Source organism: Mesocricetus auratus, unplaced genomic scaffold, assembly GCF_017639785.1.
Source record: "Mesocricetus auratus isolate SY011 unplaced genomic scaffold, BCM_Maur_2.0 Super-Scaffold_100027, whole genome shotgun sequence".
Classification (NCBI taxonomy): Eukaryota; Metazoa; Chordata; class Mammalia; order Rodentia; family Cricetidae; genus Mesocricetus; species Mesocricetus auratus.
In genome coordinates, this window is record NW_024429208.1 from 2,278,150 (window position 1) to 2,716,056 (window position 437,907).

The window sequence follows — 437,907 nt, forward strand, 5'->3', positions numbered from 1 at the left end:
CTCAGTGCTGTCACAAGTTACTGCCAGGACAAGTCCTAACTGTCTCCCTTGCTGGTTTGGGAAACACACGCCTGTGTGTCCCTTCTCTGGGAGTCCCAGCAAATATGGCCACACTGTCTTGGTTGGCATTTCCCTTTAGGCTCAGTGTGGTCATAGGACAAACATGGTGCTGTGGGGGGATTATAGCAGGCACACAGGGATGGAAACGCACTCCCGCTAAAGACTGGCTTATGGGTTTCCTATTGTCCCACAGCCTCTCACGGATTCTCTTCTGGTGTGCCTAAATAACTGTGTTTGATCTGATCACATGTTGTCATTTAAAATTCAATCCAATTTTATAATAATCAAATTAACAAGTAATACATAATGCTGAATTTATTTCTTATGTTATCTGCCTGGTTTATTATGCACAGAGAGTTACGGTGACCTGTTTCTTTCTCTGGTTATTTCTTATCCTTAAAAATCAGTGAAGCAGGAGATTTTAATTCTTTGTTTATTTGACAAAAATGTAAGAAAGCATTATAACACAGCCTAGCTCAGAAGCTCACACAAAATGCAGGGGACAAAAATAAGATGGACAGGGGAGGGGAGGGGACGTCTGTCCTGTGCTGTCAGGCTCCAGCAGGGGCTGAGTCAGCCATCAGGGAGCACGGGTCTGCAGGATCCAGAGCCAGGAGGAGCCAGGTCCTGGGGCAGCATCGTCAATGGAGGAACTGGAGCCATGGAGACAGGAAGCTCCTTCCTTCAGCCTTGTCACCTCAGTCAGCTCAGGAGTCCTGCAGAGCACAGGGACAGAGGTGTTTCCAGACCTCACTCTGCAATGGCTTCTGTCATCCCCTCAGGCCTCTCCTGACTCATGGCAGTGAGCAGAGAGAACGTCTCATGCCCCAAGTCAATGCTGCTTCAGAGCACAGGCCTTCTGTAAGCGCAGGGAACAAGGCTCAGTGCAAACCGCCTGGCCAGGCCCTGGGGAATCAGCCTTCCCTGGTCTTCCTGGGTGGTGCCCATCAATCTCAATCCCACATTATAAGGAAAGCAGATCTGTCTCTGCGGGAAGACTGAAGAGTTTTACCTGTTGGCTGAAGCCCAGACTTTCCTAGAAAAGAGAATAAAAGAGATACTTAAGTGCATGGAGGGAAATCTGTCCCCAGACACATGTCCCCAGACTCTGAGCTGACACCTGGGATCCCTCTGCCATCACGGCCCACAGCAGTCAGAACAGAGCACACTGAGGACAGAAAGATGGCTCAGGAAGCCTCAGGCACACGGCCCAGTGCCTGTCCTTCTCTCTTCCTCTGTTCCCAGGTCTCAAGTCAGAATCGCCTTAGCTTTCCCTGTCCCTATATGTTATCGCTCCTTGGGGTTCAATCCAGTAACCCAGACTGTTGGGTACAGAGTTGATTAAAACCTGAGGTCACACCCGGTGACATCCCAAGAACAAAGCATGGCTCTTCCCAGAAATGCTATGGGGTCTCAGCCAACACCAGGCCCCTTACCTTTCTGACTCCTGAAGTTGATGAACAGCCCCAGCATGAAGAAGAGCGGACCCAGCACAAAACCCCCGATTCCACTCAGCATCTTGTTCTGTGCAGATGTGGACTGAGCCCCTGAGAAAGGAAGCCAGGACTAGAGGTTTTCACCCAAATTTTCTTTTCCCCTTGGGACCTTGAGATACAGAGCATAGAACCTGGGGGAAAAGCCTCTTCTAGAAGAGCAGGAATTGAACACCCTGCTGATGTTGGAAAGAAATCAAACAGCAGGAGGGTCACAGCATGAAGAGACTTTATGTGTTCACACTGAGCTGAGCTGACAGGAAGCCTCTGAGCTCTGAGGCTGCACCGTCCTGAGGGTGACAGAGCTAAGCACAGGCAGAGCTGAGACTGGACACCCCTGAGGTCAGTCATGACCCCATGCTGCTCCTTGTCCATCATCTCCATGAGCAGCAGCAGAAACACAGCCCAGCCAGAGGCAGAGGCTGCAGCCAGGGACAAGCAGGTCCCTGGGATGTGGTGTCACTGGAAGGCTCAGAAGAGTGTGTGTTGGCAAAACTGCTTCCCAGGGGGCCAAGGTGCTGTAGATCACACACCTACCCTGTGAGCCATGCTGAAGGAGGGGTCAGCACAGACCAGTGCAAACAGTTTGTGGGCAGAGAGAGCTGATAGGTGGGGTCAGCCACGCCCCTCCCTGGTGGGCGGGGACTCCCAGGGACAGGGGCTTCCCACTCACTCCACTCCACTGTGTCAGGGCTGCTCAGGCTGGGATGCTCCACCTGGCAGGTATAAACCTCTCCACTCTGAGGAACCGTCTCCAGCATCACCAGGATCTGGAAGGTCCAGTCTCCATTCCGGATCAGGCCCGTGGACACGACCCCAGCCTTCTCCTCCTGGCCATTCCGGAACCATCTGACTTCAATGTGGCCGGGGTAGAAGCCGCTCACAGAGCAGACCAGGAGGTTGTGGTGCTCCTGAGGCTGCGTCTTTGTCGGGTACACGGTCACCCGGGGCTCAACTAAGAGGACAAAGGGGGTGAGAGTGAGTCATGAGGGCGGGGCTGTCCTCCCAGGTGCCTGTCTGTCTGTCTCCGTCCACCCAGGCTGAAGTCCAGGGGGGAACTGAGATTCTAGCACAGCTGTCCCAGGACTCTGGTTCTGTTTTCACACCGCAGCTGTCAGCTGCACACCCTGGAGGAATCACCGGCTGGAGGTGAACGCCCTAGCGGTGAGAGAAAGGCTCATCCCCAGCTGTGGAATTTTCCCCAACAGCTGAATTACACGCGGGTGTCCCTGATTCTGTCTCTTCTTGTCTGTAGATGGTGACAGTTCTGTGTGTGAGGGTCAGGGAGACTTAGGGAGAACTCCTTTCTCAGCTGTTTTTGCCAAACTCTACATAAATCAACTTTGCCATATCTTGCGTCAACATTCACTTAGTGTCTGTTACACAGGGATTCACAGGCACCTCAGCAGGGGCCTGTCAGTATGAGCTGCAGGAGTTGTGGGCTATGCTGGTGTCTGCACCCTGACCCGTGCAGAGCGGGGGACGAGCTGCCTACAGTGGTACAGGAGGAGAATCCTATTAGCAGTAAAGAAGCAGGGCCGTTTCTCTGATTATTTTTGACCTGACAACACTGTGTAGCAGACATTCATAGGGCTTATCGTTGTCCATCTCCCTCCCTCCCTTACAATTAGTGTAAAGAAGTTTTGTTTTCCTTTTCTTATTTTCAGGCCATCTCTCTACAGTCTTCTCAAGCTTCGTGAAGAAACCCCACCCCCACCCACCCCCACCTTGTGTTCTGGAAACCGGGTTTGGAATTTTCACCATCACAACCTACCCTGGACAGTTTTATGTCAAGCTGACACTGCTAAAGTCTCATTAGAATATGAAACATCAGGTTAGCAATTGCCATCATAACATCTGGCTGTAGACAAGCATGTAGAGCATTTTTTAAATTAGTGATTGATGGTTGAGAGTCCAGCGGTTAACAGCGCTGCAGCTCCGGGTGAGGACACGAGTTCTGTGCCCAGAACACTTACAACCACCTGAGGCTGCAGCTCCAGGACCCCTGGCAGCCTCTGCGGGCTCCGGCAGGCATGCTCATGTCCACACAGGCACATGCGTGCTCCCTCCTCCTGCTCGCCCACCTCCGCCCACCCTGATCCCACTCCCCACCCCTCACTCCTCACCTCTCCGCTGCACAGTGAAGCTGTGCATAATCCTGTAGTTGTGTCTGCAGTACACGTCTATGTTGGCCCGCTTCTGCTCCAGGTACTCCTTCTGGCTGTTGAAGTACTTGGCTTCAGGCCGCCCCAGCTCGGTCACGGCTCGGTACTCGCCCACCTCGCTGTCAAAGCGCATGTACTCCTCCTGGTTGTAGATGGCTCTATCCAGATACCGCACGCGCTGCGTCCCGTTGTAGAAACGACACTCGGATTTAGCTTGTAACAGGAACCGAGCTGTGGAGACGGGAATTATCCTCTTCAGCTGCCCCGAATGACCGGACCCAAGCTCGCTCAGCCACCTCTGACGTCAGAGCCCAGGACAAGTCCTAACCCGGGCCTCAGGATGTACAGGGATGTAAACAGGGAGAGACAGAGGGACTCAGTTCTCTCTTCCTTCCCTCCCCCTCCCCCACTCTCTGCCTATCCCTGTCTCTGTTTTTGTTTGTTGGTTTGTTTTGTTTGGAGGATTTAATATGAGAGGAGGGGCCCGCACTTTTCTTTAACCCTCGTCTACAAACTCCACATCCTGGGAGGAGGATACAGAGGTCGATTGGACATTTTGTCTCCCACTATATCATCATCATCATCATCATCATCATCATTATTATTTTAAATACTATCAGTATATTCTGATCACAGTTTCCCTCCCTCAACTCCCCACAGATCTACTCCAACTCTCCACCCACTGAAATCCTCTTCTTTCTTTCCTTCTCCCCCTAGAAACAGACAACTAAGAAAAAAGGGGGAAATTATGATAGAAACACACACACACACACAAGCCAAAGAAAATCCATAAGAAACACATGGATAACATAACAAACACAAAATCTGAAACCATAGCATATGAGCAAAAGATCTGTAAGGCATAAAGCAAACAGACAAAACAACTCTAAGATACCATTGAGCTCACTTTGTGGGATCATCTACTGCTGGGCATGCAGCCTGCCCTTAAGTGTGGCTTATAATCAGTGGGACTCCTCATGTTTTTTAGATTAATATAATTAAATTGTTTTCTCCTTTCTCCTGCATATCCCCCTTTTCTGTCTTTTGTCACTAACAGTTATGTGCATATGTGTTTATGTGTTCACATTCCTAAACACACAAACACACCCTTCTCAGTCCATGTGATGTTACTGTGTGTGTGATTTTAGGACTGACCAAGTGGTGTGCTCCTCCCAGGGAAGACTGTTTCTCCTACCCTCGGGATTCCTCAGTTGCCTGTGGTTCCTTGTGTGGGGTTAGAGCCCAGTGGGCTTCTCCTGTCACACACTCTGTCAAGGCAAATGTCCCTGCTCCCTTAGGGCTGGTGTTGGTGCTGGCACCACAGCTCCAGGGGAAGATGACCCATTTGGATATAAACTTGAGAACAAAACAATCCTGTCACAGGCCACCCAGGAGGGACAGGTGTTAGCACCAGATTCAGACACCTGCCCCCAAATCAGCTCTGAACAGATGCATCTCTTGTATTCCAGAGGCACAGGGGAAATCGGAGTGTGTTCTTTATGACCACACCTGCCCCCCTGTGACCACACACCTGCCCCCCTGTGATCACACCTGCCCCTCCCTGACCACACCTGCCCCCCTGTGATCACACCTGCCCCTCCCTGACCACACCTGCCCCCCTGTGATCACACCTGACCCCCTGTGACCACACACCTGCCCCCTGTGACCCCACATCTGCCCCCTGTGATCACACCTGCCCCTATGACCACACCTGCCCCCCTGTGATCACACCTGCCCCCTATGACCACACCTGCCCCCCTGTGATCACACCTGCCCCTCTCTGACCATATCTGCCCCCCTGTGATCACACCTGCCCCTCTCTGACCATATCTGCCCCCCTGTGATCACACCTGCCCCTCTCTGACCACACCTGCCCCCTGTGATCACACCTGCACCCCTGTGATCACACCTGCCCCTCTCTGACCACACCTGCCCCTCTCTGATCACACCTGCCCCACCTGGAGCTGGAAGCCAGCACTCACCTCACCAGCTCACAAGACTCCACCCCTCCACCCCTCATGCTCAAGCTCCTCCTAGACTCACCAGGTAGAACAAGGAAATCTCCCTCAGCGCTGACCTGTGCAAGCCTGTGCTGCCCAGGGAATCCAAAGAGGGAAAAGAGACAAACCCCACCCTGAATCTGGAGCTTAAAATTTCCAGTGAGGAACAAGCAGGAGAGAGGTGGAGTTCCAATGACAGGAAGACTTGAGTGACAGGAGGGGACAGAAGCCCTGTGGGGAGTGACCATGCAGATGTGTCACAGACATGAGCCAGAAGCAGAGGGTGACTGCCAGTGTCAGGGGAGGGCACATCTCTGCTGAGGTGACACCTCGTGCAAGCACTGAGATCATGAGCAACAGTGCACGGGCTTGAGGGCCGCAGCTGAGAGATAGCTCAGCAGTTAAGAGGTCCTGAGTTCAAGTCCCAGCAACCGCAACCATCTGTAGTGGGATCTGATGCCCTCTTCTGGCACAAAGGTGGACATGCAGATAGAGTGCTCATACATTAAATAAACCATTTTAATTAATTAATTAATAAAACAGAGTAGTTTGTGTGAAGGACAATGATGCAAGGGCAGGCGCCTGGTCTGTGGAGTATGACGATGAGGTGAGAAGCATTCTGGAACCTTCTGTGTCCTTTCTTGGGTGAGATGATAACACCTACAGAGAGGAAACACACAGTGTGGCAGGAGGCCCCTCATGCTCTGCACAGCCATCCCTGCCAATCCCTAAACAGTTCTATGAAAAACATCCTCTCTTCCCCATTTTACATCAGTTGAAGCACAGAGGGGTCGGACAGCTCCTCTACAGTCCCACCACTTGGGGTGACTGTTTTAGCAGTGTTAACAACCCTGTTATATCCCGTATGCAGACCCCAGACTCTGATTTCCCTGTGTTTTTGGTGTAGATATGGTCCGTGAAACTAGAAATGGATCACAGGATGCAGAGAGAAGTCAGGTCCTTTCCATGTAGGAAAGCAGGAAATACAAAAGGATCAAAATACAAACATCAGAGGCTCTAACCCACCCTGGGTTCTCAGAAGAGGCCTCACACACTTAGAAACAGCTCACAGGGCCCAGCTTCTCTAAGACTGCCTAGCTGCAGGGAGAAAGGGAACTGACCACCACCCAGCAGAGCCCCCATGAGGGCACAGGCTGCATAGACACTGGAGTCAGGGAGAGAGAGAAAGAGAGAGACAGAGACAGAGACAGAGAGACAGAGAGACAGAGAAGCCCTGGGCTCAGCCTCCCTGGTACCCAGGCAGCAACCTCAAAGCCTACAGAGGATGCACAGGGATCGTCCTTGGGATGCCCTCCTGTTCCTGAGAGTCTGTGATACTCTGGGGAATGTGACACAAGGCTGGAGATGTCACTTGAAGAAACTGAAAGGCAGTGACTGATATTGGGGGGGAGGCTCTCACACAGATCTGAAAGAACAAACATCCAGGCTCCTACTGGGGGAAATAGTTTGGATTTCATGAGAGGATGTGGGTGGTCACAGAAAATCTCAGAGGATTCAAAGGGGCTTGACCAGGACAGTGAGGAAGTCAGCCCCTTCCTTCCCCCACCTCCACCCCCAGCAGCCCGGCCCCTGAGATGTGCACTTACGTCGGGGGTCCCTGACCAAAGCCACCGGAGGGATCAGCACCATCAGGGCCAGGACCACAGCTGCCACACAGGAGCCTCTGGGGAGCCACAGTGGCATCATGGTGGAGGAGAGGAGAGACCTGAATAGGAGGAGCAGACAAACTCACACAGGAGAAACTGTCTCCCCTCTTTACTCATTGGCAGGATAGTAAGAACCAGGGCATTCACTGCTCTGCTGCTGATGGGGTAAAGTCAGTGTGAGGAGCCAATCAGCAGCAGAGTAGAGCAGCATCATCAGTTGCTGGTTAGGGATTCAGTATGAAGGACCCTTCTGAAACCTACAATTGCAATCCCCTTCATTAAAAGGACACTCAGTCTAGCCTGGTGGCCCAAGTCTCTAACCCCAGCACTGGGGAGGCAGAGGCAGCTGGGTTTCTGAGAGTTAGAGGCCAGCCTGGTCTACACTGTAAGAGCATATCTCAAACCAGAAAACAAAAGAATGGTTATCTTGTGGGGGCAGGGTGGCTGTTGGTGGGTAGTTCTTGTCCCCAGTTAACTGGCCCCACATCTGTGTGCTGGTGGACAGCACTTTCTACACTCAGTGAACTGTTAATTTTTTTGTAAGAAGAAATGAAGTTGGGAAGGAGACATGTGGGAAGGTCCCAGGGGAAGCTGGAAGAAAACAGTGGTGGTGAACAGTATCAAAATACATTGCATACATGCACTGTAGGAGGAAGCCTGTATGCCGCCATTAACCATGTGACTTACTAGAAGCACATACAGATGAGGTAAGTGCGGTTTACCACACCGCTAACCACACCCACTTTAGGCATGACTAAAGACGTATACGGACGGAGGTAAAGACGTATACGTACGTAGGCGGTGAACTATGTCACTAGCCAGGCCCACTTTTGGGCATGGCTAGGGGGCATTACGGGGGAAGGCATAAAAGACAGCACGCAGGAAGTCTTGCTCTCTTTTCGTGGATTTCGGCTTCCTGTTTGGCAGCGGGAAAACTACTGGGCTCATCTGGCATCAGTTTGGTGTCAGGAGTTTTGGAATCCGGATCCAGGCGCCCAGAAAGTTGGCTGCTCCTCGGCCCGACCAGGCACACGTGGACTCTCCTTTCGCTAAGTTCCTCACCATTTCACTCGGCAAAGCACGATTCCTGCCGCCAGGAACCAGCGCCTTCTACCTGCCAGTAAGGTTAGGTGGTATTCCGGGATTTCCCTCGCGGCCACATGCTGTTTTACTGGCGGCCTGCTGAATTCAGCCACATGCTCTTTCGCTGGCAGCCTGTTGATTTCGGCCTGAATTACTCCACTGGTAACAAACTTAACTGATTTATACAATGTCAACAGCTAACATTACGATGCTGGATGTTAAGAATTTTCTTGTTTTTTCTATGGATGGGATTTTAGATAGGGTTGAGGACCTACCTGAAAGGTACTTCATACCCACGATGGTGATTATTAGTTTCATAATCAATATAATTTTGCTAAAGAAACGGCTCAAAAATAGGACGAAACTTATACAGGTCATACGGTCATTGCAGGATAGTTTTGAAATCCTAATACAAACAATTCAGGAAATGCAAAATTCCTTGCAGGACAGTAAGAAAAGGTTGGTAGAAAATATTCAGGATATTAAAAATGATAATGTAGGTCTGACAAACAGGTTTAAAGAGACGGAACACAAAATTGAATTACTTTCAGGAAAAATGTGTTCAACAGATAGAATTGAAAAAGTGGAACATAATGTTGAAACATTTAACCAACAAAACTGTTCCATGTTCAATGATTTCACTAGCAAACTACAAAGACTGGAACATATGATTGAAATGCTAACAGAAAAGAATTGTTCCATGTCTGAGAGCAATGACAAACTAACTGATAGAATGTCATTTGTGGAAGGCAGTTTACATGCCACTGAGGTACTTTCTAAGGATGAGAATATTAAATATTTGGAATCACGTGTAAATGATGAATGCAAAAAAATGAATGATTCCATGAAGTCCTTAGAAAATTATTTGTCCCAAGAACTTCAATAGCTCAGAGAAACAATGATGAATAGACTGCAGGATTTAGGAGACATTCAATCTGATACTTCAGAATCAGACATACAGTCAACAGGTCCAGACAGGAGTTTCCCAACACCTCTCAAATGCTGGAACGATCTCCCTATGGTTGCTACCATTCACCTATGGTTTTCCCAGTATCTGTAACAGAAAAACCAGCAACAAAAAAACAATCAAATGGTCCCATTGCTTATCACTGGGAACCTATACAGATGAAGGATCTAAAGGAAATCAAAGAGGCCATTGTTTCGTATGGTCTTCATTCTCCCTTTGTCAGAGAGCTCCTAACCTCATGGGCCACTGTAACCCAAAAAGACTGGGCCCAATTAGCCTCCGCAGTGCTCGAAAATTCTTGTCAAATTCAATGGAGAGCTTTATGGAAGCAAGAAGCAAAAGCCATAGAGACTCAGGAATTAAAGAACGGTCATGAAGTACCCCAAGACAAGATTCTTGGGGAGGGTCCTTACGCTGACACGCAGGTTCAATCTGCATATGACGAGCACATGTTGTCTTTATGCCATACAGCTGCTTTAAATGCCTTGGATAAGGTTTGTGAAACAGGAGAGATCATGCAACCCTATACCAAGGTATTGCAGGGCCCAAAGGAAAGGTTCACTGAATTTTTAGAGAGATTATCCAGAGCAATAGAAGTACAGGTAGCAAATCCAGATTCTAGGTGACTTCTTATAGAATCTTTGCCATATGAGAACGCAAATCCTCAGTGCAGGCAGGTAATTTGGTCATTAAAAATAAGATCAGTGCCATTGGAGGAATGGGTCCTACATACAGCGAACCTGGAATGTAAAAATCAGAATACGGGAGCTTGGGTAGGTGAAGCTTTTTCTACAGGCTCGAGAAGGCACCAGGATGCCAAATACCCTACCTGTGATGATATAGAGGCCTGGGTAGGGAAGGCAATCTCCAAGAATTTTAACAGACATAAAGATGCCACATGCTTTAACTGTGGTAAAATAGTACATCTTAGTAGGAACTGTAGACAACGCATTCCTAGAAATAATGCTTTTACCAGGAATGCATCAAACAGAAGGCCTCAGCCTCCTGGTCTCTGCAGGAGGTGTGGAAAGGGCTAACATTGGACTGACGAAAGCTGGTCCACAAGAGATAGACGAGGCAGATCTTTAAAGCTGGGAAACGGGGATCAGGGGCTCAAACGGGCCCCAGAAAGAAAGATTATCCGGTCATTCCCAGTGACAGTGGAGGACAGCCTTTCCCAGGACAATTAGAAGATCCATGGCCCATTGTAAATAATACGGCACTGGATAATACATTAGCTCCAGAGGATGAATCAATTACATCAGGAGGAGATACAAAACATATATTTTGGCAAACTTCTATACAATATCATAGACCCAAGTTACCAGTAAAGTAAATAATATGGTGATTAATGGCATTTTAGACACCGGAGGTGACATCACTAGCATTAATCAGAAGTCCTGGCCCCCCAATTGGGCTTTAAAAGAGGTTAACGTTCAATTCTTAGGGATTGGAACCCTATCTGAAGTTAAACAGAGTATTAGATGGATTGACTTTATTGGGCCAGAAGGACAGAGAGGAAGGTTAAAGCCATATGTTGCAGATATTGCTATAAACCTCTGGGGTCGTGATCTACTCCAGCAATGGAATACGCAGATTAACATTCCCCCTGTATCAGCTAGGAATTATAGACAAGCTCTTAGTGGTAGGAAGAATATAGTAAGGCAGTACAGAAAACAGATGCCAAATGTACAGGCTGTACAGAAGCAAGATGCTAGTGCCAAACCTACAGAGCAACCAAAAGCTCTACCATTAAAATGGCTGACAGATGAACCCGTCTGGGTGGGTCAATGGCCTATGACATCTGAGAAGTTAGAGGCTTTGGAGAAGTTAGTTCAGGAACAGCTAGATGCTGGACATATTGAGGAATCAACTAGTGCATGGAATTCACCTGTTTTTGTTGTCAAGAAGAAGTCTGGAAAGTGGAGAATGGTTACAGATCTTAGAGCCATCAACAAGGTAATACAACCTATGGGGTCTCTACAACGTGGGATGCCATTACCTTCTCTAATTCCTAAGGATTGGCCAATTATAGTTATAGACTTAAAAGATTGTTTCTTCACCATACCGTTACAAGAAAACGACAGAGAAAAGTTCGCCTTCACGGTACCTACCTATAATAATTCCCGTCCGGTACAGAGATTCCAGTGGAAGGTACTACCTCAAGGTATGTTAAACAGTCCAACTTTGTGTCAATATTTTGTGAATAAACCAGCATATGTCTCCAGTAAATTGGAACATTTTTCAAATATTATAATATAAAACATGTAACTGGTATACCTTACAATCCCACAGGACAAGCAGTAATTGAAAGATCTAACAGAACCTTAAAAGAGATGCTTCATAAACAGCCAGGGAAAACAAAGACACCTAAACACAGGTTACATAATGCTTTACTAACGTTGAATTTTCTTAATTCTGATGAAAAAGGACAAACTGCAGCAGAAAGACGCTGGACTACAGAGAAGACTTCTGAACTGAACCAACCGGTGTATTTTAAGGATGTTATGACCTCAGTCTGGAAACCAGGATATGTGTTACATTGGGGAAGGGGTTATGCTTTTGTTTCCACAGGAGAAGAAAAGGTTTGGGTTTCATCAAATTAATTAAAATTCGATCAGAACAGAAGACATCTCAGGAGGAGGAAGATAACAGATCATCTACAAATTCATATTCTACCATGGGTAAAGTGACCTCCTAAAAGGAAAGAGAAGTGTTTTGTTTTTTGTCTTCACAGGTAAACTCAGCAAAGAATACTGGACATATGGATTCCTGAAGAAGAATGAATAGCTACCCTGAGGACCATCAAACAAACAATAACTCACTGTGTGGTATCAAAGTCTAAATCTCTCTATATTGTTTTTTCATAGTACCCTTTTATCTTTATTTCTTCACATACCTCAGTCCCCATTCATTTAACTGGAGCTGGCTTTGGAGTTGGATTGGCTCTCCTACTCTAAATTCAAGCATATTATGTAAATAAAATTCAGAATTTCTGTATTATATCAAAGAGCCATTGATATAAGACAGAAGAAAATAAAATTAGGGACTGTTATCTGTGGATTTCTTTTTCTGAAAAGTCTAATTTCCTTCAGGTTTACCATCTTCCCTATTGTCACCTCTTCCAGTATGCATACATATAAAAGTTATAGTATTTCTTTGTTATCATTAATGTTTGAGTTTTCCAAAGAACAAGGGGTTAACTGACAGCAGTCTTCAACTGCTTCAGAAAGAGAATGAGGATCCACTTCCTTGACTTCACCTGATTCAACTGGAGGCATCTGAACTGCTCCACATCATTGACTCCACCTGACAAGCACTATCCTGAAACTGGGTTGAAACTACATCACTCTACACAACTCCAGACCAAGAAACTGAAACAGCACATCTTCTGCAATCTGGCCAGAGCTTCAGATGAGAGCTTCAATCAACACTAGAACCCCAGTCAGGAACTTCAATCAAGCATCTCCTGCCATACAGAGACTGTCTGATCTACTGAGGTTTTGTTACACTAACATTTTTCTTCTCACAGGTCCCCATGAGATTATCATCCCATCTCAGCAGGAAGTAGTTTTGAGAATTCCACGCCCCCTCCCCCAACTATTGATATTATAGGATAGTTTACACCTGTTAGTATTAGTTTTCAATTATTTTAGAGTTGGGATTGGAAGCAGGTGTTCAGATTTGGGTGTTTCAGATAAGTTTAGGTTTAGATAGAATAGATGTTTGATACATTTTGTTTATTGACACAAGTTAGTTGTCCTTTTTAGACTAAAAGGGGAATTGTAGGAGGAAGCCTGTATGCCACCATTATCCATGTGACTTACTAGAGATGCATACAGATGAGGTAACAAAAGAGCAGTTTACCACACCGCTAGCCACACCCACTTTAGGCATGACTAAAGACGTATATGGACGGACGTAAAGACGTATACGTACGTAGGCAGTGAACTATGTCATTAGCCAGGCCCACTTTTGGGCATGGCTAGGGGGCGTTACAGGGGAAGGCATAAAAAACAGCACACAGGAAGTCTTGCTCTCTTTTCCCAGATTTCGGCTTCCAGTTCAGCAGCGGAATGGGCTCACCTGGCATCAATGCACAACTCTTTCAAAGAATAAACACTGTATGACAAAGTATACAGGTATACTTCCTCAAAGGATTTTTTTATTTGGTGTTTTTACTGATTGATCCAGTTGCAGCTGAAACATTAATCAGGCCGCAGTGCTGAGCCAGCTCCGCCGTGGCCCCTCATTCATCCCTCACTCTGCACTGGGGGAGCACTCACCTCCTACACAGGGCTGCTGCAGGCTCAACTGTGTGTCTGAAGCCTGTGGGAGCAAAGGAGGTGACTGAAGGTGACTGCCAGCCAGGAACCTTTAGCGATGGCTCCCTTCTTGGATTTACTTTTGAAACTAATTCTTCAGATCTCAGTGGAACCAACACTCAGCATCTTGCTCTGAGCAGGTCCACAGAGGGACAGATGTCCATTGTGTGAACCAAACCTCAGGCTCGATCTGAACTCATCCACACGGTGTTGTCATTATGATGCCTGATGAGCCTTGTGCTGTGTTGTAGGTTACTATGACAGCCCGGATCCTGCTGTTCACAATGTCATACTTGTTTCAACCTCTACTGTTTTCTTGAGTGCTTAGGAACTGACTTTGATTTTTTTATGAAAAGTTCAAGCCAACTGGGTGTGGTAGCACATGCATTTAATTCTAACCTATCAGAGACAGGGCAGATGAATTTCTGAGAGATCGAGGCCAGCCTAGTCTATAGTGCAATCAGGGATGCATATGTAATTACAGGGTAGAAAGCATGGTGTTTGATATAAACACAGACATACACACACAGGCACATACATGGACACACACTGACACACACACACTGACACACGCACATATGGACACACATGCATGGACACACACACAGACACATGTACATGGAAACACAAACATGGATATACATGAACACACACCTAGACACACACACATATACACACACAGAAACATACACAGAGGCACACAAACAATGTTTAATTAAGAATTCAGCATGTGCATTACCTCACATACATATAACAAAAGCCATGTTGTAGCAATGTAATCTTTCCTTTCTGATTTCTATATCTTGTCTTTAAACCTGCACGCTCATTTGAGGAAGAATGTGATAAGGGATCCTGTCACAGGATGGGTTCAGATGCAAAAGAAAAAGGACAGGGGAATACAAGGTTGAAGGACAGAGAAGGGGACTTCTGTCCTGTGCTGCCAGTCTCCAGCAGGGGCTGAGTCAGCCATCATGGAGCACAGGTCTGCAGGGTCCAGAGCCAGGAGGAGCCAGGTCCTGGGGCAGCACTGTCAATGGAGGAACTGGAGCCATGGAGACAGGGGAAGCTCCTTCCTTCAGCCTTGTCACCTCAGTCAGCTCAGGAGTCCTGCAGAGCACAGGGACAGAGGTGTTTCCAGACCTCACTCTGCAGTGCCTTCTCTCACCCCCTCAGGCCTCTCCTGACTCATGGCAGTGAGCAGAGAGAACGTCTTATGTCCTAAGTCAAGGCTGCTGCAGAGCACAGGCCTTCAGTAAGCGCAGGGAACACGGCTCTGTGCAAACTGCCTGGCCAGGCCCTGGGGTCTATGCCTTCCCTGGTGTTTCTGTCTGGTGCCCGTCTGTAGGCTCATGAACCCGAGATACTGTCCACACCCTGTGGACAGAGGGACGTGGGATAGGCGAGAGATATAACGGAGTTAAAAAAGTAAAAGCAATCTGTCTTGGAAGCTGGCCGTGTTTTGGGGAACAGAGAGCTTAGCAGCTTCCCCTGTAAGTGACGTCTCTCTTTAATAAAGTATCACAGACCCCCCCCCACTTTTCCCATAGCATTGATTTCCTTTTGCTGGCATCAGAAATTGTGGGGACTTAAGTTCACCCAGCCCCGGTAAGGTTAGCGCTCACTGGATGGCAATTGAGGTCCCCAGACCCTGATCCCAGCTCACATCGCTTCTGTGCCCTTTCACACCCCAGAATCCCCTCCTGGGTTGCCGGGAGTTTATCATTCCATACTCATCTGCCACTCCCCTGTCCCGTAGCTGCCCACCGAGCCACCGGGAGACCATTGAAAGGAGCCGCTTCCTCATACATATAATCACATGGAAGAGACTCCTTAATAATGAGAAAGATGACGAGGAAAATGTACAGATGATTAAAAATCAGAGTGAAAAATTCAAAATCTCCATGTCAAGGAGGAACTGTCTAACAGAGTAGATAGCTTAGAACACAAACATAACAACTTACAAGACACAAATGAGTCCATGTTCACTGTCTTTATGGACAAAATACAATCCAGTCAGGAAGAAACCATCAAATTATTAGGAACAATTCATTCCATGTCTGAAGGTGATGGACATCTAGCAGATAGAACACTATTCCTAGAAGGCAAATTACATGCATAAATGAGGAATCCAACAAACAGGCAGATTCTATGCAGTCTTAGAAAAATTTCCGACCCAGGAAATTCAATCAATCAGAGATACGATGGTCATGAGGCTGCAAGTCTTAGAGAACTTACAAGCTGATACATCAGAGTCACTATTTGTAGCGGCAGGCCATGACAGAGGTATACCTACTGGACCCCTAGGAGATCTTCCTAAGGTTGTTAGGTCACCTCACATGGCCTTCCCAGTAGCTAGGACTGAAAGACCAACGAGGAGGCACCATCATGGTTCCATCACTTATCAGTGGGAGCCAATCCAGATGAAGCATCTGAAGGGGACTGAGCAGGCCATTGTTTCTTACGGGGTCCATAGCCCCTATGTCAGGGATTTGCTGAGCTCTTGAGCAAGCATCAATAAAATAACACTAAGAGATTGGAGTCATTTGATTTCAGCGGGGCTAGACAATCTGTCTCACATACAATGGAGGGCTTTGTGGAGGGAGGAAGCAACAGCCCTTGAACTTAAAGGCCTAAAGAAAGGTTATGAGGCTCCCCAAGATAAATTCTTGGTGAGGGTGGTTATGCTGATCCACAGGCCCAGGTTAACATGACAAACATACCCTATCTTTATGCCATACAGCAGCTTTGAATGCTTTGAGTAAGGTTCATGAACCAGGAGAAAGAATTGAACCATATACTCAGGTGATACAAGGTCCAAGAGAAAGGTTCACTCAGTTCTTGCAAAGACTGGCCAGAACAGTAGAATTACAAGTATCTGACACAGAGTCTGGAAAATCCTTATAGAGTCTTCAGCTTATGAGAATACAAACCCACAAGGTAAGCAAATACTTTGGACATTAAAAATTACATCAGTGTCATTGGACGAATGGGCTTTACACAGAGCAAACATTGAGTATAACAATCAAGATACAGGAACCTGGGTAGGAGAGGCAATTTCTAAGGGCCTAAAGAGACATCGAGATGTTAAATGCCTTAACTGTGAGGACATAAAAACTTGGGTAGGAGAAGCAATCTCCAGAAATTTAAGCAGGCATCCAAATACCAGATGTTTTAACTGTGGGAGAATAGGGCATCTGAGAAGAAATCGTAGGCAACACATTCCTAGAAATAATGCTCCTCCTAGGAATGATTCAAACAGGAAGTGTCAGCCTTCTGGATTATGCAGGCGATGTGGCAAAGGCTGACACTGGACCAATTATGTAGGTCGACCACAAACAAGGTAATCCTTTACTATCGGGAAACTCCTCAAGGGGCCTCTCGAAGTCCCCCATGTCGAAAGTGGTCCAGTCATACCCAATCACTGTGGACAACAGTTTCTCCAAGGACAATTAGAAAATCCACTGCTTATCATAAAGCCTATAGTGATGTGGATGACAGATTAGTTACTGAGGATGAACCAACCCATACTGAGGGAAACAAAAAAAATGTGTATTTTTGGCAGACTTCTATAAATGATAAGAGATCAAAATTAAAGTGAAAATAAGCAACATGATACTGAAAGGCTTAGTGGACAGTAGAGTGGTCATTACTATTATAACTCAAGAATCTTGGCCTAAAAATGGCCTCTACAAGACATAAATGTACAAGGTTTAGGGATTGGAACCCTATCTCAAGTAAAATAAAGATCAAGATGGTTTGGCTGTATAGGGCCAGAAGAACAGAGAGGAAGACTGAGACCATATGTCATAGATATTGCTATAAATCTCTGGGGTCATAATCTATTACAGCAATGGAATACAGAGATTAACATGCCTCCTGTATCAGATAGGAATCATACACAAGCTCTTTGTGGTAGAAAAATTACTGTAAGGCACTACAGTAAAAGATGCCAAACATACAGGCTGTACATTAACAGGATGCCAGTGCCACACCTACTGAGGAACCAAAAGCCCTACCCTTAAAATGGCTAACAGATGAACCTGCATGGGTAGGGCAATAGCCTATGATCTCTGAGTAGCTAGAGGCTTTAGAAAAGCTGGTTCAGAAACAGCAAATGCTGGACATATTGAGGAATCCACCAGTCCGTGGAATTCTTTTATTTTTGTTATCAAAAAGAAGTCTGGTAAATGGAGGATGCTAACTGATCTGACATCCAACAGTAAACTAAATCAGAGCCGGGTGGTGGTGGCACACGCCTTTAATCCCAGCACTTGGGAGGCAGAGGCAGGCGGATCTCTGTGAGTTCAAGGCTGGGCTGGACCCACAGCCTCGAAAACAATACAGAGAAACCCTGTCTCATAAAAACAAAAAAAAAACTAAATCAGCCTATGGACTCTCTTTACCTTCTTTGATAACTAAAGGATGGCCTATTATAGTCATTGATCTAAAAGATTGCTTCTTCAATATACCTTTACAAGAAAAAGATAGGGAAAAATTTGCCTTCACAGTGCCTACCTATAACAATTCTCAACCAGTTAGAAGATTTCAATGGAAGGTTTTGCAACAAAGGCTGTTAAATAGTCCTACTTTGTGCCAGTTTTTTGTGGTAAAACCTTTGGAAATAATTCACAAACTATTTCTGCAATCTATAATTTACCATTATATGGATGACATACTGCTGGCTGATTCGAAGGAAGGAACGTTGGAAAAGATGCTTGAGGCAGCAAAGGAAGTTTTGCCTCACTGGGAATTACAGATTGACCCAGAAAAATAATACAAAGAAGAGATTCTATAAATTATTTAGGTTATAAAATAGATCTTCAGAAAATTAGACCACAAAAATTACAGATCAGGAGAGATCATTACCAGATTCTTAATGATCTTCAAAAACTACTAGGAGAAATTTCTCAACCACAGACAATTATCGGAGTAGAAGGGCATGATTTAAAACACCGGAAAATGACCCTAAAAGAGTCCATGAATATTATCGGCTGAGGCTGAAAAATAATTAGAATGGGTAGAAAAGATAATATTAGAAGCACATGTGGATCGTGTGGATCCAAAACTGGACAGCATTCTGGTTATTTTACCATCTAGAGAATACCCCTCAGGAATTTTAATGCAGAGGGAAGACATTATACCAGAATGGGTATTTCTGCCACATAAACAGGATAAAAAACTGAAGACATATATAGAAAAGATCTCTGATTTGATAGTGAAAGATAAGTTAAGGCTTCATCAACTGACTGGAAGAGACCCAGCAGAGATTATTGTATCTTTAAAAAATGAGGAAATTTCCTCCTTATGGAAGGATAATGAATATTGGCAAAGGGCTTGCAGTGACTTTTTGGGAATGATCAGTAACAATTACGCCAAAACAGAGAGAATCAAATTCACAAAGAAAATGGTTTGGATCCTTCCACATATTGCAAGAAAAACGCCCATCTCTGGAGTCCCTACATTCTACACTGATGCAAACAAGTCAGGAAAAGCAGATCATAAATCAGGAAATATAAGTAAGGTAGTTCAAAGCCCTTACAACTCTGTACAAAAGGCAGAGTTGTACGCCATTCTCATGGTACTTAAAGACTTTACAGAGGCTCTCAATATAGCAACAGATTCTCAGTATGCAGAGAGAGTCGTTTTACATATCTAGACTACAGAATTTGTTCCTGATGGTACAGAATTAATCTCATTGTTTTTACAATTACAGGAAATGATCAGAAATAGAACTCATCCTACATATATATATATATATATATATATATATATATATATAAACACACATCAGACCCATACGGGTCTACCAGGTCTTCTAGAGATTGATCATTTATTAATAGGAAGTGTGTTGGGAGCTTCACAATTTCATAAGAAATTCCATGTTAACAGGAAAGACTTAAAGATGGAATTTTCTATCACTTGGCAACAAGCCAAGGAAATAGTAAAAAACTGCCCCACCTGTTCATTCTATAATCAAACTCCATTACCAGCAGGCAGTAATCCCAAGGGTATTGGTAGGAATGTAATTTGGCAAATGGACATATTTCACTTTCCAAAATTTGGAAGTTTGAAATATGTACACCATACCATAGGCATGTTTTCAGGCTTCCAAAGGGCTAATGCTCTCAGGTCTGAAAAATCTGATTCTGTTATCACACACCTTTTAGAGGTCATCGCTGTTATGAGCATACCTGTACAAATAAAAACTGACAATGCTCCAGCATATGTCTCCTGCAAATTGGAACAGTTTTTCAAATATTATAACATAAAAAGGCATAACTGGTATACTTTACAATCCTACAGGACAAGCAGTGATTGAAAGATCTAACCAAGCCGGGCGTGGTGGCACACGCCTTTAATCCCAGCCCTCGGGAGGCAGAGGCAGGTGGATCACTGTGAGTTCGAGACCAGCCTGGTCTACCAAGCGAGTTCTAGGACAGCCTCCAAAGCCACAGGGAAACCCTGTCTCGAAAAACCAAAAAAAAAAAAATCTAACCAAACCTGAAAAGAAATGCTTCGTAAACAACAAGTGGGAATAAAGACCCCCAAACACAGATTACATGATGCTTTACTAATATTGAACTTTACTAATGCTAATGAGAAGGGACAAACAGCTGCAGAAAGACACTGGACTACAGGAAAAACTTCTGAACTAAACCAACCAGTGTATTTCAAAGATGGTATGACCTCAGTTTGGAAACCAGGATATGTGTTATATTGGAGAAGGAGTTTTGCCTCTGTTTCTGCAGGAGAAGAAAAGCTTTGGATACTATCAATATTGATCAAGATTCAATCTGAACAGGAGAAACCTTGGGAAGAGGAACAATGACAGCTCATCCACAAGTCATAATCCCCGAGGTGTAAGGAAACCTCACAAAAGGAAAGGGAAGTGTCTTGTTTTTGTCTTCACAAGAAAACCCATCAGCAAACAGCGAAAAGATACTGAACATATGGATACCTAGAGAAGAGAGGATGGCTAAGGGACCATCAAACAAACAAGAATCTGTTTGGTATCAATGTCTGACTCTCACAACTTTGTTCTTATAATATCTATTTCTCCTTACTACTCTTTTAGTCCCAATTCACTTAAACTGAAGCAGGCTTTGGAGTTGGATTTGGCTGTCCTCCTCTAAATCCAAGCATGTTGTTAAAATAAAATTCAGAATTTCTGTATTATATCAAGGAGCCATTGATGTAAGACAGAAAAAAACAAAATCTAGAAACTGTCATCTGTTTATACTCGGTTCTTTCTCTGAAAGTCTTCCTTATTGCTGTGTTTACCTGTACGCATGCATATAAAAGTTGAAAATTGCTCTGTTAACATTAATGTTTGAGTTTTCCACAGAGAACAAGGAATTTCCTGACAGCAATCTTCAAAAACCTCGGAAAGAAAATGGAGCCCCACTTCAACGATTCCATCTGAACTGACAAATACCATCCTGAAACGGATTTGGAACTATATAGCTCTACACAACTCCGGACATATGAACTGATAGGGTGCACCTTCTACAATCTGGTCAGAGCCTCAGACAAGAACTTCAATCAACATTAGAACTTCAATCAAGAGCTTCAATCAAGCATCTCCCGCCAACAGAGACTGAATGCATATGAGACTCTGGTTGCACTAACATTTTTTTCCCTAGAGGATCCCATGAGGTTGTCGTTGTTCCAATTCAGCAGGAAGTAATTTTGGGAATACTACGCCCCTTTCCCTACTGTTGATATTACAGGATAGTTTACATCCGATGGGGTTAGTTTTCAATTAATTAGGGTTGGAATTGGAAGGAGGTATTCAGATTTGGGCATCTCTTTCATATAGGTTTAGGGTTTAGATGGGATAGATATGCTTAAGGTAGGATATAAATAGATTATAATTTGCTTATCACTTTCTCTGTATATATGTTGTGTATGTTTGAGCTTTGTATCAAGCCTAAATCTTTTATTTAGACTAAAAAGGGAATTGTAGGGGAGAGCTCACATACCCGAGATACTGTCCATGCCCCTACGTGGACAGAGGGACGTGGATAGGCAAGAGATATAAGGGAGAAAGAAAGTAAACGCACTCTCTCTTAGATGCTGGCTGTGTTGTGGACAGCAGAGCGCTTAGCAGCTTCCCCTGTAAGTGGCTTCTCTCTTGAACAAAGTATCACAGACCCCCTTTCCCACAGCATTGTTTTCCTCTTCACCCATCAGCCCCAGCCCCACATTGTAGGGAAAGCAGATCTGTCTCTGAGGGAAGACTGAAAGGTGTTGCCTGTCAGATGAAGCCCAGACTGTCCTAGAAGAGAGAATAAAATAGACACTTAAGTGCATGGAGGGAAATCTGTCCCCAGACACATGTCCCCAGACACATGTCCCCAGACACATGTCCCCAGACTCTGAGCTGACACCTGGGATTTCTCTGGCACCACAGACCACAGCAGTCGGGACAGAGCAGGCTGAGGACAGAGAGACGGCTCAGGAAGCCTCAGGCACACAGCCCAGTGCCTCTTCCTTCTCTCTTCCTCTGTTCCCCGGTCTCAAGTCAGAATCGTCTTAGCTTTCCCTGTCCCTATATGTTATCGCTCCTTGGGGTTCAATCCAGTAACTCCAGACTGTTGGGTACAGAGTTGATTGAAACCTGAGGTCACACCCGGTGACATCCCAAGAACAAAGCATGGCTCTTCCCAGAAATGCTATGGGGTCTCAGCCAACACCAGGCTCCTTACCTTTCTGGTTCCTGAAGTAGATGAACAGCCCCAGCACGAAGAAGAGCGGACCCAGCACGAAGCCCCCGATTCCACTGAGCATCTTGTTCTGTGCAGATGTGGACTGTGCCCCTGAGAAATGAAGCCAGGGCTAGAGGTTTTCACACAAATTTTCTTTTCCCCTTGGGACCGTGAGACTCAGATCTTAGAGACTGGGGAAGAAGCCTCTTCTAGAAGAGCAGGAATTGAACACCCTGCTGATGTTGAAAAGAAATCAAACAGCAGGAGGGTCACAGCATGAAGAGACTTTATGTGTTCACACTGAGCTGAGCTGACAGGAAGCCTCTGAGCTCTGAGGCTGCACTGTCCTGAGGGTGACAGAGCTAAGCACAGGCAGAGCTGAGACTGGACGCCCCTGAGGTCAGCCATGACCCCATGCTGCTCCTTGTCCATCATCTCCATGAGCAGCAGCAGAAACACAGCCCAGCCAGAGGCAGAGGCTGCAGCCAGGGACAAGCAGGTCCCTGGGCTGTGGTGTCACTGGAAGGCTCAGAAGAGTGTGTGTTGGCAAAACTTCTTCCCAGGGGGCCAAGGTGCTGTAGATCACACACCTACCCCTGTGAGCCATGCTGAAGGAGGGGTCAGCACAGACCAGTGCAAACAGTTTGTGGGCAGAGAGCTGATAGGCGGGGTAAGCCACACCCCTCCCTGGTGGGCGGGGACTCCCAGGGACAGGGGATTCCCACTCACTCCACTCCACTGTGACAGGGCTGCTCAGGCTGGGATGCTCCACCTGGCAGGTGTAAACCTCTCCACTCTGAGGAACCGTCTCCAGCATCACCAGGATCTGGAAGGTCCAGTCTCCATTCCGGATCAGGCCCGTGGACACGACCCCAGCCTTCTCCTCCTGGCCATTCCGGAACCATCTGATTTCAATGTGGCTGGGGTAGAAGCCGCTCACAGAGCAGACCAGGAGGTTGTGGTGCTCCAGGGGCTGCGTCTTTGTCGGGTACACGGTCACCCGGGGCTCAGCTAGAGTAGAAAGGGGGTGAGAGTAAGTCATGAGGGTGGAGCTGTCCTCCCCGGGTGGCTGTTTGTCTGTCTGCCTCCATCCACCCAGGCTGAATTCCAGGGTGACTAAGATTCTAACACAGCTGTCCCAGGACTCTGGTTCTGTTTTCACACCGTAGCTGTCAGCTGCACACCCTGGAGGAATCGCCGGCTGGAGGTGAACGTCCTTTCGGTAAGAGAAAGGCTCATCCCCAGCTGTGGAATTTTCCCTAACAGCTGAATTACACACGGGTGTCCCTAGGGTCTGTCTCTTCTTGTTGGAAAAGTAAGGTTTCCAGTCTCTATGTGAGCTGTATTTATGGTCCTGTAAAGCTCCCAGTTTCTCTATGATTTAAGGTTTTATTTGATGCTAAAGGATCTTCCGTTAAGTTTTTGGTTCTTGTTTTTTGTTTGTTTTTCAAGACAGAGTTTCTCTGTGTAGCCTTGGCTATCCTGGAATGCACTCTGTAGACCAGGCTGGCCTCAAACATGGAGACTCACCTGCCTCTGCCTCCCGTTGCTGAGAATAAGGTATATACCACCACTGTCCAGCTTCAAGACAAATTTTCAAAGCCCAGACCTAACAGGGATAAAATTATAAAGACCTAATCTCATAAAGGCTGTTAAGTGGTTGTAAGCTGTTGAAGACAATAAATGATCAGGGACAAGCTCTATTCAGCCTCCTATATATGTCCATAGGGTTAATCCTAAAGCAAGTAACTAAAAACAATTAGTTTGCTTAAAATCAGGTAGACTTGATACATGGTCCTCAAAGTCCTCAGAGGCACGTTAAATGTTTAATTAAAAAATTAATATGCCTCCTGATAGACAGAAGTGAGAGCTCCTAGAGGCAACCCTAAGTTCTCCATGAAATCCACAGGGCATAGGCAGGCAACTCCTCCGGGGTTGTGGTAACACTAACCACTGGGCAAAGAAGCAATGTTGCCAGCTAACTATAGCTCTAACGGTTTGGCCTGCCCCTCCCCCGCAAGGCCACAGCTGCCTGCTCAGTTCATATCATAGGTAAAAACCAAGGCCTCACTTCATAGGGCCGTTCTGTTTGCCTCTGAGAAAGGCGGGCAGAACAATTTACTCTGCTGGCCTCACACTGGAAGATAAACTCACAAAACAGATTTCAATGAAACATTTTACTAACCCTTCACTTAGAAGACCTTGCTTCTGCAGTGGCTGCTCTCATTAACCGACTGTCTGTGTCTCGTGGGATGAAAATAAAAGATCTGACATTTAAGTGAGACGTGAGGATCTAAGAAGGTAGTTTGTAAGCGTAAGATGTAAAGGAAGCTTCGGGAAAGTAAGAGACGTTTCAGACTTCTAGCTTCGGGAAAGTAAGAGACGTTTCAGACTTCTTTCCCTCTCTATGCTACTGTTGTGTGAAGACTTCAAAAGTTCAAGAGTTTTGGGTGGGGGTAGTGATGGTGGTGCACACCTTTATTCCCAGCACTCTGGAAGCAGGGGCACGTGAATCTCCGAGTTTGAGGCTAGCCTGGTCTACAGAGAGAATTCCAGAACAGTCAGGGCTATGAAGAGAAACCCTGTCTCAAAAGCAAAACAAAACAAAATGAGCCTTCCAGGCCCCAAACTCTGTCGATCCCAGCCAGCCAGGTGAGCTTCGGTCTCCGGGGGACACTCCCCATCCTCCGCCCAACACCCATCCCGTCGATCTTCCGGGGCCGCTCCTGGCATCCAGAAGACCCACCCACACAGGAAAGACATCAGCCCTTCCAGGCCCCAAACTCCAGTGACCCCAGTCAGCCCTTCCAGGCCCCAAACTCTAGCGATCCCAGCTTCAGCTTCAGGAAGGAAGGAGACCAGTGGAGACAGAAAGACCCCACCAGCCCCCACTGGAAGAAGATATGGGAAGAAGACAGAATAAGAGCTCACTCAGCAATAGAAAGACCAACATGACTCCACCAGAATCTAGGGATCCAACACCAGCAAGACCTGAAAAGCACTACATAGATGAAGCAGAGGAGACAGACCTTAAAAATTATTTTATGAAGATGATAGAGACCCTCAAAGAAGAAACGAGGAAATCCCTTAAAGAAATAGAAGAAAAAACAAACAAAAAATCCATGAAATGGGGAAAATTCAAGAAATAAACAAATCTCTCAAAGAATCTAAAGAGTACCAAGAAAAAACAACCAAACAAATGAAGGCTTCAACTCAAAGAGTTGAAGGATTGAAAGCTGAAATAGAAACAATAAAGAAAACGCAGAAGGAGGGGATGCTGGAAATGGAAAAGCTGGGTAAATGATCAGGAACTACAGATGCAAGTATCACCAATAGAATACAAGAGATAGAAGAGAGAATCTCAGGTGTTGAAGACTCATTAGAGGATATACAGTAGTCAACAAAAGAAAATCTCAAAACCAATAAATCCCTAACACAAAATATCCAGGAAATATGGGACACCATGAAGAAGCCAAACCTGAGATAATAGGTATAGAAGAAGGTGAAGAAATACAGCTCAAAGGTACAGAAAACATACTCAACAAAATCATAGAAGAAAACTTCCCTAACCTAAAGAAGGATATGCCTATGAAAATACAAGAATCTTACAGAACACCAAATAGGCTGGACCAGAAAAAGAAGTCACCTCACCATATAATAATCAAAACATCAAACCTACAGAATAAAGAGAAAATATTAAGAGCAGCTAAAGAAAAAGGCCAAGTAACATATAAAGGCAGACCTATCCGAATTACACCTGACTTCTCAATGGAAACGATGAAAGCCAGAAGATCCTGGACAGATGTCCTACAAACGCTAAGGGAACAAGGATGCCAGCCCAGCCTACTATATCCAGCAAAGCTTTCAATTACCATAGATGGAGAAAACAAAATATTCCATGACAAAGCCAGATTTAAACAGTACGTGTCCATGAATCCAGCTCTACAGAAAGTGCTAGAAGGAAAACTTAGATCCAAGGAAGATAACTACACTCACAAAGACACAGGCAATATATAATCCCACTTTACTTAACACCAAAAGAAAAAGGCAGGAGAAACTACACAAAATAACTTCACTACCAATAAACCAAGCACAAACAAGAATCATCAATCAATGGTCATTGATATCCCTCAATGTCAATGGCCTCAACTTGCCTATAAAAAGACACAGACTAGCAGAATGGATACGAAGACAGAACCCATCCTTCTGCTGCAAACAAGAAACACATCTCAACATCAAAGACAGACAGTATCTCAGAGTAAAGGTTGGGAAAAGATTTTCCAATCAAACGGACCCAAGAAACAAGCGGGTGTAGCAATCCTAATATTTAACAAACTAGAATTCAAATTAAAATCAATCAAAAGAGATGAAGAAGGACATTTCATATTCATCAAAGGAAAAGTCCATCAAGATGAAGTCTCAATTTTAAATATCTACGCCCCAAATACAAAGGCACCTACATTTGTGAAAGAAACATTACTAAAGCTCAAATTGCACATAAACTCTCACACACTAATAGTAGGAGACTTCAACACTCCGCTCTCACCGCTAGACAGGACCTCCAGACAGAAACTTAACAAAGAAACAAAAGAACTAATAGAAGTTATGACCCAACTGGGTTTAACAGACATCTATAGAACATTCCACCCAAACACAAAGGGATATACCTTCTTCTCGGCGCCACATGGAACCTTCTCTAAAATTGACCACATAATAGGAAACACAGCAAATCTCCACAGACACAAAAAATTGGAATAACCCCCTGTATCTTATCAGACCACCATGCATTAAAATTAGAATTCAACAATAACACAAATCGCAGAAACCCTACAAACTCATGGAAATTGAACAATGCACAATTGCACCATCCCTGGGTAAAGGAAGAAATAAAAAAAGAAATTAAAGACTTCCTGAAATTCAATGAGAATGAAGACACAACATACACAAACTTATGGGACACTTTGAAAGCAGTGCTGAGAGGAAAGTTCATAGCACTAAGTGTCCACATGAAGAAACTGGAGAACAGTCATACTAGAGAATTAATAGCACAGCTGAACGTTCTAGAACAAAAAGAAGCAAACTCATCCAGGAGGAGCAGAAGCCAGGAAATAATCAAATTGAGGGCTGAACTCAATCAAGTAGAAACCAGGAGAACATTGAGAAGAATCAATGAAACAAAGAGTTGGTTCTTTGAGAAAATCAACAAAATAGACAAACCTCTGTCCAAAATAACCAAAAGACAGAGAGAGAGCATGCTAATTAACAAAATCAGAAATGAAAAAGGGGACATAACAACAGACTCTGAGGAAATCCAGAAAATCATCAGGGCATACTTTGAAAATCTGTACTCCACAAAATTTGAAAATTTAAAGGAAATGGGCAATTTCCTGGATAGATATCACTTGCCAAAACTAAATCAAGAGAAGATAAACAATCTAAACAGACCTATAACCCTTAATGAAATAAAAGCAGTCATCAAAAGTCTCCCAAACAAAAAAAGCCCAAGCCCAAATGGCTTCAGTGCAGAATTCTACCAGAAATTCAAAGAAGAGTTAATTCCAATACTCCTCAAAGTATTCCACACAATAGAAGCAGGAGGCTCACTGCCAAACTCTTTTTATGAGGCTACAATTACCTTGATACCCAAACCACACAAAGACACAACTAAGAAAGAGAACTATAGACCAATTTCCCTCATGAACATCGATGCAAAAATACTCAATAAAATATTAGCAAACAGGATTCAAGAAAACATCAGAAAAATCATCCACCATGATCAAGTAGGCTTCATCCCAGGAATGCAGGGATGGTTCAACATTAGAAAATCTATCAATGTAATCCACCATATAAACAAACTTCGAAAGAAAAACCACATGATCATTTCACTAGATGCTGAAAAAGCCTTTGACAAAATCCAGCACCCCTTCATGATAAAGGTCCTAGAGAGATCAGGGATAACAGGAACATACATGAATATAATAAAAGCAATATATAGTAAACCAACAGCTAACATCAAACTAAATGGAGAGAAACTCAATGCAATTCCTCTAAAATCAGGAACAAGACGAGGCTGCCCACTCTCTCCATATCTCTTCAATATTGTACTTGAAGTTCTGGCTACAGCAATAAGACAACAAAAGGAGATCAAGGGGATACAAATAGGAAAAGAAGAAGTCAAACTTTCACTATTTGCAGATGATATGATAGTTTATATAAATGACCCAAAAAACTCCGCAAGGGAACTCCTAGAGCTGATAAACACCTTCAGCAAAGTGGCAGGATACAAGGTAAACTCAAAAAAAATCAGTGACCCTATTATATACAGACGATGAAGTGACTGAGAAAGAAAACAAAGAACCCTCACCCTTTACAGTAGCCATAAACAGCATCAAATATCTGGGGATAATGTTAACCAAAGAAGTGAAAGACCTGTATATCAAGAACTTTGAGTCTTTAAAGAAAGAAATCAAGGAGGATACCAGAAAATGGAAAGATCTCCCATGCTCTTGGATTGGTAGGATCAACATAATAAAAATGGCAATCTTGCCAAAAGCAGTCTACAGATTCAATGCAATCCCTATCAAAATTCCGGCACAATTATTCACAGACCTGGAAAGAACATTAATCAACTTTATATGGAAAAACAAAAGGCCCAGGATAGCCAAAACAACCCTATACAATAAAGGAACTCCAGGAGGCATCACCATACCTGACTTCAAGCTCTATTATAGAGCTATAGTCCTGAAAACAGCTTGGTATTGGCACAAAAATAGGCAGGTAGACCAATGGAACCGAATTGAAACCCCTTATTTTAACCCACACTCCTATGAACACCTGATTTTTGACAAAGACGCTAAAACTATACAATGGAAAAAAGAAAGCATCTTCAACAAATGGTGCTGGCATAACTGGGTACTGGTATGCAGAAGACTGCAGATAGATCCATGTTTATCACCTTGTACAAAACTTAAGTCCAAATGGATCAAAGATCTCAACATAAATCCAGCCACACTGAAACTTTTAGAAGAAAAAGTAGGAGATACTCTTCAACGAGTTGGTACAGGAGACCACTTCCTGAACATAACAGCAGTGGCACAGACACTGAGATCGACAATTAACAAATGGGACCTAATGAAAGTAAAAAGCTTCTGTAAGGCAAAGGACACAGTCAACAAGACAAAAAGGCAGTCCACAGGTTGGGAAAAAATATTCACTAACCCCACATCTGACAGAGGGCTAATCTCCAAAAGTTACAAAGAACTCAAGAAGCAAGTCTCCAAAACACCAAAGGATCCAATTAAAAGGTGGGGTACAAAACTAAACAGAGAATTCTCAACAGAGGAGGCCAAAATGGCCAAGAGACACTTAAGAAAGTGCTCAACATCCTTAGCCAATAGGGACATGCAAATCAAAACAACTTTGAGATGCCATCTTACTCCTGTCAGAATGGCTAAAATCAAAAACACAGAAGACAATCTATGCTGGAGAGGATGTGGAGAGAGGGGAACACTCCTCCACTGCTGGTGGGAGTGTCAACTTGTACAGCCACTTTGGAAAGCAGTATGGAGATTCCTCAGAAAAATGGGAATCAATCTACCACAAGACCCAGCAATTCCACTCTTAGGCATATATCCAAAAGAGGCAAATTCATACAACAAGGGCATCTGCTCCTCTATGTTCATAGCAGCATTATTTGTAATAGCCGGAACCTGGAAGCAACCTAGATGCCCCTCAACTGAAGAGTGGATAGAGAAAATGTGGTACATTTACACAATGGAGTACTACTCAGCAGAAAAAAATAATGGAATCTTGAAATTCGCATGTAAATGGATAGCACTGGAAGAAACCATCCTGAGTGAGGTAACCCAGTCACAAAAAGACAAACATGGTATGTACTCACTCATATATGGATTTTAGACATGGATCAGGAGAGTGCCAGTCTGCACTTCTACTGACAGAGAGTCTGGGAAACAGGAAAGAACCTAAAAGATATGCATGGTACCCAAGAGAAGAGAAATGAGGCAAGATCCTCTGAACAGATGGGGAACACTTCGAGGGGTGGGGGGGAGGGGGACCTGGGAAATAAAGAGGGGGATAAGAGGAAGAGAGAGTAGATCGTGGGGGAACAGGAAGGTCGACTGGGAGGGTAGGATGGGGGAACAGGGAATCATAGGTTAGAAGACAGATCAGGCACCATTGTGACCTCTAGTGATCTAAAGAAATGATACCAACTGGCAAGCTAAGCAATAGTGGAGAGACTACCTCGAATGCCCATTCCTAATAATGAACTTGATGTCTATAACCATCCTGGAGCCTTCATCCAATGACTGATGGAAGCAGAGGCAAACACCCACAGTTAAATACTGAACTGAACCCAAGGAACCCAGTGACAGAGAGAGAGGAGCGATGAGCAATTTGGCAAAGAATGGGCTGGAAAAACCAGCAGAGACAGTTGATCTGAACAGGGGAGAGCTCTTGGACTCCAGACCAACAGCTGGGAGGCCAGCATGGGACCGATCCAGACCCCCTGAATGTGAGAGTCAATGTGGAGGCCTGGGCTACCTATGGGGTCCTGAGCAGTGGATCAGTGTTTATCCCTCGAATACTAACAGACATCTTGTGCCCATAACACAAAGAGGGTTGCTCTCTCTGCCTGGTCTCTTAGGGGAGTGCCTGGACCCTACCCTGAGTGAAATGACAGACTCTAGATATCCCCTATGCGGAAGGAATTGGCAATAGGGTGGGAGGATGGGGGGTGGGGGGATGGGGGATGCGGGAGGAGGGGAGGGAGAGGGAACTGGGATTGGCATGTGAAACAAGCTATTTAAAATTAAAATAATAAAAAAATTTTTAAAAGGGAAGGAAACAACAACAAAAAGTTCAGAGTTTTAACATTAATCAGTGGAGTTCTAATAAGGTATTAATCTAGCTCTAATAAAGTATTGCTGATGTCACCATAGTCACAAGCTCAATATTTTAAATGTCCCTGGATATTTTCTAAGTATGGACTTAAAAGTGCATCTCATCTTGCTGGAAACATCTCTGTCCTATCTATATCTACATCTATCTAAATATGTGTGTGAGAGATCTCTCTCTCCTCCTCCTCCTCCCTCCCTCTTCTCTCTCTGTCTTCTCCTCCTCTCCCCTCCCTCCCCTCTCCTGTTTTCCCCCTCCCCCTCTCCCTCTCAGTCCCTCTCTCTCTCTCTGTCCTCTCCCTCCCCCTCTCCCTCTCTCTCTCCCCTCCCTCCCCTCTTCTGTTTTCCCCCTCCCCTTCTATCTCCTCTCCCTCCCCCTCTCTCTAGCCCCTCCCCTGCCCATCCCCCTCTCTCTGTCCTCTCCCTCCCCCTCTCTCTAGCCCCTCCCCTGCCCATCCCCCTCTCTCTGTCCTCTCCCTCCCTCCCCCCTTCCTCACCTCTCTGTTGCACAGTCAATAGCCCCACAATGGCGTAGTTGAATCTGCAGAACGTGTCCACCTTGGCCGGCTTCTGCTCCAGGAAGTCCTTCTGGCTGTTCCAGTACTCAGCTTGGATCTTTCCCAACTTAGTCAGTGCGCGGTACTCGCCCACACTGCTGTCAAATCGCAAGTGCTCCTCCTGGTTGTAGATGTGTCGCTGTAAGTACTGCACCCGCTCCGTCCCATTGGAGAAACGGCATTCACTCTTGACTTGTTGCAAGAAACGTGCTGTGGAGGAGACACGTGTGTCGCCTGCCTAAGCGGCTCTCTCTCAGGGACCAGACATCTGAAACCCGTAAGTCCCTCTTCGGGTACCCAAACCAGCAGAGCGTGAATGCCCTGAACCTCCTCTGCCTACACTTCCCTCTCTCTGCCTCTCTCTGTCTCTGTCTCTGTCTCTCTGTCTCTCTCTGTCTCTGTCTCTCTCTCTCTCTCTTTCTCTCTCTCTCTCTTAAGCCATAAAAGAAAAGCAAAGGACTCAAACTCTGGGAAAACCTACCTTCCAGAAAAAGCACAAATACTCCACCTTTTATTAGCCCACTCCCCATTTCTTGTCTATGACCTCCAGCTCCCAAAAGGGTGGATGGAGAAGTGGGTGTGTCATTCTGTCTCCCCACTTCTCGCACTCCTGGCCAAGAAGACATCTCTGCTGAGGCTGTCGGGATGGGTCAAGGGTAGAGCGCTGGCCTTGTGAGCCTGTGAATCTGAGTTTGATCCCCAGAGCCCACACCTGTAGCCCTGTGATGGGGACACAGAGGAGGACCCAGGAGTCCCGCAGGCGGCTAGCCTAGCCTACTCTGCTTGGCGAGCTCCAGACCTGTCAAAGGGCATGTCCCAAAAGTTAAAACCTTCTGAATAATGGCAGGGACGTCCCCTCTGCCTCCCGCTGCTCAAGGAGACCGGAAGTGTTGCTGCTGACCCACAGAAGAGAAGAACGGTCCAGGGGATGGGGTTTAAAACAAGACAGAACAACGCTGCCATGGCCAGCCGGAAGAGACTGGTGGTGGTGCTTGCAGTCAGGTCCCTTCCTCAAAGGCCGGCACCCAGATGGGTGCAGCGCTGTTATTTCAGAGCCAGAGGGGCCTTGGAGCAGGGACACCTTCTGAACCCATGCTGACAATGTCCTGAGCTCAACCACAGGGCTGCAATGGAGACCACACACAACCCTGCCCGAGGCTGTGCCTCACCCTGGCCACCACCTTCACACTCAAACCTCTTGACCCTCTCTAGAATATTCTGTCAAATGCTCCTTAGAGCCAGCCACGAGCCAGCCTCCTCTAGAGAGGAGAAAAATGACCTCCTCTCTCTTAAAATTCTGAAGGCGGAAAAACCAAAAGGACACGGTGGAGAAAGTATTCCAGAATGAGAAATGTCAGGAGTGAAGGGCGGGGCTCTGTTGGCAGGGAGACTGGAGTGACGGAGGGACCAGAGGAGCTCTCTGGGGGGTGGCAGCTAAGTGCCAAGGACGGCTAAGTTGATCTCAGACAGGAAAGGTGGTGATGACAAGGAGTTAGGGAGGTAACATGTTGGGGAAGTCCTATGTCAATAAAGCACTGCTGGCCAATAGGAATCTAGATAGGTGGGACTAGGAGTCCAGGAGAACTCTGGGAAGGAGAAACACAGAAGTCGAGATGTAACACCATGGGGTAGGAAGCCCGGAAACTTCTCCGGTAAGAGAAATACTTAGATTAACAATTATGGGGTAATTACTTAAGTCAGAGCTAGCCAGTAAGAAACAAGCAAAGCCAACAGCTTCATAATTAATATAGCCTCCTGTGTGTTTATTTGGGACTGATGTGGCTCTAGAGCCAGGCTGGTGGGAAGGCTTCTCACAAGGAAAAGGCTTCTCTTTACAGTGACACCCATGCATAAAATCTTGAGAGAGTTCATGAACTTACTCAAGGGAACAGAACAATGGATCTCACTCTGTGAGGGGGGAAGGGGAGGGATGAGCTGTAGGGATCACAAGGAGCCAAGGACTCAAGAGCCTTGTTTGTGGTTGACGTGGGCCTTTGGACTTTTCCTAAATAGTAGGAAACTGGAGAAGCTCCCGGAAATGAAAACCACCATCCCAACACTGACCCACAGTCTCTTATCTAAACTGCAGACCCAGAGGATTCACACACCAGGTCTTTTTAAAGTCAGATGCCAAGTTCATTTGTCAAATCTGACCTGCAGGGAGGGGTGATGAGATTCAATCCTCTTCCACGGTCCCAGGGCCAGGGAATGTAGGAGAAAAATTAAAAATTAAAATACGGGTGAGTGAAAACAAAAACAAACTGGGCTCTAACCCTCCCCCAGGCTCCCCGAAGAACAGCTCACAGCTCACGGAGCCCTGTCATCTCTACGGCTTAGCTGCCCTGCGCTCCCAGGGAGGAAGCAAACCCGACCCACCTCCCAGCAGAATTTCCACACAGGAAGCTCAGCAAGCCCTGTGCACGAGGCTAATTTAACATCAGGACTCATCAACCTCCAGGCCCTGAGGGAATGTGACACGAGGCCAGAGACGTTACTGGAAGAAACTGAAAGGCAGTGACTGATATTGAGTGGGGGGCGGGGGGCTCTCACACAGATCTGAAAGAGCAAACATCCAGACTCCTACTGGGGGAAATAGTTTGGATGTCATGTAAGGACTGTGGATGGTCAGAGAAAATATCAGAGGATTCAAGGGGCTTGACCTGGACAGTGTGAAAGTTGGACCTTCCTTCCCTCACCCCCAGCAGCCCGGCCCCTGAGGCGTGCACTTACGTCGGGGGTCCCTGACCAAAGCCACCGGAGGGATCAGCGCCATCAGCATCAGGCCCGCAGCTGCCACACAGGGGCCTCTGGGGAGCCGCAGACCCATCATGGTGGAGGAGGAGGAGGAGGTGGTCTCACACCCCGAAAACTATCTCCCCTCTCCATCTACACCCAAGTCAGTAGAAACAGGGGATCCACCGCTTTGGTGCTGAGTTGAGTAAGGTCAGTGCTGAGGAGCCAATCAGCATCAGATGTGAGCAGCATCACCAGTTGCTAGTTAGAATTTCAGTATGAGGGTCCTCTTTGGAACCAGCAATCTCTTTTCTATTTGGTGTTTTTACTGATTGATCCAGTTGCAGCTGAGACATTAATCAGGCCGCATTGCTGAGCCAGCTCCGCTGTGGTCCCTCATTCATCCATCACTCTGCACTGGGGAGCGCTCACCTCCTACACAGGGCTGCTGCAGGCTCAACTGTGTGTCTGAAGCCTGTGGGAGCAAAGGAGGTGACTGAAGGTGACTGCCAGCCAGGAACCTTTAACCTGGCACTTGCTGCCCCTCAGCCTCATGGTGGAGATGTCCAAGGTGACGCAAGTGTGCCCGCTTCAGGGGAAGTCGCCCCGTCTCTCACATTCCCTAGAGCTGGAAAAGACTGGGTGCTGTCTCCAGGAGCAGCTTCCCCTGGTAACTGATGATGCAGCCGAATGCCAGCTCTTGATTGGACAGTGGAATCTGTGCTTCTTCAGTTAGGGAAATGTCTGACAAGCTAAAGGAAACTGAAGGATAGTCATGGGGGTGGGTGGGTGTTTCCAGCCCGGACCCTGGGCTGTGGTTGACTCTGGAAGCTCAGTCGAGGGTCCCCATGGTTATTTACAGCCCAGTCCCTAAGGGAAGACACTCAAAGCAGAGGCTGGGTGTATGCTGAGTTCTTGTCGGGACCACCAGCTCCCCGATAACTGACACAGAGACTCATTATTATAAAGCTCAGCCGATAGCTTAGGCTTGTTACTAACCAGCTCTCTTACAGCTTTAAGTCGCATTTCTTATCTGTGTAACTACCCGTGGCTCAGTACCCTTTTTTTTTTCCAGCACAAGAAATTCATCTTTCTTCTTCAGTGTCTCCTGGACACCCTGCCCTTCCCCGTGCCCATCCACAAGTCCCATCTTACCTCTCCCTGCCGAGCTATTGGTCACCAGCTCTTTATATTAAGGCAGTGAGAGAAATCCATCTTCACAGCGTTCAACAAGACGACTCCATAACATCCGGGCATCCTGGGGTGGGGGGAGAGGGTGGCGTCCCGCCAGGCTTCGGTTGAAGTCCTGAGAGCAGGAGTCTGAGCCAGACTGGAGCGGTTCTCTCTGACTTTCTGTGCCACACTGAGGGATGTGTTCACCTCTGGGGCATCAGCCGGAGGCCGGGCTCCTCTTTCCGGTGTCTCTGACTCAGTTTACCTGGTTTTATATCCTTTGGCACAGCACACTGAGATCAGACACAGAACTGCCGTGGACGCTCAGGGAGGGAGCTGGAATTCTCACAGCTGTGAAGATGTATGTCTCATGGGGGAAGCACACCTGGGTTTCCTTTGTGCCACCAACCAGCTCCCAAATCACGACATGAAGACTTACTATTAGTTATGAATGCTCGGCCTTAGCTCAGCTCTTATTTTAATCTGTTTATCTACATTTTGCCTTGAGGTTTTTTTGGGGTTTTTTTGTTTGTTTGTTTGTTTGTTTTACCTTTCTTTCTGTGTGTCCTACTTTTCCTCCTTCCTGTGTCTTCCCCGGCTTCTGGCCCCAAGCGTGTCTCTCTCTTTTCTCCCTTGTTCTCTTCTCTCCAAGGAGGGGAGAGGAAATTGGTCCTGAGGGCCACAGGCTACAGGCAGTTAGATCTGCAAGGCTTCTCTGCAGCGGGTTCCTCAGAGAGAGCCCTGGCACCCAGCAGCTGATGGAGTCTGTGTGGCACTCACCGTAAGGTCCTTAGGGGTTAGGAACTGGTATGAAGACCGAGGACCCTGCAGAACAGCTCCTGAGGGACTGACTCCTGGGAGGTCACTGGCCCCTGCGGGAGGGGATCTCTCCACCTCGCTGATACTGGGTTACCTGCACCCTCGTTCTCTGCCCCCCAAAAACAGCAGGTGCCCTCCCTGTGCAGGTCTGCCAGTCACCATAGTACAGGCTCCCTTTTTAAAGCTCTAGATCACACCGGTAAAAGATTTAAAAAACAGACTAGAGAAACTCAAACTCTGAAGCTTGGACACCAAACCGAGGTAGCCAACAAATCCTAACTCTATTATGTTGTGCTGTTACCACAGACAAGGTTATGTGGTTGAGGGGCTAGAGAGATGGTGTGGCTAATAGAAGCACCTGCTGTACAAGCATGGTTTCCATCCCAGCACCAACAGAACAAGTCCGCTGTGGGCCTGTGCACCTCCAACCTCAGCAGGGACCGGGGGATTGCTGGGGCTTTCCAACTGCCGACCTAGCCTAAAAACCTGAAGACTCAGAGGAAAAGGGTGGAGAACAATGAGGACGCCTTCGTTTGGCCTCCACACACCAGCACTCGGGTGCTCACACACACACACACACACACACACACACACACACACACACTGTGCTCACACCTCACACACGTACACCACCCACATCATGTCCTAATAACTTTATATGGGCCCATGCCAAAGTTTTAACAAAGCTTTGAAATTACTGTTTAAATTCTAGTGATTTAAATTTGTAGACATGAGACTTTTAAATAACTTTCCCGTCGATTTACGCCATAAAAAATTAGTAAGGGATTGTAAGCCTCAAAGGTTGACAAAGCAAACCAGTACTGCCCAGTCCTGGGGGGGGCATCTGACGCTTCTAGGACTGGCTGCTTACCCTAGCTAGGAAACACCTCTTCAGACAGTGAGTCTTCAACACTGAAGGAAAGCATGGCTTTGTGCGAATCACCTGAGCTTTGTGGTCAGAAGCCCAGTCATTTGCTGGTAAGGCAACTTCTGGTGTCTGCCATCTTGAAAGGTTACTGGGGTATGAAGGTTACTGGGGGGTATGAAGGTTTCTGGGGTATGAAGATTACTGGGGGGTATGAAGATTACTGGGGTATGAAGATTACTGGGGGGTATGAAGGTTACTGGGGTATGAAGATTACTGGGATATGAAGGTTACTGGGGTATGAAGGTTACTGGGGTATGAAGATTACTGGGGTATGAAGGTTACTGGGGTATGAAGGTTACTGGGGTATGAAGGTTACTGGGGTATGAAGGTTACTGGGGTATGAAGATTACTGGGGTATGAAGATTACTGGGGTATGAAGGTTACTGGGGTATGAAGGTTACTGGGGTATGAAGGTTACTGGGGTATGAAGGTTACTGGGGTATGAAGGTTACTGGGGTATGAAGATTACTGGAGTATGAAGGTTACTGGGGTATGAAGGTTACTGGGGTATGAAAGTTTCTGGGGTATGAAGGTTACTGGGGTATGAAGATTACTGGAGTATGAAGGTTACTGGGGTATGAAGGTTACTGGAGTATGAAGGTTACTGGGGTATGAAGGTTACTGGGGTATGAAAGTTTCTGGGGTATGAAGGTTACTGGGGTATGAAGATTACTGGAGTATGAAGGTTACTGGGGTATGAAGGTTACTGGGGTATGAAGGTTACTGGAGTATGAAGGTTACTGGGGTATGAAGGTTTCTGGGGTATGAAAGTTTCTGGGGTATGAAGGTTACTGGGGTATGAAGGTTACTGGGGTATGAAGGTTACTGGGGTATGAAGGTTACTGGGGTATGAAGATTACTGGGGTATGAAGGTTACTGGGGTATGAAGATTACTGGGGTATGAAGGTTACTGGGGGTGTTTGTATGCTTTAAGCTGCCACTGCACAGCCTTGAGCTAACAGACTCAGCAAGAGGTACTTGGTACTTAGTACTTTGTTACCAACCCAGGCGTGTGGAACCCCATCTGGTGGCTTAGTCTTCTGTACCGCACACACCCCATCTGTCATCTGCCTCAAAGCGCGTGCTTCCCTTGTTCATCTTCATCTGAAGGCTCTTGTTTTTGAATAGAGGAAGTGTTGCCTTTTTAACAATGAGACATCTTAAAGCCAAGGGTTCCCAACATGAATAGACACGATTTCTAGAGCCAAATTGTTCAGACCATTAGAAATTATTGTAAAGGCCAATAGTATGAGTTTCATATGGGAGTTCAACATGCACCAGCGTGTTCTTAAGTCCGGCCTCTCGGGAGCCCTTACCTCTAGGAACTTCCCTTGCCCACCCCCACCCCCACCCCACCCTATCCCCCCACCCCCACCCCCCGCATGAGTTCTATGACTCTGTTATGACACTGATTCCGGAACCTTCACAGACCATATCCTGCTTAGGTCCAATGATCCTCAGTCACACAATTCCTGGGAGACCCTCTGCACCCTTGTCTACAAAGGTCTCCCTGACACTCAGGTTCTCACAGCTCAGAGGCCCTGAGCTTGTGGCATTTGTTTTATCTTGATCTCCCTCTCTCTGACAAAACGATTCCAGATGATGTGGAATTCGTTGAAGATACTAACCAGAAGATGGCAGTCCTGGGTAAGGACCAGCTTCCGCTCTGGCATTTCCTTGACACCTACTCTCTCAGGTCTTGTCTTGGGGACACTGATAGGGCTGGCTTTCTTCCTTACCCGGTGTCTTCCAACCCTGATATCCATCCTTTCATTCTGGCTGGCTCCTCTGGGAAGCTGAGGGAAAGTTGCCCATGGTCACCTCCTCTCTAGAGCAATCTTCTCTGGCTTTCTGAAGTCTGAACTCTGGGACAGAGGGACCACGGTTGGAGCATGCCACAGCCTCCCCTGTCATTCCTGCCACAGCCTCCCCTGCCGTTCCTGCCACAGCCTGCCCTGTCATTCCTGCCACAGCCTCCCCTGCCGTTCCTGCCACAGCCTGCCCTGTCATTCCTGCCACAGCCTCCCCTGTGGTTCCTGCCACAGCCTCCCCCGTCATTCCTGCCACAGCCTCCCCCGTCATTCCTGCCACAGCCTCCCGTCATTCCTGCCACAGCCTGCCCTGCCGTTCCTGCCACAGCCTGCCCTGTGGTTCCTGCCACAGCCTCCCCTGTCATTCCTGCCACAGCCTCCCCTGTGGTTCCTGCCATAGCCTCCCCTGCCGTTCCTGCCACAGCCTGCCCTGTCATTCCTGCCACCGCCTCCCCTGTGGTTCCTGCACAATCTGCCTCAGCACTAAGAAACAGGGGCTTCGTCCCTTTTCCCCGACACACGGGATGACCATCCTCCAAACGCCCACCCCAAGAGCATTTCAGACAGCCAGCAAAGGGTCAGCTTGCTCTCTGGGACTCCCTCTGAACCCGTCATCTAAGTTTCTCTCACTTTCACCAGAGTTTAACACTCCCGTGGTGGAGACCGGCTGCTGACTTTAGAGGCTCATTCAGAGCAAATCTTTAAAGGTAAAGGGTTTGGCAGCAGAATTTCCCCACGTAGCCAAACATCTAAAATGACTCGGCAGACATCTGCCCGATCTGCCAGCTGCGGGGGTGAGGTTGTTACATCGCGGGGTGGGTTTCCACGCGTGCTTTTTGGGAGTAGCCTTGATTGTGGAATAATCTATCTTCTTAGTCATTCGGAGTTTGATAGGCTTTAGCGTTTCCACTGTAGCGACAGACTTGTAGTTGCTATGGGTGTGTGTGTCCCCCCACACACACTCATTGTCTTTTCTGCTCTGTCTTAAATATCAAATGCCAATCAACCATACAGATATACAGACAGTCTTCCAGTCCCTGTGACAAAGTTCACAAGCATATCATTCGGCTCAGTGGGCGGCAACTCCTAGGCCTTCCTCGTTGATAAGAAATGTCTATACTCTCATGCGCTCACATTAATATCATTACCTTCAGACAGCACCTTTCCAGGGCCTTCAAAACCTTTGGCTGCTGGACTGTGCAACTATACGTTGCTACATGTGTACAGCTGTAAATCTTATGAGTGCACAAATACATTTATGTCTTAAACAAAATGGGAAATGTATGCATAAAAGGTTTTATGCACACAAAAATAGTTCTCAGCACTCGGGAGGCAGAGGCAGGCGGATCTCTGTGAGTTCGAGGCCGGGCTGGACCGACAGCCTCCAAAACAATACAGAGAAACCCTGTCTCGTAAAAACCAAAAAAAAAAAATAGAAGTTCTATTTTTTTTCCCCCTCAGAGGACTGCTTTGCTGGACCACTTACTCTCCCCCCCTCCCCACCCCCTCCGCTTTCTCCCGCCCCACTGAGGGGCTCCATGGAGAAGGGGATCCCTCAGATTGCCCAATTTAAACACGAGATTATAGCAGCCAGGGCTCTTACAGAGCCAAGAGAACAAGCATAAGAGCTCAAACTGGGCTGGGACAGGAATGGCAGATGCTGAGCTTGGCCGCGCAGTTTGTAATCCCTGTGCGTGGAAGGCCAAGCTTGCAGGAGAAATCAGGAATCAGTACCAGCCTCGCTTACATAATGAGTGCAAGACCAGTCTGGGCTGTGTGAGACTTCATCTAGAAACAACACTAAATGAGTTAAAGAGTTGAGGAAGAAAGGGGAGGGACAGAGCCGTACGATGGCAGCAGCTGTCTCTGGGTGGCCAACGCCTATAGCTGTCTTTTTGTTTCAGAAGTAATTTTAGCTGTCATCCTGAGTCTGCTGGGCCTTGCTATCCTGGCTATCCTGATAGCAAGATGGACACGTCGTAGGCAAAATGGTGAGTAGCCACAGCGACTCCCCATGAAAGTCTCCGGGGGAGGGAAGAGGAGCTGCAGCTACAGGCTTTGCCGGTGTGCCCAGAGCGTGTCCCACACAGACATTGAGAGCTTTTCCTGCTTAGTGTCTCTGCTCACAGAGTGAGATTCCAAAGCTTACGCCATCAGCACTGCCAACAGAGACGCAAGAATTAGCGAGAGGAATGAGAATACTTTAAAGCAAAACCTGTCTCAGTTCCAGAGGGGCGGGGACAGAGCAGTAGGATGGCAGCAGCGGTCTGTGGGTGGCCCAAAGCCTATAGCTGTCTGAAAATAGGAGAAAACAGGACGCTGGCAGAAAGCCACATCTTACAGCGCAGGGGGCACGCGGGGCTGTGAGCGGCAGCTTTGGAGACAGCCACACGAATCGGGGGCGCCCGTAGGAGGAGTGGGACGCAACATTCAGGTCCCTCTCCACAGTGTCCCCCTCAATACCTGCCCTGCTTCCTTCCCATCACTGCCTTCCCCAGATCTCCTCCCCTCAGTACCTGCGAGCCCTCAGAGAAAACAGCCTAGCACGACAGGGCTGGATGAGGATGGGGTGTTGGAAAGGGAGGACTCAGTATCCCGTCAGGGGGACCACCGTGGGGGCAAAGTTTAGAGTAAGGAAGGTTGGGGGTCGGGAAGAGCGCCTCTGTCAACAGCTAACGAAACATCTGCCTAACCCTTCCACAGCGGTACAGGTCTCCAGATACGCTTCAGAACAAAGTGAGTATCCGAAGCCTCCCGTGACGAAGCGCCGGGCGCCTGTGGATTCTGTGTGCGTGCGTGCGTGCGTGCGTGCGTGCGTGCGTGTGTGTATGTGTGGCTCACCCGTGTGCTTCCAGAATTTGATAGAGTATACCATCCCACGAAACTACACCTTTGAGTTTCTAAGGGAATCCTGCCGGAGATCTGCTAGAATGGATCAGTAGTGTGTGAGCGTCCATGGTCCCGAGGCTCCCCTCAGTGGCCAGCAGAAACACTGAGCCCTGGCATACAACAGATCCTTCGGGCTTTAGACGGATGGCTCATTGGGAGGTCTAGGTCTCACTGTGAAGAGGCCTCCATAAGGTAGCTGGGCAGAAGGCTCTAACCATCAGGACGGTGAGAGCGGATCCAGCTAAGGTTCCTGTGATGGGGCGGGAAAAGATAGCAATGTCTCTGAGAAGCTCACCCAGGGCACTGCACGGAAAGAGGGAGCTGGGCGCTGCAGTGACAGCCCCGCCCCTTCCCGGTCACCTGACCGTGCCAACATAGCCCAGGGCACCGCACGGAAGGAGGGAGCTGGGCGCTGCAGTGACAGCCCCGCCCCTTCCCGGTCACCTGACCGTGCCAACATTCTAAACGGTCCCTTCACAGTTAACCCACATGCTTCTCCCATCCTGGAAATTTGTGCTTATGTCAACTCTTAGGTGAAGAAACACAATCACAGAGCTGTTTCTCCTTTCTTCCTAGGTGCCGGGCTCCTGGATTACGAGGATGGTAGGGACAAAGAGATTAGTAGCTATAGACAATTCCGGAAGAATGTTTTCCTTAGGGAATACCATCTTCTTCTCCCTTTCAGTGTCTTGTGTACACGCAGCATTCTGCTAGGCTTCCAACCGCCTTCCTCTAATGCTCACGCACACACAGATGCATGGCAGCTGTGCGGTTTTCCCAAAAAGGGAAAACATTTCTCCCTCTAAAGACCATTAAAATAACTAATTTCCACCTCTTGCTTACTCCAGCTCCCAAGATCTGTAAGATTCTTTATGAAACAGGTCCACAGATGTTTAAGACAGGATGAAAAGGGGCTGGAGAGATGGCTCAGCGGTTAAGAGCACAGACATAGATGTAGGCAAGACATCCTATACACATAAAATAAACTGGATAAATGGATAAAATACATAGTTTATAGATTGTCATGGAGGTAAAATAGCACATTGAAGAGATACTTTGGAAGCTATACAGTAAACCAAGACACACACATTTATGAACACTGTTTTAGAAAATGAAGCTAATTGCCTCAACAGCTGATACTCATCCATGCTCCTCCACTAGAGGAGAAGCCGGGTTCTGAGTTGAGGCTAGCAACTCGAGTGCTCAGATCTAACCTAAGTGCACCCACTAGACTTAGAGAAAAGAGGATTGTTGAATGCTGGATTTCAGCGGCTAGCATTACTTCTAGTTAGGTCGTCCACAAAACTGAGCTATGTAGGCTGGTGTGAACCCAGAGTCCTTACAAAGGCAATTTAAAATAAGACACCTCCAGAAACTTGATGACTCTGAGGGGACCCTGAGGCACCGAGGTTTCCTACAGGGACTCACACGGGCCTCTGGTTTCAGTGTGGCACCGGTGTCCTTCTCTCTGACACCTCGGCGCTGCAGCCGTTCTCCCTTGAAACTTTCTCTCAATGTCTGCCCGTGGCTGTGCCCTCGGTTCATTCTCCCGGTAGTTACAGCCTCTCATTCCCGTTTGAAGCCACTAAACTGGCCCCGCCAACCAATCTATAACTAAAGGATCATGGAACTTTGGGTTGTCGAAGCAACCACACACACTGCACACACACACACACACACACACACACACACACACACACAGCAAACATCAATCCCCCGTCATTGAGGAAAGTCTGGTCACTCAGGTTGCTGCATGCACCCTCCATTTATGCTCACTGCCGTCTTTATGACAGGCTAGAGTGGAGAGCCAAGAGCTTCTAAATCCTCTTTGTCTTCCGAAGTTAAAGATGAACGAATGGGAAGGTCTGGGAAAGTGCTTAGCGGCGATGTGGGATAGTGGTAAATTTATCTTGTGGCGAGATGCTGGTAACTTAGTCTGTTTTCTCTTTCTTTCACACAAGGTGTTTGCTGCACGAAACAGAAGAAAGTAAAAGGAGGTAAACTCAATTTCATTTCATAGGCAGCTTAGACACACTAGCATGCTCCATCCAGAGCCTCATTATGTGTCCTTTCCTTCAGGGTCCCCATGTTCGGTGTCAGCAGAATGTGGTAAATAAACTAGACACTGGCTTGTTAAGAGATAACAAGTCAGTTTAGAAGAGAGTAAGAATCTTACACTTTTCTTCAGACCTCTAGGCATTTCATGGGGTGGCTGAGATGAGTATATTTATGGTGAAATTAGAGAGAACATCAATCTTTCTCCTAATGGAAGGATCCATAAGGACCAGGTGTTACTCATCGTGTTCCCTCCGTGGAGCCTTGATCCAGTCACTTTGAAGTTACGGCAAGGAGCATGTGGGGATGGATGGAAACTGCTCAGGGAAAGAAGAGAACGCTCGCTTCCATGGAAGGCCCTCGTCCAAAGCCCGTTGTTAATCCATGGTTCGTAAATAAATCAATCCAGTCATGAGGTGACAGTGTTCGTGATCCAGTCACCTCCCAAAGGGCTTCACCTCCGGACCCTGCCCTGGGGACCAAGCCTTCGACCTGTGACCTTCTGGGGCACAGCTGAGATCCAAACCACAGGCTTGTGTGCATTCCAGACTACAAAATACATCTACGTCCTCCCGGCAAGGAGCCCCAAAGTCTCAGTGCTTCCAGGACAGGTCAAACCACACCCAAGCCCCATGCCCGAGACTTGAGGCAAACTCAGGACTCTGGACGTCTTCAAAAACCAGAACAAACAAGTCACAGAGCTCCCAGACGCAGCAGCAGCAGCAACAGCAGCGGTGGTGGCGGCGGCAGCGGCACACGGCAAATGCCCTCACTCCGAAAGGGAGAGGCGAAGCAACAGAAGGAAACCCAGACTGAAGCAGTCCGCAGTCCAGCAGAACTCTGGGTCCCTGAGCGCAGCATCAGCAACGCAGGTGGTGCCACGTGAGCTCCCGGGATTGCCAGTTCCCACGCTACCTCCCCCATCCGCAGCCCACCTAGGCTCTCTCCAGGGCCAACTCCATTCACCACCCGTGGCTTCTCTGAGCAGGCACTCCACAGACCCGACACCCCCAACTTCTTAGGGTCCTCCCAGGGCTCTCTTTAGCTTCATTTCCATCTACCCGCACGTCCCCGTCTCGCGGGTGGTCCAGCTATGACCGACGAGCACCAGAGACTCTCAGAACGTCGGAGGTCTTGGAGGAAGTCTCCATTGCTATACAGCCCTTACATTCTGCACGCTTGCGAAAACAGCATCACACACAGGCTTCAGGAACAGCAGGGGGGCCACCATGCTCCCTTAGATGGCCTCTGAGTACCAGGATGGTTGACTGAGAGGAAAAGGAAAAAAAAATCCTGAGGAGACAATCCCCCAAGCAGCCCTGGGAGTCTTAGACGTTCTCACGTTGACACTTTCCACCCTGCCATGGGCAAAGTTGGCAAAGATGAGCTTCCAGACAATGTTCCACAGACTCCATCAAGAACATTTCCCATAAACCACTTCCTGGGACTAACTTCCCTGGGACTCCTGACACTCTCCCTCTCAGTGGCCCACTTCCTAAGTGTCTCCCCAGGATGGCATCTGGAAGCAGCTCCCATCAGATCCTGTCAGGTGGATTAAAAAAAAATCAGCTATTTGCAAAAGTCTAGGCCCACACACAAGTGAATTGATCTAACACTCCACAATCAATCCCATCTCTCTTCACTTTTTTTAAATTTGCTTTTTATTTTATATGCATGGGTGTTTTTTTAAGATTTATTTATTTATTATGTATACAGTGTCCTGCCTGCATGTGTGCCTCCACGCCAGAAGAGGGCACAAAAAAATCTCATTACAGATGGTTGTGAGCCACCATGTGGTTGCTGGGAATTGAACTCAGGACCTCTGGAAGAGCTGTCGGTGCCCTTAACCTCTGAGTCATCTTTCCAGCCCCCAGTCCCATCTCTCAAGCTCAAGATTGCTTCAAGGCACACTCTCCCAGGACTGCTCTGCATTGATACCAAAGTCAGGCAAAAACACCAAGAGAAGATACCAGCTGCCATCACCAGAGAACCATGTGCAAAAACAATGGACAAAACACAGGCAGACCAAATTATGTATTTTTAAAAAAGAGTAAATCACCATGATCAGTAAGGGTACTTATTCCTGCATACAAATCAATAAAGCAAGATTAAAAAAATAAAGGAGTAAAGCCATATGGCCATATCTAGATTTGTAGAAAAGGCATTTGCAAAATCCACCATTCTTCTGTGATTAGTAAGTTGGTGCACAGGGAAGGTACCTCAACAAATGAAGTACCCAAGTGACAGCACTAAAGCAAATATCACCTTCCGAATCTTTTCCCTCCATTGTCAGGATGTCCACTCTCACCATTTGTATTTAAAGTAGTATTGAAAGTCCTACCCAGAGCAATTTGGCGAAAAGACGTAGAAATCAGGAAAACGACACCTGTTTGCAGATATGGCCTTGCATGTAGAAAACCCCATGTTCCATCAGAAAGTCATCAAGACCAAAAGTTTTGTTGCAGTGCGGGGCATTAAAACAAACAAGCAAACAAACAAACACGATACAGAAACCAGCAGCATTTCTCTACACTGGCAATGGGCTGACTGAAAAACCAAGGAGGGGAAGGTCTGCTTATAGAAAGCAACAGTAAGTCCAAGGAGGGGAAGGTCTGCTTACAGAAAGCAACAGTGCGTTGATTAAGGAAATCGAGGAACACACAAGAAAATGGAAAGAAATACTGTGTTCCGGTTTGGAAGACTCGCCATATTAAAACGTCTGTGCTAGTCACTTTATGTCAACTGCTAAGATCCCAGCTAAGAAAATGCCTCTAGCAGGTAGACCTATAGGAAGCCTGTGGTGCATTTTATTGCTTGGTGGTTGGTGCAGTGGCGCCATCCCTGGCTAGATAGCCCTGTGTAAGAATTCAGGCTGAGCGAGTCATGAGGAACCAGTAAGGAAGCAGGCGCTGCTCCTGCTCCAGGAAGGAAGCAATGCTCCTCATCAGCTCCTGCTCCAGGAAGGAAGCAATGCTCCTCGGCGGCTCCTGCTCCAGTTCCCGCCTCCAGGCCCTTGTTCTGTTTGAGTTACTGCCCTGACTTTTCTCAGGAGTGAACTGGGCAGTGGGCAGGGGTAAGAACAAAATAATTAAAATAGAAGGATTTGAGAAGCAGTAGGAAGGGCAATTTGTATACATGTAATAAAAAACAAAAATAGGAGACCATGAATTTGAGGAGTTGGAGGGCAGAGAAGTGAGGAAGAAATGATGTAAACACAATATTCATGTATGGAATTCTCAACAAATGAGTAAAAAAATAAATGAATTCCTACAAACAGAGATTAGAAAGGCAGTTACTAACGACCAAGGGAGAAAGAACGGACAATGCTTGTCCAAGGCACAAACTCACCGTTCTAAAGGGGAGGTAAGTCCTAAAGAAATAATGACAGAATGGCTGACGTATGCCTTGTAGTTCCCTCCATGAATGGGTGTGAAGCATTCTTGTCATGGCAAGAAAAAAATGACATCTGTGGATTGATTAGCATGCTTATTTGCTTTTGAATTTGGTGATGATTTTGCAATGTTAATATCAAACCATCATGAAGCTACACAACCCTGTGCCAATTGCACCCCAACCCAGGCAGAAAAAGAAAACACCCCGAGTGCTACAGGGAAATCCAGTGTCCAGATCTCGGTGCTCCCTTCCTTCGTGTTAATACAGGGTCGGGGGAGGGGGATTGTTTGCACTATGGTCTCATTTGGACAATGAAGCTCCCGGGGTTCAAAGAAGTATGGCCCCTGTCTGGCGGTGTCACTGCGGCTCCTAATTCTTGGGGACTCACCTCCTCGGTGACAGTTAGTCACTCCTTAGAGCACATCCAGCCGAAACTACCTTGGTGCGAGAGATTTAAGGCTGCCAAGCAAAGCCTTCCACAACAGGACATGGAGAGGATCAACACACACTCAGCACCTACCGTGTGCTGGCTCCTCCAGTGGACCCTTGTCGTCTTGTCTCTACAAGCAACTCAGGCAGCCGCATGACATCACAGGCCACCTCTCGCTTACAGTGGAGGACACTGTTCCAGGCCCACAAAGCCCCGCAGCAGGAACACAGTGCAGGATTCCCTGTGCAATAAACAACCGGAACTACTCCCTGCAATACAGAAGCTCTGAAGATGTGAACCATGGGGGGGGGGGTGTAGGGCTGGGGGCGCGGCGCGTGGCGATCAGCTCTTATGTAAATCGCTTATTTACTCAGACGGCCACTCTCCTACAGGAGAGAAACTTATTCACGAGAAATGTCAAGGGTTTGTCCAGTGCTGTGGTGTGGGGTTGCTGATGGCTCAGTGCAGGTGCACACATAGAATTACTTGGCCCTAACTTAATTATCACAGGATTCAGCACTAATTGCTCATTCCTGCCTGTGGATGTTTTGCATCCTTAGGGAGATATTTTACTATGTGCGGATAAACCAAACTTGAAAACGCATAAAGACTAAAGTGGCCTATACATCCCAACTATCCTAAGTTTCTGGGTGCCCAAGCTCTTGCCGGTTCCCTTTCCGTCACTTCTGAACATAAGAGAATATTCATTAGCCAGTAAACTGAGACTTATGGAAGTCAGGATGTTAGTTTAGATGCATGAAATTTTGTGTTTAAAGTTTAGTTTAGTTTAAATGAAACGCAGAAACTGAAAAGGTTGCTATGATAATGTAAACATTTTGACATCTAATTGAACACAAGCTTAATGTTATAGGAAAATGTATATACAGTGCCTAAGTGTTGCAATTTATAACAAATCTCAAATATATCATGCACACGGGTCTAAGTTTAGATCCCTGGCACCCACATAAAGCCAAATACAGAGACAGCATTGTTGGGGACAGATGTGGCCTGATCCCTAGTGCTCATAGGTCGGCCATCCTAAGCCAGACTGGTGAGTTTCAAGACTAATCTCAAAAACCTGAAGTGAAGGAACAGAGCGGGCAGTGCAGGTTAGCCATAGGGTACTGCTGGGCGTGCACAGGCCCTGAGTTTGATCCCCAGCACTGCCAAATAAATTAACGAAGTAAGGTGAGAACGAGTGGGAGAGATATCCAATGCTGACCTCTGGTCCCCACATGCACGCTCCCTTTTGCACGGGCACTCATGTGTACATGTGCACACATGTGCAAACAACTATATATGCAACTCACACACTCATGCACACAGTAAAAGCCATGAGAAGAAGTATGGTAGAAGAGAAATTTTCATGTGCTTTAAATTAACCCCCCATAAGGTCATCTGTCCTGCTAGCTGTGTGTGTGTGTGTATAAGTGTGTAAGTGTTTGTGTATGTGCACGCATGTGTGTGTATAAGTGTGTAAGTGTGTGTGTATGTGCACGCATGTGTGTGTGTGTGTTGTCTTGACAACCTGACACAGCTAGTCACCTGGGAAGAGGAACCACACCTGAGAAAGCGCCTCCATCAGACGGTGAGCAAGCCTGTGGAGCATTCTCTCTGTTGGTGGTTGATGGTGGGTCCAGCCCACTGCGGACAGTGCCACCCCCTCTCCCTGACTGCCCCTCCCCCAGCAGGTGGTCCTGGGTTGCTGAGCAAGCCATGGGGAAGCAGTAACAGTTAGCTGCTGCGCTTCCCCTTGGCCTCGGCTTGGGTTCTTGCCTCCAGGCACCTCCTTGAGCTCCTTCCCTGAATTCCCTTCGTGAAGAATGGGAAACCATAGGATGAAATAAACACTTGCCTTCCCCGGGGTGGCTTTTGTATCACCTCAACAGAAACCTAACTAAGGCAACACACCCGGGGAGGAGGGAAAGCAGCCACCCATTTTCAGGGAAGGAAACCAAAACTGGTGTTCCAATACCTCCAGACAAGTCAACTAGGCTTCAGTAGAATACCAGATACCCCTGCTGCCAGGCATCAACACAGATCAACAGCAGTGCCAAGTTCCTGAGTTCATAAGAGAGAGGAGGGTAGTGTTTGTGTATGCTTTGCCCGCCTCCAGATCCTTTGGAAATTCTATTGCTATGGCATCACTAAAATCCAAGTGTTAGCTCTCCAGAAGTTCATCCACTGATTACAAATGCATGCATGTACAGTTAAAGTATGGTACCCTTTAAAGTTAAATTCTCGGGCATCTGAGTAACTATCCTACCAACCCTCTCCTAGTCTCCTCCAGCTCCTGTGATAGTTGATATATCCCCCACTTAATGTCTCCATCCCTTATGTTTCTTCCGTAAATTATTTGCCTTGGCTAGCCTCCATCCACTTGTTCATTTAACAGAGATGTTGCCTCTGGCTCGCTGCCTGCCTGCTCTCTGGTGATGTTGCTTGGGTAGCCTCTACACTGTTACTAACACTACCACTATGTTACAAACTGACGTTTCTTTCTTTTGTGTGTGTGTGTGTTTTCAGAAGTGGCCAAAGGAGTCCTCAGTAAGTATTGTCTCACTTCTTGAAACTATAGCACCTTCCTAAGGTTGTGTTTAGGAAAGGACAAAGTCCCCCCAAACACACACACACACGAGTCACCTGCACCCCCACACCCAGTTCTGACTTAGCCACAGATCACCTAGAAGAAAAGGAGAAAACAAACAAAACCTAGAAAGGAGGGGAAGATGGAGGAGGAGAGCAGGAAAAGAGAGAGGAAGGGGGAAAGACAGCTGGAGACCTGAGCCTCAGAGTTTTACACTGATGTGTCCCGGGGACACAGCTCAGCGGCTGAGTGTTTGCTTAGCATGTGCAATGCCCAGTCTTAAGTCAGGGTGACTGTTGCTGCAATGAGACACCGTGTCCAAAGCAACTTGGGGAGGACAGGGTTTGTCTGACTCACACCTCCCCACCCCCCCCCATCACTGTTGGTCATCCAAGGAAGTTAAGTCAGGAACTCACCCAGGGCAGGAACCTGGAGGCCGGAGCTGATGCAGAGGCCACGGAGGGGAGCTACTTACTGGCTCGCTCAGCCTGCTTTCCTATAGAACCCAGGGCACTTGCCCAGGGATGACGCCATCCACAATGGCTCCCTCCTAGCCCAGTGACTCTAGTTTGTGTCAAGGTGACATCGAACTGACCAGCACAGGCTCTAAGTTCAGTTCCCACTGCTAGAGCAGTCCCGCAGCAACAGCGTTTGCACGGGGCTGACAGGCAAAGGTTAGGAGCCCAGATTCTGCCTGCCGACCGCCTGAGCTTCTGTTTATGTGTTTTAGCACCATCTGCTATTTGTCTGGGAATACCATCAGCCACCTCCCTGAGGGTACAGTCAGCCAACTCCCTGGGTGAGTGTTCCATGGCTTGCTTTCAATTCTAACACGCCCTGCTGTTTAAGTCCTATGGTTTGTCTACTTGTTGTTGTTGTTGTTTTTCTCCCTTTTAAGTGCTTTTAAAATAAGATACAAAAATAATTAACACTGTGTATGTAGCACCCTCACACTCCCATTGTGTAAGCACCCTCAATGTGTGTGCCCACTCTGGTACAATGGGCAAATGCAGTTTGTGCGCACACCCTTGATGTGCAAGCACCACGTGGCGTGTGTTCCACACCTTCACTGTATGAACGAGCCCTCGCTGAGCGTAAACACCTTCGTTGTGGCTATCGCTAGTAGTTTGTCCTATTTCTCAAGTAGTAAATAGAGCTGAAAGTCCTTTGTCCCCATTAGAGACCCTCCCTCTACCCCACCCTAAGTAAGACGCACGGGTGAATCATGGTCTTTAATGTCTACTTGTGTTGTTTACTCTATCCCTGAATGCCATGCGGCGTTATTTGTTGCTGTGTAATTTTTACTGAAACGCTATCTTTTTTTTTTTTTGAGGCATCATCATCACAATTTGCATTTTCCTCAAAACCTTAATGCTGACAAATACAGAAATGTAGTTTGTGTATCTCAGTTGTGGAATAAAATCACAACTTGTGGATATACAGTATTTTTCTACCGTTTTCCCTCCTGGGGAAGTCTCAGCAGCTCTTCTAATTCCCTCATGCTGTCTCTTGGTTGCCTCCAACCCCTTCCCCCAGTGCGCAACCCCTGTAACACAGCAGGTCAATCTTTCAAGTCTGTACTTACCTTGTTTTTTTTTTTTCTCTCGTGGGTACCATAAGCTACTGTCTTAAGCTGTTATCTTATCATTACAAAGGTTGTGTTTCTATGTATGAAACCTTACTCCAAAAGATTTTTTAAATTTTCTCCTGGAGGGTTACTTTGGAAATAAAGTGGGGGGGTCTAGTTCTTGTTTAGAAGTCAACTAATTGAGTCCGTTAACTGACACCATCTCTGCCCTGTGCCTTCTTTTTCTGTCGTGTTTGGCTTTGCTGTTTGGCTGGGTTTGCTTTGTTCACCTTAAGTCTGTAGTAGGCATTCTCACTAATTGCTTTTCAGTGGAGACAACCATCATTTTCTACTAGACAGTAACGTGTAGTGGCTCATCTCCCAACAGGCTTTCTTCCCACGCCAGTGGGCGTTTGTAAGCAAAGGGTAATCACCCCATCAGTATGGGCCCCGCAGAACTTCTGTTTTGCGGCTTTGATCTGCATCTCACGGGCAACTGGCCTCTCCTCCCTGAGTGTCAGGAGCTGTTCTCCCAACTTCCCTGTGGACTGAAAGTACCCTGACTCCAGACTCATATCTCAATTCTCTAAACACAGAATGGAATTCCGTTTCCTTCCTTTGGCGCTTACCTATTTATTTTCTCGGTCACTCTTGGTTTTGTCATTGTTGATAAAGATCTACTTTGATGATCGATCCTAAGCGAAGATACTTTTAGGCTTCTCTTTGTCCTTGCATCCTGTGTAGTAGCCGCCGCGCTGCCCCTGCACGTGGGACTGGGCCCCGTTCACCCGACGAAGGATTCAGGGTTTTCCAATCTGTTGACTCGGGAATCTTTCTTTAGTTAATACAAAGCATCACCTACCTTAATTGCTGTGGATACGCCCCTGCCTTCCACTCCCATCCACATCTTCATCTACCTAGCAAGCCATAGTTTCTCTCCCTCGAGCTAACACGTATGGAGATACATGTTAGGGAAGCCTCTTCATGCCTCAGGTCTCGGTCCTTCCCACCCATGTCTCGTCTCCATGCAATTAAACCCGTCTTGTAATAAAGACTAACATCTGAAGATAAGTGGCTTATGACGGGGGGGGTTCTTAACTATGTAGCCCAGGCTAGCCTTTGATTCAGGTTTTCCTAGCACTGGCAGCAGGAGTGTACCACCCACCCAGCCTGCAAGCAAGTCCTGCCTGGACGCCAGTGCCCTTCTCGCAGCCGTGGCCCGAGCAGCTCATCTCATCCACCCCTCCAGTTAATGACCCTAACGTTGCCTCCTGCTGCCCGCCGTCAAGTGATCGGAAGCAGATCTCTGGGTGTCCTTAGAAGGGGCTCCTCTCCATCCTGGGTGTTGTCTTACTTGTCAGCTGTGGCAGTGGGCAGGCTAGACCTCAGTCAGAGCACCGCACACCTAACTGCAAGGGCAGGATTGGCTGGCTGTGTGGTTGTAACAAATTACCTCAGCTTTCTGCCTTGAGACGCCAACGTTGCCCGATAGTTCAGCAGGCAGAAGGGCGCCACACGCATCTAATTGGGGCGTCAGTAGATCTGCACCCCTCCTGCGGGTGTCCCCTTGTTTTTTCAGTTAGCAGCTTGCCTGATTCCCTTGGCTCACAGCCTCCTGCCTTCCTCAGGGGTCACAGAATTCTGTCAAGCTCCATGTTACCTGGTCACCTGCATTCGCACATTCCTCTTCCTGTCTCGTCCATCCACAATGGTCTGGGTCCACCCCATCAATCTCTACTCAAATGTCTTTACAGCCTGATCTTACAAAGTCATCTTCTCTACTGAGAGTCCCTCCCTTCGGATGACTCTAGCTTGTATCCAGCTGACATAAGGACCAGTCAGCACAGTGACCAACAGGCAGTCCCTGGATAATTCCCCTAGACCTCATTTGCTCTTTCTTCGGCTGAGTTCGTTCTATTTATCTATGTGACGGATCTTTGGATAAAATGGTCATCTTTTCCACACTTGTTAGTTTTATTCTGCTCTTTCTCAAGGTGTCTGATCTTTGCTCCTGCGAATTCTAGTCTTCCTCTCTACTGCCAGTGACGCTCAGGAAGCACACCAGAGTCTGGGGCCCGGGAGGGTGGTGCAGAGACGCCTGCTCGCCGCGCTGCCTCCGACCAATGGCAGAGAAGGGGGGCGTGGCTCTTTCCTTCAGCCTGGTGTCAAGGCAACATCCACAGAGCTCTCTCAGAGCCGAGAAGCACTCACGCTAGTGTTTTGTTTTTTGCTTTCAGGACCGTGCCGATCCAATCCTGGTAAGTCCTTCACTTTTGGGTTTTTGTTTTGTTTTGTTTTGTTTTGGGGGTTTTTTTGTTTTTGTTTTTGTTTTTTGAGGCAGGGTTTCGCTTCACTTTTCTTCAGCTCTGCCAACAGTTGGCCCCATGCCTGGGAAGCTTTCCAGAACCACCCCCTCCTCCCCCACATTTCTTGGTTCACTATAACCAGACACCCCAATACTCGGCCCAAGTACAGAAAGTAAGCAGAAGTTCCTTGTGACTTATCAAGATGGCGATTCCCAAATCTGTAGAACAAGGACTGGATAAAAAGGAGGCCAACAGGGATGAGGGGATTCGACGAGAATAGGGGATGCAGAAGAGAGACATGGTGTCACCTGTCTGTGAGGGACTACAGAGCTTTGTATGACATCCCTCATTGTGGGATGGGCACTCAAAGTCTATTTGTACACCAGGGATGAATACTATCCAAAGCCCCATAGATTACCTAGGCCTCCTCACTGACACCCACATTCAGGGGGTCTGAGTCAGTCCCACGCTTGCCACACAGCCATCAATCTGGGGTCCAAGAGCTCCCACTTGTTCAGGTCAACTGTTTCTGTGGGTTAAACCAGCCCACTCTTAACTCCTTTGCCCATCAGTTCTCCCTTTCTGACACTGGATTCCAGGATTTCAGTTCAGTGGGTATCTGCCTCTGCTTTCATCAGTCTTTAGATGAAGGTTCTGTTTCCCAGACTCTCTGGCAGTGGGACTGTATGCTGGCACTTCCCTGGTTCATGTCTAAAATCCATATATGAGTGAGTACATACCACGTTTCTCTTTCTGTGCCTGGGTTACCTCACTCAGTGTGGTTTCTTCTAGTGCCATCCATTCGCCTGCAAATTTCAAGATTCCATCGTTTTTTTCCACTGAGTAGTACTCCATTGTGTAAATGTACCACATTTTCTCTATCCACTCTTCAGTTGAGGGGCATCTAGGTTGCTTCCAGGTTCTAGCTATTACAAATAGTGCTGCTATGAACACAGTGGAGCAGACATCCTTGTTATACGAATGTGCATCATTAGGGTATACGCCTAAGAGTGGAATCGCTGGGTCTTGTGGCAGACTGATTAAAGGATAATTTCTTATAGGAACAAACTAGGTCTTTTCTGATTTAAATATTTGAGAAGTAATCAACTCAGATCTTCCATGTGTCCTGCCACCTCTCGGGGAACGAGCACGGAAAAGTGTTATCGACACAGTGAGTTGTAGTTGCTGTGGCTGGAGAGGCACAGGCCGAACTACGGTCCTGATGCTGGGCCCACCCACCCCTTACCCTGTAGGATCTCACTACCTAGTGGATGCACTTCCTGCTGCTGGACTGTGCACTTCCAAGTGAGTCGTCCAGTGCTAAACTCTAGATTGTGCAGACTATATCGTAATGATGGATTTAGCTGACAACCAGAGAGTTGGAAACTGTGGACTGAGGAAGCAAACAGGATCAGGGATCAGACAACAGGTGCCAGCCTGTGTCTACACTCACCGGCCTCCTGGGGTTTGCATGTGTAAATGATCAATGAGCTCACTTCCCAGCTCTGGCCACAGTAACCATAAATATCTTGGATCCTTGATGAAGGAGGTGAATATTCCGAGCTGGTAGGAAAAGAAAAGGTAGAGAAAACTAGAGAAGAACTGGGCGTTGGAACACGTTAGAAAGTCACACGATTTGCTTGTGTGCGTGCCTGGCGCGTGCAGAGTGTTTACCGTGCAACCACAGGCTGTTCCCGAATGAGCAAGCCAGCTGTGGCCCCCGTCTTGCAGAGCACAGGTCCTAGCCAAGTAAGACGAAAAATACACAAATACACTTAAACTTGCTCAGACCGGAGACCAGAACTTTGGGACAGTAGATTAGGTGGGGCAGAGAAGGAGCCGAAGGTGGAGGGTCAGAGCCAGGGTAAGATAGCTGGGTTTGAAAGGAGACCTGAACTGACATCTGCAAGGCAAAAGGAGGCCCCAGCAGAAAGAGTCAAATTCCTGAGGCTGAAAGAGAATGGCAAGGTGGCAGACTGCAAGACCAGCAGCTGCCAATGGAGGGCGACAGCAGGAGAGGCTGGACCAGAGAAGGCCTCTGAGAGCAAAGCAGAGAACAGCAACGCTGGCCACCGTCCGCGCCTGGGAAGGTCCAGCCAGGGAAGGAGAATAGTGGAGTCCGCACTTGGAAAGGCTTCTTCCTGTAGCGCATAGAACAGTTGAGACGGCTTCGAGCTGCAGGCAGGGAGTGCAGGAGCTCCAAAGACCACAGGGGCATCTGAAGAAGGGGCTTATCTAGAAAGAAGACATTTTCCTGCGGCTGTGGGTGTGGAGTCTTTAAGCGGCCAGCACTCAGTGGCTCCAAAAGGCATGGTGGGTTTGGGGGGGTGGGGGGAGTCAGAATTCTTAATTGCTACTTATAGTATACAGCATGGCATGTTTGTACTTATGTATTTATTATACAGTGTCTACATCACACTGATTAATATATAGTCACATGCTGTAGTGTTAACACAGGCTCACAGCAACTTTAGAATATGCATGTTTCTAACTGCAGTTACATATGTTACTACTTGCTATGTTAACACAGGCTCACAGCAACTTTAGAATATGCATGTTTCTAACTGCAGTTACATGTTACTACTTGCTGTAGCGTTAACACAGGCTCACAGCAACCTTAGAATATGCATGCTTCTAACTGCAGTTACTTATGTTACTACCTGCAATTACATATGTTACTAACTGCAATCATTAGGCACTGCTGGGGCCGGAGGAGCGAAGGCTCAGCCATTAAAGGCTCACAACCAAAAATACAACGCTCTGCTGTGAAGTCCCAGCACTCATCCCTCCTGTTCTCTGATCACCAAACGACACAGGACTGACTGTCTAGCTGTCAAAAGAGGGTGGCGATGCAACCCTGTAGCAAGGCGGGGAAGGTCCCCAGCATGAGTTCAGACACCTCCTGTTTGATGGAGTTTCAGAGAGCAGGGGCTCGGGGGAGGGGAAGTGTGCAGGGACATCAGATTAGTGTTAGACCCACGATGGCAGACAGCATTAAGACATAGATTATCCTCAGGTCGCTGGTGAATTCATGAGGATATGGCCCCTGACTCTGGTTAGCCAAAAAAAAAAAAAAAAAAAAAAAAAAAAGGAAAGCGTGTAATTATAGCTAAAGTCTTCAGCAAAAACGTGTGCATCCCTGAGGCTCAAGAGCTGTAGGATCCATGGAGGTGGGAAATCTTCCCTAGAGGCACCTGCACAGACCGTCACCAGGCTGTGGTACCCTAGGGAAGGCATCTCAAACCCTGTGTGTTTAAGAACTTAGTCCAGATTTTAAAATCTCAAATCACCACAGTGACCAAGCAAAGAGAGATGGTGTTGTGTCTACTGGGCAGTGAGTGGATGGCCTAATGCATCCTGGGTGTAGCTCTCGAAAATGGTCTCAGGACATAACGTAGGTGCAGTGTGTGAGCCGTTGTTTTATTCAAGGTGTTCACTTGGGTCCGGGAAAGAAGTACAGAGGCTCCTCAGGAATGAGTTTAGTCCTTTTCCAGCTGCAGGGTGGATTTCTCTCCCTGAGCAAAGGGCCCATTTACTGTTAACAATTCACACCTTTAACAAGTCAATCCATATACCAAAGTCTTTGATCTAAGCCCTCCAGAGGGACAATGCCAAATGCAAATTCTCAGATAAGGATGCCACAGATGCCTGGGTTTTCCTTAAACTAAGTTTTGTGTAGGCTTTGCACCTTGGGGAAACTCTTCATACATGATTCATGTATGTCCAACAGGAGGTGCTGCAGACAAAAGGCAGATCAGGGCTATGTGCCAACACCCAGGGGCCAGCTGCTGCTGGATAGGAGTCCCCCTTACAGATATATACAAATATTATGATCTCTATACTAACTTGATTTTTTTTAACCATTCTTCAGTTGTAAACCAAGACTCAGCATGTAAGTTTTCCTTCCATTTTTAATATCTGGTATCATTGGACCCCCACACTAGACAGAGGGCCTCTCACTCCCTTTCTTGTGTGTCTTCTGGTAAGGCAGGGTGACCAGACTTGGAGCCCATGATTCAGTAGCTGTTCCTTCACACCATTCCCACCTTCCCGCCATTTCCCTCCAAGGCTGGGACACGCCCTTCCCGGCCTAAGTGAATCCATGTCTTTGGCCGCACATTCCTCAACCCCAGCATTCACTTCTCTTCTGCGTGTTCATGCTCTCCTCCTTAGCTGCTCCTTAAGCTGTGACACAGCTGAATCTTCCTCCGACCACCACCCTGCAGAACCACAGTGCCCCCCCTCCCCCAGGAGAGCCCGCATTCTTTGTGCCGGCTGTGGGCCGTGGATTTAGCGAAAAGCTACCTGCTGTCCGTATCCCGACATAAACCGGGCAATTTCTCAGTGAGCTGGGAGTCGTGAGAACAAGGCCTGCTCACAAACATGCTTAAACCATGTCTGCATGTTGACTAAAGTCTTCTTGACATACAGGCTGCCACCAGGCCACCTGGTGCTGCATTCCCTGTCACTCAGAGTTGTGTGAGCATGGGCAAGTGACTCAGTCTCTCCTGACAGTTTAAATAGTTAGATGAGCAGTTACAAGAATCAGCTTTTGCCAGGCCGTGGTGGCGCACGCCTTTAATCCCAGCACTCGGGAGGCAGAGGCAGGCGGATCTCTGTGAGTTCGAGGCCAGGCTGGACTACCAAGCGAGTTCCAGGACAGCCTCCAAAACAATACAGAGAAACCCTGTCTCGTAAAACCAAAAAAAAAAAAAAAAAAGAATCAGCTTTTAAGGTTCTCAAAAGTGAGGAAGAAGGAGGCAATGAAGTCTAAAAGAGTTTCCCAGATGAGATTTCAGCTGGTGGTCACAGCAAAATAAATGTGTTTTCTAAATAAAGGAAAGAGGAAGAAAACAAAGGGGAGATTTTTTTAAAGTGAGGAAATCAGGAATACACTTAAAAAATAAATAATCCCAAGTAGACAGTTTGGGTTTTTTTCCCCCCAGACCTGTATACTTGAGGTAATTTTCCACTCTGAATCTTACTCATCTGGATTCATATTAAAGCCATTTTCCTAGTGGTAGAATCATTCCTTCTTGTCCAAATGTATATCACGTTATTTGAACACGTGGTCCATAAGCCCTACGCCCCACCCCACCCCGGCCCCGTGCACCACAGCCTCTGTAACCAGATGACCTCATTTATCACAGGCGTCAAATCCTATCTGACCAATGGACACCTATCCTTAAAACAGCGGAAAGGTCTCACTGGCCCTCCCACCTCAAGCCACAGCCCCCGGGAGCTAGCCCCAACCCCTCACACCGCTGCCTTCCATCCAGCCTCAAAGGAACTCCCGAATGAGCCACCGCTAACTAGGCCAGTTCATCTGCAGGCAGGGGTAGTTTGTGTGGTCAACACCTGTCAATTTTAACTCATAAACTCAAATACTTCTTAGATGGGGGTGGACTTTTCATGTAGACAACACGCCTATGATGGTTCATCCTGGCAGATTCCCAGTCCTGAGACTTTGTGTGTGAGCGTGGAAACCTCGAGTGTGCAAGCATGTGTGTGTGTGCGAGCACATGCGCGTGTGTATGCGTGGGGGGGCATGAGTGTGTGGGCATATGTGTATGCATGTGCGTGTGCATGCCTGTGTGTGTGTATGTGTGGGGGGTCATGAGTGTGTGGGCATGTGTGTATGCATGTGCGTGTGCATGCCTGTGTGTATGCATGTGCGTGTGCATGCCTGTGTATGCATGTCCATGTGTGTGCCTGTGTGCATGTTCCCTGAAGACACCTAAGGGCGCTGACCGTCAAGCAGCAGAGTGGTAAGAAGCCCACATTCTTCCCATCTGGAAGAATCTCCCCAGAAACCGCCCTGGGTCCCGAGTACACTTTCCTGTGGTTTGGTAGGGCACCCAAACCTTGTGCCTCTCTGCTTCCACTCTGAGGGCCAGCAGACTCAGTCCTTTCTGTCCCTTTGCCTCTCCGCAAGTCACTAGGTATTTCTCCCATGCTGTCCCCAGCAGAATTTCCTCTTTTCCCGTTTGTTTTTACTCTGGGTTTTTTGTTAATTGGGATCTCAGTGTAGTACTGAACAGGGAAGGGGGCACAATTTCCACTCTAAACACGAGGAAGTCAACTCAGCAGACGGATGCCCCCAGAGCCAGAGCACTGGAGAGCAGCAAAGCTGACCCTCGGGCCTGCAGCCTCAGGACTCCACACCACACATCTGGAGGGAACAGATCACCTGCCCTCTGCGGTCGGAATCGCAGGACCACAGCTCTGTCCGGACTTTTAGAGAATTTCACACAGCATACCTTGATCACATGTACCACCCCACCTGCTTCTTCCCAGGCCCACCCCTCCGCAACCACGCCCCCTCTTTTGATGAAACTGTGTCTCAGCAGCTGTCTTGGTCATCCTGCCCCAAAAGCCTTTCTGTCCCCTTGTCGGAGGGGTTCCCTAAGCATGGGGGCTGCGCTGTCAATGTACTAACGAGGGTGGAGGTAGGGGGGAGGCACCAAAAACGTCGCTGGTCTCCACATTCTGAGCACTTGCAGCTTCCAGTAATGACCTCATTTCTATTACAGGCAGAACAAAAAACGGCAAATCCACCCGAGAACCTATGTGTATGTTTCCCTGCTCTGTAATCCCACTCCCGGGCCCTCTGCGCGTGCTTGCGACGCTGCTGCTCTGGGGGAGCATGCAAAGGGTGGTAAAGAGAGGCCGAGCTCAGCTCAGATGCAGGGAGCACCGGGGACGCCGCCCCGTCTGGCTCTTCCCGTCTGTCTGTCCCTCGTCTGTCTGTCCTTCCCTTCGAGAGCCCCGGAAGGGACAGTTCCACTGCTTCATGCAGCACAGTGAAAACCCTGCTGACAATGCCCAAGCTCGCTCATTTGAAAATGTGTGGGAAACTCCGGGGCCAGAGGAAGCACTTCATCAGAGACAGATTTGTAGGAGGATTTGGTGAAAGGCCCCAGGAGAAACCCAGACAAGGGCAAGCGACCTTAGATGGTGGCCTCTGTTGCCTAAGCAACAGAAGGAAACACAGACCGACTTCCTGGTGTCCTCCCATGTGAATCTGACTTTGATGAATGCTGGACCCAAACTCCCCAACCCCCCCCAAGAAAAAAGTCCCTAAGTTATGCTCCTTCCAAACTTACGGTGTTGTGTTTTTTTTATTTTAGCTGCCAACTCAGGACACATTAGTAAGTTTCTCTCTGCACTTTGACCCTCATTCCCTTCGCCTCGCTCCGTAGTGTAGCTGACATCACAGTCCTGGAACCACCACTTCTTCCAACCAGCATTGTCCCTTTATCTCCCCCCATCCCCCCACCCCCCCACACACTGGGTATACTGGGCACCCCTGAGAGAGACAGAACTACAAAACCTCCTAACCCTGCAGTCCCCGACGCAGGGGGGAGACGTGTTGGGAGCAGACACAGCCCAGAGGAAGGCAGGAATGTCCCTCTACTTGGGAGTGCCAGCGGCACCCATGGGAGACTAATGTGGCCTCCTCCTGGGTAACACAGCAAGAAGGCACCCGTGGCACACAGTGAGGCCCGGGGCCTGCAGACAAAGAGGGTCCCCACACCATCCCGTGATGGTTTGTAGAATGAGTGGAGTGTGCCTCCTGTGAGCACAAGTCTAGAAGACGAGCCTAGAGTGGGTGACATCCTAACAACACACCTCTAAGGAGCCTGCTGGGTGTGGAGCGGGAGATGAGAGATTCAGGAAGGAAATACAAACTGAACATGGTTGGCCGCATTGTACCTGTGGGGGTCTCTGCACAACAGTAGCCGTAAAAACGAGCGCAGACGAGGGAAGGGAAGCTTCCCTGGGGGGGGGGGGGGATTCGTGTGTTAACCCATCCGCCCGTGACTTCTGAGGCTGCTCAGACCTAGGACAGGTGAATCCCGGAGGAAAGAGAAAAAGGTCAGAGTCAGGGCTCACGAGTCAGATCCTGCACAAGGAGGCTGTTTTTGCAGAGCCTAGGGTCCTAATCCCTTTACCCACAATCCCTCCCGAGAATGTCTTCCGTCTGTCTCATACCTCTGTGACAAGCCACCCTGGTGAACAAGGACCTAACTGGTTGCAAAGATAGGAATTCCCGCAGTCTCCTTCAGAAAATGAGGCCTTAAGCTCCTGCTAACCAGTTCAAGTTGGCCAGTGAGGCGGAACTTCCCTGTTTCCGACTCTTTCCCAGAAAGAATTTTGTTGTAAGCCGTTTTCCTCTGCTAAAGAACTAAACGGACTCTGTTTTGTTTTTCCAATGTTTTAGGTGGAACCATTGGACCTATCAGTGAGTTTCTATTTATCTCTTTGTTCTCCCATGGGGTCTGGGATCGTTATCCTCTCTGTATCCCAACCTGTCTCAACCTCCTTTCTGGAAGAATTTCCCACGCATGTGTCATGATCGCATCCAAAGTCTGTGACACCTCTTGATGTCCAAGACCTAGACTTAAGACAAATGACCTGAAATGTCAGAGCTTAAGAAAAGGGAAGGCTAAGTAGTTCTTACGGTTTTTGTTTTGTGTTTTTGTTTTTTATTTTGCTGGATTTCTTTAACTACTTATTTCTCAGTTGAGATGGGTCCTGAATAACTTGCTCTGATGGGACTTTTGAGACTCTCCGCTAAATCGACTGCCGTCTTTGCATTTGCCCTTCCCCCTCATGGTTTCTTTGGGAAATGCGGGTAGCATACAAACCCTGTGACTATCAAGCGTGCTGACTTTGTCTTGTTGATATTTTAGTGCAATTCTCCGCACCCATCCGTGAGTATCTATCCATCTTCCACTCTAACCCTTTCCACAGCCAACCCTACAGGGGTGGGGGGGGTGGACCCGCCCCGTTTCTTGGTGCTGAGTTTCCCAGGTCCTCTCACTACAGTTTCCAAAGAGGCCATGCGTGATGTGCAGTGACCTCAAAGATCCATGTGCTGACTTTTACTAGAAAACAAAACAAGGGCCTCTAGGGGGCAGTGCAAACGCCCTTCAGGAAAGGAAGGTGTGCTTTTCCGAACCTTAAGTCTCTAAGGAAATGGGAAAAGAAAAGCACAAGCTTTGCAAACTAACGAGGAATGAGTCTTTCTTGATTGCCTGAGCCGGCCCACCACAAAGCAGAAAGAAGCCTCCACTCTTACCGGGTCCTGCGCATGGACAACAGGAAGGCTGCCTGTGGCTTACCGTGCAAGCAACCCTGGGTCTTCCCAGAGTTTCCACCCCACCCGTGATAGTTCTGCTAGAGTGAAAGCTGGGAGACAGGTATTCAAGTATTTCCTTCGCACCGAGTAACGTAACTCTCTCTCTCCCTCTCTCTCTCTGTCTCTCTCCTCCCCCTCTAGCTGGAGCTACAGGACCTATCAGTAAGTTTCTTGTCCCATTCTCTACTGTGGCTCTTGATCTTTTTCTGCAGTAGCTAAAGGATTTTTCCCCCTGCTTTCCGTGATGGAGTTTCAGAGGTCTGAAAGTGTCGTTTTCTTGGTCTTTTTTTTTTTTTTTTTGTGGCTCTCCTCCGCCTGGCATTTCAATGAGTCATCGATGAATTGTGAATACGCACGTCCCAGAAAGCAGGGTTTTCTAGTCCTCTGCGAGGGTTCAATGAAACCCGGATGCTCCGCTAACCGCCCCCTTCTCATTCCATTCTTTTCTGTTTCCTTCCAGAGCTGTCTCAAAGAACCATTGGTAAGTCACCTCGGTGTCCGCTGCACACTAGGACCCTTGGGGCACCTGGGCTAATAGTCTGCCTCCTGTCAATTATCTATGCCCACAGGTCCAAACGCAGAGTACTACAACTGCTTGATTATCCCTCCCAGCATGCCTACAAGGTGGCGCTAAACCAGGGTCAGCCGTAAAACGATATTAACCGCGGAAGTGGAACCCGAAAGCCTGGGGTGTCCCTTCCTCACCGGCTTGTCACAGCCCCGCCCTTTAGAGCCAGCGCACAATAAAGATTCTCAGTAGCATTTGTTCATCTTGCAAATGACGTAAACGGTCAGGCTTCTTGTGACTTGTAACTTCTCTGACGACTTTGCTCCGGACAGTCATGTTTCTGTCGTTATCCACTTCCATGGCAGCTGCCGCTTCCCAATCTACATTTTCCCTCAGAAACCGTACAAGTAACAGCTAGGTGCCAAGATAAAATTGTTCGTTATAGCTTTATAAATGGGGTCCTAGCTACACACGAGCTGTTTTTTTCTTCCATACTGCATTTTATATAGTCTTACCAACAAACATTAATATTTTTTTAATTATGCGACTAAATAAACATGGCTTGAGGCTCCTCTTAGATTTACGTGATTAACCGAGCATGCCACCGTTGGCTAACAATGAAATGTCTCCATTGCCATTTATACTGTTTTCTTGGGCCTAGCAGTGGTGGTGAGAGCGATGAGTACGGCGGGCATCACATTGTCCTTAAATAAAGTGGGGACTCGAGGTTTTTTTGTGTGTGCAATTTGTTTATTTTTACTTTATATGCATTGGTATTTTGCCTGCATGTACGTCTGAGTAAGGATGCCAGGTCCCCTAGAAATGAAGTTACGGACAGCTGTGAGCCGACATGTGGTTGCTGGGAATTGAACCCAGGTCCTCTGGAAGAGTGGCCAGTGCTCTTAACCGCTGAGCCGTCTCTCCTTCCCAAGGACTCAAGTTGTATTGATGCTTCTTAATCCTTCTGTGTCACAAGCAGTTTACGGGACATGCGGAAGTGAAGGGAGAAAGGGGCCTAAAGGAAGAGAAGGGGGGAAAACAGCAGCAAAGTAAAGAGAGAGAAAGGTGGCAGTCAAAGGGGAAAAAGAAGAGAAAAATGGAGGCATGGGAGAGAAAACGGGAAGAAGTGCGAGCAACGCTGGAGCTAAGAGACTCTCAACGCGGCGGAGAAGGAAGGCTGCACAGGACGGCCGCGCATGCCGGAACCGAAGAAAGAACAAAACACGAAATGATCGCGTATCCAAGGAGTTGGTGGCTGACATTAACTTAGCAGGTATTCTAGGAGCTCTACTCCAAGAACAAGTGTGTGTGCGCGCACACATACACACACACACACACACACATGCACATGCACACAGGCACAAAGTGGGGGTGGAGAGAAACTGCTAAATTACATTGCGCATACCCCAAATTCCAGCTTGCCTACTGCTCACAGTCCAGGGCACCCAGGCGCGGAAAGCCACCTGCGGATAGGTCAGCCTCAGACATTTTCCAACATGAGCACCAAGGGGCTGCAGTCCCAGCAGGGGGGTCTTTTGGATTGACCCAACGGCACTACACAGGATAACTGTGGCCATCTGAGGCCAGCTGACTCGGTGTGTCCTCGGCGGGAGAAGCGGTCAGTCATGAGGGCGGCAGCAGCCAAACCCCTTCCTGAGAGTTATTCTCGATGTGGTCTCCTCAAGACTCAAAAGCCATCTCGGCTCTGTTCTCTTGGATGTTCCAACAAAGTAGGAGCTGTCCTGTCCTGGAAAATGCCCCCCGCAGACCCCTCAGAAGCCCTGTGTAGACAATCTACAGGAGTCCTGAAAGAAACACGGCCGCAACTCTGAACCAGCGTCTGCAGTTCTCCATTCTGGACACCCTCCAAGGCTCGTTCCAACATGAGCATCGCTCCAAGCGAGGGAACAGGTTTGCAGGCCTTGGGCTGCCTCAGCGTCATCAACTGAAGGCCAGGTCTCTGTTAAAAGCCGAAAGGCCCCTCAGCTCAGACTCTGACACTTCTCAAACCAGACGGAAGTCACCAACATGCATCTCCAAACAGAATCCAGGAGGAGAACGAACCGAGCCCTCACCCCCTCTGCCTGTGTACCCGGGACGTTAGCTAGTGAGAAAATAAGATGCGTATTACAGCATAGTCCCTCATGTAGGCAAGTGGTCTCTTCTTTCTCGAAAGTCCCCTACGCCCACAAGAAACCCACAGTGAGTGCCACCCGTGCCTTTTGTTCATAGAGGACTGGGCTAGTTTTCTATGATCTCGGCATCGCTGACACTTCTTGTCCAGTAAATATTTATACTCCTGCAAAAAAAAAAAAAAACCATTCATACTAACATTTCAATTCTCATTTCTTTGCAGTGCAAACTCCTGGCCCTATTGGTAAGTCACCTGTAGACACACTGGTTTGTCGTTAGTGACTTCCTGGGACAAAGAAGGACTTTGGCTCCCACTGTTGTCAGTCCTGTTCCCCGGCCTTGCCTTTCCTTACACCGTAGCCTCCTCCTTAAAGACTGGTGATAGGTTAGAAAACGGGGGGGGGGGGGGCACCGCCCTAGAGTCAGTATTAGGCAGCACACTTTTGTTTACGGCTGTAACGGTGTGCCAGTAAACACCGGGGTGCCTTCCAAAGCGGTCCCAATGGTCGAGAGAGAGGGGAGAGAGGGAGGGTTAGGGCTAGATAAGCACCCAGTTGAAAGGGGGGGGTGGCTCGGAAAATGAAGCCTGTGGGGTGCCTGGCGGGGAGAAGGGCGTGACCGAGGAGCTCATCTGCAGCACCCGCCCGCCCGTCACAAAAAACAAGAATGAGGAGGCAATCCTTCCTCCTAGCTAAATCTAGAGGGAGGCCAGCCAGGTGCTGGTGCCAGGCTGTCACGGGAAACATCCATCCTGAATGCTGGGGTCCTCGCCGCCTGGAAAGGCTGCTCTCACTAAGTTTGCCAAGCTCTAACCACAATCTTTCTGTTTTTTTTTTTTTATTTGTAGTGCAATTTACGGGATCTAGCAGTAAGTCTCTTATGTATATGTATTCTCTCTCTCTCTCTCTCTCTCTCTCTCTCTCTCTCTCTCTCTCTCTCTCTCTCTGGTGTTTGTTGCCCTTGTATGATGTTCAGAAGGCCCGTCCCTCACCTGTTGATGGTTTTCATTGGCGTAGGATGATGTTTTTAAACATGCTGCCACGCTTCCTACTCTGCACCTGTCAAGAATTTTCTAGAGCCACGTATTAAGAGAGGCTGCAGAGACAGCTCAGCAGCTAAGAGCAATTGCAGAGGACCCAGGTTCGGTCCCCAGCACCCACACGGAGGCCCACAACCGTTAACTCCAGCTCCAGAGGATCCAGTGCCCTCTTTGGACCTCTGCAGATAGCAGGCATATGTACCGTATACAGACAGACACGCAGGCAAATTACCCACACATTAAAAAAAAAAGATTAAACTCTTTTCAAATGAAAAGAAAACCAAGCAAGGAAGCCACTGAACATCCTGATGATCTCTGAAACGCAGTGTGTTCCATAACACATAACATGCTCTCTACCCGGGATCGTTTTTCCCAGGTACCGGGAAAGGCGGCTCAGGAGAGCTTCACAGTTCCCGGGGGCCCTGCTGGGAGACGATGGCTGTGACACAGGGGAAATGTCAAGGCAGGGAGACGATAGGTTTGGACAGACTGACACTGGTTGGTCCTGGGTGCTGTAGTGTGTACATCCCCATAGGCACGTGCAGGGAACGAGGTCAGCTTGTGGAGGGGCAGGACAGCACCCACAAAGCCACAGCCCCCGGGACCTCTACCAGTGAACAGCTGCTGTTTCCCACCCCGAACCCTGGTCCTAAGGATCTCTTGGTAAACGAATAAAAGCCATCATAGTCGACTTTGGCACACACCTGTAACCCTGAGTCAAGGCTACCTCCACCTGTACTCTTAACCATTCCACACCTGCTGCCTTGGAAATGCTCACAGAGAGAAAACATCTTTTTTCTCTTGGTGGCCCAAAGTCTCCTAAGAGCCGCCATATGTCTCCTGTGTATAAATCCTTTAGAAACAGTATAATGTGGGAGAGGAAATGGTCCTGCTAGTTTCATTCCTTCTAGCTTTCCTGTGAGTTGTGGATGAAAAACAAAAGGAAGTTTTAGATCAAGCTAGTTAAAACAAAAAGTTTACAAAAATGAGTGCCTTTAGCAGCCTAACAAAAACGGGTGGGGAAGGAAAGCTTTCCAGGTGGCCAGGGAGGGAGCGAAGGGACCGCAGATGACCAGAGCACACAGATGACAACATTATGAATCACAATGTTATCTCAAGACCTGTTTCGAGAGCTCTCCATCCTGGATGGAAAGAGGATGGGTGAAACCTCATGATTGTCCCGTGTTTGCTCTTCCCCCAGGTGAACCTTCAGAGGCCTGCTGTCGTAAGTCACATGCCGTTCCTAAGTAAAGACCCCCAGAGAGGCTGGGATCTGTCCCTCAGCTTCCTTCTGCCTTGTGAACCCAACAACCTGTGCTCCTCCCATGCTCCTCCCGTGCTCCTCCCGTGCTCCTCTTCCTGTGCTCCTCCTGTCCTCCTCCCGTCCTCCTCCGGTGATCCTTCTGTGCTCCTCCCGTGCTCCTCCCATCCTCCTCTGGTGCTCCTTCTGTGCTCCTCCCGTGATCCTCCCGTCCTCCTCCCGTGCTCCTCCCGTGCTCCTCCGGTGCTCCTCCTGTGCCCCTCCCATGCTCCTCTGTTCCTCCTGTCTTCCTCCCATCCTCCTCCGGTGCTCCTTCTGCCCTCCTCCCGTCCTCCTCCCGTGTTCCTCCTCTATTCCTCTGGCTCCTGTGCTTTCCCCAGCATCTCCCTGGTGCGGGTCCCCAGGAAGGAATGAGCACAGTGCCACACCGTAACCCTTGCACCGGAGCGCAGGAGGGGGATGGGAATCGGGGCTCAAGGTCGTCACCCTTAGCAAGCCCGATGCCAGTCTGAGCTTACGTGAGATCTTGTTGAAAGAAAGGAAGAGTCAGAGGAAACCTCCCAAAGTGTGCAGCACCGCGTCAGCAACAGCGGGAGGGAGACTGCGGGTGAGCCAAGGCTCGCGCAGAGTAGGAGAAGAAGGGCCAAGGCAGCCTGGGCTAGAGGAGGTGCGGACCCGAGGGTGTGAGCAGCTGACACCCCCAGGAGGCAAGGGGGCGCTAGCGTGTCCCCAGCAGGCACTGGGCCCCTCCCTCGGATGCTGCGGACCCCGCCCCCTGACGTCCCACACTAACCTCTGCCTTTGTCTTTCCAGCGGCCGTGGAGTCCAACTGTAAGTCTGGCTGCCTCCTCTCATGGAGAGCCCACGTTCTTTCTTTCTTTCTTTCTTTCTTTTTTTTTTTTTTTTTTTTTTTTTGGTTTTTTTCGCGACAGGGTTTCTCTGTATTGTCTTGGAAGCTGTCCTGGAACTCACTCTGTAGACCAAGCTGGCCTCGAACTCACAGAGATCCACCTGCCTCTGCCTCCCGAGTGCCGGGATTAAAGGTGTGCGCCACCAACGCCCGATGAACCCCATGTTCTTGAGACAAAATTCCTCTGCCCACATTAGGACCCAGTAGCTTAACGCTCTGACTCCTCCACCCCCTACTCCACCAGGACGCCAGTACGCTTCTAGAACGTTCCTTCCTTGGCTTAGTTGAAAACTAAGGGTCGAAGGGGAAAAGCGTCCCTGTGGTACTAAAGACAGAATTGGGAAGGAAGGAAGGAAAGGATGGAAAATAATACATATATCCCTGCCTTCCAGCTGGGCCACCTGCACAAGAGATCACTGTGTGGTTTGTCCCTGCTGTGCCTTCGCAGGGGCCGTCAGTACCCATCAGGCCTGATATTCTAACACAGGAACTGAAAACTTGTCTTTCGTTATGGCGAAGCCTCCTGCTTTCCCACTGTCTGGAGTTCCACAAAGTGGTTGCCAGTTCTCTGAAAGTTTTACACGCCTTTATTGTGGTCCCCAGCCAGGAGGAAGAAAACAAAAACACAAAATAAGGCCGGGGGGCTCAGATCTGTGAGCCCAGATACTTAGCGGGCAGGGCTAGGGCAGTGCCCACTTTGTAGCCTCTCTGGGCTACAAGCTAAGAGAAAGGCTGGGCCCGGGCAAACCAACATGACCTTGTCTCCAAAAAAGCAAAACCAGAAAAAGACAGGGGCTAAGAATAGGGAGAGAAGGGGGCCAGGAACGTTGCTTAGCAGTAAAGTGTTCCCCTTCCAAAAGTGAGGGCTCTTCAGTCCCTGCTGTGGGGAGGGTAGGAGGGAAAGAAAGAACCAGAAAAAAAAGCAAACAGTAGGGAGGTGGCCGGCGGCCGGCGGGTGGCGTCTGTAACCCCAGTGCGCAGACAGTGGGAAACGGGAGCTGCGGTTCTAACCTGGGCTCATAACGTGACCCTGTCTCGAAGCCACTCTTACTGAAGGAAGGAAGCAAAGTAACCCACTTCTCCCGTTTGCCTTTCAGGTGGAATGCCATCTCAGGCGATAAGTAAGTTTGCATCTATTCCCTGCCACCTCAGCACCCCCAAGCTGGGATCCAGCAGCCTCTGTCCGGCCCCTGTAGAAAACACTGTCAGAATCCACCTCCTATCAAATGCGCCCGGGGTTGTTAGCAATATCCGAGAAAGCCTGGACTTGACTGACGTACAAACGGATGGGGCGGGGGCGGGGGGACATGCAGGGTCCTACACGTTCACAGAGTCACCCACGGAAGACTGCTCACAGAAACAAAGACTGGCAGAGGGAAAGAGGAACACAGAACCGCGTGGTGAGGGCGTCCCAGCCTCCAGGGTCTGTGTGTCCACATTTGATACCGCCACATCCGACGATTTCCCTGACCGTGTAGGAAATCTGAGCTTAGAAGCTGCTGTCCCCTCAGCACCTGCTTTTACATTACCCATAATTTTTTTTCTTTAACTACTTTTATGAGAAAAATCAAAGGGTCGACTTACATAAGTAAAACAAATAACAAGGGGAAAGTTTCTCAAATGTGATGGTTCGGGGTAAAAGCCTTTGTCTCACAAGCCTGACATCTTACAGCCACATGTGTGTATACACACCCCCCACACCCCCAGGTATGCAACACTGATACACGCACACACACCCTTACACGCTCACACCCTTACACACGCACACGTACACACACCCTTACACACGCATGCACGCGTGCCAAGTTGAAAAAATCTAAAATACAGAAATAAAGTGAAAAATGAATAAGGGAAAGTAGAAAGCAGGTTAATTTTCTGTTTTGTTTTCTTTTTTTCTTACCAGGTGGACCAAATCCAGTTTCCTTCAGTAAGTCCAGCTCTGGGGCCCCACAATCTCCTCTCCTTGACAGCCCTAAGGTCTCTGAGCTTAGGGGACCTCTAACTACCCACCTTCCTGCGTCAGAAGCCGCAAAGTCACGGGGGGGGGGGGAGAGGCCTTTCCAAAAGTGCGCGTCTGCTAAGTCACAATGGGGCCAGGCAGGACCGGAAGGGTGGCCATCCCCCCCCCCCCATCAAGGCAGAGCCCTAAACAGAAGACAAAACAGTGTGGCAGGGAAATGCTAAGCCCCCTTCTTCTCTGTCTTACAGGTGGTTCGCAGGCAGCCATGGTGCACAACTGTGAGTTCTGCCTGGCTGTCTACTGCTTTACATTGTTACTGTTGCTGTGTGTGCCCCGCCCCCATTCCTTCCCTGTGTGCAGACACCTGGGTGTGTGACCCTCCCCCTTCCATTCGCCTTTGTCATCCAGCCCCACCCCAGGCATCAGATTGCACGTCCACTCCCCCCTCCTGTAAGACCTAACACACCTTTTTTTTTTTTGGTTTTACGAGACAGGGTTTCTCTGTATTGTTTTGGAGGCTGTCGGTCCAGCCCGGCCTCAAACTCACAGAGATCCGCCTGCCTCTGCCTCCCGAGTGCTGGGATTAAAGGCGTGTGCCACCACCGCCCGGCTGACCTAACACACCTTAAGTTGGGCAGTCGCATCATCCCCTATAGTAGCACCATCGATCAATCCCTGTGACGTGGGAAGGAAACTGGAGCCAAATATTCACCCAAGAATATAGCCATAGGACCTAGTTGAAGCCTAGAGCTGTAACCCCCCCAACCCCCGAAGCTGCCCGAGTCACAAGCGCCCCTCTCAGGGAAACTTCTCACGGCTCTTCTTACCTTCCAGGCCCGTCTTCAACGCCCATCCGTGAGTAGCACTGTGTTTGGCTTTGATTCTCTTCTCTCCCGGTCTTGGTTCCCTTCCACCCAGCTTCCCTGCACCAAATGTGTGTGTGTGTGTGTGTGTGTGTGTGTGTGTGTGTGTGTGTGTGTGTGTGTGTGTGTGTGTGTAACCCGCAGAATAGGATACAAAGAAGTAATGAGTAGCATCTGTCAACGAAAATCTAAAAACACTACAAAGTAGCAGAAGACAGTAGGCAGTGTTCTAGCAAGGAGAATGAACGGTGCATGCAGGAATACAGAGTCCAGCGGTCTCGGGTAAGTCTGTAATCCAAAGCTGCCAATAATATCCAATAATGAAGGGGCCTTTAGGCGTCCTGCCTCTGACCTCTTCATCACTACTTAATCGTGCATCTAAATTTGAGCTGCAGCTCATCCGTGGAGTTCCTTTGAATGCATCCTTGCTGCCTCTCTGAGTAATCCCCCTAGCAGATACCAGCAAAACCGTTAGAGAACTCTATGTTGGTTCCAGTTAAGAAAAATTAAATGTATTTCTCTCTCTCTTTCTCTTTCTCTCTCTCTCTCTCTTAGTACTTTCACAGAAAACTATAAGTAAGTTCTTTACGTTTCTGCCGGGGCATTTGGGGTTTTCATGGCTTAGCTGGTTCTGCTTCTAAATGCTGGCAAATGAGGAGGCTATTTCTCATGCCCATTTCCTTCCATGCTTCATTTTACAGCCCCAGACACAGCCTTCCCACTCTTGCCGTTAGGAGCTCACATTCTTAGGGACCAGTCGCTACCTGAGACCACACTGAGCACAGATCAAATGCTGATGACGAACCCAGAACTCAATCTGGGTTGCAATGCCCCCCCCGAGTCCCCCACACTAAACATAAAATGCTGAGTTCTTACCAAGGCTAAAAACTCAAATGCCCAGCAGGCATCATAAATGAGCGTGCTGAGGAGAAGCCCGGAGCTGTGGAGAATGGGTTCAAGAGGCCACCAGGTCTGAAGAGGCTGCCCCACTCAGCCCTATTGATTCATGAGGAAGAAAAAATTCAGATGGAGAGTTGACAAAGTAGCTCACTTAATCCACATTTGGGGTAAAATGTCCCAACCTCTAACCGTGCTACGTATCTGGATCCATGGCAAATGCTTGGCTTCCACCCAAGCACACTCTGAGTAGTAGTTTCCACCAGTAGAATTTTTTTAGTGATTGCGGTGTTAGGACAAAGGGGCTGGTTTGATGGATTCAGGTTGACGCCGTTGGTATAGGATGTACCAGTGCCTCTCTGAAGCCCTCATCCGCATATACCTCCCCTACCCTCAGCAGACAGGCAGTTCAGCCAGTTCTCACTCCACGACGAACACACCGTCATAACCCAGGTCCAAGGACGGGACCGGAAACTCCAGATGTCCCAGATTAAGCACGGGACCTTGAATCGGCCACTTTTTCCTGTTGTTGTGGCAGAAAATGTCTCCGGAGAGAAGGCTCTGTTTTGACTCAGGATTTAACGGCAGTCCAGGATGCCAGGGAAGGAAGGCAGGACGACAGGTGTGTGTGGCAACTGGTCACGCTGAATCTGTAGTCAGGAAGCAGAGGAGCACTGGGAGACAGAGCACTCTCTCTTCTTTTTATTCAGTCCAAGACTGCAGCCCATGGGATGGGTCTTCCTCCTCTAAACGTCCTGTGGGGCTGGGGAGCTACCCCTCTCAACTTAAAATACAGTGTGTCCTACTCCTGCAGTGGACCAGAGGCTGGCTCCCAGCACCCACATCTGCAACTCCAGCTCCAGGGGCTCCAACGCCACTGGCCCCCAAAAGCTGACATATAATTAAAAAATTAACATACAGTAATAATTTTTTAAAAAGCTACTGGAAACACTCTGGTAGATACACCCAGAAGCGTGTCTCCTGCCTGATTCTAAATCAAGTTGATAATGAAGCGAACCATCACAGGCCCTGTAGCTGGGAACGGGAGCACAGGGACACAGGCCTGCAGGTAGGAACGGGAACACAGGGATACAGGCCCATATCTGGGAAGAGGAACACAAGACCACTTGAAGTAAACAGAAGGTCTTGCCCCCCCTGGAAATGAGAAGCCGGAATCCAAACTGAATAAAGAACGCTCTTTTTGGTGGAGGCACCGGAGAAGCTAGGTAGAAAAGGCAGATAAAAGCCATGACATGGGGTTTGTGAAGGCATAGAGGCGCAGCAGCCTGGGCTCTCTGCCGTCTTCCTTTTAACTAGCCTAGTCTTGTCTGGCTTTAAGCACAAATGTAGGGCATAGACTGGTTTACAGGAGGAGGAGGAAGAAAGGACAATAAATCGATGAAGAAATCGGAGCCTGAGAAGCATGGCAAGATCAATCTGCAGAGGACTGAGGCAAGAAACCCTTGGCTCTCAAAGTGCGTCAGAGTTGTTAGCACGCTTAGCAGACGTAGGCGGTACACGCTGCAGATACGTATGTAATATGTGTTGGCCCACTCTGTCCAGGCGTGGTCCTGAGCACAGGTGCTGCTCCAAGTGAGTGACATCTCCTCACTCAAGATTGTATTTTGAGATTTTTAAAATGTAATGGAGGCTGCAGAATTGTCTCAGCAGTTAAGAGCACCGGCTGCTCTTGCAGAGGGCCTGAGTTCACTCCCCAGCACCCACACGGTGGCTCACAGCCTTTCCTAGCTCTAACCCAGGGGATCCAACACCCTCTCCCCAGCCTAAGAACCTTCTTCCTCTGGAAACATCACAGTGGGCGTGAAAAGAAATCTCCATGTCTGAATCTGATGGCTTCAAGAGAAACCCAGCGAGGGACACATCTGACGTCAATTAGCAAACAGATGACACTAGAACGGCCAGGCCAGTCGAGCACAGCGGCCCATGCCTGTGATTCACCCTCCCCGCCCCCACTCAGAAGACCGAAGCAGGAAGACGGCAAGTTTGGTGAAAAAAACGGGCTACACAGAGAGACACCGGCGACGGTGAGGTGATGCTGGTATAAAGAGCAGAGGACAGGGAGGCTCAGGAGACGCGGGAAGAATAAGAAGGAGGCTGAAATAAACCGGAGCACCAAAGGTTCACTCAAAGACGGAGAACTGAGGGCTGTGCTGCAGACTGCGGGGTTTGGACACAGAAGAAAGATCTAGGGACAGACGTGAAGGGCTGAGTGGAGGAGGGACAGCTGCAGAAGGGGCCAAGGGTCCTGCAGAACCATCTCTCCAAGCTGGAGAGAATACACGACTTTGGGGCAAAGAGCTAGCAATGCAGATCGAGAAAAGGAAGTCATGGCTAACCTTGACAGGGGAAGGGGTCTAGCTGGGGAAGGTTAAGGACACGGGACACATGGCAGAGCATGGAAGGGACACCAAAAAGCAGTGCTCTGGGCCACGTGTTTCCTCGTGGGTGACAGAAGACTGCGCAGTGGAAATGTTTAAACGGAATGCTTAAATAGAATATTTGAAGATAGTTTGAAGAGCAAAAGACGCAGACATGTAGGAAGGAAAGACAGACAGACAAACACAGAGACCGGAGGAAGGCCCAGGAGATAGCTCAGTCAGCTGAGTGAGAATTCTCACTCTCAACAACTTGCTATTAAACCGAAGATGTACGTGAAGAGCGGCGGCACATGTCTGCGACCCCAGTACTCAAGAGACTGGGGTGGAGCCGGGCAGTGGTGGCATACACCTTTAACCCCAGCATTCTAGAGACAGAGGCAGGGATATCTGAGATCCAGGCCAGTCTGGTCTACAGAGAGAGTTTCAGGACAGCCAGGGCTACACAGAGAGATCCTGTCTGGAAACCCAGAGGGGTGGGGAGGAAGACTGAAGCAAGAAGATGTCAATTTAAGCCTAACCTGAGCTACACAGCAAGACCTTAACCACCTAAACCCCACAAAAATAAACTTAAGTCCATGCAGAATCTCTGAATCCCATTTTAAAATGCAAATGCCAGAAAGACACCTGCATATGACAAAAAACACACATTCAAGGGAGTGTAAGTCGTTAGTAATGAAAATAAGTACAAATTTAAAATGTGTTGAGCATCTGTGTCTACATTTGTATGACTGAGGGAAATCCCAGGTTAGAGTATTAAATGATACTTATAGATACAAGGTTTTTAAACGATGACTCATATAAATTAAAACAAAAAGTAAAGCTTAACATAACAGTGATACAGTTTTTTAGTTACTGAAAACACACCTAATGACAGTGGCCACCAAGAAAAGCAGGGGGAGAATTGACCTGGGATCTGTGACAAAGGCCATTAGTTCTCTATAACATTTTTTCCCAAAACAAATGAACTGCCTAGTAAGTGTGACAAATGTCTTATAATAGATGGTGACCATTGGTACTTGGGCCATTAGTTTGAATGTATTTTTTTATTTATCAAAGCAATAATGGAGCAAATAAAACAATCACACCCCCAAGGAGGCAGACCTAGAAAACCTGAGCTCCTGCAGAAGATCCAGCCTTCCGTGTTTCTAAGACAGAGGAGGGGCAATTCCTCCCCAGCCACTGGGGATAAGAGCAATCCTGGTGTGGTTTCCTCTGTCCCTGGTGAGATTTGAAGGCATCCAACTTCCAGAATGGAAGCCCTTTCCAGTCACAGGTGCAGTTCTCAGATGCTGACAAACCCCAGTGCCTCAAAGAGCCTAGAATTCACAAGAAACAGGTTTCTAACCCACAGCAATACAGTTGCAGAGCCCAAGAGCCTAAGTTCAGACTCACACTTATGAACAAAAAGGCCTGCGCATACTCAGGGGAAAACGCCTTCCCATTTAACCAGGTGGCTTGGCAGGCGGAGGCTCTTGCTGCCAACCCTGGATATCTGAATTCCATCCCAAGACACACCCATGGTGAAAAGAGAGAGCCAGCTCCCACAAACGGGCCTCTGATTCCCACAAGTGAGCATTATACGGCAAAGGACAGTGAAGGATCAAGAGAACAGCTCAACTCAACGCAGCTTAGGACCTGGGACACTTCCTAACTTATCTGGAGAGCAGACGGGAGGGGAGGCAAGAGCCCATCTCTACCATTGGACCCTCCTTTCCATAGCATTCAGACACAAAGCCACCCCACTGAACCCCTCCCTCTTAGTTTGCAAGTGAACAGATATTTCTGTTTCATAAAAAACTATACTAGCATTTTTGTCTTTTTCATTAAAGTAAGACCTGGACCATCTATGATACGTAAGTCCCGTGTTTTCTTCAATTGTGCTGTCATTAACGTCCTGTGAGTGAGTCCCCATGATAACACTGTGAATGCACTGAGATCCGATGTTTCTACTTCTGACTCTCTGGTTCGTTAGCTCTTGAGAATCCCGCTCTCCAGTTTCCCATTTCCCTCCTCCTGTCCCCAGCATCTCCCTCCATTCCCAGCTATCTGTAGCCATTTTGGAGGTGGCAATTGGAATTGCTTAGTGCCTGGTGTGGTGCTGTAATGATCAGTATTTATTAGGTGCTACTTTGTGCCAAGCAGGGACTTGTTGCTATATATATATATGTATGTATGTATGTATGTATATATATATATATATTATCACGTAAGTCATTACTCTTAACATACACAGGAGAAACTGTGAGTTAGCATAGCCTACCACAGTTACTCACACTTAGCTGACTCTCTGAGAAATAATGGCCGCCCCCCCCCACGAAATATATGTGCCTATGGAGGAAAAACTGTGCTCTCTAAAATGAGCATGTGAACAGCTGAGCCGTAATAGAAGTATCACAGCTGAACACAATTTTTCCAAAGAGATAATAGAAAGAGGGATAAGAAAAGGATATGGGGCGTAAAAAAAATTAACAGTAAATTTTCCAAACTTCTGGGGAGTCTGGGGAGAAGTCAGGAAAGAAAATGGCCTCTCCCAGAGACACTCCTCCCTCCAAAAAGGTGGGGCAGTTCAGAGCTGCCACCGAAACTGGTGGATTCCGAGAGAGAGAGCGTGCGTGTGCGTGTGCGTGCGTGTGAGTCCCTCGCAGCCCTTCTGCTAGAACTTGTTTCTGTGTTCTTTGTCCAGTAACCGTGTGATCATTTATTTATCTGTTTCTTTTTTCTCACAGAGAGACAAGACCAAGGTAAGTGCCGTGTCTGCTCACCAGCCCTGGGGTTACTTCCTACGCCCTCCGTCTTCCCGACACCAGACGTTCCGTCCCCCTTGCTTTATACAGAACAGCTTCCTCTAAAGTTACCGGTAAATATTTTAGAAACTGAGAACCCTGCAGACACCGAGTCAGGCAGTGAGCTGCCCGGAGGTGCCTCGAAGGCTTACTCCTTTTGAGAATGTTTAGCTGGGCTATTCTGTTCTTATTTCCAGCTACATAAGAATGCTCACAATGGCGGGCTGCCATGTATGTACGTGACCTTGTTGTCACCACACCCACGTGGCTGGCACCCTCGTCTCTGCACAGCATTCCTTCCCTTCAGTGCCCGTCTGTCACCCTCCGCTGGCCCTTCTAAAGCGCTCTGCTGGAAGCTGCTGTCCCCCTGCTACAGGGTGCCAGGACGGACTTCTGCTGCTCTGAACAGTTTCCACACAATTGTCACCAGTGGGGGGGAATGTCACCTGCTGGTTCTCTTGTTAGAGTTTATAGGTAACTGGGGTTTTAAAACAAAAAGAAAGAAAAAAATAAGAGATGGCAGAAATCTAATGGAATTAGCAAAGCCAAGTCAGTTGAGATGTTACTTATTTGCAAAATAAATGAGTAATTGAGGACCAGGGGAGGTACAGCAGCGGCCAAGACAGAAGGCTCAGGCCTCCCTCCAAGAGCTCACTCATGCATTTGAACATCTCTGACACGTTTAGTGTTCGAGGAGGTTGAGAGGAAGGTGGGAAGTAGTTCAGGGCTCCTACTTCTGACCACTTAACAAAAGCCTCTTAGAACCCGGAAGTGTGTTTCTGCCCTCACTGGAGAGCCTCCCCCCCCCAGCATCGTGCTCTCTGTGCTGGCTTTACCGACTGCTGCAATTGTAAGAAAGTTCCCATTGGATAAGTGCGGCACCTGCTCAGTGCAGGCTCGTCCGCCTCCGTGTGGGGGTGAGTACAAGGTCTCCCGAGTAGCAAAATCTCTTGGTTTTTAAAGCATAGGACAGAGGACTAGCGCAAACGTCAGTGTTGACGGCGTTTTCCTAGTAAATAAAACGTCTCGCTAGAGTCAAGCAAGTGTTTACACACTCCCACAAGACGTCCTCTACCCCCACATGCCACACCAGAGCTCTGAGAGGGGATAAAAAGTAAAAGAGGATTCCCGTAAGATGTCACAGGTCACCTGGGGCTGCCCGGCAGGCTCCTGGACCCAGCTGCACTAGAGCACCCCAGCTCGCTGAGCCTCCCCGGCGGGCGGGGCAGCTCACAAAGCCCCGCCCTCCCGACAAGGTGGAAGGAAACTGGCAGACAGACGTTAGAGCTGAGCAGGCATCTCCCGAGTTGGCTCTCTTGACTCCTCAACAAAAAGAGCACATTTTCAAGTAACGGAGGCGAGAGACGATGGGCTCAGCAAGCTGGGGTAGAAAAAGTCCCGAGAGAGAGTAAGTAACAAAATTGGGGGCAAAAGCCCGAGAAACGGAGTTTGTTCCGTTTCTGCAGTATCCAGACAAAGTGGATAACAAATGAAAAACAGCTTGTCTCTTTTTCATCCTTTCAACATGACTGTGTTAGCGTCAAAAAAAAAAAAAAAAAAAAACATACTGCAGCCACTCGTTATGAAGGGCCGGGAGGGTCTCTTCCCTACCCAGCATCCCTGTCGGGACAGACTTTATCGTTAGACGTCTACTGTCGCCACTCCTGTTGCCGGTGTCGGCCCAAACTAACTGTCTGTGCTTGGATTTTAGACCATGTAGCAATGCCTATCTGTAAGTGCCTGGTAGAAAGCAGGGATCCCAAAAAAGCGGGGACAGGACCGTTGTAGAAGACCCCTATCCAGTGGGGTGCTTCTGCTTATGAATATCCAGAGCATGTCCACTTAACGAGCAATCTGTTATTAGAAAGGTAAACCGCTTGACTGAAAGACCGGGGAGAAAAAAAAAAAAAAAGAGAGAGAGAGATTCCCAAAGCAACATGTTAACAGCTTAGCTTTTCCTAATTTTTTTTTGTAAACTATTTTTTTTCTTATGTGCATTGGTGTTTTCGTCTGCATGTGTGTCCACGTGAGGGCTGGGATCCCCTGGAATTGGAGTTCTAGACAGTTGTGAGCTGCCGTGTGAGCCATCTCAGCTACGGAGGCCGGCAGCCAGATTGCAGAGACAGCCAGGAAGGAATGCAGGCCACACAGACCGCAGCAGGGGACGGAGGGGGCTGAGTGCATCATGGGCTCACTGCTCCCAGTTGACCTTCCTACTGTGTAGGGGAAAGGGAGCTACCGTACACAGGGCCAGCCAGTCACATCTGACCAGCCCCTCCCGTTAGAAAGCGCCCCTGCCTCTTGTCATAGACAGCTTCCTGGGGGAGGTCTGGCATCGTGGGCAGAAGCACTAGCAATGGTTAGCTCTTGGGGGAATAAAATAATACAAGGAAAGAGACTGGAGCCTTGTTCCAAATATTCTGCTAACGTGCTTTTGTTTCTCCTGCCAGTTACTCCCATGACTTTTTGGTAAGTTGTTTATTCATCTATTTCTATATTTCAGTACCGTTTCAAGCCTTTCCCAGAAGTAAAGGATTTTGGATGTGTTTCCCAACCCCCTTGCCCTCTCTGTTGTCTAGAACCCCTTAAGCACTGGAGAACTCACTTACTAACATGCACAATGGCTAACTTCTCTGTTGCCTAGAACCCCTTAAGCACTGGAGAACTCACTCACTAACATGCACAATGGCTAACTTCTCTGTTGCCTAGAACCCCTTAAGCACTAGAGAACTCACTCACTAACATGCACAATGGCTAACCACCAGTGAGTCCATGCAACAAAGAGGGAGGAGGGGTTAAGCCCTGTGTGGTGCTGTTCAAAGAGCACCGCAAAGAGAATGTTAGGAATAATTAGGGCTGACACTATTTTGAACGGAGGTCCTGCTTTTGTACATGACGGCTAGCCCTTTAGAAAACAAACGTGCCCCATGCCCCGAGGTACATCAGAGTGTGGGGTCTCCATAATCCCACTTGTACAAACACACTCCAAGGAGTAATCCTAAATATGGGGCATGTCTCTCCGGGGTCTCCTTCAGCATGATTCCTAGTGGAGAATTTACAGGAGAAATCCTTCACCGCTGAACTGGGAATCTGTTTCTCCCCCCTCCCCCTCCCCCTGTTTCCTAAGAAATGACCTTTTACCCCTTTCTCTCATCATCTACCTCTCCCAGCATAGTCTTAGCTTTCCATGTGACAGTTAGGTCAAAGTGACAGTCCCGCCACTCCCCTTAGCAGGGGAGTCAGTTCTGTCTGTTCCCAGCAACACTTCGGACACTGTGGCATGGGGTTCCTGATACCAGAAGCGGTTATTCCTTCAGTGTGCAGTCACACACTAATCGAATGATGATTTAAAAAAAAAAAAACCCTTGCCTATTAGCATTAAGACAAATTTTGTTCAGGACACTAGAGGGAGCGATGCCCCCAGCCTGGGTGGTATTCTCTCTCGGATTCACCCACCTTCTGGAAGCTCTCTACATCCTCCCTAACCCCTTAAAGAGCACTTTTATCAAATTATTGTATTTTCAACTCTTCCCCGAATGCCCTGTGAGAGAAGAGGAGACTGACATTGCTCACAGCTACTGCACCCTCCCAGCTGAAGACCAATCCCCACCGCCCTGGTTCTAGCTGCCCACGGTTCTTAAGAAGTGGCGGAGCTATTGACTTCCCCCCAATCATGACATGAGCTGTCACAAGAACCAGAGAAATCTTAATGACAGTTCACACAAGTTTTGGAAATAAAAATGAACTACACTACGCAATGGGGACCTCGAAGGACTGATGAAAAAATAAAGAATGGAATAGACAGCCAGCAGGGTGACTCCATGGATGAAGGAGCCTTGCTGCTGAGCCTGGCAACCCAAGTTCAATCCCTAAAACCTCGAGGGTGGAAAGCTTTTAGAAGGCCCGGTGACGCCAAGAAGCTTTCATCTGACCTCTACACACACACACACACACACACACACACACACACACACACACACACACCTAATTAGAAATCTTTAAAAAGAAATAGTTATGTTCTTTCTAATTCTGCTATCCTTATCCTTCTCCTAAAATATCTAGAGTACTTCTTGTTCCACAGCTCTCCCCAAGCCAGCTTTAGAATTCTCATTAAACCCCAGAGACTGTTAATAATACAAACTGTAACCAAAGTTTAGACACAGATTGCAAATGAGCTCCCTCTACTGTACAGGAGAGCACAGTGTTCGTGGTCCCAGGATTGAAGAAAGGCAATGAAGAGGGGGGTGTGTTAGGAACCTGTCAGTCTCCTAAAAATCATGACCCTTTGCCTTGGCTAAGAATCTTTTTTTTTTCCATTTTCTGAAGAAAAAATGGCTATTGCCTCCTATAACTGATCCCGCATGCCATAAAAAAAAATGGCTATTGCCTCCTATAACTGATCCCGCATGCCATAAAGATGCTGAGGGCTTCTAAGACATTCATGGCCGGGGGGGAGGGGGATGTTCAAATAATCTATGAGAAGGTAGCATATTCTTGGAGGATAGAATGTCTCACTAAACCCTTCCTCCAGTGTTACAAGTGGGGTCTTAATGGGACCTTAGTACATAATTTATTTTATGACTAATCTGTTTTCTTTTCCTTTTAAGTGTTCCCACCGATAGACTGAGGTAAGTTCAGGTCTTCTCCCTCAAGTTTCCTCAAGTGGGTAGCATCCTTGGCCTCCACTCGCTCACAGGCACTTTTGACATCTGACCACTGAACTCAGAGACACAAATAATCTCCCATCCCTTCCCCGCCCCCCCCCCAATGTTTGCTAGTGTAAGTGTAAACTGTTCTATCCGTCCACCCGCCCTGACCACGTGTCTCTCCCATCCCTCGACCTTCAGTACTCTCTGAGACACAGTCTTGAAATTTAGCCTGTGGGGAAACCCCTACACCAGCCTAAGGATCTCCCACTTCAAATCAAAACTGGGAAATGGCTAAGGCTAATGAAGGCAGGGAGAGCAGCCTTTTACACCAAACGAGTTGAGGTACAGACGCACAGGGTTCCAAAGTGTCTCACCTTTAACCCAGCGGGGCTCGACAGCAATGGCAGGGACCTGGGGCTTGGGGATAAGGAAAACCCAGCGTTCACTGACGATGTGTTCGCCTTTATCTCTTTCAGTTGACAGTTCCAGGAAATTCAGTAAGTTTGTATCACTCCTCACCCTTCCTGTTTCTGTGATTAGCCACCCTTGCGTTTCTGTTGCCAAATCTCCCTGAGTTGTGAATCCTCCTATCTGAGAAAGTCATTCTGTCTTAAGTGGTCCCCTCTTGTTTCAGTTTTGGCCTCTTCTTGTCTTTTTCCTTTTGTAGGAATATACAGTATCTTGTCTCTGATTCGGTTACTGTGGAAGCCCACCAATGGAGCCTATGCCATGACATAGCCCAGCAGTTTCCAACCTGTGGGGTCCCAACCCCTTTGGCAAACCTCTATCTCCCAAGCATGTTTACATTGCTATTCATAACAGTAGCAAAATTACAGTTATGAAGTAGAAACAAAAATAACTTTACAGTTGAGGGTCACCACAACATGAGGAACTGTATTAAAGTGTCACAGCCTTAGGACGGTTGAGAACCACTGACATAGTCTGTCGTAATGGGACCAGCTTTCTCAGTGCTGCCCTCTGACAAACCGATGGTCCTCACTTAACATGAGAAGTAGTCTTGGGCTGACAAGGCATGCCTGTCAAAACACGATGGCGATTGTGACCACCGTCATTAGGAGAATGGGATTTTGAAGGGACTTGCGGAAGAGTAAGGGAAGGCTGCAAATGCCTTCCATTAGACCCAGGAGGACTGACATCATCACCAGACTGAGGATGTGGATCCTATTAGTTCAGTGGGAAAGAGTGGTCTTCTCTGTGGGCAGGAAATGGAAAGGAAGCCCAGTTTCAGCAGTTTCAGAAGGCTTGAGTTCTGGCCTGGCCTCATAGGGGAGCACCCCCACACCTGTTTCCACAGATGCAAACACATAAACAAAATAAAAATAATCTTCTAGAGAAAGGCTATTGAGAGGTGAGTTCTCTTGAGGTTGTTTTTTTAGCACTACCTCTTATGGGTAGTGAGTTCCTTAACTATTCTGAACTCAGATATGTGATGTAGTTCCCCATACTCCCTGTATGCCCAAAATTGAGGCATGTAATTCTAAGCGAACCTGGGACGCTCCTCTTATTCAAAATCTCCTAAGGCTTCCAGTGTCTGCTTTGGGGGCTGCCCCCCGGCAGGGGAGTTGAAGCCCTACAAAAGGCGGAACACCTGCACCCCAACCTCCTCCTGAGCGCCCAGTGAACATGTCCTCACTCACTCCCCCAGCGGAACATGAGGAGAACACATTCTGAACCCCAGTAGTTCTTAAAGCTCCTCTCTTTTTTGTAAGCGGGGGCACTCACCTCCTTTTTCTCTGCCTTCTGAATGACTTTATTTGACAGGCATGAGTTTTGCTGAGCCCTCTGTCCATACCAAGCGCTCCCTCCAGCAAGAATCCTCACAGTTTGCTTTGATAACCTAGATAGTCCTTTTTCCTGATTTAGGGAACCAAATTACTAAAGAGAAAAAAAAAAAAGCAAGCAAGCAAAAAAAAAAAAAAAAAGAAAGAAAGAAAATCACAGAATTCTTACCCAAAGCTACAAATTGAGTTCTACGAGATCACACAGAAACTGACGCACTGGAGGGCTGGCCCAGCCACACATGGTTAAAGGGACTTGAGACGTTGACAAATGAGCTAGTGCACGTTTCAAAAGTGACATTTAGGGCTGAACCCTGGAGTCTGGCTAGCAGGCTCACTTCCCAGCTCAGCCTTCAGCGTCACCCAGATGATGCTGTCATTTCCTCTTCAGCTGTACAAATCAAACGACAGCAGTGTCCGGCTCACCTGGCTACTTCAGAGACTGGACTGGAGAGACTCAAAGCGGGGGAGGGGAGGAGGGGCGGGCGGGGAAGCTCAATGGTTAAGAGCACATACTGGTCTTGCTGAGGACCTGGTTCCCTGAACCCACACACAGCGGCTCGCTCACACCGGTTCCAGGGAATCTGGTAACTCCCCCTCTCGCCTCCAAGAGCACGCTGTGTAGTGCACTTTCACCAGAGACACACACGTAACACAAACAGATCTAAAAGCGTAAGGGAGAGGTGCTGGGAACGAAGTGAGCTCGATGGTTAACAAGCTAGCACCCTTACTGCTTTTACGGGCTGAAACATGCTTTTTTTGTTTGTTTGTTTTTTGGTCAGCAGGGACAGCACATTTGAGTTTTCTTCCGTTCTGAGAGATAACTGTTTCTTCCCACATAACTCTTTCACTCTGACTTCTTCCCAAGCTACAAAGTCATTACCCCCGTAACCACTCCTCATTAGTCCTACTATTGAACCAAGTCCCTCCCCCATTATATCCCACCTTTTCTCTCACTGGTCTTCCATTTTACTGAAAAGAACCCAGAATTGTATCAATAATATCTGTACTTCATTATTAGCTATCAATGCCTGCATTATCTAATCTCTAAGTCGCATAAATATCTGCACTACGTGATTTCCACCATTTTGTATTCTGGGGGAAAGTCGGTCTTGGGGGGAGGAGGGGAAAGGAAACGCTGGATGCCTGAATCACGCGCTTTTGCTGTGTACTCAGTTCTATTCCCAGGTTGCATCGACGGAGGAGGCCCCCAAACAACAGATTCCAGAGCCCAGATGGTAAAACATGGAGGCACAATGTGCCCAGATGGAAGCAGGGAGTCGATAAGAAGGAAAATGGTGTTCGGTTCTAAGGAGTCCTATACAGCGCTGCAAAAAAAGGACGCCAGGCGAAACAGGGGCCGGCGCGATAAATGTGAGCTAGTGGTTCCCAGGAGGCTCGAGTCCCTCTGCCGGCACAGCTCCGAAATGCTCGAGTTCGAAGTCTGCCATCCTAAGAGGCGCGATCCCCATTTGATCAATCAGATAGGAGCCGCGAGGAGACAAGAGTGTCAGCCAACGAGGCACGACCAGGGGCTTCCAAAAAGACAGGAATCTCAAGTGAGGTTTGACACAGGATGTGAACCTGTAGCTGAAGCCATATGGTGTGATCCGCCACCAGTGGTTTGCAAAAGACGGGACTCCCCCAGGAGGAATGACGAAGGTATACTGAAGAGACCGGAATCGAGCACACGAAGGCCTGAGGACTGCCCCCCGGCCCCACAGGAATACCAAGAACGGGGCAGCACCCGTGAGAAGAAGTATTCGGAGGCACCACCACCGGCCTCAGCAGAGCCGCCTCCCCCTGACATGTGATCTTCAGGGGCAAGCTGTGCCTTGGCCCTCACCAGGGTGGGTCATGGTTACAAAATCCATTTCCTCTGGACATCTTCATTTTCTGCTATCCAGAAGTTTGCCGTTATTAGACTTGCCTGTCACAAACTACATCTTCCAAATTTTGCTCTGTAATTCAATACGTATATATACTCCAATGAAGAAAGACGGCATTCTCTGAAATAAAATGTCTTTATTGGATATCTAATAAGTTCCTTTGACAGTGTTCTCTCTCCAGCTTCACCCAGTTGACCTTATGACCTTGATGGCTGCAAATGCTTTATTAGACACACACACACACACTACATAGGAAATAAAAGTCAGACCTCCTACAACCAGGTAGTTTATGACAGAAACAGTGACCACGTAAGCACAATCAATATTTTTAAAAGTCAGTTTTAAAAATGTGTCCAAAAGTAGTTTACATAGACAGTCTGGTAAGAGTTTAGAAATAAAAGAGGGTCAGAAATCTCGAAGAAAGAAAAAAAAACCAATATCTCCTTTGATGGGGAGAGAGCAATGACAGGTTATAAGTGGCAAACAATGAATTAGATGTAGACCCATGAAGGAGAGAGAGCAGAAGGAAGGCACGGGGGTCTGAGGCATGAGGTTGGGCTCCCAGGCACACACTTGTGTACAGCTGAGACTCGCCCGGGGCACTTGAGGTGTGGGGTTCTGGAAACGCTGGTGGGTAAGGCGCTTCTGAAAACACACCCGAGTCTACACTTTACTCCTTGCACAACTGAGAAGCTTCTGGGGTCCTTGAGACAAGCAGTGCTAATCTCAGAACTGTGCGGAGGAGATGGGAAGTGATGGGCAGCCTGTCAAAGAGGCCATCTACAAACGGGTAAGGTGGGACACACACTGGAATAATACCACCTTCTCAGGAGAAGCTGTCTTCACAGGTGAACTTATTCCAAAGGGACTGAAGAGGGGCAGTGCCCAGGCTCACAGTTCGACAAAGAAGGTTGGTTAAAATAAAAAGAACCCAGATTGTGGGGTTTTTTAAAAGGGGGGTGATGGGGAAGTCCTGTATGTATGTCAATAAAGCACTGCTGGCCAATAGGGAAGCAAGATAGGTGGGACTAGGAGTTGAGGAGGATTCTGGGAAAGAGAGACACAGGCAGAGACAATGTAGCCAGCCAGAGGAGTAAGAGGTCTGGATGGCGGGGAAGGCTGCACTCTACATATGGTTGTCAGTGGGATCATGAATTTCCACGTAGATTGGCAAAAGCTTAAATCAGATTTCAGAAACAAAACAGAAGCTTTTGATAGCATTTTTCTCAGGTGGGCTCTGTTTTGCTAGAGACAAGCAGAGACTCATGTGGCTCACTTAAGTGAGTCTTCCGACTCAGCATAAGCAAAAAAAAATTTTTTTAAGGGGCTCTGCTAACAGTTGAACGATGTGCATGAGCATCTGGCAGTGGCAGTGACCACATCTCCAAGCCGGCACCATGCTGCTGGATGTCAGCATAGACTGAGGCAGTGAGCTCGAGTTAACTTATGCCCGCCAGGTTGGAAAGCCAGCTGCCGTTTCTGCTTTAATTTTAGCAATGTTCTTTAGCCTATATAAGACGCATGGCCAGAAAAAACGTAAAGTTTTACAGTAAAGTCAGATTCAGATGAAGAAAAATATAAGTAGACTTTGGAGAGTAAAAGAAACAAGATGTTGAAAAAATAAAAGTAGCTGGGTGTGGTGGCACATGCCTTTAATCCCAGCACTCCTGATGCAGAGGAAGGTAGATTTCCAAAGAGATACCCTGTCTCAGAGAAAAAATAAAAGTAAAAGAAATTGAGTAATATAAGCCACATAAAGATGAAAAATACACAGAAAGTATGGATACTGTATGCTATTGTGTTCAGTTCAGTGGCTAAGGAAGGAACAACTGCTGAAATATACTTGATTATAAATGCTGCTGTCGGGCAATGGTGGCGCATGCCCTTAATCCCAGCACTCCAGAGGCAGAGACAGGCGGATCTCTGTGAGTTCGAGGCCAGGCTGGACTGACAGCCTCCAAAACAATACAGAGAAACCCTGTCTCGTGGGAAAAAAAACAAAAAAATAAAAAATAAAATAAATAAGTAAATAAATGCTGCTGAATTAATCCAACTTATATATTTCAAAAATGCTTTGACCTCTAACTTTAAATATAAGGACCAGTTACTTGGGAAAAGTGTTTTTATGTTTCCACAGAAAATGGAAAGCTGTGGATTCCTTCCAGGCTTCTGTGGTTTGATGGTTGAACCAAGACCCCCAGAAGCAGTGGGCCAGGTGTTCCACCAATTAAGACAGCTAAGATGATGCCGCCATACAGACCCCGAAAATAAGAATTTATACAGGTTTCTATGTTTTGTCATGATCCCCATGATATGGACAGCACCCCCTTCCAGCAGGAAGCAGTTTGGAATGAGCAATGTCCAAATTCCCATATTGTTTATAAATCTTTGTTTTCATTTGAATGGGGTTGCTTATAATTGGTTAATGATCATAACCAATCTCTTTTTAATGGTAAAAGGTAGATTATGGTATAGAAATGAATACTTGGTATGAGTATGGTTTTTCATTTATTGATACAAATTCAAGGTCAATTTTGTGATGTGTATATTTCTCCTCTTGATTAAGTAATGTGTTTATACTAATCTTTTAAAACATAATGCATAATTAAATACATACTATACATAGTTACTTATAATAGACAGAACTTATAATTAGGTAAGTTAGAGATGTATTTGATATAGTCTTCAAACCTTTCAAAAACCTTCAGAAAATGGCATTTAAAATGATTTAGCGTTTTTCTTGACAATGAGAAGTGTCTGCTCCTGGCACATCAATATATCTAAGAGGAAGATGGGCATTGAAGAAACTCGTTATGGAGTTTGCTTTCAACATGGCAAGGTTAGCCATTTGGGCAAGAAACTGCTCTTGCCTGGACTGCTTGACTGTTGCTGTATAAACTGGACATGCAGGACCCACAGGAAAGTGACTGCTGAACTCAGTCTTACAGGGTTCCTGCTTCATGGAAGAGTCTGCCAGACTTTCTGCAGGACAAGAAAATGACTGATGGACTGCCATTCCAGATGGACAGCTTGAAATTTCCTGCTTTTCTAAGAAGTCTTCCAGATACACTGTGGCCTATGGGCTGAAGATGGATGCCCCAACATTACAGAGGAACTTCGGGTGACTGTCTAGGCAGCGAGAGGTCTCTGTCTATTCTAATGTTCATATATTAGAATATATATGTGGTCTTTGATGGAGTTGAAGATAGTTTTAGTTATAGTTTTCCTTAGTTATGATAAAAGATAAGTTATATATAAGATTCAGACTCACAAAGATACGATAGATGATATTTTCTTTAAATTTACTAATGTTAATAGACAAAATATTGTAACTATGTTCTTACTTGATAACTGTTCTGTTATATATAATTTGACTATGTTAAAGTTAAAACCTTTCTTTTTATTTAGACAGAAAAGAGGAGATGATGGGGAAATCCTGTGTATATGTCAATAAAGCACTGTTGGCCAATAGGGAAGCAAGATAGGTGGGACTAGGAGTTGAGAAGGACTCTGGGAAAGAGAAACACAGGCAGAGACAATGTAGCCAGCCAGAGGAGTAAGAGGTCTGGACCCTTTTCTCCAGTAAGAGAAATACTTAGATTAACAATCATGGGTTAAATACTTAAGTCAGAGCTAGCCAGTAAGAAACAAGCAAACAGCCAAGAGCTTTATAATTAATATAGAGTCCTGTGTGTTGTTTGGGGATTGCAACTATGGCAGGGCCCAGGTGGATGGCCGGGAAGGTTGCACTCTACAGTGTGTGTGGGGGGGTTGAAGATTCTTAATCTATGTAGATCACACAAACAGCCTAAGATCCCGGTTGTGATCTCAGGCACAATTATTTAGCCATTCAATAACCTTGCTCATGAGACCTCTGGAGAAGGAAGGCAGCTCTTTTCTGGCAGTCATGAAAACAGCTTGGTTGCGCATGTGAAAACTCTCTGCTTTGGGAGCTGTTGAGTTGAGGCGACTGAGCAGTTATGAGCACTGGCTTCTCGCAGAGGGCCAGGAGTCGACTTCCTGCACCCACGGAGTTCACAGCTTCAGTAACTCCAGATCCAGGGGACACAGCGCCCTCTTCCAGCCTCCTCAGACACTGCACTCATAGTGCCCAGACGTGCAGCCAAAGACCCACACATAAAATAAAGGTTCTCTTTTAAAAAATAAAAACAGAGCCTCATGATGGTGTGTTTTTAATCCCAGCACTCGGGAGGCAGAGACAGGAGGCTTCAGTCAACCCTGAGACCAGGAGCCACATGGTGGAAGGAATGAACTGACTCTCCCAAGTTGTTCTATGACCCCCCACATACTGTACACACACACTGTACACACGCTACACACACTGTACATGCACACACTGTACATGCACACACACTGTACATGCACACACACTGTACATGCACACACACTGTACATGCATACACTGTACACGTACACACTACATGAACACACTGTACATGCACACACACTGTACATGCACACACTGTACACGTACACACTACATGAACACACTACATGCACACACTGTACATGCATACACTGTAAACATACACACTACATGAACACACTACATGCACACACACTGTACATGCACACACTGTACATTCATACACACACTGTATATTTATACAGTGTACATGCATACACACACTACATGCACACACACTGTACATGCACACACACTGTACACACACTACACACACTGTACATGCACTCACACTGTACATGCTCACACACTGTACATGCATACACACTGTACATGCATACACACACACTGCACATGCACACACACTGCACATGCACACACACTGCACATGCACACACATACACACTTCCTGCCATTGCCCTCTGCTCATTTTCCTTTCACACCCACCAGTGCCCCCTCAATACCTTCCCCCAGGTTCCCATCACCACCTTCCTCCAGGCTCCCTTCTACCTTCTCAGGAACCGCACACACACACACACACTCTCCACTTTCCACCCGGTCCCCTCCCACTGCATGTCCCCTGTCCCTTCTCATCGCCCTGGCCCCAGTCCCCCTCACCACCTTCCCCACCCAGTTTCCCATCCCCTCCGGGGCCCCTCAGTTCCCCCTCTTTGTCTTCTCTGAGCGTCTTTCCACACCTACTTCTCCCTCAGCTGGAGTCATTTTTCTCCCCTCGATTCCCTCCAGTCACCCGACCCCGTTACATCCACCTTCTCTCCTCAGAGGCAGCCTCGTTCTTCTGCGAATCTCTTTGCCCCTCCTGCCAGATGCCACTCACGATTCCCCACCGTCCAGCTTGTGCTTGTCCTTTCTGTGAACACTCTGCCTCAAACTTCCCTTAGTTTCTTTCCACGCAGGTGTCTGCTCTTACCCCCTCCACCAGAGCTGACCCCACATCACCAGCCGCCTAAGTCAGACACCCGGCACGAATGACCGACTGCTAATGTCCTCTCTCTGCTCCCCGACACAAACCTGCAATTTCCAAAGACTCTCACCAGAAACCCCCTTTACAGAGAAAGGGCACACAAAAAGCCCCTGTTCTATGCTACGGTCTTTCGGTTTTGTCTTCCAAGGGATCTCAGAGAGCCACACTTAAGACCTCGCTTACGGACAGGAAGGTGTGCACTGGAGAGATGGCGGCTCGCCGAGACCACGGCCTCTTCCGGGCCTCTGTGAGTACCGCGAGCGCATGGGGAGTGGATATCCACACACAGAGACAAAACACGCCATACACATAAACACAAATGCATCTTGCCCAGTGATCACACCTGTTAATCCCAGCACTCAAGAGGCAGGAGGATCTCTGAGAGTTCCAGGCCAACCCTGGTCTACAGAACGAGTTCCAAGGCAGCCAGGGCTGCACAGAGAAACCGTGTCCGAAAAAAACAAACCAATCTCTAAAGAGAGACAGTGGGGCAGGAAGGAAGGAGGAATTTAGCAACCTTTTGAGGTATAACTTGAGAACCAAAATGCTGAGTGATGTGACAAACTGTCGGCATCTCTCCCAAGGGAAGCCAAGGCATGTGTTTGGGTGTGTCTTACTTCCTCTCGTAGAGAAGCCCAGGCCAGCACACTCAGAGAGTGCCTTAATCTCTTTCCCTGCATACCTCTCTTTCTCCTCACCGTCCTGCAGAATAGCTCAGCCAGGATCCTGACCTGAGTCAAGATTCCCAGGCTAGTCACCGTTCTCTAGAGAATGAGCAGATATAAAGAGAATGGGGATTTATTGGAATGACTTGTGGGCTGCAGCCTGGCTAGTCCAACAATGGTTGTCTACCGGCGGAAAGCCCAAGAATCCTGTAGTTGTTCAGTCCACGAGGGTGAGTGTCTCAGCCGGAATTCAGTACGCACCAGAATCCCCAGCAAGCAGGCTCTCAGGCCAGCGAAGGAACGGACTTGCCAGGGAGAGGAGAGCAAGCTGGCTATTTACAGAGGCTGTCGGCAGAAGGTATGGCCCAGATTAAAGGTGGATGTGACCACGGCACGCTTGATGAGGGTGTAGGTTATCATTTACCGTGGAAAGTACTTACAGGAGAAACTGGCAACCCAGATGAATCAGCAGCTGTCCGCTACCGGACCGGAAGCTCGAAAGAGAGCGTGCGTCTCTCCTGCACCACCTTTTATTACCATACCTGCCTCTAGCCACGCCCAAAGTGGGCGTGTTCAGCGGCACGGTCACCTAAGATCTCTTCCTACAATTCCCCTTTTAGTCTAAAGAAGATATTTAAACTTATTAAAACTAAATTGTGTCAATAAATAAAATATCTCAAACATATATAAAGCATAAATACATAGAAGATGATAAACAATTTATAATCTACCCATATCTTATCCTAAGCATATCTATCCCACCTAAACCTAAGCTTGTCTGAAAGAGAGGCCCAAGTCGAAACACCTCCTTCCAGTCCCAACCCTAAAATAATTGAAAACTAACACTAACAGGTGCAAACTATACTGCAATATCAACAGTAGGGAAAGGTGGGGGCATGGAATTCTCAAAACTACTTCCTGCTGAAATGGGACAATGACAATCTCATGGGGACCTGTGGGAAGAAAAATGTTAGTGTAACAAGAGTCTTAAGGAGGTTATACAGTCTCTATTTGGCAGGAGATGCTTGATTGAAGTTCTTGAGCGCAGTTCTAGTGTTGATTGAAACTCTCGTCTGAAGCTCTGGCCAGACTGTAGAAGGGGCACTGTATCAGTTCCTTGGCCTGGAGTTGTGTCGAGTGATGTAGTTCCAAGCTGGTTTCAGGACGGTTCTTGTCAGGTGGAGTCGATGATGTGGGGCAGTTCAGATGTATCAAGTCGAATCAAGTGGAGTCGATGAAGTGGGGCCCCATTTTCTTTCCAAAGCGGTTGAAGATTGCTGTCAGGAAATTCCTTGTTCTCTGGAAAACTCAAACATTAACGTTAAAAAAGAATTTTTCAATTTTTATATGTATGCATATTGGAAAAGGCAACCCTAAAGAAGATAATAAACATGAAGGAGATTAGACTTTCAGAAACAGAACCGAGTATACACAGATGACAGTCCCTAATTTTGTTTTCTTCTGTCTTTTACCAATGGCTCCTTGATATAATACAGAAATTCTGAATTTTATTTTAACAATGCACTTGGATTTAGAGTAGGAGAGCCAATCCAACTCCAAAGCCAGCTTCAGTTAAATGAATGGGGACTAAACCATATTAAGAAACAAAGAGAATGGATGTTATAAAAAACAATATAGAGAGATTTACACATTGATACCACACAGTGGATTATTATTCGTTTGGTGTCCTCTGGGTAGCTATCCATTCTTAAGGTATCCATACGTCCAGTATTTTCTTGCTGTTTGGAGCTGAGTTTTCCTGTGAAGACAAAAACAGGACACTTCTCTTTCCTTTTATGAGGTCTCCTTACACATAGTAGAATATGACCTTGAAGATGAGCTGTCAATTTTCCTCCTCCTGGGGTTTCTTCTGTTCGGATCAATTCATGATTAATTTTGATAGGATTCAAAGTTTTTCTTCTCCTGTGGAAACAAAGGCAAAACCCCTTCCCCAGCGTAACACATATTCTGGTTTCCAGACTGAGGTCATAACATCCTTGAAATACTCCAGGTGGTTCAGTTCAGAAGTCTTCTCTGTAGTCCAGCGTCTTTCTGCAGCTGTTTATCCTTTTTCATTAGCATTAAGAAAATTCAATGTTAGTAAAGCATCATGTAACCTGTGTTTAGGGGTCTTTGTTCCCCCTGGATGTTTATGAAGCATTTCTTTTAAGGTTCAGTTAGATCTTTCAACCACTGCTTGTCCTGTGGGATTATGAGGTATACCAGTTACATGTTTTATATTATAATATTTGAAAAACTTTTCCAATTTGCTGGAGACATATGCTGGAGCATTGTCAGTTTTTATTTGTGCAGGTATGCCCATAACAGCCATCACCTCTAAGAGGTATGCAATAACAGAATCAGCCTTTTCAGAGCTGAGGGCAGTAGCCCATTGGAAGCCTGAGAACATGTCTATGGTATGGTGTACGTATTTCAAACTTCCAAATTCAGGAAAGTGCAAAGCATCCATCTGCCAAATTTCATTTCTAAGAATATCTTTGGGATTACTGCCTACTGGTAATGGAGTTTGATTGTAGAAAAAAGGAGGGGAAGTTTCTTACTATTTCCTTGGCTTGTTGCCAAGTGATAAAAAAAATCCTTCATTAAGCCTTTGCTGTTAACATGGTGTTTCTTATAAAATTCTGAAGCTTCCAACACACTTCCTATTAATAAACGATCAATCTCTTTATTGCCTTGTGCTAGAGGACCTGGCAGGCCATTATGGGATCTGATGTGTGTTATGTATACAGGATGAGTTCTATTTCTGATAGTTTCCTGTAACTGTAAAAACAATGAGGTTAATTCTGTAGCATTATGAACAAATTCCACAGTCTCAATATGTAAGACAACTCTGTGCATACTGAGAATCTGTTGCTATATTGAAAAGCTCTGTAAAGTCTTTAAGTACCATGAGAATGGCGTACAACTCTGCCTTTTATACAGAGTTATAAGAGCTTTGAACTATTTTACTTATATTTCCTGATTTATAACCTGCCTTACCTGATTTGTTTGCATTAGTGTAGAATGTAAGAACTTCACAGATGGGCATTTTTCTTACAATATGTGGAAGGATCCAAACCATTTTCTTTGTGAATTTGATTCTCTCTGTTTTGGCATAATTGTTACTAATCATTCCCAAAAAGTCACTGCAAGCCCTTTGCCAATATTCATTATCCTTCCATAAGGAGGAAATTTCCTCATTTGTTAAAGGTACAATAATTTCTGCTGGGTCTCTTCCAGTCAGTTTACGAAGCCTTAACTTATCTTTTAATATCAAATCAGAGATCTTTCTATATATGTTTTCAGCTTTTAATTCTGTATATATGGCAGAAATACCCATTCTAGTATGATGTCTTCCCTCTGCATTAAAATTCCTGAGGGGTATTCTCTAGATGGTAAAATAACCAGAATGCAGTCCAGTTTTGGATCCACACGGTCCACTTGTGCTTCTAATATTATCTTTTCTACCCATTCTAATTATTTTTCAGCTGATAGTACTCGTGGGCTGTTTAGGTGGTTATTTCCTTTTAAAGCCATTTTCAGGTGTTTTAAATCATGCCCTTCTACTCCGATAATTGTCTGTAGTTGAGAAATTTCTCCTAGTAGTTTTTGAAGATCATTAAGAGTCTGGTAATGATCTCTTCTGATCTGTACTTTCTGTTGTCTAATTTTCTGTGAGTCTATTTTGTAACCTAAATAATTAATAGAATCTCCTCTTTGTATTTTTTCTGGGACAATTTGTAATCCCCAGTGAGGCAAAGTTTCCTTTACTGCTTCAAACATCTTTTCCAAAGTACCTTTATTTGAATCAGACAGTAATATGTCATCCATATAGTGATATATTAATGATTGTTTACCAATTATTTCCAGAGGTTTATGCACAAAATACTGACACAAAGTCGGGCTATTTAACATACCTTGTTGCAATACCTTCCACTGAAATCTTTGTACTAGTTGAGAATTGTTATAGGTAGGTACTGTGAAAGCGAACTTTTCTCTGTCTTTTTCTTGTAATGGTATAGTGAAGAAGCAATCTTTTAAATCTATGACTACAATTGGCCAGTCCTTAGGTATTAGAGAAGGTAGCAACATCCCAGATTGTAGAGATTACCTTGTTGATGGCTCTAAGACCAGAAACCATCCTCCATTTCCCAGACTTCTTTTTGATAACAAATACAGGCAAACCCCAAGGACTATTTGATTCTTCAATATGTCCAGTATTTAGCTGTTCCTGAACTAACTTTTCCAAAGCCTCTAGGTTCTCAGAGGTCATAGGCCATTGACCCACCCAGACGGGTTCATCTGTTAGCCATTTTAAGGGTAGAGCTTTTGGTTGCTCTGTAGTTTTGACACTAGCATCCTGTTTCTGTACAGCCTGTATGTATGGCATGCCTGTATGTATGGCATCTGTTTTCTGTAGTGCCTTACAATACTTTTCTACCACCAAGGGATTGTTTATGATTCATATCTGATACAGGTAGGAATGTTAATCTGTGTATTCTATTGCTGTAATAAATCACGACCCCCAAGATTTATAACAATATCTGCGACATATGGCCTCAATCTTCCTCTCTGTCCTTCTGACCCAATAAAGTCAACCCATCTAGTGCTTTATTTTATCTGAGATAGGGTTCCAGTCCCTAAGAATTGAACGTTTACATCTTTTACAGGCCATCTGGAGGGCCAAGACTTTTGATTCATGATAGTGACATCATCTCCACTATCTAAAATTCCAGTAATCACCTTATTCACTTTAACTGTGATCCTATATAGAAGTTTGCCAAAATATATGTTTTTTATTTCCTCTTGTTACAATTAGTTCATCCTCTGTAGCTAATGTATCATCCAGCGCCATATTATTTACAACAGGCAGTGGATCTTCTAATTGTCCTGGGAGAGACTGTCCTCCACTATTACTGGGAATGACCAGACCACTTTTGACATGGGGGCCTTCGAGAGGCCCCTCGACAAGTTTCCCAGCTGTAAAGGGTTACCTTGTTTGTCTGTGGTCGACCAGCATTCCTTGGTCCAGTGTCTTCCTTTGCCACACCTCCTTCAGAAACCAGAAGGCTGAGACCTTCTGCTTGAAGCATTTCTGGTAGAAGCATTATTTCTAGGAATGCTTTGTCTAGTTCCTACTCAGATGTTCTATTATACCTCAATTAAAGCATTTAGTATTTCTATGTCTCTTGAAACCTCTGGAGGTTGTCTCCCCTACCCAGACTTCTATACCATCACGGTTAAGACATTTGGCATCTTGGAGCCTCTTCAACCTATAGAAATTGCTTCACCTACCCAAGATTCTGTATCCTGACTTTTATATTCAAGTTTAGCTGTATATCGGACCCATTCTTCCAATGGTGCCTATGTCATTTTTAAAGGCCAAAGTGCCTGCTCGCTTTGTGGATTTGCATTCTCATACACCAAAGATTCTATGATGAGTCACCTAGATTCTGGATCTGTTATCTGTACTTCTACTGGACAATCTTTCTAAAAATTCAGTGAATCTTTCCCTTGGACCCTGTACCAATTTGGTATAGGGCTGCATTGTCTCTCCTGTTTCATAAACCTTATCCAAAGCATTCCTCATCATACACAGCCTGAGCCTGTGGGTCAGCATAAACACCCTCCCCAAGAATTTTGTCTTGGGATGCTTCATAGCCTTTCTTTAATCCCTGAAGCTCCAGGGCTTTTGCCTCTTGCCTCCATAAAGCTCTCCATTGTATTTGACATGAGTTTTCAAGCACCACTGAGGCCAACTGGCTTCAGTCTCTAGGGGTTACCCTATTTGCAGTGGCCCATGAGTTCAGGAGCTCTCTGACATAGGGAGAATGAAGACCATATGAATCGATGGCCTCCTTGATTCCCTTTAGGTCCTTTATCTGTATAGGCTCCCATTGACAAGCAACGAAGTCATTTGGGTGTTTCTTTGTTGCTGTTTTTTCAGGTACAGATACTGGGAAGACCATAGGAGAGGGCATAACAACCTTAGGGAGGTCTTCCCGGCATCTGAGAGGTGTAGGTAAACCTCTGTCATGACCTGTTGCCTGTATGTCCGATTCTGAAATATCAGATTGGACATCTTCTGAAATGTTCAATCTATTTATTATTGTTTCTCTGAGCTCTTGAAGTTCTTGTGTCAAATAAATTTCCAAGGATGTCATGGAATCGTTCTCTTTTTTTTGCATTCATTATTTATATGTAATTCCAAACATTTAATATCCTCATCCTTAGAAATCATCTGAATAGCATGTAAGCTGCCTTCCAAAAATAACGTTCTATCAGCTAGTTTGTCATTACTCTCAGACATGGAACAAATCTTTTCTGTTAGCATTTCAATCTTATGTTCCAGTCTTTGTATTTTGCTAGTGAAATCATCAAACACGGAACAGTTTTTTTGGTTAAGTGTTTCAACATAATGTTCCTCTTTTTGTATTCTGTCTGTTGAATCAATAGATATGGAACACATTTTTCCTGAAAGTAATTCAATTTTATGTTCTGTCACTTTAACCCTGTTTGTCAGATCTTCATTATCATTTTGAATATTCTGAATATTTTTTACCAAACCTTCCTTACTATTCTGGAAGGAATTATCCATTGTCTGAATTCTTTGTACTAGGTTTTCATAACCATCTTGTATGACCGTATGATTCGTATAAGTTTGTCATTTTTTGCCCTATTCTCAAACCATTTCTTTAATGAAATTATATGGATTACCAAACTGATAACCACTATAGCAGATAGAAAGTACATTCCAGGTAGGTCCTCAACCCTTTCCAACATCTCATCCATACAAAAAAACAAGAAAGCCGGGCGGTGGTGGCACACGCCTTTAATCCCAGCACTCGGGAGGCAGAGGCAGGCGGATCTCTGTGAGTTGGAGGCCGGGCTGGACCGACAGCCTCGAAAACAATACAGAGAAACCCTGTCTCGTAAAAACCAAAAAAAAAAACCAAGAAAATTCCTAATGTCCTGCATTGTAATGTTATTCGCCATATGTATAGACCAGTTAATCTTATTACCAGTGGATTTTTATGCAGGCCGAATTCAGCAGGCCACCAGTAAAGGAGCACAGTGGCTGTCCAGGGAACCTTACCGGCAGGCAAATGCAGCAGCTTCTAAGGTGCTCGTTCTGGTTGTGAGCGGTGGCAGGGGTGGCAGGAATCGTGCCTTACTGAGCAAGGTGGTGGGAACCGTCTGGTTGCTGGATGCAGCTCAGTGACACGAGAGTCCACGTGTGCCTGGAGCCAGCGGTGTTTGTGCTGAGGAGGGGCAGCCGCTTCCACGGCTTCTGGAGCCGGATTCCGAAACTCTTGATGACAAACGGCACGCTTGATGAGGGTGTAGGTAATCATTTACCGTGGAAAGTACTTACAGGAGAAACTGGCAACCCAGGTGAATCAGCAGCTTTCCGCGACCGGATCGGGAGCCGAAAGAGAGCGTGCCTCTCTCCTGCACCACCTTAGCCACGCCCAAAGTGGGCGTGTTCAGCAGCACGGTCACCTAAGATCTCCTCCTACAACCACCTCAAAAGATCCAGGTTCAAAGTTGGTCTTACCACTTTGATACTTACTTAAGAGAAAAAAAGACTGCCCACGGGTGTACCCCGATGCTTGGGTTTTAGTTAATTCTAGATGTAGTCAAGAGTAGATGCCACAGTCCCCAGAAGATTAGAACTCCTCAGGCTGGTAAGGGTGAGAGCAAGGAGCCGCGGGGCCTGCCGGGTCCAGCTCATTCCACTGCCAGGAACCCACCCCTTCCCCCTCCTCACTCCACACCCTCTTCTGCACAGACAGCCTCATTCTGACCCAACCCACACCCTCCCCTTCATCCCGCCAACATTCCTAAAGCTCTTCCTTCTGTCCCGCCATCACCTCCCCACCCCTCCTCACCCCTCCCCACCCCTCCCCACCCCTCCCCACCCCTCCTCACCCCTCCCCACCCCTCCCCACCCCTCCATCTTGCCCTCTATCGTTCCTCCACTCTGCAGTCCCCTCCCTCTCACAGCCACCCAAAAGGACCACTGGGGAGGAAGGCTGGACCCTGTGCTCAGCCTGCACATCTGTACGAGGAGGCACTGGGGTCCAGATGTTGTTCATGCCCGACTCCCCATAACCAAGAAGCCAACTTTACCACACCACCAGTCATTACGTTAAAAGGGCCAGTAGAACTACTAAATAAAATGACTGTGTAATTATTGTTTCATTACTAAACAAAATAACTACTTTGCAAATGCGAATTAAATTTTTCTATAACACGAAAAGATGCACATTCTTGTCCTCCTATACCCCGCCACAGCAGCTCAGTACTGTCTTCTTGGTGCACCAAGGCAGCCATACAAATGAGTGAACACCACTGTGTCCCAGTAAAACTTTAATTGTGGATGCTGAAATTTTAAACTTCATCTCTTCTCATAGCACAAAGCACTATGGACATTTTATTTGTGGACGCTGAAATTTTAAACTTCATCTCTTCTCATAGCACAAAGCACTATGGACATTATTTGTGGATACTGATAGTTTAAACTTCATCTCTTCTCATAGCACAAAGCACTATGGACATTATTTGTGGATGCTGAAATTTTAAACTTCATCTCTTCTCATAGCACAAAGCACTATGGACATTTTGCATTAAATAAATGCTTACATCATCCCCCCGTGGGCATACTCACACAACCAAATTCAGCTCGGCTCATAGGAGATAATTTTTGCAAACTCTGCTTGAGGAAACAATTATGAATAAAATAGGAATATGGTTAAAGAGGAAATTCTTTAACCTGACAAATGCTGTCTACATCCGGTAGCTCTTTGCTTTGCTTTACAACACTGAGGGTTGAACCCAGGACCTCACGGACAAGGGTCAAGTACTCGACACGGAGATGTAGCCTCAGTCCTTAATGTCTTGACTCTATGGCACATTTCCCAAAAAAGGGTCCATATGCACTCTGCCTCAGTTAAGGCTTCTGCGCTGTAGCAAAACGCCACGACAAGCACAGGCGACACGGGGAGGGAGAGGGGTGTATTCCAATCACACTTCCACTTCGCTGTTCATCATCCAAGGAAGTCAGGATGGGGGCTCAAGCAGGGCAGGGACCTGGAGGCAGGAGCTGACGCAGAGGCCATGGAGGGGGCTGCCCCACAGCTTTCTCTGTGGCTTTGCTCTGCCTGTTTCCAACAGCACCCAGGACCAGCAGGGCAGCGTTGTGGAGTGTCGTTATCACTGTGTAGAGATGTGTGGCTGTCTCCATCTTGCCTGCCTAAGGCATCTGATTGGCCAAACCAAAAAAGCTGAATGGCCAATAGCCAGGCAGTAGAGGGTTAGGTGGGGAAGGTGGGCAGAGAGAGTAAGTAGGAGGAATCTAGGCTCAGAGGAGAAGTGAGAAGAGAATAAGGGACAGAGAGAGGAAGACAATCCCAGGGCAGCCAGGCAGCAACCAGACAGACACACACACACAGAGCAGGACATACAGAATGAAAGAAATGAAAAGCCACGAGGCAAAACGCAGATGAAGAGCTAGTGTGACAAGCGTAAGATACGGCCAAGCATTCGCGATTAATAGCAAGTCTCTATTTCATGACTTTGGAGCTGGATGGAGTCCCAAAGGAAAGCCTGCTGCAGTCCAGGGAAACAAAACAGGCTAGGTAGGTCCTACAACATCAACCATTAACTAAGAAAATGCCACACAGGCTTGCCTATGGGCCAACCTAATGAGGGTCTTTTCTGAATCGAGGGTCTGTCCCTCTTTCAAAATGACCCTAGCTTGAGTCAAGCTGGCATTAAAAACTAGCCAACACACACACACACACACACACACACACACACACATTAAATTGGTAAGAAAACACACCCCACATTTCAAGCACAAGTTTCCATATTTGTTAATTCTTTGTTGTTGTGCTAAAATGCCATGACCAGGCAACATATAGAAGGAAGAGTTTGCTTGGGCTTACTGTGTGATGGGAGCACCCCAGAAGAGACCACTCAGACAGGTCACACACAGCTGAAAGTCTTCATCCCAGCTGGTACTTCATCCCAACCCAGGTACTCAGGGACCCAGATGGGACTACATTCAAGAACTCCGAGACTCACATGGACTACACTCAGGCACTCAGGGACCTAAATGAAGCCCTAAGTATCCAGAGTGTGGTCCGTTTGGATGCAAAACCCACATGCAGGCATCCCACTCAGAAGATGCAGAGACCCTCACTTAAGCAAACATTTTAACAGACACTAAGATAAGCTACCTGGGGCATCTTGACCTTGGTTCCCAGAATAGAGCTGGATAATTTTCCATGGGATTCCCCATAAAGGAGATCAAATTCCTCAGTGAGAATAAAGAGGATAAAGGTGGAGGAACCTCTGCGCCATCTTGTCCTGTCACAAGTGCTCCAGATGGACAGGACTCCACGGTGACAGAGCAGGAACCTGAGAGCTTATGTCTTGAACCGCAATCAGGAGGCAAAGAGGTCAAGAGGGGAATGGTACACAGTGTGGGATCTTCACGGCCTACACCGGTGACGGTGACACACATCATCAAGGCTTCACAGCCCAAAACAACCCACACCACAGCCAAGTGGGGACCAAGTGTCCGAACATAAGGGACTACAGGGAGCATTCTCATTCAAAACACCATACTTGGCTACAAGAGGAGTTCCAAGTCAGCCCGGGATACAAGAAATCCTTTTTTAGAAGATAGATAGATAGAACACAAACAGAAGATAGATAGATAGATAGATAGATAGATAGATAGATAGATAGATAGATAGATAGATGACAGATAGAACACAAACAGCAAATAGATAGATAGATAGATAGATAGATAGATAGATAGATACATGCATACATGATAGATAGAACAGTAAACACTTAAACCATATGAAGCCAACATCCAGAAAATATAGATTGTCATATGTTTGTCTGTGTGTTTATGTGTGTGAGAGAGAGAGAGAGTCAGAGAGACAGAGACAGACTCTAATACAGATATCAAGGAATTTATGAAAGAAGTCTTGACAATGGATAAAATGATAAGGATGCTTCACAGACACTCAAAGACAGTTTATTGTCCACAGAGACGGCCACTGGAAGTTATGATCTACCAATGAGACTTCTGGGAACAAATCCAGGGGACAGCAGTTCATGTGTCAAAGTCATCTTCTCTCCCATAGTCACGGCACACTGGTCACAAGGGCCAACATACAGGGCAGACCCTAGGTGCCCAACCAGGTGAATGAATGAAAACAAAGTCCATTCAGTCCTTGCTCCATTTCCTACCAAATGGTGTGAAAACCCAAGAAAATGCCATTTACACCAAAGGGGGCATAATGGAACACGCCTTCCCGTTGTTCAAACCAGCTGAAGCAATAATCGGGCGGGGCTCATCCTCTGCTGCCTGAACGCGAAGCTTGGACCCCCAGCTCCACAGCCACACCTCAGAGTCAGACCTGAGAGCATTGGGTCAATGCTCCAGGCCCTTGCAGGACTCATCCTGGGGGCTTTGCCTGTGGCTTCTACAGTCCAACAAGAGTCACACTGACAGCCTAGAGGCAGTGATCTGCACTATGAAGGCAAAATGTGACCTGGATGAGGGAGGAATGGGGATTCTTCCCCTGGGGGACAGTCAGTACCAATGGAGCCTGGGGTGAGCATCTCCCCTGGGGGACTCAGAGACTGCTTCAAAGGAGACAAAATCGACTTCTTCCCATTCTTCCCCCTCTCCCAACTCCTCTCTTTCCTCCTGCTCCTCCCCTCTCCCTCTTCTCCATCACAAGCCTGTGCAATGGAGCAGAGAGACATCCAAACACTTCCAGACTTAATCCTGAAGTATGGGAGAAGAGTCCCAGAGAAGGAGGCTTTGTGGAAGGAGAAAATGTGGGACAAGTCACTCATGTTATAGAAGGAAATGTCACCTTCACTGTAGTCCACAAACACCCCCACACACTGGGGAGTTTTCCTAAAGGATAATAAAGTTCTCCCAGTGTCAATATAGGCCCAATAGCCACTACTAGAGCGTCCCACAGTCCAGAACCCCTTCTCTGGACTCTCAAAGTACAAGCCTTTCCTCTCCACATCTCCCCGACAAACCCCAAGAATCCACTTGCTGCAGTCTCCATTCTTTATCTTCACCTTCCAGTAACATCTTCCTGAGGAGATGCCTTCCATGCCTAACACACTGAAGTGGTCATCCAGGCACATAGTGTTGTCCGTCAGGGTCACCTGCATTCTGTCCTGAGAGATGGCAAGGATTGGGTGGGCAGAGTCTGGATCCAGAGTGACAGGCCCTGCAGGGAGAGTCCCCAGTCACGGGATGTCCTCTTCAGCCCCAAACAAGGCCACAGCTGCCCACCTCCACATCAGGGCCTCCCAGCTTCTTCTAGGGGGACAAGGCCCTCACAGAACAGCCTGTGCCTCAAGCCCATGGCTTGCATGCAGGGGAAGGGGAAAACGACTTACTAGGGGGTTACAAGGTCACAGGGTTCTTGAGAACCAGACCCAGCTTAGTGGCTGTCCCCTCTGCCTCCCTCCCACACTGCCACCACTGAACCTGCCACCTCCTGGATCACCACAGAGGACAGAAGGAGACACCAGAGCTATGGGGAGAGCAGGAGGAGTGTTCCTAAGGAACACAGAGTCACTCACAGGCCTGGAAGTGCTCCTTGCGCCAATCTGCAAGAGAAACACAGGTCATGTGAGCAGTCTCAGACACCACACCCATCTGACCAGTGCTGTCTTGTGAAACACAGGCCTGGGAGTTGAGGGGACAATATACCAATCATAGACACACACACACACACACACACACACACACACAATCTCACTTACAGAGACTCACATACACACACATAAACACACACAATCACAAACACATCTGCTGTAGCTTTCCATAAAGCCTTGACCAATGGCATTGAACATCCATTCCTAATGAAGGCAGAAGAGCGATGTAGTCTCATCCTCTCGCTAAGGCTTGTCAGGTCCCAGACACACAACAATCCTGGAAGGGAGACATCCTTTAATATGAAATTTTCCAAGACAGAGAGAGAGGGATGGGATGAAGCAGGGGCCTGAGTTTGAGACCAGCCTAAGCTACATGGTGAGTTAGAGACCAGCCTCAGCTACATAGTAAGAGCCTGCCTCAGAAAAACAACAGCATGGATGGAGGGCACGCTACACCTCAGTGCCTGCAAGGACCAGGCTTGTTCTTACAGAAACACAAGCAAACCAAGAAAATGTCTCAGGGGTTTAGAGCACTTGATCTTGCAGAGGACTCGGGTCAGTTCTAAGAACTCACATATGGATGCTCATGGTCATCTGTAACTCCTGTCCCAGGAGATCTGACACACTCCTTAGGACGCCAACAAAACCAGGCATGCACATGGCACACAGACATATATTCAGGTAAAACATTCATACACTAATGAATAAATAAGGAAATCTGCTTGTGAGCAATGCTAAGTTGCACATCGGTGGCTTTGATACAAACATTACAGAAAGTCATGCTTAATTTCAAGTGGATCACACAAGCCTTGGCAAGACCATAAACACCCAGGAGACAGTGGACACATGGTCTCAACACCTGATCCCTGAGCAGCCAGGTGCTCTGCAGACAGAATCCAGCAGAGACCACAGACCAGAGCACAGAGAGACAGAGAGAGAGAGAGAGAGAGAGAGAGAGAGAGAGAGAGAGAGAGAGAGAGAGAGAGAGAGAGAGAGAGAGAACACCAATAGAACAGAGGACTAGGAAGAAAGGGAACTCAAAATTGAGACAAAAGCATAGGAATGCCAACTTTAAGGAGGACACAGAAACAAAGACTGTCTTAGGGAGAGCAGAGTCCTAGGCTGCCTGAGTTGACTTCTGGAATTTTTCTGAGAACAGCAATTCTGATCCACAGGGTCATCATGTCCATCCATCAGACGCCACTAGAAGCTGAACTCCTCCCATTAACCCTACACCTACAAGAAGTCCACAGAACCAGGGCATGGCAGACTGTGTCGTGCTGATGCTGAAAATGACTTACTCTAGAGGACAAACCAGAGTGCATTCTGGGAGTCTGAGAAGACATCCCTGTGATGTCCTGATGGAGGCTCATCAGTAACAAGGACAGAAGGAAACTGGTGTCATCCTGCTGGAGAGAGGGTGAAGACACACACACACAGAGAGAGACAGAGACAGAGACAGAGACACAAAGAGAGATTGACAGAGGGAGAGAGACAGAGACAGACAGAGACAGAGAGAGATTGAGAGAGAGGGAGAGAGACTGGGAGAGAGGGAGACAGAGACAAACAGACAGTCAGACAGACAGAGACAGAGAGAGCGACAGAGAAAGAGCATCTTGGGGAGGGAAGCCCCCTGTGGCTCTTCTCTCTACGTGGGCCCAGTCTTCTGCAGGTCTCCTTTGGGGAGGCACAGATTGTGACAGCTCAAGAAAACAACAGATACATTGTGCCAACCATCTGTTAGTGAGCTTGACACAGGTGGGGTCATCTGGGAGGAAGGAATCTGAACAGAGGAAATTCTTCCACAGGATTGGCCCTTGGGCAAGTCCTGGGGGAATTTCTGGGTCCATGGGTGAGTGATGATGGATACAGGAAAACCCAGCCCATGGTGGGAGGTGTCATTCCAAGGACAGCGGTCATAGGGTGAATGACAAGAGACACTCAGCAGGCCAGGGGGAGCAGTCTGGTACCCAGCACTCCCCCGAGGATGCCGCATCAGCTCCGGACTCCACAGTCCTGCCCTGTGTGACCCCACCCTTCCTTGCTGTGGGGAGGGACTGGAAGTGAGAGTCTCACAAACTATCCTCCTCCAGGTGCTTTAGGTCCTGGTGTTTCACCACAGCAGGGGAAAATGGGAGACACACGCTCTGCCCAGACGATAGCAATCCAACAGTCACGTACCTGCATACAGCTGGGCCTTCCTCCAGGCTGTAAAGGAACATATTCCCCTGAGACGTCATCAGAACAGCCCCGGTAGAGCAGTCCCTAACCCGCCCCTCCCTCCATTCTAAAGGTGAGGCTTGAGCTGAGAGGAGAGAGGACGCCGAGGAGCCGACTCCTGCAAGATGCAGAGGCAGCAGAGGACTGTGGGAGATTCCCTGGACCACTGAGGGGAAAGATGGTGTTGGAGGCGAGGTTCACCCACTGTCCCAGTGCTGTGTGGCTCTTTAGTTATCAAACACCTGCCTCCACTTCAAAAACCAAAATATCAAAAAAGAAGAGCAGAAGAAGAAGGTTCTATAATCTTCAGCTTCCCTCTCAAACTCTTAATAAAAACCTTGCCATGTGGGGGGAAAATCTTAGAGAATAAAACAAAATAGTCTACAATTGTCAGAAACGATGACAACATCAGCTCTTTTTTTTTTTTTTTTTTTTTTTTTTTGGTTTTCACGAGACAGGGTTGCTCTGTATTGTTTTGGAGGCTATCGGTCCAGCCCGGCCTCAAACTCACAGACATCCGCCTGCCTCTGCCTCCCAAGTGCTGGGATTAAAGGCGTGCGCCACCACCGCCCGGCAACATCAGCTCTTTTGGAAAGGTATGTTTGAATATGTGCTGGAAATGACAGTGGACAGGAAGTGAGTTCTTGGGTGAAGCACACAGTGTCCTCATGTAAAACATCTCTAGGATCAGGCACCTCCAGTCCAGGGGCACACAGCCTACCATTCCTCTCCAGCCCTTAGAAGGTCAGCATCCCGGCCTGGGCCCACCACTCTGATCCACACCTTCAGAGCTGAGGGAACAGACTCCCTGAGGGATGACTGCGGAATGGGTGGAGGCCATACTCCAGGACCTCGCTTACTTATGAGCATTCTTGTTGGTGAGCTTTTTGTCAGTGTGACACAAGCTGGAGTCACCTGAGATGCCGGAGACTCGGTTGAGAAAATGCCCTCAGCAGAACAGCGGTAAGCAAGGCTGCAGGACATTATCCTGGCTGGTGATTATCCCAGAAGCAGCCAGCAAAAAGTGCCACCCTAGGGCAGGTAGGCTTGGCATGTATCAGCAAGCAGGTTGGAAAAGCCATTGAGAGCAGGCAGGGAAGCAGACATTGTCTGTGGTCTCCACATCAGTTCCTGCTCCGGGCTCCCACTCTGGCTTTCCTCAGTGATGGGCTGTGAGGTGAACACGTACAAGACAAATAATCCCGTGCTGCCCAGGTTGCATTGGGTCCTGGTTTCTTATCACAGCACTGGAAACCTAACTGAGACTTTTTTTTGTTTTGTTTTGTTTTTTTGTTTGTTTGTTTTGTTTTTGTTTTTCGAGACAGGGTTTCTCTGTGGCTTTGGAGGCTGTCCTGGAACTCACTTTGTAGACCAGCCTGGCCTCGAACTCACAGAGATCCGCCTGCCTCTGCCTCCCGAGTGCTGGGAATAAAGCCATGTGCCACCAATGCCCGGCTTGAGACTTTTTAAATAAAATTTGAATACTGCTTTGTGGCTCCCAGTTGCAGGCAATAGTCGAGAGCGAATGGAACCAAAGGTCAGCCCTGCAGGAGACAGGAACTGGTAGGAATAGACCCAGGGCACAGGACACGTCAGCAGTCACATGTCTCTGGGCAGAGATCTGAAAGAACCCATAGGCCAGGCTTCCCCTCACAGAACCTTCAACCTCTGTCCCTAAAGGGGTTCCCATTCTGCCTAGGAACCATGGGACATTGGGGCAGTCACTCACCAGCCATGTAAGCTGCCTTCCTCCGATCTGCAAAATAACACACAGGAGTCAACTGAGCTGTTGGGACACTAAGGGGACACAGGGTTGGGAGGAAAAGCATGACTCACCGAGCTCCCGATCGAGTATGCCTGAAGACAGAGAGAAGAGAGGGGATGTACTCAATTTTCTTTCCTAGTAGTCTACACCACAGACCAGCTGACCCCCAGGCTCCAGCCATCCTCTCTGGGATTTCTTGGTCACCTACTCTGATCCCAGAACCCTGGCTCTTCCTGGAGACCCTGGCCCATCCTTTCTGCTATCATGACTTACAAATGGTCTTCAGGACATCTTCCTTTGTCTCCTTCTCAGACTGCAGACGCTCCCTCTCCTGCCGCAACTGCCGCCTTGAACACTGTTCTCTTATGAGAAGACAGCCTGACCCTAAGACTAGAAGTCCCGTCACGGTCATGGTGATAGCAAAAGCTGGCACCCAGGGAGAAGTCTGAGGGAAGAAGGGCTCTGTGGCCCAGGCAGACACACAGTGAGTGACAGCTGAGGACAGCCGGCCCAGCACTCTCCGGGAAGGACATCCACGTCCCAAGCTCTGTAGAAGGGAGGAACAGCCCTCACCTGGGATGACTATGGCCATGGCCTTCTCCTGACCCAAGGTGGGATTGGAGGCAGAGCAGGTCACATTCCCCAAAGAGCTGTTTCTCACCACCATCGAGGTCTCCACGGTGAACAGTCCCTCAGCACCTTCACTGTGGGTCTCAGGGGATGCTGGGAGCGTCTCCCCTCTGGAGTCTCTCCACTGCACCTGGGGCTTTGGGTACCACCCTGAAGCCCTGCACACCACACACACGCCACCATCTTCCGAACCTTTGATGTACACTTCAGGGACAGAGCCCATGACTGCAGGAGGACACACGTGAAGACCCTAACAGCCACTCTGGGCTCAGAGACCCCAGAAGCACCTATGTCTCTCATAAGAACCTTTCTTACTGAAGAGGTAAAGCTCTCCTGGCTTAGTCCTAGTTGAGTCCTTGTTGCCTGGCATTGGCTTTTAGAAAACTAAAGAAAGTTGAATCTCAGATTCCTGAAGTAGAAACCATGACTCCATCTCTCCATTATCCACCTGTGACCCCCAAGGAGAGCAGGATCACACCAAGCTCCTCCCTATGGATGGCAATGCCCTGAACATCCTTCCTTAGTCAATCATTTGTCTTGAGCACTGATCACCATTTAACAATGACTTCTCACTTGGGGTTTCAGATTTTTCTGCCTGCACTTCTAAAATATGAATTCAAGAGCTAGTATTTTATATGACACTGACAGTATCCATGGTCCCCAGAGCAAGGACTGGCACATTTTAGGTGTCCCATGTATAGAATTTGGATTGAAATAATGGACATAGGAATGTGCCTCCTCTCTCTCATTTAAAAAAGGAAAACTAAGGGAGGCAGAGGCAAGCAGATCTCTGTGAGTCGAGGCTGGGCTGGACCGACAGCCTCCACAACAATACAGAGAAACCCTGTCTCGTAAAACCAAAAAAGAATTAAAAAAGGAAAACCAAAAATGAATAGAAATAAAAACGAGGGACCAGAAACATGTAGTGTAGAGTATGCCTGTGAGCCCAGCATTTAGGAAAAAGCACGAAGATTAGACATTCAGGCTCATCCTCTCCCACACAGCAGGCTCAAGGACAGTCTTGACTACGTGACATCCTCTCTCAAAAAATGAAGTAAATTAAGGAGCTGAGTGACATCATCCCTTACTTTCCTCCCAACACAGGTCACCCAACATCTTTAGAACAGGGATCAGTTAACCAACCTGCCACCTTCAGCTCCAAGATGGCCTCTGCATAGAAGACCCCCTGTTTGAAGAGGCAGATGTATGCTCCACTGTCCGGTGTCCAGACCTTGTGGATGCGCACGGCAGCCCTGCCTTCGACGAACTGGTCCTTCACCAGGGAGGTCCGCCCTGAAAACTCAGCCAGCTGCTCTCCCTCCTGCTCTTGTTGGTTCCGATAGACAAAGACCGCTTCTGAGAATCTGGTGCGGTACCACCTGAGTTCCTCCATGCTCTCCAGGCTCACGGCTGGAGACACGGAGCACGGAAGTACGGCTTCCCCACCGAGTTCTGCCACAACCGGGTGCGAGGGGCCAAACACCGCGAACTCCTCTGTGGACACAGATGCAGCAGTGAGAGGACTGAGGAGGAACGGGGAAAGCAGAGGACGCACGCGCACTGTTGACGGGGAGCATCCGGGGAGCGGGAGGCAAAGGCTGGATGAGGCTGCTCCCGGCATTGTGGGTTCGGCACCCATGACCAAAGTACAAAGATCTGCGGACTATGGCAGTGTAGCCCATAAATCATAGCAGAAACTCTCTCTTCTGAACGTGCCCATGGCCCCAGAGCCTTCCCTTAAAAAAAAAAAATCAGTGTGCATTCTTTCTCGAGCGTGCCTGGTCACCAGGGTGCCATTCGGGTTCTGGATCTCAGCCCAGAGCGCCAGCTTTAGTAGGTCTGGTGTGGCCCAATGCCATGCCTTTGTAAGGTCCCTGCAGATGCTCACACACCAATGGTTTTGAGAACACACCCTGAGTAGCATAGGTCTAACTGGCTTAGGTTAGACCACACCCAAGAAACTCCTAACATCCAACCCTGAACGCAGTGTATCAGCCCACTTCTTCCTCCACTGGATTACACGTGAGCTTCAAGATATAGAGCAAGGGGCTGGAGAGACGGCTGAGCAGTTACGAACACTGACTCCACTTCCAGAGGAGCGGGGTTCCCTTCCCAATACCAGGTGACCCACAAGTGACTGCAACACTCTTCTGGACTCTGGGCATCAGGCACGCAGGGGGTACACACGCACACACCCTGGAGAACACAGCCACAGACATAAAAAAAAACACGGAGCCAAGGGCTGCTTCTGTGGGAAAAAAACCACCCAGCATTACCAGGCACGGCAATCACTTTCTGATAAAGAAGAGAGAGAGCCTGCCTCCCTCTGGCTGCCCTTGGACCTCTAGTCCAGGAGGTTTGTGACATTGGCACTGAGGGTGCCCAAAGGGCAACTAACCACTGTGTGCTGCTCCATTTGCTTCTGACCACTCCTGTCAATCACAAGACCAGGACCCCTGCCTGCTGGCTCACAGCCCCACCTCTGTGACCACTATACACAGAGCACAGTCACACCCTGCTCTACTCAGAGCTCAGCCCTCACTCTGCAGTTCCCACCAGGGATCACCAGGTCCCACAGGACTGCTCCACCTCGGGACCTCCCACCTCACCCCTGCAGGACCTCCCACCCTCACCCCTGCAGGACCTCCCACCCTCACCCCTGCAGGACCTCCCAGCTCACCACTGCAGGACCTCCCAGCTCACCACTGCAGGACCTCCTTGCAGGACCTCCCACCCTCACCCTTGCAGGACCTCCCACCCTCCCCCCTGCAGGACCTCCCACCCTCACCCTTGCAGGACCTCCCACCCTCCCCCCTGCAGGACCTCCCACAATCGGCCCCTGCTTCTCTCTCCCTGGCTCCCTCTGCTTCAGCCAACCCTGGCCCCTGCAGCTCCCCACACCCGGGCACACTGCCAGCTCTAAGGCTTTGATGATGACTTTGCTCCCCAGGTCAGGTGTGGCCATGGAGCTCAGGCTGGCCAAGGACTCACAGTCTCGGGAATGCTCACGCAGACACGCTCAGCCTAGACTTGTATTGCTAAGGGAATACAGTGAAAACCCTGGATCCCAGGGATAATTGAGTCCCGTGCACATGAGAGCAGACTAACACACGGCCGATCCCAGTCCCTGGAGGGAGACAGGGGAAGAGAGACCAGGACACACTCACTTGTGGACACCGGGGCGAACAGCTCTTCAAGGACAAGCAGGCAGGTAAACTGGAAGAGCAGAGCATGTTGGCAGCAAATTCCCATGTCCTCAGAGCTGGGAAGATAAGGGGTGAGTCAACCCAAGACCCTAGGGCAGCAGGAAGCAGACAAATTCCACCCAGAAACTGGACATCTGAGCAGGAAGAGGATTGTCAGGGCTGGTGTCAGCCCCACTGACAAACACGTCCATAGTAACAGGGTGAGCATCCCCTGTGACCCAGCACTCACAAACATCCATGCCTGGGTTCCTCCCAGCCCTGCAGAACAACACAGGGAGCTGGGGACCTCCAAGTCACCTGAGAGGAAGCCATTCACGCTTTCCCACCCCATCCCAGCCACAGTGAGGCCAAGCTCTGCCCAGACAACAAGGCCCTGCCTTTCTCAGCTCCTAGAGGAGAGCCCAGAGTAGTCACCATCACTCCAACCCCCCACCGTCCACATACAGCCTGTGACCTCCAAGACATAGAGCCCCAGCCCCTCCCTCAGGAAATTCATGGCACAGGCCTGTGTTTCTACCATTCCATAATTGTGGCCAGACCGCATCTGGGCAGCCTCAGACACAGACATGTCTCCCAGGAGGCTGTGGTGTCCGTCACAAATGCCTTGAACTGGTTTTTGTTTTAGGAGTTTGTCCACACCACACTCCCAGGTCAATCCTTGCTGTGGTTCCAGGATGTCACCCTACACTCGGCAGGTGCCACACACACATGTCCAACAGACACATTTATCTCCATAGTCTCAGTCAGGATAAAGACCCTGCATGGTGTAGACAGGCTTGAAAACAACATAAATAAACTCCAGTCTGCCCCAACCAACTTCTGTTTGGAAGGCTAGGTAAGGGGGCAACCTAACAACCTGACAAGGAAAACTCAGTGAACTCAGAGCTGTCTCAGGGCTCAACCACCAGAGACGTGACCCGCTGGGACTCACTGCACTTAATCTCAGCTCTGGTTCCTTCGAACAACTCACAGGTGTCTTCAAATCCAACTCACCTGCTTCTCTTTGCTCCAAAATTTGAAAGGCTGTGTGACTTCATGGGGGACAGCTCGAGGCCTTAAGGGACACGGCAGACCCCAAATCTTCCTCTCAGAGTCCAGCCATGATCCAAGGTGTTCATGCTCACAGCTCTAAGCTCTGCTCCCCCCAATACCAGGCTCCGGTTCCCACATCTCCAACAGGTCCGTGGTTTCTAGGCAGCAACAAGAAGCAGAGCCCGGCACAAGCTGTCATGGCCTCTGCAGAGACTTCGACACGGCCTTATCCAGCAGAGCCCTCCCAGCCTCCAGAGCAAGCGGAGCTTCAGCCATCAAAACTGAAAGCTAAAGTAATGGAAACGGGTGTGTGTCACTCTGCAGGTTTTTTATCTGTCACAAAGAGGTGAAAGTCCACCTCACGACACCACAGGCTCACCCCTGCCACAGAGAACCAATCCTGCCTGTTGGGGAGACTACTGAGACCTACACATGTTAAAGAGATGTCAGAGGGTGACAGAAAGAAGAAAACAAACCCTCACTGAGTCTCTATTAAGCATCAGTGGCTGGGAGGGACTTTTCAGAGTGATGTCAACTCCTGTCACTCGGGACTCAGCCCGTGTGTGCTCGCCCTTGTCACCATGCCTGTGGACATCAGCCAGCGGTCGGGGCCGCCGAGCCTGCAGGAGGTGGACGAGTTGGGCAAAGTGCTGACGCCCACCCAGGTTAAGAACAGGCCCAGCAGCATTTCATGGGATGGCCTTGACCCAGGGAAACTCTACACCCTGGTCATCACAGACCCCGACGCTCCCAGCAGGAAGGACCCCAAATCCGGGGAGTGGTCAACAAGAAGGGCAATGACATCGGCAGTGGCAAAGTTCTCTCAGATTACGTGGGCTCTGGGCCTCCCAGTGGCACAGGCCTCCACCGCTATGTCTGGCTGCTGTATGAGCAGGACAAGCCACTAAACTGTGACAAACCCATCCTCAGCAACAAGTTCAAGGTGGCGGCCTTCCACAAGGAGTATCACCTGGGAGCCACCGTGGCGGGCACCTGTTACCAGGCAGAGTGGGACGACTACATGCCCAAGCTGTATGAGCAGCTCTCCGGATAGTAGGGGAGCCGTGGAGCCTGGTGGTCCTGGGGACTCGCCCACAGTATTGTCAAGTTGTGCAAAACATGCTGTTTCTTCTCCTTTCCTTCCTACCCCCTCACAGGGAGTTCTGAGCTAGGATACAAGTTTAGGGTGATTTCCCGCTGCCCATCCTTATGATTCTAATAGTTGCATCCCAGTTTCTGCTTGCTCAAATTTAGGCTCATCTGGGGGAGTTTGGTGTTCTGATAGAGTCCTCATATTGTTAACTTAAGAAGCGCAGCTCTGAAAAGTAAGGTACCCTGCCAAAAGCAGGCCCAATGGGGCGAGGGCTAGTGTTGTCTGTGCGTGGTTTGACAAGGACTGTGTCCAGAACCAGGCACGGTTGTTTTTAGAGTCCCCCACCCCTCCACTGAGACAACCCAAGGCTTCTATTTCAGTCAAGTGCTGACAGTCCAGCATGGTCGGGCGGCTGCACAGGTGTCGATGTCCTGTAGCCTCAAAGAACAGGGCTTCTGTGCTGAGGCGTGGCCATGGAGAGGGGAGCTAAGACTTGCTTCTCAGTAGCATGAGCAAAAGTCACTGGAGTTGCTGGCTGTGCTAATCTTGTCTGTTTATCATCAAATAAAACTAAAAGGCATTGGATTCAGAAAAAAAAAAAAAGAAGAAGATACCGTGAGTATAAGCCAGGGTGAGTCTGGCAGAGCATGAAATAAAGACATATCAATGTTTATCGGGAACATTCGTGAAGAAGATAAGGTGGTGAGCTGCTGAAGGATTCTGTATGGGGTGCTGGAAGCTGTCCTCAGACCTCTGACCCCCACAGGAGACTAGACAGACCCCTCCTCTTCCCTATAAGTGATCACAGCTGCACACAGAAGCCACACCCTGAGAGCAGTCTCCCAATACTATTGGCAGAATGAATTACCACAACACATGAGCCCTGTTCTAGCTCCAGTAACTGCTAAGATGAGGGGAGGGTAGATCTTCCAGAAACCTACCATTCCTGTTCACTCCCACCTCATACCCAGCTCTGCACAGCCCCCTCTCCAAGCATCACAGGCTCAGCAGGAGCCTGCAGGAGACCTTGGACCCCAGGTGCCTTGATATTAGAAACCTGATTTCCTGATGGACCTCCAGCCTATGCCTTCCATGGCATGGGGGAGGGAAAGAACAGGAGCAGATCAGACAGCCTGAGAGGACACTGGGGGAACTGACTGGGATGTCCAGTGTGTCCTCCCCCAGGGCTTCTAGGTCACAGCCGGCTACACTGACCAAAGCACTAGTACAGAAGCCACGGGTGACTCTGCTTGTGACACGTGATCCTGAGGCAGGGAGAGAGGCAGGCCTGCCCTCCCAGCACCCACAAGGGAGAGGAAGGATGATCAGGAACTCAAGGCCATCTTCAGCTAAATGGAGAGTTCAAAGTCAGCCTGAGCTTTGACAACACCGTCTCAAAGTGCGGGGGCTGAGTGAGGTGACACACACCTTTGATACCAGCACAGCAAAACACATGGATTTCTGTTTGGGTCCAGGCGAGTCTGAATATTGCCTTCCAGGCCTGCTCTGTAGAAAAGAAACAAAGTGACAATGAAAGAAACAAGTAACAAAGAAAGAAAGAGAAAGAAAGACACAAAGAAAACGACAACAAAGGAAGGGGATGACAAGAGGATTAAGTAGATTTTAAGAGCATTGTCCACCAAGCCCCACACCCTGTGTATGATCACCCACTCCTCATAAAGCTGGAAGGAGACATCTGACTCCACATCCTATGACTTCCATGTGTGAACCATGACAGGAGCACGCCAGTTCCCATTGGCCTGTACTCACACCCATGCACACAAACACCTATGTTAGATAAAGAGTGGTTTTGAATGTTTATTTTCATCTCTGTGTGTGCATGTTTTCCTGTGTTCATGTATGTGTGCCTCCCGTGTGCCTGGTTGCCACAGAGTGAGAACCTTGAAATGTGAGCAGCTCTGTGGTTGATAGGACTGAACCTTGGTCCTCTGTAAGAGCAGCAAGCACTGATAACCATTGAGCCACATCTCCAGCCCCACAAATAGTGTTTTGAGTTGGGACAAACAAGACTTCTCTCAAGTGGACTTTCCTTAACTTCTTTTGATCGTGATCGCGTGAACAGAGAGGAGACGATGGAAACAGCAGTTGAGGAAGCCATCAAGAACAGCATTGGTAAGTTGGCAGGGACACCAGCAGCAGCAGAGGTGAAAAGCGGGCAACCAAGGAGAGTGGCCTCAGCAGAGATCACAGGGAGAAGGGACAGCTAGGGAAGAGCGAGTGTGAGAGGAGCCAGGAAGCTGGGCTGAAGAAAGACACAGGGGCTTGGAGAGTCAATAATCAAAAACCCAGTCACCAGATGAGATGTAGGAGTCACCAATATTCAACAGTCAAGGCTCCAAGAGCTAGAGAGACCGCCCAGGGGTTGAGAAGCCCACTGCTCTTGCAGAGGACCCGCAGCTCTGTAACTGAACATAACTCCAGTGAGGGCATCAGGAGCCCTCTTTTTACCTCCACATGTACCTGCACTCCTACACACACACACACACACACACACACACACACACACACAGGCACAAACATATATACATAATTAAAAATAAAAGAAAATATATCTTTATGTCTTTCTTAAGGATTCAAGGGTCCTGATACTCTATGCCTGATAACTGCAACAGCTGACATGTGTGACAGTGTGACAATAACAAAAGTTGGAGCTGAGGATCCAAAAACCCACAGCCCACCTCAGGGCTTCAAGGCCAGCATATTACCTGTGGCTGCTGTCAATCAATCACTCTGCTGGAAGCTGAGTGCCTCACACCATCAAGTGCTCCAACTGCTGCCAGCTGAGGCCCAGAGCAAAGGCCAGGTGGGCCACAGCTATAATACAGGCCAGGTGTGGTATAGCCACAGTTCCAGGACTCAGGTGTAGACACAGAAGTATGAAGAGGTGAACCCAGGTCATCCTCAGCTGCAATGAGTTTAAGGCCCTGTGCAGCCCAGGAAGGGATTTTCCAAGTCCTGGCATGCTGAACAGCCTGGGCCTCTCCTACCAGAGAGCCTCCCAGAAGGAGTGACCACAGACAGATGCCAGGCACATGCCCTCCTCCGTTATCATGTGACGTGTGTGTGTGTGTGTGTGTGTGTGTGTGTGTGATATTTGGAGGCTTAGCAATGGATAGAAACCTACCTAGGACCACTGGATTACAGAGGCAAATCCTGGCAGGAGTTAGGTCTGTCCCCTAAAGCCAGGTGAACACAATAGGGGACCATGAGTCTGGGACACTGCTGGGGGAGAGCTCTACTGATCTGGGGAGAAGGGGGAGCGTTGCATTAGAACTTCCACTAAAGAGTCTCTGTTCCTTCTGTGTTTCTGTAATTTTTTTGTATAATCTCTGTACTGCCGTACATATTTGTGAGCTGTGAGTTCTGAACATCTTATTGGTAAAGAACATTTTAAAAGGGCGTGGAAGAACAGTACATCTCAGAGTGGGACCAGAGCCTCTCAGGAACCTTCTGTGGACTACCCCAAGGGTTATGAAACACTAGGAAGATGCAGGAAAGATGGCTTAGCTCTCAACTCCTTCAAAGGATCCAGGTTCAGTCTCAGCACACTGATAGAGAGTTTTCAACCACCTGTAACCCCAGCTCCAGGGGCTCCATGCTGTCTCCAGGCTTCGGCTGGAAACTTCACACACTAGGCACATGCTTGCAAAAATATAAACACATACACATAAGGGGAATGAAAATAAAGCTGTATCTAGGGTTGCTTTTATTATGTAGATATGCATAGGAATTACCACTCAGGATGTCTTAAGTCAATTTCGTGGGCCTCTGCCACCCCCTGGTGGCCAGAATGTGACAGAGTGGCCTGGAATGACAGTGGGTGTGACCAGGTCACCTCTGTCCCTCTCCTGTCGTCCATGTCCTCTTCTGCACAGACAGCCTCATTCTGACCGAACACACCCCCTCTGCTCACCCTTCCCCTAACCACAACTTCCCCAAAACTCTTCCCTCTCCCCAGCCCTCACCTCCTCCCTCACCCTCTTCTCCCCATCCACTCCTCCCCACCCCTCCCCACCCCTCCCCACCCCTCCCCACCCCTCCCCACCCCTCCATCTTGCCCTCTATGGTTCCCCCACTCTGCAGTCCCCTCCCTCTCACAGCCACCCAAAAGGACCACTGGGGAGGAAGGCTGGACCCTGTGCTCAGCCTACACATCTATACGAGGAGGCACTGGGGTCCAGACGTTCATGCCTGACTCCCCATAACCAAGAAACCAACTTTACCACCATACCCGTTATTACGTTAAAAGGGCCAGTAGAACTACTAAATAAAATGACTGTGTAATTATTAATTATGTCACTACTAAATAAAATAACTACTTTGTGGAGACAAGTAAAATTTATCTATACCACAACAAATACACATTCTTGTCCACTTATATCCCAGACAACAACTCAGTCCTGTTGGTACCAAGGCAGCCATGCAAATGAGTGAACACCACTGTGTCCCCATAAAACTTTATTTGTGGATACCGAAATTTGAATTTCATCTTTCCACATACCACTAAGTACTAATGGACATTTTTTCATTAAATACAATCATGAGTTCACAGGCCACTCAAAAACAGTTCAATTCAATTTTTCTCATACTTAATTTTTCAAAGCCTTCATTTGAAAAAAGAATTAATAAGAAGATGGTAATGTGATGAAAGAGACGCCCTTTATTGTATTTCATCTATTTATGTTTTATGTATGAGTGCACTGCAAGTAGACCTGTAAAAGGGAAGTTCTTTACTGGATGAATTCTGTCTACTTTCGCCTGTTGTTTTTGTTTCATCTTATTTTAAACTACAGAACACTGGACCCAGGGACTCATATGTATGGGTCAAGTACTCTATCCCAGAGCTAAATTTTCAGGACTTAATTTCTTGACTCTATAACACATTCCACAAAGAAGATCATACGCACTATGTGTCAGTTAGGGCTTCTATGCCACAATAAAACACCATGACTATGAGCAACTTGGGGAGGAAAGGGTTTATTTCAATCACACTCCACATCACTGTCCATCTCAGAGGACATCAGGACAGGAAATCACAGTGCAGGAACCTGGAGGCAGGAGCTGATGCAGAGCCCATGGAGACAGCTGCTTCCTGGATTCTCCTGTGGCTTGCTCAGTTTCCCTTCTTTAAGCATCCAGGAACAGCACCCAAGGATGGCAACATCCACAATGGTCTGGGTCCTCCAACATCAACCAATAATTGAGAAAACTCCACTCAGGCTTGACTGGAGGCCAACCTAACAAGAAACTTTTTGTTTGTTTGTTTTTTGTTGTTGTTGTTTTGTTTTGTTTTTTCGAGACAGGGTGTCTCTGTATGGTTTTGGAGGCTGTCCTGGAACTCGCTCTGTAGACTAGGCTGGCCTCAAACTCACAGAGATCCGCCTGCCTCTGCCTCCCGAGTGCTGGATTAAAGGCGTGGGCCACCAACGCCTGGCCAGGAAACTTTTCTTACTTGAGGGTCTGTCCTTCTTTCAAAATCACTCTACCTTGGGGCTGGAGAGATGGCTCAGAGGTTAAGAGCACTGACTGCTCTTCCAAAGGTCCTGAGTTCAATTCCCAGCAACCACATGGTGGCTCACAACCATCTATAATGAGATCTGGTGCCCTCTTCTGGCCTGGAGGCATATATGCCGACATAATAAATAAGTAAATCTTAAAAAAAATCACTCTACCTTGGGTCAAGTTGATATTAAAAACTAACCAACACACACTCATTAAATTTGTGAAGAAAACATACCCCACCATTCTAGCACAAACTTCCATATCTGTTGATTCTTTATTGCTGTGCTCTAATGCCATGACCAGGCAACATATACAAGGAAGACTGCTTGGGCTTACTGTGTGATGGAGCACCCCAGAGGTGACCAATGAGACAGGTCACACCCAGCTGAAAGTCTTCATCCCAGCTGGCTGGGGCCACACCCAGGGACTCGGGGATGAAGATGGGACTACACTCGGGTACTCAGGTCCCCGGATGGCAGTACACTGGGGCATTAAGGGGACCAATGAGACTACACTCAGGTACTCAGGACCCAGAAGGAACTATGCTCTAGTACCCAGGGACCTGGGTGGGACTACACTCAGGTACTTAGGGGCCTAGATGAAGCCCTAAGTGTCCATGGTTTGGTGGTTTTGATGCAAAAACCACGACCTGGCATCCCACTCACCAGCTGCGGAGACTTTCACACAAGTAAACACTTTAACAGACGCTGAGATAAGCTACCTGAGACGCCTTGACCTTGGTTCCTAGAATAGAGCTGGGTAGTTTTCTGTGGGATTCTCACGTCAAGGAGGCCAAATTCCACTTAGACTTGAAACGTCCTCAGCGAGAATAAAGAGGATAAAAGTGAAGGAACCTCTGTGCCATCTTGTCCTGTCACAAGTGCTCCAGAGGGACAGGACTCCACGGTGACAGAGCAGGAACCTGAGAGCTTATGTCTTGAACCACAAGCAGGAGGCAGAGAGGGCAAGCTGTGAATGGTGCATGGTGTGGGATCTTCACAGCCCACCCCGGTGACGGTGACACACATCATCAAGGCTTCACAGCCCAAAACAACCAGCACCACAGCCAAGTGGGGACCAAGTGTCCAAACATACGGGACTACAGGGAGCATTCTCACTCAAAACACCACACTTGGCTACAAAAACAGTTTGAAGCCTGATGGGGGATGTCCTCTGTATATGTTTCTCTTATTGGCTGATAAATAAGACACTGTTTGGCCAAGAGCCAGTATAGACAGGAAGATGGGCGGGGCTAACAGATGAGGAGGCTTGGAGAGAGGCACAGCTAAAGAGACAACGTGTAGAGACCAGGAGGACAGGAAGCGCCAGGCATTCTCTGGTAAGATAAGGCCAGGTAGAAATACATGGATTTATACAAATGGGTTAATAATTAAGACTGAGCTAGCCAATAAAAACCCCTAGAAGTCCCCCAACACTTTAATAATTAATAAAGGCTCCATGTGTTTATTTGGGGCTGAGAAGAGCAGCAGGACCTGGAGGGACAGAAGCCAGCCTGGGTTACCTGAGATCCTAATTTAATACATAGAAAGATATATAGAAGATAGAATGATAGATAGATAGATACATACATACATACATACATACATACATACATAGATGCATAGATACATTGATAATAGTAATAGACAGTTATAATAGATGATAGATATGATAGATAGATATAATAGATAGTAGATAGATTTCATGATACATAATTAGAATATATGAAGCTAACCTTCAGAAAATTGACTTAATTTGCATACATTTATGTGTATTTGTCTGTGTGTGTGTGTGTGTGTGAAAAAGAGAGACTCAAATATAGAAATCAAAGAATTTATGTAGGAAATCTTGATGGGCCAGAGAGATGGCTTCGTGATCCAGAGCTCTGGCTTCTCTTCCAGGGGACCCAGGTTCAATTCCCAGCAACTACATGACAGCTCGCACTGTGGGCAACTGCAGTTTCAGGGGCTCTGATCCCTCACTCAGGAGGGAACACCAGGTGGTACATGCAGGTGGAACACAATGCACAGAAAAAAAATTAATTAAAAAAGAGGAAATAATGGACAATGGATAAAATGATGAGGCTGCTTCACAACACTCAAAGAACAGTTTACTGAGCAGAGACGGCCACTGGAAGTTAACTACGATCTAGCAACCTCGCCACTGTGAACAAATCCAGGGGACAGCAGTTCATGTGTCAAAGTCATCTTCTCTCCCATAGTCACGGCACACTGGTCACAAGGGCCAACATACAGGGCAGACCCTAGGTGCCCAACCAGATGAATGAATGAAAACAAAGTCCATTCAGTCCTTGCTCCATTTCCTACCAAATGGTGTGAAAACCCAAGAAAATGCCATTTACACCAAAAGGGGCATAATGGAACACGCCTTCCCGTTGTTCAAACCAGCTGAAGCAACAGTCGGGCGGGGCTCATCCTCTGCTGCCTGAACTCGAAGCTTGGACCCCCAGCTCCACAGCCACACCTCAGAGTCAGACCTGAGAGCATTGGGTCAATGCTCCAGGCCCTTGCAGGACTCATCCTGGGGGCTTTGCCTGTGGCTTCTGCAGTCCCACAAGAGGTCACACTGACAGCCTAGAGACAGTGATCTGCACTATGAAGGCAAAATGTGACCAGGATGAGGGAGGAATGGGGATTCTTCCCCTGGGGGACAGTCAGTACCACGGGAGTCTGTGGTGAGCATCTCCCCTGGGGGATTCAGAGACTGCTTCAAATGAGACAAAAACAACTCCTTCCCATTCTTCCCCCTCTCCTCCCTCTTCTTCTTCTCCCTCTTCTTCCTCTTCCTCTTCTTCCCCTTATTCTTTCTCCCCTCCTCCTCCTCTTTCCCACCACGAGCCTGTGCAATGGAGCAGAGAGTCATGCAAACAGTTCCAGACTTAATCCTGAAGTATGGGAAAACAGTCCCAGAGAAGGAGGCTTCGTGGAAGGAGAAAATGTGGGACAAGTCACTCATGTTATAGAAGGAAATGTCACCTTCACTGTAGTCCACAAACACCCCCACACACTGGGGAGTTTTCCTAAAAGATAATGAAGTTCTCCCAGTGTCAATATAGGCCCAATAGCCACTACTAGAACGTCCCACAGTCCAGAACCCCTTCTCTGGACTCTCAAAGTACAAGCCTTTCCTCTCCACATCTCCCCGACAAACCCCCAGAATCCACTTGCTGCAGTCTCCATTCTTTATCTTCACCTTCCAATAACATCTTCCTGAGGAGATGCCTTCCATGCCTAACACACTGAAGAGGTCATCCAGGCACATAGTGGTGTCCGTCAGGGTCACCTGCATTCTGTCCTGAGAGATGGCAAGGATGCGGTGGGCAGAGTCTGGATCCAGAGTGACAGGCCCTGCAGGGAGAGTCCCCAGTCACGGGATGTCCTTTCAAGCCCCAGACAAGGTCACAGCTGCCCACCTCCACATCAGGGCCTCCCAGCTTCTTCTAGGGGGACAAGGCCCTCACAGAACAGCCTGTGCCTCAAGCCCATGGCTTGCATGCAGGGGAAGGGGAAAACGGCTTACTAGGGGGTTACAAGGTCACAGGGTTCTTGAGAACCAGACCCAGCTTAGTGGCTGTCCCCTCTGCCTCCCACACTGCCACCACTGAACCTGCCACCTCCTGGATCACCACAGAGGACAGAAGGAGACACCAGAGCTATGGAGAGAGCAGGAGGAGTGTCCCTAAGGAACACAGAGTCACTCACAGGCCTGGAAGTGCTCCTTGCGCCAATCTGCAAGAGAAACACAGGTCATGTGAGCAGTCTAAGACACCACAACCATCTGACCACTGCTGTCTTGTGAAACACATGCCTGGTAGTTGTGGAGACAATATGCCCATCACACACACATACACATACACACACACACACACACACACACACACACACACAAATATACACACAATAGCACACATAACAAACCTATAAACACACAATCTCAAAGACTCACATACACACACATACAGATACACACACACAGAAACACCCACAATCACAAACACATCTGCTGTAGCTTTCCATAAAGCCTTGACCAATGGCATTGAACATCCATTCCTAATGAAGGCAGAAGAGCAACCTCCAGTTGCTTTTGGTCCTGGTGTTTCACCACAGCAGGGGAAAATGGGAGACACACGCTCTGCCCAGACGATAGCAATCCAACAGTCACGTACCTGCATACAGCTGGGCCTTCCTCCAGGCTGTAAAGGAACATATTCCCCTGAGACGTCATCAGAACAGCCCCGGTAGAGCAGTCCCTAACCCGCCCCTCCATCCATTCTAAAGGTGAGGCTTGAGCTGAGAGGAGAGAGGACACCGAGGAGCCGACTCCTGCAAGATGCAGAGGCAGCAGAGGACTGTGGGAGATTCCCTGGACCACTGAGGGGAAAGATGGTGTTGGAGGCGAGGTTCACCCACTGTCCCAGTGCTGTGTGGCTCTTTAGTTATCAAACACCTGCCTCCACTTCAAAAACCAAAATATCAAAAAAGAAGAGCAGAAGAAGAAGGTTCTATACTCTTCAGCTTCCCTCATAAACTCTTAATCAAAGCCTTGTCATGTGGGGGAAAGATCTTAGAGAATAAAACAAAATACTCTACAATTGTCAGAAACGATGACAACATCAGCTCTTTTTTTTTTTTTTTTTTTGGTTTTCACGAGGCAGGGTTGCTCTGTATTGTTTTGGAGGCTATCGGTCCAGCCCGGCCTCAAACTCACAGACATCCGCCTGCCTCTGCCTCCCAAGTGCTGGGATTAAAGGCATGCGCCACCACTGCCCGGCAACATCAGCTCTTTTGGAAAGGTATGTTTGAATATGTGCTGGAAATGACAGTGGACAGGAAGTGAGTTCTTGGGTGAAGCACACAGTGTCCTCATGTAAAATATCTCTAGGATCAGGCACCTCCAGTCCAGGGGCACACAGCCCACCATCCCTCTCCATCCCTTAGAAGGTCAGCATCCCGGCCTGGGCCCACCACTCTGATCCACACCTTCAGAGCTGAGGGAACAGACTCCCTGAGGGATGACTGCGGAATGGGTGGAGGCCATACTCCAGGACCTCGCTTACTTATGAGCATCCTTGCTGGGGAGCTTTTTGTCAGTGTGACACAAGCTGGAGTCACCTGAGATGCCGGAGACTCGGTTGAGAAAATGCCCTCAGCAGAACAGCGGTAAGCAAGGCTGCAGGACATTATCCTGGCTGGTGATTATCCCAGAAGCAGCCAGCAAAAAGTGCCACCCTAGGGCAGGTAGGCTTGGCATGTATCAGCAAGCAGGTTGGAAAAGCCATTGGGAGCAGGCAGGGAAGCAGACATTGTCTGTGGTCTCCACATCAGTTCCTGCTCCGGGCTCCCACTCTGGCTTTCCTCAGTGATGGGCTGTGAGGTGAACACGGACAAGACAAATAAACCCGTGCTGCTCAGGTTGCAGTGGGTCCTGGTTTCTTATCACAGCACTGGAAACCTAACTGAGACTTTTTTTGTTTTGTTTTTGTTTTTGTTTTTTGAGACAGGGTTTCTCTGTGGCTTTGGAGGCTGTCCTGGAACTCGCTCTTATAGACCAGGCTGGCCTCGAACTCACAGAGATCTGCCTGCCTCTGCCTCCCGAGTGCTGGGAATAAAGCCATGTGCCACCAATGCCCGGCTTGAGACTTTTTTAATAAAATTTGAATACTGCTTTGTGGCTCCCAGTTGCAGGCAATAGTCGAGAGCGAATGGGACCAAAGGTCAGCCCTGCAGGAGACAGGAACTGGTAGGAATAGACCCAGGGCACAGGACACGTCAGCAGTCACATGTCTCTGGGCAGAGATCTGAAAGACCCCATAGGCCAGACTTCGCCCTCACAGAACCTTCAATCTCTGTCCCTATAGGGGTTCCCATTCTGCCTAGGAACCATGGGACATTGGGGCAGTCACTCACCAGCCATGTAAGCTGCCTTCCTCCGATCTGCAAAATAACACACAGGAGTCAACTGAGCTGTTGGGACACTAAGGGGACACAGGGTTGGGAGGAAAAGCATGACTCACCGAGCTCTCGATGGAGTGTGCCTGAAGACAGAGAGAAGACAGGGGATGCACTCAATTTTCTTTCCTAGTAGTCAACACCACAGATCAGCTGACCCCCAGGCTCCAGCCATCCTCTCTGGGATTTCTTGGCCACCTACTCTGATCCCAGAACCCTGGCTCTTCCTGGAGACCCTGGCCCATCCTTTCTGCTATCATGACTTACGCGTGGTCATCTGTGTTTCCTCTGTGGTCGCCTGGGACGCCTGCTTCTCAGACTGCAGACGCTCCCTCTCCTGCCGCAACTGCCGCCTTGAACACCGTTCTCTTCTGAGAAGACAGCATGACCCTAAGACTAGAAGTCCCATCACAGTCATGGTGATAGCAAAAGCTGGCACCCAGGGAGAAGTCTGAGGGAAGAAGGGCTCTGTGGCCCAGGCAGACACACAGTGAGTGACAGCTGAGGACAGCCGGCCCAGCACTCTCCGGGAAGGACATCCACGTCCCAAGCTCTGTAGAAGGGAGGAACAGCCCTCACCTGGGATGACTATGGCCATGGCCTTCTCCTGACCCAAGGTGGGATTGGAGGCAGAGCAGGTCACATTCCCCAAAGAGCTGTTTCTCACCACCATCGAGGTCTCCACGGTGAACAGTCCCTCAGCACCTTCACTGTGGGTCTCAGGGGATGCTGGGAGCGTCTCCCCTCTGGAGTCTCTCCACTGCACCTGGGGCTTTGGGTACCACCCTGAAGCCCTGCACACCACACACAGGCCACCATCTTCCGGACCTTTGATGTACACTTCAGGGACAGAGCCCATGACTGCAGGAGGACACACGTGACGACCCTAACAGCCACTCTGGGCTCAGAGACCCCAGAAGCCCCTGTGTGACTCATAGGAAACTCTCACTGGAATCACAGGTATTGAAGAGGAAAAGCACTTCTGACTGGGGACAAGGTTTGGCTCCTGCTGCCCAACAGAAGAAAGATACTAACAGGGTCCACTCTGATGGGGAACAGAGCACAGGCCGCCCTTTTATCAACCAAAAGACCCAGAGGAAACAGACGAGAGTTGAGCCATGGACACCTGTGAGCCCCAGGTTAGCAAGTCCACGCCCAGCTCCTCCCCAGGGAAGACTACACCCTGACTGTCCTTCCTCACCCCATCATTTGTCTTGAGCAGTGATCATCGCTTGACAATGACTTCTCATTTACACACTCTGGTTTTTCTGCCCACCCCTCTAAAATATGAATTCCAACAGCTGGTATTTTAGATGTCACTGACAGCATCCCTGGTCCGCAGAGCAAGGACCAGCATGTTTTAGGAACTACATATACAGAATTTAGAATAAAATAGCCTATATAGGAAATCTGGGAGCTGGAGACATGGCTCAGAGGTTAAAAGCACCGGCTGCTCTTCCAAAGGTCCTGAGTTCAATTCCCATCAACCACATGGTGGCTCACAACCATCTGTAATGAGATCTGGTGCCCTCTTCCGGTGTACAAGCATACATGCAGGCAGAGGATTGTATACATAATAAATAAATCTTTTTAAAAAAGGGGGGGGATCAAGCCGGGCGTTGGTGGCGCACGCCTTTAATCCCAGCACTCGGGAGGCAGAGGCAGGTGGATCTCTGTGAGTTCGAGACCAGTCTGGTCTACAAGAGCTAGTTCCAGGACGGCCTCCAAAGCCACAGAGACACCCTGTCTCGAAAAACCAAAAAGAAAAAAGAAAAAAAGAAAAAAAAAGGGGGGGATCAGCCGGGCGTTGGTGGCACACGCCTTTAATCCCAGCACTCGGGAGGCAGAGGCAGGCGGATCTCTGTGAGTTTGAGACCAGCCTGGACTACCAAGCGAGTTCCAGCACAGCCTCCAAAGCCACAGAGAAACCCTGTCTCGAAAAACCAAAAAAAAAAAAGGGGGGGATCTAAAGCTAAATAGAAACGAAACTGGTGACCAGAGCAATGTGTGGTGGGGTGTGCCTGTGAGCCCAGCCCTGAGAGGAAACCCAGAGGATCTGATGTTCTCAGCCATCATGGATCACACGGCTGGTGTAACAAGTCTGATCTACATGAGAACTTGCTCAAAAATAATTAAATTTATCAGTGACATCATCCCTTAGTTTCCTAAGGTCACCCAACATCTTTAGGACGTGAATCAAGTTAACCAACCTGCCACCTTCAGCTCCAGGATGGCCTCTTCATAGAAGACCCCCTGTTTGAAGAAGCAGATGTATATCCCACTGTCTGACTGCCGGATATTTCCGATGCGCACGGCAGCCCTGCCTTGGTGGAACTGGTCCTTCACCAGAGAGGTCCGCCCTGAGTATTCAAGCCTCTGCTCTCTTTTCTGCTCTTGTCGGTTCCGATAGACAAAGACCGCTTCTGAGAATCTGGCGCGGAACCACCTGAGCTCCTCCATGCTCTCCAGGCTCACGGCTGGAGACACGGAGCACGGAAGTACGGCTTCCCCACCGAGTTCCGCCACAACCGGGTGCGAGGGGCCAAACACCTCGAACTCCTCTGTGGACACAGATGCAGCAGTGAGCGGACTGAGGAGGAACGGGGAAAGCAGAGGACGCACGCGCACTGTTGACGGGAGCATCCGGGGAGCGGGAGGCAAAGGCTGGATGAGGCTGCTCCCGGCATTGTGGGTTCGGCACCCATGACCAAAGTACAAAGGTCTGCCGACTATGGCAGTGTAGCCCATAAATCATAGCAGAAACTCTCTCTTCTGAAAGTGCCCATGGCCCCAGAGCCTTCCCTTTAAAAAAAAAAATCACTGTGCATTCTTTCTCGAGCGTGCCTGGTCACCAGGGTGCCATTCGGGTTCTGGATCTCAGCCCAGAGCGCCAGCTTTCAGAGGTCTGGGGTGGTCCATTGCCATGCGTTTGTAAGGTCCCTTCAGATGTGGATTCTGTAAGACATACAGCTCCGCCTCCCTCAGAGGCTACTTTAGAAACCCTTGATGATTGAACCACACCCAGGAAACTCCCAATCCCAACCCTAATTTCGTATATCAGTCTACATCTTCCTCTACTGAACTATATGTGAACTTTAAAACATACAGCAGCTGGGCATTGATGGTGCACGCCTTTAATCCCAGCACTCGGGAGGCAGAGGCAGGCAGATCTCTGTGAGTTTGAGGCCAGCCTGGTCTACAAGAGCGAGTTCCAGGACAGCCTCCAAACCCACAGAGAAACCCCGTCTCAAAAAAAAAAAAAAGAACAAGTAAAGCAAGGAGCTAGAGACCTGTCTGAGCAGGTGAGAGCACTGGTTGCTCTTCCAGAGGACCTAGGTTCGATTCCCAGCACCACATGGTAACTCACAACTGTCTGTAACACTCTTCTGGATTCTGTGGGCATCAGACATGCAGGTGGTACACACTCACACATTCTGAAAAACACCCACACCCATGAAATAAAATACATGGTGCCAAGGCCACTTCTGTGAAAAGGCCGCGGGCACTCCCGGGAGCCCCAGTCACGTCTTCATGAGAACGAAGACGGCCTAACTCTCCCTGCGTGCCTTTGGTCCGCTAGGCCTGGCCGCCTTCTCTACAGACTCTGTGGACCCCTAAACAGCTACTTATCACTGTGTGCTGCTCCATTTGCTTCTGACCACTCTTGTCAATCACAAGACCAGGACCCCTGCCTGCTGGCTCACAGACCCACCTCTGTAACCACTATACACAGAGCACAGTCACACCCTGCTCTACTCAGAGCTCAGCCCTCACTCTGCAGTTCCCACCAGGGATCACCAGGTCCCACAGGACTGCTCCACCTCGGGACCTCCCACCTCACCCCTGCAGGACCTCCCACCCTCACCCCTGCAGGACCTCCCACCCTCACCCCTGCAGGACCTCCCAGCTCACCACTGCAGGACCTCCCAGCTCACCACTGCAGGACCTCCCTGCAGGACCTCCCACCCTCACCCTTGCAGGACCTCCCACCTCACCCCTGCAGGACCTCCCACAATCGGCCCCTGCTTCTCTCTCCCTGGCTCCCTCTGCTTCAGCCAACCCTGGCCCCTGCAGCTCCCCACACCCGGGCACACTGCCAACTCTAAGGCTTTGATGATGACTTTGCTCCCCAGGTCAGGTGTGGCCATGGAGCCCAGGCTGGCCAAGGACTCACAGTCTCGGGAATGCTCACGCAGACACGCTCAGCCTAGACTTGTATTGCTAAGGGAATACAGTGAAAACCCTGGATCCCAGGGATAATTGAGTCCCGTGCACATGAGAGCAGACTAACACACGGCCGATCCCAGTCCCTGGAGGGAGACAGGGGAAGAGAGACCAGGACACACTCACTTGTGGACACCAGGGCGAACAGCTCTTCAAGGACAAGCAGGCAGGTAAACTGGAAGAGCAGAGCATGTTGGCAGCAAATCCCCATGTCCTCAGAGCTGGGAGGAAAAAAACAGATGATGAACACCAAGACACTTGGGCAGCAGGAAGCAGACAAATTCCACCCGAGACTGGACATCTGAGCAGAGAGAGTCACTCAGGGCTGGTGTCAGCCCACTGACAAACACGTCCGTGTTAACAAGGTGAAGACTCCCACAACCCAGCACTCACAAACATCCATGCCTGGGTTCCTCCCAGCCCTGCAGAACAACACAGGGAGCTGGGGACCTCCAAGTCACCTGAGAGGAAGCCATTCACGCTTTCCCACCCCATCCCAGCCACAGTGAGGCCAAGCTCTGCCCAGACAACAAGGCCCTGCCTTTCTCAGCTCCTAGAGGAGAGCCCAGAGTAGACACCGTCACTCCAACTCCCCACCGTCCACATACAGCCTGTGACCTCCAAGACATAGAGCCTCAGCCCCTCCCTCAGGAAATGCACAGCAGAGGCCTGTGTTTCTACCATTCCATAATTGTGACCAGACAGCATCTGGGCAGCCTCAGACACAGACATGTCTCCCATGATGCTGTGGTGTCCGTCACAAGCGCCTTGAACTGCTTTTTGGTTTAGGAGTTTGTCCACACTTCAGTCTTAGCCCCTACACTCGGCAGGTGCCACACACACATGTCCAACAGACACATTTGTCCCCATAGTCTCAGTCACGATAAAGACCCTGCATGGTGTAGACAGGCTTGAAAACAACATAAATAACCCCAGTCTGCCCCAACCACTTGCTGTTTGGAAGGTTAGGAAAGGGGGCAACCTAACGACCTGACAAGGAAATCTCAGGGACCCCTGACCTATCTCCAGGCTGAACCACCAGGCATGTGACCGGACGGGACTCGCTGCACTTAATCTCATCTCTGGTTCCTTTCTCGGGCTCTCAGGTATCTTCAAACCCAACTCACCTGCTTCTCTTTGCTCCAAGATTTGAAAGGCTGTGACTTCATGGGGGACAGCTCGAGGCCTTAAGGGACACAGCAGACCCCAAATCTTCCTCTCAGAGTCCAGCCATGCTCCAAGGTGTTGGTCCTCACAGCTCTAAGCACTGCTCCCCCCAATGCCAGGCTCCGGTTCCCACATCTCCAACAGGTCCGTGGTTTCTAGGCAGCGACAAGAAGCAGAGCCCAGCACAATCTGTCATGGCCTCTGCAGAGACTTCGACACGGCCTTATCCAACAGAGCCCTCCCAGCCTCCAGAGCAAGCGGAGCTTCAGCCATCAAAACTGAAAGCTAAGGTAATTTGAACAGGTGTGTGTCACTCTGCAAGTTTCTTTCTCTATCAGGAAGAGGTGAAAGTCCAGCCCTCCCCAGCCACACCCTCACCCCTGCCACAGCCAACCCTGCCTGCTGGGGAGACTTCCTGAGGAATCAGCTTGTCAAGACGACATCAGAGTGTGACAGAAAGGAGAAAACGAATCCTCATTGAGTCTCTGTTAAGCATCAGCTATGTCAACTCCTGCCAGGACCCCAAATAGAGGTGATGTCACGAGCCCCGACCTAACTCTAGTTACTACCAAGATGAGCTGTTACTAGAAACCTGTAGCCCCTGTCCACACCCCATGTCATCCCCAGCCCTGCCCACCCCCCACTCCAGGCATCACAAGACTCGGCAGGAGCCCGCAAGGGACCTTGGACCCCAGGTGCCTTGAGCATTATTGCAACCGTATCTCCTCCTGGGTCCCCAGCATATGACTTCCATGGCTAGCCTTCCTTCCATAGGCTGCCCCAAGGGCGTGTGCAGGACCGACGGCGGCTCAGCTCTCAACTCTCTCAGGATCCAGGTTCAGATCCCAGCACCCTGACCCGGTGTTTTCAACCACCCGTAACCCCAGCTCCAGGGGCTCCATGCTGCCTCCAGGCTTCGGCTGGAAACTCCACACGCTAGGCACATGCTGGCAAAAAACACATACACATAAGGGGAATGAAAATTAAGCTGTATACAGGTTTGTTAAGGAGGACGGCTGGACCTCATTTTTCTAAGCCTCTTCTGCCCCCTTGTGGCCAGAATGTGACACAGTGGCCGGTTCCCAGCTGAGCCCATTGGTTTCGCTGTTTACACACTTTGCTGAGGACAGGTCACCGGGTCCGAGGAGAAGGCCGTTTGTATCTGTTATAACCGTCATCTCCCACCGTGGTTGGGAAAGTCGGAGGACATGACGTTGGTGGCCGGTTCTCTTCCAGCCCGATGCTGGACTCTGAGGGCGGGCTGACCCAAGTCCATGAGATACCGGGGAGGCACTCCCAGCCTCACGGTCCGCAATAGCCACGGACTCGAGATTGGTGTCAGCCAAACACGCCAAGGAGGAAAGACTGCGATGAGATGGGTCAGCCCGGTCGTCAGCCCTGTCAGCTAGTCAGACAGTCACCTTGGGCTGTCACCTTCCTGAGACGCTACAGCCTAAACCCGCCCACACCACACACCCTCTCAGCCCTCACTGAGCCTGCTACCCCACCCACAGCAGGTCCCGGACGGGCCACACACACACACACACACACACACACACACACACACACACACACACACACACACCAGTCACCTGCTGTCCCGCCCATGGCACGCCTATTACCTCCGCTCCTGCCCTTCCTGTCTTAAAAGCCCCCAACCTCCTGACCAAACCCACCCAGACCCGCGCTGCGGCTCTGATGGCCGAGGGCTTGCTTCTTCTAGAGGCAGGGGGAGCGCCCTGGTTCCAGGATCCTCTCTACACTCAGCAAGTGTTTGCAAGGGCTTGGCAGAGTGGTGGAGAGACGGGCGCAAAATGCGGATGTGCAGTCCCCTTTGGGCCCCTGGGGGACGAAGCTTGAAGACGTTTACTGAGGGCCAAGCAGTGATTGTTTGTTTGCTTTTGTTTGTTTGATTCATCCCGTTACCCGTGCGTAAGAATTCATATATGCTTATGAACTTTTTACACTTACCAATGTGTCATATATTGTAATTCCTTCCTCACATTAGATGGCAGCACTATTTTCCCTCCATATAAAAAAAAAATAAATAACTCATCTGATTATCTTCAACTTTTGCCTATTCATGTGATTGTTTCTAAATTTGAAACAGAGGATTTTAAAATTAATCTTTATCGGACTTTGTGTGCTCAGTAAAGGCTGTACGAGTCTATTCTTAGGGTGTGACTCGTCTTCCTGGGAAAGTGGTGATCCCCAAAAGCTCCCCAGCCTGGGGTCTCATAAAATAGTAACTGAGCCAGGCGTTGGTGGCGCACGACTTTAACCCCGGCACTCGGGAGGCAGAGTCAGGCGGATCTCTGTGAGTTCAAGGCCAGCCTGGTCTACAGATCCAGTTCCAGGACAGCCTCCAAAACAATACAGAGAAACCCTGTCTCGAAAAAAAAAAAAAAAAAAAAGATGGTAGGGACTGGCTCATCCATCTCCCCCAACCATTCAGCCAGCACACACAGTCCCTAACCCAGGCTGTCCCCACCTCCCAAAGCCAAATAGCACGACAATCAAAGAAGCCTGCTCGGTCACTGACTTGGGGCCCGAGAGCCATCCTTCCCACCCGGATACCAGCCCTGGGGAGCAGGGCATTTCCCTTACCCACCACCCACCCCCTAGGGCAGTCTTTCCAGGTGAGAACCATGCTGTCAAAGAGAATGTCACACTCCGTGTTAGCTAACGCGACAGAAGCCGATTCTCTTCCAGTAGCTACTGGAATCAAGCTCAGCTCGGTTCCTTTTTGTGCAGAGGAGACTGAGATAGAGCAAGCTGGGTGTGGTCCGGCGGTCTCCATGTGGACAACTTGATTGGGTGGGGAATGGCCCAGGAGACACACCCCTGGGAGTCTGTTCCCAAGGGTACGTAAGCCATCCCGAATGTGGTCACCCCGGGCCACTGCCAGGGTCATTGCTGAATAAAATAGGAGGGAGAGAGCTGAGCCCCAGCATCCATCTTGCTTCCCGATGTGAGCGGCAGCGGCTTACGCTCCTGCTGCCCTGACAGACTTCATTCCCCCTCAGACCTTGAGCTGAAATAAAGCCCTCCCTTTCTTCCTTAAGTCGATTTTCTCGGGTGTTTGGTAAGAACAAGAAAAACAACTTAAGCCGGGCGTTGGTGGCGCATGCCTTTAATCCCAGCACTCGGGAGGCAGAGGCAGGCGGATCTCTGTGAGTTCGAGGCCAGCCTGGTCTACAAGAGTTAATTCCAGGACAGCCTCCAAAGCCACAGAGAAACCCTGTCTCGAAAAACCAAAAAATAAAATAAAATAAAATAAAACAACTTAAACTCGTAGAGGCTCAGGGGGCCCCTGAGAAGCAGGAAAGACAAGACAGTCAGAGTAGACTTGTTCCCTGGACCAGCAGTGCTGGCTGCCGTTAGGATCCTGTCCTCCCGAGAGCGCAGGGCACAGAGGCTGTCCTCTGGATGACTATGCACCAAAGGAATGGCCTTGGTCGCCTGAGTTGCACTTACAAGGAGAAGCCCACACAAGGCAGGCCAGGGCCCCGGCAGGCAGGTGATGGTGTGAACAAGGGGTGAACTTTCCTGACCGCTTTGGACTTCCCAAGTGTGCACTCTAGGGGGACCTGGGTCGCCTGAGGGACACTGGCTTTCGCTGCTCTGGTCAGCTGAGTCTCTCGGGGTCAGCAAGGTGAGAAGGCCAGGTCCTCACGCATCCACCGTTCTGCAGCCCTCGCTGCCCGTGAAGGTCAGCTCCAGAGTCACTGTCCTCTGGGGGCCCCTTCTCAGCCTCCATGAGGCCAGGGCAAAGAGCAGGCCCGTCAGGAGAGATGATGTGGGCGGGTCCCCTGTAAGGGCACAGACTGTGAGCAGGCAGGCCACGTAAAGGCTCTCTGAGGAGAAAGGAGTCACCGGAGAATGCGGGAAGGGAACACGGCTCACTTGCGTTAACAAAAGGGGCAAATCCCTAGCCGGGCGTGGGTGGCGCACGCCTTTAATACCAGCACTCGGGAGGCAGAGGCAGGCGGATCTCTGTGAGTTCGAGGCCAGCCTGGTCTACAGAGAGAGTTCCAGGACAGCCTCCAAAACAATACAGAGAAACCCTGTCTCGAAAAACCAAAAAAAAAAGGGGGGGGGTAAATCCCAGTCATTCCAAAGACTGCCATTTCTTGATCGCTCGCTGTGTGCCAGACTCCTGCAAGACTCTCCCGAGTCCCTTTACACCAGCGCACCCTCTTTTCCCTGAAGACGAAGCTGCTCACTTGGTACAGAACCCAGGGACTCTTAAACTTTTCCCACTCACGGCCCGTTTCACCCCCAAGGTGTCCACATGCCTGAGAGAACAGAAGTACATAAAATAGGTTGTATTTCCTCCAGATCAACTACCTGCTGATACTATGTCATTTATTTCAAAATAATTCTTTATTTACATAGGTTTTTCGAGACAGGGTCTCTCTCAGTGTATTGCTAGCTATCCTGGAACTCTCTCGGTAGACCAGGCTGGCCTTGAACGCACAGAGATCCACCTGCCTCTGCCTCCCGAGTGCTGGGATTAAAGGCTTGGACCACCAAAGCCCAGCAATAAGATTTGATTTATTATGTATACAGTCTTCTGCCTGCATGTGCTCTGCAGGCCAGCAGAGGGCACCAGACCTCATTCAAGGTGGTTGTGAGCCACCATGTGGTTGTCAGGAAATTGAACTCAGGACCTCTGGAAGAACAGCCTGTGCTCTTAACCTCTGAGCCATCTCTCCAAGTGATTCTTTGGTGGGCATCTAATTTTACCATTATTAAAGGCAAAGTCCAGCAGTGCAGCTTGTACTGTTTAATCTGCTCTTTCTTTCCAAAGAGAAAGACGTGTTTTTATTTATTTATTATGTGTATGTGCGAGTACCTATAATCCGTGTACTGCCGTGTGCATGCAGTGTCCATAGCTGCCAGGAGAGGGCGTGACATCCCCCTGGAACTGGAGTTACAAGATGGTTGCAAGCTACCAGGTGGGTGCTGGGTACCAATCCAGAGTCCTCTGCAAGAGAAGCCAGTACGCTCAGCCACTGAGTCATCTCCCCAGCCCCTTAAGTCTCTTTAGATGCACAAGGAGCCGTCCAGAAAGACAGGCATAACAGACTCCACGCGTAACAGGACAGGCTGCCACAAGCCACGTTTGTCCCCAGGGAAGAGACGGCACTGAGCTGTTCATACAGAATTCTCTGGCCGGAGAATTCCTTATATCCATTTAAGTTAAAGGGAATGGAGAGGGGATGCACCTCAGGGGTCGGGCTCTGACTTCGTTATGGGTTCTACCCTCATCACTAAGACAAGCAAATGAAGGCTGAGGTAGAGGGTTTGCCTCTCAAGCCCAAGGCCCTAGGTTCGCACCTTAGCACTGCATAAACCAGGGACGGCATTGCACACCTGTGACACCGGGACTCTTGAAGCAGGAAACAGGGGGTCTGAAATACAGCATCACCCTAGACCACACGGGGAGTTCGACGCCAGCTTGAGCCATGTGAGATCCTGTCTCAAAGGTAAATTACAGGGGGCTCAGAGTGCTGGCTGCTCTTCCAGAGGACCTAGGTTCAACTCCCAGCACCCTCATGGTGTCTCGTAGCCATCTGTAACTGGTTTCAGGGGATACGATGCCCTCTCCTGGCCTCTTTGGGTGCTAGGCATTTAAGCGGCACACAGACACATATGCAGGCAAACAGCCATACACATAAAATTAAATTATTTTTAAAAAGTCATGTGTCTGGGAGGTGATGGCACACACCTTTAATCTCAGCACTCAGGAGGCAGAGGCAGGTGGATCTATATGTTTGAAGCCAGCCTGGTCTACAGAGTGAGTTCCATGACAGCCAGGGCAGTTACACAAAAAGAAACCCTGTCTCAAAAAAAAAAATTGAGTTAAGTAAGTATGGGCTGGAGATGCAGCTGAGTTGGAAGACTTGACTTATGGATATGAAGCCGTAGGTTTGGTCCCCGGCACCTCACAACCCAGGGACGTTGTGCAGACCTGGAGTCCCAGAGACTGGGAGGCAGAGGCAGGAGGATTAGTTCAAGGTCACCCTCAGGTATTCAGCAAGTTTGAGATGAGGTACAATAGCCCCCCCCACCGCTCAGATAAATTAAAATTCAAAACTTAGGTTCTTCAGCCTGCAATCACCCTTCAAGGTCATCGCAGACAGGAATGAGTCATTTCCACTACCCGGACAAAAAGGTTCTCTGGGCACAGGGGGAGCTGAGCCGGCTCCTGGGTCCTGGCGAAAAGGGAAGGGCAATGCCAGCTTTTGTTTGGTGCTACTTCCCTTTCTGCTTCCGAGAGACCGAATGGAATTTTCTGAAGGGCCCCAGCAGCGTTAGAGGCACTGACAATACTTCAGTAGAATTCCTGGAACCCAGGAGGGAGCGCTGGGCATGGCTGGGGGTGGCTGGGGAGTCTCATCATACCTGCTTTCCTGGGAAGGAGCCTCAGCCTCAAGAAGCCCAAAGTGGGGAGGTTGGGGTTAGGTTTGCAAACTTAAAAGGCCCAATCAGTCAGGAGGGTCATGAGTTTGTTATGCCCAGTTCGAGAGACCCCCCAAAAAGACCACCAAGGAGCCAGCTGAGTCACCAAATGCAAATGCAGGAGGTTTTTGTTTTTTTTTTATTACAAGCCTCAGCAGGGACCTCATGCAGCAAGCAGGCACAACAGCTACAGAAGAAAGCCCCAACCCTCTATTGCAGGGAGTTTATAAAGGCAAAGACATACGTTGGGCAAGGTTAAGCACAGTTAAGCAAGGGGCATGGGTTGCAGGATGTGTGTGTGTGTGTGTGTGTGTGTGTGCACGCACGTGCGCACTCTGCCCACTCACAGAGGTCAACAGAGAGAGTTTGATCCCTGAAGCTGGAGTTGCAGGCTGTTGTGAGGGATGCAGATGCTGGGAACCAAACTCAGGTCCTCTGACAGAGCAGCCAGTGCTTGCTTTATTTTGTTTGTGTTTGTTTGCTTGCTTGTTTGGGTTGTTTGTTTGTTTGTTTGTTTGTTTGTTTGTTTGAGACAAGGTCCCTCTGTGTAGCCTTGGCTGTCCTGGAACTCTGTAGACCAGGCTGGTCTCAAACTCACAGAGATCCGCCTGCCCCGGCCTCCTGAGTGCTGGGATTAAAGGAGTGCGCCACCACCTCCCAGCTGCAGCCAGCGCCCTGGGGCTCTCTCTCCAGCCCCAGAGCTGGGTTTTACAGTTCTGGTTTTCTTTTTCTTTTTTTCTTTTTCTTTTCTTTTTCCCTCGAGACAGGGTTTCTCTGTATTGTTTTGGAGGCTGTCCTGGAACTCACAGAGACCCGCCTGCCTCTGCCTCCCGAGTGCTGGGATTAAAGCCCGGCTACAGTTCTATTTTTCAGTCATTCAGACCCCAATCCTTGGAGATGTTGCTACTGTGAAACTATCAGGCAATTGCAAGGAAGATAAAATGTACAACCTGGGAGTTGGGTGGTTAAAAATAATCATAATAAGGAAACAAACACACTATCGGATGGGAAGCAGGGCAGAGGGCTGCTGGTTTCAGAACCGGGTGACCACAAGGGGCCTTCTAGAGAAGGAGCCTAACTCCTGGGAAAGGTCCTCGGGTGGCAAGAAAGGCCCACACGAATGTTGCCCTTAGCGTGGAAAGTTCTTACAACTGAAGCATGAGTGATTAACGTTTATCCTTCTCCGGGGAAAGGCAGTGAAAGAAAAGTCAGTGGGTTGGTGGGGTAAGGGAGAAGCAGCTTTACACCACCGTACCCTCGGATGTCACCCTCCCTACAATGATGGATAGCCCCCCCCCCGAGCATCTGCGGCAGCGCCTGCGGAGCCACTGGGAAACAGAAGTTTGAGCAGTCAGATCCTAGGGTTAGGAGGAACCTTGCTGGATTCCCCGAGGCGGGGGACAAACACGCCAGGCAGACAGAGCTTAGTGAGAAGTTTTATTAGAAAGGGAAAGAGGAGGTGGGGGTGGAGAAAAGGGGTACAGAGACACAGAGAGAGGGAGACAGGAAAAGTCACGTCTGTCCCAGGGGAAGAGCCGGAAAGAGGGCGTTAAGTGGGCAGGGGTCTTTCTTTTAAAGGGGTCCTTTGCACCTGAGCTGACAGGAACGCCTGCGTGCATTCTGCCAGGTGACAGGGGCAGGCCGGCACAATGCCCGGGGTCCTTACACCTAGAAGTGAAAGGTTATCGGGGACCCGGGAGCAAGCAACACAGGTACCCTGAGCGGCGCCTTGCCCTGAGCTGGATAAAGCAACGAGCACCCTGAGTAGCGCCCCCACACTGCCCTTCGCATGCACACTCTTGGTTCCCTTCCTGCCTCACCGCTTCCACGTCTCCATTTCCGTTTCTCCTCTCCCTGCAAGCTCCAGCCGGGTGCCCGAGCTTCCTCTCTAAACCATCTGAAGCTGGCGGCAGGGGCCGGTTCCTTTCCCACCCCCGCCTCTGCGGTCCCGCCAGAGACCAGGTATCTCTTCCTAGTTTCCCTTCGCAGCTCCCCAGCACCAGACGAGGAGGAGCAGGGACTTTGAACACTGCGTCTTCCCAGGTCTCAGCTGCCTCCTCGAGCAGGGAAGGGTATGGGGAAGATGACACATCAGTAGGAAGCACGGACAGGAAACGCACAAGGGAAATAAGGACGTCATCACACAAGTGGAAATAATGGTAACTCCCCCGTAACAAAATGCGGTGGGGGTTGTCTGTTGCTGGAAGAAAAAAAAAAACTGTTGTGAGAGTGAGTCTTCCCAGGCTGACCTTGAACTCCAATTCTCTCGACTTAACTTCCCAAATGCTGGGCCTCTGGGTGTCTGCCACCCCACTTGCTTAGCACGAGTGCGCTGTTAAAAGCACAATGAGATATTCTGGCGAGAAGTGGAACTCCTTCCCCAGGGCGTTGGTGGCGCACGCCTTTAATCCCAGCACTCAGGAGGCAGAGGCAGGTGGATCTCTGTGAGTTCGAGGCCAGCCTGGTCTACAGAGCGAGTTCCAGGACAGCCTCCAAAGCAATACAGAGAAACCCTGTCTCAAAAAACAAAACAAAAAGAACAAAAAACAAAAAAAAAGGATGGGGAGGGAGAGGGAGCTGGTATTGGCATGTGAAGCAAGCTTGTTTCTAATTTAAATTTTTAAAAATGGTGATGGGGACTAGGGGTCCAATGGAGCTCAGTAGTACAGCACACACCATACATGAGACCCTAGGTTCTATAGTGAGCACCACCCCAAACACCTTAAACATCAGAATACTCAAAGTTTAGAACAATCTATAAACCAAATAGCCGGCTAAAACTTCATTATAGGACTATGGATGTGACTCCGGGGACAGTGTGCTGGCCCAAAGTGTGCACACCTGTATAAACGGAGATCAATGCACACCTGTGAGTCTAGCAATTAGGAGACAGAATAGATCAGGAGTTCAAGGTCATCCTCACCTACATAGCAAGTTCAAGGCCAGTTCAGGCTACCCTGGCAGAGGTGAGGGCACACTGGTACAGTCTTCCCAGCAGGGTAGTTGATCAGTACTGCAGGCAGCATCCAGGGGTCCTCAGAACTGAGTGACCTGCTCCTGCAGACGCTCCCCCACCCTGGGTTCGGTCCCCTGTGTTACCAGAGGAATCCACGCCTGACCAGCTCCAAAGCTGTACCTTGTCCTCAGGAAAGGAGAATGAAGCAGGCGTTACAGGGCATACTACAATCCCAGCATTTAGGAGACTGAGTCAGGAAGGCTTGTGAGTTTGAGGCTAGCCTCCACTACATGGTGAGTTCCAGGCCAGCCTGGGATACATACAGATTGAGACCTTGTTTAGAGGGTTTTTTTTCTGTTTTGTTTATAAAAATAAAAGAAAGCCAGATGGTGATGGCACAGGCCTTTAATCCCAGCACTCAGGAGGCAGAGAAAGGCAGATCTACGTGAGTTCGAGCCCAGCCTGGTCTACAGAGTGAGTTCCAGGACAGCCAGGGCTACACAGAGAAACCCTATTGCCGGTAAATGGGCTGTACTTGTACTGAGGATACCATGAAAGGGGGGTCAAAGATACTTTATTAGAGAGAGAGGTCACTTAAATGAGAAGCCGAGAACTGAGCTCAGCGTTCTGATCTCTGAATGACATCCAGAATCCAAGAGAGAAAGGGGTCCCCTCCGGTACCTTCTTTTATCCCTAGTTTTCTCCCATGTACCTGTGACCACGCCCATGGGCGTGGTCGGTGCTGCAGGTATGTGAGGCCTCTCCCTACAATTCCCCTTTAAAGAAAAACCAAAAATAAGTAAATAAACACACACAAACAAATAGATGGAGGCATAATGAGCTTTCCAGGGCAATGAATTCTCTTTTGTGGCTTTGTTGTTGTTTATTTTTTTCTGACCTAAATTTTATGTGTTAACTGACATCCTGACTGCATCCCAGCATCCTTTGTCAGGGAGGAAGGCAGAGGTGGGTGAAATGATACAGTGATACAATGTATCCATTTGTTATTAGTAATAGTGATGGTTTACACTCTTCCCTGAAAGAAGCTGATTCCCCCCCACACACACACTCTGTACTAGAAGCAGCCGGGCAGGCTATGGGTAGGACTCTGTAGAACACAGAGGGCCTGGGCTCCATCTCCACTGGTGGGCAGGCCCAGTCCCCTGAAAGGCACCAGGCTGAGTCATGTGCCTATAAACCCAGCACCGGGGAAGCAGAATCCCACGAGTTCCAGGACAGCCGGGACTACATATACATGGAGATTCTGTCTCGAAGGATCTTTTAAAAAAGAATGCCCCAGAAAGGGCCAAGGGAAGGCCTAGAAGTTCTTGGGTTCCCTCTGCCAAAACGACTGGTTTCAATTCAGGACAAGTTGCTGGTCCTTGGAGAAGTGGGTGTGCTATACCAGAAGCTGAGCATTCTCTCCTGGTCCTACCTCCTGCCCCTCCTGGGACACAGTGCCACTCCCGAGTCCTGTAAAAGAGAAACCATACTGACAACTAAAGACAGACTCCTGCCATGTGCCCCCCACCCCTGCCCTGAGCCCTAGGAGCAAACCAGTTCCCCCTCCTCGACTCACCGTCCACCAGCCACACTGTCCTCAGGGGCTGGCCACGGCCAGAGGCCCCTCCCTCACCCTCCCTTAGTGTCCCTACACACACACACACACACACACACACACACACACACACACACACACACACACAGGCCCCCGTCTGTAGGGTGTCCAGGACATTGTGTGACTCAGGAAATAGCTCAGACTGCAGCGGGCCCAGAAGGAAGGAGGGGAGGTGGGGAGGTGGGGCCCGAGGAGTCGGCCTCGCCTGACCACAAGGGCTCTGAGGGTCTCTGCCTGAAGAGGGAGAGGAGATCAGGGCCAGGCACTCTGGAATGCAGTCCCAGTCCCTGCTGCTGCTGCTGCTGCTGCTGCCCCCCCTGCCCAGTTTCCCAGGCATCGTGACTAGAGGTGAGGCATGGCCAGAGGCCAAGGGGGTGGGGACATACCTCACTTGAGGAGATGCTTGGTGAGGTCAGGGAAGAGAGGGCCAAGGTCCAGGCTCTGAAGGGATGCTGGAGGGAGGAGATTCTGTGGGAACAGCCTGCAGGGAGTGCTGACTGCCCCAGGGGCTGCTTAGACCCAGGCTTTGGGCTTGGTGCCAGGGGTAGTGCCTGCTGTGGAATGGGCAAGGGGCACCCATCCCCAAGGAGAAGCCGGCTGGCCCTGGAGGACGAGGCAGAGGGCTCCAGGTGTGGGACAGACAGGAGAAAGAGCTGACTGCCCGCTACAGGGAAGAGAGGAATGAGGAGGAGCAGAAGACACAGAGAGACCCCACCCGGTCCCTTTCTGTCCAGCTGTCCCCACCCCCAGTGGCTCATTGCTGGCCTTTCCTGAAGGAAATCCCTTAGGTGTCACCGCCATTCACCTCCCAGAGGCGCCCTTGGCTCCCTCCTAATCCCAGTTGTTCTGCTTCCGGGGGATGGAGCCGGGCTGGACTTGGGAGACTAGAGAATAAACAGGAAGGAGGTTGGAGTAATAACAGAAACCCTGAATGGAAGACCTGGGACAAGGGGACCGTGTGGAGAGTGGGACTGGGGTGTGAAGGAGGGGGTGGCATACAGCAGTGGCCACGTGGGGGCTGCCGGTCACTGCCGGTCACTGCACCTGGAAGAGGAAGGGCATTCACCCTCTCTTCCTCCTGTCTCTTTCCCAGAGCTTCCGTGTGGAGGTTTCCCAGACCCCTGTGCCAACGGAGGCACCTGCCTGCGGCTGTCCCAGGGACGAGGAACCTGCCAGTGAGTGTGCTTCTTGGGAGTGGGATCTGGAGAAAGAGGGAGATCAGGAAAGAGGGTGAGGAGTGACGGGGGGGGGGGGGGGGATTCAAATGGAGACAGAAGAGGAGGGAGAGAAGGAAGAGGGGCCACTGTCCTCAAACGTCCCTGTACCCCAGGTGTGTCCCTGGATTTCTGGGTGACACTTGCCAGTTTCCTGACCCCTGCTTGGACACCCAGCTCTGCAAGAATGGCGGGAGCTGCCAAGCGCTGCTGCCCACACCCCCGAGCTCCCCCTGGCCCGGCTTCTCCACGGGCCCCCAGCTTCTCCTGCACCTGCCCCTCCGGCTTCACGGGAGAGCGATGCCACATCCATCTGGAAGACCTCTGTCCGCCTTCTTTCTGCTCCAACGGGGGCCGCTGCTATGTCCAGGCCTCAGGCCGCCCACAGTGTTCCTGCGAGCCCGGGTGGACAGGTAGGCGCCCAGGGGTGTTTAGGTAAACACCTGAGGATGGCTGTGTTAGTCAGTCTTCCGGATGCCGTGGCAAACGCCAGGCGGAAGCTCCCAAAGGGATTGTTCTGGTTCAGTCTGATGGGTCTGCATCACGGGGAGCAGCACGGGGGAAACAGACAGGACGCGGGGTGCTCCCGTTTCTTCTCATTCTGTTGCCGCGATGAACACCCCGAGGGAAAGCAGCACAGGGGAGGAAAGGGTTGTGTGGCTGTTGTTTCCAGGTGACAGCCCATTGTTGAGCAGGAGTCCAGGAAGGACCCCAGAGCTGCCAATCGCACAACATCCACCGTCGAGAGCAGAGAGAACAAAAACATCCTTGCTTGTCCTCATCTGTCCTCCTCTTATGTAGCTCAGGGCCCTCTCCTAGGGGTGGCACTGTCCTCGGCGGGCTGAGCCTGCTGCATCAATTATCAGTCAAGATGACCCCCAACAGACATGCACACAGGCCAACCTGATCCAGGCAATTCCGAGATTGGGGCTCTCAGTTTCCTCCTCCTCTTCTTCTCTTTCTTCTCTTCTTCTTCATCCTCCTCCTCCTCTTCTCCTCCTCCTCCTCCTCCTCTTCTTCTTCTTCTCTTCCTCCTCCTTCTCACGATTGGGGCTCTCAGTTTCCTCCTCCTCCTCCTTCTCTTCTTCTTCTTCCTCTTCTTCTTCCTCTTCCTCTCCTTCTCCTCCTCCTCCTTCTCCTTCTTCTTCTTTTCGAGACAGGGTTTCTCTGTTTGGCTTTGTGGACCAGGCTGGCCTCGAACTCACAGAGATCCACCTGCCTCTGCCTCCCAAGTACTGGGATTAACAGTGTGCACCACCCCTGCCCAGCCACTTTCTTCTTTTTATGCAGTCCAGAGCGCCAATCCAGGGATTGGTACCGCCTGCTTTAAGAGTGGGTCTTCTCAACTCACTAAACCCAACCTCAAAACTATCTTCTTCTGGCCTCTCCGGGGTACCAGGCACACATGTGACGCCCAGACATACAGACACACACACATGCGTACAAGCAAAGCCCCCATACACAAGTGTGTAAAATGTAAAAAAGAAGAAAAGGGGGCTGGAGAGACGGCTCAGAGGTTAAGAGCACTGACTGCTCTTCCAGAGGTCCTGAGTTCAATTCCCAGCAACCACATGGTGGCTCACAACCATCTACAATTCAATCTGGTGCCCTCTGCTGGTATGTAGGCAGAACACTGTATATGTAATAGATAAATAAATTTAAAAAAGAAAAAAGAAAGAAAAGGGAACAGGGGACAGTTGGGCCAGGGCTCAGTGGGTAACACCTGCTGCCAACACTGACAGCCTGAGTTCAGTCCCTGGGATCCACACCACACACGGAAGGAGAGAAACAAAAGAACAGGAAATGGGTTCCAGGCAGTAAATGGGTTGCCTGGCGTGCACGGAGCGCTGGACTCGATGCAGCCGTGCACACTTCGGCTGTCCTGGTGCCTGTGTGCTCAGGAAGCAGAGGCAGAATCAGAAGCTCAAAGTCGGAGCAGACGTGATGATGCGCGCCTTCAATTCCAGCACTCAGAAGGCAGAGGATCTCTGTGAGTCGGGGGCCAGTCTGGTCTATGTAGCAAGTTCCAGGACAGCCAGGGCTATCTAGAGAGACCCTATGTCAAAACAAAAATGAAACCCACTCAGAGATGGCAAAATGAGCCAGCAGGGTGCCACTGAGGCTCTCCAGCTCCCCCAAGAAGGTCACTGCAGGAAACCCAAGTTTTCCCAGGTTGTAAAACTCCACTGTTAGCTACGTGTGCTTTCCAAAGTAGAAAATACGAACAATCTAACTACAACCCTCCTGACGCACAGCAGAACCAAGGCAGGGCGTGGAGCGCCCGGATAAAGAGGGCAAGAGAAAAATGGGGGGAAAGAAGGCAGAGAGCTGTGAGCACCGGACGAAACTAGACGGAGCAGCCACCGAGACGGCCCCCTCCCCACTCCTCCACCCCGCCCTGTTCCCTGCCACAGGTGAGCAATGCCAGCTCCGAGACTTCTGCTCAGCCAACCCCTGTGCCAACGGAGGCGTGTGCCTGGCCACATACCCCCAGATCCAGTGTCGCTGTCCACCGGGCTTCGAGGGTCACACCTGTGAACATGATGTCAACGAGTGCTTCCTGGAGCCAGGACCCTGCCCTAAGGGCACTTCCTGCCATAACACCTTGGGCTCCTTCCAGTGTCTCTGCCCTGTGGGGCAGGAGGGTCTCCAGTGCAAGCTCAGGAAGGGACCCTGTCCTCCCGGAAGCTGTCTCAATGGAGGCACCTGCCAGCCGGTGCCAGAAGGAGATGCCACCTTTCATCTCTGCCTCTGTCCCCCAGGTAGAGCCTCCCGCGGGCTCTCCTGCCCCCCCTCTGTCTGAGCAGGGAGGGTTCTCTCCCCTGGGGGGGCTCCATGGCTGACACCATGATCCCGACAGGGTTCACAGGCCCGGGCTGTGAGATGAATCCGGACGACTGTGTGGAGCATCAGTGTCAGAACGGGGCCGCCTGCCTGGATGGGCTGGGTACCTACACCTGCCTCTGCCCAAAGACCTGGAAGGGTGAGTTGTTCGGAGCAAGTTCGCGGCATCGGCAGTGCCCACTCCCGGCCTCCATCCTCACTAGAGTCCCAATGCCAGCCCTCGTCCCCTCCCTGCGCCCCTGCAGGCTGGGACTGCTCTGAAGACATAGATGAGTGTGAAGCCCAGGGTCCCCCTCGATGCAGAAATGGTGGCACCTGCCAGAACTCAGCGGGCGGCTTCCACTGCGTGTGTGTGAGCGGCTGGGGAGGCCCAGGCTGTGACGAGAACTTGGATGACTGTGCGGCCGCCACCTGTGCCCCGGGATCCACCTGCATTGACCGTGTGGGCTCCTTTTCCTGCCTCTGCCCACCAGGACGCACAGGTGCAGGCAGAGGATGTGGGGGAGGGGCTGGGGGAGAAAGTTCCTGAAGGACAATCAGGAGTCCCAAGCAGCGAGCGAGAGCCTCGCCCCCTCCGTCTCCCACAGGCCTCCTGTGCCACCTGGAGGACATGTGTCTGAGCCAGCCATGCCACGCCAGTGCCCAGTGCAGCACCAACCCTCTGACGGGCTCCGTCCTCTGCCTGTGCCAGCCTGGCTACTCAGGACCCACGTGCCACCAAGATCTGGATGAGTGTCAGATGGGTGAGCGTTCCCCAGCAGAGGCCGGATCTGACATGGAGACCCTGCATCAGTGAGAAAGGGGTGGGGGAGCAGCCCAGGGGAATTCCTGACACCAACCTTGCACCTTCACACTCACGCACACTTGGACACGTGTGCCCACACACACGCAAACCTGTAGAAATACAAATGCGTCTCACACACACACACACACACACAAATGGAATATATATATACATATATCCAATGAAAACACAAAAAGCTCACTTTTTTAACGAACCTGGACTTGGTCCAGCCCGTGTCCAAGTGCTCAGCTCCCACAGGTTGCCCCTTCATCCTCCATTATAAATGCACAGCCCCTTCTCTGACCAGACCCACCTCCACAGACAGGCCGCCACACCTTCCCTGACACTTTAGCCTCCTTGTCCTTACACACGCACGCACACACACACACACACACACACGCACCCGGCCTCTGTGGACTCTCGGTTCTCCTCTCCTCCCAGCCCATCAAGGACCCAGTCCCTGTGAACATGGCGGCTCCTGCATCAACACCCCTGGCTCCTTCAACTGCCTCTGCCCACCTGGCTACACAGGCCCCCGCTGCGAGGCGGATCACAACGAGTGCCTGTCCCAGCCCTGCCACCCAGGCGGCACCTGCCTGGACCTCCTTGCCACCTTTCACTGCCTCTGCCCACCAGGTACACAGGGCGGGGCCGAGGATGGGAGAGAACCAACTTCAGACCCAGGGGGAGTTGCCTAGCCAGAGTGACTGGCCTCAGTTTCTCCAGCATGCTTCTTTCTCTCCCAAGCACCCCCCTAAAACTGGGGTACCCACGGCCCTGGGAGAAGGGTGGGCTGCCCTATAATGAGATTGTGCCTAGTTCACGGGCAGGGTGCTCCGCCCATTCCATGGTCACGTGCATCCTGGCCCGCCGTACGTAGCTGCCCAGCCGAAGGAGACGGAATGACAGAAACATTTGCCACTTTGTCATACCAGCCCAGAACCTCCCCCCTCGGTTACACACTTTCCCTCAGAGAGGTGAAATTCCCTGGGCAAACCCTTGAAATTCCAGATGGGCCGTGTTAGAGTTGGCGTGATAGGAAAGGAATGTTGCGCGGATGCCCACACTCCTGCCTCCGAGATGCCAGAAGGAAGGAGAGAACAAGGCACACTATATCCCCACCTCATGAGTTAAAACACTGGACACCAGAGGCCACACTGGCCATGGGGAGCACAGGCAAACATTCACACCCTGGGCTTTAACCACCCCACCCCACCCCCTACGGGAAGCCAAGCAGCACCCAAGCATCCCCGCTCGGGCCACACACAGAGAAGTAGAGAAACTGCATCCAAGGGACAAGTTGCAGGCAGCAAGAGGTGTCAAGGCAGGCTCCCCAGGAAAGAGGAGGGGACAGGGAGGTCACAACGCTGGCCGTGAGGCCATTGAGACTAGGGAGGACTTAAAGGTGAAAATGGGGGTGACTTTTTCTTTATTCAAATCCTCCTACTCCACCACCATCATCACCATCGTTACCATCATCACCAACAGCACCACAACCACCACCATCCCCACCACCATCACCACACCCCTGCCAGGATCCCGGTTCCCCTGGCACAGGGGCCTAGATAGTATACAGGGGCTGATCGCCCTCCAGACAGACACCCCATCTTGCACTGTACTCCAAGAATCTCCAGGCTGGGCAGCCCACCAGGTTAGAGCCCCACACAGTAGGTACACAGAAAGGGCTTCAAACAGCACTTCCTCTCAGCCCTCAAAGCTACCCTGCTCCCTGAGCCTTGAGACCCGAGGGAAGCCGACACACACACACACACACACACACACACACACACACGCACGCGCACACGCGCACACACGCACACGCACACACACACGCACGCACACACACACACACACACACGCATTCACACATGCACGCGCGCACGCATGCGCGAGCATCTAAGCCTCAGGCTCATCAGGGCAGCACAGGCCGGCAGCACTGAGGGAAAGGAAAACTCTGCCAATCGAAGGCCGAGCGCTGCTGAGAACCCAGGTGTCCGCGTCTGTGTCCTCAGGCCTGGAAGGGAAGCTCTGTGAAGTGGAGACCAACGAGTGTGCCTCTAACCCTTGCCTGAACCAAGCTGGCTGTCATGACCTGCTCAACGGCTTCCTGTGCATCTGCCTCCCTGGTGGGTGACCATTCCGGCCCCCCTCCCTCTTGGCCAAAGCACCCCCAAGTCCTCCCTTGCTAGCTTGCCACCCTCCCCTCTGTCCTGCCATTCTCCTCTCCTCGGTGTACTCCCCCGCTTGTCCGCTCACTGGCTGGCTTTGGCGGGGCCACCACACACAGAGACTGCCTCTATTCCCGGGGTGACATGAGACAGGTTCTTTATCCGTGCTGGGGATGGGAGGCAGGGCACGAGTGTCTAAGGTAAGCACCTTACGCCCAGTCCAGCCGCCATCACTAGGAAGAAATGAGGGCCAGAGGGAAGCTGGGTAGCTTGCCCACAGCCTAGCAGCATCATAGCCAGCAGGAGCTGGGCTCCGCTCCTTCTGAATCATTTCTGTTGCCCTGCACCCAAGCGCCTTGAGCCTCTCAGAAGAGTCACTTTTGTCCACACTGCACCTCCCCGAGTGACCGTGAGCACCCTCCCTTCCCACCCCTCCCCCGCCAGGGTTCACGGGCGCCAGCTGTGAGGAAGACGTGGATGAGTGCAGCAGTGCCCCCTGTGCTAATGGGGGGCGCTGCCAAGACCAGCCTGGAGCCTTCCACTGCGAGTGTCTCCCAGGTAAACTGAGGTTCAGACCGCGGGGGAGGGGGGCCCATCGGTGCAACCCCTGACCCTCTCCTACGCTACAGGCTTTGAAGGGCCACGCTGTGAGACGGAGGCGGACGAGTGTCTGAGTGACCCCTGCCCCACGGGAGCCAGCTGCCTCGACCTCCCAGGAGCCTTCTCCTGCCTCTGCCGTCCTGGGTTCACAGGTCAGGAGACAAGAGAAAGAACTAGGAGGGTGTGTGAGCACTGGGGTGGAGAGGAGCCCACTGGGGTGGGGAGGAGCCCACTGGTGAGTGTTTGTTGGTCAGGATGTAAAAACAGAATGAGAATGACACCTCTTAAGCTAGTCAGTGCAAAAGTGCTTACCTTATAATGGGGTGGGCGTTGGTGGTGCACGCCTTTAATCCCAGCACTCAGGAGGCAGAGGCAGGTGGATCTCTGTGAGTTCAAGACCAGCCTGGTCTACAAGAGCTAGTTCCAGGGCAGCCTCCAAATCCACAGAGAAACTCTGTCTCAATAAATAAATAAATAAATAAATAAATAAATAAATAAATAAATAGGAAAAGGAAAACTCCATGTATACAGTATAAACACAGTTTATAACATGTGATAATCTCAAATCTGAGCCAGGTGTCGGGACACCCTTGTTGCTGTCATTGTGAGCCAGGTGTCTGGGGCAACTTTGCTGCTGTCATTATTGAGTAGTGACACATTCTGTGGGCTCAGAACCAGGGCTGCATGGGGCTGCATGATCAAACATCTCAGATCCATGCTGTATTTGATTTTTGAATTATTTTTTGGTCATTGTATGTTAGAAAAGTTTTACTGTTGCCAAATTTTTTGCAACTCCTACATTCAGTTATGAAGCCCATGTCTTCCCATGGGAGTACAGGACGCAACCCAACCCAGACTGGAAATGAAAAGGCTTCCTGGAGGAAGTGACCTTGAGAGCAGAGCGGGTCACAGAAAGTCAGGCAGAGCTGGACAGTAGTGGCGCATGGCTTTAGTCCCAGCACTTGGGAGGCAGAGGCAGGCGGATCTCTGTGAGTTCGAGGCCAGCTTGGTCTACAGGACAGGCTCCAAAGCTACTGAGAGAAACTCTGTCTCAAAAAAACAAAAGAAAGGAAGGAAGGAAGGAAGGAGGGAGGGAAGGAAGGAGGGAAGGAAGCCAGGCAGCCCAGTAAAGGGGAGTTAGCCGCTCGGAGGGTAAAAGCTCCAGTCAGGGAGCTACAGGAGACCCAGAGCTCAGGAAGGAACAGGGCAGGGATGTAGGAAAGACAGTCCTGTCCTGAAGTCAACAGAGACCAAGAAAGGACAGATGCATGGAGAGCGAGATGTCACACACACCAGTCTTTGACCCTTCAGGACCTAAAGGAGCTGACTTCCCTCAGACTCCTCCCTCCCACCCACACTCACAGGCCAGCTGTGTGAAGTTCCCTTGTGCACCCCCAACCTGTGCCAACCTGCTCAGCAATGCCAAGATCAGGAAGACACAGCCCATTGCCTCTGCCCCGATGGAAGTCCTGGCTGTGTCCCTGCTAAGGACAACTGCACCTGCCACCATGGCCATTGCCAAAGGTAACGCCGACCTCTACTGTGCCCTCCTCCCCATCAGCCTCAGTAGAACAGAAGGCAGCAGTGAGCAGGGTGCCAGCCAGTGGGATCTGACCAATGGGGGAACAGGAAGGAGACGGCAAATCTCGTTGGGAAAGTGGAAGGGAAGGCACCCTTGATGAGTGGTACCCACGGAGGGGAGTGTCTGAGCATCATGAGGGTGGCGGAAGACTACAGGGTCAGGGCAGAGAGAAGAGCATAGATACCAGGGCTGAGCCAGGCGGTGGGGGCGCACGCCTTTAATCCCAGCACTCGGGAGGCAGAGGCAGGAGGATCTCTGTGAGTTCGAGGCCAGCCTGGTCTACAAGAGCTAGTTCCAGGACAGACTCCAAAGCTACACAGAGAAACCCTGTCTCGAAAAACCAAACCAAACAACAACAACAAAATACCAGGGCTGCCTCATCTCTCCTTACATAAACATCTATTGGGCATCTTTGCGTGGGCACTTCCTGACACGGAGCAAGCCAGGTGAGTTACCAAACGCCTGTAATCCAATCACATGACTGTAGTCCTTGTTAAAGCAAGAGAATCGGGCAGCCAAGGCCACAGGCGGCTCTGTAGTGAGTGTTGAGGCAGGCCCAAGCTACAGGAGACCCCAGGGAGAAGAGGATGGGGGTGAGGAAGAAGAGAGCAAGAGGGAGAGAGCGTGTGTTCAGTCGGCACAGTGCCTCATCCACAACTACACAGTAATTTGAAGGCCAGCCTGGGCTACATAAGACCCGTCCTTTTTAAGTAAAATAATAATAATAATAACAATAACAATAAGGAGCATGGGCTTGGAGAGATGGCTCAGTGGTTAAGAGCACCGGCTGCTCTTGATTCCCAGAATCTGTACGGTGGCTCACAGTCATCACACTCCCAGTCCCGGGGATCCAACGCCCTCTTCTGGCCTCCACAGGCGCCACGCACACACGCACGCGCGCGCACACACACACACACACACACACACACACACACACGGTGCCCAGACACACATGCAAAGCACCCATACCCATAAAACGATAGGTAAAACATTCCTTACAACGGGGAGAGGGGGCAAACAAGAGTCTCGGGGACCAAAAAGGAGATGATCTCAAGGGTCCAATCAACAAAATAAAGAGGGAGCGACACGCCCCCCCTTTTTATTCTGCCAGATCCTCCTGTGTGTGTGACGCGGGTTGGACTGGGCCAGAATGTGAGACAGAGCTTGGGGGATGCATCTCCACGCCCTGTGCCCATGGGGGGACCTGCCACCCCCAGCCCTCTGGCTACAACTGCACCTGCCCCACGGGATACGCAGGTGAGTCTCTCCCTGGATCACTCGAGTCTAAAGCCGCGCGAGTCTAAAGCCGCGCGAGTCGGAGCTGTGGCTATGAGCTCCGCCAGGAGGAGAACTGAGTGTGGGTTGTGGGGGCCACAGTGCACGGGAGGTGAAGGAAGAGGGTGGCTGGGGGCGGGGGGAGGGGCTGTAGGGACGGGGCGTGGCTATAGGATAGGGGTGCGCGGAAAGCCGATGAAGCGCATAAGGCAAGAGAGTAGGGAGGATCCCCCCCTTTCTCAGAGCTCGCCTGCTCCCTCAGGGCTGTCCTGTGATGAGGAGGTCACAGCCTGTCACTCGTGGCCCTGTCTCAATGGAGGCTCCTGCAGCCCCAGGCCTGGGGGCTACTCCTGCGCCTGCCCTCCAAGTCACACGGGTCCCCACTGCCAAACTGTCACGGACCGCTGTGTGTCCGGTGAGTGCTCTCCTGGGTTCTGAACCACACAGCGGGTCACAGGGGCTGGGCTGGGTGCCCGCGGCACGGCTTTGAAGGTGTTAGCTGGAGGCTTGTCGTGAACTTCAGATGGTAGAAGACCCGCCTAGCACCCATGACGCCTCAGGTTCAACCCCCGGCACCACAAGGGATGGTGGCGCTCACCTGTAATCCCAGCCCTTTCAGGGGTGGAAGCAGAGGGTCGGGAGTTCAAAGCCATCCTTGGCTACATGTCCCGTTTAAACGGGCCTGTCCAAAAAATATATAGAGAGAGATGAAAGGTTGAGAAATAGCTCAGAGGATCAAGTCCCTTGCCACCGCCAAGCCTGAAGAAGACAGGAGGAGTTCAATCCCCAGGACCCACACGGCAGGAGAGAGAGAGCCGACCCCTCAAAGTGTGGGTCCTTTTACCTCCACACGCCCACTGTGGCACGCACATAACCCCCCCCCACCATATGAATGCAAAAGCAATTTTAAATGTGTACATGTAAGAACACGTTTTAAATAACTAACTGGACAACAGTAAGCCGTCTTGGTGAGAGGCGTACAACCTTTGCACTGCGTGTGCCCGGGGTCACAGGCCAGGTTCCGGGCATGGAACCCAACCCCTCACAGACTCCTCCCTCCAGCCTCGTGCCTCAATGGGGGCACCTGCGTGAACAAGCCTGGCACTTTCTTCTGCCTCTGTGCCACGGGCTTCCAGGGGCTTCACTGTGAGAGGAAGATTAGCCCCACCTGTGCAGACAGGTGAGCATGGTGCCAGCCCCCCAGGGGGAGGGGGCAACCCTCAGCCCCCATTTCCTCTTCGCTGCTCCCTTTGGGCTCTGGGCTACCACGGCCCCCCACCTGCTGGCCACCCCTCCTCCAAGAAGCTGGGCTGCCATTTACCCTCAACCCAACTCCTTATCCACATCAGACACTCCCCAGCTCCCAGACCCTCCCACTGCAGTGTCTCTGTCTTCCCCAGCCCCTGCAGGAACAAGGCGACCTGCCAAGACACACCTCAGGGTGCCCGCTGCCTCTGCAACCCTGGCTATACAGGAAGCAGCTGCCAGGTGAGGTGCGGTTACCCAAAGGTGCCAAGTGGGAGAGGCTGGAGCGCTCCAGCTGATTGGGCCTTGGGGACTGACGGCTGGGCAGCAGGGAAACTGGGACAGATGTCCACGTGAAGGGATGTGAAGGGTTAACCTCTCACTTGCATGTGAGGTGCAGGAAGAAGGGAAGCCCATGGTATTAGTCCAACACTTGGGAGGCAGAGGCCAAAGAATCAGGAGTTTAAGGCCAGCCTCAGCTACTCACCGCAAGTTTGAGGACATCGTGGGGTAGAAAAGACCTTATCTCCCACCCACCCCCATGTGACCCCCAAAAAAAGTCTGGGTGTTGGGGGTGAGCTGTATGAATTTCTAATCCTGGAGACTGAACTGAAATGTGAAGTTGGAGAGGGTCGTTGGCTCGGTGGGTTCGCGAGCAGGTCACCTTGGAAACGAGAGATTTCGAGGGTGCTACCGTTGGCAGAGGCTCACCTCCGGATCCCAGACGTACAGGCCCTCATATCTCGTGTTCTCTCCCGACCCCCAGACCCTGGCAGACTTGTGTGCCCAGAAGCCCTGCCCGCGCACTGCCCGGTGCGTCCAGAGCGGGCCCTCCTTCCAGTGCCTGTGCCTCCAGGGGTGGACAGGGCCTCACTGTGACCTCCCCGTGTCCTGCCAGAAGGCTGCGATGAGCCAAGGTACCCGCAGCCCCAGTCACCAGCCCCAGGGCAGCCTCAAAGCTTGTGTCACAGCTGAAACAACCAAGAGAAACTAGGGTAACTCACTCTACGGTTCCACACACACGGGGCAGGCAGCCGTACACAGCTCCGCTCTGCTGCTGTAGCCAATATCAACAGCCCGGACGAGACTCCGGTTTAGCACAGCCTGTCTCACCTGGAGTCACTCAGTCCCACAAAGGCTAGGGAGGCCACCGGGGTGAACCAGTATAACCCGACAACAGCACCAGCATCTCAGCTGCCCAGCCTCTTACAGAATACTCTACGTCTGGGTCCCCCACTCCCCGCCACCGGAGAATATTTCCACCCAACTTAGATCCACCCCTCCCCTGTCTGTCTGTCTGTCTTCCCAGGCGTAGAGGTCTCCGACCTGTGCCAGAACGGAGGCCGCTGTATCGACAGGGGCTCCTCCTATTTCTGCCTCTGTGCTCCTGGGTTCCAAGGCAGGTTATGCCAGGATAACGTGGACCCCTGCGAGCCCAAGCCCTGCCGGCACGGCGCCACCTGTGTGGCCCAGCAGCCCAACGGCTACGTCTGCCAGGTAAGAGGTCTAGAGAGGGTTGGTGAGAACCTAGCTTATCCAGTGCTCCCTGTAGCCCGCGTGCCCATCCACCCACCACGTCAGGCTGTTTCAAAAACCTTCCACATCTTTCCCTTCATCCTTTTTTTTATTTTTTTTATTTTTTTATTTTTTATTTGGTTTTACGAGACAAGGTTTCTCTGTATTGTTTTGGAGGCTGTCAGTCCAGCCTGGCCTGGAATTCACAGAGATCCGCCTGCCTCTGCCTCCCGAGTGCTGGGATTAAAGGTGTGCGCCACCACCGCCTGGCCTTTTTTTTTTTTAATTCTACCTTGATAACCTACATCAAACTCCTCGCCTCCTCTTTTGTCCTTCTGCTGGTTCAGTCTTCACCCCACTGCTGAAGGGATCTACTAAAAATCAGAAGCTGACCATCCCTCCCCCATTAACACCTTCAGGGACAACTCCCTCCAAAGCCCTGTCCTCGGCCACGCCCGCTCCTGTCCCCACTGTCCTGCTTCCTGCCCCAGGGTCACGAACTGTCTCTTTCACACACACCCATGGCGTGATCCCCCTTCGGACCTCAGACCCTACTGTGTGCGGCTCTGCCTAGAACAGCCTCTTCCTGCCTCTTATGCCTGCCCCACAGGGTGACCTGGAGGCACCTGCCTCTGGTTGGTGCCTGGTTTGTTTGTTTTTTTTCTCTGGGCTGGAGAGAGGGCCTCTCCTCGAGGGTACGGGCCACTATCCGGGAGAGGAGACGCTGGGAGTAAAAGCACAACCTGCTTAAATCCTGTGCTCAGGAACTCAGCTTTTTAAAAATGTTGTGTGTATGAGAGCTTTGTGTGTATGTGAAAGACCCCCAGAGTGGGGAGACCCTCACTCAAGTCTTGGGATAAGCGGACGCCCCAGTAATTCGAGAGAGACCGTTCTTGATGCAAGCACACGAGGTTTATTCGGGGAACCAGTGCACCGGGGCCGAGCTCATGACCCTCGCAGGGGCAGAGGAGTTCGACCCCTAGTAGCTGCAGTCGGGGGCTTTTAAAGGGGAAAAACTGAATCGGGGAGTTAGGCAAACATCATAAACATAACGGATGAGAAGCTAAATGGTAGCTTATGTCTTAACAGGAAGGTTATCTCAAGCAAGCATTCTTTGGGCATTGTACAGTTAAACACTGAGCAGGAATATGGTGAGCTAGTTCCTGGATCAGGGAGGGTTATCTTTTAAGTTTATCTTGAGGTCTCCAGTTTCTCAGGAGAGGGCAGAAGGGCAAGTCACTCTGTGATGGGCTAGTCACTAGGGGTCTAAAAATGTTGAGTTGGGATCTCTCATATGCATGGCAAGGACCTATGGAGGTCAGAAGATAGAGTCAGATACCCTGGAACTGGAGTCACAGATGGTTGTGAGAAACTGCGTCGATGCTGGGACTTGAACCCAGGCCTCTATAAGAGCAGCCAGTGCTCTCAATGAGTCACCTCTCCTGCCCCTGGACCTTTTATTATTATTATTATTATTATTATTATTATTATTATTATTATTATCATCATCATCATCATCATCATCACTACAGGGTTTCTCTGTGTAACCCTGGCTGTCCCGGAACATGCTTTGTAGACCAGGCTGGCCTTGAACTCAGAGATCCCCATCCAGTCCCTACACTTCTACTTCTTTTCTTGTTTTTTCTTTGAGGCTTGGTCTCATGTAGCCCAGGTTGGCCTTGAACTCACTATGTTGCTTCAGATGACCATAAACTCTCCTGCCTCCCACCTAGTCAGTGCTGGGACTGTAGGTATGCACCCCCACACCTACTTTATAGTTACGGGGAATCAAACCTAGGACCATGTGTATGCTAGTGTCTTAGTTAGGGCTTCTATTACTAATTGCATGAAAATGGGCACAATAAAGAAATCGAAACTAGCCACCTCAAGGGTGAAAAGAGACCAGTTCATCCCAAACCACTAAGGGTGTCTCTCAGGAAAGCAAGATGTGACAGGGGAATTTTTTTTTCAGGGTTAAATGGGAACTAGAGAAAGGGGACCTATGAGCAGGGAGCCTAGAGACTAGCATTAACCTTGACAATAATCCTCTTGCCCAAGATTATTAGGAGAATGACTACCTTTGTGGCCAAGCAGGAACTTTCTTCAAGCCACTGACGGAATGGGGCCTTTTGTCTAAATGCCCAACCTTGTTAAAAGGACTTTCTTGGGGGACTAGACACTGGGAACAGACACCACAACCAGGCGGCTCTTACAAAGGAAAGCGTGTACATGTGGCTACGATTCAGAGGTTTGGTTTATTGTCATGGCGGGGAGCATTGCAGCGAGCGCGCAGGCAGACCCGGTGCTGGAGAAGGTGGCGAGAGCCCTGCATCTTATTCTGCAGGCAGCGGGAGGAGACAGTGAGCCACTAGGCCTGGTTTGAGCTCCTGAGACCTCAAAGCCCACCCTCTAGTGAAGCACTTCTGCTGTCCGAGGTTTCTTGTCCTGCCAGGCCCCCCCTGCCCTTCTCAGCCCCGAAGAAATACACGGACGCTATATTAACCATAAAACTATTGGCCGATGGCTAGGGCTACTTATTAACTAGTTCTGTCTTATTACTAACCCGTTTCTATAAATCTATGTATTTCCGCGTGCTCTTGGCTTACCGGAGAATGCCCGGACCTGTTACTCTTTCCTCGGCTACATAGGGCTACATAGCATCCTCCTTGGTCTCCCTGTGCCTACCTTTCCCAGAATTCTTGTCTCCTAGTCCCGCCTATCTTCCTGCCTCTATTGGCCAAACAGTGTTTATTTATCAGCCGATAAGAGAAACACACACACACAGGACACCCCCCATCACACTTCCTCCAACAAAGCCACACCCACTCCAACAAGACCACGCCCTATGGACTCCTGGAGGGGCCATGTTTATTCAAACCACTCCGCAAGGCAAACACTTAGCCCACTTAGTTACTTGCCCCAGCATCGACAGATGTAACCCTCAGGAACATTTTTCAGGATGGGACTAGGGATGACCCTGTCTCAAACGTGATGAGACGCGTATGTATCCTGGCGTGGGAATCTCTGTGCCCTGGCTCTTCCACTCCACGTCCTCGTGAAACTCCCTCCCCAAAGGCTTCCAAGACGCCCTCCACACGTTCCTACAGCTCTCCGGATTCTCTGTGAACCCGTTCTCTCCAGTTCTCCGAAGCCTCCCTTCTAGCATGCCATAGAACCTGTGACTTTGCCCTCACAAGCAAAAACCACGGTGTGGCCCTGGGCAGAGTCAGTCTTGCTGACTGACTCCGGTGTGGCTTCCGGAGGAGGCGTCTTCACCTTTCTGCAAGCTGTTTCCTTACGTGTGAAGTTGGGGTTAAATGGGATTTCTTTACTGTTGCTAAGCGGACGGTGACGGTGTAAGGTTAGACATACATACAGATTATGCATCCGGTGCAATCAGTGCTGTCTCTGTTGACTAAGCTTCACAGACAGGGGTGAGTTCTTTTTTGTTGTTGTTGTTTTTTCAAGACAGGGTTTCTCTGTGGCTTTGGAGGCTGACCTGGAACTCGCTCTGTAGACCAGGCTGGCCTCGAACTCACAGAGATCCGCCTGCCTCTGCCTCCCAAGTACTGGGATTAAAGGCATGGGCTACCAACGCCCGGCTCGGGTAAGTTCTACCCTTCCCTTTATCTGTACTGCTTAAAAAGCTGCCTGGTCGGGAGGTGGCTTAGCCAAGAAAGCAATCCCCTCAGAAGCCTGAAGATCTGAGTCCGATCCCCAAAGCCCAAGTACAAAGCGTGGCTCTGCAGCGCATGCCTGTAACCCGGTGAGCCGGGAGGCAGATCCTGGGGGTTAGCAGGTCAGCTAAAGTCCCCAGCCAATAAGAGGCCCTGTCTCAAGCAAAAGGTGGGAAATCCTGAGGACTGGTTGAAAAGTCCACACACACACACACACACACGCACGCACGCACGCACGCACGCACGCACGCACGCGTGTCACAAGTAGTTATTCAGGGGACTCTTAACGTGTGAGAGAGGCTGGAGGGTAAGGCAGTAGGGGGAAAAAGAGGTTTGTTTCACCAGAAATGAGACAATGCTTAGTGTTGCATTGTTTGGTCAACCTCTGCTGTGTCCAGACTCTGAACCCCAAAATCGCCAAGAGACCCGATCCGATGCAAAAGCAAGAGTCTTCAATTTTACGAGTTAACCCGTACCTCCGTCCGTCAGTCAGTCCAGTCCGACACAGCGTGTGGAGCAGGCGGGACCCAGAGCAGCAGTGGGGCAGGGAACACATTGGGGTAGAGCAAGGGGAGTGTCTGGGGCCCGCAACAGTCTCGGGATTGGTGCACTTCCGGCCTTGGGCAGCCCGTCCTGAGTGGTCAGCTGCAGCTGCAACTGCAGCCTGGTTGCTATGGCCTAGAAGCCCTCCCTGGGTGGTTGCTATGCTCTGCATTCCAGAGCCCGCCAGCTAGCTTCTGGTTGGTTCCCTGCCACACAGAGGCTATCTAGCTTCCTAGTGATTAGAAGGCGGGGCAAGGTCGGTCGGGGGCTCAGCACCTAAGCCTAGAGTCAGGGGCCTTTGTCTTGCTGGGTCTCTTCTGCAGCCTGTCATGGCCGCTAGCCCCTGGGTGAGCGGCTGCTGGTCCCCTCAGCTCTCTCTCGCTGAGCAGTCTCTCGTATCCTGTGGTGCTGAGACAGGCTGCGATGGATGAGGAGTTTGGCTGTGGAGGTGGGCACCTGTCAGACCACCTTGAGCTCAGTTTACCCACCGGCTCCTGTGTCTGCAGTGCGCCCCGGGCTACGAAGGACAGAACTGCTCCAAAGAACAGGACGCCTGTCGGTCTCAACCGTGCCACCACCAAGGGACCTGCACCCCCAGGCCTGGGGGTTTCCACTGCGCCTGCCCTCCAGGCTTTGTGGGGCCGCGCTGTGAGGGGGATGTGGACGAGTGTCTCGACCGGCCCTGCCACCCCACGGGCACTGCCGCCTGCCACTCCCTAGCCAATGCCTTCTATTGCCAGTGTCTGCCTGGACACACAGGTGAGGGCTGGGGTCTCCGGGGGACACAGCTGAGAGCAGGGAAACCCAGACAGCCCCCCCCTTTAACAGGCAGACTTCCCACCCTCTGCCTCCAACCTCACCCCCACCCCCACCACAGGCCAGCGCTGTGAGGTGGAGACAGACCCCTGCCAGAGCCAACCCTGCTCCAACGGAGGGTCCTGCGAGGTCACCACGGGGCCACACCCTGGCTTCACCTGCCACTGCCCCAAGGTAGGTGTTGCAACAACACCCATTTCTCTCTCTTCTCCCCACCCTGATGGAAGATAAGAAAACCAGAGCCAAAACCCTAGGGCGGTGGGGGGGGGCCGGGCATCGGAAATAGAACACCTGGAGAAAGCCCAAGTTCACCCTGGTTCTCAGAAACAGCGAAAGGCAGAGTCCGAGGGCAGCGCGATTGTCCCTGCCCTTTGGGAGGTCAGACGTGGGGATCACTGAGTTCAAGGTCATCCTTGGCCCAGTGACTTTCATTCAGTCTGGGCTACATGACACCATCTCAAAAAAATAGACACAACAAAGCCAAGCCTTCCTAGAGTAACTTTAGACAAGTTCTTTAAGCTGTATGAGGGGGACAGGTGTGAGGGGCTCATGGCAGGGCCTTGGGTTGTGACAACAGTCGTGCCTTCTTCCTTCGTTACCCTGTCGGTAACACTCACAAGCCAAACCCAGGAACCAAGACGGCAAACGCTTCCCTCTGCTCGTGCCCTCCCCCGCTCACCCTGGGAATGGAGAGGAGAGCTTGTGACGGTCTCCAAGGACGTCCCAGTCGGTGGTCCACTGCACTAGCCCACCAGTCTCACGGGCTTGGACCCTGACACGGAGCCTGGCCGCATAACCCCGCCCCTCACATTCCCGCCACACTGCAATATGCCAGTGTGTGGAGTTGGCAGGGGTTACAACTGCAGCATCCATTGCAATCGACTTGACGTTCTCCGAGGTGCCCTTGTAGATGACCGCCTGGAGCCCTCTGGGCAGGGTTATCCCAGGAATTTCTGACGCGGGTCCTCCCGTGTCCTCTCTTCTCTGCTGCAGGGTTTTGAAGGCTCCACCTGCGGCCGCAGAGCCCCTTCCTGTGGCATCCACCATTGCCACCACGGAGGCCTCTGTCTGCCCTCCCCTAAGCCAGGCTCCCCACCCCTCTGTGCCTGCCTCGGTGGCTTCGGGGGCCCTGACTGCCTGACACCCCCAGCTTCACAAGGTTGTGGGCCCCCCTCGCCCTGCCTACACAACGGTAACTGCTCTGAGACGCCCGGGTTGGGCAACGCTGGCTTTCAGTGCTCCTGCCCTCCCGACTCTCCGGGGCCCAGGTGTCAAAGGCCAGGGGCAGATGGCTGTGAGGGCAGAGGCGGTGATGGGGCTTGTGACGCTGGCTGCAGTGGTCCAGGAGGAGACTGGGATGGGGGGGACTGCTCCCTGGGGGTCCCAGACCCCTGGAAGGGCTGTCCCCCCCATTCCCAGTGCTGGCTTCTCTTCCGGGACGGACGGTGCCACCCACAGTGCGACTCTGAGGCGTGTCTGTTCGATGGCTATGACTGTGAGATCCCTCCAACCTGCACGTGAGTCTGGAGCCCGGGAATGAGGGGTGGGATGGGGCGGAGGTGAGGGGACACACGTGCCTGAGTTGATAGGACGGTGAGCTTTGGACTCCAGGGAGTCCCCATGCTAAGAAACACTCTGGGCTCCAACCCAGAGCCTTGGTCTGTACTCCCTGAGAGCTCCAAGGCCTTAGGCTTCAGCATCCCTCATCCAGACATCCTGTGGTAGAAAACCTCCCCTCAGCCGGGCGTTGGTGGCGCATGCCTTTAATCACAGCACTCGGGAGGCAGAGACAGGCAGATCTCTGTGAGTTCGAGGCCAGCCTCGTCTACAGAGCTAGTTCCAGGACAGCCTCCAAAGCCATACAGAGAAACCCTGTCTGGAAAAACCAAAAACAGAAAAAGAAAACCTCCCCTGGAAACCATCACTCCCAAAGAGGAAGGGGTCTAGGACCCTCTTTCTGGGAGGGGGGCAGGATGAAAGGTTGGCCTCAGGAGATGGTGTCAGTAGATTGTCAGGGGGTCTGGCCACCACCCTTAATCACCAGGGTGTCAGAGGCAGTAGCGGTCTATGAAGATGCCCGAGTCCACCTCTCCTCTACCCACAGCCCAGCCTATGACCAGTTCTGCCAAGACCACTTCCACAACGGCCGCTGTGAAAAAGGGTGCCACAGCGCGGAGTGTGGCTGGGACGGGGGCGACTGCAGGCCAGAAGGCGGAGACTCAGAGTGGGGGCCCTCCCTTGCCCTGCTGGTGGTGCTGAGCCCCCCAGCTCTGGATCAGCAGCTGCTGGCTCTGGCCCGAGTACTGTCCCTGACTCTGAGGGTCGGGCTCTGGGTGAGGAAGGACAGTGATGGCAGGGACATGGTGTTCCCCTATCCGGGGGCCCGGGCCAAAGAGGAGCTGGGCGGAACTCGGGATCCCTCTTCACGGGAAAGACAGGCCCCTCACACCCCGGGCAAGGAGGCAGACTCCCTTGGCGCTGGGTAAGCAAGAGACGGAGGGGAGGGCCGGGCATTAGTTACTTAAGGGGAGCCGGAGAAGGGGAGCAGGGGCTGAACAGGGGTCCCGGACGCGTCTTCTTTTCTCCAGGTTTGTGGTGGTGATGGGTGTGGATTTGTCGCGCTGTGGTCCGGAACACCCTGCATCCCGCTGTCCCTGGGACTCTGGGCTCCTGCTGCGCTTCCTGGCGGCGTTGGCTGCGGTGGGCGCCCTGGAGTCCCTGCTGCCCGGACCCTTGCTGGCTGCTCACCCTCAAGCAGGACCCAGTAGGTGATCCCCACCATTTCCCACGACCCGCGCTCATGCCCTCTCTGGTAGAGATCCAACTGAGAGCCCAAAATGTTCTGTGTGGGGGAGCTTGGCCTCGCTAACAGCTCTTTGAAATGAGTCTCCTTCTGGCTCATTCGTTCTTCCCTAAGAACTTGGTACTAACCTCTGGCGATAGTCCTGCTGCGGACCTTGGGTTCCAGTTCATAAAAGAACAGTAGCTATCACACATAGCCTAGCGTATCCCGTGGGCTCTCCCCTCTAAGCATTTTACCATGAACACATTAACTATGGGACAGACAGGTAAGGAAGCTGAGGCAGTCTCCTCCACTGGCCCCGTCTCACCAAGAAAGCTCCCCCTTTTGTGACCGTCTCTCCCCTGCCAGGGCCCCCTGTCAGCCAGCTTCCTTGGCCTGTCCTGTGTTCACCCGTGGCTGGGGTGCTTCTCCTGGCCCTTGGGGCTCTTCTGGTCCTCCAGCTCATCCGGCGGCGGAGGCGGCGCGAGCAGCAGCGGCGAGAACATGGAGCCCTGTGGCTGCCCCCTGGCTTCGTTCGAAAGCCTCGGACACAGCAGGCTCCCCATGGGCGGAGGCCCCCACTAGGCCAGGACAGCATAGGTCTCAAGTGAGGCTGGGGAGGGCCTGGGATTCGGGGAGGGGGGTGTCAAGAGTGCTAAGGAATTCTACTACAGAAGTGGGGGGGGGCTCCCCAGTGTTGGAGATGCCGGAGATGCCAGTTAGCCCTCACCTGTAGAACCCCTACCTACTCACCCCGTTCAGGGCGCTGAAGCCGGAGGCAGAAGTGGAGGAGGACGGAGTGGCCGTGTGCTCGGGCCCCGAGGAGGGAGAGGAGGTGGGTCAGGTTGCCGGGGAGTGGTGTGGAGGCGCTGGCAGCAGTGGGAAGACTCAGTGTCCTTCCCTCCTCTTCCTCTTATCCCAAGGCTGGAGAAACAGCCTCAGCCTCCAAGCGCCAGCTCTGGACACTGAACAGTGGCTGTGGAGAGCTCCCACGGGTGGCCGCCATGCTGACACCTCCTCAAGAGTGTGACGTGGAGGCTCAGGACATGGACACTTGTGGACCTGGTACACAACCAACCTAGATCCCCCCAAAAAAATCCTTCCTATCTCTGACCCTTTTAGAGGCAAAACCCACGAGTATCCTAACTGAAGCCTTTAGAACAGCGGCTCTCACGGCGGGGACCCGGGACACAGCAGAGCTCTCAGGAATACAAACTCAAAACTCTCAGCAAGCTGGGGCACGGGGTAATCTAACCAGCCCTGTGACTAAGGTTCAAGACTGAGAACCTTTGAAAATTAAATCCTTCCTGCCCCTGCTCCTAATGAAACACTAAATCAAGGCGGAGTGGCGCCCGCCTTCAATCCCAGCACTCAGAAGGCAGAGGCAGGTGGATCTCTGTGAGTTCAAGATCAGCCTGGTTTATTGAGTTCCAGGGCAGCCAGGGCTACATAGTGAGACCCTGTCTCAACACCGGCCCCCACCACCACCCTCTGCCCCCCAAAGAGGCAGAGCTTGTCTTCTTCTGGCTGTAACTCTCCCCGAGGTCGTTATTCTTGTGTTCTTTCTGATTGGCCTTGTACTCATCCTCACCCACAGATGGGGTGACACCCCTGATGTCCGCAGTCCTCTGTGAGCGAGTGGAGTCCACCATTGTCCAGGGACCGTGGCTGGGAAATCCTGAGCCCTGTGAACCACTGCTGGATGGAGGGGCCCGCCCCCAGGCTCACACCGTGGGCACTGGAGAGACACCCCTGCACCTGGCTGCCCGATTCTCTCGGCCAACTGCAGCCCGCCGCCTCCTTGAGGCTGGAGCCAACCCCAACCAGCCTGACCAGGCAGGGCGCACCGCACTTCACACTGCAGTGGCTGCCGATGCTCGGGAAGTCTGCCAGGTCAGCACACACTGGGGTCCCCGACAGGAAGCAGGAGTAAATGTGCAAGTAAAACGGACAGGTCTTCTCTAGGGAAGTTTCTAGAGGAAACGGAGACCGGAGACCTTGAAAGGGGAAGGTCTGGCAGGCAGTGACCTGGAGAAGGGGGCTCAAGAGCCTAGCATTTAAATCCCAGCCCTGGGGAGGCAGAGGCAGGCGGATCTCTTGAGTCCCAGGCTAGCCTGGGCTGTATAGTGGGATCAAAACCAAAACAGACAACAAAATCACGAGGGCCCTGACCTAGAAGGCCAGGGTTACCCGGGGGGTGGGGGTGGGGATATCCACAGGCCCTTGTCTGTCTCCCCAGCTCCTACTGGCCAGCCGACGGACGGCTGTGAATGCACGCACAGAGGACGGGACTACGCCCCTGATGCTGGCTGCCAGGCTGGCAGTGGAGGACCTGGTTGAAGAACTGATCGCAGCCCGAGCGGATGTGGGAGCCAGAGATAAAAGGGGTAATGGCTGGCTGGAGCCCGGGGTGCTATCGAAAAGTGGGCAGGGCGGGAACGAGGTGAGGTTCACACAGCTGGCGCAAGCCGGGACAGACTAGAGGATGCCCCACCTACGCCGAGGTATGGAGAGCGAGTTTCTCCCTTCGCCGTCCACGGCAGCAATATCCTGCCTCAGTCCCACGAAACGGGACCGGGATAACCCCGGGTCCCACCGCTCCAGGACAATACCCATTGTCCCTCCCGCGCGCGCGCGCGTGTGCGCGCCGGTGACATCACCAGGGCAACGCTCGCGGCCCACCGCCGGTTGCCGCGGCAACCGCTTCCCGCCTGCGAGGAACCCGAGGAGCTCTCCCCTTCCTCTCCCTCCCCGGGCCAAGGCCGGAACCCGTGGAAAACCAGAACGCGGGAGCCCGTCCGTCCGTCCCCCACCTGCGGGGATAACCGGCTCCCACGTGGTACCCTAGGGAAAACCGCCCTGCACTGGGCCGCTGCTGTGAACAACGCCCGAGCCGCCCGCTCCCTCCTCCAGGCTGGAGCGGATAAAGACGCCCAGGACAGCAGGGTGAGCCTCTGGCCGCGGATCCTTCCCCCTAACCCAGCCGAACGAGCCAGGAGCGCGAGAGGGAATCCAGCAAGCTCAAAGGGGGCGGGCCCAGCGTCGGGTGGGCGGGGACTGACACCCGGTGGGCGGGGACTCTCTGACCGCCCCCCCCCTCGCGCGCCCCGCAGGAGCAGACGCCGCTCTTCCTGGCGGCGCGCGAAGGAGCCGTGGAGGTGGCGCAGCTGCTGCTGGAGCTCGGGGCGGCCCGAGGGCTGCGGGACCAGGCCGGGCTGGCCCCGGGAGACGTGGCCCGCCAGCGAAGCCACTGGGACCTGCTGACGCTGCTGGAGGGGGCGGGGCCGCCCTCGCAGGAGGCACGCACGCACGCACGCACCGCTGCTGGAGGGGGCGGGGCCGCGCCGCGCTGCCGGACGCTGTCGGCGGGAGCGCGCCCGCGCGGGGGCGGAGCCTGCCCGCCCGCCCGCGCTTGGTCGGTGGACTTGGGGACGCGCCGGGGCGCGGCCTACGCGCGCTGCCGGAGCCGGTGCTCAGGTTCCGCCGTCCCTCCCTCGAGCGGCCGCAGGTTTTCCGCGGGCTCCCGTGGTGGGCGACGCGGGGCCGGGGCATCCCAGGATGACTGGCCTCGCGACTGGGTGGCCCTGGAACCCTGCGGCTCTGCCCGCAGGGCGCCCATCCCGCCCCCCAGCCTGACCCCGTCCCCAGAACACGGATCCCCTCAAGTTGCCTGGGGTCTTGCAGTCCACCAAGAGGTGCCCTTAAACTCGGGTGCAGAGAATCAGAAGTAGGAGGCTGCACCGAGGGAAGGAAGTGACGGGCAGCCTGGAGGACTCCGGACTTAACAAGCAGCGTGGTGCTTCCTTGTGCGTGCTCCCCGTTGAGTGTGCACGGCACCCGGCGAGAGGGTTTAGGATGCCCGAGTGACTGCATGCCGGGCTTCTCCCGGAAAATAGAGCGGCTACAAGAGGGCAAAGTGAACTCCGAGGATCCCTCAACGGGGACCAAGAACTGCGGGCAAACTGGGTGTAAAATGTTTGTTTCTTGCGTATGGTTTCCCAAAGGAAGCCTCTGGTACCGGCTGCCCACTAAGTAGCCGGCAAATATTTATTGAGCACCTGCTATGTGCTGGGCGTTGCGTAGACGATGAAATGTAGCCAGCGGCGCCTCCAGCTGATGACTCCTTGCCCTACCTCTGCCATCCTCCCCCCCCAGGAAAAGTGATGCAGGGATGAGGCCTTCCCCTCTAGCTACTGCTATCTCTAGGAACCCCAAACTCATGAACAATAAAAGCTGATTTAAAGTGTTACTTTGTCTGTGGAGCTGGACAGCGCATAGTGTTTGGGAAATTGAGTATCCTAGGTTTATCCCTAACGGTAGGGGGGGCTTTTAGATACAAATGAAGAGTAAACGATCTGGGGGGGGTCCTAGTTCATTTGGGATATCATCTGAAAGCTAGAATCTGTGACACTCAACTATGCAAGGTGATATATACGGTGCCCCTCATCCTTGGGCATCGAGATTCCTAAGGTCTTGGACTTGAACTTCGTCCTTATGGCTTTATCCCAACCCTGATAATCCTGCAAGGCCAGAGAGCATTCTGGAAGATTATCAGTCACCATTTACAGAGTATCCCAAGTGCCTCACAATTAACCCTCCCCGAAGGGCGGTGGTGGCACACACCTTTAATCCTGGCACTCAGGAGGCAGTAGCAGGCGGATCTCTGTGAGTCCGAGGCCAGCCTGGTCTTCGAGTTCCAGGACAGCCTCCAAAACAATACAGAGAAACCCTGTCTGAAAAACCAAAAACACAATTAACCCTCCCCAATCCTGAGGTAAGTTAAGTGCCAATAAGGGCCATTTTTTACCCTGTCACAAATGGAGGCACAGAGGTTTCATTCACGCCCCTAGCCATAACATCACATGGCAGGCGGGAAGCCATCTGAAGACTCCAGATGTCTGTCCTCCTCCTCCTGGGGCTAACCAGAACTGGCCAAAAGCCAAACTAAGTTCTGTGTTCCTCTCTCATGACCCCAGGCAAGTCTTCTCTGGCCTTTTGTCTAGCTCAGCTTCCAGGGGAGCGTGGTTTTTTTTTTTTTTCTTTCTCACACTTGGTTCACTCAAGTCCCCTCCTCTGCTTGTGATGCTGGAGGGCAGTGAACAGAACTCAGCAAACCAGTCCCTGACTACTTCCCTGTGTGACGGGGCCGGTGTTAGGACATAAGCTTGTGTCTGAGACCCTGCCTCCCTCTAGAACCCCCTGCCTTTCCCTGGCCCAGTAGGTCAAGAGGAGGTGAGAAGGCCCAGCTCCCCTCAGGATCAGTCTTGGGGAGGGGAGAAACCTAGTTTGGGGGAGGGGGATCCCAAAAACTGAAACCACTTCCTGTGTTGTCGCTGGTTCCGGTGTTGACAGAGAGGAGCTGAGCTGAGCTGGGGATGGAGCGGGCAGTGTGGCAGGCTAAGGGGGTTCCTGCGGCTCTGGAAGTGAGCGGGCCGGGAGTCTGCCCCCGTCAGGAGCCCGCCCGCCCGACTCCCGCCGCTGGGCTTCGTCCCAGTCTCTGTCCTCCCCAGGGCCAAGAGAGGTCAAAAGAGCTGTTGGGGTGGGAAAAAAGAGAATGGAGGAAGTTGACAGAGATGGGCGGGGCCCATGGGGGGGCTGACCAGGAACCCAACTTCCTGCTCAGTACCCAGGCATCCAGCCCCCAGCTCACCCCCACCCCTTCCAGCCCCCATTCCCCCGCAGGAACCCAGGGTTCCGGCCCTCCTTCCAAATTCCAGCCACCCCTCCCCCAGCAGCGCCTCTCCCCCTCCCCCCCAGTCCAGGGATGGAGGCTGAAAGACCCCGGGAAGAGGAGGATGGTGGGCAGCAGGTGAGCTGGGTCTGCCGGGCGGGGAGGCCAGCAAGGGAGGAGGGGCACGTGAGGACCTGACACGGGACACCTGGGAAGCTTGGGCACACCAAGGCAGGGACAGAAACACAGGGGCGATGGTCACTGGCCCAGCCCTCTGCCCACACCGTCTGCCCCCCCCATCTGACTGGAACGGACCTGTCCTGGCATCAGGGTCCCCCGCACGATGATCAGGGCTGGCCCCCTGTGAACGCCACCACTCGGCCTTGGCGATCTGCTCCTCCCTCCCCGCCTCCTCCAGGAACCCGCCACGCAGGTAGGTACCCCACCAACCCTGGGAGATCCAGGCTACCCCCGGGGTAGGCTCGCTGACCTCACCTGCCCACCTGCTGGTCTGTCTGACCGTCGGCTCACCTGCCCCCACCCCTCGCCTCTCCACTCTGCCGTCGCCTCTGGGTCTTAGCCCTGCTCCCTCCTCCCCCATAGCCCTGGGGCCCCGTTCGGGCTCCCTGCTCTCCCTGCAGACAGAGCTCCTTCTGGACCTGGTGGCTGAGGCCCAGTCCCGCCGCCTAGAGGAACAGAGGGCCACTTTCCACACCCTTAAGGTCCCCACGAGCCTAGCCCCAACCCCACCCAGGCTTCTTGAGGACAAAGAACAGCTCTACAGCACCATACTTAGTCACCAGGTAAGGAAGACTTATACCACCCCCACCGCCGCTGGCATTGTTTCAGCCCTAACTACTACTACTACTACTTATTATTATTATTATTATTGGGGGGGTCGAGACAGGGTTTCTCTGTGTGGCTTTGGAGGCTGTCCTGGAACTCACTCTGTAGACCAGGCTGGTCTCGAACTCACAGAGATCCGCCTGCCTCTGCCTCCCGAGTGCTGGGATTAAAGGCGTGCGCCGCCGCCACCACCACCGCGAGGCTTCGGCCCTAACTTCTTTCTCCCTAACACACACACTCACACACACACACACTCACACACACACACACACACACACACACACACACACACACACGCCGTCTCTTGGCCAACCCCCACTCCCCTCAACACCACCACAGATTTCCCACTGCCCTGCACCAGCCCCGGCCCTGTTCCCCAAAGCCGCCGCCGCCGCCACCCGACCGCCAACGCTCTTCCTCTCCCTCCGCATCTCTAGTGCCAGCGGATGGAAGCCCAGCGGTCAGAGCCGCCGCTGCCCCCCGGGGGTCAGGAGCTCCTGGAGTTGCTGCTGCGAGTTCAGGGTGGAGGGCGAATGGAGGAGCAGAGATCCCGGCCCCCTACACACAGCTGCTGAGACCCGAGCTCCCCGGCCAGCCAGCCAGCCCTTCCTCTCCGGGACTCAGAGCTGGGCCGCCACCACCCACCCCACCCCCGCAAGCCTTCACCCCTGCGTGGCAGGGGTGCCAGAGACTGAAGACCCATTTTCACCCCCCCCCCAGGGAGCTGGACTTGGGGCCACTACTCTAACCTCGGACGTGAGCGAGGCAGGGTGGACACGGCTCCCTGGGGCAGTTTCAGAGTCCCCTACCCTAGGCGGCCAGGCTACTCCCCAGGGCGTGAGGACTGCGGCCTGGCCCCTTCCCTGCCCAGTAAGGGGGAGAAGGGGGGAACGATTAAGACAACGAACGGCCCAGCACTCGCACCCCCAAGGCCGAGGGGCCGCCCCCCCAGGCTGGGAAGCGACCCCGAGCCCCACCCACCCACACCCCCACCCCTGCTGCCGCGTCTGTCTTGATGTTTTGGTTGTACGAATAAACTTAACTCCCCTCTGGACCGAGGAAACCGGTGTCTGGGGTGCGCAAGGTGGGCAGGTGAGGCCCGGGGCAGCCGCTCTCCCCCGCGATCTGGCCGGAGGCCAGGTCCCCCTCCCTGGCTGCTTAATTACTGGCTCATTAAGCGGCGGCTGGAGACCTCCCTAATCGCCTCCCCCAGCCCCCAGTCTCCCGGTTTTAATTAAGTCGAAACAGGGAGGGGAGTCATTAGGACAAGAAATATGAACCGAGCTGTCGGAGGGCATTCCTGAGGCCCGAGTCCGCGCCACCCCGACGGTGGGCTCGGCGGAACCCAGGTGGCCCACACCCCCCGCCCCGCCCCGCCCCGCCCCGCCCCGGGGCCGGCTCTCCCGGGCCCGCCCGGCCGCTCCCCGCCTCCACCCGCCGCCGCCGCCCTCCCGCCCGGCCGGCCTGCGTCTCCCCGCCCCCGGCTCCTCCCCGTTCCTCCTCCGCTCCCCTCCTCTTCCTCCCGCTCCCCTCCCCCAGCCGCCTCCCTCGCTCCCCTGCTCCCTCCTCCCTCCTCTCGCACACACACACCCCCGCTTGGGCCTCCTCTCTCTCTCCTCTCTCCCTCTCTCTCCCCGGCTCCATTTTCTCCGCCGCCGGGGGCCGGGGTCTCCTGTGGGGGGTGCCCAGGCGGCACCCCAGGTCTCCGCTCCAGTGCCGGGGTGAACCCCCCGGAGGGAGCCGGGAGGCGGGTTGCCGGGCGGGGTTGGGGCGGAGGGAGCAGCGGCCCCGGCGAGTTTGGGGAGGGAGGGGAGGGAAGTCACCGGCGGCGGCGGGGGGGAGGGGCGAGCAGGGAGGGGGCCTCAGGGCCCCCCCCAGCTATGGACGAGCGGCTACTGGGGCCGCCCCCTCCGGGCGGGGGCCGGGGGGGCCTGGGGCTGGTGGGTGGGGAGCCTGGGGGCCCTGGCGAGCCTCCCGGGGCCGGAGACCCCGGCGGGGGCAGTGGGGGGGTCCCGGGAGGCCGAGGGAATCAAGACATCGGGGACATTCTGCAACAGATAATGACCATCACCGACCAGAGCCTGGACGAGGCCCAGGCCAAGTGAGTGCCCCCACCCCGGGACCCTGCTCACAGCTCGGGAGTCCTCTGCGAGCCCCCCCTCCTCCTTCCCTCCCCCCCAGGGCCCTCTCTGGATCCCGCAACTCTTTTCTTTCCTTAGTTCTAGCGGGCTCTCAAAGCTGGCTTTGCTCCTAGGCCCTGAAACCTCGCAGAGGGAGCCCTAGCCGGTCTCGCTGCCTCCTAACCTTTTGCTGACCCCTATGCTCGCACCGGCCCACCTCCTGGCTCCCAGACTTAGAAACTGTCAGCCGACCTGTCTGCCCTAACTATCCGGCTCACCCACCCCATTCTCTAGGGACCCAGGATCTCCACACACTCCCTTCCACCGTGGTGGGGGGGGGGGCTCCAGAAGTCTTCTCTGCCTTCCCCTCTGCCCAGCCCACACACTCTGCTGAACTCCCAGGTCGGAGGGGACACCACCCACCACCCCTGCCACCCTGCACTGACTGTTCCTTCGCGGCCTGGCCTCTATTTACCTCACTCCAGAACCTCCCAGAGTCACCTTCATTTCTTCAACCGTCTCCAGATCCTCTCTCCGCCTTTTGGCTTGGGCCCTGTCTCCCTTAGCCTCAGCCCGCCCATAGTGACTTTAGCCCCATTGCCTGCTTCTTCTACCTCCAGAGGCCCAGCCGCGTCCAGGAGCCACGGACGGCCCGGGCCGGCCACTGGTCTCTCCTCAAGAACTAACCCTCCAACTCCATCCCGTCCCCCACCCCCGTTCCGACTTCCCACCTCCACAGATTTATGCCCCCACCCTGTTCCCTGGCACCCTTCCCTCTCCTCTCTCCTGGCCCCTGAACTCTTCTCCTCCTGTTCCTCCTGAAGGAAACATGCCCTAAACTGTCACCGAATGAAGCCTGCTCTGTTCAGTGTCCTGTGTGAAATCAAGGAGAAAACCGGTACGTGGGTGCCCCCCCCCGCCGCTTCTCACCTCTGGGAACTGGACTCCGCCTGCTCCGGGCCTTCAGAGTTTGAAGCCATGAGGAAAGGGAGAGACCCAGGGAGGCTGCTCGGAAGGGAGTGGGGGAAGGAAGCAAAGCCTGGAGGCCTGGGCCTTCCTTCAGGAAGGCTGGAACACTGGGAGAGGGGCACCCGGGGGCCTCACGCCCCGCTTGCCCATCCGCTAGGCCTCAGCATCCGGAGCTCCCAAGAGGAGGAGCCGGTGGACCCGCAGCTCATGCGTCTGGACAACATGCTCCTGGCAGAAGGTGTGGCTGGACCGGAGAAAGGGGGGGGCTCCGCGGCAGCCGCCGCGGCCGCGGCCGCCTCCGGAGGCGGCGTGTCCCCCGACAACTCCATCGAACACTCGGACTACCGGAGCAAGCTCGCCCAGATCCGCCACATCTACCACTCGGAGCTGGAGAAGTACGAGCAGGTGAGGAGAGGAGGCGGCCCAGGAGCCAGGGACTTGCCCGAGGCACAGCCCCCCCCTCACCAGCCCGCCCGCCCCAACAGGCGTGCAATGAGTTCACGACCCACGTCATGAACCTGCTGAGGGAGCAGAGCCGCACGCGTCCTGTGGCCCCCAAGGAGATGGAGCGCATGGTGAGCATCATCCACCGCAAGTTCAGCGCCATCCAGATGCAGCTGAAGCAGAGCACCTGCGAGGCGGTCATGATCCTGCGCTCTCGCTTCCTGGATGCCAGGTGGGGCTCAGGGACCCCTGAGCCTGGCCCCCGGTAACCTGGCTCCCCCACACCTTCTCCAGGACCACCGGGCTTCCACGTTGCCCACCGGGCGCGCTGAGACGATGATGCTTTCCTGGAGTTTTCTCTGGCGCGCTCAACACCTTCCCTCTCTCTTTGCAGGCGGAAACGCCGCAACTTCAGCAAACAGGCCACCGAGGTCCTGAATGAGTATTTCTACTCCCACCTGAGTAACCCTTATCCTAGTGAGGAGGCCAAAGAGGAGCTCGCCAAGAAGTGCGGCATCACTGTCTCTCAGGTACTCCGGGGTGGGGGGGGAGGCTGGCGGATGGCGGGGCGGGGTAAGGGGCTGAGAGTTCTCAGATGTTGCTTTGGGGCGGGGGTCCTGGAGAAAGGGGTTCTGCCTGACCCTCTCTGCCCAACCCTGCAGGTTTCCAACTGGTTTGGTAACAAGCGGATTCGCTACAAGAAAAATATTGGGAAGTTCCAAGAGGAGGCGAACATCTATGCAGTGAAGACGGCTGTGTCAGTCGCCCAGGGGGGCCACAGCCGCACCAGCTCCCCGACGCCCCCTTCCTCGGCAGGTGGGGCCCACTGCCATCCTAGCTGTAGATAGCAAAGAGGACTTTGGGGGGGCGGCTGAAAGATCAGGGGCGATGAGTCAGGGGAGGGGCCCTTAGTAGCGGGTGGTCAGGGAAGGCTCAGAGTAGCCTGGCCTGAGTGTGGGACCGTGGGTAATCCTGTATGCACTTCTCCGTGGGCATTCCCAGGGAGTTAGCTTTCTGAAAGCTAAGGGTCGTGTTCCTCTCCTGTCTACCGTCAGATGGTCCCTTAATGCTTTCCTCTAATCTTCTCTCCGCTCTCCCAAGGCTCTGGCGGCTCTTTCAACCTCTCAGGATCCGGAGACATGTTTCTGGGGATGCCCGGGCTCAACGGAGATTCCTACTCTGCCTCCCAGGTTAGGAGCCCCACCTCTCTTCTCCCCCCCCCGTGAGCACAATGGGGCAGCAGGCACGTGGGCCACCACAACTTTGTGGGGTCAGTTGGCGCCTGCCTTTAGGTCGGTTCTGGGAGCCAGAACCAGACGGCCCAGGCTTTGGCGACAGGCACCTTTACCTGCTGAGCTGTCTGTGGCCCCACCAGCAAGCGTGCAAGGCCTGGCCTAAGGCTTCCGTGCGTGCGTCACGTCAGGCCTCTCTTTGTGCCCTGCAGGTGGAATCGCTCCGACACTCCATGGGGCCAGGGAGCTACGGGGATAACCTCGGGGGAGGCCAGATATACAGTCCACGGGAAATGCGGGTGAGTGGGTCACTGGGCCCCCGCAGCCTCTGACTTTCTTCGGCTCTCACCGGGACCGGAGTGTGATCCCTACACCCGGGGGTGGGGGTCTCCTCTGTTTCTGACTTCTCAATTCTCTCTTTCCCAGGCCAATGGCGGCTGGCAGGAAGCTGTGACCCCGTCCTCGGTGACATCCCCAACAGAGGGACCTGGCAGTGTTCACTCTGACACCTCCAACTGACCTTGCCCCTCAAGGTCACAGGGCTTGGGGGCTGGCTTCCCAACCAGGCAACTCTTGAAGAGGACTTGGGCATCTAATGGACAAACCCCCCCCATGGAAGCACAAAGCAGAGAAGGGCGAAATGGGGTCGTGCCCTCCCCAGCCAGACGCTCAGTGCTGGGGTGCTGACTACATGGCAGGGAAAGTGGGGTGTCCCCCTTTTTTCTCTCTTTCTGTCTTTTTCCCTCTCACGCAGAAAACAGATATCTGTTTCTCAGATCTCTCTTTCTCAAGTCTACACCAACGCTCAACTATTCCGTTTGTGTCTGGGCCTCCCTAGTTTCCGTTCGCCCACCCCACTTAAATACTCTGGAATCTGGAGACATCAGCCATGCCCAACCCAGAGATGCCAAAAATGGGGACTCCTCCCGGACAGAGGCCCTGGGCCAACCACCCAACCCCACCCCACCCCCTTCTGCCCCTCCAGACGGCTTTATTACCTCATACGCAGCTCATCTTAAACCAATAGAATCGCTCGGTGGACAGGAGTGTCTGACTCAGTTATCTACCTCGGAGGGAGTGTCTGCTACTTTAGGAAATTGTTGGCTGGGCTTCGGAGTTGTTTTTGTGGTTTTTGTTTTGTTTTGTTTTGTTTTTGGAAAAAAAAAAAACCCTGGGATCTGTATTTTTTTTATTGTGTTTGTTGGTAGTGGCGATCCTTAATTTTTAATAGTTTGAAGAAGTAGGGATTTGGTGTGTGTGGTTTTGGGTTTTGTTTTGTTTTTTAATAAACGGATTTATTTTTGTTTACCCACGTGAGAAGTAAGAGCCAAAGGGGCCCAGCAAGAACAAACAGCTGGTGGTGGCTACTTGCTCCAGGCCTGCCGCAGGGAGGTGGATCGTGCAGGACACCACGTCCTCACCCTGGTCCTTATGTGTTCCCGCTTGAACAAGCAAGCCTCTGCCATATCGACGCAGAGCGTGACGCCCCTCTAGCCTCCTGCCCCCCCCCCCAGTAACCTTTGGGCAAGGTGGACAGGAACTCGATGCTTTTTCTTTTTTTTTGGTTTTTCGAGGCAGGGTTTCCCTGTATTGTCTTGGAGCCTGTCCTGGAACTCGCTCTGTAGACCAGGCTGGCCTTGAACTCACAGAGATCCGCCTGTCTCTGCCTCCCAAGTGCTGGAATTAAAGGCGTGCGCCACCAACGCCCGGCTTCGATGCTTTTTTTAAAAAATTTTTTTTCTTTTTAAACTACTTGCAGAGTGGAGAAGAATGAATTGGGAGGGTGTTCTCGCCAAATACGCTAAATGTGGGCTGGGTGCTAATGTGTGTGTGTCCCCCCTCCCCCAGTTTCCCTGAAATAAGTGTTTCTTTTTTTTTTTTTCTTTTTAATCTCATGCCAAAATAATCAACGGGGTGGGGAGAAGAGGGAGGCCACAGAGCTCCCAAGTATGAGAGAAGGTATAAAACACCCCCCTGTCTCATCCCAGCCCGGAACCCTTCTATCTGGCCCCCTGGAACGTCCTCAGGCTCTTCAAGACTGTCGCAGTGGGACCCTCCCCCATCACAGACCCAGGCAGGACTGAGTGACCAGAGGCTGCTGGGAGGCAGGGGCCAAGGGCAATTCTCTTCTCACTTGTAAACTTGGAGATTCAGAGGAAAAAAAAAATGCAGTTTTAAATAAAGAGATTTCTTTTTTCCCTGGGTTTAGTTGAGAATTTTTTTAAAAAAGAAAAACAAACAAAAAAAAACAAACACTGGACTCCCCCCCCAAAAAAATAAAAGAACAACTCTTACAAAACCCCAACAGGTTTCTGTCCTGTCTTCACTACAAAGATGCCAGGATGGCAACAGACCAGGCTGTACCATGTTACCTAGCAATCTGCCTCCCCCCCCCAAGATGGAGCAATAGCGAGCCCTCCGCCTGGGACTGACGGAACATGGTGGGCTGGGAGTGGGAATGAGACCCTTAGCGGTGTACAACCCCCTTCCCAGAGAGGCTGTGCCCTGGGGTGGGGTGATACTGCTGCTTCTAGTACCTGAAGGACTCTTGTCCCATGTAGGCATGAATTCCTGGCATTCTCTGTGCCAGGGACAAGAAGGGAGATGGGGGAAGGGCAGAGGGGACAAGCTCCACCTAGGGCAGTGTCCACAGCAGTTGGAAAGGGGCAGACAGAACCCGGAGCCTGGGAAGAAAGCATGACGCCAAGAGAGGCAGTGGCGGGAACCTGGGTGCTGGCCCTTGCTCTGTGGGGTGAGCCGCTCCCAACTCCCAATGACCCTACCCCTTAGCAGCCCAGCTCCCGTCTTCCCCAGGACCCCCCTCCTCCCTAGACATCTCCTGGGATCTGGGCACCGCTTTTCAAAGCCCCCTCACCCCACCCTGCCCCTACCACTCACTAGCTCCCGCCTCTCCCCTTCTGCCACCCGGCCACCCCGCCACCCCCATGCTACCCACCACCCAGGAGCTGTAGTTGGTGGTCAGAACATCACAGCCAGGATTGGAGAGCCGCTGGTGCTGAGCTGTAAGGGGGCCCCTAAGAAACCACCCCAGCAGCTGGAATGGAAACTGGTAAGCGCTACTCCCCACTTGGCCGCTCAACCTCAGGAGCCATCCTCGAGGGTCCTCAGCACCCCTCCCGTCCGGTCAGCCCTTCCCCAAGGAGCCTGGACCACTTAGGCTTTTCTCCTCTTGCAGAACACAGGCCGGACGGAAGCTTGGAAGGTCCTGTCTCCTCGAGGAGGATCCTGGGACAGTGTGGCTCAAATCCTCCCCAACGGTTCCCTCCTCCTTCCAGCTATTGGAATTGTGGACGAGGGGACTTTCCGGTGCCGGGCGGTAAACAGGCACGGAAAGGAGGTCAAGTCCAACTACCGTGTCAGAGTCTACCGTAAGGGTTCCGTGGCATTGGCTAAAGTCACTTTTCGTTAAAGTCTTCCTTCACCCCCCAGCCCCTTGACTCTTGGCCCCGGGTGTATGTGGACCTCTGATCCCCCCACCGCCCTGGTTCCCACGCCTGGAGCCCACGCCTGGAGTGCGAGAACCCTCAAAGGGCAGTTTTCTGATTGGATCTTTCCCGGCAGAGAATCCTGGGAAGCCAGAAATTGTGGACCCTGCCTCTGAACTCACAGCCGGCGTCCCTAGTAAGGTACAGAGCAACAGAAGACAGGAAGGGAACTTCGAAGACAGTGCCTCCCACACAGTCAGAGGGTGAGGTCTCCATCTTTTCCTCCAGGTGGGTACCTGTGTGTCGGAGGGAGGCTACCCTGCCGGGACCCTTAGCTGGAAGTTGGACAAGAACCCCCTGATTCCTGACGGCAAAGGTGAGTCCTGTGTGCCCCGCACCCAACTGCCTTTTTCCTGGCTGTCCTCCCACACGCGATCCTGGGAGCTTTGACTCTGTCCCACCCCACTGCAGGGACAATCGTGAGGGAGGACACCACGAGACACCCCGAGACAGGGCTCTTCACGCTGCAGTCCGAGCTGACGGTGACCCTGGCCCCAGGGGGGGCCGCCCGTCCTACCTTCTCATGCATCTTCAGCCTGGGCCCTCCCCGGCAGCACAGTCCCTCGAACACAGTCTCCATCCAGCTCCGTGTCAAGGGTGTGTGTGGGGGGGGCTAGTCTGACTGTGTGGGAGGCAGGGGTCAATCCCAGGGTCATCGGCCTGCTTCCCGGTCGGCTGACGGACCTCACTCACGCTCACCCCCCCGTGCCTCCAGAGGGGATCCAGCTGTTGGTTGAGCCAGAAGGTGGGGTAGTCGCTCCTGGTGGGACAGTGACTCTGACCTGTGTCATCCCTGCTCGGCTCCCGCCTCAGATCCACTGGGTGAAGGATGTGAGTGGCCTTGGAAGGGATGGGAAGCCGTTGACAGGAGTTGGGCTGAGGACACAGACTGTTTGGCTGTGGAAACTGAAGGCAGGAGTCCAGGATGTGCGGACCAGGGGTTCTTTGATCTGCCTGCTTCTGCCTCCCCGAGTGCTGGGATTGAAGGCCTGTGCCACCCGGGGCTCTTAACCATCTCCTGCGCCTCCTTCCCCACCAGGGTGCACCCCTGCCCCTTGCCACCAGCCCTGTGCTGCTTCTCTCTGAGGTTGGGCACAAGGATGAGGGCATCTACAGCTGTGTGGCCAACCATCCTAGCCATGGGCCGCAGGAAAGTCCCCCTGTCAGCGTCAGCATCTCAGGTAACTCTCCCCCACCCCCCACTCGGAATTCCGGGACCCTGGGGATGAGGCGAGGCCCACCACGTGCCAACTCCCTACCCTACTCAAACACGGTCCCCAAGAGATAAGCCACCCCTCCCTCAGTGCCCCCAACACCCAGGCCTCCTCAGCTCCACCACAATCCTGTCAGAAGTCCATCCTGCCCACTAACTGAAGGGAGACACCACTGGGCCTCCTACCGGGCAGCCCCACCCAAGCTCAAGTCTCCTCTCAGACCACTCTTTGTCTTCCAGAAGAAGCAGGCGAGGAGGGGCCCGCTGCAGGTGAGGGGCTGGACTAAAGCCAGAGGGAGGCGTGCGGTTGCCGCCTGTGACTGGTGTAGAGCCGGCCGAGTGGTGTGAGGAGCAGTGCCCTCAATCTACCCTGTGTCCGTCCCTACAGGCTCTGTGGGTGGGGCCGGGCTGGGAACCCTAGCCCTGGCCCTGGGCATCCTGGGAGGCCTGGGAGTAGCCACCCTGCTCGTTGGGGCCATCCTGTGGAGAAAACGGCAACCCCGAGGAGAGGAGAGGTGAGTGAAAGACACTCGACTGGGGGGGGGGGCTCCCAGGCAGCAAGTGAGAGCTGTCAGAGTGGGCCAACAGAAGGGCTGGAATACAGCCGGCCTGGCGGTGGTGGCACACGCCTTTAATCCCAGCACTCGGGAGGCAGAGGCAGGCGGATCTCTGTGAGTTCGAGGGCAGCCTGGTCTACAGAGCGAGTTCCAGGACAGCCTCCAAAACAGTACAGAGAAACCGTCTTGAAAAAAACAAAAAAAACAAAAAAAAAAAGGGGGGGGCTGGACTACTGTCCTTTCTCAGGAAGGCCCCAGGAAACCCGGAGGATGAGGAGGAGCGAGCAGAGCTGAATCAGTCAGAGGACGCTGAAGCAGCAGCGGAGAACGGTGCGGGACGACCTTAGCCCAGGCTGGACCTCGTCTGCCAGCTCCTTCTCGCCCGCTCGCGCCTCCCTGAGTTGTGCTGGCCCCATGACCAGCTCCCCGTGTGCCATCCCTTTCCCGCCTCAGAACACTTCTGCCGCCAGAGCCCACCCAACCCGTGCTGAGTAAACACCTGACACCTGTTGCCTACTCCCTCCTCGTCGTGTCTGAGAGAAGCAACCTCACCTCTGCGTCCCTGGCAGCCCTGCAGGGGAGGGGCTCCCTCCAGGCCTCCCACCACACCAAGCATCTATTCGAGCCGGACGGACGGGAGAGGGACCTGTCCTGGAAGGAGGGAAGGATTCCCAACAATATATTTCTTTTTTTTTTATTATTCTTATTATTATTGAATCTGTAATAAAGGAGGTAGCGAAGGGTGGAAAGGAGACATTTAGAGTTCAGACCTCGTATTAAGACAGTGGGGAGAGGAAAATTAAATTAAATCAACAAGTGGAGGAGTCAGGGGAAGCCCACCTTTAAACATCGAATCAAGAAATCTTGGGGGGAGCAAAGGATGGGGAAGAGAACGGGACGCCTGTCTTTGTCTGCCCTCCTTCAGGGGGGAGGGCGGCAATGCAGAGCAGCAGGCACTCCCATCGGAGGCAGGCTGGTCACTCCTTCCCACGACCTCCTGAAGGGAGGGAGGGCTGGCTAACAGACATAAGTCGTGGAAGCCAGGGGGTGCTCCGAAAGCAAGGAGGGGCCAGCAGGGACCCCCAATACTGATTCTCCTGTGGCTAGAGGTGGGCGGGGTGGGGGGGTAAGGGGGGGACACAGCTCAAATACTGAGCAGCCAGAAGAAGAAGAAGATGGCGAGGAACAGGAAGAGGGAGTCTTGCCAGCTGGAGACGGGGTGACCCTGTCCCAGATCCACACCTGCAGGAGAAAGGGAAAGTGTCAGGGGTGCGCGTGGAGGTCAGGAGAGGGCTCCGGCAGGGCTCGGGGTGTGTGGGGGGAGCTCTTACCTGCACCCCTCCGGAAAGGCTCGTGGGCATTGAACACGGTGGTAAAAAAGCCAAAGGGGAAGGCGCCAACCCCGAATGAGAAGTGAAAGCCCCCCGGTGTCACCGAACGGCTGGAACCCCTAGGGAGGCAGGGGAGATCAGGGGAATCCGCGGGCTTTGGCGCCCGAGGGACACAGCTGGACATGGGGACTCACCCCTCTGCTCTCCGGAGCTGGTCGCTGGCCCTGAGGGCGGGGTGGAGTTTTCAATCTGAGGAAGGAGAGAGGGGCTCAGCAACCTCTGTCGCTCTGGGGGGGGACGGACGGAGGCTTCAACCTCCCATCCGCACAGCGTCTAGTCTCTCACCTGGGATCCTGGGGCTTCTGGCTCCCGCGCCCGTAAAGAGGGACAACCGTCTCCCTGCTGATGCCAGCTTTGCACACGGGGCATTCTTGCCTGTCTGGCCGGGTCTCCAGCCACTGGAGGGGAAAGACGAGGTGCTTTCGAATGCCAAGAGGGTCTCAGAGCTCCTCAGCCCTCCCCCGACTCTCCTGTTCATCTCACCAATACATACCTGATGAAGACAGGGCCAACTGGATGGAGGAAAAGGAAAACAAAACAAAACAGGTCAAACAACAAAAGAGAGTCACAGACCCCGGGCAACAGAGCAGCTTCACCAATCTGCCCAGGTACTGCCCGCCATACACCGCTGCGTTCCTTTCCATTATTTCTACAGCCTCCAGCACACCTCTGCTAAGCTGATCTTGTCAACTTCTCTCATCTCCAGTACCTAAAGTTCCTCCCCCCCTCCTCAGCACATCTGATCCTCCCGTCTCTCTCTCTCTCTCTCTCTACACACACACACACACACACACACACACACACACACCCCTCATCTCCATGTGGGCTCGGAGTCCCTAGATCGGGCTCTCCTCTGACGAGTGGCACCTCCCCTAACCCCAGAGTCTCTCTCATCTGTTGTCACACCAGCAGCTGGGCAGCTCCGGCGGGGTACTTTGGCCCCGGACCTCACCGGGAGGAATCTGCAGCCTCTCCCAGTGCCCAAGCCGCCTCCTCCTCCTCCTGACAAGACACCTCGTCTGCACAGACGTGATTCCCCCCCAGCGAAGACACCAGGCCTCCCCTGCGTGCGTGCGTGTGTGTGTGTGTGTGTGCCTGGTTGGGGCGGGCAGATGCCCTCGGGTCACCGGAACGACGGGCCCCGCTCCCCCATCACTAAGCGGAGCCTCGCCGCCGCACCCCCCCCCGCGCCCCCGACTCGGATCCTCACCAATACAGGTGGCCGCACACGCTGACCACAGCTTCGCGAGCCGTCTCCAGACAGATATTACATTCGAAGGTCGCGCCCGCCCCGCCCCGCTCGCGGTTTGGCCCTTCGGGGCCCCCGTCCTCTTCCTCCGCTGCTGCCATGGCCGGTGGTGCTTCGCCCCCACGTTCCCCTCAGGACCCCCCAGACACACACACACATATACGCTCACAGGCAGCGCGCGCACACCCACAGCGCGCGCGCGCACAGGCACACGCACACACACACACGCACACACACCAGACCCCCCCCAACAAACCAGGCCCGCCTTCTGCCCACGGTCGTTGGGCAGACTTCAAGGCTTTCTCGTTACTATTGGTCGGGACGCCTGCCAATCACGCAGGAGTCAGAAGACGGGATCGAGCTAAAGGGCGGGGGCGGGAAAAGGGCGGGTGGGAGCCGCCCCAACCGGCCCCCGCACGATGCTGATTGGCTGGTGAAGCTTCAGTCACTATGCGGAGCCGAGGGATTGGTAACAATGCGCTCGGCTAGGGAGGCTTTGATTCGTCCGTGCGGATGCCGGTCACAGCCAAAGCTCTGACGGGATTGGCTCGGGCCGACAGAACGCGCCCACCAGGGAGCCGCTCTCCTGTCCTCCGCTTCCGCTTTCGAAGAACGTCCGGGTTCCCATTGGACTTTGGAGCGCCGGGCTCCGAATCCATCGATTGGCTGGAACGACACGGGACGGGGGGCGTGGCTACGGGGGGAGGAGGGGGGGGAAAAACCGAGCATGCGCCGTAAGCGCGAGCGAGGGGGGTTGCGGTAGCCCGAGTCACCCGCGGGTCCCACCCCCTTCCACTCCATCCCGTCGCCATGGCAACCCCTCCGCCTTTGAGCGGGGGGGAGGGGGCGGCTCGGGTTCAAAGGCCTCATCCGGGTCCTTCGGCGGGGGCTCTTCCCGGCTTGATTGGGCGGTTTGTTTCGCCGCCGATTGGCCGAGACCCCGGAGGAGCCGGTGCTGAGCTCGGGGGGGCGGAGGGGAAACGAGGGCAGAGAGACACCCGGGGTCGCGGGGTTCAAGATGGCTCCGGCCTGCTTGGGTGACGTAGAGGGCAGAGCTTGGGTCCGCCCCGCCCCCTCGGGGAAGCGGGGGCCCGGCCTGGGGCTCGCCCGGCGCGGCGTGGATGGTGCGGCCGTCGGTGAGCGGCGCTGGTGGTAACCCGGCTCCGTCGGTCGGACGGCTCGGCCTCTCTAGGTGATCCTCACGACTGACCCGAGGCCATGTGACACGGAGCGGGGCCCCCGGGGCGGAGGGGGGAAGAGTGTCCCGGTCCCCAGCTCCGTCTCACGTCTAGGAGCAGGGAAAGGGTCGGGTCCCAGCCCAGCCCCTCCGTGAGCGGGCGCCCCGGGGGCTCCAGCCCTTCACCGCCGCCTCCCCACCCACCCCCCGAGGGTGAGCCCGCGCGCGGCGGCGGCGGCGGGATGGAGTAGACCCGCCCCTTCCTTGTCACTTGCCCTGCAGAGGTTTTGTTTGGATCTCTCTGTCTGTCTGTCTGTCTCTCTCTTCTGTCTGTCTCTCTCCTGGCCTGTCTGTCTGTCTGTCTCTCTCTCTCTCTCTTCTGTCTGTCTCCCTCTGTCTCTCTCTCTCCTGGCCTGTCTGTCTGTCTGTCTGTCTCTCTCTCTCTTCTGTCTGTCTCTCTCTTTCCTGGCCGGGCCAGCTCTGGAGAGCTCCTTTCCAACCATCGGTTGACGCACAGTGTGGCCCGAGGCAGTGTGGCCTTAGGTAGCCCGTCCTCCCACTACCAAGGGCTCTTCAAACACCAGGCTGTGTAAACTCATCCAGGGTAAAGGTGTCCCAGGGCGGGAGACAGGAGCGGGCTAAGGACGGTCCAGCCCCCTTGATTAGAAAGAAAAATCGGAGAGAGAGGTGCCCGTGGTGTGACTCAGGGATAAAAGGGAAGGCGAGGGAAGATAAAAAGGAGGCTGGGGCTCAGGACCTGGGGTCGGGGGGACCCGGGAAGCGAGGACCCAGGAGACGGCCAGTGCGGAGGTAGGAGCGGTGGGGTCCGGGCTGCGATTGAGCACCAGGGGACCCGGTCTTCCTGCGGTCCGAAGCCCCCACGCCCGCCACGGCCTGCAGCCCGGGGTCTGCGTTGGCGGCCGAGGAGGACAGTGAGCCCGAGGGTGGGCGGAGGAGCTGGGGAGCCGGGGCAGGGGCTGGAGAGCTAGGCGGGGAGAGACGACGCGAGTCCTGGGCAGCAAGGGGGTGTGGTGACGCTGAGGGCTTGGATTCAGCGGGTGCTTCACAAGCATCGGTCCAGGGGGCCCCGGGGAGGAAGGGGATGCGCGGGGACCCCGGGGTGGCGGAGGGGCCGAGCCTAGCGCTGCTGCGGCCCAAAGACAGGCAGCGGCCCGGGAGCGCGCGGACGAAGCTCAGGGGCCGACGCCGAGGAGAGAGAGCGGAGAAACCAGGGGCACAGGTGCCGAAACCGGCGGGCCGAGCGGTGCAGCCGGCGGCGTCCGTCCCGCGAGCCCGGCTGAGCTCTCCCGGGGCGGGGCCGGGGAGGCCAGGCAGGCGCGTGGGGCGGGGGGGGGTGGGAACGGGGGGGAGGAGGAGATGCTGGGCCTCTGAGGCTGCGATTGGCGAGGCCCGCTGCCCATCATCGCCCCCCACTTCCTGGCCGGCCCCGGAAGCCAGCAGGCGCGGGGAGGGGTGGGGGAGATAGCGGCCGCGGTAGCCCCGGCCCTCAGAGAGCCCGCAGGGAGGGAGGGCGCTGGGGGTCCGGCTGCCCCCTCGCCACTCCTACCGCTATGGGCCCAGCTTCCCACTCCCGCCACCGCTCCAGCGGCCGGGGCTAGGACATCCCCACCTCCCGTCCTGTCGCCCCCCCGTGGCACCGAGACAGAGACCCGGCCGCCGCTGCCGCAGCCTGGCTGGGGAGGGGGCCCGTCCCCCAGGCCCCTCGCCCCGGTGAGGTGCGGGCGGGCACGGGGCGGGGGGCGCCGGAAGGGGCCGGGATGGGCAGAGATGGGGCTGGGAGGGCCGCCGGGGGACGGGGGCCTGGGCGGAAGAATGGGAGCGTCGGCCCGGGGCCCGGGGGTGTGGACGGCGGACGGGGATCCTGCAGGGGGAGGGGTCCCATGAGGGCCCCAGCCCCTGCCCTGCGTCTTGGCCCCGCGTGACTTCGGGGTGTCGGCGAGAAGGCCAGGACAGCTCCCTAGGAACGCCGCCGCCGCCGGGCACCCGTTAGCCGCCGGCCGGCCGGGCGCAGAGCCGCTCCCTCCTCCCTCCCTCCCTCCGCGGCCGCGCTTCCACGTCGGGACGGAGCCCCTCGCCGGCACGCGAGCCAGCGGGCGAGCGGGCGAGCGTGTAGCGGGACGCAGCGTGTCTCCCCGTTGGTTCCCAGTGCCTTTGACAGGTTGAGCCGCTTGGGCTCGGCTGCTCCCCGCGGGCTGTGTGTAGTGTAGGGAAGGACATTTAAACGCCCATCAGAGTGGCCCTCGGACTTCGCGTCCCTGCCTTGTGTCCGGTTTGTGACATGCCCAGTGCCACAACACTTGGCGTGTTGCACGTGTTGGATGTCTGAGTGCTGTATGTTTTTACTTGCCGGCTTTGGCCTGTCTTGTTTGGCCTCTCCGGGGCTCGTCCGTCCACAGTTTTGGAGTGTGCTGGTTGCGGAGTTGCTTCCTGTGCGTGGGATCCCGTGGCTGTCACCACAGACCTACATGCCCTGTGATGTGACATAACCATAGCACCTGCCGTGTATTTCGTAAATTTTTGACAGTGCGATTGGTGTGGGCTATATGCTTGCTAACCTGTTTGACATCATCCCATTATAAATCTTGAAACATTTATGTCGTGAGGTAATTTCTTTGTCAGACCAAGCGTTACACAAGTACTGCTTGTTCTCCAGTTTCCCCGGACATTTTGTTGTTGTTACGTTTCAAGACAGGATTTCTCCATGTGGCCCAGGCTGACCTCAGACCCACAGAGATCCGCCTGCCTCTGCCCCCCGAGCACTGGGACTAGAGGCGAGCGACACCACCGCCCGGCTAAGATTTTTGTTGTTGACGGTTTGACGTAGCCCACCCACACGGGCCTTGAACTTGTGACGGAGCCAGGCTGGTCTGGAACCCTGCCCTGGCACCTTGCATGTGTCACCACACCTGTGCTTTCCTGACCACCTGACGTGTCTCTCCACGCACGTCTCTCCACGCACGTGTCTGTGTCACAGCTTTAATCTGAGTGTCCGGCAGGGGACCACCGTCTGTGCCCACGTTTGCACTCTGGTTCACACTGCGGGCTTCCCGGTGGCCTCGTGGAGATGCATTGCTGTGAGGCTCGTTGCCACCATTTGGGGGAGGTGACTTTTCCCGATTAGTATTCCTTAAGAGGGCAGTTGCCTAGTTTACGGTCAGGGCTGTCAGTACCTGGCCTACAAGTGTACCTCATCGTGGCCCAGCAGAACGAAAGGAGACAAAAACCCTATTGCCTGTTATCAGCTGATCAATTGTGGGCGAGACTGCAGCCTTAAAATCCCTTGGCCAAGATTTACTGAGCCGCCCACTGCACCTGCTTCTGTCTAGCAGCATCCCTATCATGATGTTGCTCGAAGCCTGTGGAGGAGGTGAGCAGGGAAGACGGTGAACTTTTACCCAGAGTGCGTTGTTGCTATCAGTAGTTCTCAAGTCCCTTGCACGGCAGACTTACCTGGGAGGCATGTTAAAACACAGGCTGGCCTGGTGCCCGGGTTCATTATGTCTGGGTGAGGCCCACAAGTTATATTTCTACTCTTTGACAACCACTGATGATCATACAAGGCGTGGTGGCCTACACCTCTAGTCCCAGCACTCAGGAGGTACCGGCAGGAAGATGGTCACCGCCAGTCTGGGGACACTCAGGGCTGTGCTAGAAACTTGTGATGGAATCATGGGCCTGGCTGTCGCACCTGCTGTGCGGCCTGCATCCGAGAATGTAGCGAGGTGGTCGGGATAGATGACACAGAGACCGTTCGGTTGCTTTAAGAAAACTTTATCTTCCCAAGTCAGCTTAGGAGAGAGCTCTCAGGAGAAATCTCAGGAGAAGTCTCTGGAGAAGTCTCTCTAAGAAAAAGGAGCTTCCCTTTTTAAGGACTTTTGTCATCCATTTACATACCATTCTTTCCACTTCTCACCCTCCTGGCTGGTGGTTTAATCTCCGGCCCCAGAATCGGGGAGACACCACAGGGGGCAGGAAGAGGCATCTAGCCATAGGAGGTGTGGAAGGCATGGTATTTCAGTGAGCCAGCCCTATCTGAGCCCTATCAAGCTTTAAAGCACTGAATTGTTTTCAGTAAACAATACATAGATGCCTGCTCCCAGGCCAAAGGGGAAGTGGGTTTCTACTCAAGGTCTGGTGTCCCCACACCTGGCCAGGCTCTGAAAGGCGGGCCCGAGCTGCGAAGCTTGAGGCTAGGACAGGGCCTGCGGGCCACAGTGTGCTCAGTCAGTCAGGGACTGAAGACAGTTCTGGAGGTGGGGTCAGCTTTTTGAGAAAGGCCTTTTGGAGACAGAGAAATGCTGAGATGTAGGTCACAGAAGCCTGTCTGGTGGCCGCAGGAAGAGGCACTGGAGCAGCTCACGACGTCTGGGGGATGGGGTGGGCTCCTGTGTCGTGTGTGTGTGAGTGAGTGTGTGTGTGTCTGTGTCTGTCCCGGCCCTTCCAGTTTTAGGAAGGGAGGGCCTTTGACCTGCCTAGAGACCGAGGCCCAGAACCCCCTCCTTAGGAGCCATGACCCTGCCTCAGGCAATGGGGCAGAGTAGAGGAAAAGGAAGGACGGGGCAGGTTCTTCTCCTGCCTGAGGCTCCTTCTGTCCCAGCAGGTGACTGGAAGTTCCTCCTCCGTTTCTTTGAGACCTGTTGGGTTTGTTTGCCTGTCTGTAGAAGTGCATTGATATGTCATAGAGGACTCCACAGGGGAGAAGAGATTTTTCCAGACCAGTATTCACATTTATCTGCTACTAGGTACAATAGTAAATTTTTTTTTTATGTGTGTGAATGTATTAGCCTTTGTATGCCTGGGATTTTTTAGATCTCTGACATGAGCCTCTTCTTACCGCTTGTTTGAAGTGTATGTGTGTGTCTGCAGTGACAGCTTGTAGAGCTTCTTATCTGCTTGTTGTCTAAAGTGTGTGTGTGTCTGCAGTGACAGCATGTAGCAGGGCTTGGGAGTACCGGGTGTTTGGGTTTCACCCAGAAATCGCTGCTGAGAAGCAGCGTGGGCTCTGGTCAGCCCTTTCCCCTCCGTGAGCCATTTCCTGTGAAACCAATAATGCTAACACTACTTTGTGAACTGCCACATGGACCATACATAGGGTGTAACGTGCTACGTAAAACAGCGCTGACCACCAGAAATAAATCGGAGTCACTCTATAGTTTTAAACTTCTGATAACCACAATAACAAGGGTAAAAGTAGTGAGGTCCATCTTGTTAGTGTATTTAACTGAGGCCAGCGGAGCTGGGGGATCGGTAGACACCAGGTTCAGTGATCGTGCCCTTTCATTGATGGGACATTCTATATGCCTGCTTTTCTCCCAGGCTGGAGTCTGCTGTGCATTTTATATTCCTAAGCCCCTTCTTTCTTTCCATTGGGAGTGGACAGTACAGGTGTAGATGGCCTGTCCAGAGCAGGCCTGTCACTCAGCATGCCGGAGGCAGAGAGGATTGCTGTGAACTAGAGACTCGCCTGGGCTCCAGAGTCCCAGGTCAGCTTGGATTAGAATGAAACTGCCTCAAACAACAATAACAACAAAGAATAGTAATTCCAGCCACAAGTGTCAGCCTGTGCCTTTGCTGTTCCCTTTTCACTGCTTACGGGAGAGTGGTGGATGTCTGGGGCTCTTGTCTGTCTGTACCCAGAGCCCTGGAGCTGCAGTGGACCGCGGCCTCAGGCTGGGCTCCTCCCCGTTCTTGGAGCATCTCCCAGTTTTGCCTGCGTGCCTGTTAACCTGGCTCGTCCTCTCCCCTGCAGGTGACCAGAATGGAGCTGTGGCCCGGGGCCTGGACAGCACTGCTGCTGCTGCTGCTGCTCCTGCTGTCCACCCTGTGGCTCTGCAGCCCCAGTGCCAAGTACCTCTTCAAGATGGCCTTCTACAACGGTTGGATCCTCTTCCTGGCTATCCTCGCAATCCCTCTGTGCGCCGTGCGAGGACGCAACGTGGAGAACATGAAGTAAGGGGCGGCGGGGCTCAGAGCGGCGGGGCTGAGGGGACCCAAGGGCGAGAAGGGGGTGGTAGATTTGCAGGGGAGAAGAACCCAAACACAAGCCCAAAAGCGAGGGTGGGGGAAAGCACAAGGACGCCCCGGGAGTGAGTAGGTAGGCGGGCACGGAGAGGCCGCGCAGAGGCGTGGAGTGGGCGTCAGTGGGTCCCACTGGCCCTGCCGTGACCCCACAGGATCCTGCGTCTGCTGCTGCTCCACATCAAATACCTGTATGGGATCCGCGTGGAGGTGCGGGGAGCTCAGCACTTCCCTCCCGTGCAGCCCTACGTTGTGGTCTCCAACCACCAGAGCTCCCTCGACCTGCTTGGTGAGGCCTCGTCACAAGTCACAGATCCCCGTCCTCTCGCTGAGCCCTCTCTCCCATCCCCCAAACCTGTTTCCCAGAGGCCCTCCAGCCCCCTACTCCTGAATGTCACTCGCTCAGGTCTCCTGTCCCCGGGGTGGGCGTGTACGCCTGTAGTCAGCTTTGTTCTCAGGCCCTCTCCAGCGGTGTGGGCGGTGACCCGGGCTGGGTGTGGTGCTGCTCTGATCCTGCTCATACCCTGACCCGTACCCCACCCTGCCAAGGGATGATGGAGGTGCTGCCAGACCGCTGCGTGCCCATTGCCAAGCGCGAGCTGCTCTGGGCTGGCTCTGCCGGGCTGGCCTGCTGGTTGGCAGGAGTCATCTTCATTGACCGGAAACGCACGGGAGATGCCATCAGTGTCATGTCTGAGGTGGCCCAGACCCTGCTCACTCAGGATGTGAGTCTTCCAGGCATGGGGTTTGGGGGTTAGGAAGTAGATGATGGGAATCGCTGATGATCCGTGCCGGACCCTCCTATGTGTGTCCTTCTGACCTCTCTCCCTCAGTTGAGAGTCTGGGTTTTTCCTGAAGGAACAAGAAACCACAATGGCTCCATGCTGCCCTTCAAACGTGGCGCCTTCCACCTAGCAGTGCAGGCCCAGGTGACACTGCTCTCCAGTCAGCACCCAGACCTCCTCCCTCCTCCTCCTCCTCCTCCTCCTCCTTTCCCCTCCCTCCCTCCCTCCCTCCCCCTCCCTCCCTCCCTCCGAGGCCCCCCCCAGGATCTGTGCACTCACTGGCTTTTCCTCTTCCCAGGTTCCCATTGTCCCCATAGTTATGTCCTCCTATCAAGACTTCTACTGCAAAAAGGAGCGACGCTTCAACACGGGTGAGCGGCTTGAGGGCGCTGAGCAGGTCTGGGGATGGTGTGGCCAGAAAGTTCATGGGAGGCTGAGGAATGTCCCTGAGGCAGGGAGACCTTAGGCCCCACTGGACCTGCCAGGTAGGCAGAACCAGCCTCCTCAAGGGACTGTGACCGCACACGGAAGCCGTGCAGAGGCCTGGGCAGGGTCTGGAGATTCTGTCAGCAGCTGGCGAGCTTACAGGAGACCCACAGGCGTAGCGGGATTGCACTACAGCTGGCTGAGAACCAAGAGTGCGGCCGTGACGCTGTTCCCTGTCCCACCAGGACGATGTCAGGTGCGGGTGCTGCCGCCAGTGCCCACAGAGGGGCTGACACCAAATGACGTCCCCGCTCTGGCAGACAGAGTCCGGCACTCCATGCTCACCATCTTCCGTGAGATCTCCACTGACGGCCTGGGTGGCGGTGACTGTCTGAAAAAGCCTGGGGGAGCGGGCGAGGCCCGGCTCTGAGCTTCCCCACCCTCCCGTCTTCTCCCCACACCTCTGACCCCTCCCGGGTCCCCACTCCCTACTCTCCTTCGGGAATCTTCAACTTGTGAAGTGGATACGGATACAGCGTCACTCACGTCCTTTCCCTGCCCACCGTGGACTCCCCTGCATGGGGACGGTCTCCACTCCGGCCCCACCGCCATCCTGTCTCGTGGGACAGTTGCCGCCCCTCACCTCAAGTGGCTCCTCGGATACAAGGGTGGGGCACATTCCATCCCATCCCTCCCCAGTGGTCTCTTTGTGGCCTTCTCTCCCTCTGCCCCACACTGGACAATGGACTCGTGTGTTCTGTGGAACAATCCATTCCTCACTCCAAGTCCACAGACTGCGTGGGCCCGTCTGCTGGGGAGGACTCCTCATCCTGTGACTGGGAGCCGCACCTGAACACTCCTGACCGGCTCGCCTGGGGAACTTCCTCATCACCCTCGGCGGGGCAGGGCTCTTCTAACTCAGAAGTCTCACCCCTGCCCGTGCCAGGGGCTGAGCACACTCCAGATGCCAATCTCTGTTTCCCCCGCCCCCTTGGCAGAGGTCTTCGGGGTTCTGGCCTGGCAGCAACTACCCAGAGTCTGCAGGGGCGGACCTTTGAAGCTGCCATCTCTGTTCCCTGGGGCCTTAGGGGAAAGAACCTGACCCTGGGGGGAGGGAGGGCGCTTAATTTATTTTTTCTTTCGAGGGACTCCCTCTCTGAGCAGTTTCCATTTCCTCCCAGTGGCATTGGCCACTCCCCTGCCTCCCACTCGAGACCCATTCCTAAGACCCAGGCTGGGGGCAGAAGGAACGGGTGGAATCCGGTTTTGCGTGGTTGGTTTTTATTTGGGTAACAGAAAGCAACTGAGAATAAAGAGAGATCTGGAGATTTTCTGTGGCTCCTTGTGCCTTGCTGGTCAACACCCTCATCTGCCAATCCCAGATAGTGCGGTTTCTGTATAAATTAGGATCCAGGCTGCTGACAGGTTCCTCGTCAACCATGGAGGCGTGGGCCCAGGCTGTTGTCCTCACAGGCGCCTAGTTAACGGCAAAGGGGCAAGATGGCTGTGGTCCGGAGGGGGCAGGTGCGGGGTGAGGACGGTGGGCGGGGTTTCAGGAGGGAGAAGCTGGGTTGACGCTGTGCCTTCGGTTCTGGAGGAGTGGAGGACACTCACAGGCACCCAGCTTTTCCTCAAGCAGCAGCACCTGGTCACTGAGGGACTCGATCCTGTCTCCCCGGCCCCACAGCTCGGCCACCTGTTCGGGCTGCAGCTCTTCAGGCGGCATGGGCAGCACTGCTCGGACCCAGGCCCCAGCCTGTGTGGCCCACTGCAAAGGAAACAGTACCTCAGGATTCCGGCGAGGTCCTGGGGGGTGGCACTCGCACACCCCGCACCCGCCCCTGCCGCTTCCTCCTGCAGGCTCGCCTGCTCCAACCGCTCCAGGCGCTCACGCAGCTCGGCGACCTCCCTCAGGGTTCGCTCCTCACGTTCCGCTTCCCGAACTAGGGTAAAGGAGACTGAGCACGGCCTCCTGGCCTACGGCAGAGACCCAGGCCCGCCCCGCGGGCCTCCCATACCCACCCGCCACACTGAGGACGCTGGCACTCGTAGAGGATTCCAGAGGCCCCGCTGCACAGGTGCGTCCGTCCGGACCCAGAGCCAGCGGGTGCGGGCAGCCGCACGTGTAGCTGCCCAGGGTGTTGAGACAGCCGTGAGAGCAGAGGGTAGGGCTGGCCCTGCATTCATCGATGTCTAGGCACCAGAAAGGGGAGCGGGCTGAAGGGGGCCGGGCGCCACGGTCTGTGGCTGGGTGAGTGGGTGGGGAGAGCCCAGCGCCCGCCCCCGTCGCCCCCCCCCCCCCGTGCCCCATGGCGGGGCGGCCAGCCTAGCTCACCCACGTGGCAGTGCTTCCCTCCCCAGCCTGGGGCACACTCGCACTGGTCCGGTCCAGTGCACACACCTCCGTTAAGGCAAGGCTTGGAGCAGATGGCTGGGGTATATAAGAAAGACCCGGGGACTCAGGGTCTGCCCCCCTCCCCGCAGCACCACCCAGTGCGCCCCGCCCCGCCCCGCCCCCCACAACGGCCTCAAGTGCCAGGCTCACCTTCACAGGTGAGCGCTCCCGGACGCGGCTTCCTCCAGCCCTGGCAGCACACTACGTGCGCCTGCTGGACCTCGCGCCTCACCTCCCGCCAGGCCACGCGGTACGTGGTCCTGGAACGCAGAACCAGGGTTCTGGGTGCCCATCCTGGGGCCTGGCCCTCGGGATCCCTTCTGAGACCCCGGGTCCCACCAGGCTGCGCCTCTCACCTGTAGGTGCTGCACACGCGCACCCCCGCGCACAGCGTCAGGTAGGGCTTGTACACGGGCCGACTGTAGGACTCGTTGTAGCGGAGCGGAACCACCAGGGTCTGGTTGGAGCAGACCCCCAGACTGCAGCCACGCCCAGGGGTGGGGGTGGGAGACACCGTGAGTGCGGCAGAACCCCCCCCCCCCCCCCGCAGCTTGAGTCTCTCCCCACGCAGCGCCCACGGCCCCGGCCTCGTGCCCTCGCTCTGTAAACTTCCAACTTTGTGTTGCCTCCTGCCAAACGTGACCCCCCGGCAAAGACCTCACCCTGGCCCGACCCCATTTGCTGTCACCTTGGTTTGAAAGGTCCTCTTTTGCGCCCCCTCGCCTGCGCCTGCCATCAGTAGCAGGAGGAACCAAAGTCCGACTAGGAAGACGCTCAGCTCAGCCCTGAGCCCCATGGTTCTTCCAGACTCTGTGGGCTGCAGACAAGTCGTTCCTGGATGCTCCTGGCTTCTGTGGGCCCCCTCTCTCGCCTGGACCCTCCTAAAACAATCTACTGAGGTCAGGGCATTAAGTCTCCTGAATGAGAGCCACTCACCCAAGTCTGTATCAAGAGGCCTGTTCATTGAATCGGACATGGTCTGACCTTAGCACATCATGGTCTGCTCAGCCAGGCTCGCCCTACCCCAGAGCTCCCGGCCAGCCCCCCCACACAACCCTTCTTAGTGTGCTTCCTTGGAGCCTCACCTTCAAAAACAGCAGGCACCCTGCACCTTACACATGAACCCAAGCACATCAAACCCATTCCTGCCACGACTCTCCGACACCGTCACTGGCACCCCAGACACACACCCTCCACGCGGGAACCTCCCTCCCGGCTCGCACTCATCCCTGCCCTTCCCGCCACTGACTTCCTTTCCCCTCGTGCCAGCCATGCGCTCTCCACCTGTTTTCCTGTCGTCGGGGGAGACTGAAGCCACACCAGCGGGCAACCCAGCAGCAGCCGCTCACACTGGCGGCTGGGCCTCTCCGGCTTCCACGGCAAAGGGGCTGGGCCAGAGAGCAGCCTCCTACCCTGCCCCCTCCCACAAGACTCCCTGCCTCAGGCCCCTTCTCCTCAGCCAAGAGCTGCATAGAAGGACGTACAAAACCTTTGAAGGCCCCCCAAATCAGAAGTTCCTGGCAGGCAGCACCCCACGCCCCTCCCACCTACAGACTGCGGGAGAAATGTGAGGGCGGGGAGAAGGGGTTAGAGGCAAGAAAGGCCAGGTCACGGCCAAACTGGCCAGACCAGCCGAGAAAAGGCAGCAGTCACAGACGGGCAGGGGTGCCCAAGCCACCAGGGGAAAACTGCCTCCATCCCTTGATGGCATTTATTGGGGGTTGGGGGACACCACCCCCAAGCCAGGAACAGACAGAGCTGTATTGTCCGAGTCCAAATTCCTCCTCCCAGGCAAAGGGAGACTCACTGTATAGCTCCGTCACCAAGCCCTGGCCTACAAAGGTCAAGGGGCCTGACACATGCCCACCCTGACCCTCAGCACCCCCTCGTCTGGGCCAGGGGTGGCGGGCCTATTCTGCCCATGACGCCCGAGGCCCAAACCGCCAGAGCCTGGGGCTCAGCCCCGACCCCGGGCTGGGACAGGAAGAGAATTGTCCCCAGCAGGAAAGAACCCAGGGAGTCAGGAACCTAAACAGAATGGGCATTGAGAGGACGGAAGCGCCAAGGGGGTCCCCACCCCACACCCAGGCATTCTGCACACCCAGGTCCCAGGCTTTCTGTCCCCGCCCAGGTCCCCTTCACCTGGGAATAAGCCAAGCCACCCTGAGCAAATGGAACTTTATTTCTATAAATACAGGGAACACCCAATCAAGGGTCCTGAAAAGAAGGGCTGGGGCCTCAAAGGACCTAGGCTCCCAGGGGACACCCCAATACTGATCATAGGGACTGGGGGATCCCCAAACCTGAGATGGGCCTTGCAGGCCACAGATATTCCCCAACACTGACACTTCAAAAGTGGAACTGTCCCCATAGGGGAACCTCAGAACCCCTCCTACGGGTGTCCCTCTTGGTGGGGACAGGAGGTTGAGAAAAACGGAGCACGGACAACAGAAGCTAAAAATGTCCTGAGTGGCCTGGAAAGAGACCCCTGGGGTGGGCAGGGGCTGGGTTCTCCTCCGGTACAAGCCAGACCCGGAGGAGCAGCAGCAGTGGTGAAGCCAGTTAAAAAAAAAACCCGGTGCTCGCTTCCCAACCAACCTCAGCCGTGGGAGAAAGGGAGAGCATGGGGACACCCCCAGATGAGGACGTGAGGTAGGGGACCAGGGCCCGTCATTCACGGAGGAGAAGGAGGAGGAGGACTCGGGGAGCCCTGGCGGGGTGGGGCAGTGTGGGAGCGATGAGGTGGGCACAGGCTTGCCAGAGCCTGGCATCTGCTTCCCAAGGCCACCACTTGGTCTCTGGGCTGGGGGGGCTCCCGAGGACGTCTTCAGGAGAGCCACGGCTCGATGCAAGTATCATAGAGCGTGCGGTTGGAGTGCCAGGTGGTGTGAGAGATCCCAGCCATTGGACACCGCACTATGGCCCCCCGGGTCAAGAGAGTCTTCAACCCAAAGGAGTCTCGCAGATAAACCTTCAAGGAGGTGGAGGGGCGAGGAAACACGGGGGTGGGGGTGTGTGTGACAAAGTGAGGTACTCCTGCTGCACCACCCCCGCCCGCACCCCCCCACCTTGGCCCCATGAGGCAGACCCTTCAGCTCAGGGGGTTCAGAGGCAGAAAGAGTCCAGAACGAGGCAGGGCAATGGAGAGAGGAAGAGTTGTTCCAGAGGCTTACCGGCTGCTCCTCCATCTCCAAGACGGTCTCGTTGGCATCATAGAAACCGAAAAAGCTACAGAGAGAATTGCAGGATGTCAGGAGAGCCAGGAAAACTATAATGTGTGCTAGTGTCCCATTGAGACTCAAAGCCCTCGGGGAAAGAGGACAGCATGGAGGACATCAAAGTGGGCACGATGACACACTTGAGAAGCGAAGGCAATGTTTGGAGTGTTCAAGGCCAGCTTCAGCTACATAGCATGTTCAAGGCCAGAGACCCTGCCTCAAACAACAACAAAAAACTAACAACAGCCGGGCGTTGGTGGCACACGCCTTTAATCCCGGCACTGGGGAGGCAGAGACAGGAGGATCTCTCTGAGTTCGAGGCCAGCCTGGTCTACAGTGCTAGTTCCAGGACAGCCTCCAAAACAACAGAGAAACCCTGTCTCGATGAAAAAAACTTCCTGAGTTAATTCAGCGGCTAAGAGCACTGGCTACTTTCCCAGAGGACTCAGGGTTCAATTCCCAGAACAACATGGTGGCTCACAACCATCTACATGCCAGCCCACTGTATACATAATGAATCTTTAAAAAAAAAATCACAACTTCTGCCTACCCATCCATCTGCTATCTATCTTTCCACCTGGCGCTGAGAATTGAACCCAGGAGCCCAGTGTGCTGGCAGGGACAGGACTTTAACCCCAGCACTCAAGAGACAGAAGCAGGAAGATCTGACAGTTCAAGGTGAGTCTTGTCAGGGCTACCCAAGGAAACCCTGTCTCCAGAAACAAACAGAATGATCAAACCTAGGACTTCAGCGTGCTAGCCAAATACTCTGAGCTACACCCCCTCGGCTCACCGTTACCCATTAGCTTATCATTTCTGAGTAGTCTCAGTTGGTAGCCAGGCTGGCCATAAACACAGCAACTACCCCTCTGCCTCTGCCAGGGGTGACAGTTTGTCACAAGAAGAAATAGTTCAGGGGCCTGGCGCTGGCCCACAAGGTTCAAGGCGACCATACCCAGCTACCTCATCCCCTCCTCCTGCTCTCTCCACAGCCTTCCCCTATCCTCCTGGGGCTCTGCTAGGCTCCCAGGGCACGAGCCTTCCCTTACTACCCCAGGCTTGCTCAGATGACAGCTCCTTCCAGGACACTTCCCTGACCACGGGCTACATCAGGCCCCTGTCACCGCCATAGTGTTTCTAACTCCGTGTATAAAGAACACGGCGTTGGACTTCTTTTGCCAATGCTTCCCCAGGGCCCAGAACGGCACCTGAGCACACATAACAAGTGTTCAGTAAGTATTTGTGGAGTAAATTTCAGGTGACACTCCCCAGATCAACTCCTCACGACACACCAGAGGCAGGTGTGCGGGGCTGTGGCGCCATCAGCTTTCCTGAGGAGTAAGACAGGGGTTGAGGTAGACACTCTCACCGGGCCTGGCCCAAAAAGTGGCCGGAACCTCACTCTCACATGTAGTGATGGCAGTGCCCTGACTTTGGCTTTCTGTTTTTTTCTATTTGTTTTCTAAGACAGGGTGTCTTCTACAGAGTTCCTGGTTGTCCTGGAACTCACTTTGTAGACCAGGGGGCCTTGAACTCAAGAGATCCACCCGCCTCTGCCTCCTAAATTCTGGGATTAAAGGCGTATGCCACCACACCTAGCTGTCTGAGTCTGACACTGTGTTCTACTTACTTAGAACAAAGCCCCAGGTAAAATCCAGAACTGCACCCATCTCTGCAGCCTCCTAAGAATCCATGACTACTTCACAAGTGTGTGTGTATGAATGCTCCTGTGTGGTTTCTGGAACAGGGTCTCATGTAACCCAGGCTGACCTCATATTCACTAAGGAGTATCTTCTTTTTTTTTTCTTTTTTTTTTTTTTTTGTTTTGTTTTTCGAGACAAGGTTTCTCTGTATTGTTTTGGAATCTGTCCTGGAACTCGCTCGGTAGACCAGGCTGGCCTCAAACTCAGATCTGCTTGGCTCTGCCTCCTGGGCGCTGGGATTAAAGGTGTGCACCACCAATACCCGGCATCAAAAGACTTTTTATACAGTTTTTGTTTGTTGGTGGTGATGGTGGTTTTTTGTTTTTGTTTTGTGACACAGGGTTTCAAACAAACTGCTCTGGATGGTCTGAAACAGAGACCCACCTGTCTCTGCCTCCTGAGTTCTGGAATTAAATTCAACCGTTTTTTTGTGTGTTTTGTCCAGATTCATCCTGAACTGGGCTCAAGTAATCTACTTGCCTCAGACTCAAACATTTCTACAGAGTCAAGTACACAGAGCACATCCCTGGATCCAATCGATACCCAGCAAGTATGCAGGGTACTTGCCTAGCGTGCTTTAAGTCCCTAGATCTGATACCCAGCACCACCAACAAGAAAGGGAGACGTGGATGTGGTGATAATGCCTGCCACTTAGTAGGCAAAGGCAAGAGGTCAAGCCTGGGCTACACATTGGGCCCACCTCTAAAAGGACATCTATTGTATGCGGGGGACACTACCAGGCCAGGTCTTGTTACCTAGATTGCCACGGAGTGATGACTCCATCATCAGGACCCCCAATCAGCACCAGGCGGCCCACTCGGAGGAAGTTCTTCCGCCATGCTGGAGAGATGGGGAGAGATGGGGTCAGTCACAGGGCTCAGGACAGGTGCTGAAGAGGGACCCAGGTGGGATCGGGACCTCACCTGTGGCGTTGGGATGGTCTCTCTCCCCGTTGATGAGGGCCAGGAAGCTGCTGGCGTTGAGGTACAAGTCATCGTGGTGAGGATCTGAGTGCAAACGGCAGGCAGTTAGGGAGACAGCCAGAAGGAAGAAGGGAGCCGGGCGTTGGTGGCGCATGCCTTTAATCCCAGCACTCGGGAGGCAGAGGCAGGCAAATCTCTGTGAGTTCGAGGCCAGCCTGGTCTACAAGAGCGAGTTCCAGGACAGCCTCCAAAGTCACAGAGAAACCCTGTCTCGAAAAACCAAAAAAAACAAAAAACAAAAAACAAAAGAGACACAAAGGGAAGGAAGAGTGGATGTTTAGCCAGAAGACTACAGTAATAGTGAAGATTAGGGCTGGAGAGGTGACTCACTGGGCAAGACATCTCTCACTGCTCTACTGAAGGTCCTGAGTTCAATTCCCAGCACCTACATGGCAACTCCCAACCATCTGATGCCCTCTTCTGGCAGTCAGATGTATATGCAGAGTGCCCATATACATAAAATACATGAATGAATAAACCTAATAGTGAATTTAGACATCCAGCCATAACAGAAGAGTAAAAAAAAAAAAAAACAGGCCAGGCGGTGGTGGCGCACACCTTTAATCCCAGCACTCGGGAGGCAGAGGCAGGTGGATCGCTGTGAGTTCGAGGCCGGGCTGGACCGACAGCCTCCAAAACAATACAGAGAAACCCTGTCTCGTAAAAAACAAAAAACAAACAAAAAAAACCAAACAAAAAACAAAAAATGGCCAATATGATCAAAGGCACTGTTTGTGATCCTCTGTTGTTTGGTTTTTGAGATCAGGTGTATTTTAGTCCTGGCTATCCTGGAACTCCTATATAATTCAGGTTGGTTTTCCAACTTTTTTTTTTTTTTTTTTTTTTGGCTTTTCGAGACAAGGTCTCTTTGTGGCTTTGGAGCCTGTCCTGGAAATAGCTCTTGTAGACCAAGCTGGCCTCGAACTCACAAGAGATCCGCCTGCCTCTGCCTCCCGGGCACCGGGATTAAAGGTGTGAGCCAGCAACACTGGGCTGGTTTTCAAACTTAAAAGAGATCCGCCTGCCTCTGATGGGTTTAGAGGGGTGTGCCAGCACCACCCTGCCCCCCCACCCCTTCCCCGAAGGCACTTTTACCTGGTGCCCTGTATGAGCCAGGGATTGGTAAACGGTAACTATCTGCTCTGGTTAAAGGTAGAGGTGGACACAGCAGGCCTCGCCCCCCCACGGCATCTCCCCCCATCCCCCACCTACCGTGCCAATAGTTACAGATGGAGAACTCTTGGCCCCAAGGGCTGTAGCAGATCCGATAGAGGTTAGATCGCATGGACGTAGGGAAGAGCCACTTCAAGTAGTCTGTGTCTGGGGGAAAGAATTTGGCAGTGCCAAGTGGGCCCCCAACCCTCTGTGCCCCAGACGCGGGTGCCTCCTCCGGAACCCCCCACTCACCTCCATACTGTCCCATCTGCGGGGAGGAGAGGGAGATGAAAGAGTCCACGTTGTGCTCATCGGTGACGGACAGCAAAGCGCGGCACACCAGGCCCCCTGGAGGCAGAGCACCCACGGTTGGAAGAGGCCTGAGGGGCAGGCACCTTGGTGGCCCTCGCCTCCGGCCTCTCAAAACACTGAACTTTCGAAAGAATCGCCGCCGGGATCCAAGACTCAGGACACACACAAACACACACCCTGCACCCGGGATCCAAGACTCAACACACACACACACACACACACACGCGCGCGCGCGCGCGCGCGCCGAGATAAGCGTCTGGGCCTCTGACCAACTGACTGATTAGGCTTTACAGCCGCTCTCCAAACACTTTACTCCAAGAACCATGGAAAAATGAGGAGGATGGAGGGAAGCCTCCCTCCCGTCCAGGACGCACGGGAGGAGGGACCGATGGCGGCGCGTCGGGGCGCCATTTACTAGGCTTCTGACCAGGGCTATGCCGTTCAGAAAAGCGAAGGCAGGAAAGCATGCGGGAGACACGGGGTTGAGCTCGGGCACGGGCTTGGGATTCGGGTGTGTGTTGCCTTACCCTGGGAGTAGCAGATGAGGTGCACCCCTTCGGGGGCCTTTTTCATGATGGGGACCACGGCCTCCCGGAACCCCTGCACCTGCTCCCACAGGGGCCGCAAGCTCTCTCTGCCGTCGAAGAGATCAAGCACTGTCACCACAGTCCCGGGGTGCGTCTGTGGGAAGGGGGCAATACTGCCACTGGGGTTGAACGATGGAGGCCAGGTGCATTCACTGTGCTTGCTGGAACCAGGAGCAACCCCCACCCCCAGATCGCCCCCACCCCCCCCACCATGCTACTAGTTAGCGGTACCCCTCGAGGGGAGGTCGTCTTCCAGCTGCCCACGCTTCCTCCCCTGCCCCTAGGGCTCCAACAAACACCCTCCTCCCGGCGGGCGGCCCCGGGACAGACCTCATTGATGTAGTCCAGCAGGTGGCGGAAGCTGTAGGAACTGTCAAAGAGCCCGTGCACCACGATCACGGGCTTGTAGGGACCGCGGTGGGGTGCGGGGGCTGCGGGCATCAGCAGCCGCAGGAACGGCAGGAGGAGCAAAGCCCACGCCGAAGGGAGCCTCGGCCTCCACAGGTCCGGCATGCTCCCACCTGGGAAGGAACGAGGGGGCTGTGAGGGCTGCGGGTTCCCCCTCCCCGCTCTGCCTACCAACAGACTCCCCAGCAAGCGACCCTCCGGCCTCTCCGCTGCTACAACCAGGTCCTTGCGGCGAGAGCCTACTTTTTACCTAACTGCAGCTGGCTCGGGCGCAAACACGCACACCCCTACCACCACCTCGTTGCTTGCACCAAGGCTAGCCCTAAGTCCCGCCCCCCAATTTGGTGCTCCGGGGACTTGGTCCCTAGGCCCCAGGATCTTCCCTTAAGTGTCACCTCGGCCATGCACAACTCCGGGTTCAGCAGGAGCCCGGGAGCAGCAGCAGCAGCCCAGGCCCCACGAAGCGGGGTTGCTCCCACCTGGCCTGGGTCTGGAGGCTTCGCTCCGCCTGCTGTTTACTTGTACCCAGTCTGGGATCCACCGGGGTAGGAGGGAAAGGGGGGGACCAGGGGAGCGCGCAGGGGGATGACGGATTGGATGGGGCGGGGAGGGGGTGCTCGGGGTCGCGGGAAGTCGTCACGTCCGGGGCTTTCCCTGACAACAGCCGGAGCGTCCCCTGCAACGCGGACGGAGGACCGGAGGGGCAATGGAACATTCCATTGCACCCAGGGAGCTGGGGGAGGGACCGGGCGGAGCGATCCATTCAGCCGGAAGGGGAGAGGCAACGGCAAAGATGAGCTGGTGTCTCTGGAGAAGGCTCTCCAAGAGCCACCCAAAGGGTGCGACTTCCCCCTCCTCGATGCGCCCCACTTTGCAACCCAGGCTGTCCCGCTTTGCAGCAAGCAGAGCCCGGATTTCTAGTCCCAAGGAAGTGGGGTGTGGGGGGGTTAGGCTATCTTGGCGTCTAGCAGTACGCCTGCGAGCAGGCAGGCCAGCGAACCCGGCCGACCGTAGCCAAGCCGGAGCGGAGCTCGCCCCTCTTCCCGCTCCGGCCCGTCCTCCCGCCCCGGATCAGTTCCTTACAACTAACTCTTCACTTTGAAGTGCGTGTCGTGCCCTTGTCTCCGGAGACGCCGAGAGTCCTTCAGGCCCCTCGAGTGAAGTGCAGCCTGGCCCAGTTTCTCCGGCCCTACTTATATCTCTGCGTGCACGACCCACCTTTCCATGGGCGTAGGGCCCCGGGGGCGTGCAAGGACTCACCAGCGGATTTCCACCAGTCTTTCAACCCTGCTCCTCGGATCCCTGCGGGCTGCTGGCGACACAGACCCTGCTACTGCAGCCAGACTTCCGCGCTGCGGGCGCTGGCATCACTCTGGCTTTACCCGTGACCCCTGCACACGCCCCAGTGCCCGGGGATGTGGCCTTTACCCTGTCACGGCTTTTAACTCAGCAGTTAAATAAGCTTCCAGGCCTCCTGAACATGCCCGAGCCTGGACTCGGGGTCTTTGCTCAATGTAAACTCGACTCTCAATAAAACCAGCAGCGGGGACTGAAGCCGGTGTGGGAGGGACGGATCCCGGGTTCTCTCTGATCCATCCACGCCTGAAAAACCAGAACCACCGGTATGAGGCCGTGATGTAAAAATTTCTCAGACAGGACCTTGGTACCTGCTCAAGCCAGGACCTGGGACTGCTTTCCGGGACGCCACCAGAGCGTCCCTGTCTTAGGGCAAAGTGCCTCAGGCGAGGGTTGGGAAATTCTAAAAGGGGAGGACATTTCTCATTCCCCGGCTAGGTTTCTGCAAAAGGCCCAAACTGGTGTAATCTCTGCAGACTGCCTAATCCTCACCCCACCTTCCCACCCACGCCCTTCCAAGACACAAGAAGCAAATAAAAGACTCTGAAGTCTCCACTCCTCCTTGGGCGGGAGGAGGGGAGGCCGGGGGCTGCTGCAGGGAATGAGTATGAATGCCCGGCCGACCCAAGAACTCTCCAGCCCCCACAAGCACGACTTTTCAAAACCTGCCTGTCGCAAATAAGCAATTACACGTCGCTTCCCTCGGCTAAAGCATTTCAGCTCCTTAACCCCGGAGTAGAAGGTACCTGTGTACCCCCGCCTCCCCCGGGCGCTTCAAATTACAGACCCGGGGCTTCCTTGACCTCACCGCCTCGAGGACAGGCCCAGGCTGTATATCTGGGGGGTGGGACTTTTCAGTCTCTGCTGGTTCCCAGCTTTGTACAGTTTCCTCACACACCTGGTTCATGTCTCTTAGCTGGAGAAGCCTCGAGCTATCTTGCAAGGGGGTTCTGAGGGGGAACTGGGGAAAGAACCCCCTGGGTGAGCAGGGTCTGGGTTGCACAGGGTCCGGTGACAAAGCTGGGGGGGGTGAATCCATTGAACCGGCTTCCCGCGATGCGATCCCTACAGCGGGGTCTTTGACGGAAAGAGACTTCCAGAGAGTTCTCCCTCCCTCCTTCATTCTCTCAGTCCCACCCGCCTCGCCTGGTCTTGCCTCCCGGTTTCCATGACAACTCCAAGGGAGCCTAAACTGGGGGCTTGAATGCCAGGGTGAGAGGAGGAAAGAGGAGGGGTCCTAGAGCAGAGAGAGAACGGCTGGGGGGGGACTCTGAAGCTCTCCCCCTCCCTGGCCCCGGTCCCTTTAAGCTCCCCCCCCTTGCCACTCTCTCCCTCTGCCCGCCCCCCTCCCCGACACAGTCTCCATCTCTCCATCTCTGCGCGCTGCTGCCGCCTGTGCCGCCGCCTGTGCCGCCGCCGGCTGCGCCATCCCGGACCCAGACTCCTGCCCCAGCCAGGGGAGTGGGGGTCCCTGACTCCAGCTTCAGAGACCCTGTCCCAGCGACTGCAAACATGTCATCGGAAAAGTCAGGTAAAGGGGGGAAAATGCCAACAACCCCACCACCACGCAACCCTCCCCCATTGCCTCGTGTCTAACCCCTAAGACTTGCCCTGACCCCCTCCTGTGACACTCTCCCGGGGTCCTGTGTGGCTCAGGACCATCCCCCCACTCATGCCCCACCCCCTCCTCTTTCTCTGTCTCCCCCTTCTCTTCCTGTCTTTGGGTCAGTCTGCCTCTGTGCCATGATCAACAACACGGCGGGGGGGGTGAGCCGGCAGGCTGAAAAGGAGAGGAAGGCACAGCCAGGTACTGCGGGGACATCACCCCCGAGGAGTGGCAGATGGACAATCGCTGCTTCACTGGCACGGAAACACGCAGTGGAGAAATAACGGCGCCTCGATCAGATGGGGGGAAGGGGGGAGAGACTGTCAGGGAAGTAAAATCTAGGAGACTTTTTCTTTTTTCTTTTTTTTCTTTTTTGAGACAAGATTTTGCTATGTGGCCCAGGCTGGCCGTGAACTCCCTAGTTGCTAACCCTCCTGCCTCTGCCTCCCCCAGTACTAGGGTTAGAGGCACAGAACCACCCAGGACACTCTGTGTGTGTGTGTGTGTGTGTGTGTGTGTGTGTGTGTGTGTACCCTGACAGCCATGATGAGGCTTTCTCCACTGAAGGAAACGTGGAAATGTCACCCACATAAAAAAAACGGTCAGGCCGAGAGCACGCGTGTAGAGGGTTAGTTCGGAAGGGGCAGCTCTGGGTGACGCGCAGCGGGAGGAGCTGGGGGAAGAGTTGAGCCAGTTGTGATGCCGAGAAAGTAGATTTGAGGGCAGGTGGCCCTAGATGCAACCCCCTCCCTGACCCCCAAAGCGGGAGATGTCATCCCAGCTGTCCTCTGCCTCGCTGTCTCGCCTTCTCTGACTGTCTCTCGTTTCCTCCCCGCTTCTGATCTCTGCTGTCTTTCCTCTCCCCTCCCTCGTCCTCTCCTCCGCTTCCCCCCTCCCCGGACCACCACCACCCCACCCCGCCGTGGCCCAGGCCTTCCAGACTCGGTTCCCCACACTTCCCCGCCGCCCTACAATGCCCCCCAGCCTCCGGCCGAGCCACCCATCCCGCCCCCACAAGCGGCCCCTTCCTCGCAGCACCACCACCACCACCACCACTACCACCAGTCTGGCACGGCCACCCTCCCGCGCTTAGGGGCAGGGGGTCTGGCCTCGGCTGGCGCCCAGCGTGGCCCCTCGTCCTCCGCCACGCTACCGCGGCCCCCCCACCATGCCCCGCCCGGTCCCGGAGCTGGGGCCCCCCCGCCCGGCTGTGCTACCTTACCCCGCATGCCACCCGACCCTTACCTGCAGGAGACTCGCTTCGAGGGCCCGCTCCCCCCGCCCCCGCCGGCGGCCGCCGCCCCGCCCCCGCCGGCGCCAGCCCCGACGGCCCAAGCCCCGGGTTTCGTGGTGCCCACGCACGCGGGGGCGGTAGGCACGCTGCCGCTGGGGGGCTACGTGGCGCCGGGCTACCCGCTGCAGCTGCAGCCCTGCACTGCCTATGTTCCGGTGTACCCGGTGGGCACGGTGAGTGCGGGGCTGACGGGACCTTAGGAGAGGGAGGCGGGTGCGGCGGGGGGGGCGGGGGGCGGGGGGGAGCGCACTAGAATCGGAACGGCCCCGGTGTTTCGGTAAGGAGCCCCTAGACAGGAAGAGTGGAGCGGGAAGGGGTTGTGCGTGGGAAGGTGGTGGACCTGGTGTGTAGTGATTGGTGGTGTCTTGGGGGGTCAAAGGCCAAGACTTGGGGGGTTTGGGGTTCAAAAGTCAAGAGGTCTGAAAGAAGGAAGAAGGGAGAACCTGGGGTAGCCATGGGGTAGGAGAGGGCACAGCCTGAGCTTCGGGATGCCAGGGAGCACGGGGGGCGAGACCTGGAGTGCAGACCAGACCCGTACCTTGTGAGACACACCGTGTGTGTGTGTGTGTGTGCTTGCGAACTTGCACGCACATGGGGCCCGGTGAAAAAAAAACTAGGGGGGCCTAGGCCGATGTCACTATCAGGAAGGATGGGGAGTTAATCTCCCCCCCCCTCCTTTAAGAGTCGTGGTCCGTAGAAACCTCTCCTGCCAAGTGGCCAGCCGCTGGCGAGCAGAGTGTGGGCCTGACGTCCCTTCCCCTTCACCCCACCCACTGTCCTTCCCACAGCCCTACGCAGGCGGGACCCCCGGGGGGCCGGGAGTGACCTCCACTCTGCCCCCGCCGCCCCAGGCTCCAGGGCTGGCTCTGTTGGAGCCCAGGCGCCCGCCCCACGACTACATGCCCATCGCTGTGCTGACCACCATCTGCTGCTTCTGGCCCACGGGCATCATCGCCATCTTCAAGGCTGTGCAGGTGTGTGTGTGTGTGGAGGGGGGCGAAGGAAAAGCTTAGGCTGACCCAGGGCGCGGTGGGATGGTGGTGGTGAGCGGTGACTCTCTGACACCCCCCCCCCCCGCGCTTCCCGCGTCCCTCCCCGGTAGGTGCGCACGGCCCTGGCGCGCGGAGACATGGTGTCCGCCGAGATCGCTTCGCGCGAGGCCCGGAACTTCTCTTTCATCTCCCTGGCGGTGGGCATTGCAGCCATGGTGCTCTGCACCATCCTCACCGTAGTCATCATCATCGCCGCCCAGCACCATGAAAATTACTGGGATCCCTAAACACGGCCCCCACTCCGTGCCCCCCCCCGACCCACCCCAACCTCCCCGGCGCGCGCCCCGCGCACATCCTTCCCTCCCCGCCGCGGCGCCGCTGGACCTGCGGGCATCATGGACTCCGCCCCCACGGATCCTCCGGCCCGGCCAGGGCGCTCGGAATCCAAAGCCCACCTCCCCAGCGGCGCTGGAACCCGTGCCAAGCCCTGAGCCCACTTCCCACCCCCATCAAAGTGCAGTGCGGGCGGGAGAGAGGGGGGTGCGCGGAGCTCGCCTGGTCTCCACCCCCCGTACGAGTCAGCTCCGCCCCTCTCCATAGGCTCCGCCCCAACTCCCACAAACCCCGCCTCCAGGCCGGCAGGCTCCGCCTTCTTTTCTTCCTAGGGGCGCAGTGTTTGAGTCTGTTGACCCGGGCTTGTGAATTCAGGCCCAACCCCACAGACGGATGGACTCTTCCCCCCCCAACCCCTCTAGAAAGGACTCAGCCCTGGGAGAGCCGCAGCCCCACTTTGGCTCGGATTTCTGCCAGTGCAGGGGTTTTTCTCCTCCACCCTGGTCTCTCTTGCCTATTTTCTTGCTAATCCCAGAACTCCCGGATCTGTTGCTTTGGAGTGAGATGTGGGGCCGTTTCTGGTTTTTTTGTTTGTTTGTTTGTTTTTGTTTTTTTTAGTGCCCCTCACCCTGGAAAAACCACCAAGTCCCTGCAGTGTAAATACTCTTTCTACCTGTGCCAACCCCCGGGGTCGGAAGGACTAAGGACGGGACGGGAGTCTGTGCTCCCCCTCTCCCCTCAGCCCTAGCCCTGTTTCGATCTGTGCGTGCGTGTGCGTGTGTGAACTTCCGAAGGACGGTATTAAAGACACTTTAGTGGGTTTACCACCCGCGGTTCCGAAGACCACAGCTCAGAGACACCTTGGCCTTCTGTTCACTTTTCATCTATGCCCCCTAAACCCCCCAACCCGCCACCACCCCGCGGTGTGCGGTGGAGCTGTTTCCCATGACAGCAGAGAAAAGAGGGGGTCCCTAGCTAGGCTTGCTGTACCTCTGTAGCCCTAGCGTCTGGGCAATGGGGGAAGAGTCGGGAGTTCAAAACCACACTGTACCATTCTGGGCTGTGTTCAACCCCATCTCAAAAAGACAGAGGGAGCCGGGCGTTGGTGGAGCACGCCTTTAATCCCAGCACTCCGGAGGCAGAGGCAGGCGGATCTCTGTGAGTTCGAGGCCAGCCTGGTCTACCAAGCGAGTTCCAGGACAGCCTCCAAAACAATACAGAGAAACCCTGTCTCGAGAAACAAAAAACAAAACAAAAAAAAAACCAGGACAGAGGGAGCCGTACTGAGAAGACCTGGCATCTATCCTCAATGGGGTTCCCATTCCTGCTTTCACACCCCCCTGTAGACTGGGCATAGGGCTTCTTCCGGGGAAGGGAGACTTCCAGAAGACAAGGGGAAGAAGACCACAGTGAAGTTAGTTGTTCCGGGCTGGGGTGACAGGAGCAGGGGACCGAACACCACAGTGTTCCTGGCCTGGGGCTAGACAACTTGCACCAGAGTCCCATGTGAAGGCAGGCTCAGGCAGGGAGCAGAGAGCTGGGGGACCCTGGCAAGAGGGTTAGCCGAGCCTCTGTACCCGGCTAATCACCCTAGCTAACCCTAAGCCTGTAGCAAGGCCTCTGTGAGGGGGGAGACAGCATTGAGTGTGCCTGTGGTTTCACTGTCCATAAGGCATGACCATGGCACACCGGCCCGTGAGATACGCTCAGACCAGGCCCGTGACCCAGAACCCAGACAGAGAACCTTGCACTGAGGCAGGTTGGAGGGTCGGGATGCGAGCCGCGGGTTCCCACCGGGATATTTCCTAATGACAGTTCTCCCCTTAAAGATCTATTTCTCTCTCTCTCTCTCTCTCTCTCTCTCTCTCTCTCTCTCTCTCTCTCTCTCTCTCTCTCTCTGTGTGTGTGTGTGTGTGTGTGTGTGTGGTGTTTGCTCTTGAGTGTGCACAAGAATGTGTGCCCGTGCTTACAAAGGCCCTGGCACCCACTGCAGCTGGGGTCACAGGTGGCCGGGTGGCTGTGAACCACCTGCTGTGGGTACCAGGGGACCTGAACCCAGGTCCTCTGAAAGAGCAGCAAGATAACCCCTGAGCAGCCTCCACCATGGCTCTTGAAGCATTTCAGACCTGCGCATTTCCCTCCTCGTCTCCCCGCACCCCCCCATCGGCTTTCCTCTCTCGGGGAGTTGGAAAGTATGGCTGTCTTTCAATCCCCCTTTCCGGCCTCCTTGAAATGCACTTCCGTTCCTTACACTGCCAGAATCCCCAATAGCCAGTGATTGCGCTGCACAAAACAGTGTCTTCAAAATACCCTGCTTCTCCCAGCCCCCGTCCTGCCCAGTCCTGCCCGTCCGCCTGCCCACCCCCCACCCATCATCCGTTTACTTATTTCCAGACTGTGCCAGTTAAACTTAAAACTCACAGTGTACCTGAAGATAACCTTCGACTCCTGAGGTACTTCCGCCTTGCAAGTGGCTGGGATTACCCTGGGCAATCGTCACACCTCAGGCACACCTCTCTCTGGGCTGGGAACCTCCCTGTACCTCCCGGCTCAGTGGCATTGTCCCCTCCCTTTATCTCTCTCCCTTCCCCAGGAGTCTGTCTCTAGACTTTTTCTTCTTTTTTTTTTGTTTTGTTTTGTTTTGGTTTTGGTTTTTACGAGACAGAGTTTCTCTGTATTGTTTTCGAGGCTGTCGGTCCAGCCCAGCCTCGAACTCACAGAGATCCGCCTGCCTCTGCTTCCCGAGTGTGGGATTAAAGGCCTGCGCCACCACCGCCCGGCTTATTTTTTCTTCTTTGAGGCTTTGAAGTCTCCTCCACTCACTGGGTGGGTGGAAGCACAAGATTTTAATCCCAGCATCCCGGAAAAACAAGGAAGGAAGGAAGGAAGAAGGGAGGGAGGGAGGAAGGAAGGAAGGCAGGAGGAAGGAAGGAAGGCAGGAGGAAGGAAGGCAGGAAGGAAGAAGGAAGGAAGGAGGAAGGCAGGAATCAGTCTCATCCGCTCAGCACAGCCGTCACCTCTATCCATCCACCCATCCTTGGATACAGAGGTCAGTGTGTAGCGTGGGCTTCCTTCAAACATGCAATCATGCTGCCTCCACCACACACATGTTCTAGGGTTACAGGCCTCTACTAGCCAGTCAGGGATTCTGCTTATTCTTTTTCTGTTGTTTTTTTGTTTGTTTGTTTGTTTGTTTTTTGTTTTGCTTTGATTTGGTTTTGGCTTTTCGAGACAGGGTTTCTCTGTGGCTTTGGAGGCTGTCCTGGAACTCGCTCTGTAGACCAGGCTGGTCTCCAACTCACAGAGATCCACCTGCCTCTGCCTCCCGAGTGCTGGGATTAAAGGCGTGCGCCACCAACGCCTGGCCAGTTTGGGGGCTTTTTTGTTTGGCTGCTAGTGGATTTTTGGGGGGGATGGGTTTTCTCTGTGTGTGTGTGTGTGTGTGTGTGTGTGTGTGTGTGTGTGTGTGTGTGTGTGTTTTGTAGTTACTGTTTTGCTTGAAACATGTAGTCCTGGCTGTCCTGAAACTTGCTCTTGTAGACCAGGCTGGCCTTGAACTCAGAGATCTGCCTGCCTCTGCCTCCTGAGTGCTGGGGGGGTTAAAGGTATGCGCCTCCAGGACAGACATGTCCATTCTTTTCAGAGATGGGTACTGCACCCAGCTTTTCATGCACTAAGCAAACACTTCACCACTGAGCCACACATCCCAAGCACTGACCCAACACCTTTCCAACATAATACCTCATCCACAGACCTTCCTCCAGGCGCTGGCTGTGTTCTTTCACAGACGGGCACCATGCCAACTGGTAGCCTGTCCAAAGGAACACAGCCAGTTGTAAGAGCAAGGACCATGTCACTGGGCCTCTTAATTTGCTTTGTTCTAAGCCAACTTGGAGGAATGCTACAACACCGTGGTCCCTTAGCTCCTTGGAGGAATGCTATCACACCGTGCTCCCTTAGCTCCTTGGAGGAATGCTACCACACCGTGCTCCCTTAGCTCCTTGGAGAAATGCTATCACACCGTGCTCCCTTAGCTCCTTGGAGGAATGCTATCACACCGTGCTCCCTTAGCTCCTTGGAGGAATGCTACCACACCGTGCTCCCTTAGCTCCTTGGAGGAATGCTACCACACCGTGCTCCCTTAGCTCCTTGGAGGAATGCTACCACACCGTGCTCCCTTAGCTCCTTTGATGACAGCCATTCTTCCTCATCCATCTCTTGCCCGTTGTTGAGCTGAGTCAGACTTTACTACACCTCTTCCCCAGCCCTTGCCAGTGTCACCTACCTCAAGCAGCTTCCCCAAAAGGTCTCCCTACCTCCACCTACTCTTAAGTCTCCCTCAGCGCCGCCGTTAGGCTATTCTCTCCAGTCCTGCTTCTTACATAGCTCCACAGCTCAAAAGTCTTCAGGAAGTTAGTCAGGGAGCCGGGCGTTGGTTGTGCAACCTTATTTAGCCCCAGCACTCAGGAGGCAGAGGCAGGGGGATCTCTGTGAGCCCCCGCACACACGCAGGTCGGTCTCATCTACACAGTGAGTTTCAGGGAAGCCAGGACAACAACATCAAAAAGCTAGAAAGCTAGTCAGGAAACCACTGCCCAGATGGGAAGATTGCTTGGTCTGAACTGACCAGTGTCGCTGTCCGGGTGTCTCTGTCTGAGCTGAGCAGTAAGCCCAAGACCTCACAATACTAGTCCAGTGCTCTGACCAAGCCCCACCCTAGCCAAAGAGGTGGAGAGAGAAATAAAAGGATTTCAGAAACCAGGTCTGTTATTTTCTACCTTCTGGGAAGGCTGAGGCAAGAGCATCACGGGTGAAGAGGCCCGCCCCGCACGGTGGGGCATGCCTTGAGTCCCAGCGCTCGGGAGGACAGGCGGGCAAAGGTCAAGGCATCTGGGGGCTGCTGAGAGAGCTCAGGGGAGAAAAGCATCCACCTAGCAAGCCCAACTACCTGAGTCTGATCCTTGGGATCTCTATATGTTTTGTTTTGTTTTTTTCATTTTTCGAGACAGGGTTTCTCTGTATTGCTTTGGAGGCCGTCCTGGAACTCGCTCTGTAGACCAGGTTGGCCTCGAACTCACAGAGATCCGCCTGCCTCTGCCTCCCCAGTGCTGGGATTAAAGGCGTGCGCCACCAACGCCTGGCTCTCTTTATTTTTTTAAAAGCTGGATGTAATGGGGCTGGAGAGATGGCTCAGTGGTTAAGAGCACTGACTGCTCTTCCAGAGGACCTGAGTTCAATTCCCTCTTCTGGCCTGCAGGGTTACATGCAGGCATAATACTGGGTACATAACAAATAAATCTTAAGAAACAACAACAAAAACAGAAAAAAAACTGCGTGTAAGCCGGGCAGGTGGTGGCGCACATTTCTGATCCATCCCAGCACTCAGGAGGCAGAGGCAGGCAGATCTCTGTGAGTTCAAGGTCAGCCTGGCCCACAGAGCGAGTTCCAGGACATCAAGGTGTACACAGAGAAACCCTGTCTGGAAAAAGCAAACAAACAAAAAAAAGATGGATGAAGCCGGGCTTTGGTGGAGCACGCCTTTAATCCCAGCACTCGGGAGGCAGAGGCAGGCGGATCTCTGTGAGTTCGAGGCCAGTCTGGTCTACAGAGCGAGTGCCAGGACAGCCTCCAAAGCCACAGAGAACCCCCCCAAAAAAAGAAAAAAAAAAACAACTGGATGGAGTGATGCCCATCTGTAATCCCAGGACTGTTATTTCAGGACAGGGAAGGGGAGACGGAGTAATCCGGAAGTTTTCAGGCCAGCTAGCCAGTAACATGCAAGCACAGCAAACCCAAGAGAGAGACAGACCCCGCTTCCAAGCTCCCCTGACACACACACACACACACAGCCACGGCACACACACACAATAACAGTAACGATATTTTGAAAGACGCGTCTGGGTTGCAGAGCAACTTCAAAACCAACTCCAAACCCTGTCTCAAAATAAAACATGGGGATGAAGGGGTGAGCCTAGGCAAACAATAGTTCATCAGCCCGGCACATAATTGCCCACATTGCACGAGGAGGCCCAAGGGTGTTTCTGTTGTTGCTGCTCTGATTTTTCCAGACAGGGATTAAAGGTCTGCAGGACCACGCCTAACCTACAAAAAAAATCTATCACCCGGGGGCTGCAAGAACAGAACTCTCTAATGATATCAAGAGAAAGAAGAGAAAGGCCCTGAGGTTAATCCCCCTGAAGGGTCGGAAGCCCTTCAAGATTGCTGGTGGCTCTGTCTATAACTTGGTAATTTAGACCGTCCACAGTTCCTGTTCCACCCAAGTTTCAACCAGTCTGTGTCCCTCATCATCCTTACCTCCGGGTGTCTAGCCAGCAACACCTAACCCACAGGCCTGAATCAGATCACATGAGGTTTATCGTGAGTTTCTGACCACCCCTCGGCCGGAGGATTCCAAAGAGCATCCCGGGCCAGAGTCACCTCAGGAGCCACCCAAGGAGGAGAATCTAGAAAGTGCGGAAGCCACGGCAACATTCTTTCCTTTTATAATTGACTTTTGCTTTCATTTTATGAGCATTGATGTTTTGCCTGCAAGTGTATCTCTGTGAGGGTGTGAATCCCCTGGAATTGGAGTTACAGACAATTGTGAGCTGCCACGTGGGTACTGGGGATTGAGCCTGTGACCTCTGGAAGAGCAGCTGCCATTTCTCCACCTAGCCATTTCTCCAGCCCCTAGGGCAACTGTCTTTAGGGAAAGGGTTCTGTATTTGAAGCCCACACACCTACCTGAATTTTTTCCCAGTTTCTTACCTATGATCTTGACAGCGTACACTTAACCTGAAGCAGCGCCTGGAAGCCGGCGTCAAGTCTTGCCCTTCTCTGGTTTTCAGATCCTCATCTGGTAAAATCCTTCCCACTAATATTTGAACTCTTTGAAAGCCATTAGGAGAAGTGAGTAAAATTCACTTCTCTCTCCTCCCTTCACCCAGATTCTGCCCCCTCCCGGGGAGGCCAGAAGCCCTGTGTCTCTGTGGTTCTCTTCCCTGGCTGGCCTCTGCTCCCCTGTGTCCTGTCAACAGCCTGAATCCTCTAACAAGGGCTCTGCTCCCTCACTCTGGCGAGTCTACACCTAGCTCACTGCCTCTGCCTCTTCTCTCTTTGGCGTTGCTGGGGATTGAAGCCAGGGCTCCCTATGGTGCCAGACAAATGCTGTACTAACTGGGGAATCCTCATTCTGGACCCCTCCTCTGATTATTTTTTTTGCTGTCTTTGATATCCATGTGTATCAATGATCTAGCCACCCACCCTCTCCTACCCACACCAACCACCCACCTGTCGGTCCTCCAACCTGCTCACCACCTGTAGCTGGCGCTTCCCAAAAATCTCACTTACAGCCGGGCATTGGTGGCGCACGCCTTTAATCCCAGCACTCGGGAGGCAGAGGCAGGTGGATCTCTGTGAGTTCGAGGCCAGCCTGGTCTACAGAGCGAGTTCCAGGACAGCCTCCAAAGCTACAGAGAAACCCTGTCTCGAAAAACCAAAAAAAAAAAAAAAAAAAAAATCTCACTTACATCCTTTCATGTCATCCTCCGGTTCCACTTGAAAAATTCCCAACTCCATTTGGACCACCCACCCACTGACTCTGTCTACCACTTAATTTTCTTTTAATTTTATGTATGTAGGTGTTTTGCCTACATATATGTCTGTGTAACACTTGCCTGGTGCCCGTGGGACCAGAAGAGGGGACATTGGATCTCCTAACGCTGGAATTGCAGATGTCTATGAGTCACCATGTGGATGTTGGGGATCGAGCCACAGGCCTCTGGAAGAGCAGCCATCGCTCTTAACTGTTCATCCATCTCTCCAGCCCCCTTCACTTTTATTGTTGTTTGATTTCCTCAGTTTTTTGTTTTTGGTTTTCGAGACAGGGTTTCTCTGTATTGCTTTGGAGGCTGTCCTGGAACTCGCTCTGTAGACCAGGTTGGCCTTGAACTCACAGAGATCCGCCTGCCTCTGCCTCCCGAGTGCTGGGATTAAAAGCGTGTGCCACCAAAGTGTTTTTGTTTTTTTTTTTTTTTGTTTTTTTTTCTGCTTAGGTGTGACGGCTCCATGTCTCTAAAGAACTTGGGAGTCTGAAGCAGGAAGACTGCCATGAGTTCAAGGCCAGCCTGAACTAGCCACACCCTATCTCTGGAGAAAAAGAAAAATCTCGTTGTTTTCCTCATCTCTCAGATTAGCTTCTGTCCTGTGTCAACTTGACACAGCCTAGAATCTGAAAGGAGGGAAGGGAGAAAATGCTAAGAGTCAGCTGTAGGACATTTTCTTAATTAATGGTCGATGGTAAGGCCGGGAGGTGCCATTCCTGGGCCGGTGGTCCCAGGTTCCATTAAGAAAGCACGTTGAGTAAGCCATGATGATCAAGCCAGTGAACAGTACCCCTCCGAGGTCTCTCTGCGTCAGCTCCAGCCCCCTGGTCCCTGCCCCGTGTGGGTTCCTGCTCTGACTTCTCAGTGATGGTGATGCACCCGGAAGTGTGAGCTAAAATAAGCCCTTGCCTTCCCAAGTTGCTTTTGGTTACAGAGTTCCAGCACAGTGATAGTGACCCAACTCGCAAAGCTTCCGAAGTTGAATGCCAAAGTGAGCACCTCCGGGACTCACCCTGTTCTCCTGGCTCCTCTCCCTTCTTACCTCTGGCTGGACCCCACCCCGTCTGTTAACACTTCACCCACCAGCTGAATAGGTCCCAGGGAAGTGCACCGTCACACCGGATGGCCCGCTTCCTGGGAGCTGCCAGCCTCCATTTCCCTCTTCGGTTGACCTTCCCCACTCTGAGACCACAGTTTCACAAGATGACGGCGTTCTTTCCAAAGAGTGAGAAAACAACCCATCCCAGAAAAGAACTTCCCCATAGCTCCGCCAGCATCCAGGCCACTGAGGCGTCTCTGCCGCCCAAGTTCACTTCCGGCCCAGTTCTTCTGTGCCCAGGGAATCCAGACCTTCCGCCCCCGCCAGAGCTGGGACCCCTTAAGTCCTTTTGTCCCGAATCCTCGGGTTTTCTATATCACTGAAATGCGTCCCGTTGTTGTACAAGCATGCTATAGCTTTAGCTCTGTAAAGAAAGAAAACCTCGCGGAAGTCGTCAGCCTGGTGGGCACTTGTGCTCTGGCGGGAAGGGGATTTTGGTTGATGCAGGGCGCTGCCGCAAAGGTACCGGGAAGACATCTCGTATTCACTTGTGGTGCTGGAGATCAAACCCAGACCCTGAGCTGTTGCTGTCGCTGTTGTAACCCCTCCCCTCTCTTCCTCTCCATCCTTCCCCTGCTCCCCCTCCCGTCCTCCCCCTCCTCTGCTCTTTCTTTTTCTGATACAGGCTCTCACTCTACAGCCCATGCTGGCCTTGAACTCAAGAGCCTCTCTCCCCAGCTTCTCATGTGCTGGGGTTATAGTCCCGCCTCACTAAGCCTGGCTCAACCCAAGACGTGACTTTCCTTTTCTTTGTTTGCTTAACTGGTTTTTAATTTTTTAAAAATTTAATTACTGCCGGGCGTTGGTGGCGCACGCCTTTAATCCCAGCACTCGGGAGGCAGAGGCAGGAGGATCTTTGTGAGTTCGAGGCCAGCCTGGTCTACAGAGCGAGTTCCGGGACAGCCTCCAAAGCCACAGAGAAACCCTGTCTCGAAAAACAAAAAAACAAAAAAACAAAAAAAAATTTAATTACTGCCAAGTCTGATGATGCACACTTTTATCCCAGCACTCTAGAGGCAGAGGCAGGTGGATGCTTAGGAGTTAGAGGACAGCCTGGTCTACATAGAATGTTCCAGGCTGACTAGGGTGACACAGTGAAAACGTTGTCATTTCTCGGGAAGTAGGAGTGTGTGTGTTGGGGTGTGTGCCATGGTGCCTATTTAGAGGCAGATGACAGCTTTGGGGAATCAGTTCTTAGGTCTGTCCTTATCTGAGTTGTGGAGATTAAGGTACCAGTGCTCTGTATCTCCCCTCCCCTCCCCCTCCCCTCTGAGGATACATGGCCTTATATTAGCCAACCATATGGTCCACTATTGAATTATACCCACTCTTGTTATTTAGTGTGTGTATGTGTGCACGTGTGCCTGTGTGTGTTCCTGTGTGTGTGTGTCTGTGCCTATGTGTGTGCCTATGTATGCCTGTGTGTGTGTCCTGTGAGAGAGAAAAAGAGAGAGAGAGAGAGAGAGTGTGTGTGTGTGTGTGTGTGCATGTGAACCTGGGTGTATGCATGTGTGTGCCTGTGTGTGTTCCTGTGAGAGTGTGTGTGTGTGTGCATGTGTGCCTGTGTGTTCCTGTGAGAGAGAGTGTGTGTCTGTGTGTGCATGTGTGCCTGTGTGTTCCTGTCAGTGTGTGTGTGTGTGTGTGTCTGTGTGTGCATGTGTGCATGCGCTCGTGCGCCTGTGTGTACCACAGTGCACCTGTGGAAGTCAGGTGACGGCTTGCATGAGCCAGTTCTCTCCTCCCCCATGTGGATATCAGGGGCCAGCAGGCTTGCCCAAAGCCTCTTCACCTGTCCCCCATTTCACCGCCCTGTGCACTGACAGATTCACTTCTGTTGTCTTGTTTTTAAAGACAAGCTATTGTTGCATGTGTGTCCATGTGCGTGCATGTGTGCATACCTGTCATAGATGCATGTGCAGGTCAGATGACGACAACTCGGTGGGGCGGGTCCTCTCCCTCCACCATTGTGGGTTCCAGGATAACACTCAGGTCCTCAGGCTATCCTCAAGCTCCTTTATCTGCTGAGTAACATACCATAACAAACTAGTGCTGTTTTGTTTTCTCAGGCAGGGTCTTTGTAGCTCAGTCCCGTCTCACTCAGACTGCATAGCTGAGGACAACCTTGAATTCCCAATCTTTCTGCTTCTACCTTCTGAGCTTGGCCTTAGCGGCATACCCCATCGTGCCCCATCTGTGTGGTACTGGGGAACCAAACACTGTTGGGCCCCAGCCTCCACAGGGTACAAGTCCATCCTGTTTTCCAGTCCTGGCTTACTGCCCTGGCCTTGACCCTCTGACATCAACATCCAGCATGAGGAAAACACACTCTCTTCCACCTGGGGTTTTTCCACTGTGCTGTAAACCTGTAGATAAAGCTCCTCCCTCCAACAAGAGAGAAACCTCTTAGCACTTGCAATGAAGACACACACACACACACATTCTCCTGACAATAAAGGCAGCACATGCATTTTCTTAGTACAAACAACTGGATGTCTGGTCTTTCTTTTCCTGATACCTTGGAGTTGCTTGTGGTGCAGGCGCTGCAATTGGAGGTTCCACCGAGATCCAGAGAGATTTGGAAAGATTGGGAAAGACAGGCCAGAAAGAAGACTCGGGAGAGGAGAGACTTGAGAAAGAAAAGATTTAAAAACAGGTACCTCAACTTCTAACAGTAAAATTGAATGGTCAACTCTCCAGGCTTTTGCCTGAGAGATCACCTTCTAAGGAGAAGGTGTATTATATATAAATCTCCAGGCCTTCGCCAGACACCAAGGTCAGGAAAGAAAGGGGAACCTAAAAGATCACCCTAGGTTGGAGGGTGGATTGAGTAAATCTTCAGGCTTTTGCCTGAGGGATCCTCCTCATTTGGAGGATGGATTAAAAGTGGGTGAATTGATAATTGTTAGCAGTTAATAAACGAGGTACTGGTAGTAAGTAAAAGAAAAGGAAAAGATAAAAGTATATGGAAGGAAAAATACACAGAGAATTTGGATACTGTGTGCTGTTGTGTTGTCTTTAAATTGTTTAATTGCTAAAAAAGGAACAAAAACTGCTAAAAGACAATTGATTATTAATGCTGCAAAATTAATCCAACTTATATATTTTTAAAATGCTTTGACTTCTAAATTTAAATATAAGGACAGGTTACTTGGGGAAAGAATTTCTGCTTTTGTTTCCACAGGACGTAAAAAGCTGTGGGTTCCTTCCAGACTAGTATGGTTTGATGAAGCAAGACCACCTGAAGCAGTGGCCCAGGTGATCCAACACCTAAAACAGCTGAGATGATGCAGCCTTACAGACCACAAAAACAAGAACTTCAACAGGTTTCTGGGGTTTTTTGTTTGTTTGTTTGTTTTGTCATGATCCCATGGTATTTCAGCGCCCCTTAAAAGCAGGAAGTATTTTGGAAAGAATGACGCCCACATTCCCAAATATTGTTTTAAATGTTTGTTTACATTTATACAGGGTTGGTTATTGATACTAAGATTGGCATTAACGTCCCAGTCACCTGAGATAGGGGCTAATTTATATATAAAGAAGGGGGGAGATGTTGGGCCCCAGCCCCCACAGGGTACAAGTCCATCCTGTTTTCCAGTCCTGGATTCCTGCCCTGGCCTTGACTCTCTGACATCAACATCCAGCTGGAGGAAAACACGCTCTCTTCTACCTGGGGTTTTTCCACTGTGCTGTAAACCTGTATATAAAGCTTCTCCCTCCTACAAGAGAGAGACCTCTTAGCACTTGCAATGAACACACACACGCACACACACACACACTGGCAATAAAGGCAGCACATGCATTCTCTTAGTACAAGCAGCTGGCTGTCTTGTCTCTCTTTTCCTGATACCTTGGAGTTGCTTGTGGCACCGCAAAACACAGTACCTCCTCCTGCCTGCTAGGCAAGCACTCCACTAAGCTGTCCCAGCCTCCTACAGGTCACCATATGTCATTTTACGTCACAGGACCAGTGTCAACTCCATGAGGAGACGGCGCTGGAGTAGAGAGAGCGCCCACGCACCTGGGACGTTTCCTACGTATTTGCTTACCCTGGTTTTATTGGTTCATCACACCTGAGTACCTGACTTTGTAGGAGGTTTTATCAATAGGGTCTTTTTGTTCCCTAACCTCCTCTGCTGTAACGGGGTGTGAGGTATTGCCTGTCCCTCAGCCGGTGGCCTAGCACAGGGCTTAGCAAGCAGGTGGCTGGCAACAATGATTTGTCCAGGGCGTTGCGCCACGGATGGAGAAAGGGGCCCGTGGGGGGGTGCCCACCCCTCCCGGAGAGACCGTTAGCTGTTTGTTGGGGAGAAGGGTTTCATCTCTTCAGTGGGGTGGTCAAGGTAAATCACCCACACTTAGGCAAGAAACCCATGCTAAACCAAATGGGTCACACGCAGAAAAGAAAGGTCTTGCTGGGAAGGGTTCCGTCAGGAAGGAGGGGCCGAGTGAGAGGAACCGCAAAAATGACGGAAGGTCGCAAAATGATGGAAGGTCGTATCATACGGATGTGTGAGACTGTCAGACAACAACAAAAGTCAGCTAGGCATGGTGGGGCACGCCTGTAATCCCAGCACTCGGGAGGCAGAGGCAGGTGGATCTCTGTGAGTTTAAGACCAGCCTGGTCTACAGAGCAAGTTCCAGGACAGCCAGGGCTACAAAGAGAGACTCTGCCCCCCCCCAATAATTTTTTCGAGACACGGTTTCTCTGTATTGTTTTAAAGGCATGTGCCACCACCGCCTGGCTCCAAATAATTTTTTTAATTTATTTTATGTGTATGAATGTTTTGCCTGCATGCGTGTATGTGTACCATATGTGTGTCTAGTGCTCACAGAGGTCAGAAGAGGGAATCGGAAGCCCTTTGACTGGACTTACAGAGGTTTGTGAGCCACCATGTGGAGGGTGGGCACTGAACCCCGTCCTCTGCAAAAGCAACCAGTGCTCCTAATCCAGCCCCAGCCAAATGAAACAAATAAATTATTGAACAGGGGCTGGGGATACGGCTTTGGGACGAGGAGCAAGCCAAGGGCGTATAGAGTCTTGGAAATTGGTCCCCGCCATGATAGAAGGGGGAAAGACGGCCGAATGAGTGACTATCTCCTTGAGTCACGTTAGGAAAATGAGCTAAGACTATTGTCCTTTAGCACAATGACCAGTGTTGCTGGCGCTGACTCATGGCCAGGCTTACTGCTGGGCATTTTCGACAGAATGTTTCACTGCAGAAAGTCTTTTTTTGTCACCCCATCCTGCCAGAATGCCTCACCTGCAAGGCAAGCACAGTCAAAAGAAAAAAGAAAAAAGAAAGGAACCTTTGCAAAGAAAGAGGAACGACTTTGTCACAAATTCCAGGAGAGCCAAACACCACAGAAACCACCAAAAACTAAACAGAAGGGGACGTTTGTCTAACCCCTGGGAAGCTAGGACTTTTAGTCTCTCAAGATGGATGCTGAGCGGTGAACGGCCGAGGGCAGTGGGGCAGAAGGGCAGCGTTTGGCTTGCCCCCGCCCCCCCCCCCCACCCAGCATGGAATGCGCACTGCTCTGCTCGACGTGTGAAACCCTGCAGCCGGCCCCGGGCCTTGTGGCGCGGGGGCGGGGAGGGGGGCAAGCTCATATGCAAGCAAGTTTGTAACGCTGGGTGGACAAGGCTTGCGCTGCCTCCTGCAAATCTCTGCTCGTCAAAGCAAGGTGACCTTTCCAGGCTCCGCAGTCTGACCCCGCCTCCGAGTAGGGAGCCTTCCCAGATAGTAGCAGCGCTGAGCTGGACATCCCAGAGGCCCTGCCATCCTCCCAGCCCGCTATACATTATAAGATTTACTTATAATGTATAGTGTTCTTTCTGCGTGTATGCCTGCAAGCCAGAAGAGGGCGCCAGATCTCCTTACAGATGGTTGTGAGCCACCATGTGGTTGCTGGGAATTGAACTCAGGACCTCTGGAAGAGCAGCCTGTGTTCCTAACCATTGAGTTATCAATCCAGACCCCTCCCAGAACATTTTTTTTTTTTTGGTTTTTCGAGACAGGGTTTCTCTGTGGCTTTGGAGGCTGTCCTGGAACTTGCTTGGTAGTCCAGGCTGGTCTCGAACTCACAGAGATCCGCCTGCCTCTGCCTCCCGAGTGCTGGGATTACCTCACAGAACATTTTTATACCTCTATTATTTCTTTTTGTAGTGAGGCTATACATTTTTTTAATTTTATTTATTTATGATGTATACAGTATTCTGTCTGCACACATGCCTGCTGGCCAGACGAGGGCATCAGATCTCATTATAGACAGTTGTGAGCCGCCATGTGGGTGCTGGGAATTGAACTCAGGTCCTCTGGAAGAGCAGCCAGTGCTCTTAACCGCTGAGCCATCTCTCCAGCCCGAGGCTATACATTTCATTAGTGCTAATGCCAAGGCTGTGTCTGTCTGATTCACCTCTGTATCCCCAGTCTTAGCAGGGTGCCTCGATGCAGCAGCTACTCAATAAATACCTGCTGAGTAAATGGGGGGTTCAACTACACACACACATACACATGGTCGAACACACATACACATACACACTCATACACACTACACACATACAGTCACATAAACACAGCACGCGCGCACACACCACACACACCCTCACACATGCACGCGTGTGTGCCCGCATGTGCATGCACACAGTCACTGAGCTGAAATGTACACATACAAAGTAGCAAGAGAATATTACAAAGGGATACACTCCCAGGAGGTGGTGTTTCTTTGTCCAAGGATTAGGGTGTGAATCATTGTACACTTCCTACCTCTCTTGAAATCCCTCAGAGGAAAGGCAAAAAAGAGAGAAGATGGGTTAATTTTCAATAAGATTCCAGGGATTCCAAGAACCACCATAGTTAGTCATGGCGCTGGGGACAGGGCAGAGCCAGGGACTGTGGTTATCCTGGCTCAGAAAGTCAAAACATTGTTTTTTGTTTGCTTGTTTTGTTTTTTCTGAAACAGGGTTTCTCTGTGTAACAGTTTTGGCTGTCCTGGAACTCACTCTATAGACCGGGCTGAACTTGAACTCACAGAGATCCACCTGCCTCTGCCTCCAGAGTGCTGGGATTACAGGCGTGTGCCAACATACCCAGTTTACAGGTGTCTTTTAGATTGCCACCCCAAGTTATGTGTTTTAATAATGAAACTAGCGTTACAAAAGCCTAAACTGGGCTTGGGTTCCCTTTCGGGTGACAACCCCCCGGGGGAGTTAGGAAGAATCACAGAGTCAGGCGACAGTCTCAGTTACCTCCGGGTTATATTTGTTCTGCGTGGTTATGTAAGTCCACAGTCCTAGTTATTCTTAAACCAGTTTCCCCCTCAGAGCAGCTTGAGGCCCAGGGTCACTGTCTCAAGCAGGTTAGCAGACAACGTTTGTGACTTCAGATAAGAGGCTTCCTAATGAGCAAATGGCTCGAGGGGGCAGAAGAAACTGAGTGAGATTCCAGCTCACTCGGAAGTGTAACTCTGTGTCCTTATCTTCCTAAATTATCTAAGCAGAACACGTGTGTAAACTATGCTTGGATAAGAATTGGGTCGTTGCCTCTACAAATGTAATCCCCTATTTAATGTCCCTGGGGAAGGCTCATTAGTACACCCATTCCTTTACATTCTAATCAGCCTTAAAGCTTGTCCGAATTTCCTTTTACCACATCCGTCAGGCACAGTGGCAGCCGCCTGTAGCACCCCCCCCCCCATCCTCCCCTGCACAGTGAGCTCCAGGCCAGCGAGGGGCAGGCACGGAAGACCCTTGCCAACTGTACCGAGAACAACACAGAGCCAAGGGCGGTCCTTGGGGTTCTCCTTCCCGGAAGATCGGCGCCGGCCCAGCCTGTGCAGGGCTCTAACTACACCCTCCTTAGGGAGGGCACCCGCTCTCCTCCCTGGACCAGTCACACAGGCCGAACATAGGACAGACTGGGTGGGCTCAGAATGAGGTCACCGAGGGATCGCGGGCTGCAAGCAGGAGCCCTAGCTCGGGATCACAGGCGCCTTCTCGGGCTTTCGAGTCCCCGGGTCTGCGATGTCTTTGCCAAGCGATGGGCATGCGCGGTCCAGTCTGAACAGGGCTTGATTTCAGCTGAGATCTCTGACTGCATAGGCATGATAACCCGGGAGGCTACACTCTCGGCCTTAAAAATAAACAAACAAACGAATGAATGTATAGGGACTGGAGAGATGGCTCAGCGGTTAAGAGCACTGACTGCTCTTCCAGAGGACCAGGGTTCAAATCCCCGGCAACCACACGGTGGCTCACAACCACCTTGAATGAGATCTGGTGCCCTCCACTGGCCTGCAGGCAGAAGACGATAAATAAATAAAACATTAAGGGGCTGGAGAGAAGGCTCAGAGGTTGAGAGCACTGACTGTTCTTCCAGAGGCCCTGTGTTCAATTTCCGGCAACCATATGGTGGCTCACGACCATCTACAATTCAATCTGGTGCCCTCTGCGGGTATGTGGGTAGAGCACTGTATATGTAATAAATACATCTTTAAAAATATTTTTTAAAAAAAAGTGAGGTTCAAACTCAGGCCCTTTGCCCATGCTTGAAAAAAAAACCTCCCTAGCACCGCTGCGTCCTCGTCAGCCCAAGTCGTCCTTCCTTGGTCTTTTTTTTAAAAACGTTTGTTTGCTTTCCGGTTGAATCAACCGGTCCCGCAAAGACCTTTGTCGGGCTGGGTTCGAGCTGGCCCGGTTCTACTGCTTAGGTCTAGCCCGGTTGCTAAGGCACGGAGCGTCACGGTTGCCGGGGGGGAAGGGGTGGGGTGGGAAGCGACGTCGCGCCGTGAGCGGGCCGAGCCGCCTCTCCGTCGTCGCGATTGGTCGTCGCGTTGGGGGACGGGCTTTCTGTCTCCTGGGCTCCGCGGCTGTTGGTGAGGCTCGCCGGCTCGCAGGCTCGCCCCCACCCCGGGGGTGGAGTGGGGCGGGGTGGGGGAAAGCCCTGGGAGGACGAGGACGGTGGTGGCTCACGGAAGGCGACGCGGCTGAGGCCGCCCCCGGCCGGGCTTCTTTCGTCCTCCCGGCTGAAGCCACGCGCCCCTGGGAGCCGTGCAAGAGGCCCGCGTCTTCGGTGTGCGGAGTCGGAGGAGACCGTGCAGAGCCGACCTGGATCTGGGCGGACTCTGGCTCTGGAGAGGGAGAGAAAAGGAAAAGGAAAAGAAACTTCCAGGACTTGAGGGCGCCCGGGTCCTCCGGAGGAAGACGGAGCCCTAACTAGGACTCTGGGAGCTGGCGTTGTCTCCGCTTCGGCTCGCCCGACCCCGTCGCTTCCCCCATGGACGAGGAGGACGCAGCCGCCGCCGCCGCCGCCCGGACCCCTGAGAAGGCGGGACGCCCGGAGTCCGGGCTCGCAGGGGACCCTGATGGTGGGGGAGCCTCTGCCGAGGACGCGGCCGAGCGCCCCCAGGCCTCCGATCTCTGGTACTGCCCGGACGGGAGCTTCGTGAAGAGGATCGTGGTCCGCGGCTGGGGCATGGACAAACCCAAACTGGGGTCCCAGTGCCGAGTGGTGGCCTCGGGGTTCCCTTTCGGGTCGGGGATGCCGGAGGGCCTCACGGAGCTGACGGTGGGCCTGGGGCAGTGGAGGGAGAAGCCTTGGGGGGAGCTGGCGGAGAAGTGCCTGGAGTCCATGCGTCAGGGCGAGGAGGCGGAGATCCAGCTCCCGGGGGCGTCGGCGCCGCTCGCCAGGCTCCGGCTGGAGGCCTTCACCCAGGGTCGGGACTCGTGGGAGCTGGGGGCTACGGAGAAGGAGGCCCTGGCCCAGGGGGAGCGTGCGAGGGGCACGGAGCTGTTCCGAGCCGGGGACCCCCGCGGCGCCGCCCGCTGCTACGGGCGGGCTCTGCGGCTGCTGCTGACCCTGCCCCCGCCGGGGTCCCCCGAGCGCACCGTGCTCTACGCCAACCTGGCCGCCTGCCAGCTGCTGCTGGGGCAGCCGAGGCTGGCGGCCCAGAGCTGCGACCGCGCGCTGGAGCGCGAGCCGGGCCACCTGAAGGCCCTGTACCGGCGAGGGGTGGCGCAGGCCGCCCTCGGGAACCTGGAGGGGGCCGCCGCCGACCTCAGGAGGGTGCTGGCGGCGGATCCCCAAAACCGCGCCGCCCAGGAGGAGCTGGGGAAGGTGGTCGCCCAGGGCCGGAGGCAGGACGCGGGGCTGGCGCGGGGTCTGCGCAAGATGTTCAGTTGATTTTTGTTATTATTATTAAAGGAGCCAAGCTTTCAAAAGAGCCGGGGACCTGTGGACTGTGTCCCGCGCTGTGGGTTTTTCCCCCCCAGGGGCTTCTCCCCCCCCACACCAGAGCGATTGGTTTTCAGTTCCCATCCTAAGTCTCTCGGAGCCCCTGAGCCTCCGCAGATGTGTGCGTGTGTGCATTGGTGTGCATTTGTGTACCTGTGTGTGCATTTGTGTGCGTGTGTGTGCATGCGGACGTCTCCCCCCCCCCCCGTGCTTGCGGGCGTCAGAGGGAGCTGCATCCCCGGCGGGCGGGGGGCAGGGGGGGTCGGGGAGTGGGACTCGGGTCTGTGCGAGAGCCGTAAGCTCTCCCTCTCCCCGCCTTTTTTATTTGCTGTCTGTCTATTGTGGGACAGGGCTTCCCTGTGTAGACCTGGGACTCCTCCCGTAGACCAGGTTGGTTTCAAACCCAGAAATCTGAGAAAAATCTGCCCCCCCACCCAAATCTGGTATTAAGGCCTAACGCCAGCTACCTCCCATGCAGTAATAAGTCGTCTTGACTGTTGAGTCATCTGGTGGACCTTGATTGATCGATTGATTCATTCACTCACTCATTCATTACGTGTGCATTTGTGCCTCCCTGAGCAACACGTGGGGTGCAGACCTCTGAAGAAACCCCGCCGAGCCACCGTCCCAGTCCAGATGCCAGAACTTTTTTTAGGTGGTAGGAACTACATTTCCCACAAGGCTCGTCTCTCGGGAGGGGGGGCCTCCGGCGCGTGCGCAGCCCCGCCCGGACGTGTGGAGCGGCTGACGGCTGCCATGTTCCTATTGGCCCGGCGTGCACAGTCAACGCTCCTCTGTGTCACGTGCTCGGCACCCGAGCCTCTGATTGGCCGGTGTGACTTCCGGGATGCCCGGTGTTTGTTCAGCGAGCGCGTTGATTGGCCGAGGCCCGGGAGAGGCGGGTCCGGGAGCCGGCTCATGGTGGGGGGTGGGGGGAAGATGGCGGAGCTGATGCTCCTGAGCGAGATCGCCGACCCGACGCGCTTCTTCACCGACAACCTGCTGAGCCCGGAGGACTGGGGTGTGCGGAGTGAGGCCCGGGGGGAGGGAGCGGGCTTGTGGCCGGCCCCAGGGCCCGAGGCTGGCGGGGAGGAAGCCGGGCCCATCGCCCGAGGGAGCGCGCCGCCGGCGCTCGTGCTTTCCCGGGATGCGGTTTGCGGGGCGACCTTGGCCTCCCGCGGGGGCGCGGGGCTGCCCCCGGGGTCAGGGGCTCGGAGCCGTACCGGACACCTTAGGGGGTGTCTGGCTCTGCGAGTGGGCGGGCGGTGGGTCTGGCCCGGCCGAGCCAATGAGGAGTGGAGCCGGGGCCGCCGTGCGAGCCTCCTGACACCGGGGGAGCCGCCGTGCGAGCCTCCTGACACCGGGGGAGCCGCCGTGCGAGCCTCCCTACACGGGTGGGGGGCCGCCGTGCGAGACTCCTGACGCGGGTGGGGGGCCGTGCGAGCCTCCTGACACCGGGGGAGCCGCCGTGCGAGCCTCCTGACACCGGGGCCTCCTTGCAGACCGCACCTTGTACAATGGCCTGGATGAAGTGGCCGAGGAGCAGGCACAGCTATTCCGTTGCGTGGAGCAGGATGTCCCGGTATTGCTACCGCAGCGTTTCTCTTATAGTCCTCGGGGGTGGGGAGGGAGGAGGACCCCAAACCTGGAGTCATCCCCAAGCCAGAGTTCATCCGGGAGTCACCCCTGCTTTTTGTTCAACCCGAAAACTGCGAGGAGAAAGACCAGTTTCACCGCTGTGTGCTTGGAGTCAGCTTTATCTTAGAGGTGCCGCCACAGTCCCACGCACCCCAAGTTGGGATTTTTGAGAGCAGCCCCCTTCTGACCTTTGAAGTCCCTTTTAAGGGGGGACAGATGACAGATTGACAGCTGTAAGTGTCTTTGCGAGGGCGAGGGAATTGCTTCTTAGATACCGTTAAGGAAAACACAATGCAAGAGGAATACAGGTGTTTTTCCGAGGTTGGCACAGTGGGCTCCTCGGTTTGCAAGGCGTGTGGCTCTTTTGGTCTCACGCCGTCTCAGCGTCCTGCCCTCTAATGTGCCCCGTCGCTTAGTTTGACAGCTGCTCCCTGGATGTGGGGATGGATGTCAGCCCCCCTGAGCCCCCCTGGGACCCTCTGCCGATCTTCCCAGGTAAGAGACCCTTAGGGTTTCCCTGACTTCCCCGCTGCATCCCAGAAGCTGAATCCCGCATGTCCGAGTACAGAGTGTCTGCACTCCCCTCTGGGCTTCCTTTGCGAGAGCATCCCCCACCGTCCGTCCTCACTCTCCACTCTGCTGGCCTTTTTTTGTTTTTTGTTTGTTTGTTTTTTTTTTTGCTTCCTGGTCACTTATTTCTGCAGTGTTAGCTCCGTGCATGCAAGGCAGGCGTTGGACACTGAACTGTATTCCCGGTCCTTCCCGGGTATCTCCTAACTCCCGTTCTTGCAGATCTTCAGGTGAAGTCTGAGCCGTCCTCGCCCTGCTCCTCCTCCTCCCTCAGCTCAGAGTCCTCCCATCTTTCGGCGGAGCCCTCCAGCCAGGTGAGAGCCAAGCCTCCCTTCCCTTCTCCACTGGGTGCCCAGGTTCTGTCTGTCTGCTGAGTGGGAGCGCCTTCTCAGACGCAGCGCCGCGTGGAGCGCCTTCTCAGACGCAGCGCCACGTTTCCTGTGCGTCCACTCTGGCTGTGCCGAGGGAAGATGGGGCCTCTTGGGGTGTGAGCCTTTAGGGCTGAGCCATCTCTCCAGCCCGGTGGGGCCTTTCTAACGTACGGAGAGACGACAGTACTAGGGCTTGGGAAAGCAGCGTTGGTAAGGGCTGAGGATTCTCCAGCTGTTCTTACCCAGGTTGTCCCCTGTAATGTGATATTTGCAATCTTGAGATTTGTGTTGACTCTCCTGGGAAAAGAACAGACAGAATAAAGAGTCGGAGAGCCTGGCTAGTCTGGGGCTGTTGAGACCAGACACGGACGACGGGTGGTGTGTAGGCTCTCGGGATTTTGCGTTCACCCTGACTGTCAGCACGTCTCCAGCTTTCTCTCCTTCTGTCTTCCTGCCTCGCTGCTCACAGGCCCCTGGAGTAGGGGAGGTGTTGGATGTGAAGACGGAGTCCTTGGCACCCCCACTCTGCCTGCTGGGAGACGATCCAGCAACCCCGTTTGAAACAGTCCAGATCACCGTGGGTTCAGTGTCTGATGATCCCTCAGGTAATCACAGCTTATCACTGTCCTTAGGAACTGCCACTGGCGGCCAGGCTGTGGTGGCGCACGCCTCTAATCCCAGCACTCAGGAGGCAGAGGCAGGCGGATCTCTGTGAGTTCGAGGCCAGCCTGGTCTTCACAGCGAGTGCCAGGACAGCCTCCAAGACAATACAGGGAAACCCTGTCTCAAACAAACAAACAAACAGAATAGACCTGGCGCTCCTGTCAGGATGACAGGGACAGGATGAGGCGGGGAGTGGAAACCAGGAAGGGACCTTCAGGGACAAAGCAAAGCCGTGCTGAGGAGACAGTGGCTGTTGCTTCGCCCCTGGGGCCCAGTCCGTCACTCAGTGACCATTAATTTGCATTTTAAAACTGGAAAATTCCGTGCATCTGTATGTGCTCCTCACACCACCCTAGCACACGCCCTGTCTCAGTTACTGTTTTATTGTGTGCAGAGACCACAGCCAAGCAGCATTTAAAAGAAAGCATTTCCTTTGGGGCTCGCTTAGTTCAGAGTTCAGTCCGCGATCATCGTGGTGGGAGGCGGGTAGGCACGGCGCTCATCCAGACCACCACGCGCCCCTCTCCCTTTGTTTTGTTTCTCGAGCTGGGCTTCACCGTGCTGCCCGTGCTGGCCTCAGATCAGGGCCCAACATCTCCCTCCCAGTCTCAAGTACACGGCACTGCGTGCAGCCCCCTCCAGAACTTTATTACAGGAATTCAAACACTGAGAGAGAGGTTGGAATGGCGTAGGCCTAATTCCCCGACTCTTACAGTGGACGTCATTTGCCTGATTTTTATGATCTCGGGTTTGTTTACTTTTGTGGCTTATTCGGTAGACATTTGTTTAGCACCTGCCAGCTACTGGACGGGGCTCTGGTAATGGCAGAAACGGGTGGGAGAGCGCTCTTGGCTCACTCTCTCTTTTTATTCAGTTGGGGAGCCTCAGATCTCCTGGAAACACCCTCACAGGCGCCCACACGAGTGTCTCCGTAGTTACTCTAAACCCCCATCGGTCCACAGCGAAGGTAGCTCTCGCAGTTTGTCAATAGATTTCTGGTACACTGTCAGATGTTACCAGGAGGCCACACCATACACATCCAGCATCTTACATTGTTGGTTGTGAGTCTAGCCTTTAACCGATGAGCCGTCTCTCCAGCCCCATACCCAACATCTCTACAGCAAAGATTATCTGTAACTTTGCAGGGGCAATGTTCCAAAGTCTGATTCCCCGCACTTACAGACTTTATGAGGTCTGCATTCACGCGACACTCTGAGAGATGAGAAGCAGAGAGTTGGCTTTTGGAGAACTTTGTGAGGGTTATAGTACATGCTTTAACAGCGTTAACAACGGTCACTTCCGACGGTGGTGGGGTAGCCCCCCTTTTATTTTCCACTGAATTTACCTTCATTCCTTTCTAATTTGTGTGGCGTGACTATTTGCATCATGTCTGCTGCCATTCAAATAGGTTTAAGAGAGCGTTCACTAGCGACTGTATAATTAAGTTCCACAGTAGTGTTAGTGTCAGCTGACTTTTATTTCACCCACCTTGGGCCTCGCATTTGTTTCTGTGGGGACTAACAAGTTACAGAGCCAGCTGAAGGTTTGTGCTATGCTCCTAGAAGGTAACGTGTGGTCCGAAGGGAGCTTGTGTGACGTCAGAGCTCTCGGGGCTACCGGTTAAGTTTGCTTGCATGGGCGGCATGAGGATGGCGGTGGCAGGAAGCATTGGCATGGGGGTCGGGCTGGTCGTGTGGAGATGAAGACACGGCCACTGTCAGCATGAGAGTAGTCGGATAGGAGCAGGCTGGAGAGGTGGCTCTCCCAGAGGACCCGGGTTCAATTCCCAGCTCCCACATGGCGGCTCGCACCTGTCTAACTCCAGTTCCAGGGATTACAAGACCCTCTTCTGACCTTAGGCACTTACAAATGCGCATGCACATAAAATAAAAACCAAACCTTAAGGAGAAGAAGAACTGGATAGGAACGGGAGCCTTGTGGCTGCTCAGGACTCTCCAGCGTGGATGGACAGGGTCTGTGTGGAATAAGAACTGGCAGATGGGTGATTTGGCCTGGAGGAAAACCAGCAGCTGTGGGTGTGGAACGCTAGGGAAACCCCTGAATAGGAAAATCCCACGGGTGGGGGCCAGACTGTCATCTCTCTGCGGGGCACCTGCAGCAGCCGGAGTCCAGGTGAAGGGGAGAGGACCTTTTCTCCTTTCCCTCAGTAGCTACCTGCTGGCCCCCTCCTCCTCCTCCCCCTCCTCTGTTTCTTTGATGGGTCCCTGGCTCCAAGCAGAATGTGGCACGTGCCTTTTTTTTTTTTTTTTTTGGTTTTTCGAGACAGGGTTTCCCTGTGGCTTTGGAGGCTGTCCTGGAACTCGCTCGGTAGACCAGGCTGGTCTCGAACTCACAGAGATCCGCCTGCCTCTGCCTCCCAAGTGCTGGGATTAAAGGCGTGTGCCACCAACACCCGGCGGCACGTGTCTTTTTAAATTTTACTTGTTTACATTTTATTCACAAGTGCTCTGCATGTAAGGCTGCAGGCAGGAAAGGGGCATCTTGTCCTGTTAGAGATGGCTGTGAGCCACCGTGTGGGTGCTGGGAACTGAACTCAGGACCTCTGGAAGAGCAGGCAGTGCTCCTAAGCTCTGAGCCATCTCTCCAGCCCCCGCCTCCTCCTCTTGAGAGGTCTATATTATGCCCCCAGAGGTCAGAAGAGGACCCCCCTGGAGTTACTGATAGTTGCTAGCCGCCTATGGACTCTGGGACTGGTCCTCTGAACAAGCATCAAGTTCTCTACCACTGAGCATCTCTCCAGCTCGTGATAACCAATGCTTGTGTCTTCCTGCCCCCTGCAGATATCCAGACCAAGGTAGAACCCGCCTCTCCATCTTCTTCTGTCAACTCCGAGGCCTCCCTGCTCTCAGCAGACTCTCCCAGCCAGGTACACAGTTTCCTCTCTCTGCAGCCCCACCCCTCCTCCAGGGGTGTGAGACGCTGTCTCTTGACCCCCTAATGTCTCTGGACTGCCCTGCATAGGCTTTTATAGGAGAGGAGGTTCTGGAAGTGAAGACGGAGTCCCCGTCCCCTCCAGGGTGCCTCCTATGGGATGTCCCGGCCCCTTCACTTGGAGCTGTCCAGATCAGCATGGGTCCGTCCCCTGATAATCCCTCAGGTAATGGGGCCTCCCGACCCTGGGGTCCCTAGTGAGAGAGAGGCCCTCCTCTGCTCTAATTCCCTCTCTCTTCCCTCAGGGAAGGCTCCGGCCACTCGGAAGCCTCCACTGCAGCCCAAACCTGTGGTGCTAACCACAGTTCAGATGCCACCGAGAGCTGGGCCTCCCGGCACTGCTGTCCTTCTGCAGCCCCTGGTCCAGCAGCCCACAGGTATGGCGATGGGGGGCCGCCAGAGTGCGCATGCCCAAGTGCTTGAGCATGAATGTGCACACCAGCTCACTAACCACTCTGACCTGTGAGTGTGAGTGCACACCAGCGCACTAACCACTCTGACCTGTGAGTGTGAGTGCACACCAGCGCACTAACCACTCTGACCTGTGAGTGTGAGTGCACACCAGCGCACTAACCACTCTGACCTGTGAGTGTGAGTGTGGACACCAGCGCACTAACCACTCTGACCTGTGAGTGTGAGTGCACACCAGCTCACTAACCACTCTGACCTGTGAGTGTGAGTGTGGACACCAGCGCACTAACCACTCTGACCTGTGAGTGTGAGTGCACACCAGCGCACTAACCACTCTGACCTGTGAGTGTGAGTGTGGACACCAGCGCACTAACCACTCTGACCTGTGAGTGTGAGTGTGGACACCAGCGCACTAACCACTCTGACCTGTGAGTGTGAGTGTGGACACCAGCGCACTAACCACTGACCTGTGAGTGTGAGTGTGGACACCAGCTCACTAACCACTCTGACCTGTGAGTGTGAGTGCACACCAGCTCACTAACCACTCTGACCTGTGAGTGTGGACACCAGCGCAGTAACCACTCTGACCTGTGAGTGTGAGTGTGGACACCAGCTCACTAACCACTCTGACCTGTGAGTGTGGACACCAGCGCAGTAACCACTCTGACCTGTGAGTGTGAGTGCACACCAGCGCACTAACCACTCTGCCGCTTCCCCAGTGTCTCCAGTCGTCCTCATCCAAGGTGCTATTCGAGTGCAGCCTGAAGGCCCAGCCCCCGCAGTTCCACGGCCCGAGAGGAAGAGCATTGTCCCAGCGCCTATGCCTGGGAACTCCTGCCCGCCTGAAGTGGATGTATGTGTCAGCATGGGAGGGAGCGCTCCGCAGGGTGGCGGCGGGGCTGTGTGGGAGGAAGGCAGAGACCTGTGGTGGTCTCTTCCGCATGGGGCCCTAGTCTGGAAAGAAGAAAGACCCAAAGAGGGAGGGGGCTGGCAGGATGCTGGCCCTACGTCTCCCTTGTCCCACGTTGAGGACTCGGAGGCCATCCTGAAATATGGCAGTGGAGGGGGAGCAGCACTTCTGTGGCTCAGGAGGTCAGGAAGGCAGGGGTGGCACGTGACCTGGCGTGGGGACATGGCCTCTCTCACTCACCCTCATTCTCTGACCTCGCTGGTCCAAGGCGAAGCTGCTGAAGCGTCAGCAGCGGATGATCAAGAACAGAGAGTCGGCCTGCCAGTCCCGCAGGAAGAAGAAGGAGTATCTGCAGGGCCTGGAGGCCAGGCTGCAGGCTGTGCTGGCCGACAACCAGCAGCTGCGCAGGGAGAACGCTGCCCTCCGGCGGCGGCTGGAGGCCCTGCTGACAGAGGTTGGCCTGGGCTGCCCTTGGAGAGGGATGGGAACCAAGCCCCGGCCCCTGTGGTAATGCGCACCCTCCTGTGTCTGCCTCTGCCCTGCAGAACGGGGAGCTCAAGCTGGGCTCTGGGAACAGGAAGGCTGTCTGCGCCATGGTCTTCCTTCTCTTCGTTGCCTTCAACTTTGGACCTGTGAGGTGAGGCCCACGCTGCTCCCCGGAGCCCTCTGGATGGGGCTGAGCCTCCCAGCTGCCCGGTTGTGAGCAGCAAGGGCCTGGGCCGTGTGCACACACATTTCTGGCAGCCTCAGACCGCATCTGTTGGTGGCCGCCTGTTCTTCTGTTCTCCCTCGGGTGGTGTGTTGCGGCTGATGGTGACAATGTTACTGGAAGGTGACTCCCAGGGGTGGGGTGTAGGATTAAAGTGCTTCCTAGCATAGAGTTCGAGGACCTGAGTATGACCCTGTGAACCCACATCTCAACAGTCGGCTTGGTAACCTGCACTCACACAGCAATGCGAAGATAAAGACAGGCAGGTCCCAGTGCTGGTTGGCCGGCCAGCCTTGAGCACTCGCTGAGCTCCTGGCCGGTGAGGGACAGCGCCTCAAACATAAAATAAAAAGGTAGATTGTGCCTGAGAAATGGCAGCCAGGGCTAGCCTCTGACCTCTGTATGTACACACGCATGGATACATAGACCCCCAGTCTCCATCACACACCCACGCAGGTGCCCACTCTGGGCTCACCTGGTACCAGGCATTACAGGACTCGCCCTCCTTTTCCTGTCTCCCGAGTCTGTGAGGCGGCACCTCCTGCTCCCATCTCACGGCAGGGAGCCTGAGTGTCGTGGAGCAGACGGGACCTGTGCCATTGTGAGTGCAGAGCCCCGACCCTTACTGAAGGCACTTGAGGAAGCGGGGCGCGTCACTCTCCTGCCTCCCTCCCACAGCATCAGCGAGCCACCGCCAGCTCCAGTCTCTCCTCGGATGAGCAGGGAGGAACCTCGACCCCGGAGACACCTGCTGGAGTTCTCCGAGCAAGGGCCGCCGGCTCATGGCGTGGAAGCCCTCAAGGAAGCAGCCCAGGGCCCAGAGGAGCAGCAGTCCGGCCCTGCAGGCAGGCCCAGCTTCAGGTGAGAAGCAAAAGACCCCTCTCCGTGAGGGACCAGAGCACGGCTTCCTGAGCCTCTGCACAGCACAGAGCCAAAGTTGTCCTCAGTGGGGCCCTGTGCCGGCCGGTCCCTGAGCACTCCCTCTGCCTCTCTTCAGAAACCTGACAGCCTTCCCTGGCGGGGCCAAGGAGCTACTGCTGAGAGACCTGGACCAGCTCTTCCTCGCCTCTGACTGCCGTCACTTCAACCGCACCGAGTCCCTGAGGTGCGTCCATCTGCCCTTTGATGCCCACAGGCGGCCCCCCTGGCCTGTGTGGACGGGCGGCCCCACTGGCCTGTGTGGAATGCCAGCTCCCCCGCCTTCTCGCGCTTCTAGTGCCTGCTTGGGTACGAGGTGTGGCCTGTCTCCCTAGGCTTGCTGATGAGCTGAGTGGCTGGGTTCAGCGTCACCAGAGAGGTCGACGGAAGATCCCTCAGAGGGCTCAGGAGAGACAGGTAGGAGCCATTGGGTCTGGGTCGTGGAAGGCGGGATGAAGATAAGAGCTAAGCATCCTAGGGATTTCAGGTGGACACCTTGTAGAGCTTTCAGGGCTCGTGGAGCACACGGAGGAGTGAGTGTGAGGTGGCGTCAGCTTCCAGGGACCGCGTGCCTCTTTCCCTCTTCAAATCTTTAGATACTTCTCCTTCCAGAAGTCTCAGCTACGGAGGAAGTCGCCGCCAGTGAAACCAGTCCCCACCCAACCTCCAGGACCCCCTGAGAGGTGAGTACTGGGTAAGCATTTACAAAGTGGGGTCTCTAGGAAGAGCTGTGCCCCCGGGAGATGTCACTGATGTTCCCAGAAAGAGCAGTGTGTCGGCCCAGCAAGGCCCTTTCCTCTCGGCGGGCCTCCTCAGTCTGTCCTCTCCTGCCTAGGGACCCTGTGGGGCAGCTGCAGCTCTACCGCCACCCAGGCCGCTCCCAGCCTGAGTTTCTAGACGCAATCGACCGACGGGAAGACACCTTCTATGTCGTCTCCTTCCGAAGGGTGAGCTCACCTCCTTCCTATCCGTCTGCCTGTCTGTCAGGCGGGGCCCGGTCATATCTTAAGTGGGAAGGCGAAGAAGAGCTGGCAGCCTGTCCAGGTGTCTTCTTCGGCCACACGGCTCTTTCTGCTCCTAGGACCACTTGCTTCTCCCAGCCATCAGCCACAACAAGACGTCCAGGCCCAAGATGTCCCTGGTGATGCCAGCCATGGCCCCCAATGGTAATTCTTCCCTCTGGCTTTGGGAGGGTTCTGAAGTCTGGAACTGAGGAAGGGAGTTCCTGCAGAGATCCAGCAGGGGGAGCTAAGAGAGCAGGCGATGTCCAGAGAGATGAGACACAGGTGGGGAGAGGCAGGGAACCGAGGGGAAATACAGTGCAGGAGACATGGGCCCACCCTGGCACTGAGGTCTCAGGAGTAGAAGGGGAGGATGGGTGAGTCTGGGTTCCAGTGAGACCCTTCCAGCCAGACCCAAAGCTGCGTCTGTAGGTGGCTGGGCTGAGTGGGTGGGCCGGAAGCCTGCTAGACCGCCCTCTTTCTTTCTTTCTTGACATCTTCTCCTGTGACCCCCCCCGCTTGTCATTGTCATTTATTTATCTTCCTACTCCATCCTGCTTATCCCTCCTCCATCCCTGTGCCTGCTTAACTCTGCCTGCCTCTGCCCTTGCTAACTCCCCAATCCCCTCCCATCTCGCCCCATCAACCACCGACCGCCTCCCCTTCTCCTGTTTAACTCCCCTTCTCACAGAGACCGTGTCAGGCCAGGGGCCCCCAGGGGACTATGAGGAGATGATGCAGATCGAGTGTGAGGTCATGGACACCAGGGTGATTCACATCAAGGCCTCCACGGTGCCCCCCTCACTCCGAAAGCAGCCGTCCCCAGCCCCAGGCAATGCCACAGGTGGCCCCTTGCCAGCTTCTGCAGCCAGCCAGGCCGGTCAGGCCTCCCGCCAGCCCCTCTACCTCAACCACCCGTGACTTCCTCAGCTCGTGCTGGCTTAGAACTGGTTTGGGGGAGCCTGATCCTGGAACCTGGGGTGATTGGTAAAGGAAAGCAAGGTGTATGGGGATCCAGCACTTAATGGGAGTAGGCTGGGCGACTCGTCTCTCCTCACCTCTGCAGAATATAGGGCTCCCCTCCTTCCTGCAAACCCCAGCCCCTCTTTCTCTAAGGGACCTATGGAAGGTTCAGTTCAGGGCTGGGTAGCTTCCCGTGGCCTCTTCGTTCTTTGGTTTATCTATTCAGAAGTAGAGGTGGGACTTTGGTCCCCAGGTGGGACAAGAGATGTTCTTGGGTGGTGGAAGTCAGTCTGTGTGTGCGTATTATCTTTTTTATTATTATTAAACAAGTAACTCACAGGGAGTTAAAGGAATGGTGACTGCCTTCTGGTGTGTGACTCCTCTAGGGCCAGCATCAAAGAGGCAGGAACGAAGATGTCCCTGGTGGGGTAGAGTCAGCCCTCGCGTCATCCCTTGCTCCACCCCTGCATCTCTAGGGTACGTCTGTGTCTAACAAGGGTGTCTGTATCGCTGGCGTGACAGCAGACCGTGCAGATCACCGGAATGTGTCTGAGTAAACAGGAAAGACGGGGGGCCCCACGCCCTTCAGCTCCAGTCTTTGCTCTGCAGCAGGTCCCCCGCTTTCCAGGATGAGCTGTCCACACAGACAACAGGCGTGGGGGCCAGAGGGCGCGGAGCCCAGGAGGGCGGGGTCACGGTGCAGGGGCCTGGTTGGGAGAAGGGGCTCTGGACACCCTCTTGGCCCTGGACTGAGAAGACAGACCTGAGGGGGCGTCCAGATGGCTGAACATAGGATGGGACAGGCGTAAGGGCTGCGGGCTCTGAGTGTGAAGAAGGAGCCCGTGAGGGACGGGGTGCCTGGCTGCTGGGTCCCCGCAGTCGCTCCCATCCCGCAGAGCCTTGGCCTGACCCTGCAGGAGTGGCCTGGGTCAGCTGGAGGGTGTGAGCTGGATCTGGGCTCCAGGCCCAGATGACTGGACAGGGGCTGCCTGGCTGTGAGCCTGGCCCTGAAGGAGGGAGGAAGGACCTCACGTGTCCAGCCAGGCTCTCCTCACTCCCGTTACCCACCCCACTGTGTTTGGAGCGAAAACAGACTGGGGAGCTATGGCAACCTGGAACCAGGGCTCCCAGGAACTCAGCCTCTCCTCCCTCCAGAGGGCAACCCTGGTCCACAGCCACTTCCTGTCCCAGGGCCCTTTGAGCACCTTATCCAGGCAGTAAAGGAGACAGATGGCCTTGTCCTGGGCCCTTCATGGGCTTTGAGTTAGCTGATGCCCCTGAGGTGTGACGCGCCCCCACTGTGGAAGGTGAGACCTGGAGCTGTGCTGGGCACCGCCTCAGCCCTGGGTCTGCTGCTGGCACCCATGCGGGGCAGTGCCCCAAGCTCTGGGGTGGCCCACCCTACACCTCTTTCGAGCAGTGGGACACTTGTCCCGGCTTGAGGAGCCATGGAGACGGGTGCAGGGCAGCAGGTGGAAGGAGGCTGAGCGGCTGCCCCTGCAGGCAGTGTGAGCCCCCCCCCATCTCAGTCCACCCGAGCATGGCAGGCCACTGCCACCCGAGCAGGACTTGGACACCCAAGGCTCACTGCTTCCCAGCGTGCCCCCTGCTGACGTCTCTCGACGTCTCCCTTGCCTTTCTTCACCCTCTGCCCACCAGAGAGCTCCTCCTCTACCCCACTGTCACACTGCTGCCCCTGTGCAGCTCTCTCTCTCTCTCTGCGACCCCTCCCTCAGTCAGTCAGCATTCCTTGTCTCCCTCCCGCCATGCTTTTCCTCCTCTGCTTTTCACTCCAAGCTCGGTCCTCTCCCTGGCCGTGGGGGCCAGGACTGGGGAGCCTAATGTTTGCCTCATCACTCTGCTATGGCTTCTGGATACAGCACATCTGGATTCCGGGGCCCAGATGTGTGGTTGCCACAGCGACCTCAGTCCCTCTGGTAAATACAGGCGCCCACCGGCTCCACAGCAGAGAACAAAACAATTGTGTGACTTTCTCTTGTCACGAGATAGAAATGTCCTCCCTCCTCCCCGTGTCCTCCACACCCGTGTCTCCAGGCAGAGTCTGAAGGCTCCAGGATGCCCCCCTCCCTGTTCCTGCCCGCTCTTCTGTCATCCCCTGGGGCTCATCGCTTCCCAGGTTCCCTACCCTCGCCCTGGACCACTCAGCTCCCCACCGTGGATGGCGACCACGGTCTCCTCTCACTGAGTCTACACGAGAAATCTCAGAAGTCCGGGTTCCTCTCCAGTCCGTCTCAAAACCTTCCGTCTTTCCCCTCCCAAAGCCATCGCGGGTGAGAGAGAGAGAGAGACAGAGAGAGAGAGAGAGAGACAGAGAGAGAGACTCCACTCCTAGCCAAGCTGAGCAGCACCATGAGCCCTGTCTGTCTCTTCAGATGTGAGGGTGACGGGAAGGCCGCACTGTGCACAGCTGCTGGGTACAGAAGCAGGGTCGTGTTTCCTGCCCTCCCTTCGCAGGCATACTTCCTCGGGTCACCCTCTGGCCTCTCTCTGTTCCCTTCTGTGCCTTTAGGCCATGCCCTCAGTTGCCCTCAGCTCTCTCTCTCTCTGGACTTTAAAGGTCATTCAAGGATATGGGGCTCCGAGCCAAAGACCCCTGGGAACAGCTCGCACACACATGGTTCTGGACAGCGCTGTGGCCTTGCTGGGCCCTCAGGACACCTTATTGGAGCCGCTCCAGCTCTGAACTCTTGGCTCCCCTGCCCCTCTTCCCCGTCCCTGTGGCTCAGAGTTGACTTTCATTCCTGACTATGAAAGGACATGATTTCCCAGGAGCCTGGGGTCCGGGAGGGGGTGGCTGTAGACAAGCGTGATCGTCTGTATCAGCTCCAGTTCCTTCCACAGACACCTTGTAAACTCAGAAGCTGGAGCGCCTAATTCCCGTGCAGAGACCCCAGCCCCAAGTCTCCTGGCCACGTGCACCAACTGTGCTTAGCATGACCCTACCTCCCAAGTAATAAGGGTGACACTGTCAGCTGCTCAGGGTGACCCTAGTGACACTGTCAGCTGCTTAGTGTGACCCTATCTCCCAAGTAATAAGGGTGACACTGTCAACTGCTCAGCGTGACCCTCCTTCCTGAATAATAACACTGCCAACTACTTAGAGTGACCCTACTTCCCAAATTATAAAGGCCTAGGGAAGACATAGCCCCGTCTGTGAGCATACCCTGAAGTCAGGGCTATTAAGAACCCCAGTGCCACCTGTTCTCCCTGTGACACAATCTGAAGACCCCCCTCATCTTTTCATCTGCTGCTTCCCACTTCCCTGGGAGACCTGAAGGGTCATCACCTACTCATAGCTCTGGGGGATTCTGGCCAAGGCAGAGGAAGGAAGCTAAGCCCAGCTCTGTCCCACACGCTGACTTCATCCTCCCATCAAAGCCAGGAAAAAGACACACCCAGACACACGGACACACGGGTACACCCGTGAGGGAGGTCATATGTGCTGCTGCTCGAAGCCACATGGGGCTGGTGGCAGTGGCCACGGTCGCATGCCCTGCCGGGCCTCCTCCTTCTCAGGCATACCTGTGACTGGGGGGTGTGACCTGTGACTGCAGACACCCGTGCCATAGCCCACAAACGTCACCAGGTACACGTGGACCCCTGTCAAGTCCCCTCGCCACCACCTGACCTGGCTAAGGCGCGTGCACCTCAGTGATAAAGTTGCAGCGGAGAAGAGATAGCCCTGTCCTCAGTATGAAACCTGGGGCTGGGGGTGAAGGGGATGGGACACCTTTCCCCAGACAGTCCTCCGAGGGAAAACTTCCATCAGAGCCCGCCGGGGAAGTCCTTGGCTAAGCACCACCGCACGTCAGTTGCCGCCTCTGGCTGCCTGGCTTCCCCCTGTACCAACCTCTTGACCTCCTGTCTACCTTTCCTTGTCTCCCCACGCCCCCCCGCTACCTTCTCAAGTCTTACGTCCCGGTGGTGTTCAGCCAAGCCTTCGCCCAGCCAGTGCCCAAGCCTCGCTCGCTATTTCTCTAGGAATTCGCTGAGTTTGGAGAATGAAAACAGGGCAGAGAATGCCGAGCTGGGAACCGGAGAGGGGCTGGGCAGAACGGGCAATGGACAGCTGCCCAAGCCCGAGCCAGAGGAGGAGGCAGGAGGGGGAGGACGGGGTGCTGCGAGGAGCCCCAGGATTGATCTTGCACTGCAGAGGTTCAAGCTTGAGTGTGTGGGGCTGCCCGCTGTGCCCACCTCTGCTCTGCGCGTGCTCGGGCGCGCAGCACAGCCAAAGGGGTAGTTTTGAGACCCGCCCCGAGGGACGGTGCTGGCAGAGAGGAGGAAATGGGTTGAAGGTGGCGAAGAGAATGATAGAGAATGTCAGGTTTCTCAGCAACTACTGCAGGGAGAAGGTTAAAAGTGGAATAGGGGTCCTGAGTTCAATTCCCAGCAACCACATGGTGGTTCACAACCATCTATAATGAGATCTGGTGTGTATGTCAGAACATTGTATGTATAATAAATAAATCTTTTTTAAAAAGTGGAATAGGGAAAGGACATAGGGGTAAAAATAAGGGACTGAGTGGTTAAGATGAGGGTACGGGGGGGGGGGGGGGGATGGCGACTCGTCCTGGACGGGGAGTGGGGCTGGTAGGAGGGGCTGGAGGGATGGGAAGACCTGCCCTATCTCCGCTCCCCTCCCTGACCTCATGCTGGCCCTCCCCGTCTCTCCTCCCCCTGCTTAGTGCAGGCGCCCTGCTTTTCTGTCACTGCTGTGAGATCACCAGTCCCGGGTACCGGCTCCAGGAGCCTATGCTGCAACGGACAAGTGAAGGGGTCCCCCCCAAGAGCGCAGGGCTGCTGAGGGGTGCTTACCCTGCCTGAGACACTTCCTTTACCGGGGTTGGGACTGAGCAGGTTCAGAGTGCAGCAGCCAGCCGCCACCACGCTCTTCCAGGTAAGTCCCAGTCCCAGAGGAGTGGAGAAAGGTGAAGGATTTCCCTCCCGAGCGGCTCCCACAGACTCAAGAGTTGCAGGAGCTGCCTTCCAGGACAGGGGTTTTCCCGCTCAGCTCAGAGACAGTGCAAGCAGACACTGGAGGTGTGTTCAGGAGGCTAAGGCAGAATGCGGCGTGTGTTGCACGCACCAGGCTTTGGAGGGGACACCGGCACCTGAGAGGGCCTGGGAACTTCGGGGACTCCCGGAGTCAGGTGGGTACAGCTCGGGCTGGGCTGCTGTCCAGCCGCTCCTCCGGAGGACAGCGCTGTAGATTTTGAATGCCGGGGCTGCAGTTTGCTGAGCCCCGCACTGGGATGGGGCAGAGGAGGCTGCTCCCCGCGTCCAGGATGGGAATTCTCAGGTAACTGTGCAGGAGTCACAGGGGCTGGAGAGGTACGGGGCTTCCAGAAGTGCGGGAATGGGACACAGCGAGGACTAATGGTCCTGGGAAGGGCTCAGAGCTCGCAGAGACGATCCCATAACTTGTTCTTGGCGAGCGCTATGCACGCGTGACTCACGGTTCAGGGAGCCTGCAGAGGCTGAGTGATGTCCCCACAGGGCACAGGGCTGTGTCTTCATGCGGTCCCCCTCCCAGGCTCCCCGCTCCTGTGCACCCAAGTCTTTCCGCCCACTCCCCGATACACGTGACAGGCCTCGGGTGGGGCGGGCGGGGCCTCTTATCTCGCCTGGAAAGAATTTAATGGCTTAGAAACAACTGGAAGTGGAACTGAGGGGAACTACTGGGAAGCCACTGGGAAACAGCAGCTGCTGCAGCCCCGCCCCTGCTGCAGCCCCGCCCCTGCTTCCCGGACCTCAGCCCCCTCCTGCTGTCCCTGGCTGCCTCCAACCCCTGGAGACCCAGCACCTCCATTAGTCAAACTTTCTTCCGCTCAAGCCCAGGCCAGTGGTGCAGGACCAGAACCCATCTTCCTGTCTCTCATTTTCCTCCTGACCTTTCCCACTAGGGGGGGGGTCTAAAAATCCTTTCTCTTAATTTTTCTATTCCTATGGCCCATATGCTTTCTCCCCAAAACAAGAGGCACCTGGATCCCCCAGCTCTTTCTTTCTTTCTTTTTTCTTTTCTTTTTTTTTTTTTTGTTTTGTTTTTTCTTTTTCCAGACAGCGTTTCTCTGTGGCTTTGGAGCCTGTCCTGGAACTCACTCTTGTAGACCAGGCTGGCCTCGAACTCACAGAGATCCGCCTGCCTCTGCCTCCCGAGTGCCGGGATTAAAGGCGTGCGCCACCAACGCCCAGCTCCCCAGCTCCTTCTTACTGGCACCCTCTTTTCAACTAGCTTCAGCCCCGTATCTGAGACTCCGTTTTCTCACGCCTGGAGTCCTGCCTCCCCCTCTCATTGCCAGACTTTGCTGGCCGTGGGGATGACAGGCGGAGTTGAGCATGGCATTGGATGGGACCATACCCCATTCCCTGGAACACCCCTCATGGAAGTTTGTCCCTTTCCCACCCAGTAGGACCAATGGTCCCTGGCGACTAAAGTTGGCCACACACTGAATACCAGGGGTGCTGAGTCACAGTTTGGGAAGATGCCCCCACCCTGCCAGCCCTCCAAGCATGGAAGGATGCCAGGAGAGTGAGACCAGCACCCCCCCCCCCAACATATTTCAGAAAGACATAGGGGGGAGACGCAAGAAAAACACAATTGTCTGCTTGCCCGGTGCCAAGAGAGGGGCCAAAATTTTCCAACCGTTGGGAGGGGAAACGGGAGGGTGGTGACAGGAGAGGGGAGGACCCGGGCCTGGGAAAGAGGCTCTGGGACGCAGTCTTTGAGGACCACACATCTCTTCAGCAGCACTTCTGGAGAAGCCAATGGGGTTTCTGTACGTTTTCCTGCTGCAGGGAGCCCCCCCCCCATCACCTATATGAGAGTGAAGCAGAGTCCAGTTGCTTGAAGAGACTGGTTGGTCAACAAGAGGGGCCCAGGGAGGGGTATGAGGAAGCGGGCGGGAAACACGCACCCTCCGCTCCCCACCACCCGGAGAGAACAGCTCCTGGTGCTGTCCACACCACAGCTCAGTTTTCAGACTCTTCGTCAGTGTAATCCACTTGCTTAGACATCCCCCCCCCCCCCTCAGTGACCAGGTGTGCAGCAGCCACAGGGGCGGATGCCATGTCCGAGTGGCTCACGGGTCTGCAAACATGCTTGCCGGATCTGTGCTGATCTGTGGGTTCACATGGGGGTGCACTTGCATCCGAATCTGCGGACAAATGCAGGAGGCTGTGTTTGCTACGAGGCATATTTGAGCGTGCACGCACCCCGCGGCTGGTGCAGGGGTGATTTTCAGGGTCTTCGGCACAGAGCCACAGGTAGGATAGGCCAGAGACCCCTCCCACCAACTGCTTTGCTGTCAGAGGGAAGGGCCGCCCTGCCTCTGGTCCCCCCCTTCACACAGGGGTCTGCCCCCCTGGCTCTCCTGGCTCTTTATTTTGTTTTACTCTTTGCGCCTCGGTCTTAGGCAGCCTAGGCTATTCTTAAATTTCCTATGTGACCCTGGCCTGCTGGTCCGTCCGTCCTCTACTGCCCAAGTGCCGAGATTTCAGACATGAGCTGCCACACCGGGTTCATGTGGTTCTGGGCTCAAACTTAGAGCTATGCTCGGCAGGCACCTCACCAACTGAGTGACATCCTTCTGTCTCTTGACACCAGCCAGGGAGCAATAGTGTCCGGTGGCCCCCAAAACACCTTTCTCTTTGACCAAGAGGAAACTGGGAAATGTGTATGTTGGGAGAGGGTAGCCACAGCCCTTCCTTCCTGGCCAGTCACCGTTTCCACGGCTCACTCTGCCCTCCGGCTCTCTCAGCCTCTCTGCTCCAGATGATCTGGGCGCCTGCCGATGTCCCTCAACTTTCCCCGCAGCTCGAGCCCACCCTGCCTCACCCCGCTCCCTGTTCATCAAAGCCCTCTCTCCGGCCTCAGCCTTTCTTCTCAAACCGTCTCTCCAGTGTCTAAGTGAACCCCACAAACGCCTCCAGTTGCATATGCAGACAAGGCAACAAGGGCCCCCCAACCCTGAGTCTGAACCCCATCACCTCAATTTGGGATTTAAAAAAAATTTCCACAAAAAGTGCTGGGGATTATATAGCTCAGAGATAGAACATTTGCCTAGCATATACAAGACCCTGGATTTGACCCTGGCACAATAAAACTAATTTAAAGCCAGGCGGTGGTGGCACACCCCTTTAATCCCAACAGAGACAGGCAGATCTCTGTGAATTCGAGATTAGCCTGATCTATAAGGGCTAGTTCCAGGACAGCCTCCAAAACCACAGAGAAACCCTGTCTCGAACCCCCCCCCAAAAAAACCACTAATTTAAAAAGATGGATAAGTAAGTGAATGTCTTCAAGGGCCAGCAAGGTGGCTCAGCAGATAAAGGCTGTTGCTGCCACGACCCAGTGACGGTGACCCTTTGAGAGTTGAGTTCCTGGAACCTACATGGTAAACAGAGAGAACCGACTCCCGAAAGTTGTCCCTCGACTACCCTACCTTCAATGTGGCGTGTTATGTCCACACAGGAAATAAACAGCTGTAATGGAAATCCACAAAATGAAATTGTCCCCCTCCCCACTTGTGTTCCCCGCCCCCAAATGCTGAACCCAGGCTCACACGCTACCGTGGAGGAGCTCCATCCCAAATGCTGAACCCAGGCTCACACGCTACCGTGGAGCTCCGTCCCAAATGCTGAACCCAGGCTCACACGCTACCGTGGAGCTCCGTCCCAAATGCTGAACCCAGGCTCACACGCTACCGTGGAGCTCCATCACAAATGCTGAACCCAGGCTCACACGCTACCGTGGAGCTCCGTGCCTGTCCTTTCTTGGTTCTGTTTTTTACATCAGTGAGTTTGATTGTACATGATCATCTAAAAATCATCTAAATGCATTTTTCTCATATCTACTCCATCTCCATGACCCTCTCCAGCTCTTGGAATTTTGAGATGGGGTCTCACCACGTAGCCCAGACTGGTTTTGAATTCCTGCACTTACTGCCTCAGCCTCCCAAATCCTGAGATTGCAGGTGTAATCTCTAAGCCCAGCACGGAACAAGATATTTTTGTTTGTTTGTTTGTTTGTTTGTTTTTACGAGACAGGGTTTCTCTGTATTGTTTTGGAGGCTGTTGGTCCAGCCTGGCCTCGAACTCACAGAGATCCAACTGCCTCTGCCTCCCGAGTGCTGGGATTAAAGGTGTGCGCTACCACCGCCCGGCCCAGAACAAGATATTCTTAGCACCCCAGAAATCTCCCATCAATGCCTCTTCTGGTCGCTCTACCCCAAGAACACCACACTTCCAGTTCAAAACTGCAAGTTTAAGTTTGTTATCCTCTCTCCTCAAACTCACACTCCTTTTCTTTCTTTCTTCTTAAAAATCTGATATAGAATCTCCCTGTGCAGCCCCGGCTGGCCTGGAACTCACTCTGTAGACCAGGCTGGCCTCCAGCTCACAGAGATCCTCCTGCCTCTGCCTCCCGCATGCTGAGATCACAGGTGTGCGCCACCACCGCCCTGCTCACTCAGACTTTCTTTATAGATGATCCAGCTCTTTCTTCTCTGGTTTTCTTATTCGATTAGGAGCCATCTGTAGTATTACGCTTAACAGTACGTGAACCGTAGTTTGTCTTCATGCCTTTTTTTTTTGATTTTTGAGGCAGGGTTTCTCCGAGGCTTTTGGAGGCTATCCTGGAACTAGCTGTGGACGGTTCTGCTGTGTTGTTGTATCTGGTGGTTGCCCCTTGGGGCTGCTGTGGACGGTTCTGCAGTGTTGTTGTATTATTTGGTGAGTCCCCCTTGGGGCTGCTGTGGACAGTTCTGCAGTGTTGTTGTATCTGGTGGTCGCCCCTTGGGGCTGCTGTGGACGGTTCTGCAGTGCTGTTGTATTATTTGGTGAGTCCCCCTTGGGGCTGCTGTGGACAGTTCTGCAGTGTTGTTGTATTATTTGGTGAGTCCCCCTTGGGGCTGCTGTGGACGGTTCTGCAGTGTTGTTGTATCTGGTGGTCGCCCCTTGGGGCTGCTGTGGACGGTTCTGCAGTGTTGTTGTAGTCTTAGGAGTCACTGCGGATTCAGCAGCTCTGCGCGTGTCCAGCTTTATTACACAGCCTGCGTTCTGCCTGTTCCCGAAATGCTTATACCGTCTGGTCCTCCCAGCATCCTCCCCGCCTGCTGGTTGGCTCTCTGGGCACAGCTACTGTCCCTGCGGGGACTTCCAGGCCCAGACACTGTCCGTGGTCCTAGCCCTGACCTTGGTCCTGTTCTTGACTCCAGCCCTGGTGCTAGTCCTGGGCTTAGATTGGACTTTACCGGCATTAATAAAACCAACAAATATTTACCAAACACGTTGGATGTGCCAGGCGCAAAGGATACAGGGGCCAGGAAAGACAAGGAGAGGAACGGTAGCGCCCCCTGTCTGCCTTGATGTGTGTGGGAGGCGCTTGAGAGGCAGGAAAGCGGCAGCCCCGCCCTTTTCACAGAAGCCACGCCCTTTTCACGCAAGATCGCAAGCCATCAGAAACGGTGCAAGCAACAACTGCGTATTATGCACTGTGATACCGTGACGGGGGCCTCCGCCTGATCGAGAAGGCTTCGTGTGGGTGATGTGTGGGGTGGAGGCCTGAAGGATGAAGCGAGGGGCAAGCGTGCTCCACGGAGAGGTGACTGTGAGGTGTCTGGTGAGGACCAGTGCTGGCGCGGATGGTGGGGGGGGCTCAGTGGGGCAAAAGGGGCTTGCTGCCAAGCCTGATGACCTGGGTTCAATCCCCAGCACCCTCACGGTGGAAGGAGAGACGGTCGGCGTATTGGACATCACAGACTGCTTCAGAACGGGAGGGGTGGCCAACTTGTTATCATCGATTTTGAGAGAGGTTGAGTAAAATGAAGATAGACGTCTCTTAGATTTTGTGGGGGATAGCTGGGTGTTGGTGACGCACGTCTTCTATCCTGGCACTCGGGAGGCAGAGGCAAGCGGATCTCTGTGAGTTCGAGGCCAGCCTGGTCTACAGAGTGAGTTCCAGGACAGCCTCCAAAGCAATACAGAGAAACCCTATCTCAAAAAGAAAAAAGAAAAAATTTTGTAGGGGAACCATAGTGGGGAGTTGCTTGGCCATCTTGACCGTGGTGGGGAAGCCAGTTGGAGCAGATTGAGGCACGTGTGCTTGCAGGATCGGGAAATCGTGATGGAAAGTGCAGTAAAGTATGGTGATGTCAGGCAAGGATTTGTTTTTAATCACAGGCCGTAACTCTCAGACAAGTCCTACATGTGCAGCCCAGTGAGCCGTACATGCATACGTTTAGCCCCAACCCAGATCAAGGTACAGGATGGCCCGGGAATCTCCCCTGTGTCTCCTCTGGTCTGTGGTATCCCTAGCTGTGAGCCCATCCTGTCTCCTAAGAGCACAGATTAGCTCTGCCTGCTCATGCGCTTCGCACAAGTAGCGTCTTCTAGAACATCATCTTTTTGTGTCCGGCGTCCTCTGCTTGGCGTACGCACGAAATTCATCCGGCAAAGAGGAATGTTTTCTTGTTGCTTAATTCTCTGGTCTGTCTCTGCCGATTGAGCTGCACTTCGGCTAATGTAAATAGGCCTTTGAGCAGCCAGCAGTGTGTGGTGGTGTGCGTGCCTGTCATCCCAAAACGTGGGAGGCTGGGGCAGGAGGATCAGAATTGTCAAGTCGTCCTAGACTACCTAGTAAGACCCTTTATCAAAACGACAGCGGTTTAGGAAAAGAAACAGGATAACTCAGTGGTTAGGAATAATTGCTGCTCTTGTGGAGGACCCGGGTTTGTTTGTTTTAGGTGTGTGTGTGTGTGTGTGTGTGCGCGTGTGCGAGTGCGCACACAGACATGTGGAGCCCAGAGTTCGACACTGGTGTCTTCTGCTTTTCTCCGCCTTATTAAGACAAGGTCCTGAACCTGGAGCTCACCCTGACTGCTGTCCTGCCCCATCTGCTCAGCTCTGCTCTCACAGGCATGCTCTGTAGTGCCTGGCGCTTACACGGGGTTGAGGATGGAACTAAGAGTCTAAGGCTCACACACACTTTACCAATGGGCCCATCACCCAGCCTCTCCCTCTCTCTCTCCTCTCCCTCTCTGTTTCCCTCCCTCTCTCTCCCTCTCTCTCTCTCTCCTCTCTCTCTCTGTCTCTCTCTCTCCCAATGGCCCAGTCATCACCCCAGCCTATCTTTCTCTCCCTCTCTCTCTCCCTCTCTCTTTCTCCCTCTCTCTCTCCCTCTCTCTCTCTCCCTCTCTCTCTCCCTCCCTCTCTCTCCCTCTTTCCCCCTCCTCTCTCTCCCTCTCTCTCTCTCTCTCTCTCCCTGTCTCTGCCTCTCTCTCTCTCTCCCAATGGGCCAGTCATCACCCCAGCCTCTCTTTCTCTCTCCCTCTCTCTCTCCCTCTCCCTCCCTCTCTCTCTCTCTCTCTCCCCCTCTCTCTCTCTCTCCTCTCTCTCTCTCTACCAGTGGACCAATCATCACCCCAGCCTCTATTTTCGATTCTTCCTCCCCTTACATTCACATTCCTGTTTACCTCACACGTTTCTCCCAGTCTGTGAATTGTCTTGTTTTCTTACTGATGTCATTTGATGACCAGATGTTTTCAATTCATGAGCCAGGCATACAACTCCGTGGTAGAGCCTTTGCCCGGCATGTTCCATCCTCGACACGGAGGGAACAAGTCAGGGAGTGAAGTTATCACTTCCAACAAGGTCCGCTGTGTTCGTTCTTCTGCGGTTAGGTTTGGCCACCTCACTTAAGCAATTTTCACTCACTCCAGTCATATTTTTTTCTGTGTTGCTATGGGAACCTTTGCTTTCCCTTCTGTAGTTTCTGTATTTGGACATAAGGTAGAGACCAATTCTTTTTGTTTCCCCTATACGGTTCTTTACTTTTTTTTTTTTCTGAGACAGGGTTTCTCTGTCTAGCCCTGGCTATCCTGGAACTGGCTCTGTAGACCAGGCTGGCCTCGAACTCACAGAAATCCACCTGCCTCTGCCTCCCAAGTGCTGGGATTAATGGCGTGCACCACCAACACCTGGCTCCAGCTTGGTTCTTTAATTGATGCAACGTTATTTATTTATTTGATTTAGTTGTTATTTTATTTTTGTGTGTATGAGTGGTTTGCCTGCCTGCATGTCTGTGCACCAGTTGGATGCAGTGCCTGTAGAGGTCAGAAGAGGGCGTCAGGTCCCCTGGAACTGAGTTACAGAGGGTTGTGAATCACCATGTGGGTGAATGCTCTTAAGCCCCAGCCATCTCTCTGTTTAGTTGTCAGAGTATCTTAGCCATTAATCAGCCATTAATACAGATGGGTCCTTTTCTGAGTCCTTCTCCACCCGTATGCCCTGACACTTCTGTAAAGCTCGGTATTTGACAGTTTTTTAATTGGAGATATTTGAGTTCACTAAAAAAATTAAATGGCGGAGCCGGATGTTGGTGCCACATGCCTTTAATCCCTGCACTCAGGAGGCAGAGGCAGGTGGATCTCTGTGAGTTTGAGGCCAGCCTGGTCTACAGAGCGAGTTCCAGGACAGCCTCCAAAAAAATACAGAGAAACCCTGTCTCGAAAAACTAATAATAATAATAATAATAATAATTAAAAGGCAGGACTGGAGAGGTGGCTCAGCTGTTAAGAGCACTGACTGCTCTTCCAGAGAACCTGGATTCAATTCCCAGCACCTACATGGCAGCTCACAGATCTGATAATCCTCACACAGACAGACATGCAGGCAAAACACCAATGTAAATAAAATAAAAATAATAAATAAATTGTTTTTAAAAACTACTTTTGAAAAACAGAAAGGCAATACTCTTGGGACCCTTTTCCTCGGAGTGGGTTGCCCTGTCCAGCTTTGATATGAGGGTTTGCACCTCGTCTTATTGTAACTTGTTATCCTGTGTTCAGTTAACTTCCCTGGGAGGCCTGCTCTTATCTGAAGGGAAACGGGAGAGGAGGAGAGGATTTGGGGGAGAGGGGAGGTGGTGTGGATGGAAGAGAGGCTGCAGTCAGGACATAATGTGTGAGAGAAGAATAAAAAGAATTAAAAGGTGAGCCAGTATGGTAACACTCACCTTTAATCCCAGCACTCGGGAGGCAGAGGCAGGCGGATCTCTGTGAGTTCGAGGCCAGCCTGGTCTACAAGCGTGAGTTCCAGGACAGCCTCCAAAGCCACAGAGAAACATTGTCTCGGAAAAAAAGTAACAAACAAACATTAAAAGGCTCCCTGGAAAAATGGCTTAGGAGGTACAGGTATTTGCTGCCAAACCGGAGAAACCAAGTGAAATCCTAGGGACGCCTGAAAGTTATTCTTTGCCTTCCACCGGCAAGCTGTGGTCTGCCCAGCTCCCCATAATAAACAAACAAACTAGCAAATGTGTTTCCTTTGGGAGGCTGGCAGGAAGGATTCAGTTGAGAGGGAAGGATTAAAGGGGGGGAGGAGCCCAGCAGAATAGTGCCTGAAGCTCATCCTGGCGGAGACAGTGTTCAAGGCCATCCTTGGCTACATGGACCCAGCAGAGTAGTGCCTGAAGCTCATCCTGGCGGAGACAGTGTTCAAGGCCATCCTTGGCTACATGGTGAATTTGAGACCAGTGCTAGAAAGGAAAAGGAGGAGGAGGAGGAAGAAGAAGAGGAAGAGGAAGAGGGAAGAAAGGAGGGGAGTCTGTCAAACATTGGGCACAGGGAAGTTGGGTTCAGGTGCTGGGGGGAGGGGTGCAACTTGGCCTCATCTGCTAGACACCCTTGGCACAGGCGTATTGGGTGCAGTATTATTATTTTATTTTATTTTTTTTGGTTTTTACGAGACAGGGTTTCTCTGTATTGTTTTGGAGGCTGTCGGTCCAGCCCGGCCTCGAACTCACAGAGATCCGCCTGCCTCTGCCTCCCGAGTGCTGGGATTAAAGGCATGAGCCACCCCAGCCCGGCTGGGTGCAGTCTTTATCCAACCAATTTTCATGCTAAGCACGTGCATCCAAGCCAGGACAGGTGAGGTCTCCATGCTCACAGACCTCGCTTTCAGTGGTGGGAGGCAGATCGAAAAAGAAACAAGCCCACAGATGATGTCTAGGCCACACTAGACGCCTAGCGGAGTGTGAGCAGGGCCGTTCTGACTGGGAGGGGGTGGGGACAAGCTGCTCTGCCCATCATAAGACTGTCCTGAGCGAGGCCAGTTAGGCGCAGAGCTGTTAAGAGGTCAGCGTTCTAGACAGAGGGAACACGCAGCACAGACGACCCAGGGCTGGTCTGTGGAACAAAGAGAAACCGGGTGGCGTAGGGTGGGGGAGCGGCACCGGTTAAATGGGGAAGACAGGGCGAGCAGCCGACTTAGGACATGACATGAGCCAGGCCTGCCCAGAGAGCCTGCCCTCTAGGCTGGCGTCTCCTCTGCGGGTGAGTTGCGGCTGTCACTGGCAGGTGTTCTGTTGGCGCCCTGGGGATCGGCTCCCGGCTGCATCAGTTCTCACGCTGGTCCTCTCTCCCTTCAGCTTCCTGAGTGATGCCAGCTCAGCGCGCCCGGACGTCTGTTCTCACTCTCCTGGTGTTGCTCGGCACAGCCAGAGCGGGCCCTTTCTCTCCTCGTTCCAATGCCACCCTCCCCGCCCCACGGCCCCCTCCCCAGCCAGGGGGCCCCTCTTCTCAGCTGTACGAGCACACCGTGGAAGGCGGGGAGAAGCAGGTGGTGTTCACGCACCGCATTAACCTGCCCCCTTCAGCTGGCTGTGGCTGCCCCCCGGGCACGGAACCCCCGGTGCCTGCTTCAGAGGTGCAGGCCCTGAAGGTCCGTCTGGAGATCCTGGAGGAGTTGGTGAAACGGCTCAAGGAGCACTGCTCAGGAGGGTGCTGTCCCACGGCCGCCCAGGCTGGCACGGGTGAGCACTGGTGGGGGTGGGGGGTGGCCGAGAGGAGGAGAGAAGAGGATCAGGATGGGAGAGGTGCCTGGGGTGCCGTCAAGGATCCTTGGTATGGAGGAGAGAGACAGTGTGCCGCTTCCTGGTCTTTAGGGGTGATGGGTGCAGTGAGGGGCGCAACTTGGAAAGCAGAGATCGGCTAGAGTCGATCCAAACGCTCGCAAGAGGGCATGTATGCTAAGCAACGAGGAGCCTTAAGAAGGCTGGGCTAGGGTGGAGAGATGGCTAAGCAGTTAAGAGCACTGGCTGTTCTTCCAGAGGACCCGAGTTCAAATACCAGCACCCACATGGCGGCTCACAACCGTCTATAATGAGATCTGATACCCTCGTCTGGCCTGCAGACATGTGTGCAGACAGAACACTGTATACATCATAAATAAATAAACATAAAAAAAGAAGGCTGGGCTAGCCCCAGGCACTAACACGGGCTGGCTCTCGCTTCTTCCTGCACCAGGCCAGACCGATGTGCGCAGCCTCTGCAGCCTCCATGGTGTCTTTGACCTGAGCCGCTGCGCCTGTTCCTGCGAGCCTGGCTGGGGTGGACCCACCTGCTCGGACCCCACGGACACCAAGCCGTCCACCTCGTCCCCACCCTCAGCCTCCAGGACCTGTCCCGATGACTGCAACGACCAGGGTCGCTGCGTCCGAGGACGCTGCGTGTGCTTCCCCGGCTACAGCGGGCCCAGTTGCGGCTGGCCCTCTTGCCCCGGAGATTGTCAGGGGCGCGGGCGCTGCGTGCAGGGTGTGTGCGTGTGTCGCGCTGGCTTCTCGGGCCCCGACTGCAGCCAGCGCTCCTGCCCTCGCAACTGCAATCAGAGAGGACGCTGCGAGGAAGGGCGCTGCGTGTGCGACCCCGGCTACTCCGGTGAGGACTGTGGGGTGCGGAGCTGCCCCCGGGGCTGCAGCCAGAAGGGCCGATGCGAGAATGGACGCTGCGTGTGCAACCCCGGCTACTCGGGCGAGGACTGTGGGGTGCGGAGCTGTCCCCGGGGCTGCAGCCAGAGAGGCCGCTGTGAGGACGGCCGCTGCGTGTGCGACCCTGGCTACAGCGGTGAGGACTGCGACGTGCGGAGCTGCCCGCGGGACTGTGGCGAGGGAGGGCGCTGCGTGGACGGCCGCTGCGTGTGCTGGCCCGGGTACTCGGGCGAAGACTGCAGCACGAGGACCTGCCCGCGTGACTGCCGTGGCCGTGGCCGCTGCGAGGACGGGGAATGCATCTGTGACGCCGGCTACAGCGGCGACGACTGCGGCGTGCGCAGCTGCCCGGGGGACTGCAGCCAGAGAGGCCACTGCGAGGACGGCCGCTGCGTGTGCTGGCCCGGGTACACAGGGGCGGACTGCAGCGCGCGCGCCTGCCCACGGGACTGCAGGGGCCGTGGGCGCTGCGAGGACGGCGTGTGCGTGTGCCAGGCGGGCTACAGCGGCGAGGACTGCGGCGTGCGCAACTGTCCCGGGGACTGTCGCGGCCGGGGAAGCTGCGAGAACGGCCGCTGCGTGTGCTGGCCCGGGTACACAGGCCGGGACTGCGGCACGCGCGCCTGCCCTGGCGACTGCCGCGGGCGCGGGCGCTGCGTGGACGGCCGCTGCGTGTGCAACGTGGGCTTCACCGGCGAGGACTGCGGGAGCCGTCGGTGCCCCGGGGACTGCCGCGGGCACGGCCACTGCGATGACGGCGTGTGCGTGTGTGCCGCGGGCTACTCAGGGGAGGACTGCAGCACCCGCAGCTGTCCCAGCGGCTGCAGGGGCCGCGGCCGGTGCCTGGACGGGCTCTGTGAGTGCGATGATGGCTACACGGGCGAGGACTGCGGCGTGAGGCGGTGCCCGCGCGACTGCAGCCAGCACGGCGTGTGCCACGATGGCTCGTGCGTGTGCCACGCGGGCTACGCGGGCGAAGACTGCAGTCTCCGCACCTGCCCGACTGACTGCAACCGGCGCGGCCGCTGTGAGGACGGGCGCTGTGTGTGCGACCCAGGCTACACCGGCCTCGCCTGTGCCACTCGCACGTGCCCAGCTGATTGCCGTGGCCGCGGGCGCTGCGTGCAGGGAGTGTGCCTATGCTACGCCGGCTACAGCGGTGAGGACTGCGGGCAGGAGGAGCCTCCTGCCAGCGCCTGCCCTGGGGGCTGCGGGCCCCGGGAACTGTGCCGTGCAGGCCAATGTGTGTGTGTCGAGGGCTTCCGAGGCCCAGACTGTGCCATCCAGACATGCCCAGGTGACTGTCGCGGCAGGGGGGAGTGTCTCCAGGGCAGATGCATCTGCCAAGACGGCTATGCTGGGGACGACTGCGGGGAAGGTGAGCCAGGCGCGCCCTCTCCCGTACACTGGGGCAGGAATGGGGATCCAAGCGGAAGAAGCCTAAGGAAGAATGGAGGGATTGTTCCTTGTGGAGTGGGGGCAGGGATCAGTCAGAAGGGCCCCGTCCACCCCGATAGTGGAACCATAAGCAGGCACCAGTGGGAAGTCTCTGGGCAGAGGGTTGTCTTTAAGGTGTTTGTATGTTCAGGGCGTGGGGGAAGTTGAGGGATGCCCCGGGGCCCTTCTTGAGCCTTTTCCGGTGTTCCCCAACCTGAGTTTGGGCAGTGGGAACACAGATGTGGCCCTCTGTACGGCCCTGAGCGGCCGGGTTCATCAGCTTTCCCTCCTCCATCTGGGCAGAGGTACCAGCCATCCAGAACGTGAGGATGCATCTGCTGGAGGAGACGACTGTTCGGACAGAGTGGACCCGGGCCCCTGGTCCTGTGGATGCCTACGAAATCCAGTTCATCCCCACGGTGAGGGCAGGCAAGGGGGAGGCTGGCTGGGCAGTATAAAGGGGAGGGGGCTGGCTCACACCACACAGGAAGTCACACTTGTGAGACTCCAGATGGCTGGTGTCCCAGTCTGCTATAAAATGCCTGGCAGGGAGGCCTCAACATTGGTCCAGGGCAGCTAGGTTACTGATGGTAACGGTGAGGTCACTACTACTGGCTGTTGCTGCTGAGTCCAAGTGGCCCATTCCTCACACTCACACCTTTGCGTTGGCTGGGGACATTGCTATCCGGGGTACGTGGTGGGCTCCTTGTGTCCTGCACTCAGAGTGCTCAGCCGTCACCTCATTCTCAGGCAAGCCCTCGGCCTCTACCCCCCCCCAAGGCTGTGTCTTCAGATGCTCCCTGCCTTTTTGTACATATGCTAACCCCAAATGGGGAGACCCACTGCCAGCCTGGGCCCGCTGCTGTTTTCTCCGAGCTGCTGCACATTAACCTGCAGCCACACAGACTGCCAGTGGGTTTGATTATGTTTGTTTGAGTTTTTTTTCTATTGCCAACCTCACTGAGGCCCAGAGCAAAGCCTTTGGAAAGCATAGATTAAGACTCCAGGCGGTAGGGGCGTACGCCTCTAATCCCAGCACCTGGGAGGCAGAGGTAGGTGGATCTCTGTGAGTTCGAGACCAGCCTGGTCTACAGGGCGAAATGCCAAGAGACAGGCAAGGCTACAGGAAGGAAGGAGAAGGGAGGGAGGAAGGAAGGAGGGAGGGAAGGAAGGAAGGAAGGAAGGGAGGGAGGAAGGAAGGAAGGAAGGAAGGAGAAGGAAACTATGATAACGAGCAAGAGGGAAGAGGGACTGAAGGGAGAAGAGGAGGGAAGGGAGGAGGAAGGCAGTGCTCACCGCCTCCCCTTCCAGTCTATATATAGGCTTTGTCTTCGGCTCTGTTCAGTGTTATCTTTATTCGTTTAGGCCAAGCTGTCCGGGCCGTCACAACAATCCTGAGTCCACGAGCTTGTTTTCCCAGCGGCTCCTGCCGTCAGTACTTCTCCATTCTTTCTCTGCCTCTAACTTGCTCTTAAAACGTTTGGGAGCACAGTGAGGACAAAGCCTTCGGCTCCTCCTTAGGGACCGCTCTCTACACAGATTCCACTGGGGCGGGGGAGGCACACGCATACTTCACTTCTCGGTCATCTGCCCCCCATCATCCCGCCAATGACGGGCAAGGCCACACTCGTGTCCCCCAGCCCAGGGAAAACTACACAAGCCTCAGAAGGCCCTGGGATAGAGAGGCAAGTGCCGAGATGCTGGCTGCCACCCTCACCAGGGCAGGGTCCACAGGGAGGTCTCCCCCAGCTGTACCCCAAGCTCTTGTGCACTGTGTCATAACCAAGACAGCCCCCCCCTTCCTCCTCTCTGAAATTTCTTACATGATTTAATCAGGAGACAAGAATCTGGCAACTAGGGAAGGGAGAGACGATAGTTGGCTGCCCGGCGGTAAAACAAACGCGCCAACGTCTTAGGAAGCGTCTCTCCCGCTCTGTTGTATGTGTGCCTCATTTACACAGCTCTGACCTGCAGGGTGGGACTTTCAGAAGGAATTTTCCTATGAACCTTCAGGGGGAGGAGAAATAAAATAAATAAAATAGACAGTTGAGATAAGAGAGGCCTTCAGGCAGTGCTGTGTCCTGATCCAAACATACAGCCGCCTCTCAGGGTGTTGTCAAGGGGTGCGGCCTTTTTGCTCTGAGCAGGATGGTTTAAGCTGTTCTGCAATAGGCCTGGCTCTCAGCCCCTCACCTCTGCTCTGGGCATGGGACCCTTCCAGGCCCTGTGTGAGGCTGACATCCAGCCTGCCCACTGTCCCAGCAGTGTCCCTCAAGGCCACCCTACATAACCTCACGACCTGAACACACACCCAAAGGAGGGCTTTCATTTTCTTTCTTTTTCTCATGGCAATTTATCACACATAGAGACTGGGGAGGGAGGGGTCTGCATTTGGTTCCTAGGTTACACCCAGCCCCGGGACAGGGGTGGTATCAGACACACGGTCACGCCCAGCCCTCAGACCCGCTTTTTGTGGTGACTTCTTGGGCCTGAGCCTTTTGCCTTGGCCATGCTGTTTCCATCAGCTGACACGGAGTCCATTGTCACCCCTCATCTCCCTGGTGGCAGCCTGTCTCTCCCTTGTTCCTGGTGGCTCCTCCCCCCACCTCCCCTAAAACACTTGTCTCTTAGAACTTGACTGCTGTCAGGCGGTGGTGGCACACACCTTTAATCCCGGCACTCTGGAGGCAGAGGCAGGTGGATCTCTGTGAGTTCGAGGCCAGCCTGGTCTACAAGAGCTAGTTCCAGGACAGCCTCCAAAGCCACAGAAAAACCCTGTCTCGAAAAACAAAACAAAACCAAAAGAAAACACAAAACAAACAAACAATCAATCACCAAGGGAGCCCAGCCTTACCAGGGAGCAGTGCCAGCCCCAGCCGCCAATATCTGGCCAGAGATCCCACCTCAGACTCCAAGAGATGGGGTTGGGCAGCATGGGTGAGGCTGGCATGGGGACTTCCAGGGAGGAACCAAGAGTCCGTGTTGATCCAAAGAAAGAAAGAATTCAGGATGGGTTTGTTTTGATGAAAGATGGAGACGTCAGGGCTTACAATAGAGGGAGAGGCAGGAAGGGGTGCACCGTGGGCAGGCGGGTCCTGGGAGGCATGAGGGTGTCACATGTGCTGGGTGAAAGCCACCCCACGGCCCCTCCAAGCTGGAACTGAAGGAGGAGGGCAGAATTCTCCGTACCCAGGGGGAACCTTTCTTTCCACCCACAAAATAGTGACCCAGCTTCAGTTTATCCTCACCCAAGAAAATCTCCACGTGGCTTCTCATCTGGTTTTTTACTTTGGTATTTACTATGTTTTTTTGGTTTAGGACAGTATCTTTCAAATTTTCCAATCCCATTTGGCTGAATGGAGGTGTCCCTGCCATGGCCAACATAGCTGAGCAGTACAGGGTGTCCCCAGAGCCTGTCCTTGCGAGGCAGCCCCACACGGTGTAGGGCTGTTCCAACACTCCTGTGTCCAGCCCTCCCACCGTCCCAGTAGTCCCTCTAGGAGCCTGAGGGGCCACCCTACAAAACCTCGTAACCTGAAACACACCCCCAAAAGGAGGTCCCCCCCCATGGCTGCCTGAGGGGCCACCCTACATAACCTCGTAACCTGAAACACACCCCCAAAAGGAGGTCCCCCCCCTTGGCTATTTATCACACATAGAGACTGGGGAGGGAAAGGTCTACATTTTGGTTACTAGGTTACACCCAGTAACCCAGGACAGGGATGGTATCTTTTATTTTTTCGGGTTTCCAACACACAGCAGGATGGCAGGTGTGAGCAGCGTCCGGGAAATGTGCTATTAGAATGCTGAGCAGGCCGGCCTTTCTTTAAAGGGCGTGTAAGGCTGCCGAAGAGACAAGAAAAACGTCTAGAGGGACACCCAGTCAGCGTTACCACCAGGGCCCGCTAAACAGATTCGGGGAAGAGAAGGGGGCGGGCACCGGACATCCCTGCTCTGCCCTGTCTATTCTGAAAGAACCTGTGTAGGTAGAACGGGGTCACCCAGGGAACTAGAGGGAACCCTGGGTCAGGCAGACTTCTGGCAGATGAGCAGGAATTGCACATGAGGGGGGGGCCAGGGACACACCGCCTGCTCTCAAGCCTCTCGGCTTTCTTTTATCTTTAAGGATTTATCGCTGGGTGGGGTGGCGCACGCCTTTAATCCCCTCACTTGGGAGGCAGAGGCGGGCTGATCTCTGAGTTCCAGGCCAGCCTGGTCTACAGAGTGAGTTGCGGGCTGATCTCTGAGTTCCAGGCCAGCCTGGTCTACAGAGTGAGTTTTCAACAAAACAAAACAAAACAAAACAAAAAAAGATTTATTTTGTTTGCGTGCACATATGTGTATGCACACAAGTGTGTAGGTACTCAAGAAGACCACAAGAGGGCATCATATCCCCTGGGTCTGGAGTTGCGGGCAGTTGTGAGCCTCCTCATAGGGGTGCTGGGAACTCAACTCTGGTCTCCTGCAAAAGCAGAGCGTTTTTAGCCGTAGCTCTCTCCCCAGGCCCAGCTTTCTTCCTTTCTTTCTTGTTTATTTTTCCAGACAGGGTTTCTCTGTGTGGCCCTGGCTGCACTGGAACTCGCTCTGTAGACCAGAGCTGGCCTCAGACTCACAGAGATCCGCCTGCCTCTGCCTCCTGAGTGCTGGGGCTACAGGCGGGCGCCACCATGTCTTGCTCAGCCTGAGCTTTTTTTAAAAAAATTTATTTATTATGAATACAACATCTTGCCTCCATGTATGTCTGCAGGCCAGAAGAGGGCACCAGGTCTCATTACAGATGGTTCTGAGCCACCATGTGGTTGCTGGGAATTGAACTCATGACCTCTGGAAGAGCAGACAGTGCTCTTAACCTCTGAGCCATCTCTCCAGCCCCAGCCTGAGCTTTCTTAAGAAAGCGATTTTATGTATAATCATGTGTCTGTGTTTGGGTATGTGCACGTGAATGGAAGGGCCTGAGGAGGTTGGGGGTTGTCTCCCTTGGAGCTAGAGTTACAGATGGCTGTGAGCTGCCCCATGGGGACGCTGGCACCTGGATTTAGGTCCCTCTACGGGAACAGTAAGCCACCTCGCCAGTCTTCCAGCTCTCCCGGTGTGCACCCTGTCGGGACACGGTCTTCCTGAGCCGGGTTTCCTCATCTGCCAAGTAGGACTGCTGGACCCCCCTTTTCACAGACTGTTAGTTCACTGACAGACACAAACCACAGAGAAGAGTCGCGGGGGCCCCGGCTCTGACACATCTGGTACTCTCTTGCAGACTGAGGGGGCGAGCCCACCATTCACAGCTCGGGTGCCCAGCTCTGCCTCAGCCTATGACCAGAGAGGACTGGCCCCTGGTCAGGACTACCAGGTCACTGTCCGTGCTCTACGAGGGACCAGCTGGGGTCCTCCAGCCTCCAAGACCATCACTACCAGTGAGAGCCGGGGCTTTGGCGGGCAGCTGGGAATCTGGGGGCTGCACCAGAGCAGAGCAGAGTGAATTCACCACTGAGCCGTCTTCTGTCTGACCCCGCCAGTGATCGACGGCCCTCAGGACCTCCGAGTGGTGGCTGTGACCCCGACCACACTGGACCTCAGCTGGCTGCGCCCCCAGGCTGAGGTGGACCGATTCGTGGTGTCCTACGTCAGTGCCGGCAACCAAAGGGTGCGGCTGGAAGTGCCCCCCGAGGCGGACAGGACTCAGCTAACCGACCTGATGCCGGGCGTGGAGTACGTGGTGACTGTCACTGCAGAACGAGGCCGTGCAGTCAGCTACCCGGCTTCCGTCAGGGCGAACACAGGTACGGCGTTCCCGGTGCTAAGGTAGAGCCTGGTTTCCGGGTCTGGGAGCCCTCTCCTCGGGTGCCCAGGCCTGGAGGGTCACAAAGGGCAGTGGGAATCCTAGCACACCCGCCACAGCCCTGTTCTGTTCTGAAGACACCAGGGGGGAGAGGCCCTCAGGTGCCTGGAGTCCCATAGGAAGCTTGAAGGTTAGACTGTGGGAGGAACTGCCCCCTGGGAGGGAAGAGTACAGAAGATGCTGGGAACCGCCCAGGGGAGGGTAGATTTTCTCCTCTAACTTAGCTACACAGGCAGTGGGCAGTGTGATCTTGTGGAGACCAGAGCTAAGCGCGCCACAGGTCACCATCCTGCTGACTTTGGGACTGGGGGTTGCCTGGGGTCATTTTCCACCAGCCCTGAAGGTTTCTTTAACAGATACCCAGCCGGATATCTCTTTTTCCTGGGACAAGGCGACGCCCTCTTCGGAGTAGCTCTCATTTTCATCCCCCCACCCCCCCCCTTTCCCGTTCTCTCCCTCAGATACACGCCCCGCCCACCGCCGGCTTCTTTTCCTTCTAGGGCACCAACAGTGGCAGGCTTGGAGGGCGAAGGAATGGGTGGGGCTGGGGGGGGACACTAATCTCTCTTTCTAGGTGGGGCTGGGGCGCAGGGAAGAGGCCTCCCTCGTCCCTAGTGGGGGAGCGGGGATCCACGGTGGCTGGCGAGGAGGAGCGCGCGGTGGGGGAGGCTGGCACTGACCCGATGTCCCCTCCCCCTTTCTCACTCGGCAGCACCAGGCCACTACGGTTACCCGGAGGTGCACCCCCCAGCCCCGCCCCCCCAACCCCCGTCCCCGGCCTCCACGGCCCTCCCGGCCCTTGTGGCCCACAGAGGAGTGGCACCCCCGGCCGAGCCTGCCCCAGCCTCCCCGAAGGCCTTGGGGTAACCTGACGGCTGAACTGGGCCGCTTCCGCGGCACAGTGCAGGACCTGGAGCGTCACCTGCGCGCCCATGGCTACCCGCTGCGCGCCAACCAGACTTACACGTCGGTGGCGCGCCACATCCATGAGTTCCTGAAGCGCCACCAGACAGCGGGTGCCCCGGCACCCAAGCCACGTCAGCCCCACCCCACCGCTAGTCCCACCCAGAGCGCCAGGAAGCGGGCATCGAACCAGGGAGACGCGGACCCAGCATCCGACGGTGCACACCTGGTGACCACAGCGCGTCACCCGAAGCCCGAGGTGCTAGGCAGTGCAGCGGATGGCGCCTTGATCGTGTCCCTCGACGGGCTCCGGGGCCAGTTCGAGCGCGTGGTGTTGCGCTGGCGGCCCCTGCCACCCGCCAAGGGCCCCAGCGGGGAGCTGACTGTGGACGGCTCTGAGCGCACTGTCCGCTTGCCCAACCTCAGGCCTGGCACTACTTACCACGTGGAGGTCCATGGGGTGCGGGCAGGGCAGACATCCAAGTCCTACGCCTTCATCACCACCACAGGTAGCGTGGGCTGGGGCCCTGGACTGCCCATCCCCCGCGCGGCATCGCCTGCCCTCCAGAATCGCAGCCACTTAACTCCTCCCACTGTCTCACCGCTTAGGCCTCCGCCCCTCGCCACTCCCTTCCACCTCCTAGCCTACCTGGCCCGGGCTGCAGGACACGGCCACAGAAAGCTGCCCTCCAGCGTCCCAAAAGCCACCCCATCCCGGGGTCCTGGCATTCTCCTGGGGATAACTAAAGCCAAATAGACGTGGTTTGTGGGGTTCCCTGGCTCATACCTGGGCTCCCAAGCTCTTTGGCAATCAATGCCACTGTTGCCAGGGAAGTCCAGCATCTTGGCCTAGCGACACGATGTTGTCTGCAAAGTTCATGCCTTACACTTGAGTTTTCTTTTTTTTCCCCTTATTGAAAACAAAACAAAACTCTACAACCACAAAACCACCATCTCATAATCTTTTTTGGAAAGTTTGTAGTTTTGTGAGTAGAGCTGCATCATGGTGACCGCAGCTTAAGACACCCCCGCGGCAGGCTGGGGAAGACCGTGGCCTTTCCTGTCAGTTTCGGTGGGTGGGATGGAAGCCAGCGATTCCCACTTTGACTCACTGCGGCCAGGGTGCCTGAAGCCTGCGGTCTGTGGTTGTTTCCTACAGTTTGGCTTTGACCTCGAAGGGCCACGGCAGATCTGCTCGAGGGTGGCCTTGAAAGCCGCTGGGCAGCATGTGCGGAAGGTGGGGCTGTGTGTGCGTGGGGAGTGAAACCACGACTTCCCTTCCCGAACTGCTTTCCCAGACATGGCTCCCGTCCAGCTGGTCTCTCCCACAGGACTGATGCCTGGCCCAGGGACGGGGTGCTTTGTGGCTGCAGGGTGGGGGTGGACCTCTTCTTCCTCCATAGGGCGCAGATGCCGCTGGAACTGGACGTCCACCCTCATGCCCTCTCTGTCCCCTTACCGCCCCCACCCCCTTTCTCCCTAACACCACGCCCCTTCCTTTCTTCCAGGCTTTTCTCACTGCAGCACTAATGGAAGGACACCACCTGTGGGGGAGGCTCGTGGGCAGGGAGGGATGGCAGGGTTTGTGTCCCAAGCCAGGGACTTCTCCCGATGAGCTGGGGGGGGGGGGGGGGTCGGCCAAGTATGGGGGAGAAGTATGGATTGCCTCCTGAGTCCCAGATGGGGCTGGGGAGCAGCTCGGGAGAGGGGAGGGCACCCCTGGGGACTACAGGTGCCATTCCTTGCTCTCACACCCGACTCTCCTGTTTTTTTCTTACCTGCTCTGCCCCCCCCTCCTCAGGGTCCTTACCCTCTGGCCTCTTGGAGGCTACCGATGAGCCTCCTCCCTCGGGCCCCTCTACGACCCAAGGGGCCCAGGCCCCTATCCTGATCCTGGAGCACCACCCGCTGGGAGAGTTGAAGGTGCTGGGCAGAGACAAGGCAGGGCGCCTCCGTGTGGCCTGGACTGCCCAGCCCGACACTTTCACCCACTTCCAGCTGCGCATGCAGGTGGCAGAGGGGCCTTGGGCCCACGAAGAACGGCTACCGGGAGACGTGCACCAGGCTCTGGTGCCCCCGCCCCCTCCCGGAGCCCCCTACAAGCTGTTCCTCCAAGGGATCACCCCTGGGGGCAAGCCCTCTGTTCCCATCACCTACCAAGGCATTATGGGTACATTCTGGACCGTGTGCTCAGAGCGGCCGTCCTGAGGCTGGGGGAGGGGGCTGGGGCCCCTGTGTCTCAGACTCTAAAAGGTGGGATGGGGTTTCAGGGAACGGTTCCGAAGGAGATTTGAGAGTCGGCAGGGAAGGAAGTTAGGAGGGGGCACCACAATGACGGTATGCCAGCCACTGGAGGGCAGTCGGGTGGGGAGCAGCCAGACGCGAGGGCAGCAGTAGACACTGCTGTGTGTGCGCCTCCTGCCTGGTTGTCCTCTGCCCTGCCCTGGGCCGTACAGTTCAAGGCGGATGCAGCTCCCGTCCCAGCGCTGGGGTCTCAGCTGTGCCGTCTCCGGGGGGCAGCACCTGCAGTTGCACTGGGGGGAGTAAAGTCTTCTGGTGTGCATGTGTGTGTGTGTGCGTGTGTGCGTGCGCGCGCGTGTGTGCGTGCGCGCGCGTGCACGCGTGTGTGAGTGTGTGAGTGAGTGTGTGCGTGTGCGTACGTGCGTGTGTGAGTGTGTGAATGTGCGCGTGTGTGAGTGTGTGTGAGTGTGTGAGTGTGTGTGAGTGTGTGAGTGTGTGTGCGTGTGTGTGCGTGTGCGCGCGCGCGTGTGTGTGTGTGTGTGTGTGTGTGTGTGTGTGTGTTGGGGGCTCTGTTGCCATCACAGCTTCAGGGATGGGTGGGACAGGACAAGGCCTGGGATGCCTGACCCTTACGCCCCGCCCCCGGTTCCCCCTGTGAGACTACAGTGGTTGGGCTCTTGGTCCAGTTCTAGAACAATCTGACAACTGGGAGAGAGGGTAGCAAGGGAGAGAGCAGCCCAGGGGTTTGGGGAGCCTGAAGACTGCTCTGAAGCATGGGGGGGTGGCTAGAAACTCTCAAGTCATGCCACGGGGGACATGAAACTCTTTAAAGTTTTAGGGTACAGGACCGGGGACATAAAGAGGGACAGACACCTAGGGGAAAATGTCTCCTTCCCTGGAGGGGCGGGGATGGAGACATCAGGGATGGGTTGAGGGCCGCAGAGCAGAGGGTAGGAGACAGGGTGAAGGGGAACGGTTGGTCCAGCATGCTTTTTGTCTTTGTCCCCAAACGCCAGACAGGGCTGAGGAGCAGCCTGGGAAGCCATCGGTCCCGCCACGCCTGGGTGAGCTGTCAGTGTCCAGCCTGACCTCTGACTCCCTGCTGCTGCACTGGACTGTCCTGGAGGGGGAGTTTGACTCCTTCGTCATCCAGTATAAGGACAAAGACGGGCCCCAGGTGATACCCGTGGAGGGACCGCAGCGCTCAGCCCCTGTTACGTCCTTGGAACCGGGGCGCAAGTACAGATTTATCCTGTACGGGCTCATCGGCAAGAAGAGGCATGGCCCCTTGGTGGCCGAAGCCAAGATCTGTGAGTGACAGCAGCCACCCCAGCCCGGTAACTTTGTGCCATGCCGAAACAGGTTGCCCCAGAGATTTGGGCAGTCCGGGGATATTGTGAACAGCTCCCAGCGGCCAATCCCTGGGGTTGGTCTCCCAGGGAACCCACAGCCCCCTTCTGGCTGGAGAGCGTGACATGTGGGGTGCTTATTTCTAGAGTTCTGTGTGCTGTGTGGGAACCCTGTACTCTCTGGATGCTAGAGTAAAATGGCGAGCTACCTTGCAAACAGCACAGTGTGAGTCAACAGCTGGTGTGGCTTACGGTGGCCTGGAATGGTGACAGGGCAGAGCCCGGAGGCCCAGGCCAGCCTCGGGTCCCTGGATCAGCCACTTCTGTCCCCCCCCCCAGGCAGCAGCTGGTGGGCAGCAATATAGGGTGGGGTACTGCAGAGAAATACTTCCTGTGAGTTTCTGGAGCCAGTGAGCTCAGCGTGTTCTCCAACCACCACCCGGTCCTTGCACCTGCCTCTGAGGCACAAACACGTGCCTGACTCGGAGACTGGAGGGACCCGTCAGGGTCACACTGAGTCCTGGTAGCTGTGGGGGGCAGGGAGCCCACAAGGCCAGCAGAGGTGGAGAAACACCAGGGCAATGTCCCAGATGCCGGGAGGAAGGCACAGCCAGCCAGAGTCCACCAGAGTGACTTAGGGCTCTCCAGTGTCCTCGGGACACAGCAACCGCCAGGTCACCGGAAGCTGCCCGGTGGAGGGCGGAGCCGGACTGGAGGTGATGTGGGGGCACAGACGTTTCTGGAATCCTCTGTGAACAGAGCGCCAATAGCGGAGATGGAGGGAGATGCACTCAGAAAGTGGGTACAGCCAGGGACAGGCGTGGCAGGCAGGCTTGGCAGACAGGCGTGGCAGGCGGGTGGGTGCTCCCTACACTGCTGCACCCCGGGGGAGTCTCGAAGGAGAAACTAGCCGGGAGTTAAGTTGGACGCATGGAGGCTGCCTCAGGGAGGTTTCCCAGGCTGTGCACGGATATACGAAGGGGCTGGCCGGGTTCCCCTCCCCGTTCGGAGCCTCTCCCCCTTGGCTGGGAATAATCAGTGCAACACCACAGGGCATGAGGCAGCTCAGAAGGTGCCACTCCTTCCCGTGACGGGGTCCAGCCCCTCCACGGAGCTCACAGCAAGGCAGAGGGCTGGCTGATTTCCGTCCTCCGGGTCCGTCTGTCGCGGGTGTCTCCCGAGTGGCAGCTGCACCGGGCTTCCTTTCTCCTGTGACTCCCCGGCCCTTTCTCTCCTCCTAGTGCTTCAGAGCGACCCCAGCCCAGGATCCCCACCCCGCCTGGGAGAGCTGTGGGTAACCGACCCTACCCCGGACTCACTGCACCTCTCTTGGACGGTCCCTGAGGGCCAGTTTGACTCCTTCATGGTCCAGTACAGAGACAGGGAAGGACGGCCCCTCGTGGTACCAGTGGAGGGGCCTGAGCGTTCAGTGGTGGTCTCCCCGCTGGACCCCAACCACAAGTACAGATTCACTCTGTACGGGATTGCCAATAAGAAGCGGTACGGGCCCCTCACCGCTGACGGCACTACCGGTGAGTGGCGGCCACCTAAGCTCCCTTCCACACGCTCACCCTCAGCCAGGGACCAGCTGAGCCTCCCAGCAAAATGGCTGACCCCAACACCCTGGCCCTGCTCCCAGGCTGAGGGGCAGCCAGCTTCCCCGGCACAGCTAGGCCCCTTCCATCCGGCTCAGCGTGCTCCCCAAAGCCCAGGAGGTGTGTCATACTCTGGCTGTGTCCAGCTTTCCAGGGTTCCAACACTCGTGCTAAAACGGAGTGGCGACCCCCCCCCCACCCCAGGGTCCAGACCTGAACCCCCCCCCCCCGATCCCAGGCTGCTGCTGCTTCTGCACCTGGCTCTTTCTTCTCGCCTACAGCCCCAGCAAAGAAAGAGGGATTGTCGGAACAGCCCCTCCTGGGGGAGCTGACGGTGACTGGCACCACCCCAGACTCCCTGCGTCTGTCGTGGACCGTGGCCCAGGGTCCCTTTGACTCCTTCGCCATCCAGTACAAGGACGCACAGGGGCAGCCCCAGACGGTGCCCGTTGCGGGGGATGAGAACGAGGCCACTGTCCCTGGCCTGGAGTCCAACAGGAAGTATAAGATGAACCTCTACGGGCTTCGTGGCAGGCAGCGCGTGGGGCCCGCGTCTGTAGTGGCCAAAACGGGTGAGTCAGAGCCCCCCCCCAGTCTCCCTTCACTGCTGGCCCCAGGCAGGGCCTCCTGCCCCAGGTCGGCTCGCCCTTCAGTCTTCTTTTGCTAGGGAGCAGGGACTTTGCAGGCGTCTGTCTGTCCCTCATTATTGGCTTCATAAATCAGGGTCCATAGGACCTCCTAGGCCGGTCACTTAATCTTGCCATTCCCAGCTTCCTTTCTGCCAAGCCAGGGGTGGGGGGGGGGCTGATGGTGACGCCCCCGGGAGCTCTGTTAGTATACACAGCAGGTTTAAGCCAGGCGTGGTGGTTAAGACCTGCCTGTAATCACAGCACCTGGAAGGCTGAAGCCAGAGGATTTTGTTGAGTCCCAGGACGGGCTGGGCTGCGTGCGCAGTAAGACCTCTCCTAAAACTGAATCAACGAATAAGAGGAGCAGTTGACTCGGGCTCAGAGCTCCTGTGTGCAAACCCCTGCTGAAACCGAGCCACCTCTGCCGCCCGGGGCCCTCTCATTCCCTGACCACGCCACTATCACACCACTGCCACTGTTTGGCTCCAGAGTGTCCCCTCCCTGTCCCCTCCTTCTTCATGTGTCCCCAGGGTCTCAGTCCCTCAGGGAACCCTGCAAACACCTACTGCAGGGATGGCAGGCAGGGTGCTGGGGAGGTCCTGGGGGCCGAGCATCCCAAGCCATCCCGGAAGGAGCAGGGCTCTTCCCAGGCTCGCCTAACCGATTCCACCTTGCTTGCATTCTGGGCCGTGGGCCTGCCTCGGCCATGCTCTCCTTAGAGGGTCTGGTTGGTGTGGGGAAGGAACAGGCTGCCTCAGGAAGGACGCCTCGGGAACTGGGCATTGGATGCCAGAGCCGAAGGAGCCCTCAGCCTTCGCGGAGGGTCGCACATGCTGGTGTGCTTTGGCAGCTCCATTGGTGGGCAGGTCACTGCTAACACCGTGGGCCTACTCTCGTTCCTCAGCTCCAGAGCACATGGTGGACCAGCACCCGAGCCCCCCAGAGCCCAGCACCGAGGCCCCACAGTCCCTCGAGAAGCCACACCTAGGAGAGCTGACTGTGACAGGCGCCACCCCTGACTCCCTGAGCCTCTCCTGGACAGTCCCCGAGGGACGGTTTGACCAGTTCGTGATCCAGTACAAGAACGGGGATGGGCAGCCCAAGGTGGTGCGGGTGCCAGGACACGAGGACCAGGTCACCATCCCCGGCCTGGAGCCAGACCACAAGTACAAGATGAACCTGTACGGCATCCACAGCGGCCAGCGTGTGGGCCCCGTGTCTGCTGTCGGGGTGACGGGTGAGTGGACTGTGGGAGCCCAAGGAGCTCTTTGGAGTCTAGTGACTGGGGAATGGTGGCCAAGGACGGATCAGAATCCCAGGTCTGTTTTTGCTAAAGCTATGGCTTACTATTGCATGCCCATACCTATCTGCCCTGGCAGGGAGTGGGGACATCAATCAATGCGGCACCTGTGCCACAAGCAACTCCAAGGTATCAGGAAAAGAAAGACCAGACGTCCACTTGCATGTACTAAGAGAATGCATGTGCTGGCTTTATTGTGTGTGTGTGTGTGTGTGTGTGTGTGTGTGTGTGTGTGTCTTCATTGCAAGTGCTAAGAGGTCTCTCTCTTGTAGGAGGGAGGAGCTTTTTATACAGGTTTACAGCACAGTGGAAAAACCCCAGGTAGAAGAGAGCATGTTTTCCTCCTGCTGGATGTTGATGTCAAGGGTCAAGGCTGGGGCAGGAAGCCAGGAATAGAAAACAGGAAGCACTTGGACTGGAAAACAGGTTGCACTTGTAGGCTGACCAGCAACTCACAGAGACGCCATGGGGCTGGAGCCCAACATCTCCCTCCTTCTTTATATATAAATTAGCACCTATCTTAGGTGACTAGGACGTTAATGCCAATCTTAGTATCAATAACCAACCCTGTATAAATGTATGCAAGCATTTATGAACAATATTTGGGAATGTGGGCATCGTTCTTTATAAACTAGTTCCTGCTGTTAAGGGGCGCTGAAATACCATGGGGATCATGACAAAAAAAAAAACAAAAAACAAAAAACAAAAAACCCCAGAAACCTGTTGAAGTTCTTGTTTTTGTGATCTGTAAGTCTGCATCATCTCAGCTGTTTTAGATGTTGGATCACCTGGGCCACTGCTTCAGGTGGTCTTGCTTCATCAAACCATGCTAGTCTGGAAGGAACCCACAGCTTTTTATGTTCTGTGGAAACAAAAGCAGAAATTCTTTTCCCAAGTAACCTGTCCTTATATTTAAATTTAGAAGTCAAAGCATTTTCAAAATATATAAGTTGGATTAATTTAGCAAGATTAATATAATCAATTGTCTTTTAGCAGTTTTTGTTTCTTTCTTAGCAATTAAACAATTTAAAGACAACACAACTGTACACAGTATCCAGACACTCTGTGTATTTCTCATTTTATATACTTTTATCCTTTCCTTTTTTTTTACTTAATATCAGTACCTCATTTATTAACTGTTACCAATTTTTAATTTACCCACTTTTAATCCATCCTCCAACTGAAGGTGATCTCTCAGGTTCCCCTTTCTTTCCTGACCTTTGTCAGGCGAAGGCCTGAAGATTTAATCCAATCCACCCTCCAACCTAGGGTGATCTCTCAAGTAAAGCCTGGAGATTTGACCATTCAATTTTACTGTTAGAAGTTGAGGTACCTGTTTAATTCTTCTCTTTCTCGAGTCTCTCCTCCCCTGAGTCTTCTTTCTGGCCGATCTTTCCCAGTCTTTTCAAGTCTCTCTGGATCTCGGTGGAACCTCCAATTGTGGCGCCAGTGCCACAAGCTAGGTCCGAGGTATCAGGAAAAGAGAAACCAAATGTCCAGCTGTTTGTACTAAGAGAATGCATGTGTTGCCTTTATTGCCAGGAGAATGTGTGTGTGTCTTCATTGCAAGTGCTAAGAGGTCTCTCCCTTTTAAGAGGGAGGAGCTTTATATACAGGTTTTTAGCACAGTGGAAAAACCCCAGGTAGAAGAGAGCATGCTTTCCTCCTGCTAGATGTTGATGTCAGAGGGTCAAGGCCTGGGCAGTAAGCCAGGACTAGAAAACAGGAAGCACTTGGACTGGAAAACAGGTTGCACTTGTGGGCTGACCAGCAACTCACAGAGACCCCATGGGGCTGGGGCCCAACAGTTTTGCACACACCACTCCTAGGACCCTTTTTTCTAGCAGACCCTGCTGTTTCTGTCTCAGAATCACAACCAGGAGGAGAGACCCCGGCCATCGAGCCCCCGCTTGAGCCACGCCTGGAGGAGCTGACCGTGACCGGTGTAACCCCCAATTCTGTGAGCCTCTCCTGGACGGTCCCTGAGGGGCAGTTCGATTCCTTCATGGTCCAGTACAAGGACAGGGATGGGCAGCCCCAGGAGGTGCCCGTGGCCTCAGACCAGCGCAAGGTCACCATCCTCGACTTGGATCCTGCAAGAAAATACAAGATGAACTTCTATGGTCTGCATGGCAGAAGGCGTGTGGGCCCCCTCTCTGTGTTGGCAGTGACAGGTGAGTGAGGGAGCCAGGCAGGACCCATCCCTGGTGACCCACAGCCCTTCCCGAAGACCTTGTCCGGGCCTTGCGTGGGGCGGCCACGCCTCACCGGTCAGTCACTGCGTCAGTGACTACAGGCCTCTCTCCAGACTCAGACATCTCATCCAGGCCCCAAACCTTTGGCTTCTCCCTAAGGCTGGAACCTCCCCACCCTCCAGTGGCTTCCTCGTCTGCACTCTGACCCTGACCACGCCTCCCTTTTGGCCTCCAGGCCTCTATCCCTCTCCCGTCCCGTCCCCCTCGCCCCTCCCTTTGACTGTGCACAGCTGTTCCATTTTTTTCCTTCTCGACTCTTTGCAACCCTACTGTGACTTGAACACAGCCACAGCCCGGCTCCGCCCGGTCCCTGCCCTTCCTCACCGAGGTTAAGCACATAACGTCTCAGACCTTCTCAGAGAGGTCCTGGCTGCCCGTCCAAGTCACATTCCCTTCTGGTCCTCTCCAACTTTACCCCTGGGGGGAAGACACACCTTCCTGAGCTCCTGACTTCTGCCTCCTTTCTTTGCTCCCGGACATAAGCTCACTGTGACTCACAGACCACGGCATCTGGTGGAGCTCCCGTCCTCCCTCTCAGAACCCGGCATTAAAATCAAGAAGACAGAATTCACGAAGGGCACTAATTACGCTGATATAATCAGCGTCGCATGGCTTCAGATGCTTCACACGCAGCTGGAGACAGAATATGCGCACAAAAACACAACTTCTCACACTTGTGCATGTGCACAAAATCACAACTTCTCACACTTGTGCATGTGCACAAAATCACAACTTCTCACACTTGTGCATGTGCACAAAATCACAACTTCTCACACTTGTGCATGTGCACAAAATCACAACTTCTTACACTTGTGCATGTGCACAAAATCACAACTTCTCACACTTGTGCATGTGCACAAAATCACAACTTCTCACACTTGTGCATGTGCACAAAAACACAACTTCTCACACTTGTGCATGTGCACAAAAACACAACTTCTCACACTTGTGCATGCGCACAAAAACACAACTTCTCACACTTGTGCATGTGCACAAAATCACAACTTCTCACACTTGTGTGCGTGCGTGTGCGTAGATGCTCACACGTCACAGCATGACTGAAGGTCAAAGATCAGCTCCACAGGAGTCAGTTTTTCCCATCTGCCACGTGGGTCTCAGGGACTGAAGTTAGGCCACCGGGCTCAGTGGCGGATGCCTTTTGCCCACTGAGCTGTTTCACCAGACCAGACTGTGGAGATAGCTCGGTTGGCTGTTGCGCAACATGAGCATCCGAGTTCAGATCCCCAGACCCCTTGGAAGATGCTGGGCCTGGTGGAGAACGCTTGCACTGGGGAGGCAGAGACAGGGGGAGTCTTCGGAGCTCACAGGCCAGCCAGCCTCGTCTAATCAGTGAGCTCCAGAGTCCGCTGAGGGACTGTACGCCTCAGGAAAAAATGAGGCAGACGTCTACTGAGCAACAACACAAAAGGTCTCTCCACGTGTGTACACACATGCGTGCTCACCTGCTTGCACATGAACATGCATGCACACACATGTATGTCCACCTGCATGCTCGTGAAGATGCACACCACATGCATACTCACATCCACACACACGTACACGTATGTTCACCCACACGCACGAACACATGCATGCGCCTATGTCTGTACTGAAAGGCTACAGCCCTTTACTCGCCACAAACCATACAGTTACCAACTGTTTGCGTAGCACTGACATTGCCTTAGGCATAGTAATTTATTCAGAGATGATTAAGGTTTCAGGGTAGCCGGGCGTTTAATCCCAGCACTCGGGAGGCAGAGGCAGGCGAATCTCTGTGAGTTCCAGGCCAGCCTGGTCTACAGAGCGAGTTCCAGGACAGCCTCCAAAGCCACAGAGAAACCCTGTCTCGAAAAACCAAAAAAAAAAAAAAAGGTTTCAGGGTGTGCGGAGGCTGCCGTCCCATATGAGGGGCTGAGCACCCTCAGGCGTGGGGTCCACGGGACTATCTTGTGGATACCGACAGACCAATGTGCCACCATTGAAACATCTTCCTGTCTGACTTATGGTTTGGCAATACCTGGGTCTCTTTGTCAGCTCACTTAAGGGGCGACAAACGAGCAATGCTTTGATGTCACTCCGAGGCCATGTGAAAGCGTGCCTTAGTATTGGCGAGAGCCACAAGGGCCGCCGAACACCATGCTGGTCGTGGAAGACCAGACTGTCACAGGCCTCTGAAGACAAAGAGGAAACTCTTCCCCACTGTTAGTCCCCAGGACAGGCAGAGCCAGGCCTCCCTCCAGGAGATCATCCACGCTCTGCTTTCCGTCCTAGACCCCCTCCTGCCAGCCACTGAGGCCTCCAAGCTGGAGCCACACCTGGGGGGAGCTGACCGTGACGGACGTGACCCCCGACTCCGTGGGCCTCTCCTGGACTGTCCCTGAGGGCGAGTTCGACTCCTTCCTGGTCCAGTACAAGGACAGAGATGGCCAGCCCCAAGTGGTGCCTGTGTCAGCAAACCAGCGAGAGGTCACCATCCCAGGCCTGGAGCCCTCCCGCAAGTACAAGTTCCTGCTCTTCGGGGTCCGAGATGGGCGACGACGCGGTCAGGTCTCTGTGGAAACAAAGACAGGTGAGGACGCCCCCCCCCACCCCCCCCGAGGCACCAGCCTTCCCTGGAGGGTCTGACCTTCCTGCTGGCCGACTTTCCCGTTTACCCATCCCAGTCCAAGTCAGACAGGGACCCTGCAGGGCAGGCTCTCAAATCTCCTTCCTTCCCTTCATTTGTTCCACGTGCTGGACCTTCACGAGAAGATGGGCTGTGGGGGGCCCGGGGCCTCTTGGAGAGGAGTGAATGTGGCCAGGAGCCCCTCCTGCACCCTGAGCCGGGTGGCACTGTCACAGTGAGAGCTCGGCTGGCCTCTCTGGCTCTTACCTGGCTCCCATCCCTCTGTTTTCCCACATCCACGTGCACTGGAGACTCACCTTCCTCTTCTGACTCCTCGGAGCCTGGGAAAATGGAAACCAGACAAAACCTACTTTTTTTCTTGGGGTTTGGTCCAGGCCGTCTTCTGCCCCTTGGGGCTCCCTGCTGCCAGAAGTCTCTCTCAATAACAATTCCGTCAGTGGCTTTGCTGTCCAGGAGGGTGGCGAGCCAGCGCCTTCCCAAGTTGGATGGCTCCTTTGGCAGTCATGGGATCCCTTTTCTGTTTTGAGTTCTCCTCTGTGTGTGTGTGTGTGTGTGTGTGTGTGTGTGTGTGTGTCACTCCCGACACAAGTCCTCACGACAAGTCACAGCGCGTGCCCCTTGCCTCCTTTCCCTGTGGAATGGGTGTTGTGAGTCAGATGAGAAAGGAAATGGGGGCCTGGGCCGCACTGAACCCCCACAGCAGCCCACCTCCCCCCACTTGTCTGTGTCCCTTCAAGAGCCTCTAACCCCTTGGGGGGCAAATCAGGCAACTCAGCTGGGTTTCTGGGTAAGCTGTGCCCTGTGGGGAGAGGCGGGGGCTCTGTAAGGGAAAGAACGAGCCTGGTCAGAGAGAAGAGTAAAATGGTCAGGGAAGTTAGGGTGTCTGTCCCAGGGTGACTTAGGACAGAAGACACGCAGAGTCAAGTGGGGGCGGCTCTGAATGGGGGGCCGCAGATGACAGGGTGACGGAAGTATCTGGGGACATACTGACCACTTGGGCCGCTCTGGAGTTTTCCAGCCCTAGTGGGAGGAGGCCAAGAATCGTGGGGAAAAAAAAATACATGCAGGAACCTTTCTCCGTGTCAGCCGCCCGAGATGACACCGGCCCAGGGGTCCTTGCCCGCCTTGGGGAGCTACAGGTGACGGATCCTACGACAGATTCCCTGCGCCTGTCCTGGACGGTCCCCGAAGGCCACTTTGACTCTTTTATGGTCCAGTTCAAGGACAAGGGTGGGCCCCGGCTGGTGCCGGTAGATGGTGGAGAGCGCACGGCCACCGTCACGGCCCTGGACGCGGGCCGCAAGTACTGGTTCCTCCTCTACGGGCTTCAGGGAAAGAAGCGCTTTGGCCCCCTCACCGCAGAGGGCACCACAGGTGAGTCTCCCTGGCAGGGCACAGAGCAGAGCGTCAGGCCATCATTTGAGGCAACACGGTCACGGCCCTGGGCCGGGCGTCTGAGCTGTCTCTGGCCCGTGTCTCCACCTCAGAGCCCAGGAGCACCGTGGACCACACTGGAGTAAAGTCCCCGCCAAAACCCCGCCTGGGGGAGGAGCTGCGGGTGACTGGTGTGACGCGGGACTCTGTGGACCTCTCCTGGACAGTCTCCGAGGGCCAGTTTGATTCCTTTGTCGTCCAATACAAAGACAGGGACGGGCAGTCCCAGGTGGTGCCTCTGGGGGGCGACCACAGAGAGGTCAGGGTCTCTGGCCTGGACCCGGGTCACAGGTACAAGCTGCTGCTCTATGGCCTCCGAGAAAGCAAGCGTGTGGGGTCCATTTCTGTCATCGCTGTGACTGGTGAGTGTGACGGTCCACCGGACAGGTCCAGTTTCCCTGGTGCCCTTCTGCTGGGGGCGGGGCAGTGAACGGCTTTATCGAGTCATAATTTGCATGCAGTGGTAGTGGCTTTGGCAAATGCGTAAGTTGCACCAGGGAGGTGCAAATCCATTCCCTCGACCCCCTGTACCCCCCCCCGCCAGCTCCCACCGATCTGTTAGGGGCCTGGACACCTGCCCCTCATAGGCCAAGCAAACAGACAAGTCATGTGGAAAAGTGTGTCCACGGTGGGAAGAGGAGTAAAGAGGTTCAGTGAACCCCTCGAGTCCATCTTTGGGGTCTTGACACGAGGTTTAGATTTAAAAGGAGAGCCGGAGCCCAGTCAAGGGTTGGTGTCACCCATCAGCTCCAGTCTCCAGCATGGTGGGCTGATGGCCTTGTCATTAGCCGTGTGAAATCTCCTTCCAGGAGACACGCTCCCCTTCTGGCTGGAACCAAGGTTTAACCTTTTCCTTCCGCCAGCATGGGAATCCTGGGCAATTTAACTTGGGGCAGGGCGGGTTTGTTCCGATGGTCTGATGGCCCACGGGAGGGCCACAAGGTCCCGTTAGGATGGCTTCACTCCTGCTAGGAGCTTACAAAGTCTTCTCTGCCCTGGCAGTCACTGGGATGCTCCCTGTCCTCTGGGACTGCCCTGCATCTCATTTTAGACTCAGGCAAAACAGAGCATCTTCTACTCAGTGTCTTGTGCGTCAGATGCTTCTGCTAGGCCTCCTTCCCCTGCCTTCCTCCCGTCTCCCTCCCACCCCCTCCTTCCCAAGCCCCTTCTCCCTCCCTCCCGTCTACATAGGAGTCCAGCAACAGGGCAATGACCTCCTCTCTCCCATCTCTCTGAACCAGGCCCCAAAGAAACAACAGAAGCCTGGACAGAGGTCCCCACAACTTCAACGCCCTCAGCTGTGCCCCGCCTCAGGGGGCTGAGGGTGGAGGAGGCCACGCCTCACAGCCTGCATCTCTCCTGGGTGGTGACTGAGGGAGAATTCAACTCCTTCGAGATCCAGTACAGTGACAGAGACGGGCGACCCAAAGTGGTCAGGACAGGGGGTGACCAGAGTGATATCACTCTTACCGGCCTGGAATCTGACCACAGATACCTGGTAACCCTGTACGGGTTCCATGATGGGCACCGCGTGGGCTCTGCTCAAATCGAGGCCCTGACAGGTAAGTGGGAGACAGACCCTGACCTTCTGAACAGCTGCAAAGGCCCAGAGAGGTCAAGGTTCCCATGGTCACCCTCTCTCTCCATGTTCAGTGCCGTGGGAGGAGGAGCCCACAGAGCCACCCATCATGACTCCGGAGCCCAAGCCACACCTGGGCGAGCTGACTGTGACAGACGCCACCCCTGACTCCCTGAGCCTCTCCTGGACAGTCCCTGAGGGACGGTTTGACCAGTTTGTGATCCAGTACAAGAACGGGGACGGGCAGCCCAAGGTGGTGCGGGTGCCAGGACACGAGGACCAGGTCACCATCCCCGGCCTGGAGCCAGACCACAAGTACAAGATGAACCTGTACGGCATTCACGGCGGCCAGCGTGTGGGCCCCGTGTCTGCTGTCGGGGTGACGGGTGAGTGGACTGTGGGATCCAGGGTGGGATCCATTGGGAGTGGCAGTCAGCTCTGGGTAGGAGTCAGCAGCCTGGGACTGGCTAGTACCCCAGACCTTCTGTGGCCAGGGCTATGGCCTATGTGCCTTTCCCTGGGGCTGGCCTATCTGCCCTGTGCGGGGAGGGGGGACATCAAGACCTCTGCTGTGCCACTGCTGTCCTGGTCCCCCAAGCTGACCTAGGAGCTTGGGTATGGTGGCCAGCTGTCATCTGAGCAGGGTCACCAGGCCCAGGAGGGCGGGGCATCTCTGAACTGACACTGGGACCTCCCTGGTAGCCATAGCTTTTCCTCAGAAGCCAAGGACACCTGCTGGGGACCCTGCTCACCTCTCTGTCCCCTTCTCAGCTGCAGAGGAAGAGACCCCCGGCCCCACAGAGCCCAGCACAGAGGCCCCGGAGCCCCGCGAGGAGCCGCTCCTGGGGGAGCTGACTGTGACGGGAGCCTCCCCAGACTCCCTGAGCCTGTCCTGGACCGTGCCCCGGGGAGACTTTGACTCCTTCACTGTGCAGTACAAGGACGGCGAGGGGCGGCCCCAGGTGGTGCGTGTCGGGGGCCAGGAGAGGGAGGTCACCGTGAGAGACCTGGAGCCTGGGCGCAAATACAAGATGAACCTGTATGGACTCCGTGAGGGTCAGCGCGTGGGCCCCGTGTCCACCGTGGGCGTGACCGGTGAGTGTGGGTGAAGAGTCCTCTACTCCTCAGGCAGGTAGAGATCTCACTGTCTCCTACAGCAGAGCCACAGGACCCCAACACTCCTCTGCCTCTAAGCCATCCCTGACCTCCAATGCCTCAGGTCAAACGGGATCTGGGTTAGGGACTGCTCACTTAAGAGGAGGGAGGTCTGGAGGGTGCTGGAACCTCTGGAACATATTTTAGACTCTGCTATTTCCCAGGGACTCTAGAGAGAACCCTGGGATTGGAACAGATTCCGTGAAATATCGGCAAATCCTGCCCACAGATGGCTGTTTAAGGAATTCCCAAAAGCTGGGGCTTAAGGAGATGGCCCGGTAGCTTGGGACACTCATTGTCCAGGTTCAGTTACAACCATCCGTAACTAACTGCAGGGCACCCGACACCGTCGTCTGGCCTCCAAGGGCATCAGGCACCCACAGGGTGCACAGGCATACTTGTAGGCAAAACACTCTCACATGAATGAAAACGAATAACTCTATATAATAAAGTTCCAGAGGATACAACAGAGAGGATATAACACGTATCCCTGTCTGCTTCCATCAGGTGCTCACCGACCTGCGTCCTGCCCTCTCCCAACCTCCCCCCCAGGGAAAGGTCTTCATTAGCAGATGTGTTTGTTTTTTTGGGTTTTTTTTTTTTTTTTTTGGTTTTTCAAGACAGGGTTTCTCTGTGGCTTTGGAGGCTGTCCTGGAACTCACTCTCTAGACCAAGCTGGCCTCGAACTCACAGAGATCCTCCTTCCTCTGCCTCCTGAGTGCTGGGATTAAAGGCGTGCGTCACCAACGCCCGGCTAGCAGATGTGTTTTGACACAGCTTAAGTGTCCTAACGGTCACAGGAACCTCCACAGTCTAAGTTCAGGAGAGTTCTTGACATCCCCCAATGAAGGATTAGATCTGGTCAGGCGTGTACAGGCACCTGAAATCCTGGGAAGGCGACCGGGGCAGGAGGGTCAGGAGTTAGTTCATTCTCCTGTATGTGTTCAACTCAAGACCAACTGGGCTATATGCAGCCCAGTCCACAAACAAACAAAACCCACAAATGCTTAAAGGAAGTGTGGGCGTTAAACATACAGAGGCCTTGAGTTACAAGGTGACCCGACCTGTCTGAGCGGCCCCAGGGAGACCACCGAAAGGCCTTGGTGGCCACCAACGGGAAGAGAGAGTGACCAGGTCTACACGCAGCCTCCTTCTGACCCATAGGCCAGAGGATCGGGACTTGAGAACTCCTTCCAGAAACAGCAAAGATTCTGTTTTACATCTTCCCCAGACCCGGAGGTAGAGCCTACTGATGCCCCTTCCCCGAAGCCACACCTAGGAGAGCTGACTGTGACAGATGCCACCCCTGACTCCCTGAGCCTCTCCTGGACAGTCCCCGAGGGACGGTTTGACCAGTTCGTGATCCAGTACAAGAACGGGGACGGGCAGCCCAAGGTGGTGCGGGTGCCAGGACACGAGGACCAGGTCACCATCCCCGGCCTGGAGCCAGACCACAAGTACAAGATGAACCTGTACGGCATCCACGGCGGCCAGCGTGTGGGCCCCGTGTCTGCTGTCGGGGTGACGGGTGAGCAGAGAGTGGAGAACTCGAGCCCAAGGGACGGTGACCTACAGCTCTTGGGTGATGCGAGTGGGGTTGGGGCCCCGGATTGGTCAGTACCTTCGGCCTGCCACGGTCAAGGCCGTGGCTGCAAACTGGCCTGTTCTCCTAGGCAGCAGGGCCATAGAGACCTCTGCTGTGCCACTGCTGTCCAGGTCCCCAAGCTGACCTAGGAGCTTGGGTATGGTGGCCAGCTGTCAGCCGAGCAGGGTCACCAGGCCCAGGAGGGCGGGGCATCTCTGAACTGACATCGGGACCTCCCTGGTAGCCATAGCTTCCCCTCAGAAGCCAAGGACACCTGCTGGGGACCCTGCTCACCTCTCTGTCCCCTTCTCAGCTGCAGAGGAAGAGACCCCCGGCCCCACAGAGCCCAGCACAGAGGCCCCGGAGCCCCGCGAGGAGCCGCTCCTGGGGGAGCTGACTGTGACGGGAGCCTCCCCAGACTCCCTGAGCCTGTCCTGGACCGTGCCCCGGGGAGACTTTGACTCCTTCACTGTGCAGTACAAGGACGGCGAGGGGCGGCCCCAGGTGGTGCGCGTCGGGGGCCAGGAGAGGGAGGTCACCGTGAGAGACCTGGAGCCTGGGCGCAAATACAAGATGAACCTGTATGGACTCCGTGAGGGTCAGCGCATGGGCCCCGTGTCCACCGTGGGCGTGACCGGTGAGTGTGACTGGGGCTTTAGGGGTGCGTCTCCTTCTGTGGGCATTTGGCGCCTTCTCTGTTGTTTTCCCCAACCCCACAAGGCTAAGACTTGGCTTCCCTTCCACACACTTCTCCAGCAGCCTTGGCCTTTGTTCAGCCTCTTCCTCACGGGGTTGTGATCCGTCCTCCAGCAGGAGAAGCGTCACAGGCACAGCACAGCAAGCCACCTTCCAGTGGTGTTTTCCTGTTTGTCTCCCTAACTGCAGGAGGCTTTGTTACAGACATTCACACCCACAGACAGATAAACAACCCAACCGTGTACTGCTCATCAGGGGTGGCTTCCGTGGCATAAGCAGCACCCGTACCCGGAAGATGCTTTTTAGCATGGGCCACCCTCGTGGTTCAGAAGTTAAGGGTGTGCTCCCGCAGATGACCACAGTCGGTTTCCTGGTGCCCACGTCAGGCAGATCACAACTGCTTGTAAATCGAAGCAGGAGACGCTCCTGGACACACACATACACACACACAGCCGTTTGAGTCCCTTGACGGACTTGTGCTATGACGGCATTGTTGGATGGTGCCGAGAGGTTAGGAACAGGCATTTGGTGGAGGAAGTAGTTTTATTGGGGACATTTTCTTGGACCCGTCTCTTGGCCCGAACCCTTTCTGGATCCCACTTCCCTCTTTCCCGACCACCACCGCGATGCGACTGTCCCACCACGCCCTCCTCCCCACCACGAAGGACCAACACGTCCCCCCCAAAGCGTGGGTCAGAATAATATTCCCTCCCTCCGAAAATAAAAAAGCCGAGATGAGGGAGGGGAAAGGGGCCTTCGGAGCCCAAAGACTCCCGTTGGGTGCTAATCACAACGAGTTGGCAATAACCGGGCAAGCCAGGGTGGAGCGCGGCCCGCGGTGCCCACGGCAGTGTGCTTTGTAAGATTTCGGAATGCAGTGTTCTGCACATTGCTGGGCTGCCCCCCCTTTTTTTCTTCCTGTTTTAGTCTGTTCTGCATTGTGTGAATGTTCCAACATGGCAAGCATTTCTCCCCCACCCGCCCCTCCACGCATTCCTTCTATAATCACAGAAAAACAGGAAAAATTCAGCGTCTCTCCCTTAGCGCCCCATCTGTCTTCCCTGTCGCCCCGGCAACGCAGTTCGTTTCTAATCACGAGAAAATTAAATGTGCAAGCCCCTGAGCAGCAAGGGGACAGGTAAGCCTCAGGTGCGGTCAGGTCCCTGGGTGTTAGTCACGCAGCTCCCCAGGGCTTCTCAAGAGCAGGCCAGAGGCGGGCAGACCCGCCGTCAGGGACACTGTGGTGGGGCAGGGGGCAAGCCGCTCAGCCGCAGAGGGGGCAGCGTGAGAGTCTCCTGTGCCCTGGTGATGTCTTAGGTGGAGGAATCATTATCTCCCGGTCTCCCTGACTTGACAGGTCTTGTGTATGCACGTGGTCCAGCAGGGGTGTGGGGAGAACTGGGGGGACCCTGGAGAGTTTGCGGCCTGGGGTGAGCTGCTCATCCTCAGGCCTGTTACCTTCTGCCATTCCTCACGAGGGTCATTCCCAGCTCACAGCAGGCAGAAGAGAGGTCAGCGAGGGACCCACAGCCCCCGCCCTTCCGTACCCCTGGCCCCCCATGTCCTTGCCCTCCCTCTCCACCTGCATCAGCGCCCATTCCCTCCTCCCGCTCACCTACCGATGCCACGGGTCAATCATTTCTTCTTACGCCTGCATTTCTGTAGCGTGGGGAACACGGCAGCCACGTGCAAAGCTTGTAAGCTAGACAGCAAAGAGCTCGGCCTGGCTTTGCCCCAACAGCTGCCATTAGTCACTGTAAGTTCTTGACTGTCCTGTGTGAGGTCCTGGGTTCCGTGTCTAGCACCCGCACCAAGGACAAAACCAAAGCAAAAGCCGGCGGTGTAAGTGAGCCCCCAACAAAACCAACGGTGTAAGTGAGCCCCCCAACAAAGCCAGTGGTGTAAGGGAGCCCCTCTTCTGCCGGCTCTTGCTCTCTTGAGTGCCGGTTGGACGGTAGTCATTTGCCTTGTGCCTACACGGCTTGCATAATCAATTTTAATGGTTACTTGATGCTTCCTGGTGAAAGCCCTGCAAGGGAACCAACTGTCTGTTACGGATCATTTGGGTCCTGACACATTTTGCTGTCATGAATAATCTCATTATGAATCCTTCCATGCTGTAACTTTTTCCTGCTTTTCATAATTTTCTTGGGATAAGTGCCCAGAAATGGGATTATTTGGGTCATAGGAAATGAGCACTTATCTTGGCTCCTGACAGGCATGGCCTGAGTCGAAGGTGCGTGGCAGGGCAGCCTGACTGTCAGACAGGACAGCAGGGCTGGCTCAGACCTCTCCAGCCTGTAGTGGCCAGACGGCCACTGTGAGGGCCACACGGTCCCCTGGCTTCTGCTTGAGGAAGTTTATCTCCTGGGTGGCCCCAATTCTTCTGCCGGGTCAGAGGACCCGGAGAAGAGACCCCTGCACAGGGGCTCCAGAACCCCCGGAGGATACGGCAATGACAGGAACCCCACCCCCCAAATCCCTGAGCCTCTCCTGAACCGACCCTTTACAAGGATAGGGATGGGTGACCCCCACGGTACATTTTGGGGGCCAGGAGTACTGTGGGGACCTGGAGCCCCCGATCACAAGCACAGAACATAACTGTATGGGCTCCATTTGGAGCACTGAGTTGGCCTGTGTACAGCATGGGTACATCTGACCTGGATTCAGAAATCATTCCCTTGTAACCAGCTTCCTGGAAGCCTCTATTCAAGCCATCAGAGGCTTCCCACAGAACAGGCCCATCCAAGACTTCCCACAGAGCAGGACGGGGTACAGTAGGTCATCCAGTCTCCCACAGAGCAGGCCGGGTACAGTAGGTCACCCAGTCTCCCACAGAGCAGGCCGGGGTACAGGAAGTCATCCAGGGTCGCCCAGGTTGCGTTCCTATCACGATGCGGCTTCAGCCTCACCCTGGTGATAAGCACCTGATATAACCGACTGTTAAAAGTTTTGCTTTGGCTTGGCTTTTGGTGGGTTGGCCCTGCTCCTTCAGAGCCTGCTATGGAAATTCACAGCATAGGAGGCCAGACAAAAGGAGGAAGCAAGTGCTCAGCCTTACTGTCCTCTTCAGGGCACACCCTAAGTGACACCAGGGACTTCCTCCAGGCCACACCTCTTAAGGGGTCCACCTCCTCCTGCTGCCCCAGCCACCCTGGGGACCAATCGTTTAATGCACGGGCATCTGAGGGGACGAGGGGCCAGGGCACAGCTAAGCGACTCCGTCACTATGGGAACGGCGAGGGGATGCTGGGATGCAACCTTAACGGTACGCCTCTCCAGTGTACCATCCAGGTTACAGGTGTCAGATCCAGGTACGGACAATGGGGGAGCCTTGACCCTGGAAGACTGGCAGGCTCCCGAATGATGGATGGGTCCATAGCCATACCACAGCATGAGCTTGTGGAAGAGAAGCCTGGGGACAAGGCAGGACCTGGCAGGGGACACTTAGGCCAGCCTGCTCACAGGGAACCACTGAGACCTGTAGTCTGAGAGGCACGAGTTTGTTGACAGCTTTAGAAAGAGTGCATCCAGTCTGGCGCAGAGAGCAGCAGGCTAGAGAAAGTGTGGCCCAGAAGGAACCCAAGGATTTTGCGAGATGTCCTCAGAGGGACAGGATGGGCTTAAGACGTGGTGGGAAGTCTGGGTTCTGGGCCGAATGCTGGCGTCTGGCATCAGAAGATGGGTATATGCGGGCAGAGCTGGGCGAAGCGAGACAGGGAGAGAGGAAGGAGGGGGGCAGCCCAGAGGCAGGGCTGGGTAGTGCGGGACAGTGGCCCAGCCAACCAGGGGTCCTGGACTGGTGAGTGAGTTAGCCAGGAGGGGTTTAGCAAAAGTCTGGGACACTCCAAGTCTGGAGGCAGCTGGGTTGGGGCAGGTCCACGTTCAGATTGGGGACGAAGATAAGAGAGAGCCCAGTGCGGAGGGAGATGGCAGGGACACCCGGCTCAGCAAGGCTCTGAGTGGTGACCACGTGGGGCCGGGAAGAGCTGATGCTGACGGGAAGGGAGAAGGAAGGAGAGGGAGTCTGGGGGTCCTGGGATGGCAGTGTGGAAAGGGCAGAGAGGGACGGTGGAGCCTCTGAGGCCAGAGTTACTCTGATCTCCAGGGCTTTGGTTTGTTTTCAATTTCTATTTTATTAATCGTTGATATGATGTGTCGAGACAGGGTCTTACCTTGTAGCCCTAACTGTCCTAGAATTCACTATGCAGACCAAGCTGGCCTTGGGCTCACAGAGATCTACCTAGTGCTGGGTTTACAGGCATGTGATCCCACACCCCACAAGGCTTTGCTTTTATAAATGGTCCTCTGCGTGGGAACTAAGGACAGGGAAGACCTAACCTGTCCCCCTGTCTTGTTCAGATCCAGCAGAGGAAGCCATGACCACACAAGTGGTGCCTATCGTGACCACTGGACCTCCTCCAGAGAGGCCGCACCTGGGCGAGCTGACTGTGACAGCCGCCACCTCTGACTCCCTGAGCCTCTCCTGGACAGTCCCCGAGGGACGGTTTGACCAGTTCGTGATCCAGTACAAGAACGGGGACGGGCAGCCCAAGGTGGTGCGGGTGCCAGGACACGAGGACCAGGTCACCATCCCCGGCCTGGAGCCGGACCACAAGTACAAGATGAACCTGTACGGCATCCACAGCGGCCAGCGTGTGGGCCCCGTGTCTGCTGTCGGGGTGACGGGTGAGCGGACTGTGGGACCCTCAGGGTGGGATCCATTGGGAGGTGGACCCTGAAGCTATTTGGTGGCAGGGGAGTAGGGATCAGTGGCTGGGTGCTGTTAATACCCCAGATCTGCTCAGCACCACAGACCTGTTTTGCTGATGCTGAGCTCTGCCTTTCTGTGTCTTCTTCTGGGCTGGCCGGTCGCCCTGGGCAGTAGGGCCTTAGAGGACTTTGCTGTGTTGGATGTCCCCTCAGCTGGCCCAGGAGCTTGGGTATGGTGGCCAGCTGTCAGCCGAGCAGGGTCGCCAGGCCCAGGAGGGCGGGGCATCTCTGAACTGACATCGGGACCTCCCTGGTAGCCATAGCTTCTCCTCAGAAGCCAAGGACACCTGCTGGGGACCCTGCTCACCTCTCTGTCCCCTTCTCAGCTGCAGAGGAAGAGACCCCCGGCCCCACAGAGCCCAGCACAGAGGCCCCGGAGCCCCGCGAGGAGCCGCTCCTGGGGGAGCTGACTGTGACGGGAGCCTCCCCAGACTCCCTGAGCCTGTCCTGGACCGTGCCCCGGGGAGACTTTGACTCCTTCACTGTGCAGTACAAGGACGGCGAGGGGCGGCCCCAGGTGGTGCGCGTCGGGGGCCAGGAGAGGGAGGTCACCGTGAGAGACCTGGAGCCTGGGCGCAAATACAAGATGAACCTGTATGGACTCCATGAGGGTCAACGTGTGGGCCCCGTGTCCACCGTGGGTGTGACTGGTGAGTGAATGTCGGATGGATCTGTGTGGGATGACCCATTCTCATTCCCTTCTCTACCATCTTTGTGTAACAATTGTTCTCACAACAGCAAGGTTGTGTGAGCACTTCACTTTTCCTGGGGAAGGATGGATGGATAGATAGATAGATAGATAGATAGATAGATAGATAGATAGATAGATAGATAGATATAGATACAGAAAAGATATACACTCTTCAGTCTGGATAGGACACTAACAAAAACAAAGTATTCCAGACAAGTCTGACATACTGAATTAATGGTTGATTAGGGTTACATGTGAGAAAATGGGTGAAGGGTTTCTTGCAGAAACATGGGTGACTCAAATGCAGGTGTATTACATAAAAGCTGGCTTGAATGTAGATGATGACTCAGAAAAGACCCATCCTTGGAACTTTCTCCAGCTCTCCTGCAAATAACTGCTAGTGTTTAGATAGTGCTGGGACAGACTGTGAGTTCTGTAAGTTTCAGGAGCTCCCTGAGACTTGTGAGTTTTCTTTACTTCCCGAGCCTTTGAAGCTCTGATTGTGTCCTGGATGTTTCGCTTTGTTCTGTGTTTGAAACGGGGCCTCTGTACACAGCCATGACTGTCTTGGAACTCACTCTGTAGACCCAGGACTCACAGAGATCCGCCTGCCCCTGCCTCTCAAGTGCTGGGATTAAAGGCACCGCCGCCACCGCACCTGGCTACTTCCCAAGTTCTAATGAGCACTCCTCCAAGAAGGAATGTGCCAGTTCTTAGGAAACAACTACACGACGCTGTGGTCCCCTCCTCTGGCTTTTAAATTTTTCTCACTTTTCTGCAGTGCTCCCCGAGCCTTTGGGAGTAGGGTGCCTGAGGTGCTTCGCCATTTTCTCCCGTCGTTTGCCGAGCGTTGGGCCACGGTGACACGGCAACTGCCATTTAGTTCTAGCGATTTCCCTAGTTACGAGTCTCTGCAGTGCACCTCTAGTTGCAAGGAGTGAATTTCCTTCCATGATTAATTGGTCTTGGGTAGCAGCAGCAATCCATGGATGTAGACACAGGCAGTTAGAGGGCAATCCGATGGGTGTGTCGTATCCATTTAGTAAAGCAATAGCAATGGTTGCCTCCCCATGGGGGCAGGGGGAGGGGTCCACGTCTTCTCCAGCCGCAGGCTTTTGCCCTGGTTCACAGTACAAGATGCGTGTTCCCTCCGGTGGAGCAGACTCGAAGCCTAACTATTGCTGTTATTATTGCTGGACCCATAGCAGCTGTGCCGCTATCTTCCCTGCCTTGATGGTTCTGTAGTGTTCAGGGTCCGTGGACAAGCAGGACTGTTGGTGATGGTTTTCCCACAGCAGCCTGCGTGGGGTCCTGTCGGTCGCACAAATGCAAGCCAAAATAAGGGACCTTAACATTCAGCCTCAACCTGACTTCTCCCTGCTCTGCAGCCAGCATGCACTGTCTCCAGTCCAGCAATAGGAATGCAACCAACAGCATTTTCCATAGCCTTATGGTCTGGGGGACTCTGGGGGCATCTTTAGCCTGAACAATTCATAGGAGTGCAGCCCGCCCCAGAATGTCCCGTTCAACAGCCTTACAGATTCTGGCAGTGCCCCTTCCCATCCGTAGGGGGCGCCTTCCTCCAGGCTCTTTAATTCGTGTCTCTCCTGTTCTTCCGACGATTTTATGGGTACTTAAAATACTCGGAGACTAGCATGATGTCATCTGTGTCATCAAATGCATTCATGGAGGTAGACAGAATAACAACGCAGAGTCCCAGACCCATCCCATCCCATGACCAAAAAAAAAAAAAAAAAAAAGACTAGGACTATGAAGATGCCTTGGGGCATGCTCTGAAGACCGTCGATAGCCATTCCAAATTAAGCAAAGAAACATTAGCAAAGCTCAGTACAGTAAAAAGATCTCATCGGCCTCAGCGATTGCTTGATCAAGAGAGGGACGCTGAGTACAGCGGCACAGACGGAACCTATGCTATCCCGCCTGCCACAGCACAGGGACAGCTTTCCGTGAGCCCATCCAGACTCGTCGTCCCAGGATGCTGGTGTGGCCTTAAGACCACCGTCTCTCTTCGGCCTCGATGGTCCTGAAGGGCCCAGCTAGGTCCTCTAACCTCCCACGCCTGCCGGAGGAGCTGGGTCTCCGGTTCTGGAAGGCTCCCTGCTGTCACTGTGTAACGTTTGCTGCTATCATGGCTGCCGGAGGGGCCCCTGGCTACTTAAACAACTTCTGTCCCCTAGCATGGATCCATACTTTCTTGCAGGGGAGAGACGTGTGCTGCACACTCTGGAGGTGACGATCGTCCGCCCCTTAGGTCAAGTTTAACCTTTTTTCTTTAATTCATGCACGTTATGTATATGGGTGCTCTGTCTTCATGCACACCAGAAGAGGGAATCTAATCTCATTACAGAGGGTTGTGAGCCGCTATGTGGTTGCTGGGAATTGAACTCAGGACCTCTGGAGGAGCAGCCAGTGCTCTTCACCTCTGAGCCATCTCTCCAGGCCCAAGTTTAACCTTTTGGTCTGCATTGTCCTGCAGTTTCTGTCTTCTGTGATCTGCTTCTCGGACTGCAGAGTCTACCAGGAGGTCACCAGGACAGCATTTGGCATTCTGTTAATTTTCCTGTGGGAACTGTCTGTACACTAATCTTGTCACGTTTCCCTTTGAGTGACTGGGACAGATTCCTTAGTCTGCCTTGCGTTTCTCCCTCCCTCGATGGCAGCTGCATTTTATAAAGACAGTTGACATGCTGTTCAGAGTCAGTCTGCTCAGAGTTCCCAGAGGCTCTGAGCCATCTGCCACACCCCATCCTGGCCCTGGAAAGCAGCTGAAGTGCTGTGTAGCTGTGGCTGGCCCGGAACTTGCTATATAGACCAGGCTAGCCTTGTACTCACAGAGATTCGCCTGCCTCTGCTTCTCCAGGTTAAAGACGCACGCCAGCTCCTCTGGCTGCAGATCTCTTTCTTAGCGTCCCCGAGACTATGATTTTGTCTGGCTTCATGCACTGGGCATGTGCGTGGCCTCTCTCCTTCCCAGTCCCCCCAGCAACACCCTCTCTCCTCTGTTGTCCCTAAGTCCTTATGTTTACGGGACTGAGTGTCCCCGGCGGCTCATATGAGCCATTCCATCAGGGGCTGATTTTCCCCGTTTTGTCTTAGGTTACGCAGCCTTTGTCTCAAGGAGGGATGGGCTGTTACAGTACTCAGTGGTTTCTCCATCTCTGCTCAGATTAGTCCCATCTGCCTGTGTTTCACAGCCGCGCCAGCAAGGCTGTTGGAGGCTCCTTCACCGTTTTCAGCTTGAAAGTCTTTCCCAATTCACGCTGGTCAGATGCTGAGCGTGCCCTGAGCATCATAGTCTCCTGTGCTCGGTCTGCATATGGAATCGTGGATTTCTCTTCCTCTCCTCGTTGTTTCCTGTGCTCAGTCTGCATGTGGAATCGTGGATTTCTCTTCCTCTCCTCATAGTCTCCTGTGCTCGATCTGCATATGAAATCGTGGATTTCTCTTCCTCTCCTCCTGGTCAGACCTAAGGTCTCTCACCTTCTAGCCTTCCCTCCCCCTTGATTACCCAGTTACCCAAGGGTTCCAAGATTTTGGCTGCTGGGACAGGCTCTGCAGTGTGTGTTTGACCTGCTCTAAGGAACAGCAAGCTTGGACCCTGTCTGTCTCCTTTTCTCTGCTTCCCCAAACCAGAGAGGCTCACGAGCAGATAGCACGCATATGACAATTCCTCTCTCGTGTGGGCAGATAGCACGCATGTGATAATTCCTCTCTCATGTGGGCACGTTCCTTCGGTTTCACGTCTTTGCCTATGGCAAGGGCCACACAGCTCACACCATAACTCGCTTACCGTCTTGTCCTCTACGGGCTGCTTTTAGGGACTGCAATGCACCCTCTAGTCCATTCTCTGTTTCGGGGATGTCCTTACATTTTGTGTAGTATCACCCATTCATCAACCATATCCAATTTAGGAGAACGGACACCCCAAGATTCTCGCCTGGAAACGCTCAGATGGCCTGGCTTGGGTCGAGTGCCCTGTCGCCGATAGCAGGGAGGTTCAGCATCCCACAGCACATGAAAAAAGGTGGCCATAGTCAGATCATCCCTGAGGATCCTAGGTGTACGCCTCAGCGTCTGTTTCAGTGGTCACATACCCTCACCTCCCTAACTCACCTTGGGTTCTGTTAGTTTATATCCCAGCGCCAATTATGATGGTTGGCTTTTCCTGAGGGCAGCTGAACATCCATGTTGTCATGCCAGATGAGGCACTAAAAGCAGACCCAAGAAATAACTCCACCCGTGTCTAGCTTAGTGACCACGTATTCCCTGGAGTCACCTTCAGGAATGTGGTGGGCCTTACAGGGGCGAGGTAACACAGAGGCAGCTACCTCACTGCAGACCTAACAGAAAGACCCCATGCGACAGGGGTCAAATGCAGGGTTGTTTTGTTTTTTCATTAGTGAAAGGGAAGAGGGGAGACCATTCTCCAGAGACAGGAGCAGCAGGAGAGAGGAGAAAGGAAAGAGGGGGAGGAGGGGATCAGAGAGAGAGAGAGAGGAGACAGAGACAGAGACAGAGAGAGAGACAGAGAGAAGGATGGGAGGTGGGCGGGGCCCTTTTAAAAAGGAGCAGGGTGACTGTGCACAGGTGGTGCTCTTAGTGGCTGCAGCTGAGGGTGTGTCCTGTTAGATCCCCCAGGACAGCCCAGTACGGATGCCTGGACACTAACACCCAGGACTCCTGCTTAGCGGCGCCTCTGTAACCATGCTGAGGCCTTACAAACCCTGTAAGCCTCAGGAACTTCCTGAGAGAGACTTGAGGTGGGAGGAAACAGCCCCACACAGGCCCAGCAGTGCATCCGGAGCCTGCTGTTCTGTCTCTGACAGAGTCCTGAGCACCAAGATGCTGGTAAATGCCCCACGGGAGAGGCGTCGGCCTTGGAACTTGTCTCTGCGCGTGTGTGGGCTGCAGATTCCTCTCAGACGCCCGGTCTGTGCGGGGAGCACCCGGCCCGTGAAAGGACAGCAAAAGCTAGCATTTTCACTGTGCACCTATAAACCCAACTTCCCTTTGTCTTATTTGTTATTGCAATTTTCAACTTTCATCCCCATGCATCGCCTCATTGGGTCCACAAAGAGCTCCCGTGTCCCCTGATCTGTGCGCCATGGAGCTGAGTATGAGTTGTCATCAGCCGGAGAGAGACCTCCGACAACTCATCCGGAATGATGGCATCTGGCGGGGATGTGGGGGGGGTGGGGGTGTGTATGTGTCTGGTTTCTAGTGTGATATTCCAAGTCTGTTTGGAGCAGAGTCCTGAAGCCGGTGAGCACAGGGGGGGGGGGCAGTGGCCTTCAGGGGCCTGCTCAGGTGCTGTGGGGAAGGGAGAAGTCTTGCTGGTGGATAGAGGGGGAGGGGAAAGTCTAGGGCGAGCACCAGGAACGGCCGTGTGGAGGGCACGGAGAAGATATGCAGTGGTCCCTGTGGCCAGCGTCACTTTGCTCTTCGGGGATCCGTTTTCACAAATGCCCATTTATGTGGCGACCGAGGATAGAGAAGACATAACCGGTCCCTCTGGTGTGTCCAGATCCAGAGGAGGAAGAAACCACGACCACGCAGACGGTGCCCACCGCAACTCCTACGAAACCCATCCTGGGCGAGCTGACTGTGACAGACGCCACCCCTGACTCCCTGAGCCTCTCCTGGACAGTCCCCGAGGGACGGTTTGACCAGTTCGTGATCCAGTACAAGAACGGGGACGGGCAGCCCAAGGTGGTGCGGGTGCCAGGACACGAGGACCAGGTCACCATCCCCGGCCTGGAGCCAGACCACAAGTACAAGATGAACCTGTACGGCATTCACGGCGGCCAGCGTGTGGGCCCCGTGTCTGCTGTCGGGGTGACGGGTGAGTGGACTGTGGGAGCCCAAGGAGCTCTTTGGAGTCTAGTGACTGGGGACTAGTGGCCAAGGACTGATCAGAATCCCGAGTCTGTTTTTGCTGAAGCTATGGCTTACTATTGCATGCCCATGCCTGGGGCTGGCCTATCTGCCCTGTGCGGGGAGGGGGGACATCAAGACCTGTGCTGTGCCACTGCTGTCCTGGTCCCCCAAGCTGACCCAGGAGCTTGGGCATGGTGGCCAGCTGTCAGCCGAGCAGGGTCACCAGGCCCAGGAGGGCGGGGCATCTCTGAACTGACACCGGGACCTCCCTGGTAGCCATAGCTTTTCCTCAGAAGCCAAGGACACCTGCTGGGGACCCTGCTCACCTCTCTGTCCCCTTCTCAGCTGCAGAGGAAGAGACCCCCGGCCCCACAGAGCCCAGCACAGAGGCCCCGGAGCCCCGCGAGGAGCCGCTCCTGGGGGAGCTGACTGTGACGGGAGCCTCCCCAGACTCCCTGAGCCTGTCCTGGACCGTGCCCCGGGGAGACTTTGACTCCTTCACTGTGCAGTACAAGGACGGCGAGGGGCGGCCCCAGGTGGTGCGTGTCGGGGGCCAGGAGAGGGAGGTCACCGTGAGAGACCTGGAGCCTGGGCGCAAATACAAGATGAACCTGTATGGACTCCGTGAGGGTCAGCGCGTGGGCCCCGTGTCCGCCGTGGGCGTGACCGGTGAGGACTGGCCTCTGTTTGCTCTTCCCTTCTCCTCCCCTCCCCATCCTTCCAAGCTGTCTCTCTAGCTCACACACTGGGCTTCCAACGCCCTCACCTAGAATAGCTTTCCACACAGCTCCCTCTTTCCTCCGCTCCAGAACCCCACTCCGTCCCTCATTCCTCCCAGTTTGGCCGCCTCTCCGGGTATTGTTGATTCTTAGCATGTTCCAGATTGGGGCTACCTGGGTCTGAGTTGCCAGTCATGGGACTGTGTGCTTTTTCAAGCATTAGTTCCTGCAGCAAGGGGACAATCATGATGGCGTCTGCTAAACCGGTGGTTCTCAACTTTATTTTTCTAAGTCTTTATATGTATGTGTATGTAAATACTTAAAAAATACACAAGATATATATGTATACATATATATACATACACACATACATACATATTGCATGTATCCCTGCACTCCGGAAGAGGGCACCAGATCTCATTACAGATGGTTGTGAGCCACCATGTGGGTGCTGGGAACTGAACTCAGGACCTCTGGAAGAGCAGCGAGTGCTCTTAAACTCTGAGCCATCGCTGCAGCCCTGTCATAACCCTTCAATACAGTTCTTCATGTTGTGATGACCCCCTACCCATAAAATTATTTTCATTGCTACTTCATAAGTGTAATTTTGCTAGTTTGGGTTTTTTTGTTTTTTGCTTTTCTGTTTTTTTTTAAGTTTATTTTTATGTGCATTGGTGTTTTGCCTGCATGAATGTCTCATGAAGATGTCAGGTCCTCTAGAACTGGAATTACAGACAGTTGTGAGCCACCATGTGGGTGCTAGAAATTGAACCCAGGTCCTCTGGAAGAGCAACCAGTGTTCTTAAGTTCTGAGCCATCTCTCCAGCCCTTTTTTTTTTTGTTTCTTTTTGTATTTTGTTTTTTGTTTTTGGCTTTTCAAGACAGGGTTTCTCTGTGTAGCTCTGCCTATCCTGAAACTCTCTCTGTAGAACAGGCTGCCCTCAAACTCAGATTCCCCTGTCTCTGCCTCCTGAGTGCTGGGATTAGAGGTATGCACCAGCACCACCCAGCTAATTTTGCTAGTTATGAATCATAATGTAAACATTTTTGGAGATAAGCAGTTGCTAAAAGGTTCGAGAGCCACAGATTGAGAACCACTGTGTTGAACGTAGGTGGTTCAGGTCCTCCTAGGTGTGAGCTGCCTACAGCAGTTGCCTATGGCTGGGGTGGGGTGGGGCATTAGAAGAGGCTGTTCTGCAGCCTAGGGGCAGCCTGGTCCCCCCCAGCAGGTTCTGCCTGTACCCCCTCAGCCTCCTCTGCTCTGTTGCAGCCCCCCTGCCTACAGAGCTCCCCACAGAGCCCCGCCTGGGGGAGCTGGCTGTGGGAGAAGTGACGTCCAGTACTGTGCACCTGTCCTGGACCGTGGCCCAGGGCCCCTTTGACTCCTTCCTGGTCCAGTACAAGGATGCGCAGGGCCAGCCTCAGACGGTGCCTGTGAGCAGAGACCTGGCTGAGGTCACCATCTCAGGTTTGGACCCGGCCCACAAGTACAAGTTTCTGCTCTTTGGACTCCAGGGCGGGAAGCGCCACGGCCCTGTCTCCGTGGATGCAAAGACCGGTGAGTGAGACCCCGGCACCGTCGGCCCTCCAACCCGCATCGCCCTTTGCCCCCTTGTGGCGACCGTTGGAATTTCATGTTTCTGTGCCCCGCACTCACGGGGCAGGCACACACAGGCTCCCCCTGCTGGAGGCTCTTTTATCTCCGGAGCCCTATCCCAATCCCCTCTGTCCACCAGGAACAGAGAGCCCCGGCCCACCCCCTCCACCCCTCCCCACCCGCCACGGGCTGTGCCTGTGGTGCGCTTTCTCAGCCGCCTCCTCTGCTCTCCAATCTCAGACACAAAGCGCCTTCCTAGTCTTGGGGAGCTGACCATGACGGACGTGACCCAGAACTCTGTGGGTCTCTCCTGGACTGTCCCTGAGGGCGAGTTCGACTCCTTCCTGGTCCAGTACAAGGACAGGGCGGGGCAGCTCCAGGTGGTGCCTGTGCCAGCAGACCAGCGTGAGGTCACCGTCCCCGGCCTGGAGCCCAATAGAAAATACAAGTTTCTGCTCTACGGCCTGGCAGGCCGCAAACGACTGGGCCCCGCCTCTGCGGAGGGCGCCACAGGTGAGCCCAGCTCCCATGTCCAGGGCCTTCCAGGGACTTATCCTGAGAGTCAAGGTCCTCACCAAGGCAAGTCCCCGCTCTTGACTGGGCACGGCCTCAGCATTTTAACACACGCTGTCTCTGCCTTTCCCTGACAACTGCCAAGAAAGGGGGCTTTTAGGCTCGGCTGACCCGGGTTCAACTCCCAGGCTCAGTCTTTGACAGCCACACGACATGGGTATAAGCCGCCTCCTCTGCACCGCGGCCTTCCCGTTCTGCCGGTGGCCGGTAGCCCATCTCCACTCCGGTGGCCGGTACCTCGGCTGGCACCTACGCCCTCTTCCTCCCAACCCTGAGCCACGAGATGGAAAGGAAGGGCTTGGCTGCAGAAGACTGTGGAAAAATCTGGTGTGTTTTTGTGCCCATGAGTCACCCCCAAGGAAGGGGTGGAGTGGGCCCGTGACCCTTACCCCGTGCTCAGGTCCGTGAGTCACCCCGGCAGACATCAGGGCCGGGAGCCCTCGGATCTCACAATTCTTCCCCCAAACCCTCACTGTACAGGCTTGCCCGCATGCGGGCAGATTGTCTCTCCCCTGCCCGTTTCTCCCGCCTCTGCCCCCACCTGGTCCCAGGGTATGGAATCTGCTGGACTGAGGAAGGAGACGAGGGGTGGCATCCCGCGGCGGATAGAGGCTCTCCCCACTTGAGAGTATCTCTCTGACGCTCAGATGCCCCCCGGAGCCTCAGTTCTGGCCACAGCCCCTGCCCTGAGGAGAGGAGACCCGCCCACCACTAGTCCACTCTCTCTCTCTCTCTGTGACCCCCTGTGCAGCCTGGAAAATGGGCATGGGGCAGGAAGGGGCCAGGCAGTCCCTCCAGAGACAAGACAGCCGCCCCTCAGTGCCCCACAGCAGGACCACGCGGGCCTGGCTGTGTCCTCAGGTGTCTGTCCCCGAGGCCACGCAAGGACCCTTCCCAATGCCTCACATCTCCCTGTGTCTCCAGGAATGGGGACTATTTTTTTTTTTTAGTTTTTCGAAACAGGGCTTCTCTGTAGTTTTGGAGGCTGTCCTGGAACTCGCTCTGTAGACCAGGATGGCCTCGAACTCACAGAGATCCACCTGCCTCTGCCTCCTGGGTGCTGGGATTAAAGGCGTGCGCCCCAGCCAGGAATGGGGACTCTTAACTGAATCACTCCGCCCTCCCCTCAGCACCCCTGGAGAAGACACCACAGCCCCGCCTTGGTGAACTGTCGGTGACAGGAGAGACCCCTGACTCTCTGCGCCTCTCGTGGACGGTGGCACAGGGCGCCTTTGACTCCTTCCTGGTCCAGTACAAGGACAGGGACGGGCAGCCCCAGACGGTGGCCGTGGCTGCAGGCCAGAATGAGGTCACCGTAGAGGGTCTGCAGCCTCGCAGGAAGTACAAGTTTCTGCTCTACGGACTTGCTGGAGGGAAGCGCCTGGGGCCCATCTCTGCCCTGGGAGTGACAGGTGAGGCCTGAGGGGTCTGCGGGCAGAGGGACGGACCACAGTGATGGGTGGGAAGGCCGGGGTCCTGTCCAGAACCAAAGAAGGGAGGGTTTGTGCTCACCCCAGGGGCCGATCAGTCTTGGGGGTCCCCTGCTCTCCCGACCCCACCCATCCCCCTCGTGTGCTGCTCTCCGCTGCCCTGTCGGGACAGCTGTGTCCCCTTGCCGTATAGGCTCGCACACCCCCCCACCCCCGTCCTAGGGAGCCAGGGTTGTTTCTCAAATGGAAAAATCACTGGGAAGTCCAATGGGCAGAGGCCGCTGACATCCAACCTGAACCCACTTCAGGTTGGCCAAGGACACAGGGGCTGGTGTAACTTGCCAGGCACGTACACCGGCCAGTGCCACCCTCGGCTGCTCTCAAAATCACTGAGACAGGCACTAAGGGCGCTGGGGGGGGGGGCCGCGGGGCGCGAGGGCAGAGCCTGAAGGGCCACTTGCTGGGGCAAGGCAGGGCGGGGCGGGGCGGGGCAGGGGGTTTGGAGGCTGGGAGAGGGGTGAGTCCCTGGTTCCGACCACAGCCAGGAGACAAGGAAGGACCAACAGAGACAGCAGCTTCCCAGGCGAGAGATCCCAGGGCTGGGCCCAGAGAGGCCCTCCTGGGCGTCAGGATGTAATGCCAAAGCAGGGGTACAACAAATTCAAGAGCTGGAAGGTTCTAGGAAGCCCCTGGCCCCTCCCTTTCCTCTCTTGGACGGCTCTCCCAGGCCAGCCTCATAACCCTCCTTGGAAGGGCAGGATGAGAAGGGCCGGCCCACAGCGCGCCCAGTGAAGATTCTGCCCTGGTTTCTCTCCCACGCAGCCCCGGGAGAGGACGACGTGCCGTCGACCCCAAGTCCCACTGAGCCCCCTGAAGCCCTGCCCCGCCTGGGGACGCTGACGGTGACCGAGGCGACCCCGGACTCCTTGCGCCTCTCCTGGGGTGTGGCCCGTGGGCCCTTTGACTCCTTTGTGGTCCAGTACGAGGACGCGGAGGGCCAACCCCAGGCTCTGCTTGTGGACGGAGACCAGGACAAGGTCCTCGTCTCAGGGCTGGAGCCCAGCACGTCCTACACGTTCTCCCTCTATGGCCTCCGCGAAGGGACGCGGCATGGGCCCGTCTCTGCAGAGGGCACCACAGGTGGGCCAGGCCTGGGCTACTCCAGTCGCCTGGGGGGGGGCTAGGAAGGGAAGGGAAGGGTGGGAGGCGGCGTCCAGGAGCGGCTGCCCCAGGGAAGGCACAAGGAGGCACCCCAGGAATTGCTGGGACGGCTCAGTCGCTTACCCTTACACGGCTCCTCCTTTCCTCCCACGACAGGCCACTGAACGCCCCCCCCCCCGTGGCTCTGTTCCCCACTTAGCCCAACTTTTCTGTCCCGTAGGACCAGGGTGGGGTGACAGAAAGCTCCAAGCCCTAGGGCCGGTAAGCATCTGTGTCTCCAAAGCCTTTTCTCCTACCCACAGGTCCGGTTCCTGCCGGCCAGACCCCAGGGGACCCGGGCCCCCGCCTGTCCCAGCTGTCGGTGACAGATGTGACCACTAGCTCTCTGCGGCTGAGCTGGGAGGCCCCGCTTGGGGCCTTTGACACCTTCCTGATCCGCTTTGGAGTCCCCTCGCCAAGCACCCTGGAGCCCTACCCTCGTCCTCCGGCCCAGCGAGAGCTGACGGTGCCGGGGACACAGCGCTCGGCTGTGCTTCGGGACCTGCATCCTGGGACCCTGTACGGCCTGACTCTGTACGGGCTGCGTGGGCCCCACAAGGCAGACAGCATCCAGGGCACCGCCCGCACCCTCAGCCCAGGTGAGGGCCCACGCCGGGCACCGAAGGGAGAGCATTGTGCTTCTAGAGTGGAGTCCAGCGTGCAAAGGGGGCCTTGGGGGAAATGGGAGGCCTTGAAGGCGCCTAGAGAGTGACTTCCGTCCTGGGGACCTGCCCGAGAGGGACCGCGGCCTCTCTCTGGAGCCCAGGGAGGTAGAGCGGGAACCTGCGTATCCACACTCTCATCCCTGCACCCCTCACCCCCTTACCATCCTCAGTTCTGGAGAGCCCCCGTGACCTGCAATTCAGTGAAATTGGGGAAACGTCAGCCAGAGTCGACTGGGTGCCACCGCCATCCAGGGTGGACAGCTTCAAAATTTCCTACCAGCTAGCAGATGGAGGTGACGGGTCCCTTCCTCCCACGTCCCCCTTAGCTCTCTCTTCTCTTGCCCTCCCGCGCACACGCCCACCCTCTAGGCTGCTCTCAGACCCCCTGGGTGACCCCCAGGCTCCACCCATGTTTGCAGGAGAGCCACAGAGCATTCTAGTGGACGGCCGGACCCAGACCCAGACCCTCCAGGGGCTGACCCCAGACGCTCGCTACGAGGTGACCGTGGTCTCCGTCCGTGGCTTTGAGGAGAGTGAGCCTCTCACAGGCTTCCTGACTACGGGTAATACAGACTGCCCCCGGCACCAGGAGGGGTGGAGGGAGGGAGCAAAGCTGCTGCGGTGAGGGGGGGGGCAAGGGAGACCCCTGGGGCTCCACGGAGCAAGGAGGCCATGGGGTTGGGAGACTTGAGGGTTGGGGGCAGCAGCAGCGGCGGCGGCGGGGACGCCTCTGAGCTCCCGGCTTCTCCCAGTTCCCGACGGCCCCACCCAGCTGCGTGCGCTGAACTTGACGGATGGGTCCGCCCTCCTGCACTGGAAGCCCCCCCACAAGCCCGTGGACCAGTACAACGTCCAGGTCGCGTCGCCTGGGGGTGAGCACGGCTGAGCCTCCTCCGAGGAGGACTTGTCCAAGGCGGGGGAGGGGGGCGCGGGGAGAGCAGGGGACAGCGTGCAGGGGCAGGAGCTGACGCCACACCCCCACACACACTCCCAGCCCCACCCCTGCAGGCCTCAGCACCGGGCAGCGCTGTGGACTACCCGCTGACGGACCTGGCGGTGGACACCAACTACACAGCCACCGTGCGCGGTCTCCGGGGTCCTAACTTCACCTCCCCAGCCAGCATTACCTTCACCACAGGTTAGATGGAGCCGGGGTGTGTGTGAGGGGGTTGGGTCGCAGGAGGTTCCCAGGGACGGATTATGGGCTCACCTGCGTCTTCCGACGTCCTCCCCCAGGGCTGAAAGCCCCCCAGGACTTAGAGGCCAAGGAAGTGACCCCTCGCACGGCGCTGCTCACTTGGACCGAGCCCGAAGTCCCACCCACAGGCTACCTGCTCAGCTATGACACCCCCGGAGGACAGATCCAGGTACCCCGCCGCTCCTGCCTCACTGGCCCATCTGCTTTCCATCGCCAGATTTGGGGCGCCGCCTCTGGCCCTGCCAGTGAATCTCCGCGTCGCCCTCCACTGACCCAGTGTGTCCCTTGTCTGTCTCCAGGAAATCCTGCTCCCGGCGGGGACCACCTCACACCGGCTCCTCCGGCTCTTCCCCTCCACCTTCTACAGTGCCCAGCTCCGGGCCGTTTGGGGCGAGAGCCTCACGCCGCCCGTGTCCACTTCCTTTACTACTGGTACTGAGGCTGGGGCCCGAGCGTAGGTGGGCAGCTGGGGTCTGAGACTTGGGAAAGACTCCCCGCCTCCTCCCTGCAGGTGGGCTGCGGATCCCCTTCCCCCGGGACTGTGGGGAGGAGATGCAGAACGGGCCCAGCGCCTCGAGGGCCACCACCGTCTTCCTCAACGGCAACCGAGAGCGGCCTTTGGATGTGTTTTGTGACATGGAGACTGATGGAGGCGGCTGGCTGGTGGGTTGCGCTCAGAGCCCAAGTACCCACCCGTGCAGCACGGGGACGGACTGCCCGGGAGCTGGAGGCTAACGCCGCCCCCCCCCCCCCTGCCTGCTTTCCAGGTGTTCCAGCGCCGCATGGACGGACGGACGGACTTCTGGAGAGACTGGGAGGAGTACGCCCAGGGGTTTGGGAACGTCTCCAGGGAGTTCTGGCTGGGTCCGTGCCTCGCAGGGCTGGGGGGGCCAGGGAAGGGATGGCAGTCCTGTGGACCCCAGGACCCTGACAAACAGCGCTCCCCACCCCCAGGCAACGAGGTCCTACACAGTCTGACACAGGCTGGAGACTACTCGATGCGCGTGGACCTGCGGGCTGGAAGTGAAGCTGTGTTTGCCCAGTATGACTTTTTCCGGGTAGACTCAGCAGCGGAGAACTACCGTCTACACCTGGAGGGCTACCACGGCACCGCAGGTGAGGGTGAGCCCGGGGCAGGGTGGGGTGGGTGGGGCAGGCGTGAGGACGGTCCTCACCACACCCTCCCACGCCCTGCCAGGCGACTCTATGAGCTACCACAGCGGCAGCGTCTTTTCCACCCGTGATCGGGACCCCAACAACTTGCTCATCCCCTGCGCTGTCTCCTATCGTGGGGCTTGGTGGTACCGGAACTGCCACTATGCCAACCTCAACGGGCTCTATGGCAGCACGGTGGACCACCAGGTGAGGGCCGTGGAGGCAGCGGGCTGGGCTCTGGGTCGCGCGGGCTGGGGACTCTCACTCGGACGGCCGAGCCTTGCAGCCCCAGAGGCTCAAGCGTGAAATGGGACAATGACCGACCTCACCGGGGAAGCCTGGAGACTGTTTATTTAGCGGGCGCAAGGCACCAGCTCGGGATGGAGCCTCAGTCCTCTGCATCAGAGGGTCAGGCAGGGAGCGAGAGGGAGGTGGGGGGGTCCCCGGGGGGTTCCCTCGCAGGAGCAGGGTGGGGGTGAGTGAGGGGCCCGCAACCGATGTGCTGCTGGCTTTGACTCTCCTCCCTCGACAACCGTCTCTCCTCAGGGAGTGAGCTGGTACCACTGGAAGGGCTTCGAGTTCTCGGTGCCCTTCACGGAAATGAAGCTGAGACCCAGAAACTTCCAGGCCCCCACCGGGGGCAGCTGAGCCCCGCCTGCCGCCCAATTCGCTCACACTTGCCGAGCACTGAGGGGTCGAGCCCGGAGAAGAGCCAGTGTGCCTCTACTGCCTGGCTCGCCGAGGAAGCCTTCTCTACCGCGACCTCACAGCACCATGTTTACAGGGGGGGGAGGGAGGGGAGGGGTTCGCGACGGAGCAATAAAGGAGAAACTGAGGCACAAGGCTGGCACTGGTCCTGTCCCGTCAAGGGCTCTGGCCCTGGTCTCGGGGCGCCGGCCTCCTGGGCTGCAGCCGCACCCGGAAGGGGTGAATCAAGAGGTTGACGCCGGCGTAACTCTGGGGCTTCAGGGAGGGCAGGGCGCCATCCGCTGGTGGCAGCAGCGTGAAGGCCTGCAGCAGGCGCGCCAGTATCACAAAGAGCTCCAGCTGCGCCAGAGGCTCTCCCAGGCACACGCGTGCCCCACAGCCAAAGGACAGGCTCCTGGGGCTCCTGCCGGGCTCCAGGAAGCGATCTGCGGGCAGTTAACACACAGCTAGGGAAGTGCGTCCCGGCTGAGGCCCAGGGCTCTTCCACTCCCGCGCCTGACCCCCATGTACCAGGCCAGAACTGGCTGGGCAGCTCCCAGACGGTCTCATCCAGGTTGGCACCTTGGATGTTGGGTATGATGATCGTGTCCTTGGGGACGTCGTAGCCAGAGATGCTGAAGGAAGATGGAGTCAGAGGCCGTGCTGGTCCAGGACCGGGCCGGGGGAGGGGGGAGGGCTGCAGGAGGAGGGGCTGCAGCGGGGGGAGGGGCTGCAGGGGGAAGGCTGCAGCGGGGGGGGGGCTACAGGGGAGGGGCTGCAGGGGGAGGGGCTGCAGGGGGAGGGGCCTCCTCACTCAACCCTTGACCCGGGGAGTCACCTGCTAGCTCTGGTGGTGCGATGGGGCAATGCCAGGGGCACCGCCGGCCGCAGCCGCAGCACCTCGGCGATAGTGGCGGTGAGCAGAGGCAGCTGCGCGCGGTTCTTGTACAGGATCTGGGAGCCGGAGTCACTGGGGCCCAGCTTGAGGTCTAATTCTTCCTGCAGTCGCTTCTGGATCTGAGAAGCCAGAAAGGGGGCAAAGCTGGGGTCTAGGGACCAGGCTTTGCCCTGGGTAGCTCACAGGCCGCCCAGCTTTCAGCGCCTCCATCCAGCCTCTTAGCTGAGCCTAGAGCGCCCCCCCCCCCCCCGCCCCCGCCTCTGTGAGCATAGCTAGCCCGGGCCAGGCGGGTCAAGGGTCGAGAGCAGAGCAGCGGGAGGGGCCAAGAAGCTTCAGACGCCTCCCATAGCGCACCTCGGGGTGATGAAGCAGGAACGCCACGGCCCAGGAGAGCGTGGTGGCTGTGGTCTCGGTGCCACCGATGAAAAGGTCCACCACAGACATGTGCACGTGCCCTTCGTGAAGCTGTCCCTCACCCTTGTCCTCCCTTAGCTGCTCCATCCCCTGAAGCATGTAGTCGATCATGTCGTTCCACTGGCCTGCCACCAGGCTGTCCTGCCGAGGGCAGGGGAAGCAGACTGAGTGTGAGCTCAGGGAGGGAAGAAGCCCGCCCAGCGGCGGTGAGGGGGCAGCGGGTGCATCAGCGGCTTAGGCCAGGGGAGCCAGGCCCCGCCCCCCCACGCCCCGGCAGCGCCTACCTGGTGCCGCCAGTCCCCGCCCCCGCCGCGCCCCGCCCCGCCCCCGCAGCGCCTACCTGGTGCCGCCAGTCCCCGCCCCCCACGCCCCGTCCCCGTCCCCGTCCCCGCAGCGCCTACCTTGTGCAGCTTCAGTTGCTGCCTTACAATGTGGTCCCTATGCTCTTGGAACCGCTTCAGCTTCCAGAGGCCAGGATTGGGGAGGAACTGGTACAGGAAGGGGAGTCAGCTTCCGGATGGATGGAGACCAGTCACCCCCACCCCACCCCGCCCCGCCCCAGCCCAGGGGAGCCCGGGCCGCGCTTCCTCACCCTGAGAAAGGGCATTATATCCAAGATTTGGACGGACCAGTGGCTCCAGGCTTGCATCAAGTCCTGGACGCAGCTGTGGACGGTGTGGACCAAGGTGACATCCTGCCAGAGCAACGGAGGGCACGCTTTGAGTTCAAGACCGGCGAAGGGTCCGGAGGGGCCGAGGGATGGGGGCCCTGCCGGACGGGGGGGCAGCCTTGACCTTGTCTCCGAAGGTGAGGCAGCAGATGATACCGCAGGTGAGAAGAGAGAATTCCTTGTGGATGTCCACGGGGGTGCCGGCCTGGGCCCTCATGTGCTGCAGAAGAGAGACAGGCTACACGGGCTGTGGAGAGAAAGGGGTGCCAGGGGGCGGGGCGGAGGGGTGGAGAGAAAGGGGTGCCAGGGGGCGGGGCGGGGGCTGTGGAGAGAAAGGGGTGCCAGGGGGCGGGGCGGGGGGTGGAGAGAAAGGGGTCGGGGGGGGGCTGTGGAGAGAAAGGGGTCGGGGCGGGGGGGCTGTGGAGAGAAAGGGGTGCCAGGGGGCGGGGCGGAGGGGTGGAGAGAAAGGGGTGCCAGGGGCCGGGGGCTATGGAGAGAAAGGGGTGCCAGGGGGCGGGGGCGGGGGTGGAGAGAAAGGGGTGCCAGGGGGCGGGGGCGGGGGGTGGAGAGAAAGGGGTGCCAGGGGGCGGGGGGCGGGTTTCTAACCCCAGGAGGGCCAGGCCACAGAAGTGCAGCCTTACCTCGCAGAATTCCTGGGTCAGCTGCTCCACCAGGGGCTCCATGGAGCCTCGCATGCCCAGCATCAGAGCTGAACGAGAGAGTTTCTTGTGGGTCCTCCACGTGGAGGAGTAGTCCCCTAGTGACAGGTCCAACTCCAGCTTTTCTGTAGCAGGCACGGTGGAGAGAATGGCGACTAAGGTTGGGGAGGCGTCAAAGGCCTGGCCCTCCCTCCACCCCCCGGTCCAGGGAAGTGGCCACACCAGGTGTATCTTCGTGGGTTTGAGGCCAGCCTCGTCTACATAGTGATTTTCAGGCCAGCCAGGGCTACAATAGTGAGGCCCTATTTTAAGAAGGAAAGGAAAAGGGGGAGGCCTTCAACCCTTACCATACGGTATCGGAGGTCGGCCAGCAAAGTCCGCCCATTTTTTGATCAGGGCCTCCTTAATGGCGCTGTTGGAATTCAGCACCACCACATCTGTGGAGAGAGGGGGGATCGGCAGGGTCAGCAGGAAGGGACACGGGCCCAGGGGCAGGAAAAGCTGCCTCACCTTGCAGCCCCATGCGGATCCTGTAGATGGGCCCGAGTTTCCGAGAGAGGCCAAGAAGGTGGATGGGGAGGTTAGGCTGCAGAAAGTGCAGGAACCCCGGGGCCAGAGGCGGGAGGCGGAGGTTCGAGACTTTCCGGCGGCCCCGCAGCCAGCGGGCGCCAGCCACCAGCAGCAGGAGCAGCAGGAGCAGCAGGAGCAGCCACAGCCCAGGTAGCACCATGGCGGGGGACACTTGTACGCAGCCACCCTGACATGGCTTTTTGTAGCTCTTGGCCCCAGCCATCCATCAGGCCACTGACGCTGGCCTTTATCAGCCTCGGGTCCCACATTCAGAGCCCTGCGTTTTTTTTCCAGACTGGCACCGTCCCACCGGCCTTGGAGATCGGCGGGGACCGGAGATGGGACCATCCATCAGGAAGAAAGGGTGAGGCGCTCGGAACCCTGACCTTTCTGTATCACCACCAGTTCCCTGGCTCTTTGTGACTCATGTGGGTGAGGGGGTCCACCCTGAGCTGTCCCCTCCCTCCCACCCACCATGCCTCTCACCTTGGACCCGCTGAGTGGGGAGAATTTGTCCCAGAGGAAGGAAACAAATGACAGTCTCTGCCCCGTAGGCTTTTCGGGTTTGCCTGTAGTCCCTACAAGCATTGTTACTGTTGTTATTGTTATTCATTATTATTATTACTACTACCACTTAATTTTTGTGATACCGGTGACTGAACCTAGGACCTTACACATTCCGGGTGAGCCCTCCCCCCTCCCCTTTCCCCTCCCTATATGGCCTCTTTCAATGTCAGGAAAGTCTACAGGGAGATGCGGTGGTTCCTGTAATCTCAGCACTGAGGGGGACAGAGGCAGCAGGACTGAGTCTGAGGTCAGCCTGGGCTACATAGCAAGACCCTGTCTCAGAAGAGACAAGGCTAGGAAAGGCTCTGCTGATGCTTACCTCGCACGGAGGCCCCAGGTTCTTTTGTTTGTTTGTTTGTTTTGTTTTTTGTTTTTTGAGACAGGGTTTCTCTGTTTTGTTTTGGAGGCTGTCCTGGAACTCGCTCTGTAGACCAGGCTGGCCTCGAGCTCACAGAGATCTGCCTGTCTCTGCCTCCCAAGTGCTGGGATTAAAGACGTGCGCCACCAACGCCCGGCTGAGGCCCCGGGTTCTTATCACCACACAGAAAAGTGTCAGGAGACAAGAAACCACGGTGGGCCCGCCCCACTTTGAAACAATGTGTCCCAGACACTCTCCTAACTTTGCTCCCTGCAGCCAAGGCTACACTGTTGTCGCAGTTTTGTTTTTTTAAATGAAGATGCTTGGGCCAAGGCTGGCTTGTGTGTATGTGTGTGCGCGCTCGCGCAGCTGCAGAATCGGGCTCCAGCAGGCAGCCAGGGAAGAATCTATAACTACCAGCAGCTGCTGCCCTCCTTGACAACAAGAACAACAAAAAATGACCCACTGCCAGGCGGTGGTGGCACACACCTTTAATCCCAGCACTCGGGAGGCAGAGGCAGGCGGATCTCTGTGTTCGAGGCAAGCCTGGTCTACAGAGCGAGTTCCAGGACAGCCTCCAAAACAAAACAGAGAATCCCTGTCTCGAAAAACAAAAAACAAGCCGGGCGTTGGTGGCCACCCCTTTAATCCCAGCACTCAGGAGGCAGAGGCCGGCGGATCTCTGTGAGTTCGAGGCTGGGCTGGACCGACAGCCTCCAAAACAATACAAAGAAACCCTGTCTCGTAAAAACCAAAACCAAAAAAAAAAAAAAAAAAAAAGACCCACTGAGCTGACTTAAAGAAAGAAAGAAAGAAAAAAAGCCAGATGGTGGTGGCACATGCCTTTAATCCCAGCACTCAGGGAGGCAGAGACAGGAGTTCAAGGCCAGACTGGTCTGCAGAGTGAGTTCCAGGACAGCCAGGGCTATGCAGAGAAACCACCATCTCGAGAAAAGAAATCACCATAGGTGTGCATGGAGTCTCGGAGAGCCTGTGACTCGGAAAGGAGAAGAGGGGTCCTTGCTGGCCTTGTAGACCATAGGTCAGGGATGGGAGGCAGAAAAGGGCCTACTGTGTGCTCTTCCTCTCTCTTTACCGTTTAGCCTCCTGTGTTTTAGGCACAGGAAGAACAAAGCTGCCTTGAGGGTCAGGGCCCACGGGTCACAGAAGCAGCTGGGGAGAAGATGGACCCCCAGGGTGAGGAAGACAGTCTACCAACCCGGGCCTCCCTAGGAGGGAGCTGGGCAGACGCATCTGGTTCAGGAGTTATAGCTGTAAGAGATAGGTTTCCCTTGGGACCAGATCAGGGCCCTCATAGGGGGACAATGGGGAGCCTAGCAGAGTATCTGGGGAGAGACTATTCCAAAGAGGAGCTGTGTGAGAAGCTAGCTCCCCATCCCCAGTTTTATGGAGAGACCCCAGGTGAAGGGGTCCATCCCCACTCCCACGATTTACCCAAAGCACAGAGAGTGCAGCATGAGAACGCAGGTGAGAATCTGGCTGTGCCACCCAAAGCCGGGTGACCTGACAGCTGGCAGTGCTTGTGGCAGGGGCCCAGGCTTAGCCTGAACCCCTGGCCTTGCCCCAGGAGATGGGAGGGGTGGGATTTCTGGGGCTAGGCGGTAAGAGCATCATCGTCTCCTGTGGGTGACACAGGCCACAACTAAACCCTGCTCTGGTGACTGGTTTGGGGGAAATAGATGCAGATGTTAAGAGACCCAATGTTGCTGGGCGTTGGTGGCGCACGCCTGTAATCCCAGCACTCGGGAGGCAGAGGCAGGCGGATCTCTGTGAGTTCGAGGCCAGCCTGGTCTACAGAGTGAGTTCCAGGACAGCCTCCAAAGCTACAGAGAAACCCTGTCTCGAAAAAACAAAAAGAGAGAGAGAGAGAGAGAGAGAGAGAGACCCAATGTTGTAAAATACTGAGAAAGACCAGAACACCTCCAAAGTCCCCAGTTGATGGGGTGACTAGGAGCCTGGCAGCTGCGAAGGCCCCTCCTGAAGTCTCTGCTTACCTCAGCACCCTTCCCACACCTTCAAATATAAACTCCAGCAATGGTTAAGTTTCGGGGTCCCAAAATATGCTGTGTTCTGCCCCCAGCCTCTGTGTACTTCCCTTTCTTTGTTGGAAACTCCCTGATCTTTATCCTCTTTGCCCAACCCCAGCTTCCAAACACAGACTATCCCACCCAGCCTGCCGGGGAATTCCTATAATTTCAGGGGAGCCAAAGGATCAGGAATTCAGGGTCAGTGTTGGCTGGGTAAGGCCTGTCTCAAAAATTCAAAAATCATTTAGGAATATGGTTCAGTCGGCCAAGTGCTTGCCTGGTGCAGCCCTGGGTTCCATTCCCAGGGCTGCAAAATCACTGGTGTGGTGATCTGTGTGGTGACCTCAGAACTCAAGTGTGGAGGCTCCGTGCCAAGTCTGAGGCCAGCCTAGGACACATGAGACCATGTCTCAAAACAGCAAACAAACAAACAAACAAACAAATAACCCTCGGGAAACACTCCATGCCCCTCTAGTGCTCTCCTCGCTGGGTCTAGGTCATCTCACCTCTCCCAGGACACAGAAACTACCTAGTCCATTTCTGTCTCCCAGTTATAAGCTCCTGGAATGAGCAGCTATGGGACTGGTACCAATCACGGGGCAGAGCAAGAAACGACAGGCCATGGATCTCTGTGGAATGATCCAACGACAGATTTGTCTGACCTCAAGAAATTTCCGTGGGTAGAATTCTAGGTCGCCCATGAATAACTGAAGGTGCCACCAAGGTTGGGGAAAGCTAGGCAGACAGGGTGGGGAGGTTGCTGTGTGTCCTGTGTGTGTGTGTGTGTGTGTGTGTGTGTGTGTGTGTGTCTGTGTCTGTGTGTGTGTGTGTCTGTGTGTGGGTGTCCCGTGAGATATGTTTCCCCTTGAGTATTTCAGGAACTGCTGGGATCCTGTACCATTTATTACAGAAGTAACTTAATATTCTAGGTATCAACCCACCAGAATTAACTTCTAAATTTACTGGGTGCTTTAGATTCTCAAAAAGGCCCCAGAGAAAGGAAGTGAGGCACTTGACTTTCTCAAGATCATACCTGTCCTGGCTGAGAGGTACGCACGCCCTATTGTCAGAGTGGTTAAGTGTGCCTGTGGCTACAAAAACTGGAAGCCTTGTGGGATAGGAGAGACCTCAGGAGAACTTTTAGAAGAAGAAACTTTTGGAGACTTTTAAGAAAGAACTTTAGAGAATTTTTAAGAACTTTTAGAAGAAATCTGAAGAGAGCTTTTGAGAGAGAACTTTTTTGGGAGGCCTCCATCCTTGAAGAATAAAGAGCCATGAGAGGAATGTGTGTGAGCCGACTTCTTCCCCTCTCAACCTCAGACTCCTTTTAGAAAAACCCTACCCGCCTGCTGTCTAGCCCCTAGCTCGACCCTGAGAGAGCATCGAGGCTGGAACAAGAATGCTCTCATTAAGGACAACACAGTCAACCTTTGCCCTGTTGAAAAATCAGTGCCCAGATGACCACCTTCATACCTAATGTTGCACAACTCCAGAAAGATTGCCTAACGCCACCGACAGCAAGGTCAACGGGCTTGCAAGAGTCTGACACAGCTCAAGCCAACAGACCCCACATCTCCAACCACAGCGTGGAGTACGTGGGATAAGTTGAGGGTGTCCCTACGGGTGAAGTGACCGTGCCGCCAGGTGATAGGGTCCTTGGGGCACTGGCTGTTGGCCCCAAGATGCACTGCATCCTAGAGATACCTCAAGGGGGGTTCAGGAGGGTTCAGGCAGAGCTTTACAGCCCAAAGCTCCCCCGAGACTCCGAGTCCAAGATGCTACAACCCTGGCCAGGGCCCACAAGACCTGGGTGGCAGGCGACTGCCGCACCCACGGACAGACACGCAGGGACGCTTTGCTGCCGAAAGCTTTTATTTATGCCTGACCCTTGGGCTGACTTCCGGGGTCACACCTGGCACCCCTGGCTGCTGTACTCCTGGATGAAGTCCTTCAGCTGTGCGCAGGCTGCCCGCTGGCGGGTGCTCCGGCACAGGCGTTCTGAGGGCATCTCCTCGATCCAGCTATTGGAGTCCAGGAGGTACTGAGGGCTGCGAGTGACACAGCGGAGGGGGGGGGGTCAGGGTGGACATGGAAGGCGCTTGGCTTTGGAGGGGCAGAGCTGGGTGCCTAGAATCTGTCCCCGGAGGAAGGTCACAGGTATGAGGAGAGCAATGGATGGCGGGGCCGGGTGACTCACTCTCCCTTGAGGTCACTGGTGACCCCGTCCAGGCCCATGATCAAGTATTCTTTGTTGGGCTCCAGGCGAAGGCGGCAAGAGGCCCGGACCAGGAAGTTGCGGGTCTGGCCTATCGAGGCCTTGGCATCTTTGGCTGAGGGGACAGAGACAAATGGCATTGGACAAGGGAGGCCAGGGCAGGGCCCTGTGTAGACCCCGCCCTTTAACCGGCTCCGCCCCTGGCTTGCTGCTCATGAGCAAGTTCAGGTTCCCAGAAACCAGGGGATGGGGAGGTGGGGGTATGGACTTTGAGTTTTCCCAATTCCAGCCCCCCCCCCCGCTCGCCCAGACCTCAGCCTCCATGACTCCCCAGCCCGCCTGCCTGCCCGCCCGCCGGCCTCTCCTCCGTACTGAAATGCAGGACTTGGGTGATCTTGGTCTCGAAAAGGCGGAAGGCAGCTCTGCCGTCTTCCCGGAGAACCTTAACCTGGAAACCTGGGGACGGGCAGGGAAAAGGGAGGGAAGTTGGGGGCGACGCCAAAAAGGCCATGGGTAGGCTTGGGGGAAGAGCGGGCAACCTGGAGAACCCGAGGCGCTGGTGCCAAACGGGACGAAGCCCCCGGCGGCGGGGGAGGGGAGGACTAACCATACTCCACTCGCGGGTAGTAGCAGGCAAACTTCATCCGGTAGCCATCCTTGTCCTGCTCCCCTCGCTCCAGTGAGCGTCGCTGCCTGGGGCACTTCCCTGAGGTCCGAGTGTCAGATGAGACCAACTGGGCCTCCCCGGCCCCCCCACCCCTCCCGGCCCCCCCCCCCCCGCCCCATCTCACCCTCGGCGCACTGGCAGACGTCTGCGGAACACAAGGTAGACAGCAGCTTGCTCTTAGTCGGCGCGCCGTAAAACACGGAACACTTGTGATCTAGAGAAAAGCATCGAGGAGTGACGGCCTGTGTCTCTCCCGCGAGCCCCATCCGCGCTGCGCCCCGCTGTGGCGCCCAATCAGGGGTCAGCCTCCCCCCCCGTGATCCTGCTCGCCAGAGCGTCCCAAGGGCTCACCGGGGCTGTAGTAGTCATACAGGACAGCGCTGGCCGGCTGCACCAGCCCCACGGCCACCTCCTGCAGGGCGCCAAAGCCCACGCACTCCCGGGTGGTTGGGACCTGGGACGGGGATAGAAGGCTGCTTGGTTTCCATGACCTTGTCCCCGGTGTCCTTCGAGTTCTGTCATCTTCCTGACTGAGACTCTTAAAAACTAACTGGCCCCCAAGGCCTCTGATGACCTCAGTGCCAACACGGTGGCCTTGTCCCAGCCCTCGCTGCCCGAGGCCGTCTGCTGAGCCTCACTGCAGGCACTGTGAGGCCTTCCGTGATGTGGGTTCACTTCTGAACCAACCCTGCCTCGCCTGGCCACCTCACCTCTCCCAGGAGCATGGGCCTGGGCGGGCCCTCGCTGCCTCACCGGTGACCGTGGTGGCCTCCACCTCTGCCTTGAAGGCTGCCAGGCTGAGCTCACAGCCCATCCTTGCACTGAGGTGAGTTCTCCAAGGCTTCCGTCATCCAGCCTCCTCCCCCACACCTTGCCCTCAACCTCACAACACAGAACCAAGAACCCAGTTCCTTCCTGTGAGGCTTCTCTCCGCTCACCGAGTCGAAGTACAGCAGGACATGGGGCCCGTCGGTCTCAAAGTGGCTCACATACCGGTCAGAGAGGGAGGTCAGCTGCGGGGGAGAGGGGGACAGTCGGGCCCTGGTCACTGCGTGTGGCGTGACTGGGGTCGGCATCTGGGGTGCCACAAAGATGGGCGTGTCTAAGGACAGAGGGGTAACAGTGGGTGGCTGACTGAACCTTCTCCAGGTCAGCCCTCAGGGCGTGGAATCCACTCAGGAGAGTGATGTCTGCGATCGCCATGCCGGACAGTCCCTCCTTGCCGTTGCGCCTACAGGGAGGAGGGGGGGGGTCAGCTAGGACAGCCCTCACCTGTGCTGCGCCCCGGAGCCCCGCCCAGCCTCGCCCTGCCGCCCCTCCTCTCCAGGGAGCTCCCGGCCGGCGCCCACCAGATGCACACGGTGTACTGCACTCTGGACTCCTGCTCCTCCGCCGCCTTGGGAGCCTCCCTTCTACGGCGGCTCCTGCGGCCCTCAAACAGCTGCAGGGGTGTCACAGGCTTCACTCGGGCACCAGGGTCATCTGCAGCTGGCATCTCGTACTCATAGTCTTCGTAGTCTTCGTTGGCTTCCCCTGTGCGGGGACGATCAAGTGGTGAGGAGCTCCTAGCGCGTGTCAGCCCTGCGGGGCTCAGGACACACGGGCACGGGTACAGGCACACGCGCGCGCGCGCGCGCACACACACACACACACACACAGCGCTTACTGGTGTACTCCACGTAGCCTGTGACGGTCACTTCCATCTGAAGGTCCTGACAGGTCGTGTTCTTCAAGTTCAGGACATTGTAGGTGCGGAGGACCTGGCTCAGTCAGAGGCGGGGAGAGAACACAGGACACGCACAGCACAGACTTGGAGGGTCTCTCGGGCGGAAGGACCTAAAGCCCCCCCCATCCTCCCATCCCCCACCCCGAGCCTGGCAAAGGACAGACTGCAGCCCTGGGGAAGACATAAGTGCCCAGAGGAGGCCAGGCCACCCTGAGAGCCCAACCTGCCAGAAGGGGGCTCTGTAGTGCCTCCTGGTGGAAACTCAACGGAAACAGATGACGGGGATGGGAGGAACCCTTTGGAGGTGACCATGGGCGGAGACCGGCTGTGTAAGCCATGGGGTATGGACTGGGGCGCGAGGCTGGCTTTGTTTCTAAGGGTCTCGTGTGGTTTAAGTGAAAGGTCTGAGCTCCCCCCATTTTACAGCTGGGCCTGAGTTTCAGTTTCCTAAAAGGACGAGGGAGACGGTACATGGCCGGCCTGAGCCAGCCCCCCCCCCCCCCGTAGCACCTCAAAGTGGCGACCGAAAAAGGGAAATTCCTGTAATCTCCCTAAAACATACCCTGCTTTGCCCAAGTATGTCCAAAACTGGTAAAACTATAGCCACGGCCAATTAAAAACGCACTAATGCAGCGACGGCCTGCCTAGCCAACCGTGTTCGGGTGCCCTGACTTCCTAGAACTCCTCCAGCTGAGCTCAAAGGAGGGAGGTGGCTGAGATCTCTCTAGAGAGGCAGCCAGTCTCACGGGTGGGAGGGGCTCCCGGCCTCAGGCGAGGCGGGGAACTGAGTCTGAGTTACTGTGGACAAGGGGCAGGCCTGGCTGAGAACCAGGCCCAGCAGGTGAAGGAAACGGCAGATACCCAGAAATGGGGACGGGGGGGGGGGGGGGCGGGGTTAGAGCAAAGATGACAGCGTGTGGGGGAAAGGACCAAAGGATCTCTGGCTTCCTCCTCCCCAGCACGGAGGCCCCGCCCACAAGGTGCCCATCAAGTGCCCGCCCTGTGCCCCGCTGGCCTCACCTTCAGGGTGCCTTTGGTGTTCCCTCCCACCTTCACCGTGATCTTGCTGCCCATGGAGAACTTCGGGAGGGAGAGAAAAGCGGGTCAGGGGCACGGGGAACGGGTCCCGCGTCCGCCCATTCCCGCCCAAACGACTCTTCGGCTGCTGCAGTCTCTCTCTCCAGCCGCCTAGACTAGCGGTTCTCAACCTGTGGGCCGTGACCCCTTTGGGGGTCAAGCAACCTTCTCACAGGGGTGACCCTAAGACCATAGGAAACCATAGACCTTTACGTGAGGGTTTACGACAGTGGCAAAATTACAGTTATGGGGTAGCAACGAAAGTGATTATGTGGCAGAGGCCGCCAGGACACGAGGGACTGTATTTCAGGGTCGCAGCGTTAGGAGGGTTGAGAACCACTGTCCTGGACCCTGGTGTGAGCTCTGCAGACACGCGGGTTACAGGGTGAGGGGGAAAGCCCAGTGGTTTGACTACACAGCCAGGAGAAAGTCGGTCTTCCCACAACACCCTTGGGAGAGAGCTGGGCAGGGCATGGGTGGTGTGTCTGTGTATGTGTGTGTATGTGTATATGTGTGTGTATGTGTATATGTGTGTCTGTGTGTATGTATGTGTATGTGTATATGTGTGTCTGTGTGTATATGTGTATCAGTGTGTGTATGTGTGTGTGTCTGTGTCAGTGTGTGTATATATGTGTGTCAGTGTGTATGTGTATATGTGTGTGTGTCAGTGTGTATGTATGTGTGTATATGTGTGTGTATCAGTGTGTGTATGTGTGTCTGTGTGTGTGTATGTGTGTGTGTATGTGTGTGTCAGTGTGTGTATGTGTGTATATGCCTGTGTCAGTGTGTGTATATGTGTGTGTGTCAGTGTGTGTGTGTGTATGTGTGTGCGCATGTGCTTCTGAGCTGACCCCAACCCCACAGCGACCCCATCAGGGAGGGCATGTGTCACCTTCAGCTCCTCCTCCAAGCCCTTGACTTGGTGGTTGTTGAGTTGCAGAGCGTGAGACTTGAACCCGTTGCGGCCCAGGGAGCTGAGAGTCACGTTGAGCACCTTGTCCTCTGTGGTGTGGGAAGTGACCCAGTAGGCAGCCAGGGCGTCCAGGGTGACCACTGTGTCCTGGGGGGTCAGGCTAGAGTCAGGCACTTGATCCCAGGACGCCTGCCCAGAGCCCTGGGGCTGCCCTGGTGGGTACTGCAGAATCTGCCCTGTGGCTCCCCTACCTGGGTACTGCGGAATCCGCCCTGGGGCTGCCCTACCTGGGTACTGCGGAATCCGCCCTCGAAGCTGCCCTGGTGGGTGAGCCAGGATGCAGCCTTGTCAGCCATCTCCCCCTTCCCCTCCCGCAGCAGCAGATGTAACAGGGCATAGGCGGTGGTTTCGATCCACAGGGCTGGGGCCTGGGGCACGGGTTCTGTTGGGGCACGAGGGGCCGGGGTGGGCGACACAATGTTGTTCTGGGAGCCACCGCCTAAGCCCCAGTAGAGGTTTTCTGGAAAGGAAGGAACGGGAAAACTGCAGGGGGAGCTGAGCCACCCGGCTCTCTGGCGCCCCTGCCAGCCGCCCCTGCTTCCGCGCCTCCGCCCTGAAAGCCCTTTGGAAATGTCCAGGCTTCTTCAGAGCCCCAGGCACTCCGCCAGGGTGCCCCTCGCCCTCACCCTCCGTTTCCTCAGCCATGGACATCAGGCTGTTGTGGGCAACGTTCCTCAGGTCCTCAGAGGCCTTGGTCAGTGTCAGGGCGTAGGCCGTGATGGCGGCTGCGTGGGCACCCAGGAGCCCAGCACTAGCCTTCTGCCCCAAGAACCCATTAGCCTTGGAGATGGAGGCTTCCTAGAAGAAATCGAAGGAAGGCCTGAGCCCATCCAGCTGGGCTCCCGGAGCGAGGACAGCTGGGGGCCGTGGAGGACAGCGGCGCTGGCTTCCTTACCACTCGGTTCTTCAGCTGCTGGGCACTGCCGTCCTGGAAGACGGCCAGGCCATGGTGAAGGGCGATGACCACGAAGGCGGTGAGCGCCACGGTCTCATCGTTCCCCACCAAACCCCCCTAGTAACGAGAGGAAAGGAGTGTCGGGCCCGAGCGGTGAGAGGCCCACAGTCTTCCTGCTGACGTCCTCGGGGACCTCCGGCAGGTGCACACCTGCATGCCTCTGTGGATGACTGGACAGGGGTCGTGGAAGGAGCCGTCACCCAGCTGCTGCGACAGTAGCCACGCGGCTGTCTCCTGCAGCTTCTCGGGAGAGTCGCCCACCTGCTCCTGGGCCAGACTCAGAATCTTCAGCACAAAGGCCGTGAGCCTGCAGGGGAGGAAGGGATGGCTGCGGAGCCGGCCTGCGGTTTCTTACTCTCCCCGGCTGCCCTGGACACGCTCCCCGGCCTCACCAGGTACTGCTGTCCCGGTGTAACCAAGCCCCAAAGGAGCCGTCCTTCTTCCGAAACTGCTGGATGCGCATGTGGCCTGGGAAGGCAGGGGTGACCACGGAGGTGACGCGCCCACTCTCTTGCTGCCTGTTCCCCGGGCTGTGCTCCCAACGTGACACCCCCGGCTTCCCTCTCTCTAGGCTCCCGGCTGTCCATCTCGCCCTCCCTGACTCCTCCTGTCCCTGAACCCAGAACCTTTCTGGATCAGATCCGCAGCGTGGTCCTTGGTCTCGGGGGGCAGCCTGCTCCACTGCTCTGTCTTGTCCAGGTACTGGGAAGCGGTGAGCGTGGGGGCCAAATAGACCATGGTTTGTTCTGCACAGCCCCGGGGAAGCCTCAGGAGGGAGGCCACGCCTCCTGGAGACAAGGCGCCTTCAGAGCCCAAAGCGTCCAAGGGTTCAGAGGCTGTGGAGGAGGGAGAAGATGAGGCTGTCTGGGGGACCCAGCCTCAGGGGCCCAGCACAGCACCCCGCAGGCTTCGGGTGCGCGCAGGTGCTCGCGGGGAAGGCGTGGGCCAGGAGCCCACCTGTAACCCTGACGAAGCTGCTGAAATCTCCGTCAGGGATGACGTTGGGGTCGGTGCTGCCAGGGATCTCCAAAGTCCGGGCTCGGTTATCTAGGGAGATGAGAGTTATGGTTGGCCCCTGGGTACCATAACTCTCCTAGGGAGCTGGTGGCTGGGGCAGGAGGCACTCACCCAGGGGGTTGAGTTCGTAGACCATCTCTTCTCTGTGGATGGCCCCTTCCTTCTGTCTCAGTCAACGACAGGAACGGGGGTTAGCCGGGACTACTCCTGCCCCCCTGGGGCAGACACCCTGCGACTTGGGAGTGGAAACTTCATGGATGGGAACAGCGCCACGGCTCACTTGTCCACCATGCACAGGTTTAACTCCCAGCACCACAAAAGTGAAATGACAAAGACTAAACAACTTCAGAGAAAGCTGGGTGTGACAGAGCATGCCCATGATCCTGACAATTTGGCAGGCAAAGGCAGGAGGATTACTGAAAGTCCAAGGCCAGCCTGGGCTATGGGAGTGACTTTTTTTTTCTTTTTTTCTCTGTATTGTTTTGGAGGCTGTCGGTCCAGCCTGGCCTCGAACTCACAGAGATCCGCCTGCGGGAGTGAGTTTGAGGCAAGCCTGGGCTACAACATACCTAGCCTCTGTCTGAAAAATAGGTAAATAAATAATGTCAGAGACAGGGTTGAGCTGCAACCGTAGCTGTAAGGTTACCGACGCGCTAGGTTTGGGCACTGAGCCCTGGCCTGGCCACCGGAATGCTAAAGGGTAGAGTTGGCAACCCAGGGGACCTAGATTTTGGGTTAAGTCACTCACTTCAATTTGCAGAATCTTAGATACAGCATCCCCCACGCCAAAGAGTCCTCGAGCCACCACTTTAAGGGACACGGCGGCGGCAGCCGTGGGTACCACAGAGAAGGCGACAGGCCTGGCCGAGCCTGCAGGCACCGACACCTGCTGGGCCAGCCCTCCGCCTCCAGCCAGGCACAGCCCTTCCACTGGGGACACGTGAACGCTCACCTGGGGACAGGAAGACAGGGGTGGTCAGAGGCCTAAGCCACTGCCTGCCCCATCCCTGGCTGCACGCCCCCTGACATCCCTAGCTGCACACCCCTCACCCCCTCCCCCAGTGCTCAGGCTCCCAAAGGGCCTCACAGTCAGCTCAGTATTCAGATAGTTGTAGAGAACAGGCCGTAGTTCAAGCTGCTCAAAGCGGCGGACAGAGGTGGGCAGGCGAAGATGCATGTGGAATTCTCGGAACACTCGGACGCGGATTGGTTTGGCGACACACAGGCCTGTGCATGGGGATATGGGGCAGGGGACCAAGAGGGACAGGTGACACAAAGACCTCAGGCCACAGGGACAAAGGGTGTGGGAAAGTCTTCACTCCGTCACGCGTGCGAGGCAGCGAAGGTTCTCCCAGGTCCACAGGCTCCACCCCCACGCCAGAAGCAGCCGGCTAAGCCGTGGGAAGAGAGAAGAGAAGCCTGGGGTCTGGGCAGGGCTACCTCACCTTTGGTCTTGGACAGGCTCACGCCGTGAATCTCCCATGTGGTCAGAGAGTCAGGGAGCCACTCGGTCAACCTGTGGGAGAAACCGTGTCACCCCGCAGGACTGTCCCCCGGGGCCCAGCCCAGAGGCAGGGTGAGGCACCCCAGACCCTCACATTTTGGAGCGGTCCACGGACTCCACTTTCCACAGCCAGTTCTCCGGGAAGAAGCTGCGCACAAGGATGCTGTCTTCCTCTATCAGGTCCTCTTCCTGCAGCACCTCCTGGGCTGGAGGCCAAGGGGGACAGGGGTTGAGGGAAGGTTTCATCCTCCCGGGCACCGATACCTGCTCCCCGGCTTCACCCGGCTGCTCACCTCGGGCAAGGCCCGCCTGGCTCCTGGTGTGGTTCTTGCGCAGTTCCTCGGCGAACAGGCAGCAGGCCAGGAAGGGCTCCCGGCAAGCCTGCTGCCGCACGCGGGCTGCCCGCTGCTCGCAGGTGCGAGCCATGGGCAGCCTTGTCAGCCCGTCTTGGCAGCAGCGCCTGGCCTCCGGGGAAGCATACTGGCCCACTGGTGGGCCAGGAGAGGCTGGGCAGGTGCCAAGGACGGGAACCTCAGCCCCACCCGCCCCAGAGCCACCGGCGCACGCCTGGAGAACAGTCAGTGGGCCGACGGAGTGCGCCGCCCGGTCTCTACCTACCTTCAGCCCTTGGCTCCCTGGCTGAGGGGGCTACGGAGGACAGAGAGGCAGACCCCAGCCTGGCCCCAGGCACAAGTGCGTGGGCTCCCTCTGTAACTCACACTTCTCACTGACGGCCTTCTGGAAGTTCACGTTTCTCCTTTGCCGGCTTTTCTTCTCCTTGGGACAGCTCAGGCCTGGCAGAGAGCAAGGGGGCCGTGAAGCCTTGAGGAGCTCAAGCCGCCCACCCTCCTTCCCCACTGCCCCCTCCCGGCCTTTCCTCCTCATCCTCTCCCACTCTTACCCTCCCGGATCTGACTCAGTTGCTCTCCATCAGAAAAGGCCAGGCCAGCAGCCTGGAACACCTGCAGGGCATTGTCCCCGCCTCCGGGCCCACAGCCAAGGTTGTAGCTGTTCATTACCTCAAAGACCTGACAGGATGAGGCAAGGGATGCGGGGAGACACGGTGAGTGGCCAGGGGCAGCATCTGCCGTCCCACTGTGGCTGTTATATTAGGGCTCAATGATGAGAGACGAGGAGTAGGGAACCAGACAGCAAGGACAAGAGAGGGAGTGGCCAGGACCCAGGATCCAAGGCCAGACTGAGAGGGGGCCTGCGGGGACCAAGTGACGTGGAAAACTGAGCCCCGGAGCTCAGGGGAAATGCAGAGGGCTTGACAAACCTTGCTCATGTCGAGGGGCTTGTGAGACCCGCCGCCCACGGCGTACAGAGCTGTGTCCACAGCCCCCAGTGCCACCAGGGCTTGGGAGTCGGTTTGAATCTGGAGTTTCATGTTGTCCCCGGTGCGATACTCCTTGGCGCCGTCCACGTTCAGTTCCAGCTGGCGGAAATGGTAAGTAAGGGGCAGTCAGGGGGTGGGAGGTGGGAGGTGGGGGGCTGGGGGGGTAGGGGGTAGGGGGGTGGGGGGCCGAGGATACGGAACAGAGGTTAAAGGCGTGTGTCATTCAAGCGTGAGGACACGAGGACTGGGATCAGAACCGCCGGAAACCGGGTGGGCATGAGGGCATGCTGGTAATTCCAGCCTTGAGAGGCCAAGACGGGAGGACTCCCGGAGCACAGTGGGGTTAGCAAGACTAGTGATCGAGAGGATCCATTGAGAGAAGCTGCCTCAGCGAGTAAGACACAAGAGCAATACAACATGATTTCCAGTCCCCCACACGTATCCACGTGCACGCGCACCCATGCAATATACGAAATATGCATGTGTGCATGCCCACCGCGCACACACGTGCACACATGCATGCACACGTGTACACACGTGCACGCACACACACATGCACTTCCAGTCCCCCACAAGCACACGCATCCATGTGCACGCGCACCCATGCAATATACGAAATATGCATGTGTGCATGCCCACCACTCACATGCGCACACGCACACACGCACGCACGCACACACACGCGTGCACACGTATGCGCACACGCACGCACACGCACACATGCACACCACCTTTCCAGCCCCAGTCACCTTGCCCTCACAGTCCCCAGGCTGGACGTTGATGAGCAGGGAGTTGGCCACTAGGAGCCCTTGGTGAGAGTAGTAGGCCACGACGTAGAAGGAAGGAGCCAGCTGATGGTCCACCAACACAGAGATGGAGGTCACCGCCCTCCTGGCCTCCCGATGCATGGCCACGATCCGGCCCCGGGAGAGGATCTGGACCAGTTGAGGAGGGTTAGTGGTGAGTGGTTCCCGAACCTGTGCCCAGCCGACACCCCTATGCCCGAGCCCCACACACCATGTAGTAATAGTGGGAGGAGGTGGTCCCTTGGATGCCCACAGTGCGCAGGTTCAGGGTGAGGGTGTCCCCCACGCGAGGGGGCCGGTGGTCCAGCGCCTCAATGGACAGGAAGCCAGAGCTTCGTGCGCGTGGGGCTTGCACGTTGAGCCCGGCTTGGGCTGGGTAGGGGGAGCCTGCTGACACCTGGAGAGAAGGGCAGGGTCTATGCCAAGGATCCAGGTGTGCCACCCCTCCTCTCCCCAACTCAGCCGGGAGCGCTCGGGAGACGACTCGTGGACCCTCCCTCCCCACCCCAACTCTAGAAGCGCTACCAAGAGCCGAAGTTCTGTGGTGGCCGGCGGGACGTGGATGGAAATGCTGACTTGGCCAATCCCGTTGGTGTTCTGTTGAAAGTCGAGGACTTTCGAGTCAGAGCCAGAGGACAGTGTGGCAGAAACCTTGACAGGAACGTCAGAGGCTGTGGAGCCTGCCGTTTCTCGGACCACGGCCTGGAGGGAGAGTGATGGGAAAAAAACAAACAAACAAGAAACCCGGCATCAAGACTGTGCGGCCCACACCTCTCCCCTCCAGTCCTGCCCTTCCAGGAAGAACCTGCAGCAGGAACGGGGCTCCAGGCACAAGATGCTGCTTGGTGTTGCTGAGATCCAAGGAGAAGGGAGAGGACACAAAGCGCCAGGATGTGAGCTCCGCCTCCTCCATCTCTCCCCCTGCAAGACAGAGGGTGGGGAGGTGGAACCCAGGAAGAGAGGCAGGAGTCAGAGCATCACTTCATCTCTGCCCGTGCGTGTGCGCGCGCGTGTGTGTGTGCGTGTGTGTGCATGGATGCGCACGTGTGTGTGTGTGCGCGCGTGCATGTATGCGCGCGTGAGTATGTGTGCGTGGATGCACGTGCGTGCGTGCATGCATGGATGCATACGCGTGTGTGTGCACATGCATGCGTGTGTGTGCCCGCGTGTGTGTGTGTGTGTGTGTGACGTGTCTATCAGTGGGTGAACAGACGGGTGGGGCAAACGATTGCACAAAGGAGATGGGGACATGGACAGGACCAGAGAGAGCGGTCTCGGGTCTTTCTTGCTTGTGTGCCTGAGATGAGCCGGCTGACATCGGGACTAGAAGAGCTGGGCTGATGGTGTAGTTTGCATTTCAGGTGTCCCCTCAGCGTCCTCAGGGGCAAGAGGTTGAGGTGACAGCGAGGAGAGCCACCCACCTGGAGACTCGATGACGGCCGCGGCGGCGTAGAGGCGCAGCCCCTCCAGGTCTCCGATCCCCATGTTGACTTTATCCAGGGCAGCCCGAAACTTGTCCTTCGAGATGGACACCTGACACTGGCCGTTCGCCAACTGAGACGAGGACGACAGGACGTGAGGGAGGGGCCCCTCCTCTGCGCAGTCCCCTCCCCGCCACCACCTTGGTCCCTACCTTGGTCTGGGTCTCCAGGCCTCGAAGGAAGGTCCTCTCCCCCTGCTCATTCATGAGTGCAAACCGAGCGTACGCCACGCCCTGCACGGGCTTCCCGTAGACATACCTGTCCCCGCAGGGAGATGGGAAGAGAGCCGAGAGCTGGGGAAATAACTCAGCAGGCAAGTTGTTTACCACACACGCACAAAGACCTCCTTCCGCACCCCAGAATCCATGTAAAATAAAGCCAAGTGTGGCAGCATCCCCTTGGAAATCCAGCAGTGGGAAGGCAGAGGCAGGGGGATTCTCAGGCTGCCTGGCCAGCCAGCCTAGCCCAGGCAAGTGAGTTCCGTGCCAGTGAGAGACTACATCGTGAAGGAGATGGGCAGAGTTCCTAAGGATGTCCCCTGAGGATGTCCCCTGGCCTCCACAAACATGTACACACACGCCCCTGCGCACATAGAGACACACGCAAAGCGCTCAAGAGGCAGGGCAGATGGATCTCTGTGAGTTCAAGGCCAGCCTGGTCTACAGAGTGAGTATACAGTCAGGGCGAGACTCTGTCTCAGAAAAAAAAGAAGGAAAAGAAAAAGGAAGGGAAAGGAAGGGGAAGGAAGGGAAGGGAAGGAGAAGGGAAGGAAGGGGAAGGAGGGGAAGGGAAGGAAGTGGAGGAAGGGATGGGAAAGGGTAGGGAAGGGAAGGGGAGCGCAGGGAGCTTTGCATGGTGAGTCCTGGTGCGGGACTAGATGACAGTGGTTACCTGGCCTGGATGTCTAGCTGTATTTCATCCAGGTGGCTGGGCACCGTCAGGATATATGGCTTCCATGGGGTGATCTTCACTTCAAAGTTGGGAAGAACTGAATAACGTAAAGAGATGAGCAAGCTGGCCAGGCACTAGGGAGAGAGCCCTCCAAAGCTCCCCCCCTGGGGCTGCCCCGCCTCACCCTCGTCCCCCCACCCCCAACCCCCCCACCCCCTGACCCCCCACCCCCAGCTTCAGCGGCTGCCCCGCCTCACCCTCGTCTCCCCACCCCCAACCCCCCCACCCCCTGACCCCCCACCCCCAGCTTCAGCGGCTGCCCCGCCTCACCCTCGCCCCCCACCCCCCACCCCCAACCCCCCCGCCCCCCAACCCCCCGGCTTCGGCACTTACCGTACTTCTTCACTTCAAAGTGGGTGCTGCTATTGGACTGCAGGCTGTCCGCGAACCTCGCTGAGATCTTCCAGGTCCCCGGCCTGAGAATGGACAGGGGGGAGAGCCGTCTGTGGGCAACCCACCCAGAGACAGCCCGTCACCTGAGTCCTCCAGGAGAGGCTTGGGGGGGCGGCACAGGGTCAGAGCATCCGGAGCGTGACCCTGTGTGTACCAGAGGTGGACATGCCAAGGCAATCAGAACTTGGGGTGGTGTAGATGGTGGGGTGCGGGATGCCGCGAGGGGAGGAGGCTCACTCTGAGATGTCTGGGATCATGAAGTTATCCTGGAAGATGGATGTGGGAGCAAATATTTCCTTCTTCCGTACACGGAGGCCATCAGAGTTCTGCAAGGGGAGTCAGTGTAGTCAGGTGGGAGATCACATCAGCGCTCGGGGGAAGGGGGGCCCGGAAGGTCAGAGGTCAGGCACTCACCTCCACCGTGACTGTGAGGGTGTCGGTGGACGGGCGCATCCTGTGATCCAGTGCAAAGACCCGGTACCGAACTAAAGAGTGGAGGAGGAGGGGTAAGAGCCCCTGTGCAGAGGGACGGGGACCACTGGGGGAGACGACGGGCACTGTCCATGGAGCCGGACCTTACACAGAGGGCATCAGACACGCCCTGAGCAGCCCGGGAGAGAGGCAAGCAGAGGCCCTGAGGCCAGAGGCTCACCCTGCTGGCCAGGGTTGTAGATTGGCTGGTCAGTCTGCACAAAGATGTGTCCACGGCGGGGAGAGAACAGCAGGTTGACTCCTTGAATGTCCGTGCCCTTGGGCATTATGTTCTTCAGCCACGGAGACTGGACCACCAGCTGGACGTGGGGGGCTCTGCGCAGGTTAAAGAGGCCACAGTCCCTCACGTTTTCCAGTGGAACCTGTCGGGAGAGGCAGCGGAGACTGTCTTAAGAAGAAAGGGGGAGCCGGGCGGTGGTGGCGCACGCCTTTAATCCCTGCACTCGGGAGGCAGAGGCAGGAGGATCTCAGTGAGTTCAAGGCCAGCCTGGTCTACAGAGCGAGTTCCAGGACAGCCTCCAAAACAATACAGACACCCTGTCTCGAAAAAACAAACAAACAAAAAAGAAGAAGAAAGGGGCACAGAGCCCAAGACAGGGACCCCGAGACCACTGGGCTGGGAGAGAGGAGGAAGGCAGAGAGAAAGATAAGGCTTGAGAAGCAGCAGGAAGGCCAGTCATGATGGGGCGCGGCAGTAACCCCAACACTTGGGGGCCAGAGGAAGGCTGCTGAGCATTTACGGGCAAACTAGGTTACACCATGGAACCCTGCTTCAAAACCAAAAGCAAGCACAAAGGCAATGGAGGAACCGGGTAAGTCTCAGCGCCCGGGAGGCTGAGGCAGGAGGATTGCCATGAGTTCAAAGCCAGCCTGTTGCATAGCAAGCTCCTGTCTGTAACTAAGCAAGCTATGCCTCAGGAAGGCCTGAGACACAGCAGGGGTGTGGGCACTGGTTACCTCGAGGTTGAGAAGTACAAAATCATTTCCTGAGCTGAGGGTGAAATCCGTCTTTGGGGAGCAAGGGCCTCCGTTTGGGTTTCGCAGGAGCACAGACCCTTTTACTTGCTGTCCTGCGGGGGCGTCCTGGAGCTGCAGGCCCACTGACAGAGGGACCCCCAAGTTAACCACTGAGGGAGAGAACAGGAGCAGCCTGGACGGACAGTGAGGGTGCTTCAGACCCAGGCTCGCCCCGCCGCCCCACCGCCCCTCACCCGTCCCACCCAAGCCCAATGTCTCGCCCCAGGACCTGGGCTTCTGCAGGGACAAGGCGAAGACGCTAAACACCCAGAGCAGCCCCCAGAGGAGCCGCATGGCTGCAGGGTCCAGGGGAGGTCAGGCCTGTCTGCTCTGAGGTCTGCTCCCTTCTGGTCAACCTAGGGCTGGGGCAGTTTGACTCTGGACCTTGCTCCTCCCCTCACCCCGATGAGCCGGGAAACCACGTGACAGCCAAGAAACGCAACTGGCCCTAGGCCCAGTGCTGGGGAAGCAGCCCAGGCACCAGGGTCTCTGAGGAAATCTTGGCCCCAGGATGAATCTGCTTGTTTACCCATCCCCGGTACCGGGCACCTCCCTTAACTGCGCGCTTGCCCGTGTGTGCTCGCCAACACGGCACATGGACAGGGCAGTTAGTTCCTGACAGGAACGGCTTCAGAGACCCTTGCCTCTTACATTCAAGACTCAACTAGTCTTCTGCTTGGGATAGGCTCTAACAGAAAGCCTGTGGTTCAGAAGATGGGGTACACCCTCACCCCCACAGGGAAAATGGCCTGAGTAACTTGTTCTCTCTCTGAACTATCCACAGAGACACCTGCACACATATCACACAGAGGACACTGAGAGGCCCGCACAGGCACAAGAATTTTATTTGGCAGTTTCCACCCGACACGGGGCAGTTTCCTGCTCCCTTCACTAGTGTCCCCAGCAATCCCACCTTCCGGTCCCCTCGGCACGGCTCCTGGCTCCGCACCCACAGAAGTGCAGAGCCGCGGCGCACACGGCCCACTCAGGGTGGGGCCCCAGCTTGCAGCAGCAGGGCCTGGCACCCATCCGGGTGACCACTCAGCCGTCCAGGAGCAGAGCTTCCAGAAGCCTCACACAGTGAAGTGAGCTGAAGAATCCAAGAGTCGACTCCTCACGTATCTGGCAGGCGAAGGAGGGTTCCAGAACTGGTGGAGACGCTGTCAGAGAGAGACAAGACTGGAGCCAGCTGCCCAAGCCCGGTGTGGAAACTGAGAACTGACCACCGTGTGCTCCCGAGTCCCAGAAAAGATGACAGGAAGCAGGCTATGACAGGAAGTGGGCTTCTCCAGGGAACGAAGCGTGACGTGGGGCGCCCAACCTCGGGTCATGGGATTGCCCTGAGATCCCCTAGACTCACCAGTCCACCAGCTGGGCCCCGATGAGGTCGTGCACGTGGTAGGCAAGGCCGAGCCGCACTGCCGACGGGGGCCTGCGGCCCAGGAGCTCCGACAGCAGAAGCTCACGGTACTTGGCCTTCCGCACCATGCTGAGTACGGCCTGGCGCCCTGGGGGAGGTGGCCCAGGAAAAGGAGGGGTGAGTTGGACTTGGAGACCTAAAGCCGCCCAAAGGGTGTTCTTGAGGCACCGAGGACTCTCTGTGGGCAGCTCACCTTTAATAAAGCACTTGATGAATCTCCCGGCTCCAGGCACGGCCAGCCACCAGCTCCCAGCGTCTCGGACGGTGAGGACTCCAGCATTTACCAGGTGCCTGTAGGTGGCGGGAGGTCAGAGCAGTGCAGCCAGAGCGCCGGGAACCGCACCCACCCTCCCCTGCTGCTGCTGTGTGCACACCAAGTGTCCAGAGACACAGGCAGCCAAGGCAGGGGCTGCTTACCCTGCTGCCCTGCCACCCGCCTGAGCGCCTCTCCACATTTTCATCCCGTAACCTCGGTGTGAGAGAGGGGTGTGTGCGTGTGTGTGTGTGTGTGTGTGTGTGTGTCATCCCGTAACCTCGGTGTGTGAGAGAGGGGCGTGTGTGTGTGTGTGTGTGTGTGTGTGTGTGTGAGAGAGAGAGAGAGGGAAAGGGAGAGGTATGTGTGTGTGTAGACGCACAAGCACACAGAGGCCACAGGTTCAAATCAAATATCTGCAATCATTCTCAACTTTTTTTTTTTTTTGGTTTTTCAAGACAGGGTTTCTCTGTGTAGCCCTGGCTGTCCTGGAACTCACTCTGTAGACCAGGCTGGCCTCAAACTCAGAGATCAGTCTTCCTCTGCCTCCCGAGTGCTGGGATTAAAGGCGTGCGCCACCAATGCCCAGCTTCTCAACCTTTTTTAAAAGGACATCTTTATTGCATGTGTATGGGTGTTTTGATTACGTTATGACCACACAAGCACGCAGTGTCTGTGGAGGCCAGAAGAGGGAGCTGGATCTCCTGAGAGGGCAGTCACAGACAGCTGTGAGCCACCATGTGGGTGCTGGGAATCAAACTCCACGACCTCTGGGAGAGCAGCCAGTGCTCCTAACCACTGAGCCAACTCTCCAACCCCATTCCTCCTTGCGTTTTTTTCTGAGACAGGGTCTCTCTATGTAGCCTTAGCCGTCCTGGAACTCACTATGCTGACCAGGCTGGCGTCAAACTCAGAGATGCACCCGTCTGTGGCCACTGAATGCTGGGATGAGAGGTGTGCGCCACCACACCTGACCTGACCTTGCTTTTGAGTCAGGGTCTCTCACTGAACCTGGGGCTCACTGGTTTGGCTACACTTTGCTGCAGGGATCCAGTTGCCATCGCGCTTCCAGCACAGGGGTCACAGACACCTGCTGCGCTCAGCTGTGGCTGCTGGGACTAGAATTCACTCGGTCCTTGTGCTTGTTCAGCAAGCCTGTCACCAAGCCAGCCAGCTCCCCAGCCCTGTGGTGACTGCTTCCTTAGGAGGCTTCCCTGAGCACAGCCTGCAATGTGCCTGAGGAGTGAGGGTTAGCTCAGGGCCCACCATGACCTATGACCTCCCCCCACCCAGCACCTTCCCAGGGAAGATCATCCCACACACAGGGAGTTAGAAGGCATGCAGGAGGCAGGCTTAGGCGTGGCACCCCAAACCCTTCAGCACTGAGACCTTGGTTAGTACTTTTCCTCACTCTTTGTGGGGACCCCGTGAATGTGATCTTTAGGGACACTGCAGCCTCTACCATTTGTGTAGTCACAGTAAGCACTGTTAGGCACGGCTTCTGCTAGGCCTCCTGCATCTGGCAAGCCTCTCTCTCTCTCTCTCTCTCTCTCTCTCTCTCTCTCTCTCTCTCTCTCTCTCTCTCTCTCTCTCTCTCTCCTGATTCCTAGTCCAAGTTCTTCCAAGGCCTGTTATCTAACAGGGTGGAGCGCACTTCACCAGCCAGAGGGACAAGCTCACTGAGAAAGAAAGAGCTGGAGGGGGAAGGAACCAGGCTGCCAGAGGCCTGAACTATTGACCCCACAATGTCTCACGTGATCTCCGGGTCCCTGAAGCCATAAGTCTGTGTCATCTGGTCCTGCTGGAAACTAAGGTCCCCACAGGCTGGGAGCACCGAGGCCAGGAACTTCTGCACCGCCCCAGCACACGGTCGGCCATCGCAGGCCTTGAGGACCTGGAAGCAGAGTGATGTCTGTGAGCAGCGCAAACCACCCACCACCCGCCGCCGTGGCTCTTCATCCCCAGGGCAGCTTCCCTTCCTGAGTCCTCGCTCGCTTGGGTCCTTCCACTTTTCAAACCCTTTCCCTGCTCCCCGCTTGCCCCAAACTTCCTTCCTTCCCTCCCTCCCTGCTTCTCTCCCTCCCTCCCCCAGTCTCACTATTTACCAGCTCTGGCCGCTGTTTGCGAGATGTGTCCTATGGATAATGCTCCTTCTGTTGTTTCTACGCCCAACTTCCCTGCCCTCCCCTGCCCATCACTCATGCACATAGTCTGTCTGTCTGTCTGTCTCTCTCTCTCTCTCTCTCTCTCACACACTCACACACACACACACACACACACACACACACACACACACACACACGCTCACACACATACTCTGGTCCTGTAGTCGTCAGTGAAGACAATTCCATGGGCGTCCAAGTCAAAGCCCAGCTGGATGACCCTGATCTCTCCGCGCTCCTGAAGCTCCTTCTGTGGGCACAGAGATGAGAGTGGAAAGAAAGGCAGGTAAGGCAGGCTGAGCACTGGGCAGGGAGTCTAACTGCCAGTGTGTGTGTGTGTGTGTGTGTGTGTGTGTGTGTGTGTGTGTGTGTCTGTGTGTGAGTGTGTCTGTGTATCTGTGTGTGTATCTGTGTGTGTGTCTGTGTGTGTGTGTGTCTGTGTCTGTGTGTGTCTGTGTGTGTGTGTGTGTGTGTGTGTGTGTGTGTGTGTGTGTGTCTGTGTGTCGAGGGGGTGGCAGGATCAGGACGTCTACCATGAAGAGAGATGCTCGGGTGGACCATCACACCAAGCAGTCTTTCCAACCAATCACCTACGTCTCACATGCTGTAAGCTGTCAAAGAGCCAATACACACATTTTAAGACCAGACCCTTACCAGTCACTACACTAAACAGTGATGGAGGGGCGGGGCACGCCTTTAACCCCAGCACTCAGGAGGCAGAGGCAGGCGGATCTCTGTGAGTTTGAGGTCAGCCTGGTCTACAGAGCGAGTTCCAGGACAGCCAGAGCTACAAAGTGAGACCTTGTCTCAAAACAACAACAACAAAAATGTTTGCTTAAACATTAAAAAGTTCACAAGATCATCAAAGTTACCACACCAGACAGACAGAGTAAAATGAAAACAAGGACTTGGAAAGGTAACACCCAGAGGGAGTTGGCTGATCTGAGCAATGTGCCCAGCACGAGGCCAAAAACAACTTGGCCCACAGGAAGCAAAGCTCAGAAGACATGCAACCACGGGATTATCGAAAGGGTCATCTTTGAGCCGGGCTGTGGTGGCGCACGCCTTTAATCCCAGCACTCGGAGGCAGAGGCAGGCTGAAGAGCCTGGTCTTCAAAGAGAGTTCCAGGACAGGCTCCAAACCTATAGAGAAACCCTGTCTCAAAAAACAAAAATAAAGAAACAAAGTGTAGTTTTAATTACACAGCTACCCAGAGGGACGCATCCTCTCGGTGCATGGAAGGTGAGTGTATTCACGATGCTTTAGACTGTTTTTAGAGAAAACTAAAGGAGAGTTGTTTTAAGGTCCGACACGAGTGAATGATAAACGGAGGGTGCTCATTCTGTCAACCCCGGTCCTCGAACTCTGTAAGAACGCGTGCAATCGCTGTGTCACGCCCTAGCATGGCGTAGCCGCCGGTCAGTCTATCGCCGGCCAGGCAGCCGCGTCACCCGCAGAGCCTGGGCGCTAACCCTAGCGTCGCCCGTCCTCCCCCCACCCCATCGCCCCCTCCAGCCTCCTCCAGCCTCGGGCGCAGACGGCCGGCGCCCAGAGCCCGAGCGAGCGCTGCCTGACGCCCGCTGGGGAGGGGCGGGGAGGGGAGGGGCGGGGGCGGGGAGGGGCGGGGCGGGGCTGTCACCCACCAGCTGCAGGTCGGCCACCGTCCGGTCAGGCACGAGGCTGTACACCTGGCTCCTGAGCGCGATGGGCGGCAGCGCGTCCTCGAACAGCCCGCGGGGGAACAGCTGCACGAGCTCCTCCACCGCCTGGCGCGCCGACCCTGCCCGGGGATGGGGGGGGGGGGAATCAGGGCCGCGCCCGGGTCGCCATGGTTACCCGCCCGGGCTCCTCCTCCTCCTCCTCCTCTCCCCCCGGAGGATCTGGACCCTCGGGCCCTTCGCGCCCGGGTCGCCATGGTTACCTGCGCCCGCCCTCAGAGGGTCGGGCCCCGACGCCCGCTGCTGCTGCTGCTGCCGCGGCCGCCGCTTCACTCCGAAGGCCTCCGACGCCAGGAGCCGCCTCTTGCGGTTCATAGCCCGGGAATCTCACTGCTCTTCCGGCGCGCGATAGTGACGACGGGGCCGCGGCGCGCGCGTGCGCGGGATTAGGGGGGCGGGAGCGAGTGGGAGAGGGGCGGAGCCGGCTTCACTTCCGGCGCGCGCGCCGCGGCCCGGCCGATTGGCTCGCGTCAGGGCGCTCGCTCCCGGCGCGCGTCCACCTGCGACCCGGCCCTGGGGTGCGGACCCGGCCCCGCCGCCGCCGCCGCGCCCTCTCTCCCTCCCTCCGTCCGGTGGGGCGGTGATGGCGTCATCAGAAGCGGACGCTGCGCTCTCGCGTCCCGCTCTGGCTTCTTGACGTGCCTGCCCCGACGCCGTAGCCTCCCGGGCTAGGGAGCTTTGAGGCGTCCGGATCTGTGCTCTGGGCGCAAACTTTTCTTGTTTTCTTTCTTTTTTGTTTGACACGCGCTCTCTCCCTCCGTGCGCAGCCCTGGCTGTGCTGGCACTCCCTCTGTAGCCCAGGCTGGCCTCGAACTCGCAGAGATCCGCCCGCCTCTGCCTCCCGAGCGCTGGGATCCAAGGCAGCGCGTCTGCCCGGGCTCTTCAGCCCTGGCGTCCTCACCTCCCCGCGCGTGGGAGGCCGGGGAGAGCGGGGTGAGAGGCGCTCGGCTCAGTGAACGAGGAGGGGCCGGGCTCGCGCTGCCCTCGTCCGCTCCGCGATGCGCACTCTCTCCCCTCAGGACCCCATGGAGCCCCGAGGGACCAAGAGGACAGCGGAGAAGGCAGACGGGGTGGCGCAGCCTTGGAGCAAACGCCCGCGCCCGGGGTCCTCGCTGCGCACGGAGCCCGCGCTGTACTCGGGGCCGTTCCCCTTCTACCGGCGCCCCTCCGAGCTGGGCTGCTTCTCCCTGGACGCACGGCGCCAGTACCACGGGGACGCCCGCGCCCTCCGCTACTACAGCCCACCCCCCGCCAACGGCCCCGGCCCCGGCTTTGACCTCAGGGATGGGTACCCCGACAGGTACCAGCCCCGGGACGAGGACGTCAGGGAGAGGCTGGACCACTTGCTGCGCTGGGTTCTGGAACACCGACGCCAGCTGGAGGGGTGAGCGGAAGTCCCGAGATCCGTGGGCGTCCCCCCCCCAGCTTGCGGGGGGCCACAAATGGTCCACAGCGGGGACTCCGGCCCAGAACGTTAGCCCCCGGCTCCTCCCGCCCCAGGGGTCCGGGCTGGCTGGCTGGGGCCACCGTGACGTGGCGAGGACACCTGACGAAACTGCTGACCACGCCGTACGAGCGCCAGGAGGGCTGGCAGCTGGCAGCCTCGCGGTTCCAAGGGACGCTGTACCTCAGTGAGGTGGAGACCCCGGCCGCCCGGGCGCAGAGGCTCGCTCGGCCGCCCCTCCTCCGGGAGCTCATGTACATGGGCTACAAGTTTGAGCAGTACATGTGTGCAGGTGAGCGTTGCCCCCGCCGCGGGGCCGCCTTCCCGTGCCTCGGGGGTCGAGAGCCCCCCCTTCCCCTTCCCGCCGCTGCTTCTCTCCTCGCACAGACAAACCTGGAGGCGCCCCGGACCCCTCCGGGGTGGTCAACACCAACGTGGCCTTCTGCTCCGTGCTCCGCAGCCGCCTGGGGAGCCACCCTCTGCTCTTCTCCGGCGAGGTGGACTGCATAAACCCCCAGGCCCGGTCCGCGCAGCCCCCCGCCTGCTACGTGGAGCTCAAGACCTCCAAGGAGATGCACAGCCCCGGCCAGTGGAGGAGCTTTTACAGGTTCAGGCCGGGTGGCCAGGGGGGCCTGGGACGCACGAGCAGCCTGGGGGTGGGGGTGGAGGTGGGGTCCCGCTGACCCTGAGCCTCTCCCGTCAGACACAAGCTCCTGAAATGGTGGGCTCAGTCCTTCCTCCCAGGGGTCCCACATGTCGTGGCCGGCTTCCGGAACCCAGAAGGTGTCGTCTGTTCCTTAAAGACCTTTCCTACCATGGAGATGTTTGAGAACGTGAGGGTAGGTCGGGGTGTCTGGGCTGCGGGCCACCACCCCCTCCCTGCACCAAGGCCTCAGGTCCAGTGCCCGTCTGCTCTCCGCCCCCCCCCATGTCTCCTGCCTCTTGTGTCCCTCCAGAATGACCGGGACGGCTGGAATCCCTCTGTGTGCATGAACTTCTGTGATGCCTTCCTAAGCTTCGCCCAGAGCACAGTGGTCCAGGATGACCCCAGGTGAGGGCCGGGGAAGGGGGGGTTGTGCGCCACCCCTGCATCTCTGCTCGGTGTCTGGCTCCACCCCACCCCTCCATCCCCTCCAGGCTTGTCCACCTCTTCTCCTGGGAACCTGGTGGCCCAGTCACCGTGTCTGTCCATCGGGATGCACCCTATGCCTTTCTGCCCACGTGGTACGTGGACGCTATGACTCAAGACCTCCCACCACTCGCAGCGCCGCCCTCCCCCACGGACTGACGCTTTGGGGACACGCTGGTCCCGTCTCTGTGCAGACAATAAACGCGTGTTTCTAAGCAGGTTTCTTGCTGTATCTGAATGCAGTAGCCCCGTGCCCCGAGCACTCTGGTTTCCTGTTTTATTGCTACACTTTTCTCCCACACGCCCTTCACTGGGTGTAGAGGCTGGCCGCAAAGACTATGTCCCGCCGCAGCAAGGTGGCTGCTGTCTCCATCTTGGCGCCCAGCACAGGCTCTCCTACCAAACGGGCTGCTCCTCGAAGCGAGCGGCACATCTCGGCCAGGCGCTGGATGCAGCGGACCACCAGGCCCTCGGGAGTCCCTGAGAGCCCTGCCAACTCGGAGAAGGGCTGTGGGGAGAACGGAGTGACCACTGAAGGAGCCGGGCCCGGGCACCCTCTCCCAGCCAGCCACCTGCCACAGGTACTTACCATGCCCCGAGCCCACTCATACACAACCTCGACCAGCCCAAAATTCAGCTCTCCCACAAATTCCTCCACCGTCTGGTTCAGGCCACAGGCCACCTGAACCTCGCCAATGCGCTTCGCCACAGCTCTGACACGTTCTACCCCCTGCAGACAGGAAGGAAGAGGTCAAGGCCCCTGATCGGGGACAGGCCATGCACACCTTGGGAGGCCTCTGCCGGGGCTGGGCATTCACAAGCCCAGGGAGGAGTGGCGGCCCCCACCTGTTTGAGGGTGCTTGGGAGCTGATCCCCAGGGTCACCAGGGCTCTGGCAGACCAGGCCAGAGAGCAGGGCTGCGATCTCCTCGGGACGCAGGGTGCTCAGTGCGTTATCGAACATGAGCTCGGTGAGGAGCAGCTCGTGGCTGCTCATGGCGCAGGCCACTCGCCCCGCCAGCTTCACCGTGCCGGCCTCATCCACGTAGCCCAGGGTCCGCAGCACCTGCAACAGCAGAGGGTGAGGGGGGCCTGACCGCCCTCTGAGCCCCTCTCCTCACACACCCCGCCCTTCTGTCACCTCCACACGCTGGTGGTATTCGGGGAGCAGCAACAGTGACTGGTCGGACAGCAGGAAGCGCAGCCTGTCCATCTCCTTCTGGATCTGCATCCGCTCCCGCAGCTTCAGGTACTAAAGAGAGCCACGGCAGGGGCCATCAGCGCCCCTCGCCGTCAGCAGGGGCGCCCTGGGCACGGGGCCGCGGGAGGAGGCACCGGGGCCATCAGCGCCCCTCCCGTCAGCAGGGGCGCCCTGGGCACGGGGCCGCGGGAGGAGGCACGGGGCGAAGCTGCCTCTGCTTAGGCGCTACCTGGGCAGGGAAGCGGGGGCTGTGCACACACTGAGCCCCCCGGATCAGCTCCTCCAGCTTCCGGGCCCGGAGCCCACCTTCTACCACAGACACGTCCTTGAGCTGCAGGTCGTTGACGGGGTCGAGGGTCGGGGGTCCCGACGGGTGGGCCTGAGCCAGGCGCAGCAGCTCCTGAACGGCAGTGGTGACAGCTGCGAGGGGAGGGTCCTTCCTGAAGGGGGGCGAGCGGGTGTTCCTTGCCACGGGAGCCTCCCCCGGAGCTGAGGGGGCCCCTTGGCTCCCCATGTCACGGTCCCCCTGGGACATGCCCTCCCTCCCCCGGAGAAGGCCCCCCAAGTCTCCGACCTGAACTTTGGTTGCTGCCTCTTGCTGAAGTCCTCAACGATCTTCTCCCCGTTCACCCGGAGCACTTTGGTGGAGATGGCAGCCACATCTCCTGGCTGCAGCCTGGTCACAGTGTGCTCGCAGGGCCCTGGAAATCGATCGGGTCAGGAGGCTTCGCCATGCCCCCCCCCCCATCCTGTTCACACCGCCTTCGGGGACTCACCTTCAGGCAGGAACAGCTTGAAGCCCACAAGGTCATCCGGCTGGGGCACGTCTGCGGTGGCTGGCCCCTTGTCCCGCGGGCTCTCAGACACAGCCGGCTTATCGCACAGGACCAGTGTTGTAAACACTCGGCTGGTGGAGTTGGAGGAGACCTACAGGAGGCACGCACACCAAATGTGGGCATGGCACGCCCACCCTGGGCGGGGATGGGGGCGCCCCCACTCCCCACAGAGCCCTTGGACTGTGCAGGGTGGCCCGGCCAAGCGCTACAGGGGTTTCTTGGGGGCCAGGCACGGAGACAAGCACAAAGTGGTGACGAGAGCCTGAGCCCGTCGGGGGACAGTGCCGAGCCTCCCGCTGTCCCGGGATGAGCACCCTCTCGTCCTCACCTGCAGGATCACCCCTAAGGCATTGTGATGTTCCTCGTTCTTCACAACCACCACCCTTCCCGTGGACAGAGATTTCAGCCCGTTCACAGACTCCATGATGCGTCGCTGGAGAGCGGGGAGGGCACAAGGGGGCGCGGGAAGATGTGAGACCGGGACACGGGGGCCAAGTTTAGGGGCCCCAGCGTGATTCGCTGCCCGCTGGCTCACCTGGATCATGTTCCGGGTCTCTGTCAGCTCCTCCCCCCAGCTGTAGTAATCAGGCAGGTCGGCCAGTTGGCCAGTCACGTCGGGCTCCTCCAAGGCCCCCAGCCGCTTGGAGAGTTCAGCCAGAGCCTGCTCGTGGGCCTGGGGAGAAGGGGGGGTTGTAGCAAGTCTGCCAGCCCAGCCCGCTCTACTGTACCCCACCCCGCGGCCATGCCCAATTATTCCTGGCTGGTTCAGACCTGCCTGCTGCGCTGGCTGCCCTAACCTCCTCACCTTGCTGTCCTTGCGGGACGGGAACTCCGAGAAGCTTCTCTTCATCATGTCCTCGACCCTGAGGGCGTCCACCCTCAGCAGGTTGAGGATCATGGTGTACGTGAGACGGAACTGGGACTGAAGCTGGGACGGCTTCCCCTGGAGTCAGAGTCAGAGGGACCGGGTGGGACCTGTGCTCTAGCCAATGGGATGGCTTCCTCTAGAGTCAGCGAGACCGGGTGGGACCTGTGCCCTAGCAATCTTCTGATCCCGGCTCTGCAGCCATGAGGCCTCAGACCAATCCCTGGTCACTTCCTCAATAACATAAGGGCACAAAATAAAAGGCATGGACTCCCGAAGGCCCCCATCGGGCACGGTACCCACAGTGGCAGTAAAGCAACAGAAGTGGGAGCCCCTAACCCTAACCCTTGGACTAACCTAACCTAACCCTTGGACTAACCTAACCCTAACCCTTGGACTAACCTAACCCTAACCCTAACCCCTTGGACTAACCTAACCCTAACCCTTGGACTAACCTAACCTAACCCCTTGGACTTGCTCGCTTTTTCGTTTTGTTTTGTTTTGTTGTTTTTTTGAGACAGGGTTTCTCTGTGTGGCTTTGGAGGCTGTCCTGGAACTAGCTCTGTAGACCAGGCTGGCCTCGAATTCACAGAGATCCACCTGCCTCTGCCTCCCGAGTGCTGGGATCAAAGGCGTGCGCCACCACTGCCCAGCTGGACGAGCTCACTTTTAGCTTGCCTTCCCCCAGGAAGGTGAGAGCATCAGAAGAAGGTGTTGGACTAAAGGACTAGGCCCCGAGTCACCCTGCTCACCATCATCATGCGGTGTAGATCTGCCATCTCGGGCACTCGGCCCTTACACAGCAGGATGACGGTGCCTGTGGGGTCCAGGCCCCTCCGGCCCGCCCGGCCTGCCATCTGTACATACTCCCCAGGCAGCAGGTCCCGGAAGGTAGAGCCATCGTGTTTGCGCATGGAGTCAAACACCACTGTCCTCGCTGGCATATTCACCCCCATGGCGAAGGTCTCAGTAGCAAACAAGACCTGAACAGAGGGGGAGACTAGATCAGGAGAAAGGCCCTTTATATGCCCAGCTCTGGTGGAGCTCACCCCGCCTTAGAGCCTCATCTCAGAGAACCGGCTACAGGACTTCCGTGGGCTCTCAGGAGGACCCCAGTGTCTCAGAACGTCTACAGGACTTCCATGGGTTCTTAGGAGGACACACAGTGTCTCAGAACGTCTACAGGATTTCCATGGGCTCTCAGGAGGACACACAGTGTCTCAGAACGTCTACAGGACTTCTGTGAGCTCTCAGGAGGACCCCAGTGTCTCAGAACATCTACAGGACTTCGTGAGCTCTCAGGAGGACCCCAGTGTCTCAGAGAACCGGCTACAGGACTTCCGTGGGCTCTCAGGAGGACCCCAGTGTCTCAGAGAACCGGCTACAGGACTTCCGTGGGCTCTCAGGAGGACCCCAGTCTTCCGCACTCTACTTAGGTGTCACCTGGTTCTTCCGAGTCCCACCTCCACCCTGCTGGGATGGTGTCTGACAGCACCTTCCCGCGTGGACACCACTGCAGGCCGTCTCGCTCTGATTCGGCTCACGCAAACACAGCCGAACCTCTGATTGGGTTCTACTTTCCACATGCATCCGTGTTCCTGTAGCTTTACCAGTCACCGCTTGTGACTGAGGTAGGTGGTGTGTCTCTGTGGGGGACGCCCCTCCATTTACCTAGCCACTGTCCCACCCCGTTTCTCAGCCAGCCTTTCAACCCTGGTCCCCGGGAGCACGGGCTTGAGATCGGAACCCTGTCATCGTAGACAGGGCCACAGAGAATAAAGCAAACGCGGGTTCCCTCACAGACCGAGGCAGAATTTATTTGCCATCAATACCCAAGAAAGACCCCTAGTGTCAAAAGTCTACTATATTTAGTTTGCTCAAACGGTGCCATGGCAGAAAAACAACAACAGTGCTTGGATGCCAAGCAATGGCAGACTGGCGACAGCCTGCGTCTCTGGCCACACACAGTTAGTGAGCTTCCCGAATGAGTGAAGCACCCCAGCCGCCGTACAGCTGTTTCCTGAAAGCATTTCAGTCTGCGTCTCTAGCTATTAGTGGCGCCTGCCCGCTGGGGAGGCCTCTCTTCTCAGGACCACTTGCATTGCGTCAGAGCACCCCCATTTAAGGCTGAGGTGAGAACTGGGGTTCCGCGGGGTCATGAAAGCTGGAATTCAGACCCAGGTAGCCTGGATCCAGAGCCCAGGTTCCTAACCACTGCACTGCACTGTCCTGCCTACGCCTTGGCCCCTCTCCCCCACCTGCTCACCTTGACCAGCCCTCGGCTGAACAGCATCTCCACTATCTCCTTGAGGATGGGCAGGATGCCGCTGTGGTGCACACCCAGGCCCCGGCGAAGGAGCTCTGACATGTGCAGGACCTGCAGGGGAGAGGAAGGAGGGGGCAGCAGGTCGGAGAGGGCGTGGATGGACGCCACCCTCAGCAGGGGCAGGTCTCAGATCACCGCACCCCCACCCGTGCACCCACAGGGGCACAGCACACCTGGGGCAGCTGCCGGTCAGAGCCGCGGAGCCGCGCGAGGCAGCGCTGCAGAAAGAGGTGGATCTCGCTCTTCTCCGAGCTTGTCGTGAGGTCCAGGGAGGTGAGGCCGGAGGCCTGCTCATCACAGCGGCCCCGGGAGAAGGTGAACACTACCACGGGCAGCTGAGCCCGGGCCCGGAGGGAAGCCAGCAGGGACAGGTACACTCCGCGGTCCTGAGGTTACGCGGAGGCGGCAGAGTCAGGGTTAGGTGGGCTTTTGCAGGACAGGGTGCAGACCTCAAGCCCACCTGCTCCCCGCGGGGACCGGGCGGGGCTGAAATGCAGGCTTTGGCGGGGATGACAGGCCCTCACCTGGGCGGGTCCTCCCTGGTGCGTGGGCTGCTTGGCCCCAAAGGTCTGGGCGTGCTTGCTCATCCTCTCCTTCTTGGCCTCCGCTGCCGCATAGTACCTGAGCACGGGCGAGGTGGCGTCAGGCCCAGCCCAGGCCCAGCCACGGCACCCAGCCCTGGACTTACCCCTTGGTGTGGAAGGCCCCTCGGGAGTCCAGCAGCAGGAAGAGCTCCCCCTGCGTCTTGGGGCTGTTTCCTGTGAAGAGGTAGTGTTCCAGGGGTACAGGACGGGCAACCGTGCTGATCACATAGATCTGCCGCCGCTTCAGCCGCCTGGAGGGAGGAGGAGGGCAGCGGGTCAGGGAGGGCGCGGGAAGGAACCCCATCTTCCTGTTCTTTCTGGGGCCTCGAATGGGAGGCCACGAGCCACAACTTCATCTCCACTTCAGCCCTCACTGGTTCAAAGACACAGCCCCTGCCCTATGCCATCCTCACTTAGCACCATGGAGTCTGCCCGTCCAGACAGCTGGCTCCCACCACCCCACCTCAGCATCCAAAAAATGTTCTGGGCCCCCAACCCAGGTGCGGCTGTTTCCCAGCTCCACACCCTCACCCCTCTCCTCGTCGTAGTGGCCTGAGCTCCCCAACCCCGACCAAGGAACGCCACGGTCCTCTTCACTCAAGCACCGGGGACACGCGCCTCACCCAATCCAGTCAGCAAACTCCAGGGCGTTGGGCACGGTGGCGCTCAGAAGGATGATGGAGACGTGGTCAGGGAGCATGATGAGCACCTCCTCCCACACGACCCCACGCTGCACACACGTGGGGAGGCCGGTCAGTCAGGGAGCGGGAGACGGCACCGTCGGTCCTCAGGGCCAGCCGCTCCCGCCACTCACCTCGGCGTCGTTGATATAGTGGACTTCATCAAAGATGACCCACTCCAGGTCCCGGATGACGTCGGAGCCGCTGTACAGCATGGAGCTGGGGAGAGGCAGCGCCCAGCTGGCCCTCACAGCCCTGACTCTGCCCGGCTTCCCCAGGGATGCTCACTCCCCATCCAGAGCCCACCAGGGAGGCCCCCCTCGCTCACCGAAGAATCTCGGTGGTCATGATGAGGCAGGAGGCCTCTGGGTGCAGCTGCACGTCCCCCGTGAGCAGCCCCACGTCCCCGAACGTGTTTCGGAAGTCCCGAAACTTCTGGTTGCTCAGGGCTTTGATGGGAGAGGTGTAGATGGTGCTGGAAATGGGGTATGAAGTCAGTCCGTCCGTCCGTCTGTCCTCACAGACGCACGGCCGGGGCACCCTGCCTTCCAGACTGAGCCCTCCCTCACACTGACCACCCTCAAACCGTCCTCCGTGACTCCAGCCCTTCCTAGGCTAGCCCAGGTCCTCTTTCTGCCCTGCTTCTCTCCTTAGACGTTCTTATCTCTCTCTGAACCCCCATCTCAGCCTCCCCCCTGAACCTCGGGATAAGGCTGACAGCCGAGGGGAGGTCCCGCAAGGGTGCAGGAGAGGGAGGGCAGGCTGAGGAGGCATGGTACCGGGTCATGTGTTTCTGGGCCAGGGCAATGGCGTACTCGGCCACCACCGTCTTCCCGGCGGAAGTGTGAGCTGCCACAAAGACAGAGTCGTGCTGCTCCAAGTGCAGGATGGCCTGCTTCTGAAACACGTCTGGCTCAAAGGCCCACTGTGTGAGAGACACGGGCGGGGCTGTAGCGACAGAGCCGCTCTCTCTGCCCCCCCCCGCAGGCGTGCAGGGCAAAGAGAAGGCTGGGACCAAGGAGCGAGGCAGGCCAGGAAGGTGTGTGGGCTCTGGTGAAGACAGAGGCCGCGGCTGGGCTGAGGGGCGGCACAGGGCCGGGTCTAGCAAGCGGTGGAGTAAGGCCTGGGCACAGTACCTGGAAGGCAGGCTGAGGAATCAGACGGTAAAAGTCACCCACAGGGGAGGTGACATCCACAGGGACAGCCCACTGCTCCTGAGCGGCAGGTTTGGGAGGCTCCGTCAGGGATACGGCTGAGGATGCTTCCTGGAAACGTTCAGGCAGGGGTGACAGAAGTATAGCCAGAGTGCCCGACTGCTACCCATCCCCCAGAAAGATCTCACTGTTATCCTCAATCCCAACCCCCTCCTGGCGGCAGGCCCCTTCCCGCTTGTCTCCGTCCGTGGTAACTAACTGCCAACCTTCAACACCAGGTCCTCCAGACTGCTTGCTCGGGCCAGGGGGACACTGAGGGGAGAGGCCGGAACGGTGTCCCCCCTCGGGCCCCCTGCCGCCTCACTCTCCTCCTCCTCGTCGCCTCCGCTCAGGTCTAGAGGCTCCAGCAGGCGGCTGAGGCTGAGCAGCCCTGGCACAGGGGCCTGGTGATCTGAGGGGACAAACGCCGGCCTTGTCGCACTCGCACTTCTGAGGGAGCAGGGCAGCCCTGCCAATCCCTACCAGACTCACCCTTGGGGGCAAAATCCACCCCTTTCCTGAAGCCAGGTGGGACTGTGAGAAGACCTGCAGGCGGGAACGGAGAGGCGGCATCATCCACCCACCCAGCCGCTCTGGGAACTGCGTCATGTGACACAGAGCTACTCGGGGAGAGCCCCTTCTCCCTCGGGGGTGAGAAGGGTCCCTTCCCCGTAGTCTCTGAAAGTACAGGGCGGGCAGCAGCGGCCACTGGGCCCTCCTCAGACGCGCCCACTTCACCTTCCTCAAAGTCTACGTCCTCCTCAGCTTCCTCCCGAGTGCTCAGATCTGCCATGCTGGGCTCGTCCATCCCACCTGGGGAAGACACGAGAGCACGGCGTCGGCAGGGACCCCGGACACTAAGACACTGTCTTCTACCTCCCCACGGTCACCCACAGCTTACCTGGCCAGAAAGGGTACTGTGTCGGATTGCCCCATAGTGACTGGGAGGCTGGCCCCGGAGGCCGGCGGAGGGACAAGGAGGTTGTGGCCGACAGGTTTGTGTTCTCCAGCAGGACCTGAGAGGCAGTCAGAGCCCCAGTGAGGCCAAGCCAGCTCCGACCCATTCTCCCAAGTCCGTTTCCTGGGGTGGTGTCCGAGCCCTCACCTCCTTATAGCCCAGGATCTGGCCCGTGGTTGGGTGTCTCTGGGCCTGGAGGTCGGACGGGACGGGAGCCCCCAGAGCAGCCAGAAGAGACCATGGATCCCTCTTCCTCTGCCATTTTCTGGAGAGAAGGGATTCTGGAGTCGGCTCTCCCCCCATCCCTCCGTCCCTCGGTGGGTCCGTGTCCTTAGTTGGGCCCCCGAGGACGGACGGGCTCCTCACCGAGCTGAGTGCTCCACACCGTGCAGAGGCAGCCAGGCGGGGGACGACAGAAACAAGTGCTCCGCTTCTTGCTGCAGGTCTGGGGCACAGGGAGGGAGGCCGTGGGGAAGCTAGGACGAGGACAGGGTGAGACGCGTCAGTCAGGGCAGGACGGACGAAAGGGGCGATGGCAGGTGTCTCGGACAGAAGCCGGGGCCATCGGGTGATGAGCACGGCCACCTGCAGCTGCAGTCCTGGGCCGCTAAAGCGAACTGTGGGTTTCAGACGCAGCAACCTGCATTCTTATTTTGGTTTTTTTGAGACAGGGTTTCTCTGTGGCTTTGGAGGCTATCCTGGAACTCTCTCTGTAGACCAGGCTGGCCTCGAACTCAGAGATCCGCCTGCCTCTGCCTCCCGAGTGCTGGGATTAAAGGCATGCTGCATTCTTATTTTAAGACAGGCTTTCATGTACCACCCAGGCTTGCGTCCAGCTTCATATGTGTGTGTGTGCATGCGTGTGTGTGACAGAATGACCTTGAACTAGGGGGTGACAAGCATGCCATACCACACTTGAGTGGATCAAACCCAGGTCTGTGTGTGTGCTAGGGAAGCCCTGTACTGACTCGAGCTACATACTCAGCCGGGAGTCTGCATTTTAGGACTCCTTAGTAGTAGTAATACCACGTGTGGAATGTACACACACGCCCCGGCACGTGTGGCAGCTGGGGGCAGCTCTGTGGAGCTGGCTCTCGCCCTCTGCCTTCACACGTGTTTCATCAGGCACGCACGGCAAGCACTTTAAACGCTAAGCCGACGCCTAACGCTCAATGAATATCTGAGATGCAGGGTATCTGACACGCAAGCCCTGTGAAAGGATCGTTCAACCACGGAAGGGGCTAAGTCAGTCCCAGATCTTCTCTTCCTTCTCCTTATTACTTATTCGTTCGTTTTGGGGATGGCCTGGAACTTGATGGGTAGACCAAAACTGGCCTGCAACTCGGGGGAGCCGCCTCTGCCTCCCAAGTGCTGGGATTAAAGCCCTGAGCATCTGCCCGGCTTCAGATTGAGGAGTTCAAAATCGAGGTGTCAGCCAAGTGCAGGAAGAGGGACCCTCGGAGGAGGCAGGGGCAGCTGTGGGAGCTAGTGTCCCCCGCACCCCCTGTTCTGACCCTCTGGGAGCTCCGGGAGGCTGGGATGTGTCCGTCGCCAGCTGGGGGCCGGATGACAGTGTCCAGGCTCAGGCAGGCGGGGTCGAGCTCGACCCTCCAGCGAGCGGTCAGGGAGGAATTACTCACGGTGCTCTCTGGAGCCCCAGGCTCGCTCAGCAGCTCCCAGCGCCCGGTGCACCCCACTTCCAGAGCTCGAAGGGGCAGGTTCAAGGGATCCGGGGGAGGCAGCACTACGGGGTGTGGGGGGAGAGGCCAGGGGTTAGAGGCCAAAAGTCATTCCCATCTGCTACTCCCCCGTCCTCCTCTCCCTTCCCCTCCCCGCACCGAGTCTCTCAGTCTCCATCATCCTGAAGCCCCGGCGGCGGCTGCGCAGCCCGGAAACTCAGAGCAGCCGCGGAGTTGGCTCCGCCCCGAGACGGGCGGAAATGGTTTTTTTTCCCTCCCGACACGCCCCCCTCCCTCCTCCACTCCCCGCCGGGAGCGTGGGCGAGCGCGGGCGCCGAAGCCGAGACGGGGAGCCGGGCCAGGCCGGGCGGAAGTGGCTGCGCCTCGCCGCCTTGGTTACCGCGTGTCCCGCCCCCACCGTGTGCGTCATCGCAGCGAGCCCGCGCGCTGAGCAGCCCGCGCGGCGGCGGCGGCGGCGGCGGCGGCGGCGCCGGAGCGACCGCGGCCCGGGCGCCGCCCCCTCAGGTGAGGGCTTCGTCCCGCATCATCCTGCGAGCCTTCCCCGCGCGGGCCCCCGACCCCCGCGTCCTCCTCCTCCTCCCCCACCGGCGGTGGCCCGGAGAGCGCTGCGCGGGCCCGGCCGCCTTCTCCGCCCTCCGGACCCCGAGGTTGGCTGGGCTGACCGCGCTGGGCATGGGGGTCGCAGGGAGTGCCTCCCCTTCTCCGGGCTGACGCTCTGGCGTCTGGACCTTGGGCAAAGGCGGGGACGCCGGTTGACTTAAGGAGCGGGAGGCTGGACAGCAGCCTCGCTGAAGCCAGGGGGCCGGAGGCTGCCGCGGTAGGGCGAGCGCGGGCCTGGAGCGTGGGGCGCCGACGAGGGTGGCCGCAGAAGTCGGGCTGGCTGTGCGAGTGGTGGCGGGTGGCCGCTAGGCAAGTGATGTCTTGGGTTTCTGCCCCTGAGCCAGGAGCCAGCATGCTGGTGATACCCCCCGGCCTGAGCGAAGAGGAAGAGGCGCTGCAGAAGAAATTCAACAAACTCAAGAAAAAGGTAAGGGAGGTGCTGGCCCAAGCCTTTGCCAGACTCCGAGGACCACCCCGGGTGAGCGTGAGGCCATAGTTGGGGAGGGTGGCTCTCCTGTCTCCTGCCTCATACCCAGAGTTTCGCCTATAGTTTGAGTCCTCCCTACTTTTCTGTTCAGCCCCCCCCCCTCCGCGGACCTGTCGCGTGGTTCCTGAGGTTTTACTGCCATCCCAGAGCCGGGCGGGGGGGGTGTCACGTTTGGATCCCTGGTCCCATTCAGTACGGGTTTTTGAAGCATCAGATGCCAAGCTAAACCCGCCTTCCTGTGTTGTGTGGTCTACTTCCGTTTTTAAAGTCTGACCCCCCCCCCCCTTCAGACAGGGCCTCACCATTTAGCCCCCAGGCTGGATTGAAGCTGTGTAGCTTCGGGTAGCCTGGAACACTCGTACCTGAACCACCCTACGCACTCAGCTCTCCTCTGGCTTCTACACTGTTTACACGGCAGAGCGTCCGTCACGTCTGTCCGCCCTCTGTCCCTCCCTCCCACTTTGTCTTTTTCTGTTTTGTCTCCGTCGTTTGAAGCTGGATCTCAGCACACAGCCCAGGTTGATCCTCGGCTCCAGGGTTCCCGTTGCGGTCTTCCCGCCCTCGCTCCTGTGATCAGTAATGTCTCGGGTGACTCATTCCTGCGAGCCCCTCAGAACAGGGGTTTGCTTGGCTGTTTTGGGGGACACACTTGATGCATTGAAAACACTTCAGAGGTTTCACGTCACGTCGTGTATAGACCAAGGCCTTGAAATCTCTGCTTAGTATCCCTGTGGAAAAAGAATTACTCTTAAAACAGGCATCCTGGTGGCCAAGCAGTGGTGGCGCTCCCCTTTAATCCCAGCTCTCAGGAGGCAGAGGCAGGCGGATCTCTGTGAGTTTGAGACCAGCCTGGTCTACAGAGAGAGTTCCAGGACAGCCACGGGCCACACAGAGAAACCCTGTCTCGAAAAACAAAAACAACAAAACAAAACAAAAGCACATCTCAAGACCTTTTCTCTGCATTTTTACGGCCCTGTTTTCTTTTATCTAAAATATCTTTTTGTGTGTGTTGGGTCCCAGTTTGATAACCACTTAAGCATCTGAAAACGTTACTTGCTTCCAGCTGTGATTGGTTAGCGCCTTGGGTTGTTCTTGGCCGTCAGTCTATGGTCGTTACGTTTCCTGGGTTAGGAACTAGGGTTTCACTTTTGTACAGCCTCCTTACACACGCACAGATAGGTGGGTAAAATCCCCAGGGCTTAACTGCAGCTTATACGGTAGGGTTTAGGGTTTTTTTTTGCTTTGTTTCCCTTTTTTTTTTTTTTTTTTTTTTTTTTTTTGGTTTTTCAACACAGGGTTTTTCTGTATTGCTTTGGAGCCTGTCCTGGAACTAGCTCTTGCAGACCAGGTTGGCCTCGAACTCACAGAGATCCGCCTGCCTCTGACTCCCCAAGTGCTGGGATTAAAGGCATGCGCCACCAACACCCGGCTTGTTTTGCTTTTTTTCCAACTTCCAAAGTAGACTAGAGAGCCTTTGGATGCCACATCTTGGTTAGGGCAAACGCTGTCAGCACCATTGTGATGTAGAGACTACATGTGCCACTCCAGGACACGGACACCGTGTGTGTGGCCCCTCTAGGGATACACGTAAGAGGCCGGCACCTTGGATGACAAACCTCTTCTGGTTAATCTCTCTCCCTCCCAGAAAAAAGCATTGCTGGCTCTCAAGAAGCAAAGTAGCAGTGGCTCGGCCAGCCAGGGTGGCGTCAAACGCTGTGAGTAACGGGGACCAGGGAGGGAGCAGCACGGGGCTGCCCTCCGCCACAGCGGCATAATCCCCCCTTCCCCTCTCCCCCAGCACTGTCAGAGCAACCTGTGGTGGACACGGCCACAGCAACGGAACAGGCCAAGCAGCTGGTGAAGTCAGGAGCCATCAGTGCCATCAAGGCTGAGACTAAGAACTCAGGCTTCAAACGTTCTCGGACCCTGGAGGGGAAGTTAAAGGTGAGCACCGGACGGTGGTTTGGGGCACTCTTGACGTCGGTGAGAGCCCTCCGAGCCGGAAGGGAGGTCAGTTTAGGGGAAATCGTGTACATTCAGATACCAGCAAGTTGTGCTGTTCTGAGGGTCAGGGTGTTTTTCTGCTTTTGGTCTTTTTTTATTCCTCCCTCACTGTCTCCCCAGGCCAGTCTCCAACTCATGAGCTCAAATGACACACCCGTCCCAGCCTCGCTAGCAGCTGGGACTAGAGGGGCACACCACCACACACTGTGGGACCATTAGGTTTCTTGTCTGTCACACAGGAAGCCTAGGTGGCTCCTACGTTTCTGGTTTCCACATTTGTGCTGCTAGGGTTGAAGGAAGGTTTGCATAAACCAAACCCTTATCTAAAAATAGCACAGCAAGCCAGGTGGTGCACGCCTTTAATCCCAGCCCTCGGGAGGCAGAGGCAGGCGGATCTCTGTGAGTATGAGGCCAGCCTGGTCTACAGAGGGAGTTCCAGGACAGCCAGGGCTACACAGAGAAACCCTGTCTTGAAAAACAAACGAAAAGACCAGCATCGTCAATAAGAAGCGTGATAGGAATGAAGGAGGAGCTAGATGAGAAGCCCAGAGGAGAGGGAAGAGACGCCCTCCTGGGCGGCACTAACATGAGCGTCTCCCCTCCCAGGACCCTGAGAAGGGGCCTGCCCCCACCTTCCAGCCGTTCCAGAGGAGCGTTTCCGCTGACGAGGACCTGCAGGAGGTAATGATGGTTCCTGTGCGGCTGGGGTGGAAGACAAAAGACCCACAGATGTTGGGTCCCGCTCCTGCTCCCGGGAATCATCTTAATTGTTCCTTATCTTTTTTCCCCCTCAGTCGTCCAGACGTCCCCAGAGGAAATCTCTGTATGAAAGGTTAGAGAGAAGCCACAGTTTGGTGTGGGGTCAGTGGCCAGAGGCGTTGGAAGGTTCAGGGTTGGACGGGAAGGAGCAGCTGCAGCCAGTGCGTGTCTGTAAGAAGATGGCGCCCCCTTTGTCCTTACTGTCTGCCTCTCCCCAGCTTTGTGTCGTCCAGCGATCGGCTGCGGGAACTGGGACCAGATGGAGAAGAGTCAGAGGGCCCCGGGGCTGGTGACGGCCCACCTCGAGGCTTTGACTGGAGCTACGAAGAACACGGTGGTGGCCGCTCCTCAGCCTCCCCTCCCCGAAGCCGCAGCCGGGACCGAAGTCATGAGAGAAGCCGAGATAGGGACCGCGACAAAGACCGCGACAGAGACCGGGATCGAGATAGAGACCGCGACAGAGACAAAGACAGAGACCGCGCCGACAGAGACAAAGACCGCGACAGAGACCGGGAGCGAGAGCGCGAGGGCCCTTTCCGCAGTGAGTGCTCTTAGTCAGGGTTGGTGGGCCCTGCTAAAGTGGGGGTGGCCGGGACTCAGTCGTGACTGTGACTCCTGACCCACAGGGTCAGACTCGTTCCCCGAGAGGAGGGCCCCTCGGAAGGGCAACACCCTTTATGTGTATGGAGAGGACATGACGCCCACCCTGCTCCGAGGGGCCTTCTCTCCCTTTGGGAACATCATCGACCTCTCCATGGACCCGCCCAGAAAGTAAGGATGAGCACCTGGGGAGGAGCTGCGTGGGGACACTAGGGCCGTGAGCCGCCCCTGATCCCGCTTTTTCTCACCCCAGCTGTGCCTTCGTCACCTACGAAAAGATGGAGTCTGCAGATCAGGCCGTAGCTGAGGTTGGGACTTCTCAGACCCCTCCCTCCTGTCCCTCCTGTCCCTCCTGTCCACCTCTTCTCCTGACAGAAAAACTCCATCCTCAGGGCCCTGTCTGGTACCCAGGGTGGCAGCACCTGGCTCCCTGTAATGCCCACCCTCTGTCCCCTCGCGTTTTGCCCCACAGCTCAATGGGACCCAGGTGGAATCCGTGCAGCTCAAAGTCAACATAGCCCGCAAACAGCCCATGCTGGACGCTGCCACTGGCAAGTCTGTCTGGGGTTCCCTCGGTAAGAATGGCACTCTTCCCTCGTCCCCTCCCTACAGCCCACTTCCTAGAGCGCTGAGGGTGAGGGTTTGCACCGGGCAGGTGATGGAGGGGAGGGGAGAGGAGGGACATGAAAGGTAGGGCCCCAGCAGTGACTGGCATGGGGAGAGCAGGAGCCAGAGCGGCATCTGCACTGAAACTGTGTCTGGAACCATCGAGATGGGAATTGTAGAGAGAAGGGTGACCCAGGACTGGTTTGGGGATCAAGTGCGTTAGGGGCTGACTGGGCTCCAGCAATCCTGGCCTGCCCGGCGGAAGTGGCAGCTGCAGCGAAGGGGTCCCCTGAGAGCAGCCCCAGAAGCCCTGGGCCATGGACCCAGGCTCTGTAGAGGACGGCCAGTCAGAGAGGCAGGGTGCAGGGCCAGAGGGGGGCTGCCTCTGGCCCACGGGTGTAGGACAGAATCCTTGAATGAGGAGCGTAAGCAAAGAGCAGCCGAGACTTGGGATCTGAGGGTTCCTCGGTGTGGACAGATTTTCAGAGCAAGAGGCCCCGCAGACCAGGTAGGAACCAGAATTGACCAGCGTGTCAGCGGGGGCCACAGAGATGTTCTCATCTTTAATGTCATGTGTTTCATGGTTTCATCGTTCACGCGTCTCACGCACAGCAATACGGTTCTGCAGTCTCTGAGCTGCAGTGAGACTCTGGCCACGGGGGGGCAGCATAAGCACTGGTAGGCCAAGGCCAGGGCAGAGATAGACTGGGACCTCGGGTCTAACCGTGGGCTGCTTCACACCTTGACTGTCCCTGTCCTCCCTCCTTAGCTGTCCAGAACAGCCCTAAGGGGAGCCACCGGGACAAGAGGACCCAGATTGTGTACAGTGACGATCTGTAGGAGCCCTGTGGATAGCTTCATGGACACGAAGCTGGACTCCTTGTGCCTCATACGCCTGCCCCCAAGCTGGTCTCAGTAAAACTCAGGGCAGAAGCTCACTCACCCCCTCAGCCTCTAGTTTTTCAGCACTTGGGATCGGGTTAAACCTTCAAAAGCGGCTGTCAGGGTTGATGTTACTTGTAGCAACGTGACCAGTGCACACACACCTCCCCCCCTCGACCCCCAAAAGATGAAGAACACAGTCTTTATCGCAGCTGTTTTAATTCGACCCTCACCCCTCCCAGCCGGAAGCCCCTCATAGGAAACCCAAGTCCTCATCTTTGAGTTTCTCCTTCAGCCAGGGCAGCACCTGGAAAAGGTTGACGTGGAAGTCCCGGGCGTGGGCAGGGACCATCTGCTGCCGCCTCGGGCCTTTGCAGACGTCCACTACTCCCCAGCTGATCACACCGACCTGTGTGGGGGAAGGGTCGCCGTGGTCACTTGACACCTCATAACCCCAGAAAGACCAAGCTGCCCCAAAGAAGTTCACCAGGAGCCCAGCCGGCACCGCCTTCCTAGGTGCACGTAGGCCGGACGCTCGGCTTATCGTCAGCCACGCACACCAAGCGTCCCCTCGTGTGTATGTGGGCCCTGGGCGCCTCCCCCAGACTCACTTGGATGAAGCGGCTCCTCTTGTGAACAATGAGAGGGCCCCCAGAGTCTCCTGTGGAAAAGAGAAGCTGTAGGGGAGGCGGCTGGGCCCTGTGGGCTTGCAACGCGGCCAGAGCCACACCTCACCTTTGCAAGTGTTGGGGTCAGCATAGGGGTCCACCCCGCCAGTGCAGAGGAACCTGGGGGTGACCACCTGGGACACATCCTTGACCTTGTCATAGCCTTGGGCCCTCAGAGCATCTCTCTCACAGCTGGCTCTCTGCGGGGGAGAAGCCGCGATGACCAGAGCTGGCTTGGGAAGGAGCAGGCCTAGCTGGCCCTCTAGGAGCCCCTCCTCACCTTGTCCCCGTTCTTGATGTAGACCTCCTTCCGAGTCAGTCTCTTCCCCTCTTCAGACACAAACAGCGCTTTGACATCCTTCACGGGGAGCAGCTCCTCCTCTACACAAGTGACAGGTCACACTGTCTCCCCACCCGTCACCATGTCCCCTCACTTCTTACCCATCCGCTGTCCCTCAGGCCCCAAGTGGAACACAGCCCTCCTCCCTCTTGCGACCCCTTTGCCTTGGGTGGCAGCCTTGTCCTGTCCTGCACCACGCCTTACTGTGCTGCTTGCAAGTGGCCGTCTGAGGAAGCCGTAAGGCTCGGGTGGTTCCCTCCGTGCAGGGGAGGCAGATGGGCCTGTCGAGGGGATGGGGACAGTCAGGGGCGGCAGACAGCCTGCCCTGTGCCCAGCGTCCTGTGCCTCAAACCCACCTTCCCCAGCTCCCCGGGGGCCTGGCCCGCTCACCTGAGAGTCTGGTCATACTTCAGCTTGGTCTTCAGCTTGATGAGGGCCACATCGTAGTCATAGAACTCACGGATTCCTTGTGCCGCCTTCTCATTGATGTTGTACTTGGGGTGAAACAGGACCTCTTCGATCTCCAGGTCCTGCCTCCTCCCTCCTGGAGGAGGGAAATGTGCACGGGTTTATGTGGTTTATGTGTCTAAGCGGCCTGCCGGCTCTGGCCCCTTGTCATGGCCTGAGTTCTGAGTCCCCTGACCTCGGGTGTAAGGACAGGTCAGGCACTCAGTGCTTCCTAGGATGGGCCCCCGAGATGAGCACTGGCTGTAAGGATGGCTCTGAGATGAGCATTGGGTATAAGGACGGGTCAGGCACTCAGTGCTTCCTAGGACGGCCCTGAGGTGAGCACTGGCTGTAAGGACGGCCTGAGATGAGCATTGGCTGTAAGGACTGGTCAGGCACTCAGTGCTTCCTAGGATGGGCTCCCGAGACGAGCACTGGCTGCACCTTACCCACGTTGACCTTGATGGAGTGTTTCTGATCCTCCACTGTGAAACAGTGCGCTGCCGTCAGCACGAAGTACTCGGACACCACGGCCCCCATGCAGTTCTCGTGGCCTTTCAGCGGGCGCTGGAGGGGGACCGTTGTGGTGTCAGCCTCTGAGTATGTGCCGCTCGAGGCTGGCTCCATAGCTGTGCCCCTCTGTCCATCTGTCTGTCTGTCTATCCCTGGCTGACCACAAACTCGGGGTGGCTCTGCCTCCCAGGAGCTGGGGGTACCTACCATACACGCCCCTCACACACACACCCGCCAGCCCCACCCCGCCCAGCTTCCGTTTTCAGTCTCTGTTGCTGACCTTGAACTCACTATAGCCCGAGCAGGCTGTGAATCTCTGCCCTGCCTCAGCTTCCTCCACAGCTGGGATGACAGACCTGGCTAGCATTTCATCATCTTTCCCACAAGCCCCCCCTGCTGGGATGCTCACAGTGACTGAGATCTTGGCCTGCCACGGCTGCTTGTGGTAATCCGAGCCTTTCTTATGCTCCCACACCATGCCACAGAGACCCAGAGATTTGGTTTCATCTAGCGGAGAAAGAACGGTGAAGGCTCAGGTCCTGGCGGTCATCTTCGTTGGATCCCCTCTCCCTCCAACAAGGAGGAAGAGGAGTGGTCCCCTGTGTTAGACGGGGAACCCCTGTGGCGCAGTGAGGAACGCCTTAAAGCCAGTCTATCTGAGGACTGGGCGTTTCAGACCCAGTCTCGGCGAGCCCGTCTTGGCCTCAGTTTCCACATCCGTAAACTGAGCTCTCAGAGTTCTGTGACTGTGAGACCAGGAAATGAAGATCCTCGGGGAACAAGATGCTGGGGTGCACAGGAGGAAAGGGGGAAGGGGGGAGCCACTTTGCCAGGGCGAGGGAGGTCAGTGACAGAGTCTCCCTGCGTCTCCCTACCAATCATCTGGAAGAAAACGTCCTCCAGGCTCTCCATGTCCTTGACTTTGAACACGTGCTGCTCGTTGTCCTTTTTGGAAGCCAAGGCATTGATGTTCGCGGAGTCCACCAGAGGCCCGACCCCAAACACATACACATCTGAGGCAGAGAGAGGGGGGGTGAGGGTCCAGGCCCTGAGGGGTGAGAGTGCTGGATCCCAGCCGGGTCACTCACCCAAATAATCTTCCCGGGGATTCTTGCGATCCCTGCCAATGTCCAGCAGGTCTCGGATCTCCTGGATGACGGTGACAGGGTCTCCACCCATGTTGTACAAGCCTGTGGAAAACAAATGTGGGGACCACGGAAGTGGGCCCAGGGACAGACACTGGCTGGAGACAATCACGTGTGTACCCGGCGCAGGAGATGGGGGGATGGTGGGGTAGGAGAAAGGCCTCACCATCGGTCATGATGATGATGACGTGGCGGGTTCGGTTCCAGCCTTCCGGCGGGACATCATCTGGCCAGCTCATCATGCTGTATACAGCCTGGAGAGCCTTCTTGGTGTTGGTCCCCGACTTCAGCTTGTGGTCTGTATCGGGAAGAGGTCAAGCCCCTTGGCCCTCGGAAGCCTATGACAACCGGGAGCCCACAGTCTGTAACTTCTGCTCCGCTACGCAGACCGTGCTGGCCTGGAGCTCACCAAGGTCCGCCTGCCTTCTGGATGTTGGAGAGTAAAGGTGTACGCCACCAAGCCCTGCTGATCTTCACCTTTTGGGCTCTCCCAGCCTTCCCAGCAATCCCCATTGCTCAAGGACACCTTCGGTCAGCTTCTTTGCCATCTCTAGAGGGCCCCGAGCCTCTGGTCACTGCAGCCCCTACGAGCACCTCCCAGGTTTCCCTGCCCTGCCCTCTGACCTTCATAACTGATTTGGTTGAGCCTCTCTGTGACCCAGTCAGCGTCGCTGCTCTTGTCTTCAGACACTCTCACCAAGACTTTGGGGACTGTGGCGTAGGTCACTAGACCATATTTTGGCCTCACCCCATAGCTCGCCACCTGTGGGTGAGCAAGAGGTCACTGTGTTAGAAGAACAGCGTCCCCTGTCTCGAAAAACCAAAAAAAAAGAAGAACAGCGTCACGAGGACTCAGCGGGTCCTGTTGAGACAGGGCGGGCCAGGGTGAGGGCCAGGAGCTGCAGCTCTGGGAGGAGGCTGGGGGGACAATAGGACCCTGATGATCTGGGGACACAAGGCCAGGCTTGCAAGGGGCGTGAGGTCCCTCTTTTCAAAGGGAGGCAAAGCTCTGCTCTACCTTCTCAATCAAGTTCGCGAGACAGCGCTTGGCCCCCGTGAAGTTGCTGGCCCCGATGCTTTCCGATCCATCCAGCACCAGGTAGATATTCATGGAGCCCGAGGGGTCCAGGACGATCTTCCTCTTCTGGTACTCCCCTGGGCACCATCAGACACTCAGCTTCCGGCACGCATCGTCCCTGCCAGGTTACCTGCCCTCCCCCAGGTTCCCGCCCAACCTCCCTCCCAGTTCTCAAACCTGGACTGTGCCCATCCTCAGCATCGACCCCTTCTATGGTCTCTGTCAGGGAGGACAGGAACGCTTCTGCCACCTCCTCAGGGGTGTCGTACATGAAGGAATCTAGGGACGGCCAGAGAGGAGGTCGAATGTCGGTGGAGCTGAGGACACTCTGACAGGTTGCTGGGATGTCAGGCCAGGAGAGGCTTAGAGTTCAGAGAACCCACGGGGAGGTTTGGGAGGTGCGGGGGAGGAGCTAAGGTCAGGTGGTGAGAAAACAGCGTCCTCGAGTGGAGACAGCAGGGAAAAACCGGCCCACAGAGCAGCGGGTCAGGCGGCGTCACCTTGGCAGGAAGGCTCTGTCCCACTCCACGAGCCGCCTTCCTGGCACCTTCGCTGCTGGGAGCCACGCAGGACAAGTCCCCGGCTGCAGTGATAAGTGACAGTGTCTTCAAGGCGGTACTGGCTGCCCACCTTCCTTGTGCCAATGGGAATACCCGGGTTGGGACAGTATCCCGCTGCGGAGACATGAGGACAATTGGAGTGCCCATGCATTCCCAGGGCGAAGGGTAAAGTCGGGGTGACCTGCCAGGGCGAAGCCCTCGGGGGAAGGGTAAAGTCGGGGTGACCTGCCAGGGCGAAGCCCTCGGGGGAAGGGTAAAGTCGGGGTGACCTGCCAGGGCGAAGCCCTCGGGGGAAGGTAAAGTCGGGGTGACCTGCAGGGCGAAGCCCTCGGGGGAAGGGTAAAGTCGGGGTGACCTGCAGGGCGAAGCCCTCGGGGGAAGGGTAAAGTCGGGGTGACCTGCCAGGGCGAAGCCCTCGGGGGAAGGTAAAGTCGGGGTGACCTGCTCCTCACCTCCGTCATCACAGATAGCTGTTTGTCCGTCCCACCGGCCATTCGCTTGGCAGGTGCGGTTTGCCGAGCCCCGGAGAGTGTAGCCATTATAGCATTGAAAAGAAATCTGGTCACTCAGGTTGTAGTAGGGGGACCGGGGCCAGTAATCCCCGTTTTCAAAGTCCTGTGGCCGTGGGCAGCGTATTGCTTTAGGGGAAACAGGTAGAAGTCACCGAGGGCGGTTTCGAGTTCCTTCGCGTCACTGGGAAACAGTGCTGGCCCGGTCCCCTCAACCTGCTGTCCCTCCTTGTGTTTTGGGGACTGCTTTGTCTTGAGACAAGGTCTCATGTAGCCCAGGCTGGCTGACTCCAAACTCACGGTGAAGCTGAAGCTGACTTTGAGCTTCCGACCCTCCCGTCCCTACCTCCTGCGTGCTAAGATTACAGGCATGAACCACCACACCTGTTCCGCGTGTGCAGGACACCCACCCAGCTACATTCCAGGGCCGCCTGGCGTGAGGAGACGCTTGCCCCACGCACCCTCAGAGCTGTGCCCACCACTCAGCCTGCCAGCCACGCAGTCACCAAGCCCTGAGCAGCCCCCACCTGCCCTGCCCCTGCCGCCCACTGCTCCCAAGCCCCCAACCTCTGCACTCCGCCCTCTTGACGGCCTTTTGGTCTCGAGTCTGCAGGGCGCTCCAGGAGCCTGTGGCTTTGCAGGTTCGGGTCTGTACAGGGTATGGGTAGAAGCCAGAGGGGCACAGGTACTCCAGGGCCTGGCCACCCTGGAGAAGCTGGAAGGAGCCGCCTTTGATCTCTACTCCATCCAGAGGGCAGGCGGTCTGGGACCGGGCTGCAAGCACTGGAGTCGTGCTCACGCCTGCGGAGAAAGGGCTGGTGAAGCCCGGCCGCCCCCAACCCCCCCGGGAAGTTGAGACAGATGCTGGGGACAAAAGGCAGATGGGGTGTCCCTTGCTTACCTCCAGAGGAGAGGACTAAGACCAAGAGGACCAGGCAGGGTGGAGGACACAGATTGTTCCCCATCGTCACGGAGAACAAGAGCGAGAGGCCAGCGGCTGAAAGCCCTCTCCAGCTCACTCGGGTGTCCACTTGGCTCTCCGTCCCAGCTGAAACTGCAGAGCCCGCCCGCCCGGCCTGGCTACGCCCTTTCCCACCGGCCCAAGGCCTTTTATGCAATCTGCTCTGGCACCTGCAGTCTGGCTGGCCTGCCCTAAGCAGACACTGGTTTCCCGGAACATTCACGAAGGAGGGCCCCTGCTGAGCTGCCAACTGAGGAAACAGAAACTACCCCAGCCCTCTACTGGCCACGGTCCAGAACTTCCCTTCCAGAGCGCCCCCTCAGCCCCCAGACCCTCCAAACGAGCCCAGACCACCCCCCTTAGAGGCCGGCTTCCCGTGGACTGTGTGACGGAGCAGAGTCCAGCCGCTGTTTGTGCAGTGGGGTCTCTGACCTTCCTGGAATCTCTCTGGCCTCCCCACCCCCAAGACATAAGACAGACAGATGTGGAAATCGTTGGTTTTTATTAATTTCATAACTGGGAAATTCCGTGCGAGGGTGAAAAGCACAAGCCATGCACTCTAGGTTTGCTCGCAGGTAAAAGGTCGGACGGTGGTCCCGGGACAATCCCGGGGACTCCCCAGCTTTTGCCACCGTCTCTGGGTCCCCGGGGCCCAGGATTCATGTACCCAGGAGTGAGGACACTCAGAGGTAGTAGACAGGAGGGTCAGAACACACTAAAGGAGTCGGTGACCAATGTCAAAGGGGCAGAAAGTTCAGGACCCCATCCAGGTGCTGCCTCAGCCAGGGCTGCAGGCTGAAGAGGCTGATGTGGAAGTCTCGAGGTTCCACACCCGGGGGAGGCTTCCTGCGGGAGTTCTTGTTGGAGGAACCTTGACAAGGGTCATAAAGACCCCAGCTCACCAGGCCCACCTGGGGGACGAGACAACAGGGTTGGAGACAGTGGCAGCTCACTCCAAGATTCACGTGTCCGCCCCTCTAAGAGCTCCCCCTGACTCAGCGAGAAGCGCTTGTCCCCTGCCTGGCAGGCAGCCCCCTTCCAAGTCCCACTTCCCACCTGGAAAAACCTGTATCTCCGCTCAAGGAAAACCGCGCCCCCAGATTCTCCTGCAGGCAAAGAGGGGACAAGGTGTCAGGCAGCACTGCGGCTTCTCCCCGGAGTGCAGGGATGGCCTCTTCTTACCTTTGCAAGGATGGTCGTCCTCCTCCATCCCGCTGCACAGGAACTGGTCTGTCACCACCTCACTGACATTTGTCAAACTCGGGAAGAGATTTTTGTTTTGGGAGACGGCCTCGATACAGGTTGTCCGCTGCAGCATGGGGAGTAGGAGAGGAGAATACGCCAGGACACATCAGGCAGACCAGCAAGGCCCTGGAGACGGGGACACCCTAGGCAGGGCTGGGCATTCTGGGAGCCGCCCCCCCCGGGGGGTCCCTTACTGAGCTCTCACCTCCAGTCCTGTCCTGAGGTTCATGTTCAGTTCCTTCCCGTTCACAGCCACAAAATGTGCAGGGACTTTCTGCTGTTTCAGAAACTCAGTCTCTGCCATTGGAGAGAAGGGCGTGTCAGCCCCAGTCTCCTTACCCAGATGCCCGTACACGCATCCAGCTTGAGGACTGCAGCCCCGGTGCTAACCCAAGCTCTGGCCCCAACTCACCACGCACCGCAAGCCTTAGGACTCACCGTGCTCTCTGCAGGTGCCACCGGGGGGTCTCCGAAGAGCCACGTTGGCCTCCACAGTGCACGGAAGGCAGATCGGCCTGGGGAGAAAGGCGAAGGGTTGTCACACAGGCCCCTCCTCAGTATCCCCCATACCCCCCGGAACTTTCCAGAGCCCTGTCCTCTGTAGGGTGTCCTCCCACCCCGGGCGCAGGCACCTGGCATGGGTGGACATTTTCACTTTGTGGGCCAGCTTCAGCAGGGCAATATCGTCAGCATAGAACTCTGAGATGCCCTGGCTCTGCTTCGCACGGACATCGAAATCTGGGGCAATTATCGCCTTCTCCACAAGGAACTCTTTGCCGTGATGAGAGCTGGGATCCCCTGGGAATGGTGGCAGATTAGGGTGGACCAGAAGAGACCAAAGGCTGAGGAGAGCCAGTGACGACTCTGGCCTTGGGGTGCGGGGCCCTACTGCACCCCTGACTTACCCACGATGACCCTCCACAAGTGGCGGTCCTCCATCTGGGTGTCATGGAAGCAGTGAGCTGCTGTCAGAACCCACTGGTCAGAGACGAGGGACCCCCGGCAAGTCTCCTTGCTCTTGGGCTGCAGGGAGCAGATACCAATCAGGGGAAACAGGCCAGGCTGTTTTCAGCTCGGTGATGCAGGCGCCACCCGCCCCTCCTTTCCCGATACCTTAAAGATGACGTGCCAGGGTGTCCTCTCCTGGTCAGACGCATTGGCTGACATGTTCCCCACCCCACAGATGGTGTCCGTGAGCTTGGAGACATCTGTGGGTGAAGACCAGGTCGGGGAAGGAGGTAGGTGTGACGGGCACGGGTCCAGGCTGGCAACTCTGAGCCCCCAGCCGACCGACTCCCCACTCTGTCCCGCGCTGCCGAGGAGAGGACAAGGCTTCACTTACCCAGCATGTGCTCGAAGACCTGCTGCACCGCCCGCGCGTCCTGCAAGATGAAGGCGTGCCTCTCCCCGTCCTTCTTGGACCCCAGCTCATTGAGCTCCCTCCAGTCCACATCCAGGTTGCCCACTCCAATAGCATAGATGTCTGGGGGCGGGGGGGGGGGGGAGGCAGAGGTCACCAGGGCCCGTGGCGGGAGGCCACCCAAGACCAGGAGCGGGTACTTGGACTCACCAAGCCGACACAGAGACCCGAATTAGGCGGACTCTGCCCCCTTCGCCCCTGTCTAACTTCCTCTCCCTTTGCCAACACCACCCGACCCTAGCCCTGCACAGACAGCTTCCTGGAAGCCCCTCAAACCACAGGCACACTTTGCTCAGGCCCCTGCTCCTCTGGCTGGGACACTCTTCCTCCAGGTATTCACACAGCTCTTTGTCACCAAGGTCTTCTAAACCTGCAGTGACCCAGACCCACCCCCCCTATGCCCTCCCCATTAGACTTTACAGCACGGGTCTTTTGCCTGGTATTAATTAGCAGCACTCAGGAGGTGGGAGCAGGAAGATCAGGAGTTCAAAGCCAGGCTCAGCTACCTAGTGACTTAGAGGCCAGCACAGGCCTGTCCCATGAACAAAACAAAAGAGAGGCGGGGAGCTGGCTCAGCGGCCAAGGGTACCTGCTGCTCTAGCAAAGGACCTGAGCTCGTTCAGCACCCACTGCCTATAACTCCAGCTCCAGGGGAGGCGATGCCCTCTCCTGGCCTGCAGGGGCACTCACACTCATGCGGCACACACTCACAGAGAGACAAATATATTCATAACAAAAGAAATCAGAGCCGGGCGGTGGTGGCACACGCCTTTAATCCCAGCACTCGGGAGGCAGAGGCAGGTGGATCTCTGTGAGTTCGAGGCCAGCCTGGTCTACAGAGCGAGTTCCAGGACAGCCTCCAAAGCCACAGAGAAACCCTGTCTCGAAAAACCAAAAAAAAAAAAAAAAAAAAAAAAAAAAGAAATAATCAGAGGGCAGGGGATGTAGCTTGCTTGGTGGGCACAACACTGCAGGAAATACATAGGAAATCTGAACGCAAACACAGCCAGCTGGACACCATGGCAGCGGGACAGAAGTTGGGGCGAAGACAGAGACAGAGGCTGGGGTTTTGCAGCCACAAGCCAAGGACACCTGCAGCCACCAGGCCTCCACATAGCAAGACCCTGTCTCAAAAAGAAAGCAACAACAACAACAAAAAATGTGATTGTTTTCTGGTCATAGGTTAGTACACTTTGGGGTCACTCTAAACCTGAAGAGTTACCTCGCCTACCAATGAGTCACCTAGGTGTCCACTGCTGAAGGGACACTGGAGGGGACAGTCCCCACTGGGAACCCAGGCCAGTTCTTCCTGCAAAGCTTCCTGAAATATGAGACGGTAAGGACGCGGAGTCTGGCAGCGTGAGCAGTTCCCTGCTGCAGATCACATCTCCATTGGCATCGTGCCCCACCCGCCCGTGAGAGCAGGTCCACTGCCCACGGCGTCACTCATCGCAGACGAAGAAGCAGCCCATGGTCCCCGTCCTCTGGAGATGGCACCGGCGTGGGGACCACGGACAGTTTGGTACCCGACTCTTCCACATGATACTCAGCCACTGTCACACAGAACTTCTGGGGAACCCGCATGGCTCAGAGCCAGTGCTGAGTGACACTGGACCCACACACACACACAGAGGAGCCCGCCCCCACCCCTGCTGACAGCTTGGACGGGGCAGAGCCTCACCCAGATAGTCGTTCCTGTTCTGATTGATATCCAGGATATTTCTGATGTTGTCAACCGCTGGCTTGGGAGAGCCACCCATGTTGGACTTTCCTAGAAGAGAGAAAGGGAAAGAAGGCTCCATGCAGGTTGAATTCAGAATTTTCTCACAGCCCTAGAAACATGGGGGACGTTCAGCCACTTTAAAACACGCGGCTTGGGGCTGGAGAGAGGGATCCGTGGGTAAGAGCACTGGTTGCTCTTCCAGGGGACCCCGGCGGGGGGGGGTTCAGTTCCTAGCAACCACGTGGTGGATCATGGTCTTCTAGAACTCCATTCCCAAGGGATCCAGGGGATCCAACGCTCTATTCTGACCTCCACGGGCACTAGACTGACACATAACGCACATACATACATGCCACCAGCAAAAAACGAAACAAACGCATGAACACTACGTTTCTGTGCAGCAAAGCACACAACTCACAGAGTGGGGGGGAGGGGCAGAGCAGCCAGACGAGGGACCAACTTGCAGAATTTACAAAGAACTGGAGAAATTAGGTACTAAGAAAATAAAACGTCCAATCAATAAACGGGCAAATGAACTGAATAGACAGTTTTCAAAAAAGAAAAAGAAATACAAAAGGCTAATAACTATTTTTAGCCCAGTATCCCCACTCCCCAGGGAAATGGGAATTAAAAACTACGTTGAGATAATCATTTCACCCCGGTCAGAATGGCTGACACCAGCAAATCTCACAACCAGTCTGGAGAGGATGCAGAGAGAAAGGACCCACTAATCGTTAGTCAAGATGCAAAGGAATCCAGCCGGTGTGGAAATCGTGTTGGACATTTCTCAAAAAGTTAAAAGCATAACTACCACATACCCAGCTATTTCACTCTTGGGCATATATACCCAAAGAATACCAGTAAAGCAGAGAATTGGACTCAACCTTGTTGTCCATCAACAGATGAGTAGTTCATGAAAAATCATGTGTGTGTGAGAACATTATTCAGTCCTAAGGAAAAATGAAGCCGCAAAATTCGCAGGAAAATTAATGAACTTAGATTGTATACTATTAAGAGATATCACACGGGGCTGGAGAGACGGCTCAGAGCGCTGACTGCTCTTCCAGAGGTCCTGAGTTCAATTCCCAGCAACCACACGGGGGCTCACAACCACCCGTAATAATGCTCTCTTCTGGCCTGCAGGCATACATGCATACAGAACACTGTATACATAACAAACAAATAAATAAATCTTTAAAAAAGAGAGAGAGATATCACACAATATCAGAAAGAAAAAATCACATGTCCTAGCGAATAATTACATGTATGTATGTAAACAAATGTACATCTGTGTACAGTATAACACTGGAAAGCTAACATTACGGAATGAGAAAAGACAATGAAGGCAATGGACACGGGTTACGAAAGAGGAGAAGGTCAACAGTTTCCTGCCCTACTCTGGTTTTGGTGACCAGCAAGTGAATAAACATGTGTCCGATAGTGACTGTGTAAAGTCCACGGTGAAGATCCACAGCTTCTGTTCTGAGTGGCTGCTCCAGCTGTAGGAAGTTCATCGAGTTGCCGGGCGGAGGCGGTGCACACGCCAGCACTCGGGAGGCAGAGGCAGGCGGATCTCTGTGAGTTCAAGGACAGCCTGTTTCACAGAGTGAGTTCCGGGACAGCCAGCTGCACAAACAAACCTTGTCTCAAAAACAAAAAACAAAAAAAAAGTTCATTGAGTTGATGAATGGCTATTCTAGCCGTTGAGTTGTAGAGTCTTTGGGTCTGGTTAATTTCAGTGCGTGTGAGCGAGCGTGCGTGCGTGCGTGCGTGCGTGTGTGTGTGCGCGCGCGTGTGTGGTTCCAGGACAGCATGGGGTACTGGATGAGACAGTCTCAAAGCAACCAGGGGGAGGGGGAGAAAAAGCAAGAAGCTGAGTCTTGCCTTTACAGCACATACAGTAGAAATTAGAAAAACAGAGAAGGGTCGCATGGCCCTGCGCTTGGACTGAGAGCAGTTTTGAAGTCTCCAGTATCACTCTGGGATCACGTAACCCAGCAAGATAGTCAAGGATACTGCAGAATCGTGCTAGAGAAGCTTGCGTGTTTCCAACACGAAGAAATGAAGAATGGCTGAAGTGACAGATACGCCAATGCTCCATCCCTCCACACTGTGTACATGTGCTGGCCTGCCACACTGTAGCCCACAAACACATATGATGACTGTGAAATGCACACACACACACACACACACACACATATATATATGGAGAGAGAGAGAGAGGTTATGGGCTGGGTGTCCCCACATGCTTCTAATTCCAATCACTTAGCACACTGAAGCAGGAAGACCATGAGTTCAAGGTCAGCCTGGGCTACAGAGCATGACCCAGTCTTAAAAAAAAAAAGGTAGGCCGGGCGGTGGTGGCGCACGCCTTTAATCCCAGCACTCGGGAGGCAGAGGCAGGCGGATCTCTGTGAGTTCAAGGACAGCCTGTTTCACAGAGTGAGTTCCGGGACAGCCAGCTGCACAAACAAACCTTGTCTCAAAAACAAAAAACAAAAAAAAAAAGTTCATTGAGTTGATGAATGGCTATTCTAGCCGTTGAGTTGTAGAGTCTTTGGGTCTGGTTAATTTCAGTGCGTGTGAGCGTGCGTGCGTGCGTGCGTGCGTGTGTGTGTGTGTGTGTGTGCGCGCGCGCGTGTGTGTGGTTCCAGGACAGCATGGGGTACTGGATGAGACAGTCTCAAAGCAACCAGGGGGAGGGGGAGAAAAAGCAAGAAGCTGAGTCTTGCCTTTACAGCACATACAGTAGAAATTAGAAAAACAGAGAAGGGTCGCATGGCCCTGCGCTTGGACTGAGAGCAGTTTTGAAGTCTCCAGTATCACTCTGGGATCACGTAACCCAGCAAGATAGTCAAGGATACTGCAGAATCGTGCTAGAGAAGCTTGCGTGTTTCCAACACGAAGAAATGAAGAATGGCTGAAGTGACAGATACGCCAATGCTCCATCCCTCCACACTGTGTACATGTGCTGGCCTGCCACACTGTAGCCCACAAACACATATGATGACTGTGAAATGCACACACACACACACACACACACACATATATATGGAGAGAGAGAGAGAGGTTATGGGCTGGGTGACCCCACATGCTTCTAATTCCAATCACTTAGCACACTGAAGCAGGAAGACCATGAGTTCAAGGTCAGCCTGGGCTACAGAGCATGACCCAGTCTTAAAAAAAAAAAAGGTAGGCCGGGCGGTGGTGGCGCACGCCTTTAATCCCAGCACTCGGGAGGCAGAGGCAGGCGGATCTCTGTGAGTTCCAGGCCGGGCTGGACCAACAGCCTCCAAAACAATACAGAGAAACCCTGTCTCGTAAAAAACAACAACAACAACAACAAAAAAGGTAAGGCACGGTGGCCCACACCTTTCGTCCCATAACTCAGGAGGCAGAGGCAGGTGGATCTCTGTGAGTTTGAGGCCAGACTGGTCTACAGAGTGAGTTCCAGCCAGGGCAACACATAGAGAAACCCTGTCTCAAAACCAAACAAACAAAAAGACCAAGTGAGTCCCCGTGGCAGAAAGACAACTGGAACACAAGACTTCAGAACCTGCTCTGCCACCACCCACTGCTGCCAGCCCCTCCTCCTGCAGAGAGGGCGACACCCACCGTCTGTCAGCAGGATGATGGCATGGCGGATTTCATGCAGGGCAGAGACCCCCAGGTTGAAGCGGGCTATCATGTTGTTTATCATGAGGTAGACGCTGTCCAGAGCCTTGTAAATGTTAGTTCCGGAGGCGTTCCTGTGATCTGGAATGTGCCAGAAGAAAAATCTCTTGAAAGCAAAAACAAATAACCAAGTACCAAAAACTCTGCACCTGCTGCCTGGGAATGGGGCGATCTGTCTGTCTGAGAGACCACCGGAAACGCACATTGCCAGTGTCTGAATAACTCAGATAGTTTGGATGTCTTTTCAAACACTTTGGCTTTTCTGCCTTACAATGTTCATCGCAGAAACAGAGAGGATGGCGCACGCCTTTAATCCCAGCACTCGGGAGGAGGCAGAGGCAGGAGGATCTCTGTGAGTTCGAGGCCAGTCTGGTCTACAGAGCACATTCTGGGTCAGCTGGGGCTACACACTGAGTCCTTGTCTTAAAATAAAAATGGAAATACTCCTCTCTCCCTCCCTCCCTCCCTCCCTCCCTCCCTCCCTCCCTCCCTCCCTCCCTCCCTCCCTCCCTCCCTCCCTCCCTCCCTCCCTCCCTTGCTCCCTCTCTCTCTCCCTGCTAAAGTATCTCATGTAGTCCAGGCTGGTCTCAATTTCCATAGGTAGCCAAGGATGACCTAGGGTATGGGAATTATGTGGCGCTGGGGATGGAACCCAGTGCATGCTGGGCAAATCCACCACCGGCTGAGCCACACCTCCAGGCCCCGCCCTTCCGGGACCTCACCCAGCAGATGACAATCAAACCTTCATAGCAGGCTTTTCCCAGACTGTGGATCACCTCCACCCCATCCCGGGACTTCTCGCTGAGCACCGACAGGACGGTCTTGGGCTCGGAAGCAAAAGTGATGATAGCGACACTGACCTTGATCTCAAAACTGAAGATCTGTAGAGGGCAGAGAGAGGTGGTGTGGGGGCAGGTGTCAGGCCAATGGAACGGCAGCAGGCCTGAGAGACAGCAGAGCATGCGCGCAGGCTGAGCTGACAGGCGAGGCCCAGCCTTGAAGAAGCCAAGGGAACGACGCACGCCAAGCATGCACATGCGCTCTGACAGAGTCCTCTTCTCACCCACATGTCAGTCAGCTCAGAGATGGCCCGTGATGAGCGCGCCCATCTCACAGTCAAAGAAACTGAGCCTAGCGGGCAGTGGTGGCGCTCGCCTTTAGTCCCAGCACTCGGGAGGCGGAGGCAGGTGGATCTCTGTGAGTTCGAGGCCAGCCTGGTCTACAGAGCTGCACAGTGAAACCCTGTCACACACACACACACACACACACACACACACACACACACACACACACACACAAAACCAAAGCCAAAACCAGTTACATAATAAAAGACATGATCATACACACTGACCTCGCGGTTCTGGTGGCCTGGGGAGACTTCTAGAAGGAGATGGGTTGAGTGGGACTCTGGACAGGGAGGGAAACCAACAGGGCAGGGAAGGACCACTGCCCAGGCTCTCAGATTCTCACCCTGTCCACCATGAGGGAGGCGCTTTCCTTGAAGATCTCGAAGTCTTTCTCTGACACACTCTGGGATGCATCGAGCAGCAGATAAAGGTTCAGGCGACCCGAGCGCTGGATTTGGATTCTACGGCCCAGACTCTCTGAAGGAAACAAGAGACACAGCGATCACGGATGCTTACCCCGCACCCCGCACCCCGCACCCCACCCTGGGCTCGGATGCCCACCTCTATCCAGTGCTACGACCAGGGCCCTCCAGCTCCCAGCACCCAGGCGGCTCGCCTCTCTCCTGCCCCATCCAGGTCCCTCCCCCAGTACTCACTCACCCGTTGTCCTCTTCTGGGTGGGGTTGGTGGCCCCGAGCAGGTTGGTGAAGGAAATGCCTAAGGCAGAGGCCACATCCTCAGGGAAGTCGTAAGAGTATGGCTCTGTGGGGAGGGTCACGCGAGGGTCAGCCAAGGCCAGACCCGGGTGTGGAGTCCCAGGGGGACACGGAGGGAGGGCACTCACGTCGGCAGATGGGTTCCGCCCCGCTCCACATCCCGTTGCTCTGACACTCCCGCTCAGCCGAGCCGGTCAGGAGCAGACTCGGGGAGGAGCACCGGTAGCTGACCTTGTCCCCCAGGTCGAACCGTGAGCCTGTGCGCACTGCGCCCACTGAGACGCCCGGGTTGGGGCAGTGACCGGCTGCAAGGGAACAAAGTCAGGTGAAGGGGTAAAGGGTTCCTTTAGACACCAGAAGCATCGGGACCGCCGCGTGGCTGGAGACCGGACATAGCCCATAGCACTCAAGAGTTCAAGGCCTCAGCCACCCACGGGGCACTCCAGTCCTGATCCCCGAATTGTCGGCCCATACACCATGAGAACAGTGGGGACCCTCAACCTAGAGGCGACTCCAGGTGCAGTGAGGGCGTGGGACAGCCAGAGCTCTGTTTAAACAGCAGGAATGTCCAACTGTGGGAACCCCGGGAACCGCTGAACTTGTCACTCCAGAGGACGAAGTCTGGGGCGGGGGGGGGGGGGAGCAGTTTCCAAAACCTCACCCTTTGCAGCCCCGGACACGACATCACTCGGGTATGCAACAGGACGACAATGATGCTGTGTAAGGTGTTGGTGTGTGTAATGGAATACTGTGCAGTTTAAAACAGAGAGAGGACCATGGACCCTCACAACAGTCACGGTTCTCAAAAGCGAAGAGCTGAGCAGAGACGGTGGCTGGAGAGACGGCTCAGAGGTTAGGCGCACACCGGCTGCTCTTCCAGGGGACCCGGGTTCGATTCCCAGCACCCACACGGCAGCGGCTCACAGCCACGTGTAATGGCAGCCTCTACGTAGACCAAGCTGGCCTCAGACTCAGAGGTCCACCTGCCTCAGCCTCATGGGCACTGGCATTAAAGGGTAGCTGAATAAGTACATAATTTTTAAGAGATTTATTTATTTATTATGTATGCAGTGTTCTGCCTACACGCCTGAAGAGGGCGCCAGATCTCATTACAGGTGGTTGTGAGCCACCGTGTGGGTGCTGGGAATTGAACTCGGAACCTCTGGAAGAGCAGCCAGTGCTCTTAACCTCTGAGCCTTCTCTCCAGCGCATAAATACATATTTTTTAAGTTTTCCTACTGTGGAGTTTGGAGCACAGCTCAGTGGTGGAGTGCTTGCCTGGCATTCCAGAAATCCCGTCCACAGACTCCCACAGATTGGCACACTTTAAATACAGGGAGGTTCTGTGTCGAATTTAAAACAAGTTGTATTTATGTTCCAATAAATGGCTATTTGGGAAAGACTCAAGAGCGTGAGTGAAGAGTCACTGCCTGGGGAGCTGGGTGAGGGCGTGGTCCCGCTACCTAGGGGACGCTGCTTTCTCTGTGACAGCGGCGACGCTGGACGTGGCGGTGTGCACTGTGGTGGCTAAGGCCAGAAGATGAGGAGTTCACGGGCGTTTGAGGCCAGTCTGTGTGGGGAAGACCCACACGCCGCTAAGCCAGGGCCAGGGCCTCGGACAGCACAGCCAAGGCAGCGGGCGGGCTCTCCCTTCCCCAGCAGCCCCTCTGCTCCCTTGCTGAGTGATTTCAGCCCGGATGACCCACCCGACACTCTTTTATCTCTCTCTCTCTCTTTTTGGGGGGGTCTTTCAAGACAGGGTTTCTCTGTGTAACCCTGGCTGTCCTGGAACTCTCTCTGTAGACCAGGCAGGCCCTGAACTCACATAGTTTTTTGTTTTTGTTTTTTTTAATATTATTTATGTGTGTGTGTCTGTATTATTCATGTGTCTGTCTGTCTGTACTATTTATGTGTCTGTCTGTTTGACAGCTGGACAAGAGAGAGCATTGGATCTCCCTGGAGCTGGGGTTGGTTACTGGCCGCGAGCCGGGTGCGCTAGGAACTGAACCCTAACCGCTGAGCTGTCTTGAAAGCCCCACTAATCCCATTTGCAGATGTGAAAACAGAGGCCCTGGAAGGGTAAAGGCGCCGAGTCCAACACTCGGCTCTCCGTGTCTCCCTCGGGTCTCGCCTGTGATACCTCGTGGGGGCTAAGTGCAAAGTGTTGTCATGATGCGTTTAGAAAAGCGGACTGAGCAGGTCTGGCGGCGCGCGCCCCTAGTCTGAGCTCTCTGGAGCCTGAGAGTGCGGGGAGTTCAAGGCCATCCTGGGCTACAGAACGAGCCCCCAGTTCAACCTGGGCTGGCGTGAATCAAAGGATGGAAGGGAAGAAAGAAGTAAGGGGGGGAGGGGGAAGAAAGAGAGGAAAGGCTGAAGGGGTGCGTAGAGCCATCGGGTCAGAGGTGGCACCTAGCAGCAATTGCCTGGACCGGGCTCCCCGATTGTCAGTGACGCGTGGCGCAGAGACCTCAGCCCGCCCCAATCCAGGAATATTACTGCGCCACCGACAGCGGCATGCCTCTGTCCCCACAACAGCTTCTGCAGCTGCGGGCCCCTCCACCCCCCACCCCACCCCACCCCCGCTGAGAGGGGAGCACTTACCCCCAGTGTCACACACAGCTGTCTCCCCGTCCCACACGCCATTGAGGCGACAGTACCGCACGGGCGAGCCCCTCAGCGTGAAGCCGGAGTCGCACTGGAAGCTCAGGTTGCCACCCACAGGGTGGGACCCCAGCCGAGGGGTGTACATGCCGTTCTCAAAGGAGGCAGGGGCCGGACAGCGAACAGCTGCGGGGAGAGAGGGGGAGCCCGGTAAGGGCGGAGGACGGCTAACACGCAGGCCAGGCGCGCGGGGGGAGCGGAGCGGGCCTTCTGCTGGACCCCGACTCGGCCAACTGGCTGCAAAAACGTGGAAGGTTCCTGGTGCGGTGCAGCCCATAATCCCAGCACGTGGGCAGCCGAGGCAGCAGAGTCCTCGAAGCTCAAGGCCCGCGAGGCTGGCAACGCGGTGAGTTTGAGGCCAGCCCAGACTATGCAGCAAAACACAGTATCAAGAACAAAATCAGGGCCCGACGATGGTGGCGCACGCCTTTAATCCCAGCGCTGGGGGAGGCAGAGGCAGGTGGATCGCTGTGAATTAGAGGCCGGCTATGCAGAGGAACCCTGTCTCTGAAAACCCAGAAAAAAAAAAATCAGAAAGGGGCCTGGAGAGATGGCTCAGAGGTTAAGAGAACGGACTGCTGCTCTTCCAGAGGTCCTGAGTTCAGTTCCCAAAACCACATGGTGGCTCACAGCCATCTGTAATGAGATCTGGTGCCCTCTTCTGGTCTGCAGACATACATGGAGGAAGGATGTTGTATTCATAATAAATAAATAGCCGGGCAGTGGTGGCGCACGCCTTTAATCCCAGCACTCGGGAGGCAGAGGCAGGCGAATCTCTGTGAGTTCGAGGCCAGCCTGGTCTACAAAGTGAGTTCCAGGACAGCTTCCAAAGCTACAGAGAAACCCTGTCTCGAAAAAACCAAAAAAAAAACAAAAACAAAAACAAAAACAAAAAAACATACTAAATAAATCTTTAAAAAAAAATCAGAAAGGTCGGGTGGGCGTGTGGTGGCGCACACCCAGCGCTCGGGAGGCAGAGGCTGGTCGACCATGCAAGTTTGGATCAGGCCTGGGCTACAGAGTGAGTTGAGTCTGTCTCAAAAAAAAAAAAATCCCGGGCTGGAGAGATGGCTCAGTGGTTAAGAGCAATGATTGTTCTTCCAGAGATTCTGAGTTCAATTCCCGGCAACCACATGGTGGCTCAAAACCACCTTGAGTGAGATCTGATACCTGTAGACAGAAGGCTGTATACACAATAAATAAATAAAATATTTTAAAAAAAATCCCCAAAGCCAAACATGGTGGCTCATGTGTGTCAAACCAGCACTGGAAAGATGGGATCCGGAAGCAGGAGTTTAAGCTCACCCTCAGTGAGTTCAAAGCTCGCCTTTGAAATCAAATCACATGCAGTTGGCAGGTTCAAAACAAAAATAATTAATCAAAATAGGACTGGGAACATTAACTCCTCAGGAGAGTGCCGGCCAAGTATAGTAAGACTCTAATTTCCAGTTGAAGCACCAAAAAGAAAAAAAAAGTCAGAAAGTAGATTGAAACATAAAATTGTTGTTTCAGGCAGCTGGCTAAATGCTGTCAACTTCAAACAGCTAGGCCTAACTGACTGGTAGCTGACCACCTGCGGTTACCCCAGCCTCTCACCAAGGACACTTGTGTTCAGGGTGCTCCAAGGCATTCGGCACCCATTTGGGATAGCGAGTAATCCTACAGCGAATTTTACCTTTAAAAAAAATAAAGACATTGAACTTTTTCTGTGTTTGTTGGTTTGGTTTGGTTTTTGTGGTTTTCTGGGGCTCTTTGTTGGGGAGGGTTGTTTGTTTGTTTGTTTTTGGAGACAGGGCCTCGTTTTACAACCCTGGCTGGCCCAGAACACATTGTGTAGACCAGATTGGCCTCAAACTCACAAGAGATTTGTCTGCCTCTGCGTCCCTTCCTCCCTAATACTGGAATTAAAGATGTGAGTCACTGTGACCCGCTTGCTTTTTCCAGTATTTTGAAAGCCTGCCTCTCTCTCTCTCTCTCTCCCTCTGTCTCTCTGTCTCTCTGTCTCTCTTTCTCCCCCTCCCCCAGTACCCGGGAACCCCCTGCTCATAGGTCTGGCACTGGCGGACTGGCAGGCCCTTCCCAAGCCCAGAGGGACTCACGTTTGCAGACGGCTCTAACGAACCGAGGGGACCGCAGAGTGGACGTCGGGCTGGTTCTTGGGGTCTGCCACTGCCCGTTGCTCTGGCATCGTCTCCAGGCTGGGACTGGGTAGCTGCCCGGGGGGCAGGTGTAGGTGAGGAGGCTCCCAGGGGCCCAGCCATGGCTGAGGGTGAAAGTGCCACCGGATATATTGACATTCTGAGGGCAGGGGACAGCGGCCAGGCCTGAGGCAAAGGAAAACAGCCCGGATGAGAGAGGGGCTGAGAAGCTGGCTGTCTCCCTCTCGACCCAGCAGCCGCACCCGCCACGCCCACAAGGCCCCATAGCCTTGTTCCCTGCCTCCTACCTGGGCACAGCAGCAGCAGGCCGAGGGGAGCCAGCAGAGGGGACATGGTGTCAGGACCGGACAGCTGAGAGCCAGGGGAGAGGAAAGGTCATCTGACTTCCCGAAACCACGCTGGGCTGAGCAGGCTCCGCTGCCAAAGACTCAAAAGGCGGGAGAGGCGGGCGGGCGGGCGGGCCGCGGTCCTGCAGGAGGAAAAGAGGGGAGACACCACCTGAGGGACTAGGGATTCAGTGTTGGAGGCTGAAACTTTTGCCCTGCCCCTTCACTCCGGGTCATCATAGTCGATAGATTGTGCACGCTTCTCCCAAGTGGGTACACACCCACGCCACACACGTGTGCGCGCATGCGCACATGCACACACACACACACACACAAGCACACACACCTGGTCTTGTGTGGATCTTGTTAAGCACACAAACCCACAAACCTTGCAAGAGATTTTATTTATGTTGTTTCATTTCCTTTCGTTGTTGGCCACAAGGATCTGTCCCCTGGGTCTGTTGGGTCTTCCTCAATAAGCTTCTGAGGAATCGAAACCGATCTTTTTAGAGCATCTTGGCATACGGGAAGGTTCACATTCCGTCCTGGGTCTTTCCCTGAAAACAGGAGGAAAAGAAAGTAAACAGTTACTTGCAAAGTCGGGGAAAAACGCTTGGAAATTTTTCTTTTCTTGTTTTTTTTTTTTTTGAACATCTAGCAGATAAAATTTTCAGCTTGTAAAAAAAAGGGGGGACTGGGGGTTGGGTCAAAAGAATAGCAGTATTTCCTAGTTTAAGATACATTTTATTTTTAAACTGGAAAAAACCTTTTTTCATACGTTTTATATTTTAATATATTTTTCTCCTCTGAGACAGGGTCTCACATAATCCAGACTGATTTAGGATTTGCTAAATAGTTGAAACTAGCATTGAAACTCCTGATTCTCCTGCCTCTGTCTCCCAAGGTTACAAACTTTGGTTACTATACAGGGTACCCAGCCATGGAAAAGTTTGTTTCAAGATAGAGTCTTACTATGTAGATTTAGCTGTCCTGAAACTCACTCCTTAGACCAGGCAGGCATTGAACTCACAGAGATATCCCGGCCTTCGCCTCCAAGTGCTGGTATTAAAGGCGTGGGCCATTCTCACTATGCCCTGCCCAGCCGTGGAGAATGTAAGGCACTGTATTAGCCTATTGTCCCTCATGAGCTTATATTATAGTTAGTGTTCTTGTAGCTATAACAAGGTCAAGGCAAGAACCGTCCCACCTCCACCCCAAGAAATCCGTCAGATCAGAGACAAAAATATCAATGGTTTCTATTCCTTCTGTTTCGTGTGTGGTGTGTGTGTGTGTGTGTGTGTGTGGCGTGTGTGTGTGTGTGTGGTGTGGTGTGTTTGTGTGTGGTGTGTGTGTGGTGTGTGTGTGTGTGGTGTGTGTGTGTGTGGCGTGTGTGTGTGGCGTGTGTGTGTGTGTGTGTGTGGCGTGTGCACATGTGTTTGCACCTCTGGCGGTCAGAGGACAATCATGGGTGTAACTCCTCAGGCCCCTTCCACCTGTTGCTTGAGACAGAGTCTCTCACTGGCCCGGAACTTTGCCAAATAAACCAGATGAACTCAGCAGGGAGCTTCAGGGACCTGCCTGTCTCTGCTCCTGGATTACGAGAGGGCAATGCCGCATCCAGGCGCCCACACTGAGGTCCTCACACTTGCAAGCATTTTAGCAACCTCGCCTTCTGTCCGGCCCCCATTTTCCTGAGACTGGGACCCACACCGCCAGCGCTGGCCTCCAACTTGCTGCGTAGCAGAGGCTGGGCTTGAATCCCTGAATCTCCTGCCTCCACCTCCCACGTGCTAGGATTACGGCCACCTTTGCACACACCGCTCTTGGAGCCTCAGAAAAGGACAGTGTCTGGCTTCTGGTCCCTCCAAGCCACCGTCCCCTGTAAGCCCAGATGCCAGGTTCCATGCTGAGACTTTTTTTTTTTTTTTGCAACACAACACATTGCCTTTATTTCGGTATGCATCCACATTTCAACAATTAGTGGTCCTGAACAGAGTGGGGAACACGGCCACGAGCCAGGAGGTCAGGCAGATCTGAAAACTCATGACACAGAGCTCCTCCAGGTCCCTGCCGAGGGTCTGAGGAGCAGCAACCCCGGAACCTGAGTCTGCAGGGTCGAGGCCTGTGTTCCAGCTGTCAGGCTCCACGTCAGACCTGACGGGTGGCCAGGGCATCCTGTCCAAACCACTTCAGTCTGTAAAGCAAAGCGGCTACGAGAAAGCCACCGACTCAGTGCCCTGTCTGTGTGCTGACAACTCCCCGCACGGCCTTCCTTAGGCCCTGAGCGCTGGCGGGTTTGTCCCAGTGACTGACTGCTCTGTTCACCTCGAGATCTGAGCTCAGAGCGCATAGGCTGATGGTGGCAGCGGGAACCCCCTTCCCAGGCTAGTGAACGCGTGGTCCAGAGCTGAGGAGGAGGCCAGGCCGTCCCAACCTCACCTCACGGCTCTGGCCACAGCAAGTGTGGGTAGTGATGGGTAATGGGGGAGTTGAGGGGGGAGAGCAGCTCCCCTTGACGAAGGTGGGGAGACAGGAAGCCCTGAATTCCTCACCCACGGCCAATCTCAGAGGGAGGGGAGGCTTGCAATCTAAGCTTTGGCCAAGGGCAGGAGTGGGGGAGCAGAATGGGGGGGGACAATGGCTTGGAAGGGGCATCACTGAAGACTTCAGAAAGCAGGGGTGAAGCCAAAGCACCCCCAAGCCCAGCAGTCGCCCCACGGCTGCCACCCGAAGCCTTCCCGTCTATTCTAAGGGCTACCCCACAGCTGTGGCGGGGAGGGGGCGGGGGGGGGGGGGCAAAGGCAGACCCAGGCCACGAGTCAGCGGCGGGTGATTGACTTGTCTGCTCACAGTCGCGTTAGCCGTGCCTGCCGCTCCCGAAGGAAACCGATTTCAACACCGCTTCTTGATCCCAGACGTTCAACCAGGCAGCCAGCGGTTACACTCGACAGATGTTACACAGCGCAACTTAGGTATGTCAAATGGCCAAGAAATGAGTATCAGAACAGTGTCTCAGGATGAAGGCCGAGTGGAGCATCCTCTCCAGTGCTTTGAGGTCTGCAAGATGATTCTAGAAAATCCACTACTGTCGAAAATGAAGACTTAGGTTGGATTGGGGAGGGGAGGCCGGGGCCTTGGTGACGAGTTGCTGTGACACTGTCCTTCTGGCGGCTGTGGCAGCCTCATGGTCTCTATTTATGTATGTATGTATGTATGTATGTATGTATGTATGTATGTATACAGTGTTCTACATGTACGGCCACAGGCCAGAAGAGGGCGCCAGGTCTCATTACGGACGGCTGTGAGCCACCATGTGGTTGCTGGGAATTGAACTCAGGACCTCTGGAAGACCAGCCAGTGCTCTTAACCGCTGAGCCGTCTCTCCAGCCCCCCATGTTCCCTTTTGACGTCATCAGGCGCCGAAGCTCCTGCAGGGTGACTTCGATGCTGTGGGGATTCTGCCATTTTGCCAGCACCGCCGTGGCCCTTGGGTCCACCACTCCACTGGAACTACTCACGCCGCTCATACTGACTTTTGTTACAAATCACAGATGGGGGCGCTTCTGGGTACTTAGGTCCACATTCTATTTTAAGGCTGTATATTCGCTCGGTTTTCATAAATTGTTCTTGGAGGCCCAATTATCATCCTGTCCATCTCCTAAGTGTCATGTCTTCCTCGTCCCCTAGACCCCGGGTAACTGTGCCGTCGCCTCCTCCTTTCTGGCCTCCTTCCAGCTCTCCCAACAGTCGGAAATTTCAAGGGACTTTCCCTCCCCAGCCTGTGGTGGCTGCCATCTTGCATCGCGCCCACGCTGAGGCTTCTGACGTTGTCCACTGCACCAGCTTCCCAAGGAGAAAGCAAACCTGGGACTGGGTTCTCGGGCCTCCCGAGGTCTGCGCTTGACCTGCTGTGAGGAGCCACACCCCTCTCAGACAGCAGCTGGACCTGAGTGTGACACCTGCACGTCACCCACACCTGCACGTCACCCACACCTGCTCGTCACCACCCACACCTGCAGGTCACCCACACCCGCTCGTCACCCCCACACCTGCAGGTCACCCACACACCTGCTCGTCACCCACACACCTGCAGGTCACCCACACACCTGCTCGTCACCCACACACCTGCTCGTCACCCACACACCTGCTCGTCACCCACACACCTGCTCGTCACCACCCACACCTGCTCGTCACCCACACACCTGCTCGTCACCCACACACCTGCTCGTCACCCACACACCTGCTCGTCACCCACACACCTGCTCGTCACCACCCACACCTGCAGGTCACCCACACACCTGCTCGTCACCCACACACCTGCTCGTCACCCACACACCTGCTCGTCACCACCCACGCATGCTCGTCACCCACACACCTGCTCGTCACCCCCACACCTGCTCGTCACCCACACACCTGCTCGTCACCCACACACCTGCTCGTCACCACCCACACCTGCAGGTCACCCACACACCTGCTCGTCACCCACACACCTGCTCGTCACCCACACACCTGCTCGTCACCCACACACCTGCTCGTCACCACCCACACCTGCTCGTCACCACCCACGCATGCTCGTCACCCACACCCGCTCGTCACCACCCACACCTGCAGGTCACCCACACACCTGCTCGTCACCACCCACACCTGCTCGTCACCCACACACCTGCTCGTCACCACCCACACCTGCAGGTCACCCACACACCTGCTCATCACCCCCCACACCTGCTCGTCACCCACACCTGCTCCTCACCACCCACACCTGCCTGCTCGTCACCACCCACACCTGCTCGTCACCACCCACACCTGCAGGTCACCCACACACCTGCTCATCACCCCCCACACCTGCTCGTCACCCACATCTGCTCCTCACCACCCACACCTGCCTGCTCGTCACCACCCACACCTGCTCGTCACCACCCACACCTGCAGGTCACCCACACACCTGCTCATCACCCCCCACACCTGCTCGTCACCCACACCTGCTCCTCACCACCCACACCTGCCTGCTCGTCACCACCCACACCTGCTCGTCACCCACACACCTGCTCCTCACCACCCACACCTGCCTGCTCCTCACCACCCACACCTGCCTGCTCGTCACCCACACCTGCTCGTCACCCACACCTGCTCGTCACCCACACCTGCTCGTCACCCACACCTGCTCGTCACCCACACCTGCTCATCACCCACACCTGCTCATCACCACCACACCTGCACGTTACACACACCTGCTCGTCACCCACACTGCATGTCACCCACACTGCTCATCACCACCCACACCTGCTCATCCCCCACACCTGCTCGTCACTCACATCTGCTCGTCCACATGTCTTACTCATTGCAGTATCCATTCCCCCAGGGATCTCCACACCCCTGGCTGGTGGGCTCTTCTCAACGTGTTGAGCGAAGGATGCTGGGTATGACATGGCGACAGGTGGTGAAAGTGCCCCACATCCCACCTTACCCACAAACTCTGCTTGGTTTTTTTGAGGCAGGGTTTCTCTGTATTGTTTTGGAGGCTGTCCTGGAACTCCCTCTGTAGACCAGGCTGGCCTCGAACTCACAGAGATCCACCTGCCTCTGCCTCCCTGGTGCTGGGATTAAAGGCGTGCGCCACCAACGCCCAGCTCATTGTACCTTTTCAACAATGCACCTTCCCAAATGCAAAGCCCGTCTCCTCCCCATGTCCCCGGAAACTGCTCTGGAGCTCCTGTCCTTGCCAACACAGCCGCTCCACCACGGCCATGCTGCTAAGGTAGTCTCCAGCTAGAGGGGACAGAGCTCACACTAGCTCTCCTTCAGGGCACCAATGAGAGGTTCTACTCCTGCAGAGCTGGCCCCACCCCCAGCCCCAGGTCCAGTGTGGTGGAAGGAATTTGGTTTTTGGGTTACAATGCCAGGGTGCTCAGGCTTGGCTCGTTAGCTGGCTGTTTCATCAGTACCACACATGGGACTCTTTCGTGACTTTAATGAAGGTGACTCAGTCCTTGGAGCCAAGTCATATCTGAATTTTGTTTTTGGTTTTTTTTGAGACAGAGTTTCTCTGTGGCTTTGGAGGCTGTCCTGGAACTCGCTCTATAGACCAGGCTGGCCTTGAACTCACAGAGATCCGCCTGCCTCTGCCTTCTTCTTCTTTTTTTTAAGGTTTACTTATTTATCACATATACAGTGTTCTGCCTACATGCCAGAAGAGGACACCAGACTAAATTGTAGATGGTCATGAGCCACCATGTGGTTGCTGGGAACTGAATTCAGGACCCCTGGAACAGCAGCCAGTGCTCTCAACCTCTGAGGCATCTCTCCAGTCCCCTGGCTCAGGCTTCTAAGTGCTGGAATTACAGGCATGAGACACCACTCACAGCCTCTTTAACTCAGATATGCCAGGCGTTGGTGGTGGCACACGCCTGTAATCCCAGCACTCGGGAGGCAGAGACAGAGAAACTCTGCCTCAAAATGCCAAAAAACAAAAAAGAACTGGGGACAGGTATCAGGTATGGTGACACATGCTCTTCGTCACCGGGGAGGCAGACCTGTCTGTGAGTTCAAATCCAGCCTGGTCCGCAGTAGGAGGGAGGAGTTCAAGTGACAGAGAACTGGGGGCCGGCAGAGGTCGGGGTGTAAAGGTGATGTGTGACCTGGTTGTCAGGACATCCAGTGTGGGAGTCAGGCAGGCTGCTGCCCGCCAGTCCTCCCAGTTTCTGCCTTCCAGGCACACGAGAGAATCCAGCATCTGAGCCTTGCCGAAGTGAAGTTAGTCTCAGCCGGGTGGCTTTAGACAATGACAGTGAGAGCAGAGAGGTCCACGCACCGCCCACCGCCCACCGCCCACGCCACCGCCCACCACCCATTTGTTGCTCCCAAGCAGAGTTTCTACTGACAGTTGAAAGAGACTGACTGACACCATGATGCCAGCACTCTCGGGAGGCAGAGGCAGGAGGACCACATACATTCCAAGCCAACCTAACCTATGTTTACCAGGCTGGTCAGTACTACATAGGGAGACCCTGTCTCCACAAACAAACAAAAATGTGCTTAATTGCCAATGCAATATTGCCAGAGGCCTCTCCTCCTCTCCTTCCTTCCTTCCTTCCCTCCCTCCCTCCCTCCCTCCCTCCCTCTCTCTCTATTGGTTTTCTCTGTATTGCTTTGGAGGCTGTCCTGGAACTCTCTCTGTAGACCAGGCTGGCCTCGAACTCACAGAGATCCGCCTGCTTCTACCTCCTTGCAATTTTGTGGGTTTCTTTTTTAATGGCCTCTGTCTGTTGCGAAGGAATTTTCCTTGCTGAGGGTGGGGATTACACTCACGTGTGGGCGTGAGGACAATGTTTAGAATGCAGTTATGGGCTATCCTGGCTCTCTAGGTGGCGATAGCAGATTCTCCTCCAAGACCATGGCTTCACTCGCTGAGGGCAATTGGCTGGGTCACCACTGCTAGGCATGACTTCCCTCTTGTTGAGTGGGCACCAGGCCTGATTTCAAGACCATCTTCTTTTCCTTACATTCATTTATTTATTTTTGTATTTGTTTTTAAGGGGAACATATACCACAATGTACAAGAGGAGGTCGGGGGCTTGTGGGAAATCTGTCCTCTCCTTACCGCATGTGGGTCCCAGGGTCTGAACGCAGGCTGGATGGCAAGTGACTCTACCCAACACGCCTTCTCCACAGCCCCAGTCGCCTAGTTTCGTAACTTTTTAAAATGTTAAACTTTTATAGACAAATGCAAAGTGTTCTTTTATTTTTATGTTGTGAGCGCTTTGCCTGCCTGTATGTAGATGCACCAGGTGTGCCTGGCGCCCGTGGAGGCCAGAAGGAAACGGCAGATCCCCTGGAATTACAGACAGCTGTGAGCCGCCTTGTGAGTGCTGGGAACAGAACCTGGGGAGCCCCTGCAAGTGGGTGTAGCTCAGGCATAGGGACGCACACCTTCAATCCCAACGCAGGAGGCAGAGACAGGCGGATCTCTGAATTCAAGGCCAGCCTACTCTATAGAGTGAGTTCCAGGACATGTAGGGCTACATAGAGAAACCCTGTCTCAAGACCCCAAAGACCCACCCTAAATAAAGAATAAACAAGCACCCTTAACATTTAACTCCTGTGAGGGTTGGGGGGGTATGTGCACCACGGCAGGAGAGCGGAGGACAACTTTCAGGAGAATGGTTCTCTCCTCCCACCAACCCCTCATCCTCTCTGAGCCATACCCTAAGCGTCCTCTTTGAATGAGGCCGCTTTGGACCTGGATCCCCGGGGAATGATCAGTGCCCCACTGGCCACTGACTCACAGAGCGAGAAATACCGCTGCCGCTAAGCGCTGAGACCCCTTGGCTGCCACTTAGCCACGCTGGCCTGTCTAGGTCACCCGGCCTCACTGGCCGGTCTAGATAGAGGTCACCCGGCCTCTCTAGAGGTCTAGAAAGGTTTCAATGAGTGTCCCACTGCCTGGTGAGTGAAGAGGGGACCCCAGCCATGCAGGTGCCTGTGTGCAGGGGCGGGCCCAGAGCACCGTGAGTATTAAGGAAGGATGGGTGGAAAGGGAGCCCCATCGGTGCAGAACGTGGAGGAGGGCATTCCCTGCCACCAGCACGAAGGAAATCAATTCAGTGTGGTGGTGAAGGAACCAGGCTGTCACCCCAGCCCCCTGCTTTGGCAGCCATAGCACAAGCACAGGTTCCAACCTTGCCTGACCTTGCCCCAGTCACCAGGAAGCCAGATACCCTCCATGTGGCAAGGAACCAATCAGAAGTCAGCTGGCGGGCTCTGGACGTGCTATATGGGTTCTGAATGTGCTTTGCAGTTAACAGTGGTGTGCAGAGCATAGCAACTGCCCTGGGAGGGCCTCTAGGCCATAGCAACCAGCTGACCAATCAACACAGGACAGGTCAACCATGCCCGGAAGTTCACCAATCCTGACCGTTGCAGACCCCAGACACTCCCCTTGCTCTACCCAATAAATTCCCCCACCCCACACCCCCACCTCTGCCCTGCTGTCCTTCTTGGTCCACCCACTGTGCCGGACAGATGGGGGAACCGAGTTAATACAGTTAACTCATTAATTAATTAAAGACTCTTTGCTTTCACATGGGGTCGGGTCTCTTGGTGAATCTGGGGTTCAGAATTTGGGCACAACGGTGTTTCAGACAAGGAGTCCTTTGACCTGAGGAGTGTTTGAGGGTAAAAATCTGAGAAGACACGGGGCCAACAGCAGCCACCCGCACAGGGGGAAGGACCGCAGCCATGCTGAGGCATCTGCCTTGGGACTGTGAGACTGCTGTCCTGGAACTCGCTCTGTAGACCAGGCTGGCCTCGAACTCACAGAGATCCGCCTGCCTCTGCCTCCCGAGTGCTGGGATTAAAGGCATGCGCCACCAACGCCCGGCTCAAACTTTCCTTCTTTTGATTGTTTTGAGGCAGCCTCTCCACATAGGCCTGGATGCTCTGGAAGTCACTATGTAGACCAGGCTGGCCTCAAACTCAGAGAGATCTGTGTCTCATTCCCAAGTACTGGGAGTAAAGGCGTGCACCTACTGCTCAGTGAAATATTAACTCTTCCTTTTTAATTTCTTCTTTTTTTAAGATTTATTTATCACATATACAGTGTTCTGCCTACACGCCAGAAGAGGGCGCCAGATCTCATTCAAGGTGGTTGTGAGCCACCATGTGGTTGCTGGGAATTGAACTCAGGGCCTCTGGAAGAGCAGCCAGTGCTCTCAACCTCTGAGCCATCTCTCCAGGCCCCCTTTTTAAATTTTCTTAAGGATTTATTTTATTTTATGTGTTTGAGTGCTTTGCTTGGTGTGTGTGTGTGTGTGTGTGTGTGTACGCACACATGGCAGAAGAAGATTGTTAGATGCTCTGGACCTGGAGTAACTAATGGTTGTGAGCCGCCATGTGGGTTCTGGGAATCCCACTGGGGTCCTCTGCAAGAACAAGTGTTCTTAACAGCTGAACCATCTCTCCAGCCCCACGTATGATTCTTTTGAGAAGTTTGGTAAGGATTGAAAAACAATTTTTTAAAATAGATCTTTATTTATTTATTATACATACAGTGTCTGCCTGCATGTATGATTGGACACCAGAAGAGGGCGCCAGATCTCATTTCAGATGGTTGTGAGCCACCATGTGGTTGCTGGGAATTGCTCTCAAGTCCTCTGGAAGAGCTGCCTGTGCTCTTAACCCCTGAGCCATCTCTCCAGCCCCGAAAAACAGAAACTTGCAATTAAAATTCTTTTGAAGGCTTCATAGTTACCGTGGGTGGCGGCACACGCCGTTAATCCCAGCACTCAGGAGGCAGTGGCAGGTGAGTCTCCGAGTTCGAGGCCAGCCTGGCTTACAGAGCGAGTTCCAGGACAGCCAGGGCTGCACAGGAAACCCTGTCATGAAGAAAAGAAAACCAGAAAACATCATAGTCTGTATTTCCCATGAAAACAAAGAGAAAGGGTGTTACCCCAGATCCATTGTCCATCCATCGTCCGTCAGGGTCACGAGCCTGGTGAGCATTCGTTAGTTCAAAGATAAAGAGACCATGATCCAGAGAATTAAGTAATTTGCCCAAGAGCTTTCTCTCCTGCAATAGACGGTGACTACAGCGTTAAAACAAGGGGTACCAGACACAAAAGCCTGTCCCTTAAACCCACACCCGACCCGACTACAAAGTGACCTGGGTAAGGACACCAAAGTCGGAAAATCTTAACAGGGAAATCAAAGGCCACAGCTAAGGCAGCACTTCGGTACCCTGAAACCGCATCGCTTGGGTTTGGGTGTCCAGTTCAAGTCAGGCATGAATTCCGCATGGGGGGATGCGGGACCAGCCGGCAGCGAATGACGTCAACCGCCAGTTACTTATCATTGCCTGACTTTTAATCGCAAAACCCAGTCCATAACCTGATTCCCGTAATCAAGAAGTGGCAGTCTTGGGGGTGGGGGGGCATAGCGAGCACACTGGGCGGAGAGCAGGTTAGCGTCCTCAGAATGCAGAAGTTCCTCCGGGGAAGGGTGTAATAAACAGTGTCATCTCCCTGAGGACCCTGATAGTCTGGAGCGCCACTGTGGGTGCTTGGGGGTGCACAGAGGAGCTGGGGGAGGCTAGCCTTTAACGCGGGTGTCCATTAAGTACTCACTGAAGTTGCGGAGGGTGCCACCGAGTTTGGGAGTGAAAGACGGGGAGAGCCGGGTGCAGAGAAGAGGAGGAAGTCTAGGCCCAGGGAGCACCTCCCTGGAAGAGAGGCTGTGGAAAGGAAGGGTCGGTGCAGGGAAAGAGAAAACTGGGCACCAATATAAATAACTGCACGACTTGGAGGATTAGTCCCGGGTTAATGACACAGGTGGAGGCGACACGCGTGGGGATCTTGGCCATGGCAAGGAGTTGGGGTGCAGGAAGCTGGAAGAGAGGATGAGTGTGATTTCTAGCTACCGTGTTCTGGAGCCGGGCAGACTGGGAGCGCTGGTTCTTCATCTGCCCGGTGGGGGAGTGAAACGAATCTTCGCGATCGGCAGGGACTACAGTAGTAGGCACCAGCTTCACAAGACTCGGAAAAGTCTGCGAGTGTGGCCTGAGGGACCGCGCACACAGTCGGCGGAGGGAGGATGCTGCTGGCACCCGTGGGCAGCAGCGAGCCGAGCGACCCAAGCAAGGATCCGGAGGCCGCCAGGCGGCCCGAGGTCCCGGGAGGTGCCGACTCGGCACAGCGGGGCGGGACCGACCTCGGAGCAGGTGGCGGCGCGCAGACGGCGCAGCAATCCCGGGGAGCGCGCGCTCGCGCTCGCGCGCGCCGGGGGTGGGGTGGGGCGGCCGCGGGGCGGGCGGGGCGCGCGGGGGCGCGCGGGGGGCGCCCCGGGAGCCAGGGGGGCGGGCCTGAGCGCGCGGGCCTTGGCACGCACGCGCAGACGGGCCGGCGGGCCCCAGAGGCAGGGAGGAGGGGGAGCGTGAAAGAGGTGTGTGTGTGTGTGTGTGTGTGTGTGTGTGTGTGAGTGAGTGTGGAGCGTATTTCCGCTCTGGCGGACAAATAATCCTGGCCAAAGGGGAGGCACGACTGTCCAGCCCTTTAACCGCGTGGGGGTGCCGGGGAGGAAGGAGGGGGATCGGGGAGGGGGGATCCTGCTCCTTTAATTCCCTCCCCTCTTCCTCCGCCCCGAGTCCTCGCGGACGCTGCTGCGCGGCGCGCGGGGGCCTCGGAACACTCGGCGCGAGCGGCCCCCGCCCCTCCCCCTCCTCCCGCCCACGCGGAGCCGGCCCCGCGCGAGCGCGCGCGCGCTCCCCGTGCACCCCCCCGCGCCTGCGCGCTGCCCAGGCCCTGCCCGAGTGTGGGGGGCGCCGCTGGCCCCGGGGGGGGGCGTGGGGGACCAGGGGGGGTGGAAAAATTCAGCACGCGGAACCGGGCCAGGTGAGAGGCGCGTGCACCCAGAGGTCGTGAGTCCCGGGCGGGGGGCGGCGGCGGGGGGGGGTTGGGGGTGGGCGTGCCACGGGGATCTGCGCGTGGGAGGGGGGCGTGCACGGCCGGTCCGGGCGGCGGGAGGACGAGAAACAAGGTGGGGGGGGCACGGACTCACAGCAGCGCGCGGCCCGGGCTTGGGAGGCGAGGCGGGTGCGGAGAGCCTGCAACTGGGGGGCCACCCCAGAGTCGCCATCCTCGGGCTCCTCCTCGCCCCCACCCGCCCCTTTCTCCGTTCTCCCAGGGGCGCGCGGGGCCGCGGGGGTGTGTGGACGCCGCTGCCCCGCCCCCGGGAACCACGCCTCCCTCCTCGGAGGGACCGCGCCTCCTCGGGGTCTGGGGGAAACTGAGGGAGGCGCACCAAGCCCGGGGAGGTAGGGATGGGGGGTCCGGAGCCCTGGCCTCCGACAGCCGGAGACCTTTGTCTCTGACCGGTTTCCTTCCCACCCAGGGCAGCCCACTCCCGCCACAATGGCCTCTGGGGTGGAAGTCTTGCGTTTCCAGCTGCCTGGCCACGAGGCCGCTACGCTGCGGAACATGAACCAGCTCCGCGCCGAGGAGCGGTTCTGCGATGTGACCATCGTGGCCGACAGCCTCAAATTCCGCGGCCACAAGGTCATCCTGGCCGCCTGCTCACCGTTCCTCCGGGACCAGTTCTTGCTGAACCCCAGCTCGGAGCTGCAGGTCTCCCTGATGCACAGCGCGCGCATTGTGGCCGACCTGCTCCTCTCTTGCTACACGGGCGCCCTGGAGTTCGCCGTCAGGGACATCGTGAACTACCTGACGGCCGCCTCCTACCTGCAGATGGAGCACGTGGTGGAGAAGTGCAGAAACGCCCTCAGCCAGTTCATTGAGCCCAAAATAGGCCTCAAAGAGGACGGGGTCAGCGAGGCCAGCCTCGTGAGCAGTGTCAGTGCCGCCAAGTCCCTCCTCCCCCCGGCCAGGACCCCAAAGCCAGCCCCGAAGCCCCCACCCCCGCCTCCTCTACCCCCTCCGCTCCTGCGACCCGTGAAGCTGGAGTTCCCGCTGGATGAGGACCTGGAGCTGAAGGCCGAGGACGAGGACGAGGACGAAGACGAGGACGTTTCTGACATCTGCATCGTCAAGGTGGAGTCCGCCCTCGAGGTGGCTCACCGGCTGAAGCCCCCGGGAGGCCTGGCAGCGGGTCTGGGCATCGGGGCCTCCGTGAGCAGCCACCTGGGGGAGCTGGCCCAGAGTAGCAGCGTGGCCCCCAACGCCGTGACCCCGCCGCAAGGCGTGGTGAAGGCCTGCTACAGCCTGTCCGAGGACGCCGAAGGGGAAGGCCTGCTGCTGATCCCAGGAGGCCGGGCCAGTGTGGGGGCCGCCTCGGGCCTCGTGGAAGCAGCGGCAGTGGCCATGGCTGCCCGGGGGGCGGGGGGCAGCCTTGGGGCGGGGGGCAGCCGGGGACCCCTGCCCGGGGGCTTCTCCGGTGGGAACCCCCTGAAGAACATCAAGTGCACCAAGTGCCCGGAGGTGTTCCAGGGCGTGGAGAAGCTGGTGTTCCACATGCGCGCGCAGCACTTCATTTTCATGTGCCCGCGCTGCGGGAAGCAGTTCAACCACAGCAGCAACCTCAACCGCCACATGAACGTGCACCGCGGCGTCAAGTCGCACTCGTGCGGCATCTGCGGCAAGTGCTTCACGCAGAAGTCCACGCTGCACGACCACCTCAACCTGCACTCGGGGGCGCGGCCCTACCGATGCTCCTACTGCGACGTGCGCTTCGCCCACAAGCCAGCCATCAGGCGGCACCTCAAGGAGCAGCACGGCAAAACCACGGCCGAGAACGTGCTGGAAGCCGGCGTGGCGGAGATCAACGTGCTCATCCGATGAAGGGGCCAGGAGGCTGCGTGGGGGGGGGGGCGGGGAGGGAGAGTTCCGGGCATGCGCTGCGCACACCTTGAGGGAGGAAGATTGGAGAGAAGACCTTGCCTCAAAAAGAGCAGAGGAAGAAGAAGATGATGATGATGGAGCCGGAGACAGGGTTGACAAGGCTTGAGGGGATGTGGGGGGGGCTCCCAAAGAAAGATTTTTTTTGGTAGAGGTGCACGGACGAGGTGGAGGGAGGAAGAGAAAAAAAAAGAAAAGAAAAAAAAGCTGAAAGTTTGGAGAAGAGCTCTTTTCCTGGCTGCAGCTGCCCAGGGAGAAGATTGTAGCGTTTCTTGAGGGGGGGGTGGGAAATCGTGGTGGTGGGGGAAATGGCAGGACGCAGTTTTCTCGTCCCTGTTTAGAATAGGTGGGAAAGGGAGTCGTAGGGGAAACAGGTGTGAAGTCCCAGAAAAGGAAGGGGAGGCGGAGCTTGCATGCCGGGGTAATAATATGCGCCAGGTAAGAGAACAGGGAGGGCAACCTGGGTAGGCAGTGAGATTCCGGGGTACCATAGCAAGAAGAGTGGATAGTGGTGGGGTGGGGGGCCGGGCACTTAGGAAAAGGGGCAGCAGGAAGGGCTGTTGGGGGGCGGGAGGGAGAGGAGTAGAGACTTATACAGTATTTTTTAAGAAAACGTATTTTTTAGGATTTTTTCTGGAGTTGGGGGGGTTTAGTTTTTTCTTTGTTTTCCACAAAATAATAAAAAAAAAACCAACAAAACATTTTTTTTCTCTTTTATGTTCTGGCAAACTGCATGTGTATGACTTACCCATCATAGACAGACTCTTCCAGAGCTGATAAACTGCAGTCCCGTGCCAAAAGCAGGGACTAGGGACATGGCAGGAACACGCCCTCCTCCAATTGGGGGGCAACCTCGACACCTAGTCAGAAACCTTATCCCACTAGGTGATTGGCAGCCCTGGTGAGGGCATAAACTGTGGCTTGGGTACCAGTGCAGGGCATGAGCCGCAGGTGGCCAGTGTGCCCATTGAGAAAGCAGGCCGACCCGTCTGTGGACATTTTTTTTTTTTTGACAGTGGCAAACGGCTCGAGTTTTAAAGAAAGCCGAAAAAATGGGCTCAGCCTACGTTAGAATGCCTGGAAGACTACAATTCCCAGAAAGCTCTTGAAAGGTTCTTAACCAAAAAAAAAAAGAACTACAGTTCCCATAAGGCTTCTGAATTGGCCTCGAGCCCAATAACATTTAACTACCTGCCGGTCCCCGCATTTGTGAGCGGAACCACACAGCTATTTTCCAAAACTCGAGCCCGCTGGACTCGCCGTGCGCGAGGGGCGGGGAGGGGCGAAGGGGGGGCTGCGTCCCGCCGACTGTGTGGTCAGGGCGGCACACCTGGCTGTGTGCGCCCGCCGTTCGCTCGCTCTTAGGCTGTCGTCTGGACCGTGACACCCCCCTCGCCCCGACTGAGCAGGGTTTGGCAGGAACGGTGGCTGTCAACAGGCCACGGGCACCCATAGCGCACGTCGTGGCGCGGCTCGCCTGGCGTGCACGGACCTGGCAAGGCCGGGGGTAGGGTGGGAGGGGGCACCCACGCAGCGCTAGAGGTGTCTCCCGCGAGCCCGATCGCCCCTGCTTGTGCAACGGGAAGGGAAGAAGCCTGGACCCCCCCGCCCCCAGGCTCGCGCGCTGCAGAGGCTCCGGGCTTCACGTGTGCTGCTCGCAAAAGAAAAAAAAACCGGGCGGGGACAGGGAAGCCACGGCCCCAGCCGCGCCTCGCCCCGGGGCTCCCTGCAGGGCCGAGGCTGGGGATGAAGGCCCTCTCCCCGGGACACCCTAGCTCCGGACCAACCGAGCCACCCCGGGGGGCGAAAAATGGCCAAAAGGCCCGCAGCGGCTCCTTTAAGGCGTCTCGTCGCCCTCCCTCCCTGTCCACGTGACCCGGGGCGGCCGCGCGCCGGCTCGGCCCCCCGCGCAAGCGGCGATGGCGGCGGCGGCGGGAGCTGCTGCGGCGGCGGCCGCCGAGGTGCGGAAGGGGAGGGGGAGAGGCGGGTGCATGCCCGCGCGCGCGCCCGGGGGGAAGCGCGCGCCCGTGCAATGCTCCGGGGGTGCAACGGGGCCGGGGGGCCCGAGCCGAACTTGCAGCAAACCAGGGGGCCGACACCGGGGGCGGATGAGGGGAGCAGGGGGTGGGAGGTGGGGGAGTGGGCGCCGAGCCGCGCGTGCCGCCGCCCGCCGCCCCAGCGTGGGCGGTGGGCGCCGCGACCCCGGGAGCCCGCGCGAGGGGCGCGAGGGGCCGTCCGCCGGGCTGGGGCGCAGCGGGCGTTGCAGGGGTTGGTGGCCGGGGTCCCCGCGGCCTGGGGGACAAAGGGGGAGCGGCGCGTGCGGCCGGGAGGAGGGGGCGGGGCCGGGGCGCCGAGGCCCCGCCCCTTCCCCCTCCTCTGCTCCCGGCCCCAGAGATGCGGGGTCTGCCGAGAGGGAGGGGGCCGATGCGGGCCCGGGGGCGGGGGCGTGCGGCCCCCACGGGCGGCCGCGGCCGCGGCAGGGGGGGCGCACACCGAGGGCGAGGTAGGCCCCGGAGCCTGCTCTCGCTGCCCCGGGCCCAGGCGTCATGGGCCCCCCAGCTGCCTGCCGGGCTGACGGGCGCCCCGGTCCCTTGTCTCCCCTCCCAGGGGGAGGCCCCCGCCGAGATGGGGGCGCTGCTGCTGGAGAAGGAGCCCCGAGGAGCAGCCGCCGAGAGGGGTGAGTGATGCAAGGCCCGCCCGGCCGGACCGCCAGCCTCCCTCCCCCGCCCCCAACCCGGGATCCCCCGGAGCCGCGGCCCTGAACTTGTTTTTCCTCTCCGCTTCCTCCCCATCCCGTGCCCCCCGCAGTTCACGGCCCTTTGGGGGACACCCCTCACGCCGAGGAGACCCTTCCCAAGGCCGACCCCGACTCCCTGGAGCCCGCCGGCCCCTCCTCTCCGGCCTCTGTCACTGTCACCGTCGGCGATGAGGGGGCTGACACCCCTGTGGGCGCCACGCCACTCATCGGGGACGAGCCCGAGAGCCTGGAGGGAGATGGGGGCCGAGCCCTGCTGGGTGAGCGGCTGGAGGACAGTGGGGGGAGCGGGAAAAGGACCCTTCCTGCCTGCCTGCTCACCCTGCAACGCCCCTGCCTGTCGCCTCTCTTCTAGGCCATGCCACAAAGTCATTCCCCTCTTCCCCCAGCAAGGGGGGTGCCTGCCCCAGCCGGGCCAAAATGTCAGTGACTGGGGCAGGAAAGTCTCCCCCCTCGGTCCAGAGTTTGGCCATGAGGCTGCTGAGCATGCCCGGGGCCCAGGGAGCTGCAACTGCTGGGCCCGAACCCCCTCCGGCGGCCGCAACAACTACCGGCCAGGAGGGGCAGCCCAAAGTACACCGAGCCCGGAAAACCATGTCCAAGCCCGGCAACGGGCAGGTGAGACTGGAAGTTGGGTGGAGAGATTGGGGGTGGGGTGGGGAATCTCTGGGTGGGCTCATTTTTTGTTTTGTTTTGTTTTTGTTGTTGTTGTGTTTTTTCCCCCTCCCCTTCCGGGATTTAGCTTTGGGCCTCTTGTATTCAGATTTTTTTTCGAACTTACCAATAGGCTACCAAGTGTCAGATGTTGGGCCGGGCTTCGGTCTGCCGACCAGAGTAATTGCTGGCTTCCTGGAGTCTGTGTTCTTGGGGGGAGGGGTGGCTCGTGGAGGAGACTGACAGATGTAGAGTTAATTATGTAGTTATTGTCCTAATTACTCTTGCCAAAATGACTGTGCAGGCTCAGCCTTCGCTCCTCGCTACCTCTGAGCAAGCCCTTGGGGAGCTTTTCCCACCCACCTTTTAAGACCACTCTTAATGTGGCCTCAAGTTTTTTACTGGGAACCCTCCCTTCTGGGAAGGCTTCAGAAATGACAGAATGGGAGTGCCGAGAGCCAGGAATCCGATTATGGCAATGTTTAAAGGCTCTAGGTGTAGTTTATATAGTCTTAGTCTGGGTCCTGCTGTTTTGGAAAGTTATTGTTGTTGGGGGGGTTGTTTGGTTTTTTGTTTTTTGGTTTTTTATTTTGGTTTTTCAAGACAGGGTTTCTCTGTATTGTTTTGGAGGCTGTCCTGGAACTCGCTCTGTAGACCAGGCTGGCCTCGAAAGCAGAGATCCGCCTGCCTCTGCCTCCCAAGTGCTGGGGATTAAAGGCGTGCGCCACCAACGCCCAGGGGTTGTTTATTTTTGTGTGTGTGTAAAAGTATAGCAGGATCTCAGATGTATTGCCCTAGCTGGCCTCGAACTCACAGTGTAGACCAGCCTTTTAACTCAACAGAGATCCATCTTGCTCTGCTTCCCAAGTCCTGGAGTTGCTGGTGTACGCCACCCACCTGGCTCTTATTTATTTCATTTTGTTTTTGTCTTTGAGATGGTTCCACGTAGCACAAAGGCTGACTGAACTTGCTTCGACAAGGATTTAGTCCTGCACCACCCCACCCAGCCTCTTCATTTTAATCTTTCCTAATTTTTTTTAAACTGGGTTATTTTATGTGTGTGGGTGTTTTACCTGCCTGTGGGTGTGTGCACCACCCTGTGCGCCTGGTGCCCTCCAAGGCTAGAAGAGGGCAGCGGATTCCCTGGAGCTGGAGTTTGAAGCCGCTGTGAGCTACATTTGGTTGCTAGGAACTGAACTTAGGTCTTCCAGTGCTTCTAACCTGGGGGCCACCTCACCAGCCCCTGTGTCGTCTGTTTCTGGGAAAGCGATTACCTCATCAGAGTGAAATTGCTCCCTGGTACAGAAGTCCATGTTTGCTCCGGCCCCTCATATAAAATTACGAGAGTAGTCATAGAGGTGGAGGCCGGGTGCATCTCTGTGAGTTGTGGGCCAGCTAAGCAGTCAATATTTGCATATGACTTAACAGTCTTCCTTGTAGTTTAGGTTCGCTATAGATGATTAGTTAATGTAAGTACTGCAGTAGTGGTTCTTAAGACTGTTTGCTATGGGCACAACTTTTTAAAAGTTTTTGTTTATTATGAGTGTGTATTGTTAGGGTGGAAACTTCACCCCAGCCTCCTGGCATCCATATATACCCAAAGAGTCTGGAATGTTCTGGTGGAGGTTCTACCTAAGCCCCCGCCTCCCCTATCACCCTCCAAACCCTACTGCATCTCAGAAAGCCAGCCAAATGATGACCCCTCTCCCCAGAGGATATTTAAACTGCCCCCCAGGAAACAGACTCCCATGGTTCCTCCAGTCTCCCCTTCCCGTCTGTCTCCTCTCTGGGGGTCTGGAGGGTCACCCAGGAGCGCTGTGTCCATTAAACGTGGGCTTTTTCTAATTCGGTTTGATGTTGGTCTGATTTGGATTGCTGCATCTGTGGAGAGGCTTATGGGGTGCATAAACGTGTCGTGTGTGTGCCGTGGGGGGGGGCTGGCAGTGGAGGACAGGGGACGTCTGTGTGGAGTACAGCAAGCATCCCCGCCCACTGAGCCATCCCATCTCGGTGGCCCACGGTGTTCTTTGGTTTTACGAGACTGGGTTACTCTGTATTGTTTTGGAGGCTGTCGGTCCAGCCTGGTCTCGAACTCACAGAGATCCGCCTGCCTCTGCCTCCCGAGTGCTGGGATTAAAGGCAGCGTGTGCCACTAGTTTTTAAGTGTTGTTGCTCTGCCGCCGGAGAGTAAATAGCAAGTGGCAGAGGGCACGTAAGCTGTTCCCGCAGGGGACTCTGGTTCGAACCCCAGCATCAGCTGTCAGCCCACAGCCACCTGTAACCTCAGTTTCAGGGGACTCAATGCCACCCTCTGGCTTTTAAAGCCCCCTGCACACGTGGAGCACATAAACTCGACAAAGATGTGTAAATAAATAGTAAATGTTTGTTTTGGCTCCTCATCCCCGGAGACCTGTGGGCTTCTGTTCACATTTTCTTCCTATATTCGCTTAATGATGATGATGATGATGATTATTATTATTATGTTAGCCGGCAGTGGCGATGCATTTGGGAGGTAGAATCAGGTGGATCTCCTGAGTTTGGGGACAGCGTGAGCAGCCCAGTGAGGTCCAGGCCAGCCAGGACTGACCACCCTGTGTGACCCCTGTGTCAATCAACAACAACAATAGGAAACTTTGGGGGTCAGTTCTCCCTGTCACCATCCGGGTCTTGAAGGTTGAATTGGGTTCATGGGGCTCGGCTGCAGACACCGATAACTGCTGGTTAGTCTCGTGGGCTGCAGGCAGCGTTGTTGAGGTAGACCAGCCGCACCGCTCCTGGGCCCTAGGCTGATGGCGGCAGAACGGTGCTTTTACTTTGGTAACATGCTTATTTCCTTAGCCTAATTTCCTCCACCTCGATTATATCCTTATTTCCTTTGTTGTTGTTGTTTTGTTTGTTTAGAGACAGGGTCTTACTTTGAGGTCCTGTCTGGCCTGGAACTCGTTAGGTAGGCCGTGCCTGTGTGCGCTGCAGCCCCCAGCCCCCAGGTTTTCCTCTTTCAGGGTGAGCGATGCTCTGACTGAAAGTTGTTCCTTTGTGCTCCAGCCTCCGGTCCCTGAGAAGCGGCCCCCCGAAGTACAGCATTTCCGCATGAGCGACGACGTGCACCCGCTGGGGAAGGTGACCTCAGGTTAGCCTTCCCCTATGCCCTCTCCACGCACACTCCCTGTGGCGTGGCGTATCCTGTCCCAGGGGTTAAGAGCTCTGTCCCCGGATTTTTCTCTTTGCAGATGCAGCCAAAAGGAGGAAGCTGAACTCTGGCAGCCTGGTGAGCTGGGGAGGAAGACCCCGGGGTAGGGATGGGGTGGGGGGAGCCCCAGCCTCAGACTTTCCAATCTGTTTCTAGACGGAGGACTTTGGCTCTGCCCGGGGCTCCGGAGATATGGCCCTGGAGAAAGGAGAGCCCAGGCCCCTGGAGGAGTGGGAGACGGTGGTGGGTGACGACTTCAGCCTCTACTATGACTCTTACTCGGTGGACGAGCGCGTGGACTCCGACAGCAAGGTCTGCTGGCGTGGCTGGCGCCCCGGCTTCCCTGTCCCATCTCACTCACGCTCACAAATCCACAGCCCTGAGTGGTCTCCCCCAGCCCATCTCTGCTCCTGTCTGTCCAGCGTGGCCTGCCCGCTGTGGTGACACACACACAGAGACACACACAGACACAGACACACACACACGGCGTGTTGGGATGACAAGAGGGCAGCTTGTAGGGTGTAGGTCTCTGCTTCCATACAGGCCCTGAGGATTTTTACCTCTTAGGATATGTGGGCTTGAGTCTCTAGAATATTACCCTGGTATTTGAGGTTGAAGCGAGTGCAGAACCCAGATCTGCATCACCAGGCCAGCTCTGGCGTGTGGGAGCGCCTGGCTTCTCTCTGTGAAGTCTGGGGGGTCAAACTTGGATCCCAACCCTGGAGCACCAGGCACCTTACCCACTGAGCTGTCTCCCCATTCCTCTTCGATTTTTTTTTCCTTTTTCTTTCTTTCTTTTTCTTTTTTCTTTTTGTCTTGTTTTTGTTTTTGACACTGCTTCTCTGTGTGGTCCTGGAACTCTCTCTGTAGACCAGGCTGGCCTTGAACTCACAGAGATCCGCCTGCCTCTGCCTCCCGAGTGCTGGGATTAAAGGCGTGCACCACCAACACCTGGCTTTGTGTTTGCTTTTTATCTATTTACCACTTTGCTGTGGAAACTACTTTCCACTGAGCACAAAAGGGAAGGGTGAGCCGCGCCTGCTGCCCACCCACACACTATAAAGCCAGTCTCAGCATCGTGTGTGTGTGTGTGTGTAGAAGAGACCCCCCCCCCATAGCTATAAACAAACATGTGTTTTATTTTTTGCCAAATTTGGGATTGAATCCGGGGCCTCCCAAGGTGAGCAAGCACTTAGCTATTTTGCTAAGTCATCTGAGACCAGGTCCTTTCCTGGGTTGCCCGGGACTGGCCTTTAATTCACTCCTGCCTCAGCCCCTCCCGGGTAGCTGGGATTATGGACGGTACCACCCGTTTTGTTTTGAGACAGGGTCCCAGTATGTAGCCCTAGCCCTGGCTGGCCTCGAACTGACAGATCCTTCTGCCTTTCTCTGCCTTCGCCTCCTGAGTGATGGGATTACATCAGGTGGAACCGTGCCTGGCACTGTTCTGTTGGGGTTCTTTCTGCCATTGTTACTTTAGCTGCTTTTTTTCTTATATATAAACAAGGTCTCCCCATGTAGCCTTTCCTGGCTTGGGGCTTTCTTGGTTTCCTTGTTGTTGTTGAGACAGGGTTTCTCTGTAGCCCTGACTGTCCTGGACCTTGATTCATGGACCAGGCTATCCTCTCTGTCTCAGAGATCCGCCTGCCTTTGCATCCCAAGTGCTGGGATTATAGGTGTGCTTTGTTGGGGATGGGACAGAGTTTAACTGTGTAGCCTAGGCTGGCCTTGAACTGCCTGCCACTCACCTGCCTCTGGCCCCACCCAGTGCTGAGATGACAAGACATCGACACCCATAAAACCGTTTTTTTTTTTCCCTCACTAGTTACCTGTTGAAAACAAGTCAGTCTTACAGGATTTCTCATGGTTGGCTGGGGGGGGGCGAATCCCTCCAGCCTTGTTTGTTTTTGAATGATTACGCTGTTCATATCTAGAAGCTGATTCCTCAAGTTCCTTTTATTTTATTTTGGGGGGGGGTTTCCAGACAGGGTTTCACTCTTTAGCTCTGGCTGTCCTGGAACTCACAGAGAACCGATTGTCTCTGCCTCCCAAGTGTTGGGATTAAAGGTGTGCGCCACCAGCGCCCACCCGTCCTTTTGACTCCTTGGCTTTTTATGTAGTGGTTTTGTCCACATGGGTAGTCCTGCCTGTTTGTGTGTCTCAGCCCTTTTGACTGCCGTGTAGTGTTCTATGCCTGTCTTGATCCAGCGCAGTCCCTACCTCCTGCCCACGGGGGCGACCACCACCTCTGGCGAGCTTCCCCGGCAGCGGGGTGATGGTCACACGGGGCCTTGGGATTCACTGTGTCTTGCTCTGGAAGGAGACAACTGCAGTTTGCTGTTTCCCCAGCCTGATTTCCCTCTCTTTCAGTCTGAAGTTGAAGCCCTAGCTGAACAATTGAGTGAAGAGGAGGAGGAAGAGGAGGAGGAGGAGGAAGAGGAGGAGGAAGAGGAAGAAGAGGAGGAGGACGAGGAGGAGGACGAGGAGTCAGGCAATCAGTCAGACAGGGTAAGAGCAGGGCCTGGCCTCCCTGGGGGGCGTGGAGGGCTGCTGGGAGCTGGAGCAGAGCTCCTGAGGCTCCCTCTTCCACAGAGTGGTTCTAGTGGCCGGCGCAAGGCCAAGAAGAAATGGCGAAAAGACAGCCCGTGGGTGAAGCCGTCGAGGAAAAGGCGGAAGCGAGAGCCTCCCAGGGCCAAGGAGCCAAGAGGTGAGCGGGCTCTTCTGCTCTTGGGTCCCCTCCTCCGGCCCCAGAGAGTAGCTCGCGCATGTCCGCCGCCGCGTGTGCGCACGCGCCCAGGCCCCACGAGCCCCCTGCTCTCACTCTCTCTGTCTCTGTGTCAGGAGTGAATGGTGTGGGCTCCTCGGGGCCGAGTGAGTACATGGAGGTCCCTCTGGGGTCCCTGGAGCTGCCCAGCGAGGGGACCCTCTCCCCCAACCACGCTGGTAATTAATTGCCAACTGCCGGGGCAGGGGACCACTAGAGGGTGCCCGCGGGGGCGGAGGGAAACCCTGCCAGAGCCGGGGTGTCCACCCCAGGCTTTGGGGTTGTCGAATGTGAAGGGGGCGGCTGGGTGGCGGGGGGGAGAGGGACCCTTCCAGTGGGTGAGGGGCAAGGCCTCCATCACCCCCGTTTCCTCCTGTCCAAGGGGTGTCCAATGACACATCTTCACTGGAGACCGAGCGCGGCTTCGAGGAGCTGCCCCTCTGCAGCTGCCGCATGGAGGCGCCCAAGATAGACCGCATCAGTGAGAGAGCCGGCCACAAGTGCATGGCCACCGAGAGCGTGGATGGAGAGGTGGGTCTGCGTGGATGGAGGGGTGTGTCTGCGTGGCTGGGGGGGTGGGTGGGGTGGGGGAGGCATGGGGAAAGCGTGGATGGAGAGGTGTGTCTGCGTTGCTGGCTGGGGGCCGGGGGGGCATGGGGGTGCGGCGGGGGAGGCATGGGGAAAGCGTGGATGGAGAGGTGTGTGCGTTGCTGGCTGGGGGGGGCATGGGGGGCGCGGCGGGGGAGGCATGGGGGAAGCGTGGATGGAGAGGTGTGTCTGCGTGGATGGAGAGGTGTGTCTGCGTTGCTGGCTGGGGGCCGGGGGGAGCATGGGGGGCGCTGCGGGGGAGGCATGGGGAAAGCGTGGATGGAGAGGTGTGTGCGTTGCTGGCTGGGGAGGTGGGGGGGGCATGGGGGCGCTAACCTGGACCGGGCCTCGGCCTCACCGCCATGCCCTCACCAGCTGTCGGGTTGCAACGCCGCCATCCTCAAACGGGAGACCATGCGTCCTTCCAGCCGAGTGGCCCTGATGGTGCTCTGTGAGGCCCATCGTGCCCGCATGGTCAAGCACCATTGCTGTCCAGGCTGCGGCTACTTCTGCACGGCGGTGAGTGGGTGACAGCGTGGGCGGGCGGGCGGCCCGATGGCGGGGAGAGCCGAGACTCACTGCCGCCTCTCCCTGCCCCAGGGGACCTTCCTGGAGTGCCACCCCGACTTCCGTGTAGCCCACCGCTTCCATAAGGCCTGCGTGTCCCAGCTCAATGGGATGGTCTTCTGTCCCCACTGTGGAGAGGATGCTTCGGAGGCCCAGGAGGTGACCATTCCCCGGGGTGATGGGGGAACCCCTCCCGCTGGCACTGCGGCTCCTGCCCCGCTACCCCTGGCACAGGACGCCCCGGGGGCGGGCAGATACCTCCCAGCCCAGGTATTGGCCTCTCCCTCCCCCGCGCCCTCCCCCGCCCCTCTGGCCCGTTTCCGGTTCACCTCCCCTGCCCCCAGACCTCAGAACCTTCTCCCACAGCGCCCGAATGCGAGGGCACGGGGAGCCCCGGCGCCCACCCTGTGACCCACTGGCGGACACCATCGACAGCTCAGGGCCTTCGTTAACCCTGCCCAACGGAAGCTGCCTCTCGGCGGTGGGTTTGCCCCCAGGGCCGGGCCGGGAAGCCCTGGAGAAGGCTTTGGTCATCCAGGAGTCAGAGAGGTGAGTCGCTGCTGTTTTCGGGGTGAGTCGGGGCTGGCCCAGAGAGGCGGGTGTTGCCCTCTGGGGCTCAAGTCTGAACAGCTCTCCCCGCTCCCCCCCGTCGCCCCCTGGCAGGCGGAAGAAGCTTCGTTTTCACCCCCGCCAGCTCTACGTGTCTGTGAAGCAGGGAGAGCTGCAGAAGGTGATCCTCATGCTGCGTGAGTGTCAGATCGGACCACGGGGGACTGAGGGTGACCCTTGGTGGTGGCGGTACCCTGCCTGCGGGTGCTGCCCCCCCCCCCCCAGTTCAGTGGTCATGTTGCAAGGCTCCCCGTGAGGTTGCCCAGCAGGGCATCCTGGGAAGCCTCCCCGGAGGTAGTGCCGCCCCCCCCCCCCGCCCCCTCCCTTAGCCTGGTCTCTTCTCTCCCTTGCAGTAGACAACCTGGACCCCAATGTCCAGAACGACCAGCAGAGCAAGCGCACGCCACTACACGCCGCCGCGCAGAAGGGGTTCGTGGAGATCTGCCACGTGCTGCTGCAGGTCAGTCGCCGTGACAGCACACGCTCGCACACACATGCACGGGCCCACATGCACAAGCACGCACAGACCTCACCGTCCAGTCCCCCCCACCCCCTCCCCAGTACCCTCCCCCTGGTGCCAGCCCCCGTGCCCCTCCTCACAGGCAGATGCACGGGCACACATGCACACGCACACATGCACACGCACGCACACACATGCACACACGCGCAGGCCTCACCGTCCAGCCCCCCCGACCCCCTCCCCAGCACCCTCCCCCTGGTGCCAGCCCCCATGCCCCTCCTCACAGGCGGGAGCCAACATCAACGCGGTGGATAAGCAGCAGCGCACACCGCTCATGGAGGCCGTGGTGCACAACCGCCTGGAGGTGGCGCGCTACATGGTGCAGCTTGGTGGCTGCGTCTACAGCAAGGTGAAGGAGCTGGAGGGCGGCGGGGAGGCGGGGAGGCGGGGAGGGGTGCCAGCCAGGGCCCTCACTGGCTCATGTCTCCCTCAGGAAGAGGATGGCTCCACCTGTCTCCATCACGCAGCCAAAATGGGGAACTTGGAGATGGTCAGCCTGCTGCTGAGCACGGGGCAGGTGGACGTGAATGCGCAGGTCAGCGGCCTGGCCGCCTCCCACGCGCGGGACCCTTGTCCGTACCTGGGGTGTCTGTCTGTCCTGCTTCCCCCCTCCTCGCCTGATCGCTGACGCTTTCCCCCACTGCCTTCCCGTGTTCGCGTTGGCTCCCCTCTCCTGTCCTTGCTCCATGGAACTCTGACCCCCCCTTTTGTCTGCGAAAGTGTCCGGCGAGGTCCCCTGTAAATGCGTGGGGGGTGCGCGTCTGTGTAACACCCTGAGGAAACCCTCCTGACGTCCTGTTCTCTGCCGGCATCCCTGGCCCTCATTCCTCTCTTCCTCCCCTCCCTCAGGACAGCGGGGGCTGGACGCCCATCATCTGGGCAGCCGAGCACAAACACATAGATGTGATCCGGATGCTGCTGACCCGGGGCGCCGACGTCACCCTGACTGACAACGTGAGGGACACTCTTCGGGGCACGGGGCGGGCTGGTGGCGAGTTGCGGCGGGACCGCTGTGCAGAGTGGAGTCTGAACTGGAGGAGTCTGTCACCTTCAACCCCATCCCCGCCCCGTGACCTCCGCAGGAGGAGAACATCTGCCTACACTGGGCCTCCTTTACGGGCAGTGCCGCCATCGCCGAGGTCCTCCTGAACGCCCGCTGCGACCTCCATGCTGTCAACTACCACGGGGACACACCCCTGCACATCGCTGCCCGGGAGAGCTACCACGACTGCGTTCTGTAAGCCTCGGGTTGCCCCCGGCCCCCGAGCCCGCTTGCCCGGTCTCTTGACCCAGGCAGGCACGAGCTTTGGATCCCCCCTCAGGTTGTTCCTGTCTCGTGGAGCCAACCCTGAGCTCCGGAACAAGGAAGGGGACACGGCGTGGGATCTGACCCCGGAGCGTTCCGATGTGTGGTTCGCGCTGCAGCTCAATCGCAAGCTCAGGCTCGGGGTAGGGAACCGGGCTGTCCGCACCGAGAAGATCATCTGCCGGTAAGTGCAGCCCTGGCACCCGTGACCACCGCTGACACCTCGCGCCCGGCGGTCCCCGAACCCTTCAGAGGCGCAGGGTGTCCCAAGAACTGCCGGGGCAGACGGGGAAATAATAGGCTCTGCCAATGAGGGGAAGGGGGCCTGCTGGGGCACGCCTTTAATCCCAGCACTCGGGAGGCAGAGGCAGGCGGATCTCTATGAGTTCGAGGCCAGCCTGGTCTACAAGAGCTAGCTATGCAGAGAAACCCTGTGGGGGCGAGGGTTCCATATGAACATGTATGTAAGCTTGTAAGACAGATGTGTTCTGGGTAAACTGAGTGTGACGCTGCACAACTGTAAACACAGCATCTCAATTCCATGTTTGAGGCCAGCGTGGGCCTAGTAGCAGGACTCAGTCTTCAACTACAATGGGGAGTCTGGCATGGGGGCAGGAGGAGGTCAAGTCTGAGGACATGAGCCCAGTCTGGGCTGCATGGTGCTGCGCCTCCCAGAGGAGGAGGAGAGGAGCTGGGAGCAGAGCTCAGTGGTGGGACACTTGCTTGTCACACATGCACAGCGCTGCTGGGCTCAGTCCCTAGTCAAGACAGGGTTTCTCTCTGTGGCTTTGGGGTCTGTCCTGGAACTCGCTCTGTAGACCAGGCTGGCCTCGAAGTCACGAGAAATCCACCTGCCTCTGCCTCCAGAGTGCTGGGATCAAAGGCGTGCGCCACCACCGCCCAGCAAGTTATTTCTTATTTTAGGACCAGTGTTTCCCATTGTGTCTATCATTTTGTTTCTTAAGTCAGTCTTACTATGTAGCCCCGGCTGGCCTTGAACTCATAGAGCTCTGCCTGCCTTTGCCTTCTTCAGAGTACTGGGATCAAAGGCATGCGCCACACCATCCGATGCACTTCCTCCTCATGTCTGAGGGAGTACTGTCCCTCAAAAGTACTCTGGCCCAGCCGGGCATGGTGGCGAGCGCCTTTAATCCCAGCACTTGGGAGGGGGAGGCAGAGGCAGGAGGATCTCTGTGAGTTCGAGGCCAGCCTGGTCTACAGAGTGAGTTCCAGGACAGCCTCCAAAGCCACAGAGAAACCCTGTCTCAAAAAACAAACAAACAAACAAAAAAAGATTCTGGCCCTGCCTTAGCCTTGTCTGCTTTCTTGCAGGGATGTAGCTAGAGGCTACGAGAATGTGCCCATCCCGTGCGTCAACGGTGTGGATGGGGAGCCGTGCCCCGAGGATTACAAATACATCTCCGAGAACTGTGAGACTTCCACAATGAACATTGACCGGAACATCACTCACCTGCAGGTGAGTCATGGTGCCTGCAGAGACTTAACGACGCGAGCAGAATTGTGCTGTGTCCATCGAGGGAGCAGGAACTGAGAGGAGCCCGATGTGGGGCTGCCTCCACATGGCGGGGAGGGGGGCGTGGAGATCCCCCCTCTCGACCCTGAGAGAGCAGGGTGAGTCCCCTCACGCTGCCTCTGTCCCCTCAGCACTGCACGTGTGTGGACGACTGCTCCAGCTCTAACTGTCTGTGCGGCCAACTTAGCATCCGCTGCTGGTATGACAAGGTGCGTGTCCCTCGCCTGGCCAAGAGCGGCCGCTCCCACAGGGGAGCCAGGACCCTGCTCTCCCTGTTGGGGAAGAGACGCAGGGTGTGGCAGGAAGTTCTGGGACCCTGCCAGGAACCCAGCCGGGCCTCTGCTCAGGTGTATGCAAATTACGCCTGATGCCCGCCCACCCGCACACTTCCTGGTCTCTGACCTTGGCCGGCAGACTCCGCACCCCTCCTCTTCTTCCCCCCCCAGCTCTGGGCTGGGGGTCAGAGAGGAGTTTTTTGTGGGGTCCTCTTGGGTCTCGGGCAGCTGAAACGAAACAGCGGGCCCCACAGAGAAACCACTGTCCCCCTCCCTCCGTACCCCAGGACGGGCGGCTGCTTCAGGAGTTTAACAAGATCGAACCCCCCCTGATCTTTGAGTGTAACCAGGCATGCTCCTGCTGGAGAAGCTGCAAGAACCGCGTGGTACAGAGCGGCATCAAGTGAGGCGCCCGCCCCGGCACCCTGCCTCACCTCCGCCTCCCATCCCCCGGGGCCCCTCCGGGCGGCCCACGCTCAGCACGACCCCCTCTCCACCTCTAGGGTGCGGCTGCAGCTCTACCGTACGGCCAAAATGGGCTGGGGGGTCCGTGCCCTGCAGACCATTCCTCAGGGCACGTTCATCTGCGAGTAAGTTCACTCTGGGGACCCCCAGATCCCCCCTACACACACCTGACTCCTACCAAACAGAGCACAAAGCCTGCGTCCACTCTACCCCAGAACTCCTTGTCACCCACCGAGTGTATCTCCAGATGTCACACACCTCGCCTACTTACACACTCTGCTAGCTGCGGTGAACGCCAGCGGCAGACAGACCTGGGTTTGGGCTGTGCTGCGTTTGTGCCTTTGGCCACATTGCTTAACCTCCGTCGGCCTCGGCTGCCTCCCTGCATAGTGGAGAATAGCTACTTGGCTGCCCACGTCCGCCCTGCTGGCCCTGAGGCTCGCCAAGGTCTGCCTCCTGTGGCCCTGACGGCAGAGAAGCCTCCCCAGCCCCCAGGACCACCCAGTTTCTTTTCCTTCCCATCTTCTCAACTTCTCACCGCCCTGCCCTCCGCGGTCACCTGCCCTCCCACCCACCTGTGGGATAGTCCCTGGTGCCACAGGCGCCTCCCTGGGTCTGTGGCATCTTTCCACCCAGCCAGCCACCCTGGATACAGATCCCCAGACTGCAGCCGGCTCCTGGTTCACACCCTCCCTCATGGCTGCCCACCATGCCTCTGCTGGGCTTAGAGCCCCCCCTGCCGTTCCCGCTGTGCAGTGGGACCCCTAGTGGCTGGACTATGTCCTGCATCTCCCTTCTACCCTGGCCCTAGGCTCTGAGAAACCCGCAGCCCCAGCAGCAGCGATCCCCGGGGCTTGCTGTGATTGCGGCCGAGGGATGGGGCCTTGAGCCCTGCCCGCGATCGGGACCCGCGGTTTCTGCCCGACAGGTACGTTGGGGAACTGATCTCGGACGCCGAGGCTGACGTGAGAGAAGATGACTCTTACCTCTTCGATTTGGACAACAAGGTGGGGCAGGCAGCGACTGTGTCCTCCGCTCCCACGTTGCCGAGGGGAAGCCCTGGGCGGAGGGACCGGGTGTCACTGCAGGAGAGCTAGCCAGGCAGGTGCATAGAGGTGGGTATTAAGAGCACCGTCCCTCCCCAGGATGGAGAGGTTTACTGCATTGATGCCCGTTACTATGGCAACATCAGCCGCTTCATCAACCACCTGTGTGACCCCAACATCATCCCCGTCCGGGTCTTCATGCTGCACCAAGACCTGCGGTTTCCACGCATCGCCTTCTTCAGCTCCAGGGACATCCGCACGGGGGAGGAGCTGGGGTGAGGTGCCCCCAGAGATCCTGGGGCCTGAGGGTTGAGGGCCCCTGGTAGCCCCAGAGACCAGAGGAAACTGACCAGCCTTCAATGTCCCTTGAAGGGCTTGTTAAAACAGTGCAAGGCAGGTGGGGTGTCCACACCCATAATCACAGCACTCAGACGGCTGAGACAGGAGGATCACAGAGTCTGAGCTGTGGGGTGAGATCCTGACTCAAAGAAAAGAATAAGGCCCATCCTGTCTTGGTGTGGCATGCCTATGGCATCCACCCTGAGGTTGAGACCAGCCTAAGTAATTCAGTAAGACCCTGGTTTTAGAAGGGCCGGATAATGGTTTTAATTCCGCTTCCTAGGAAGCAGGGACACGGGGAATCTCTATGAGTTCTGTTCAAGCCTGGTCTATGTAGAGAGTTCCTGGACAGCCAGGCCTATATAGAGAAGCTCTGTCTGAAAAACACACCCAGAAAGCCGGGCGTTGGTGGCGCACGCCTTTAATCCCAGCACTCGGGAGGCAGAGGCAGGCGGATCTCTGTGAGTTCGAGGCCAGCCTGGTCTACAGAGGGAGTTCCAGGACAGACCCCAAAACAATACAGAGAAACCCTGTCTGGGGGGGGGGGGGGAGGGAGAAAGAGAGAGAGAGAGACAGACAGACACACCTAGAAGGGGGGGGGGAGGGGGCGGGTTTGCAGGGTTTAGTACATGCAAGTGTGTGTGAGCCCCTGGGCTCCGTCCGCCTCCCACATCGTGGCCCCGGGATACTCTGGTTGAGTGCCGGGAGGCCGGAAGCCTGCACCGTAACAGGTCTGGGGTAGCATGACTCAGCAGACCCTACCACAAGAACTCGGAGTCCAGTCTGGAGGAGTGTTTGGGTAGAAGGGGATAGATCGTCCTAGAGAGAGGGCTCCCAGCGTTGCCCGTGTGCCCAAGAGTCCTGTATCCCTGTGCCAGGTTTGACTACGGCGACCGGTTCTGGGACATCAAGAGCAAGTACTTCACGTGCCAGTGCGGCTCCGAGAAGTGCAAGCACTCGGCCGAAGCCATCGCTCTGGAGCAGAGCCGCCTGGCCCGCCTGGACCCCCACCCCGAGCTGCTGCCCGAGCTCAGCGCCTTGCCCCCCATGAACGCCTGAGGACTCTCAACATCCAGGCCGGGGGCACCGCCCTTCAGACATTCCTCCATCAGAGACCCCCCCCCCAGTCAGTCAGGCCCGGAGGGTGAACAGCCCCTCTCCCAGAGCTGGTTTCTCACTGGGAGCGTGACTTCGGGGCTGGCCACCCTCCACTGGGCCAAGGCCTCAGTTTGCTGAGTTGAAATTGGGCCACTGCCAACTGATTTTTTTTCTGTGTTCTCAATAAATGTTGGGTTTGGTAATAAACTGTCTGGTGCATGTTTTAGGGTGGCGAGGATTGTGGGGCTGAGGGGATAGTAAGCACCCGGTGGGAGAGGAGGGCTGTGGGGGACCGCGGCCAGGCGGCGGGGGGGGGTGAATAAAGGCAGGTCAAACCCTGACGCTTTGGTGTGTTGCAGTAGAGGGGCTTTGAAAAACCATGCAGGGTTTTCTTATCAACGCACTCCAGATCCTTTCCTGCCTGCCGTGGTCCGTGGCCAGCCGGCCGGGCAGGCGGCTTCTGAGTCCCATTTTTCCAACGGCTGGTCAGCTGAGTCAGAAGAAGGAACTAGTGTGTGTGGAGGACCACAGGCAGGGGTGGAGCTATGACGTCCGGGAGGGCGGGGCGGGCGGCAGGTGAGCGGCCAGGTCTCCCTGGCTCCAATCACTCCGGAGACTGAGCCATGGGGGGGAAAGGATGAGAATGAGGCTTACGGTAAGGCTGGGGTTAGAAGCCCGGGCTCTGGAGGAGAGGTGGCTTTACAGGCCACGGGTGGCTGAGGCGCTGGAGTCCTGGGAGGACGGTGTCCGCCTGGCCACAGCAAAGGTCTTGAAGCGGGATCTGGGTGTGCAGGTGTTGGGCCTGGCCTCTATGGGGCGGGGCGGGGATGGGGAGGGGGGGTGCTGGGGTTCCGGCCTGGGCTCTTAAGTCCCTGAGGGCAGAGCCCTGGCAAACAAAGCCAGCGTGGTTAGGAGGCAGGTTGGGGTCCTGAAGCTTCTGCTTAGGACAGGTCTCAGGGTCCAGCAGTGAGTGTCCTGTGCTCAGAGCCTCCAGGGGGTGTGGGGCTGGGGCGGGCTCTGGCGAGCTGGGGGAACTCCAGTTTACACTTTGGATCTCTGAGGAGCAAAGGTGCTTGGGTTGGGGGGGGCAGGCAGTCTGCCAACCCACACCCCGTGAAGAGTCGGTGGCTGGGAAGTCTGTGTGAAGAGTTAGGGAGACAGGCCTCTGAACTATAAAGTTCTTGAGAGGATTAGGGGACTGGGACCCCCAAAGTTCTGGGGTGAGCGTACCAGGATTCCTGTTAAGTGGGAGACTGGGACCCTCAGCGGTTGGACTCTGAAGAGTAGGGGGTTGGCACCGGGGACTGAGGGGACCCTTGTGAAGAGGAGGAGGCGCTACCCTGAGCTGCTGGGCTCTGCCTGCCACAGCCCCTGTGAGAAGTGACGTCTAAGGACCGTGGTGGAGAAAGGGCCGTTGCCAGCCTTAAGGTTTCTGTTGGGAAGAAAAAATGGGGAGGGGGGTCTATCTGGGACACTCAAGGAGCAGGGGCAGGGCTCCGTGGGAGGCCAGGCCTGAGGAGAGGGGAAGCAGAGGGCCTGCCTGTTTCCAGAACTGGTGGAATAAAAAGGCTGGAAGTCCTTACCCAAAGTCCTGAGAAGCAAGGGCTGAGGAGGGTGGGCTGGGGACTACGGGGCTGAGGGTGTCCTCACCTGAGGGGGATCTTCAGTCCTACAGGGGAGCTCATTCTGAGGGTTAGGCCTCCTCTAGGCAGGACTGGTGTCCCCTAGGAGACTGCGTAAGGGCCAGAGCGCCTTACAGAAACTTCCTGGAGCAGCTTTGGGTCAATCATTGACCCCGTCTCCATAAGTCTGGGCGAGACAGAGTCCAGAATACCCAAGAAAGCGGATACCACCCCTGCCCCAGGCTAACTCAGCCCTCAGCCCGTGTCCACCAGGGCGCTGGCAGTCTGGCCCCACCCCCTCTCTCTGTGTACTGAGGGAGGACCAGGAACTGGACATGGCCACAACCCCCGTGGCTCAGATGTCAACCTGGCTGGCTACCCAGAGCTGTGATAGCCCGAGTGATGGGCCATGCCCTGCAGGGCCCCAGACCTGTAGAACATGCTTTCTTTGTCATATCCTTGGGCCAGATAATGAGATGAGTGACGATGGTTCCCTTAGGGGCTCCCAAACTGGGTGGTCCAAAGAGGACCGGGATGGGCCGAACTGGGTTGATCCTCCGGGAACTGGTCAGAGCAGAGACTGACCGGATGGGGCCTGAGAGCCACCTGGAGGGGGTCGTAGAAGCTGATGGCGGGGAGGGGGGCAGAGAACCAGGGCCGCTTTCCACTTGGAATGGCCTCGAGGGGAGAAACACACTCCCAGAAACTGACTATAAAAGTCAATGGGAGCCGGGCGGTGGTGGCGCACGCCTTTAATCCCAGCACTCGGGAGGCAGAGGCAGGCGGATCTCTGTGAGTTCGAGGCCAGGCTGGATCGACAGCCTCCGAAACAATACAGAGAAACCCTGTCTCGTAAAAACCAAAAAAAAAAAAAAAGTCAATGGGAGGGGGGCCTAAAGCAGGAGGGTGGCAAGTTCAAGGCCAGGCTCGGGGAAACTCGGCAAGATCCTGTCTGAAATACGAAGTAAAAATAAAGACGAGTTTCCGCGGTTACCACTTACTGGCGGAGTGCTTGCCTCCCACGTAGGAAGCCCACCAAGGGTAAAGGCTCCACTTCCCGCCTGTCGCTAGGGTGAACGCCACAGGCGGCGACCATCATGCCGCCAGCAGATCGGCTCCCTAGTGTCCTCCTCCTGCTGGTCGACCAGGCAGGCTACTGGGACTAAGGGATGTCTGGAAGGGACAGGATGCGGGGAGAGAGTCCTTCATTGCCTCGTTCTCTCCCTTCTGGCCCTCAGGGAAATCAGCCAAATATGACCCCTCCTTTCGAGGCCCCATCAAAAACAGGTGAGCTGTGGGCACCCTCGCCCAGGGATGCGGGGAGTCTGTCTGCAGGAGCCTGGTCCCCTGAGGTACCTGTATGTCTGGAGGGGGCTCTGGGTGCTGGGGTCGTTCCCTTTCTCGACTTGGGTGCCGGCTGCTCAGGTGTGTGCACACGGGGAAAACTCACCCGGATAAACACGTGCGAGCTCGCCGTCTTTCCGTCTCCCAGCCTTTCTGGCGCCTCCCAGCCCTCTAACCCATGACCCCCCTAAGACTATGCCCCACACCTGCACCCCTATACTCCCCATCCATCCCTACACACACCCCAGCTCAGACGCCCATCTCTCCAGGGGCTGCACAGACATCATCTGCTGTGTCCTCTTCCTGCTCTTCATTTTGGGTTACATCGTGGTGGGGCTTGTGGGTAAGTTTCCAGGTACCCGGGGTGAGGGGTAGTGACCCGGGGAGGGGTCACCCCATAGCTGCCCAACCCCAAGTCTCTGTCTTCCTTTGACTGGGCTGTGTGTCTCTCTCCCCAGCCTGGGTATACGGAGACCCTCGGCAAGTACTCTACCCCAGAAACTCCACGGGGGCCTACTGCGGCATGGGGGAAAACAAGTAAGTACGGGGAGGGAAGGCAGCAGCTTGGGGGGGCCGGAGACGCCCTACGGTAGACACCAGAGCCTGGCATCTGCTGTTCTCCAACCCAACCGGCCCCTCCGCCTCCCCGAACCCAAGCACTCCAGACCACATCGGAAGCCCTCGCCTGCCCAGCCTCCCCAGGGACTGGGACAGTGCAGAGCCAGTTTAAGTGCATAAGTTCAGAGGTCACTGTCCAAGTCCCTGACTGGGATAAGTTTGGGCTGTGTGACCTTGAGCAGCTTTCTCGGCCTCTCTGAAATTTAACTTCCTCCACTGAAGCAACAGCAGCTTCCAGAAGGTATGCAGGAAATGGCCCGCCAATAATAAAGGGCCAGCATTCCTCTCTCACCATTGCAATGCTCCAGGCAGGCAGGGTGTTTCACACCCAAACAGTTAAGCCTCCTGATACCGAGTTCAAGGCCATAAAGCTACCTTACCAGGGGCTGTGCTCCAGAATCCATAACTCTCAGCCCACCCTGGCTGCTCTATGGTGAATTAATTACCCTAGGCGGTCTTCTGCGCCTCTGTCTCCCTAGAGAAGCTGGGCCAGGAGCTGGATGTAACTAGTTTGGTCCGCAGGACGATCTGTGGGCTAAGAGAACGAAGCCCTTATGCCTGCACGTCCTCTCTTCCTGCAGGGATAAACCCTACCTTCTATACTTCAACATCTTCAAATGTATTGTAGCCACCAACATCATCTCCGTCGCCCAGAATGGCCTACAGTGCCCCACACCCCAGGTCAGAAGCCAGGACCTGTGTGAGCCCCATCTGTCCCCCAGGGCCCGGGGTGCCCATGTCCCTCAGCATGTTCTCCACCCCACAGGTGTGCGTCGCCTCCTGCCCAGAGGTCCCGTGGGTTGTGGATGAGTCCCAGTTCTCAAATACAGTCAGTGAAGTCTATAAAGAAAGGAAGAACTTTTGTCTACCAGAAGTACCCCCAGACATGGTAAATGCCGGTCCCCGGGGCCATCACTGTTGCTGGAGAGGGGCCCACAGTGAGGGAGCTGGATTCCGAGGAGGGATGGGCCGGTGGGAGCCTTGATATAGTAGAAGCTGTGGTAGAGGTCGTGGTGACGGTGACCGTGGTGGTGATGGTGCTGGAGGTGGTAGTGATGTTGGGAGCCACAATTTCCGTGTCTGTGTGTCTGTCCGTTCTCACCTCTCCTTCCCCAGAAAGTGAAGGAAAGCTTGGACCAGGAACTCTGTCCCCGTTTCCTTCTTCCTTCTGCTCCAGGTGAGTACACTGCCCCTCAGGCATCATCTCACCCCAAATTCCCAGTCCTCAAGAGAAGAGAAGCCCCCCCCTCCGCACATCAATGGGGGCTCGGAGTGAGCCTTCATTCCCCTGCCTCAGGACCCTGTGTCAGGCTGTTGGTGTCCAGGAAAGATGCGGGGACAATAGACACCACTCCCTGCCCGAGCTGCATTCTAGGTGGAGAGATCAGAGGTCGGATGAGCAGTAGACCAACTCTATGCCTCTGATTCCAGCTAATAAGGAAGCTGGGGCAGGAGGCGTGGAAGGCCAGCCTGGGACACCTAGATCCTCTCTCAAAACAACAATGAAACAGGGCTGGTGAGATGGCTTGGCACATAAAAGGGGCTTGCCACCAAGTCTGACAACCTGAGTTCGGTCCCCAGGACCCACACGGCAGGGGGAGAATGCAGCCCTGAACCAGCTGTCTGATCGTCACAGGCTTTGTGCAGCACACGCGCGCACGCACACACACACATGCACACGCACGCACACACATATACACGCGCACACACGTTCCCACACCATAAATAGACGGAATAGTGTTTTGTTTGGATGAGCGGTGTGCAGGGCACTCGCCTCGCTTGTGCAATGCCCCGGATTCCATCCTCAGCACTGCGAAAGCAGAGCAACAATAAGAAGAACAAAACACAGAAACAGAAACACCTGCATGAGGGTCTCGTGAGATGTCCACGGTGGGCTGGAGAGACACTCGGCAGTGAAGTGTGTTTGCCGCCCGTATACATGGGTCCTCAGCACCCATACAGTGGCTCGGAACCATCCGTAACCGTCCAGGGGCCCTGACCACCCACTCTCTTCCAGCCTTCACAGGCACAAGTTATGCTGGCGCCTGTACACACACACATGCAGACAAAGCTTTCACACACGTAAAATAAAACACGCTGGACGGGGTGGCTTTAAAGTCTCTGCACCCAGGAGCCAGAGGCCGAGGGGGATCTCCACGGATTCAGTGCCGGCCTGATTCACATCGTGAGTTCCAGGCTAGCAGAGGCTTATGTGGGGTGAACCCTGCCTCAAAACAAAACAAAACAGAATTTTAATAAAATGTCCTCGGAATCTGAGGGGAGTAAAGCAACCCGAGACGCATCTACCCAAACGTTACAAACGAAGGAGGCCGGGCAGGCCGATCACAGTTGGCCTTTCTCCCGTACACACGCCTTCCCAACAGCACAGCACAGGTGACTGGTTTGGTTTATTTAGAGTCAGGGCCTTACTTTGTGACCCAACTGGTTCCCGGCTTGTGATCTTCCTGCCTCAGCCTGTCCCCATGCTGAGATGACAGGCGGGCACCGCCGTGTCCAGCCGCCTTTATTTTTATGTGTTTGTGTATTTATTTTAATAGAAAGTACGAGAAAAGACGAAATTTCAAGAGCAGTAGGACGGGCACCCAGGGGCTATCCCAGGGCCAACAGATCTGGGTTCAAACTTGAGCCTTTTCCAGCAAATAGATGTCAGGCCAGTTACTCAACCTTTTCTGGGACTTGTTTCCTCAGCTTTGGGATGTAAGAGATAAAAAACAAACCTGCTCGGCTACATGCAGGGGGTCCAAAAGTCAGCTGGTCAAGCAGCTAGAGACAGATCTGGAGAGAGAGAGAGAGAGAGAGAGAGAGAGAGAGAGAGAGAGAGAGAGAGAGAGAGAGAGAGAGAGAGAGAGAGAGAGAGGGTGCAGGGGGCTGAGCCCAGAGTCAGACAGACCACAGGCCCTGACCTGAAGGGGGCCACTTAGAAGCTCCACCAGAGCCCAGCTGTAGAGTGTGAGCATACAGAGCCCCCGGAAGCCTGGCCCGGGGCCATGGCAGGGCCTGAGGAGATATCCGGCTCCACTGAGGGACCTTGATGATGGGATCTGCTTAACGAGGAGGCAGCGGCTGTCCCGGCCTAAGCAGGGAAACAAGGTCAGGGATGGAAGTCACTGCAGGAATCCAGGTAACAGCGTGGTCTAAGGACAGCTGACCAGCGGCAGAGAGGGAGTACAGGCTGCGGCACCCCCAACCCCGGAAGAGCAGAGCCCACCCATCGCCGCTGCCTCTCTGGGATAGGAGGGCCAGACAGACGCCCACCCAGCAGCCCCTGTCCTCTCTTGTAGCCCTGGGACGTTGCTTTCCGTCACCCAACATTAACTTCACGTTACCCGAGTACCCATGGATCAATAACACCACTGTCTCTCAAGGAATCAGGTAGATGTTGTCCTCTCCGTCACCCCCCCCCCCCCCCGTCCCTTCTTGCCATCAGCCCCCTCTGACGCCATCCTTCTCCAAACAGTGGCCTTCTTGACAGCATCAACGCCCGGGACATCTCCGTGAAGATCTTTGAGGATTTTGCCCGGTCGTGGCAGTGGATCCTCGTGTGAGTCCCCGGGGTGCAGCCCCTCCCCCTTCCCCTCTGCCCTTGCATGGTCTCCTTTCCCTAAGTCTACCTGTGAAGCCAAGGCTGTGATCAGAGGGGGGGCTGGCTCAGAATGGACCCCTAGGCCAGTCAGGACCTGTACCGGAAAGTTAATTGAATCTGCGAGTACTTGAGGTTCAGAAGGGCAGGGGGCCTCTGAAGGGCTTGGGAGGTAACCCTCACTCATGTCCCTTACCCTGCAGGGCCCTGGGTGTGGCTCTGGGGCTAAGCCTGCTGTTTATCCTGCTCCTGCGCCTGGTGGCGGCACCCCTGGTGCTGCTGCTGATCGTGGGGGTGCTCGCTGTGCTGGCCTACGGCATCTACCACTGCTGGCAGCAGTACCGGCTGCTGCGGGACCAGGGAGCCTCCATCTCCCAGCTGGGCTTCACCACCAACCTCAGCGCCTACCAGAGCGTGCAGGAGACCTGGCTGGCTGCTCGTGAGTCCGTTCCCCCACCCCCGCCCGCCCCCTCCACGCACTGGCTGCCAAGGGTTGCCCTGGCTGGATGACCCTAGCCCTGACCACCCGCTGTCCCCACACAGTGATTATTCTGGCTGTCCTCGAGGGCGTCTTGCTACTCATGCTCATCTTCCTGCGCCAGCGGATCCGAATTGCCATCGCTCTGCTGAAGGAAGCCAGCAGGTCAGGGCCTGCCTGTGAGGGACAGGGGACCTTGGGCGGGGGTGCTGGCCTGGATGGGGTAATAGGAAACACCCCCCAGGAGAGAGGGAGAATTGCTCAGTGGGCTACACGGCTAAGTCTCACCCTTCTAGGGCCTCGGTTTCCCTGTCTGGCTTGTTCTGTTGTCATTTGCGGGGGAGGAGCGGGTGTTACGATTGATTTATTTTTTTTGTTTAATGGATGGGTGTTCTGGCAGCATGCACGTCTGCGCGCCATGCACGTCTGCGCGCCATGCATGTCTGGTGCAGTTGGAGGCCAGAAGAGGGCACTGGACCCTCTGGAACTGGAGTAGCAGGCAGTTGTGAGCCCAAGTCCTCTAGGAAAACAACGAGTGCTCTTAGCTGTGGAGCCGTCTCTGCTGCCCCAAGGATTTTTGTTGTTGTTGCTTGTTTTAAGATTTACTTATTTACTACGTATGTACCATTCTGGCATGTATGCCTACACACCAGTACAGGACGCACAATACCATTACAGATGGTTGTGAGTCACCATGTGGTTGCTGGGAATTGAACTCAGGACCTCTGGAAGAGCAGCCAGTGCTCTTAACCTCTGAGCCGTCTCTCCAACCTTGTTTGTTTGTTTGTTTTTAGACAGGAGCTCATGTAGCCCAGGCTAATGTCAGAGCAGCTGTATAACTGAGGCTGTCCTTGAACCCCTGATCTCCCTGCCCGCACACCGCAGTGATGATGGTGGTGATCAGGCATGGGCTTGGGCAGCTCAGGCTGGCCTCCAACTCACTATATAGTTGAGGGCGCCCTTGAATGTATCCTCCCGAGTCTACCTCCAGGAATGCGAGGGCTGTGGACCTGTACCATCAGGCCCCTTGTCCGCAGTGCTGGGGTCCACCGCAGGTCCTCCTGTGCCTTAGGCGAGCACTCTACCGATAAAGCCACATCCCCGGTCCCCCTGTGCCATCTCCTACCCCGACACTCTTGTTTTTTTTTTTGTTTTTTTTTTTTTTTTTGGTTTTTCGAGACAGGGTTTCTCTGTGGCTTTGGAGGCTGTCCTGGAACTCGCTTGGTAGTTCAGGCTGGTCTCGAACTCACAGCGATCCGCCTGCCTCTGCCTCCCAAGTGCTGGGATTAAAGGCGTGCACCACCAACGCCCGGCTCCCGACACTCTTTTGAGGCTGTCTTGCAACACAGCCCAGACTGGCCTCAAACGCATGGCAACCCCTGGTGCTGGGATTGAAAGTGTGTGTCACCGCGCCCAGCCACCCTATTTGTACAACAGTTGTGACAGCAGACGAAACCTTGCAAGGACATTGCAAGGACTGAACGCATTGGTGCTGACTAAGTACATAGAACACGGGCAGGCGGCCTAGGACTCTGGGTGGGAGTCAGGCGCTTGCCGGGTCAGGTGGCTAGGTAGGAGGAGCAAGCATTACCAAATGGACTGGCGGGGCCAGCCGCCTTTTGGGGGTTCCCTTACACCCCCTGGGCTCCCCAGGTGTCTTCTGTGACCGCCCAGGCTCCCCTAAGGGCGCCTTGAGCCTCATTGGGTTTACCCGGCAAGTCTGCTGGGCACGCACCTGGAACCAGGTGCTGGGGACGGCAAAAGCTGCAGTTGTCCGTCTCTGGGAAAAGGGACAGGCCGGAGGAGGAGTCCAGGCAGGGTCAGGCCTGGGAGAGGATGCGCAAGGCTCAGGCCCACGCGGTGGACCGTTCTTGTCCCCCTACAGGACCGTGGGCCACATGATGTCCACTATGTTCTACCCTCTGGTCACCTTCGTCCTCCTGGTCATTTGCATCGGTTACTGGGCGCTGATGGCCCTGTATCCTTTGTACATCTCCACTGGAGCTCTGGGGGCCAGGGCATCGGGGGACGCGAAGGGGACTGAGTTACTAGAGTGAGCTCCCAGGGTGGGAGCTGCTCGGGGGTGCCCTGATGGATGCCAGCCCCGTGTGTGGCGGGCGACCTGCACCAGTCCCAGGGGGGGGGAGCTGCTCGGGGGGTGCCCTGTGATTAACAGCTGGCCTCGCTGGCCTCGTGCTTTTCTTAATTCACCTCTGGGTACCTGGCCACATCCGGGCAACCCCAGTACGTCTACTGGGTGTCCGACGCCAGAGCTCCTGGCTGTGAGAACGTGCCTGTGAACAAGTCCTGCGACCCGATGGTGAGAGGGGATTAGGGTGGGCGCCGAGGGGGGGGGGTTCTTGGGGGTCGGTTAGCCCAGACTTCCTCTAGCGCAGAAGTAGCTGAGAGAGGGCTGGATGGAACCTCCCTCCCTCGGCTCCCTCGGCTGAGCCGCCCTCTTTGTAGAACGTGAAGAGCAGACAGGACACCTGAAGCGAGGAGGAGGAGGGCTGACCTTTCTCTGCCTCCAAGGCCGTTCAATACCCTCCTCCTCCTCCCGGATCTCCACCCACTGCTCTGGACACTGGAGCTGACCCTAATCCCCGGGGTTTTCATGGCGTTCGGTATGCTGTGTGCACACTGACAGAGACCCCAACCGGATGGGCTGTGTTATTTCCCTTTTCAAGTCCCGAGAACTGAGCCCCAGACAGTGGCCCTGGGAGGCCCGCCAGAGCGATGCCTGGAGGAACTTGGGAGGCCTGTTTTTCCAGCCCTTGAGAGGCCGAGGCTCAGGAGTTCTAGACCGGCCTCTGTTGCACAGCTAGTCTGAGGTCAGCCTGAGCTACGTGAGGCGAGGCCATCTCTAAAAAAGGCAAAAGTGGGCCTGGCGTTGGTGGCGCACGCCTTTAATCCCAGCACTTGGGAGGCAGAGGCAGGGGGATCTCTGTGAGTTCGAGGCCAGCCTGGTCTACAAGAGCTAGTTCCAGGACAGCCTCCAAAGCCACAGAGAAACCCTGTCTCGAAAAACAAAAAACAAAAAAACCCGGCAACAAACAGACTCAGGAATATCTCCTATTCCAGCACCTTGGAGGCTAAGAATGGGGGTTTCCGGTTCAAGACCAGAAGAGAGACCCTGCCTCAGAAATAACCTCTATGCACAAAAGGGAGAGGGGGCCCATTTAGATTTATGAAAGACCCACTATGCTCTGTGCCAAGGGGGCTGCTTTTCCATTGACCTCCTGCCCCCTAGCAGTAAAGGCTGCCACTAACCCACAGTGATCTGTTGAGAGACGGGGGCTTTTTGCTCTCTCTCTCTCTCTCTCTCTCTCTCTCTCTCTCTCTCTCTCTCTCTTTTTTCCTTTTGGTTTTTTGAGACAGGGTTTCTCTGTGTGCTGTCCTGGAACTCTCTCTGTAGACCAGGCTGGCCTCAAACTCACAGAGATCCGCCTGCCTCTGCCGCCCAAGTGCTGGGACTACAGGCGTGGGAAACCACCTCCGGGCCTTATTTATCTATTTATGTAGTCCAGGCTGTCCTGGAAGGTCTTGCTATGTGACTGAGGCTGACCTTGAACTTCTGACCCTCCTGTCTCTGCTGTGATTACAGGTGTGCCGGCCCCCCCTGCTCCCGCCCCTCCACCCCGCCCCCACGCAGGGTTTTATGTGGCGGCTTTGTGCATGCTAGGCAAACACGCTACCAACTGACAGACTTCTCCAACCCCTCGGCAGATGACTAAAAAAGCAGGGCCTGAGGATTAGGTCAGGGGTGAGAAGTCTTTTGTTCCTGAAGCCCTGGCTTCTACGCTAAAAATAGGAAGAAAGGAAAAAAGGAAGAGAAGGGAGGCCGGGCGAGAAGCTCAGCTTTTCCTGTGGGCTTTGTAAGATATGTGAGGATCAGTGTACAATCCCAGTAAAACACTGCCAAGCGCACGCGCGCGCACACACACACACACACACACACACACACGGGTGTACCCCAACACTGTTTTGTTGTTACAGCCAACACAGTTGCTTAATTATCTAATCTCTTTAAACACCCGTGGTGTCTGGATGGCAGCTGTAGAGACTTCTCCAGAACACACAGGCACACACACTCACATGGGTGTGTGCACACACACACGCAGGTATGCACACCGACACTGGTCTTAATGTCTTTAAATACCCTGTGTCTAGATGGCAGCTGTAGAGACTTCTCTAGAACAGGTTGCTGGGAAAGTAAGATGAAGGGCAGGTTGAAACCGTAAAACCACCCACACAATGGGCTTGCCCGAGGCATTCTAGATAACTCTTGTGCCATTCTGGAAACCAGGAAGCTGGTTACTCACACTCTGGCAAAGACTGAGGTGATCTGAACCTGGAGGCTACCGGGAGCAGGGAAGGTCAAAAAAAAATCTGCCTGCAACTCCTGGGGCTGAACGCCTGTGTCCTCCCGGTCACTTCCAGGCCTCCATCAACTACTCCTGCCCAGGGCTCAAGTGTGTCTTCCAGGGCTACACATCCACAGGCGCAGCCCAACGTTCTCTCTTCAACCTGCAAATCTACGGGGTCCTGGGGCTCTTCTGGACCGTTAACTGGGTGCTGGCCCTGGGCCAGTGCGTCCTTGCTGGGGCCTTTGCCTCCTTCTACTGGGCCTATCATAAGCCTCAAGATATCCCTACGTTCCCCTTGAGCTCAGCCTTCATCCGCACGCTCCGGTAAGCCAGCGGCAGTCCCCTAGGGAACCGTCAGCCCTAGGAATACCAGGAGGTGCTGGAGTGCCTCGACTTACCTAAATATCCTCTGCAGTTACCACACTGGGTCACTGGCGTTTGGAGCCCTCATCCTGACCCTGGTGCAGATAGCCCGGATCATCCTGGAATACATTGACCACAAGCTAAGAGGTGAGTGGGCCTCAGCGTCGAGGCACAGGCTGACTGCTGGAGTCTTGAAGGGGGCGGGCCAGGCAGGCAAAAAAACAGTGTGTAAGCATGTGCTTCCTTCATCTCCAGGATCCCAAAACCCCGTGGCCCGATGCATCATTTGCTGTTTCAAGTGCTGCCTCTGGTGTCTGGAGAAGTTTATTAAGTTCCTCAACCGCAATGCCTACATCATGGTGAGCAGAGAGAGCCTAGCACAGCCCCTGCCCTGCACCTGTCTGCCCGGGCGGGGCGGGCTCCACCAGCACTTGGGCCAGCTCACCAGCGGTGTGGCTCTGACCTTTCCCGATCTCCTCTCAGATCGCCATCTATGGGAAGAATTTCTGTGTCTCAGCCAAAAATGCCTTCATGCTGCTCATGAGGAACGTGGTCAGGTCAGGCCGCCCTGGGGCCCCCTACCCCAGATCCCCCATCCTTAAGCTGGCCTCACAGACCGATCCTACTCAGGAGGGTCCCATGTTTGGTCTACGGGCTCCGCCGTCACCATCTGGAAATGGGGATAGATGTCACTGTTCCCAGCTCTGTCAGGTCCCTTACCCCAGGCTGCCCTGCCTTTCCACTGCAGGGTAGTTGTCCTGGATAAAGTCACAGATCTGCTGCTCTTCTTTGGGAAGCTGCTGGTGGTCGGAGGTGTCGGTAAGGGCCACATCAGGGTTTACAGGCGGGCAGGCGCCCTCTGGAGCGCAGAGGAGGGGGTGGGGTGGGGTGTCGGCAGAGGAGCGCACTGACCCGGGGACTCTCACCCACGCAGGTGTCCTGTCTTTCTTCTTTTTCTCCGGGCGTATCAAGGGGCTAGGGAAAGACTTTGAGAACCCCCAGCTCAACTATTACTGGCTGCCCATCATGGTGAGTGACGCCTCTCTCGGCTTCGCCCAAGTCCCCGGAGCCCAGGGGTCCCAACCGGCCTTGTTTCTTGCAGACCTCCATCATGGGGGCCTATGTCATCGCCAGTGGCTTCTTCAGCGTTTTTGGCATGTGTGTGGACACGCTCTTCCTCTGCTTCTGTGAGTGCCCCTGCCAGACGCCACCCCAAACCCCACCCTCGAGCTCTGGACTCTTTCAGGCTTGTCTTAGAGACTGGTTGTTGTTGGTACCTTTGTGAACCTAAAAGAGCCGGCGGGGACATCTTCAGACGTGCTAGGATACAAGTCTGGGGAGGAAAGAAAGGAGTACACCCCAGACACTCTCAGACAGAGGCCTGGTTAGGAAATGTAGGAAGATGTTAACCACAGAACGTTTCCCGGGAGGTAGTCATAGTGTGTGTGTGTGTGGGGGGGTGTTCTTCCTTCTTTTAAAAGGCTTTTGGTGGGGGAAGGGACATGCAGGAACTTGAGGCAGGATCGCAGTATGTAGTACAGGCTGGCCCGGAAATAACTCTAGAGCTAAGGCTGGGGCTCAAACTCGTGATCCTCCTACCTCCTCCCCCAAGTGCTGGAAGTTGTGGTATTGTTTTGTCCCTGGGGACGATGTCACGGGGCCTCGTGCCTGCAAAGCAGGAATGCCCCCCCATTGCGCGGTTGTTTTGTTTCTCTGTTAAATCTTATTTATTTACGTAGGGCCGCTCTATGTGTTCTTGGCTGGCTCTCCAACTCGCTATACAGACCAGGCTGGATCAACCCCAGTCTTCCGGCCTCTGCCTCCCAGGTGCTAGGACCATGGAGACGCACTACCATTTCCCCGACAGCTTTGTTGTGTAGCTCAGGCTGGCCCTATATTCTAAGTCCTCCTGTCTCTGCCTCCTCGGTGTTGGGATTACAGACAAAAAAGCCACCGTGAGCACCACCATGACACTGACACGAGATCTTTCTTTACTCTGTTGCCGCCCTGTGAAATATATGGTTATTTATACACGTTATATGAGGAAGCAGGTTACACAGCCGGCCGGGTAGGTTGTATACAGCGTTAAGTGGCCGGGACAGGGAACCAGGCTGTTTGATCTGCACAGCCCAGATTATTCCTGGGGATGCAGCAGGGTGGCACCTATCAGGATCCGGTGTAATCCATCTACTCTGCCACTCAGTGGAAGATCTGGAGAGAAACGACGGCTCCCAGGAGCGGCCCTACTACATGCCCAAGGCGCTTCTGAAGATTCTGGGCAAGAAGAATGAGATACCTACTGCGGGAAAGAAGAGGAAAAAGTGACCCGGGACTGCAGCCCCCGTGTACAGAAGAACGGCCATTCACGCCTGAAGGACCACCGTTTTATAGCAGAGTTTATTAAAGACTAATGTTTTATATTCTCAGTAGGTGTGGTTTTAGTTTCAGTTCAAGCTCATTTCTCTTTTATCGAAGTCCAAATTTCTATTTTTTGGGGGGGTGGGGGGATGTTTCGAGACAGGGTTTCTCTGTGCCTTTGGAGGCTGTCCTGGAACTCGCTCTTGAAGACCAGGCTGGTCTCGAACTCACAGAGATCTGCCTGCCTCTGCCTCCCGAGTGCTGGGGTTAAAGGCATGTGCGACACCACCGCCCAGCACCAAATTACTGTCACGTGGTTCTATACCAAGTAAAAGGAAATTTGTTCAGGGGCCCAGGCTAGGAGACTGGGGGTTTCCCTCAGCTGGTAGAGCACCTGCATAGCATGTGAAGACGGCCAGATTCTGTCTCCAGCATAAGCATGGCCTTGGGACTCATGCCTTTAATCCAGCACTTTCGAGGTGGAGGCTGGGGGGGGAGGGGTTCCAATAAGATATGTCACCAACGATCCAGGCAACTGTTCGTTTCGTTTTATTTCTTTATTTGCATGTTTTTATTTTAGTTTTTCTAGGCAGGGTTTCTCTGTGTACCCCTAGCTGTCCAGGAACTTGCTGTGTAGACAAGAGGCTGCCCTCGAATTCGCAGGAGACCCGCCTGCCTCTGCCTCCCGAGAGCTGGGATTAAAGGGGTGCGGTGCACTACTACTGCCTGGCGCAAATAAGCAATTTCAAAGTAAATGGAAGGAGCCGGGCGTGGTGCTAACCTTTTTGCCCACGTGATCTCCAGTCTGCCTCCAGAGCGCTGGGGTTACAGAACGGGTTCCGCACCCGCCCAGCTTTTAGATGAAGTTGGGAGTTACAGAGTCCCGTCCTCCGGCTTGCTGAGCTCCTGCGCTCAGGGGTGCACAGCAAACGGATTTTTTTTTTTTTTCCACACGGAGCCACCTCCCCTGCCCCGCCGCTGGCCCTTAAGGCAGGCCCCGCCCCCTCGCCGCGTTCCGGGTATGGGAGCCAATCAGAGAGAGTCTGTAGAGACTGAGCCCGCCTCCCGGGTCACATGCCGAGGTCTGACAGCCGGAAGCACCAACTGGAGTGGCCGCAGCGCGGGCCCGGGCCCACGAGGGGCGGGATCGCAGTGACGTGCGCGCGTTTAAAGTGCCGGGGGGTAGGGGGGGTCAGCTGACGAGCCCGCGGCTGCCGGCGACCGGGTCGTGGACCGGCATCGGGGACGCGATGGTGGCGGCGGCGGTACAGGCGAGCAGACCCCGGGGGCCGCTGAGCTGCTGGGCGAGCCGTCGGGGTCAGGTGCTCGCGGCGATCTTCCTGCTGCTGGTGACCGCGGCGGGGTCCCAGGCCAGGGTACAAGATGACTTCAGCCTGGTGAGCCCGGCTGCACCTTGCAGAGGTGGCCGCTGCCCCTCCCCACCCCACCCCACCCACCCACCGCGCGCTCGCCCACCTCCCCGGGCAGCACTCCTGCCCGCATTGCCCTCCCAGCCGGGCTCCTTTTAGGGTCCTCGCCCATCCCGGAGGGGTGACTCCTCGAGCCCTCGCCGCCTCTCCCCTGCTCCGGAACCTCGGGCTTCCGCCCAGGCGTCCCCCCCTCCGGACCCCCCCTTCCCACCCCTGCCTGCTCAGGCCTCCCATCACCCACCCTCCCCCGGGGGAACCCGAGCTGGAGCCGCTCGCCCTCTGCCTGTTAAGACCTCGTCAGGCGTGCGTCCCTCCACGCAGGTGCAGCCGCTGGTGACCATGGAGCAGCTGCTGTGGGTGAGCGGGAAGCAGATCGGCTCGGTGGACACGTTCCGCATCCCCCTCATCACAGCCACCCCTCGGGGCACGCTCCTCGCCTTCGCCGAGGCCAGGAAAATGTCTGCCTCCGATGAGGGGGCCAAGTTCATCGCCATGAGGAGGTCCACCGACCAGGGTACAGAAGTGGTGACCCAGGTGGAAAGTGGGTTGCACGGGGGACCGAGATCGGGAGTAAGGGGACGGGCGGGGTGGGGGTGGGGTCCCTCCACCAATCCAACCGCCCAGATAGAACTTTGAGGCCCGAGCCCCTAAGGAGTTAGGGAAACCCGAGGGGGGAAGCGTCCAGGGAACTAACTGGGACCACCAAGGGGGTGGTCTCATGGTTTACTGGGCCTGGGTGGAGTGAGCCACCTTCAGGTCCCTGGGGAGAGGCAGGAAGTGGACAAGAAACGGTACGATTTCACTCTATCCTCATTTTTTTCTCCAGGTAGCACATGGTCCTCGACAGCCTTCATTGTGGACGACGGGGAGGCCTCGGACGGGCTGAACCTGGGGGCGGTGGTGAACGACGTGGACACAGGGGTGGTGTTCCTCATCTATACCCTCTGTGCTCACAAGGTCAACTGCCAGGTGGCCTCCACCATGCTGGTGTGGAGTAAGGACGACGGGGTTTCCTGGAGCGTACCCAGGAATCTCTCCGTGGACATCGGCACAGAGATGTTTGCCCCCGGACCAGGCTCTGGCATTCAGGTTTTTGTCCTGGGGTTGTGGGATTCCTTGGAGGGGGGTGTTGGCATAATGGAAAGAACACCCTACTATGGAGACGTTGAAACTCTACCAAGTTTCTCACGTGCACGTTGTCAATGGATGGGTCCTTACCCTGAGCGGGGTAGGATTGGCTTCTCCTGTAGACATTGTCAACAGATCTGCCCTTAGCCTGAGCGGGGTAGGATTGGCTTCTCCTGTAGACATTGTCAACAGATCTGCCCTTAGCCTGAGCAGAGTAGGATTGGGTGCCCTTTGGGCATACATACACCTTTATCGAGGTTCCCGGTGTCCAGCAGAGACCATGCTCAGGCTGGTGTGACGTTCCCAGGGCTGGGTGGGCACACGTGTACATGTCCAGTGGCGTGTTCTGGGGAGAGTATGAGTACCAAGCATGACTCATGTGTGTATGTATGAAAATGTCACAGTGAAACCCATTTCTTTGTATGCTAGCCAAAATTTTATGTAAGAACAGACAGAAAGCTAAGGCAAGGAGCCAGGTGTTGGTGGCGCACACCTTCAATCCCAGCACTCGGGAGGCAGAGGCAGGTGGATCTCTGTGAGTTCAAGACCAGCCTGGTCTACAAGAGCGAGTTCTAGGACAGCCTCCAAAGCCACAGAGAAACCCTGTCTCTGAGGAAAAAAAAAAACAAAACAAAAACGCTAAGGCAAGGACATCACTGTGAGTTAAAGGTTAGCCTGGGCGTTATCTTCTGGGCTACTCAGTCTGGAGTAGCCGGGATTACAGGCCTGGTACAAAAAGAGCTTCTTAACTCTGGCAGAGTGTGGAGAGCCAAAGGGACCCAGAAGTGTCCTCACACTTGGGAGGGGCCCTCTCTGTCTGCCTGAGCTCCTCCGACACCCACGTCCTCCTCTTCTCTTCTCCCAGAAACAGCGGGAGCCTCGGAAGGGCCGTCTCATTGTGTGTGGCCATGGGACCCTGGAGCGAGATGGCGTCTTTTGTCTCCTGAGTGACGACCACGGTGCCTCCTGGCACTACGGGACTGGAGTGAGCGGCATTCCCTTCGGCCAGCCCAAACACGAGCACGATTTCAACCCCGACGAATGCCAGGTCTGGAGGAGCCGGCGGGAACTCGCTCGCCCACAACCACCGCCACCGCCTTGCCCGGGATGCCTTTTCTCCCGATGGCCCAGCTCGGGCTTCCCCAGCCTCCCCAGGCTGTCCTGAGGCCCTGTTTTCTCCCCTTAGCCCTACGAGCTTCCAGATGGCTCCGTCATCATCAATGCCCGGAACCAGAACAACTACCACTGCCGCTGCAGGATCGTCCTCCGCAGCTATGACGCCTGCGACACCCTCAGGCCCCGGGATGTGACCTTCGACCCCGAGCTGGTGGACCCCGTGGTAGCCGCAGGAGCAGTAGCCACCAGCTCAGGCATTGTCTTCTTCTCCAATCCAGCCCATCCTGAGTTCCGTGAGTGCCTGGGGGCGGGGGTGAGTGGGGGGTGTGCCGAGCCTCATCAAGGCCTGGGCAGAGCAGAGACGCGGCGCCCCCTCCCTCCTGACCCGCTGCTGCCCCTAGGAGTGAACCTGACCCTGCGCTGGAGCTTCAGCAACGGTACGTCCTGGCAGAAGGAGAGAGTCCAGGTGTGGCCAGGACCCAGCGGCTACTCATCCCTGACGGCCCTGGAAAACAGCACGCGTGGGGAGCAGCAGCCCCCCCAGCTCTTCGTTCTGTACGAGAAAGGCCTGAACCGGTACACGGAGAGCATCTCCATGGTCAAAATCAGCGTCTACGGCACGCTCTGAGCCCAGGCGCCCAAGGACACCAAGTCCCGGACTCCGACCTCAGCGGCTCTCCCAAGGGTCTGCAGAGGGCGCCTGAAACAGAGCTCCTCCTCGGGGACTCTAGCCTTTGCAGAAGCAGTTTCTCTTTTACGGGGAAGGACTTAACAACAACGGCCCTGCTGCCTCCCCCGGACAGGAAGTCCCTTCCTCGCCAAGAGCACTTTGTAGAATTCTGGCTGGGGATAGCCCCATCCCCTCTCCAGGGACAATGGGCTGTTCCTTTTTGGGACAGGATGGGGACGGGGATGGTCCCTGAAGTATTGTACAAATAGGAACCCGGGGAGAGGCAGGTACAGGATGGTACTAGATGTGAAGGGGATTTCTGGAAGTCCCGGAGGCTGAATGTATCTTCAGAGTAAGGGTAGGACACACACACACACACACACACACACACACACACACACACACACACACTTGATTATTTATAAATCAAAATATTTGTAAGTTAAAATTTCTAATGAAGGAGAAAAAGCATTTGTAGTCTGTGGTTCTATCCACTCATTCTAGCCTGCCTCACGGACACTGGTGAGGTGTGAATGCAGTTAGGAGAGGGACTCACTGCTTGGGGAACAGAGCCAACTCAACCAGATCCGACTTTCCCATTGGCAGCCCTTGACGCTGCTTTTCACAAGTGCCCGGGAGCATCAGGGAACTAACTGTTGGGGTGTTTTATTTGTTTGTTTTGTTTGTCCAACACAGGGTTCTCTGTATAACAGACCTGGCTGTCCTGGAACTTGATTTTTAGACCAGGCTGGCCTTGAACTCACTGAGATCCGCCTGCCTCTGCCTCCCGAGTGCTGGGATTCAAGGCGTGCGCCACCACTGCCCGGCTTGTTTGTGTTTTAAATTGAGGTGTCTCACACTGTGGCCCAGGCTGGCCTGGAATACACAGATGCTTCAAATCATTCCTCCATTCCATTTAAAGGAATCTTAAAAAAATTAAACATTTTGTTGTCATTGAACACTCAGAGAAGCACTAACAGTGGCATCCACTAGCAACCAGTATTCACATTTAATCAAATTTCTCAAAAATATCTTCGATCTGATCAATCAGAACTGAAAGTCAGGCGTGGTAGTATAATCTCAGCACTCTGGAGGCAGAGGCAGGAGGATGGTTGCAGGAGGGCCCTATCTGACTTCCAGTGCCTACACAGTGGCTCACATCCACCTGTAACTCCAGGTCTGAGACCTGACACCCTCTGGCCTCCACAGGCTTCAGGCACATACATGGTACACATATAGCAAAGTACTCATACACATGAAAATGATTTAAACCAAAAGCAAAGCCAGGACCCAGGAAAACCTATCCCTGATTACCGACTCTTACAGCTCTTTAGTCTGAGGTACCCCAGCCCCTCTCTGCTTGCTCAGTTGGTTGCTGGGTTTTAGTCCCAGCTGGACAGAAACGGGTCCTGTGGGATGGCCCGCTATGCGTTTGTGTTTTTTGCTTCCTTGATGTCAGCTAACGTCTCTCTCCATCTCTTGGGCTTGCAGCTGTGAAACCCGTGAAGGTTTGGCTGGATTCGGATCCCTCTTGGGGAGTCTGACTCCCCCGTGGCTTCCATGGGTTTCCCATTGCATGCTCACACAGCCTGCTTGTCCCCGAGCAGAGACTGAGCACAGGGTCCGGTGACACAACCATCCATGTGTAAGTTTTACCCGTGACCACCCCAGGTATCAGCTCCATCCTGGGATGTGATGTCTGTTACCATTATTTCATGGAGTTGCAAATTGGTGAATTTTTTCCTTTTTGTTTTATTTCTTTCAAGACAGGGTTTCTCTATGTAACTTTGTAGACCAGGGTAGCCTCACAGAGATCTGCCTGCCTCTGCCTCACCAGTACTGGGACTAAAGGCGTGCGCCCCCACCGCCTGGCTTTTTTCTTTTTTTTCTTTTTTTTTCTTTTTTTTTTTCTCATTTGTTACCTGCAATTCTTGTGTGGAAAAGGGCTGGAGAGATGGCTCAGCAGTTTCGAGCACTTGTTTGCAGAGGACCCGGGTTTGACTCCCAGCACCCACAGAGTGACTCATACCTGTCTGTAACTTCAGTTCCAGGGATCCGATGCCCTCTTCTGACCTCTGTGGGCACCGGGCACATACATGCGTGCAGACAAAACACTCAATACACATAAAACTAAAATCTAAAAGAAACTCTTAAGACTTACAAGAGCTTGCCCCCTAGGCTGTCTGTTACCTGTGAGTGGTTGATACAGGAACTTCAGGATGGGGCCTCACTCCCCTGCAAATGAGAAGTTGTTCTCAGAGTCTCAGAGTCAGTTAACGTAACTCACTCATTGCACTAGTCAGTAAACCACATTGTTGCCCCATGGACATACAGAGGCCATCCCCTGGCCTGCAGAGGGGCAGCGGGACCCGGGTGAGGAAGGATGATTGACAGTAAGACACCCAGCAAGACCCTCTTAATAGACAGAACTACCAAGCCCTGTTAATAGAAAGACAGACAGCCGGGTAGAGGTGGCGCACGCCTTTAATCCCAGCACTCGGGAGGCAGAGGCAGGCGGATCTCTGTGAGTTCCAGGACAGCCTGGTCTACAAAGCTATACAGAGAAACCCTGCTTTGAAAAAATAATAAAAAAAAAAAGAATGATCAAACTTAAACCACACACACACACACACACACACACACACACACACACGAGAGAAGTCGTGGAACAAGAAGGAACGACACTCCAAATGCCCCCCTGGTGAAGCAGAAGTGATGAGTGACCCCATCACCTACCTTCTGCAGAGCCAAAGACCCAGCAGACGATGCTTGGGGACCCCCCTCCTCCCAGGGACGGGCTCTGAACCCCATCATAAATCAGACCCCTTCCTCGCCACACCCCATGGCAGCACGGGGCCCCGGAGTTTGCCCCACCCCCATCACCGCCAGTGCTTGGGATGGAGCCTGGGGTCTCAGGCGGGCTGGGCCACTGCTGTACACTCACTGAGCCACACACCTAGCCCTGGATTGTTTATTTTGGTTAGAGGACTGTTGCTGGAGCTCTCCCAGCCTGGTCCTGGGGCTGATTTAGCCACACATAAACACATGGATGCTATATTAGTTATAAAACTGTTGGCTGGTGGCTAGGGCTTCTTACTGGTTAGCTCTCTCTCAATTGCTAAGCCCATAACTACTAATCTATGTATTTCTACATGGCCTCGTCTTACCAGAGAACGCCTGGTGCTTCCTACCTTCCTGGTCATTACATGGCGTATCTTCCCGAGGCCTCCCTCTGGCTTCCTTTCCCCGCCCTTCTGTCCCGGTCGCCCCACCTATGCTTCCTGCCTGGCTATTGGCCAAACAGTGCTTTATCCATCAACCAATAAGAGAAACATATATGGAGAAGGGCGTCCCCCATCAGGGGACGGTGTCACTGTGGAGACCAGCCAGGCCTTGAACCTGTGGTGAACCTCCTGCCTCTGCCTCCAGAAATACTGGCATATGCCACACCGCCATCAGACAGTCTATATCCTGGAGAGGTGGCTCAGCTGTTAAGAGCACCGAGGTTTGATTCCCAGCACTCATGGCTTCCTACTGGCTGTAACTCTTGTTCCCGAGGATCCAAGGCCCTTTCCTGATTTCCTCAGGCGTATATGTGGTACACATACATTTAGGCAAAACAGTCACATGCATAAAATAAATGTAAAAAACATTTCAGATGCATTTCTGAGCTGGGATAGTGCCTGTAGGTAAGATGCTGATCACACAAGGCCTGAAAACCTGAACTCTGACCCAGCACCCACGTAAAAGCCAGTCATGGTAAGTGGCAACCCTCGGGTGCCGGAGGCTGACCTCCGGTCCCCTGGGAGAGCAGCCAGTGCCCACAGACCCCCAGCCCCTAGACAGTGTTTTAATGCAACGGTTCCAAAGGGGCTGGAGAAATGGCTCAGCCCTTAAGAGCTCTTGTTGTCCCGGCAGAGGGCTCAGGTCCCCAGCACACACATGAGTGATGGCTCTCAACCCTCACAACTCCAGTTCTAGGGGAGCCGACACCCTCTTCTGGCCTCCGTGGGCACCAGACGCTCACGTGGTCCACTTAACATGCCAGGAGGCAGAACAGACACAAAAGAGTTCATAAAAAAAAAAAGAGAGCCGGGCGTTGGTGGCACAAGCCTTTAATCCCAGCACTCGGGAGGCAGAGGCAGGCCGATCTCTGTGAGTTCGAGGCCAGCCTGGTCTACAGAGCAAGTTCCAGGACAGCCTCCAAACAATACAGAGAAACCCTGTCTCAAAAAAAACAAACAAACAAAAAAAGTGGGCAAAGAAACACGCGTGGTTGGTAAACATCTAGGTTTCTCCGTTTCATTGTCTTTGATGTGGTGGGAAAGGAGCCAGCCGGAGGCCAGAGACACGATAGCTCAGCGCTCCACCACTCATCTTCAGTGGGTAACCTGGTCTCCATCTTTGTTCTGGGTGTGACGGGAAAGGCTAAATACGTGGAAAGCTCTAACAGAGGTTCACACTTCTGCGAGGTAGACTCTAGAAGTCGAGCTTCCTGTGCCCCCCCCCCCATACCTGTAAAGTCAAGACCCTGGTGGTGTGACACAGCCTGGTTGGGTCTGTTGGGTCTGGTGCAAGAATTCTGTCCAAGCTCGGGGCTGTGGTAGAAGTCACTGAGTGGCAGCGTGGCCTCCACCAGGCGGGCGGGTGGACAGGCGGGCGCTCGCCGAGGATGCTGAGCTCCCCTGCGATTGGAGGCCCTGTGGAGAGCGGTGTGCATCAGGGACAAGCGTCGTCGGACTCTGATGGTGTGGTGCCGAAGCTAGCACCTGTCCCCCTGCCGCTGTGCTGAATGAGAGCCAGGAGGTCAGCACATGGAGGTTTCAGCACGGCATTTGGTCATAGGGATTAGGAGAAATGCCCTGGGCCTTGTACACAAAGGGGATGTGGGGGCAGAAGTGGGGGGGGGTTGTGCTCAGTGGGAGTCGCAGGTTTTGCAGAGATGGAGTCCAGGGCTGGGCACATAATTAGGCGTTGTTTAAAAGTTTTCCCTTTCTCTCTTTCTGAGAAAGAGTTTACATAGGATCTAAACCTAACACCTGACCTCAAACCTCAAATTTCCTATATAGCAGAGTCTGACCTTAAACTCCTGATTCCACCCTCCCACCCCCAAAAGGCACACCCCACCCCACCCCGTCCTGAAGAATAGATAGGGCTCACTTTTGAGGCAAGAACTATGTTATCAAGCTTTGTCTCTAGTCCCTTCATTCATTCATTAATTCATTCATTTATTTTGAGGCAGGGTTTCTCTGTATATCAGGCCTAAGTGTCCTGGAACTCGATCTGTAGACTAGGCTGGCCTCGAACTCACAGAGATCTTCCTGCCTCTGCCTCCCGAATACTGGGATTATAAGGCATGCGCCGCCAACGCCCTTTTTATTTTTTCTTTTCTTTTGAGGCAGGATCTAGGTAAGTTTTCTGAGCTTTGAGCACGCTCTGTAACCCAGGCTGGCCTATCCCTAGCAAACCTCTGCAACAGCCGTGTGGGAAGTCCCACGCCTTATACTGTTTACCGTTCACCATAAAAAAGACTGGGCTAGGGTGTGTAGTCGGAGCACACCCAGGCTCAAGGCTCTGCCTTCCAACCTCAACAGGCAAAAGAAAAATGTTCCAAGTCTTTTTATAGACTTCGTCCAGCTCTCTCAGAAAACAAAACTAAACTAAACTAGCCCCGTAGAGCACAGGGTTCCTTGTATAGTCCTGGAAGATGTCCAGCCCCCAAGATCTACCACCACAAGGCCCTTGGGAGGTGGCTGACCAGTTTGTCACCTGCCAGGCCAGGGTTTAGCTGGAGAGTGTTGGCAAGCCAGCTTTACCTCTGGTGTATTTTTAGATGCTAATGGTTTAATGATGGGCAATAGGCATTCTAGAATGTGACCGTTTCCTGCTTGAGGGTCACCTGATGCAGGACAATGACATCTAACACCTCAAGAGTCAGCATGGACTTTACCCTTGGGATAACTCGCTTCCTTATTCTTCGAGAAATAAAACAGCAGTTGAAAGACAGCCCTGTGGGGAGGCAGGGACACCAGCTTCGGCTGCATGAGTCTTTTTCTCAAAACTGAAAACCCGCAACAATGCCTAAAGATAATCATGGGGCTGTCTGGTCCGGCCTGCCGAGATTTGCTGCCCATGTCTTTGGCTGTGTCTGTTGGGGTGACAGCATTAAACCTGAACGGACAGTGAGTTCGAGGCCAGCCTGGTCTACAAGGTGAGTTCCAGGATGGCTAGGATTGTTACATAGAGAAACCCTGTCTCAAAAAAGAAAACAAAAACCCACACAAAATAAATCTGAGTGACCAGAATAGCTCCTAGCAAGCCTTGTTGGTTGGCACAGCCCCAAGGTTATTCACGTGAAGCATCTCTCTATTTATTTATTTGTTTGTTTATTTATTTATTTATTTTTTAGGTTTTTTTTCAAGACAGGGTTTCTCTGTATTGTCTTGGAGGCTGTCCTGGGACTCGCTCTGTAGACCAAGCTGGCCTCGAACTCACAGAGATCCGCCTGTCTCTGCCTCCCAAGTGCTGGGATTAAAGGCGTGCGCCACCAACGCCCGGTGTGAAGCTTTTCTTGTTGTTTAAGGGTGAAGTCCTTTTCAGGTCACTAAAGTGGCATTCAGTTGGTCTTCCAGTTAACTGGTTAGCTGTGAATTTGTTTTAAATATAGTCACTAGGTCTCCGCCCTCCCCCATTATAGGTTTCCTGGGCAACGCAGTAAGCCTAATCAAGCCGAACTGACAAAGCATCACAACAGGTTTATTTGAGCAAAGCAACTCGGGCAGATGCTGCAGTCCCAGAGATCTAGGCTGGAGAAGTCGCATGCCCAAGCAAGGAGATTATATAGCTTGTAGGCGAGGGGTGTTGACAGGCCTGCCACAAGCTGGGTTTGTGCCTAAGTACGGTGGAAATCTGAGCTTAGGGGGGACTTGGGCTGCAGTGGCCACCAAGAATTTGGAACTGGGTTTTTGTTTGTTTGTTTTTGAGACAGGGTTTCTCTGTATTGTTTTGGAGCCTGTCCTGGAACTCACTTTGTAGACCAGGCTGGCCTCGAACTCACAGAGATCTGTTTGCCTCTGCCTCCAGAGTGCTGGGATTAAAGGTGCCCTGCTGGAACTGGGGTTTTGGGCACTTTTCCTTTGCTCGGGGACTCTCTGAGTGGGTGGGTTTGGAGAGAGAGAGACAGACAGAAATGGGGCTTCCCGGATCGTGCAGGGTCAAGCTGGAGGTTCCAAACAATACTGTCTTGCATTTATGCTTTGGGAATTTCGTACATGTCCATGTCTGCAGTGTATTTCAGTCATTACCTGCTCCCTGGTCCAACTCTTCCCCTATCCCTCCTTGTCCCGTTCCCCCCACCCCCTGCCACATCCCCTTTTCAATGTATTTATTTATTTAATATGTATAGATGTTTTGTCTACATGTTTATAAGTGTATCACATGCATACCTGGTACTCTCAGAGACCAGAGGACAGCATAGCCTTCCCACCCCCTTTGAAATGGAGCAACAGACAGAGGTGAGTCTCCATATGGGTGCAGGGAATTGAACCTGGGTCCTCTGGAAGAGCAGCCAGTGTTCTTAACCTCTGAGCCATCTCTCCAGCTAATGCTGCCCCACCCTACCTGTTTTTGTTTATTTAGTTATTTTGGTTTTTTGTTTTTTGTTTGTTTGGTTTTGGTTTTTTTACGAGACAGGGTTTCTCTGTATTGTTTTGGAGGCTGTTGGTCCAGCCCGGCCTCAAACTCACAGAGATCCGTCTGCCTCTGCCTCCCGAGTGCTGGGATTAAAGGCGTGCACCATCACCGCGCAGCATCTATTTTTTTCTGTGTATTTATTTGTATTCTAAAATGTCTATTCATTTCATCACCCTACACCCCTACGGCTGGGAATTGAGCCCAGGACCTCCACATGCTAACCCACTCTCTACCCCTACGCTACATCCCTGTCTCCTGATGTTATTTTTAATAATAGGGTTGTTTGATTCAGATTGTGTGTGTGTGTGTGTGTGTGTGTGTGTGTGTGTGTATGTGTGTGTAATTGGTATGTGAGGGCCTTTAAGAAAAGGCCTTGCCAAGCAACACAGAGAAACCCTGTCTTGGAAAAAAAAAAAACCAAAAAAGAGAGAAGAAAAAGAAAATGTCTCTGTAACCCAGGCTGGCATAGAACTTAGCATGTAGCCCAGGCTAGCCCTCCTCTGTCTCCCCCATGCAGGGGCCACCATGCCTGGCTGTATTGTGGGTTTTCATCTGTGAAGCCCTCGGCTACTGTGCCAGCCGGAGACGGGGTTCCCCTGTGCCTTGTGCTCTGACTCAGCTCAAAGCAGCTGTTTTCCAAGGGAACAGCCCACTGGAGTGCCAAGGAGCGTCCCTGTGGGCACTTCAGTTTGTGTTTGCTCGGCCCTTTGAGAATCACCAACCCTATCTGTGTTTCTAAGCAGGGCAGCAGGGCGTGGTGACAAACACCTGAAATCCCAGCACCGTGGAAGAGGAGGCGCAGGGATCAAGACTTGGAGGCCGTGGTGCATGCCTTCAGTCCCAGCACATGGGAGGCAGAAGCAGGCAGATCTCTGTGAGTTCCAGGCCAGCTTGGTCTACAGAGCAAGTTCCAGGACAGTCTCCAAAACAACACAGAGAAACCTTGTCTTGAAAAAAAAAATTGGAGGCCAGTATGCCTCACACAGTGAAGTTGTGTTTAAAAAAAAAAAAAGCCAGGTGGTAGTGCCGCACGCCTTTAATCCCAGCACTCGGGAGGCAGAGGCAGGCAGATCTTGAAGCCAGCCTGGTCTACAAAGTGAGTTTCTTTTTTTCTTTTCTTTTCTTTTCTTTCTTTCTTTTTTTTTTTTTTTTTTTTTTTGGCTTTCTGAGACAGGGTTTCTCTGTGGCTTTGGAGGCTGTCCTGGAACTCACTCTGTAGACCAGGCTGGCCTCGAACTCACAGAGATCTGCCTGCCTCTGCCTCCAGAGTGCTGTGATTAAAGGCGTGCACCACCAACGCCTGGCTCTTTTTTTAAAAAAAAAAGATTTATTTATTTATTAAGAACACAACATCCTGCTTCCATGTATGTCTGCACATACCAGAAGAGGGCACCAGATCTCATTACAGATGGCTGTGAGCCACCATGTGGTTGCTGGGAACTGAACTCAGGTCCTCTGGAAGAGCAGTCAGTGCTCTTAACCTCTGAGCCATCTCTCCAGCCCCTTCTGACCCTGAAGGCATATGTGCAGGCAGAATACTGAATACAAAATTTTTAAATTAAAAGAGAGACAGAGGGAGAGAGAGAGAGAGGCAAAACAGGAGAGTTCTTCCCAGCTCACTTACTAGGAACATGAAAAGCTCTTAAGAGCATTGACTGTTCGATTCCCAGCAACCACAAGGTGGCTCGCAACCATCTAGAATGAGATCTGGTGCCCCCTTCTGACAGACAGGCACATGTGCAGGCAGAACGCTGTAAACAGAATAAATAAATTCCTTTTTTTTTTTTTTAAACTGTTTCAAAGGCTGGGGACATACATGCCTTCAGGGTCTCCAGCACTCAGCTGCGGGTGTGCAAATCTCTCAAAGCTCCCTGGTGCCAGCTGACAGTGGTCTGGTTGCTAGCTGGCTGACAGTTCTTTCAATCCAGGCAGCCAGAGACCCAGCCTGTGGTTCAGGGAGTCAGACTGTCCTGTGCCAGCTTCGATTACTTACAGGAAAACGAACATCAGGCATGCCTGATGTAGGAATGCAAAACAAAACAAAACAGTATTGTCATCAATGATTTCTAAGATTCTAACTGTATTCCTGGATTCCAGCCTGCTCCAGCAGATTGCCCCTGAGGGGAGGGTGATGTGGGACAATGGCAGTGTCTTCGATTGCTCCACTTGTGGCGTGTGGATAAAGGCTGCTGCGGTGATGAAGACAGTGTGTTGGAGTAAACGTCTTTTTAAATCGCTTCCTCATTCCAGGGAGCTGTGGGGTTCACGGATGGGAACGGTTGGACAGTAGTTTCCACTGAGCAGAAGCAGTTTGTGTGGTTTTTAAGGATTTGGAGGGTCTTTATTTGTTTTATTTTATTTTATTTTTTGAGATAGGGTCTTACTATGTAGCTCTAGCTGTCCTGGAACTCACTCCGTAGACTCACAGAGATCCTCCTGCCTCTGGCTCCCGGTGCTGGATGGTGGGTCAGGGGTGTGAACCATGCCAGGCTGGTTTTGTTTTTGTTTTTTGTTTTTTCATGGAAAGGAAGTTTTATTGGGAAGGAATAGGGGGAGAGACAGAGACAGAGAGAGACAGAGAGAGACAGAGAGAAACAGAGAGAGACAGAGGAGGGAAAAGAGAGAGGAGGGAGAGACAGAACAGACAGGCATTTGTCTGCCTCCTCAGAAAGAAAGAGAGAGCAGCTGTTTCTTTTCTGACGAGATCTCATGTATCTCAGAACTAGCGGCACAGCTGAGGATGGTCTTGAACTTCTGACTCTCACACCTGTCCTTCCCAAGCGCTGAGATGACGGGCATGCCCCGCCCTAGGCAGTGCTGTGTAAACAGTCCCAGGGCTTTGTCCTTGCCAGGGAAACTGGGTACCACCTGAGCCACACCCCAAAGCGCCGCGTGACTGTTGTCGCTCTTATGCCTCAAGCCTGAGCTGGTACCGGAAGGGAAAGGTGGTCTGACCGCCCCGGGGTGGGGGCAGCTTGGATCACGGAAGGAAGGGAAAGCGATAGGGAAGAGACCTTTGGATAATTGAACGACTGCTCACTTACAAGAACGGCTGACCATTTATGAAGAGATGCCAAGGGCTAGGCCAGGGCAGGTGAGGTACTGAACAACAGGCAAGATTGTCACTCACACCCAAATAACCACGGGCTAAGTCTTTTTTTTTTCCCCAAGACATGGTTTCTCCATATTGCTTTGGAGATCCGCCTGCCTCTGCCTCCCGAGTGCTGGGATTAAAGGCGTGTGCCACCACGCCCCGGTGGGCTAAGTGTTTTGAAGGGCAATTTATGTAGAAAAGAATATTACACATCATTACCTCTCTGTGAGAGTAAGAGGTGCTCTCATAGGTGAAAAAGAAGAAAACAACAGCAAAAATAAATAAATAAAATACACACCACAAAAAATTGAAAACAAAACATAAAAGAGAAAAAACACACAAACAGAAAACAGTTGAAAAGAAAAGAGGTGCTGTCATTCATGACACATGAGGGACTGTGAGAGCCACTAAATCGGTCAAAGTTAACTTTAAGTATCCTGGCCAGGCCACAGTGGCGCACACCTTTAATCCCAGCACTCAGGAGGCAGAGGCAGGCGGATCTCTGTGAGTTCGAGGCCGGGCTGGACCGACAGCCTCCAAAACAGAGAAACCCTGTCTCGTAAAACCAAAAAAAAAAAAAAAAAAAGTATCCTGGCCAGGCCACGGTGGCGCACACCTTTAATCCCAGCACTCAGGAGGCAGAGGCAGGTGGATCTCTGTGACTTTGAGGCCAGCCTGGTCTACAGAGCGAGTTCCAGGACATACAAGGCTGCACAGAGAAACCCTGTCTCAAGATCCCCCCCCAAAAAATATTATTCTGTCTTTCCTGGGCCCTACCCCTCAACCCTCAATCCTGCAGCCCCTCAGAGCTGAGAACCAAACTTATGGTCTTGCACTTGCTGGAAGAATTATCCTACATGCCTTCAGAATCTCCCCTTTCACTACTTTTTTTTTTTTGGTTTTTCGAGACAGGGTTTCTCTGTGGCTTTTGGAGACTGTCCTGGAACTCGCTCGGTAGACCAGGCTGGTCTTGAACTCACAGAGTTCCACCTGCCTCTGCCTCCTGAGTGCTGGGATTAAAGGCATGCGCCACCAACGCCCGGCTCCTTTCACTACTTTTAAATTTTATTTTATCTGTATCAGTGTTCTGCCTGCATGTGTGTGTACACATAGCATGGATTTGGTGCCACAGAGGCCAGATGTTGGGTCCCGTGGAACTGGGGTCACAGACGGTTGTAACCGTTAGGTGGATGCTGGGACCCAAACCTGGGTCTTTTATAAGAGCAGTCAGCTCCCTTAACCGATAAACCACCTTCTTTCCAGATTCTACTTCCAGAATCTTTTTGAGATGGGGTTTCTCTGTGTAACATCCTGGCTGTCGTGGAACTCGCTCTGTAGACCAGGCTGGCCTCGAAGTCCACAGAGATCCGCCTGCCTCTGCCTCCCGAGTGCTGGCATTAAAGGCGTGCCCCACCACCGCCGGGCTTACCTCCAGAATCTTAATCATCCCTGTTCCCAACACATTGTAACCCAATGGAGTGTTCTGAGAGATTATGTGCAGGACAGACCCATAAGAATAAAAAGTCTGAAGTTCTGACGGGGTACAGTTTGGCAACTTTAGAATCAGAGACAGGCCATCTCTGTAAATTCAAGAACAGTCTTGAACTCCGGGCATTCCAGGCCAGTCAGGCTACAGAGTGAGGCTCTGTCTCGGTAAAGAAACAAATAAATAAACAAAGCAAGTGAGCATGTGGGCACTGGCTGGTCTTCCAAATGACCCGGGTTTAATACGCACTAATAGTCTGTAATTACAGGTCCAGGTGATCTGACACCCTCCTCTGGCCGCTATGGGAATTGCATGCATGTGATCCACATGCCAGCAAATTATCCTACACCTAAAAACATTTTTTTTTCTTTTGAGATAGGGTCTCACTGTGTGTCTCAGACTGTGCCTCAAACTCACAGAGATCCTCCTGCCTCTGAGTGTACGCACCTCACCCAGCTAAAACATCCTTTTAAAGTTGAATGATTTTAGGTTCTTATTTGTGTGTGTGTGTGTGTGTATGTGTGTGAGAGACAGAGACAGAGACAGAGACAGAGAGACAGACAGACACGTGGAGCTCAGAAAACAAAGTCGTCCAGGTCATCAGGCTTGGTGGCAATGTTTGCCTTCCGGGCTGAACTGGGTCACCAGCTCCTACTCTCCTTATGCTCACGACATTGCAGTCCCTGCCCCCACCTTGGCTGTTGGAGAGGACAAACAATTCCAAGTGGAGGTTGGAGAGAACAACTTTCCTGTTGGGGAGGGAAGACAGCGCTAAGAATGTTCTGTAGCTTCCCTCTGTCTATAATCGTGTGGCTCAGTTGCCTGGCCTGAAACTACAAAACTGTTTGAGACTTGTTTATTTTATGCGCATGTGCTCTGCCTGCAGGCACCATGTGTGAGCCTGGTGCCCCAGAGGTCAGAAGAGAGTAGCAGACAAACATGGAGGCAAAACATCTGCACACATCAATTTGAAATGTACTTAAAATAAATAAATAAATAAATGTACTTAAAAGACAATGTCAGCCAGGTTTCCCCAGAGACCACGAATTGCCTAGAGCTCTTCAGAGAAGTGAGGCCTCCCAAGGCTCCTCACTGCAGGCCAGAATGTCGCTGGGCCAAGTCTTGTTCCGTGAATTTCTGAATGCAGGGGCTGTGTCCTGTCCAGGAACTGGAGAGATGGCTCAGTGGATAAGAGCACTGCCTGTTCCTCCCGGGTTCAGTTGCCAGCATCCACTCGGCAGCTCACAGCTGTCTGAAACTCGAAAAACCAAAATAAGAAAAAAGAAAAAAAGAAGGAGGTTGGAGAGATGGCTCAGAGGTTAAGAACACTGACTGCTCTTCCAGAGGACCTGAGTTCAGTTCCCAGCAACCACATGGTGGCTCACAACCATCCGTAATGAGATCTGGCGCCCTCTTCTGGCCAGCAGGCACACATGTAGAACACTGTATACATAATAAATCCCTATAAAAAAATAAAAAGAATAAAATTGAGGTTTTGTTTTTTGAAATGGGTAGCATGTGTCCCCTGCAGGTCTCAAACTATGTAGCTAAGGGTCACGCTGAACTCCTGATTCTCTTGCCTCTGCTCCCAAATGCTGGGATTCAGGCCTGCACTCTGCTCCCAAATGCTGGGATTCAGGCCTGCACCACTATGCCTGTCTTGGAGTATTGCTTTAAACCTTGGTGCAGGACACTGAGCCCAACCCAAACACATTTTTGAGCCAAGTGTGTACTCCGTGGTTAAGGCTGTCCTCAAACTCCCCTCCCTGCTGGAGTGCTGGGCTTACGTGGGGGGGCAGGGGGGAACCACGGTCTTCACTCCCTGAAACACTTCCTGTGTGTGCTTGGAGGCCAGGGACCTATGGTGGGTGTCTTCTTCAATAGCACACCACCTTTAACAAAAATTGTTATCAGAGTTCTTTGAAAGTATCCTGGGCAGTGGTGGCACACACCTTTAATCCCAGCACTAGAGAGGAGGAGGCAGGGAGTTCAAGGCCAGCCTGGTCTTCAGATGGAAGTTCCAGGACAACCAGAGATGAGACCCTGTGTTGAAACAAAAAGTTCAGTTTTTTTTTTGAGACAGGGTTTCTCTGTATTGTTTTGGAGGCTGTCCTGGAACTAGCTCTGTAGACCAGAGATCCGCCTGCCTCTGCCTCCCCAGTGCTGGGATTAAGGGCGTGCGCCACCAACGCCCGGCTTAAATTCAGTTTCTTTCATGTGTGTGTAGTTAAGTATACCCTCATATCACCGACCTCTCAACCTCCAGGCCCTACTGCTCTCTTCCCCAGATTTTTGTTGTTCAAAAGGCTTCGCATAGAATGACTTTTCTGATCCTTCAGAAATGGCAGGGTTTTGGTCTCCAGACCAAATCTATAGCTTCTGGTATGCTAGGCAAGCCCTCTCTCTACCATGGAGCAACCACACCCTGCCCTTCCTAAGTTAGGGTGCCTGCTGCCATGCCGCTCCCCCCCCATGTTAGTTACCTGGGATGTTTACAGGTAGGTGAGAAATGAACCTAAATGTGCAAGGGACCTGATACTGCAGTTTAGCACCTGCCTTGGGGGACGGGTGACAGGCATGGCTGCTCAGGACTGTTATGTGGCCTTCTCACACAACCTGTCCTGCTTGCCAACAGACATCAACCACCTGTGGTTCACACAGCTCTGAATCATGCCTGGACTGCTGTGAGAACACATGCCACCCAGATGTGTGCTGCTCAGTATAAACTTAAGTCGTAAAACCCACACTGATCTCTTGCACAACAGACCACAATGATGCCTATCCTGCCCCTGTATCTGATGCCAGTGGGCATGGAGGAGACAGATACCTTTGTAGCACACACCAACCAGGTTAAAACTTTTGTAATTGAGATTACTTTAAAAATAAAATCCACTCCACAGATAATCAGTTCAGGGTTGTTTTATTAGAAAACCAAGATAATACATAAATACTTCAGGGAGGGGCTGGGAAGATGGCCCAGCAGAAGGGAGTACTGTCTGCTCTTCCAGAGGGCCCAGGTTCAAGTCCCAGAACCCACATGACAGCACACAACTGTCCAACTCTTGTTCCACAGTATCCAGTACCCTTAGGACATACATGCAGGCAAAAGCAGCGGTCACAAATCCAGCCAATGTGGTACAGCATCAGCAGCTGCTGAAACAGCAAAAACAAAAAACCCAAGGTCCTAAGATCTCTTCAGCTTTTGTAGTAGCCAAGTCCTGAAAATTGAAAAGGAACATGTCTTAGAGTCATGCAGGAAATTAAGAGACCTCAGAACAACTCTGGCTAGCCTAACAAGACCACCATGGAAAGCACTCAACAGGTATGTCTCCACTTAAGCACCCGGTGGTCATAGGTTACACAGAAGCAATCAGCGTTCCCGCAGACAAAAAGCAAAACCCTCTAGAAATTCCTCCCAAGCTGCCCTTAGCAGTCACGGCCAGCTCCA

At 54.7% G+C, this 437,907-nt stretch overlaps 29 protein-coding genes, 2 long non-coding RNA genes and 2 pseudogenes across 64 annotated transcripts; 18 read left to right on the plus strand and 15 right to left on the minus strand.

Annotated features, from left to right (window-relative positions):
* Positions 1 to 479: 479 nt before the first annotated feature.
* On the minus strand, positions 480 to 32,013 carry LOC101829780 (H-2 class II histocompatibility antigen, I-E beta chain-like). The gene is made up of 9 exons (XM_040732269.1): positions 31,881 to 32,013; positions 23,198 to 23,479; positions 22,469 to 22,579; positions 7,326 to 7,444; positions 3,680 to 3,949; positions 2,227 to 2,508; positions 1,497 to 1,607; positions 1,073 to 1,096; positions 480 to 776 (listed from the first exon to the last, which is right to left on the minus strand). Exons 2-9 carry the CDS (start codon positions 23,371 to 23,373, stop codon positions 763 to 765), a joined length of 1,107 nt encoding a protein of 368 aa, XP_040588203.1. The 5' UTR covers positions 23,374 to 23,479; positions 31,881 to 32,013; the 3' UTR covers positions 480 to 762.
* A 7,002-nt stretch (positions 32,014 to 39,015) lies between these two features.
* On the plus strand, positions 39,016 to 87,017 carry Tsbp1 (testis expressed basic protein 1). 15 transcript variants are annotated; one of them, XM_040732301.1, is made up of 30 exons: positions 39,016 to 39,240; positions 41,309 to 41,395; positions 42,108 to 42,140; positions 42,870 to 42,896; positions 44,255 to 44,290; positions 50,698 to 50,718; positions 51,489 to 51,557; positions 54,563 to 54,583; positions 58,503 to 58,523; positions 61,165 to 61,203; positions 61,762 to 61,782; positions 62,856 to 62,876; positions 63,328 to 63,348; positions 63,918 to 63,938; positions 64,237 to 64,257; positions 66,641 to 66,661; positions 67,265 to 67,285; positions 68,658 to 68,681; positions 69,531 to 69,548; positions 70,725 to 70,748; positions 71,531 to 71,554; positions 71,836 to 71,865; positions 72,422 to 72,442; positions 73,006 to 73,026; positions 77,576 to 77,599; positions 78,473 to 78,487; positions 80,980 to 80,998; positions 83,137 to 83,157; positions 83,655 to 83,675; positions 86,154 to 86,305. In XM_040732301.1, the coding sequence occupies exons 1-29, from the start codon at positions 39,228 to 39,230 to the stop codon at positions 83,656 to 83,658; spliced, it is 759 nt and encodes a 252-aa protein (XP_040588235.1). In that variant the 5' UTR covers positions 39,016 to 39,227; the 3' UTR covers positions 83,659 to 83,675; positions 86,154 to 86,305. The 15 variants fall into 15 exon arrangements, with proteins under 15 accessions (XP_040588235.1, XP_040588227.1, XP_040588220.1 ...); XM_040732286.1 differs by lacking the exons at positions 80,980 to 80,998; positions 83,137 to 83,157; positions 83,655 to 83,675 and having other exon boundaries at positions 39,021 to 39,240; positions 86,166 to 87,017; XM_040732287.1 differs by lacking the exons at positions 80,980 to 80,998; positions 83,137 to 83,157; positions 83,655 to 83,675 and having other exon boundaries at positions 39,021 to 39,240; positions 41,312 to 41,395; positions 86,166 to 87,017.
* A 16,965-nt stretch (positions 87,018 to 103,982) lies between these two features.
* Positions 103,983 to 114,813, minus strand: LOC101843187 (butyrophilin subfamily 1 member A1). Its single transcript, XM_040732325.1, is given in 11 exon segments — positions 103,983 to 104,688; positions 104,691 to 105,220; positions 105,579 to 105,605; positions 107,835 to 107,861; positions 109,603 to 109,629; positions 109,710 to 109,730; positions 109,912 to 110,100; positions 110,212 to 110,493; positions 111,412 to 111,762; positions 113,436 to 113,530; positions 114,468 to 114,813. Coding segments are annotated over 11 exon segments (1,722 nt in total). The 5' UTR covers positions 114,512 to 114,813; the 3' UTR covers positions 103,983 to 104,559.
* Positions 114,814 to 115,087: 274 nt separating this feature from the next.
* Positions 115,088 to 115,958, plus strand: LOC101833815 (annotated as a pseudogene).
* A 7,750-nt stretch (positions 115,959 to 123,708) lies between these two features.
* On the minus strand, positions 123,709 to 133,050 carry LOC121134284 (butyrophilin subfamily 3 member A2-like). The gene is given in 11 exon segments (XM_040732316.1): positions 123,709 to 123,926; positions 123,928 to 124,490; positions 124,845 to 124,871; positions 125,309 to 125,335; positions 127,050 to 127,076; positions 127,157 to 127,177; positions 127,359 to 127,559; positions 127,671 to 127,952; positions 129,302 to 129,652; positions 131,442 to 131,536; positions 132,443 to 133,050. Coding segments are annotated over 10 exon segments (1,659 nt in total). The 5' UTR covers positions 131,527 to 131,536; positions 132,443 to 133,050; the 3' UTR covers positions 123,709 to 123,851.
* Positions 133,051 to 143,695: 10,645 nt separating this feature from the next.
* Positions 143,696 to 168,818, plus strand: Notch4 (notch receptor 4). The gene is given in 31 exon segments (XM_040732465.1): positions 143,696 to 143,872; positions 144,618 to 144,699; positions 144,855 to 144,972; positions 144,974 to 145,151; positions 147,153 to 147,500; positions 147,599 to 147,721; positions 147,828 to 148,064; positions 148,170 to 148,325; positions 148,808 to 149,002; positions 150,379 to 150,492; positions 150,979 to 151,092; positions 151,164 to 151,286; positions 152,499 to 152,658; positions 153,828 to 153,973; positions 154,254 to 154,406; positions 155,054 to 155,171; positions 155,392 to 155,479; positions 156,003 to 156,153; positions 156,546 to 156,733; positions 161,478 to 161,730; positions 161,849 to 161,961; positions 162,781 to 163,304; positions 163,892 to 164,269; positions 164,376 to 164,551; positions 164,939 to 165,176; positions 165,332 to 165,404; positions 165,493 to 165,634; positions 166,167 to 166,462; positions 166,809 to 166,956; positions 167,418 to 167,515; positions 167,683 to 168,818. Coding segments are annotated over 31 exon segments (5,925 nt in total). The 5' UTR covers positions 143,696 to 143,796; the 3' UTR covers positions 168,301 to 168,818.
* On the minus strand, positions 165,973 to 174,417 carry LOC121134346. Its single transcript, XR_005871437.1, has 2 exons — positions 174,137 to 174,417; positions 165,973 to 166,542 (listed from the first exon to the last, which is right to left on the minus strand). It is a non-coding gene; the product is annotated as an uncharacterized LOC121134346 (long non-coding RNA).
* Positions 169,446 to 172,140, plus strand: Gpsm3 (G protein signaling modulator 3). Of its 3 annotated transcripts, none has more exons than XM_040732468.1 (5): positions 169,446 to 169,545; positions 170,327 to 170,378; positions 170,511 to 170,673; positions 170,844 to 171,043; positions 171,524 to 172,140. In XM_040732468.1, exons 2-5 carry the CDS (start codon positions 170,334 to 170,336, stop codon positions 171,659 to 171,661), a joined length of 546 nt encoding a protein of 181 aa, XP_040588402.1. In that variant the 5' UTR covers positions 169,446 to 169,545; positions 170,327 to 170,333; the 3' UTR covers positions 171,662 to 172,140. The 3 variants fall into 3 exon arrangements, with proteins under 3 accessions (XP_040588402.1, XP_040588404.1, XP_040588403.1); XM_040732470.1 differs by having other exon boundaries at positions 169,449 to 169,545; positions 170,571 to 170,673; XM_040732469.1 differs by lacking the exon at positions 169,446 to 169,545 and adding an exon at positions 169,735 to 169,801 and having other exon boundaries at positions 170,571 to 170,673.
* Positions 172,952 to 178,055, plus strand: Pbx2 (PBX homeobox 2). Its single transcript, XM_005086852.4, has 9 exons — positions 172,952 to 173,187; positions 174,031 to 174,104; positions 174,333 to 174,580; positions 174,661 to 174,851; positions 175,014 to 175,149; positions 175,282 to 175,435; positions 175,721 to 175,809; positions 176,064 to 176,150; positions 176,278 to 178,055. The coding sequence occupies exons 1-9, from the start codon at positions 172,967 to 172,969 to the stop codon at positions 176,368 to 176,370; spliced, it is 1,293 nt and encodes a 430-aa protein (XP_005086909.1). The 5' UTR covers positions 172,952 to 172,966; the 3' UTR covers positions 176,371 to 178,055.
* A 390-nt stretch (positions 178,056 to 178,445) lies between these two features.
* Positions 178,446 to 181,822, plus strand: Ager (advanced glycosylation end-product specific receptor). Its single transcript, XM_013125842.3, has 12 exons — positions 178,446 to 178,603; positions 178,815 to 178,921; positions 179,048 to 179,240; positions 179,434 to 179,498; positions 179,586 to 179,673; positions 179,769 to 179,954; positions 180,073 to 180,188; positions 180,397 to 180,538; positions 180,811 to 180,840; positions 180,959 to 181,085; positions 181,375 to 181,457; positions 181,581 to 181,822. The coding sequence occupies exons 1-12, from the start codon at positions 178,456 to 178,458 to the stop codon at positions 181,616 to 181,618; spliced, it is 1,323 nt and encodes a 440-aa protein (XP_012981296.2). The 5' UTR covers positions 178,446 to 178,455; the 3' UTR covers positions 181,619 to 181,822.
* Rnf5 (ring finger protein 5) lies at positions 181,806 to 184,056 on the minus strand. The gene is given in 7 exon segments (XM_005086851.4): positions 181,806 to 182,369; positions 182,459 to 182,552; positions 182,554 to 182,577; positions 182,653 to 182,707; positions 182,804 to 182,916; positions 183,012 to 183,030; positions 183,729 to 184,056. Coding segments are annotated over 7 exon segments (543 nt in total). The 5' UTR covers positions 183,869 to 184,056; the 3' UTR covers positions 181,806 to 182,271.
* Positions 182,913 to 183,758, plus strand: LOC121134345. The gene is made up of 2 exons (XR_005871436.1): positions 182,913 to 183,126; positions 183,428 to 183,758. It is a non-coding gene; the product is annotated as an uncharacterized LOC121134345 (long non-coding RNA).
* A 716-nt stretch (positions 184,057 to 184,772) lies between the features above and the next one.
* On the plus strand, positions 184,773 to 193,525 carry Agpat1 (1-acylglycerol-3-phosphate O-acyltransferase 1). Of its 6 annotated transcripts, none has more exons than XM_013125825.3 (8): positions 184,773 to 184,959; positions 189,566 to 189,707; positions 190,715 to 190,914; positions 191,139 to 191,272; positions 191,533 to 191,708; positions 191,817 to 191,912; positions 192,067 to 192,139; positions 192,440 to 193,525. In XM_013125825.3, the coding sequence occupies exons 3-8, from the start codon at positions 190,724 to 190,726 to the stop codon at positions 192,622 to 192,624; spliced, it is 855 nt and encodes a 284-aa protein (XP_012981279.1). In that variant the 5' UTR covers positions 184,773 to 184,959; positions 189,566 to 189,707; positions 190,715 to 190,723; the 3' UTR covers positions 192,625 to 193,525. The 6 variants fall into 6 exon arrangements, with proteins under 6 accessions (XP_012981279.1, XP_012981277.1, XP_012981276.1 ...); XM_013125822.3 differs by lacking the exon at positions 184,773 to 184,959 and adding an exon at positions 186,404 to 186,680; XM_013125824.3 differs by lacking the exon at positions 184,773 to 184,959 and adding an exon at positions 186,404 to 186,675.
* On the minus strand, positions 193,459 to 196,633 carry Egfl8 (EGF like domain multiple 8). The gene is given in 10 exon segments (XM_040732467.1): positions 193,459 to 193,671; positions 193,809 to 193,962; positions 194,061 to 194,137; positions 194,217 to 194,387; positions 194,530 to 194,625; positions 194,740 to 194,849; positions 194,946 to 195,068; positions 195,278 to 195,309; positions 195,311 to 195,480; positions 195,874 to 196,633. Coding segments are annotated over 9 exon segments (882 nt in total). The 5' UTR covers positions 195,386 to 195,480; positions 195,874 to 196,633; the 3' UTR covers positions 193,459 to 193,627.
* A 120-nt stretch (positions 196,634 to 196,753) lies between these two features.
* Positions 196,754 to 215,429, minus strand: Ppt2 (palmitoyl-protein thioesterase 2). Of its 4 annotated transcripts, none has more exons than XM_021223468.2 (9): positions 215,305 to 215,429; positions 202,878 to 203,068; positions 202,488 to 202,641; positions 201,901 to 201,996; positions 201,706 to 201,813; positions 200,434 to 200,517; positions 200,266 to 200,350; positions 197,763 to 197,817; positions 196,754 to 197,560 (listed from the first exon to the last, which is right to left on the minus strand). In XM_021223468.2, exons 2-9 carry the CDS (start codon positions 203,058 to 203,060, stop codon positions 197,417 to 197,419), a joined length of 909 nt encoding a protein of 302 aa, XP_021079127.1. In that variant the 5' UTR covers positions 203,061 to 203,068; positions 215,305 to 215,429; the 3' UTR covers positions 196,754 to 197,416. The 4 variants fall into 4 exon arrangements, with proteins under 4 accessions (XP_021079127.1, XP_005086905.1, XP_012981273.1 ...); XM_005086848.4 differs by lacking the exon at positions 215,305 to 215,429 and adding an exon at positions 204,216 to 204,351; XM_013125819.3 differs by lacking the exon at positions 215,305 to 215,429 and adding an exon at positions 203,435 to 203,647.
* On the plus strand, positions 204,905 to 209,377 carry Prrt1 (proline rich transmembrane protein 1). The gene is made up of 5 exons (XM_040732466.1): positions 204,905 to 205,053; positions 205,671 to 205,842; positions 206,849 to 207,384; positions 208,000 to 208,185; positions 208,314 to 209,377. The coding sequence occupies exons 2-5, from the start codon at positions 205,824 to 205,826 to the stop codon at positions 208,488 to 208,490; spliced, it is 918 nt and encodes a 305-aa protein (XP_040588400.1). The 5' UTR covers positions 204,905 to 205,053; positions 205,671 to 205,823; the 3' UTR covers positions 208,491 to 209,377.
* A 10,581-nt stretch (positions 215,430 to 226,010) lies between the features above and the next one.
* Positions 226,011 to 227,460, plus strand: Fkbpl (FKBP prolyl isomerase like). Its single transcript, XM_005086879.4, has 2 exons — positions 226,011 to 226,113; positions 226,270 to 227,460. The coding sequence occupies exon 2, from the start codon at positions 226,515 to 226,517 to the stop codon at positions 227,418 to 227,420; it is 906 nt and encodes a 301-aa protein (XP_005086936.1). The 5' UTR covers positions 226,011 to 226,113; positions 226,270 to 226,514; the 3' UTR covers positions 227,421 to 227,460.
* Positions 227,461 to 228,362: 902 nt separating this feature from the next.
* Positions 228,363 to 238,930, plus strand: Atf6b (activating transcription factor 6 beta). 2 transcript variants are annotated; one of them, XM_005086845.4, is made up of 18 exons: positions 228,363 to 228,492; positions 228,974 to 229,053; positions 229,526 to 229,604; positions 229,902 to 229,993; positions 230,520 to 230,655; positions 233,515 to 233,600; positions 233,696 to 233,831; positions 233,911 to 234,042; positions 234,796 to 234,929; positions 235,255 to 235,440; positions 235,532 to 235,623; positions 236,374 to 236,556; positions 236,693 to 236,800; positions 236,949 to 237,030; positions 237,226 to 237,296; positions 237,449 to 237,560; positions 237,695 to 237,779; positions 238,306 to 238,930. In XM_005086845.4, exons 1-18 carry the CDS (start codon positions 228,390 to 228,392, stop codon positions 238,533 to 238,535), a joined length of 2,127 nt encoding a protein of 708 aa, XP_005086902.1. In that variant the 5' UTR covers positions 228,363 to 228,389; the 3' UTR covers positions 238,536 to 238,930. The 2 variants fall into 2 exon arrangements, with proteins under 2 accessions (XP_005086902.1, XP_021079117.1); XM_021223458.2 differs by having other exon boundaries at positions 228,375 to 228,501.
* A 4,363-nt stretch (positions 238,931 to 243,293) lies between these two features.
* Tnxb (tenascin XB) lies at positions 243,294 to 302,687 on the plus strand. Its single transcript, XM_040732027.1, is given in 40 exon segments — positions 243,294 to 243,495; positions 254,023 to 254,406; positions 254,900 to 256,738; positions 257,101 to 257,216; positions 262,052 to 262,208; positions 262,311 to 262,574; positions 266,794 to 267,087; positions 268,368 to 268,658; positions 269,003 to 269,293; positions 270,255 to 270,587; positions 272,519 to 272,824; positions 275,177 to 275,223; positions 275,225 to 275,474; positions 276,618 to 276,905; positions 277,019 to 277,327; positions 278,207 to 278,527; positions 278,619 to 278,930; positions 279,316 to 279,639; positions 280,931 to 281,227; positions 281,598 to 281,921; positions 286,343 to 286,669; positions 287,080 to 287,403; positions 292,990 to 293,307; positions 293,688 to 294,011; positions 295,332 to 295,619; positions 295,899 to 296,171; positions 297,362 to 297,643; positions 298,484 to 298,801; positions 299,125 to 299,460; positions 299,697 to 299,819; positions 299,946 to 300,089; positions 300,279 to 300,398; positions 300,521 to 300,664; positions 300,763 to 300,893; positions 301,024 to 301,156; positions 301,236 to 301,387; positions 301,492 to 301,588; positions 301,679 to 301,840; positions 301,923 to 302,086; positions 302,426 to 302,687. Coding segments are annotated over 39 exon segments (10,998 nt in total). The 5' UTR covers positions 243,294 to 243,495; positions 254,023 to 254,033; the 3' UTR covers positions 302,528 to 302,687.
* LOC101840777 (steroid 21-hydroxylase) lies at positions 302,213 to 305,956 on the minus strand. Its single transcript, XM_005086877.4, has 10 exons — positions 305,718 to 305,956; positions 305,555 to 305,644; positions 305,190 to 305,332; positions 304,673 to 304,768; positions 304,471 to 304,572; positions 304,280 to 304,366; positions 303,819 to 304,019; positions 303,405 to 303,583; positions 303,098 to 303,201; positions 302,213 to 303,012 (listed from the first exon to the last, which is right to left on the minus strand). The coding sequence occupies exons 1-10, from the start codon at positions 305,935 to 305,937 to the stop codon at positions 302,744 to 302,746; spliced, it is 1,491 nt and encodes a 496-aa protein (XP_005086934.3). The 5' UTR covers positions 305,938 to 305,956; the 3' UTR covers positions 302,213 to 302,743.
* A 4,648-nt stretch (positions 305,957 to 310,604) lies between these two features.
* C4a (complement C4A (Rodgers blood group)) lies at positions 310,605 to 325,747 on the minus strand. 2 transcript variants are annotated; one of them, XM_005086844.4, is made up of 41 exons: positions 325,593 to 325,747; positions 325,304 to 325,496; positions 324,507 to 324,708; positions 324,269 to 324,339; positions 324,092 to 324,180; positions 323,795 to 323,877; positions 323,402 to 323,498; positions 322,663 to 322,768; positions 322,451 to 322,583; positions 321,835 to 321,950; positions 321,555 to 321,731; positions 321,241 to 321,426; positions 320,973 to 321,158; positions 320,164 to 320,322; positions 319,786 to 319,912; positions 319,604 to 319,678; positions 319,178 to 319,372; positions 318,979 to 319,090; positions 318,826 to 318,896; positions 318,468 to 318,607; positions 318,129 to 318,332; positions 317,492 to 317,543; positions 317,321 to 317,410; positions 316,990 to 317,199; positions 316,756 to 316,831; positions 316,514 to 316,670; positions 316,304 to 316,420; positions 316,035 to 316,206; positions 315,636 to 315,868; positions 315,328 to 315,495; positions 314,379 to 314,438; positions 313,299 to 313,392; positions 312,982 to 313,165; positions 312,773 to 312,863; positions 312,571 to 312,645; positions 311,984 to 312,086; positions 311,757 to 311,846; positions 311,573 to 311,671; positions 311,338 to 311,421; positions 310,948 to 311,080; positions 310,605 to 310,798 (listed from the first exon to the last, which is right to left on the minus strand). In XM_005086844.4, exons 1-41 carry the CDS (start codon positions 325,655 to 325,657, stop codon positions 310,657 to 310,659), a joined length of 5,217 nt encoding a protein of 1,738 aa, XP_005086901.1. In that variant the 5' UTR covers positions 325,658 to 325,747; the 3' UTR covers positions 310,605 to 310,656. The 2 variants fall into 2 exon arrangements, with proteins under 2 accessions (XP_005086901.1, XP_012981290.1); XM_013125836.3 differs by having other exon boundaries at positions 315,600 to 315,868.
* A 443-nt stretch (positions 325,748 to 326,190) lies between these two features.
* Stk19 (serine/threonine kinase 19) lies at positions 326,191 to 331,274 on the minus strand. The gene is made up of 7 exons (XM_040732037.1): positions 331,121 to 331,274; positions 330,843 to 330,979; positions 329,353 to 329,448; positions 328,791 to 328,930; positions 326,977 to 327,074; positions 326,724 to 326,871; positions 326,191 to 326,523 (listed from the first exon to the last, which is right to left on the minus strand). Exons 1-7 carry the CDS (start codon positions 331,230 to 331,232, stop codon positions 326,478 to 326,480), a joined length of 777 nt encoding a protein of 258 aa, XP_040587971.1. The 5' UTR covers positions 331,233 to 331,274; the 3' UTR covers positions 326,191 to 326,477.
* On the plus strand, positions 329,356 to 333,708 carry Dxo (decapping exoribonuclease). Of its 2 annotated transcripts, none has more exons than XM_040732036.1 (7): positions 329,356 to 329,484; positions 331,937 to 332,301; positions 332,418 to 332,653; positions 332,749 to 332,968; positions 333,065 to 333,200; positions 333,318 to 333,412; positions 333,499 to 333,708. In XM_040732036.1, exons 2-7 carry the CDS (start codon positions 331,943 to 331,945, stop codon positions 333,647 to 333,649), a joined length of 1,197 nt encoding a protein of 398 aa, XP_040587970.1. In that variant the 5' UTR covers positions 329,356 to 329,484; positions 331,937 to 331,942; the 3' UTR covers positions 333,650 to 333,708. The 2 variants fall into 2 exon arrangements, with proteins under 2 accessions (XP_040587970.1, XP_012981288.1); XM_013125834.3 differs by lacking the exon at positions 329,356 to 329,484 and adding an exon at positions 331,367 to 331,850.
* Positions 333,709 to 333,753: 45 nt separating this feature from the next.
* On the minus strand, positions 333,754 to 344,122 carry Skiv2l (Ski2 like RNA helicase). Of its 2 annotated transcripts, XM_005086839.4 has the most exons (28): positions 343,971 to 344,121; positions 343,773 to 343,876; positions 342,499 to 342,608; positions 342,280 to 342,397; positions 342,076 to 342,190; positions 341,913 to 341,987; positions 341,667 to 341,720; positions 341,402 to 341,586; positions 341,118 to 341,246; positions 340,761 to 340,906; positions 340,310 to 340,456; positions 340,116 to 340,200; positions 339,925 to 340,031; positions 339,406 to 339,552; positions 339,242 to 339,338; positions 338,891 to 339,103; positions 338,658 to 338,768; positions 337,144 to 337,374; positions 336,332 to 336,469; positions 336,062 to 336,199; positions 335,855 to 335,959; positions 335,467 to 335,617; positions 335,265 to 335,391; positions 334,920 to 335,130; positions 334,631 to 334,741; positions 334,337 to 334,555; positions 334,080 to 334,220; positions 333,754 to 333,998 (listed from the first exon to the last, which is right to left on the minus strand). In XM_005086839.4, the coding sequence occupies exons 1-28, from the start codon at positions 343,990 to 343,992 to the stop codon at positions 333,798 to 333,800; spliced, it is 3,738 nt and encodes a 1,245-aa protein (XP_005086896.1). In that variant the 5' UTR covers positions 343,993 to 344,121; the 3' UTR covers positions 333,754 to 333,797. The 2 variants fall into 2 exon arrangements, with proteins under 2 accessions (XP_005086896.1, XP_040587963.1); XM_040732029.1 differs by having other exon boundaries at positions 336,062 to 336,469; positions 343,971 to 344,122.
* A 113-nt stretch (positions 344,123 to 344,235) lies between these two features.
* Nelfe (negative elongation factor complex member E) lies at positions 344,236 to 349,826 on the plus strand. Of its 3 annotated transcripts, none has more exons than XM_005086838.4 (11): positions 344,236 to 344,336; positions 344,777 to 344,859; positions 346,565 to 346,634; positions 346,718 to 346,863; positions 347,530 to 347,604; positions 347,718 to 347,755; positions 347,901 to 348,223; positions 348,309 to 348,453; positions 348,536 to 348,590; positions 348,755 to 348,857; positions 349,658 to 349,826. In XM_005086838.4, the coding sequence occupies exons 2-11, from the start codon at positions 344,785 to 344,787 to the stop codon at positions 349,726 to 349,728; spliced, it is 1,101 nt and encodes a 366-aa protein (XP_005086895.1). In that variant the 5' UTR covers positions 344,236 to 344,336; positions 344,777 to 344,784; the 3' UTR covers positions 349,729 to 349,826. The 3 variants fall into 3 exon arrangements, with proteins under 3 accessions (XP_005086895.1, XP_005086894.1, XP_021079152.1); XM_005086837.4 differs by lacking the exon at positions 344,236 to 344,336 and adding an exon at positions 344,350 to 344,479; XM_021223493.2 differs by lacking the exon at positions 344,236 to 344,336 and adding an exon at positions 344,382 to 344,479 and having other exon boundaries at positions 344,773 to 344,859.
* Positions 349,827 to 349,972: 146 nt separating this feature from the next.
* Positions 349,973 to 356,122, minus strand: Cfb (complement factor B). Its single transcript, XM_005086836.4, has 18 exons — positions 355,932 to 356,122; positions 355,598 to 355,831; positions 354,974 to 355,159; positions 354,462 to 354,635; positions 354,139 to 354,240; positions 353,902 to 354,038; positions 353,508 to 353,646; positions 353,050 to 353,181; positions 352,827 to 352,928; positions 352,614 to 352,751; positions 352,148 to 352,245; positions 351,675 to 351,792; positions 351,169 to 351,322; positions 350,983 to 351,059; positions 350,719 to 350,819; positions 350,506 to 350,638; positions 350,382 to 350,431; positions 349,973 to 350,179 (listed from the first exon to the last, which is right to left on the minus strand). Exons 1-18 carry the CDS (start codon positions 355,993 to 355,995, stop codon positions 350,024 to 350,026), a joined length of 2,295 nt encoding a protein of 764 aa, XP_005086893.1. The 5' UTR covers positions 355,996 to 356,122; the 3' UTR covers positions 349,973 to 350,023.
* A 354-nt stretch (positions 356,123 to 356,476) lies between these two features.
* Positions 356,477 to 371,172, minus strand: C2 (complement C2). 2 transcript variants are annotated; one of them, XM_040732031.1, is made up of 18 exons: positions 371,005 to 371,172; positions 370,658 to 370,882; positions 368,499 to 368,684; positions 366,026 to 366,202; positions 365,842 to 365,943; positions 365,525 to 365,658; positions 364,797 to 364,935; positions 363,995 to 364,135; positions 360,338 to 360,427; positions 358,579 to 358,719; positions 358,350 to 358,444; positions 358,142 to 358,259; positions 357,869 to 358,034; positions 357,675 to 357,751; positions 357,442 to 357,533; positions 357,174 to 357,300; positions 357,048 to 357,097; positions 356,477 to 356,902 (listed from the first exon to the last, which is right to left on the minus strand). In XM_040732031.1, exons 1-18 carry the CDS (start codon positions 371,048 to 371,050, stop codon positions 356,729 to 356,731), a joined length of 2,280 nt encoding a protein of 759 aa, XP_040587965.1. In that variant the 5' UTR covers positions 371,051 to 371,172; the 3' UTR covers positions 356,477 to 356,728. The 2 variants fall into 2 exon arrangements, with proteins under 2 accessions (XP_040587965.1, XP_040587966.1); XM_040732032.1 differs by lacking the exon at positions 371,005 to 371,172 and having other exon boundaries at positions 370,633 to 370,819.
* A 2,973-nt stretch (positions 371,173 to 374,145) lies between these two features.
* On the minus strand, positions 374,146 to 374,838 carry LOC106022610 (annotated as a pseudogene).
* A 6,600-nt stretch (positions 374,839 to 381,438) lies between these two features.
* LOC121134373 (formin-like protein 5) lies at positions 381,439 to 383,667 on the minus strand. Its single transcript, XM_040732526.1, has 3 exons — positions 383,590 to 383,667; positions 382,454 to 382,894; positions 381,439 to 382,267 (listed from the first exon to the last, which is right to left on the minus strand). The coding sequence occupies exons 1-3, from the start codon at positions 383,665 to 383,667 to the stop codon at positions 382,235 to 382,237; spliced, it is 552 nt and encodes a 183-aa protein (XP_040588460.1). The 3' UTR covers positions 381,439 to 382,234.
* On the plus strand, positions 382,955 to 385,897 carry Zbtb12 (zinc finger and BTB domain containing 12). Of its 2 annotated transcripts, none has more exons than XM_040732034.1 (2): positions 382,955 to 382,974; positions 383,923 to 385,897. In XM_040732034.1, the coding sequence occupies exon 2, from the start codon at positions 383,943 to 383,945 to the stop codon at positions 385,323 to 385,325; it is 1,383 nt and encodes a 460-aa protein (XP_040587968.1). In that variant the 5' UTR covers positions 382,955 to 382,974; positions 383,923 to 383,942; the 3' UTR covers positions 385,326 to 385,897. The 2 variants fall into 2 exon arrangements, with proteins under 2 accessions (XP_040587968.1, XP_040587967.1); XM_040732033.1 differs by lacking the exon at positions 382,955 to 382,974 and adding an exon at positions 383,389 to 383,423.
* A 1,389-nt stretch (positions 385,898 to 387,286) lies between these two features.
* On the plus strand, positions 387,287 to 403,299 carry Ehmt2 (euchromatic histone lysine methyltransferase 2). The gene is given in 29 exon segments (XM_040732030.1): positions 387,287 to 387,343; positions 387,990 to 388,059; positions 388,191 to 388,397; positions 388,493 to 388,755; positions 391,837 to 391,921; positions 392,022 to 392,059; positions 392,138 to 392,293; positions 394,352 to 394,489; positions 394,574 to 394,688; positions 394,823 to 394,924; positions 395,128 to 395,276; positions 395,709 to 395,852; positions 395,934 to 396,143; positions 396,145 to 396,170; positions 396,267 to 396,449; positions 396,564 to 396,646; positions 396,863 to 396,969; positions 397,256 to 397,378; positions 397,463 to 397,564; positions 397,879 to 397,983; positions 398,112 to 398,266; positions 398,352 to 398,519; positions 399,668 to 399,812; positions 400,001 to 400,078; positions 400,432 to 400,547; positions 400,648 to 400,734; positions 401,538 to 401,616; positions 401,755 to 401,930; positions 402,873 to 403,299. Coding segments are annotated over 29 exon segments (3,633 nt in total). The 5' UTR covers positions 387,287 to 387,301; the 3' UTR covers positions 403,054 to 403,299.
* Positions 403,300 to 403,657: 358 nt separating this feature from the next.
* On the plus strand, positions 403,658 to 417,911 carry Slc44a4 (solute carrier family 44 member 4). 2 transcript variants are annotated; one of them, XM_040732230.1, is made up of 21 exons: positions 403,658 to 403,747; positions 405,953 to 406,001; positions 406,328 to 406,401; positions 406,517 to 406,595; positions 407,258 to 407,357; positions 407,443 to 407,565; positions 407,793 to 407,853; positions 409,979 to 410,069; positions 410,155 to 410,238; positions 410,481 to 410,716; positions 410,821 to 410,920; positions 412,641 to 412,733; positions 412,973 to 413,075; positions 415,196 to 415,446; positions 415,538 to 415,632; positions 415,741 to 415,844; positions 415,969 to 416,042; positions 416,234 to 416,304; positions 416,420 to 416,514; positions 416,588 to 416,672; positions 417,689 to 417,911. In XM_040732230.1, exons 4-21 carry the CDS (start codon positions 406,582 to 406,584, stop codon positions 417,808 to 417,810), a joined length of 1,902 nt encoding a protein of 633 aa, XP_040588164.1. In that variant the 5' UTR covers positions 403,658 to 403,747; positions 405,953 to 406,001; positions 406,328 to 406,401; positions 406,517 to 406,581; the 3' UTR covers positions 417,811 to 417,911. The 2 variants fall into 2 exon arrangements, with proteins under 2 accessions (XP_040588164.1, XP_040588163.1); XM_040732229.1 differs by lacking the exon at positions 403,658 to 403,747 and adding an exon at positions 404,198 to 404,520.
* Positions 417,912 to 419,032: 1,121 nt separating this feature from the next.
* Positions 419,033 to 423,128, plus strand: Neu1 (neuraminidase 1). The gene is made up of 6 exons (XM_005086833.4): positions 419,033 to 419,240; positions 419,595 to 419,787; positions 420,100 to 420,362; positions 421,267 to 421,449; positions 421,588 to 421,810; positions 421,919 to 423,128. The coding sequence occupies exons 1-6, from the start codon at positions 419,094 to 419,096 to the stop codon at positions 422,143 to 422,145; spliced, it is 1,236 nt and encodes a 411-aa protein (XP_005086890.1). The 5' UTR covers positions 419,033 to 419,093; the 3' UTR covers positions 422,146 to 423,128.
* The last annotated feature ends 14,779 nt before the right edge of the window (positions 423,129 to 437,907 follow it).

Excerpts from the sequence above, each read along its gene's own strand:
- LOC101829780 (XM_040732269.1), bottom strand. The coding sequence starts at position 23,373 with ATGGTTCCGGAATGGCCAGGAGGAGAAGGCTGGGGTCGTGTCCACGGG. Across the intron at positions 2,509-3,679 it reads CTTCACTGTGCAGCGGAGAG|TTGAGCCCCGGGTGACCGTG; the intron begins GTGAGGAGTGAG and ends TTGTCCTCTTAG. Across the intron at positions 1,608-2,226 it reads CCCTGACACAGTGGAGTGGA|GGGCTCAGTCCACATCTGCA; the intron begins GTGAGTGGGAAG and ends TTCCTTTCTCAG.
- Tsbp1 (XM_040732286.1), top strand. Across the intron at positions 50,719-51,488 it reads AGTGGCCAAAGGAGTCCTCA|CACCATCTGCTATTTGTCTG; the intron begins GTAAGTATTGTC and ends TATGTGTTTTAG. Across the intron at positions 64,258-66,640 it reads GCTGTCTCAAAGAACCATTG|TGCAAACTCCTGGCCCTATT; the intron begins GTAAGTCACCTC and ends ATTTCTTTGCAG.
- Gpsm3 (XM_040732468.1), top strand. The coding sequence starts at position 170,334 with ATGGAGGCTGAAAGACCCCGGGAAGAGGAGGATGGTGGGCAGCAG. Across the intron at positions 170,379-170,510 it reads AGGAGGATGGTGGGCAGCAG|CCCTCTGCCCACACCGTCTG; the intron begins GTGAGCTGGGTC and ends TCACTGGCCCAG. Across the intron at positions 171,044-171,523 it reads GCACCATACTTAGTCACCAG|TGCCAGCGGATGGAAGCCCA; the intron begins GTAAGGAAGACT and ends CCGCATCTCTAG.
- Pbx2 (XM_005086852.4), top strand. The coding sequence starts at position 172,967 with ATGGACGAGCGGCTACTGGGGCCGCCCCCTCCGGGCGGGGGCCGGGGG. Across the intron at positions 173,188-174,030 it reads CTGGACGAGGCCCAGGCCAA|GAAACATGCCCTAAACTGTC; the intron begins GTGAGTGCCCCC and ends TTCCTCCTGAAG. Across the intron at positions 174,852-175,013 it reads TCTCGCTTCCTGGATGCCAG|GCGGAAACGCCGCAACTTCA; the intron begins GTGGGGCTCAGG and ends CTCTCTTTGCAG.
- Ager (XM_013125842.3), top strand. The coding sequence starts at position 178,456 with ATGGGGGAAGGGCAGAGGGGACAAGCTCCACCTAGGGCAGTGTCCACA. Across the intron at positions 179,674-179,768 it reads CCTGATTCCTGACGGCAAAG|GGACAATCGTGAGGGAGGAC; the intron begins GTGAGTCCTGTG and ends ACCCCACTGCAG. Across the intron at positions 181,086-181,374 it reads CAACCCCGAGGAGAGGAGAG|GAAGGCCCCAGGAAACCCGG; the intron begins GTGAGTGAAAGA and ends GTCCTTTCTCAG.
- Agpat1 (XM_013125825.3), top strand. The coding sequence starts at position 190,724 with ATGGAGCTGTGGCCCGGGGCCTGGACAGCACTGCTGCTGCTGCTGCTG. Across the intron at positions 191,913-192,066 it reads ACCTAGCAGTGCAGGCCCAG|GTTCCCATTGTCCCCATAGT; the intron begins GTGACACTGCTC and ends TCCTCTTCCCAG. Across the intron at positions 192,140-192,439 it reads GGAGCGACGCTTCAACACGG|GACGATGTCAGGTGCGGGTG; the intron begins GTGAGCGGCTTG and ends CTGTCCCACCAG.
- Ppt2 (XM_021223468.2), bottom strand. The coding sequence starts at position 203,060 with ATGCCGGACCTGTGGAGGCCGAGGCTCCCTTCGGCGTGGGCTTTGCTC. Across the intron at positions 202,642-202,877 it reads TGCTGGACTACATCAATGAG|ACGCACCCCGGGACTGTGGT; the intron begins GTCTGTCCCGGG and ends CCCTTCCCACAG. Across the intron at positions 200,518-201,705 it reads CATCTGTAACTATTGGCACG|ATCCTCACCACGATGACTTG; the intron begins GTAGGTGGGGGA and ends GTTTGCACTCAG.
- Prrt1 (XM_040732466.1), top strand. Across the intron at positions 207,385-207,999 it reads CGGTGTACCCGGTGGGCACG|CCCTACGCAGGCGGGACCCC; the intron begins GTGAGTGCGGGG and ends TCCTTCCCACAG. Across the intron at positions 208,186-208,313 it reads CCATCTTCAAGGCTGTGCAG|GTGCGCACGGCCCTGGCGCG; the intron begins GTGTGTGTGTGT and ends CCTCCCCGGTAG.
- Fkbpl (XM_005086879.4), top strand. The coding sequence starts at position 226,515 with ATGGACGAGGAGGACGCAGCCGCCGCCGCCGCCGCCCGGACCCCTGAG.
- Atf6b (XM_021223458.2), top strand. The coding sequence starts at position 228,390 with ATGGTGGGGGGTGGGGGGAAGATGGCGGAGCTGATGCTCCTGAGCGAG. Across the intron at positions 229,605-229,901 it reads CCCTCTGCCGATCTTCCCAG|ATCTTCAGGTGAAGTCTGAG; the intron begins GTAAGAGACCCT and ends CCGTTCTTGCAG. Across the intron at positions 234,930-235,254 it reads CCTGCCCGCCTGAAGTGGAT|GCGAAGCTGCTGAAGCGTCA; the intron begins GTATGTGTCAGC and ends CGCTGGTCCAAG.
- LOC101840777 (XM_005086877.4), bottom strand. The coding sequence starts at position 305,937 with ATGGTGCTACCTGGGCTGTGGCTGCTCCTGCTGCTCCTGCTGCTCCTG. Across the intron at positions 305,333-305,554 it reads CCGACCTCCGATACCGTATG|AAAAGCTGGAGTTGGACCTG; the intron begins GTAAGGGTTGAA and ends TGCCTGCTACAG. Across the intron at positions 304,020-304,279 it reads AGCAACTGAAGCTGCACAAG|GACAGCCTGGTGGCAGGCCA; the intron begins GTAGGCGCTGCG and ends TGCCCTCGGCAG.
- C4a (XM_013125836.3), bottom strand. The coding sequence starts at position 325,657 with ATGCGGCTCCTCTGGGGGCTGCTCTGGGTGTTTAGCGTCTTCGCCTTG. Across the intron at positions 325,497-325,592 it reads TTGTCCCTGCAGAAGCCCAG|GCTGCTCCTGTTCTCTCCCT; the intron begins GTCCTGGGGCGA and ends CTGTCCGTCCAG. Across the intron at positions 312,087-312,570 it reads TCCTGCTGTACTTCGACTCG|GTCCCAACCACCCGGGAGTG; the intron begins GTGAGCGGAGAG and ends TCCCCGTCCCAG.
- Stk19 (XM_040732037.1), bottom strand. The coding sequence starts at position 331,232 with ATGAACCGCAAGAGGCGGCTCCTGGCGTCGGAGGCCTTCGGAGTGAAG. Across the intron at positions 330,980-331,120 it reads CCCTCTGAGGGCGGGCGCAG|GGTCGGCGCGCCAGGCGGTG; the intron begins GTAACCATGGCG and ends ATCCCCGGGCAG. Across the intron at positions 329,449-330,842 it reads CGGTGGCCGACCTGCAGCTG|AAGGAGCTTCAGGAGCGCGG; the intron begins GTGGGTGACAGC and ends CTGTGCCCACAG.
- Dxo (XM_040732036.1), top strand. The coding sequence starts at position 331,943 with ATGGAGCCCCGAGGGACCAAGAGGACAGCGGAGAAGGCAGACGGGGTG. Across the intron at positions 332,654-332,748 it reads TGAGCAGTACATGTGTGCAG|ACAAACCTGGAGGCGCCCCG; the intron begins GTGAGCGTTGCC and ends CTCCTCGCACAG. Across the intron at positions 333,413-333,498 it reads GTGGTCCAGGATGACCCCAG|GCTTGTCCACCTCTTCTCCT; the intron begins GTGAGGGCCGGG and ends CATCCCCTCCAG.
- Skiv2l (XM_040732029.1), bottom strand. The coding sequence starts at position 343,992 with ATGATGGAGACTGAGAGACTCG. Across the intron at positions 341,721-341,912 it reads GGACGTAGACTTTGAGGAAG|GTCTTCTCACAGTCCCACCT; the intron begins GTGAAGTGGGCG and ends TCCCGCCTGCAG. Across the intron at positions 340,201-340,309 it reads ATGACCACCGAGATTCTTCG|CTCCATGCTGTACAGCGGCT; the intron begins GTGAGCGAGGGG and ends GCCTCTCCCCAG.
- Nelfe (XM_005086838.4), top strand. The coding sequence starts at position 344,785 with ATGCTGGTGATACCCCCCGGCCTGAGCGAAGAGGAAGAGGCGCTGCAG. Across the intron at positions 344,860-346,564 it reads TCAACAAACTCAAGAAAAAG|AAAAAAGCATTGCTGGCTCT; the intron begins GTAAGGGAGGTG and ends TCTCCCTCCCAG. Across the intron at positions 348,224-348,308 it reads GCGCGAGGGCCCTTTCCGCA|GGTCAGACTCGTTCCCCGAG; the intron begins GTGAGTGCTCTT and ends CCTGACCCACAG.
- Cfb (XM_005086836.4), bottom strand. The coding sequence starts at position 355,995 with ATGGGGAACAATCTGTGTCCTCCACCCTGCCTGGTCCTCTTGGTCTTA. Across the intron at positions 353,647-353,901 it reads TCGCGAACTTGATTGAGAAG|GTGGCGAGCTATGGGGTGAG; the intron begins GTAGAGCAGAGC and ends GCTCACCCACAG. Across the intron at positions 351,323-351,674 it reads CTCCATCAAGGTCAACGTGG|GAGGGAGGAGGCAGGACCTG; the intron begins GTAAGGTGCAGC and ends TCCCTCCTCCAG.
- C2 (XM_040732031.1), bottom strand. The coding sequence starts at position 371,050 with ATGTCCCCTCTGCTGGCTCCCCTCGGCCTGCTGCTGCTGTGCCCAG. Across the intron at positions 364,936-365,524 it reads CCTCCCTCATGGTGGACAGG|ATCTTCAGTTTTGAGATCAA; the intron begins GTGAGAATCTGA and ends TGCCCTCTACAG. Across the intron at positions 358,445-358,578 it reads GGTCTTCGAGCACATGCTGG|ATGTCTCCAAGCTCACGGAC; the intron begins GTAAGTGAAGCC and ends CTTCACCCACAG.
- LOC121134373 (XM_040732526.1), bottom strand. The coding sequence starts at position 383,667 with ATGGCGACTCTGGGGTGGCCCCCCAGTTGCAGGCTCTCCGCACCCGCC. Across the intron at positions 382,895-383,589 it reads AGCCCGGGCCGCGCGCTGCT|GCCCGCCCCCCTGGCTCCCG; the intron begins GTGAGTCCGTGC and ends CCGCGCGCTCAG. Across the intron at positions 382,268-382,453 it reads CTGCCCGGCTCCAGAACACG|CCTCTCTTCCAGGGAGGTGC; the intron begins GTAGCTAGAAAT and ends TCCTTTCCACAG.
- Zbtb12 (XM_040732034.1), top strand. The coding sequence starts at position 383,943 with ATGGCCTCTGGGGTGGAAGTCTTGCGTTTCCAGCTGCCTGGCCACGAG.
- Slc44a4 (XM_040732230.1), top strand. Across the intron at positions 407,566-407,792 it reads CAGAAGTACCCCCAGACATG|AAAGTGAAGGAAAGCTTGGA; the intron begins GTAAATGCCGGT and ends CTCCTTCCCCAG. Across the intron at positions 410,239-410,480 it reads TCGTGGCAGTGGATCCTCGT|GGCCCTGGGTGTGGCTCTGG; the intron begins GTGAGTCCCCGG and ends CTTACCCTGCAG.
- Neu1 (XM_005086833.4), top strand. The coding sequence starts at position 419,094 with ATGGTGGCGGCGGCGGTACAGGCGAGCAGACCCCGGGGGCCGCTGAGC. Across the intron at positions 419,788-420,099 it reads GAGGAGGTCCACCGACCAGG|GTAGCACATGGTCCTCGACA; the intron begins GTACAGAAGTGG and ends TTTTTTCTCCAG. Across the intron at positions 421,450-421,587 it reads TCAACCCCGACGAATGCCAG|CCCTACGAGCTTCCAGATGG; the intron begins GTCTGGAGGAGC and ends TTCTCCCCTTAG.